General features: G+C 34.4%; 2 protein-coding genes across 6 annotated transcripts; one reads left to right on the top strand and one right to left on the bottom strand.

Moving 5' to 3' along the window:
* The first annotated feature begins 5,934 nt into the window (after positions 1 to 5,934).
* On the top strand, positions 5,935 to 196,141 carry PPFIA2 (PTPRF interacting protein alpha 2). The gene is made up of 27 exons (XM_074221063.1): positions 5,935 to 6,093; positions 19,877 to 19,951; positions 63,183 to 63,299; positions 89,453 to 89,674; positions 102,908 to 103,054; positions 103,536 to 103,670; positions 110,871 to 110,954; positions 111,247 to 111,378; positions 115,196 to 115,258; positions 116,694 to 116,785; positions 124,206 to 124,341; positions 126,247 to 126,467; positions 131,976 to 132,213; positions 134,533 to 134,562; positions 137,300 to 137,430; positions 138,148 to 138,351; positions 157,407 to 157,488; positions 161,875 to 162,075; positions 168,356 to 168,418; positions 169,712 to 169,741; positions 170,995 to 171,188; positions 177,230 to 177,327; positions 183,551 to 183,726; positions 185,064 to 185,132; positions 190,157 to 190,316; positions 191,691 to 191,782; positions 194,494 to 196,141. Exons 1-26 carry the CDS (start codon positions 5,983 to 5,985, stop codon positions 191,747 to 191,749), a joined length of 3,270 nt encoding a protein of 1,089 aa, XP_074077164.1. The 5' UTR covers positions 5,935 to 5,982; the 3' UTR covers positions 191,750 to 191,782; positions 194,494 to 196,141.
* ACSS3 (acyl-CoA synthetase short chain family member 3) lies at positions 188,978 to 465,034 on the bottom strand. Of its 5 annotated transcripts, XM_074226518.1 has the most exons (17): positions 464,727 to 464,813; positions 460,739 to 460,875; positions 424,919 to 425,063; positions 399,353 to 399,541; positions 393,522 to 393,656; positions 387,468 to 387,608; positions 360,918 to 360,998; positions 357,653 to 357,748; positions 314,865 to 315,016; positions 281,657 to 281,760; positions 243,003 to 243,098; positions 237,881 to 237,944; positions 226,177 to 226,258; positions 224,967 to 225,089; positions 202,663 to 202,762; positions 202,399 to 202,574; positions 188,978 to 199,564 (listed from the first exon to the last, which is right to left on the bottom strand). In XM_074226518.1, the coding sequence occupies exons 2-17, from the start codon at positions 460,810 to 460,812 to the stop codon at positions 199,496 to 199,498; spliced, it is 1,827 nt and encodes a 608-aa protein (XP_074082619.1). In that variant the 5' UTR covers positions 460,813 to 460,875; positions 464,727 to 464,813; the 3' UTR covers positions 188,978 to 199,495. The 5 variants fall into 5 exon arrangements, with proteins under 5 accessions (XP_074082619.1, XP_074082622.1, XP_074082621.1 ...); XM_074226521.1 differs by lacking the exons at positions 460,739 to 460,875; positions 464,727 to 464,813 and adding an exon at positions 449,672 to 452,965; XM_074226520.1 differs by lacking the exons at positions 460,739 to 460,875; positions 464,727 to 464,813 and adding an exon at positions 426,363 to 441,142.
* Positions 465,035 to 492,242: the final 27,208 nt, after the last annotated feature.

Here is a 492,242-nt window from a genome sequence, read left to right as displayed (position 1 = left end):
CATTTTGATATTCAACTCAGGATTTTAAACTTTTTCTAGTTTTTTAACAATATGTTCTATTCATTGATTTGTTCTTTTTCTTTTTTATGAAATTATATATTATATATACATAGTTCCCTTCCAAATTATTGCTTTGACTGCATCTGAGAGCATTTGGTTTGTTGTCTTGATATTGGCATTCTCTTCAATTAAATTATTTATTTTTTCTGCAATTTATGATTTGACCCACTCATTCTTTAATTTATAATTTAATTTAATTTTTATGCTTTCACAGCTTTTTATGTAATTTTTATTGCAATATGATCAAGTTGTGTGAAGGACACTATGTGTAGCAGATACAATATATTTCTTTCTATTCTCATTCTTTTTCTTCTAAAATTCTATTCATCTCCCCAACTTCTTTCTGATTTTTAATTTTTAATTAGATTTATCTAGTTATGCTAGTAGGGTTTTACATTCTCCTCTTGTAATTTATTTAACTTCTCCTTTAAAAATATGAATGCCTTTTGGATGCTTTGTCATTGGCTTCTAACCTTGAAAACCATGAAATGAAATTACTAATGTCTCTATTTCTGGATCTATGCCATAGTTTAGTTTCGTATTTGCATTTTTTTATTTTTCTTTAGTACCTTTTAACAAAATGTATTTTTTCTTATTAGCTCTTTCAATTGGGTTTATTTTCTTTTCCTTTGTCTGAAATCATGATGGCTACCCCTGTCTTTTTAACTTCAGCTAAAGCAAAATTCATTCCTCTCTAGCCCTTTATTTTAATTCTGTATGTGGCACCATTTTATCTATTACAACATTTTTAGTTTTTTCTCATTTTCTTCCAAATTGTCAATTGATAAATATTTATTAAATATAACTATTATGTGTCAGACATTTTATGTCAAACTAATTGCTGTGTATACAAAGAAACATGAATGTTATCCCCTACTCTCAAACAGATGATGGTAGAAATATTGTATAAAGGCTTCATTGACAATAACTGACATTTTTTTTTGTCTGACTTCTCAAACAGATGATGGTAGAAATATTGTATAAAGGCTTCATTGACAATAACTGACATTTTTTTTTTTTGTCTGACTTCAGATGTATAATTGATAGCATATTGCTTTTCTTCTTAAAGAGCTTGGAGTGACAATAAGGAGATGAGAATTTGCAGTTAAGTTTTTTCTTAAATAATTTTTTAACATGTAATTAGATAATATTTAATGAAATAAATATATTTTAAAGAAATCAATTGTCAGCAATAGGACATTAAAATTAAAAAGTATCAGAAATGGGATCATGTAGAAAGTGGGATTTTAGATGGAATTTAAAGGCTCTCTGGGAAAACCAGGAAGCAGAGATGTGAAGTTAGGAAGCATCTGTATTTGAGGCTGCATTTGAACTCAGGTCTTCTGGATCCAGGTCCAATGCTATATCCATTGAGCTAGCAGCTGCCTAAGAAATGTGTTCATTGAAACTAAAAAGGAAAAGCATAGCGGGGTTGGGGGGGGCAAAGGAAAGAAGTCCTTCATCTTTGAAATTTTGTTTTGTTAGGATTTTTTGACCTACTAAAGTATATCTTTTGGGATCATTGTGGTTTTTATTTTAATTTTTTTACAGAATTAAATAATAAATCTTTATACGCTCAATATCTCAGGTCATGAAGGTTGAAATTTTGATACTTGATTTGTGGTTAGAAGAATTTGATGTGTGTTTATTCTCAGCTACTAAAGTTATTCTTTTTTCATTTTTGTGCCACTAAATTAGATTTCCCCCAACACAATTTCCTTATGTAATCCTCAATGGTGTGTGACTTGGCTATCTAAAGCCCTCATCTGTGATTTCAAACTTGCTGTCAGTTACAAATAATAAAACTATAATTCCATCTATCTCAGGGGTCATAAATCACAAGAGGAAAAACTAAATTGTGTTTGAATCATTCCTTAAAATGCATAGATAACAAGTCCCCCTATTTTTCCTTTTGAGCCAGAAAACTTAGCTATGCTAAGATAAATCTAGATTTGCTATTACAGCTGTGTAATTCTCTATAGTTGACATGTGTGCCCTCATATAAAATTATGTCCTTCAACAATAGGTCACTTAATTTAATAGAAATTGAAACACAATTTGTGCTAACAAAAGAATTGAATTCAATTCAACAAAGATTCATTTAGCACCAACTAAGTGTAAAGTACTAGATGAGGCAGTGAAAGAGATACCTAGATAATGATAGGAATAATAATATTTATTATAATTGTGATTAATTTGAAACTCAAATTGTCTTTTTTTGCATCACCTACATTTCCCATTACATCTTTCCATTCCAATAGAGCCACTCTTTATAATAAAGGAAAAAACTAAAAGAGAAAAAATCCAGCAAATATAATCAACACTTTGAAAAGCATTTGGCTGGGAAGTTCTATTCTACTAACCTGATACCTTATATGTCTCACTCACTGAACTAGCATGGTAACACCCACATGCCATCACACTGGCAGGTCTGGATTTCCTCCAAAGACTAAGACTGTAACACTCAGTTTCTCCAAGGTTCTTAGAGGTAGGCCTCTCTGCTCACCAAAATACCTTTTGAGCCCACAATAATACATTTCCATTTCCATTGACCAGGTACACAAAATGATGAAATTTTTAGATCCTAAACTATAATGAATTACTTGGTAATAAGGTAAAAAAAAATAATACTAACATCAGTAACATATTACAAATCATGCTCAAACCTAGATCACAGCATCCCACTTATGCACTTAGTTGCCATGGTAGTAAATATATATATATATATATATATATATATATATATATATATATATATATATTATATACTTTTTTCAATTTTTTAAAGAACTCCAACATTTTTCCCAATTACATGCAGAAAAAGTTTTCATTATTCATCTTTTTTTTGCATGCTTTTAAGTTCCACATTTTTCTACCACCTTCTCTTCCCATAGCAGCAAATGATCGATATTCGTTTTACATGTATCATAGCATTTAGCACATTTCAATATTAGTGAAGTTGTGAAAGAAGAATTGGAACTATGGGGGGGAAAGGACATGGGAAAGAAAGTAGAAACATAAAAGAAGACAAACACATATATTCTTAAAGAAAACTGAAAGGAAAATACATGGGGATGGAAAGCATTGTGTCACAGCTCTAGATTGTGAAATTTGATATCATTAGTTAATTTAGGAACAATTGTACCACTTAAAGACATTTCAGGGCTAACTGCTTGTCTACTAGTCTTTACCGTCCTCCATTTATTTGTTATTGCTGTTGTTCAGTCATGTCCAACTCTTTGTGATACATTTTGGGGTTTTCTTCATGAAGATACAGGAGTGGTTTGCCATTTGCTTCTCCAGTTCATTTTATAGATGAGGAAACTGAGGCAAACAGGATAGAGGGACTTGCTCAGGGTCACCCAACTAGTAGATGTCTGAGAGCAGATTTGAATTCAAGTCTTCCTGAATGTCACCTAGCTGCCTCCTCTCCAGGTTAAACAAGAGGAGGCATTCTTGAGTCAACATCACATTTTCAGTTTCTTTCCATTTACAATCATTCTTTGGAAAAAGCCTTGGAAAAGAATTACATGATTGAATTGGCTAGCCGTTCCCTGTAGTCCAGAACATTGAAAAGTTCATAAGACTGAACACCCTGAGCATTATATTGTAGCCCAGTCCATGCAGCTGTTCACTTATTAGGATTCTGCATCTTACCATGAGAATAGAAGTTCTCTCCACCTCTCCCCACCAAAAGAAAAACAAAACAAAAAAGCTAAACCAGGGAGATTAAGATTCTCCTTCATCCAATTAGACTACAGAACCCCTTCCTCTAAAAACAAAACAACTCTAAAACCTCTATTCTCCCTGACTACTTTTTGCTCTTATACTAGAAGGAGGTGGTTTGCAGAGAGGTGGTTGCTTATAAACAGCTTCACTGCTCTGTGTGGTTCTAAAGGCAATAGCTTGCGTTCTGTAGTCAATCAGGACCAAGCAGTTAATCTTGTGGACTGCTATAATCTTCATATATAGCAGTACACTTATTCAACTTTCATATTTGATGTAAAAACTTATCAAATCAATGGCTCTTATTTACTCCTCCTTCAGATTTTAAAAAGTTAAATGATTTTTCATTTTTTCAGTCTTATCCTCTAAAGTCTTAAAACAATTACATGCACATAATCTCCTTGAAACGCTTTGATCCTCCTCAATCTGTATCCTGGAAACTGTAGTCTTATATTAGGCATTTTTAATACATATTTTTGATCTCTTTAAACTATGAAATTCATTACATATAAAATAAGGAAGCTTCTATAGTTATACCAGTTCTTTTTCTTTCCTATTCTCTCCCTTTTACGACTATACTTTCTTACACACATATATTTTGCTCTTTTTTAAATCAAAGTTAGATATTTTTCTGTTTCAGATATTGTTTTACTATGAAAGGTAGAATCCAATATCCTTTACCAACATATTTAACTCTTTCTTTGTGCAAAATTTATTCTACCTTTTTATACACTGCATTACTGTACATGAAGGGGCAACAATTTAAAGACATCTTGTTTTATGTGGAAATGGAAGAATGAATAAAAATAAAACCATTTGTTAAGCTCTTCTTACCTGTCAAGAACTTGTGTTAAGTGCTAATACTAGAAACACAAAACAACAAGTCTGTCCCTTCCTTCTAGGAAGTTAAATTCATATATATCTATATTTCTATATGCATATCTATATGGACATATATGGGGAGAGAAAGGTGAAGGGAGAGGAAGGACTGTTAACTTATGAAGTATTTGGAGTCAAAATTGCAAGAATGGTGAATAGAGTTTTGTAGTAAATTGACAAATTTCAGGAACATTGACAAGTATTCTATTAATTATAATTCCAGAACTATAAAAAGTAGGGAAGAGATGCAATACTAAAACATTTGATGAGAAGGTAGCTAGGAATTAAAAGTCTTACAATGTCAAAATGTCCTCTACCTTTGAAAACAAGAGGGAGGGTACCTTTTCATTTAATTTGTTGAATTTAAGATTGTTTCTTATAATTTCATAACATTTGGTTTCAATTGTTTTGTTTTTGTTTGATGATTATTGTTGTAGTAGAAAAACATCATGTATCTGTTTTTCCAGTTCTGCTTTCTTTAGAGTTAGATATAGCATCCTTGTGATTCTACTTGCTCCAGCATTTCGAACAGTGGAGGAATTTAGTAAATATTGATTGATTGATTGATTCACTATGCACAGAAGCCTTCCTATTGAATTTGTCAAATTCTTTCCAAATATCTCATTTAAAAATTTTCAGTCTTTCCCTAATAAATCCTTCCTCCTTCTTTCTTCCATCCTTCCCTCCCTCTTTCCTTTCCTCCCTCTCCCTTCCTTCTTCCCATCCTCCTTCCTTTCTTTTCTTCCTTTGTTATTCCTTCCCACCTTTGTTCATTTCTTTCTTTCTTTCTTTCTTTTCTTTCCTTCCTTCTGTCCTCCTTCCTGTCTCTCTTCCTTGTTTCCTTCCCTCTCTCCTTCCTTGTCTTTTTCTTCTACTCTTCTCTTCCTCTTACCTTTCCTCCCTCCCTTCCTCCTTCTTTCCTTTTTTCTTTCCTTCTTTCCCTCCCTCCTTCCATCCTCCTTTTCTTCCTTTTTTCTTCCTTCCTTCCTTTGTTCATTCATTCATTCTTTTTCTTCTTTCCTTCTCTCCTTCCTTTTCTTTCTTCTCTCCTTCCCTGTCTTCCTCTATTCCTTCCTCCCTCCCTCCCTATTTGATGGTCACTGCTTTCATCTCAGAATACTGCCTCTGGTTCCAATGCAGCTTAGTCCACTGATAGCTGACAAGGCCATGATGGTTAGGCTTTCTGTGAAACTCTAAAGTCAATAACATTTAGAAAGGGGAAAAAAATCTCTGACTCTGTTTTCTTTTGTTTCCTAACACTAGCTGTTACTGGAGCATTTGGAGTGCCTTGTTTCCAGACATGAGCGGTCTCTAAGAATGACTGTGGTCAAGAGACAAGCCCAGTCCCCATCAGGGGTGTCCAGTGAAGTCGAGGTTCTCAAAGCCCTGAAATCTCTGTTTGAGCACCACAAGGCTTTGGATGAAAAGGTACAGTATGGAAACAACCCTCATATTCCGCTTATCTGTGCTCTCTCGCTCATGGTTTGCTTACTTCCATCCATTGAAGCACATGCCTTCCTAAAGTAAGTCATTCAAAGAGATTCCCTAAATGGGCATGAAAAATTCAAAGTATACCAAGGTCTTTGAAATTCCAATAGAACATCATCATAGGCCTTTCATCAGTCTGTCATTTTTAGCCCAACAGAGTTGATCATATGTTTGGTGAATTTATAATTTCATAATGCTGGCTCGGATACCCTAAAGAAGTTTATATATTTTTGTAGGCTTTTTCCTCCCTCTTATGTCTCTTTATATTTAAAAAAAATCTATTAATAAGAGATGATTCTCTGGGAAGTAGGAGGGGTAGGGTTTAGGGGGCAGACCTTAGCTATGAAAAACAAAAGGTATCATTGAAAATCTATTTTGAAAATAAAAAGAAGACTAGGCAGTATCTTCCTTCCCAGATGGACATCTGTCTAAAGGTAGCATTTTGTAGCTCTACTTTTCTGTAAGACCTATGCTACATTCCATAAAAAAAATCACTCCATGTAGCCAAATGCTTTAAGGCAGTTTCTGAAAGTGGCTTTAAGCTTTTTCATTTCTGTTGTTGAAATAATTTCTAGTGACATACATATACATATAAATATAAATATATATATAAACTCAGACTGGTGTGTGTGTATATGTATCTATATGTTACATACACTAGTGTGAGTGTTATACCCTTGGAGATTATTAAGGTTTATGCTCTGATTTCAGTTTTATGGAATTTAAAAGACTGCACACAAAAAGACACACCAGTATATTCTTTGATGCTTTGTAAGCTTAAAATTTATTTGACATTTCATTGTGAAGTGACAGATCATGAACATTCGATTCCAACCCAGGGATTATGCAGTAGTTTTATTCATTTTGTACCAGCGCAAATATATTTGCTCTTTTTTTATACATGTGTTTCTTCTCAGTCCTCAACTCTCAGAGATGTTTCTTTGTTGAGAACGGGCTTATGTATAACATACACATGAAGATAACCATAATTTTGTCTACTACATTTTTGAGAAATAAATTATATCTTGTTTTTCACTTTAGCTGTCAAAGTCAGCAATTGGGTTCATTAACATTTTTCCTGTACCAGAATTGAATTCATGCATAGCAGACTCTGCTAGCGTAATTGCCAATGTGGCAAAATCAGGCAGTAAGATTTTCATGTCCTGTCATTGCTTAGTATTTTGTTAAATTCTCACTTTTCTGGGAATGTATTAAGGTTTTGTAATTTTTAAAACTTGCTGTCTAAACGTGATAGGTTGCCAGTTTTAAGCTCATAAATAAATCTTTTGTCGGACTCTTGATAAGAAAAGGCTATAAATACAAATGACAAGACATAGCTGACTGAGGGTCAATTCATAGTTCAAGTCAGTTTTGACACTAGTGACTGAATATGGACAAATCACTCAACTTCTTAATGTCCCAGGCAATTCTACATGATGATGAATTATAGGCAAGTTGTTAAACTTAGTGAAAGAATACAACCACATCCAACATCCTTCATATTACTAAAATCAAAGATTTGTACCAAAACAATTAGCCATGTGTTAAAATTAAAAAAAAAACAAAAGAGAGACATTAATCATGAGATCTCTTGAAGATGAATAATTCTTCCCACCTCTGGCAGAGATGTGATGTACAAATGAGGAATAAAAGAAACGTTTTTGGACATGGGCAGTGTCTTGATTTATTTCTCCTTTCTCTGTTATTATAGTTTGTATGAGGGATGTCTTCTTTTTGAGGAGGAGAATGAAGCAGTGATAGAAATGCCTAGAAAAGAGCAATGGTACATAGTTATTTTCATCAACACTTCTTCCTGCATTCCAGGAGAAATCTGACTCCAAGAATTTATTAATAAACCTATTAATTCTAGAAATCTGACAAAGTGATATTTGGTTTTTAAAAGAATGGTGGGAAGAAAATATAAAATATAATCTAAGCATAAGTTGAGATGAAATTATTGTTTAACCTAATGATCTGATGATGTAAGTTTTTTCTTTTAAAATTTAAAATCTCTTAAAGAGCTGATTTTAACCTTTCTAACAGTTTATTGAGGTAGTACTAAAAGAAGATGTTAAAAACCAAATAGTATTTTAAGGGTATTTTGAAAATTTATTGATGTGAAGAAATCACTCCTGGCTTCCTCAAAAAGAAAGCTATTTTAGTCAACTGATCATTTTTAATGCCACCTCCAAATTGATTAAATATTCCCTGGTGTTTGTATAATAACCATAGTACCCATGCTTCCTCCGTTCCCTTTCCTTTCTTCTCCCTCCTTTTCCCTATATCTCTCCCATTTTTTCATGCATCACTCTTCTCCAGTGAATCAAATGAATTCTGAATTAATAAGAAGATTATATAGTTAAAAGATGAAGTTAATCTCTTAAGTGCTTAATTAATGATTATTTACTTGACTTTGAGAGAGGGACTAGTTAGCACAGTTAAGAGACTAAGAGAATAATTGTGTAATTGTTTCATTTTCTTATTTCCCTTATAAAATATTGTATTAGTCTAGTTCCCAGAATAGAATCTATTGAGTAATTGAATTAAATACCAATTTTGATCCGTGTAATATACTTCAGTTTCCATAACTCTCAAATGAAGGGGTAGATAGATGACTTCTGAGGTTCCTTCCAATCTTGTACAATAATACTATACTACTAATTCATATTGTATACCAACATCCTATTCTAATGCTTTATTTTGTTGTGAAGAGGACCTTGTGTTCTCATTGACTATGCCACTGGATTACAACCAGGCAGATCCTACCTTCCTGAGTGCATCAATAAGCTTTGTGTTTAGAAGGAGTTCAGTTAAATGTGGGAAAGCTCATTCTTATGAAAAGGTTGTGCTGTGTGGAGTCACACTTTTTTCTTGTAGAAATTCATAAAAACCCCAAGGACTGAAAGGAAATTAGCCAAGTAGCAAGTTTTAACAAGTGTCTATTCTGTGTCAGGTACTTTTTAAACCCTCAGAATATAAATATTAGAGATAGATTTTGTCTTCATGAACCATATTAAAAACATGAAGAATTGGGGAATAGATAGTGAACTAATAAATCTTTGAAGTTAAGTGATATTCATATATATTCAAAATCATAGAATTTTTAGGCCCAGTGCTAGGGCATGACAATATAAAAGGGAGCAATGGGAGGCATGGAAGAACGTGTTTTGGAACTGTGAGCCACATGAGGGACATCTATGGAATCTGCCTTTGTACTATGAGGTATACTTTGGTTATTTCTTTTCAAGAAGAATACAATAAAATTACAATTACCTATCAACTTCTATATAAGAATGGATTAAAAAGAGAATTTTCAGTAAAAAAATTAGAAAATTTTGTGATGTAGAGGAGGGGGCAGAGTCAGAACCTGGAGAACTCATAATTTGGAAACTATTTTCCTTAATGTAGTAGATAGATAGATAGATAGATAGATAGATAGATAGATAGATAGATAGACAGATAGATGAGCAAATTTTCTAAACCTCCCAGTATGGAAACTCTCTGGACCAATGTATATTTGGCAACACATACTGAAATTAGAGTTGAGAGAACTGTCAAGGGCTACTAAGAGGTTGAGTAACCTACCCACATCACAACACCTGTGGAGGGGATGGCTGGTACTAGCTTGAACCTGCAAAAAAAAACATCGTTAAATTTTCAGTTTGAACATTTATGCCTCAGAAATTGATAAATTCTACAAATTTGAGCTTGATGTCTTGTTGTATTGATTTGTTCTTAAAATAATGAAGAAATATTACTATTACATTTTGTTTTTTATTTTGAAACTTTTTCAGTTACATAATAATTATTTTTAAAATTTTAGTTCCATATCCTCTTCTTTTCTTTCTTCCCTCTCCACTCTCTTAAAGGGCAAGCATTTTGGTATACACACATGTAATCATGGAAAGCATTTCTACAAATAATACACTTTTAATACAACATGTGATTTGTTTCAGAGTGCTGGTTATTAACCACTGACCAATATATCCCTATCTGTATATGTCAGAGGTAGGAATTTATTATTGACTATAAGACCTCAGTCAACTTCATCATGTTTCCTATCAGAAAGGAATGGTTCATTAAAATAATGAAAATCATGAAAGGGAGGCAAAAAAGTTCACTTTGAGCATTTCTCTTTGATGACTTTGGTCATCAGATTCTTGTCTTTTAAAATCCTAGAATAAAGATATGCTAAAAAGATGATTTCTTTTTCCAAATGGAAAAAATTAACTGAGAAGAGATATGATTTGGTGGTTAGGGACAAGGATGAGTCTGAACCTATTAAATTCATCTGTATTAGGAAACTTGCAGTGTTCTAGCATTGTTGAATTCTAGAACTAGAGAACCCTTCCTTGAGCCACCAAGAGAATTGAAATAGATAGTATTTTCCACTCCATTAACAAAGAGATGGAATGCATTATGCAAGAATTAACAGTCTGCAAATGCAAATAGATTCAAAAATGGTTAAGATGAAGTCGCAAATGATAAAAGTATAACATTCTATTAAGAGTGGCATCTAGAGGACAGCCTTCATCTTTCAGACTGAGTTTGTAGATAATTTACATGGAACTTATTCAATATGGCACTTCTTACACTAAAATCCAATATACAATCTCCTTAAATTCAGCTTCCCTTTTTTAAAATCACATCTTACACATAAAAGTTGCATAATAAATCCTTGTTAGATTGGAAGATGATTTGTCTACATAGCTATGTGGGATGAAAAGTATATTCATTTTTCTAAAGAATGGGTGAGAAGAACAAAATATGAACCTTGAGAGTCAAAGATTGATGCTACTCTGGTGGTACAGAGTCAATTGGCACCAAATTATCAAAATCAGTGTTCTTCCAGGTGCCACAAACCCATGATCATCCACTTTTAATTTTTCAGACATCCAGAAATCTGTAATATCCTTCATGTCAACTTTTGGAATTATTTTTATAGCCTAAGAAAACAAAGCTGGGTTGCTGGTTGTGTCTAAATCTACCATTTGTTTACAATCTCATGGATTAGATGGCCTGGCAGATATTCTTTATTGAATATCAATCCTTGCTAGTTAAGGCAGCAGGGCTAAGGGTAAAGGTTATGGTCAAGGGCAAATTTTCTTCCCAGTAATAAAAAGAAAATAACAGAAGGACTAACCAACCAATAATTCTGATTAAAGAGTAGATTATACTAATCTGAAATAATGGAGTATTAAACGCTCCAATTACAAAATAACTAATTTTTTTGACCACCTCTAAGGCAAAATTGTGAAAATTCTCAATATAAACTGGTCAATAGCTTACATTTGTACTGTTTTAAACTATTTAAGAAGAGAGATCATATCATTTCCATGCTGTTATTCTCCTCAATTATCTGTAGAAATGAGAATTTATAAACCACTTCAGACCGTAGCTCCTCAACAAAATAATATCTAAGTCTCTGAAATTGGTAAATACTTAAAGTGAATGCTTGCTGTACTGTTTTGCTGATTTCTATAATAATCATGCTAAACTGTCTTTTGATAATCAAGTAATAATTTCAAAATGATCATAATAAAATCAGTAGTAATTCCAAGCAAATTTCCAAAATGTGATTTTGCTTGGCATACTCTATGCTTTATAAATGTTTATTGAATTAAAATAGAAAGACTTTGCTAAGCAAAGCAATAATATAAAAAATAATTTAAGGGAGGTGTCTGCTTTGCTCAAAGAAAAAGCATTTTCCAGTACTTGAGAGTTCAAGTGCTTTTAAAGTACAGATATTTAATAAGCTAATTACAAATAATCTGTTCTTTTCATCAAAGTAAATTCTCTATGTATACTTTAAGACTTGAAAATATTAAAACTTAGTTTTTTAAATATTCTTAAAAATTTTGTACTTGAGATTGTTTTTCTCCAAATTTATCTGAACGTGGTTATTATTTTTTTTGGAGGGGAAGGAATATGTTTTTGGGGCAGATTTTTATAGGTTAAAATAGCGTTTTATTTTTCCTCTTACAAAAAAAGGAATAAATAATGTACATTTCTGTGGCAGAGATATTTTCCTACCATCTATCCATGTAGAAGATGCTGAGAGGCAGTGTAGCACAGTAGATACAATGTGTTTTAGTCAAAAAAGCTTATCTTTTAATATAATCTGGCCATTTTTATCCAGGTGAACATAGAAAAGACATGATTTCTCTGGGCTTCCTTTTCTTCTTTGTACATTGGGGAGGGGGAAGTTAATAGTGGTTCTGCTGATCTTATAGATGTGTTTAAGAATCGAATTAGAAAATATTGATGAAAGTGCTTTGAAATCCAATTACTTAGAAATAAAGAATGGACAGGTTCGATTCTCAGCTTAATTATCAAATCTTAAGAAGTAATTAACTCTTCATTTCCCTCACTCGTCTTTGCTTCAGATTCAATGGAATCCCCATCAAGTACCAAAGCTCAACCAAAGAATTCATGTTCACAAAAGATTAAGATCTCAGAGGAAGAAAGGGATGGAATTAGTATGTTCATAAATCCTCGGTGAATTCCCTTCTATGGATTTGGATTAATTTTGATTTACTAAGTCATTCCAGGAACAATGACTTTATCTCTATTTTTATTCTCTTGGTTCTTTTAGATTAGAAATATGATTTAGGGGGTGGCTAGGTGGTGTAGTGGATAAAGCACCAGCCTTGGAGTCAGGAGTACCTGGGTTCAAATCCGGTCTCAGACACTTAATAATTACCTAGCTGTGTGGACTTGGGCAAGCCACTTAACCCTATTTGCCTTGCAAAAACCTAAAAAAAATATGATTTATTAATAACAAAACTTTAAGAGAGGCAGCATAGTTCAGAGGATAGAAAATTGACCTTGAATCAGGAAGACCTTGGCTCAAGTATTGCCTCTGATATGTCCAAACCATGCTACCTTTGACTAGTCACTTAACTGGCCATCTATCTTGAAACTAACTGTACTCAATTTTCGACTCCCATCAAAACTCTACTGATGACACTGGATTCTGATTGCTATATCAATCAATAAACATTTATTAAACATCTACTAAGGGCTAGGCTCTATGGTAAACTCTTTAATAAAATGTCACTATATATTGATTCATCAATTGAGCCCACCACTGGGCTCTGATAGATGATTATTTGTGTCTGATCTATGACAGCATTCCAAGCACATATTGTGTTAATGAGCCACAATCAGACACATGTAAGACTAACACAGGGATATCATTTTGTGTTCTCTTAAAGAATAAAGGACAAAAACCACTTAGAAATGGATAGATCCATTGAAGAATATATATATATATATATATATATATATATATATATATATATATATATATATATTGAAAAACTTAAATTATTATTGTTTGAACCAGTCTAGAACTATTTCATTGGAACTGTTTCATACTGAGGTTGGATTAGATCTCATTTGAACTTCCCAAGCAGTCATCTTACAAAAGACTTTTGAAGGTGCCATGCCTGCCTTTACCAATAGCTCAAAGACACTTCGAGTCAACAATTATATTATTGTATGAGAAAGGACATGTTAGAAACTTGTGAAAAGTATCTTTGAACATTTAGCAAATATTTCTTGTTTCCTGAGTAGATCTACCTACATCTCCATTTAGCTTTTTAATCCTGAAATTTAATGTCAAAAAATGATGTTGAACTTTTGCTTCAAGAATGGGTCTCAAATCCCATTTTCAGCTATGATGTTAGATATCTTAGAAATGTAATGGGAATAAATTATAATATGTTCGAAAAGGATACTTGTTCTGTCAGTCATCTTTGCTTTACCTTCTTCAGTTGTCATCCATGAAAACTCAGTTTCCTTTTATCCACATGCAGAATATGGATGGAATAAAATTACTGTGACTTTAAAAATTCTTCTAATGAAAGCCTTTGATATAACTAAAATAAAATATTATGAGACATGTAGCTAAAACTGTTCATGTGGAAAACTCCATGTTTTCTTCTTTGAAGAAGATATTTTAGTGAATAGTCTCCTCTATCTTCTAAGACCTTGTAAATGACTAAACAAATATTTATTATCATGATGGATCCTTGTAAACTTTCTAAAGGCTGTTTACATTTTAAAATAATTGGGAAGCAAATTATAGAATATGAACCATAAATCTTTTCTCTATGTTAATGAAAAATTCAAAAATATCTTCTTTATCATAACATCAACAGAGCAATAACTAATAATTTGTCAGTTTGCGTATAAAAACCATTAAAAATAACCTTAAATTAATTTTTAAAGACAAATTTAGTTGTGATGGCCCTGTGGTGAAGATAGAACTGGAGATTCTGATAGAATATTGTTGAAAAGGGAGAAGACTGGGGTCAGTAAAATGGGCCATCTGGTAATTTCTTATTTGGACTGATTATTCTTGAGAACTAAACACTAAGCTCAATTATTTTCATCTGCCGAAGGAGAACAGCCAGTGTCAGTCATTTATTTTTGTCTCCTTGGAGCAAATTTTAAGTCATATCACCATAGTTAAAGTTCTCCCATCCAGAAATAAACTAGAATTTATTAAGCAACTTCTGTTTGCAAGAGACTCTATCAAGCACTCCACATTGAGCATACTTTGTTAATTTTAAAGGAACTGCATTTGTTTCATACACAGTGGAGATTTTGAGGATGAAATGCAACTATTATGATCTTTTTTTAAAAGAAAAAATAGACTATGGAATTTATTTCAAAAGATAGTTCAATTGTGTTGGGAGGAACACAAAATGTGAAGTCAGAATCTAGATTTGTATTTTAAATCTCATATTAATTGCTTATGGGACTCTGGGGGGGGGGGAGCCACTTCCTCTAAATCAAAAGTTTCAGTTTTCTCATCTGTAATGTAGGGATATTACTACACTATTATCCACATCTAATTGAGGATGGTTGAGGAAAGAATTTTGAAGAAAAATTTTTTAATCTATATAGTACTGTTTCATTATTATTAGTGTTGCTCTTACACTCAACATTATTTAGAAACCATTTATTTTTATACTTCAAAAAACTAACATGGTGAATTAGTCAGAAGCTTCTGTAAGAGTTAGATGTATAAAAATAGTTCACTTGACTATGAATAAAGTATTCATATCTGAAATTTCAGTTTGAGCACTGATTCAGACATTTGTAGTGTTGATTTGACATAAGGGTGGAAATGACCTTCCTCTTTGTTTTATTGAAGAACAGTCTTTATCATCTTTTATGTTTAATGTGACAGCAATTAATGAATAGTTCTCATTTTATTGGAATATTATTCCATTTATCTCATCATATAACACAATAGGTTTTTCTCAGAGACTTTCTACTTGGAGACCATGAAGTGCTTAGCTGCTTACTATTAGAGAAGAATTGGGAAAATTTATGAGTGTGTGATTTTACAAAGAATAAGGCAAAAACTCAGTCTTTTGATATATAAGTAAATTCAAATGAGTATATAAATGTATATGTTCATCTACCTTCTAATTTTTTAGTAAATCTAGAAATTATAAAACTCATTGTTATATATTTGCAAAGTTTTCAGTTTCTAACTTGGCTAAGGTATATCAGCCTACATAATTTGTAGGCATTGTAAATATTATTTTCTTATTACATTTACACTAAATTATTGAATAAATTTAATTTCCCTAGAAATATTAGCAATTGTAAGCATAAAGATATCCGATTTTCATATACCTTTCATACACAAAGGAATTTTCAAGACAACCCCAATAGATCAATAACTCCCTGGTCATGGGATTGTTTTGCCCTTCTTTTTCTTTGCATTTGTTCAGTATTTGACTTGCCTTTTTTCAGTACTTTCAGGAGTGGGAAGTCATGAGATTTATTGAATTGGGAAGAACTTTACCAATCAACTAGGCAAATGCTCTGTCAAAAGTTTTTTTTTGGGGGGGTAGTAAGGGGACAGCGTTTGGGAGGAAGTTTCTTGGATTTGGGTTTATTTTGTTTTTTTAAGTTTATGTGTTGTGTATATATGTTCTCAAGCATGTGTCTTGACAGGTGCTCATCTAATATCTTCTTAAATCCTTCCAAAGCACAGTTCTAATTGCTAAAAGACCTTTCTTACATTGATCTTAAAATCTTCCTCTATATTTATTTCATGGATTCTTATTCTGTTCACTAGCTCATCATTGAAAAGGAATCTGCTGCCTTTTTACAAAAGGCTCATTAAAAATTTTGAACATAGGTATCCTATCCCAGGATTCTCATTTCTGCAGTCTAAAACAGTTTTAGTTCCTTCACCCAATTCTTATAAAAAATGATTTGTAAGACTATTCATGATCCACTTGCCTTACTCTGATAATGCTGTAGTCTAAGGTATTAGAGAATTAGGGAAGCAAAGAATATAACTGGAAGGTGAGACCCTTATTTTACTAATAAGGTTTCAGAGCTTTAAGCAACTATTACTTAAGGTCAGAAAAAATGGTTAATGGCAGAACCAAGATACTTTGACCACATTCTTAATAAAATGTGGAGTGAATACTTTATTTTAGATACTAAAACCAAATAAAAATTTAATTCTTCCACCATCTTAAGACTATTTTCATTGTTACACTTTAAAATTAGATTATGTTGGCTATTAGATTATATGAGACATGATATAGTCCATGCTAATTTGAAATTTCCCAATATGGTCCTTTACAAATGATCTCTTTAGTCAGGCCTGCAACATCCTATATTTAAGTAATTTATTTTTACTCTCTGAAGAACTGTACATTTTTCTCTACTAAATTTCTGTCTTTGTTGTATTCATGTTTCCAATCAGTCAGAAAATTTTTAAACTTGATGCTATCATGAATACATGATTAACTAGTCTTCCAAACTTTCTGTCCAGTTTCTAACTTGTCTTTGTTGTCTTCAAGTCCTTCTTGTGGCTTGCCACTAGGGACCACCATCGGTTCTTTAATCAATATAGTTGTAATTAAATATACAAATCCACTTGTCATAAAGTTTATGCTGAAAATTATCTGCTTCTAAATGATTTTAAAACAGAGCTGGATTTGAACTCACATTATCTGAATTCAACTTTGACTCTTACTGTTGATGTGATCATTGGGCAAGTTATGTAGCCTCCTTTGGATTCTCTCAGTTTATCTGTAAAATGGGGGAGTTAAATTTTTTAGCTTCTAAGATCCCTTTCAGCCCTACCTCTATCACCCTGAGACCTTTCGAACCCATGATCATCATAATTCTTCTTTGATAGTGCTGGGAAAGTAGTCTGAGTTCGTCAATCATTTTAAATTAGATTAGGCTGAATAGAATATTTGCTAAATGAAACGGTTACATTTTTAATGCTATTTTCTCCCAAATCACCATTTGTTTTTCATTTCTATGACTAAACATATTTTGTTTTAAGAAAGGTGAAATTTGGTTCACATTAAAAATTAGCTGTTGTCAAGTTCATTAAATTGCTGTTGTTTAAAATCTGAAGTTACACTTAAAAGTTAAACAGAAACTCACTTTGTCTGAAGGGTGAGATTGTGTTGTCCAATGGAAAGTGTCCAGGCCTGTGGTTAAGTCTTAGGAAGTCTTTTATTTTTATTTTGTTTTTTTTTTTTTTTTTTTTGGTTTGTTTTTGCAAGACAATGGGGTTGTTATTTGCCCAAGGTCACACAGCTAAGTTATTATTAAGTGTCTGAGGGTAGATCTGAACTGAGGTCCTCCTGATTCCAAGGCTCTATCCATATGGCCTAGCTGCCCCCTTCTTAAGTCTTTTACCCAATATCTGTGTGACTTTGGTCAAGTCACTTAATCTCCCTGGACCTCACAGTTGGTTCCTCAACTTTAAAATGACTGGTTTAAATTCAGATGACCTCTTAATCCCTTTAAAAATCTAAATCTGTGATTTTTTTTATTCTTTTTTTTTTAACTTTGCAGTTCTACCTCTCAAAATCCTTATTTGCCTCTGGAACTTCCCCTTCCATAAAACCTTCACTATTCCCCTCCCAAGTTGTTCAACTTTATTCTTGTTTCCTAAAAGAGCACATATTTACTTTTCTGGACATGAGCTGAATTCCCCATCTAATTGAAGACAATTACTGTCTTCTTTAAGTTTTGTTAAAGTGATTAAAATGCCTTGAACATAGGAGTCCTTTAAAACAATTTTCTAAACTTAAGAGATTTATTATTTTTTTATTTATTTGATTTATTTATATATTTTTGTTAGCTGATGAAGTAGAGTAAAAAGCAAATAGGTATAAATAAAATTTCCTCTCAAAAATGTTAAATTTTATTTAAGGGACATTTTTATTACATTTTCCATTTATATCAAATTAGAATGAATTGTCTCTGTCATTGATATGTCCTCTATTTTCATGGGCCCCACTAAAACAAAATCTCTGCATTGCTATCCATTTGCAAGATATTTCAAAGGGCACCACATTCATACTATAGGCTAGAAATAAATTTACAAAAACCATTAAATCTATTATTAGGAAAGGAAAATGTAACATATTTTCAATTTCATTTACTTAATATTCAAAAAACATAACTGGTTTTATTTGAATTCCCATTTTCTTACCTAGTATCTACTCCCCAACAGTTCCAGCGTTTCAATGCATTCATTACTGGTAAATAATTAATTATTCATTAAGTCATTTAGTAAGCATCTCTTAAATATCAAATATATATTATTCACTGTCTTAGGCTGGATAAAATATCTAGATAATAAGGACTTACATTTTGGCACCAAGAAACTTAAACTCTGATAGCAAATTTATGGGATGTATACAGAGAAAAATATGAGACAAATTTTAAAATGATATGTGAATAAGACTAATAACAAATACTATAAGTACCAGAGGACAATAGTATCATGGGGGGGGATAATTGGACTGCTGCTCTTTTTGGACATGGGAATTCTCAGGTCTCATTACCAGTTCTTTATTAAAATATTTAAAGCCAGAAGGGACCTTCAAGGCAACTTAATCCTATTCTATCATTTTATATATTAGGAAACTATGGCCCAAAGAGGTTACAAGATTTCCCTAGTGTCCCAAAGTAACAAATGACAGAATTGGTATCAGATCCAAGACTTTGATTCTAAATTGAGAGCTTTTTTCACTTTATCATACATCACCTATTTGTGGGGATCTAAAAGTCCATCCCATGATCAGAATAATTTCCCACTTAGCAACTCTGCAAGCCTACTCCCCTTATAATAACAATAATATCACTAATAATCAATTTTCCCACATTTATTCTTTAGCATTGAGTGAACACATTGTGCTTTTTTTTTTGAACTACACCTAAAAGTCTGCTGGAAATTAACTAAGCATCCTAAGGAATAACAAGTTTTATATTTTTTCCCTAGTACTCACTCTTAATTAATTTTAAATGAACATACTTGAATTACACTTGAATCTTGATTAACTGTTCTTTACAGTAAAACACAATTTACTAGAAGTCAAACCAATCTAGGAGCCCATCCAAGGAGCTGCATGGTATTGAATAGTTAGAAGGGTTACATAGGGCAGCCTACTCCTGAGACACTGACTTATCATGTGTCATTTTCTGATAATTTAGGCTTTATAGACATAAATGATGTCTCTTGAGATATCATAGTGTATATATATATATATATATATATATATATATATATATATATATATATATATATATATATATTTAGTGCTTAGAAGGGATCTTAGGGTCCATTTTGCATTCATGTTAATGATGGATTGTACACCTTTAAAGATTTATGGAATGCACATTACTGCACATGTTTTGGTTTTTCTTCTAGGTAAGGGAGCGACTGAGGGTTTCTTTAGAAAGAGTCTCTGCACTGGAAGAAGAACTAACAGCTGCTAACCAGGAGGTAACCTCACCCACTTTCTCCCCTTTTGAGGTTCAATATTGCTAACATGCTGGCCCTTGTGTTTTCCATCACATTTATGTCAAAGTGTCACCAAGTAAAAGAAAAAAAGATAAATTACTTTCAGGGAAGGCAACGACAAAGGTATATTGGAACAAACTGTCGGAGTTGGATGTTTCTTGGTTCCTACTCTATTCAGGTCTATTATTAGGAGAAGACAAAAGAGGGAAAAAGCCAAGAACTAGTGACAGGTCAGAATTCACTGAGGTTTTTTAGCTCAATACCATTCACTTCAGGCAGGAGAACACAGCTGTGTTCTACATTGTTATAATGTCAGAGATGTGACAGTAAAAACTTAAAATGTCACAAATGAAATGAACTCCACAACCCATTTAAAAATGTTTTCTCTTAGGTCCTGGATTCTCTTATCTTGCCAAAGCATAGGACCATAATTGAATAATGCTATTGAATTCCCTTCATTATGGTATTGCTGTCATCTCCAATTGTAATGTTTACAAATGATAGATTGTGCATAGGCTCATCAACTTGTACCTGAGAACTACTATACAGTGTTACATGTGCTACAGTTTCAAAGGATAGTTTCATCTTTAGTTCTGTATACACAGGGAATGACTTATATGTCATTACAGAATCAATAATATTAAAAAAAAAGCCTAATCACTTAAAAGTGTGATTAAACTGAGAGTAAATACCATGTGAAAATTAAACAAAATTGTTTTTTAATACATCTTGTTTTGTAATTACACTGATGTTTTAATAGAATAGGATATATTTTTAAATAGTTGACTTTTTAATTTTGCTTCAAAAATCATTGTTACTCCTTAGCAGAATGGCTTTTTTAATTAAATAAAATATACTGCTCAAAAATAATTTCCCCAAAGGTATACAATGCAACATGAATGTATTTTGAGTGTAGAGATTTTTCTTTAAATTGAATTTCTTCCTTATATATATAAAAGGCCATTTGCCATTATTTGGGGTATAGAGGATATATGCATATATATATATATATATATATATATAATATATGTTTTTACAAGGAAATGCAATTAAGTGACTTTCCCAAGATCACACAGCTAGGTAATTGTTATGTCTGAGGCCAGATTTGAACTCTTGACTCCAGGAATACTCTAGCTACTGTGCCACCTACCTGCCCCAAGGAGATATAATGCTGCTGCCTTATTGAAATGTCTGGTCAAGTCTCCTCCAATTTGCTTTTTTCTTTCTAATGTTTACATTCATTCTTTGCCTTCCCAAATTGCGAACACATAAAAGTGTATGCATTTTTATATTTGATAAATTTCAATTATGCCCACAAGCATTAAACATTTTTCACTTCAGGAGTGATGTTTTGTTGCCATCAAAAATTATTATTAAAAATTCAATATAGCTATAATAGTAGTAATAAATCATAATAACTTTTATATGACATTTATTATGTTCCTGGACCTATGAATTAGAAGTTATTTTTGTTCTATATTATAAAATATTTTCCTATAATAAACAATAATATTTATATCATTAAAATACTTAGGGATTTTAAATTATAATATTAATAGAAGTATCCCCAAGAGTCCATATTTATTCTTTCCTTTCACTTGTGCTAGAATGGAAGTTAGAGAAATGAACTGAGATTATTACAACAAAGACTATCCTTAAAAATATACCCCAAAATAGCTTAACTGAAAATAGACAGTATTTCTTATATTTCCAATGATTTTTTATTCTATACTTCATTTATTCTAAAAGTAGTCATTGTTGAAGAGAAATTGAATATAGCATTTACCAAGAATGGAAGCATCAAACACATTAGGGACATAGCAAAACCTTATTAATTTTTGAATCAGTATAGTGTAGAGGAAGAAAAAAATTGTTGAACTTCACACATCTCGATATAAATTCCAAGACTGATAAGTTATTAGGTCTATGATCCTAAACAAATAATTTTACTGTTTTGAGTTTCAGTTTCACCATTTGCAAAATGTAACTGATAATTCATCAGTCACATATAATTCGAAAATATGTATAGAAACTCTCAGAAAGGGGAAGTCAGAAAAAAATGAATGGAGAAAATAACAGGATGTAAGTACAGTGTGAGAAAATGTAACAATCAGAAAAAGCAAAATTTTAGTGAGTTCAACTAAGGAGAATATACACAGATACATACATATATACATGCACATATATATATATATATATATATATATATATATTTATATATTTATGTATTTTCCCAGCAACATTGAGAGAAAAGGGAGGATCAAAGAAAAGATAGAATTGTTGTTTATGGTGAAGGTCACCATGCTAATTAATGAAAAAGGGATCCATTCTTTAGACTTCCATTTTTTCACCAATGAAAAAGGTCTGGAAAAGGCAAAAGAAGACGATTAAGTATGTAATGTCCAAAACAATTAAGGAGATAGTGAAAATGCATGTAAATGCCTTTAATGAATTGGCAGTATTTGACCTAGATGAAGTAAGATCTGTGACTACTGACTGGGTAGATGTGATTATTGATCCAATGTCAATTAGCCAGAATTTGAGAAGTGCAAATATTATTTCAGTTTTAAACAAAGGGATGATCAGTCTCTGAAAACTTTGCATCACTCTGTGTGTCTTTGATTGACAATTAAATTCTAAAATATTTTAAGTAATAACTAATGAACCACCAGAAGAGGAGGTGATGATTGCAAAGAGCTAACCTGACCTCAGGAAAGAGTAGGTGATGTGAGACTAACTATATACTTCACTAGTTGATGTTTTAGGGGAATTATATAGATATGGTTTACTTGGATAGTAACAAAGCATTTTAAAGGCTATTTAAAAAGCAGACACTTATTCTGGGAAAAAATAGGGAAAAAAATAAATTTAACAATTAAATGGATGCTGAAATGAATGAATGACTAAATCAAAAAAGTAGCCCATTGATGATTTAATTTCAACTTGGATCTTTGATAAAGGTCCCCAGTGAAATATTCTGAAAAATCTATGCTTGACCCATGGTGTGATAGGCATAGATGTATACTTATATATGCATATCTGCATATTTGTATTATATAATATATATATACCCAAATAAATATACTTTATGTTTGAGTATTTTCTGTTTATAAAAGTACATCTTATAAATGTATTGCAAACAGACTTCTCTTTACTCAAGTTATTGAGAAGTAAAAAATCTTACTATATATATATATATGATTTTATATAAACATAATATAAAATAATAGTGATGACGTATTTATTTTTATTTATTTATTTATTTTAGTTTTTGCAAGGCAAATGGGGTTAAGTGGCTTGCCCAAGGCCACACAACTAGGTAATTATTAAGTGTCGGAGACCGGATTTGAACCCAGGTACTCCTGACTCCAGGGCTGGTGCTTTATCCACTGCGCCACCTAGCCTCCCTATGATGACATATTTAACAAACTTAAATAATGCAAAGCTGGGAAGGATAGCTAATATGCTGGATAATCATCAGAATTCAGGAAAATCTTAACAAAACAGAATGATGCACCAAATCTTGAATGGAGCTTTCATTTCAGCAGTGGGTTCTGACCACAACCTATTTATCTTATATGATTCTTATCTTTCAGGGGCAGCTAGGTGGATAGAGTACCAACCCTGGAGTCAGGAGGCCCTGAGTTCAAATTTGACCTCAGATACATAATAATTACCTAGCTGTGTGGCCTTTGGTAAGCCACTTAACCCCACTGCCTTGGAAAAAAAAAAAAAACTTAAAAAAAAAGTATCTTTCCATGAATCCTCCACAGATTCATCAAGAATTCCAGAGACTTTGCTCTGATTCTTTTGGTCATTTTTGGATGACTTTGCCACCATTAGATTGTTTGTCTACTGTCTTTCCCTAAGGTTATATAACCAAGCCCATTCTTTTTTTAGGCATCCAGGACAGTAGTGATGTCTTTTTTCCCCCACTTTTTGAATGTCAGTCATGTTTGCTAATATGCTGCAACATAATTACATACAATGAGAATTGATCTAGTGCCCTTAATCTATCTAACTCAGATGTGCCCTGATTCACAAGAATGTAGGGCTTCTAAGAGAGCATTTGTGTTATAAAAGATATTTGCAGCAATAAATTCCTTAAGATAATTGAAAATTCTATCCAATTTCCCAAATACCATCCACTCTGAACTAGTTCAGTACATTCCTTAGAGTGACCATTGATATTACCAAATTAATTTTTGTACATCTCATTAAGGTAACATTGAACACAGTGAATATTCAAGAGATAATGTGAGAATAATAGCTAGCATTTATATAAAACTTGAGTTTAAAAGTACCTTCATATACATTTTTTAATTTGATTCTCCCAGCAATCTGATGACATAGTAAATATTTTTGGAGATGAGGAAACTGATACTTGACCCCTGTATCACAGCTAAATATGGCAGATTCGAGGATAGAAGTCATATTTTTCTACAACCTTCTAGTGTTTTTTTTTTCACCTTAGTATTACTACTAACTGTTTTTGGCAATAACTATGTATAAGGAGAGTTCAGTTTAATTTTATAAACCTCTTTTAATGTACAAATGTTTTTGAAAAACATTGAATGGGTTTTAAGGGCATGATCCAAAGAACCATAGCCATATTATTGAATCTTTATGTACTGCTGTATAGAAACTTCATTTGTTTCAAAATATTATCTGATTATTTGAAAATATGTAGAAAAGTCAAATCAAAGAGAACGGAAGAGAATTGATGTATTGTTCTCAAAATTCATTCTTCTCTAACATTAGGCCAAGTAATTTTCATAATTATTCAATTTAAGGAGAATAATGTATTATTCTAAAATGATCTGGTAAAATCATTTGAAGGAACACTTCTCAATAAGCATACAATGAATCCTTATTTAAGAGGCTTATTTCAAAATGAATTTTACTTTAAATGAAAGAGAATTAGGGCATTAGGTACAAATCTGTTGACAGTTTTGTTTGTTTTAATTCACCTATTTTCATGCTAAACAAAGACAATACAGATTGCCAAATATGGGTTTTCAAGGCAAAATGGCATTTCCTATTTTATGCATGTTCATCAGCAGCTTTGCTCCATAAAATAAATTGAAAAGCAAAGGAAAGCTTGAAGTTTTAAATGCCTTTTACATTGAACTATATTATGACTATGAAAAGTTAATTTTATCAATAACAAATATGAGAACAAGTTTATTTTTTTGTTCATTTGGGGGTTTTGCAAGGCAATAGGGTTAAGTGACTTACCCAAGGTCACACATCTAGGTCATTATTAAGTGTCTGAGGCCAGACTAGAACTGAGGACCTCCTGACTCCAGGGCTGGTGTTCTATCCACTGCACCACCTAACTGCCCCCAAGCAAGTTTCCTTTGAATTTGAAATTAACTCTCCTGAACTCATTTCTTTTTTTATTTGTGGAAGCTTTGTCCATAATGCCTTTAACATTATACAAATTTAACAGATTTTTATTAAACATTTATTTCCTGTTGTTCTCTTCTCACCCAGTTAATAGATTTGGGTTCACATGCTTCATTCTTCTGGAACAGAAGCAGGATAAGACCCAGTCTGTGGATCATATAAGGCCATAAAATCATTTGGTCTGACACTGCCATAGCAACTGCAGGCAGTACTCAAGTTAGTACCTCCAGGAGCTTTTTAGGGATGAATTAATTAAATGATTGATCAAATATCGTAGGCTAATTTTTACATTGATGATTTTGTATGACCTGCAAATGATGTTACACTAATGGCTATTCACAGAAAAAAAAAAAAAGGTTCCCAATCCCTGTTCTAGTGAATCCTAAATTTCATCATTTTGGGTACTCCCAATAGTGGTACGGAAGGAAACCTAACTGAAATCTTTTCCGTTCAATTGTGAAATTTATTTCTTAGTCTTTCCTTGGATCTTCTCTAGAGAATCTCCTCAGTCCACCTGAAGTCTTAAAGTGAATCCTTTTAATATATTATTGAACTGCAAAATTTATCAATTTGTTATCTGTTGCTGTTATTGCTTGGTTAGATCACTGCCTTTTCTGGTCAGATGGATTGATATAGTTTTCTTCTTATGAAGCATAAAAGAGTTGTGTTGGTTATGTGATCGCTGAATTCTTGTGCCTTGCTTAAGCTATGATCACAAATCTTTAACACACGCCAGCAATGAATAAGAAGGTGCAACCTACTTAAATACAGCATCTGTTTTTTTTTCTGTTGTACTTTGCATTGCATGTGATTTTGTTCTTCTCAGACATCAGTATTTTATGTGTGACAATCATAGAGCATCACCAAGATGGCAATGATATTAAAAAACATGAGCCCATAGCTAAGAGCAATTTGGAATGATTGAAGTCATTGTTCACTATCCCCTAATGCAGTTTGGATCATTCCTTTCCTCTCACTCAATTCTAGATGCATTTTATTATCTAACTGAAGTGACTTGCCAAGGAATGTGTCCTAATGAACATAGTTAATGAGCTGACCATTTAAATGCTTGTAATAATTTATATGGATTTTTAGATGGATCTCTTTTGAGGGTGAATTTCATTGCAGAAATCTTGGTAGTTTTTCAGAGTATGTTTAGTATTACAATCTTGCTGTGTGTGTGTGTGTGTGTGTGTGTGTGTGTGTGTGTTTGTGTGTCTGTCTGTCTGTCTGTCTCTCTGTGTATACACTCACACCCACACATATATATAGGTAATATATATGCATATTTGTTTGTACACATGCTAATACACATGTACACAATGATCTGGAGAACATCTCCATGTAGTGGGAATATTTCTACCACATAGTCTTTCATTCATTTTCATATTTTAGACAAGTATTTATTGGATATCTGCTATTTGCCAAATATTCTGTTTAGATGCTAGGGATACAGAGACAAAATTAAAATTAACCCTGCCCTCAAGGAGCTTGCCATATTCCCTGATGTATGAGGTGCTCCCATGTATAAGAAGCACCTTGATTTGGGGGGCCTGAAATTTAGAAAAAATATATTTCATAAAGTTATTGAAATGAAGTTTTCTTCAAAATAAAATTCATACAACTTATCACTGTCAAAACTCCCATCCGTGAACTCATCCTCATCTGTGTTTGGTGATGAATCATTGTCTCTGACCATTCTCCTGCCTATGTTCTGGTCTGTGATTGAACACAAATACTCCCTGGACAAGTTTGGTACAAGGACACATGCTTAGTCCATTCTGTTTCATGAACTTGAGGCACCAATTGTGCCCTCCTTGGGAATCAGTCACTTCTTTTTCATCAGCAATTCTTCTAGCCTCCTGCTGAACTATCTTTGTGGACACAAGATTACAGGATTTCCAATGGCCCTTTGCTCTTCAATCTATCTCTTCAGTTCCCTCTTGAAATCAGACCATTTGACTGCCTTGCCTCTCATGTGCAGTGTTTTCAGTTGGGTTTCTTCTTCCAGTAGCTAGTCTCAGATGGTTTTCTCAGTTGGAGGAGGACCAAACCGATGTTCAGCAGCAGGATTTCCATTCACTTTTGCAAACTTATCACTTTGAACTTGAATTCAGCACTGAATGAAAATCTTTTTTTGAGCATTTCTGGACAGAACATGGCAAAATGTAACCTAATAGACTGTCACAAATCTGCAACAATGAGCACAAAGACAACTAGTGCAAAAAAGTGGGAAATGCAAGTAAAAAAATCTACAGTCCTTCCCAGTTTTAAGACCCCAAATTTCTCAAAAAAGGATGTGTCTTATATATTCCATTGATTGAAATTATCTATATTCATAGATAATTAAATATGAAATATAGCGTGACCTGCAAATTTTAGTACTTAAGCTCAAATAGCTCTAAGACATTTGAAATGTCCTGTATATCCAAAGTGATATCTAAAAGGAGGCATAACAACTAGTAAGGTTGTTCCCTGGGAGGGAACTTAGGAAGATAGCTATTGAATTTTATTTTAAAAGCTAATGAAATTTGTAAGACAAAGATGGTGGATTTTTTTTCTGGTATGAGGAACAATGAGGCCTCAAGATGTTTGACTGGAACAGAGTTCATGAAAGAATAATATTCAGAAACTCTGGAAAGTTAGGTTTCCAAACCAAATTTGAGGTGTTATTTTTAAACTAGCCACATTTATTTGTTGTAGTTTTGGATTGGGCTTATAGTGAGATAAACAGGCAGTCATGGTAAAGTCTAATGACACCATTGTCCTGATGTGTTCTGGGGATTATGCACATTCATCCTTGCATTATCAATGAATCTCCCAGTTAAGATGTTATCATCTCTATACTGGTAATGTAATTAGTTTGCTGCTATCTCATTGACAATTTGCTAATCTGACCAAATTCAACTTTATCTTTGGACCACAAATATCACTTCAGGAAGAAGATGATCTGGGCAATTTTCTGTCATCTAAGTAAAGAATATAAATTTTTTAATGTTAAAATACCTTTAAACAAAAGATATCTTTACTGATTTATTAGAGAACAGATACTATATACATTTTCACTATGCTTGAATTTTTACCCTTATTCTAACTTTCAGCATATTTTTCTATTATACACATAATAATTGTTAACAGATAGTTTTTCTGATTACCCTAAAGTATATGCCAAAAACATGAAAGCTTTGTGGGCTTCTCTGTTGCCAGAGGATATGACTAAATTAAGACATACCTTATCCCCCCCCATCAATTTAAAGACTTAAAGAAGTTTCCCTCTATTCACTACATATAAATATATATGTAGACACGCACATGCACATATATGCACACACACATATATATACTAGCCACACACACATATATGTAAAATGTAAAATTTTCAACATTCATTTTTGTAAAATTTTGAGTTCTAGAATTTTCTCTCTGCCTTTTTCTCTCCCCAGGATAGAAAGCAATGCATTATGCCATCTACTTTACTCATTATATTAAAACTAATGGATGAAAATTTAGGCGGTTGAATAGTAGGAAGGAATCCTCATCAAGAAATACAATGGGGGGGGGGGGCGGCTAGGTGGGACAGTGGATAAACACCGGCCCTCGGGCACTTAATAATTACCTAGCTGTGTGGCCTTGGGCAAGCCACTTAACCCCATTGCCTTGCAAAAACCTAAAAAGAAAATACAATAGGAGAAATCATATTAAGTCATTAAGTTGTCATAGGGAAAAAAATAGAGACTTCTGTGGACTCTGGAGCTTTTGGTCTAACCAGAAGTATTCAGTGGAGAGGATTTCATTATAGGGAGATGATATGACGATAGACAAGAAGATGTCCAATAAGCAGCATAGAGGGACCCAAATTTATATACAGTGCCAAGTACCAGCTCTATTGAATGCTACCCAGGTCCAGGTACTAAAGTTAGGGCATACTGGGTGGGTGGGTGGGGGGATTGCCTTCTACCATTTTACAATTAGGAACTATCACGGGCATTAGCCTGTTGTTGAACAGGAAGCAAGTTCAGAAATAAGCAGTGGTTGCATGGGTTAAAACCCAGGAAGGGTTTCAGTTCTAGGATCTAGTCCAATCTTAACCCTTCATAGAAACAGCTGGGATAGGAATCCTAGTCAAGTAAGTTTTGTCACCAAACCAGTAGAGCCTTCCAGCTAACTGATAATGATTGAGTCTATTAGTAATCTATTTGAATTCCAATCCAGCCAAGTCCATAGGTGTGTTGCTTCAATCAATCCCAGATGAGAATTCTGCAGAATTCAAACCACAGTGTTGGTGATTAGACTTTTCTCTACTCATTACTTTGGACACACACAAAGCTTCAAGCTGCCCCTGGAATCCAGAAATAACATAACAGTCAATACCCCAAAGAAGCAACAACAAGGCTTGCTCAAATCTCCTCACTAGATGCAGTACATGACCCTAACATAAAGTCCAAAGTGAGGAAGAAGACTGGAAAAATAATCAAAGATTAAAAAAAGCAAACAAGAAGGAAGTCCACCACAAAAAAAAGACATTATTATGACAGAGATGCTCAGACAAATCCAGTAGCAAATAATGACTCCAACACGTCTACAAGCAAAACCTCAAAGAAAAACACAAATTGGTCACAAATTCAAATATGATTCCTGGAAAAGATGAAGTTAGAGTTATTATTTTTATAGATGAAATTAGAATCCTAAAAGAAAAACTGGAAATTATTATTATAACCATCATGCTTCTAGCATTTTGACTTTAAAATTATCAAATTTTATTCTCACGACAACCCTGGGAAGTAGGCGCTATTATTATCATTTTTCAGATGACGAGATTGAGCCAAACACCAGTATCTGAATGAAGTAGGATTTTTAACTCACATTTCCTGACTCCAAGTCCAGTACTCAATGCATTATACCATCTAGCTGCCTGGGTATTGGGGGAAGGAAGGTCTAAGGAAGAATGTGAAATATAGAAGATAATTAAAAGGAAAAGAATAGTTTTAAGCAAAACTTCCGCAAAGCAATACACTCCCTGCAAATTAAAATTGTCCAGATAAAAAACAATCCCTCCATTACACAATAAAGAACATTAAATGAAACTCAACAAATCTAAAAAATTAGAAGAAAATTTAAGATGTTTCACAAAACATGAAGAAACTGAGATAATTTAAGAAATCATTAGACTAATAGAACCTATATTTAATAGTTCATGAATTCATTAAAGAATGTTCCCCAGATTTCTTAATACTGGTAAAGTGTGGAGGGAGTGCAAATGGACACACCTTAAAGAAAATCCCAAACAAAATATCTTAGAGGCCTTGGATCCAAAATCCAATTTCCATATCAAAGAAATAAATATTATGAGCAACTAAAATGAAAGAATTCAAGTACCAGGGAGCCACAACCAGGTTCCCCACAGGATTTAGCACCTGGAGCTATGCAGGAACAGAGAGCTTAGAATTCAGATTTCAGTACAAGAATAATTTACTCTTGAGGGGGTTCTATTATGTTTTGATAAGCCTGAAGACTTTAAGGAGAAAGGAGAATATATGAGGGTAAAGGGAGATAGACTAAAGTTAGGGGAAATTATCTTGCAATCAGGAGGCAAAATGTAGATTAATAGGAACAAGTAAGAAGGAACTGGGAAGTTCATTAGACTTTCATTTTTACCTTACTCTAATCATAACTGGTGGAAGGGTGGCAGAATACACAGACAACCATCCCTCATGCACATAATAGCACACATATATGTATGCACTTAGAGCTAGCACAGAAATACTTCTCACTGAATAAAGAAAGTGATGGAAAAAGAAAAAAGGAAGGAGGAAATAAAAGGGAGGGTAGTTTAAAGGAAGGATTAATCCCAAGAAAAATAGAAATCTTTTGTATAGGTAAAGTACTGAAAACTAAACTAGTCCCCCTCAATCAAGGTATGGACAAAGTTAGTATACATAAATATAATAGAATACTACTTTTTAAAAAGTAATAATAAGAGATGATAGTTTCAGAGCAACCTGGGAAAATTTGTATGAACTGATACAGAGTGAAGTGAGCAGAATTTGGAGAATAATTTGAAATGACAACTGTGTAGTTAAAGACATAATTTTGAAAGGCTTTTGAAATAATCAGTATAATGAGGACCCATATTTCCCTAGGATTCATGTTGAAATAAATTACCCACCTTCTGATAGAGAAATGAAGGACTCAGATTATAGAATAAGGCATTTTTGGGGGACCTAAGGAAATTCATTTTGTTTGACATATTTGTGCTTCTATTAGTGGTTTTTGGTTTTCCTACTTTCCCAGTTGGAAAAGAAAACAGATTATTTGTTCCCAAAGGAAAGAAATAAAAACATTAAATATGCTTGAAAAGCAAACACTTGATATATTAAAGACTCCTACAGTAGGGTGAATGACTCTAATATCTTGAATTATTGAGATACCATGTTCAGGAGGGAAAAAATGCTTTCCATAATGTTACTGGCATTCTACCAAGGTGAGCATTGCAAGGAATTAAAAAACAAATTTTTCTCCTTATGGAATAAATCCTGTTCTACTTCCTGTGAGGGGGGAAAAAACCACCTAAGCAGAAAAGTCCATATTTTATCTTAAATGGCTATAAGAAATAATCTTTGAAGTTTCTTAAGCACAGAAGTGAGACTTCTGTGCTAGAAATATTTTTCTGATAGCCCTCTGGAGTTTGAACTGGATAGGCAGAGCCTGGAGAAAGGGAGACCATTAGGAGCACATTGCAATATCCCTGAGGGAAAATGATAGGGGCCTAAATGGGAGTTGTATTGTGGTGGTAGAATTTCCAAGAGCTTTTTATTTAAATGAAATCACAACTAAGGGTAAAAAATGTAAGAGGAGTGAGATTTAGACAGATAGTAATAGAAATGTAAATTTAAAATTCTATCAAAATCAGGGAACTGAGAGAGTGCTGTGAGATAGTTCTGATATAGAAGATAATAGTGCATAATGCCTTGGAGGGGTTTAAGGGGGACTTAGCTTATTTTTTTATATTCTAAAAAAGCTTTGTTCTCTATTTTCCTCCTGAGTTTTTAAAGGAAAGAAATTCCAGTTTTGATCAGGAAGCTGGGTAGGACAAGTTTCAGTCTTTTAAGTTCATTCTGTTAGATAACTGATCTAGTAACTCCAAAAGTGACAACTCCTTGTTATTATAAACTTACATTTTTTTAATTCTGTTTTCCAAGCACTTCTCACTCACCTATCCTGTTTTGTGTTGCTTTGTTCTTTGAACAACTTGTAGCTTCTCTGACATCCAAAAGCTAACTATATTTAAATACATAGTGATCTCCTGAAGCTTTGAGATTTATCTTGTGTCAACTTGATGGGTTATTTCTAGTTAAAGTCATGAAAGATAGCATTCCCTTGGATTGTGTTAGGGCTTTCATTTTAAAATTTTTTTTTTATTTTTTCATTTTGACCTCAGTAATCATCAATGATCATTAACATCTCAAGTCACAACATGAAAGACAATTTCACAAGGAATCATGCACTTATATAAAGCGAACAAAGAAATAAAAAAATACATGTATGAATATGTGTGTTTTATATATACATGTGGCAGGAATAATTTTTTCTCTTTTTTACTAATTCCTACTTCCCCTCCCTTTATTCAATTTTTAAGTTGCCTTAATGATCCATTTTCCCTCATATCACTGCCTACCAATCCACCAATCCACCCAAGGAAATGACTTCCCTCATAACCGATGTTTAGTTGAGCAAAACAAAAATTGGTTAAATATGAGAATTCAGGCCTGATTCTGTACTTTTAATCCTTCATCTTATTACCAAGACCTGGAAGATATTCCCCATCGACAGTCTTTCAAAATCATGATTGATGCTTTACTTAATTCTCTGAGATATTTTAAAGTGGTTTTCCTCACATTTTTGTAATAATCATTTAATTGTTCTGGTTCTGATCACTTTATTTAATTTTATATTTTAAAAAAGCTCATCTTATTTTTCTGACATTTCTTTCCTTTATTTTTTTTTGTTTTGTTTTAGTTTTTGCAAGGTGGGGTTAAGTGGCTTGCCTAAGGCCACACACCTAGGCAATTATTAAGTGTCTGAGGCCAGATTTGAACTCAGATACTCCTGACTCCAGGGCCAGTGCTCTATCCATTGTGCACTTAGCCACCCTGTTTCTCTTCTTGAGATAAGAATTGTGTCCTTTTCAGTAGTTTGAAATAATATCTTTGCCCTTTTTCTTCAATTTTTAAAATAATGTGAATTTTTATCTTTTGACATATATGTATTCAGAATTTCTTATGTTAGATGGAGTAAGTTGCTGATCTAATATGAATTTCTACCAGACTACTTTTCATTTTTCCCAGTAATTTTCATCACCTAGGGAAGAATTCTTTAAAAATAGGATAATGTTTTTCATGACATTCTCTAGATTTTTAACTCATATATATAAAAGACATTATGGCATAGAGTGGATAAAATATCTAGCCATGGAATTTGGAAAACAAAGTTAAAGCCCTAACTCTGACAACTCATTGAAATTGGACCAATAACTTAATGAGCAATTTAGGTAGTTCTGTAAGAATATGGTAAAATTTCCCAACATGCAGTGGAGAGGAGTTCTTTATGATTTCAATTTCATATAAAATTTAAATAAATGTCTAAATTTTATTTTGAATTCTATTTTATCATTTTAAAAATGATAAATGCTTACTTGAAGATCTAGCCATTGGGTAAAGTTGTAAGTAGAATAGATTTTACTATGCTTGATAGAATAACTTAATTTGTTGCTCACATAGGATATTCCTAACTCGAAATGAAGAATTGGTGTCATAAATTAGCTACCACACTTTGCTCATGTGAGCTTCCTTGCATTCCCCTCTTTTCAATATCGACCAGAGAAAGAAGAGATGAGTAAATTTTGTGTCCACACGTCTTTGGAGATATTACTGGGACATGTAGAGCTCTGTTAGAAAGCCAAAAAGAATGAAAAAGGAATAGTATTGCATCATAAATGAGAATCCCCCAAAAGTTTCACTCCTCTTTTCATGAGCTAAAATTCTCTTAATTATAGTGTCTCCTAAGATAAAGAATACCCATCATGGCTTCAACAAAGTTACAGCTAATGTCAATGAATGAAGCACAGAAGAAAAAGTTATTTTTGGAAAAAAAAACACAAAATAAAATACATGATCCTGATGCATGTTACTAAAACAAATTAAGTGATTTTAAATAGGAATTTTCTAGTGTTACCCTTCCTGATGGACTTTCATTAAAAAAAAAATTATGAAATTTATTTAAGGGAAGCTTAAACATATTTTTAAATGTTAATTTAATCTAGATGCTATGGTTCTTCTGACACAATAAATGATAATGCCATGATGATATAATTTTTTAAAAATATGCTACATTGCCTTTCATAGAGGATGTGATGTTGTAGACAGAGGCATAGTCTTGAAGTCAAGAAGGCCTGGGTCCAAGTATTAACCCTCAATGACTCTAGGCAGCTCATTTATCTTAAAAGTTCATTTACCTAGGTAATTTGTCTTGAGTTTATAGAGAATTGTGTTTATCATTAAATAAATCATCTATCCCCTATGCCTCTTGTAGATTTCATGATAATGAGTACTGAAACTATTTAGTTATAGGAGAAAAATGAAATTTAAAATGTTAAGTGACAGTGGGAAACCCATAGTAATGAATCCCTGCAGGCCACTTATTGACTTAGAAAATCCCAAAATAACACGCTATGCTATGTAGTATTTTTGTTTTATTTTATTAATCATTTCCAAATTACATTTTAACCTGATTTGAACAGCACTCAGAAGTTTTGCAAAAGGAAGTCACAGTTTTGATGACTCAGAGTATGGTTCCCACTAATTCCATTTTAATGTGTATCTAGGCATTATATAGATCATACCCAATGTCTTGTATATTTTAAAGGTTTAGATTTTTCTTTTAACTGTAGATAACTTTCAAATGTAACATCCCCCCCTATCCTAAGAGGTGCATATTTCTTTAGGATAGACAATGTTACTTCTGTCATTATCCCAGTGCTCAGTTATGTTAGCGTCTATTAAATTCCACTGTATGAAACATAACCTTGAAATTGTGTTTCTGTTGCCCAGAGCATATTTGCAAAGGCATCATCCACTCATTATCACCTTCTGGACTCTGAGTAATATTTTACATTTACCATACAATCCGAGCTGGTGAATATCCAATTGGTATAAATTTAGTTGGTATATCAATAAAGTAAGGTGTCAAAGCAGAGGACAGAACTCAAATTGAGATGCAATAAAGAATTCTAGAATCCTTTCCTCTCTGTGTGTGCTTATGTGTGTGCCTGTGTGTGTAACGTGCACATGCTTGCGTAACGTGCACATGCTTGTGTAACGTGCACATGCTTGCTTAGCAAGACGTTGATCTCAGTGTTACCATTTAGCAGTTCCATGAAGTTTTAAGATTTGTGGAAATTGGACCACGGCATCTATTGCAATTGAGTATAGTAGGACCTGGTTGGGTATCCATTATCAGGAGGACACTCATTGGAAGTATGGCCAAGGGTCTCATATTTCATGTGACCAGTATTTATCACAGAACCACGTTGCAAAGCACCTTCAGTTGTTTCCTTTTCTTGGTAATGCTCTAGTTTATCAATAATATCTTAGAAGTGTGTCCTTAATTCTTCTCATTCTTGGAAATGTCTTGGATGACACTTCAGAGTATCATAGAATCCTAGGCATAAAAATGGAAAGGGACTCAAAGACCCTCCCTTTTCCCCTCATTTTACAAAATAGGAAACATGATCAAGGAGTTTATATGACTTGTCCAAAAATCTTACATATAGTATCAAAGGCAGGATTTTGGTGCCTTCTAGTGATATCTTCCTACTCCCCTTGCTTTGATTGCCTTTGAGAAATTTGAGTTATTTGTGAGGGAATAGAGGAGTCAAAAGTAAGAGAAATGCCTTATCAAGATTGGCATGCAAAGCTTTATTATTAACATTAAAAAGAACAGAATATATATAAAAATATTACCTGACTAGTATTTTTAATTTCATCATCATGAAATAGTTATTATGAAAAGTAGATGGTGGCCTATATTTGTAGTTTTGAACTTCACCCCCATCCCTTTTGGAGATCATACATAACTTCTTGGTTGAATTTTTTTACAACAATAACTTCGTTTACTCCTTTGTCCCAAATAATTATTTTAGCCTATAATGAACATTTTTCTATACTTTTCTTATCAAATTTGTCTCTTCTGAAGCCTACCATTTTTATTACAGTTTCACCTTGCAAAATCACTCATGTATCCTTTACTTTTTCTAAACGATTTTATTTCACTAAACATTTGAATGATGGCCAGATTTTGTCAATTTTGCTTCATCTTTGGCAAGCCAGAGTACTGTTTTTTCTTCTTTATAGCTATTCATGCAGTAGTATATGCTTTTCTATTTTATGTTTCGATTTTACCTTCTGATGATACTGTATTACAAAGATGAGTCTCAAAACTGTAAATTACCTGAGTTATTATCAGCAGAAAATTCCTTCCTCACTGCTGCTAATTGTACCTTCCCAGCACAAAGAATCTTTTTTCCCAAACAAAAGAGAAACAGGGTGCCTTATGACAAGGCATGATGAAACACAGAAAAAGAGCAGAGTGCTTAGAAAATTGCTATTTGCTATTTCTATTATTTTTACTGATCCCTAAACCTGTGTGAAGTAATTGCCTAAAATGGAAGTTAAAATAGTCTCCTGTTGAGCCTAAGACATTTGAAGTCAAGTTTGAAAATCTTTGCAGCATCTTTTATTTCCTATTTTGGTTAGAATATTTTCCTTGATTAAAAACTTGCTTTCCCCATCTTATGTCTGTGATTATATTCATATCTTGGTATATGAAAATCACAGAGTTTCCTATTTGTCCCATGCATTAACATTATTGAAATCATTTTTTTACCCATAAGCATTATAAACCATCTAACCATATGATTTCTAGGTTGTACTTTTAAAACAGAAAATAAAGCCAGATATGCATTTGTGAAAAGTCATCCATCCCTTTTAATTCTTTCATCTAAATATTTGCTGTTCAACTATTAGCTAACTTGAAACCTGTGCATTAAACATAATTTTATGGTAAAACTTTGCACATAGACTTCACAATTATTTTTAATCATCTTTGCATTGTTCAGAATAGCTAACTCATTCAAGGTTGATATATAATATCACTGTTACTGTGTGCAATGTTCTCCTGGTTCTGCTCAGCTTAATTTGCATCAGTTCGTGTAAGGCTTTCCAAGTTTGTTTTTTTCTGAAATCATTCTGTTTGTCATTTCTTATGGCCCAATAGTAATCCATCGTAATTCTATAGAACAATCTTATACAACTTGTTCAGACATCCCCCAATTCTTCAATGAATAACCACTCGGTGTTTTATTTTTTGCCATCACTAAAAGAGCTGTTATAAATAATTTGTGTTCATTATATACATCTTTTTTCCTTTTTCTTTGATCTCTTTGGTATTCAGGCCTAAAGTGACATTGCTAGATCAAAAAGTAAACAAGATTTTTTCATCATTTAAATGTTTTTATAGTCCTTTGGGTATATTTCCAAATTACTCTCCAGAATGATCAGATTAGTTCACAATTCCATCGACTGCATTAGTGTCTCAATTTTATCCTCACCCCATTTTCCTTTTCGTGTCATATAGGCAGTCTGATAGGCATTGGACAGTACATGAGGACTGTTTTAATTTACATTCTCTAATCAATAGTGATTTAGAGCATTTGCTTTGACTACTTCTGAAAACTGCCTCTTCATACCTTTGACAATTTATCAATTGGATAATAGCTCATTTTTTTTTTACAATTTTAGCTTAGCTCTCTACATGGTTGTAAGAGGAACTTGTAATTTTTTCACAGTTATGATTACTACTGGTTTATTTCCCTCATTTTATTTCCTCCTATTTATCCTCTTCCATTTTTATTATTCTTTACAGCGAAGTTCAAAGCAGATATTATTTAGAAGGAAGGACATAAGCATTGCCTCCTTTATGATTAAAATCTCATTTGTTCTTCAGAACTGGCAAAGAGAGGATAAAAAAATGAAATGATAGAAAATTTGCATACAACAATTGCAGTTTGACCTATTTACAGAAGTTTTCACTTCTAGAAAATGGATAGATTGTGGCCACTCAAGTAATTTAATGAATAGGACATTGGACTTGAGTCATGAAAAGCCAAGTTCAAATTTTTCTTGAGACACTTAGTAGCTTATCTGTTGTTGCAACATTCAAACCCCCAAGTTCACCTCAATAATTATGGTAATACCTACTACTCCAGTGACTAATTTCATCAACGTGAGCTATTCCTCTGAAGATCCAGATTTCAACCTATCTATGTCTACCTCTCCTGTATATTTGTCTGGCATTCCATGAATATAACTTAGAGGGTACATCAGAGTTGTTCTGCTGGTAAAGGGAAGGAGGGGGGGCTTCCTCTTATTCTCTTGAAATCTACCAATGGAATGAATGTACTTTCCTTTGTTATTCAATATTTTTCCCCATCTTTTTCCAAAATCCATTGTCCTAATGGCATCATCCCTCTTTCCCCTTTGCTTGCAAGTATGTTATAGCTTAGTTACACCCACCATGCTCCTCTAAAGCCCCATGACTTTTATCCATAAGGGTGTGTGTATAGATATAAATATATCTATATACATATACAAATATGTATATAAATGTATTTATATAGAGAGAGATATATATGTATTCAAATTTGTATTTTATATTCACAAATATATTTGTATCTATGTGTGTATGTATCTTATGCAGAAAGCATTCACACCAATTATCCTGATTCCTCGATTGCATAGGATGTGAGTATAGAAATGGAAAACCTTTGGATAACTGGGAAGTGCTTTTAATGCACTGCTTTGTCACTGAAGTTTCATCTTTTAACACTGCCATTCTCCTACTGTTAGATGCCTAAGAGTCATAGTACTCTCCTAAGAAGTAATGGTTGTGTTTTGTTGTGGAGAAGAGCACAATGGTCATAAAGTCTAAGTACCATTTTAAGTTTTCGTAGATGAGACTAAAGGGATACCTTATATATGGAGTGCTCATCTGACTCCATAAATGAACAGTATGGAAGCATACCATATTTTTTGTATATATATTTTAATTTTAGGTAACAGAGATAAATTAATATTAAGCAATGCAAAGCTCTACTTTGTATTTAAAATTTCCCATTGCATTTTTGCCCTTTTCCTTTTACCTAAGGGGAACATATAAGAAATGACTAGAGGTTTGGAAACTCTAAAATATTACATATTATTTTTTCTTTTAGGACACTAGTTATTAGGTGTACAAGCACAATGATTTCAGATTTTTTTTCTCTAGAATAAAATAACTTTTTAGAGATTATAACCTTAGAAAAGATTGATGGTAAAAACCAACCCCCCCCCCAAATAAAACAAACAAACTATTGTGAAGGGCTTACTACCTCAGTCAAAATTTCTTTCAACTCCTTTTCATAATTGAGGTCTCTTTTCTGTGCACTTGATGCCAGTAATTCAATATCTTTGGTTTTTCTTAATCGTCAATACAAATAATTTATTGTATATTATTCAGGAACAATCCCTCTATGACAAATGTCATCATTATGAGATAAGAAGGAAAATATACTCAGAAGAAATTTACTGCTAACAATTGTGCTTTATTGGATTTATCCATTTAGAAACATGCCATTATGCAGTCAACTCTCCATTATTAACCTACATTTTTTCCTGTCTTTAAATGACAATCATTGTTCTTGAAATTCAATGCCAGGGCAGCTAGGTGGCAGTGGATAGCAGACCCTTAACAATTACCTAAGTGTGTGACCTTGGGGAAGTCACTTAACTCCATTGCCTTGCTAAAACAAACAAATAAAATGAAGAAAGTCATTGTCAATTATATAAGGATTTCAGATGTCATCTTATGAAGCGCATATTTCTTTTAGAGGTCAAAAATATTATATTGATGAGAATGTTACTGGTTTTTTTAGCCCTAGCACTCATTTAAGAGGTAGAAATTACTTGATTTCTACTAAGTGCACCAAATTTATGGAAGGTAACTTTGAATTCAGACTGTGAGGATGGAAGTTATCTAGATCCGCCCAAATGGTAAAGACTTTGTGTAGGCCAGTGATACACATTTAAAAAAGAAAAAAAGAACATACTTAATGAAGTTTTGAAAGGATTATCACCATAATGACTGAGGATAAAACTATTCTTTCCATAAAGATACTTGACTATTCTTAAGTAATAATTTTGTTGTCAGTCTTTGTCAAGAAGAAAGAAGGAACCATATTGATAGAATAGTGAGGCCTAAAAATATTGAATATTTATTATCAATATATTTTTATATATTATAATCAATATATAATCACAACACTTGATTTTTTTACCAATGTGGAAAACTGCTGATTTATTACATTATCACATTTGATAAAACCTAAAAATATGTTTTCCTGTATATATCTGAGATTTTATTTCATCAAAGTAATTGTCATTAAATGCAAATATTTCTAATCTGCTAGTTTTCTGTAAGGGGGTTGGGGAGAGAATCTTGATTTTTGGGGAAAGAGAATAACTCCTGACCAGGTCTCCTAATATCCATAATTTTTTGGGTAATGAATTTTACATGGATATTAAAGAAAAGTTCAGAAAAGTTTAGCCAATAATAGTTCTGAAATCAAAACACAGACATCTCCTTTCAAATTTTATCTTTCAGTCCTCTCTTAATAATAATTCAGCAAATGTTAATGCTTTCACAAGAATCATTGAGGTTTTTTGCTTCTCTTATTTACAAAGGAATTGATGGGATGTAATAGAAAGAACCCTAGTTAGTGAATTGGACAACATGGGTTTGAATCTTATTGCTAATCCTAATCCTTTTTTTTTTTTTAATTTTTGACAAGTCTTTCTACTTCTATGGACTTTATCTGTTAAATAAGATTGAACCATAAGTAAAGCCTCTTCAGATTCTCAAATTCACCATCCAAAGAAAATAAGGAGATAAGATTTCTAATCCCAAAGCCATAATATGTTATCTTTGTTAAATTTGAGGGAACTAAATTTCTCGGATCTCTTCCAGATCAGTGAACCAGTCTCTCTTAATCACTGCATTCTCCAGGGAGAACGAGCTCATAATTGTTTCCCCCATAGAATTAGTGGTACCTCTTTCACATCCAGATATAACATTGATGGTGGATGAGTCCTCATCTCATCTATTATTAGTCTGTTAACCAATGAATATTCTTTATTCTTTGGGACATCAATTCTGGCCTAATTGGAAATGGATTCTACTTCCTAACCTTGGGCAGCTTGATGTCAAAATCAATCTCTTTCTCCTAAAGTTAAAAAAAAAAGAATTCAAAGAAATGAAGCCTGTATCTCTGAGTCACTTATTGGCCTTAAAAGTAAAAAGACTCTTTATGGAGCATTACTATTGCAATCCTCCTGAGGCCTAGGACTAGGGGCCAATCTTCAATTAGGTATAAAACATATATAAATGAAAAAAATGCCATATAAGAAAATACCATGTTACAAATAGGGAGGGTAAAATTCAATATTATCAAGTATATTAATTGGACTTTTTCACAAGGTTCAAGATTTTTATAGCCCCAGTCTAGCGGCTCTGAGGTTAGATTCTCTTTCCTTAAATACCTCAAAGAGTTCAACTCTGAATTTCAAAGATCCAGAATGATAAAAACTTGGAGGAATTAGTCAACAGAACAGATCAAGAAATCAAAGAGGACCAATCACCCTCCCCAAAACACAGTAGCAGGTAGAGGCTTTGTACCTAGCACAAAGGCACAGTTCACTAAGTATATAGTCAGAGAGATGAGTAAATCAAAGAAAGCATTGACCAGTAACAAAAATTATTCCAAATCTAGCTTCATAAGAATTGTAAGTAGAAACAGGAAAAAAAATTCCACAAAGATTATATGCATGTTTAGGAAAATGAAGTTAGTGATTAAAAATAAAATAAAATAAATTGTGGGGAAAAAATGGAATGTAATTGAGTCATTTAGAAGAGGAACTGATAAATCTTACCAAGAAATGTTATCCTTGAACACTAAAATGAACTAAACATAAATCAATGACTTCATTATATGACAATAAATATTAGAAAACAAAATATGTGGTGATTAAGTTCAGACTAAAATGATAAAATTAATAAATATTAACTTAATAATAGTTAAAAATTAAATAACAAATATTATTAATATGATACTTATTAGGGGACAAAGCCATCTACTCCTCTAACAAGTGCCCCTAGCTCTATTTTCTAGGAAAAATCCAATCCCTATCCATTATGATATCCCCTCATATACTTGAAGACCATTACCATGATCCCTTGAGCTTTTGTTTCACCAGAATCATCCTAAGATTACAGTCTTCAAAGGATCCAACTTTGTTTCTTGTACAATTTAAGAACACATCAAATATACATTTATTCAAGAACCTGATGAAATCATCTCAAAGCAAAGAGCATATCTCTGGATTATATAATTGGAGAACTGTTACAATTGACATGAACTATCTATAACTACCCTTTCAGACTGCCCATAGAACTTTCCTTGTTTTGTTTTACACCATCATCGTGTTCTTCCACCTCTCCCTCAAAGTTAAACTCATAAATAGGAAAATCATCATCATGAAGATCATTTCATCTTAGATGCTCAAGCCTCATCAGTATCCTCATTTGCTTCTACAAGTTGAATTGGAGGACTGGAGTGAAAAAGGGCACAGAACTCTTCCCATAACCTTCTTTCTAAAAACAGTGAAAAATCCTACCTAATTTAGACTCCATCATTATCATCATGCCCATCCCAGGACCCCTCTCTTTTGTGTGATGTCCTCTGCCATTAAAATGTAAACTTCTTGACAAGGTCAGGGATTGTCTTAGACTTGGACTGGAATATAGTAGGAAATTAATAAATATTTATCATTTATTAAATAATATATAATTAAATAAAATATATAATGCATTTAAAGATATATCTATGAATATACATGCAAACATATATATATATATTTTACATGCAGTGAAATTTAACCTGAATGAGTAATCACTTATGTAATTCCATAATTTTTTCTATAGCTTTTTTGACTATGATCTTTCTACATCTCATCCTTATTTAGATGACAATGTATGTTTAATTTTAGTATTTCTAATCTCTGTAACTCTCTCCCTCCCTCTCATTTTTTTCCCTTTTGTTCTTATTCTTCTTTTACAACATGACTAATATGAAAATATGTTTAACATAGTTTTGAATGTATAACCTATATCAGATTACTCACTATCAAGAGGAGGGAAGGGAGGAAGAAAAATGTGGGATTTAAAATCTTCCAAAAATAAATCTTGAAAGCATGTAACTGGAAAAAAAATAATTAAAAAACATACTTAGGTTCAGGTTCATCTCTTTGGTCTCAATTGAGGCTCTCCTCAGTCTTAAGTAGAATTAGAAATTAGGAAACTCATCTTTATAAATTCAAATTTGATCTCAGATATTTGTCTGAGTGTGAGACTCTTGTTGAGTCACTTAATCATGTTTACCTCAGTCTCCATATTTATAAAATGAACTAGAGAAAGAAATGGCAAGCCACTCTAGAATCTTTGTCATGAAAATCCCAAAACTGAAAAATGATTAAATAGCAACAAAATATGTAGTATCTTCTTTATCCATAAATAATCACCTTTTTCAAATTATCACTGGAAAGCAAACTGGGCTTCAACATTCTTGAAGTTTTCTTTCAATGAAGCACTTTCCTGCTAAAAAGCACCTTTTAAAATAGCTTGATGCCTTATTATAATCTCTAGCTCTTAACAGGTCTAATATATGAACATTTTTGAATTCTTGAAAACTCATGCCTTGGCTCTCACTTCTCTTTTTCTTCTATAGTTTAGTTTTCTCATATTTAAGTTTTTCTATCTGGTTATCCTGTCCCAGTTTAATTTTTGTTTCAGCGGTCTACTAATATCCTTTACAGCAAATTTTTGAACAATACTTTTCTATCTTTTTTTGTTTATTTTTGTTTTTTCAAGGAAATGGAATTAAATGACTTGCCTAAGGTCACCCAACTAGCTAAGAATTATGTGTCTGAAACTGAATTCGAACACGGGCCCTCCTGACTCTAGGGCCAATGTTCTATCCACTGTGCCACCTAGCTACCCCTATCATTTTTTCAATTCTTAATGATTAGCTCTGGCCTCAGACCCTTTCTATTTTTTTCCTGATACAATTTACTTTGACCAGTTTCTTGATCCTTCCTTCAATAATTTGCCTCTAAGTTTATTGTTGTTTAGCTATTTTATCAGTCATGTCTGACTAACTATGACTCCTTTTGAGATTTTATTGCAAAGATCCTGGGGTGCTCTGCCATTTCCTTCTCCAGCTCATTTTACAGAGAGGGAAACTGAGTCAAACAGAATTAAGTAACTTGTCCTGGGTCATTTAGTTAGTAAGTGTTTGAGATCAGATTTGAACATGTAAAAAAGAATCTTTCTGACTCTGAACCCGACCCATTATTAATGTACCACCTAATTGTATTTTTTTAATCACTGTATTGTCCTCACTGACACCAGGAAAATGTACCTTTTTTCCTAATTTCATTCTGTTGTTTGTATTCTTGAATCCACTAGTTATAGTCTAACTGATGATGAGGTCATCCGTTTTTTCCCCAGGCCAGATAATGCCCTCTTTTTTTAATTCCATTTTTCTTTCCTAATCATTTGGAATTTAACTTCTCAAATAGGATCACATTCCTATTTCACATACACTGATCTGTCCTTTGACCAACCATGTTGCAGTTGTTAGAGAAGATAATTTAGTAGCTTTGTTTCTATTGTGATGATCTTGCATTGGACTTTTGTGAATTCTGCTCTCTTGGTCTTTCATCGTCACAAAAAATGATGATTTTCCATCCTTCGGCAAGTTGTCTTTTCTTCAAATATTTGTAATCAAAGCCATGAGAAAAATGATTGGAGCTATTTGAAATTTTATTTTCCTGTGAATATAACTATTTGGTACTTTGTTGGCCCATTGAAAGTTTAAAAAAAAATTTACTTTTTCTACTAACTTTGTACAAGTCAAATATAATTCTCTGATCTTGTATATGTTTGACCTAGAGCAGCAAGGGATAGAAGACTTTGGCCCATGGGCCAAATTCAACCCTCAATCTGTTTTTGAATTGCCCAGGAGCTGACTGGTTTTTATATTTTGAAATACAAAAATGTAAAAACTGTACTTGTGAGATGGATTTGTTGGACAGGTTATGGTTGATTAAATACTGGTCTAAAACATCATTCTTTTCCTTTGTCCACATGGATCACACTTTCAGATTATACTCCTGCCTTTATTAACACTGAACTTTCCATATACTCCACAAATGTATATGTCTTATTTTTTGGTTTGTTTTTTGTGCTCAATACTAATCCAGCAGATTTATTTCAACACTCATACCAGACCTATAACTCAGTCTACTGCCAAATCTCACAATCAGATTTTTCTGCTATCGTAGACTTTGCACATATAAACAGATATGAGTCAATCAAGTCCTCAAACTATTTACAATCAAACTAGAAAGAGTCCTGTAAATATGATCATTAGATGAACCATGGTAGTTAGAATGTTGGAATTGGAACCAGGATAACCCGAGTTCAAATCCTATCTCATACTTTTAATAGAGTTACAAATCTGGAAAATTTATTTAACTCTTTTGGTGCAGGAGCATGTTATATTGAAAAATGCATGTTTTTCTGCAAGTTTTATTTGTTATCTGATTGTTTTAGGTTCATTCATAGGATTGTTTGGAAGAAACTAATATAAACTGCCACTATAATTGATCCCTTGTGAGACTTATGTTTTGGCCTCTATTTCGCACAAGATGTTCGTCCCTGGGATAAAAGGGAACAAAAAAATTCAGCACCAGAATTGTTATTCTTACTCATTCTCAGTTTCTCCACCTGTATAATATGGATTATATTAACATTTGCATTACAAGGCTATTGCGAAAATCAAATGACATAATATATATATATTGAGCTCTTTGCAAACATAGAAACATTATATAAATACTAGCTATTGTTCTTTTGTCATTAAAAAGAGGAAGCACAAATAACACCAAGACAAACTCTGAAGTGAAAGCACCTTGGTTCAAAAGTCCTGAATGACAAATATTAACTTTTACACTTTGGCTAAAGTCACTTGATTTCCAAGTACCCTTCTTGGATTCTTAAATTAGAGAGATGGGTTGTTTATCTGTATTTCCACACTGTTTTACAGTGATAAAATTGTAGGTGGGACTCCTCCTCTTTCTCTCTTAACTAATAAAAAAAAGATAACCTCTAGAATAAGTAGAAATAAGTGTAATTTAATAAAATTACTGAAAGAGTAGGCAGATTGTTTTAAAAGGAATTGCTTGGGATAATGGGACTCATTTGCTCCTTTTGTTATTTCTAGTGGTGGAAGTAATTAAACAAACTCCTTTTACTGCCCTGGTTTAGTTTCATACCAAAGAATGACTGACATATTGTTTTATTCTAAAGCAACAGTGTACTTATTATAAAGTACTGTTCAAACATATTGAAAGCATTTTCCTTCCTCCAGGAGAGTGCTAGAGAGGAGACAGGCTATAATTTTGTTGCTTCCTGTCATTGCAATAGTTTGTCTTGTCAGATTGTTGTTTTATTTTTTTCTGTGATTATTATTTTTTTTAGAACAAAGTCTGCACTTGAAATTTATTCAACCCTGACTAAATAGTCCATGCCACTGAAAAGTAAACTCTAGATTCTTTCAACAGTAAGGGATGTTTCAGAGAGATCAGTTTTAATCTACTGATTTAAAATGTCAAAGTAGTTAAAGAATTGAATTATGATGTATTTTAATTCTTCCTTCCAAAATGTAGAAGTTTCCTTGATAAATGAATTTCTGTGAATAAATAACACAGAGAAGCATTATTTACATTTGCAATACTTAAAAAAATAAAAACCCATCTCCATTTGTCCAAAGTACTCTAATGTATTTTATTTAAAATAGAAATAAAATAAAAGATTTCTTTTTTCTCCAACAGACTTGAGAAAACATTGGACACTTTGAGTAAGGAGTAAGTCCTTTAAACCAAATAATATTGCCACTGAAAGGGAAACTAGTGGCGAAGTAGATTAAGTGCTGTGCTGATATAAGGAAGACATCATCCTGAGTTCAAATCTAGCCTTAGACACTTAGCATCTACATTGTCCTTTGTTATTAAATCATTTTAATCATGTCCGACTCTTCAGGAGTCTCTTGGCAGAGATAATATCCTCTCCAACTCATTTTCTAGATGAGAATCCTGAAGCCAACAGGGTGAAACCATTTCTCCAGGGTCATACAGATAGTGTCTGAGGTCAGATTTGAACTTATGATGATATCGTGCTGATTCCAAATCTAGCATTCTATCCACTGCCCCTTTCCATCTTGAATTCATGAAAATGAATCTTCTTGGTTTCAAGTCTAACCCTTTATCTACTGTGCCACCTTTCTGCCTGATTTCTCTTATATTATCATAAGTTGTTCACTCAAGTTTGCCTCAGTTTTCACATCTGTAAAATGAACTGGGGAAAAAATGGCAAATTATTTTAGTAACTTTTCCAAGAAAATTCCAGAAGGGATCACAAAGAATAGGACATAATGGAAAGAAGTGAACAACAACAACATTGGCATTGAAATATCATTTAACGACCCCTGTGCATGTTTTAACTGAATAATCTTCTAGGCTTCTCTCTTGCATTTCTACCACTTCTTTCCTGTTCCCTAATCAAAGATGCTACACTTTTCTTTCTGGCCCAAATACAGGATCGAGATAAAACTACATTATATATTATCTCAATTTCTGGCAGGTGGGGAGAGAGAGAAAGAGAGAAAAAGAATATTAGTGAGCTGTATGAAAAGAAAGAAACTTTACCAAGTGTTTTCTAGAATTCAATATTGGGATTTGGGGGGTCATAGGAAAGGTAGTAAAGTGAACAGAGCAATTGGATTTGGAGTTGAGAATATTTAGGTTCAGATACAGATTCTGGAAGTTTTATGGCTATTTAGACTTTGGTTAAATCACTTCAGTATCTCTGAAACTCAGTTTTTTCAGCTTTGTAATGGTGTTGTCATAAAGGTCAAAGACATTCCTTCTGTAAAGCACTCTATAAATGTGAGCCTCTATTGGTACTATGGATGTTGTTATATTTGCCTCTGGCTTTATTTAACAATAAATAGCTGTGATGTATATCCCAAGGGTTTTTTCCCTCTATTTACTGGATGAGTTAAATTTGACTCATTTTGATGGGCAAAGAGAGTGGAATGCTGTCCTAATTCCTCAGAAGCTCTGTGTTAAGCTCCCTTAAATATGAACTGGGTGTGTCTCAACTCTGTTTTGTCTAATGGAGGTAATCATCAATGTGCTTGCTGCTTTTTTTTGGTTGGGATATTTTGGAAGAAAAATTCTCTGAAAGCTATAAGGTGCTAAGGTAATATGGAAAGGGTGTTAACTCCAATAAGAAGGTCAGTATTCAAATCTTGCTTTTTAGCACTTATTTATTTGTCTTAAGTCACTTATTTCTCCCTGAGCTTCAGTTTCTTAAATATGAGGATTTGGTATTAAGGAGAAATAGTATGAGAAAGAGTGCTACTCTTAGAGCTAGGAGACCTAGCTGGAAATTCTACTGTAGATTCTACTCCCATGGGTGTGACCATGGACAATTCACAAATTTCCTGGGCCTCAGTTTCTTCAGCTTTAAAACAAGGAGTTTAGAATAGATGTCCCTTAAAACTCTGGATCAGTGATGCTATAAATAAATAAATCTTCATTTGTTATGTATCATCTTTCACAATGGCAAAGAAATAATTGCCTATAAATTCTAAAGTTTTATTGCTTAATGATCTCATCTGCCCAGAATAATATCATCCATATTAATTCAATTTTTCTTTAATTTCTAGAACTTCTATTATAACATCTTTCCTGTGGTTGTTTGGTTGCCTTAGTCATATTCAACTCTTCATGACCCCATTTGAGGTTTTCTTGGTAGAGATACTTGCAATTGCAATTTCCTTTTCCAACTCATTTTGCAGATGAAGAAACTGAAGCAAAAAGCATTAAGTGACTTGCCCAGGGTCTGAGTTAAACATGACTGAAATTAAATTTGAATCCATGAAAATGAATTTTCCTCATTCAGAGTCTTGTCCTTTATCCACTGTACCATCTATCTGCCTTATAATATCATATGTGGTTCACTCAAGATAGACATTCTTCTACCCTCTGATCCATTTACCTACTTCATTCTCCTGCTTTTCACTCATCCCTCTGACTCTGTTACTTGGACTTCCCCTTCTGCTTTGTTGCTCATTCTAATTCACTGGAAGTTTCTAAAACATTTTTATTTCTGAACTTTTATCTATATGCATAACATCCTAAGCTTACTACAGTCCAATCTACACTTCCTGAAAAATGCTCACTGTGGTAATATCAGTCACCCTTTTGTCATTTTAAAGAGCACTGATTTTGCTTTGAGAAGAATGACATTGTCTCATTTCCTTGCACTTAAATATAAATATTTAGAATTGTGAAAACTAACGATCATAGGCAATAAATCCTGTTCTAATTTTTAGTTAATAAGTTAATGAATTTTAATTTTTATAAGTTCAGTTCATAACAAATGGAAACGTTTTCCTGAAGACATTTGCCTTTCCCTATACTTCGAGTATGTATGTATATGTATATATATATATATATACACATATATATGTGTGTGTGTATGTATATGTAGTTAGTTGCTTTTAATAAAATTGTCATCATGCACTACACACATTATCATTTAAAGGCGTGGACAGCAACTGTAGTATGCCCTTAACCACAAAACCAAAATTCACTTCATGAGTTACCTTGAGATTTTTTCTTTTGACATGGTTTTTGTCTTCTTTTAAGTTGTTTTCTCCTTTTTCCTGCTACCCTGGCCTTAGATGAGGACTTTAAATGAATGGCAAAAACAGTCAAAGAAAGAAAAAAATATTTAAAAAAAAATTAGTTTGAACAGACTCAAAATCCAATCTAATGAACCAGTAGGTTAGTAAAATGCTTCATTATATAAATAAGCTAGTCTTTCTATTTCCAGGTGGACATCTTCGACCCAAGTGACTGGGCAAGGATGACTTCCTGTAGGGACAACTGGACTTAAGAATTTTCAGTATTGGGCGGCTAGGTGGCAGAGAGCACAGAGCCCTGACCCTGGAGTCAGGAGTACCTGAGTTCAAATCTGGCCTCAGACACTTAATAATTACCCAGCTGTGTGGCCTTGGCAAGCCACTTAACCCCATTTGCCTTGCAAAAACCTAAAAAAAAAAAAAAAGAATTTTCAGTGGTTTCAATAAAGGAATAGCCATCTCTGATCCTTTTCTCTGAGCAAGCTGATAGTTGATTCTCACCAACAAAGTTTCATGTAATTATTAGATCTCAGATCTACTTTAGGAAAGAACCTCAGAAATCATCTCCTCTAGCTTTTCCCCCTCCATTTCATTTAACAGAAGAGTAAGGAAACTGAGGTCCACAGAAATTTTGTAATTTGCCCAAAGTCCCATAAATTGTGTCAAAAGGCAGAACTGAAATCTGGAATTCCCTTTCCCATCTCCCAAACTGGAAGCCCCTACTTTTGTCACTGCCTTCAGCTATGTACCAAGGATTTTTCATTCCCATACAGTAGTATTACTCATCAGTCACCTCTTACCCTATGTCCTTCTGCCTAACAATAATCTTCCCATGTCTATGCAGTCACATTGGTGATTCAATATCCATGATTCCAACAATATCAGTAAATAGTAGTCACAAGGAAATAAATGTATCTAAGACCTCTTTGAAGCTGGCTTTTATAATCTGCTTTCCTACAATCTGTGAATCACATTTATTTTTTTTTAGTTTTTGTTTTTTTTTGGGTTTTTTTTGCTAGGCAAATGGGGTTAAGTGGCTTGCCCAAGGCCACACAGCTAGGTAAACATTAAGTGTCTGAGACCGGATTTGGACCCAGGTACTCCTGACTCCAGGGCCAGTGCTTTATCCACTGTGCCACCTAGCTGCCCCAACACATTTATTTTTAAAAGTCATTTTTATTAATAGCTTTTGTTTTTATGCCACCTTAATTTCCCCCTTGTTTGCCTCCCTCCCAAGAGTCATTCTATAGAACAAAGAATATATTTTAAAGAAAAAAATAGGAAAAAAGGAAGAGAAAGAAATCCATAAAATAAATTAGTATGTTAAAAAATAGCTAAAAATATATGCAACATTCCACATTTGTGGAACATTTTTATTCTGCTAACAAATGAGGCAAGTTGTCTTCTCACATCTCTTTTCTGGGGGTGTACTTGTACCTTGTAATTACGAATCATATTTTTAAAGCAAACACAAACACACCAAAAGTACCCCTTTGACTTTGTCCTTCAATGAAAGGGTTTTAGATATATAGAGAATTTTCTCTTTTTTCTTTCTTTTTTTCTATATATATGTATGCATTATATTTTACATACTATATATATATATGTATATATATATATATATATATATATATAATAGGCATATTTTTAAATTTTGGTACTAATGGAAATAAAGGTCTTAGTTCAGCTTTAGCCAGCCCTTATTGGGAACTGTAATCTCCATATTCCTGGAATCTTGTCTTAGACTTAATGATTAGTTCACATCTTATTCAATTCAAACTAAACATCCTCCACTCATTTTACAGAGCATCATTTAATGGCATATCTGCAAATGAATGCTTCTCATTCTATCATTCTGGTAGTTGTTTCCTTTTGTCTTTGTGATGGTGAATTTAGTGTAATATGAGCAGGTTTCATGTAGAATTAGCATCTGTGTTGAGACAAACAAAATGCTAGTGTAGTGAGACCTGTCTTAGTCTCACTCTTGGAATTGTTAATTGAATTGGGATAAAAATAGATAAGCAGAATTTTTGTTAATTAGATGGAAGATTCTCTAGGGGATGGATTTTTTTTAAATAGGTGAAGGAAGAGAAGAATTGAGAAACAAAGAAATTTAACTCCCAATGGCTTTAAGATTTGTCTATATAGAGATGTTTTAACTCCTCCTGGGTAAATTCAAAAACTGAAATGGAAAAATAAATATATACTATATAGATACTTTGAAACAGAAATTTGAATTTGAATAAATTAAAATTTTAATTTTTTAAAACATTTTTCTATAAGAATATTTTGTGATCATAGCATTTTTCAATATATAACCAATCACTCTTATTAGTCCATATTTTTATGATTCCAAAGCATTTTTATCAAACCACATCATTATATACCATCTACCTGTCCATCTACCATTTTGCCATCAGCCCTACCAACCTTCCCTTTATTTTCCTCTTGCCCTGGTCACAGGCATAATCAGCACTAAAATTACTTCTAGAAAGGCATGTTAATTAACTGCTCCATGGATCAATTCTCCATCTCTTTGTCTCCCTAGATAAGAAATCCATTCTCTGGCTTCCACTCCCTTACATGTATTGTTTCTCTCTACTGGAATGGAATCTACTAATGAAAAGGTGTTTCACACTTTTTAATTTTGAATGCTCAGTGCTTGGCTCATTAGAAACACTGTGTAAATGCTTTTGACTTCTTTCTCCTCTCTCTCTCTCTCTCTCTCTCTCTCTCTCTCCCCTTCCACCTCCCCTCTCTTTCTTCCTCCTTTCTTTCCTTAAATGTTCACTGACTTTTCCAGGTACACATAACTAGTATGTGTCAAATTCTAAATTCAAACTTAGGCCACTTTGGTTTGATATCTATTTCTCTATCCAAAGTAACATGAAAGTCAGCTTTGATTGTCTCCATTTTGTAGATGAGAAAAGCAAATATCCCAACTACCTCTGGAGCTGTTTTGAAGTAGAAATGTATTTTAAAGAACTGAGTATAAAACTAACTTAAATTGCTTTATATATTGCTTATTCCTACATCATCTTATTTGCTCTCTTGGGGAGGATAAGGAAAAGAAGTGAGGGTGAAAAAATGTGGAACTCAAAGTCTTAGCAAAAATTGAATGCTGAAAATTATCTTTTACATGTAATTGGAAAAAAATGAAATACAAAATAATGGTTTTTGAAGAAACTTGTAAGAAAACTTTAGCTTGTTTTAATTAATTAAATAAAATTAAAATCCATTTAATTTAGGGACAGCATGACATAATACCCAAAGAGCTTGCCCAGAAATCAGGAACAGATGTGTTCAGGTTGTACCTTTGACATACTGACTTTGTGACTATGAACAAATCAGTAAATGTTATCTGTGTGCTAGACACCTTTTGTTGACTAATTTGCAGAGAAGCTGCATTGTCAAAGGATATTTCTAACTCCCTATATAATTTGTTTTATATGTATTCCTGTATATTCTTTATTATAAGGAATCTTTTAATTCTTGCCATTTCACAGTTCTCAGTAGAGTGCTTGTAAACAATATGTGCTAAATAAGTAGTAATTTAGATTTTAAAAATTATTTAACCATTCTATTTGGTAAAAAAAATATGCTCTATATATGTACATATATGTGCATATATCATATATATTATGTATGTGAATATATATGAATATACACAATTTAGCATTAGCTACAGTGAAATTTTCCACACCAATCTCACTTCCCTCCCCCCACCCCCACAGAAGGCAGTCTGTTAGTCTTTCATCTCGTTCCCATAGTATTCATTGATCTAAGCTGAATGTGATGAGAAAGAAATCATATCCTTATGGAAAAAAATAAAGTATGAAATAGCAAACTTACATACAAAAAACTTTTTTTAATTTAGAGGTAATAGTCTTTGGTCTTTGTTCACACTCTACAATTTTTTTTCTCAGGATACTGATAGTATTCTCCACCACAGACACCCCAAAATTGTGCCTGCTTGCTGCCTTGTTGGTATGAGCAAGTCCATTAAGGTTGATCATCACCCCCATGTTGCTGTTAGGGTGTACAATATTATTCTAGTTCTGCTCATCTCACTCAGCATCAGTTCATGCAAATCCTTCCAGGCTTCCCTGAATTCCTATCCTTTCTGGTTTCTGATATAACAATAGTGTTCCATCACATACATATACCACAGTTTGCTAAGCCATTCCCCAATTGATGGACTTTCTCTCAGTTCCATTTCTTTGCCACTCAACAGAGCTGCTATGAACAATTTTATACAGGTGATGTTTTTACCCTTTTTTCATCATCTCTTCAGGGTATAAACTCAGTAGTGGCATTGCTGGATCAATGGGTATACACATTTTTATTGCTCTTTGGGCATAATTCCAAATAGCTCTCCAGAAAAATTGGATGAATTCACAGCTCCACCAACAATGTATTAGTGTCCCAGATTTCCCATATCCTTTCCAACATGGATCATTGTCCTTTCTAGTCATATTGGCCAATCTGAGAGGTGTGAAGTGAATCATATGAAAAATTGCTCTAAATCACTAATTATTAGAGACATGAAAATTAAAACATCTCTGAGGTACTTACAGTGACCTTTTAGTTTACTTCCAACTACCTTCTCGCCAGCTACCATACCAAGTATTGCTTTTTCTGTTCCATCTGTCTGCTCTCCCTATTTCCAGCTTTCCAATGCTGAAATCATAAATCAAAGATGGACAATTGTTCCTTAAAAGTGTTTGTCAGTTTACTCCTCTATGGTCTGTCCCACCAATCTTTGTAGCTTTTCAAACCAAAATATTCAAAATCCTAGTCAATATCCCCCTATTTGGTGAATAAAGAATAGCATGATGAATAGAGAACTGGGCTTTCAATCAAAAAGACTCATCCACCTGACTTCAAATCTGACCTCAGGCACTCACTAGCTGGGTGACTCTGGGCTGCTCATTTAATCCTATTTGTCTCAGTTTCCTTATCTGATATTTGATCCAGAAAAAAAAAAAGAAATGGCAAACCACTCCAGTATCTCTGCCAAAAAAAACCCAGACAGAATTATGAAGAGTCAGACATGACTGAAATGACTAAATAATGGAATAACATTAGGTAATTGTAAGCTCCTTGAGGGTAAGTACTGATTCCTTATATTGTATATGCATCCCAAACATGTAATTCCAAGTGTTTAGAACATAATAATAATAATAAGTCAGTTTTCATTTATTCATCCATTTACATCCAAACTTCCTTCTGGTGAAGGCATGACCCTTGTGAAGATGACGAGGCTTTGTGTACCTGTCAAAGTGTTGTATTGAATTTGTCTTCTGTAAGCAACAACAGAGCCTGGAAATTGTGTGGTGACTTTCTTTTATTCTTTTGTTCACAAGAACTGACTTCAAAAACCTTAATATTAAGTGTTAGAGACACTGTGAGATACAAAAGGGGAAGAACTGTTTACATGCATAATATCGCAAATCTTTAAAATGTTAAAAATATTGACATACAGCTTTCTGAACTTGGAGTTAAGCAAACAAGATTCTAAACTCACTGAAGGCAGGAGCATGGGTTTTATTTCTTTGTATCTGCCCCAGCTCTTTTAATGAGACTCTTGACTCTTTTAATATGACTCTTAACAAGAAATTCTCCAAATGGGCATGGGAAAGCAGTGTGGTACCAGGGGAAGAATGCTAGTTTGAAGTCTCAAGAATCTGGGTTCCCATCCTAACACTTTTACTTAATTGGACCATCTTTTTGACCTTGGAACTTCTCTACGGCATCATTTCATTCTCCCTACCGCAGAGTCCATCATCCGGTGGCACTAACCTTCTTGTTCATCCATGCACAATAGCAATGTTCCTATTGTAAGCTTTTATCCTCTATTCTGTGAATTTTCAAAAACTGTCCCCAGATCTTCAATGTTCTCCTTCCTCATATTTAGCTCATTGCCTTTTCTAACTTTTTTCTCAGCTAAACTCTCTACCCCCTTTCTACAAGAAGCCTTTCCCAGTCCACTTTAATCATGGGATTTCCCTCTGAAATGATCTCTAATTTATCCCATCCCTTGTAGTTGCAAAGATATTTGTGTGATCTTTCTCTCTAGACTATAGATGCCTTGATAGAAGTTTGTTCATTTATTTTGATTTATTTTGCCTTGTTTGCCTTTTTTGTATCCTCAGTACTTATCATAGTATACAAAAGTCATTTAATAAATGCATGGTGATTAATGGAGTCTGAAAAATGAGGTTGGACAAAATGATTCTTTAATATTCCTCTCCAAATCGTTATGAGCTTATATAGAATTCATCAAAGAAATTGCAATTGGTTTACCTACCAATAGTTTCACAAGGAAAAATTTTAATTAGCTTTTGTAAATCTAAGAGCCAACTTTTAGTTTTCTAATCAACTATGACCTTAATGTAAAAGAAAAATTTAAATCAGCAATGGTGTAATAAGTTTACTACACAACTTTTGGCAAGAGAATTCATGCTTTAATTAATGATTGATGTCCTTTCCAATGTTGTCATGCTCTACCATATTTGGTCAAGATGGCACAGTCAGTAAATAACCTGCTGGCATTTTCAAATGAAGTGTCTTGCTTCTCCCATGGACCACGCTCTTCCTAAGCATTCTCAGGAGTGCACTATTTATTTTTCTTTTTCTAATGTTGCATTTAAGATTTTTACAAAAGGATAAGCTGAGGCATTTCCCAAAGCAAGATAATGTTCATTAGTAGGAGCATGCTATTTATCCCTCAATGGTTTGCTTTCAAAGACCCTGAGGAAGAGGACAGTTCCCACTTGTATAAGAATTGGGGAGAACAGACCAAAGAGCAGAACAGAGTAGATGACATCATGAGATTAAAGGCAACATGATTAGTTACAATGATTAGGTGAAGGGAATAATATGATTTGTTGGAAATTTGATAATGGGGCTAAGCAATGTTGGTCCCCCAATCATTCTTTTCTCATGACAATAAGAAATACTCTGTTTAATTTTAGGTGTGAATCGAGACTTTTGGACAATACAGAGACACTAAAGCTATCAGGTCAAAACTCCCTTGTTTTCTCACTCAGTCTGCAAGGTTAGCAAAATTCCTTGAGGCTAGAAGAGCTGGATTTTTAACCTTAACCCAAATGAACTCTGAATGAAGGTCAGAGACAAAGAATCATGACTCAAGTAGTTTGGACAGAATCAATGAATTGTAAATAGGATCAATAAGAAAATGATGCAGGATCAGTCTATCTTCTCACTGGAATACATTAACCAGTCAATTAATGATACCCTTTCACAGTATCTGATTTCTTCACAGAATATCATTTGAATTTTATCCCTAAAATAGAAAAAGCAAATTTCTCTGCTACCTCCAAACTATTGCCCTAAGCAACAATCCAATACTAACTTTAGAGGCACCAATCTAGACATCTAAACTATTATATCTAAGAAAGTCATAATGTAATGAAAATAGGATGTATTAGAAGGACATAAATTATGAAATTAGCTCTTCCACTAACTATCTATATGATAGTTGTTTTTTAATCTATTATTTATATTTATTTTTTGTACCGTAGCCATTTTGCTTTTCTGATAGATGCCTCTTTTATAATAAAAACAAAAAATCCAATTAACTTAAAAAGGTAGCACAATGTATGTATCTGTCTCTAGCATCAGAAAACGAGGATTCAAGTATTGCCTCTAACATACATTTGTGACATTGAACAACTTTGCTAAAATTCCCTGAATTTTTCTTGGGTCAGAGTATAGGATTGGATAATGGGGGTCTTTGATTTTCTTCTAACACTAAATGAATGAACCATGAATTTTCAGCATCTCAAGTTTCTCTATTTTTTTAGGAAAGAAGATTTTCATTTTTCATCCTCAGGAACCAATAATGTTATGTGCATTTATTCTGGATGTAGGCTATGTGTCATTTGGCAAGTCACAACCTTCTTGTTTCTCAGTATGCCTCCTTTAACATTTCTTCCATAGATATTCTGATTTTTATTTTCTGAATGTATGATCAAATGAGATATTTTTGCTATTTATTTTTGTTGCTTACAATCATGTCCAAGCTCCTTTAGGGTTTTCTTTGCAAAGATACTTGAGTAGTTTGCCATTTCCTTTTCCAGTTTGTTTTACAGAAGTTGAACTGGAGGCCAGTAGAGTTAAGTGACTTGCCCAGGGTAATGCATCAATTAAATATTTGTGGATTCAAAAAATTAAATATTTGGTTTGAAAATAATGAAAATGAGTCTTCCTGACTAGACCTGAGATTCTATCCACTGAACATCTGACTTTTTATTGGATGATAATTTGAGGCATCTTTTAACAAAATTCCTATTTTTCATTTTTCTATAATAGTTTAGCATAAAATAGTTGATGTTAGCTATGCCTACATTTAGTTCTATGACTTCATTGGATATCTTCTACAATATTTCTTTAGATGACATACTATTTATATCCAATGAAAAAGTCCACAAAGACTTTACAACATTCTTAGAGGTGTTAGCATAGAGTCTGTGTGCATGTATATAAAGGGAAAGGAGAAATGCTGTAATGTTATTATAAATAAAAAGTTTATTTCTACATTTCAGCATATTTTGGAGTTGAGTTTTGATATAGCCTATTTTTACTGACAATGCAATTGGTGGAAAGTACCAATGGTTACTGAAACATAAGAAAAATACAAAAACTTAAAAAAATGATGATGGTAGGGATGACTGAATGCTGTTTGTTCTGGACTGTCATAAAAAATATACTGAAGCATTAACTTTTTATCATGATGTAGCCCATACCTTCTACTTTCCAAACTAACTGACATATCAAGAGTAAATTTATTTTCTTCTTTGTTATTTGTAGCTAAAACTTTTATCAGTAGGAATGGAGGGAACCACAGTAATATTTGTCTTATTTTTAAAAAGAAATTTTCTTTATTGATTGTATTTCGAAACTTAGGACTTTTTGATCACTCAGTTTTCTCAGTTCTGACTTTTCCATTTCATTTCTTTGGAGCAGTTTTCTGTTTATTAACATTTGTAGGAGACTGGTGAGGGGAAACAGGAGAGGGCAGGTGGAAATGAGATCAGTCCTTTTTTTCTGTCTGTTTTCACTTCTGAGTAAGGGCTTCATGGGGGGCGAGATTGAAACCATTGATTGAAAGTAATTTTGGGGGCAGCTAGGTGGCAAGGTGGATAAAGCAACGACCTTGAGTCAGGAGTACCTGGCTTCAAATCTGGTCTCAGACACTTAATTACCTAGCTGTGTGGCTTTGGGCAAGCCACTTAATCCCATTTGCCTCGCAAAAAACAAAAAACAACCCTAAAAAAAAAGTAATTTCTGGATGATCTTAGTATTGTATTTCTCTATTTTTTCCTTAGTCTCTAAGCTAAGGTATTGGTTAAATAACCTAACCCTTTGGTTCTCATGTTATTTAAATTATGTTGTTCTTGACAGCATTAAAGACCATAAAGCATCTTAGGCCCCTCACTGTTTCACCAACTTTGTGATCTCTGATTCTTGCTTGATCTAGAACCTCCCAGAATTCCCTAAAACCAACCTGCTGATTACTCCTTTGGTTCTGAGCCTTTTCTTTTACTTATATTTTAGCCCTACTGCCATATTCAATAAACACCAAGCACCATTTCATTTAATCCTAGAATAGTCATCTTAATTTATTAGTGGTTCAAGCTCTGGGACGGGCATGGGATTCTGTGTGATCTGTTTTCTTTAGGGGGAAGGGGAGAAAATCAACAAAGTTCTAGTGCGATATAATAGCAAACATCCTGAGTTGAAGAGCTATTGGTTCAGATGAAATTTTATCCGTGACTCTAGTCCCAGCACTGTATCCACTGAGCCAAGTAGCTAGTGGAAAGAAGACTGCTTTTGAATTTAGAGGCCCTGCCTTTTAATCTGGTTTCTAGAACTTACTATACAACCATGAGCAAATCACTTAACTTTCTCAATCTCAGTTTCTTTATCTTTAAAATGAAAATAGGAATACTAATAATATTAACCTTTCTGAATTTTTGAAGAAAAATATAATTAAATAGCTGGCATTTCAACATCGATGTTATTATTCTTGTTAATAAGTCTAAGCAAGGATGCAAGGTTAAAGATAAAGAGTTTTGATGACAACTGGAGTGCTGAGATCTGAGTTCATTATCAAGTGTCTTTGCTAAGAAAACCTCAAAATGGGGACACAGAGAGTTGGGCACAGCTGAAAAGTGATTAACAAACAGCTGATCCTCTGCTTCCATAACTTGATTACTTTTTGAAATTATTTTTTCTGATGGAAAATGTTATTCCTTCTAAAATCATCAGCCATAAAGTGGTCTCTCTGTATCCATATATCTATACTTTGAATTTTTTCTTATGTTTTGTAGGTATTATTTTGTTTGATCTAATTTAGAGGCATACATTTGTGTATGATTGGTATGTATAACACAAATATTCATCTGTGTATACATGTATATCTTTCTAGGCATATGTACAATCTACCTATACATGTGCATATATGCACACTTCCATGTGTGAATATGTCTGTGTACAAACAGACACTATTGTGAACACAGTACTAGCTGTTGAGACAATTTCACCATATAGACAACTCATTGACTCTGCCATCATGTTACTGGTAGACTAGTAGTGAAATCTAACATATATATATATATATATATATATATATATATATATATATATACCTTTAAGATAAATGATATAATCAAAGTTTCTAACCTATATAAAGTTTTTAATAAATACTTTATCATTTACTCACTATTCTTTAGTATGTAATGAATAAGTGATATAAAGAAAATTGTACATGAAGCCCCAAGTGGGAAAAATTCATGATTCCCATGGAAAAATAAAGAAGGCATCTCAGAAGATATGGCATTTAAGTTTTGTTTTTGCAAGGCAGTGGGGTTAAATGGCTTGCCCAAGGTCACACAGATAGGTAATTATTGCATTTGAGTTTTGAAGAATAGATTGAAATTCAAGTAGTATAAATATGAATAATTGGTAAAAAACAGGCCTTTTGGAGATTAGTTAATTTAACTACATTTTTTTACAGGTGAGGAAATTGGAGCCTAAGAAATTGAATATTTGCTTATGGTTCTAAAACTAGATAGCATAAGAATATAATTGGTCATGTGGCAAGGATTAGGGATGTGTTCATTTTGTCCAATGCTATGCTCATACTATCAAAGGAAAATGATGAAGGCCTTCAGACATATTAGGTGAACTTAGAGAGAATGTGACTGTACCACACAGTATGGACAAGTATAAATGAATTCTCATTAACATCATTGCAGAAAATGTCCAAACTAATGAGAGCACAGATTCATTTGAGTGCCATTTGTGTCCTTTTGTACAGAAAGAATAATGGAAACATTTTCCTCTTAAATGCATCCAGAATACATCTCTTGTCAATAATTGATTTCTTAATATAGATATTTTCTAATTATAACCATAAATTTCATGATAACACATTGAATAACAGTAACTCAAAAGCAAATCTTTGTTAGCTATTGGAATTATCAGATTTCCAAAAACTTTTACATTTATACTATGACCCAAATAAGGTTACTACTTTGATTTCTCTATTCTTTTGATAGTAACAAAAGCATTTTTAAAAATCCTTAATGATTAAGTTCATCTTAATATTTATATCTAATATTATATCACATCCCATTTCAACTTGCTTGCACAATTTTTGTGATTATATGCTATGATTTAAATTTCCACAGAACAGATGATATATAAAGAAGGTTAGCTCTGCAAAAAAATTTTAACTGCAAGCATTTGTATAGCAAATGAGTTTGCATATTCCATAAGAATCTTGAAAATATAGGCTTCATCCTTGACATTTTTCCAGCTAAATTCTGTATCCGTTTGGAGATGAATAACTGATTACTTCCTTCAACTTTATCAAAATCTAGATTTAGAGTAGGCTGGAACCTTAAAGGTCATCTAATCTAATTCCCTTATTTTAAAGCTATGAAAACTGAAGGTCAGATGTTGAGGAATTTTTCCCAAAATCATGTGTTTGTTTTAAGTAGAAGTGCTAAAATTGGATCCCAGATCTTCCAATCCTAAATCTATTATTTTTTTTCCCACCATCATGCTGCTAGCCCAATGCCAAAAATTTTAAATGCATGAAAGGGAGCTGAAATTTTAAGAGAATCCAGACTCTAGATTTTTCAGGTAGTTCTGATTTCAAGAAGGATTTGAAAATAAGCCTAGACGTGGCAATCTTATTGCCATCCAAATAACAGGTACTACATTAGCAGTGAAGGATAAAGTTTTAATTCAAGTTTTGATTTTTACCTCTTCAAAAAGGGTTTCTATCAAATTTTGGTGAGGTTGATTACATTAGCTTTACAGACCCTGATGCCAATTGATAATAATTAGCCTTCACCTTTGCATTCACAGTCCTTATCTATTTTGTTCAATGAAGAAAGTAAAAAGAATGGGGGGGAAGGGGGGGCAATGAGTTCATTTCTTAGTGAAGAACTAGGAGGTATAGAAATCAGAGTATAAAACTGATCATGGATACTGTAGTGTTTAAGAATGCTAGTTTTTTTTATTTAAGGAAAAAACTGCCTTGGACTTTAAATATTTCATAGGAAATGCATAAATGAAGCCCTAAGGAACGAAATGAATTAAAGTATTGTCTGCTTGGGAAAATCTTTAAAGTATAATAGGAATGAACTGAATATTAAATTTCTGGCTATAATTTAGTAATTCCCAAATTTTTAGTTTTGTTTGGTTTGTTGAGCAATCCTTTTGTTATTTTTAACTTTATGCTCTGTTCCCCTCACTCCTTCAAAGATTACCTGCTTCTTTTTGCAGATTGTTGCCTTGAGAGAACAAAATGCTCACATTCAAAGGAAGATGGCATCTGGAGAAGGATCCACAGAGCCAGAACATATGGAGGGGATGGAACCTGGTCAGAAAATCCATGAAAAGGTTGGACATTCCTTACTTATTCTAATATTGGAAGTGTTCCTTGTATTTGTTATAAATGTTAGCTATGAAAAGTGCTTAATACATACTTCATGGCTTCTTCTAACTAGATTCCCCAGGATACTTTTCCCCCTCTTCTTCTGTATTTAAATAGAAATATAAAGTTAAAGATATAATATGAATTATTAGGATTATTAATATATTACTATATTATAATATAATTATTAATTATTAGAATATTAGGAAAATAAATTTAAGCTTACATGCCTACATTGAAGGAAAAGTTAGTCATTTATTTTGAATATATATAAAAGAGAATAAAGGACTTAAGCCTTCATGAAACTAAAAAAAAGTAATTAAACTTCAAATTTGAAGGAAAAAATAAGAATTTTTTTTCATTTAAAAATTATTAATAACCTCATCCATCAACTTAAATTTTGAGAAGATAAGTATAAAAGACTACATCTGGGCCATTAGAAGATGAATGAAAAAAAGAAATGGTCCTAAAAGAATAGTATCAAGATAAAAAATACAGAATCTTACTAATTTTTATTTGCTTTTATTTTTTAAATTAACATTTATTTTTTCTGTCTTGTATCTTAACCAAACTGAGAAATTAAAACAAGACTCTTGTCACAAATATGCATAGTCAAACAAAATAAATTCGTACAGTGGGCTTGTCCAAATTTTATGAATCATTCAATAACTCAAGTTATCCTCTATGGCAAGAGATGAGTAGTATTCTCAGCATGAACCCTGTAGAATCATTATTTGTCTTTGAATTGCTCATAATTTTTAAGACTTTCAAATTTATTGATGCAATATTTTCTCTTACAAATTGTTCTTTAGAAGAGAACACCCACATCAGTTCATGTGAGTCTTCCCAGGGGTCTTTGTTCTGTATATAATGCATACATGAAAATAAATATTATATTTTATATTGCATATTACATATGATATATAGTTGGGTATATAATATATATTCATATGTGTGTGTAGGTGTGTACAATGAAAGGAGATGATCTTTGGATTAGGAAGAATAAATTTTAAAAAATGGTTAATGGGGAGTTGAGATCCAAGATAAGTGAAATGATAATCAGGATGTTTCTAAAGCTGTTCTCAGTAAACTGAAATCTGTAGATCCAGACAATCCATATCCTGAGATAAGAACTGTCTTATGTAATTGATAAATCACCATCAGTGATTTTTCAAATATTGTAGAAAATAAAATAGATAAATGTTTAAATTAAGAATATTGAGTTTAAAAAATAATAAATGACGGCAGTATCTCTAGAGTTGTGAATCTCTATAAGAAAGATTGACATAATTGGACCTCAGAAATGCAAAAATGAAAGAAAGAATACCACAATAAAGGGAAAGTCAAATAACATCTATTAAGCACCTACTATGAACAACAAGATTAGAAGAGTCTCTGAAATCTGGCTAAGTCAAAGTAATTAGGATTTAAAGCATCATTTCAAACCAATCTGGTGGGGAAGCGGGGCCATAGGATAAAAAACCCTAGAGTCATTTTCAGGGAATTACATAAGAAAATTGCACAAAAGTATTGGAAACGGGGCTATGTACAAGATCAATAGAATCTACATATTATAGGGACAATGGAAATATGTTCCTGCTGTTAGAATTAGTTCAACTAGTCTGGAAAATCTTTTGGACACCAATTGATTCATCAACAATGGATTTGTATCCCTAAAGTGGTCAGAAAAAAGAAATATCATGTCCATAGTAGAACAGCAGCAATATTTGTAGTAATATATAGTTTAAATAAAAACACTGCCCACAAGTTGAAAAATGGCTGCAAAATTGTGATAAATGAAAATGATGGAACATTATAACGTTGAATGAACTTGAAAAATTTCAGAGAAAAGTGGAATGACTTCTATAAATTTATGAAGCTTGAAGAAAATCAGGATAAAAAAACACTAAACACATATGAACTACAATTGCCTAAAGGAAAGACAGTGTTAAAAGAAAATGGAATTTAGACAAAATACCATGACCAATTTTGGTACCAGATGACTAAACACACTCCCTTTTAAAAATACTCTCTTCCTCTTGCAAAATGGTAAACTATAAGAGAAGAATGATTTCATGCACTATGAATTCCACTTATTTTCTTGTATGGTTTGTCAATTGTTTCTTTTGGAGAAGAGAGGGGAAGTGGTCTGTGGATTAGTGAAGGAATTATTCATTGAATAGTTATATCAAGATTTATCAATTTAAAATGAAACTATTAATAGTTGAAAAATAGCATTTTAATTCAACATACTCATATGGAAGTAGGTTTTATCCAACCATGAATAGTTTTAGCTTTTCTTATCACTGTTTTGCAGACATAATTAAATGTAATATTATCCATATTATACATAAATTTTAGCAGAATAATTTTATGAGAATTTTGGCGGAGAGTGCTAACCTTTTTGTGAGTTGAATGGATACTTTTAGTTAATAAAATGTGACACATTTTGTTGCCATGGGATACAAAGGAAGGGGGAAAAAGATGCATTTTATTGACCTTTCAGGTATTATGGAGGCTGTGGTTGAGAAGGTCACTGAATTTCCATGAACTCAGCATTTGGTCAGTTCCTATTTAAATAAACAAAGTTTGCTAAGTGGGTCTTTACTATTGTTTCTGTGCTGTTGAGGACTGTGATATCAACACTTGTTAGACTTCATATGCTAGGGCAAAGTTTTGACCATCCTTGCCTAGTTATGGATATAACACCTGAAGATGCTGAAATTTAATTGTTTCGACTATCAAACTTAATTGTCTTAAATTATTAAGTACTATACAATTTCACTGAAAATCATCAGAAACACTCTTCTAGGAATTAGGATAGAATACCCTTTTTGGGTTTTTGCAAGGCAGTGAGGTTAAGTGATTTGCCCAAGATCAGACAGCTAGGTAATGATTAAGTGTCTGAAGCTGGATTTGAACTCAGGTCCTCCTGACTCCAGGGCTGAGGCTCTATTCACTGTACCACCTAGCTGCCCCATACTCATCTTTTTCAAACCTTTATTTCTTCTTTTCTATAACTTCTTCCTACAGACACATCTTTTGTCTTAGAAAATGAACAGAGCAACAAATGCCCCAGAAAGTATACAATATTAACATCTCAACATGATGTATCAGGGAGAGACCATAGGAAATATTTCTATTTCTTTGATCCAACAATAGTTAACTTTGTTCCAGAGTTGTCTTTAAACTCTAATTTGGAATTCTGTATTAAATATGAAAGACAATGAGTAGAACAGTCATGGAGGAGGTGACAAAGAAAAGATGCTTTTAGCCCCACCCCCAATCCCTGCAAATAAAAGTTACAAGTGTGTAGGAGGTTGTTGGCATTTGTGTACAAATTGAAAAGTGACTCTTAGAAAAACTGTTGGATATTATGGAATTGTCAAGAAAGTGTGTTTGAATGGTCTAATCACAAGCATTAGCGTTTGGTTAGGGCAGTGAAGTCACTTAAATTATACACCAAAGCAGGGTTATTTTCCAATAGGGGATATTTTGTGTCAGTGGCTTGAGAGTCCTAGTTATAAAAATAATATATTGAGAACACACTTTGAAATGGTGAGTGACTAACACTATACAAAAGAAAACAAAAATGATTAACGCCAAAATGAGAGAGAAGGCATTAAAACATAAGGAGAAAAAAAACCTTTCAATGTCTTAAATATATATTTAAATCCAGAGTCTGGATAGTTCTGTTAGTCTTGAACACAAATTCTTAATCTGTCATTTTGAACTTGTGGTTAAAATATTTTTTGAAATTATATTACAATATCATTGACTCCTTTGAAATCCTGCATGTTATTTTATGCATTTTGGAAATATTGTTATATTTTATCAGTGATTCACTTTTTTCCAATTATACTTATTTTTACATAGCTGTTTGCCTAATGTCTCTCCCAGTAGACTATGAAGTCTTGACTGTAGGGTCTGACTTTTACCTTTCTTTGTATCCCCCTGCGCCTTCTGCATTGTCTGACATATAGTAGGTACTTAATGTTTATTGGCTGAAAGACTAAATTTATGAATCAACAATTGTTTTATTTGTTAGACATGAAGTTTATTCCCTAAGATTTGCCATAAAAATCTATAGATGGAATATATCATTAGAGATATCTACTCAGAGCATAATAAGAGAAGAACATTTATAGAAAAGATACAAAGAATGATAAACTTTTGGCATTCAACCAATCAGATCATGCATTAATGAAAAGGTGGAACTTTATGATATTCTGACCCATCCATAAAGTCTGTTCTATGTCAGAATTGACAAAAGTACAATTTGCAGCAGGATTGTAGTCTCTTTTAATGACTTGATATTAATGTTGTTATTAAATATATTATAGATATATAAAACATTAATATTTCTCCCTTTCCAAAATATCAGAAATATAAGAATTTACTTAGATTTCTTATGGAGATAAAACCAGACCAGTTTCCTACTTTTTCAGAACTGTTATAACTCTAATTGTTTGCACAAGTGGGAAAGTCAACTTGCAGATACAGTTAGAGGAAGACCAGACTAATTCACACAGAATCTGCCTTCAGATGGACACTGCTTCAGTTGGAGAGACACAGACTTTGAGCAGGGCAGAATATTAATATTTTTATTATTTTTTAATTATTTATATAATTTAATTACTAATATTTTAATATTGATATTAATATTCAGATGTATAAACTTATTTAGAGGTTAAAAATAAATTTTGATCAGAAATATGTTATGAAAACTTATAAAATTTTGAGTTTCCCCCATTTTGATCAAAGAGACCCTCTAGTAGCATCTATAGATCAAAGAAAATTGTAGGGTGAGGATGGACAAATTGGAAATAAAATGGTTTATCTTTGGGATCTAGGTTTCCCAGGAGATTCGGGCAGGCAATAGAGCAGCTAGGTGGCACAGTGGATGTAGAAATGGCCTTGGAGTCAGAAGGACAGAAGTTTGAATCAAGTCTCTGATACTTGCCACTTACTGTGTGATCTTGGATGAGTCACTTAAACCCTTATTGCCTCACATCCACAGTTATCTCCAGTTGTCCTGATTCATATCTGGCCACTGGATCCAGATGGCTCTGGAGGAGAAAGTGAGGCTGGTGACTTAGCACAGCACCCTCTAACTCAAATCCAATTCATGTGCGTGTCGTGACAACATCTCCCTTATGTTGTGGTCTTCTTCAAAAATTAAAGACAAACATTATTATGGGCAGGCAATATGATGTCCTTAATAGTACATAAGGGTGGGTGATGCATTTAAAATGTCCAAGGGCAGATTACAGAGATCAGCATGAATGGTCCCTTTTGATTAAATAGATCATAAAAATAAGAAGCACAAACAGCAAATAAAAATTGGGGTCCACTTCTTCTGGATCCCTCTGGTGGTTTCAGATGTTGTTTCAAAGGTCCACTTCACTTCAAATTACTTGGAGAAATCTTAGGTTTCCTATGGAGGTGTCATACCCAAAGGGTTATTGACATCAATAGAACATTGTCCCAACAACATTTTCTTTTACTGACTATATCTGGAGTCGGACACAGAATAACATCAATTAAATAGTCTCATATGATCTTAAATAACAAATTTCCACAAATCAGACCTTCAGGTGAGTTTAACTTATAAGGATCAAATATTAGCTATAATCTCACATTGGCAACAGCAAGAGATTATCACAGAAAAAGTATCAATTATTTTTATCCATGTTGCATAGATGATTTTGTTTCAAAACAAACAGCAATAAAATTAGGGGTTCATAAATACAATAATTCCAAATTGCATATAGAAATAGATTTTTATAAAACATTGTAGTCATATGTTCAATTATTATCTATATTCAGATAAACATAAATAATTGCTTTCAGAATCTTTTTTGTGAACAAAGAGAACATCACTAGGTGATTATTAAGTAATTAACACATATTTCTACAGGTTTTCTGATTCCAGATGTAACAAAGAAAATATAAGATTAACCAAATCTCCAAATAGAGTGATAGATGAATTATTATAATTCACTAAATATAATATGCTTCCATATTGAAATCTTATTTCTTAGAACAAAAACAAACCTTAAGTGATTTTTAATCTTTTTTCCTTCTATCCATTCTATCATGCTCAGAAAATAAAATTAGATTTTTTAGGAATTGCATTTTATACATTTGAGTTGTTCAAAACACTAACTTTTGCTATGTAATAGCAAGAAATTTAGATCAAAGCAGCAAGATTCTTTTCCATTGGTAATTATTACAGTAATTTTAAATACTTTTAGTATTAACTTAATGTCCAATTGATTTCAATGGCAAACCTCCAGTTTTCTAAGAAGAGAGCTTTCTACAAGAACTATAAGCAGCAATATTAAATTAGTTTTCATATTTTGAAATTTTGTAGTACAAATAGTATTCTTTCTCTTACCTTCTTATCCAAACTTCAAGCAAAAATAAATATTTAAAATTGAAATTTATTAGCCTAAGTTGGTATAAAATTGTTTCTGAGTATCATTAATCCCAAAATTAAGTTAAACAAAGTTGTGAAGTGCACCCTATACTCTTTTTAAATTTAATAATACAGAAAACTTGTACTGGGACATTATGACTAGATGATTCCTTTTTAGGCTTACAAAATTTTCTTTGTATTTCACTTAAAATCTTATGGAATTCATAAGTCATAGCCAAATGGCTTTAGGTAAAATAAGCAATAACAACATTTTTAATTTCGCAATGTTTTAATTTATAAGAGAAATTTGTTCTTACTAATATCCAGAGCTAATACAAATTTCTTTTATGCTATTCTCTCTCTCTCTCTCTCTCTCTCTCTCTCTCTCTCTCTCTCTCTCTCTCTCTCTCTCTCTTTTTATTCACCCTGTCCCTGTTCAGAAGCATGTTGTATCTGAGTACCCTCTCCCATGATCTTCCCTCTCTCCTATCACGTACTTCCCCCCTACCCTTTCCCCATTTTCCTTATCCCTTCTCTTTCCTCTGATTTTTCTCTAGGGTAAGATAGATTTCTATACCCTATTCAATATGTATGTTATTTCCTCTCTGAGCCATTTCTGATAAGAATGAAAGCTCACTCATTCTTCCTTGTCTTCCCCCATTCCACTCCATTGAAAAAGCTTTTTCTTGACTCTTTTATGTGAAGTATCTTAGCCCATTCCACCTCTCCTTTCCCTTTCTCCCAGTTTTTTTTCTTTAACACCCATTGACTCCCATCTTTTTACTATGTTATACCATCATACTCAGCCCTTTCCTATGCCTTCTCTATATATGCTCCTTCTAACTGCTCTTATAAATGAGAAAATTCACATGAGTTATCAGTATCTTCTTCCCATGCAGGAACACACAGTTCAACATCATTAAGTTCCTCATAGTCCTTGTCCACCCCCCTTTATGGTTCACCAGAGTCCTGTACTTGAAGATCAAACTTTCTGTTCAACTCTGATTGTTTCAATAGGAAAGTTTGAAAGTCCATCTTTTTTCCCTGAAAGAGGATGACCAATTTTTCTGGGTAGTTGATTCTTGGTTGTAATCCAAGCTCTTTTGTCTTCCAGAATATCATATTCCAAGCCCTATGAGCCCTTAATGTAAATGCTGCCAGATCCTGTAACCTGACTGTAGGTCCATGGTAGTTGAATTGCTTGTTTCTGGAAGCTTTTAGTATTTTCTCCTTGACTCTGGAGTTTTGGAATTTGGCTATAATATTCCTGGAAGTTTTTCTTTTGGGATCTTTTTCAGGAGGTGATTGGTGGATTCCCTCAATTTCTATTTTACCCTCTGCTTCTAGTATCTCAGAGCAATTTTGCTGCATTATTTCTTGAAAAATGAAGTCTAGGCTCTTGTACTCGTCATGACTTTCAGGAAGCCCAATAATGTTCAAATTATCTCTCTTGGATCTGTTTTCTAGATCCATTGTTTTTCAATGAGATATTTCACATTTTCTTCTAATTTTTCATTCTTTTGATATTGTGTTATTTTTTCTTTATTTCTCACAATGTCATCAGCTTCCTTTAGCTCCATTCTACATTTGAAGGAGTTATTTTCTTCAGAGAAATTTTTTAATATTCTTTACTAGCTGGCCAATTCTACTTTTTAAGGCATTCTTCTCCTCATTTACCTTTGTGATTGCTTTGCATTTGGCCTAAACTGGTTTTTAACATGTTGCTTTCTTCAGTATTTTTTTTTGTATTTCTTTTATCAAGCTGCTGACTTGGTTTTCATGATTTATCTGCATCGCTCTCATTTCCTTTCCCAATTTTTCCTCTACTTCCCTTCCTTGTTGTATTTCCTTTCATGTGAAATATTTTAGCCCATTCCACCTTTCCTTTGCTGAGCTCGTCCATAGCCTGAGCCCATTTCCTATTTCTCTTGGAAGCTTTGGATACAGAAGATTTGACTTTGCCATCTTCTGATTGTGTATTTTGATCCTCCATGGCACCAAAGTATTTTTCTATGATCAGATTCTTTTTTTCTGTTGTTTGCTCATTTCCTTAGCCTATGACTGATTTACTGCACTTGCAAGGCTTGGGAGTGGTTGGCACACCCCACAGGGACCTTAATTCCTCCAATTTCTTATAAGAGGCTCTGCTCTCTTGCCCGTGCTCTGGTATATGGATGACCACAGACCCTCCCCTCTGCCCTAGAGCTGTGAGGAGGGTCCCTGCTTAGCTATGGTAGTATGGGGTCCCAGACTGCAACCTGGATCTGCGTGTGAGCAAACAACAGATTTCCCTAGGGAAATTAGAGAGATCTTGGCAATCTCCCCTGCCCCCCCTTACCATCTGTGGACTTCATTCTGGAAGTGTTGGGTAGCTCTTCGATTTCTGGCACAGGTTCCCACCTCAAGGCTTCTCCAAGCCCGGTGCTGGATGGGACATCATGCTCACTCAGGTGTAGCAGAGTTCTCTCACTCCTCCTTCAAGCTGTCCCTGTCCCTGGAGATCCTTTGGCCAAGAGTTCTGGAAAGCACCCCCTCTGCCACAGACCAGGTGCCCCTGAAAGCCTACAGCTGGTTTGCTCCAGTCTGGCTACACTGCTGCTCTTTCCTACCCCTGATCCCAGAAAAACAGACCTTTCCTGTGGATCTTCTGAGTTGTCCTGGACTGGGGAATTGTATCACTCACATTTTCTGTGGGTTCTGCCTCTCTAAATTTTAACTGAAGTCATAATTTGAGAGTTTTTGGAGTTTTCTGAGAGATGAGTCTCTGGGAATTCCTGCCCTCACACCAGCCATCTTTGCTGATACAATTTTTAACAAATATTTCTAATTATTAGATTATTTAGGAACATTAAAATTAAATTAAAATTATGCATTTAAAAAAAATCCAGATTGCCTTACACAGGAGATCAGTAGACAGACAATAAAGAAGTTAAAGTTTGCTTTCATGCCAAACATTTTATAGACATATGGTCTTTGAATTCTCTTTCCAGAAAAATAACCTAAAGTAGAGGAAACTTTCTTGGTATTATATAGCTTCTATATTTTAATGCCATATAACAGAATTATTAAGTAGCCCTAATTTTATTCCCATCAGGAATAAATTTTGTATTAGGTCATCTGAATTTATAGCAAATTTATTTCTAATATATTTTTCCTCTTATTTTATAAGAACAGTTTGAAAAAAAGTCATTCCAATTTATCAAATTTTTACAAATTTTCATCATTTTTTTAAACTGATCACAGATGGACCTACAAAAAAAAGAAAGAAACTTTTCTATCTTCAATTTCCTGCTGAGGTCAGGAACATTTTTTTTTATGCTCTAGCATCGGTCTATATCCTGAAATCTCAAGATTAGATGAAAATCTGCTGATTGATCATCAATTCCAAATGAATCTTTTAAAAACACAAAAGAATAAAAGTAAACTTCACATTTTAGAAGAGTTATGCCTTTTCCAGCATTCAATATTTCTGGGGTTCATTATTTCCCAGACACTTCACTGCTAGAGATTTGCAAAGTAGCAGTCTGTTATTAGGACTTAATTTTATCTCAATTATCACATCTGAACATAACATAATTTAGTTCAAATCTGAATTTCCATAATTCCAGAAAGAAGCAATAACTTAACATTTGATTTACAGTTCTCCTATTTTTATTTTGTTACTACTTAGATATCCCTTAAAAGATTAAAAACATCAGTCAAAATTCTTTAAAATATGTTTTTACCCTTTAAATTATTCACAAACGCACCAACAAAAACAGTTTCAAGTTTAACCCTTTAAAATATTCACAAACCTATCAAAAAAACAATTGCAAGTTATTTTATCAATTGTACAGTGAGGAAGAAAAGATTTTTCAAGATTTAAAGTACAGAAAATAAAAAACAATTTATGGCAAATTTCCAAAGTATCTCTTTCAATTCAATAATGCATTTTAAAACCTAATTTACCTTAAACAAACTTTTTCTTTACATTTTTTCCTACACTCACTAGTCTCAACCTGAGGAGTTAATGTAGGCAGGAGCCTGGAAAACCAGGAAGCTAAAATCCTAAAGCTACAATTTTCACAAAGGTAAAGTGAAGACTATTCAAAGAAGGACAGCAGAAGGTTAAGGGCTCATCTTGTATGAGGATAGGTTGAAGAAACTGGGTATGGTTAGCCTGGAAAAGAGACACCCCAGGGAAGATCTGGTACCTATCCTCTACTATTTCATGGACTACTCCCATGTGGAGGAAGGATTAGACAAGTACTGTTTAGTCCTAGATGGATGAAAAAGGAATGTTGGAGTGATGTCACAAAGATGCAAATTTAGACTTGATGGTAAGAAGACTTCATAAAAATTTGAACTGTCTAAAAGTGTAATATGTTGTATCTAGTACTGAGGTCTCCCTAGATGGATGCATTCAAATTTGAAGATAGAAGATAACTTGTGTTTTGTCTTCCTTTTTTGGGTATATTTAGACTTCCTGCACTAAATTCATATAAAAACATATAAGCTAATTTTCTTTTTATCATTTCTGACTCATTCTAATTGACTCTAATTTACTTTTATTATTTGATATCCTTTCTTTTCCATGAAAATCTGACTTTTGTATTTTAATAGGAATTTTTTCCTATTTAAATAAACCATCTTCTTTCCTTCTTAAACTCTAGATTTCTCAAAAAGAATTTATTAATTATTTGTTCTAAGCATTATACTAAAGAGATAAAAATACCAAAGAAGAAACAGTATCTGTCCTCATGGGGCTTTCATTTTAATACTAGAAATGACAATATAGCATGTATCTAGTATCTAATAATAAATAATTTTATAGAACCTATAAAAGTAAATACATATAATAAATAATTATACATTTTATATAATATAATTATATGTATTTCCTCCCTCCTTTCCCCCATCCCCTTCCCTTTTTTCTCTTCCCACTTCTATCTCTTTTTCTCTATAGCTCTCTCTCTCTCACACACACACACACACACACACAAACACACACATGCCTGTTAAATATTTGAAACAGGATTTTAATCCAGTCTTCCTAAATCCAAGGCCAGCACTATCCAATATACCATGTTGCCTTTTTTACAGGGGAGTGGTATTATCCAGGGAAGGGAGTTTTATCTGGGAAATCACAATGAATGGAACAATTGAACATTCTGCTGACATGATCTATGCAGATGCAGTGGTTAGTTGGTTGATTGGTGGTTGACTTTGTTCTTAAAGAGAGCCAAAATGGCATCACCATGTTGCGGGCAAGGTCTAATATGTCTGCCTGGCAGATCATATCATTATGAATTCAGAAGATTCTAACCCAGATTGGGCACAAATAGTTGTATGAACTTTTAAAATGGAGATAGCTCTAAATTTGTTTCTTTTAAGCCACTCCAATCCATCTGTGCTCAACGAGCGCCGTACCTTCTTTTAATGTAGGCTGTGGTAGTTTTCACATCATTATAGTTCTCAGAGTAAAAGCAAGGGAGAATGTCCATGGAAAATGAAAAATCCTTAGGGTAAAAAGTAGGACTCGTGATCTTCAGGAATGCCCATCCAAGAGGTTTCTCTTTCCAGCCATGACCTCCAGAAGAAGTGTTTGGAGGCCACAGCCAGAGTAGCAATTAAGCAAAAAAACCCATATAGCTGAAAGGGATCCTCATGCAAGTTTCACACTGACCCCTTCCAAATACGATCATACTGATCAAGAGACAAAACATAAGCAACTTAAATGTCAAACTCATATTCAAAACTTTCCCAGCTAGTAAGGAATAACTGAGACCTGGGCTTCACTGTATATAAACTTCCAGAATCCAGAGACAGCTAAGGATTAGGGGAATCAAGAGGAGCACTGACATCATGAGAGTGATATCTTGATTGGCAAATAAATTAGATTCAAAAGAGGCAGAACTGTCCAAAGTCCTGAGGCTCACTCTCATTCAGGCATCCAGTTCTAGCAGAAAGACAAATCAAGATGACTGGCAATTGCAATTTCTTTAAAGATATAAAAGTTATTCCTGCCAGTTATTTTATTTTGTAATCATTTAACTACACAAGGAGGATAGGCATTATCAATTTTAAAACATTTAAAGTCTTTCTATATGAGGCATTATCTGTGTTAATAACTTAAAACTAAACTAAGATTTGGAGCATATCATATCTGTGTGTATACATATATATATATACATATTATAACTTATTATTTATTTATATACCCTCCATATATAATGTAGGATTATGATAAGACATCAGAGTGGGAGGGTAGATTAGAGAAATATAAACCTATAAAGGGGCAGAAAATTAAAGACTGAGAATATCTTAAGAATATGATTTATGGAAATTTTCAAATTCTTTTCAGAGCAAGGACTTATCAAATAATTTTGAGTACTCAAATTCCATTAAAATATCTTGATGTGAAAGGAAAATTCTTTTTTAGTTTCACATTCAGAATATTTTGTGATTAAATATAATTTGTTACAAACATCTATATTTTCAATGATGTAGATACACTCTGTAAACAGGACCAGTATCAATAGTGGTCTCTTCTTGCAGTCCTAATCACATTTCTTTCAGAAATCTGTTTCTGTATAATTTTCTCTTATCAACCACTCACATCACTTGCTTTGCAGAAAACTAACTTTTTGTCAGCTGAAGTTTATCTTACTCGTGATTACATTATTGATCCACATCTACCTTGTATCCCTCTTGTATTTCAGATAGCTGTAATTTTACCCAAAGGACTGAATGGTGTTCTCTCAAGTTGCTTTTCCTTCTATTGATCTCAGATACTGTGCCTTCGTAGTAATGATAGTGATGATGCAGTTGAAGTGATTATTCATTCTGCAATTATATTCCTATGTTACTTGGTGTGGAAGCCTTATTATTTTTCTTTTTCACTTCTAATAATGTAACATTCCTCTGAAAGTTCATTTCCTTTCTATTAAATTTTATCCTTAGCCTAAGGCAGGTGCAATTCTTTGTCCCACCTCACCTTCCCAAATTTAAAAATTTGCTTATCAAGGCTATTTTTTTTTAATTATCAAGAAGATACAACACATTTATACAGAAATCAAGAATGACATATATTGTAAAATCTATTATAGGTGTTTGGGGGTAAGATAAAAACAGTAAAATAATGGTTTCCTCCAAAGAGTTTATGTTTTATCAAGGAATATTATATATGTATAAATAAGATAAAGGTAGGAGAATTCTAGTTCTCATTCAAGTTAAAAATCCTGAGTCCCTAACATGATAAACTGGATAAAACATGATGGAGGCACCAGTTCTTTTCCGGTTTCTTCCTAGTTTAATTCCAAGACCATTCCCAGAAGCATGCTTTCAAAGTTGAATGCTACAAGAACCAGAATCTTTTTTTTCCTCCAGGTTTTCATTATCGCTGCCTTACATGCAAGTATTCAACATTGAGCAACCATAGTCCACCAAAAAGGATACTACTGAGATCTAAGAGCTCATTTTTCTTTTGATATTTATTTAGTCACCCTTGAATCAAGGGTAAAGCGAACAAAAATGTCTTCCATGACTGAAATTTTGGCTCCCTTTCAATCACATCAAGTTTGAAAGTATTATTCACCTGAACTCAAATCTTGTGAGAGTGCTTAGTCAATGAGGGATATTGGCATGTATCTAAGTATTTTCTAAATGACGAACTAATCTGAAATGGCTATATCTCAGGTGTAACATCTGTCCATTTGAGGGTGAGGTTCAGACTCATTTAGCTTATTAAATCTAATTCAAATCACAGGGAATAAATTAATATCTGACGAAATAACTAGTTTTCCTCCTTCTTCTGTTTAAAGTCATCTAAGTAAAATTCTTAAAATCTGAAGTCCTTACCAATGGGTTCATTATTTTGTCTCATTGCATCCTCCATGAGATAAGTGGTCTTGCCCACCATAGATCACTCATTTTTCCCTCCTTGGACTCCCTGATGCTTTTAATCACACCCTATCTTACTTTATACTGATTTTAGTGCTTTATTTGTGTATCTAATTTTAAGTTCCAGAAGACTCCAGTGTGGTCTTTTCTTTTGCATTCAATTGTACCATATTTATGAAAGGCTCTAAGTTAGTCACTGGGAGGATAAAAACAAAAGCCAACAATAATGCCATCAAGGAGGTCCTGTTCTACTGGGGTGGGAGAAATATGTCATTCATAGAGACTTTTAATTTCATGCAAAGTAATTTCAGCAGGCATAGAACACTAATGAGATGGGAAGGTAGGTAGATATGGATAAAGGCCAAATACAGAAAATGGCATTTGGATTGTTCTTTGAAGGAATTTTATGATTCTTGTTTCTACTACTAAGAAATCAAGAGGGTGTAACCCTAGGGTCTATTAGATCTGTATCTAGAAAACAATTAAATAAATAAGTCAAAGTACTTTTTTTATTATGAACTTAACAAGAATCAACAAAAATTAAACATTGCCTTATACAGAGGAGACAAAAAAGAAAATTGCATGGGAAAGCATAAATTTCCATTGCATATGATTTATTAAAACTACATATTAAATTTAGGAAGTCAATAACAAAATTGCCTTTTGTGTTTCTTCTCATGAATTTTTTGGCTCATTTCTGGTTTTAAAAAAATTATTTATTATCTTTTCCTTCTTTTTTCCCCTCCTCTGTTATTTCTCCCTAACATCTTCCAGTGGTTACATTTCTCAAATCAGACCTGCTGGGTGACAGAATCAATGTTCCACTTTAATGTCTTTATTATCTATTACCTTCAAACAAGTTACCATTGTGTAGGATTATTCTTATTATAAGTAAAGACAGGAAAAAACCTTTTAAAAGAAACTTCAGCCCTGCTGACTTTTGGGAGCATTTCATTTTGTCAAACTCCACAGCACCCATCAAATGTATTGGACAAATATGGATAAAATATTTTCCACATTTAATTATTTGTTGACATTGTGTTGAGGAAAGAATGTATAGGATTCAAACTGAAAAGAATGCTAAGGGAAAGGAGAAATGAATGATGTCCCTAACTGCCCCCCCACAAAGGATTATTTGTTAGGAAAAAATGCCTTAGTCGACAGAAGCAAAGTCCCTTGACCCTTAAAAATTAGAAATTAACGGTTCCTCTATATTGAAAATATATTCCTCAGAAAGAGGGAGAATAACTGAACATTCCCAATTAAGTGGTATTTATGTAGTAATTTCAGTTCTCCAAGTGTTTTACAATCTATGTCATTATTTAGCAATTTAAAATAGGTTTATAAAATTGCTAATAATTTTTATCATACCCCTTTTCTTTTGCAATTTGTAGTCAATAAAATGTGGGAAATGAATAACATTTAAAGCATTATATAACACAGAATATAAAATGATACAATTAATAAAAAGATTGGTAAAAACCCTTTTGTCTCTTTAATAGGTTTTAATGATCTGCTTATAGGTGAGATTTCCTATTAAAAGTGAAACTATTTGCTCAAGATTCACAGACAAAAATGAATCTTTATATTATTTGATGGAAGATGCCCAAAGAAACCCTCCCCAGTATGCTTCCTCTAAAACTGCTTCTTAATGTGAAATGATGGTTGTTTCCATTTGATTGCAGTAAGAGGGCAAATTCTCATAGGTTCTAGTAAATTAGAAATGTGAATATAAAGGTAATTGAAGAGATTATAAGCCTGCTATCCAAGGATTAGCATAATTTAAATAGAGAAAGGACCATAACCATTTGACTATTTAGTCTCTGTATCAGTCTGGCTCTCTGTCTACACCTGTGTCTCTGTCTCTCTGTCTTTGCTCTCAGTCTCCAATTGTCTTGCTGGCTTACCTGCTTATCCTATCACTAATTTTACTCTGCCAAATTTCAGAATTGGCTTACTTCCTGTATCTGTTACTTTTTTTCATCCTCACTTGCTGTTGCTAACTTATGGTGGGGAAAATCATGAAACCATTACAACTTGGTCCATTACAAATTTATCTTATATATTTTTACCTAGAACCTGACTGAGACAAGGCATGTTTCTGACACTTCCATAATCAATTCACTGTTCCATACTTTAGAGGCTATTCCAAAGCTTTTCATCCACACCCAAAATTCTCATGATACATCTTCACTTATCTCAGCTAAGAACAAGTTGTAGTACATGAATGTGAAAAAAATATCACTGGACTTTCAGAAACTATAAGAAGGCTGAATACCAAGAAACATGAGAAGACTGGTATGAACTGATGCAAAATGAAGTAAATAAAGTCAAGAAAACAACATACAATGATAATATATAGAGAAGAAACAATGTGAATGGAACAACCACCACAACACAATCCAAAGTGAATGTAATAAAATTATGAAGAATAGACTCAGTCCTGAAGAAGAAATATGAGAAAATACTTCCCTATTCTTTTTTTTTATTTAGAGGGAGTGGGAGTTAGGCAGTAGGTATAGAATAACAGTATAATTTCCCCCATTTTTATTTATAGTCTCGATAAATTTTATCTTCATTTTTTTATCTTCTTAAAAATCTGTTATATGGGATATTTTTCAACAAGACAGAGGGTAAAGTAGTTTAGGCTATGTAAAAGCAAAAAAAAAATAAACTTTTAATTATAAATAATTTTTAAATAAGCAAGAGATGAAAGAAAGAGAACAATGAGGATAACTGAGGCAATTCTTTGTGTTTTTGTGTTTATTAATTCAATAGAGCTATCATTGTTGAACATGACATGACAGATTGAGTAATAAGAAACATAGTGAAGGTTGTTGATCAACCTCCTCAAAACAGTCTGCTTCGGGGTATCTTTAGCAGCCTGTATCATCGTTTCAGCCTGATGGTATGCTGGGGGGTGGTGATTCATATTGGTGACAGCTGGGATAAGCATCCTGTCCAAAAATTAATCCAACTCATCTTGAATAAATTCATAACCATTGTCAGAAATAATAGCTGCAATGCAATGTTGTCAGTCTGGATACTGGGGAAAAAAAAGATTCACCTTATTTGTAGAGTCATTCTTCATGATACAAGGAAGGTTATTTTTTTTTTTTGATGGGCAATGGAGAGCAAGGGCAACGGTGATCTACCATAAAAAGAAAGTTCTTCCTCTAGGAAGGCATAGCAAAATCAATACGGATTCATGATGAAGACTGCGTCTTCATATCCAAGCATGATTCCACAGAAAATATCTGGGTTTTAGAAATAAGGGATGAAGGTTCAAATCCATGGTCTATCACTTACTATATCACATTTGGAAAATCACTTATTAGTTTTAAGTAATTTAGACATCTTTGATTAGATATAAAATGTTTTCATTGTATTTTATCCTCAATGACTTTTTCATTGTGTCCCAACTAGGAACCTGAATTTAGGGACTTAGTCTAAACTAGGCCTTACCCAGAGTTTGTAGAATTATTTTTTTTAACTTTGCTTGTGTGGTTGTTCAGTTGTCTTTCAATCATGTCTCAGTCTCCATGGTTTTGGAGTAGTTTGCTGTTTTCTTCTCCGGCTTATTTTACAGATGAGGAAATTGAGACAAACAGGATTAAGTGACTTGACCAGGGTCATATATCAGTGAATATCTGAGCTCAGACTTGAATTTGGGAAAGAATCCAGGATTAGCAATCTATTCACTGTGCCATCTACTTTCTCCTGTGTATGGGCAAATTGGTAACTATTAATGTGTTGATAAATGATTTGAATATTGAGTTAAGAACCCCTTTGTCCCTGACTGCATTACTCTGCATTTGTGTGGCATTTAGAATATCAGTTCTTTGGAAGTAAGGATTGTTTCCTTTCTGTTTTTTTTCTTTTCTCTTTTTTTTCTTCTCTTGGTCCTTGCATCCCCAGTGTCTAGTATAGGTAATGGCATACAATGGGTTCTTAATAAATGCTTGTTTGTTGAGTCTATTACTTTTATAATTTTGGTGGTCCCAATAGTATAAAAGAATTTTTAAAATGCATATATATTTGCTTTCTCCTGGACATTTTATATCATCTTTGTCAGTAATGAAATATCATCATCTCAGGTACATTAGCACCTGCTCTGAAATTTATAATCCTATAGAGCCTACTGGGGGTTGGGGTGGGAGGAGTGACTTTTTATGTGTGCTGTCCACATAGCAAATATATTTAAGTGGTATGACTTGAACCCCTAAACTAGTTCTCTGTCCACTTCACCACACTGCCTTCCTTGGTTTCAATTTACAATAATACTTGTTCTTAGTTACAGAGTATAGTAAGAATTGATTCACTTTCTACTATGTGCAAAACTTGGTTCAAGCCTCTGGGAATATGAGGACAATAGAAATGATCTTGCAAGTAATTTACATCCAACTGGGTTGGAGTGGGGAGGTTAATCTAATAGAATTAATTAATACTATCATTAATTAGTAGCATAAAATTTGTCAATTAGCATCAGCAAATAGTGTAAATTTATTAGGTATAAATAGCAATTAGTATTATAAAATTAATTAGTTATTGATTTGTTCAGTCCTTTCATTTGTGTTTGACACTTCATGATCCCATTTAGAATTTTCTTGGCAAAGATAGTGAGAGTGATTTACCTTTCCTTCTCCAGCTCATTTTACAGAAAAGAAACTGAAGCAAACAGATTTAAGTGACATGCCCAAAGTCACATAGTTAGCAAATATTTGAGATCAGAATTGAATTTACAAAAAATGAATCTGGAGGGCAGTTATGTGGTGCAGTGGATACAGTGCATACTGACCCTAGAGTCGGGAAGCCCTAAGTTCAAATCCAGCCTCAGACACTTAATAATTGCCTAGTGACCCTGGGCAAGTCACTTAATCCCATGACCTTGAATAAATAAAAAAAAATTTTAAAAAATGAATCTGCCTGACTCCAGTTCCAGCACTTTATCCTTTATCTTATTAATGAATTAGAAATATAAAATTATACATTAGGACAAATATTCAAAAAACATCACTAAATGTATTGGAGTATCTAATATGGAAATATGTTCAACACAATTATACATCTACAACATACATCGAATTGCTCTCTTCCATGAGAAACAGGGAAGGAAGGGAAGGTGGTAGAAAAATGTCAAACTCAAAGGTTTGCTTAAGAATGAATATTTAAAATTATCTTGAATATAATTGGGAAAAATAAAAGATAAAATTGTAAATGTTTCTTTCAAAAAGATATTAGAGTATCTGTGCACATCTGTATATGAGTATGCACACCAACACAAAATAACACTTCTGGTTTTATCTGACTCTTTGAGGCTGACTTTTTAATCTGGTCATTTATTTCAGATTTTTTTCATGTAATGATATCGAGCTAACTCCCTCTGTAGCAATAGTGTTGCTATCACCATTTTTAATGAAAACAACTTCCAAAGTCAATGAGCATTAGTTTGTTTGATGACATTAATGAACTCCTAATGCAAGAGAGAACAAAATTCTAGGTACCAGAGTTGCTCTCTGCCCACCTGTGCTTTCACAGATCACTGAAAAAGAATATTTCATACTGGAGATTCCTTAGGTTCAAAAGCTGAGTTCTAAAATGACTTACCATCTACCGGTTCATTATATTATTCTTAAACTCTGTTAATTAATGGAGCACAATCTCCTTACTAGCTCACAGGGATTATTGCAACATAAAAGGATGGTTAAGATAAAATTCACATGGATTTATATTGTGACATCTAATTTTAAAAGTTTCACTTTAGGAGACCAAACTTGGGATTACCTAGCTCTGCCACAATAAAAAAATGAAAAACTCCTCTAAAATCATTACATTTTCCTGTACCATTTATGGGTTAAAGGAAAATAATTACCACTGTGCAATGATCTCAACAAACTGCACTGATTTAAAAGAATAAAATTCTAAGAGAAGGAAAAAAAGCATTTTTTTTACTAAAATAAAAAAGATGCTTTCTATGCATAATCTCTACTGCTTTGTTTTTCTTTTGAGGTATTTTGAGATGTGGCAAAAGATCCTGAAATAAGAATCCATTGAGTTGGGAATTATTTCAATAATAGAGCTTAATCTCCCATACTTGTGTATTGCATTCAACTCTTATCTCTGAATTCACTTTTCTTCTATAGTTAGTACACCCAATATGGCCAATATGGCAATATATAAGAGAAAAAAAAAGTTTTTTTAATTAGAGGAACAATTCCAGGAAGACTAAGAAAAATTTTAATTTCTACATAGGATTTTTTTTTAAATTTCAACAAAAATCTCATTGGAAATATCCATTTAAATTTTTACTAAAACTTCCTTATATATCTTTATTTTCAGGAAACTGGTAGGGAAAAGCATTTCCCTCTTTGTCCTCCTTTACTGAAGATTTCTATTATTGTAAATAAATGTTTGTTGTGGAGATAGATATTGAATAAGCTTGAGCTTAGATGGAAAGATGCAAAAGAAAAATAAAAAACCCAACAGACAATTGTATTATATTCTGTAGAGACCATTCTCACAAGAAAGTGGATGCAATATTCTATTTTTCTTCTGGAGAATATATTTCTCTAAGATTAGAAAGCAGAGATAAGTGGAAACAACACAGTGATGAAAGGGTGACCTTTCAATTTTAAAAGTAATCAAATTATAGCAACAAACAGGCTTCATTAAGGGGAAATAATTCTGAGAGGATGGAGAATAGGAGTTCACAGAATCATAGAATTTTACTCTGGAAGGGAACTTCAAGGACACCTAGCTGACCAAGAACACTTTCTATAATTTCTCAGACCAATGACCCTTCACTCCTTAACTGAAGATGAACGGGGAGGAGAATTCACTTCCTAAGGTAGACCATTCCTCTTTGGGACAAATCTTGTATTAAGCCTTTGCAACCTCCATGCTTAGACCTTGGTAAAGGGAGCCAGTACCAAGCATGTCTCCTCTTGCTATCACATCTTCGATTATTGAATAAGGAATTGACATAATAAACCATTATAAGTACATAATAAACAGAAGGAAAGGGGTTAGATCTTAGGGAGACCTTAACTTTGGTAATTCATAACTTCTATACTATGGAGTTTAGAGATAAGATACATTGGAGTGTGCGCATACACACACATGCCACTAATTTTGTTGTTGTTCATCCTTCTTTGTCAAAGAGAACCAATGACATCAAGGGGTGATGCCTTGATTCATGTGCTAGAATTATATTTTCATGAGGTAGAGTTAAGCAAAGTCATCAACCTCACTCTCTTCCAAAATCATTGAAGTTCAGTTGCAAGACGTAAATCAAGATGACTGGTGATGATCTGGTTGCAGTGGACATCATTGATATCTGACCAAGCTCTACGTTCTCAACAGCATCTGATTCAGGTGACTTCAAGACCATGAGAACAAATTATTCTCATCTGCCCATTCTTCCATGGAATCTTTACAAACTTGGGGTGTCTATCTTTCAACTCATCAACATCTATCACCCTCACCTAGTTCAGTCCATTGGACTGGATGGTTTTATTGGGCACAGTATAACCCCTTGAAGCCACAGTTGAGAGTAGATAGGTAGACACCAAAGTGGATGACCAGTCATGAAAATGGCTGAGCAAGATTTCACAGCAGAGGGGCTGGTGCTCCCTGAATCCCCCCCATACACCCTAATTCTGTCTAATTCTATCTCCTTAACATGCTACATCTGAACCCTTCTCTGCACTCATATGTACCACATTAGTCTGAGTTGTCATCATTAGCCTAAATCATCATAGCAATCTCTTTATGGGTCTCCATGCCCCAAGGCTCTGCCTATCCAGTCCATCGTCCCTGCCTCCAAAGTAATTTTCTTAGACAGAGATTGGACTCCTCCACTTAGTCTATTCCATTCACAATTTCTTTTGGGATTATTTGAATTCTTTTGTTTAAGTTTTGAAACCATATACAATCTTAACTAATTTATTTTTCTAGACTCAATGGAAATAACTCCATCATCTTCAGGCTGTCCAAATTAGTGTCTGTTTTTTTCAGAAATTATACTCTATTTCTAGTTTTTATGTTCATCATCTTGGGGTACCTATGTGGTAGAATGGATAGAGCATTAGACTTGGAGTCAGGAAAACCTGACTCCAAATCCAGTCTCAGTTAATTACCAGTGTGTGACCCTAGGCTTTTCACTTAACCCCATTTGTCTCAATTTCCTCCTCTGTAAAATGAGCTAAAAAGGAATTAGCAAACCTCTCTAGAATCTTTGCTTAAAAAAAAACCCAAGAGATTTGAAGAAGAGTTGGACACAACTGAAAAACAGCTAAAGAACAGTAGCTAAAGATAAGACAAGAAGCTAAGTTCCCCAAGGGCAAAGATATTTCTTGCTTTTTCTTTGTATTGTCAGTGCTTCTCATACCATTTAGCACACATCAAGTGAGTCCATGCTAATTTATAGCATTTTCTAATTTATCAAGTGGTTAATAAATGCTTGTTGATTGAATTATAATCTTGAAAAAGAATGTAATGGATTAACTTATGAAATAGTGAAGGGTTATAGCAACATGTTATATTTATAAGAAACTCCATTGAAACCTAAAGATTCACATAGAGGTAAGAACAAACCAAAAAAAACTGAATTGGAATTTTCCATGCCTTGAGGGAATTTAAAAATTTAAAAGAAAACAGAAATTATCATCATCATATCAAAGAAAGCAGAAGTAAAAATAGACACAGTCAGGTGGGAACCTACATTATGCTTAGAGGTACTATGGATAATGGGCAGCTAGGTGGGTGTAGTATGAGTCCTATATAATTTCCCTCCAAGTCTTCCATTTCATCTACCATAGAAACCTACCTAAAAAGCTTCCTCTCAACATTTTTACATTTTGTTGGTACATGTATAGCCCTTAAACTATCTTATTGTTACTATCCTTCATTCTTGCCACATGGTACCGAGGTACTAGGCAGTTTTCCTACAAATACAAATTACTGCTTTTCTCCTCTGACTCTGAACCACACTGAAATGGAGGTACAATATCTTCAACAGACATAGATAGTTGCAAGACTTTTGTGCCAGATACTCAAGATCTTGAGATTTACATTATTTGAGAAACAGATGATCTTTAAGTAATTTCTGTCCTTAATATGTATTTACAAATTTTAAAGTTTCCCTCATTTTGATTTTTAGCTTTCAAAAAATAACTTTCAAGTGAAAATCAACTTTTGATTTCTTTGGAAAATCGGAGAATGTGCCCTATTCCCTATCATAATTCATATTTTAATGTTTGCAAATGGAAAATAATGATTGCAATAAATGGAAGGTGTGTCCAAGAAATAAAATGTGTTCTTTTCTAATTCTGCTGAGAGCATCTGAGTATGTGTGAATTTTTCCATAAATCATAGCTTTAAAGTGAATCCGATTGATGGATTCACATGAGATTGATGAACTGTAATAAGTAATAGGCTAAGTTCATAAAAACATCAGACCCATAAAAATTAATAGCTTGAAAAATGACTCTGTCCTTCCTTCATTTATCAGTAATATAAAGGGTTTGCATATCTTGGCAGTGAGTGTCAGTACTCAGCAATGGAGGGCATTATATTGATTTTATATTGCTTGAAATTATTTAATGTCTTTCATGCCGAACCTGATTTATTCTGAGCTTAGAGTCCATGCTAATTTATAGCATTTTCTAATTTATCAATTAAAATCAATCTCAATGGAATCCAAAAAATGGTTATAGAACTCTCATTAAGCATTCAGCCCTTTATGAAGTTTCAGTCTTACCAGTTCTGCCTAGAAATACTGCCTTAAACTCTTCCTTTCTCTAGCATTCTTTCCAGTTCTATGATTCATTCTATGATTTAGTTTTCAGTATGGGTACCTTGCCCACTCTTCTTAGCTTTTCACAATATCTACATATTATTGTTATAATTTAGTTATTTCTAATTCTTCATGATCCCACTTTATATTTTCTTGAAAAAACATAAATGGAGTATTTATTTTTTCCTGCAATTCATTTTGCAGATGAGGAAAGTGAGGCAAACAGGATTAAGTGATTTGCTCACTTAGAGCTGGTAAGTGTCTGAGACTGGATTTGAACTCAAGAAGATGAGTCTTCCTGGGGTTCTATGTATTATGAGGTCAGCCAACTGCCAGCACATGTTAAGTACTTAATAAATATTTGCTATCTCTGCCTGTCTCTATCTCTCTTCTAGAAAATGCGTAGCTAGATGTTGTAGTTGGTAGAAGATAGGTCCTGAAGTCAGGAGGACCTGAGTTTAAATCCAGCTTCAGACATTTTCTAGCTATGTGACCTTCAGCAAGTCATTTCACCCTGATTACCTGGCATCCAGGACCATCTCCAGTCGTCCTGATTCATATCTGGCCACTGGACCCAGACGGCTCTTGAGGAAAAAGTGGGGCTGGTGACTTAATGCAATCCCCCCCCCCCATTCAAATTCATGTGCATGTCATGACATCACCTCCTTGATCTCATGGTCTTCTTCGAGAATGAATGGCAAATATCATCATCTATGAAATAAACCAGAAATCATAAGATTTTTCTTGTCCTATTTTTTTTTCTTTGGATCTTGTTAGATCAGATTCCATTCAGCTCAATAACCATGAATTAAATACTTTCTATTTGCATGCTCAGTGGATTTTAGTCGAGATTTAGAGGAAGTCAGGGATATCAGAGGGGAGGAAGGAGAGGGATGCAACTGTGATGGAAAGCCAGAGAGAATGTCTGTAGCCAAGAGATGGAGTGTCTTGTGGGTGAGATGGTCAGAAGGCAAGGGACTGGATCAAAAGAATACCTGTCAGAATAATATCAGAGTGTGCTATGGCAGATCTGATCTTATCTGCCACTGGAAAATAAAATGGAAGTCAAGAGCTCCTCAAATTGTAAAAATTGACATTGCTTTGAATTTTGGAGCATTTTAGTGCTGTTTGACACTACAATAAAAATGCATTTTGGGGCAACTAGGTGCAGCAGTGGAGAGAACCCCTGCCCTGGAGTCAGGAGGACCCGAATTCAAATCTGCTCTCAGACATTTAATAATTACTTAACTGTGAGACGTTGGGCAAGTTCTTAACCCCATTGCCTTACAAAAACCAAATAACATAAGATAAAATAAAAATGAATTTGTTTAAGAATGGCTGGATTATTTTTAAATTTATGAATTTGCATTTTCCTAATTTAATTCCTTTTCTACTGTTATCTGCCAGATTCCTACACATCCTTGTATAATATAAAATGTTCCTTTCCATCAGGTTTTGCTTCTAGACTGTAATGACCTTCCTTGTTCTGCACATATCCAATGTTCTTATGTAACTTTTGAGTATTAAAATTATCTTTTATGCATATAATTGCATTTTGAGATTTGAATGCAGCAAATACATATTATTTCAATCCAATATAATCTTCAAAAATTTCTCCTTCACTGTACTGAGAATAGTATATTTTTATACAATTTTTGAGTATTAAAGTTATCTTTCTATAAATATAATCATATTTCTAGATTTGAACTCCATGACTTCAGTGAATACATCTTCTTGTGATGTTTTACACTCTTCAAACCTCTTTTCTTCTCTGTACTGAGAATGGTTAACAGAATACTGTTAACCTTTCATGAATTCTGGATAAATGAAGAAAATGCCTTAATATCAATGATAGTTTTATTTTTAAAAAAATAGTTGTTTAATTTTTAGATGTAAATTTGACTTTCTTTGAACGTTTTTTTTTTTTCTCAGCAGGAGAAACACAGAAAATCCAGGTTTTTAAAATCCTTAATCTGAAATTAGGGCAGTAGATATAACTGGCATTTTTTTTTCTTTTGCAGCGTTTGTCCAATGGTTCCATAGACTCAACAGATGACACCAGTCAAGTGATGGAACTCCAAGAATTACTTGAAAAGCAAAACTATGAAATGGTTCAAATGAAAGAACGCTTAGCAGCCCTTTCTTCCCGGGTGGGAGAAGTGGAGCAGGAAGCAGAGACTGCCAGGAAGGACCTGATTAAAACCGAAGAAATGAACACCAAATATCAAAGGGACATTAGAGAGGTAAGCCATTCCCAATGAATATAATTACTGTCATAACATTAAATAGTATTCATTTCTCACATTCTTTCTTTTCATTATTTATTTATTTATTTGTATTTTCATCTATATGCACATGTATATTTTTAAGTTACAAAATTTCCTTCCACACTCCCTTCCTACCCCACCCCTACCCTCAGTGGTTAACATCAGGTTCGTATTGAACATACATATTTTGACAAGCATGTTTACAGATTAGTCATTTTTGGTTTGAGAAATTAGGATTAAGTGAAAGGGATACATCAGAGATAATTTTTATAAAGTGTTTATCAGATTCTGAAGGTTGGTTTTTTTGGCGTTTTGTTTTGTTTTTCTTCCTTTGGATGGTCCTCATATTCTTTCTCAAAAGATTATCATTCAGTTGGATTTATAGGAGGCACAGATTAAATTTTGCCTTGTAGATAAAGATTTAGGCTTGCAATGAGCAAAACCTGGGTTAAAATTTAATGCTTACAATTTGCTATGTGACCCTTGGTAAGTCATAGCTACCTCTTTAACTTCCCTTCTCCCATTTTTCAAGGAACTTCATCCCTCAAAATTTATGCTTTCTCCCTTTAATCAAACCTATTCCCATAAAATAATTCAGAATGAGAAGTATTCATCAATCATATTAAACATACCATCCAAATGCCCCCAAGAAGCCCATAAAACTTCCTTGTGCTGCCAGACCAGATTATAAAGTAATCAAGAAATGATTAACAAAATAAATAAAATCACAATCAAATGTATGTAATAATGATTTGTGTTTGTCTTAGTCATTATGCACCCACAAGGACCCATTTTTATTTGGGTTCACTAGTATTAGTGAATTTGAGGCATTTTCTTGCTCCCAGGTTCACAGATATTAACATTTTATGTGGCATTACTAAATATGGAATAAGACAAAACTGTTACCCTTTAAAGGCATCTTCAAGTTGGGGGAGAAGACCTATGAACTATTGGGGGAAATAGGGAAGCTCTCCCTATGTTGTAGAAGAACTGTTTTATTTGTCCGAGCATCAATAATGATAATAACAACAGCAACAATAGCAATGGTAGGTAGAGATCTGATCTCTGAATCAAAGAAACTTGGGTTCAAGTCTTTGACTCAAACTGGCTGAATGATTTCACCAAGTCACTTAATCACTCTGAGAATATAGGTTGCCAATGCTCAGTAAAGAGAACAAATTCTGCAAATGGGTAAAATCACAGATTCTGTCTAAAATATTCAATCAGAAAGAGATTCTAAAATAGTATATCAGAAAAAAATAATTTCATTCAACTAAGAAGAGTTATTTTATCCTTCTATGCAATAGTCTATGAAACAGTAGCTGCAAAATGATGAACAGGATAGTAAATTGGCTTAGAATGGTTTCTATTTGAGTTCCATTGAAACAGAAGAGAATGAATTGGTATCAATACTGAAAATAACAGTATTATTATTTTTTTTAGGTTTTTGGAAGGCAGTGGGGTTAAGTGGCTTGCCCAAGGCCACACAGCTAGGTAATTATTAAGTGTCTGACCATGGATTTGAACTCAGGTCCTCCTGACTCCAGGGCCGGCGCTCTATCCACTGCGCCACCTAGCCACCCCAAATAGCAGTATTATTAATGTCATCCCTGTTGTCATGTGCCTAGAATGCTTTCTGGGAGTGCACAGAAAATGAACTTGTATGCTATATTAAAAAAATTCTTATTTTATCCACATGTGGGAGGTACATTCAATGCATGAACATACATGCATGCATGCAAACACACCCAAGCATGTATCTCTTAACCCCATAAAATGGAGAATGTGATGAGGTAGTGAGAATGATGACAGCCACATAATGCCTTCAAAGATATAATATGTTAACACAAATTATTTCATTTGAACATCTCACAAGCCTCTAACAATATTTTTATTATCCTCAATATAAGGATAAGGAGAGTCTCAGAGAGGTAAAGCAACTTATCTTTGTTTAAACAGCTAGAGAGGAGTAAAGGCAAAATAAGAAAGAAGTTCTTACTGACTCTATCAGTCCTCTACATGACTTTGTCTAGCCTTTTGAAATATATTTCTAAGTGTGTATGATTTTTTTCAGCACAGATATCTTTCTCACATATCTAATAACCATAGTCAACAACCTTCTATATGCATCTCCAGATAATCTAAATTATAATTACATATGCAGGCACAGCTGCCTACTGTCATCCATATGTGATTGACTCATTCCTAATTTTAAGTTTCCATACCTAAAATCACCTCCTTTTTCCTCCCTAACAAAATGTGTTCTTTCCCTTTTTTAGCAAAATTCTTCTAAAAATTCTCCTCTTCTATAAAGTCTTTACAGTGTAACTCCATCTGTGTCCTTTCACTCAATTTGTAGCTAATCCTTATGTTTTTCATAGATGTTGGTCGCTAACCAAACTAGCAAGCTTTTAGGGCATGGAGATCCTAGAAAAAAAATATAATATATATTAATTTCTGTTCATGAATTTGCAACACATTGTGGACCATCATTACATTTTTAATTGACTAGATATATTTTTAAATCTAATACATAGGGGCAGCTAGGTGGCGCAGTGGATAGAGCGCCGGCCCTGGAGTCAGGAGGACCTGAGCTCAAATCCGGCCTCAGACACTTAATAATGACCTAGCTATGTGGCCCTACACAAGCCATTTAACCCTATTACCTTGCAAAAACCTAAAAAAAATCTAATAAATAATCAATGCAGGAAAAAGTCACTAGGTTCCAGACAGTTCCAGACAGTTATAACACTGATAGAGTAAAAAGGAAAAGGGAACAGCTAGGGTGGATAGAGCTCCAGATCTGCAATCAGTAAGAACTGTCTGGCCTCAGATACTTTCTAATCGTATGAACCTGGACAAGTCAGTTAATCCTGTTTTGCCTCAGTTTCCTTATCTGTAAATGAACTGGAGAAGGAAAAGAAAATCTATCCAATATATTTGCCCCCCCCAAAAAAAACAAACCTCTCAAATGGGTTTACAAAGAGCTGGACACAACTGACATGACTGAATAACAATAAATAGAAAATGATTGTATTTATAACGAAGTTTATAATACTTCTATGTTGATTTAAAAATGTAGCTGTGACCAACCTTGCCATCCATAGTCTAATGGCCAGGTTAGTTGCTTCACCTCTCCCCAGGGTTCTTCTGTATCCTAAAAGAGATCTGCATCGTCCAGGTTCTCTGTCATTGTTTCCAGACCACACTGAAGGTTTTCTTCCAAATGTACAATTCCTGCACCCTGTTTTCATTGATTACTAGAGTCTTTCCATCAATGCAGATGACAACTCCGTCTGCTTTTCTTTCTTTCAAAAATTAGTACCATCATTCTTTTCCTATATCTTTAGCTTTGCTTGTTTTTCCAATCAATCAAATTTTTGATTTGCTTGATCAGTTTATTTATCAATTTATTTTTAAAGTGATGTGTGCTAGATAATGGAGGAACAAACAGAAATTAAACAACCAGGGGCAACTAGATGGTACAAAGGTTAGAATACTGACTCTGGAGTCAATGGGACCTGCATTTAAATTGATCCTCAGACACTTGACATATGCTCCCTGTGTGACCCTGGGCAAGTGATTTAGCCTCCATTGCCTTGCAAAAAAACTAAAACAGTACAAAAAAGAAATTAAATGACCCTTGTCCTTCATGGAATCCACATTCTATCAGAAGAGAAAATACATATGCACATGCACATGCACACATGTGTATGTGGTTTTTTTTCAGTTGTTCAATCATTTTTCAGGTGCGAGCCAACTCTTCATGACTACTAGAAAAATCTTGGCTAAAATTTGATGATTTGCCATTTTCTTCTCTAGTCTATTTTACAGATAAGGAAACTGAGACTATCAAAAGTAAATGACTTGCCCAGGGTTGTACAGCTAGTAAATCTCCAAAGTCAGATTTATACTTATTACCAGAAGCCTTATTGATTCCATATATCCACATATGTATTTATAAACATATACAGAATTCAAAACACATAAACATATGGTAAATTATGAGTGAGGGAACCCACTTGTAACTTCACATTACAATAAAAACTTAATAAACCCCAAAGCCTGACAAAGGTATTTATTAAATACTTATTTATTCATTCATTGACTGATCTGGAAAGAAAGTCTTGAGTTCAACTTTGGAAGAAACCAGGGATCTTTCTTTCCCTATAAACACGGTCTGGTTGCTTCTATACTCTCATGCTGTTATGCTATATCTCATCTCTGATTAGAGCAAGAAGTCTACACCTCCAACCTTGATTTCATCACCACCACTTCCAATCAGTATCCCTTGCAATCTGGCTTCCACTCCAACCAAAATCTCAAACTCTCTCAAGGTTATCATTGAATGACATCTTAATTGTCCAATCCAGTGTTCTTATCTGCATCCCACTTGACCTCTGCCACGTTTGACACTGTTAATGACACATCTTCATGATGTGTTCTTACATGGCTTCCATGTTGTTAATTCCTATGGTTCTTTTCATGATTTTTCTGATTACTTCTATCTTGCCTCCATCAATTAATTGCTTTCCTCCTTAGCATTCTCCATCCCATATACCCCAAGGACCCTTTGCTTATTCTTTTGTAAATGGGCTTCTTTTTGTCTTACTTTTAGCAATTTTAGACATTTAATGATTTAAGCTATCACATCTAACTGATAACTTCCAAATCAATCTTTTTGTTTGTTTTGCAAGGCAATGGGGTCCTCCTGAATCCAGGGTCAGTGCTCTATCCATTATGCCACCTAGCCTACCCCTAAATCAATCTTGAACCTACTCTGTTTAACTCTGGACCATAATTTTCATTTGTGCGCAAAACAACTCTTCCCAGATATCCTTCCAGTCCTTGAGTTGAACATGAACAAAAGTGAAGGTATCTTCCCCATCTCTCCCCACTAGATATGTTTATGATTTTTCTATTTTTCAGAGTTCATTAGAATGTTTTCACCAAGACATTATATAGATGTGCCTTGTATCCATAATGTAATATTATCTATTAGAATTATCTCATAGTTTCTTTTCCTCAATCTCTCCTGAAAAAACACCAAGCTCCTAGGGAAAGGACTGGCTTATCTGAACTTAACACAATGCCGAGTCCAGTTCTTTTAAACAAAATAAGAATTTGATAAATGTAAGAATAGTATTGTTAATTTTTTTGTTAAATATGATTAATTTTTTGTCATCTACATTATAATAAAAACTATTTTTTCATATGTTACTCTCTCTTACTTTCATATGTAATCAATTGCAAACTCTTTCCATTTCTACCTTTCTAATAGTCCTCGCATCATCCCCTTCTCTCCATTCTCATTGCTGCCCCTCTAGGTTATACACTCATTACTCCCCATGTGGGGGATCCCACAATTGACTTTCCACTCAGTCTCTTTTCCTTCCAATATGTATTGCAGAGACTGAGTGGAAATAGATTCATGTCAAACATGGCTCTTAGGCTGGAGAAAGAAGGATTTTTTGAGGTGAAAGTAAAGTTGAAAAGCCATCTAAGGCTACCAACTGCCAATGGAATATAATTCAAACTCTATAACTTGCTATTCACTGTTATCTACAGCATAGTTGCAACTTGGTTTCCCAGTTTTATTTTATAATAATCCTGCTCACCTCAACCCTACATGCCATATGCTCTAACCAATCTAATCAGATTGACATTTCTCAAACATATTCTAAGAATTTTATCCCTATGCCTATAGTCACAGTTTTCCTTAAATATTATCCTTTTACATCTCTGCCATTTGAAACTCTTCTCCCACTATGACTAGGATGAAATAACTGCCCTTTGAAGCCTGCAATCAAAAATACTGAAAATCCCTTACTGTGAATTCTTAAAGAACCATTGCTTTGACTTCTCAAGCTTAGCCAAGCAACTGTTTTGTGTGCTTACTTCTGTATAGGTCGTCTTCTCCTTCCTCTTGCCTTCCCCAAGCAAATTGGTAAGCATCTTGTGGATGGGGACTAAGTCACAGAACCATACATTTTCAGCAGACTTCATTTAGTCAAACCAAAGAATCTTAAAGATGAGATTGAGGGCCAGAGAGGCTCTCACTGGTCCAAGGTCAGCTGGGGAGTGAATGGCAGAACTGGGATTTGATCATAGACCTTCTGAAACCATCACACACACACTTTAAATCATATTACCTTCATTGTCGAATGCCCTAGAGAAGTGAATATAGAATATTGCCCTGAGTAGGAAATCAATAAAAGTTGAATGGAATTAGATTGGATTCCACTTGTGTGAAACTGCAGGTGCATTTTCATTGCAGCAGATCAGCATTTTAAAAGAAAAACAGTGGAGTAATTTCATTGTTATGAGATCTAAAGCATGAGTGTAACAGCCCATAACATAATTGAACCTTTCCACTTCTTCCTCCTCTTTTTTGAGGTTTGCTGCTTCAGTGAGTAGTTACAGCTTCCTATTTTAGCTCTTCCAAATGACACAGAAAGCAGAGCTGTTTCTTTGACTTGAGAATCCATACTTTATTTATAGAAAGACAGCCTGCAGTTAAGAACCAAATCCCTCACATGGATCATTGAAACAGAAAGAAAATTAAGTCAGATTGGATAGTCTGGTGTCCATATAGATGCCAGTCCTAGAATTGAAAAGCTCATTTGTTAATGATCAAGAGAACGAGATACATGGTTCCTTCTGCTAAATTTATGTTTAAATAAATCATATACACATATGTGTATATATAAACATACACAATAAATGCTTAGGTATGTAAGCTTATACCACACACATGAAAATATGCATGCATACACATATATTCACATAATGACTCAGGTGTTTATGTGTTCACTTGTGTAAAATTTCTATATCTGTATATTTATATATGTATGCATCCATATATGTTTTATGTTTGTATATTTATATATAAAATATGGATGAATGGATAAGTTATCTGTATGTGTATATGTGTGCGTGTGTATATGGCAACTAGCTGGCACAGTGGATGAAGAGCTGGACCTAGAATTAGGAAGACTCAGTTTCCTGAGTTCAAATCTACCCTCAGATACTGTGTGAGCCTGTGATCTTATTTGTCTCAGTTTCCTAATCTGTAAAATGAGCTATAGAAAGAAAAAAATATATAAGAAGCAAGAGTGGTGTAATAAAAAAGATAATATGGGGTTAGTAAACAGGTTTGATTACTGAGTTACCTTAGATAAGTCGTGGACTCACCGACTCAGGTTTCCTCATCTATTTAAATATAACATTAAGATCACTTGTTTATGGTCTCATCCAGTTCCACATCTATAATTTTATGAATTCCTTATGGTAATAATGTGATTATATAGTTTTCGAGGACAGTTAGATGTCACAGTGGATAGATTGTCTGCAAGAGAACCAGTCTGGTTATGTGAACCTAAGTTATTTAACCATTTTTGTCTCAGTTTTCTCCTCTGTAAAATGCGCCGGAGAAGGAAATGACAAGCTAGTTCAGTAGCTTTGCCAAGAGAATTTCAAATAAAGTCATGAAGAGTCAGACAAAACTGAAAACCACCAACAACAATATGTAGTTATGTAGTAACTTTCCTGGAGTCTGTCATTATTCACCAATTTGGGGCCATCATCATCTGTCCTGACCTATGTATGTCTTGCCACTGGACTCTGATAAATATGGAGAAAAGGGTAAGGTGGATGATTGTGCACAGCTCTGCCTTAACCAAATCTAATTTCCTTGCAAGTCAAAACATCATCCTCCTGACGTAATTTAGAATTGACTATATAATTATAATATTCACTACTTTCTCTGATGGCTGTTACTGTGTACAATGTTCTCCTAGTTCTGCTCACTTCATTTCGAATGAGTTCATATGTCTTTCCAAGTTTTTTCTGAACCCATCTTGCTCATCATGTCCTTTTTTTCTTTTCCTTTTTTTTTATTTTTGCAAGGCAATGGGGTTAAGTGACATGTCCAAGGTCATACAGCTTAGTAATTATTAAATAGCTGAAGTGGTATTTGAACTCAGGTCCTCCTGACTTGCCCCCATCATTTCTTATAGCACAAGAGTACTCCATCACAATTATATGCCACAATTCCATATTTTTTTTGGTAGGGCAATGGAGTGTTAAGTAACTTGTCCAAGGTCACACAGCTAGTAAATATCAAGTGTCTAAGGCTGATCCTGAACTCAGGTCCTCCTGACTCCAGGACCAGTGCTCTATCCACTGAAATCCAATTATATACTCGTCATTGCCTCCATGATGCCATAGTCTTTCTTCAAAAATGAAGGAGAAAAAAAAAACATTCCTTAACTTGTCCATCCATTCATTAGTTGATTGACATCACCTTCATTTTCAATTCTTTGTATTGATATATATATTGATCTTGTTCCTTTTTCTTTGAAATGCTAAGGATATAGACCTAAGCACGGTATTGCTAATCAAAGGAAATAGAGCATTTTTTACTCTTTAGGCCCTGTTCCAAAATTTTCTCTTGAATGATTGAACCAATTCAAAACCTGTCAACAATTTATGACTGTATTTTTCATGTTTTCTCACATCCCTGCCAGCATTTGTCATTTTTCCTAGGTGTGAGGTGGTACTTGAAGAGTCATTTTGATTTGCATTTCTCTGATCAAAAGTTATTTAGAGGGGCAACTAGGTAGTGCAGTGGTCCTAGAGTCAGGAGGATGAGTTCAAATCTGGCATCAGACAATTGATATTTACCAGCTATAAGACCTTGGACAAGTTCAGTAAATCCCATTGCTTTGCAAAAAAAGTTTTTTAGAGTATTTTTAAAAGATTATAGATAACTTTGAATTCTTTTTTTTTTCTGTTAACTGCTCATATCCTTTGATCATTTGTCAATTAGGGAATGGTTCTTAAATTTGTCAGTTTCCTAAATATGAGAAATAAGATATTTATCAGAGAAATTTGTTGTAAAAATATTTTGATAGTATATAATTATCTATGATACCTTTTAGGAAATTGTACTTTCATTTCAGATCTCTTAATTAGGTCAGTTTTAGCTTTTGTTTACCTATGATCATGATTACTACTCCTGTCTTTTTTTCTTTTGCTGAAATATATTAGATTATTCTCCAGCTCCTTTAAGTCTGTGTGCATTTTTTACTTTCAAGTATATTTCTTATAAAACATTTTTAGAATATGATTTCTAACCTATTCTACTTCCATTTTATGGGTGAGTTTAACCCATTTGCAATTATGATTATTAACTGTGTATTTGCCATCCTGTTTTCTTCTGTTTATCTTTCTATATCTCTTTTTACCTCATCCCTTCTCAAAAGTCTTTTTTACTAATCACTACATTCTTTAATTTTCCCTCCCTTTTACAATTCTCCTTTCTCTTTTCTGTTTTTACCCTCCTACTTCCCTGTGGGTAAAATTTATTTCATGGCCAGTTGAGTGTCCATAAATAAATTTTCCCCTATTTGAATAATTTAGAAAAGAATGAGGTTCAAGGGGTGGCTAGGTTGCGTAGTGGATAAAGCACCGGCCTTGGAGTCAGGAGTACCTGGGTTCAAATCTGGTCCCAGACACTTAATAATTACCTAGCTGTGTGTCCTTGGGCAAGCCACTTAACCCCATTTGCCTTGCAAAAAAAAACCCTAAAAAAATAAAAAAAAAAGAATGAGCTTCAAGCATTGCCCAACTTACCACCATTTTCTCTTCCACTGTAAAAGCTCTTCCTTCTGTGAGTTCTTTCCCCATTTTTCTTTTCCCTTCTGCCTTATTCTAAAGCATCCTTCTCACAATTATCTTTTTTTTAAAAAAAGCATCATCACATATTTCACTTAAAAGAGTCAAGAAAAAGATTTTGCAATGGAATGGAGGGGAGGAAGTTGAAGAGGAGTGAGTGAACCTCCATTCTCATCAGAAGTGGCTCAGAAGGGGCAGCTAGGTGGTGTAGTGGAGAAACACCGGCCCTGGAGTCAGGAGGACCTGGGTTCAAATCCGGTCTCAGACACTTAATAATTACCTAGCTGTGTGGCCTTGGGCAAGCCACTTAACCCCATTTGCCTTATAAAAAAACCTGGAAAAAAAAGAAGTGGCTCAGAGAGTAAATAACATACACACTCAGTAGGGTATAGAAATCTATCTTACCCTTGAGGAAAAAGGAGAGGGGAGGGATGGGAGAAAGGGAACAGGGGGAGAGGAGGGGAGTTAGGGGATAGAAGAGAGGGAAAATCATGGGAGAGGGTACTAAGGTATGACACATTTTTTGAGGTGGGACACGGTGAAAGGAGAGAAAGAGAGAGAGAGAAAGAGAGAGAATGGAATAAATGGAAGTAGGAAGGGATGGAATGGGGGGGATACAGTTAGTCAAATAGCAACTGTGGGAAAAATATAGAAGTAACTTCTCTGATAGACTGATGATAACGAATGCAACCCATTCGCGGAGACAGAGTCAATGGTATTTGAACATAGTCTGAAGTACACTTTTTATTTTTTCCTCTTACTTTATTTTTCTTGAGGTTTCTCTTGTCTTTGGTGGAGGGGGGATTATATTTGCTTTCACAATAAGATTATTGTAGTACTGTGAAAATAAAAAAAATCATGAAAGAAAAAAAAGAAAAACATTCTCACAACATAATTCAGTCATTCATTGTCCTCTATGTAGAATTCTTCTAATTCTCCTAATATTATAAAGTTATTAGGAGTTTCATGATTATCTTTTTATGTAAGAATGTAAACAATTTAACATTATTGAATCCCTTATAATTTCTTTTTCCATGTTTCCTTTTTTAATGTTTCTTTTGACTCTTGTTATCTTTTTTTTTTCAAGGCAATGGGGTTAAGTGGCTTGCCCAAGACCATACAGCTAGGTAACTATTAAGTGTTTGAGGCAGGATTTGAATTCAATTCCTCCTAACTCCAGGGCTGGTGCTCTATCCATTGTGCCACCTAACTGCCCCAATAATTTCTTAAAATATAATGTCCAGTCTCTCTTTGATCATGGCTTTCAGGTAGACCAAAAAAAATTATATCTTCTCCTCCTTGAGCTATTTTCCAAGTAACTTATTTATCTTATGAAATATTTCACATTTATTTTTTTAATTCTTTTGATTTTGTTTTATAGTTTCTTGATGTGTCACAAACTTATTAGCTTCCACTTACCCAAATCTAGCTTTAAGGAATTAGCTTCTTTAGTAAATTGTGTACCTTTTTTATCTTTGGTCAGTTTTGCTTTTCTTTAAGGAGTTCTTTTCTTCAATTAATTTTTATGTCTCTTATAATTTAGCTAATTCTGTTTTTTTCAAAGTTTTTTTGTTTTCTTCAGTATTTTTGTTCTTCTTTTTAACCAAACTGTAAGTTCTCTTTTCAAAATTTTCTTTTATTGATTTCCTTTTCTTTCCCAAATCTACTGTTGTGAAGGCCTGCTATTGGTGCTACCTCTGGGCAGATCCATGATAACCCCCAATCCCATTTCACAGACCTCTCCTGTCAACTGCCTGTCAATCTGTCAACTTATCTTGGCTTGGAAAAATGTCTCACCCTGACCTTTTATGCACGCATCACACCAAAATTTGATTTGTGGCATTACTTTAAAGTTGTTTAGAGACAAACTTTAGGAGAATCCACCTGAGTTGTGGCCTCTATTAGAAATTCTTTTAAAATGAAATATATATATATATATGTATATATATATATATGTACATATATATAAAAGTAAAAAATTAGTATTTCAGGAAAATATCAATAAAAGGTTGCAAATTAAAACAATTTTGAGTTTTACCTCACCAGAAGCAAATTGGCAAATTATATATCTAGAATGTCACACACACACACACACACACACACAAACACACACACAAAAACACCACAGATATATAATTTGCCAATATACATATACTGTATTATGGTTGTCTGTATTATAGTAATTGTTGAAGGATAGAAACACAAATATATTCATGGTGGGACTATAAATTGAGATTATATTTCTGGAAAACAGTTTGAAATTAGATGAGAAAAGTTACTAAATTTTTGGAGGACCCCCTGCTGGACATATGCTTTATTATAAAAAAGGGGGAAAAAGTCATTATATAGGTGACCATCACTTAGGAGAAGATTGAACATATTTTGGTTCAACAGTGTAAGAAATGTTATAAGAAATAACAGACTTCACAAACTCAAAGAAATATGACAAAATTTGTACAAATTTATACAAAATAGTCAGAACCAAGAAAACAAATTTCAGAATGACCACAATAATGGAAGTGAAAAGAATCTAAAATGAAACAGTGCTTTAACTAAGTGTAGACTCTGCTAAGAGATAAGGAAATACATTTCCTCTCTTTTGGGTGGAGAGTTTAGAATGTATGGTGCAAAAGTTTAAATATATTAATATGTTCACTATATCACATGGTTCTGCTTAATTGTCTTTCTCTGTTATAAGAGAAAGGAAGATATATTTTTCCAGCACCTTTAATCAAATTTGATTTTCTCAACAAATCTTTGAGGTAGTGATTTTATTTATTATTAGAAGATAGTTCATCTCTATAGTTAAAGAAACTGAGGTTGGCAGATGTTAAGTGACTTGCCCAGGGGCACATATTCAGTATGTGTATGAGATGGTAGTTGACTTCAAAGTTTTCCAATTGAAAGCTCAGCATTTTATTCTCTAGCTGCCTCTGTAAAGATAGATTCACTGGGTGACTGACATTCATGTAAAAGAAATCACCCTTGTACTTCAAATTCTTCTGCGTATGTGCCTAAGCACATAAAAAATATTGTTTCTAGGTAAGTGGCTATACATGCGACCTTTCTTTAGTATATTAGTTAGACTTGCATTTGGCTTTTGTTCAAACAGCTGCTCCATTCCTGAGTGGCAGATGTCTGTTTTAGTTTTTCTACCATGGCTTTGCAACAGAACAGCTGTATTATACAATTTACAAATATGTTTCATTATTTATTTAGAAATAATGAGTTGCCTATGACATGGGATAATTTCAGGTGGATTATAGAGGGACAGAAAATCTTATATGATCCACATTCATTATTTGAAGTTTAGAGTTCATGTTATTCATTAATTAATTAAAGAAATTTCATTTTATTCATTCATTAATTAAATAGCTTTCATCACCATTCTATAACTTGAATTCTAACTAAGAACTTTTGCTTTCCTATCACCTAAATTTTCTTCCTATATCTCCCCTATGGTCACCAAACTCTTCTAATGATTGTAGTGCATGCGAATTACCAAACTTTTGATATATTTATCACCTTTAGGCTATGGCACAGAAGGAAGACATGGAAGAAAGAATCACCACTCTTGAGAAACGTTATTTAAGTGCCCAGAGAGAATCCACCTCCATCCATGATATGAATGATAAACTAGAAAATGAGCTGGCAAATAAGGAAGCCATCCTACGTCAGGTTCAGTATCTATGTCATGGTTCTATTCGGGAATGTCTGTGACGTCTCACCATTCTGGAAGGAAACAGGTTAATCTAAATTAGCTTTGTGGTAGGTTTCTGTGATATTAGGTTACTGTTTGCAGTAGAGGATGGGACAAAGAAAAATGGATTGAACTGAGAACTGCTTTGTGTGGGGTTCCCCCAGGGCATAGTAGAGCAACTTTAAAATGACATTATTATTTATCATTGTGGAGTCATAGAAGTGCATAACAGTGTCTAGTATCCAATTTTTTCCCCTTGTACTGTGATTTATTACTAGGTAGCATCCTTTACAAAAGACTAGGTCATTGCTTTGCCTGGTATAGGAACATTAGAACATGTTATGGTATAGTAAATACTTATTTAGCAAGTGTTGAAGTAAAGCATCAATGCACATATATCTCATGTTTGATTGCTTAATTTAGTCTTCATAACTTGTTGATAGTTCCCTCTGGTTTCAGATGGAAGAGAAGAATAGACAGTTACAGGAACGTCTTGAACTGGCTGAACAAAAGTTGCAGCAAACCATGAGGAAAGCCGAGACCTTGCCAGAAGTGGAGGCTGAGCTTGCACAGAGAATTGCAGCATTGACAAAGGTACAGCCTATGACGATCATTCCTGTTGGAAACCAATAAAAACCATGACTAAATATGCTGTTTTCTTCATTCTAAGACACTTTCAAATTAGTGGTACTAAGCATGATAATTGAGTATCAAAGTGATGAAGATTATATGCCTCATCCCTATTAGTATTAATAACTATGGTTTAAATAAATTTCTCTCCATAACAGAAAATGTTTCAAGCCTCTGTAATTTAAATTAATTATAAATTGTTGTCGATATGTTCAAACCATTATGCAATTTAAGATTTTTAGAGCTAACTAGATAGATAGAAAGGTAGTAGGATAGATGATTGATTGATTTACCTACGCATTACAAGTTAAAACAATAACCTTTTGAAAATCAGGTAGCGATCATTATTTTTAATATTGATTTTACATAATGGGAAAATTACACAGGAGACAGCAATAATCATTTTCACTTGTATATGTGGCATGCTAAATGTGGTGACTTTGGAGTTCAGTTATGAAGCAGTGTTAGTCGTCAGACATTATTAGACAATCATTTCCTTTTGGTACGAAGTTTGATGAAAATCGTTAAATCGTCAAAGAAAGAGATGCAAGTATTGAGTGGTCCAAATGTGGTTTTCGTGGAAGTGATTTCAGATATACTCAAGAAAAGTCACAAGAGTATTTTAAGATTAGCTAATTAATATAGGATTGTCACCATATCTTCAACAGAAATTGCCTATTTTAAACTTTTAGAATCATTCTAGTCGTAATAGTCTATTCTTGCATTTTACTATCAAATGGAAATTAAATAATTCAGAGAGTACATATATATATATATATATATATAGTCATTTAAAATAATGATTTGGTTGATTAAATTTTTTTAAGTATTAATTTTAAAATAGTTTTATTTTTGGATAGTCAAAAAATTATTGCAATTGATTAAATCTATAGAAATACAGATTGAGATTATTCGATTCTGAACTACAGGCTTTAAACACTGTTAAAGAGGTTCCACAAAAAAAAGTGTTATTAAAATTTGAGCCACTAATGGCAATTTTGAAAACTTGAGAGGTAGTCTTATGTTCCATAAAGAACATTAGAATTGAGATCAAACCTATGTTCAGGTCCTATAATTATTACTTGATTAGCTGTAAAAACAGACTAATTGCTTTGCATCACTGAACCTCACTGGTGGTTCAATCATTTGAAATTGAAATGAAGTATTTGTGATTCCAAATCCAATACTCTAACCACTGATCCATGATGGAACAATGTACATAAAATGATTTTAAAAACCTTATTATACTGTAAAGTTGTCAGCTATAATTTTTATCACGTTATTATCAAATAATATATAATTTAGCAAATTAATAGCTGACATTTATGTAGCATTTTAGGGTTTGCAAAATTCTTTCTATTATCTCCAGCATAGTGCTCTGAAAACAATGATGTATTTGGGATCATAGGGCCTAGGTTCACCTTCTGCTTCAGTCACATTTTCTCTTGTGAACCTTAATTTCCTCATTTGTAAAATGATAAAGTTGGACTATAAATAACATCTAAAGTTCCCTCCAACTCTAAATCTAGGCTCCATTTATCTTTACAACATAGGAGAAGATAGCTTTATTCCTATTTTATCACATTTTGATCCCATTTATTCAAAAAGGAATGTGTTTTGGGGAGCTTTGGGGGATTTTCACAACTCCATTCATTTTAAAAGACAATAATGGCTGTTGAAGTGAAGTCTGTTTTTTGTTCTGAAATTAAGATCTTAACAAGGAAACAGTTATCCAAATAATTCATAAAACTCTATAAGAACTTATGAGTTCCTTTTTTTCTAATGCTCTAGATTCCTTTTTTTTTTTTTTAACACTCTGGACTCCTTTTTTTACTCATAAGAGTTCTTAAGAACTACTCTTGGAGCAGCTAAGTGGCACAGTGGATAGACCACTGACCCTAGAGTCAGGAGACCTGAGTTCAAATGTGACCTCCAACAATTAATAATTACTTAGCTGTGTGACCTTGGGCAAGTCACTTAACCCCATTGCCTTGCAAAAGCCGAAAAATAAAAAGAACTGGTTCTTATACCAACTATAAGAACTACTCCTCTAATGTTTGATATATTTAATCTCCTCTTCATGTTTAGAGATCTATTGGGATCTGACCTTACTAAAAATAGGGATTTGAGAACTTGTCTATGCTCATACACTTAGGAAGTAACAGAGATGGAATTCAAAACCAGAACACTCCTGTAGAGCTCTATCAAGTCTGGGGAACATCTGGCTCATGGATCACATAAGTCCCAGGAAATCATTTGATCTGGCACTCTATGAAAACCACAGGCGGGAATTGAAATTCAATTAAATCTAGAAACTTTTTAGGGGAGAATTAATTGAATGTTTGACCAAATATAGCAGGCTAATTTTTAAGTTGATAATTTTGTGTTGCCCATGAATGATGTTATAAATATCAAAATAGTCCTTGGCAGAAAAAAAGGGTTTCCCATCCCTGAACTAATCAATGATGTCTTTTAGCAAATGTCTTTTCAATTTCTTTCCTGATTCTTAATTCATTGCCTCTGTATTTCAACTTATTTATCCTGACCAAATTTCCAGTATGTTTTATTCACCTATCTTCATTTGTCTTATCTCTTTTATCTATTTCCTCCCTTCATTCTGCTATAAAGCTTCCCTTTACCATTTTCTGTCTCTTTGCCATTTCTGTAAAATCTTTCATCTGTTTTTTTCAGTTTCTCTTTAAAGTGTAACTTCTAAGTTTTTCCTTATGTTTCTACCATAAAAGCTAACTGGTAACAATAATTCCACCCCCCCCATGTCAGTTCCAAACTCTATATTGATCTTAATACTTCTGTTGTAAAATGTAGTGCTACTTAAATTATTTAATTCACCAAATCCATAGAAAGCACCTATTTTTGTGTACGGACCTAGTCCCATGGTTTGTGGGATAGAATAGTAGAAATGAAATCACAAAGAACAATGTTCCATTCCTGATTCTCAATATATTAGATAAATGAATGATAGCAGTTTTCTTAAACTTTTGAGTACGCTAGTCAGTCATATGATTTATAGGAGAATTAGTGTTCTGTATCACTAGACAGAATTTCCACTTGGCAATGAAATCACAGATCCTGACCTCCCTCTGGCACCACCCCCTCCACTTCACCCTCCTAATGGGCAGGGCATTAGAAATACAGAGGGGAAAAAAAACATAGTCCCTATTCTTGACAAATTTCCATCAAGAAACACTGGCATAACCTAGACAAAAGATTTGGTGAACTTTAGTAATAGACTAGTGGTTAGTCTTTTTTATTGAATAGGTTGTGAGGAGTTCTAAAACTAGCTTTGATCTAGTCAGTATTTTTCTTCTGCAAAAGTATGTATTTATGAATACATGTATATATGCATATATATATATATATATATACAAACTTCCTTTTCCTTCTTTAGCTACATTTTTGATAAGTTGATCTGATGTGCTTTTGTAAGATGAGACAGGAAAGAGTAGAATATAAAAACTGTTCAAAGATATTATTTTCACAAGAAAATATCAGAAGTTGAAAGCATTCACACTTCCTTTTTCTTGATATAATTACATATTTCCTCAGATATTTTTGTGTAATTTATGTGTATATACATGCATACACAAATACATAAATCGTTTTGTGTCAGAAAATACTGACTGGATTAAAGATATGTATATCATAGGAGCAGTGGAAAGAGAACTGGTCTTGGAGTCAAGGATGGGAGTTTGAATCCAGCTTCAAACTTTTGACTCTTACTAGCTGTGTGACCTTGGGGATGTCACTTCACCCTGAGTGCCTCCTATCCAAGACTACTTCCAGTTGTCCTGATTCCTATCTGGCCACTGGATCCAGATGGCTCTGGAGGAGAAAGTGAGGCTGGTGACTTAGAATACACCTTCTCACTCCAATCCAATTCATGTGCTTGTCATGGCATCACCTCCCTAAGTGGTCTTCTTCAAGAATAAAGAGATAGACAGACAGACAGATAGATGGATGGATGGATATAGATAGATAATGTATATATATATATATATATATATATATATATATATACATTATCATGTTTATTAGAATATAAACACATTGAGGTCAGAGGTTTTTTTTGCTTTTTCTTTGTATTTTCCAGTTTTAGTATAGTTCCTTGGAAACTATAAAATACTTCATGCTTTTAAAAAATATTTTCATCAATGCCTTTTTATTTTAACAGTGTTATTAATTCCCAACTAATAAAAATAATAAATCTACCAATTGGTCACATGATTAAAATTTATCCTGCATATTTTCATTTAATGAGTTGAAATCAATTATATTTACATAATTATAAATTTGAATAGTGCAAATTTAAATACATAAACCAACTTCAAGAGGACATTCTTTATTTGACCAAAGGAGACCTAGCTGTAACTCTTTGCTAAGTCTGCAGAGTTGACCTCTACATATATACTCTTACACATTCTCCGATCCTTATCCATCCCATCCTTAGGATGGCATAATTTTCTTTCCATGATTGAACTGCGCTTAATAACCACAATATCTGCCGAGCGTATTATCCAATATCCACTTTGGACACTTACGGCAGTGTTAAATTCATCACTCTAGTAGTACGGTTAGTCAGTTGAGGATCATTTATCAAGCACCAGTTGTACTAAGGCATTGAAATAAGCATTGGGAATACCAAGAAAAGGACGTATTTTATGTGGAATCTAATGGAGGAGCAAACATGTAAACAATTATATAAAAGCAAGATAAGTGTAAGAAATGTTACCTGCATACAGTAAATGTTGTTTGAATAAAATGCCCTTTTCCTTCCTTAACTATATTTTTGATAACTTGTTTTGATGTGGTTTTGTGAGAAAAGACAGGAAAGAATAGAATATCAAAGTCTATTTAAAGACTTTAGTTTCACCAAGAAAATATCAGAAGTTGAAAGTCTTCACACTTCCAATTTTCTTGGCATAATTGCATTTTCTCTCAGATATTTTTAGAACTATTAGCACTCTCTTAACATGATGTTTTTATGACTAAAAGACATTTTTACATCTGTAGAATTGAGAATGTCACCCAAGCTTCAATTCATTTACAATATTTGTAGTTTAACTCTACATGAGATATAAAGCACCTCCCATTCTGACAATTATATGACAAATGTATACTTTGCAGCTTTGTGAATGTAGTGGGTTCATATATTCAGTTTTTACAGACAATATTTTTGTTGCTTGTTTTATGTTTTTCTTTGTTATTTTCTTTTAACAAGGAAATGAGAAGCTGAGCAAAAATCTTGGAAACAGCAAATGTTGAGTTGCCTCTTACTTACCTATATCAGTATTAAAATGCTAAGTGTGTTTATGCTGAGATACTGTTGTGCCTTGTGGAGGAAATATTCATCTGTGCTTAATATCATGTTCAAATGGGTTACTATCTCATTCCAAACCTTACATTACATATTCATGTATAGGGACATATGCCTTTACTATGTTTCCCTTTTGTAGGTTGATTTTTGGATGGGAAAAGTTCCTTATTTCTATAAACAATTTACTATTTAATTTCTACTTAGGCAACTTGGATCCTCTGTTTATAGTGTTTATTTCACTAATAGTATTTATGAATATATTCATAGCCATATCTTTGATATAGCATACTATTAAAAAACACAGCTCTCAGCTGCACCCCACTTCTTGAACACATTATATCTGTGACAATCTGGCATTTACCTGTAAAGTGATGGAACTCTCCAGACACCTGACATAGAATATGTGCAAAGATTCATTATGTTTTCATTTTAAGAAAAGGCTTCATTAGAAGAACAATGAAGTCAATGTAGCACTTGATTTCCTTATTATGCATTATTTAAGTATCTTTTACTGACCTTACAGCATCAGCGTGTCCTGAGCAATATGGAAACTTGACATCTTTTTTTTAAAGGAAAATGTCACATTACGTAACATCAATCAGTCAACCAAAGATTAAATTTCAAATGGATAGCCATAATGTTCATTCAAGATCCCAAACTATATTGGTTTCAGGAATTCTCCTTTTAAGTATAATGTGGAGTCAATTAAAATGTATTTATCTCTTGTAAATTGTGACATTACACAGCCTAGCCTTTTCTTTGATTTAGAAAAAAAAATTAAAGGCTGTATCCAAAAAAAGTATGAAAATTTCATAATTGGGTTATTTATTTAGCATCTTATACAAGATTCAACCTCATTAATTCCATTTTTATCCAAATAACTGGGGTCTAGTCCCCACTAAGGACCCTTTAACAGCCTCTGAGACATATTCTGGTGTTTGGTTTCCCCTAATTCCAATTATAACGTGAGTTTATTAGCATTGCTTTGATTCATTCTATGGTAATCATATATCAGCCAATCATCACTAACCTTAAACCTCCATCCGTAGGTCAGTAGCTTTCTTGGTTTTTTTTATGTTAGCCTATCATTGTTTTCCATTTTTGTACATCAACAACATCATGTCTGCCAGATATCAGTGTAGTTCTCTCCACAAAATTCTTGTCTGTTGAAGTATTGAATTTGCAGTCACATTTTTCTTTTAAGCATTCTTGTGCTGTGTTCTGTTCAGTGTGTCTTTAGTTCTGATTTTTTCAATTTTGTCCCTCTCCTTTTCCTTGACTTGTTAGTCTGATCCAACCTCCTCTACCTCATCTGATGATTATCAATATGTTATGGAAGCTAAACTACAAGAATTGATCTCCATACGTAGGAAGGTAGTCCTACTGGACTTTACTTTCTATTGCTAAATAGACTCCATCTGTTTTGTTTTGTTTTGTTTTTTGGTTTGATTTTTTTTTCATTTATAAATATTTTAATGATTTTTTTTTTAGTTATTGATAATCAACCATCATTCAGCTCAGTGCTTCAGGAGCTTAAAAGTTTTCCAATGGCAGGTTTCTGTTCAAACTGCACAGTCTGCATGTTCCATTTGGCTGATTTCATTGCTCATAAACAACTCCAATGTTTTGCTGATGCTTGGATGTAACAGGCCTTTGTAGCTGACACATTTCAAGCGATGCTGTTCAGCTGCCTGTTTAAAACAAAATTTCAATTTTGAAAACTAAGTTTGCGGTTGGTAGTAGCTTGCTTTATATTTTATTTCAATTTCCTTAGATGAAATATTGGGAAAACGTGCGGTTTCCAGCTAACCTTTCCAATTTCTTGACAGGCTGAGGAGAGGCATGGTAACATTGAAGAGAGGATGAGGCATTTGGAAGGTCAACTGGAAGAGAAGAACCAGGAACTTCAAAGAGTATGTGAATTGTAGATCTCTTTCCGTTCCCTCCCACCATCTCTGAATTTAATATTCCACAATATGCTCTTTATCGATTGTGGGCTTTAATTAAATCACATTTGGCAGGCTACGTGCATCTTAATGAAAAAAAGTTTCTGACAACATCAGGAGAGAAGTTTAATCTGCTTTGGGGACTCAATAAAAATGTTTCAATTAACATGTCCAAATTTCAATTTTGACTAGAAACAATATTTTTTCATATTTAAGTTGACAGCATTTGTTGTTGGGTTTTTCCCCCCTGAAATTTAAGGCTAGACAAAGAGAAAAAATGAATGAGGAACACAACAAAAGGTTATCAGACACTGTAGATCGACTTCTGACGGAATCCAATGAACGATTACAGCTACACTTGAAAGAAAGAATGGCAGCTCTGGAAGAAAAGGTAAAACAAACTGAATGGGCATCTGTTTATTCCACTTAAGTAATACAAATCCAGATGGTCCTCAGCTTTAATTTGGGGTAAACATTGGGTGGTTCCAGTGATTTCTAACACTGTCCAGCAACTGCCTTCCAAGTATCTCATTGCCGAAATACTACTTGTTTAACTAAAGATTTCCCTTGTTCCAATCTGTCCACCACTTATTTGCTTTCCTAGGAGACTCAAAATATCTCATTCCTGTGCTCAATAAATTCCAATGGAGCCCTATTTCCTCTCTAATAAAATATAAATTCTTGTTTGACCTTTTCAGAAAATCCCCTCCTTCCAAGTTTCTAATATACACAAATCCCCTTCCTGTAGGCTCCAATCTAGCAAAGTTGACCTTCATGCTGTTCTTTACACAGGACCCTCCCTTTTTCTTACCTTTGTGCTGATGATATTCCCCCATGGTTGGAATGCTTTCCAATTCTCTCACCCTCTTCACCATTATGTAATCTCTTGCTTCCCTGAGGATCCAGCTCGTATTATCTTGCCTTATTCTGCCTCAAATGTGCATGACTTAATTCCCCACTGTGCCCATTCCATAATTCTTGTATAGCACTCCCTCTGGAATTTCTTCTCCAGGTCCAGGCCTTACCTTACATTGGTTCTTTACCCCTAGAGATGACTAACAGCTACTCTCAGGATTTTAGGGACTGAGTATTAGCAATACCATTGCTCACAAATCCCCACTGAACATTCACCTTGCTGAATGAATTTTTTTAAAAACGTTTATTTATTTATATGTTAGTTTATTTATTTATTTGTTTTAACATTGCTACAATAGTCATATTGGAAAAGTAAATACAACCTCTCACCACACACACACACACACACACACACACACACACACAAAGGGAAATCTCAAGAAAAATAAAATGAAAAAAAAAGCTTGCTTCACTTTGTGCTCAGATGCCATCAGCTCTACTTTGGGATGGATAACATGCTTTATCATAAGATCTCCAGAGTTCTTGGGTCCAGCAGTGCTGAGAAAAAGGCAGATCATTGCCAGCTGATCATCCTGCAATGCTGTTGCTCCTTTGTATAAGGTGCATGTCCCATTGTACCTGCTGCTGTAGGGATTTTACTGAGAGCATCCTTGTCAACTAGTGAAGGTTTGAAGCAAGATAGTATAACAAGAAGAGTTAAAAAAAAACTTGCTTCCAAAGTGTGGGGAGGGGGTTGGGAGAGCACTATTCTACCCCAAAAGAATAGGTCCTTCGGAAGAATGAGCTAAAACTTAAGAGCACAATGATGAGGATATGTGAAGATTGTCGTGTTACAAAAGTCTTAGGACTTGAACAACTTTCAAATGCCCTAAGACTTCTGGGACAGAATGTGGAACTGTGACATTGTTATAACTGGAACTTTTAACATATATAACAAATATGCATATATAAAACTGGCACTTTATTGTCTGAGAATCAATAGTCATCCTTTTTTTCTGGTATGAGGGGGAGCATTCTTTCTGAAACTGCCTTCCTCCTCAGGTTAAAAAAACCACATCTGTTGTTCTGCAATGTGTCATTCTGTTTTTAACTAGATGTGTTACATCCTCGTGGTTTAATATCTATAATCATATGCATGGTTGGTATGTAGGAGAATCCCCCTCAGGGAGCAGATCCCTAAACCCGGAGCACCCAAAACAGGAGAGTGATGGAGAGGGAAGGAGAGATAGAGGAAGGAGAGAGCTATATCTATGTACATACAGGTATAGATAGATATAGAGAAGCCCAAGCTAAAAAAAAATATCTTAACTATTCTGCCTGAATATTTATTTAAACTTGAGCTTGGGCACCTACCCCCTTGCAATAGTCAAATGGACCAATAAAAAAAATGTTTGATTGAACCATTTGATTTGACCATTAAAATGCATATTATCTCTTAGAGGAACAGAAACAGGAGACAGAACATTGACTCTAGATTCAGAAAATTACAGATTTTAAATTGTGCTTCTATTTTTTTTTAATTCCCTGAGCTTGGGCATGTTAAATTACCTCCATGTGTCTCAGTTTCCTCATTTTTACAATGAAGTTGATTCACCTAGATGACCTGTTAAGCCCTTCTAGTTTGAGGTCCATAGATTCTAGGCTTTTTGATCTGTATAACTGTTGCCCCCCCCACTCCTGAGGATGATTTGTTTTGCCCGTTATACGATTGTAGTCATTAAATCTGTCACTTCAGTAATCTTACTCTTTCCTTATTTCTACTGTTCTCTCCAAGTAATTTTTAAGAAGAAATCAGAATTATTTGTAATGTTAGTAATGTTAGTAGTAGTAGTAGTAGTAGTAGTAATAGCAACAGCAAAAGCAGCAGTATCTGTAGTAGCAGCAGCAACAGCTAATATATAGTATTTACTATATATATTATATATTATTTATGTTACAATTAATCTTTCATTTGAACTGTAAAACAACCTCAAAAGAGAGAGGTGCTATTATTATCCTCATTTTACAGATGAGGAAACTGAGACAGAGGGGTTAAATGACTTGTTCAAGGTCACACAGCTAGTATCTGAAGTAGGATTTGAACTCAATTTCCTGATTCCAGACCTTTCTGTTTTACCTACTATGATACCAATTGTAGTTTGGAAAAGATATAATTCTTGCTCTCGGTCATAATCATTTCTTTATCCCAAAGATGCATTTGATATTAGTGCAACTTATTTCTATCATTGTGAAAGTCCTACTTGAAGGAAGAGTTTATCTTTTCACAAGAAACTTCTGCAAATGTAAAAATCATCATACGTGTAGTAACAAAAGGGCAAGCCTAGAAGACAGGAGTGCCTGGTTTCAGTTCTTTCCAGGTGACTTATACTATCAGTGCATTGGGCAATTTAATAAAACTGCAAATTAGAGAGAAAAATGCCATCCTGGATTGATAAAGAAAGTTTTTAATTTACTATAAGAAAGAAATCATGGACCTGAGCCCTATCAATCTATGTGGGGGTGCAGCTGAATAGAAAGAGTGCTGACCCAATAATCAGGAGAATCTAAATTCGAATCCAGTCCCAGACATTTATTACCCATGTGACCTTGAGCTTGTCTCTTAAGCCTGATTGCCTCACATCCAGGGTCTTCTCCAGTCATCCTGATTTATATCTGACCACTGGACCCAGATGACTTTAGAGAAGAAAGTGAGGTCAGCGACTTACCATAGCATGCCCCTCACATATATCCAGTTCATTTACACATCACCTTCTTCATTGAAAATGAAAAACTACTTAAATATATCTATATGTCTGTCTGTCTGTGTCTATCTTTATTTGTTTCTAATTTTTTATCATATACATATATATATGTGTGTTTTATTTTGGCAATTAACATTGTCTAGGAAATAGAAATATTATTAGCAAATCATCATCTGATGATGTCTCATTTCCTGAGGTGTCAAAGATGTGTTCACCAGAAATTCACATTTTTATAGGATAGTGAATAAACATGAATGCTTTTTGTTGTTGCCATTTCTCTTAAAATATAAAGGAGACATCTTTATTACCTGTTAAACAAGTAGTCTGGATGAAACAAGTAGAAAATGATTAACACCTTAAAAAATGTTTGTGTTCTGTTCTCTCTCTGAATTTTACAAGCTAAGCCACAAGATTTCAATTTTACATTTTCCAAAATGTGAAGATATGTTTTAAGGAATCTATGTTCATGAAGAAAACTGTGAGTTAATGTACTAAAAATAGACATTTGTTTTATTTCTGCATATATAGATAAATAGATATAATTATTACTTTTATGTAGTTCAATTGATTTCACATCTGTTTTTCCTCTAGAATGTTTTAATTCAAGAATCTGAAAGTTTCAGAAAGAATCTTGAAGAATCTTTGCATGATAAGGTAGTATGAAAACATTTATATTTTGTCATCTGTGTAAGAGTTATATGTTTTTAATGTTATAGATATGAAATAAATTAAATGAATGAGTAGTATCAATACTAGCAGATAACTGTTGAACACTTGATATATAGAAAGCATTGTGCTTTCAAAAGATTATAAAATAAGGTGTAATACCCAAATCCTATCTGTTCTCAAGAAACTTGCTTTATAGTTAGGAATATAGGATATATATGTATATATATACATATATATATAAATTCAAACTAATATATACTAAACATATAGTAGGTATTTAAATATTTGTTGTTTAATTCATGGACTGTGTTGAAGTCCTCAATCTAATCAATGAAGCTATGTAATGAATTCAGAGGTGGGAGATTTTAGTATGGGTTAGATAAAATTGGGAAAGGTTTGATAAGAGAGGACTTGGCTCAAGTCTTCGAGAAAAAAAGATTTACTTAAGTGGAAAAAAGCAAAGTTACATGGAAATGTGGGGATCTGGTTAGAGAATGTTGATATGATTGAAAAATATAGGGAAATTCAGAGAAATATTAAAATAATTAAGGTAATATAATCAAACTCACTGTGGCTTACCACAGACAAAGAAGCTCATCATTTGCCATCCAGTTTGTAATGATAAATTTCACATTGTTTAGCTGAGCTGGTCCTCAGATGATAGACATTGTCTCTTTTTTCAATGAAGTTGAAATTTTCAGACCTCCCACACTCTAATTTTATAACCAATAATGAGCCTGAATAAAAGCTAAGAGCAGATTGGTAAAAGTGACTCATTTGTCTTAGAACCTGCTTTCGTGTCATTTACAATAAAATGTACTTTTTGATAAAGAGCAAGTACATAATGAACAAAGAACCGTTACAAGATATTTCTGTCTCAAACACAAAATCATCAAGAGTGATGGGAAAAGAGAAACACCAATTAATGACCCTAATGGTTTCTCTAGCCCCATCACCCTGCTTTCATTCTGGTGAGCTTGAGAGTAACAGTGGTGAAAATGGGGTCCTCAAAGAGGCTTGCCCACCCTCATTGGTGGAAATCTTGGGCCCAATAAAAGTACAGGAATTGGGGAGGGGGCCCTGTATCCAGTAAATGTCTACTACAAGGACTATGTAAAACCCCTTTCAACCGTGGACCAAGATCCAAGACTCCAGTTGTATCTGATTGCCATTCTGTAATGCAGGGTATAATGGATAAAAAAAGAAGAGACGTGAGAAGTTTAAGGAAGATGAAATTTTTAACTGGAAAGAGGGCAATTTCTGCTCTAAAGAAATAATTCCTATTGAACTGTTGTGCCTCACAATATGCTGACCAAATGTCTGTTTTCAGGAATAATGAAGCAGGAGATTGAATTATTAATTTTCTGATTGATATAATGGAATATGCATAGTGTCTGAGTACTGTTTCTTTGATGTTTAGGAAAGATTAGCAGAAGAAATTGAAAAACTGAGGTCAGAACTAGACCAATTGAAAATAAGGACTGGCTCTTTGATTGAACCCACAATATCAAGGTAACTACTAATTAAAAGTTGATTTTGTTCTTTACAAATAATTATTAAGATTTTTTAAAGCTCTGTATTACTGACTTGCTACTACCTCTTTATACCATGTTCACCAAAATATTGAGTTGATAAATGAAAATTCTGCATCATTTTAATCCCATTTATCTCTGTTACACTCAGTATAGAACATAAGACATTTACATTTTAAAGGATATTAGTTTAAAATAACTTTACTAAACAAAGAGCACACAGCTTTCCTTGGTAGTCTTCTATTCAGTAACTTTTTAGACTAATTTGGTAATTAACTAAATTACTCATTTGTAAATTATTCAAAGTAAATAGCTTCTTGAATGAAAGCATTGAAATATCTACAAATGAGGTTAAATCTATCATATGAGAAAAAGTCAAAAGTACCTTTATCTAAATGGAATTGTAGGCACTCAACTCCACAATCCTCTACTTGTTTAGAAAAAGAATTATTAAATGTTTGCATTTCATTTTTTAAAATTAGTAATAATATCAATTATTTCTTTTTTATGTCATCTAAAGTTTCATAACTTTAGTTAAAATATAAGCATAATTTTATCAGTGGCTTATGTTAGAATTTGCACTACTCAGAAATATACTCTTTGGAAAACTAGTAATGTTTCACATCGAGTGAGTACGCCAAAGCTCAACTATTGGGTGAAGCTTTTCTTCATCTCTTCTACAAACACTCCTAATACTTTCAACCTCTTTGATGAGAAATAATATTGACCTTGTTTTATTGCCTCAACTGCAGAGGTTATTAACCTAGCAACTTGTTCTTTTTTTAAATAACTATTTCATCATAATTGGCTTCTGTTACCACACTCTATATTTTGTGCATTATAGACTTCACCAGACTATGATGAAAAAGATCTTTTTCTAAATGACTTCAATTAAATAATCAACTGTTAATCTCAGAGGATCAATACTCAAAATGATTTGTGATCTCATACATTTGCACATTCACTAATAATAAAGATTGAAATCTATCCATCCTATGGCACATTCTGGGCCTCTTAACTAGATACTTCCCTAAGTTTTCCATAGAAAACCCAACCACTGTACTTAAGGCTAGCTGTACACTCCTCTGGCATTGCGAAGCGGCCTGGAGAGCACCCTGGATGTCTACTTTTTTCCCTTCATTTTCATCATGTGATCAGCCCATATTTATTTTCTAGCATAAAATGCCTTGATGTTTTCTTTTATTTGTGTTTCTTTTAGTTTCTCATTGGTTTCAACTCACTACGCAACTCTCCTTTCCTTTTCTTATGAACATCAACTAAAGAGCCAATGAAACAGTGTTCCCTTTTGTCTTTGGTCATAGGAACGTATATACTCTGCCTCTCCAAGACTATAAAAGACCTCCCTCCAATTAAGTGTGACTTAACTATTTCCTCTTGTTGAATTTATAGGAAGAATTTCCAGAAACATATGACTCATCTTCTCCTTCAATGGACAAAAAATCTTTCATTTATAATCAAATAAAAGTTCATTTATGTTATTCTTAGATCCTTCCACCCCCCCTTTTTCCACCATGATTGGAAAATTGACAGTCTACACATTTTGTTTTGTCTTATGCTTACACTACCTAAAAAAAATTATTCATCACCAGATATGCCTCTCATGATCCTTGGAAAAACAGATTGATTTAGTGCTTAACCCATACATAAAACATTCCTTACACTATGGAAATATCCAGTATATATGTTTTACTGGTATAACCTTTGAAAAATTGATACTAACTTTGTTTGACAATTAGGCAGCAGAACAGGACTTTGTAATGGAGAGTCAGTCAATAGCATTTATTAAGCACTTAACTATATTCAAGATATTGTTCTCACTGAAACTTTCCCTATTTTCCAAGAACTTCCATAATCTATTGAGGTAGAACCACGTATGCATTTTAGAATATACAAAATAAATATACAGGGTGTTTTTGTGGTAGAGACAGTAGGGAGAACCAGAAAGTTTCCATGTGTTTAAGTTAGCAAAGAAGATGAGCTTTGGGATTCTCAAAAACAGAAGTGAAGACACATTATATTCCTCACAAAGAGGCACTGCCTGGACAAAGCTGTGTAGATAGAATATAGAAAGCAGAAGAATACTTAATAAAGGCAGAAGAGTGAATTGAAGGGGGAGGTTGTTTTAAACATCAAACTTCTAGAAATTCATATTTGATCCTGGAACTAAAAGAGAAACTTTTGAATTTATTAAATACACCAGTGACATGCATAAGCCTATATTTTTAGCATATCACTTTGGCAATTGTGTCTTGGATAAAGAGTGAGTCAAGGCGGACAGCTAGGTGGCACAGTAGGTAAAACACTGGCCCTGGAATCAGGAGTACCTGAGTTCAAATCTGGTCTCAAACACGTAATAATTACCTAGCTGTGTGGCCTTGGGCAAGGCACTTAACCCCATTTGCCTTGCAAAAAAAACCTAAAAAAAAAGAGTGAGTCAAGGTAAGGAGACCAATTTGGAAACTTTTATGGTATTCCAACTAAGAAAAAATATGTGTTTGAACTAGGATGTTAATTCCATAAGGAAGACAGAGGGGATAGATGTGAAAAGTTTGATGATAAAATTCCTGGGAGTTGGCAAATCATTAGGAATAGGTGTGTAGGGGACAATGAGGAGGTAAGGATGACAGTGAAATTACAAATCTTTGTTAAGGCAATTGGGGAATATGGGGCTGTTTGATAGAAAAGATAATAAAGGATAACTTGTTGGGTTTAGATGATTTTAGGACAAGCAATATAAAGGTCCTCTAGGCAATCAATGATCAACTCAGGATGGAGATTGGTGCTGGAGACACAGACCTGGGAGTCTTATGCATAGACAAGATAATTAAAACTGTGCAAGGTGAGTAAGTATAGAAAAATTAAGAGGACAAGACCCTTGAAAAAGACATTGGTGAAGGTGGGAAAGAATATGAATGATGAGTCAATAAAGAAATCAGAAAAGGAACATGAAGACAAAGAGTAAAACCAAAATTGTAACATCATGAAAATCCAAAAGAGAAAGGGTAGGAGGAAGAAAGTTTTTTTTAATATTTTCAATTGCATATGTTTCTGGTGTCTTTTTACAAATCAAAAATTACTATTTGGGATCATGGAATCTTAGATTTATAGCTGGAAGAAAATTTAGATACCGAGAATTCCAAACTTAGCAAGGTTAAGCGATTTCTCCAGGGTCATTCGATTTGTAATTGGTGGAGGCCAGATTTGAATGCATATTCTTCTGACCCCAAACCTAGTAGCCCACGTTTCTTTGGTTTTTGCAAGGCAATGGGGTTGCCCAAGACCACACAGCTATGTAATTATTAAGTGTCTGAGGTCGGATTTGAACCCAGGTACTCCTGACTCCACAGACGGTGCTCTAACCTCTGCGCCACCTAACCACCCCCTGAGTAGCCCATTTTGCTAGCTACACGTCACCCTCAATGACACCAATGTTCTTTACCTCAATATAAAATATAAAGGAAAAGTCAAAATGATTTTGGACTGACACTCTTCATCATTCTGTGTTCTTTGCTGTTACTTCCTAAATATCATTATGTAATTTTGTTAGTATCATTCTTCATTTGTATGCTTCACAGTCTTGTCAAATTTCCTCCTAACTTCAGAACCATATGAAAGAACCAAAAAATCAAATGTCAGAAATGAGTAAAATAAGACTACATTAAGAAATTTTTTGCAGGGCAGCTAGGTGGCGCAGTGGATAGAGCACCTGCCTTGGAGTCAGGAGTACTTGGGTTCAAATTTGACCTCAGACACTTAATAATTACCTAGCTGTTTGGCCTTGAGCAAGTCACTTAAGCCGATTGCCTTGAAAAATCTAAAAAAAAATTTGTTTTTTGTCTAGACTACCATTGCTGTAAAAGGGCAGCTAGGTGCTTCAGTAGATAGTCCACCAGGCCTAGAGTCAGGAAGATCTGAGTTCAATAGCTTCAGACACTGTGATCCTGGGCAAATCATTTAACCATTTGCTTCAGTTTATTCATTTGTAAAACGACCTGGAGACAGAAATGGCAAACCACTCCATGGTCTTGGCCAAGAAAACTCCAAATGGAATTAAAGAGTCAGACATGACTAAAATCACTTAAAAACATCATTCTTACAACTATCCATCAAAATATGGATAGTATTTTGGCCATTTTTAAATTCCCTCTAAAAAGAAGTATTTATTAATGACCTAAGACAAATGTTGAGAAAAATGGCTCATTTCACTTTTCAAATGTTTATATAACTCATTGATGAGGTGACATTGACTTTGGTCATTTATCATTACTTTTTTGTGGGAGGTTGGGAACTGGAATAATAACCATCTTGTATAATATAGCAGCAGCAGCATTTCTTCATCTGTATTCCTATAAATTAGGAATATGCTAAATTCAGAGTATATATATATATATATATATATATATATATATATATATATATAACCAAATAAAACCTTGCCAGGGTGTTGGTTGCCATGTTCTTGTAGTGCAATGTATACAATAAATCAGTTTGGTAATCTTAATGGGTACTTCAGTTTGGAATTGTGACAAAGCTTTGAAGACCCTTAAGTAGCTTTTATGATCAAAGCAGTCAAGCCTTCTTCTTGAGCTCCCTTCTTATCAAGAAACTAAAAGAAAAGATTAAAACATAAAAAAATAATCCCATTTATTTTTCTTAAAGAAAATTATGATTTTTGAACCATGCAATAAACCTTTTAAAGAAGACTTTAAAGCTCATTAGAAGCTTTTCTTAGCTGTCTCAATTTAACAGGTCTAAAATATTTTTATGTGAGATACGGTATTTTCCTCTGTCTTGGAGAGTAAAATATATAATAGGCTATTCCAGATATACTGAGGATGGCCAGATGCTATTTCCAGTTCAATTACAGCTATTATTAGAAAATATCATTTTGACAACTGAAAACTTTCAGCATTTTTTCATCACTTTCTAGTGTATTAAACTCTAATATGAAAATGAGGAAACCTGGAGCAGTTTAAATTAAATATAAATAAAACCAATGAATAGAAAAGAGCAACTTGGAGCTTCTCATCGGCCATTTCAGCAACTTATTTGGCTTATGTGGAAAAGATGCTTCTTTAGAAATAGCTGAGGTCATGGAGCAGCTAGGTGGTGCAGTGGATAGAGCACTGGCCCTGGAGTCAAATCTGGCCTCAGACACCTAGCCATGTGGCCTTGGGCAAGCCACTTAACCCCATTTGCCTTGCAAAATCCTAAAAAAGATAAAAAAGAAATAGCTGAGGTCTTCTGTTGCAGCAACATCTAGATTTATGTCTGAATCCGTATCTTGATGATAATAGGTAGCATTTATGTAAGACTTCAAGGTTTGCAAAGAGATTTATATATATTAAATCATTTGATCTTCATAGCAAACCTGTGAAAGAGGCACTGTTATTTTCCTTATTTTACTATTGGGGAAACCAAGGTAGAGAGGAGAAATTCACTTGTCCAGGGTAACAGTTAATAAGTATCTGAGGCAATTTTTGAACTTATGTCTTCCTGATTCCAAGTCCAGTAATCTATCCAGCTACAGAATATTATTCAGTAAATTAAACAATGATAGGATAAAAATCTACTTTGATCAAGGCAGTGAGGAGATATATTGTGGTGAACAAATAGTCAACCTCTTCATCCTGAAGACGAGGTTCCTTTTCAGAAACCTACTTACTAGAAACTCTAGTCAAGTAACAATCTTTTAGTGTCTGCAGTTTTTCAGGAGAGAAAATTATGGAGAAGGATGAGGGAGGTTTCTGACTGGGAATTCCTATAGTAATGAAAAATACAGATCTAAAACAAGAAAAAACACAAGGAACTAAGTTAGACACTGGAGATACACTGATAGAAATGAGATAGTTCATTTCAAGATTATTTTCTATTTAGGAGAAACAGAATGTTTGTGAATGATACTACTGTTTCATCATCTATAAAATGAGGAATGTAAATAAGATCAGAGAATAGAATAATAGCTCAAACTGGAAAGCCATCAAAAAACCAGTTCCCTCATTTTTCGGATAAGGAGCCTGAGGCACAGAGACTGAAAATCCTTTCTATGACCTTTTAACAATCAAATGTATGCAAGTAATTGCCAAAAAAAGAAAACATTAGTAATTTGAGAGATCAAAAACGATTGTCTCTATACATTATCTTAACCTGGGTCTTTTAACCTACTTTTCAAATTTGCTGATAATATTATTTCAATATAATTTGTTTTCTTTGAAATACTATGTGTTTTTGTGTTATACATTTAAAAGCATTACTTGAGAAGGAATCCTAGACTTCACCAAGTAGTCCAGGAGTTTAAGCCATAAACTGTTTGAGGTGGCACTGAACTTGAGGAGTCTTGAATGAAATTAAGTATTCTCAGATACAGAATGGTGAGGAGATAGTCCACTGCAGTAATGAGTACAGGCATTGGAAAAGTCACAGAGATATTTAAATCATATTAAAATGATATGCTTATACAAAAGAATCCATTATCATTTCATTATACTTAACTATTGAAGATTTCTAATCAAAACTAATATATATGTATGACTGTTGATGAAACTTCTGGTTTTTATGTTTATTATCTATGATGTAGCCAAGCCACTTTATTTCACTCTTCCTCAGTTTTCTTATTTGTACAAAGTCAAAGTTTTTATCAGATAGCTTCTGGAAACCCTTCTAGCTCTGGAAATTTTGATCCTATGAGAATAACCAGTAGTTTGGACTTTAAATATTAATGATCTGTACTTATGCTGCTGAGCAAACTCCAATCTCTAACAAAAGTCACCCTTGAGTTTTCTCTTCATATTTTCCCCCAAGTCCAACAGTCAATTAGGCATAATATGCTGTAGTAAGATGAAGTTCCTTATATATTTACTTTATCATTAAATTAAGGAAAAGCTTGTTTAACCCAAAGATGTTTCTGGATACATTTCTATTATAATATTTTATCAAGCCAGAGTTATAACTTTCAGACCTTTTGCTCTGCTTTATATTTTTATATTTATATTTCCATTTTTAAATCCAATAGATCAAATGTCTTGTATTTGATGGTTTAGTGACTGCTTGCAGAGAAAGCATTTCCTAGGAATGAAGAGGCAATAATTATTGCAAAACATTTAATACTAATATTGGAGTCAGTTGACCTGGGTTCAAATCCCTTCTCCAACGTTTACTAGTTGGCTTATATTGAGTGAGTCACCCAACTTTTCTGATGAAAATAACATTTTTGTTGTCTACCACAATTGGTGGTAAAGGAGGAGTTTATGAGTTGAAATAATATTTTAAGTCATTAAACTAATCAGGAGCAATCTTAATCACTTAACCACTGAGTCTAATCTCTTCAAGTAATTTCCTTTGTAGTAAATTATGTCTGTTTTTGAAATTCCTTCCAACAGGACACACTTGGATACCTCAACAGAACTTCGGTATTCTGTAGGTTCACTTGTGGACAGCCAGTCTGACTACAGGTCAACTAAGGTTATAAGAAGACCCAGGAGAGGCCGTATGGGAGTCCGAAGAGATGAGCCAAAGGTGAATCTTTAATACTTTCCCACTGTTTGATTATAATCATTACACTGTTCCATTACTAGTCTTTGCACCAAAAATATTAAACTATTAAATTAACTTAAATATTAAATAAAATATTAAATTAAAGTCTTAAAGTAGACATTGTCACTGTGGTCATGTGTGAAAAAGAAGGATGATATTGTTGCTTTGGAGCTGAAGAAACTATGTCCTTGTCAGGGGACTGCAACTCGATATTTAGAGGTAAGAGAATATAGAGTCCAATCCCCTCATTTGACAAATGAGGCAACAAAATTGAAGTGATTTATTTATCTAGGGCCACAAAAATCTTAAGTGTCTTAAGTAGGACTGGACCCCAGGTGCTTCACACTCCAAGTCAAGTTACATATCTACTTACCATATTATTTCCAAAGTGCTGAGTTTATGTCTTGGTAGTATCATTCATTAGCTGTATAACCTAGGGCAAGTCATTGCACCTCCTTTCTTATCAACATCCTCTAAAACACAGAGGTTGAACTCATTTGTTTTGAAGGTCATGTTCAATTCAGATAGCATATGATTTGTCAGCAAGAAATATGGTGCAGTGTCCGGAAAACTTAGGAAGACCTAAGTTCATAGTCTGTCCCAACTCTGACTGAATGAACCTGGACAAGTCCTCTAGCTTGTTTTTCCCAGAGGGATCAGACATGTGGCCCAAAATACTATGGAATGCTGCCCAAGCCAGAATAAAATGTAACTGAAAAATATTTTAAAAAGCAAATAAAATACAATAAAACATAAACAGTATTATATTTTAAAATTAAATCAATATGTAGTCCCTTATGCATGGATCATTGATTCTTATTTTCATATAAATTTGACATCACTACTCCAAGCAACTCCCCCAAACTATAATTTATGAAGACCTTCTCAATGCTTGGGTAATAAATGAGTCTTCCACCCCAGGGGTCCTCTCTACCCATGAAATCAGAGGTCTAGATGCCAGCCCTATTCCCACTATTTTATAATAAAAGAATGTCGTTAAATATGCATATAAATAAATAATATTTTGGAGGGAATTGTTAGGTCATTAACTCTTTGTTATGATTTTTGTCCAGAAATCCTGGTTGAGTGTGTATTTTGGATTATACCATTGCTGTAATTATCAATATTTGTGAGCTTTTCCAATACATAAGAGAGCAGGTCATTGCACACAAATCAGGCAACTAAGAAATCAGGGAGCAAATGCTATATGTAAGCATCTCTTCTCTCTGAAATCAATGGCACAAAGTTTTGACACCAGAGGGTAAGGTTTTAGAAGGATGAAGGGAGTTCCTCCTGTGAATGAATTATTTGTTTGTTTTTTAATGATGTGACTCAAATTTAGATGCTCTATTTTTATTTTAAGCACAAAATCTCATCTGTAAAAGGATTGAGGGACAGCAGAAAATTTGGAAATAAAAATAACTACCCTGGTATCCATATTTGGATACTAAATGGTCTTATCAGTATAACAGACCTACTTCTAGGAAATTAAGTCACCTTCCTAGCCAAATGAGCATGCTTTTAGCTTAAGCAAATTAGCAAGAGCAGGTTAAGAAAATCCCAAAAAGCATCAACTGGTAAAAAAACAAATTAATCAGTTCTGTATCTTTTGGTATTGAACTTTTCAGTCTCTCATTCAATGCTGGCTCAATTCTAAATTGTATTAGAAGTCATAAGAATAAACTAAGTTAAAACAAATGGGATACAGATCTTGATAATAGGTTGATCATTGTCTTCATTATCTCAGTAACTTAGACTCCTAGCATTTTCTTTCTCTTTTCTCCATATTTTTAACAAAATCCTATTTCTCTAAGTGAAAACAACAATGATCAGTATTTTTAATGGTGCTTTATATGGATTGTAAATCATTTGACTTTTCTTATTTAGGTAAAATCACTTGGGGACCATGAGTGGAACAGAACTCAGCAAATTGGAGTGCTGAGCAGCCACCATTTCGAAAGTGACACTGAAATGTCTGATATTGATGATGATGATAGAGAAACTATCTTTAGCTCAATGGACCTTCTGTCCCCAAGTGGTCACTCAGATGCCCAGACTCTAGCCATGATGCTTCAAGAACAATTAGATGCAATCAATAAAGAAATCAGGTAAGTATTGGCTTCTATGCATTTTTGGTTAGGCTATCTTCTAAACTAGAGATAATCAAGATTGATCCTGATCGAGGTTTCAACTCTATCTTGCACTATATGTTTTGGAATATTTAGAAAAAAGATGGAACCTTTATTTAGTGTAGAGAGCTCTTCATAGGCACCTTTCCTATATTAACTAACAATCTCAATTGAATTTCTCATTCTAAATTGAATAACTTTATTTCTTAATGTTTCCTTAAGTAGAAATGTGATCTGTTAGAAAACATCAATTTTAATAGCTTAAGGAATTGTCACCAATTGAGACAATCCTGGTTTTTTTAACCTGCTGTATTTGTGATCATAGAGAAAATTTCAGAACAGATATTCTGTTCTATGCTCTTTGATAGGGGGATCTAGAAAGTGCTCCTCCAATTTCCATTTTTAAGTTTAACAGATGTAACAATAATTATCTTGATCAGTCTAGGATGTTCAATATGTCTGCATATAATCTCTGCAAGCTATCAGATAGGATATATGGAAGTCAGTTTATTTCATTCTCTATTTACCTGGTTTAAGCCAGAGACCTGGGCCAGAGAAATTAGTATCAGTGTTTATTTGAACCTCAGCTTATTCCCAAAGTCCCAGTTTTGTGAGACTACAAATAGAACTACTCAATTTGTTTACTAGAAACTCCTAAATCCTTAGTTGGGGGTAAAGTAGTTACAACTGAATCTTGAGTTTTTCAAAATGTAGACTGCAATAAAAATATAGTTTATATCATATATTCTCATATAACTGTTTTCCCCTTTCTAAAAATGATTTTCCCTCAAAATTGTAGGTAAAGATTTATTGCTGACAAAATATTTATATTATAAAAATATGCATATTCTTGAAATAATTGACCAGAAAGAGAAATGTATAACTCTTAAACATGCACAGACATTGAGCCCAATGTTTATAAGAATATAGGCATCTTAAATAGCCTTAATGCTTTTTATTATTAAATAGACCCAAGATAAATATATATATATATATATTTAATTGTCAAGATATCCATTTAGTAATGTTTTTTAGGACAGTGCCTTTTGTTTTGGGAAAGATCTCTGGTTTGTAAATTTGCTATTTGCCATACATTGAGCAGTAGACATTTTTGTTATGTGAGTGTGTTCAATGGTGGTAGAAGGATTGGCAATTATGAACCCAGGGAGTAGTATGTTTTATTGGTTAACCTTAGCGTATTATTAAGATATTAAGTGATTTGCCCAAATTCATCACACAGCCCATATGCATCAGATGTGATGCTCAATCCTAAAATTTGCTATTTTGCTATAACACTACACTACACACTACTTATCTAAATAGAAGCAAAAATTCATAAGGAAAAAACTATCAACCTCATAAAACTAAAAGCATTTTATAAAGGTTATTAAAAAGGTATTAAAATATATTCTTTCTAATACTAGAATCCTCTAGTACTTAAATACTTGGAAAGATACATTTAGAAGTGGTTCAAAAAGTAATGGGATTCACTTAGATTTTTATTTTCCTTTTTATGGAAGGATTTTAAGCTGTAGAGAAACAAAATTCCAATCTTTTTCTCATCATCACATTGTTTCAATGGGTACAGATTATTTAGAAATTCATCTGTGCTGTTCATAATTATCCCTAATTGTTTTAATTAATTAATTTTTCATTAATTTTGAAAGGTTTCATGTAATTCTGATGGTAGTTTAAAAAATCAAACTTCCAAAGGACCAAATTTCCTTTAAATAAATTAATATCATAGATCCTGGTACTTAAGGCAAATTTTAATTTATATCCCCTAAAACTAATTTTTCAAAACCTATAGCACCATATTTCAAATTATACCATAATGACTATCTGGGGATTCATTTGTTCTGGAACTTACAAGTGGGTCTCCAAACTCACTTTCTTCTCTTTTCCAATTTATTGTCCCTTCCTCCTGAAAAAAAAAAGAGAGGGGGCTAGTAAGGCAGCAACATATTAGCTTTCAAATTCATCAAAATATGTTTGTCCGAAAGTGCTTTGTAAGCCATAAAATGGCATGTAAATGAGAGTTACTGTTTATTAACATCCATGGAAAATTATTCCCCTTGTTCAGAATAATGTCCGTTCAGCTTACTTAAAGAATCAAATAAGATCTAAAATTAATTTATATTTCTCAAAGAGGAAATTGGCATTGCTTATATCAGAAAACTATCATAATCTAATATATGTACTTACCAAATGACTTTATCACAAAATTATCCTTCCAGTGGCAATCAAACATGTTGGCAAAGCATGTTAATTTGTAATGACTGATTTTTTTCCCACCATAGATAATGAAAAAATGTACCATTTCAAGACCATATCTAGCTAACAGATGGCTTCTTGATACAATATAGTATTTCAGGAATTGAAATAGATCTTCACAAGTCATCATTTAAAACACTGAGAAATTCTGTTGTTATGACTATCTTAATTTTAACTTCAAATACTTTCCTGTGTCTGAATGATCTGCACAGTCTTCTTACTCTGCTTCTAACTGAGGCGATGATAGTGAAACAGCCCCATCTGGGACAGCTTGAAATATTTTCTGCTCAACATTAGGAAACAACTATTGACTTTTTTTTTGCTGGTGAGCAGATTTATTCATTTCATTCAATCATCTCATCTGTTTGTTCTGCCTCTAGCAAAATGTCCTGTTTTCCTCCTTTCTAAAACTGTAATTGTTGTACATGTATAAATGAAAGACAGTAAAAAGTGTTAACTCCACAGTAAGTTTCTAATCATTTTGGCACAGTCTTCATCGAAATCCACTGAACCTATCATCCCAAAGGAATTCAAAAGAATTTTAATTAGCATTTGTCATATCTTCATATTAACTCTCTTGATTTTCTGTGGAGGGTCAAATTATTGACTTTTAAAAAGTATAATTTGTATCCATATTATTCATGATATGATTCTTGTAAAGATACTTTAAGAAAGCATCTGTTTTCAGAAATGCTCTAATAATAATTTATTTATTTTCTCTCTTGAGGTCATATAATGACCCCTGAAGTTGACATTAACTCCTATTTTTGCTTCTTTGTGGAGTTAAAATGAAATGTAAAGAAGAATTCTATCACAATCACTCTATATGCCAAATTAGGAAAATTCATAAAATTCAGTCAGAAGTTTGACTCTTTGACCTAATTTTCATTGAATTTTAAGCAAAATTCCAGTTATTAGAAATAGTAAAAAGTCATCCAAGCATATTGATATGTGTGATGGTAAAAAGACCCTGGAAGGGGAATTTTGGAAAAGAACAGTATTTTTGGAATTTCTTTTCAATTCTTAAACAAGATTTCTCAATTCAGGCCTTCTACTCAAATATATTTATTTCAATGGCTGATAGCCATCACCAATCTTTTATTTTTCTGCTACTGCTTAGCCCTGTAATCTTTTCCCTCTTATTGCTAGTTGACCCTTGCTACCATTTCTTTCTTTTTTTAAAAAATTTTATTTAAGGCAATGGGGTTAATTGACTTGCCCAAGGTCACATAGCTAGGCGATTATTAAGTGTCTGAGGGCAGATCTGAACTCAGGACCTCCTGATTCCAGGGCTGGTGCACTATCCACTATGCGACCTAGCTGCCCCCTCTACCATGGTTTTTCTAACTCAGTTCCTTCCTTTCCTTGGTAATCTCACCTTGATCCTGTACTAATTTTGCAGACCTGACAAATTCTTCATCCAATTGGAGGAGACTTCATGTTGCATCTAATTCAATGACTTTGATTCAGGGATGTATCTGGAACATGACTTGTTTACTTACATTAACTGAACAACAAAGATGAGATTTTACTTTATACACCTATCAGAATTTAACAATTGAACTATTTATCACCTGAAAATTTATTAGGGATTAGCATCTTGGCATTTACTTTAAACAAAATAAGATAGTTTATTTAGTCTACAGACCCCATCCTTATGCTCTTTTCTCAATTTTAATATTTGTTTTCCTCAGTAAACTAACTGCAGTGAATTTGGCAAGGTCTATACTCCATATCTGGATTGCCCGTTAGAGTTTTAGGAAAGTCCTAAATATTCTTTATTTAAAATTTATTTTCAGCATTATTTTTTTGAGTTCCAAATTTTCCCTCTCCCTTCTGCCTCTCTTTCATGGATTAAGGTGGAAAGCAATATATTAGCAATTATATATGTAGAATCATGAAAGATATTTTTTTCATATTAGCCATGTTATCAAAAGAAAAAAAAGACAAAAGCAAGAAACCCATAGAAAATGACAAAGTATATTTCAATCCACATGCAGGATTCATCAGATCTTTCTCTGGAGTTGGATTGCATTTTTTTCTAATGGAATCTCTGGAATTATCTTGGATCATGGTATTGATAAAAGACGGAAGATACTATTGATGCTAGTTTTAATATTTAATTTAATTTAAAATAATTTAATGTACACTGTTATGATGTGGGATGTTTTCCTAGTTTTTATTTGCTTCTCTTGACACGAGTTCACATAAGTCTTATCAAAGAATTTTCTGAAATCATCTTGCTTGTAATTTCGTATAGCAAAATATTATTCTATCACAGTCCTTTACCACTTCTTCAGCCATTCCTCAATTTTATGGGCATCCTTTCCATTTCCAATTCTCTGCTACCATGGAAGCACACAAAAAGCTGTTGTATTTTGGGTACATAAAGGTTCTTTTCCTCTTTGATTTCTTTGGATTGTAGACCTAGTAGTTATATTGCTGCATCAAAGGGTAAACACAGTTTTAAAACTCTTAGAACAAAGTTCCAAATTGTTCTACAGAATGGTTTGAACCAGTTCATATTTGTGCAATAGTTTATTTAGTTTTTCCACATCCTCTTCAACATTTTTCATTTTTCTTTTTCTGTCAAATTAGCCCCTCAGATAAGAATGAGGTGTTGCCTCAGAGTTAAAAGTGACAGAGTATTTTTTATGACTGTTGAAAGTGTTGATTTCTTCTTCTGAAAACTGCTTATTCGTGCATAATTTCTATTTGGAGGTTACATGCTGAGTTCTCTAACACTATGACTGGCAAATGAAGGCCTGCTTACCAAAGTTGGAATTTGTTTGTTTGTTTGTTTTTCCTGGAGTGGCCACAGTGATGGGAGCACAATGAAAGCCTGTGTAGGTTTACAATCAAAGCTAATGTAGTCAACAAGTTTGTTTGCCTACCAAAAGGAGTAGCTAATAGACGTATGACAGTGCAATCAATTAGTGCAATGATGTTAATTAATGTTAATTAATTAATAAGTTAATTAATGATCATTAATTAATGCAATTTATTAACCCTTGTACATGTTGTCCTTTCCCCTCCAGAAGAACGTAAGTTTCTTGTGGACAGGGAATGCTTTATTTTCATCCTTGTATCCTCTGTATGCAGTGAGATCAATGCCTAGCAATTAATAGGTACTTATTTAATACTCAATACAACTTACCATATAGTCTTTCAAGATGTAGACAATACTGAACTAAAGTCAGATGTGCCTTTCAGGTTAATTCAAGAAGAGAAAGAGTCCACTGAACTACGTGCTGAAGAAATTGAGAACAGAGTGGCCAGTGTGAGCCTAGAAGGCTTGAATCTAGCTAGAGTCCATCCCGGTACTTCAATCACTGCCTCCGTAACAGCCTCATCACTAGCAAGTTCATCTCCTCCAAGTGGCCATTCCACACCTAAGCTTACTCCCCGGAGCCCAGCCAGGGAGATGGATCGAATGGGAATCATGACTCTGGTAAGAGAATGAGTCTGCATCTTATTAGCCTCAAATTTATTTATTGAGAAATAAATGACATAAGAAAAACCCAATGGACTATAAATCTCAAGCATATTTTGTATCTGATGACAATGGAAGTAGTAACAGCTTAACACTCTACACTCCCATTAAGTCAGTCTTCCTGGATGGCATGGTTTCAATTCTTTCTTTCTTTCTTTCCATCTTTCTGTCTTTCTTTCCGTCTTTCTTTCTTTCTTTCTTTCTTTCTTTCTTTCTTTCTTTCCTTCCTTCCTTCCTTCCTTCCTTCCTTCTTTCCTTCCTTCTTTCCTTCCTTCTTTCCTTCCTTCCTTCTTTATTCTGCTTGCTTTTTTTGCTTTTTTTTTTTTTGCAAGGCAATGAGGTGGAGTGGCTTGCCCAAGAGCACATAGCTAGGTAATTATTAAGTGTCTGAGGCTGGATTTGAACTCAGATACTCCTGACTCCAGGGCCCGTGCTCTAGCCACTGTGACATCTAGCCATCTAGCTGTCCAACTCAGGAAGTTTTAAAAAAATATATGTGTATGATGAGAAAGGATTGATAGACTTCATCAGATTGCCAAAAGGGTCCATCACATAATCTCAATTCTCTCTCTCTCTCTCTCTCTCTCTCTCTCTCTCTCTCTCTCTCTCTCTCTCTCTCTCTCTCTCTCCTCTCTCCTCTCTCTCTCCCCCCCCCATTGATATGCCTGTGACATAACTTGTCATTGTCTTAGCCAAGTAACAAAGGTAGATAATTCTTTGCAAAGAGAAAATCCCATGTCTATTCCAAAAAACAAAACAAAAGTAACTAGATAAGGAAAAATTTTAAAATAGAGAAGCCTGATTTCAGTCAGCCTTTGTTATTTGATAAATGTTAACAAATTTTTTTAAAAATTAGTTTTTAAACATTAGTTGCAGACATAATGAGAATAAGAAAACATGTAGCTAAGGCATGGGCAAGAATTTATTTTTTGGGATACTCTTTGATGAAACTTGTAGATTCCTTGGCGGGGAGATGTTTTAAATATATAAAATATATGATACAACAGGAAATCAGTTATGTTGAAATGTTGTTAGCAAAATATATTTTTCTAAAAGAAACTGGTTTCTAAATCCCATATTTAAGAACCACTAATCTATGTAAGATATTCTTAATTTTCAATTAGTATGGGTAAGATAAATGGAATGATTGAATGAACAACTACTGAATGAATGATGCTTTGTTTCTTAGCAATCATAACATTGTCAGCTTCAAGACAATTGAAATTACAGAATTTTTTAGAGTCAATAAATTTTACACATCTGAAATCAATTTCAAGTTTAGGGTTTCAAATTGAAGCAAAGCAACCTAAAGTTCATAGCTATATTTAATATAGAATGTGATATGGAGAGAATGACTGGTGATTTCTAGACTTCAAATGAAAGAGAAACAGCAAATATTGTTTGTTTTTCTATAAAACTCAATTTGACTGAATTCCAACTCAGCACATTTCTTTGTGTCTAAAACTGAATGATCAATACTCTAAGATTAATTATCCAATGATGAGTTCATTTGAAAACAAATTAAATAGTTATTGATAATAACAATTATATTTGAGAATCTTAATTTGAAATTTATTAAATTAATCTGAAATCAATTGCAAGAGAATTGAAACTGGTAGATTCCTCAGGCTTAATAAATCAGAGAAACAGTAGGGATAAAATTAATTGGGTGTCATTCAATTTGGATCAATGTAAAGACTGGCAGATTACCTTCTGTGGGGGGTGGGGGAAGGAAGTAAGATTAGATTGTAAAACTCAAAATAAAGAAAATCTTTATAATTCAAAAAAATAAAAATAAAATAAAAATCTCTTACCATAAAAAAATTGATTGGGTGTCCACACAAAGTTTGGTTCCATTATGGTTACCCCATGAGAGTAGGAAGTCATCAGATTGTCTAAAAAAAAGATAAACTGACCCAGGTAAGAAATGGACCATCATTTCTGCTGATCCAAAGTGGGATGTGTCTATGAATGGCTACAGCACTTTTCATATGGGTGAGACAGAGATATTTAGTAGGAAAAAAAGTGGAGAGGAAAGGAGAAAGTATAGAAAAAAAAGGAAAAGTCTTATATCATTTGTTTATATTGTAATTTCAAATAATTAAAAAATTTAAGTAAGTTACCTTATCCTTGGAGAATCATTCAGGCATACATATACAAATCTGAAAAATAATCAAGGATAGAATTAATGCTTTATATCTCATTTAGTATTTTCAAATGATGTCGTTCACTGACTACATTTTTTTCTTTTTTTGTCCTTTTTCTTGCTACCAATAGCCAAGTGATCTAAGGAAACATCGGAGAAAGGTATTGTAGATATTGTAAAAAAAAACAGTACTGTATGAATTCTTAAAATCCATGTTATATTTTTCCATAGACTAGTTAAAATCATATTTCCAACCAAAGAACATTGAATCATGATACATCTCCCTAAATTGTAACAGTCCCCCCCCCCAAAAAAATAAGCATTTGACTACTTCAGACTTTAGGTTCCTTATTATAGATTTCTTTTGAACTATATTTATGATCCTGTGGTTGTACATACTGCCCATATCAGGAAAATCTGGCTTTATAATTTTTGAAAATAATAAGAAAAGCTATGGAGTCTAACTTTTAAAAACAAAATTAAGCAAACAGTTTAGAAAAATATATATATAAAATACTAAGTCGGCTTAAGAATTGATCTTTTCAAGAAATAATAATTTCATATTGTTATGTGCTAACTCAGATGCCGATTTTGCATTTGTAATGAAATTCACAGAAATTTGGGACAGTATTCAAGCCTCTCTCACTGGAAATACAAAGTGGATACAAAACACATATTGTTCTATGTCATGTAGCTTAAGAGTAGCCAACTGAATGTTTCAGTAAGTGTACATCTTTTGTATTTCAAGCCCTTTTTCTAAACCTTATGTCTAGACCAAAAAGAAGATAAATCTAGAAGTATTCCCCCAAATATATATATATATATATATTTATATCCTAGAATCACAGAACTTCCTAAAAGTCTTATTAATAATTTCTGAAAATTCAGCAATAATATTCATATTATAATGTTTATGTTCATTCTTTATCAGAAAGTAAAATATACAAGCACATAATATAAAAATACAAACATAAAAAATGACTTATTGAGAACTTCCAGTACAACTAGAGGCAAAAATATTTACATTCAATATCTCAATAATGGAGTCATTTATCTTATAACACATTTAACTAAACACTTATTTTAAAACATTGGTTTCTGCTTCATTGAGAAGAAATGATCATTTCTTTATCTTTAACAATGTCTGTATATGTAGTGTAAGAAAAATATGCAATAACAATATAGAAATTGATTTCTCTAGGATTGATGCAAGACTATTGATAAATTCTCTTTGAATATAGATATCTATTCCCTTGTACAGAGAAATATAGTTTATCCAAACAACTTATATTTAATTTACTTTTTCTAGCATATCTTTGTGCTCATCTCCTCATAGAGTTTATTTCAATTAATCTCCTAATAACAAAAGTAAGTCATCTATCATTTCCAGGATTGTTGTGTCAAATCTTTTCCCTTGTAATAGAAACAGTATTTTTAAAAAATACTTAGTGATTCTTATTAAACTTGTATTCTGATTAACTCTGTTAGACTGGCTGATTTTAAATATTTAGGTCCTTGACATTCTTACCCTTTTCTGTCACACCCCCCCTCACCTAGTTCTTACCTTCTTCAATTTTTTTTCATATTCTGCTAAAGATAATGGAAGTCATCACTATGACAATCTGGTCATAGGTACCCATTGTATTGTTTCTCCAGTCTTCAGTTCCATGAAATGGGATCAAAGGATTTTTTGTTTGTTTGTTTGTTTGTTTTCTATCAGGATCAGTTAAAGTCTTTTGATCTAAGGAGAAAAATGTAACCTTTGTCTATAGGTTTTCATTGTAGAATGAATCAAATCCTCAGAAGCAGTGGTGCAACCATTGTTGTGCCAGAGATAGAAAATCATATCCAGAACAGAAAGAGTAGGTGGAACTAGGCCCAAGAAGAATTTGAGAAACCAGTGAATAGATGTCCTCCAGAGATCAGGTTAAAAGATGTGATGCTTGCACCAGAGTGAGAATATTTTAGTTTTACAAGGTTCTCCCAATTTTCCAGCTGTGCCTTCCTCAGGCAATATAATATCCTTTTCCATTATCATGTAAGCTTTCCCTCCCTCCCCATCCCAACCAACTTCCTTGAAATTGGTGCAGAAGGATTGATTCATTGCCCACATTGATCTCTAATGTGCAAATGGCCATCTGTCAAAGGCAACAGATTCCTTGTTCAACAATGAGTTGGACCAAATACATCAAATTCTTAACAACTTCTATGAACTTTTAAAGAATGACGCAAGAAGTGTTAAAATACAAGTTGACTAACATTTGAATTTTGATTTACTTGGCATCAGTAAAGTGGTTGTAAATAACAGATATGTATATATATATATGTACATATCTATATCTATATATGTATACCAGATATAATAACCAAAACAATTTAGATACTGCTTTTTAGATACTGATTTAGATACTGATTTTTAAATTATATAATAGTATACTTTAATTTCTAGAGAAGATTTTGGAGAATAATGACAATACTGTATCATCTTTTGTTGCTTTTATCCCCAATACTTAGCCCTGCCACATAGTAGGCACTTAATAAAGATTTATTATTTAAGAAAATTATTGTTTGATTGATGCTCTAGACCTCATTCTTGATTCTTAAACAAATTACATATCTTCCCCCTAGTCTGAGCCCTTCAAAGGCAGGGAATTTTGCCTTTTGTACCTTTGTATCTACCACAGTCTCTGAGACATGCCTTATTTATTGTCATTACTCAGATGTTTATTAAGTGGAATTTGGTAGACTGGAATGGAATTCCAGTGAAATTAAAGTTGTATAGACTCAGTTTATGTAGACTCTTTATAATTTCAAGGGTAAATTTGCATATATTTCAATTATTTGAAAGTCTTCAATTCTGTGAAATGGTTTTATTTCATCTCATACTTTTGACCTTAGATTGCAGTGGTTGAGGAAGATGGTCGTGAAGATAAAGCAACGATAAAATGTGAAACATCTCCTCCCCCTACACCAAGAGCAATCAGAATGACACATACCCTTCCTTCATCTTATCACAATGAAGCCCGAAGGTAAGAGTCTTTTTTGCTATAAACCTTTTCTTCTTTGAAAGTGTAGTTCAGGCATGTTAAAATGCATAGCAACTAATAATAAATGCTTCCTGAAGGAATGCATCTCTTTGTAATAATAGCAAGTTTAAATTTTCATTTCTAAGGCCTGAGAGAGACTGCATAATTGTAGAAAAATAAGCTTAATATTTTTTATAGAAAATAGAGTTGGAATAACAACTTCACCTCTCTCACTGCTTGTCATTGTTACAGATACAAGAGTGGTAGCCTTCAAAGGGATCTTAGAGTTTGTCCGTTAATTTTGCTTTATAAATGAGGAAAATCAGAATTTGGAAATGTTATTAATTCCTATCGTAGATTTGTAGAATTTGGGCAGACTCCTTGATATCCATTCCCCCCAGACTCATTTGGAATCAATAATTAAGAATACTTGGACTTTCTTAGATAAAATTCCAGCTCCAAATCACTTAATACTATAAAGTTACTGAAGTATCCAAGGTTTTGCATTTAGCAAATGAAAGAGCCAGGATTCAGACTCCAAATCAATACACTCTCTACTAATAGTGAAATCAGAAACATGGTCCAAACAAGGTGGTAGCAGGCAGGAGAAGGAGAAAAAAGGAGTCTTTACTTCTCTTCTGCAAAATTCACAGTTAAAAAAAATAAACATGTTTCATAAAGATATAACATATGATATTCTTACTGTTTATTGTTTTTCAGTAGTTTGCCAGTGTCCTTGGACTCAGACAGCATCGGTCTTGGCAGTGCCAATAGTAGCCAAGATTCCCTTCACAAAGCCCCCAAAAAGAAAGGAATCAAGTCTTCAATAGGACGCTTATTTGGTAAAAAAGAGAAGGCCCGACTTGGACAACTCAGTAAGGAACTCTACTATCTTTCCACTTTCATGCTCAGACATTTTTGTGTGTCTGTCCATCTGCACCGCAGATTTTCTTTTTTTTAGAAATTTTTGTTTTAGGGAACTTTGAATCTTTTCTCTCCTCAAAGTTATATTGATAACCATACTTGGGCCCAGTTCTGTTCTGTAATTTTTTTTAAAAACAAAAGTTCTCAGAAGTGTTAAATGACAATTTTATAATGTTTTCTACTCCAATTGTTTCTTCTATAATAATTTTATAAACAATCTTGTAATGTGATAGACTGTTCTTTTAAACAAAGGAAATGAAACAATCAGAACTGAATGAAAATACCAGGAAAAATGAGAATTTGTGAAACTTGAATAAAACAAAAGCCCCAAGAAAACATGATACCTAATTCGTTATAGAATATTTTTAATGCCTTCCATGTGCTAGGTGTTCTGCTGTATACTTGGGAAGGAAGGAAGGAAGGAAGGAAGGAAGGAAGGAAGGAAGGAAGGAAGGAAGGAAGGAAGGAAGGAAGGAAGGAAAAGAAGAAAAAGAAAGAATGGAAGGAAGGAGGAAGGAAAGAAGAGTAGGTCATGCAGACTGGATTGTAGCATGCTGGAAAGGAAGATTATTCATAAAGGTTGTAATAATAAGTTGGGACCAAGTACTGAAAGACTTTAAAATTTAAATTGACTGAGTTTATATATTATCTTGAAATCAGTAAGGAACTACTGAATTTTATTATGTAGGGGAATGACAAAGGCATTCACTTTGGATGTTGTGTGGGATATGAACTATAGTAGAGAAATAGTTGAGGCAGAAAGACCAATTGGAAAGCTCTTACAATAATATAGGCAAGAAGTTATAAAGGACTGAAGTAAGATTACTGCTGTGAGAGGAGAGAGAAGAAAATGAATACAAAAAAAATGTCTTTGAGGTTGAAATGGCAAGATTTGAAAACTAATTAGAGATGTGAGAAGAGAGTAAGGATAGAATAATGCCATAGTTTTGATCATGAAACATGGGAGGGGGTTGAATGGTGGTGTCTTCAACAAAAATAGCAAAGTTTGGAAAGGAAATGAGTTTGAACTGCTTTGAATCTGTAAATTGGGTGATGCATTTAGAATAACCAACTGGAAATGACCGGGAGGCAGCTGGAGCTACTGGGCTGTAAGTGAAGAAAAACACTGTGCCAACTCCAAGGATTGTGAATCATCTTAGAGATCATGTCAGATAGGGGTGAAAATTCAACCCATGAGAACAGATGAGTTCACTGAGAGAAGAAAAGTGGGTCCATGAGAGAGCCTAGGGAACACATACCATTAGGGGCATGTTATGGAGAATGAACCAACAAGGAGAGGTCTTCAGGCAGTTAAGAGAAACATCAGGAGGGAATGGTGTCAAGAAAACTCAGGGAGGGGAGAGTGTCCAGGAGAAGGGGGTTCAAGAATTAATGAAAGTTAAGAGAAGACCTTTGTAATTGGGGGATCCTCAATAATTCTTCAAGGGAGTAACTCCAGGTAAGAAATTTATCAAATGGGAAGTCAGATTGCATAGGATTTAGGAGAAAGGAGGGATAAAAGAGTAAAGAAATCTTTTTGCCAAGAATTTGAATAGGAACAGGAGAAGAAGAGGCAGCATTCCTGTAGTCAGGAGGATCAATCCAACTTGTGATACTGTGTGACCCTGACCAAATCTTTTAAACCTGATGGCCTTCAAAAAAAAGGAAAGAAAGGGAAGAGAGAAATTATTTTAAAGACATATCAGGCTTATTTTGCATGGTCTTAGAGAGCTAAACCAGAAACAGTGAGTAGAAATACTGAGACACATTTTTGATCCAAATATGATCATTGTCTGGATGTACTGAGTGCATACATCCTACATAAGAGAAAACTATACAAAAGACTACACAGAAGTGGAATGAGCTGCTCTGGGAGCCATTGAACGCCCATTCCCTTGGTTCTTCAAGCAGAGGCTGGATAGCTACGCAGAGGGTATGTTGTAGAAGGGGTTCCTATTTGGGGATAAATTGGACTAGATAACTTCTGGGATCACCAAACCTTCAAGATGCTGTGATTCTGCTTCAGTTTGTCTTGAATAGAGAGCTCATGAAAAGGAAGAGTACAAGATAATGCAGAAAAGATAGGATGAAGACATCATGGCGAGCCTTATTGCCAACAGACAAAGCACGGTCTTCATCTTTTGGGGCATGCATACTGGATTTTGAAAAACAAAATAACAAGGTCAAGCACCATATTTTGAAATTTTTATTCAGGTAACAATTTAAAAGATGAATTGCAAGAGGGAGAGAGAGAGAAACTAGGTTTTGTGAAGTTTCATTTCAGTATTTGTAAAAATCATTTTTACCTTATTATTGCTTATTATTGTTCCATACTTTTGACTTGGAAGATAAAAATGAAAGTAATTCACATGTTACAATGCTTCAATATTGCAAAATGTCTTCAATAAATTGCTTGGTTTCTTATAACAGCCTTGTGAAGGAGCTATTAGAAATGTTGTTATACCCATTTTATGGAGAAGAAAATTATGATTTAGAGAGGCTAGGTGATTTATCTGGGGTTACACAGCCAGGATTTAGCAGAGACAGAAATGGTACCCAAGTCTTACCAGAATTTTATATATTCAGAATATTTTCAAACATCTCATTTTTCTATTACTTGAGTTTTGTTTACAGAAACTAAATATTCTTTAATTTTTCTGGATATGATTTAGCATTTCTATTCTGCAGTGCTTTCCTTATTTATATCTGTTCTCTTCCTCACCCCCTAAAACATTGTGTTCTTGAAAAAGAGCTCAGTTAAATAATAATATAGACTTTTCCTTGTTTTACTATGAAGGGAAATTCATTTGACCACCTGGTAACTCAAAATGTTTCAGATTCTATTAAATAGCTCTCCATCTGGGCTGATTGAGCATTTTATAACTTTTGACTGAATTTGTTAACTTCCATTTAAATTTCAAAAGATCTATTTTATTATCGCTAGCAAATTATGCATAATAATTTATGAATATGCAGTAATTCAAATGTGTAAAAGAGAACAATAAAATAAAAGTTTTCACCCATTCCTCTATGGAAAATTCATATTTTAAACAATATGGGATATATAATCATTACTTTCTTTGAGTAATCCAATTTATTGCCTTATTTAAGAAAGTACTAAGATAAGTAAACTTGTTAGCTATGGGCACACCTTCTCACAGGTTGGAGGGGATTAAAAAAATTAAAATTTTTCATACTGGAAAAAAAAAAGTTTGGAAATGTTCATAGAACAAATGCATAATTAGATAAGATACATTTGTGATGTCCAAAATCCAAATCACCAAATCAAAGAACCATGTTGACATTTTTAAAAGGAAATTGCTTAGTTAATGTAGAATCTCTTGGTACTAAGAACATGGATATTAAACTGTGAAGGATTAAATTAGAGGTTGTAATGCTCTCAATGAGATTTTTAAAAAAGCAATTAGAGCAGCCAACTTACCCTATAAAAATATGATGAAAGGTCTACAAGCTATGCAAAGCAATGGGACTTTGTTTCACTCCCCTCCTCCCTACGTCCCTCCAGTATCACCATTGACTAGTTCTGTATTATATCAAGGGCAAAATGTATTTTGTTTGGAATGTGAATATTTAGAAGCTGGGTCTTTCCAGCCTTTCTTCCATGCCTGTATGCTGAACTACCTATTGATGATTCACCCCTCTCCCTATCTTTCATCTAAATAACATTCTAAGCCCGTGATTTTTGTTGTTCAGTCATGTTCAACTCTTCGTGACCTCATGATTGTTCTTGTCAAAAGTACAGGGTTTTCTTGCCAAAGGTATTCAGGTTGTTTGCCAGTTCTTTCTCCAGCTCATGTTCAGATGAAGAAACTGAGGTAACAGGATTAAGTGACATGATCAGCTAGTTAAGGCTCTGAGGCTAGATTCAAACTCAGAAAGATGAGTCTATCCACTATTCCTCATAGCTGCTCAGTCTCATTGTGGGTATTTATAATTGATTGTTGCTTGATGGATTGATAACTTTGTATTCTCTGGCCCCCTGGTGGGCATGTACTTCCTTCTGACCTCCGTCTCTTGAATTCCTGATTTCTTTCAAGATTCATTTCTAGTTTTACCTTCTCCTTTTCCCTTCAACTGCTAGTATCTCCTCAAAACTAATTTGTAGGGGAGGCTAGGTGTCGTAGTGGATAAAGCACCGGCCTTGGAGTCAGGAGTACCTGGGTTCAAATCTGGTCTCAGACACTTAATAATTTCTTAGCTGTGTGGCCTTGGGCAAGCCACTTAACCCCATTTGCCTTGCAAAAACCTAAAGCAAACGAACAAAAAACTAACTTGTAGTGTTTGTGTTGTATAAATATTTATAATAGCTAACATTTCCATGGCACCTTAAGGTTGATAACTTTGCTTTATCCATGTTATCTCTTCATAGTTTTCTATGTTTATATACTCTGTTTTTGTAACGTAGTCATGTAATTTAGTGAGTCACTTAGTGAGTAATAGTAAGTAATAAATGCTTGCTAATTGATTGATTAAAACAATAGCCATAGTTGGGTTATTAATTTGATTAGTTGCTTCCAAAACTACTGAAGTAGGTTTTAGTGGGCTCAAATATTATAAAAATATGCAAAATTCTGGGCTTTTTTTCTTTGTGAGATTTAGCATTAGCTAAACCCCTCTATCTAATCTTGACAGTAGCCACAGTTTGAACTTGAACTTTACCACTAAATAAATAGCTTAATAAAATTACATAATGATAATGGTCCCTTTTTTCCTTGAAATTTTTTTGAATTTAGCCAATACTGAAAAGAAAGAATGCTGAACAAAATGCTCATTTTTTTATAGATCAATAGTTAATTTATGAGTTAATTATCCACTTAAGAGCCCTGAAAGAAATAATTGCATTATAAATTGCAATAGTTTTACTGTTAGTGCTCAGCATGTTTTTAACTCTCTCTTTTTTTCTGCCCTAAGGCTCTGTGTGCTCTATGAGCCAATAATACAGGCATTAAACCAAGTGTTTTAGACTCTGCTAGGGAATGACACTGTACCCATCAGGGGTTTTTGATGAAAGTTTTTAGAATTTTTGAAGCACTTGTATCAGATGGAAATAATTAGACTGAGTATAAGAACCATTTTTCTTTAGGAAGGACAAAATAACTTGGCTTCAGAAAGTCAGCACATATTTTTCCCCCAGTGTTCTAACATGGTTATAAGTTAATGTATCGTGTTTTATACTCTTCAGAATAGTATTTATTTATATTCTTATCTAACATTATGTAAGTACAACATAACATTTTATAACAAGCTTCAAAATGGAAGAAGGTAAGGGGGAAGTAATGGTTGATGGGTAGAGTGCTGGGACTAGAGTTAGCAAGACTCCTCTTCTCCAGTTCAAATCTGGCCTCAGACACTTAACTAGCTCTGTGATTCTGTGTAAATCACTTTATCCTGTTTGCCTCAGTTTCCTCATTTGTAAAATGAGCTGGAGAAGGAAGTGGCAAACCATTCCAGTCTCTCTGTCAAGAAAACCCAAAATGTGGTCACAATGAGTTAGATATATTCCAAAGGACCAAATATCAACAATATCAAAGGGAAGGATAGGGGAAGTTTGAGGAAAATTAACACAGAGAGCAAGCAAGCGAGAGAGAGAGAGAGAGAGAGAGAGAGAGAGAGAGAGAAATCAATGACCATTTTCTATTAAAAAAACTTTCCTTTAGTGCCAATTTAATTCCTTCATGAAACTTTTACCAGTCAACTGCCAAAATTATGTGCCTATTTATAATTCAATTCAATTCAACAAATACAGTAAGCTATACATTTGAGATACAAATATTCAGCTTAAAATTTTATTGGAAAAACAGCATTGTGAGATGTTCGACCCTGATGGATGTAGTTCCTCTCAACAGTTCCAAGAAAACAACCAGCCTTATTAGACCAATTGCTATCCCCATCCAGAGGAAGAAAACCAAAACGTAACAAAAAAATCCTTCATGAACACTACATTCACTTTTTAGAAAAATATCTCTTATGTATTTCTGTCCCTTAATCCTAATTCTTCATACTCAAAATGGCTAATCTGTAAACATGTTTAGTACACACACATACACACACACACACACATATATGTGTGTGTGTAAAAATATTAACCTAACTGTTCACTGCTAAGTGGAGGGGGGAATGGGAAGGGAGCATGGGAGGACATTTTGTAACTTAAAAATATACATGTGAATATGGATAAATGTTGAAAAACTTTCATAAGTTCTTTGCAGAAAGTGTAATTTCAATCAGGTGCATCAGACAGGCGTCAATAGACATTATAGATTAATTAATTAAGAAAAACATGCGAGCAGGTCCTTTGTGTTTGTGCATTGTTACTTTTTTCTTGTCAGGGGCAAAATTAAAGTAAGGAAGAAAAACATGCAAATCCCAAAATACTACCAAATGAAAATTAAATCTGTTTCATGAAAATATGATTTAAGCTTTAGAGAAATTTGAATGGAAATATCCTAAGGAATGTTAATTTAACAATGGCTCCACATTGAAGCATCCAAACAGGACCTTTCTTCATGGAGTATAACCAAGGAGTTTATCTGTATTTAAATTGGGATCCTTCTAAATATTTCACATGCCAAAGAGCTTCATTAATAGGACAAACCATCACAAATATTTCACAGTTTGAATAATACATTCAAATATTTGAGTGTTATAATTTTGAAATTAAGTCAAATGCATTAATTTTATTATATCCTCAGTTTAATGGTATTTAATATGTATATTTATAGATGAAATGTTTAGGACTAGTTCATTAGAAATTATGAAATATTTCTATTTAGAAAAAATATATAGTCTTTAAGATACACATTTATAGCCTGCAGATGTTATTGGGCTTAAATGGGAGAGGGAGGGAGGGAGGGAGAGAGGGAGAGAGAGAGAGAGAGAGAGAGAGAGAGAGAGATGTGTATGTTATTTTGTGACTAACTAAAATTAAAACATTTATTTATTGAGTTTTCCTACTGAAATGTACATGCTTTAAACCTGACTCTACCATAATACACTACTTAATATTTATTTAATAGAATTATCCAAGTTAATTCATTCAAAAATATATGATTAATGCTAGCAGAATTTTTGAAAATTGATTTCATCATCTTCTCTTTCCCTTCCCCTCCCCACTCACCCAAGTCTTCTTGATATAGGTTTGTCCAGTCTCACATAAGGAAACATCACAATCCTCATCTTTCCACGGTTTTCTCCTAGTAGTATGACTGAGGTTTGGATATGGCTTTCTGAAAAATTGGAGAAGTAAATGGACTAGAATTAGAATTAGGCAACACCAAAATGACTGTAACAACCAATGCAAAGACCTCTCAGTTCAAAAGAATTTCACTTATCTTATTGTGCATTTGTAATAATATTAACAATTCAGATTTGGAAAAAATTCCCCTTAAAACGTACTGAAATTAGTAAGCTTCTTTAGAAAAAAATTACATTTAAAATATATATATATATATATATGTATCTATCTATCTATTTATCTATATCTACCTCTTTCTATATATAATTATATATATAAATATATATAAATATAAATATAAATATATATATATATAAAACATCAGCATCAGTAGCTTAAATTCTAACTATGAAGCTGTCTCAGTAGATAATCGGATTATGGGAAAAATAATGTCTGTACCTTAGCTACTATTTGCGAAAACAGGGGTGATGAGAACAACTCCATGTTGTAGGTTGTTGCTTTGATCTCATCTGCATCACTTCTTCTGATATACACTTCCATCCTTCTCTGCTCCATTCTCTGTGATTCTGGTCTTTATCATTCCTCGGATCCCTTCTAGAGGATACACCCAATTTATTAGTGACATTCCCCTGGTTGTTTTAATACATTGTCAGAATTAGTGCAGAAAATTGTCATCTTTTTGCTACGTAACCAGCCCACTCACATTTCCAGTTTTACATGCCTTTTCAAATGAATTTCATTTTACTGTTGAAATTGTTTTTACCTACTTAGTACCTCTATGCAGCTTCCTATTTTCCTATGAGTCTCTTGGAGGTTTTTATTCTTTTGAATGTGTGTATCCCTTGATTCTAAACCATATAGAATTACTGGTAGAATGTTGAACTTTTGCAGGAGCAAGCAAATTGGAATTCTTTGGAGGTATTATACTAGATATTGTTTAATTGCAATCCAGTTCGGGATCCTTTTCCAGTTCAATTCTGGGCTCAGTCCATTGTATAGCTAATACTTCACCTAAGATTTATGTATAGATACCCATCTAATATATAGTTACCTATAGGTATCCTATACCTATATCTAACCTATAGCTACCTATATATAAAATATGAATTTTTAGTCCTCTTTCTTTCTTGTGAATGGATAGCTCAATTTCTTTCAAAACATTATAGCTTTCATTTTGGATACTTCTTACTATTCTAAATCTTTGTGTTTAGCATCAGGGTGTTTAAAAAATCTTACTATTGGAACTTCATGAGGGGCATCCTTGTTAGCAGTGATGAATACCTTATTGAAAAGTATCTATGCCTCACTAAATTCTAATTGCTATACAAAGTTAGTGGTCTGTTATGTGATTTCATGTTAGTTTAACATATATACGATAGCTATATACTTTAAGATTTTTTTAGTTACAGTTTGATCTACCAATTCTTTTTTATAATTGGAAAAATAGATAGAAAAGAAGCTTTTATCTTCCATTCCTCTCAGTTCAAGAATTGTGACAATGAACTATACTATCCATAACTGCCATTATGTCCTCCCTTTTCCTATTTCCAACGAGATTACTCTAATGAACTGAAAGATCAGTTTTATGAAGATTATAGAAGTGAGAAAGGTAACACATGCTTGGCTTTCTGTGGCTTATAACTCATGACAATTTTTTTATATATAGGGTGGCAACTTCTTTGATCTGAACATTTTTTGAATTGGCTCTTCTTTGAGATATTTCAAAACCTAACTCCAAGTACCTTTAAAATTGGGCTGTCTCCAGTTAAACATTCCTTCTTTAAATAACCTCCTTTATGAGCAACATTACTGCTTTCTCACAAGACAATCAGTCAGTCTGAGGTGAAAGAGTTGAAATATGGTGACCTGACTGGTAATCAAAGCACTATATGGCTATGGAAATTCTCCCAGATTTCTTCCATCTCTTCCATATTTATTCTTTTTTACCAACTTCATCTAAAAGTGCTTTTTGAATGGCCTGGGTTAGCTAGGTTTTATAAGGTTTTCTTATTCAAAATCTTCCATCCTCTTCCTTCCTTCTATTCTTTTTTTTTTTGCATGTGAGTTCATACTTATATTGTCATCATCCTTTGCTATAATGCCTTTGCTCTTTGCAATACATTTGGAAATCCAGATGGTTTCTGGGCATTTTGACCTCTACATTCAGATGACTTGGTATCAGTTGATCTTCTCTAAGAAATGAAGATAGTCATACTCTACTTCTTTTTTTCCTCCATTTACCAGTTATTTACAATTTACATGCAAGAATAATTGTAATGTGTCTTCTACCTCTTCAACTTTTTTCACTTCCAAATAATATTTAAGTTTTTGTAAAGCAATGGGGTTAAGTGGCTTGCCCAAGGCCACACAGCTAGGGAATTATTAAGTGGCTGATGCTGGATTTGAACCCAGGTGCTCCCGACTCCAGGGCCGGTGCTCTGTCCGCTGTGCCACCTAGCCACCCCAATAATCGTTGATTTTTGACATACATTCACAAACAGAAAGCTTTCTGAAATGACTTATCCATTGACAACTCATCCTTTAAACAACAGTCAAATTATTTTTTGGTGTGTATGGTGCATATTTTTAAGTCATCTAGTTCCTTTGTATATTCCCCCTTAAAAAAAAACTCAGGTTCCACAACTATGAGGTTAGAAGACAATAAAGAAGCCATTTCATCTTTCATTTCTTATTTCCAAGCCATATTTTCTCACATGTTCTTTGATGGTTTTCCTTTGCACATCCATCTTCCAATTAAACTCATCGAGTATTCAGGCATGGCTTCGTTTTTAATATTTTCTCATGCTCTTCATACAATTTTTTTCATCCTCTATCACAGGGGTGGTATGTAAGCCTCAGCTATCTTCATCAAAATATGTTTATGCTAATCACAAACTTTATAGAGTAAGATGATCAGTGTGTTTTTGTACATATGTTGAATACAAAATCAACCAACCCTTTTACTTCAAACTTTCTAATGATGTATGTCAGAATGTAATTCTAATTAAAAAGTATCCATAATAACATTTAATCTTAATGCATTCAGGGGCAACTAGGTGGCGTAGTGGATAAAGCACCGGCCCTGGAGTCGGGAGTACCTGGGTTCAAATCTGGTCTCAGACACTTAATAATGACCTAGCTGTGTGGCCTTGGGCAACACACGTAACCCCGTTTGCCTTGCAAAAACCTAAAAAAAAATAATCTTAATGCATTCAATTATTATTATTCCAGTATATCATATATATATATTATTTTTTATTTGCTAATTCGTGAACATTTTATAGAAAGAAAGTTTATTGAAGGCTTAATTTTTTGTATCTGCAGTGCATAACAAGAGGAGGCATAGTGAATATAGTGTCAGATCTGAAATCATTATAAGATTTTAGTTCAAATTCGGACTCAGACAACTGCTAGCTTTGTGACTCTGTATAAGTCATTTAACTCTCCTTGACTCAGTTTCCTAAATAGTAAAATGAGAATAATACTAGCACCTATATCCCAGAGTTATTGTGAGGAACTACTAAGATAATATTTGTAGAACATTTTGAAAATCCTAAATGGCTTCTAAAATACTAGTTATTTTTGTTGCTATTTTCAGTTGCGTTGGACTCTATGATCCCGTTTGGGGTTTTCTTGGCAAACTGCAGTACTTTGTCATTTCCCTCTCCATCTCATATTAGAGACTAGGAAACTGAGGCAAACAGGATGAAGGAACTTTTCCTAGGGTAGCACAGCTAGTGAAGGTCTGAGGTCAGATTTGAACTCAACAAGATGAGTCGTTCTCACTTCACACTTGCTTCTCTTACTGTGCCACCTAGTTCCATTATTATTATTATTATTATTATTAGTAGTAGTAGTAGTAGTAGTAGTAGTAGTAGTAGTAGTAGTAGTAGTAGTAGTAGTAGTAGTAGTAGTACCTGTGGTGTACTCACTGCAACGTTGGTTATCTTAGGAAATGCATAAAGGAAAAAAATGGGGATGAGGGTATTTTCTTTCAACCTGTACTCTCTTCCCATCCCACCCCTACATTTCTGTCCCTGTACAATGTAAATAACAACACAATCATACAAGGTTATTTTGCGGAAAGTCCTCTGCAAATCTTAAGGCTAATATTTGGGGAAAGTAAGCTACATGCAAATAATTAGGCATATTATATGTATTTATATATATATATATATATATATTATAAATGGAGTCAGAGAAAAAATAATTTTGAGTATGTCTAATACTTCCACTGATGTTGGGAATTTCCTGTGGAGAATATTCAAATAAGCTAACACTAGTTCAGATCAGTAAATTATATCTATAGAATTCAGAATTCTGAAAATTAACTAGAACCCAAGAAGTTGACTTACACAGGCTCCATCAGCTAGAAGGTGTCTTTCTGATGCTCAGGCTTCTTAGTGAGTCACTATCCCACATTGTGTACCTAGAAAAAAAATATAAACATTATAATATGAACCAAATTATTTCCAGGATAGAAAGAAACCTAGATTAGGAGTCAAGGATGAGGAATGTTTCTTCTGAAGAAGACCATGACAACAGGGAGGTGAAGCCATGATAACCACATAAATTGGATTTGAGTGAGGGGAAGAGGGGCTATGCGTCACCAGAGCCACTTTCTCCTCAGAGCCATACGGGTTCAGTGGCCAGATATAAATCAGGACAATTGGATATGACTCTGGATAGGAGGTAGTCAGGGTTCAGTGACTTGCCCAAATGTCCCAGCTAGTTAATAATGGTTGTCCTTCATTTCCAAACAAGACCACGACATCAGGGAGGTGATGCCATGACAAGCACCTGAATTGTTTTGGAGTGAGGTGGTCCTGAACTAATTCACCAGCTCCACTTTCTCCTCCAGAGTCATCTGGGTCCAATGGCCAGATAGAAATCAGGACAAGTGGAGATGGCCCTGGAAGTGGGGCAATCAGGGTTAAATGATTTGTCCAAAGTCATACAGTAGACTGAGGCTGGTTCAACCTCCTGTTCTCCTGACTCCAAGGTCAATGCTTTACCCACTGTGCCACCATTCTGTTTTGGATATGGACAAATTTTTATCTGGACCATAAAGAAAGCATAAAATGGCATCACCATCTATTATTGGTTATTTCACTACCTGCCTCACTGGCTCATTATATCCAAAGTGATAACTTATAAAAGGCACTTTATTGACTATAAAAATGATATGAATATTAATTATTAATCAAAGAAGAGGAACAAGTATAAGCTAAGGGGAGTTATAGGACTAAGATCTACTCTTATACAAAGGCACTTAAATGAATTTATTGAACTGAATGGTGTATGTGTCCTGTGTACTTGGGGACCTGGGCCTGCTTCTATTAGCCAGGGAGTCAGAGGCTTAAATTAAGATAAATTGATATTGTGAAAAGTTCTGTGCCTGAATGATTTGGTTTGAATTATTCCCTTAAAGCAGAAGAATAGGGAACAACTTACCTTAGGGGTTTGTGGGGGAAATTCAACCTTAGTCCTAATTTAGAATCCAGCACAAATTTTGAAATCATTTGTATATTAGAAATTCAGCCAGCAAGTATTTACTGATTATATTTCAGATAGATGGTGATACTTTCACATGTAACCTAGGGTTACCTATAGGTCAACCTGAGGCAGAGCTATCAGTATTTTGTCCTAAAGAGTCAGATGAACATGTTGACAGTATATCAGCATATAAATAACAAGATCTTAGCATCTAGTTAATAAGAATAATTATTATAAATGGGAAGATTGTAGACAATTGCCTGAGATGAGCCCTGTCTAGTCTCATGGCTCCCTGAATAAAATTCCCCCATCCTCCCTCCAAGTACACTCATTCCTGGATGTGTATGTTCCTCCTGGTCCCTTCTCCCAGGTGAAGTCATGTTTCTTACCACTCACAGTGGTCTTTGGCATTTTACTACTTTGCAAACATACTTACAGCATAGAAGTAAATGAGAATTCTGAAAGATAGTTTTTATTAAATTTTATTTTTTCATTTAATATGAATTTATTTTTCATTCTTACCACCTGCCTCCCAACTGGGAGGAAAAAAAGAACAATAAACAAAATCTTCCTAACAAATGCACACAGTTGAACAAAATAAATTTCTACATTGGCCAGGTCCAAAAAGCTTGACTTATTTTGCATATTTTGGCATATTTATCTTATTGTCAGGAGATGGGTGGCATACATTATCACCAGTCCTCTGAAATCATGGTTGTTTATGTATTGAGAAAAGTTCTTAAATCTTGAAAGATAGTCTTTAGAATCTAAATTTTTTAAATTGGGAAATTGCCTGGAAATACTCCAACAAATTTTTATTAAAGCATGTATATACTTCACTTCACATTCGGTTTCATATTAGTTCACCTAGTCATTAGCAAAACAACGAAGGTTGAGATTTTGATTTTCATCTGCCTCAATCAACTGTATTTCAAGAGATCCCTTTTTAACAGACCTAATTTACAGCTGTTCAATAAGTGATACAAGCTACAAGTTCTGTTGTTAGAATAAAATTGAGAATAGTGAAACTATTTTTGTCCTTCAAATTATCAATGAAATTGAGGCATAAAGGGAGAAGAGGAAGGAATCTTTATTAAAGGACAAACTCATCGCAACTACTATGGTTCTTCATGTGCACATTTTACCTTTTAACAATCTCTTTTCCAAAGACACGAGCATTTTAATATGACTAAGGAGGGTGGTTAAAGCTTGGTAAATGTCTTCACATATTTGAAGATCTGGGGCAGATAGGTGGTACATAGTGGGTTTGGAGTGAGGAACATTCATTTTCCATAGTTCAAATCAGGTCTGAGAACTGAATAGCCGTGTAACCTTGGGTCAGTTACTTTACCCTGTTTTATCTCAGTTTCCTTTATCTGTAAAATGAACTAGAGAAGGAAATGTCAAACTATTTTGAATAAAATGTCAAATGGGGACCTGAAGAATCAGATATGACTGAAATGATTCAACAACAACTATTTTAAAAATGTTGAAGCTTGTTCTTCTTAGATGCAGAAGTCCAAATTAGGGAGAGTTGCTAGAAATTAGGAGCCAAAACTAAAAACTTGACATAAGGTAAAACTCCATAAAAATGAGAGCTATCCTATGGGAATTGGGCAATGTTGGGAGGCAAAGTTTACTCCTCACCACCAGAGGTATTTGGGAAGAATAGATGGTCGCTCATTAGGAAATATTATAGAGGAGATTCTTGTCATATTTGGGCCAAATTGTATTGCCCCCTAAGTCCCTTCCAAATCTGAGATTCTGTAATTACCTATATATTTGTCTGTGATATATTGATAATCTAGTTTTGCATCAGTCAAAATTTATTGAGTACTTCTTGAGTTACATCTTATGGATTTGAAAAGAATGTTGTATTACAGAAGAAATGCAAATGCCTGGTTTTTATTTCTATTACTATCTTGTCTCTATTAGGTCCATTCCCCAAATATGGGATATGGGATGGGCCAGGTAAAATATTTTATTTTGTTTGTGGCATTTCCTAAGGAGACAAAGGTTTAAGATGGTGACAAAGGGATGAAAAGGAAATAAATATTCTAATTAATCTTAAATTTCAATTTATTGGAAGTCTGGCTTCAATTCTAACACTCTATCTTTTTTTTTTGTCCCCAAAGATAAATTTTGCCACCAAAGATTAAACATGAGGCCCTCCGCATGAGATTTTTCTTAGAATCATTTGATATTCAATATTTTAGGATGGATTAGGAAATTCATTTCCATTTAAGATGCATTTCTTAGGTACCCTTATTGGTCAATATACTGTTGTACCCTGGAGGCAGGAAGACCTGGGTTGATAAGTAAAACATATACCAGCTGTATGACTCTAGGCAAGTAACTTAACCTTCTAGCCCCCCAGGATTGGATGAGTTCATCCTGTTGCATATATCAGAGGAGTTTCTGTCCCTAGAATGTCCCACACCCAGGAGATCAAAGGTCCAAATTTAATATGCCTGTCAATGCCAGATGCTCAGGCGTTCTTGTTCAATTTTTTATTCATGCTCAATTCTTTATCATCCTGTGGATCATACTGTCCATGGAATTTTCTTGGCAAAGACACTGGAGTGGTTTGCCATTTCCTTCTCTAATGGATTAAGGTAATAGAAGTTAAGTAACTTGTCCAATGTCCTACAGCTTGTAAATGTCTATGAACCAATTAATTCTGAATTTATATCTTGACTCCAAGCCAAGTGGCTCTCTCCACTGAGCCATCTTTCTGCCTTTCAGTGCCCTAGATACAAAAATGAAAGTTGCTACTTGAAACTAAAAATTTTGCAAGAAATATTTATAGCTATAAATCTAGACTCTGTAGATTTTTATTTAGACATTTACTTTATGGAAGTTACTACTCTTCCCATGAACTTTTTTACTTTTGTTTTACAATATTCCCTTCCCCAATAGGCCCTACTTTTTGATGACACTTTTTTTTAAAATTTATTTAAGGTAATGGCATTAAGTGAGTTGCCCAAGGTCACACAGCTAAGCGATTATTAAGTGTCTGAGACCAGATCTGAACTCAGATTCTCCTGATTCTAGGTCCTGTCCTCTATCTACTGCACCACCTAGCTTCCACTTTGATGGCACTCTTAATGAAAGGACCTGTCTTGGATTTTTTTTAGAATTGTAGGATGTAGACTTGGAAGGAGCCATCTAATGAAGCCCAACCCTCTCAATTTGAAGACAAGAAAACTAAGGCCTGAAAGGTTGTGACATATTCAAAGTCATATAGGCAATAAGAAGAAGAGACTGGATTTGAACCCAAATCCTCTAACTCTAAACCTAGGGCTCCCACTCCTTCCACTCAAAATGATTGTTTCTATTATAGGATGAGGAAACTGAAGCTTATATAAGTTAAGTAATATTCAGGGTCACAGAGCTGGTTTTCTTACTAAGTCTCCAGGCTTGAACCTTTGGCTCTAGTCACTACTCTACTTATTCCATGTTTCACAGCATCACCTGGACTGATTCAGTCAGAAACATAGCAGGATTAAAACAAACAGAATTTTTAAGTGTAATTTCTTCCTCTTCCACATCCCTTTGCCCCACTCACCCAATACTTCTAGGTACAGGTTAGTTCAATCTCATATAAAGTAACATTCACTCATTATTCCAACTTTGTTTTATTCTTCTTTCCTTTCTCAGAAATCCTACATAACTTATATCACCACAAATTGTAACGCTTCTTGCATATTTTGTCATGTATTTACATTTTCCCTCATACTAAATTATACATAACTTGATTTCAGATACCATATCTCACATCTATCTATGTAATATGTAATATATAATATATATATTTATTCTTATATTCTTAGCACCTGGGATAGTAGTGAGTTTTTGATGTAGTTAAACACTCTGGTAGTAGGAAAAACCTTAGATTTGAAGACATAAGAAGACCTGGGTTCAAATCCTGGTTCTGTCCCTTACTAAGAGTATGACTAGGGGAATAATTTACTACTCTTGGACCTGGTTTCATCATCTATTTTGAGGTTTTGCTGTTCAATTGTTTCTGACTCTTTATATGCCTATTTGAGATTTTCTTGACAAGGATATTGGAGTGGTTTGCCATTACTTTCTCCAATTCATTTTACTGATGAGGAAACTGAAGCAAACAGGGTAAAGTGACTTACCCAGGGTCACACAGTTAGTGTCTAAGGTTGGATTTGATTTGAGGTCTTCCTGGTTCAGCTTTATATCTGCTATGCTACCTAGTTGCCTCAAAATCCGTGAAGGGGAACAATGATAATTTCTACTATATACTCTCACTGAGTGAGGTATTGTGAATATAATAATGTAATATATATGGAGAATATAATATAATATAATTAATATAACATAATATAATATAATAATATAATATAATATAAATGGGGAATTTTTGTTATATATGAAGTCAGACTCAATGGTTGTTGGTTGATAGAATGCCCCATCTATTTTTATAAACAAACTGAAATTCTCTCAGGCAAGGTTAGTTTTTAATTAATGATTTTCATAATGGTCATAAAGGGAACAAACTATATGGAGGGGGTAACTAGGTCTCACTGTGGATAAAGTGCTGGACCTGGAGTCAGGAAGACTCATCTTCCTGAGTTCAAATGTGACCTCAGACTCTAACTAGCTATGTGACCCTGAGCAAGGCACTTACCTTGTTTGCCTCATTTTACTTATTTGTGAAATAACATGGAGAGGGAAATGACAAATCACTCTACTATTTTTGGTAAGAAAACCCCAAATGGAAACATGAAGAATTTGGCATGACTGAAATGAACAAACTACAACAAATCTCTATGGAAACTAATTTTCTGCTGCTCTTCTCTCCTCTCCCTGTCTCATTCCAACAGTTGCTTAGAGAATTCCATTTACAACATCCTAACTAAAGGGCTCTAGGCAGTAGGTGGTTTGTATGTGGACCCAATCAATGCCTCCCATCTCTACTGTCAAAGTGAAATAGCAAGTGATTTATGAGTATATTTGTCCATGTAACTGCAATTTGTTTCCTTTCCTTCTCATTGCTTTTCTTACTGCATCAATGGTGTTAACATCTCAATAAGGGAACACAAGATAAACTCTAGTGTTACCAGAAATTTCCATTTGTACTTTTCTATTTTATTAATGTATGCTTACCAGAACGTGTATAGAATACTATGGTATAATTTAAACATAAATCCATGAAACTTTAAGATTATGAGGCATCTGTATAATACAGATACAAGATTATTTTTTTTAAAAAATCTTACATATCAATTTGGAAATCAGAGTTAAAGTATAAGTAAATAAATTTAGATCAAGATTATTGTTATTCAGTATTGTAGAGAAGAACTCAAAGGAACACAGAATATATTTTAAATTAGAGAATGGATCATATAATTAATTTCTGTTTTATGAAATGTCAACCTACTAGGTCAGCAATGAACCTTTTATATTGTTCTGTGGGGGCAGCTAGGTGGATCAGTGGATAGAGCACCAGCCCTGGATTTAGGAGGACCTGAGTTCAAATGTGGGCTCAGACACTAAATAATTATGTAGCTGTGACCATGGGCAAGTCACTTAACCACATTTGCTTGAAAAACAAAAACAAAAACAGAAAAAAGCAAAAATAAAATAAAAAATAAAATTGTTCTGTGGAAATTAAAGTTGGGGTAAGGACAAAATACCATCTGCTGGCCATAGTAGGAAAGTACAATTTTCAAAGTCACCAATTAAGGTTTTATTGTTTAAATCTATTGTTAGAGACAATCATCTCTTTATTATAAAGTTAAGTTTGACTTCCAAAAATGGCAAACAGTAAGTGATAAGTAACTCTATACAAGCATGTTAGAATTTCACACCTTATATTTCAATCAAATAGAGAATTTGAAATAGCACTTTATCATATTTTTACACAAAACTGAGACCTTAGATCTTGCTTAAGGTAATAACAGATTATCTTCAAAAATGGTTTAGGAATTTTTTATTCATAAATCTAGTCCCAAATATTTCTAGATGTTGTGAATTCAACTTTAATATATACTTGATGCATACAAGGGATGTTTATGTGAAATATAAGTTAATTATAGTAAAAAATGTTTTAGCAATCCACATTTAATACTATAGACAGTTAATTAAACAAAAAAATATTGATGCCAGTTAAAGCCTAATGTCCTTTTTCCAGGGAGTGCCATATAAGTCATATGTTCAAGACATGAAAGATTCATTTATTCAGGGGTTTCTTATGAGGATTCCTAAAGAAGATTAGTGAATTGTGTTATTGTCACCATTTTCAGTAATTATAGTGACCTTGTTCCACATTCCACAGTTAACAATTTACAATCTATTTATGCTTCAGACATGAACTTTTGGAAGAAGCTCGAAGGAAGGGATTACCTTTTGCCCAGTGGGATGGGCCTACAGTGGTTGCCTGGCTAGAGGTAAGTAGGTGGATATGGGGGGGGGGGGGAGCCCACATTCATTGAAGGAGGCAGAAGTGAGGATTTTCTCAAGAACTGCAGTTTGTGTGACTATGTAGAAATTTGCTGATAATGATGACAGATATATCTGCTTTCCTCAATGTCTCTTGGAAACCATATCTTTCATGTCCAAGTTTTACTTTGAGGCATCTAGAGAGTTCATTCCTCTATTTGTCCCTGGGATTGATATTTATTGTATTTGGTGTGAGAGAGCCTTTGACAATTGGTTTGGTATTTATTTCCTTTGTTGTTGTTTTGTTGTTGAGTTGTTCCAGCTGTGTTTGAGTCTTGGTGATCCCATCTTTGGTTTTTTTGGTAGACACTGGAGTGGTCCACTACTTCCTTCGTTTGATTTTCTGTGTGACCCAAGGCAAATTGTTTCTTTTTTCTGCGTCATTAGTGCCTCATATCTAAAGTAAGATTGTTTGTTGAACCAGGTAGTCACTAAGGTCCCTGTGATCCTATACTAAGAAAGAATCCCATGGAAAGGCAGTCAAGCTAAACAGGATCTTTTAAACAGGATCAATAGGACAACTGAAAGTAGCTGTCATTCAGCATCAGATAATAGGGTCTTCCAGAATCTTTTTTCTTGATATTCTTCTACAGTGCTATAAAACTGAGCTCTTTTCTCCTTCTCAGTTGAACAACTTTTTGAAAGTGGAAGAACTAGTCTAACTCACAAATTTATCAGTGCCTTCTCTTGGGAGTAGTGCTGCCTTCCAACCCCTACTGTTCCATTGCCTTGCCTGCTCAATAGCGTTTTTTCAATTAGTTTAAAACAAGTAATTTTGCTAAGCCTAGAATTTACGTACCTCATTAACAAGTTTGGTACCTCCCTTCTAGCCTAGCAGCTGTGAATTTTTTGACAGTGGGTAGATCATTATCCTTTCTAAGCTTTGTGGTACTGTCCTTAACTCAAATTGGAGAAAAACTCATCTTTTAAGCAGATGGCTTTGGGAGAAAATTTGATCCATTGGATTGCAAACTGGAAAAGTCAGAAATAAAGATCTGGCATCAGGTCCCATTTTTACCCATACTGTCTTGTGTGACTGTGGATCAATTATTTAATCTTTCCGTACTAGAAATTCTAAGTTTCAATATTGCAACTGTGCAATGTTAGAGGAAATTACTCAATGGGAACTTCCTATGCTAGTGAAATCACAGATCTCATCTCTTTTCCTTTGGGGATATAAAATAACCTAACTCAGCTTTTTAAATCATTGTAGAAGATCCCGAGTTTAGGATTTTCCATGGGGAAAATTTTTAATTGATTTAAAACCTATTTAATTATTTACAAAAGTAGGCATAGCAAACTGCTTACACTGAGCAAATGATGCCTATGACTTCATTCAGTCAATACTAATTAATCTATCAGCAAATGTTTTTGTTTGTGGTCAAACTGCTCATTGTAGTTACTTTATTTAAAATCAGTGACCTGATAGCATATCTGACTAGCTAAGCCTCAAAAGCATGATAATGCTTCATTTAGGGTCTTTTTTTCCATTTCTCTTTCATTATAATTAAACATTTCTCAGATTGCCAGTGAGAAGACTGTTACTGGGGGAGATGATAAGTGAATCTTTAAGTATAAAAATATTCTAGCATCAACTGACATTAATGTGCTAAGAAATGACAGGCAGCACAGTTTGCAATAATTAAACCCACCTTGAACATCTGGGAATTGGCCGATAATTGCTTCATGATGCGTCTCACATCATAAAACTGAACAAACAAGATGAATGAGCAAAGCAATAGAGTGAGTGAGTGTTCTTAACTTTTCACCTCAATATCCATGAGTACAAATTGTGTTGTGAATGACATGTGGAAGTGAGTTTGGAGTGGCTCTAATTCATCCATGTCAAAGAACACTCACAGGATGCTCAGGAGTGACATTTATGAAGAGCCATGACCGTCTATGGGACTTAAATGTTTACTGCAATGCTTCATCAGTTAGATCAGACTAACTGCAGTGGGGACCCAAGGATGGAATCAGCAACGCTCAAGTCAGCCGGTTTGGGTTTGATGAGTAGACCTGTTAATATTTGAGGATGGAGAAGGCAAAAGAGATAAGTGCTGTGAATCTCAAACCTGGCTAATTGAGGGGATGCAGACAGAGCTATGGAAGGATTGCTTATAATAAAATTATTTTAAATATTTTATTCAATTAACAAAAAAATATTTTCTCTTTCTCTCAACACATCCTATGTACACCATTGAAAAAAAGGGGGATAAAAGGGGGGAGAATTTGCAACAAATAAGCAAAGTCAAGCAAGGCAATTGACCACGTACAAAAAAATCTAACTCACTACAGGTACCTTCTTGCCAGAATTCAGGTTAATTCCATTCCATCACATAGGATAGGATAATAAAAATGAAAAGTACAAGAGCTGAAGATCTAGGCTCTATACTTTATTGCCATTGTCACCTGGGTCTCAGTTTCTTCATCTCTAAAATGACAGTTTTGGCCAAGATGATGCCTGTGACCCATTTCACTTCTATATCCAACATCCTAGATTTTAGACTAAGACTCCTGTTCTCAGCTAGTTACTTTAAAAGATGAACATATTTTTTCTCTTCATTCTTTTTTTCTCCTTTGTTGAACAATAAATGTCAATAAATAAATATAAATTCCCTCTTGACCCTTATTGACCATATCTGAATGCATATGTTTTGTTCTATATGGTAAGGCCATCATCTCTCCAGTAGGAAGTAGAGAACATGGTACATTTTTGGACTAGTGATTACTTAATCAGTGTTCTAAAGTCTGTAAAGTTGTTTTACTTTATAGGGTTGTTGTCAAAGTAGAAATTGTCGTCTTACTTCTTTTATTTTTCTTTATTCTTTCTGAAATTTTCAAGTTCTAATGGAGCTATATACCTTTTTCATCTCAATCTTGCTTAGTTTAATCATCTAGTTCCAATCCACCTCACCAATACTAAAGATTTACATTCCAATAAAATTTCTACATCTTTAGCCCCATTTCCCCATGAATTCTCATGTGTTTCAGAATATGAGACAGTATCTCCCACTTTAAAAATAGAAGCCCATAAGAAAGTTGCCTAGAACCTGTTTGACTCTATTCCAGGGGCTGGAAACCCCTGACTTGTGGGCATTATTGTCTCACATTGCCAAGGCAACCACAGGCAGAACTCGGAATTCAATAAGTCTAGATGCTTTTTTTTAGAAGTGAATGAATTAGATGTTTGAATAAATATAGTTCTTGAATGATGTTATAAATATCCAAATGACCCTTGGCAGACAAAAAAAAATGCCCTCCTATTTAATCCTCTTGACTATATTAAGCATTTTGTCCTGGCAATAATCTGTATCCTTATTAGAATATGTTTCTTGAGGACAAAGACTGTTCAGGTCTTCTCTTTTTATTTCCATGACCTAACTTAGAGTGTCTAGAAAGTAGTAGATAGTAAATGTTTATTTTTTTGACTGAATGATTTCCCTTCCCTTCCCTAGAAATAGTTGCCATCAAGGATCTCATTTTTCCTGATGAGTAAGGGAGCCCTTTGAGAGTTTTTTCCCTCCTTTCCCTTCTTCATTCTAATTATAGTTCAAGATACAAGTTATAAGAATTTAAAAGTTTGGAGAGTTGATTATAAAACATCTTGGAAGAATGTTTTTAACGGCATAAATAAACATAAGATTACACATGAAATCATTCATATAGTAGTACAGGTGTTGAAATATTAGAAGTAAAAATGTTTCCAGAGCCCATGTTAAAAATTCCTGCCTAAGGATTGATTAAACTCAACCTCATTTTATAGCAATAGAAACTGACACCCAGGGTAGGTATATGATTGTTCCAAGATCATATGCATAGCAAGGAGAAGACAGAATTCCTGACTACAGGCATGATATCTTTCATTAGACTTTTCAGCTTCACTATGTTATATTTTATGTTAATGTCAGTTTTACCAGATGTTATGTCCCTCTTCTTTTAAATTATAAGAATTTAGCACTATTGTTTTAATCTAGCGAAATTCCTTGTGAAGGGACCATGCTCATAGATCTGAATTATCTTGAATTCTCTATATTTCTCAAGTTGCTGTGACAGCAGAGAGGAAGTTTCATGACCTTACATGATTGCTTACAATATGGAGCATAAATATAAAAGGAGAAGGGACTCCAGGAGCCAAATAGCCCATCCCCTACATTTTACAAAAGAGAAAATTAAGTCCCAAGATGCTGACTTTATAGTCACTCAGGAAGAAGATTTTATACTAGAAGAGTTATATTTATTCAAACCAATTGGGGGGGAGGGAAATTAAAAAATTAAAAGAGAAATTTGAATGCTTGTAATTTTTAATTTTATCCTTTACTTTATGCCCATAGCTGTGGTTGGGAATGCCTGCTTGGTATGTTGCAGCTTGCCGGGCCAATGTAAAAAGTGGCGCTATCATGTCTGCTCTGTCAGACACAGAGATCCAGAGAGAAATAGGAATCAGCAACCCTCTGCATCGCCTGAAACTCCGATTAGCAATCCAGGAGATGGTTTCCTTAACAAGCCCATCCGCTCCCCCTACATCTCGAACGGTGAGTCACTTTCCGCTTGTCTTCTCTCCCACTCCGGTGTTAAACAGTGCTGGCATTTTGAAGTCTGCTATGGGAAACTATGGCAACACACCCTTCCAAATTAGTATGAATTATTCTGAAGAGATGAAGCTTGCTCTTTATTAACCTTGCTGCAACTTCTAAGAAGTTTTTACTAGGCAGAGCCATCTTTGCTATCAGACTAGAAGTGTATATTTGAGTACTCTATGATATTTTAAGATGATTGAGAAAAATTTTAAAAGTCTGGGCATTTGAATAGGCATCTGAAAGTTTAGATTATTAACTGAGAAACTTACTTCCCTTTTTTCACATAATTCAAATGGATTATTTATAAGAAAGTTCCTTCCATGGTATGTTCTACATGCAATGTTTTCATAAAGGCTGATACTTTCTTCCAAATAGAAGATGAATGATTTATATACCCTATCTCTTACTCAAGCAGTTTTCTTGAGGATAAATAGATATATTTCTAAATTTAATTTTTCATGAGTACTAGGTTGTATTATATATTCCTTTATAATCTGCTTTATAATTTTTTCTTCCTTAGCCTCTATGCTTCCTTATACTCCCCCCCATTCAAAATGCATTTAAATATGGTCAAATGAAAAGGAAAAGGCAAACTCACAACTTGGAACACTTTGATAACTATAAACCTCTAGAGAATGTGGACAGAATAAAAACTGATCCATGAGCTTATGTCCCTTGGTACCATGGACATGTCCCATGGCATCATTTTTGAAAAGAGTCGTCCCTATTTACAGCATCTCAGAAATTCAGCCATCCTTCTCTTTAACTCACACCTTATCTGTTCAAAAGTTGCGATCAATCAGTAAGTCTATTTATAGACCATATGTGCCAGTTTTTGTACAAAATACTGAGAATAAAAAAGAGGCAAAAAGATAGTCCTTGCTCTCAAAGAGGTGTCAGATTGTTAGATAATTTTAAATTGTAATTAAGAGACTGACATCACGGTTGCTATTCAGAGTCTTATAACATTTTTATTGTTTTTTGTCATCACATTTGACTCTTTATGACCCCTTGGGGCATCCTGTTTATGGGGTTTTCTTGGCAATGAAATTAGAGTGATTTGTCATTTCCTTATCCATAGTAATATAGTTGAGAATAAGAAAAATACTCATCGTGAAACGAGGTTCCAAAAAATATGATTGAATTTTATTTTTCAGATAACATTAATGCTCAAAAACAATAATTCATGATTGAATATTACTTTAAGGTTTATGAAATGTTTTCCCTTTAATTCTTATAAATGATATAAATAGAGCTATCCCATGTATAAAGGAACTCAAATAAGCCTTAAAGAAATTGAGTTACTGCCATAATAGCAGTCTTTGGTCAAACTTCTACTCATTTTGCAAGAGTGAGCCTCATTGAGGAAGAGCAAACAAGCCATGCTTAGAAGAATACCATTTTCTCTGGGCTGTGGGTCCAATGGGCTCCTTCTTATCTTGACAGCCTGACTTTTTTTCCTGCCCATCAACATTCTGAACCATTCTTTAAATTCATTTCAGTTTCTATTCATATAAATTCTCCCAAGATATAACACATGGTTTTATAGAGCTATATAATATATAAATATCAATTTATATGAGTGCATGTAATATGTGTACACAGTTATAAAAACAAACATGCATATAGACATAAACGGGAAATATTTAATAGACAATATATAGTGAACGACAACAAAACAATCCAAATTCAATAAACCAAAGCCTATTTATTTGAATAAATACTTTAAATTACTCTAATAAAACCAGGGAAATAGCAAAAACTGAATTAGCCAGTCAGAATGTCCCAACTTTGCTGCTAAAGTAACAGAAATCCCTTTGATCTAAGTTAGTTTTCTGTACTGTCCTTAGCTACAGCTGCTTCCTATTATTCTACTATCTGGTTATGTTCAATCTTTTCTGTTACTCCTAATTAACTGTCATAATTTAGGAGATCCTTATCCAATAAACTCAATTTAAGATTTATTTTGGTTTGCTGCCTCTTTCCCCTTTGATTTAATGGAGAATGTTTTGTTTATTTTCTGTCAGTGATTCATCTAAAATTTTCTTTTTGAAATTCTCACATGACAATATGCCATCTTATTATCAGTTCTGAATGTTAACTGTACAGCATTGACCAGATATATTCAGGGTTTTATTCAGAGAAAGCTTCTATTGTTCACTTATACCTATATGGTTTGTAGAATTTATTAGTTATGAAGCCCCAAAATGGGCAGCTAGGTGGTTCAATGGAGAGAGTACCAGGACTGGAGTTAGGAAGACTTATCTTCCTAGATTCAAATCTGGTCTCAGACACTAACTAGCTATGTAACTTCTGGGAAAGACTTTTAACCCTGTTTGCCTCAATTTCCTCATCTGTAAAATGAGTTGGATATGGAAATGGAAAACCATTCCATTATCTTTGCCAAGACAATCTCAATTGGGGTCACAAAGAATTGAACACAACTGAAAACGACTGAACAATAGCCAAACATTGGTTGCTGACTGGTGTTAGCTAAAGCAGCTCTGAGCACTTCAGCAGGAGGAGTTTAATGATGAGGGTCCATCTTTCTGACACCTGCCTCAGCTTCCCAATGTTATTTCAGAGCTATCTAGTGCAGGATCCTCCAGATCTGTTGACCCCATCCTCCCAAATCATAGCGTCACCCAAGGCTAACTTTACACATTCAGCATGCCAGTCACAATAAAGTAATATCAGAAGCATCTTCCACTAAATTTGGAACTAATGACAGATTTAACCTTCACCATAGCACTAAAGGAATTTCATAAGAAACTAAAGATTTTTTGTCTTAAGAAATTAATGAATGTGTTAACCCAAGGAATGTCTAGCTAATAGGACTTGGGAGTGATGGGTTTTCGTGATAGCTGGAGCAGTGATAGATTGCCCAGTTACTTGCTTTCCCTACAACCTATGAGTACAGGTGAAAAATTAAGATCAATCACTTCAGACCCTACTTAGAGTGGCTACCAGTATTACAGATAAAACTAGTGCTGAAATCATTGCATTATAGATAAAGTACTAGAAAGACTTTAAGAATCCATTTTCAAATAAGGACAGGTGCAGGGAAGGTGAGTGATTTATCCAAGGTCACACAGGTAATGTAAGAGATAGAATCTGAAGTCATGTCCTTTGAATCCAAAGCCATTCATTGCATCACATCTGAAATTTCACTTGAATCTGCATCTCTGGGACACTGACCCTCAATTTTCTAATCTATAAAATGGAGATACTAACTTTCAGGGTGCTTATGAAACTCAATAAAGATAACATTTATGAAAGATTTTACAATTCTTAAAGTCATACATAAATGAGTTATTATTGGTTCTACTCTTACTATAAAAGTAGGTTATCTGTGATTCAAGAATTGCTTCAATTTTATCTTTACTTCAAAAGACTCAAAGATAGCAGAGGTCTGTTATCCACTCAGGTTTCTTTGCAAACCTCCACTTTTGATGAACCTAGGCTTTTTATTCAGGATCTGTTAAGGAAAATATAGTTTCCTAAAGTGCTAACCTAGCATTTGTCAGAGAGATCACAACATCTTTACTACTTGGGGCCTTAAGTAAGACATTGGTTCAACAAACTGGTAGACTAAGACTAATTTTCTCTTAAGTAATCAGTGAAGGGCATTTTAAACAAATGGTAGGCAAAATAACTAGTGCAAATCATAGAGATCATTGGGTGGAAAGAAGAGAGTGACAGCTGAATGAGTATAGCCTGCCTTTCTAAGACAGTCTGTAAAATCCATTTCTTCCAAATGATTTAATATTTTAAATATTCATGCTGCTATTTATTGGAAAATGTTTTATATTTATTAAAGGAAATATGCCTTTTTAAGCCATGGAAGAAAATACTTTCCATGCCTTCTAGATTCTAAAAAACAATTTTTTCTTTTTGGTTTTATCTTGAAAAAAACAAAATTAAAGTGTATTATAAAATTTCAGGAAAGATGGAAATCTGACACATAGTCTTTCTTTCATTTTAATATGTAAGCTCCATGCAGGAAGGAACCATTTTGATTTTTTAGTTTTATAACCAAAATTAAAACAATGTCTGAAACAAAGCAAATGCTAAATAAAAGTTTGCTCAAATAAATCGAAATATTATCTGGGATTAAGCATACCCAGTTTTTAGCTATGTTTCCCTGTAAGTGACAAAATTTAAAACTGTATTCTGCTATTATTTTGATCCATTTAATGGACAGACCACCACAGAGTAGGTGCCCGGTGATAATGTTTTGAATTAGATTATTCATAAGACTGTCAAGTTCAGAAGTTTAAGGATTTAAGGGAACCATGCTGTGATTTGTGTTGACAGTACCTTTGTCTTTGGAACCCTGCAGTGCTTACCATCTTTCAACACAGGGAAGACCAAGTAGCTCAATGTTTATAGGGTAGGCAAAGGCTATTTTATTTATCAGGATATTACAGTTTGGGGAATGTCTCAGAATTTTTAAAATATACAATGAAAATAGAATCACTTGGAAAATGAACGCTGGTTACAAACTTCTCTATAATGTTTCCCTGTTCTGCTAAATTTATATAAACTACAAAAAATCTAATTATATAAGTTAGTGAAAAGGAACCTTAAAAACAAGTGAAATTAATATAATTCTGCTTCCTAAGAAGGTTCTTCAGTGTTGCTCCATTCATAATTGGTCTAAGGGCCAATTAGGAGGAAAAGTGGATAAAGTGGACTTGAAACCAAATCTGAATTTTAATCTATCTCACACTTTTGCTAATTGTATGACCCTAGACAAATTATTTACTCTTTTTTAGTGTTAAATATGATTAAACAAAAAATGTGGTTTTTTCTTACAACGACATTTAAATAAAGCACAGATTTCTTTTAATAAAAATACTTTTATTGATTTTTTAAAAAAATTTAAAGCAAAAATATATGAATGTTATGTATTTTGTTGCTATTATGGTTTAGTCGTTTCTGATTGCTCATGACCCCTTATGGGTTTTCTTGAGAAAGAGTGGTTTCCCATTTCCTTCTTCAACTCATTTTATTTATGAGAAAAGGCAAAAAGTGCTAAGTAACTTGACCTCAGTCACATAGCAAGGAATGTCTCCAGGGTAGCTAGGTGGCACTGTGGATAGAGCACTGGCCCTGGAGTCGGGAGGACCTGAGTTCAAATCCAGCCTCAGACACTTAATAATTACCTAACTGTGTGACCTTGGGCAAGTCACTTAACCCCCCCCATTGCCTTGCCAAAAAAAAAGTGTCTCCAGATTTGAGCTTAGGAAGATGAATCTTCCTGACTCCAGCCACTGTATCACCTAGCTATATATTTACCAAATAGCAAAAGGTAGAAATGAGCAAGATAAAAGTATGTGTCTAATGTTGTCATTCTACCAAAAACATGTAAATAAATATATACCAGTTCTGGATGCTCTTTTTCAAGAAAGTGTTCAAACTTAACATGACTTTCTAGAAAACCACAGATATTATTCTACAAGCTGCCAAAAAAGTCTTTGTAAGAACATTTAGCACGTTGGGTCAATATCCTATAAAAATAGAACTTTTATTTATTTGTTTGTTTGTTTTTGGTGATTCCCAGTTTGGTTTGTTGTTTCCTTTTATTTTTGGAGAAGCAACTGTGGCATAATGGATAGAGAGCTGGTCTTGGGACCAGGAAAAGTTGGAGTCTGATCTGATCTCTTTATTTTCTATTCGTGTGTCCTTGTGTGAGTCATTTAAATGACTTTTTTTTTTAAAAGGAGATGACCATGGATAAAGCACTGGCCCTGGAGTCAGGAGTACCTGGGTTCAAATCCAGTCTCAGACACTTAATAATTACCTAGCTGTGTGGCCTTGGGCAAGCCATTTAACCCTGTTTGCCTTGCAAAAAAAAAAAAAACCAAAAAAAAAAAAGAAAAGGAGACGACCATCTACTTTGGGAGATAGAATTTTGTCATCCAGTAGTTTCCTATGTCAATGAACTCACAGGTCCAGTTCCCGTCTTCCTTTTCCTGATTAATAAAAACAGAACATTGATTTTGAATTTTCTTAGAATAAATGTCCCTTATTGCATAGTCTTCTTAAACTTAAAAGATTTGTTAAAAACCCTGTGGACGTCTCTATCATGTCGTGCTCACTCTAGAGGCAAGAACATAGCTATGTTGATGGTGATGCTATCCGCTGTTGACTTACAGTGGTGCTGCCTTTCTTCTTTACCACTGCTTACCTAATGTGGATCCTACCTACTTCCTGTGGGCCTTGTCCTTAGCCCTCAGGCAATGTTTGGGTGACCCATGAAGAAATGGAAAACCTTGCAGCTCCAGCCAAAACGGTCAGTACTTTTGGTTTTGTTCAAACTTAAGTTCAAAAAGAAAGTCTACTTAAAAATATTCATATGCATAATGATGAATGTCAAAAAACTTTCATAACATGTATTTGTAAAAATAAGATATCAATTAAAATGTACACCAAAAAAAAGAAAAAATAAAAACAAATAAATATAATATTTTAAAGTCTACATTGATAATTTGAAGACAAAAACCATGAGAGATGCCATTAAGGATTACAGAATATTTTTTAAAAATCACTTTGAAGTTATTAGTTACAACAATTTTAATCATATCCAGTGTTGGCAATTGATTATTTAGGAAATAGTAGCCTTTTGTATTTGAAAGGGCTTCTGAATACATTTTTAACATCAAACATACAAAATTTTTATGTGTTTTTTTTTTTTCTCATGGTCATTTTAACTCTCTAATATTGCTATGAAAATCACCATCTGGTAGTTTCCTAGCTTAACTAATTGTTCTTGCTAACACTGTGCTAAGCTTAATGGTTTTGAGAGTGTTGAAGGAATGGGAAGAGTCCTCATGTCCTTTGTACTGTGATTTCTTGTCAGCAAAGTACTTATGACTCTGCTCAGATTGCAATCAGTGCATAGTTTTCATTTCACTCTTTTTAAATTGCATGGTAACTCATGGCTGAATGATTTAGAATAAAGTTTTGTAAATAGAGTTGTATGTATCTTTACACTTAAAGCTATCAAAGGTGGAATATTTGTCATTGTTTTTAACAATTGAAATTCCCTTTTTTTTTTATTACTGTTTAAAATATAAAGCACAACTTAGCAGAGACCAGTTCACTTCTTAACAACTGGTTTCTTGAACACTGTGATGGATGTGCATGGTCCAGTGGGGAAAAAATGATTTTGGATAACAGAAAGTCTTATTATTAGATGAATTTGGAAATTAAGTGTTGCTTTCACTGTAATATTCAATAAAAATACTATTGTTCAAATTTAGCATTTTTCTTATGAGTGCTAATTTTTCCAGCCTCCTTGGTGACCAAATATTGAAAGATCCATTTTTTTTCTCAAAAATATAGCCATTGCAAATGACAAAAACAAAATGTGCTAAAAATCTAATAGCTTTTAATTGACAATTGCCCTTGTGAGAAGCAAATTTGTATATATGATCAGCACATTATAATTGAACATTATAATTATTGAACACATTATAATTATTAACTTTTTCATAACTATCATGATTGTTGAATTTCACACTCCTATGCTAATTCAATATATTTTATTTTTCCTTGCTTTATTAATAACTACATGCTAACACAGAAAGAATCTGAGGAAGGAAGCTGGGCCCAGGTATGAAACTGCTATGTTTAAATTTACTTGACTTAAACCATTAGCTTATTCATAGTAATCCACATGACTTAGCAAACAAGAAAGATATAGACATAGTTCTTTTGGCCTCATGAACATTGTAAGATAATGACTTCATGTTACAAGTTGAAAATGGCAATGCATATTTTAAAATATTCCCTTTTTATAGGTAGATACATTACCACACCAGATTTTTCTAAAAAGAAAATATATTAACTAGGGTAAAATATATAAATTAGAATAAAAGTAGTATCTTCTAGTCATAAGACAATTTCTATCAGGTGCTGGCCTATTTATTATTTTAGCAGAGAACATTAATTTAGATATTTAAAATGTTTGCTCAGTGCAGAGTTCATTTGTTCATTTTGAGATGACAGATTCCATGTATGCCATTGCACCCTATATCATGATCTCCTGTCACTCCCTGAATGACACCCACCCAGACAGAAGCAATCTCTCCTACCTCAAATTAATCATAATGTTCTACATCACTCTCTCCTTTGTATTTCTCTCCCTCTCCTTTCCATCAGTGTTCTCTGTGTTCATTTCATCTCCTCATTTTGTTATAAATTTCTTGTAATTAAGGTCTAACTGAATCATCTGTACCATTGACTATGGCCATGCCTTGCATTAATACTTTGCAAAGAGCAGGCACTTAGATTGTTAAGTTAAATTCATTTTGTTTAAAATAAACTCAGACTAATGCATTTTGTAAGAATTCCCTAGAATATTTTAATTCTCTGTCATTAAGAAATTTAGTCATTAGAGTTCAAAACCCAAGGATTACTTTGTAGTTTATTTTACAGCAATATTGAGAAGTGGAAGAGACCAGTTTAACTTGATATAATTCCATCTTTCCAACATTGTAAATGCATAAATCAAGATGCGCAATGAAATAGATCTCTTAATAATCTAGGGATGCATTTCACCATATATATTTCCTAATCATCAAGACATCGATTTTTGTTTTGCTTTTGTTTTTTGATGAGTTAATGACGATTTCAAATACAAGTCCAGCAATCACTTCCATTTGCATGGAAAATGTGTGTTTCTTTTCTTTTCCCTCGAATAAGACAGACATATATTGTTAAGCTATAAGCAAACTGTATGCTTTTCACCTACATCATGAGAATTACACAAACAAGTTAGGTTTAGTGGGGCTTTTAATGGGGTATATGATAAAATTGCCATCTTGTTTTTCGGCTTGGAAACTGACTGCTATAAATAAATTATAGTGTCCTGTTTTTCTGCAGACTTTGGCTTATGGCGACATGAATCATGAGTGGATTGGTAATGAGTGGCTTCCCAGCTTGGGATTACCTCAATACAGAAGTTACTTTATGGAATGCCTCGTAGATGCAAGAATGTTAGATCACCTGACAAAAAAAGATCTCCGGGTCCATTTAAAAATGGTGGATAGCTTTCATAGGTAGGTTTGGTTTTTTTCAAAGCCTAATCAGAAAGGAAGCAGAATGCATTCTTCTATAAGAAAAGTTGGTAAAAACATTAAAATTTGCAGAATATGTGACATTTGGCATCAGCACACATCCATTTTCCACAGTTACTTTGAGGCAACAGATTGATCTCTGATACAAAAGTGCATAATCAGCAAGTACACAATGAAAGCTTTTTGTATAACAAAAGATCAAAACTCCTCAGATTCACAGAATGTCATTTTTCCCCCCAACTAGTCTCTCTAGAAATTATTGGTGGAGTTTTATTTATTTCTTCAAATTTGAGGCAGCAATTATTTATGAAGTTAAATCAAATGGAATACATTCATCTGTACCTTAAAAAGTATGCAAAATTTATATGCAAAGTACATATTGCAACTGGAGTGTAGAAAGGCAGATTTTCTTTATTGGTTATGATGGTTAAAAGTAGAAAATAGAAGGAGTTGTTCCCTGAAAGAAATATTTCTGATCCTTTAAGTGGTTATGAATTTTCACTGTCTACTACCCAAAGGTAGGAGAGTTATGTGTGCCATGTAATCTAGTTGTAGATGGAAAATACACTGCTTAGCAATGGAAAAATTTCAAGAAGTTCTATGGATGAATAAGAGTAAAGGCATATGCATTTTAAATTTGTTCTGAATTTATGGAAGCTATTTCTTTATTTGTTATCTTCCCATCTTGCGTGGAGATCATATTGTAATGTAAGTCAAAAAAACTCAAAATCCTTTCTTTTGTTAGATTCAGTAACATATTTCTATCTGCTATTGGTTGTTTTGTGGATTACAAAGAATGGGGGTGATATAAATGGTTTTAGGAATCAGCTAATTCAACTTGTTCTCCCTTTCAGGAATCTCTTGTACAGTAGACATGACAATTGGCCATCCAGCCTCCAATTGACATAGTCACCCCCTTCACAAATCAGTTCATTTCTTTCTGCACGGCAATTTTATTCATTAAAAATAACTCCAGTATATTGAGGGAAAATCTGCCTTATGTAATTTTCATTCAGTCATAGTTTGACCCATTGGAGATTTATTAAATGATTAGGAATTCTAATCCATCAAATATTTAGGAAAAATGCCATTTCCAGAATAAAAATCCTTTGTTGTTTTTCTGGTTTCTTCCACCCTTGCCCTCCCATCCAACATAGTCTGTGATCCAGTAGTACTGGTTTGCTTGTTGATTTTTCTTATGCAATAATCCATCTCTTATCACTTTGCCTTTGTATTAAATGTCCCTCATTCCTGGACTTTCCTTGATCATCATCCCTGTCTTTTAGCTTCCCTAACTTTTTTCAAGAAGCAGATTAGATTTTACCTTCTACAGGAGGCCTTTCCCTCTAAGATTAGTACCCTTTTTGTTTATGAAAAAGAGAAGAGTCTTTGTATCTTCAAGAATGAAGAATAAACATCATCACCTTATCTGCCTTCATCCATAAATGGTTATTACCTCAGCCTCAATGAAACTGAGATCTGATAAAGGTGCTAGCTTAAAAAGATCTCCCTCTGCATCTAGGGCCACGTTTGTCATTCTGATCCATATCTGGTCACTGAACCCAGATGACCCTGAGCAGAAAGTGAGGCTGGTGACTTGCACAAACTTCCCTTTCTTAGATCATTTGACTCTTCCATGTCATGGCATCACCTCCCTGATGTCAGGTTCCTTTTTGAGAAGGAAGGACAAACATAGCCATCCATATATGCACACAATAGACATAGACATGCACATGTATTATGTATATATGTATATCTAAATAGAACATATATGCACATGAATATGTAAACACATGTATACACACACACACACACATATATATATATATATATAAAAGAATAGAGATGAGGCTACTAAAGGCCAATAATTATGAATAAAATTCAAACAATGTTAGAAGTTATTTCTGAAAACTATAACATATTAATTATGGAAATTTTATTTTAAGAATTATGGAAGTTTTATTTTATTTTTTAAGATACCTGTTATATTTTTTGTTTAAATTTTATCTTAAGAAACCTGTTATATTTTTATGTTTAAATTTTATTTTAAGAAACCTGTTACTTTTTTGTGTTTAAATTTTATTTTAAGAAACATGTTATATTTCTAAGAACTCTATTCTCCCTCCCAACTTGAGCATTCCATCAGTGGTATTCCATTCTTCCAATTATTGATGCTTAAAACCTGGGACTCTTTTTTTCTTTCTGTTATTCTCCATGCTCAGTAATTTAGCAAATATTTTACATCCCCCCTCCTCTTTGAAGTATTTCAATGTCTTATAGATTCCTTATTTCTGTGCTTACTGTCCTCACTCTTCACCCTTATTTGAATTCTTCTCATGGATAGCTGAATACAGCAATAACCATCTCCAGTCTTCCTAAACATTATATTGTTTCATTCATCCATGATTTCATCAGTGTGGGTATTTTCTCGACTCCATCTTCTTCTTAATTATACAGCTCATCTCATTAATAGATGGTATTGGGAAATCACATTACCTAGAATTCCCATTGCACTCTTTTGCCAACCTGATGTTGACCCTTTTCAGACATATCCAGGTTTGTTCTGATACAAAAAATATATACTTCATCACCTCTAAAAAGATCTTTTCCTCCTTAATAGGGGTCTGCAAGCACTGTGCTTGCTGATAGAATTTTTGAAGATTTACAATCTGAAGAAATTTTGAAGAGATTGTCACATCAGTCTTCCTAAAATATATGTCATTAGCCCACTCTCTTACACCATATCCTCTAAGGGATGGATTTCCATTGTTGAAATAATAAAGTCCATATCTTCCACTGCTATGGTCCTAAAATTCTTTGGCATTTGTGCAAATACAAATTTTAATGATATAAGTACTCTCTCCACTCTTGGGTAACCCAGTGGATAGAATACCAGGACCACAATTAAGAAAACTCATCTCCCTGAGTTCAAATCTGGCCTTGGATACTTGCTTTGTGATCATGGGGAAGTTACTTCATCCTGTTTGTTTCAGTTTGATCATCTAATAAAGTGAATTGGGGAAAAAATGGAAAATCACTCCAGTATCTCTGCCAAAGAAATCCCCAATGGAGTCATAGTCAGACATGATTAATAATAACATTATTGATAAATTTATATTTGATATAAATGGAAATAATATAGAATAATATTTTAAGCTAAGAATTGATTATTTTAGGTTTTCAAAAGTCTGTTTCCTTTTGAAAAAACACAACAGAACAAGTTTGCCATATGGAAATATTTGGAATCCAAATAATACAGTATGTAAATAAAGTTAGCACCTTTATCAAATATAACATTATTAATAAATTAATGAATAACAACTTTCTTCACTCACCAGATTAACATAATTCCTCATCTTCTCATCCTCTAAAATGTTTTTCCATTTATTCTTCATTCTTCCATAAGCATTTGCATAATATGTGGAGACTTGCTTCTCTTCATATTAAACTCTTCATTATTCATCTGTTGGTTCTATTTTCACATAACCAACCCACCTCATTTATGCAAGTATATGCCCTTGATAATGTTGTTTTATTTTGGGTTTTTGGGTTTTTTGCCATTTCTCTCAAACATATCTTCAATGGTAACAGCCTGAAGTCCACTAGACAGCTTTCTGTTGTAATTTCCATTCTTTTGAGATGATGTTATTTCAAATTGATCCACTAGGAATATTGAGGCTAAAGAGCAATGCTGTGCAAAAGACCAAGGCTTTTCTAGCCTGATCTTTCCCTTTTTCTCAATTCTAGTTTAATTCTCAGTGAATCTGTAATAGCTGGCAAATAATTATATGTTTATGAATGTATTAGAGAAACTGCAGGTCAATATAATATTCCATTTATCATACATTTTGTTTATTCACTAACAACTCAATTCAGTGAATCATCTAATGATCATAGCAATTATATATAATATATATGTATATATATTATATATAGTTCTCCAAGATTCAAAAAGTGTTTTTCACACATTATTCTATTTGATCCTTAAAACAGACCTATAAGATAGGTGTCATTATTGTCCACCCTCCCTCAATCCTGTGCCATCTACCAATAGAAATGTATAAAAGAAGTTAGTCACCAGTAGATATTCTTTTTCTTGGACTTTATATTAAATAATTTCCATGATACCTACAGACATCTTAAATGAATAACTACCTTGTTTTGATCTTAGTTCTTAGTTTAGGAATCAATAGATTATTGAATGAAATTGCCCACCATATTTCTGAGATTCACAGAATTAGGCCTGGAAGGGACCTTAAAGGATATCTCATTCAACGCCATCATTTTATAAGTGAAGAAACCTAGACTTATAAAGGTTGAGTTGTTTGAGTGTCAGTTGGATACAACACTGCAGACACAAGATTTAGCCATTGCAGATGTGTTGTTTCTTTTATTATGCTATGATCCTGAAAGGTTTCTACAAATCACATTTTCCAGAATTCAGTGAGAGCCTGGCTACCCTTTGATGTTAATCTATGTAATGGAGCAGATTCGTGGAAAGCAATTACCTTTGAAAGTCTATCTGTGTGCCCTCAAAGTCCTCTGACATGAGTGATGAAGTTTTTACTCTCCACAGTCATTAAAGCATAGATGGCACCTCAGAGGTGCCACTTAGTCCATCTTTCTAATTTTAAAGATGAGGACACAGACTCATTTAAAGATGAGGAAAGAGTGATTTATCCAAGATTTAGAGAGATCGTAAACTGTGATTAGAACTCAGGTTTTTTTACTCTAAAGCTAGTATGTTATACTAATAATTAATATTCATAAATCACTTTAGAATTTGCAAAGTATTTTATATACATTCTCCCATTTGATTCTCCCAGGTATCCTGAGAAATAAGTAAGCACTTTGAGGGCAGGTCTTGTCTTTTGTATACTATCTAGTAAATAGTGGGTCCTTATTAAATAGTGATTGCTTGATTGATGGGAAACCAGCTTTGAGAGAAGTTAAGTGAGGAATTCAATTTCACACAGTTAAAAATAACTGAGATAGAATTCAAATTCAGGTCATCAGAACTCTAATATGTCTTAATGGATACCAATGAATTATAATGGACATGAGAGACAAATCATACTAATATTCTGGTCTGTTAATAAATACTGACTACCTGATATTTGCTAGATACTATGCTAAGCACAAGATTCTTGTGGATTTTAATGGATATGTGAGAAGCACTTACTTATTTCCCAACCTTTTTAGCACTGCCCTTTGCTTATGCCCAGGGTGGTTTTCACACCATTCCTCAGATACATCGTCATCAATCTCAACTCCAGGCAGCATGGTATAGTGGAAAGAATGCTGAATTGGACATCAGAATGTCTAGGTTTAACTCCCAGCTTTGCCACTTGCTGGCAAAGTTTTTTTTTCCCTCTTCAAGTCTATTTCCTTATCTGTAAAATGGGAAGATTGGGCTAGATGATCTCTAAGGTATCCGGTGACCTCTTCTTGCTTGAAAAACCCTTTTCTTTCTGTTTTGTACCTGGGTCTTCCTTCCTGATGGATGTCCTATACTATCCTGGTATTCACTGTTTGTTTCTGTGCCCCAATATACCATTTATTACCCAAACCATTTATTTCATGTGATCTCTCTCTCTCTCTCTCTCTCTTATTCTTCTATATAACTTCACACCTACCAGAGTCCAATGAGTACTCAATAAACACTTTAAGAAAGGAATCATTTAAGTCCAAATTATTTCAAAAATCAATTACCTGAAGACAGAAAGGTGAAGATTGTATAATCAATAGAAATCTCTTCAAGATTTCTATTTCTTTCAGTCACTTTTCTGGTATTTGCATTTATTTTTTTGAAAAGGATACAACTGTATTCCTCACACAAGTGAATCTGCTGTTGTCATATTTAGGTAGTCTATTCTTTTGTCAAAGTGATGCCTATTAGAACTTTAATGTTGGCTGGCTGGAATAAGCCTTAACAGCTTAACAATAACTTTTCATGGTTTTTAAGCTAAGAATTGATTATTTTATGTTTTTGAAAGTCTGTTTCCTTTTTAAAAACACAACAGAACAAGTTTACAGTATGGAATTATGTGCTTAAAGAGGTTGAATTACGACAGGAAAGAACTGGAAAGGAGACGGGAAGCAAGTCAACACGAAATTAAAGGTAAGACATTACCTAGATAAAAATTTATTTTCCTTATCATTACCATTTTTGCCACTATGGTCCCACCTGGTTATGTTTATGATGACTATTGATAATAATAATAAAGAAAATATATGCTATTTTATTATGAAATTTTATGATGATAAGTAAATTTGATGGAGGTAAGAGCTGGCCTCAAATTCACAGAACTTAGGTTCAAGTCCCATCTCTGCCATATCATTGATGTGTGACTCCAAACAAATCATACAAACTCTCAATATTCTTAGTGCCTCTTTAAGGCTATAAATTGCAGAAAAGATGCTAACCCTCAGTGGGAGAGGGAGTTTCCCCACCCGAGATTACCTCATGCCTGTGAAATCATAGATCCAGGTTCTATTTTCCTGAACCCACATCTACATAACCTTTTTTTTTGTTATTGAGGAGCTTATAAAGAAATGACCACTCAGAGAGGTGACTTGTTGACCTGAGTACGACTCAAACAAAGGCCGTTAGACAACAATTTCTGCTCTCTCCACTCTTCATATGATTTTTCATCATATTGATTGTTCTTTTACCACACAGTTGACTTCTTGCCCAAAATAGTATATTTTAGCACATTGGCATTTCTCTTACTTTTCATTTTTTTTTACTTAGAAATGGAAAAATAGATTATTAAGATAAAGGAAGTATTGTAAATTGGGATCATTTTCAGTGTTCTTCATATTAAAGTCTTCTGTTTTGCAAGAATGTTTGTCACCTAATATGGATTTAATTAAGGCATTCATTCAATTTGATTGTCTATAATCAAAATGCTAAAGATATATTCACTCCATTGGAAATTTCTTGATGATATTTTAAATATACTACATACTTAATTTTTAACAGATAAAAAATCTCATGATTTTTACAGCAGATTATTCCAGGTTTATATCATTACTATTTCACTATTGGGCCAGAAAACATTTCTTTTGTCTCTTCATGTGAATATAGTTTTCAAAGTTTTTCCTTCTTTTCAGATGACTTCTCTGATGGCTGTGTGATTTTATCCTGTGGTTTCTACCCATGTTTGAGGTTTCATTATAAGATTGTGATGCTAAAATACTCTCTTCCTCAAATTACTACAACTTAAACTGTAACCACAAAATTAGTCAATTAGTTTTAATGGTAGAATATATTCATTTATCCAACTTACTGAATTCAGTAAGAACATCACTGAATGAGTTCTCCAAATGATGAACAGCACTGTGAAAATGGGGAAAAAAATAGAATCTAAGAAAAAGTACATTTTTAATACCATGGTCATATGAGATCACTACTTGTTTTCCCAAAAGAAGAAATAAAAGAGCATGAAAGGGATGAGTCCTAAGTATTTCATCCCTTTCTACTCTGTAGAAAAATATATAGAGACTATATATGTTCCCTATTAGTCATATTGCTCTTTATTCCTAACAGTATAGCCGTTGACATAAATAGTATTTTTAAATCAATATTTGTTGGTGCATAAATAATTTAGGGTCACCTATGATTTCAAACTCACCTTTATTGAGTCATAATGTATTCATGAAAACCAAATGTTCCCTCCTCCCCACCAAAAAAAGTACTTCAAAAATTAGACACATTTATTGACTTAAGTATTCTTTATTTTGTTCCAAAGCTTACCAAGTGTCTGATAGCAATGAAGCCGTATTTTGTCCGATGCATTAAAAATGTCAAAACTGATTTTCCTCCTGAATTCTTAGCCCACAATGTTAGTTCTCCTAGGACGGTCTTCCATACAGGATATTATGATTGGTTAACTTATTTCCCTACATATGACTCACTGGAGAGTTGACACCATGTATTTCTTTTAACACTTCATTGACTTCTTTACTTAGCATGAGAAGGTGTTATTCCATTATTGAAATTGAATTGCTTAGTTTCCTTTTATTTCGGGGTCCCTAGAAAATTGAAAGTTGTTTTCAAGTTGTTTGGTTGAATTGAAATGTGAGTATTAATGGGGCAAAGATGCTACCAAGAAAGAAGTCAGTCATTGACCTAATAAAAACTGTTGAGTACAAGTATACGTTTTGTCCAAGTGAAAGGGTTTTGGGGTTTTTTTAAATTAGTTTTTGTTGTCCTTACTCATATAAATATCAGGATCTAGAAGGGAGGGATGTATTCTTTTGGTCCCACAGCAAATTATTTTTATTTAGAATTATGACCTTCTGGGCTAGTCTAGAACAAAGGAAGGAAGGGTCAGGAAAGGGAGTGAGCATGATGATACCTAAATGTGTAAAAAGTTTATGAGATCATAATTTTCTACTATTAATATGACATATGTATGAACCAATTCTCTCCAGTGATTTAAGCCCCTGTTATTATCTGAAGTATCAATTAGTCTTGACCTTAATTAAAGAAACTTCTAATAGGAGAGGAACATTTGCATTTCAAAGATGTACCAAAATTAAATTCAAAACTATGACACACTAGTCATCAGGCTCTGAACCATTTACTGATGAGTCAAAAGTATCCAAAATATATGCAGGTTGGGTGGGGGAAAGGTTTGCTCCTTCCAAAATTAATAGATTTCTAGTTTTAGATTTTGATGAATAAGATGGGAAGATGGGCTTTCAATTATCCTTGAAGATTGGGGAAAAAACTGAAAAGCTAACAGTTACATGGTGCTTTATAATTATTGTCTCAGTTCATCCTCATGGCAATGCTATGTGATAGGTGCAACCATCATTCTTACTTTATAAATGAAGAAACTGAAACTGAGAGAGATCAAGTCACAGAGATAATCTCTGAGGCAGCATTTGAATTCAGGTTTTCCTGATTTCTCATCCAGAATTATATCTCTTGCAACATCTACTTGCCTTTATTAAATGACAACTTTGGTCACTCTCAGATTTGGAAAATTTGCTCCACAGATATGTTATTATTTGGGCTTTTGAATTTATTTTTAAACCAGAAAAGTTTACCCTGCTACTTGTGTATATATTTCACCAGTCTATGTTCACATACAGGCTAGAGCAAGTACAACCTACTCCTATTTTGTACATAAAACAAAGACCATTTTCTTTTGGTTTTTGTTAAGTCAATGTGGTTAAGTGACTTGCCCAAGGTCACACAGCTAGGTAATTAAATGTTTGAGGCTAAATTTGAACTCAGGTCTCCCTGACTCCAGGGCTGGTACTTTATCCAAAGACCATTTTAAAAAAAATTAGCCCTGTTATCACCACTGCTATTCAATATTGTGTTAGAAATGTTACTTTGGACAATAAGAAAAGAAAATGAAATTGAAGGAATTAGAATTGGGAAGGAAGAAATAAAACTTTTACTCTTTGCACATGGCATAATGGTATATTTAGAGAATCCTAAAAAATCATCTTAAAAAATTAGCAACTTTAGCAAAGTCAACAGGATATAAAATAAAACCTCACAATACTCAGCATTTCTATATATTATTAGCAAGATACAGCAGCAAGAGCTAAAAATCCCATTCAAAGTAAATTCAGACATAAAATACTTGGGAGTCTCCCTTCCAAAGCAGACTCAGAAAATCTATGAAAACAACTACAAAACACTTCTCACACAGATTAAATCAGATATAAATAACTGCAACTACTCAGGGATAGGCTGAACTTAATATAATAAAAATGCTGAACTAATATAATAAAAATGACAGTTCCACCTAAATTAAACTACGTGTTTAGTGCCCTACCAATCAAAATTCCAAAAAAATTATGAGTTAGAAAAAATTGTAAGTAAATTCATATGGAGAAATAAAACATCAAGAATTTCCAGGGATTTAATGAAAAAAGTACAAAAGAAGGTAGCTTAGCCTTACCAGATATAAAATTATATTATAAAGCATCACTCATCAAAACTTTCTGGTATTGGCTAAGAAATAGAGTGGTGGACCAGTGGAATAGACTAGGTGTAATAGCAGAAAAAGATTATAGTAATCTGTTGTTTGATAAATCCAAAGGGTCCAGCTTCTGGGATAAAAACTCTCTCTTCAATAAAAACAGTTGGGAAACTTGGATTAGACCAATATCTCACACCCTATACCAAGATAAGATCAAAATGGATTTAGACATAAAAGACAATATTATAAGCAAACTAGGAGATCAAGGAATAGTTTGCCTATCAGATCTATGGAAAGGGAAGCAGTTTATGATAAAGAAAGAGATGGAGAACATCATTAAAAACAAACTAGAAAATTTTGATCACATTAAATTAAAAGGCTTTTGTACAAATAAAACCACCATAACCAAGATCAAAAGAAATGTAGTAAATTGGGAAACAATTTTTACAACTAGTATTTCTGACAAAGGACTCATTTCTAATATATATATATATATATATATATATATATATATATATATATATATATATATACACATATATGAACTGAGTCAAATATATTTTAAAAAAGCCATTCCTGAATTGACAAATGATTGGAGGATATGCAGAGGCAATTTATAGATGAGGAAATCAAAGCAATCCATAGTCATATGAAAAATTGCACCAAATCATTACTTATTAGAGAAATGCAAAATAAATCCTCTAGGAGATACCACCTCACACCTCTAAGACTGGCCAATATGACTAGAAAAGACAATCAATGTTGGAAGGATTGCAGGAAATCTGGGACACTGATACACTATTGATGAAGCTGTGAACTCATCTAACCTTTCTGGAGAGCAATTTGGAATTATACCCAAAGAGCAATAAAAATGTGCATACCCTCTGATCCAGCAATACCACTACTGGGTCTATACCCTGAAGAGATCATGCAAAAAGGGTAAAAACATGTATAAAGATATTGTATAAAAATATTCATAGAAGTCCTGTCTATGGTGGCAATGAATTGGAAATTAAGTGAATGTCCATCAATTGGGCAATGGCTGAAAAAATTGTGGTATATATATGTTATGGAACCCTACTGATTTATTAGAAACCAGGAGGGATAGGAATTCAGAGAAGCCTGGAAGGATTTTCATGAACTGATGCTGAGCTAGAATAGCAGAATCAGAAGAACACTATGTACCCTAACATCAACACGGGGGTGATGATCAGCCTTACTGGACTTGGTCATTCCATCAGTGCAACAGTAAGGGACAATTTTAGTATATCTGTGATAGAGAACACTATCTGTATCCAAAGAAAAAAATTGTGATGTTTAAACAAAGACTAAAGACTATTACCCTTAATTTAAAAAATATATATCTTATGTAATTTTGCTATCTCTGTTTTATTTTTTCTTTAAGGATATGATTTCTCTCTCAATACATTCAATTTCGATCAATGTATAGCATGGAAATAATGTAAAGATAGACTACCTTTGGTGGGGTGGGGGGAGGGAAGCGAGTTTGGGGGAAATTGTAAAATTCAAAAATAACAAAAATGTTTTTAAAAATTTAGCATCTCCAAAATGAACATCTGAACATCATCAAGGAAAATTATGTTGGAAGTAGCTGCTATGAATGGCTAATGTACTTGGGAGGTTTAGTGGTAACTGGGGAGGATGGTAAACATTTCTATTATATGTAATACAAAAACAACTAAGGCTACAAACATACTGAAGAATTCAAAATAATAGGTGTTTTTAGGTAGGTCATGTTGTTTTACAGCTCCTTTTGATACCACCAAAAGATGTATTTAAGGTTGAATACCCCAAAGGAAAAGGTTGGGAATATGTAACCTCAGCTAGGTTAATGGTTATTGTGCCTACATGTTGTATTCCTTTATATTGCAATTCAAATAGGATCTCATTTTATATAAAAGTGCTTTGAATCAAATGAGAGACCAATCTAGCTGTAAAAACGTCATCTAGTGACCCATTATAGAGGGAAAAAAGCACAGGTTTTGGCCCTTTAATTAGTTCAGTTCATTTCAGTGATAGTATATGACTTACTTGGGAGCTTGTTCTAGCAGGGGAGTGCCGCTATTTGTATACCCTTGATCAAAGAACAGTATGTTTCTATCAGGGAAGGTCATCCTCCTCGTCCAAGCATGCAGCTTTGGAAGGATGCACATGAAGCAGTGAGGGAGGAAGGGTCACCCACCTAACCAGCCAGATCACCCTCATATCCATGACTTGCTTGGAAAAAAAAAGGTGGAATGAAGCCATCTAGTTATCTCTCTCCTGTCACAATAGGACCAGTGAAATGGAAAGAGTTCCATGGTTCCTTTCTAGCTGTTTTGATTATGAAGTACATCCCAGTTTCCCAAAATTATTGCTGTCCTCTGTTTCTAGATGTGTTGGTTTGGAGCAATGACCGAGTGATTCGCTGGATACAAGCAATTGGACTTCGAGAGTATGCTAATAATGTGCTTGAAAGTGGGGTGCATGGATCCCTCATAGCCTTGGATGAGAACTTCGACTATAGCAGTTTAGCTTTATTATTACAGATTCCTACGCAGAATACACAGGCAAGTCATTTAGCATTTTGAATTCTGGGGAGGGATGTTCATGTAAAGACAAACTATTATTTGAGGAAGTAATCAGTCTTTATATGAATTGATGGAGCATCAGTTATTTTTCATTCATTTATTCCTTTTAAGTTCTAAACTCCTCAGTAGTCCTCCACCCATTAATAGGGTAATCTCAGCTAGGTTAATGGTTATTGTGCCTACATGTTGTATTCCTTTGTATTGAAATTCAAATAGGATCTCATTTTATAATAAAAGTGCTTTGAATCAAATGAGAGACCAATTGAGCTGTAAAATCCTTCCTTTTATGCATGTGAAGTCTTACAAAGCATATTTCCATTACTGGCCATATGGCAAAAATAGGCAATAGCGGGGCAAAAAAAAAAATAGAGTGAAAGAAAGCATAGAGGGAGCATTATTTCTTAATGAACTTGTAAAGGTAATAATAATAACTAACATTTATATAATATGCTAAGTGCTTTACAATTATTGTCTCATTGGGTCCTTATAATAACCCAAAGGTGTAGGAAATTGGAAACTGAGGTTGTGACTTGCCTCAGGTCACAGGGAGTTAGGAAGAGATTCCAAACCAAGTCTTGGGATTCTCTTGCTCTTTATGCTACCTGATAAGTACTTCCCACCCTATTCAGTTATCCCCTCTTTGCACCATCTCCAACAGATGCTCAAACAGTTTCTATTTTTCTTTGTGAGCCAGCTTATTTCACTCAAGTCCATCAGGCAGAAAGGGGATTCAGATAAATGACTGAATTTTTCACTCTTCACTTCAGTGGGTTTGCATTGTATACACACACAAACTTTGTCTGAATTGCTAGTAGCTTTACTGGGATAAAATAAAAGCCACTGATTGCTGAATTTAATACTACTACATGTAAGTTTGGCAAAATTCTATCCTCTCTCTTTTTTTTCCAATACTGTGGAATCAAAGAGGGGGAAAAGTAAAGAAGTTATTAAAAAATACAGTATTGGAGCCATATTCCAATACTTTGCAGTTTGATAATCACTTTAAGGTAGATGAAGTTCTTTATAAGTATTCTCCATTTATCCTCACAATTCTGGGATATTATTGTAATATTCCAATCCTGGAATATTATTAGTAGACCCATTTTAAAGATGAGGAAACTGAGGCAGATGAATGTTATTTTCCTCTTTAAAATGACTGTTTCACTCAAGGTCCAATACTCTATGCTATGTCCCTAGCTGCTTTGAAATAAAGGTGACATAAGTAACATAAATTAAGATTTCCAATATTTGCTCAGTTAGTGACTATAGCACATGAATTTTTTAGAATGTCCTTAAGGTGTCTAATTTGTTTTTAGGCGAGACAAATTCTTGAAAGAGAATACAACAATCTTTTGGCACTGGGAACTGAGAGGCGACTAGATGAAGTAAGTCCTTATGTTTTATTTGAAGAGAATTTATAGTAAATAAAGGATATGCATCTTCTAAGGAAGGAGGGGGTTGTGATTGCTCTTTACTTACAGTAGTAGTCTTACCCTATTATCATTCTTAAGGAGGATTATGGGCTCATTGATTGAAAAATAGAAGGGAATTTAGAGGTTAATTGTTCTAATTTCCTGACTTTAAAGATTTGCAAACTAAGGAAAATGACTCATATGTAGTCATTTCTGTTGCTATTGAGTTGTTTGTTATAATTGACTCTACATGACCGGATTTGGAATTTTGGGAGGGCAAAGGTTCTGGGGCAGTATACCATTTTTTCTCCAGCTCATTTTACAGATGAGGAAACTGAGACAAGATTTAATGACTTTACTAAGTGTCACATAACTAGAAAGTTTTTGAGGTCAATTTGAACTCAGGAAGAGGAATATTCCTAACTCCAGGTCCACTGTTTTATCCTGAAGACACCTAGCTGTCCATATAGTCACACAGGTATTAAAAAGCAGTGCTAAGGGACCACTAGGTGATGCAGTGGATAGAGCACTGGCCCTGGAGTCAGGAGTACCTGAGTTCAAATCCGACCTCAGACACTTAATAATTACCTAGCTGTGTGGTCTTGGGCAAGTCACTTAGCCCTGTTTGCCTTGCAAAAACCTAAAAAAACCAAACAGCAGTGCTAATATTTAAACTCAGATTCACATTCTCCAAATTCATCTATCTTTCCCTTGAACTGAAGTATTAAACTAATTTAACTATTTTGAAATTCATAAAACTCTAATATTAAATATATTTTCCAGGAATCAGTGATAATGAAATGATTCAAGAAATCATAGTTAGAATTTATAAAATGTCTTATAGTTTGCAAAATGCTTTTGCATGTTATCAAATTTGATCATTTAAAGAAGATAATATTGCTCAAAATATTTGGAATTTTGCATAATATATGAATGGAAGCCAACTGTTCTGATTAATTTGGTATCAATTCAAAGATTATAAGAATATTACGTATCATTTAATGCTTTTATCCATTTTAGTCAGAGCGTCATTACCAGAATAATATTTTAAATGCATATGATAAATTATATAAAATTGCAAAGTAAAAGAATTTTGTTGAATTGCAGCTAATCAAAATTTTGAAAAAAATAATGTGATATAGTTTATAAATTTAGTTTAAACCAAAAAATAGTTCATTTAAAGGTAATTTTAGAGACTCAGCTAATAACAGATTACTGAATATTATTCCCTTAATGAGAAATTTTCAGATTTTAAAGTAAATGAATTTTCCATTATTTTTAGCCAGTTGATTCATTTTTGTGAAATGAATTACTTTTAATAATTCCATCAAATTTCATAGGTCCTTTGTTTTTGTCTAGTGATTCAGTCATGTCCAATTCTTTGTGATGCTATGGATACTATTTATTGTCCATGGCATTTTCTTGGCAAAGATACCAGATTGATTTGTTATTTCCTACTCCATTAGATTAAAGCAAACATGGTGACTTGCCCAGAGTCAAACAAATAGTATGTATTTGAGGCAAAATTTGAACTTATGTCTTCTTGACTCCAGGCCCAGCATTCTTTCCTTTAGAAACAGATAAATTGCAACCATTTGTAAGAAGTTCCAAAGAAAGCAGGCAAAGCCAAAAATTGCTTTAAAATGTAAGCCATACTAATGGTGTTTTGATATTTCTGTAGTTGATACAGGGAGAAATGTTGGTTCCAAATATTTCTGGACCCATAATTTTGGGAAAAAGTTACTAGATAATAAATACTAGATAATAAAAATACTTCACCTGAATTATTAGAATATCACTTAGCAGTCATGGCATGTGTAATGTTTAATGTTTAATGTATAAATGTTTCATTTAAGTTAGTCCACAAAACAAACCTAGACATTAATTAGATGGTAAAAACATTGTTTTTTTTATCCATGTAATAGAGATTATAATAAACAGGCTCACACATTGAAGTTTGATAATCAGAGATGAGAAACTGATGTTCAAGGTTATTGGAAAATCCAAATTTCACATGTAGATACTAACAGGCACAGTAGGAATCCAATTTCAAGTTTATTGTTCCTTCCAGTACAAATGATAAAACAAGGGTCTTAACTAGTTTGGGTTGTGAGCCTTCTTCAAAATTATGGTTTTAAATGCATGAAATAAAATATACATAAGATTATAAGGCAAACCAATTTATATTGAAATCCTGTTAATTAAAATATATTTTTTTTAAATGAACAAGTCCCAGGTTGAGAATCTTTGGTCTAAAGCCAAAGTTTAACCTGTCTCCTAATAGTTGACTTCCAAGAGGCATTAAAAATTTATGAATAAGGGGCAGCTAGGTGGCATAGTGGGTAAAACACCGCCCTGGAATCAGGAGTACATGGGTTCAAATCCAATCTTAGACACTTAATAATTACCTAGCTGTGTCACCTTGGGCAAACCACTTTATCCCGTTTGCCTTGCAAAAAAAGAAAAAAACCATATGACTATTTTTTACAAAATCACAATAACTTTAATTTACATGGCAATCTATGGTTGTCGTGGTGAATAGAGAGTTGGTCATAATGCAGGTTATCTACAAGTCTTATATCTGAATTCTGTTGGTTGAGCTATTCTGGGATAGTTTGTTAATTTTTCACTGCTACCAGGTAATTCCCTAAGAAGAACAAGTTGGTGAGTAGGTATTTTGTCTTCATTAGAAGTTTCCTCCCCGGAAGTTTCTTATATGGATAAAAAATAGATCCAGATTGACTCACTGAAAAAATAATCAAGGCAGTAGCCCTACTAAGTTGGTCTTGCAAATTCTATGCCCATTCTAGAGATGTAAAAGTTGAGGCTCATAAAGTTAAAAGCCATTTATTATAGTAAAAAAAAAATAGTAGAGTCAAGATCCTAATTTTTTGATAACATTTTTATAATGGATTGATTTTCTTGGCCTGAGAATTCTAAGTCAAATTATCTGACAAAAAGATATGAATTCAGAAAGTGAGTCTAAATTTCTTGATATATGGGGTCTAACATACATGTGTTTTCCTGATAATACAAATTGAAGGAAAATAATATATTTCCCCTTTATTCTTTAAATGGGCTTAAGAATTTTAAGAAGCTTTTTTTCCCTTCCATTGAAAGTAAAATCCACAATACTATGGATGCTCTCCCATGGGAGCAAAATGAGCTCAACTTATTTGGCCTTGTAATAATGTTGACTTATCTAGGACATATTTACAGTCTAGGACATTCCTTTTCTCAAAATGATTCCAACTATTAATTGGCTAATTTAATAGATAACCTGGGAAAAGCATTTTATGAAAACTGCTTTCCCCCAGATCTCTTAAGGAAGTGGATGTCACATTTAAAATAAAATGCTCTGGAATATATGGTAGCCTTGACAAAAAAAGGGGAGGAAGGGTGTCTCTGAACATTCAGAAGTGGTTACTTTCCAAAGCAATGGAAACAGACCTAAAAGTCACAGAAAAAAGTAGGTACTATTCTGTTAATTATTCCTTCTTCAATGCTCCATATATTACTCTATTTATAGGAAATAGTCCCTTGGCTAGAAAAATACCATGGAATAGTTCATCATAATTTTAGAACTGAAAAAAAAAATTTATTCTAAATGTAGATTTCCTCCTATCTAAGAAAAAAAAAAACAATTGGGGGAAGGGGTAATGAATGAATAGCAAAAAAATTCTAGATGTAAATGAGAATAGTAAAAATGAATTATATATGAAACTGAAAATCTCTGATACATAAAGTATCTTTTTTTAAAAAATATATAGTAAATTCAAAGTTACTCAAAGCAAATAACTTTTATTGAAAAACAACCATTTTGCAAAATGAACACTGGAACAGATTGCTCTCTTCTATCAAATTCATGTCAACATGAGTATTTTTGTGAATCGATCTTCCTGATTAAGACCAGAAACAAGGACTAGAATGACATGAAAAAACTGACACTACTAAACTTAGGTCACAGAGATAATAGTTAATATAAACCAACACCCCTGAGAAAAAAGTGGAAAGGTTTAACTGCTATCGTCTCTGATAGCCGCTGTATCTCAATGATATGGATTTCAAACAACAATATTACTATTATACATTCTTCTATCTAAATTGCAAGGTAGAGTTTGCCCCTCCTCCCCCCCGTAGATCAATAAAAACAATGGTAATTTCTAAAAAAGTGTATTATTTCATAAGTTGGATGTAACCTCAGAGGCTAACTCAGTAAAAATCTCTTTGTGTCAAGGAAATTATTTCATTCTTTGAAGACCAATAGTGAAATCCCCCTTCCCTTTCATCCCCTTCTATTTTCCAATAGGCAGTTGATTTATTTCATTCTAAATGAAACACATCAAAAAGTGTTTCCCTATACTCTGCAAAAAAAAAATCTGTTTTCCTACAACTCAAAGTCCTTGTTCTTCCCTCTGGGATAAAGCTAAATATATCTAACTCTTATTCTTTATGACACCCATCTTACCAAATTATACTGTATAGAGAGTAACAAGCATTGTGCCAGATGATCTCATGGATAGATTGCCTTTCTCATTTTAAAACCCATCCTTAACGAAACCATAGGTATTGAGGTGTGACAGTCAGATGGAATTTGGTGTAATAAAAATTTTAATTATCTATATAATCTCATCATTATAAAAATCAGTGTGTATGAAATGAAACTGATCACAGTTCTCAATTCCAGACCTTCAAACTTACCTTAAAAAGCATCTTGCTCTCATTGCAATAAAATTTAGATTTGATTTATCACAAAAAAAGAATACAGAAAGTTTCAAAGACTTGTCAGTCTTTCCTTTTCATCTCCCCCAATAGTTATTTATATATTTGTCTCTACTTTCAGCAAGAGGTGTAGAAATTTAATATCCTTAACAAGTAAGGGGTGGAAGGACAAAGTTTAAAAATACAGACATTGTATCTAGATTAACACATTTTCAAATACTTATAACATTCTGATTGCATTTTATTTCAACACATTTAAAACTCCACCCTGGAAGAGTGATGACAAGAATTTTAGGCGTGGATCATCATGGAGAAGACAGTTTCCTCCCCGTGAAGTCCATGGGATCAGTATGATGCCTGGTTCCTCAGAGACATTGCCAGCCGGATTTAGGCTAACCACCACATCTGGGCAATCCCGGAAAATGGCAACGGATGGTACAGTAATTTGAACTTCTGGTTTTCAAATGATGGGATAAGATAGTAAAATGTGCATTTTATCACTTTTGGGAATTGATTATTACCTTCCTTTAAAAATTATTCTGTGCTTTCAGCAAAACCCTGAATAAATTACAAGTGGTTGGCTCTAAAATTCCCACCATTTAGATTACATCTGGTTATTACATATATGTCCAGCAAGAGTGTTGGCTAAAGGCTATATTGGGGAATGAAAAAATATGATGTTCTATGTTTTTATTAAACTTCTATTTTTTCAAGCAAATATATGAAGATACTAGATCTTAATAAATTTCACATTCAACAGCAGCAGCCCAGCTTCACCAAATATCTATGTACAGATACATAGTTATGACTATGTATATGTATATATCCCCTCTGACAATGGTATAAAACCTTAAATAATCACTTTTAAAAATTCCTAATAAATATTACTAGATAAATAGTAAGGAAAACTCTCTGTTAGGAAAGAGTTCAATCTAAACATTTTATCTCTCTCTAGTACCTGGCATAAAATGCATACATAGCATATTTTTCATAAATTTGTTGAATTTGAGTAAAGATTTTATCATGAGAATCATTTTTATCAAGTAGCCATTAAGGGAATAATGAATTTTTACTGTTTTATTTCATTATAGAGATTCATTATAGCATAATCTCTTACTTTGCCACATCATCAATTCATGATTTTCAAAGATTTCTAAAATGTCTTTCAAGAATTTTAATGTGTCATCATAAGAACTGATTAGTTACCAAGAGCTAGAATCTTGAATGAAATACAAAAACAGCTTCAACTATGTTTTACCAGGCTATTCTATGTCTTTGTCAAAACGAGAGAGTAATATAGTATGGTTCAAGTTAGATTGAAGGGTAACAGAAATAGAGCAGTCTAGTCCAACCTTCTCATTTTATAGATGAAAAAATTAAAGCTGAGAGGGGAGAAGTGATTTCCTCAAGGTCACACATCTACCAATCTGAGACCATATTTGAATTAAGGTCCTTCTTCTCTTTCAAGACCTATATGCAATCTATTCACTGTCCCATCTAGAAGCCTCAAGGCATTCTTCCCAACTTCTCAGGAAATTCAATGCCAGTAATGCTTTTGAAACTAAAAACTCAGCAAAGCTGAAACTTTTTGGCAAAGAATGAAGATTGTAGGACCAGAGAATTATAGCTTCAAGGGGCCATCTAGTCTAATCCCCTCATTTTACAGAAGAGGGAAAATCTCTTCAGGGGAACCAGAGAAGTCTTAGTTGACTTAGATTTGCTCTTTTGGGGAGGGGACCCCCCCCCTTTAATTCTGGACTTTGATATTCCCTCACCCAGAACTGCTAAAGCCCTTCTCTCCATTTACAGTTGCTTCATCGAGATTGCAGAGGTTAGACAGCTCCACTGTTCGCACATATTCATGTTGACACGCCTATCAAAGGAGGCAGCACTGAACTGCTGTGAGTAGCTATTGTTTACTCCAAAAGAATGTGCAACTCGTTTCCACATTCCCCCTTCACCCCCTTCATCTCTGACATTATTTGGTAGTTGCTATTTCTAAATCCAGTGCTACCATTAACATTTGTGTGCTGTGGTTGAAGGTCTCATGGCGACCTGTCATCTGATCACCACCATCCCATCCATGCTATGTTAATTAACATTATTCTATTAATATTTATATTAAGGGATGCAGTATTTATTAACTAATCAGCATCTGTCCTTTAAATCAGGAGTAGCGAATATCTTATAAATTAATAATAGTTTCATAGGTGAGGAAGACAGTGATTTCGACAAAACTTACCCAATGAAAATGAAATAGTAGGAAAAAGATCTTGGCATCCTTGGTCTTAGGCAGGGGTTTCGTAAACATTTTTTTTATTTTCAGAGACCCTTTCTCAGAATGTTATTAAATCCCTTAATAAAATACATCGGATTACAAAGGAAGTCAATTCTGGTGAAATACAGTTATCAAAGTATTCAACAAAACAAGGTCACACACCCCTGGGTTAAGAGCCCTTGGTCTTAGAGATCTCTGTCAAAAAATTTAAGCTTCTTGACATTTCATCTTGACTTGCTTTTCATCCAAATTATGCTAAGAAGAAAATTTGATAAATTATTACATTTCTGAAAAGTGGAAAAAATCCTTTCAATAATGTCAGGAAATAAGAAAAATGGTCTTGTTAGCTTAGAATCTTTTAATGTAAGTGGGAATTGAGTTTTTTACCCATGAAAAATCCATAATATATAACAGGGTTCCGCTATTCATGATAATCAAAATAAAATAAAATAAATTACTAAATTGACCAATGTACAAGAAAGAATCCCTCAACCTCTACACATACATGGTAGGTGCATTTTCACCAAGTCAATGCCATTTTGTAGAACAGACAGGGACAATTAATTTGAAATACTTTCAGAAAAAATGGTATGTTCACAGGCAATAAGAGAGTATGAAGGGGAATGGATGAGAAACAGCAGTTAACTGTTCATTAGCTTGAATCCCAAGGGCCACCAGAAATCTAATTCATCTTTTGTATCCAATAAGGGATCTAGCTGCATTTATACCTTCTTTGTATCATTGTTTCAGGGTCATACTGATAAAAAAAAAGTCATTAAAGTAGGAGATTTAATTAAAAACATGCAACCCTAACATTAAAAATGTAATTACTACATACAATTTGGCATTTAATTGGGCACAGTCTGAAGCATATAATAATTTCACTAAACAGAAGGTTTTCCAGTATAATATTCTGCAATAAATATGTCCTACATACAACATGCTAATTTCCCCAGGAATTGAATATTGTTCTGTTTTACACAATGAATACTTAATATGGTTCATCATTGCTTTGCTGCTTTTGACTAATAGAAACATTTATCTTTTTCTCCTAACTGGTCCCATTCTGTTGTGTATAAAATGTTTCAGTTAGCATTTTCCTGTTCTCTCTCTTGGGAATACTAAGCATACGTATTCATAATAGTAAACCCATGAAGAATTATTTTAGATGAACAATGTATGTATTCTTTCTGGAAAATTCAGAGCATGCTATTTATTCAATTTTCTGTTGATGTTGAATGGTTTTTGTCAATATTTTGCAAACACTATGGAAATACTAATTCTGATTTTTCTTGAAAGAGAAGCAATGGGCATGTCAATAAATGCCACCTTTGGACCATTTCAACAACTCTGACATTATTTTAACATCACTGATAGTGACAGCTTCTTAAAGTATCTATAGCCTAAGTGGTAAGAAAAGTGTTGCAGTACTCTAATTTTTAAATTTACATAGTATCAAATTCTGGTATCTCCAGTGGTAGTGATCTATATCTTTCCACTGGACTGGATGGTTCCAGAGGCGAGAGTGAGGCAAGTTAGGTTGCATGACCCTTCCTCACTTAAATCCAATTCACTTTTAAGTCATGGAGTCACCTTTCTGACATCATGGCCCTCTTCAAGAAAGAAGGACAAATAACAGCAAATGTGCTCCCTAGAATAATTTAATTCAATTGACTCCATCTTTCTACAAGGATACTGAATTGGTGCAGGGGTCCTTAACCATTTATGATATACCTCCTTTGGCTGTATGGTAAGGTTTATGGATATTTTAAAATGTGAAATAAAGCCCAGAAAATTGCTAACTAAAATTTCCTAATGAAATAGAGATATAAAAATATTTTGTAATAAAAGAAGAAATCACAACCCTCACCTCAAGTGATCCCAGATTTATGGTATCAAGGCCGCTTAGATTTAGAGTTGGAAAGGACCAGAGTTCATTATTAACTTCAGTTCCTTCATTTTTACACTGAGGCCCCAAATCCCATAGGTCATAAATTGCAAAACTGAGATTTGAATCCAAGTCTTCCTGGGTCTCTACATTCATGATTATATCCTTTGTGCTACACTACTTACTTAAAGGCTAATACTATTGAACTTACTTTCAAGTGGATAAAATCTCTTTTCATGTTATATGCTAATTTCTGTCTAACATTCTTAATTAAAGAATAACAAATCTATGCAAATGGTCCCAGGACCCATGACTACTTACTATTCTCAAATTCTATTAGTGTTAGTCCAAGAGGAATTGGTTTTCTAGGTAAACACTCTTAAGAAAGTAAAAAATGTTCTAAAACTAGACTGCAGTTGATAACATTCTATTTACTATTTCTTTAGATGTCATCTTTTCAGTCTACTCTACCTGAAGTGCACTATCACCTTCAAAGAGGAGCTGTGAACATTTACTTGGACAATTGAGCCCTAAGGGAAAATGATGACAAGTCAAGGTTTATTAAGCTGAAAATGTGATTCTTTTCCCATGCATTGTTTGGTTAGTTCACTACAATTGTAAGAAAAAAAGCTTAAGTCATTTTAAAACAAGCATCCTTTACATCTGATGTTTTACAAAATGGAACCACTCATTTTTACATTGTTCCATCTGTTTTACTGTAATATACTAGGCACTTATGTATTACTGTGTATGTATTTCTTTTAAAATGTGTAAGTTTTATGTAAAAAAATTGATATAAATATGATTTTATATAAAAAAATTCTATGGTTCATGGAGTCTGAGTGCAAGCACTTGAAAATTATCCTGTTTGTATCTTATCATTCCATTTTTACAGTTTTTGGATTGTAACAGTCAGATGAATATGTTTATTGGAGTTAGCTTCCACTTGTTCCTCCTTCAAATCTGTCAATACTTAAAGCTGGACACCTGCCTCTGATCCCATCCAAACTGAGTGATTTAACCTGGAAATGGAGCCAAAATGGACCTTCAAAGGCAACCTGAAATGCCCTAAATCTGTAGAAAAGCACTGTGATGGCTCACTATCCTTTTCAACAAAAATACAAGCAAACTGTTTACAAAAGCAATGACTAAAAACAAAAACAAGTTTATAAGGAACATTATCTTTTCTTGTTACCTGTGGACCAAGAAAGAACCTTTCTAGCCTAATAACTACATTTTCATCTTAGGTCTTCAGTCGCCAGCCAGCCAGCATTAGACAATGATCTCTAAGCATTACAAAGAGTCTGAGGCTCAAATTTGCTACTTAAAAAAAAAAATTGAAATTACCCCCAGACACACACACACACACACACACACACACTTTTTTTTTAAATCTTTGGAACAGGGCATTAGCCAGACCCATGACAACTTGTTATAAGCTTTTAGCCAATATGGCCTTGTTGAGACTTCCCTGAAGTCCATTTTTATCAGAGGAGATAACTGAAAGACAGAATAAATGACCTATATAGTGTATAAAAATATAGAACAATTCTTCCCTGTGGCTTCATTTTGGTGGTGTGACTGTTGTTTATTCTTTGTTTACATGGGAAATTTCAAAGTACAAGCTATTAATAATGCCATTTACCTAAATGCTAATTTCTACTGCTTGACCTTATTCTAAGCTCAAGATCTGTCTTTTAGTTATTTCTTTTTGCAGTTTAATTTGCACTGTTTGCACGTACATAACATTTGTTTTGTTGTCTTCTGTTTGACAGATTTCAGTAGAAAGGTAACGGTGAGAGAATTTTCCCCCAATTGTCAATAAAAAAAAAAAATTCTTCCACTGCTGTGTTTAATCTTTGTTTTATAGTTAGTCAAAACAAAGTATGTAGTTTGGAAATATGTAAATAAATCATCTCACAACATTGGTACCTCAATGAAGATCAAATTAGCCACCATATACCAAGGATAACTGTCTTACCTGGTTTTGCCACAAGAGGGAAGACTAGACTCACATATCGTTGGATTTGCCATTAAAAGAATTTGTGAATATGTGATTTAAACCTGTAGAAGACACCCAAGGTTTGCAGATGGGGTTGGAACAAACCAGGAATCATGGTGCTCCTTAGAGGGAATTAAACTAGGGAAATTCCTATCTATAAAAAGATAAGTGAACAGGTGATTTTATTCATTATCGATAACATTAGGTTAGGCATAAAAGGAGTATTCAGGGGGAAAAAAACGATATTAAAGACATCTCTAAGAATTAACAGTCCCTTTAAAAAAAAATCAAGATATCCTCCACCAGATTCCAAAATTCTGGATCATCTTTTATCACTGGTATAAAGGTAATCTATGACCTCAAAGACCTCTTCATTCATCTCTTGAATTATCTCCATGGACCCCTCCCCTAGGTATTGTTTAGAGTGTATATTTGAAGACAGATTTTATACACTTTGGGGTAGTTTAGAGAAGATGTCATTTTTTATGCTTTCTAAAAATAGGTGTTTTTGAGTTTTCAATCATGGCTGCCAATTCACAACTCTAGCCTTAGTTATATATCAGGCTGTCTTTCATATAAAGCATTATAATTTTGGTTCAGCTTTCCAAGTGGGCCAGAGTTGCATTTAATTTTCTTAAGAATTAAATAAGGGGGGAAAATCCCATAAGAAAATTATCCTATAAATTGAATCCAAATTTTCTTAAATGAGAACGAAACAGGGGTGGCTAGGTGGCGCAGTGGATAAAGCACTGGCCCTGGAGTCAGGAGTACCTGGGTTCAAATCCGGTCTCAGACACTTAATAATTATCTAGCTGTGTGGCCTTGGGCAAGCCACTTAACCTTACAAAAAAAAAAAAACCTAAAAAACAAAATAAGAATGAAACCAAACATTTAAAGACATTACTATCCTAAAAGAGATGCAAAGTGACTAGATATATCTCACAAGGGGAAATTCGGACTTGATCTATACTTTCCTTGTCCAGGGCAGAGGAATCAAACAGAAGACCCATTCAGCCCACAACATTCTCAAGTGTTTACCCACCAGCTTAAAATGTAATTGAGAATTAGCAAAATCAAAATACCACAAAACAATGTTACTTTGTGACTAAGTCAATACATGGCCCACAGGGGGTCATATTTTTTTATGATGAAAAAAAGGAAGGGGGCCTATTATGCAATAGAATTGAGAAGTCTTGCACTAGACTAGAACTCAGGTTTTCTTGGTTTTGAAGACAGTTCTTTATTCACAAGCTATCTAAAATAATGGAAAGCACAAATATTCTAGGATTATATTTTCAAAGCCTTTTTTTAAACTGATTCCTATGATTAAAAAGCAGGAGAGTGATAAATATGAATGAAGAAGTGCTCAGATGGCCACTCCTGCTTTCTATAGACTAAAATTCCCTGTAGGTATAATTATCCCTTCCACATCAAGACCTTCCCTATTATGGTTTCAATATATTGCAGGTTTGGCATAAAAAATTAAGTTGGAATTTGGAGGAGTTTCATCAAAGCTGTAGATGACGCAAAAAAAGTTTAGGAAATTAGAAATGCAGAGAAGACATGTTTAATATCACCATATTTTATCTTTTAATTCTATAAAACCTCCATAAAAGAAAAAAAATTTCAGATTTCTCTGTTAGGAAGGGCCAAAAAGTTTTACTCAGATTTTCCAAATCACATAGTCATTTAGCCTATAAATCACCCCTCCTCCCAACAATATGGAAGGAATAACAATGTACCGCAATGAACCTGGGATCTGACTGATGTGGATCCTTCTTTTAGTGATAATGAACACAAAGCTTCTCAAGTTTCCACTTGGAAAATAGTTCTTCCAAGTTCCTACAGAGTGTTTTCTAATTCCTTTGATTTGGGTCATCACTAAAATCTGCAGTTAAATGGATTCGCCTTACCTTTAAAAACTAAATAAAACGTTGCCAGTGCCTGTTCATCCTCTCCGTTTCACAGTAACTAAACAGTACTAAACAGATGGAAGCTAGGTGCTTAAAAGAAGAAACTTTCTCCAATAAACTCTCCATTTTTATCAATGAAACCATATTCAAAAAAAAAGACAGAAAACAAGGTAACTTTTTTCATGCAAGGACATTATTGATTTTTAAATGTTAGAAATTAACAGCTGAAATAATTACATGAAATACCAAAAAAAATCCTATTCCTTTAAAATTTCAAGGTAAGCTATACAATTTTTTATACATTGAATTAATTGAAAAACTAGGAAATCATGTTCTTTTGCTTCTTTGCTACAGTTATGGACAAAATTTAAAATAAGTGCTTCCTACATAGTAATTGTTCATTTTCTCTAGTGTCTCAAAAACTTTGCAATACTTTTAAGAGTACACTTAACAAAAAAGACAAGGAAATAAGATGACATACTCATTCAAATAGCAAATTCCAAAATATTAGGAGTCTAAATCCCCACTACTTTTGTTTTTCCTTTTAACAGAACTACAGCACTGTACATACAGTGGTGATAATCCATTCTCCTGACCCAAAGGCATTGAAAGGTCCTGAAGTACCTTGTGAATCATCCAGGATGAAATTATACACAATACAGTTGACTGCACACACCTTAAAGGGAACAAGTGTATTTCAATTCATTCTAAGTTTGTTCGAAATTGGGTTTATCAGAAAAATTGCTTCATCAGAAATCTCCATTATCTCCCTCCTTCTAGATCCATTTGGTCCATTTTACTGTTAGCACAATTGGAAGCACCATGGTACAATGGAAAGGTCATTGATTCTTGAGTCCAAAGATGTGATTTCAATCTCACTTCTCACACTCCTGTTAGACATTGGGCAAGTCACTTATCTTTTGTGGACTCAGTTGTGTACTCATCAATCAAAATGAGTAAAGGAATTAGATCTCTGAGGTTAAGTCCAGCTTTAAATCTATGATTAATCATGTTTTCCTTCCCATGCCAGCTACATTTTTTAAGGTTAATTGGTCACTTAAAATGAGTACTCTCCTTCTATTCCTGTGCCAGACTTCTAACTTCTTCAAAATAGTGGCAATTAAATTTGAACATAAGGCAAGAAGAAGGGCCAAAGTAATATTTGGCTTCAGTTTTTTTCATCTGTAAAATTTAAGAAGAAGGAGGTGGAAGCAGGGCAAGATAATCTTTGCAATCCCTTGCAGCTCTGATAGTCTAAAGTCTCATTAGGTTCATTATAGAATTTAGCATTATTATATTAAGCAAAGCAACAAAAACATTAAAAAAATTAAGCTAAAGGATCAATAAAAATACTAAGACTTGTATCAAATATGCAGTAACCATAGATAAAGTCAATTAAGAACCTTCCATTCAAATACATAATTATTCTACTCTATTTCCTAGTTACTTTGCTTTGTACCTGTCAACTATCCACCTTATTTCTGTATGCCAAAGTAAAATTTCTTCTCCACTGTTATGCAAGTTTATGCAAGGTCACGATCTTCCTTTCAATACTTCTTCTATATGGCTAAAGACACGGGGATCCTCAATTGTAGGAGTTATCTGGAAAGAAAGTCAGAGAATTATAAGTACCTTTTTCTCCATTTTTCCTACCCAATTTGCATATTATATTTTGTGTTTGTTTAGTCATTTTTTTAGTCATATTCAACTCTCCATGTCCCTGCATGGGGGTTTCTTGGCAAAGATACTAGATAGGTTTGCCATTTTCTTCTTCACATAATTTGACAGATAAGGAAGCAATAAAGGTTACATGACTGCCCCAGGGTCATACAGCTAGTATTTTTCTGAGGTCAAATTTGAATCTTCCTGACTCCAGGTCTGGTGTTCTATCCACTGTACCATGTAACTTCCCTTGCATTTGGTATACTTATGGGCAATTCTATCCTTCTTCTCTGAGGTAGTTCACAGTGGATTCGAGCACTGGCTTGGGAGTCAGAAGGATGGGAGTTCAAATTCCACCTTGGACACTTGCCACTGACTAGCTGTGTGACCCTGGACAAGTTACTAAATCCTGATCACCTTGCATCCAGGACCATTTCTAGTCATTTTGATTCATATCTGACCCCAGGACCCAGATGACCCTAGAAGAGAAAGTGAGGTTGTTGATTTAGCACAGAGCCCCCCCCCCCCACTCAAACCCAATTCATGTGCTTGTCATGGCAATACTTCCCTGATGTCATTCAAGAATGAAGGACAAACTACAACAAAAAAAATAGCTACTTGTAAAAAAAAGATCCAAATGATAATAAACTATTTTGAACCTCTTTTATATTAACATAAAGAATGAAACTATTGAGAACTTTTACAATGAAAGCATACCTTCTCTGCAGGCAAACATTCATCAATTTACATATTACAACCATGTAAAGAGATACCTGTTTAGGAAATATGATGCTATATAGTGGGATGAAAGTTGGGCAGTGTTACTAATGCCAATCTTTTTTTTTAAATTGAAGGTGTAATTGTACCATCCCTACTTTCTTTTTTGTTATCATTCCCAATATTATAATACACATGAAAGTGATTCATGTAGAATTACTTATGTGTGTATAGAGATCTTCAACTAAACACACAAATACATGGTCTAGTTCAATAGTTAACTGGCAATCCATGAATATCTTAAAATCAAATTTTTTTCATTTAAAAAATATTTTTATAATTGTATTTTAGTAAATGGGTTTCTTTTATATATATACATATATATTCCTTTGTATATATGGATTTTCTGTATTCAAAACCATTATATTAAGAAGGTTTTACAAACTGCCAAAAGGTGTGTAAGACACACACACACACGTGCGCGCACACACACACACACATATTTTACATAAAAATTAAGAAACTCTAGTCTGGGTCAAGATGCTAATTGTTTAGGAGGACAAATCCATTTGCAAATTTCTTCATTTAGATTTTAATTATCAGCTTAAGTCATTTATACTAGAATAATAATCTCAAGGTTGAGTCATAGAAGGAGGGGAATCAAAATGAGCATTTATAAGGAACTTCTGTTTGTAGTCATCAGAGAAGTAGTAAAGCATTGGGGAATACAGATGATGGACTTTGAGTCAGAAAGTCTTGGGTTCAAATTTTCCCTTGTATTTTTCTAGTTATATGTCCATAAATAACGCATTTAACTCCTCAACTTCAATTTCCTTATCTACAAAAGGAGAAGGTTGTACCAAATGTTCTTAGAGGTCTCCTCTAGTTCTAAGTCTATGATCTTTTGTACCTGCTTCTGATACACATTAATCGTCCAATCCTAGACATTTACCCTCTCTGGGACTTCTTCACATATCAGTAAAATTATGTGTTTCACTTCATGGCAGTCATTACTAAAAGCTGGCACCAGGCAAGTGCTCTGTCTCATGTATATGACGATTTCTTCCAAAATTTTCTCCTCTATAGCTTTTATGTCCAGGGGAGAAATTTCCTATGTGAGCATTGAATAATTTTTAGGAATCGTTAATCATGCACAGTCAGGGAAGGATGGCAGATTCTCACTTTCCTTCCGTACACAATGTGCTAATGGAGTGTGACCTTGAATGACAATATGTTTAATTTTAATTATCTTACATTTCCTTGAAAGGAAAATATTTTTCTATAATTGTAGCTATAATCAAGGGACACACACATGCTCTTACTTAGGTTTACAAATATCTCAGGATGATCACTGCTGACATTTAGATAGGATTACATACCAAGTTCTTTATGTTAAATCATTAGAATGTTAGATCATTAGAACTTCAACAATCTTGATTTGGCAGATGCTCCAAATACTGTTATTCCCAGTTTTATTGCTGAATCACTTCTGTCATCCCTGACTCTTCATGACCCCATTTAGGGTTTTCCTGGCAGAGATACTAGAATGGTTTACCTCATTTGACAGATGAGGAAACCAAGGCAAACTTGCCCAGGATCACATAGCAAATAAGCATCAAAAGCAGGTCTTGGACCCAAGTCTTCAGGACTCCAAGTCCATTATTCTATCCATGGTATTTTCCTGTTCTGATGCTAGAACTATAAAGAGGAGCTTCTCCATAAATTTGCAATTTTTAAAAATTTTCCTATTTCTGGTTAGCCTATTAGTCACAACATACATATCACAGTTTCAAATGTATTACCATCCTATTCCATTTATTTCTTACTCTTTTATACCGCAGACACTGCTCAACCAAAAGCTTAAGGAATAAGAAAGACTAAGAGCGTCTAGCCTTCGATTAGGCTAGATCCAGAGATACTAATAAAGATCTCTGAGGACTATTTCAAGGCAAAAATTCAGCTATAGAGACTAGACCAGCTGTTTCTTCTTACTAGTACCAATGAAATCAAAGGGAAACAAAATTAGAATTCAGTGTTACAAACTCTCAGCAGGATACCTTGTAAGGCTTTCCATTGACAAGAGCAGACAGAGTTGATCGGGGTATCTTGCCAGAGCGCGTCTTGGGTAACTGTTTAACAAACACAGCATGTCTGAAAGCCGCCACTGGGCCAATGCTGTGTCTAACGTGCTTCACGATTTCTTCCAGAACTTTCTCCTCTGTAACATTTACATCTGGGAGAGAGATTTCCATTTGTGAGCACTGAACACTTTTAAAGCATCTTTAACCACACAAGGTCAAGGAAAGATGGCAAGTTCTCACCTTTTTTCAGTACACAAAGTGCTAACGGGATGTGACCTTTTAAAGGATCCTCCTTGCCCACGACAGCACAGTCTGCTACCATACCATGGGAAAGGACCGACTGGAAGAGGGAAAGACATCAATTTCAGGGCAGTAATCTTATTCACCATGACAAAAAAAAAGGGGGGGGAAAGAAGATAAAACATGCAGGAGAACCAAAAATTAGCCTATAGCCACCTCCCTGGAAATGACTACTAATCCCTAACATCATTACCCAACAGGACATCTGTTCAGGCACCACAAGGTAGCCACTGAGTGCTGACAATAATTAAGACAAATCACTTAGCTTATTTCCAAGTAAAGGGATTATTTTCCTCATTACAGCCACTTAATAATGAAGCCAGGGGAAATGTGCGATAGGTGCCAAATATAAACAAACAGTGCCCAATTAGCAAAAGACACTTGAGAGTCAGTTCCAACAGTGCAATTTGCTCTTGATGTGAAACACAATGAAAAAAATGTTGAGGTGACCTAGGGAATGTGTGTCATCTAGGAGAAACATGGCCAAAACACCAGCCTTTCCATATGGGATATTAGAGTCACCAGCAAAGATTATGAAGAAATCCTGAGAAGGTCTTGATTCCAAAAGGATCCATAATGAAAGAGAGGTGATGGACTAAGGATACAGAATAAGACATATATTTCTGAACATAAACAATATGAGAATTTGTTTTACTTGACTATGCTATGATACAAAGGTTTTTTTTTTTTCTTGTTCTAATAGGGGGTGAAGAGATAAAAAATGCTTAATTAAAAATAATTATAAAAAAATAAGAAGAATGGACATGGAACTAGACTAGAGAATCCTAAACTTAGATTGAAAAGTTATGTTGTTTTTATTGAACTATTTTTCAGTCGTGTCTCCTCTTCATGGTCCCAACTGAGGGTTTTCTCAGTTTGCTATTTGCTTCTCTCACTCATTTTACAGATGAGGAGACTGAGACAAATAAAGTTATGTGACTTCCCCAGATCTGAACTCAGTCATGTCTGATTTTTCCTAATAAGAGTATACCACTGTGCCACCTAAATACTTTAGATTCAGAAGACCTGCATTCAATCCTCACTTGGACAAGGAATTTCAGTATTCTGAAATAGCTCAGTTTTCTCATCTGTGAATTGAGTGGATTGGACCAGATAAATTCTAAGATTCGATTCAGCTCATTGTCCATAATGTTAAAAATAATTAGGATACTAAGAACTTAACAGAATATTTTATGCCTAATGGCATCTCATAAATTATGTGACTCATGCATCAAGTAGGCAAAATGAAAAAGAATCTTATAGAACTATCTCACAAATTAAAAAAATATTAAATCAGCAGTTATTAAAAAATAAAATAAAAGAATTAGCAGCTACATAGAGTTGACTTGGCAGGATTCTCCCATCATGGCACATTTAGAAACTATAAATTACACCTCTTGCATGAAGTCTTCAATAACCAAACCCAAATCCATCCATCAATCAACCATCATTTACTTATTAAGTACTTGATATTCCAGACTCTGCTACCCATTAGGGATACAAAGAAAAAGGAAAGGCAGCCCTCTCCCTGAAAGAGGAAATATTCTAAAAGAAGAGATAACATAGATAAATCAGAATATACAAGATAACTATTGAGTACATGAAGTCGCTAGACCTTTTCCTTCTCTTACATCCTATCACATTTAAGAGTCAGTATTACCTCGCATTTGCCATCATTCAGTACTCTAGGGGGTGTTATCTTTATTAAGCCTCCCCAGAGAGATAATGAAATAATATTGGATTTGGTGTCCAAGGGTCCAGCTTATAACCCCTAACCTTGGGCAGAATACTTCACCTCTAAACCTTTCAATTTGTCTCATCTGTCAAATGAGAAATTCAGACTAAATGATCTTAAAAGTTCCAAGTAACTCAAGCAATATGAGACTATCTTGAAGAAAAGAATGGTGATTTCTTTTTTTAACCTTCTGGGACATCTTCATGGTACCAAAGACATAGTAGTTTTTTCTCATTCACATTGTTTAAAAATTATTGACTTTCTGCCTTAAAGATATACTATTCTTTTCATCATGAACCAATATCTAACAAAGAAGGTTCTGATAGAGATTTGCTGAGCCAGATTCTCCAAATGTCAATGGTACTATCTCATATACACACACACACACACACACACAAAATAGAAGAATTGTTCTCCTTTCAGACTATTCTCTAAGTTATTGGTGCTTCTTCTATCCAGATGGCAGGAATTTAACAACCAGAACCTGAAGACCTGGTCTTTGCTGTCACAGAAGGGAATATTTACCTGCCAAATGAACATGTTAAACATGCTCCAGAGATCAGCTGCGTCCTTTTCCTTTTGGCTTCAAATTTCTTAAACTAGGTACAAAAGGTTTCTTTCCATTGGTAATTAATTGTGCCATGTCAGCTTTAGCAGTCAAGCTGAACTATGCCTGTCAAAACAATCCTTGGGGAAATAAACCAGTGAGATGAACCATAACTGTGAGGGGGGGATGGCTACAAAGTTCCTAAACATCTTATTAATTCAACTTTTTTTTCGGAATTGAACGATGAGCCAGATGTTTTTTTCAACTAATCAGTGTGACTGTTGCTTTTCTTTAAATTAACTGGATTTGCTTTCTTTTTTTCTTGTAGACCTTGTCAAAGATGATCTTGACAGAAATTTCCACTTGCTGTGTTTTTTTATATGATCACAGAATATGAGAGCTAGAAGGGACTCCAACAGTCACAAAGTTTAAGCCATAAAAAAGGAAGCCCCACTAAAATATATTCAACTAATAGCTATTTTTCTCCTTAACATTTTCTAATGAAGGAATCGCCAATTTTCTGAGTCATCATTTTCTTCTGGATAGTTTTTCCTTGTATTGAAGTCAAATTGGTCTTTCTATTTTCCTATACTGCTCTTAATTCCAGTCCTTTGGGGTCAAAATATAACAAATCCAGTCTCCCTTTTCTTCATAACTATGTTAAATATTCTTTGACGGCTAGCATGTTCCCCCCAGAATTTTCTCTTCACCAAGTCAAACATAAGCAATGGCTTCAACATTTCCTCATATGCTATCATTTTTCACATAACACTTTTAGAAGGAATGGTTTTAATTAGGAGAAAAATTTAATGAGAAATATGTTTTATGAGCCAAACAATGGGGAAATGAGGTTTTTTTTTTGATCCAGGCATTTCAAAATAGATGAAATGATGCTATCTAAATCAACATGCCATAAAGGAAGGATGAAATTTTCTGAAGACATAAAATATTCTGAAGAGATAAAGGAAAATTTAGGACAAGGTCAACAGTTTGGCAAGCGGAAATTCTTGTTGTAAGAGGGAAATAGAAGATGAAAGTCTGAATCATTTGAACTCTAGGGTATGGACCTTTGTCCACAGGATCAGCTAGGATTTTTCCACCAGTAGAATGGCACAGCAATGTTAAGCCAGTTATTTTTTGACTTAGAGCAGTAAGTGTTAGAAGACTAGGTTGTCCCTACAAAGAAATCTAGAAGCAATAGCCTATAGTGGTGAATGGCAATCTCCCTGTTGAGTGTGTTTAGATTGGGACAGTCAGAAGGTATAGTGTTTTCCTGTCACATGTATATTGAATGGGAGAGAAGGTTGGTTGAGATTTATCAAAACTAGTAAAGCAATATTCATTCCTGGTGATTCAAGGAGAGGAGAATGATACTGTTGGAAAAGATCTAAAAAAAAGTATCTAAGGACACAGGAGATTTTTGCCTGTTTTTTCCAATTGAAAGTTAAGATTTCAGAAGAGAAAGAAGGATATGGAAAATGGATACCTAGTGACATATCATGCTGAAGAAAATAATATTTTTTTCTGAATCATGGCTCACTGTGCAAGAATGTTATGCTCTTAGTAAAAAATGAAGGAAAACATGATTGCCTAAAGATTTGATGATTTTTTTTAAAGGGGTTTGAATATAAAATAAGGTTGTAGAGGAAAAAAAACCTGGACTCTCTCCTCTCCCCATCCCACTTCCACCACCAAAATCCCCTTTTATTTGCTAAGTATGTGTTTCTTTATATGGACAAGACATTTCTCCCTATGGAACATAAACTTCTTGAAAGACCTGGAATGTTTCACTTTTGCCTTCATTTCCATCATCCAACAGAATGTCTTAAGGATTATTAGTTGGATCTAACGGAAGACATGAAGTTTCAAAATGAAAAAGCTCTAAAGGTTGCTGTCTGGTAACTCAAAGAATTGCCCAACCAAGCAACCAGAATGCAACCCAAAACAAAAGAAAGAAAATTTAAAAAAAAACTACTCTACCACAGGTCCTAGACAAAGACACTATCTAGTCTTTCCCACTCACTTTACAGATGAGGAAACTAAGTCTAGGGATGTAAGGCAATTCGTTCAAGTTCATACAAATAGTAAGTATCAAAGAAGGAATGGGAATTCAGATATACATTACAATCATGTGTGTATGTATGTGTGTGTGTGTATACACACACTCATACACACACACACATATATCAATGCATTTTGTATGGGTAATAAATTAATTTCAAATAGGGAAGTAAATACAACCAAAAGATCACTGTTATATGGTACACAGAGTAAGATGTTATATTGGAAATATAGATCTCTTTTCAAAGAAATATAGTTGAGAGGAAATAACTGCATAGCATTAGGGAAAAGAGATAGAGCTGGGTGGCATTACTGAATCTCAAGAGTTATTTATAGTGGAAACATTTAGGTAAGGATAAGAGGAAAGAGAAAGAGAATGCGTCTTTTTTAGAAACGTGTACCAGATCCCTTAGCCAAGTGGAGAAAATGAATGAGGATAACAGATCAAAAGCTAACACTAAGACAAGATATAGTCATAATGGGAACCTTCACAACTTGATTACCTGGTGGAAATCTTTTTTGTTCTAAAAGCAAGGTATCTGATAAATATTTTATTTGTACAATTGACAATTTCATCTCTCAGACGATATGGGAAGTGAATTTTAACAAGGGGTAAATGTGAAATCTATAAAGTTAGGAAAAGCTAGTGTATAAATATGTGCCCGGGAGATGAAGTTAACTAGAAAATAATTCATATAAAAAGACTGAGGTTTTGTTTCAATTGAAAATCGGGCCTTGTCCATAGTAGATTCATAGCAAATAGCAAGTTGAATTTGTTGATTGAAAGATTATAGCATAATATAATTTTCTTTGTAAAAGAAAATCTCATATAACTTTAGGTCGTTGTTAGAACCCAAGTACAAAGTCCAGAAAGAAAGGAAATTGATAATTCAATTATTTTCTATTTCAATCAGACACAGTTAGTTATAAGCATCATATATCAGGTAAAATCTTAACAAACTGAAACATGTCAGAGGAGGCAAAGGAGATAAAAGGCTTTTCTCAAGAAGACTTGTTAAAAGGAAAAAAGAACATTTTGCCCTGAAAAAGAAAAGACTAAAGGAGGGCTATCTTTAAATATTTAAAGGCCTTTCACATAGATGAAGAATTAGATTTATTCTGTGTTACCTGAGGGCAGAAATAGCACAAGTGGATGGAATTGGTTTCATGAAGCATTGGGTTTTCCACCACTGGAACTTTTCAGAACAAGCAAGATTATTATTAATTGGGGACAACATGAATGGCATTTCTACATCAGGGAGGGGGTTGGACTAGAGAATTTCTTGTTAAGACTCTTCTTCCAATGTCATTTAATATTTTGTAGGTTTGGGCTATGTTATGATCAAAGAATGTATGGTATGAGAGAGAGAGAGAGAGAGAGAGAGAGAGAGAGAGAGAGATGCTGAAATTCAATGAAACCATCCTAAGAGCAGTAAATGTTCCTAGAAACTTTCTGTGGAACTTTTCTTGAAACAAAGCCCAATATTTCTAATATCAATAATTTTTTAGAGTTTCTACATGGTTGTGACTCATGGAATACTAAAGTCTACAGAAAATTAAAAATAATTATTACCCAGAGGGCATTGTAGTAGTACATGGTAGACATGAGCTGACTGTAACACATTATAAGCAATAACTCACCAAGATGTGAAATAGGGATTTCATCACAGAAAAGTATAATCAAAAAGGAAAATAGATTGGTAAATAATGAGACTGAGAAATATGTTTTGGTCATCTCTTATGTTCTATTGATATCCAGTAAACATAAAGGATAAATGAACAAATGAATTTAAACTCTCTGTATTTACTGAACAAAAGGGTGGAGAAATAAATACAAGCAAGTAACACAGTCCTTCCCCAGAAGGAATTTACATATTTATGGGTAAAGGGTACGTATGAGAGTCAGAGTTGGAAAGTGGCAATTCTGGGGAAGAGCCCATACTATAAGTGACTCAAATTATAAATGACCAGGAAATGGTGAGATGGAAGATTTCTAATACATTATTGGTGGACCTGACCTGACCAACTTATGGGAAGACAATAGACAACACTGGGTTGGGCAGGCAGAGGCAGCTAGATGGTACAGTGGATAGAGCACTGGTCTCAGAATCAGAAAGATTGGAGATCAAATCCAGCCACTGACATTAGCTGTGTGACTTTGGGCAAATCACTTAACCCTAATTGCCTCTCATCCAGGGCCATCTCCAGTCATCCTGGTCCATATCTGGCCACTGGACCCAGATGACTCTAGAGCAGAAAGTGAGGCTGGTGACTTAGCAGCTCCCCTTCACTCAAATCCAATTCAAGTGCTTGTCATGCCATCGCCTCCTTGATGCCATGGTCTTCCTCCAGACAAAACACATAGGGCAGGCAGAGATGGGTTGTAATTGGTGACACTGGGAGCCTTATCTACTCTGATGCTATCAGAGATCCGTATGATTATTTAAGGACTTTAATCTTCCATAGAAAATTTCCCTCTGTCTCTGTGTCACAAGAACCTAAGGCTGAAAGCTTCAATAAAAGCAAATTCAAGAAAACCTCTATCATTACTAAAAAAAAAAAACACAATATTTGGAAAAAGACTAAAAATGATGTTTTTGTAGTGAGAGAGTTTGAGAAGGCACCAAAATATGTGTTATTCAACTATTTCAAGAAGAAGGCAACAAATAATTTGACTTCTGAGATGAGGAGTCCAATGTCAATTCAGGGGCTGGGTGTACAAAGCAAGGATCAGAAATTTCCATTTATGGATTCAACAGATATTTAATGAATGTTTCCTATCTACAAAGCACACTCAGGCAGGAGGAAGTTGTGATTCAAGGACAATTGTGTTGCCTGAGATCTGGCTTAAGTAGCCTCATTCATATTGGGAAAAATCTTAGATCCATGAAGATGGATAGATACTACCACTTCATGAGACAATTAAACACATGTTCCTTAAATATTATTGGTGACATTGTGTACTGTGAATTTTAATTGAGATAAGAGGGACAGTGGGATTTTTCATTTCTCTTTTTTTTTGTTTGTTTTAGATTTTTGCAAGGCAAACAGGGTTAAGTGGCTTGCCCAAGGACACACAGCTGGGTAATTATTAAGTGTCTGAAACGGGATTTGAACTCTGGTATTCCTGACGCCAGGGCCGGTGCTCTATCCACTGCATCACCTAGCTGCCCTCATTTATCTTTTTAATAATCTCTGATAAATTAATTTAAAATAGACACAACTGGGGAGTCTAATTGTAATAAAGTAAGAGTGAGGGGGTGAGGAAAATAGAGATTAAAAATAAAACTTGAATATGTATAAAGCATTCTGAAAAAAGTGAGAAAAATTCAAATCTTCATTAATATTGATAGTATGCAAAATAATATTGAGCAAATGTAAAATTATTTAAAACCATAGTAATCAAATTTTCAAGGTATATTCACTGGGCACACAATCATTCTGGGGAAGTCATCTCTCCTGTACAACAAGTGAAAAAAGGACTAAATTGGAAACAAACAGTGGTGATTTGGTCAAAAATAACTGTAAAAGAGATGGATTGTTTTGGGGTTTTTTTGGCAAGGCAATGGGGTTGAGTGGCTTGCCCAAGGCCACATGGCTAGGTAATTATTAAGTGTCTGAGGCTGGATTTGAACTCAGGGATTCCTGACTCCAGGGCTTGTGCTCTATCCACTGTGCCACCTAGCCACCCTAAGATGAATTGCTTTTGAACACTGCTATAGGCCTTAAGAACAGTATTTTCACACCAAATATCCAAGTTTCTATGGATACCTATCAAACTTTCCAGAGAGAGAGAGAGAGAGAGAAAATCAAAGGAACCTATTTTTTCCTCTTTGAAAAAAGGAGACAATGGATCATAAGACAAAGAGTCTTAGACTTAGAAATGGAAAAGGACCTTCAAAGATCTATCTCGCTCATTTTACAAATGAGGAAAACAGACTGAGGCAGAGTAAGTGACTTGCTCAGTTCACACCACTGATAAAGTTTAAGGAGAAAGTTGATTCCAAGTCCTCCTGATTCCACATCTTTTTATCTACCAGCTATTTTGAACAAAGGAATGACCTTTGTACTAAAGATAAAAGATCTTTTCTCCAATGGCCTTGAACAGATCACTGAAAAGCTTGGCGCAAATGCCTAGGCTTCCCAGAGTATTTCTATAGCCCTTTAAGATTTCACAACACTGCATATAAATGTATATCTCATTTGACACTGGCTTTGGCACTGTTATCCCTATTATACAGGGTGAATAAATGGAGCTAAGAAAGGTCAAGTGACTTTCATAGGTTCTGAGTTGAGTTTTGAACCAAGGACTCCCTAACTCCAGCCTCTTAAGTTCTCAAGAGTCAATTCAGGTTTCATGTGCCTCTCTCTCTGTCTTGACTTACAAATAGAAAAGCAACCAATTTCACTCAGTGGTTGATCTGAAAACTGAATGTTTCCTGTGGTTCTTTAGGAAAATCAATAAAAGTCCTTTGTGAGAAGCGTTTGGTCCATTTTCTCCTAAATTTAGTAAAGGTGTATGCTTTGAAATTTCAAGGATCCATAATTTCATGGACCGTCCCCGTATCCACAAAGATAGCAATTCCTTTTCAACTTGGATAGTAACCCTTAAATTTCTATGACCTTCAAAATTCATCATTCATTGACCAACTGCTGGAGAACCTCTTGGAAATTTTTTGAATGATAGGCATAGGATCCCTCAGCACACTTGTTCCTTAAATCTTTCAGATCAATGATGATGGTGTTTGTTATTTGTTTTGGTAGAGATCATAACATTAGGGAGATGATGCCATGACATACATGTGAGAGGGGGCTACTGTGCTAAGTCACCAATTTCATTTTCTTCTCCAGATTGGAGCTGGTGCTGGATGTAAGGTGACCCTAAGCCTAAGCCTAAGCCTAAGCCTAAGCCTAACCCTAACCCTAACCCTAACCCTCACAGTAAGTATGGGACCAGATTTGAAGTCAGATCCTCCTGACTTCAAGGGCTAGTATCCCATTCACTGCACCTTCTACCTGCTTTATTTGAATGATGTGCAACTTATGAAAGAAGGCTGACCCTGGCAGTCATGTCCTGCAATCTGAGCTTCCCTTAACAATGACTAGCTCTGTGACTTTGTACAAGTCGTTTAACCCCTTTGGTCCTATTTCCTCTTCTGAAAAAGAAGCGTATTGTCCATCTAGACCTCAGTTTCTTTCCATGTCTAGCTTTGTAATCCTATCATCAGCTTGAGCTCATGCTCCATTAGCATGAATCTATAAAGAAGAGGTAATAATATTTAGCACTTACTATTGGCCATTATAATTTCACTGGATCTTCACAACAACCTTGAGAGGTACATGATATTGGTTATCCCCATTTTACAGATGAGGAAACTACAGAATAGTCAGTCAGCAAGTATGACCCTGGGAGAAATTATGTATCTAAGTGTTTCCCCTATCCAGAAAACAAATCAAAACACATAGGTTTTACAAACTGCATGGCATTACAGAAATGTTAGCTTTGGGAGCAACAGGCATGATGCCTAGAACCATGTTAATGACAAGGTCACTAAAGGAATGCGGAAAATTGAATATTTTCAGATTTTTATTTCTAATGTTTTGTTTGGTTTTACTGCTCCCCCCTTTCTATTTATTTAGAAAAATTTCTTTAGAAAAAATTGTTATATGAGATAATTCTTGAGAGGTGGGAAGGGGAAAGATATAGAAAGAAATTTAGATATTAAAAAGAAACAAAAGAATGTGGTTTTTTTTCCCCTAAGAAAAGTAAGTTGAATTCTGAGTCATTGAAAAGCTACTGAAGATCCTGGAAGATAGTTAATGATGCCTACCTTATTCTTTACATGTCCTGTGGTGGAGCAAGGTACCAGTATTATGACTACCCTTGAGATGGATTGCTACTACAACTACCACAGCCAATTTAACTACATAGCTAGCATTTTAAAGTTTGCAAATCGCATCATATATGTAAACTCAATTGACAAGGCAGAATGTTATATAAAATCCCAGATGCAGTCACTAAATGAGATACTTTTATCTAATTGCTTTGCCTTACCCCAAGAGGGAAAGGCTGAAATCATTATTTTGACATTACACACATGCTCAAAAAAGGCATCAATAAAATTTATTTTTAAAAATCATCACCCTGTGACTGAGCTGGTGATGAGTCTGTCTGATCCTATCTGGGCTAATGAACTGATGACAGGTTCCAAGATCAATGAACCTCTATTCAAGACCTAGGTTGGGGGGAGAATCATTGGTTGTGCTCTGTTGGGATACCATTTGAAGATCATTTCAATGGAAGCTTTACATTAGATGCAAAAGTTTTACGACATTGCTCCAGTATTCAATGACAAATAAAAGTGATGAAGGGAAATGATGTCGGGAATTATGAATGTAGCAGAAACAAAATCTGAAATCTTTTAATGCTGTTAGAATCAGGGAATCTCCTTAAGGGTGTGGAACCATCTTTGCTCTTGAAATGTAAATTGACCCTTAGTGTTTCACTGTTTAAAGTAAAATTTGTATCCTGATCTCAGTCTTCAACCCTCTACCTAATTCCAGGTCACAGAAGGGGCCTTTTGCCCTCATTGCCCAGATAAAGGACAAGGTTATGAAAACAGAGTTGGACCTCTGTTGGAGGCTAGCCAGCTCTCTCTCTTTTAAGTATTTATTTTATTTTATTTATTTAAGGCAATGGGCTTAAGTAACTTCCCCCAGGTCATTCAGATAGGCAATTATTTAGTGTCTGAAGCTGAATTTGACTCCATGGTGGGTGCTCTGTCCACTCTATCTGATTGTCTTTCCTTATCTCTCTCATTGTCTCTGTGTGCTTAGTCTGTGTAATTCATTTCTATCTAATTGTTGACCCTTTCCAGAGGAAATGTTTTTTTAACCTGTTTACCTTATTATATTTTATAATCAAATCCTGAGCAGTTTCAATATCCCAGAGAGAGTAAGCAAATTCCTTTGCTTTTCAGCAGCTCCCAAATTCCTATGATTATCTGGTTACCCCAGATCGCATTGGCAACATTCTGTTGACCACCAAAAAGGTACATTTTCTGTCTTGACCCTGGAACCTGTTCAAGCTTGGAGAGGTGAGAAGCACTCTTTTCCAGACCCAAGATTTCTAGAAAGGTAGGAAAAGTAAATTGGACCTTTTTAGTCATTCTTCTTCTTGCTCTTGGGGTTAATGTGGCAGAAGGCTGAGATTGTGAAAATGTGTGTTTTGGGGTCTAACAGAGGTGTCTACCAAAAGTGGGGTTCATGTTAGTTCCCTCAGCATTCTTGGTGAAAGAATTGTGGTGTTCGTGGGTTTTTGAGCCCATTGTAATTTGTGACTCCTATATTGGAGAGGTCCTGAATATATGCATAGAAGGATTTTTGGCTTTAGGTCCAACCAATGTGCTATTTTTTTTTTTAATCTAGAAGTCTAGGAAGGAATTGTTAGAATTAAAACATGCGGAAAACTTACTCAATACTAAAGACTTTCTCCTCAGTTTGTGTGCTATCTCATTGGAAAGAGTTAGACTTGTAGGTTTTGAAAAAAAGTATCTTATTAAGCTCTGCACACAGAATTGACCTAGCTATAATCTGAAAGGAGGTGAAAAATGGCCAATCCATGGCCCTCTTAAACATGAAGTTATCATGGAATTAGACAAACTTTGCAGAAAGACAGGGAGAATTACAGAAGTTAACTGTGTTCAAGCTTTTTTTGGCTTTAGCAAAACACCTGGGCTCCTGAGTCAAGTAATGATTCTTCACTGGAAACACTGAACCCCCTGAATCTCTCTCAGGATCTGCTTGGACATCTATGAGGTGAGGAAAAACTCTGAACTAGGCTATTTTTTTGCTGATCAGACCAGATTGGATTTAGCTAAAACTTTGTTACTTTATTTGCCATCCTTTCATTCCTGGGATGGCAAGGGAGGTGCTGTGTCTGGTGTGCCATACATTGGGAAGACTGTGTTTTGGTGTTTTGTGGTGTGTTTGTGTGTGTGTGTGTGTGTGTGTGTGTGTGTGTGTGTTGGGCATGGCCCATGAGGGGCCTGCTGAGACTAGGCACCTCTACTTTTGAAGGGATTGCTGCAGCTCTTTCTTGGACCATGAGGGGTCTCTTTGTAATAGGTTCTATCCAGTTAAAATTCCAATCATTGTCCTTGCCCCCCCCCCCCCCACCGGGAGGCTGGCAACTTGGCACAGTAGGCTAGGGAGGCCTTTATAGATCTGGTTGGCTTGGTTCATAGTTTCCCTCACTCTTGGAGAACACCTATGACTCAACCTGTGCTTCTCTCTCCGTCTGTCCATTTCTCCTCTCTCTCTGACTGACTCTCTCTCTCTCTCTCTCTCTCTCTCTCTCTCTCTCTCTCTCTCTGTGTGTGTGTGTGTGTGTGTGTTTCTGTCTCCCTCTGTCTCTGTCTCTCAAAAATAGAGTAAAACACTCTCTTCTTCTCAGGAGGGCTGGGGATGGAGGGAGAGTTCTGACCCTTTTTACGCTTCAGAAGCTTGACCAATGTCCCAGTTGGATTGCAAATCTGCACTATAGATGGGTAAAATCTCTGCCCCCCAAAAAAATTGGTCTGCTCCCATAGCTTAGAAGTAGGAAATCCCCCATTCCTTCTTCCTAGGTTGGGGAGAAGGGGTTCAGATGAATGGCCTTTTTCTTAGATTTAACACATAGTTAACAATTCCCTACTCACTACAGGAATTAGTTCAGCCTAGGAGGCCCCACCCATGAGGGTGGGGAAGGGGAAGTGGGCAGATTGGTTGACATACCTCATGGACAATTAGTTATGGAAAAAAAGAAAAGGAAAGAAAATTAAAAAGGGGAAGATTAACTTTTTCTGGGACTAGAAAATTCAGATTTCATTTTGTAATTAAGCCTATGCTAATAACTAATATCTCTGTAATGGTACAATTGGATTTGAACTTTAAGAATGCATTCAACTATATTAAGGAATTTTAATTATAGCATTGGCTATTTTAAAAACTTAATGTATATATGAACCTTGAGAAGTTCTAATTGATTCTAAAAATTTTTTTTGACTGGTCTTAATTGATAAGATTCAAAAATTGATTGTGTGTGTGTATGTGTGTGTGTGTGTGTGTGTGTGTGTGTGTGTGTGTGTGTATGTGTGTGATTCAGATCTGAAATAGTTCCTGATTATTCATTGAACTCCATCTATGTTTTACATTTGAAAGCATAAGTTACAAGAGCATCTAGGTGGCCCAGAGGATAGAGCACTGGTCCTGGAAACAGGATGACCTGAGTTCAAGTCTGGCCTCAGACGCTTAATCTGGCTATGTGACCTTGGGCAAGTCACTTAACCCCATTGCCTTAAATAAATAAAAAAAAATTAAGTATAAGTTATAAGTTTTGCAAAATACCTGTGAAACGACCTTATTCAGCCTATGTTAATTGAGACTTTAAGTATTCTCTAGGGTTTACAAAAATGTAGTTATTTATAATTTGAACTGGGAGACTTATTGTTTCATTTCTTTGTGATTGTAAAGTGCCTGGCATAAGTCAGTTAGTTACTATTGTCTGGCTTCAAGTTCAGGAAATATAATTTCTTTTGGTCTAAGATTCATGCTCAAACCTCAAGTGGCTTTAAAAAGAGGGGCTAGAAGGCTTTGATAGGAAAGGTTCCCCACCTTGTGGTTAAAAATGAAAAATGCTAAATTGAAGAGTAATTTAATCTCTTAATTTCAAGTATTTGGAAGCTCTTAACTAATTTGGGGGTTTATAAGTGTTACTAAGAAGACAAATATTATAAGTTTGGAGAGAATTATATTGTAAAACCATGTCATCTATGTGGTCCAAATGGTTATATAAGTCAGTTTTTATTATTCTTTGTTCTTTCCGTATAAAATGCCCCCAAATTTTATATCAAGGTCGGCATTTGTAAGTATGCCACTCACTCATGGGTTATTGTACTGGAAAGATCCTAGAGGATAAAACCTCATTTGTAAACTCACCTTGTAATCCCATTTGTAGCCTAAGAAAATTATGGTTAACACATATCAATTTAAAACCTTGTAACATTGCCCAGTATCCATGGCATGAATAAGAGTTAATTGGGATTTTGAAAAAAATCATCATAAGATTGAATCCTTGGGAATTCTCATTTTCTTTTTTCATTGTTTGGTTTTGTTCTAAGGGAATAAAATGTTAGCATCAGAATGTTATGTTTAATGTAAATTAGTAATTATATTTTTAATTTTAAAAGAAGTCAAAATTGCAGATTTCTTCCTTCATGTAAATTGCAAACAGGGAAACAGGAAATTGGAAAGTAAGTCCTGATTGTGAGATCTTTTCTGCTGATGTGTGTTTGGGGCTCTGTAAGTAAGATGTGGAAAAATCTTTATCAGCTATGTGAAATGCTTTTATAGATTTATAATTATTTGGCTATCTCTTATGGACATATATGCTGTTTTCCTGAAATTAATATCTGATTATTTTGTAAGAATAATGAAAGGGAAATATCAAAACCAAGATCACCATTAGGATTCCAAATATTACTTAATAATATATAATAATAGAAATATTATTTTGTAAAATTTAATTACATGTGTTAATTGACTTGAATACCTGGTTATTCTTGCTATTAGTTTATTACATTGGAATTAATAACATATATTGGAAATTCAAAGTCACCTAAGATGTCCTTAAGGTTTTAAAGAATTCTGAAAGCATTAATTTGTGCTTTGAATATGGCTAGTAGTTAAACAGGGTTAATGTGAAGTTGTCTTTGTAGAAGTTTCTAGCAATATATCTAAATTTGAACTATTTTGGATATATAGTTTTGCTTTGAGGGGAAAGCATCTATGTAACATGAAGAAGATAACATAATAGAGATAATTTGATATTTCTCTGTGGTAATCCCCTAGCCAAAGGAGTTTACTTATTTTAAAGATAGCTAATAACTAAATAGGTTCATTGCAAAAAGTTGCTTTTATAAAAAAATATTCAGTTCCAACTGTGAATTAGGATTATTGTATTTTTATGTGTCAAATTCTAATTATTGTATTTCATTTACAGAATTGTCCTTAGGTTCATGAGCAACGATTGAATTATAATTTTTTCCTGGATTTCTTATACGAAATTATAGCCTGGCATACTCTTGATTCTCCCTTAGTGCTCAAGTCACCTGAAGTTCTGGTTATAGGTAATTGCTATATTACAATATATTAATAATTGATCTGTGTGAAATCAGGTATATTAAAATAGAAAGACAACAACATGCCAGTGAAGAAGCCATTAAAACCTATGAGGTTTAATTTTAAGTACTGCAGATGGAATAGCCTTTGAGAGAATGATCTCAGCAACAGCTATGATAGGATTCTTTTAAAGGAATTACTAAACTGGCAGACCTGAAACCTGGCTCATTGGAAAAAAGATTGTAACCTCTGTCAGTAAAGGACATCTAAAACATAAGGGAACATGAATGTGTGTCCCTCTTCCTCCCAGTATTTTCCTTTATCACCCACTGATTCCATCTTTATACTATAGTATACCATTATATCAAAATATGATTTTGTGTCCCTCTCTGCTCTAGCAAATTGTCATAATCAAGGCAAGTGCACCACAATTAAGTTATGAGAGTGAACCATTGGAACTCTATATTCTAAAACCTAAATAACTGGCAAGTATTTTGTCTTGGCCTTTTTAAAATAGGATGTAATTTTTTTTTTTATCACAAGGTCCTTTAAAGAAAAAAAACAATCAGCATGACTGCTTATACCAGGATAATGCCTATTTTTTTCTTAATTTTTTTTGGTTTATTTATTTTACATTATTAGAATAATCTTGTGAAAGTAAACACAAACCCTATCCCCCCCCCCCAAAAAAAAAAATGACAGAGAAAAAATATATACGTCAGTCTGTGTTCAGATTCCAATGGTTCTGTCTCTGGGATGAGTTACCTTCCCCATCACAGCCATCAAAGAAGTTACTTCGATATTTTTCCTACAATTGCTATTACTAACTGTATTTCCCTTCATGTTATTCCTCCCCACTCTCATTTATTTACTTCTCTCTTCTTTTATCCTATCCCTGTCCAAAAGTGTGTTGTATCTGAGTACCCACTCCCACAATTTTCCTTCTCTTCTATCACCTATTCCCCATCCCCCTGATCCCATTCCTTTCCCCTCATTTTTTCTCTAGAGTAATATAGATTTCTATACCCTATTAAGTGTGCATGCTATTTCCTCTCTGAGCCATTTCTGATGAGAATGAAGGCTCACTCATTCCCTTGCCTTCTCCTGTTCCACTCCATTGTAAAAGCTTCCTCTTGACTCTTATGTGAAATACCTTAGCCCCTTCTTCCTCTTCTTTCTCTTCATCCCAGTACTTTGCTTTATCAACCATCTTTATACTGTATTATACCATTATATAAAGATTCCATCTTTATACTGTATTATACCATTATATTCAGCTCCTTCATATGCTTTGTCTACATATGCTTCTTCTAACTGCACTTATAAATAGGAAACTTCATATGAGTTATCTGTATCTTCTTCCCATGTAGGATTACAAATAGTTCAGCATAATTAAGTTCCTGATAATTAGTCCTTCTCGTCTACCCCCTCTATGGTTCACCAGAGTCCTATATTTGGAGATCAAACTTTCTGTTCAGCTCTGGTTGTTTCAATAGGAAAGTTTGAAAGTCCCCTGTTTCATAAAAATCCATTTTTTTCCCCTGAAAGAGGATGTTCAGTTTTGCTGGGTAGTTGATTGTCAGTTGTAAACCAAGATCTTTTGCCTTCCAGAATATCTCATTCCAAGCCCTATGAGCCCTTTAATGTAGATGCTGTCAGATCCTGTCTAATCCTGACTATAGAGCCAGGGTAGTTGAGTTGTTTGTTTCTGGCAGCTTTTAGTATTTTCTTTTTGACTTGGGAGTTTTGGAATTTGGATATAATATTCCTGGAAGTTTTTCTTTGGGGATCCCTTTCAGGAGGTGATCGATGAATTCCCTCGATCGCTATTTTACCCTCTGCTTCTAGGATCTCAGGCAATTTTGCTGTATTATTTCTTAATAAATGAAGTATAGGCTCTTTTCCTGGTCATGAATTTCAGGTAACCCAATAATTTTTGAATTATCTCTTCTGGATCTGTTTTTAAGGTTGTTGTTTTTCTGATGTGATATTTCACATTTTCTCCTAATTTGGGGCTTTTTTTGGGAATACTTTTATTTCTTCCTGATTTCTCACAATCATCAGCTTCCTTTAGTTCCATTCTGCATTTGAAGAAGCTATTTTCTTCAGAGAACATTTTTATCTCCTTTTCCAGCTGGCCAATTCTGCTTTTTTAAGGCATTCTTCTCCTCATTTGTCTTTTGTGTTTCTTTTTCCATTTGGTCTAAACTGGTTTTTACATATTATTTTCTTCAATATTTTTTGTATTTCTTTCACCAAGCTGCTGATTTGATTTTCATGGTTTATCTGTGTTGCTCTCATTTCTCTTTCCAGTTTTTCTTCTACCTCCCTTAATTGCTTTTTCAAATTCTTTTTTGAGCTCATCCATAGCCTGAGCCCATTTTCTATTGCTCTTAGAGGTTTTGGGCACAGAAGCATTGATTTTTGTCATCTTCTGAATCTTACATAGGACCAAAGTAATTTTCTATGGTCAGATTCTTCTTTTTCTTTTGTTTTTTCATTTCCTCAGCCTATGACTGATTTATTGCACTTTCAAGGCTTTGGGGGTTTTGGGGGGACAACCCACAGGGACTTTAATTGCTCCAAGGTTTTATGAGAGGCTTTGACCGCTCTCTTGCCTATGTTTTGGTATGTGTATGACCACAGAGCTTCCCCCTGCCCTGGAGCTGTGAGGAGGGTCCCTGCTCAGTTATGGTGGTTTGGAAGCCCAAACTGCAACTTGGATCTGAGTGTGGGCAAACAGCTGGGTCCTGCCCCAGGGAAAGCAGAGAGACCTCTTCAGGCTCCCCTTACTATCTGTAGGCTGTGCTCTGGAGGGGAAGGCTGGCTTCCCCATTCCAGCTAAAGTTCTCACCGCAGGGTTACTCTGAGGCCAGTGTCCATTCTGGTGCAGCAGAGTTCTCTCACTACTCCTTCCAGCTGTTCCTGGTGATCCCTTGGCCAGGAGATCTGGAACCCACCCCCTCTGCCATGGACCTGATCTAAGCACTCAGGCTGGCTTCACTGTGGCAGCACTAGCAGTAATTTTTTTCCAACCCCCCCCCCACCAAGTCCCAGTAAAACAGACCTTTTCTGTGGAATTTCTAAGTTGTCTTGGACTGGGGAATTGTATCACTCAGTCTTTCTGTAGTTTCTGCCCCCTCTAAATTTTGGCTAGAGTCATCTTTTGACAGCTTTTGGAATTTTTTTTGGGGGGGGACAAGTTTCCTGGAATTCCTGCCTTCACGCTGCCATCTTGGCTCTGCCCCTAGGATAATGCCTATTGGTCAATTTTATAACTGCTTTAAAGGAGAGATCCATTCTTCAACTAGAATTTTTGTTCATTCTAATATGGCCAAAGTTAAAATAGAAAATTTTGTTACAAATTACTTATTGGACATGTGCAGTATTGAAATATTTATTCAGTACACTTGTCGATACTGTTCTGGAGCTCTTGGTTACAACTTAATATGACATCCATTAATACATTTGTGTTATATTGGAATCCATGTTTTCTAAAAAGTATTCTGATAAATATAATTCTTGTTCTTTATAGACCTTCTAGTCTTTTTCTAATTATTGAATCTCTGTTAAATCTCTGTTAAAATATCTCTCTCTCTCTGGTTTCATTTCCCTAGGTTACCAGCTCAACATCCTCAAGACCAGCCTCTGCAGGATGTCAGTCAGTTGTGCCAGTCCTGATAGCAATCATTCTTTGAATTCTGACTCAATGAAGTTCTCACAGCTTCTGAAAGGCCCTGAAGAATCTGGGACCTGATTGATTTTGACAGGGGAAATGATGCAAGGAATTGATGTAGAGAATTATGAATGTAGCAGAAACAAAATCTGTAATCTTTCAATTCTGTTAAAATCAGGGAATCTTGTTAAGAGTGTTAAGTCTTTGCTCTTGAGCTATAAATTGACCTCTGTCATTTCATTGTTTAATGTTAAATTTGTACCCTGATCTCCTTAGTCTTCAACCCTCTACCTGATTCTGGGTCACATAAGGGGAGAAGGGAGTTCTGCTTTTATCCTCAGTGCCCAGGTAAGGGGAAAGGCTATAAACCTGAGTTGGGTCTCTGCTAGAGACTGGCCTTCTGTCTCTGGCCCAGTCAGCTCTCTCTCTGACTGTCTTTGCTTTTCTCTTCTTGATGTCTCTGTGTACCTAGGCTCTGTTATTCATTTCTATCTTAAATGTTTGTTGACCCTTTTGGGAAGAGAAATTTTTTTTAACTTGTTTACCTTGTTATATTTTATAATAAAATCCTGTGCAATTTCAATATCTCAGAGAGGGCATGCAAATTCCTTTCCAAATTCCTATGATTATCTGGTTGCTCCAGATCCCTGGGACAACAAAAGAACTAGTTAGGGGTAGTTAGGTGTCAAATTCAGCCTCTGTCTCTTACTAGCTGAGTGACCCTGGGGACAAATCATTTAATCCTGATCACCTCAAGAATAAAATAAAAGGATTAGTTTATTTAGGAGAGAAGGTGAAGTAGATATCCTGGAAGTTATGAACATATTATATTCACTCATTTGTTAAATATCAGTAATTGGGTTAGATTCTAATCACAAGCTTGGGAGAAATTTGAGTTCAAATTCTTTCTTATTTTTTCCCCTTCATTTTCTATAACTTCAATTTTACCGCATTCATACACTGTCAGCTACAATACAATACTGTCAAACAGAATATGCCTTGTACTAGGCTGCCTTTATTATTTTCATGCCCCCCCCATAAAGTAGAACTCTTGGTATTCTGAATGATGGTCATTGATAAGCATATGAAATAGCTATATTTTGAATTAATTATGTCTATCAGAAATGTATATAAGAAATAGGAAGTCATATTTAAAAATGGTGAGAAATTAAGAGATTGGGCAGAAAGAGCTCCCTTTTTGACAAGTTGATCAAAAATACTTGAGGCATGAATTTCAATTTCCAAGTTTTACAAAAGGGAAATCCAAGTTTAAATGGTGACACTATAATAATAACACACATGGGTCATGTCTACCAAAATATTTAATGAAATACCTTCCTGAGAGAATTGGCTGCCACACTGAGACAGCTAAGGGTACAGAAGCAGGGCTGAAAAACCTTAGCTTGTTGTAAATGAAGATAAATACCCACTTTACAGAAGGTGGCTATCATTTAATTGGGGAAGGAAATTAGCTGAATCACTAATTCTGTTTCTGCTGATCTCACTGAAGTTTTAATTGTGCTATTAAATATTTTCTCCCATTTAAAAGTAGTTTGTACCATGCCCATGAATAATTTTTGCACTTTCCTCAGAGATTCACCAAGCCAAAAACTCCCTTCTTTGATTATCTAGGTCCTAAAAACTAGGTCCTGGAACTAAATTACATGTGAGTTGCCCATCTGTATGAGTAAAGGCAGTTGACTTATTTGGAACAACATCCACGAATGTAATCACAGACTTGGACCAAAAAAAAAAAAAACCCTGTATAATACTTTGAAGTGTAAAAAATACTTTCTTCAAAACAACTCTAGGGGCAGCTAGGTGGTCCAGTGGATCGAGCACCAGCCCTGGAGTCAGGAGTACCTGAGTTCAAATATGACCTCAGACACTTAATAATTACCTAGCTGTGTGGTCTTGGGCAAGTCACTTAACCCCATTGCTTTGCAAAAAACCTAAAATAAAAAAAAACCAACTCTGAGTAGTAAACAGTATTTTTCCATTTTGCAGCTAGGTTATCCAATGCACAAATAATTAAAATGAACTCAATATTAGCAGATTCAGGATCCCCTCTTACCTTGACCAATAAACTGTCACAAAAGTGCTGACAAACAAAATTTCATTCATAATTTGATGCATTCTATCTTCTATTTCAGAAGAAGAATACGAAGGAGTTGATAGACAGATGGGTCTTGGAACCAGAAAGATTTGTATTCCAATTCTGCCTCTAATAAATATTGTCTTTATAGACCTTCTGTGACCCTGCACAAGTCACTAGACCTCTTCCTGCTGTAGGCAACTCTAGAAGACTATAATTTGAAGAGAAGGTGCCAACATTCATTTAATGATTATATGTCCCTATTTAATGAAATCACAAGTCTAATCACAGCATTATCCCTATTCTCACTCACCTTTAGAAAGAGAATTCAATGGAAATTGAAGGGATGCCCATCAGTTGGGAAATGGTTGAACAAATTATGGTATATGAATGTTAGGGAATGCAATTGTTCTATAAGAAACCATAAATGATCAGACTCTAGAGAAACTTGAAATGAATTACAGGATCTGATGCTGAGTGAAGGGAGCAGAACTAAAAGAACAATGTACACATTAACAATACATTATGAGATGATCAACCTTGATGGATGCAGCTCCTCTCAGCAGTTCAGAGAGCTAGGACAACCCTATTAGATTGCCTATGGACAATGTTATCCCTATCCAGAGGAAGAAAAACAAAACAACAACAAAAAATGTCCTTCAAAATCTGATGGAACACTACACTCACTTTTCAAAAAATTTCTCTTATGTATTTCTTTCCCTTAATCCTAATTCCTCATGTAGAAAATGACTAATCTGTAAACATGGTTATTAAAAATATGTATGTACAATTCTAACCTGAGTGTTCACAACTGAGGGGAAAGGAGTGGGAAGGGAGGGTAGAAGGAATTTTTGTAACTTAGAAAAATACATAGGCATATGGATTAATGTTGAAAAACTTTTATAACATCTGGAAAAATAAAATATCAATTTTAAAAAAAGAGAATTCAATATCCAACATTCATTAATACCTCTTCAATAGCACCTGCAGAAATCCTGTGACCTGCCACATTGATTACATCATCAACTCGAGACATAACATACAAATAGCCATCTTCATCCATATAACCAGCATCCATGGTATCATAATAACCCTGTTAATACAAGAGCCCACAAGATCAAAATAAATATATTTTAGCTGCCATGTAGGTTAATACATTAACATTTTAAATTCAGGACTATGTAAAGTATAAAAGAACTGGTTGCATCCATTCTTAGGTGTTGTGAATTTAAAATAAATATATATTTCCAATGCTTGTCAGATTCTGTTTGGTCCTTAGACATCTTGGAATAAATTAAATTTCTTGTCTATATCTACATTGAGTTAACACAGTGAGCTACAAAGTTTATGAACTCAATTTCTTTTCTTAATAGAAAAGTAGTGTTCCAATATCATGAGGAGCATACAACATTTGATTGGCAGATTTCTTCTTGATTTAAAATTAGACTCTTTCTATGTTAATATTTGAAAGGTATCACATAGTTTAATCTACTCTTAATCTATTCTGATGACTAATGACAGAATCCCCAAACTCTATGCCAGCAGATAGCAAATCAACCAAGCTGGCATTGTTTAAAACAAAGTCTTAGCAATGGAATGTCTATTCTCTGACATGTATGAAGGCTGGTCATGAAGCAATGATTTTTTTTTATTTTGTCAATTCAATTGTAAAATTTTTCCCCCCTATAGAGTTACTAAAAGGAGAAATAAGATTGGTTAGATCCATAAAAGAACTTCCTCACTGTGAGAAAGTAAGAAAAAAATGATTCAACTCTAAAACAAGTCAATTAGGGAAGTAGTTGAATCACTAACCCCATAAATGGTTAAGATTGAGATAAATGGGGGCAGCTAGGTGGTGTAGTGGATAGAGCACCGGCCCTGGAGTAAGAAGGAGCTGAGTTCAAATATGACCTCAGACACTTAATTGCTTAGCTGTGTGACCTTGGGCAAGTCACTTAACCCCATTGCCTTGCCAAAAAAACCCCAACCCTAACAATGACAACTCAGGCTAAATAAAAATTTGAGCAATTCATATCCTGTCGAGCAGGGAATGTCATCTGATGGTCTTTTTAAATTCCCTTCTGCTCTAAGAATTTATGGACAAGCTCTTGGCTTTTCACTGTATGAACAAGTTTGATAAGGAGCAGAATCATCTGAACCATTATCTTAAAGGTTCTTACAGGAAACTTTTCAAAATACAAATGCTTGAAGGCTTCCTGGTTTTTCCAGAGTCCCGAAAATGATCCAGGAGGCAGAGGCAACCTTAGGAGAAAATACAGAAAAGTTAGCATTCAACAGGTGAAATTGAATGGAAGTCTATATAGTTGGATAGATTAGAGTTTATATTGTCAGTGAGACGGTAACATGTATTTGATGGAAATCAGTTATATTTCTCTCAAAATTCTAAATCTACCAGCCAACCTCTGACTACCAATGTGCAAACCACTGAGATCAGAGATTACAGAAACAAAGACTTAGAACTGGAAAGAATCATTGAAGTCACCTCATCTAACACCTTTTTACTGATGAAGAAAATGAGGTCTAAATATTTGTCTAAGGCCTCAGGATGATAGATTTAAAGCTGAAAAAGACTCCTAGGTTGCTTATGGAAACTCTGTCATTTTAAAGATGATTTTGTATTTTATAGACAGGGAACCTAATGACTTCTCTAAGGTTACACAGGTAGCTGTATCAGGATTGGAATCTGAACAAAGTGCAAGGACAATTGTTTTTGGTGTGACCCATGCATATCTGGCTCATTTTTATTCTAAGAAGTCACTAGAGTATTAGAAACAATAACAAAATAAAAATTAGAATAAAGAGACTTGATGTTGTTTCTAAGGGGAAATAAAGTCACTTTCTTGTAATAAGTCCCAAGATCATAGGGTCTGAAAGAACCTTAGAGGCTATTGGTTGTTCAGTTATTTCAGTCCTGAAGTACTAGATTGGTTTGCCATTTCAGTCATGAAGTACTAGATTGGTTTGCCACTTCCTTCTACAGGTGACAGATGAGGAAACTGAGGCAAACAGGGTAAAGCGACTTGCTCAGGGTCACATAGCTAATAAATGTCAGGTCAAATTTGAACTCAGGAAGATGAATCTTTCTAATTCCAGGCCCAGCAACCTCCAAGGCACCACCTATCTGCCCTTTAGAAATCATAAAGAGAATTAACTGTTTCTGTCCACCAAGGTCTTCTGCCATCAAAGCTAAGCCAGGTTCTAGGAAAAAAGACACCCCCCCCAAGTCAAATAGCTTTTTTTCACTTGTAATCTGCAGTTTCTACATGAAAGATAAGCAGACCTTGTGAATCAGACCCCTTATCAGATGTCTATCTTCTCTTTTCCTATTTAATTCAATCATTACTTCCCTTCCATTGGTGCTGAGAATGAAAGCACAGTGCCTGTTACAGTTTATGTGTCTCCCTCTATATCATTCAGGTAGCAAACTCTCAACATGAAAATTCACTCCACAATTGTAGCTCATGAAGCAGAAATTGAAACCAGATTCTACTGGCTCCAAAGTCAGCCCACTATCCAAAATACTTCTTATGAGACATAATTAATGGCCAATTAAAAAAAGAAAGAAGGAAAGAAAAAAATATCACATAACAAGGATATACCCATGTAGCTGATGACCAAGCAATGAAAGCTCATTTCCAATCCAGGGGGTGTACCTCTCTAAATTCTCCTTTTTTTCTGCCTACATATGGTGGTGGATAAAGTGTTGACCTGGAACCAGGAAGAAGCACTTGAATTTAAATCTTTTATTTAATAGTTAATAGTTTGTAAGCCTAGATAGGTTCCTTTTCCTCTCAGGGTCTCCATTGCCTTATTTGTAAAATAGGAGGGTTGGCCTCAATAGCTCCCAAAGGGGCTTTTAGCTCTAATCTATTATCCTATGATTCTAAGTTTCAGTCATGTTTTTCTCCCAGAAATTCCTGAATCTAAAGAACAGCTAGGTGCCACAAGAGGATAGCATGCTGGGTCTGGAATGAGGAAGTTTACTCTGAGCTCAGATATGATCTCAGACACTTATAGCTAAGTGACCTTGGACAAGTTATTTAACTTTCTTTGCCTCAGTTTCCTCATCTGTAAAGTAAGCGGGAGATGAAAATGGCAAACCACTCTAGTATCTGCCAAGAAAACCTCAAATAAAGACCAAACAGTGACCAAGGAGGGCTTGACCTAGGACCTACTGCTGGGTAAACAATAAGAGAGGAGAGGGCAGGGGAAGGGAGGGAAGGAGAAAAGAAAGAAAAGAAAGAAAGAACAAAGAAAAAGCAGGGAGGGAAGAAAGGAAGAAGTGTAACAGGGAGTTCTGGGGGACAAAGAAATATCTTTTTGTGTTGAGAACAAATCTTGTGGCTTTTCCTGCACTGTTTTCTGCACTTTAACCTTGGTCACAAACTTAGCAAAGGAAGTAATGTGTGCAATACTAGGTAGCTCTGGTTTCTTTCCCCCTTCCTTTCTCCAGGCTAGATCCATGTGGTCCTGGCTCCATGCTGCTGGGGCAAGTGAAAGTCACTATCCAGCTGCTTCTCCAAAGAACCTAATTTGTGAAATTTTTATATTGACTTGTCAACTGTTTGTGCAACCTGTGAATTAAAGTCTAAGCCCTTGTTACTTCCCTGAGTCACAGAGGGCGATTTTGTCACCCAACCAAAACACAGTTGTCCCTCTCTCCATCAATAGATGGGAGGGAGGGAGGGAAGAAATGATGCCAGGGAAAATATGGCCAGCAAAAGTTTTGGGTTGAATTGAAAGAACTCAGGTAAGAGACTGACTCTAATTCAGAAGGAAGTTTAGGGACAAAAAAGTTTAAGTAGTGCTGTGAGCTAAAGGGAGAGACTAAAGGATGGGAAACCATGGTTTCAAATTAAAGTTAAAGGGAAGAACAACCAGACCTAAGCCAAGAGATTTTGAGCAGTAAGGAAAAACATAGGGGAAGGAGAGTTTGGGAGATCATACACCCCAGGAGGGGGAACAGCCAGGGTATAAGTAGTAAAGAGGGGCATGGAGTAGGCAATCATAATTCCCTAAGAGCAGGAAAACTGGCAGTTTAAGTGAGGAGTAAGCAAGCTTTTAAGGAGGATTTAGGGAGACAAAGGGGGAAATGGCTAGCTCAGAGAGCAAAGATGAAGTAATTAGGGAAATGTCAATGAAGGGTGGTAATTCAAAGACTTAATCCCTTCAAGCTAAGGCATTGTTTTATTAATAAGGGCTTGTCTTTTGCCTGGGAGTGAGGATTTACCTTGCCAGAAAGGGGCAAGGTACTTAACTAAAAGTTCAAAGGCTTTACCTCATAGCTTGGATAAAAAGGATGGCTAGGGGTCAGTGTTAATGTAAATTATATGGTCAGTGCAGAGCAAGCAGATTAGTAACTATAAAACATTTTCTTTATCCAATATTTTCCCAGCTTCCAAAGGAAGGAAGGAAGAAAGAAAAGAAGGAAGGAAAAAAGGAAGAAAAACAAACTACTACTTCCACAACATCTGCATTTGTCCCTTTCTCCCTAATCACCATAATTACTCATCACTTCTCATTTGGACTGTTACATGTGTCTCTTAAGTGGCACAATGCTTCCACCCTCTGGAGGTAGAACAGGTGGATATCAGCCATGACTTAGAAAAAAATGAAGTAGGAACCTACAGATCCATAAACTCTCTTTCACTTTTAAAAGATAATTAGGGAAAATGTCAGTTAATGCATGAAGAAGAAGCTTGATAAAGACAAGGGAAGAGATCACTAGTATTTTCACAGATATTTTCTACAGCAGATCATATTTTCCCAGTCACACAGTGATTAATTGTAGGGTTCCCTATTCAGGAAAGTCATACTAATCTTAAGCATCCTTAAAGACTGTTTAAGGACCGCTTAAGCAGTAAAAGTCAAGAAGTGGTTTTCCTAGCAAAAGTCTCTAGCAGTAAAGGTCATGAATAATGTGAGTTTCCTAGAAAAAAGTTTCTATCAATGAAAGCCATAAAAGTAATTATAATAATATGGAGTCCCAATCAATGAAAGCTATGAATAAAGTAAAACAAGATAAATGTAAGTCAAAATAAAAAGAAAAAACACTCTCTGGAGCATGACCAGGGCATGACTAAATATGCCCAGGCTATAACCTTATAAATCCAGGACTCTAGACAAAACAGTTCTGATACGGCACTGGGTTGTCTGGGATCCAAGGACAATGCTGAGCTGAGGAAACCCCAAAATATCACCAAGCTACACCAACAAATGCTGTAACTCCTCCCCTATTTCCTTCTCCTTTTGATTTCTATAATTACCTCAGAGGTTTTGGGGGTGGGGGGGGTCTTTGTGATATTCCAATAGGTTGTCTAGCTGCCACCCTAGACTGCTCTGATGCCAATAACTTACTTTGATTATTAAACAATTTATATCTTGAATATCTCACTGGGCAGGGGGATTTATGGGCAAGACACCAAGAGAAAGATAATTTTAGATTCAATTGAGCTCACTACTTCTTGATTTCAGAAAACATTTGAATCAATAGAAGAGTCATTTCCAGCAACATGCCACCTATTCGTGTGCTAAAATTCAATTACTATGAAATGACATTGTCAGTAATTCTTTGATCATTAATATCAAATGAAATAAAAAACAGACATATTCCTGCCAAAGATGTTCATTACATCACATAGGATGCTTGTTGAAATATTCAGTTAACAAAAAAACTCCCTATAAATGTTAAGGTCCTCTCAGTGATTCTGTTTCTAATATTAGATACTACAACCTGGATTATTACATAATCTCCTTAAAAGATACTTAAAATATACTGATTTACTAATCTAAAAAGAAAAATGTAAGAAAATGGCGAGTTTTATCATACTATCCAAATCTCTTGGATAAGCACTATACATGGACAAGGAGCAGAATTAAAATAGAGAATTACAGGAAGAGGTCTATGTGATAACTTGTGTGGCCTTTTCAATGATTTACTTGCCCCTCACTGAAAATATTCATTTTTATAATACCAATATTTTTCCAGGGATGCTAAATGTTAAGATATCTTGGAGTGCTATGACAGTATAAGAAGAATCAAATTTAAAGTGATTGAATGTGAAAGGTGAAAAAACAGAGTCTCACACATACTAACAATTACTTGGATTCAAGGAGTGTTTTAAAGATAATGTTAAGAACATTATAAGCTGATAAGGAGATGATCTGAGAATGAGGGATAAGAGGATGAACATCTAAATTTTACACTGTGTGATAAGATCAATCCCTACCAAAGTTCCCCTCAACATGGATTGAGCTAGTTTTTTCTCTCCTCTTAAAAAGTGTCAAAGCTGTTTCTGAGAGCTGATAGACCCAGAGAGCCTAGACCCAAATTGCAACTTCCTAGATTCAGCTTTCTAGGACATTCTGGTTATCTAAGGAAGTTTCCATGTCAACTAAGGATATAAAAAGACCCACCCACATGGAGTTAGGTCCTTCAGACATGGTAGACTCAGTGTGAGTCACCACGCATTGCCCTGCTCACCAGAAGTATTTGCATTTATAGATAAAACGGTCATGGTAATCCAGTTAAGTACTGGAGAATCTTTAATGAATATCATTTCTGTGCTATGAGTAAATAAGCTTCATTTAGTTAATTGTTGATTAATCTTCCAACATTTAATTACATTATAATATTAAACTAAAACTAACAAGAAACTGATCTGAATCAGGCCCACTCCCCATATCTAGGATTCTGGTATCTACAAAATATGAAAATAATTAAAGATATAGGCTTGAGTGTGATAGGCAAGTTCAACCTGGATGATTTATGCAATAGATGGACAAGGATGATATAGATGGTGAGAAGGTGTGCATATATCACAATCTTTCACAGTAGAAGAAGTCATTATGAAAATATTATGGGTCTAAAAGAATGTGAGCCATTGGAAAGTGAGGACCCCACTTTCTTTAAGGTCTGCTGGGCTGTGAAATTCTACAGGGATTGTTACGAATATAATGTCATATACCTAACAAAAAAGAACTCAAGAAATTAACTCATGAAGAAAAGTCTTTTACAAATATACCAAAACACATTGTCTTCTTGCCAAGAGATGACAATTTTGGTTTAGTGTATCATTAGAGCAATTTTATCTTTTGTTGCTGTTTTTTTTTTAATTTTAAAAAATGAACTTACATTATTAGACTTTATTCAACTCATCCAGCAACTATGTTCCAGCAAGTATTAAAAACAATAGCGCTACTCTAGACCACCAGGGATTTAACTGCTCCTTTTGACAACAGAGGAACCCATGCCAACAGAATCCCAGAATTGGCCACAGAATCAGATGAAATTTGGCCCAGTACCAACTGACCACTTTTTTACTGAACGGGTTGTAAACAGAAGTTTTATCATTCTGTCTAATAACAGTGATTACTGTGTGTTCTCTAGCCATTCTAAGAGGTTTTTCTTTCATTCTCTGCCTACTTCTGTGTTATATATGAACTAGTGACTCATAATTATGTTCCAATATCTTAAACCTTTGCCATGACCATGGGAGCACCTCATAAAAGTCACGATCATTCTCTCCTCTTTGCAATTGGAATAATAAGACTTTCCCCTACAAAATTAACTACTCTGAGTAGGTGCTAAAATGAAAAGGATTTGAAATAAGGAAGCATTGCAATTTTCTATCAGCAGAAAGCAAAGCCCAAAAGAGGAACAGAATTCCGTAAAAGAAACTGTAGATTCAATGTTAAATACCAGTATATTATATAAGGCAAGGATTCAATATTATGTTTCTCCTATGTTACAAGTTACTGAATGGGCAGTATTCAGACTCCTCTTTTCCTTAAAAAAAAAAAAGCAAAGATTCTTTCCCTTTGCAAGAAATACCTAGACACAAAGCCATGGTGAGGAATGCAAAATATCTTTAAAGTAGATCAACTCATTATATGATTTTTAAAAACACTATTTCCCAAGCCTTGCAGTCAGTCTACTTAGCATACAGAAATGAATCATTGTAACCTGCAAAGAGTTGAAAGACTGTTGCAATTTTGGATTCGAATGAACCCACAAGGGAAAGGTGGTTTCCATGGTTATTTCTCGGTTGCTAATTACACAGCCAATCATAATGGATGATACAGCTAAAAAACGAGGGCAAAAACATCAACCATACTAAATCACCTGATATAGAAAAGGAAAAATAAGAAAGAAAATTGTTTCCAATCTATGGACTTAAATTTTAATAATGGAATAGCCCATTTTATTTTTAATAGCCAAATATAGTTTATTTCTCTTAATCATTAAAAAGAATAGTCTAGAAAATATGATTCAAAAAAAAGAGTTTAAGGAAATGTTGCTTTTTTCAAAGTATACTAAACATCACAATATTAATAATAATGCGCTATTAATAATAATAATAGCACTTTGAGAATTGAAAAGCATTTCACAAATATCAGCTTAGGTTATCTTATAGAAGCAAGAAGCACTGGCATGAAAAATTAAAAAACACAGTTAATCCCCCACCTGCTTTGAAGTCAGCCCCTGGAGCAGAACTAATTGCTGCCAAGTGACCCAGGGATCCTTCTCAGATGACCAGAGAGAATGGTCCAGTTCTGAGAAAACATGCTGCTATTTCATTCACAAATAGTTAACAGTGAACATGAGTCCACAGGCTTTTTTGTTTAACGAACATGTATTAAACAAAACTATTCCATTGTTTTTTCCTCTTCTCTCTTTTAGGGAGGAATGAAGCAAAGAATGGATGGAGGGATGAAGGAAGGAAAAAATATTGAGACATCCATCCCTTCTATATACTCTAAAGCAAATTGAATGGGCACAATCCATTATTCTAAGACAAATAACAGCTGGGATTCTTAGGTGTTTGGGACCTATAAATTTATTAAGTCTAGAGTCTCTTCACAAAGGGTCAAGTAATGAGGCTGGTGAGCATTTGGGGGAGTGATGAGTGAAGGCAGAATCATGGGAGTTTTAGGTTTGGACCAAATTGGATAGCAGGAAATATTACTTCCAGTTTTATCATCTGTAAAATGATGGGACTAGATGAAGAGACCTCTAAGGTACCTTCCTGTTCTAAATCTATGATCGCATGATAACTAATTAGGAAACTCTTCATGGAGAAGGTAGGATGTCAAGAGGTGGAAAGAATTAATGCAAAGTGATAAATAAAAGAGAAAAAATATGGAGTCAGATCTTATTGAACATTTTTCATGTTCTCTTTATAAGTATTTCCTGCCTTGGTAACCAACCCTAAGGAAGTCAAATCTATGGATACAAAGAAAGAAAGAGTATCTATAAAGCACTTTCTGGATATTGTATATTGGGGCGGGGAGGGAGGGATACAATTTTAAGCAAGTCAATTCCTGTTTCAAGAGCTTACGTTTCTAGGGGATGTTCATAAAAAGGCTACCTGGGAAATAGAGGGGAGAGGAAAAAGGGGAGGAAGAAGCAGGAGAGAAGTGATGAGAATCTTAATTAAAATAGTATCTGAGAAGAAAGAGAGAAGGTGAGTGATAACTTGAAGGTAGAATTGACAAGTCTAGATTAGGTATAATGGTAGAGAGAGAGGAAGATTTGGGGATGAGTCTGTGGTTGAGAATCTGGGTTGCCTTCAATAAAAAAGAAAAAGGTAGGAAGTGTAAAATATTTGGTGAGGAAAGATGAGTTCTGTGTGGAGCATGTTCAATGTGAGATGTTTCTGGGATGTCTAGTTAGAAATGTCTGACAGAGTTAATAATATGAGACTTGAGCTCAAGAGAGAGTGCAGAGGCTTGATATTGCTATTTGGAAATTATACACATATAGATGAAAAATGGACCCATAGGAACTGAGGAGGTCACTGAGAGAGTGTCAAGAGAGGAGATGATCCAAGACAGAGCCCTTGGCTACAGCTATCCATAGGTAGATTGCATGGATGATGGATGACTCAGCCAATGTGAGAGAACATGCTTATTATTACCTGGACCAGGCAGATAGTGACAGGAATTTCCAATCAGAGATTTTCTTTTCAGTTTCCTCTTTTTTTTTTCCTACCCACTCTCTAAAGAATATAGATACTTCTCAGGGATAATACACTAGAAGGTCATCATGGTAGAATAGGTGGTTTTAGAGAGGAGGAGGAGGAGGAGGAGAAAGGAGAAGAGCCTCAGGTCTGATTTTATTTTTGCTCTCAATGTCTCAATCCTCCCTCCTCCCCCCATGGGGGGGGTGAAAGTCCAATCAATCTTTATGCAGACTTGGGTGTGCCTAAAGAACTCATTAGCCCACAATTCCAACTTTTTCTATTAGTTTTTAATTTATTCTGTATCAACTCAACAAGGAAACTCTATTAATCAATATCTATAAGTATTCTGTAATTTACAGTATTGGGGATTTTCTTATGAAACTGAGAATTTAAATAACTAGTTCAAGGTCACAAAGCCAGGGCATAAGTGACAGAAATCTAACAAAAATAAAAGTGAGGAATTGAGGAAGAAAAAACACACACACACACAGATATACATATATATATATATATACTTTCATTCCATGCTTACATATTCACTCATGAATATGTATGTTTCAGAGTCTTATAAATAGAAACTCTAGAAAGTATGATATATTATTGTTCTCAGAGCCTGAATGATCTGAGTTCAAGTCTTACCTGTTCCACCTTTGCTATGGGATCTAATCACTTCAACTAACACCCTAAGTATAAAGACTACAAAACTGCAGAGAAGATGCTGGCCTAGATTAGCATGGAGAGTTCCCTATGTGAATAAAATTAGTCCAGTCCCAGTTGCTATCTAGAAATTAGGCTGACTATTCCCAGTATACTAGGAGGAGAACAAAGGAGAAACACCTAAACCAACCCTGTCCAACAACTCTGCCCTTCTCCAACGGCCAATTCAAAGCCTATTGGGTTCTTCTTGATTTCTCTCCTTCCATCATTTTAAGTCATGTCCAACAATTTGTGATCACTTTTTAGGGTTAAAAAACACAACTGTTCACTATTTCTTTCTGTAGATTATCTTACAGATAGGGAAACCAAGGCAAAATGATTTAAGGGACTTGCCTAGGGTCATGCAGTTAATTAGAATCAGAGGCTGAATTTCAAATGATGTCATTACTGACTCAAGGACTGGCATTTTACCTGCTGAGTTACCTAGCTGCCCAAGACTTTTCTCTTGCTGCCTCCATTTATGGCTTTTGTTAGTCTCTTTTACATGCTCTTTGTAATCTGTTTGATAGCATCTTAGGAAAGTTGAAGGTTAAATTACATATAATACTATGTAAATAGTTATGGTTTATCAGCTATGAAATTAGGAACTAATACAAAAAGCTATAAAAGGCAGCTGGGTGGTAGAACAGATAAGGGGCTGGGGTTGGGGTCAGGCAGACAGAATTCAAATCATGTCTCAGCCTGGAACATGCCACACACTTAACAAACCTAGGTATCTATGTGAACCCGAGCAATTCACTTATTCTCTCTCAGCCCCATATAAAATGAAGATAAATATATCATCAACTTCACAGAATTGTTGAAAGAACTTAAATCTTAAAACACTATATAAATATTAGTTGATATCAGTATCATTATTTTTACCAACGTTTAAAGACTGTAGAAGAAGGGAGGAAGGAGAAAGAGGAAAAGGGAGGAAAAGAATTCTTGCATCATCCCTAAAATCAAAGTGATGACTTCTTTTTACTTTTCTTTCAGATCAAATTGTTTTCTATTAGAAATTGCCAAATTTTATTAAAGTCAGAAGAGTTAATAGATGCTTTAAGATAAATATTTGCATTTCTTTTTTTGCTTTTCATTAAAATGAATAGAAGGGGGAAAAACAAACCACTGCTGTTCAGGAAATGATCATCTCGTTATTTAATGCCTCTGAGTTTCAGTTTTCTTCCAGTTCTCACAATTAAGAAATGAGCTTCTCTCAAGATCTTTATTTAGGATATATTTCTAAAAAAAAGTTGTCTCTCCCCCAAGTGTTGGATTTGGAGTCAAAAGACTTAGGTTCAAATCATGGTTCTGCCAATTACCACCTATGTGTCCATGTACAAATCAAAGGACCCTCTAGACTTCACTTGTCATAATAAAGGGGTTGGAATAGTAAGCCTCTGAGATCTCTCAGTTCTATACTCTTATCTATGATCTACTTAGAGAGGTAAGTAGATCAGCTATATGGAGAAAGATAAGTATCATCAACCATGGGCTGCATCAAAACCATACTCCTCAAAGAAACCAAAGTCAAAAATATCAGCTATTGAGGCTTGACAAACAGCATGGCCCCTGAGGTCATTCTTCATGAATGTCGGTTCTACTGCCACAGCAAATGCGATTCTTTCTTTTTCCTTTAATTCAATCAGACTTGTGATTTTAAGGGTGTGAGAAACTCCAAATTCAGGAACACTTTCAACTAATGCAGGTCAGCAATTCACCTGCAAACTATAATCTTAGAGCTTTACAGGAATACTGAGTTTTTGTGGCTAGTACATTCCAGAGACAGGACTTAAATATAGACCTCCCTGACTTCAAAGTCAGCTCTTTATTCTAAGTTGTGTACAAGAAAAGACTAAATAAATGCACTTAAATCAAAAGGAATAAATGTATTTGCACTCCACGATATCACATATGGAAAAGAATGAAAATAGATGAGAAGCCATAGAGAGAGTAATTTTTCCTGGTGGAAAGTCTACAATAATAAGACTGCAGATGATTCAGTAGAATTAACATGATATGATCTTTAATCTTTTTGATCCCAAGAAATCTCCTATATTTGAGAATCACAAAATTCCGCAGAATCCAAATAAGAAAGGAGCCATTCCTGAGCAATAAGTTGACCACCACCATCATAAATATCATTATTAGGATCATCACCCAACTGACTGGTGTCTTTGGCTCTGGAAATGTTGCTTACTTTACCACAATATTTCCCAAGGTGCGGGTCTTCAGTTTTTGCATGTTGTCATCCAAAATCATAACTGTAAAGTCAAATTTTAAAAATAATAAATTTTGGGCAAAAATGACACACTGCTATTCAAGTTAAAAGACAGTTGAGGATTTCCAGATGAATAACTAAAAACAAATATAGAGCATACCTTCATATTCTCCTGAATTGAAACAACAACAGAGAGTTCTATGTAATAATGTTTTAATGTCCAAGAGACATTTTCTATAGGAGAAACATTTCCTCACAAGTGATATTTTTCTGAGTAATAATATATGGTAGTAATAATAATAATCTGCAAACCAATACACTCCTGATTTTTAAAAAATTATAAAAATCAAAACAAAGTACAGATGAAGAGACCGAGGAGGAACAATAAGGTGTGATAGTTGGCATTTTCTGTTAATGCCACTGTAAATATTTTATTTCCTTTTAAAGATAAGCTGATTCTATTTGAAAAAAAAGGAAGAAAGTCAAATTCACTGGGACTCAAAGGCAGGTACACAAAAGTTGGAAGAGATTTTTGATATTTTTCCTACTTTTCTTTTTTTAAAAAAATGAAGAAACTGAGGCCCAAAGATGTGAACTAAACTTCTCAAGGTCACAAAGGGTCTAAGCAATACATTCGGGAGTTTCATAACCTTTTTTATATCATAGGTCCTTTGACATTGTGATGAAGTCAATGGACCCCCTTTGCTCAGAACAATGTTTTTGAACTTATAAGATAAAGTATACAGAATTACAAAGGTAATCTATTATATTGGAAGAGTGCAATATTAGTCAAAATAAATCAATAAAATATGCAAAATTTATTAAAAATAAAAACTAAAGAGGTTCTTGTAAAGAACTCTTAATTTAAACAGGTCTAACTCTTCTGCTCCTCATCCAAAAAAACCCCTTCAAATATAAAATTCAAGAGATGCCTAAAAAGGTAAACAGAAAGGAAAAAAAATGTTAGTCAGTAAGATTAACAAAATGTCTTCATCTCTGAACTGTGACATAGAGACATCCAGAAAAGAAAGTGACCTATCAAAACCAGGAGATCTTTGCCCTGATTTAAGCTTTGATGTCACCTTGCTGTAATCCTTGCAAGGCTGATCTTAATAACTTTCCTAACAGTCACAAGGCTTTCAGTACTAAGTTGCTTCTCTTCTGAAATGACACAGGATGCTGTTGGCACCTGCTTTTATTAAGTTCTCTTCTCATTATATGCTGCCCATGAAAATAAATCACCAAGTCCTCTTGAGAGCTTAATAGATCCTTGTGTTGCTTCATTTCCCATTTTATATGAAAAACAGAAGGCAGTTTGGTTTCCTTGGGAAGAGAAAGAGACCATTTCCCCCCCTATCTTCCCCAAAGGTAACTTCTTTGTTGTGACTTTTAAAAATAAATAAAACATAATAATATTTGTGAATTTCTGGAACATATTGAAAAATTTTGAAACCATTTTCTTGAGTATAAAACACTGGAGGCTTGAGTCCCAAGGTGGAGTTTCTGCATGTAAATGACTTGCCTAAGGAAGAGTGAAAGGCTTTTGTCATAGCTTGGCCAATGTGGTTGCAAAGCTTAACGCTTTGTTATGAGCAGACATAAAAATGTTGCAGAAGGCCAAAAGATAAATATGCTTATCATCTCCCTTAATCACCATCTCCTGAAATATGTAAGATCACAAAAGAGGACTCTGGGAGCAAATATATTTCCATAGAAAGAGCTGAATTCCTTGAAATTCCATTCATAGGGATAAGTCACTGACTTTTCATCATAGCATTTCTGCCCCAACAGTCAAACCAATGCCTCAGTGGTGCTTCATCTAATAGCAAATTTCTTGTTTGAGAAACAAAAATGATTTGATATGATGAATTAAAGGAAAAAATATTCCATGAATATCATAGCTTGAGGAAGCGAGTATTAATGTTTTTCCTCCACTTGAAGTTTGTGGTAGAGAGGGAAAGGAATGCCAAGCATAGTCAGTGAAGAACCCTAGAGTTCAATAGAAGAGATTTCAAAGTTTAGAGAAAAGATGATAAGTAACAATAGAGAGAATGGAAAACTTATAAGAATGAAATCCCAAAGGCACAAGAATTCCATTGAGGCAGAAAAAGAGGAGTGTGGATACAAAGCTAATTCAGTAACCAATAATATTTTTGTTAGTTTGTTTGAAAGTATGAACAGCAAGAAAAATTATATATATATGTTTATAAACATACATACATATATCCATATACATTTATATGTATGTATATATATATATGTATGTGTGTGTGTGTGTGTGTGTGTGTGTGTGTGTGTATTGCATTGTGCCAAGGGTTAGCAGTACAAAAAGAAAAATCTAGTCAGTTCCTGTATCAAGAGCTTGTATTTTAATGGGAAAAGGAAAAGAGGAAACAATATATTTGAAAAATAAGAAAAGTGGATGATGGCTTCAAACTCATTTTATTTCTGTTTTCTCTGCCAAGGCTGCTTTCTTGTGAACTGAAACATTCAGAACAAATATGGCTATTTATAAGGAGTAGATACCCAAGGTAACACAATACAACAAAGAAGTTACCTTTGGGGAAGATGAGGGGGGGAATGGTCTCTTTCTCTTCCCAAGGAAGCCTCTAGATACCACAGATGGGTTCAGGTTACTAGATCGAGATAAAAAATATCCTTGGATACTGAAAGGATTAGCAGTTATGATGACTGAGAAATTATCAGTCATCTCTTAAAGATTATAAAGAATAACAGGTAGCAGAGAATGGAAGAAGGGCAAATACTGTCCCCATTTATTTTTTTAAAGAAAATAGAATGGAATCTATAAGCTATAAGGCAATGAGCTTGATATCACATCCTGGCAAAATTCCATAATCTATTATTAAAAAGATGGAATAGTTTTTGAACATCTAGGAAGGGAAGCAGTGATTTCATTTCCTTGAGAACAACAGGTCAAGACAGATGAAACTCAATTACTTTTCTGACAGCATAACTCAAGTGGACAGACCATGAAAATGTTGTAGAAAGAATTTATCTATATTTTAGCATTTAATAAAATTTCTTATGCTATTCTTGTATGAAAAATGGACGAATGTGAGCTAATGTAGTATAATTAGATGGATTTGGAATTGGTTGATCTCAGAATAAAGTGTCAACATTCATGGTTCCATGCCAACTTAGAAAAAGATCTCCAGGCAGAATCTACATTTAACCCTAAGATGTTCAACATTTAAAAAATGCAGATAAAGGAAAAAAGATGATGTGTTTATCTAATTTTCAGATGACAAAAAGCTAGAGGATAATCAAAACTCCTGATGAAAATCAGGATTGAAAAAGATGTTTCAGGCTACAATCTGGGGTAACACAGAATAAATCAATTTAAAAGGATAAAAATAGTCTTGAAATAGTTCAACAAATCAACTTCACAAGTACAAGATGAGGGAAGTAGGACTATGCAATAATCATAGGAAGAAGATTTGGAGGTTTTAGTGAATAGCAAGTTCAGTAAGTGTCAGCATTGTGAATCTACATACCAAAAAGTTACATGCAAACATAGGGCAAAATAAGGTGGAATTATGTTCTGGAAAAAAAGAGGAAATAGCCTCTTTGTACTCTGTTCTGATCAGGTCACATCTGCAGTACTTGATTTTGGGGAGTCTTAGTGATAAGCTGGAAAATCTGCATAGCTAAGACAATTCATATACTGTATCAGGAATTCTTGTCCTAGGTTCTTTGAGTTTAAAAATATATTGATAGCTGTATTTCAATATAATTGCTTTCCTTTGCAATCTGGCATATCTTGTTTTATGCATTTAAAAACATTCTAAAAAAGAATTTGTAGTCTTCATCAGACTGCCAAAAGAGACCATGGAACAAAATTTTTAAAAAAGGTGAAGAATTGTTGTAATGTTTGAAGAACTATCAAAGAAACTGGAGGTGTCTAGCTTGATAAGACATAGACCATGGAGTTTGTCTGCAAGCATCTGGAAAATCAACATGAAGAAATAGTATTACATTTGTTCTATTTGGCCCTAGAGGGGAAAATGATGAACAATGGATGGAAATTATTTACAAATTTAGGATTGACAACATCAACCACAGCAAAAAAAGTATTTCTAATAATTCAAGTCAGCCAAAAGCAGAATAGCCTCCTTAGGGAGACAACCAATTCACCCTCATTGGAAACTTTAAGTTAGAGGTTGAATGAACAGTAGTAAAGGTTTTTTTTTTTAACATGTAATAAGACAATCATTCCTCTAACATAGATGAATATATATATTTACATATATATGCATATCTCTCTCTATATAAACAAAATATATATTCACTACCAGATAACATGAAAAAGGTGATGGTAAATGAAACTGTAAATCTATTATATACAACTTGCTATTTCTTTTAACTGTATAATAAAGTAAATATATTTTTAAAAGGAAATGCATTTTCAGGTATGAATTAGATTAAATGACCGCTTAGGTCCCTTCTAGTTTTGAAATTTGGCAATTCTATGAACTCCATTATTTAATTAGTGACTTGACTTTGGGTGAGTCATTTAATCTCACTGGGTCTCAGTTTCCTTACAGGGTAAGGAGGATGAAATGATTTCTAAGGTGTCTCTCTTAGCTCTAAGCATTGAATAATTCCATTTCTTTCTTGGTAATACATATATCTATTTGAAATATATTAGATTCCATTTATAACATTATTCTTTCTTATAAATTAGAAAATCAATGTGGAGTTTCATTAAGTCCCACAAAAACTTTCTAGAGAGAAAATGTTTCCTTATTATCGTTATTTGTATTTATTGCATGCCAACAATGTAAGAGTACAGATATATATATATATATATATATATATATATATATATAAAATAAGGACATAATTACAGCATATTATCTCTGCTCCTACTTAAGATGCCTTACAGTGACTCCCCCCCCCCCAGTTACAAGATGACATCTATTAAGGTCATATCTTGGAAAATTTATAGACATATCTACACTCTCAAATTCTTAAAAAAAATCAAGAACATAAATCCAACAGAACCTATAATTTAATTAACTAGCTACTTCTTTAGGAACAAAATAGGAAGTAGTTTGTTAAAATTATCATGTATTCTTACCATTGTATCCTGGTACAGATTTTCCTGCTTGTCCTGGGGGAGGTGTTTTTGAATTTCCTAAACCAATACATGAGGCTGTAATTGGGGATCCAGTCTCTAGAAAAATAAGAGAGTAAATTATTATTAGTCAAAACTTTAAATCAATAGCTGCCAATTAATAGAACACATTGATATAGCACATTTTACAGTTTGAAAGGGGCTTTCTTTATAAAAAGCCTGTGAGGCAAATAGTTTAAGAATGGTAGATCCAAAAGAAAGTAAGTGCCTTAACCAAGATTTCAATCTAGGAAATGGTGGAGCATAGGTCTTCTGACTCTAAATCCCATTTGCTAATTAGGGAAAGTACAGCTTGAGGCTCCTCTAGGGGAGAAATTTGTTTTTAAACTTAAAGCATATAAATAGAGTATTTTTTCTTGTAGTAAAAAAGAGGATATTAAATTAAAGAAACATCCTCATAAGACAAAAATTAAGTGACCCTTTTAATCTAATAAGACATAGGGAAATACTAAAAGATCACTTAAAAAAAACCCATTTTCTTGGCTCTCATAACAGATAGGTGAATGCATTATTATGGGTGAGTAACTGGTAACTTTGAGCATCTGGGTGGATAGAATGCCAGATCTGAGTCAGGAAGACTCATATTCTGGAGTTCCAATCCAGCCTTAGATACTTATGACTGTTTGCACAGAAAAACCACAAGAGGAGTCACAAAGAATTGGACACAACTGAAAAAAAGCAAACAACAAAACGGGTACTCACTAGCTAAAAATTTTGGAACGGGGTAAATAAAACAGAGTATTTCTATCTCTAACATTGATCCTGCCACAGTTTAATGTTATCTTCAACACCATAAAATCCATATTTCAACGTTTTCTATGTACATAAGCTCTTGATCTCCAAACAAATCAGATCAGTGGCAAAGATCTAGCTTCCTGGGGAGCACTCTCCAGCAGTGAAGCTTGCTATTTTTTTTAAAGTTATGCAGAATTGGAGAAGTACTTTAAAAATTGTGGAGATGTATTTAGCATTTTAATTTTCTTAACAGTTCATTTTACCCTTATGTATAATATAAATATGATATATGCACACATACATATTCATTTATGCCCATTGTGCCATACCTGAATGTTTGTGCAAATATAGGCAAAGCATATTTACACATGCCAAATAAACATAAACATATCCACACACATATATGCCAATGCAAATAGTATGCAATATATATTTGTTTGCATGTTGTTTCCTTCATTAGATAGTAAGTTTTTTAAGGACAAGAAGTGTTTTTTGTCTCCTTTTCTATCCTAGACATTTACCATAATTAGAAGGTAGACACGTATACACAGACATACATATACACATATACAAGCAAATATGTTCATGGTTATATATATATATATATATATATATATATATATATTCTATAAACTCACATACAAATATACATGTATATATACATATATTTGGAAGGCCATATACAATACAGATATACACTATTCACATACATGCACATGTTATTATATTAATTATATTATATTATATTTATTATATTATATTATATCATGTCATGTCATCTTATCTTATGTTATATTATATTGCATTATTATGTACATACACACACACACACACACACACACACACACACACACAAAATGTAAGAAAGGGGATTTTCTAATGGTATCAGGGAAGCCTTTGGCGAGGAGACACCATTTTCATTGCACTGAAAAAGATGAGTAGGAATTCAATAGACAACTCAGGGGACAGAGGTCATCTTAGGAGTCAAAGTGCAAAGATGAAGGCATGTAAGACATATTCAGAATGAAGGAAATTCATACATAATAGTATGTTAAAAACCAATTATTAATTCAATTCATCCTTTTTTCCCCCCTTTTTGTAAAGATCTAGCTCCTAAAAAGACCAGCCAGGCTCTGAAAGTCATAGTTGAGTATCAGGATCTCTCTTAGCTCACTAGGTATTGCTGCCTGCCTTAGTTGGGGCTTGGCCCACCCAAATGGAATCCTAGTTTTTTGTTTACTCTGTAAAGAGAATCCAAACTGAGCTGGTGGATGATAGCCAGAGAGAATCATGTGTCCTTGGTCACTTCAGTTTTTATCTAGGGCCACCTAGCTCATGAAGGAGAAGTAAAAACAGAGAGACTTGATAGGGTGACCAGATTTCAGGATAGGGCTCAAACTCACGACTAGTCATGATACCTTGACTGAACAACCCTCTTGAAAATGAAGTAGGGGAGGGCTAAGGACTCTTAGTCCATCTCTTCATTAAAAGTCTACCAATCAGGGCGGCTAGGTGGCACAGTAGATAGAACACTGGCTCTGGAATCAGGAGTACTTGGGTTCAAATTCAGCCTCAGACATTTAATAATTACCTAGCTTTGTGGCCTTGGGCAAGCCACTTAACCCCTTTTGCCTTAAAAAAAACCCCTAAAAAAAGCTCTACCAATCAAAGTGGCTTTTCACATGTCAGGGAAGTTCCCTATCAGAATTTAAATGTTCTTCATTTTTGTCTTTAGTTACTGAGAGACACCACTGACTATGAAATTATTAATTACTGGTCACTGGAACTAATAAATTCAATTTTAAAACTAGGAAACTTTGTGTCTAAGAATTTTATTCACCACAAGAGTATAGAGTGTTTGAGTTTGTTCTGAATATAAAGTGTGTGGAAAAGAAGAATATAAGTCATGAAAGGCATGATAGCATCCAATTGTATAAAGTATTGAATTCCAAGGAAAAAAAAAGAGCTTAAGATCTACCTGAGAGACCACTGGGATCTTTTATTGGTCAGACCAACACATGAGGCAGCATAGTATAAAAGATAAATTAAAGAGTAGAGAATTGAAAAAGCCTTTATAAATGATCTAGATGTATGACAATGAGTGCCTATACTAAGGTAGGGCGAAAGGAAAAGAGAGGAGGGGGCATAAGTGTTATTGCCATGGTAGAATGGCGAGGATTGGGTAGTCAATTGGATATTATGTGGAGGAAGAGGAAAAAGTCAGACATTATCCAAGCAGAGGCCTAAGATTTAGGGATCCAGAGTTCCAGTTCTTAGAGTAACATATGTGGAATCTGGAATTTAGGGTTTTTTTGTTTTTGCTAGACCTATGATTTCAATGGTATAAGGACCTCCTGATGAGAAATGAACTTCTTTACTTTCTTTATAGAAATATTAAGTATTGCTGCATTTAATGATTATTTGTAGATGTGTCTTAGTCTTTCCTTGGGTTCAAAGCTCCAATTGAACCCCAAATCTCTCCTTCCCCCAAGTGTCTAGGAGAGTGCTCTGTGCACAGATGTTTGGTAAAATGTCTGTTGAATGGATTTGAGTTGTTATATATTGAGCCACAGAGTTCTGGAATTAATTTATAGAGGAAACAAAAGATATTTTCCATAATTCAATCTGAAAATTCTCAAACATGTTAATTTCATGAGCATTCTATAAATTTGCTCTCAATATTAACTTGAGACTTGGTGTCAAAAATGGTTTAAATACTTTCTATCACTATTTGAATAGTGTTGAGTAAGTCATATAAACTTTCTGGGCGTCAGTTCCCTCATCTGTCTAACGTGGGAGCTGGATTAAATAGACCCTAAATCTCCTTCCAGCTTTAAATCTAGGATCACTTGAACCTCCCCAGCCCCAAATAAACTCAAGAAGTGAAGCAGCATTTCAGTGATGTTTGTAAGACATGATAATGTTTCTTCTTTCCACCTCCCAATTTCTAAGCTGATCAGATAACTACCTCCTTGGATAATAGCTCAGTATTATTTACCATAAGCCCTGGTTGTGTGTCCCACCACTGATCCTTGGCAGCAGGGACACTGTGGATCCATAGGCTTCCTTATGTTATTTATCAACTGTAGCTGAATCTTTGAATGAGAAGAGTGGCCAATCCAAGATATGCTACCACAAAAGAACTGATTTATTTTTTATTTTTTTAGGGATTTTTTTAAGTTTTTTTTTTTTTTGGCAAGGCAATGGGGTTAAGTGACTTGCCCAAGACCACACAGCTAGGTAATTATTAAGTGTCTGAGACCATTGTGAACTCAGGTACTCCTGACTACAGGGCCAGTGCTCTATCCACTACGCCACCTAGCTGCCCCAAAAGAACTGGTTTTTAAGAGAATGATACAAATAGAGGATGCTTAGAGGGTAGAAATTTTAAAAAAGGAATTAGATGTACTAATTAGATGGATCAGACAAGTTTTTGCTGTTTTTCCCCCAGTTTGGAAAAAAAATATTTTAACCTAACTATCTTTTCATCAAATTTCACTTAGATATAGAGATAATGTTACACTAGAACTTGGGGGCAACTAGGAAGACTCATCTTCCTGAGTTCAAATCTGATCTCAGACACTAGCTATGTGACTCTGGGTAAGTCGCTTAACACTTCTTACCTCAATTTCCTCATTTATAAAATGAACTGCAGAAGGAAATGGCAAACCACTTCAATCTCTTGCTAAAAAACAAAATTCCAAATGTAGTCCTAGAGAGTCAAATATATCTGAACAACAATTGTATTAGAATTCAATCTTTAGTATCCTTCACTCCACTTGCCTCAGAAATTATTTTCTAATATTTTGTATTAACCAGGTATGTGTTGTGGCTCTCCAGTGAAATATAAGTTCCTTAGGGGTAGTAGATATTCATGAAATTCCCGCTGAATCAAATTCCATCGGCTCCATGTATGATTTATGAACAGATCTCTGTAGGGTGAATTATTAATTTTCTGGGGGTATAGTAAAAGAAAAACAATTTCAGGAACTTGCTAACTTTTTTTTAACAACTTCAACTTTTGTTTATCCACCTTTATTTTCCAATACATTGCTTCAACTCCTCCTCCTCTATCCAGTAATTCTTTATAATAAAGAATTTTAAAGGATTAAAAACAAAAAGGTCAGTAAAATGAACACATTAATGAAATATGACAAGATAAGGGAAATACTATGTCCTACCTCTCCAGTCCCTCACCTCAGAATGAATGCAGTTGTATTCCTAAATTTCTCCTTTGGAATCAACCTTGTTCATTAGAATTCTGTGACTAGGATTTTCTAAGCCATACATTCTTAAAGATGCATGTATTCTTTCGCAGTTTTATTTTGAAGAAGAAAAATAATTAAAGCAAAACACTGTTGCCAAGTATAAACAGAAGAAAGGATTACCTAAATCTCTGCTAATATTTAATTACAATTGTATAATGAATGCAGACATGGTACATCCTTTTCTGTAAGTCCGAAGAAGTAATGTAAGGTCTTCCTGGGCATCTGGCACGCATTCATATGTGGGACAGAATAAAACAATGTTGAAAAACATATCATTAACTAGTAAATATAGAAAAAAGAGAAATTGCTAAGTTTTACAATCAAATATGCACACCATCATGCTGTGTGTTGATATGTGTGAAATTATAATTCAGCTCTAGAGAATATATATGTATATATTTTCCTATAATAAGTTGAACTAATTTGACCTCAATTTAAAAAACCAGCAATGAAATAATAGGATAATCCCCTGCTGGTTACCATAAATAGAAAGCACAAGTTTCCATGTTTTGAACATTTGTCATTTAAATAATTTCTTTGTTTGTACATTTTGCTACATTCTCCACTCAGTTGTAAAAGTGATTTTTCTGAAGCGTAGGTTTGATCATGTTAGCCTCCTACTTCATAATTTCCAGTGGTTCCTTTTCACTTCCAGGATCAAATATAAAATTGTCTGTTTGGCATTCAAAATCATTTATTTACCTCTCCTCCCCACCTTTCCAATCTCTTTAATCCTTATACCCTGCTCCTTTTAAACTCTTTGGTATAGTAACACTGGCTTCCTTCCCATTCCTCAAACAAAATGCTCCCTTTCCCAACTACAGGCATTTTTTTTTCAGAATATTTTGTAAGCATGCAATATTCTTGGTCCCCACCTCTGTCCCCTGGCTTTCTTTGCTTTCTTCAAGTCATAGTTAAAATCCCACCTTCTCAAAGAAACTTTCCTCAATCCCTCTTAATTCTAATTCCTTCTCTATGTCGAATACTTCCAATTTATCATATTTATAAATAACTGCTTGAACATAGTTATTTTCATGTTGTCTCTACACTAGAGTCTAGACTCCTTGAGGGCAAGGACTATCTTTTGATCTTCAGGACTTAGCACATTTTTTAAATTACTCAGTATTTTATTTATTTTTCTAAATATATGCAAAGATAGTTTTCAAAAATCATTTTTTATAAGATTTTGAGTTCTACATGTCTCTCTCTCTCCTCTTCCCTCCCCTCTCCCCTGAAAGAAAGCAATATGATATAGGTTTTATATGTGTGTGTGCGTGTGTGTGTGTGTGTGTAAACTCTGAACCTAATTCAAAAAGGGGGGGGAAACATTAGAGGAGAAGAACAACTATTAAAAATTGAAAATAATAAGCTTTGAGTCTGCTTTTAAATTCCATAATTCCTTCTCTGGATATGGATGCAATTTTCCATTACAAGCCTGTTAGAATTGTCTTTGATTATTATGCTGTTTAAATGAGTAAGTCCATTAGAGTTGACCATCATCCAATGTTACTGTTGGTGTGTACAATGTTCTCCAGTTTCTGCTCACTTCACTCGGCACTAGTTCATGTGACTCTTTCCAAGCTATTCTGAAGTCCTGTCCCTCATGGTTTCTTAAAGAACAATAATTATTAACAAATAGTAAGCACTCAATAAATGTGTCTCATTATATTCCTCAATCCCCTTCCTATACTCTATGTTCCAGTTGAATTGATCCCTCGGTTCCAGGTACTCATCACTGAATTTGCCATCTCTATGACTTGGCTAAGGCCATCCACTATGCCTTGAGTGGGCTTTCTCCTCATCTCCATTTCAAAGAATCCATCACTTTCTTCAAAACATAACTCAAACATGATGATCTTCATAAAGCCTTATTTAATTCCTCTATGCTAGTGTCAACTCTTCCAAGTGATCATATATTTAGCTATATTGCATTTATTTTACATAAATTTTTATTCATACATGTCCTCCTGACATTGTATAAATTCCTTGAGAGCATGGTTTCCTCCTTCTCTTCCTCCTTTCTCTCCCTCTATCTTCTTCCATAGGGAATGGGGACATTTAGTCTGGTGATGCCAATGCAGGACTAGAAATTTAATAAATCTAGGAGTTTATTAGGGGTGAATTAATTAAATATTTGATCAATTATAGCAGGTTAATTTTTAAATTGATAATATTGTTTGCTTTTTGCAAGGCAATGGGGTTAAGTGACTTGCCCAAGGTCACACAGCTAGATAATTATTACATGTATGAGGCCAGATTGGAACTCAGGTCCTCCTGACTCCAGGGCCGGTGCTCTATCCACTGTGCCACTTAGCTGCCCCCTAAATTGATAATTTTGTATGATCCTCAAATGATGTTAAAAATATTCAAATGGTCATTGGCAGAAAAAAAGTTCCCTACCTCTACTATCAAAATACCAAGCTTACAATTAAGTGCTTGCTGATCAACTGATTTGAAATCCTGAGACAGCTCTTAGGATTTTGGACTAGCTTGGTATATTTGGTTCAGGATAGCAAGGGCACAGAAATGGCAATTCTTTGGCAGAATCCTTGGACTTCTCTCAAAGTAGTCCTAAACCTTCTGAAAACTCCTGAACCATTCAAAAGTTTACCCATCCAAATACCTACACCACCAACACTCAGAACCCTTTGAATTTTCAAAGCTGGTGTCATTACTGTCTCCTTTTTTGGACATAGTTTACCAACTTGCCTTATGAATCTAATTCAAAATTTCATTGCCCTCAAGTTGCCAAAATCTGAAATATTATTTCAAGGATCTGTGACTGAGTCCACATGGATACTCTATCAACCAATAGATGACGCAAACTCTCCCCAAAAGTCCTCCTTCCAAATCACACTCATTTTCAATCCTCTGATACTTGAGCTTTCCAAAAGCTAGGACTGTCCTTCTCTAATGCCATCTTATGTTAGGGAAGCCAGCCTGGCTTCTTGAAGCCTCTACTAGTGGAATGCCAATGTTCTACCATTCTCCCAAGCTATAAGGTCTTCAATAAATGCTGTAAGGGTTAAGATGCTGAAATTAAAGCATCTTAATTAAGATGGCTAAAAATTATCATTGGTCCTACATAGGCTACAACTAATTAGCTTATCATTAGTCCCAGTGAAAAAGGGTGACCTATGCAGCACAGATCTGGAGAAGAGTTTAAAGATAACTGAACATAACAAGGAAAGATAGATTCCTTAAGACCCTGGAGCTGAACGCATCCTTTCACACTTAGCTAGATTGCTTTATGGATGGGCAAGCACCAAAGCTGACATGAGGCTTGTACTCAAAACTCATCCAAATTGGTAGAACCAGTGAGAATTAAGGCCACACCAGCAGAGTCTTTTTTGGGAACCAGGGTTCCTTCCACACCATGATGAAGCTTCAGGGGAAAATGCCAACAGAATTAAAAACATTTTAAAAAATGCTGCATACACACATTTTACTTACTTACAAATAATTTTCTTCCTACAAAATGAGCATATATTCAATTTGACAGTTATTTCCTGAGCATCTGCTCAGGTGCCCATGGATACTTCTTGAGATGTAAACGTGCAAAAGATTCTGAAAAGCTCAAAGACAATATGAAATGAATGAGAATAAAGAAAGCTAACTTAAACCTAAGCTAAATTAAGAAAGTCCTAAGGATCTGGGTGAGGGAGATTTCAGTCCTATTGAACTCAGACCTGGAACACTGTATTTAAACAAACATGACACCTGGGCACCTCACACTATTGATTAAATAGGAATATTTCAATCCATCAAAAAAAAAACCCAAACCAGAATTTTTGCATATAAATTGTTATGTGACTAACTCTCCCTCCTCCAAACCCACAACCCCCCATATTTATACTAGTGTCTTTTAATATTCATTTGTTTATAGAAAGATAAATAAAATATTTTATTTATATTAACATAATAAAATATTTTTAATTAAAAAGTCAATTCATTTCAAGGATGATTCAGTCAATTCACATCACTATCCCAGTCAATCTACACCATTATCCCAAACTCCAAGTATAGGATGCTGCCCCAAAATGCATTTAATAAATAAGAATCTCTGCCAGCCTATTTATCCTGTGAAGTCATTTACTTTGCAAAGATTGTTGATCTATAACCTTTAGTGAAGCGATGACCAAGAGAAGGAAAATAAGTTAATTATTTAGGGGTGGAGATTAAGAAAGGCAAGTAGGTTCTGTATATTTAGTTTACTGCTAATGCTTGTGGTTCATGAAGTTAATTATTTTCAGGATATGCCTTACAGTCTTGTGAGTCTGTTAATTGCTTTCCACAGCTCTACTGCGTTTAGCATAATATTTATTTATATGAACTTTTCTAAAAACTTCCTACTTTCAAGATCCAGTTCATTTATCTTCTGAGACTGAATATACACAAGCCATCTGTTCAGTCCAATCATTAAGTCTATAAATTTTGTTATAGAAATTAAAAGATTGAAATGGGTGCCCAATGATTGGAAAATGGATGACTCAATGGTGGCATATGAATAAGAGTAGAATTCTATTAATATCCATGTCATGAAGAAGCTATTGCTTGGACCCTTATAAAATTGGCACTGGAGTGCTATTCTCACCATAGTGATATTAGGTTAAGGCTATCATAAACCTGGAAATTTTTCACTGGTACATAGCTTCATGCTCCATGGTACCTAATGGACACTGATCTTTAGTTGATTTTTTCCTTGATATTAATGCCTCTAAGAATGGAATGGGATTTTCAATCCAGACTACTGTTCGACAGTTCATTTTTAAAGGTCTAAGCCAAATACCACTAAAATACTTACAAAATCATCAATTTACAAAGCCAGCATGCCTGCCAATTGTTGTTTGAATGCAAATGGTCAAGAGAAGAGACTGGCTGTAGTACCAAGAAGGAATAAATCTTATTTCTTTTATATTTGAAGTTGGGAATTCTATTTTGTGACAGAAAGAACAGAGTTAGAGAGACTTTATTCTGCTTCTTTGTAATGAAAACTTTTTTTTTGTTAATTTAGAAAATTATTGAGTCTTATTGGAGGGGGCAATGTTTTTACTTTTTACACATGGCTAAAAAAATCTCATTCTTTTAGAAACGACATACATGGAGAATTATATAACTGATGGAGTACACTGAACTTTAGAACTAATTATCTAACTATCTAGAGTACCTGAATGATACCTATACAATTGTACTTGTAATCAAAGAACTATAAATACAGAGTAATCAATTGAAATGATTGAACACAAGTGACTCCATGGCTAATGGGGTGCTAGGTATGGCATCAGAAAGACCTGGTTTCATATTCCACCTTCCACACAGTAACTATAAGACCCTAGGAAAGTCACTGAATCACTCCATTCCTCAGTTTCATTGTATACCAAATGAAGAAATTGTACTCAAAGGTTTCTAAGATTCCTTTCAACTTTAAAGCTATCATCCCATCAATAAATGAAACAATGAGATACTGAAGGTATGTAATGCTGCCTACATTGTCAGGTGGAATAAATTTTTTTCTGGATGATGTTGCTTAACTGCTATTCTTCATTGCAAGGAGTAAAGGTGATATAACCTGAAATGAATTTACTATTAATCAAAGAATTATAAAAATTAAAAAAGAAATTAAATAAAAAACAGGAATAGAAATGATTCACTCTGTCTATAAATGAGACACTCCGTGTGGATTGTGACCTGATAAGACCAATCAATAGAGAATGGCTTAGCAGCTTTTAATATGATTACATATTCAGAAAGTCACATTAATCTGTATTCATCACATAGTGCCAAACATCCTTCATCAATAGTAGTCTCAAATATTTCTCTCTCTCCCCTCTCATTGTCTCTCTGTCTCACTTTGTCTGTCTCTCTCTCTCTCACTCTCTGAGCAAGAGTGTGGTAGATAGGAGAGAAAACACCAGACAAGCCAACTGGACTTTATATAAATTCACCTAGATATATTTGGGGTAGTAATAGGAAATTCTATCACTGGCTAAACAGCAGAAAACCCAAATCAATACTTCATTTAAAAGAGGAAGAGAAAGGCCTGCAATTCAACAGGGTTTATGTGGAAAAGAAACAGGTCACCCTGCAGATAATCTAGAATTATCAGTATACAATAAGAAAGGAAAATAAAAATAGCAGGGATGATATACTAAAGTTGAATGAAAGGAAAAATTAGAGTAGATGGTAATAGAAATGTACAGTTTGCCACACAATAAGCATTTTATAAATACCTTTAAAAATTTTTTTCTCCAGTAATGGTGTAAGTGAAAGACCACTATATCTGATATCAGAGAACACGGGTTGAAATCATAGCTAATCCCATAATCTTGGGCAGATTTCTCTGAATCTTCATTAGCAAAATGAATTATACCAAATCAATTCTCAAAAATCTTCAGGATGGGTATGTTGGGTGCTGCGATAGTGGGAAAATCAGGGTCCCTCTGCACTTTACAAATATTACCTCATTTGATTCTTACAAGAACCTTTTGTAGCATATGCTATTATTACAGTTGAGGAAATAAGGCACAGAGAGGTAAAATGAATTGCCCAAGGTCACATTAGAATTTCCTCATCCCAAGTCCAGTGATTTATTCATTGCACCATCTAGCTGCTGTCACAATCAAAACTTCACAAATTTTTATAGTATAGATATGCTAGATATATTGCCAACTGTGCAGAGATATAAAAGTTTAAAAATTACTAAAACTTAGACCTTCCACATTTAGAATATAGATAAATCCAGATTCTTAAGGACCTTCCCATTCAAGTAAGCTTTGACCCAGTAACATAATTCATGTCTCCCTATAAACATAAATTTCATATTTTTATATATTAATAACATAAATTAGGTTTATGCACACAAACATATGCCTACATACATATATACCACATAGAACATGCATGCACAAATATGTATATATTTATATGTATATGCCTTCTAAGACTTTATTTTTGTTTTCCATAATGTTCCTAGTTGCAAGACCAGCCATTTTTCCTGTATCTCTGTCTTTCTATGTATGTATGTGTGTATATATATATCACACCTAAACACACATTCATGCATATGTATATACATATATATATGTATGTATATATATATATATATACAGTTTTAAGCTTATTAAAGTTCAAGATTTTTAGGAAATTTTGTGGGTTCATGAAAAACAAATAAACAAACAAATAAATAAATGGAGGAAAGGGAAGAGAGGAAAGAATTAGGAAGAGGAGGAGGTTGAAAGGAGAGGAAAACGAGGGGGGAAAGGGAAAAAGAAAATGAAGTAGAAAAGTGCCTGAGTTTAAAAAAAAAGCCTGTCATAGCTTACTTACTGTTGGTATAGTCTTTGAGAACCCAGAATCACTAACAGACAAGAATAGGGCATGCATGTGTGTGTGTGTATTTACACATGCATGTACACGTATATATAAAAATATAAAATATGTGTATGTATTTTTGCATGGATATATACATATATAGATATACATGTATATATGTTTGCATATATGTGTGTGTGTGTATATATGGAGATATACATCTATATCTCTATCTATCCATGTATATCTATGTCTATGTCTATGTCCATGTCTATGTCTATATATATCTATAGCTCATCATGTTAAAATCAGACTAGCAAGAAGCCTGCCATGGAAGGAACTTATATTACTACTCTTGATTAGCATTATAATTACATTTGATTATAAACTCAATGTCTTCTTTATAGACTCTAACATCATTCATCTTATTTCTGCTTCTCCAGATGAGAACTAATACTCCAGAAACTGTTCAGGGAAAGACTGGTCAGGTTTTTTGGTCCACTATTTATTAAGTTCAGGAATATATGAATTTTTTTAAACCACTGTAAATATGCTAATGTAAAGAACAACATATGATATAGAGGCAAGGGAAATGAAGAAAGGTTATCTTGTTGCTGCTGGCAAATTTTTTAAAACAGTTGCCCTGTATCTCTACCAATAAGTCTGAAATGCCCTTAAGGGTTTTGGACAAGTGAACTCCTACTGCTTTTGACAAGGCAGACCTGCTTCTCTCATTATTGTTCCATAGGCACCAAACCTTAATTGCATGGATTTAGAAAGGAGAGACCCATGATGAAAGCTGAACTTCTGAAAATGAAATCAACTCCAAAAACTAGGAATATTGAGTCACTCTAAGCTTAAGAACATTATGGGCATAGGAATAATTTGTAAAGAGATTTTTTCTCTCTACATCTGAATTCAGATCAAATCCTACAAATAATTTGAATGGTGGCAACAGATACAAAAGAGATGTGTTCATATCTTCATGTATAAATAATTAAATTTGTTGGTCAACAATCATTTATGTATTAATCACTTATTAAATGATGGACCAGGACATCTTTTAAAATATCTAATAATTCAAATAATTTGAAGTTTAAATGGATGAATTAATTAATAAAGATGAAACATAAGATCATATTTTTATTGGGTTTATGTATGCTAAGCCATGACTCTATTTCTGGATTCCTAATATTAGAGACAAAAGTATAAAGTAGCAACTTTTCCACTTATAATCTTTTTTTTTGGCAAGGTAATGGGGTTAAGTGACTAGCCTGATGTCACACAGCTAGGCAATTAGTAAGTGTCTGAGGTTGGATTTGAACTCAGGTACTCCTGACTCCAGGACCAGTGCTCTATCCACTGTGCCACCTAGCTGCCCCTTCCATTTATAATCTTAACCCCAAATCTAATATAAACTTTTTTTTTTCTCAAGTCAGACCATAAAATGAATTAAGTCATGAAACATGATAAGTACCAGAGAAGGAAATCAACCAAGTCAAGAGTTTGTTGCTCACCTAAAGGAAGGGGCACAATTTCTCCCTATGCCCAAGGGAGACCTTGAAGGACGACATGCTCACTTCGGAATTAAGATCTCAGTAAGGATCATTTTAGGGCATCGTGGTATTTGTCCCATTCATGAGAGTATTTTCCTGAAAATCTGTAGGATACTATGAAAATCTCAGGAGTATCATGCCTAGCCATGACTAGCACCTCATGGCTACCTTAATTGTCCTTTTTGGACTCATTCACTCTGCTCTCTTGCCTTCCACATTTCACACATACCCTGATAATTAGTGACCTTATCCAAGAATGCCATCATGCTGTGAACTCAGACATAGTCTTTTTGGGAAATATATTCTAAAATAGAGATTGCTAATCTAAAATTCATTGGGTTCCATTGACATGAATGGGGAAAATAATATATCTTTATTTCAGTCTGAAATAGATTTTAATTACATGAAGGGTTATCGTTTCAGATGGTTACCAGCTGCTCTCCAACAGAGAACAGGTTTTCTTTGTTATTTAATGCATTTTATTTTATGTAATTAATGCATTTTTCTGAGAAGCAGCTCTAAGATTTGTGACTATCACACAAAAAGGTTATGAATCTGTGGTCTATAGCAATGGAGTTAAACTCAAATACAAACAGGGACTACTAATTCATGCATAAAGATCCTTGTTGGCCTAAAACTGACGTAGTTTAAAATGTAATATCATCAAAGTTTTGTTGTATTTTTATTTATTTTGATGAAGATTCCCCAATTATATGTTAATCTAGTTCAGGCGGCACTCAAAAATGTTTTAGGCTAGACATGGAGTGTTTGAAATTTTTGATCTAGAACATCTCCTCTCCTACTGAGTGATGCTCTGTGGATTCCAGTCACTGTAGAAAAAGAAATTTTAGTCATGTGCCCACTACTTTAGTGTTAGAGGGCAGGTACAGTAATGAAAGAGATGAAAAAAAATCAGATTTATGAAAAGATGATTTGATATTTTTTAAAAAATATAAAATGACTTTTCATTCTAGGAAGGGGATATCAGATGGATATCAACTGCTCTCCAAAAGAATAAGAGGAAAATTAGCATGTTTTCTGGTAAAGATGGCATGTAGGATGAATGACTTAAGAGGTCTCTATCTAAGAAAGGACTTCTAACCAGTAGGGATTATTAGAAGCTAAAATGAACTGTTAAGGGAAGATAAAGGACCTCCTTTCCAAAGGTACACAAAAACTGGACCAATTTTCATTTTCTTAAGCTAGCTTAGATGGGATCCTCCCTGAGTGCTAAGGAATGACCTAGATCAATGTCTCCTTCCAACCCTTTAATAGTAAGTCATGCTTTCTTTGAATTATTATACTTGAGACCAATAAGAGTTGCAAATAGAGACTATAAAAAGTAATTAGACTTTTTCATGTGCAGTAATCATACCAAGGATGCTTTATATACTTTATGCATTGTAATACTATAAGAATGAAAATGACTGATTAGATGATTACTGTTTGAATTAGCTAAATTCATCTGTAGCTGGATTAACATTGGATAAACAGCAATCCTCTGTCAAAAGGAAAAGCCTCATCAAGTCTACCTGAAATTTGAGAAAGGATTATTTCTTTCAGAAACTAGTTGCAGGAGGATTAACTCTAAGCTTCCTGTTCTCAAATCATCAGTAAAACCCATCTATTTTCTACTAATGAAGACTATATGCTCTGAATAAGAGGATGAAAAAAGAAAGGGTTTCCAGGCAACAATGATGACATCAGCAAAAGACACACACACACACACACACACACACACACACACACAGACATGCCAGATAAGGCAGCAGCTTTCTCTAATAAGGTGCAGCAGAGATGACATTATGTCTGAACCATTTGTTTGTTTGTTTTTTTAGTATCTCACCTTCTTCACTCTAAAACTTCCTGGAAAATTCTATATACCTGGTACAACTGGAGAGAAGAAGATACTTCTTGTTCCCCCTCACAATTGTGAGATTCTCCTGCCACCATCACTCAGCAACATTTCTTTTTTGGGGGTTAATACACACATCCATATGATCCTGCTCAGAACCTTTGTGCTATGATCTACCAGCCTCCATGTTACTTTTGTTCCTTTCTCAAGAGTTTACGAACTGGTTCCTTCCTCTAGAGTTTGACCACCCTGTACTTTGCTGTTTACTTTGACATAGTCGCAAACATGTCCTCTCAAACTCTTATCCTCCATTTCATCAACCTCAACTCCCAACATCTTCATTTTTGTCACCCACAGGAAACCATGTTAGAACTCATCATCCCCAAATATTGTCACCTTCATAATCTTGAAATTCCCCTCCCTCATCACAATCTTCTCTATTTCTCCCTTTCATTTTACATCACTCCCCATGAAGGGCTGCTATATGGCAGAGAGTCAGGAGAATGGAAGTTCAAATCCAGGCTCAGACACTTGACACTCACTAGCTCTGTGACCTTGGGCAAGTCACTTAACCCTGATTTAGTACAGCACCCTCTCACTCAAATCTAATCCATGTGCTTTTCATGGCATTACCTCCCTGATGACATGTTCTTCTTTAAGAAGAATATCCCCCCAATTCCTTCCACCCCTCTTTATTCTCCTAGTTCATGAGTCCGGTTTTGACCTTAGATTTTTCTCTTCAGTGTCTTGACTAAATAAGTTATTCAGTGCAATAATACAGTTTCCTCCATTTTTTAATCTCTTACTTCTGTGTCTCTGGAAATCCTCAACATTGGGTTCCCCAGGAAACCACCACTACCACCAGCCCTATCACCATCTGTCATCTCTACTCCTACTCCCAAACTGTTAATACTGCTAAAGGAAGCCTTGAGCATACTCTATCTCCAACCACTACAAAATCACATTATGTAACTTCAATTAGCCCTTTATAGCTACATTATAATCATTTATTAGTTTAGGTACTTATTTCTAACCTTTATTAAATTAGCCATTTCTCAATATCCTACCCCTCTAACCCCCAGAATTGATATTATAAAATTAAATAATTAAAGAAAAAACAAAACAAACATATCTGACCATGTATGCAACATTCTGAATGAAAATCCACTGACTTATCTTTCATTGATCTCTGTCCCCAGCCCCACAGGAGCTATTCCTCATATTCTTTTCTCTCCTTAAGTCCCCAATATAATGCTCATAATCAATCTTACTTTTCTTACAGCAGACAATCTTACTTAAGCCAATGGTCATAAGCTCATCTCCTTTCATCTCTTTAACTTCATGTCTCAAAAACTCTCTAGATCTTTCTCCTCTTAGGATCTAGTTTCAGAGGAAAGAGCAAGTTCTGCCATTTTTGAAGGCCAATACTGTACTTATACCCTTAATTCCATCTTCTTCAAGAAGCTGACCATCTCTAAAGCTAGTTCTAATCCCTAGCCTTACCTCCAATGGTGCATTGCCAACTGGAGAATATAGGGTGTCCTACAGGTGTCACAGATTCTACATGTCCAAAATGAAAGCCATCACCTTTCCTTCCAAACCCTTCATTCTTCTGAGGGTATCACCATCCTTGCTCTGACAGAAGGTCACAACCACAGCTTTGTCCTTAACTCTTTATCTTCACTCCTCCATGAATTCAATCAATTATAGCATCCTGTCATTTCTACTTCCTCAGTTTTTGGATTTATCACTTTCTCTCAATTCATGTGGCCATCACCATAGTTCAGTTTTCATCACTTCTTTTATTCCTAATACTTTCCCTCGCTTTAGTCTCTCTGCACTCTAATTCATTTTTCACACAACTTTCAAAAATGAATTTACTAGTAAAGACTAACAGAATGTCTTCTGTGGGGGCATGGTGGGAGGAGGGAAGCAAGAATGGGGGAAAATTGTAAAACTCAAAATTAATAAAATATTTCTAAAGAAAAAAATGAATTTACTAAAGTAATGATTTAACTATAATTCCCCTGCTCAACAAACCATAACTATTGCTTTTAAATACAATATAAATTCTCCCATTTAATTTATAAAGTACTTAGCCCATATCCAAAATATAAACTTCTATAGATTATTCCTTTTCCAGGATCAGGATTTATGTTAGCTGATTCTTGCTATTTGTTATACAAGATACTCCATTTCCCATTCTTGAAACTTGGCACTATGCCTCTTCATCTGTTCCTCCTCAAAGTCCAAATTTCCTTCAAAATCATATTAAAATGAAATATTCTATATGAAGTCTTTTCTAATTCAACCAACAACTAATGTCCTTTCCCCCCAGGATTTTCTATTTATTATGTCTATATTACATACATACATATATATATATTTACATACATAATGATGTGCTGATAAATGTATAACCACTAATTCCCTTATGCATAAAATTCTTTAAGTTTGACCTAGATTAACATTTTTCTCTATTATTTTCTTAAGCAATCAACAAAACAATAAATCAAGCTTTGATTTGTAGCATTTGCTGAATGCCGAGCTGTAAAAATGCTCACTTTGGAAATTTAACAATCTAGTGAAATTATTATTATTCTGTTGATATTCAAATATTACATTAGGATTGAAGATTGTTTGTTTTCTTTTTTATTTCCTCATTAAGGGAAATGGTGGGTCAGTCTCTGAAGGACAGGGTTGATGATGATATTGGACTAATCCATGAAGAATATTCTCATCAATCATTTATGGGTCCCCACCTAACTAGGAGGGCTTATGTCTGAATAAAGTGTAAATAGAATCTAGTCTAGGTGATTTGAGGTGTAAGGCGTGTTCAAAAAAGACTAGTACCTTGATGTGAGGGTTGCTGAGCCCTCTTCAGGGCTGCTTTCCACCTTTGTTGTCCACCTGAGCCACCTAACTCTCATCCATGGTTCCAAGAAGCTCCATGCACAGAGGCTACACCCTGGTAAACTATTTCAGTTAAACCAGGTTGAGGGTAACTGAGGGAGTCTCCAGCTCAATGGTGCATAGTTGAGGTTGTCTACCCCAAGCATGTGAAATCTTTTCTGGTGGAAAGAGCGGAAGCAAACATCATTCCAACGGCCATGAACCAGCTAAAGTAAGTGCTGGAGAGCACGTAGAGCTTGGTGAGACATCAAAGACACCAAAGTCATCCACTGCCTCTGGAGCCATCACCATTGTCTTGACTCTGCTATGTTGGATCATGATGACTTTAGGAAAGAGAGTGAGACAGATGACTTTGTGCAGCTCTACCTCACTTAAATCCAATTTACACATGCAACAAAAGACTTCACTCCTAACCATTTCTCAAAGTCATATGACTACAGGCAAGTGATAAAGCAGCAGGTGTGTATATGTTGGGAGCTGCAGTCACAACCCTGCATACAGGGTTGACCCAGGCCATAGGGTTAATTCCCCATTGAAAGCATCAGTGAAATTCAGCAGCCCCCCCCCCCACCAAGTAACTGAGCAGCCTTTTTTTAAGGACTGTATGCTTCACCTCTTGATTAGAGGAAGGGGATAGAAAAGATGTCCTAAATATTGTCTGCTTACCAACCCTGGCCTGATTACCATGGCAGCTGGGGGATTCCACAGTGCAGTGGAGATTAAAAAAAATCTACAAAATTTTTTTCTTTTTTTTAAACTCATCTTTTATTTTATTTAACATTCATCCATATGTATATTTAAGTTACAAAATTTCTTTCCATTATCCCTTCCCACCCCTCCTCCCTCAGCAGTGAACAATCAGGTTAACATTGTACATATATATTTTTGATAAACATGTTTATAGATTAATCATTTTTGATATGAGGAATTAGGATTAATGGAGATATATAAGAGATCATTTTTATAAGTGTTTAGATTCTGAAGGGCTGTTTTTTTTTTTTTGTTTTGTTTTGTTGTTTTGATTTTCTTCCTTTGGATACAAAAACTTTTTCAAAGAATTCCATCCACTATATTGTGTGGAACATGCTCACCCTCATAAACAACACATAGACCTGAAAGATGAACAGCTCTTTTTGTGAGAGACCTCAGCTAGGCATGGTATCCAAATAGCAGCCCTGAGTGAAACAAGTCTGGCAAATAAAGGCCAGCTTCCTGAAATCGGAGCTGGATGTATGTTTTTCTGGAGTGGTGGCGGTGAAAGGGAACACCCTGAAGCTGGGGTAGTTTTCGCAATCAAAGCCAGTCAAGAGGGGGCATCTAGATGGCATAGTGAATAGAACACCAGCCCTGGAATCAGGAGGACCTGAGTTCAAATTTGACCTCAGACATTTAATAAATACCTAGTTATGCGACCTTGGGCAAGTCATTTAACTTCATTGCTTTGCCAAAAAATAGGAAAACTGAGGTAGTCAACATTCTTGAAGGCCTACCAAAAGGAGTGAAAGACAGGCACATGACAATGAGATTGACACTTCCAGGAAAACACAATGCCACCATCATCGATGCCTATGCACTCACCATGATGAACACTGATGAAGTTAAAGAAAAATTTTATGAAGACCTGGAGATCCTTATCATCAATGTAACAAAAGAAGACAAACATATAATTGTGGGTGACTTTAATGCTAGAGTTGACTCAGATTACCACACACGACAGGGAGTCCTTTGGAGGAATGGAGTTGGAAACAGCAACAACAATAGTCACCTTCTACTGAAGACCTCAGCACAAACACTGTAAACACAAAAATACTTTCTGAATGTACCCTCATAACAAACACTGGTATCTATTAGACTATGTGATTGTAAGGAGAAGATATAGACCGAGATGTGAGAGTGACAAAGGCAATATATAGTCCAGATTGCTGGACTGATCACATACTCATCTCTCTAAGCTACAAATTCATATTCAACCAAATTGGTGGACCCAAGGCAAAATGAATACTAGAAGAATTAATGTCAAGGGATTAGAATGTCTCTCTGAACCAGAACAGTTTGTTGCTAACTTGGAGGAAAAACGGAGCCAAAACACAATTGGCAACAGTGGAGCAGAAAAGGAGTGAGCAGCTTTCAGAGATCTGGTGTATAACACTGCATTTGCTCATCTGGGCAAGAACACTTGCAAATACCAAGACTGGTTTGATGAAAATGATGGGGAAATAGAGAAGCTGCTAAACAAAAGTCAAGAACTCCATAGGGTTTACCTACAGGATTGTTCATCCATTTCTAAGGTAGCATTTAATCCATCAAAAGTAAAGTACAAATGAGGCTTAGAGATATACAGGACATTTGGCTCAGTGAGAAGGCAGATGGAATTCAATTTTATGCAGACAGTAACAAACCAAAATGCTTTTACAATGCCCTGAAGGTTATTTATTGGCCAAGACATGTATGCATTTCAACTACTCAGTGCTGATGGATCCACATTGATTAATGCTAGGGAGATGATTCTAGAGAGAGATGGGTTGAAAACTTCCATAATGTTCTTAATAGACCATCATCAATCAATGCAGAAGTCCCTAGCTGAAGTTCCAACTGAAGAAGAGATTTTGAATGCCATTAGGCTCCTTTAAAGTGGCAAAGCACCTGGTGCTGAATCTCTCCTAGCTAAGATCTACAAGGTGGGGGTGAGGGTCCATTGCTCATTCAAAACCTGACTGAAATTTTCCAGGTTAAATGGCATGAAGAAGTTATCCACCAAGAATTCAAGGATGCTCCCTTGTCCATCTCTATAAATGTAAAGGGAATAGATTGTCCTGTGATAATCACAAGGGTATTCCTCTTTAAATTATTGCTAGTAAGAGTCTTGCCAGAGTCCCTCTCAATAGGTTGATCCTTCACCTGGATGATGGTCACCTCCCTGAAAGCCAGTGTGACTTCAGAAAGGGTTGAGGAACAGTCAATATGGTATTTGCTGCCCAATAACTCCATGAAAAAGGTCAGGAACAGAACAGAGGTCTGTATACATTTGTAGATCTGACCAAGGCTTTTGATACTGTCAGTCATGAGGGCTTATAGAAAAATGTCAAAATTTGGTTGCTTGGAGAAGTTCATCAGTATTGTAAGTCAATTTCATGATGGCACGCATGCCCGGGTTCTGGGTAGTGGACAATGCTCTCCAGATTTCCCAGGCACCAATGCAGAGTTCCCACACTTTTTAGCATGATGCTTTCAGCCACGTTCTCAAATGCCTTCACTGAGGATGAACATAGCCTCAAGGTCAGCCACCATATTGATGGTAAATTCTTCAACTTGAAGAGGCTACAAATCAAGATCAAAGTGGAGGGAGGGTTGGAGCATGATTTTCTGTTTGCAGATGATTGTGAACTCAAGGCAGCCTTTGAAGCTAAAATGCAACGAAGTATGGATTGTTTCTCTGCTACTTGTGCTAATTCTGGTCTAACAACACCAAAAAAGCACAGGTGCTTGATCAGTCAGCACTCTACCATTCCCATGCAGAACCACTGATCACAGAAAATAGAGGAGTTTTGAGTACTATGAACAGGTTCACTTAGCTTGGCAGTGTCCTTTCCAATGAGGTACATATTGATAATGAGGTTGACGCAGGCATTATCAGAGTTAGCTCAGTACTTGGGAAGCTCCAAAAGAAAGTGTGGGAGAGAAGAGGTATTAAACTGACTACCAAAGTGAAGCCTCTATTGTGCTGACCTCATTGCTAAATGCCTGTGAAACCTGGACCGTCTATGTGAAAGCTGACAGTCAATGAAACCTGACAGTGCTGTATCAGGAAACTGAATCGCTTCCATTTATATTGTCTTAGGAAGATTCTGAAGATCTATCACCTGGCAGGAGAAGATATCAGACACTGAGGTCCTTTCTTGAGCTAATCTGCCTAGCATTCCAACATTATTACAGAGTACAACTGCAATGGGCTGAATACATTGTTAGAATGCCAGATGTAAGCTTGCCCCCCCCAAAACTATTTTATTCACATAGGGAAAACTCACACAAGGGTATCAAAAGAAGCGATACCTAGATGCCCTGAAGTTCTCCTTGAAGAACTTTACAATTGATTGTACAGCATGGGAGACAATGGACCACCTAGCATGGTGGTACAAAACAAAATATACTTTCTCTTGACTATAATGTCATCTCCCACAACAAATTTATCATCATATAACATCTATTCCCTCTTGCTACTAAACTCATAAAGAAAGTGGTTTTTTCATTGATTTTACCTCAACTTCAATACAATGTTCAACCTTTTGTCATCAGACCTTGTCAGCATTGACACCCTAAGTGAAATGAAACTGCTCTTTAAAAGTTACTAATTTCTCAATCAAGTAACCTTTTCTCAGAACTCTTCCTCCTTGACCTTACTGAAGCTTTTACGAGAGGTCAATTACCCTTTACTCCTATATATTTTTCCCCCTTTTAATGTCCATGATATCGCTCTTTCTGGATTCCCTTCTGAGCCCTTTGACCAATCATCATCTGTTTCCTATAGATGTTCTTACATATCTCTCTTCAAGTGAAGGGGTTTCCCAAATTTGTCTCTTGAGTCTTTGCACTCTCCATTCATGTATTCTTTTTTTTCTGCAATCCAGTTGCATATCTCAAAATTTTTCTGGATGACTCTACCTTATAATTCTGTAATCTCTTTCCATTAATTGTGTCCAAGGCTGCCCCATTTAAATATTCATTTTTGAAATCTCAGGTCATGTCTTATTTCCCTCTCTCTATCATCCCAGCTATCCATTCCCCTGTCAAGTTTTGTGAACTCTTTTCACAATATCTTCAAAGCATACATCTGTTGCATTCCACATCTATAACCATCAATCTAGCTCAGGTCTTCTGTATGACCATTTATCTAAATTAATGTAGAGCCATCTAATTATTCTTGTTTCTAAACTCTCCCCTCAACAATCCATTCTTTACATGGATTTTAAAATAATCTTTCTAAGGTAGAGATCTATTATTATTTGGTTTTTCAAAGCAATGGGGTTAAGTGGCTTGCCCAAGGCCACACGGCTAGGTAATTATTAAGTGTCTGAGGTTGTATTTGAACTCAGGTCCTCCTGCTCCTGACTCCAGGGCTAGTGCTCTATCCACTGTGCCACCTAGCTGCCCCAGCTCCCTATTATTACTAGAACAAAATACAAACTTCTAATATAGTATTCAAAGTTCTCCAAGTCTAATACTATCATATTTTATCTGATTTAACTTCCCTTTAAGAATTGTACATTCCTTTCTTGAACAAGATATTGTATATGATTGTGATGGAGTAGTATGTTAAGCAGGATAATGTCAGAAAAATCTAGAAAGGCTTACATGAATTGAAACAAAGTGAAATGATCCAAACCAGGCAAACATTGCACACAGTAATAGCAATATTATACAATGAACAATTGTGAATAACTTAATTATTTTCAGAAATACAATGATCCCAGACAGGTCTGAAAAACTAATGATGAAAAATGGTATTTCCAGAGAAAGAACTTTTTTTAAACTTTATATTTCTTGCTATATTTTTGTGTCTGTTTTTCTTTTACAGTATGACTTACATGGAAATAGGTTTCACATGATTGTACACCTACAAACCATTTCAAATTTCTAGCCTACTCAGTGGTAGGAGATAAGGAAGGGAGAGAGAATTTGGAACTCAAAATCCATAAAAAAGAATTGTTTTTACACATGATTGAGGAAGAGTAAAATATAAATTTATTTATTCATTTGTTTATTAGTTTTTTCAAGGTAGTGGGTTTAAGTGACTTGCCCAAGATTACATAGATAGGTAATTAAGTATCTGAGGTCACATCTGAACTCAGGTCCTCCTGACTCCAGGGCCAGTGCTCTATCCACTGCACCACCAAGCTGTCTCTAAAATGTTAATTTTTTTCTTTTTTTAAAAAGAATTGTTCATTCCAAAGAAACTGGACTAGGAAACTATTCTGTGAACTGTCATCTGTTTTGATGAAAACTGGATCCCATCCATCCCTTAACAATAACCTTATCTTCCTTCAAAGTCCACTTCAACTGTCATTTCCTTCCATTAGTCTCCCCTGGTGTCTTGAACTATTAGCATTCTTTCAATCCAAAAATATCCAAATAACACAGTCAAATATCTTCTATCCCCATCACTCTCTGGTATTAGTCTTATCTCTGTTAATTCAATAGCTTTGCATTTATTTGAATAGAATTTAAGCCCCACATGTCCAGAGAATATTTCATCTGTGCCCTAAATATTATTGTTAGCATTCTCAACCTCTTAAAGTGACTTTGTATTATTCTGGATATACTTTAAATTTTATTATTAAAAGTTGGTCCTGATTAGTGAGAATAATGAATATCTCTGATGTGGTTACATTATTGGAATTTATACTGTATTCTCATTGGACTGCAAAGAAGGAGAGTAAGCACCTATGTGTCATGTTAAGTAATTTTCATAGTAGTAGTTATATTTTATGTAATTACAACTTCAAACAGTGTGAATTCAAAAACATGTAACTCATTCTAGGGGATTGTTTGCACCGATTGGCAACTATGTGGTGCAGTGAGTAGAGCAGTAGAGTGAGTAGTGTTTGGGAATCAGGAGGACCTGAGTTCAAATCTATCCTTAGACACTTGACTCCAACTAGCGATGCAACCTCTAGCAAGTCATTTAATACTGATTGACTCACATCCAGGGTCATCTCCAGTTATCCTGATTTATATCTGGCCACTGGATCCAGTTGTCTCCAAAAGAGAAAGCCCACCGCATACACACACAGTCAAATCCAATTCACTTGCTTGATATCATGGTCTTCATCAAGAATGAAGGACAAACATTATCATCATAATTTGCACTAATCAGGATCTGGTTACAATATAATAACTAGCATTTATATAGTGCTTTCAGGTTTGCAAAAGGCTTTACAAAGATATCATTTTGTTCTTATGAACCCCCTACAAGTTAATTGCTGTTAACTCCATTTTACAGATGAACAAATTGAGACTGAAAGAGATTAAGGGACTTGCTTAGGGTCAGATAATTACTAAGTCTCTGAGGTGAGATTTGACTCCAGCATTTCTTCCTGACTCCAAGTTCAATGCTCTATCTACTAGGTAAGCTAGCTATGTATCTGCCAGGTCTTCTCCAATAAAATGCAAAGTCTACTGGAGTATGGACTGTACCACTTTTGTTTTTGTATTCCCAATATTTATCACAATGCACTGCTTACAGTAGATTTATCATAAAGTTTTTTTAAACAGAATTATATAACTGAAAATGAGTCAAAACAAACATGAAAGTTAATAAAAATTATATTCTTTAGCATAAATGAAGATTCTAGACATTTCTACTGTTCTTCATAGATGTTCCAGAATGTTCTAGTAGACAGTGGTTAGGTCCTAAGCTCAAAGGTCACCAGAATTTTCCTCACTGTTGTCAATTTTTCTGCCAGGCATTTTCAAAGCACTGGTGAGTTTAAGTATTTTCAGGTTATTTCTGAATTACCATTTTAAACTCAATGACAACAAAGACTATTATTCCTAAGAGAGTTTGGAAAGTATTAAACATGGCACCTTGGGGTCCCCTAATTTGTACCACAATGAGTGCACACTAGGTGGCAGAGTTTGCCTTTAACACCATTTTTTTTTTAATTCCAGAACTGAAGAAATATATTTTGGAATATTTGGAGCACTCTCAAAAGATGTCACTTCATCCTACTGAGTATTCCTGAACTCAATAGCCAGGAATTGAGTTCAACAAGATAGAGAGATATCCATCAAATGGTAGAGCAAAACTCTAATTTAACAAAATGTCAGCAAAGATGGCATAAAAGATAAATAACCCAATAACTGAACTTGTCTACATCCTCATTTTGTTAAATGATTATCTTTCTTCCCTTGTTATTCTTGCTTAGGAATTTCAAAACTAAGTTACATTTTCTTTAAAAGAAAATGATATGGTTAAAGATAAGAGTTGTAGTGAGCTCCTCCCAGATAGATCTAGAAAATGGACCAGGCCAAATCCTAATCTGGAAATGCAAAAATAAAAGTTCCAAGTACTTTTTCTATCCCAGGTTAGCATAGGGAGACAAAATAGAGAGGTCTTTGGACACCAGAGAATGGGAATTCCAGAAAAGAGATGCAAGAAGAGACCCAAGACATAACATAGAGTGTTCTAGATGTATTCAGGGGACAAGAATAGTGCCAACAAACTGCTCTCATGACCAAACTTTAAGTCAAAAATAGAGAGTAAACTGAGGAAGAGTCCTGTAACTTTGAATGGAATTTCAAGATGAAGAAGAGTCATGAGTCTTAGGCTATAGAGCAGGAAACAAAATCAGAAACAACCAGCAGCTATGTTGCCCAGACCCAAGAGGAATAGCACTGTCTCAATTCTAAATGCCAACCCAATTTGATACCTTCAGAGGAATAATAAGAACAAGGAGAAATCAACAGTTTTATCACTGAACCAGTAGAATTTTCCAGTGGACTGATTACATTTGAGTCCAGTGGCAGTCTCCTGGAATTCCAAACAGGGCAAACTCACAAGTTCATAACCAGTTAAGGAATTTGAAGTATCAGATCATAGAGGCAGTGATTAGACTTTTGCCTTCCAAGGCATAGCTCTGTTTGAGTATTCAAAAGGCTTGAATGTTCCTCCACTGGACCATGTCCCTAATGACCCTGGATTAACATAATCCTGGATTAACATAAAACTCAATAATCTAGGAAGGAGCAGCAGGAAAAACCCAGATATTCCTTCCAAAATTGTGGTGGTGGCAGTGATAGTGGTAGTAGTAGCAGTAGTGGTAGTAGTTGTTTTAAGTGGTAGTGGTAGTGGTTGTATGTAGTAGTGATGGTAGTGGAGTAGTCATAGCAGTGGTAAGAGTGCAGAAGAAGAGGAGGAAGAGCTAGAACAAGAAAAATTTGAAAACAAATGACCTGGAAAAATCAAGAATAATTCATTTAAGAGTCATGACCAAAAATATGGCTGAAATACTGAAATATAAACTTCAATAAATCTTATAAGAAAATTGTCCAAATCTCTTAGAACTAGAAGACAAGTTAGAAATAGAAAGTCAACTTCAGAATAATAAATCTAAGGAAGGTTAAGTAGTATCACAGAAACTTACTATGTTGAATAGAGAGTATGGTGTATGGAAAAAAGAGCTGATCTCAAAACCAAGATGAAAGGAGTTGAAACCCTGCCTCAGAGGGTACAGACTTGTCCAGACCCTGGACAAGTAACTTAGAATCTATTAGTGCTCTCAGCAAAGTTCTTAGATTATATAATCAGTTGTTGACTTGCATTGATAGATATGAAAGTTTCAGAACAAAGAATCATAACATTCAGTTTCTTTTTAAAAATTAAGCCCACAGGATTATGTGCCATCTACAGAAATAGAAGTTAAGCTTGTTTTGCCTTATCTTACAGTAATTCCTATTACCTCAATTAAAAGAATGCTCCTTAAAACCATGAACTATTTCTATTTTATTTTATTGTATCCTTGATACCTAACACTGGGTTGCACTGGGATGGACACTAAATAAATCTTGCTGATTGGTTGATTGATATAATTCCCTCTGATAAGATAGGAATCTTATCAAAGTTACTGCGAAATGATATATTGGAAAGAAAAGCAGAATACTTAACTTTTAAAGTATTTTCAAAATCTATTCTCTAAAAAAGAAGTCTCATTTTCCACTTACTGATTTCTTTTATAAGAAGCGATGCTTTTTTAAATTAAGGGGAAAAAAAACCTTTTAAAATGGTCAGAAATAATAGAAAACCATCCCCATCTGAAAACTCTGACCTGTCTTCTGAAGTAGAATTTCACTAATTCACTTCTGGTAATTCCCTTCTTGGTGGTAAGAAAGATAATGTAGCAATAATTTTTTTTTTCAGTGTGATGGCCATTTAATAAAATGAAGATTCACTGGGCCTTCTGTGCATAAGATTTTCACCACTTAATGACATGCAAAGAAACAGTCCAGTTCTCTTAATTACTTTTCCCTTGTTAAGGAGTGTTTTAAAGAAAATGACACTACAAGCTCATTTTATGACCCAGGGTTACAAATGTTTACTTTCAAGCCATGTTTTTATAAGTGGGAGAAAGAAGAGTAAAAAAATAAAGTCAGTTAAGGAATCAGATGTCCAAGTTTCTTTTCTAGGATATTGTGCAGCTAGATGAATGACCATTTTTCAATCTTTAGTTCACATATGTGGTAACAAAGAGGATGTATAGCCCAGCTCAGTAACATTAGCCAGTAAAACTCCCTTAATGAAGGTTTTGAAAGTTAACACTAATTCAATGATAAGCCAGATCAGGGTTCCCCTATAGTACAGAACAACTCCATCTCCTTTTTAAAATTCTTCTATGAAATGATCACCTCTTAGCTTTCTTACATATTCTGTTCTCAATTTCAAACCACAAGCATAATAAAACTGCAGTCTAAGAGTGTGGCTATTAATGAAATAAAAATGGTTGTTTGTCACAAGAAATCTATCCATGAGATTACAAATTACAATTGGGTTATAAAAACAACCTGGTTTTATAAACACATATTGACTAGAGTGTTTCCAAGTCACATAGTTTAATCAATTTTTATTTACACATTTTAGTTATGAAGTGGGTTCTGCTGATTATTACAAATTACCTATGCCACTTAATTTTTAAATATTTCATTTATACTTTCATGCATGTGCACACATGCCCCAAAGGTAATTGGACAGAACCATAGATTTCAATGGTATTCGGAATTCTTGTAATGCTAAAACCCCTTCTACTCTCAATATTACCTAGAGACTTTAAAGAGGTACTTGGGACATTGAACATTTTAACATTTGTCCAGGGCCATAAACAGGATGGTGATGGGAAAAGGTTAACAAATGGTTTTCCTAAAAAAATTCACAGCATATTTTCAAAATTTAATCTGCATTATTATCTTCTCCATTACTTTCTTAAATCTAGAAATCAAGAAACAATATCTCAAGTTCTTATTTGTAGCCTTTACTGATTTCTGAGGTATTAATGCTCACAACAAAAAAATAAAAATAGGTTCTATAAGGCAGACATAACCTGGTTACAGTGCACCCCTGGACAGATAGACAGTATAGAGAGATTAAAGAAATGCAAACCCAGTCGGTTGTCTAGGTACTATGCAATAAACACTGTTGGAAATATGTAGGCAATCTATCTATCTATCTATCTTATCTATCTATGCATCTATCTATATATATCTAAATATATTTATTTATATCTATCTATCTATCTATCTATCTATCTATCTATCTATCTATCTATCTATCTATCTATCCCTGCATGCATAGATATATCTAGGCAGATATATAGGCAGATAAACAGACACATATCTATATACATGTATATAATATGTATGTGTGATCATATACACTCACACACAACCACATGTATATAACATGTGTGTAAGCATATACGAATATATTCATGTTTTTGAATAGTTTTAAAGAAGATGCCATCTATCAGTGTTATAAAGAGTTTTATCACCAAAAGAGTTCCAGAAACCAGTGAAATCTCAGGCTCTGTTCCATTGGCTTTTTATATGAGGCATGTGCCTATATCTGCATATATATATATATATAATATACATATATATACACAAATTCATATATACATGCATTTCCTAAATACAAATCTATATAATGTATATTCATAGAGACATATATACAAACAAACATATATAAGGTCACTGACCACTGATTGGCAAGGAGCTTCCTCTATCAATATCAGAATAAAAATCAAATTCAAAATCAGCACCTGTTCTATAAGGCATAATTTTAGATTTTATTTCAGGAGTAATGATTGTTTTTAGGGACATTTGAATGATTTTCTCAGAGACAGACAGAACTAGTTTGCATGGCAGATGGATTGTGAATGCAGGTTTTCCTGGTTCTGGGTTCTGGATTCATAGCACCTTGCTGTTCCTATGGACACACACACACACCCTCAACAAAACAACAACAAAATTGAGTCTTTTAAAAAAAATCTTATTTCATTGCTTCATGACTTTTCTCTTAGTTAAACAATACAAACTTGCATCTATTCAAGTCAACAGGTAAGCTTCCTGAGCACCTACTAAGCACCAGATTAAAAAACAGTCTTTGATCTCAGGGAGCTTACATTCTGATGGAGAAGACAACATGCAAACAAGCCTATACATACATGATTCATACAAGGGAAACTGGAAACTCCTTCAGAGGGAGAGGAATCCAGGAAAAACATTTTCTCCTTCCAAAATTCTGGTGTATGACCTTGGGCAAATGACTTAACCCCATTGCCTTACCAAAAAAAAAAACCAAGGAAAAATAAAATTCTGGTGTGTTTGTGAGCTCCCTTGTATGACCATCTGAAGAAGCACCAAATACTATAAAAGGAGTAAGAAAAGTAAGAGTCTGATGAGGGGAAAAAAAACCCCACTGTTTCCCACAATAATGAGAACCTATTCAAACCTGATTAATGCACCATTACACCGACATAGTACAGCTATTAATTCTCTCTGAACAATACATTAGAGAAATATCGCAAAATCACATGAAATCCAGCACCCACTGGAGACCTCATATGTTTGTTTCTTAAGCTTCAGTAAGTCCTTTGGAAACCCCAATGCATTCACTGCCTGCATCTGAACTTGCTGTTATATCTAAAGATATTGGAGAATGTAATTTTATTTACTTCGGTTTACCTTTGACAAACTTGAATATAGATCCAGTATAAAAGGATTACCACAAACTTTCTGGGGTCACAGTCTTTCCCCTTCATTCAATTTGAAGGGAGGCTATTAAAGGGTAAGGCAGTTAGATGGCACAGTGGAATCAGGAAGACCTGAGTTCAAATCCAGACTGAGCTACTTAATAGCTGAATAATTCTGAGCAAGTTACCTACTCTATTTGCCTTGGCTTCCTCACCTATAAGCTGAACTGGAGAAGGAAATGGCAAGCCACGCCAATATCTTTGCCAGAAAATGTCCATATGTGGTCACAAAGAGATAAAATTGAACAACAACATTAAAGAATAAGTGTTTTCTCTCTTTTCATATTCAGGAAGGCCCAAATCCTCTGTATAAAAAGGACATACTTTAAGAAATAAATTCTCAAAAGCAAAAAGAAAAAAAAAGAAATGTATTCTGTTTTAGGGGTCTCAATCTTGAGTTTGCAATTCTTTTAAATTTTTTTTTCTTTTTAGTTTGTAATTCTGTAAATTTCCACTAAAATCATTTTAACTTTGTAACTTCTATCCATCCCATGTTCAACATTACTCTGTCCATGTCATTTATAAATAAACAATTTCAAGTTCAAAATTCACCAAATAAATTTCAGATTCAAAAATCACAGATTGCTTTTGTCCTCTGCAAATAAAGCTAGAAGGCTAATGGGGTGGCTTCAATCTGATGGCTATGGAAAACTAAAGACAATAAAGGGGCCTTGAAGAAAGGAAAAGGACCATTGTTTGAGGGCGAGTGGAATTATACTGAAACAAGAAAAAGGTCACAGGAACTGAAAGGAATCCATAAAGGAGACCAACTAGCCCAACATTACTGCATAGATTAAGAAACCGAGGACTAAAATAAAAAAGACTTGAATTTAATCATACATATAAGTGTGAAAGAAAAGAACTGAATGCAGGCTCCCTTATTACAGAATTAGTATTTTTGGTTTTTATGTTTTGTTTTGCTCTTTTGCTTTCCCATTATTTCATGCTTCTTTTTTTACAGCTGTTCCTGTTGTCTTCCAAGAAGAAAAATCTTTGGATAGGAAAAGAAAAAAGGAAAATACTAACATGGATTAAAACCCATGATCTCCTGATAAGGAGCTCAGAAGAGGATATGTAGCTATCTTTGATAAGTTTAAATCACCTGTGTAGATAAACTACATCTGAATGTACTGAATGGATTGGCAGATGTGATTATTAAGCCACTGACAATGACCTTAGAGGCTCTTGGAGAAATGGGGAGGAACACTGGAGAATGAAGGGCAAACATATTGATTTATTTTTAAATGAAAGAAATTATAGTCTGCAAACTATAAGCTCAATGAGTTTGACTTCAATTCCTTGAAGGTGGTGGGGAAGTGGGGGATCTAGAAGATATTATACCAATGATTAGTAAAACATCTAGAAAAGATGAGAGGAAGGAGGAAGAAAGGAGGAAAAGAAGGAGGCTGAAGTGGGAGAGAGAGAGAGAGAGAGAGGAGAAAAAAAGGATAAACTAAAGAATCATGATGAATAGTTTGATATCAAATTGGAAGGGGGGGTCTCAGGTGAAACACTTAGGAATCTGTATTTGATTTTGTGCTATTTCCAGCTTTTGCCAATAGCATCATTGGCTGCTAACAAAAGCTGAGCCAGATTGTCAACACACTGGATGACAAAGGCATTAATTCTAAAACATCTGGACAGGAATGAAGTAGGCCAAATCAATAGAATGAAATATGATCAAAAATAATGTTCTACATTAAGATTAAAAAAGAATAACTTCCAAACGACAAGATTTGGAAGAACTTTCCATGAAAATATCTGGGGACTGCAGTTTGCTTCAAGTTCAATGACCCAACAATGTGAAAGAGATTCCAAAAATACTATCTCAGCATTAGGTATCCAAAACATATTGGTCCCTCACTATTTTTTCAGGTTAGGCTGCACCTGGACTATGTTGTTGAGTCTTAAGAATTACATTTTGAGTGGGGGGGGAAGGCAGAATGAAGAGGCCAAAAGACAACAAGAATAGCTAAAGACTTAAAGCTATGTGAAAATTAGTTTAAGATGTAGTGGTATTTAGCTTAAAAAAACAGAAAATTTGTGTGGGCTAGGAGAAGGGTCTTCAAGAAGCTAACAATCTGTTAGGCAAAAAAGGGGTTAGATATGTTCCATTTGGGGCAGCTAGGTGGTGCAGTATATAAGAGTACCAGCCTGGAGTCAGAATGATTTATCCTCTTGAGTTCAAATCTGGCTTCAAACTTATTAGCAGTTGACCCTGAGCAAATCACTTAACCCTGTTTTTCTCGGTTTCTCCATCTCTCAAATATTTGCAATGGCAAATTCAGTATCTCTGCCAAGAAAACCCCCAAATAGAGTAATAAATGGTTGGATATAACTGAAAATGAATGAACAATAAATAACAGAAGTATTCCATTTGGCTACAGAAAGCAGGCTGAGAGCAATGGGTTCCAAGATACCATTATGAGTTGGTGCAAGGAAACCTTCCTACCAATCAGAGCTGTCCAAAAGTGGAATGAATTCTCTGGGGAAATAGTGGATTCCTCCTCATTGAATGTGTTTCGGCAAAGATTAGATAATCATTTTTTTTTTTTGAGGATGTTAAAAAGAAGACTTTCTATTTAGGGATGGGGTGTACTACATATCCTCTGAAATCCTTGCACTTCTATTATTCTTTCTGAAACAAACCTCCCTTGTCCTCACCCATTCAACATATAAACATCCAGGAGATTAGAAAGACTCGTCTACTAGGGCATGAAATTAAGTATGTTAGCAAAGAATATGGAGAAAGCAAAGTGGTACTTGGAAACCAATAGATCAAACTTTGAACATTTCTATTTATAATTAGCTTCTGTTTACTTTTGTTAAACAGATTTGATTTTAATAATAAAGCTAACAAACCAAATTAACAGAATTAACAGAATATATCTGTATTCACAACCCAGGTCTTTATGGATTTATGATATAAAATGGATGACATAATTGAGGGGGCTAAAAGTAACCAAATGTCTAAGTTTCACTTTAGTTATTGAGATAATGAAGGACAAAATAGTTCCTAGAACTTGGGTTCCTTCTAATATAACAAAAAGTTTTACCCAAAGATATTGCTGAACACCAAGACCTAAAAAACAACAAACCCCAAAACTTTTTCATACTAAAGCTAAATGGATCAGGGTACATACCTATGAATATACTCACACACCATTAATGAGTTCTTAAAAATAAGGACAGAAAAGCTAAGTATGCTATTTACAGTCTGTCAAGTTTCTCTGGGAAAAAAAGCCTTTTTTAGGGCTATCTTACTAAGAAAGTAGGCCACTGCTTCTAAAGAAGGTAAATAAGCCTGAAAAGTTTGGGTAATGAGACAAACTTCAAAGTAATTAGGAACTAATCAATGTAACTATTTAGATCATCAGGTTAATGATTATAATTCATCTTGATAGTGGGGGCAGTTAGATGGTGAATAGCTTGCCAGGTCTGGAATCAGGAAAACTCATCTTCCAAAGTTTAAATCTGGCCTCAGTACTTCCAAGCTGTATGACACTGAGCAAGTCACTTAATCCTGACTTAGTTTCCTCATCTGTAAAATGAGTTGGAGAAGGAAATGGTAAATCATTCCAGTATCTATGCCAAGAAAATCCCAAATGGTGGTCCCAAAGAGTCGAACATGACTAAAAATGACTAAATAACAAAGGCCTGGATATAACACATTAAAACAATTTTCGTACAACTACCACATCAGGCAAGTAGAGCAAACATGACTATTCCCATTTTGTATACAAGGAAAATAAAAGTCCATGGACATAAGAGATTCATTCATAAGAGTGTTGATGAGTCCTGAATATGGGGTTTGATCCCAAATTTCCAGAATCCAAATCCAGAATTCCTTTACTAAACCATACTTAATCTCAAACTAAGGTATGGATGAGGAAATGAATAAGGGAGAAGCCCAGAAATTACAAATTTCAAGCAATGTGGAAAGAGAATGACTCTGGAGTGAGAGGACCTGGATTCAAATCTTGTCTGTGATGTTTGGCAAATCATTGGATATCTGTGGACCTCAGTTTCCTAATCTGTACAATGAGAAAGCTGAAATGGATAATCTCTGAATTTCCTCCCACCTAAAAATTGATGATTCTAAGACCATAGTTGATGACAGATTTAGGAGAAAGGCTCTACATCCCCCAATAGAGAAGGAAAGGAAAATCCCAAATTATCTAGTTTATCACTCTTTTTACAAATAAGGATACTGAAGTTCAGAAAACTAGATATAACTTGTTTGAAGTCACAAAGCCAGTCCTTTGACTTGAAATCAGTGCTAGAGCTCTACCTCAGTTTTCTCCTAGTTAATGATTAGGATTAGGGCTGGGGTTCCCAGGGTGAAGCCATGTGGATGAACATTCTACCAAATAGGATCAGCCTAATGAATAGACCCTGAGATAGTTAGCTGGACTAGTCTTTGAACAAGCCAGATTAGAGTGGGTCACCACCAAAATTTCGCCACTTTATTTCAGTCATAGCAAGTCACAAAAATGAGCTACTTTTTTATATGAACTGATGCAAAGTAAATTAAGCAGAACCAGGAGAACACTGCACTCAACATTAGTAACAATCAACTATGAATGATTTCACTCTTCTCAGCAATATAAAGATTCAAGACAATTCCAAAGGACTCATGACGAAGAATTCTGCTCACATCCAGGGGAAAAACTAATAGAGTCTGAATGCAGATCAAAGCACACTTTTTTCATTTTCTTTCTTTTTTTTTGTTTTGGTCCATTTCTTCTTTTTCAGTGACTATTAGGGAAATACATTTGGCAGGATTACACATGTATAATCTACATCAAATTATTTACTATCTTAGGGAGGCGTAAGGGGAGTAAAGGAGGGAGAAAAAAATTGGAACTCAAAAAAGAATTTAAATGAATGTTAAAGTTGTCTTACATATAATGAGAAAAAATAAAACAGTATTAAACTGAGCTACTAAAGCATCAACATGAATGAGGTGCATTGTTGCACAGTATACATATACTGTTGAAACTCAAAGTCCCTTGAAGTATATGATATAACTACAAAACAATTCAAGAATCCTCACTGTACTAGGCAATGGGAATTCTGTCTCACTCCTGTGATTTCATGGATATAGGCCTATCCCAGTGATGAAGTGTCTTCTCCCACTACAGATCAGAAATCCATTTTGAAATGTGATGTCTTAGAGAGTTGCCTGGGAGTTGGAGAGGAAAATTGACTTGTTCAGGGACATATAGTCAATAGATGTCAGAAGCAAAACATAAATTAAGGTCATCCTGACTCTGAGGTCATTTTTGAATTGATTACTGAACATTTTGGTGAGGATACAAAGACAAATATATCTGAATCAGAAATTGCCCTCAAGGAGTGCGTGTTCTGTTGATGGTGGGTGTTGCTCTTCTTACTTGGAGAGAACCAAAATGACATTACTAAGTTAGGGTCAATCTGCTTGTCATTGTCAATCACAATGTGCGTGTCAATGTTCCACTGGGACTGATCAAATCAATAGTATAAATATTAATACATAAGACTGTGAAATACAGACTAAGTGCTGCAGGAATTTGGAGAAGAGAATGATCAATGGCGGGGGGGTGTATGTAGTAGATAATATACAAGACTTGGCATCAGGAAAACTCATCTTCCTAATTTCAAATCTGACTTTAGACACTTACTAGCTATGTGACCCTGGGAACGTCACTTAATCTTTTTTGCTTATTTTCCTCATCTGCAAGATGAGCTGAGGAAGGAAATAGCAAACCACTCCATTATCTCTACCAAGAAAACCCCCAAATCAGGTCTTAATGAGTTGGATACAATTGAAAAAACATTTGAACACTAGAAAGTTATCATGAAGTAGGGAAAGGTAGTGTAATGGAAAGAGACATCAGAGGAAATGGGTTTGTACTATCTGTGCTGTTACTTGTCCAAAGACCAATGGACTAATCCTTTGCCTTTTCTGGGTATTATTTTGCTCATCTGTACAAATGTAGGTACTCTCCAGGGTCCCTTCCAAATCCAGGTTCAATGGCTGAAAAATGGAATCATTGAAACAACAAGATGCAAGAAAGAAATCAACAATTGAAAAATGAGAATGTAAGATTTGGGTAATGAGCATGGGAAAATAGTGACCTAGTCAAGGGGAAAATTGGATTTACATGACAAGAAGAAGAAATAAAGATTCAATCTGAAAAAAGCAAAGGGTCTATGGTACAGATGGAGTAGGGGTAGGGAATTATCTTAGATATATTACCTGGGACTAGATTGTAAAGAGATATGAATCCTACGATGAGGATAAAAATAAATAAAAAATTAAAATTAAAAAGTATTGGTTTAGAATGAAGTAGTGTTTGAATCTACCATTTTATCCTTAAGCAAATTACATATCCTTATTTGGTCTCAATTTCCTTATCTGTAAATATGGGGGAAAGCCTAGATGTTCATGCCACATGGTATGTACTTAATAAATGTCTGTTGACAATTATAAAGCATTTTGAAAACATTAAAGTGCTACAAAAATTCAATTATCATCATCATCATCATCTTCATTGGCCAACTAGGTAATACAGTGGATAGAAGGCCAGCACTGGAGGCAAGAAGACCCAAGCTCAAATCAGCTTTCAGACACTTCCTAGCTGTGTGACTTTGGGCAAGTCATTAAATCTCATTTGCCTCAGTTTCCCCTTCTGAAAATGGAAAAGGCAATGGCAAATATTCTAGGATCTTTACTAAGAAAACCCCAAATGAAGTCATGAAGAGCAACTGAAATGAATGAACAACAGCAAAAATCATCATCATCATTATCATTATTATACTAGACTGACTTCCCATAGTGAAGATAAAACCAGATACATGATGATAAACACAAATAGAAACAGCAAGATGGGAAAAATAAAGATGAATTAGAGATATAGTTCAGATGAATGATTACTGACACAAGACACAAGAAGCTAAGAAGGAATTAAAAATCACCTTAAATTTTCAAGTTTAGGGAACCAAGATGATAGAAAAAGAGCAGGAACAGAAGCAGGGAAGAATAAGAATATTACATGGTTCTCTATCTTTTGCAATTTATTAATTATTTCTGGGACCTTAGTTGATATCCATTTTTTGCATTTCCTTAATTCTTTTTATTTTTTATTAAGAATTCAGTTTATATTTGAAAACTGCTCACCTGTTTGCCACCAGTGGTCCAAGACAGGGACTCTGAAAACATTTTTGGACCACTCCAGTGTCTCCACATCACAGTGTTCACCAGCCACAAATAAAGTTTTGAACCTGAATTGAAGAGGGAGGCATATTTTAAATTTTCCTTGCAAATACCTTTTTTTTTTTAAAAAAAATAATAGCATAGCTTCCTTATAACAATGTATCCAGGGGACAATACCCATCACCAACTTGATTATATTGGGATATCTATACATGATCACATATAAGAAAGTGGGTATGATTTCAGTCACAAAATGATGGAGACGGTGGGATGTGTGAATTAACAGCTGGTTTGAAACCAAGAAGTTTTAGGATCAAGTCTCTCTTCTGACAAATCCTGGCTGAGTAGGGCCCTGGATAAGTCACAAACTCTTTGTTCTTAAGGCAAGTAAATTCCTTAAAGTTGTAGAGGAGGTGCTACTTTGCATTGTTTAAAGCCATTTCCTCATCCAGGAGTTCCCAATATCATTGAAATTACCAGTCCCTTCCTTGTCCCCAAACTAAAAATAGAGGATATGAAAATATTTCTTGTTATGCACTGGAAGAAAACCATTATAGGATTGTAGAGGTAGAGACTGAAGTGAAGTTAGAGATCATGAATCTGACTCCCTCATTTTACAATGAGAAAACTGAGGCTGAGAGGGTGCCTAAGGTCCCAAAGCCGGCGCAGCAGATTTTGCACCTGGGGTCTTTTAACTGCTGACCTACATAATTTGACTTTTAAATTAAATAGATGGCATCTTACAGAATTCACAAATGTCAAAACATGTCCTCTTTACTTTGACAATCAATAAGATGAATTTAGTTCTAGGTTTTACTTTTGTGCTCCACTCGGGGGTATTTTAGGACTCCATTTAAGCATCTGCCTAAATATTTGCAAAGAAATGTTGGTAATGACTTAGAGCTTCTCCATATTCCCCCAAGATGTACACTTTCTGACGCAACATCATTCCTGCCCTCCAATTCCTAAGGCATGCATAGAAGAGTCAGTCAGCCAAAGAATCACATTCACCATGAGTTCCACTTTTGAAAAATATCATTTACATAAACAAGCCAACATTAAGGGGAAGCTCCAATACACTGTTAATAGAGTTATTAGTTGATATAACTGCCCTAGGAAACACTTTTTCATTATCAAGTGACAAATATTTATTAAGTGCCTACTATATGTTAGTCACTGAGAATATAAGGACAAAAAATAATAGTTTCTCTGTTCAAAGATTTTTCATTTCAGTATCAATAAATGTTTAAGTATCTACTGTGTACAAGTAACTGGACTAAGTACTAGGTATATATATAAAAAAAGAGAAAAAAAAAGAAAAAAGGAAAAAAAGGCAGGATTTTAATGGGGGGGGGGGAGGAACTGAATAAACATTAAAAAGAAACTGAAAAGTTAAAGGTGGAGTGGTTGTACCCAGCAGGCAGTACAGGAGGACCATTTGGATTATTTGCATTTTTTATATATGAGATGATCCTGCTTCCAAATTGGTGCCTCTTTCCCACCAAGAATGCTTTAACTTACCACCTCTTCTGTCCATTGACTTCCAAAACATCCATTAGACCTAGGATTCAGTGCTACCTGAATATAGGCCTACCAGTGGTACAGATGCTTGAAAGAACACAGAGTTTATTTTTTTTGTGATTCTTCCAAATTTCTTCCCACAGGTCTGTGAATCAATACATCAATATGCCTGTATTCCATAAATTAAGATTAAAAGGGAAACAAGAAAAAAATATTCCCAGAAAGTCTCTCTAATAAGGTTCTCAGATTCATCTCTCAAGATTAATAAGCAATGGATTCAAATAAGAAAACAGCAATTCCTGAATTAATAAAGGGATAGGAACAGAAAATTCTCAAGGGAAAGACCAAGACTTATCAATAGTCATATGAAAACATGATTCAAATCATTACTAGAAAAAGGCAAATTAAAACAATTATGACCTTCAACATCACACCCTGTAACTTTTCCACTTCCCATCATGTGTTGACTTCCCTCAAGCTTCTTGAGGTCAGAGACTATTTATTTTTTTTTTATTCCTTACATTTAACACAGTGCCTAAAACATTATTATTATATACCTCTATCATCCATCCATCTATCTATCTGTCTGTCTGTCTATTTATCTATCACCTGTCTTTGTCTCTCAATCTCTATCACCAATCTCTCTCTCCTCCATCTATCCATTCATCTTCTGTCTATTATCTATCAATCTATCAACTATCTTTGTCCTCCATCGTTCATGTATCTACTATCTATGATGTATCATTCTATCACTCTCCATTGCTTTCTTTCCCTTCCCATCTGTTTCCCTTCATCTTCCTTTCCTCCTACCCTATCAATAGAAGTTTTCTTAGAGAAGATTCTCATTCAAATATGAATTGGAAGATAAATAACCTTTAATGTCTCTTCAAGCTCAATTGCTATAGTCTTACTATAATGACTAGATTTACAATAATTACAACCCCCCCCCCAAACAAAACCTATGGAAGAAACAAAGAAGCCCATGTAAAAGGTGATACAGAAAAGCAAACATCCAAACAGTACATGTTTAATAAGAGAAGGATACAAAACAAATCAGGGAAAATGACAATTCCCCTGTCCCCCCCTCCCAAAAAAAAAGGAATCAGAGAAGTTAATAAGCCAGGCATAGCTGGTTTTGTATAAAAAAATAGATACAGTGACCAAATCCTCCTGGATTTATCTAGCACACTCTGTTTTTTCAGAAAAGAACACATCCTTTGCAAAAGATCATCATTTATCAGTCCTTATTTTTTTGTTCATAATGCTTTGTCATTGTGGAAATAAGAGAAAACTCTATATAGGTTAAATAGGAAGAAAAAAATCATTAAAGTAACCTGATAATGTGAGGAATGCAAGGTGACTGAAAAATGATGACTGTAATAGCAAATGATCTTCTAATTTCAACTATCATTAAGCAATTATACAGCAAACATTTATTAGGCACCTACTGGGTACCATGGGCTCACTATGAAGGGTGTTGAAGATACAAAAGTAAGAGTAAAAAAAAATCTTTCTTCTGAAGGAACTTAGAGTCAATTGGAGAAGACAGTTTGTATGTAAAGTATAAACAAAGTGTACATACAGTAATTACAGGGGACGGCACCAATAGCTTCTAGATGGTGAAAGGAATCAGAAAAGACTTCATTCAGAAGCTACCACATGAGTTAAAAGGAGCAAAAATGGGGAGGGTAGATATCACAGTAAGGAGGAATAGCCAATGCTTAAGCACACAAGTGGGAACTGAAGTGTCCCATATGAAGAATGGTAAAAAGTCTAATTTTACTGGACCATAAAGTACATGAAGGGGAGGAATGTAACAAGGCTAGAATATTAGGGGCTAGATTATGAAGCTCATTAAAGGCAAAAATCATAGAGGTTATTTACATATCAGAGGACTGTTAACTTGGATATGAAAAAACTTCCTTATTTTCAATAATTTAACTGAAACTTAGAATTTCCCTGGATTATTTAAAAACAAAATTCAAATGGGGTCACTAAGAGTCAAACATGACTGAAATGACTAAAAAGTAATTATTACAGGGATGCTTAAATGCAATTAAATAGCTAACAGATTTGTGATGACTAAAAAGGTGATACTTAGAAGTCAATGGAATTCCTTGAGTGATGGGGGAAAAAAAAGATTGGCATATTGGGAAAATTCCTTCACCTGGAGTCAGGAAGACCTGAGTTCAAGTCCAGACTCACCTAAATGCTAGCTGTTGTGTTACCCTGGGAAAGTCACTTAGCCCTGATTTCCTCTCCCAAAAAAGTAGAAAGAAAAATTCCTTAGGCAACTGTGTAAAAAATACATATAAGGACATCAGAATGGAAAGTGTACTGTACTTTTTTTTAGGTTTTTGCAAGGCAAATGGGGTTAAGTGACTTGCCTAAAGCCACACAGCTAGGTAATTATTAAGTGTCTGAGACCAGATTTGAACTCAGGTACTCCTGACCCCAGGGCCGGTACTCTATCCACTGCTCCACTTGAAAGTACTACTGTACTTTCAAGACAGATCTGAAGATAGGAAAATGTCTTTATGTGTATGTGTATACACACATAAAATATATATGTATATACATGTATTCATCATATATATGTATATATCTACATACATATATATATATATATACATATATATATATATATATTTTGTGTGTATGGATGTGGAGGGGCAATGGAGAATGAGGAATGGGGAAGAAACAGATGCTTGAGTTGATTTTTTTAAATTCTGTTGTACAACAATTAGGTAGGGACATACTATTGGATGGCATGTTGGATGTAAAACCAGTCCCAGAGTCAGAAGACCTGAGTTCAAATTTGTCTTCAGACAATAATTAGTTGTGTGACCTGAGCAAGTCACTTAGCCTTGTTTGCTTCCATTTTCTCATCTGAAAAATGAGCTGGACAAGGAGATGGCAAACCAGTCCAGTATCTCTGCCAAGAAAAATTCAAATGGAGTCACAAAGAGTCAAACATGATTGAAATGACTAAAAAGGAACTATTACAGGGACACTTAGATGCAATTAAATAGCTAATAGATTTGTGATGACTAAAAAGGTTCAGACAATACGCAAATAACTGAGCAGAATAAAAAAAAATGTTCATTACCAATAGGTCACCCATAAAAGAATACATGGGGGGATATAAATGCTATAAAATGCATTTTATATTACTGAATATTTTAAAAGGAACTATATATACACACACAAAGATATACATATACATATTTCCTCTACTATGTATAATCAGGGAAGCATAGTGCTACCAGTTAAGGGATCATTATTTTTATTTTTTATCACTGTCACAATCTCACAGTAAGCCTTCCTTAACCCCTGTTAATTTCCCTTTCCCTTTCTTTTAACCATTTTCTATTTATACTGTACATAGCCTGCTTTGTATATATATTTTTTGAATGTTATCTCACCCATTAGATGATAAACTCCTTGAGGGCAGGGACTGTCTTTTACCTCTTTTTGTACCCCTCCTCCCAGCTTAGCACAGGAGGCTTTGCATAGAGTAGACACATAAAAATGTTTACTGAATGCATAAATGAAAGAATGACAAACTACCATTTGAAAAGTAGTCAGACTAAGGCAGAGTCCAATGGGACTTTCTGTTCCCTAGTCAATATATCACCTTTAAATCATAGTTTATCGGGGCGGCTAGGTGACATAGTGGATAAAGCACCAGCCCTGGAGTCAGGAGTACCTGGGTTCAAATCCGGTCTCAGACACTTAATAATTACCTAGCTATGTGGCCTTGGGCAAGCCACTAACCCCGTTCGCCTTGCAAAAAAAACCCCTAAAATATAAATCATAGCATATTGTTGAATGTATGATGGATGGATAATTCATTAGTGATGTTAGGTGGCACAGTGGATAGAGTGCTTGGGTTGGAATCAGGAAGATTCATCTTTGTGAGTTCAAACTGGACCTTAGATATTTAATTAGCTGTGTGACTCTGGGTAAATCACTTAACCTTGTTTGCCTCAGCTCAGTTTCCTCATCTGTTCAAATGAGTTGGAAATGGAAATGGCAAAAATTACTCAAGTACTTTTGCAAAAAAAAATGGTCAAGAAGGGTTGAATATGATGCCAACCACTGGACAACAAGTGACATCAATTTTGGGAAAATTTACTTTTCAAAAGTCCCTAACCCAAGGTCCATGAACATTTAAATTTTTTTCATAATAGCCTTTTGACATAATTGTTTCCTTTTGTAGTGCTGCATTTTATTTTGTAATTTTAATAGACATGATTCAGAGAAGAGCCCCTCAGATTTCACTAGGCTGCCAAAAAGGGCCAGGAGAGAAAAAAAAAAGTTTAAAAAAAAGATAGGTTTTCAACCTCTGTTTCTATCACATGAAGTTGCATTCTGAAACCAATGTCAAATATTTGCTAGTGGGTTTAGTTTCCATAAAACATTATCAGTAAGACTTTCTCAACTTATATAACCTAATACTAATAATACTTCTGTATAGAAGAGGACCACACTGAACAACCAGGTGATTTGGTGGCTTAAGCTGCACAATTATGTTTATTATAGTAAAGGGTATTGCTGTACAAGGTATCCTTGTGTACAACAGAATGTTTTCATTGATTGATAAGAAACAAGACTATTGAAGATGGTCTGGCAGTTGCAGGAGTCTCTTGGCCTTGGAATGATTTCACTCTGTGTATTAGTGAAGTATTACAGCACACCATCAGCACCAGGCAAACACCAGCATGCAATATCTGTAGACAAAATGAGATGACCCGATATATATCCTAACCTGTCTCTCCATTAACTAATCATTAGTTTGGCCTTTCCCCTTGGTCCTTGGTTTTCATGTAATCTACAATCAATAAAGAGCATTTTGGGTCAACTACTGTTTTTTTTACAATGAATATTGTAAATGCTTTGCTTGTATAGACCTTATGTAGGAAAGTTGAAAAATTAAGTCCCTTTATGATTAACCCTGGTAGCAAAGCACATTGTATCTAAAATAAATTTGGTAGAATATAAACTTCTTGAGGACAGGTATGTTTCTGTTTCCATTTGTCTTTTTGTATTTTGATTTCTTAGGACATAACAAATACTTACTGAATGTTTGTTGAATTTAACTCAATTTGATTATTATTTTCTAAATAAACAGAGGTCCTATAAAATGTTATATCTTCCACAGGTCCCTCCTCTTCTCTGACATAGTCACATCTCTATAGTGTAGACATTCATCACTTCATGCCTTTATATCATTTTCTACTGGTTGGTCTGTCTGTACGGAGTTTCTTCTCACTCTGGTCCCTCTTCCATTAGGTTTTCATCCTACAGGACAGGTCTGACCCTATCTCTTCACTTTCACAATGGTAGCCTTGCCACTGGGATTCCAATGACTTGGGAAGAAAGAAGGAGGTTGATGACTTTATACAACTCTGACTCACTTAAATTCAATTTATACACAAGTCAAGATATACCCTTTGATATCATTGTCCCTCTTCAAAATGAAGGACAAACAACAAGATCCAAGGGCTCCCCATTATCTCCCAGATCAAATATAAAATCTACTTTGGCTCTTAATAACCCACTTTCTTCCTAACTTTCCTACCTTCTTACTCTTCACTTCCCATTTTGTACTCTAGGATCCTGTGACAATGGTCATCTTGCTGTAGATTTTCACACCCAATACTCCATCCTTTCTCTCTGTGTTTCCCAATAGCTACCTCCATGTCTGAAATTCCTTATCTCTGGGTTCACACCCCATGGCTCCACACCCCCTTGCTGCAATAGGTCTTTCCTTGTCCCCCTCAAGGTCATTCTTTTCCATCCAAGATGAACTTTTCCTTTTTTTCAATTTTTCAATTTCAATTTTCCCTTTTTCTTGTACTGACTTATATATTTATTTGCATATTGTTTTCCTTACTAAAACATAAGTTCATTTAGAGAAGGAACTGTTCATACCTCCTCTCAATCTCCAATACTTAGGGCACTGTCTACCGTATGTTCATTCTTTTGTCATGTCTGACTCATCATGACACCATTTGGGATTTTCCTGGCAAAGATACTGATTTGTTATTTCCTTCTCCAGCTGATTTTACAGAGGAGGAAACTGAGGCAAACAGGGTTGGATTTCAACTTGGGAAGATGAGTTCTCCTGGCTCTCTATCCATGACACCACCTAACTGCCTAGCTACCAAATAGTGAGTAATTAATACATCCTTGTTTACTTAATTTGATATCTTGTCTTTAAATATTTCCAAGTAAAGGCATTCATGGCAATTTTTTTCAACTAAAATGGAAGCTATTTTTACAAAGAATTTCCAAAAATGAAATGTAGCTAATTTATGTTAAATACTCAATATAGCATTGCCTTTCAATAAACTTTCCCAGGAAAAGGAATCACCATCTGCTAAAACAAAGCTATGCAGCCAGTAAAATGATCTCATTCTAGCTTCACTCTTAAAAAAAAAAACCAAACTAATGGCTTTTACAATGATCAGCTGTTATATGTCTTCTACTGATTTACATTTTTAATGCCTTTTATATTGGCGTCAGTCATTCCCAGATCTATACCCTAATCTTCCATGATGGGAGTCTTTCTTTGCAACAAAGAAAAGCAGCTAAGTCAAGGAAGAAAAATGTCTCCCTCTGTTCTTTCCCCTCCTCCACAGAGTGAAGTGTTTCATGCTTTCTCAAACTTTCTCAAAACTATAACAATCTGAAACTATAACAATTTAACAATTCAAACCAAATTCAGTTCTGTAATTTGATTCTATAGAAAATCATTCCACTTTGTAAGCAAGGCAGTGTATGGTGGGGAGAAGGAATCTGAGGAGGCACAAAGAAACATAAAGGTGATTTATTATAATTATTGCACAGGATGTGGGATCAGAGAACCTGGATTCAAATTCTATCTCTGTCATTTATTATTAATATGATCTTAGTCAAGTATCTTCTTTTATACACACACACACACACACACACACACACACACACACATATATATATTTTTTTTTTTGCAAAGCAAATGAGGTTAAGTGGCTTGCCCAAGATCACACAGCTAGGTAATTATTAAGTGTCTGAGGCTGGATTTGAACCCAGGTGCTCCTGACTCCAGGGCTGGTGCTCTATCTACTGCACCACCTAGTCGCCCCCTTAGTCAAGTCTCTTAAACAACATAGGCATCATTTCTCTCATTTCTAAAAATAATTGATGTTCTAGAGGATTTCCTAGGTTCCTTCCAGCTCTATAACTGATTCTGATAGAGAAGATTCCCACTCAAGTATAGGTTGGACTATAGGACCTAAGAGGTCCCTTGAAGCTCGGAAATTGTATAATTCTAATTTCACACTATAAGCATAATTGTCCCCAAGGAATAAGAGCTATTTTCTTTTGCCATCTCCAAGGATACTGGCCCCATCAAATTCAAGTGAGAATAAGGAAGCTGTCACTCATCTAGTAATGCTTCTGAGAAGAGAGTCTAATCACCGCAGCTTGGCTAAAGAATGTGTTTATTTCCTGCAATCAGTGTAAGAATTTAAAGGAATTGATACTGAAACATTCAAAATTAACCTCAAGTGGTTGACATAATAGCATTTTCTTACTCATGTAATCATACTTCAACTAGTCATGTCCACTTCTTTGTGACTCCATTTTAGATTTTCTTGGCAAAGATACAGGGTTTGCCAATATCTTCTAAAATTCATTTTACAAATGAAGAAACTGAGGCAAATAGGGTTAAATGATTTGTCCACAGTCACACAGTAAGTGTCTGAACCTGGATTTGAGCTAAGAAAGATGAGTCTTCCTGACTGGAAGTTAGGAAGAAATAGGTTCAAATTCCACCTCAAATATCTCCTATACATTTGACCCTAAGAAGCCAACTTCTTTTAGAATCCATCTCTGCATCTATAAAATGGCATTACTAGCAGACACCTCACAAGGCTGTTATGAGAGATGTAAGTTTGGGGGCATATACACACATGCATGTGCATATACATGCAAATATAATATAGTTTATGTATATACATATATGTATATATAAATCTCTATATAAAACCTACAAATATATTATCTACATGTGTAATATATTACTGCTTATAAAATTTTCTTTGAATAGATATGTATTTGTGCATATATAATACTATGAAAATCTTAAAATACCACATATATAGAAACTATATTATGACATTATGAAATCACAAGTGCTGTCAATACTAATATATAAATCTATATAATAGTAAAAATAATAAATCTATAAATAATATCTATAACATAAAAAATTCAGCTGTTCAAGGATTACCATAACTATCAGACATTTTAAGAGGAAACTGTTAATAGAGTAAATAATGAAATGTCATAGAGATAGTCTAAAATGTCATAGACTATTGACATCCCTCAAGCTATGACCAGATGACCATAGGTAAGGGAGATTCCTGATTAGTTGTAGGTATTAGATGACTTTTCCAGGGGAAACTGATGATCAAGCATACTACACATCTCTTAATAGAAAAATGGTGAAGTTATGAAGTGAATAATAAGACAATGTATTTTTGTAATTGGTTAATGTGGAAACTAATTTTTTGTTCCCTGTGTATATCTGTTACAAGGGTTTTGGTGTTCTTTTCCTTCCCCTTATACATTGAAATATAGGACAAAGAATAACAGAAGGACGGAAGGACGGGAGGGAGAAAAGAAGGGAAGGAGAAAGGAAGGAAGGGAGAAAGGGAGGAAGGGAGGGAGGGAGAAAATAATGGAAGCAAGGAAAGAAAGGAAGACTAGGCAAGCAGGAAAACTTTGAAAGCTAAAAGTTGTTGGTAGAATATACCTAAAGAGGAAAGTAAGCTGCACACGGATAACATTTCCTTCACTATAATAAACTGTTTCTGACATTTTATTCAGCATTTATTAATAATATTTTTATTTATGATGTATCATTATATACATATTAATATTGAAATATTTTAAATGAAGGACTAGAATTATGAGCTAAAATGAAAACAAAACAAAACAGATAAGTCTCTTTGTGGGCTATTCTAACTCTAAAATTCTGTTATTCTACGACGTAAAGATATCATCAGAATTGGGAGGAGGGAACCAGTAATATAATTCAAATGATACAGAAAAAAGAACATATAAAATATAGAATTTTGGACTAATATGGAATTAGAAATGGTTGAAAATCTACCCCTGAAATGAAAAATATGAGCATACTTGCATAATAAACCCCAAAGCACCAGGCTTCTAAAGCCTCTTAAAAACTTATCTGATGAGAGAGAACTCAGCCAGTTTTGATTAAAAATTATGATGAGAACAAGTTCACATACTTCTCAAAATATTGAGGTCAAGATCTAGTCAAATTATGCTCTGGGTTGATTTGGAAAGACATATCTTTTGCATAAACTAAAAGATATTTAATCATTCTAAAAGGTTACACATTGATCCAAAGACTTTAGGTGACCCTAAAGAGGTTGCTGATTATGATTAATGTCAGATGTTGAATTCAATCTAATTCAGTTCATTAAATTCATACTACTATGAACCATTTAGTCTGTGGGATACAAAACTCAAAACTAAACAGATTTCCTGAGGAGAATCATTCTACTAAAGAGAAGAATATATGTACATATAAGTAAATTACAAAATGTAAAGATGTGATGATTGTTGGGCAGGAAGGAAATGTTAACAACTGGGTGTAAATCAAGAAAGACCTTGGAGGTAAGCTTTGAAGAAGATAGGGATTTCAACAGGAAAGGGTAAAGTTGGATTATACTTTAGACCTTGGCAACAATCTATACAAAGGTAGAAAATGGGACACCACATAGAAAGAAGAGCAAGTAGACCAGTTAGAACTGAGAATGTCTGTCTTATCATGGAGCAGATGACCTGGGGTCCTCTAAGGCTATGAAAGCTCTGGTGGGCTGATGACAAGCTAAGACTGTTGTCTAAGGACAAATCCAAGTACAGAGAGGCTCATCACTAGTAGGTCAGATACCTTGTGATGATTTATTTGACCCTGCCCACCCAACCCATCAAACTAAGAAAATCATTTTAAAGGCCCCAGCTCCCATGTTTCTGTTTTGACAATGGTGGAAGAGGAGAAAAGAAAATTGACAGTTACAAGAATCAAAGAATTTTCTACCATCTATAAACATGAAATTACATGCTAATTTCTGGATTATCACTGAACATGTGGATTTGTGCAATAGCTATCCAGTTATTTGGTGACTTAACACAGCACCCCCTCTCATATAGGTAATGCTTGTGTTTGTCATGGCACTACCTTACCTAATGTCATGGTCTTCAAAAATGGACAAATATAATAACAATGATAATAATAATAATAATTATTATTATCCAGTTGATGTCCTTGACTCAAATCTCTTGCCACTCTAGTCCACTCCTCACCCAGCCATCAAAGTGATTTTCTTAACTTGAAGTTCTGACCATGTCACACAAATGCCTTTCCCCTCAGTAACTTCCAGTGCCTCCCTATTACCTCCCTGATTAAAAATAAAATCCTATTTGGCTTTTAAAGTCCTTTCCAATTCTCTTACCTTTTATTCTTCTATTTACAGTGAGTACTCTCTATACTTTATAATGCAAAAACAGATTTGTTGCAGTTGATCAGTTGGATCTGACTCTTCCTGACTCCATTTGGGATTTCCTAAGCAAAGATACTGAAGCTATTTGCCTTTTCCATCTTAAGCTCTTTTCACAGATGAGAAAAGTGAGGCCAACAAGATTAAGTGACTTAACTAGTGTCAGTAGTTAAATTTTTTTGAACCTATTTTTCCTAATGCCAAATCAATTCAATATCAAAATACCTACATCATTATCTTAGTGACAGGGTAGAATAGGAAAAATAGGTTGAGTCATAAAAATAATGATTCTAATTGTCTTTAAGCATGTAATGAAATTGGTCATCCTGACTCCAGGACTGTCACTTCATACATGATTCCACCCAGCTGCATCAGTTGCAGAGGACTTCTTGCTATATATTGAACAAGATACTCTATCTCCTGATTTTCTCTATTCATTTGTGGTCTCTCATGCCAAGGTGGCTTTTTCACCTTGTATCTTTTTTGTATGCCTTTGAGTCTGGTATAGAATCCAACTTTCTGTAAGAAACTTCTCTTGCTTCCTCTTAATGCTAAGCCCTTCTCCCTGAAATTCCCTGCATTTTATTCTATGTATAGTATATATCTGTACAGATATTACTGAAGTAGAGGAAATAGTAAGAGAAATATGCTGATTTCCATCCCATTATTATCTAGCACCTCAACTCCTACAGAAATGTAAATGTCTTGGCTTCAATATAAATTGTTTTAGCTTCTTTTCCCAAATTCATTCCAGGACTAATCCCATGGTGGTAGGAATGCTGAGATGGTAGGAACGGATGCAACGCCTTTTACCAGGACAGAGATCATGTGTTGCTTCCCTATGTAAACCCTGCCTTTACTGATGGATGTTGTTATCGGCCTACTTGCAAATATCTTGCAGCTGTTCCTAATGTCTCTTCTCCAATGCTGCTCTCCCTTTTTATGCTACTTATAGAGGAGGTGGTGGCCGCGGCTTCTGCTGCTGCTGCTCCTTCTAACTGTCCTTTTGCTCATCTTCTCAGGGGATCAGCCCATTGTCTTTGCTCTCCCTCTCCCTCCTTTATCTTCTGCTAATCACAGAAATATGTAAATAAACTTTTTTTGCTCCTAAATAATTCTGGGCCGGAGTCAAGTCTTTTGTGAATTTCTCATTTGGTTGAACCTGAAACTAGACTACACCTTAAAATTTTTTAAAAAATATTTTAAATCTCATTTTAAACATCTTCATTGCTCATATATATATATATATATATATATTCAAAATATATTGTATATAATTATTTTTATGCTGCCTCCTCCATTAAACTGGGTGCTCCATGAGTACAGGAACTGTTTTTGCCTTTTTTCAGCCAAGTGCCTTGAATACAGAAGCCAATTAAGAAATGCTGTTGACATGGATTTCACTCCAGAGGTGACATTATTGTTTAGTGATCAATGAGTTAATATTTTATTAGAAGAACTGATCCATGTCAATATTGATGATCGTGGAAAAATTCAAGTGAAGTCAACAATCATACAGCACTTGTTACAAGCCAAGCACTGTACTAAGAGATAGGAAACCAGAAGACCAGAGTTACAGCTAAATGCACTCCTTGAAGAGGCAAACCAAGAACTTGGGAGAGTATATGACTCAACCTATTTTTTTTCTACGCTTCCTCACTAAGATATTACGTAAGTATTTTGATATAGATTAGATTTGGAATTAGGAAAAATAGGTCCAAGAAACAGCTAGGGGACTTAGTAGTTTCATGATTGTGAAAGGTCATTTTATTAATCTATAAATCAGAAAAGTTTTATTAGGCCCACTAAGTGAGGAATACTGCTAGGTGCTGGAGATATCAAATGCAAGGACTGAAACAATCTTTACTCACATACATTAATGGAGAAAACAAGTATATATGTGAGTATGTATGTATGTATAATATATATCTTTAGATTATATACACACATTTATATATATTTACTACACATGTAATGAATAAATAAATATACAGAGTAGTTAGTGAACATTTCAATGAAAGGAGCTTAATAAAATGCTTACAGCATTTTGTATATCACCAGCCACCTTCTATCAGAACGTAAAGTCCCTTTTCTCTTTCCTTCCCTCATTCCTTTCCTTCTTTTCCTCCTTTTCTCCTTTCCTCCTCTCCCTCTGACTCTTATGATTGGCCAAAAATTGATCACAGTCCAAGTCTAACTTGGACACTGTTTGGGTCATGATGGTTCAGAGAGAGAGTAAATAGCAACTGTTTCTGTTTTGATCAGAAACCCTAAGGGTCTTCCTCTCTGAGATATTTTTTTTTTGACAAGTAAAAGAGACCATTCTTTGCTTCATTTCTTACCTACCCCTTAATCACTGAACTGGCTTTGCCTCCAAGAAACTCAGACCTGGGAAAGAACTTAGCTTCAAAAAAAGCCAAGATCTCCCCATTGCATTAGGGCCATAACCAGTTGTCTTGATCTCTATCTTGCCATTGGACTCCAATGACTCCAGAGGAAAGACTGAGGGTGGTGACTTTGTCCGGCCCAGGCTCACTTAAATCCATATCATGGGCCACTTTGAAAATGAAAGACAAACAATAAATTCTTCGAGGACAGGAACTTCTTTCTTCTCAGTCTTTTCATCTTCTGTACTTGTGCCTTAGCATATAGGAAAGCAAAATACTCTTGATGAATTGGATTAAAAATAACTGTCAAGTCTTACATTAATGGGAACCATTACTTTATGCTAGAAACTACCTGCCACTGGGGAGGGGGAGGGGGAGCTTTCCTGTCTCTTCTCATGCTATTTCTTCCATGCTAATTCTTGCCCCATACTTATATCTATCAAAGTCCCACCATCCTCCATGGCAGTTTAAATTATACCTTCCATAGAATGTGTAACCTAAGACATTATTTTGCAATTTTCATAAAAAATAAGTTCCATATGGCCATCAAGTGCATCTGAAAATTAAGCCAAAAGAAACTAGAAAAGAATAATGAATGATTTAGCATTGATTAGTAAGAAGAAATGAGGAAATGGACAGAACTGAATAATTCAAGATGAGGAATTATTAAGGCTAAAGATAGGAATATTTTTTTAAAGAAATGTATCATTCAATGTTTTTAGTCAATAAGCAAAAATTCATAAGACAGATTGATATTAAATGACAGTAATATTTATTCCCCGTCACCTCTGCTCACTCCAGACCCATTATTAAGGTAATAACAATAATCTGGCATGGTAAGTTTGGGAAGTGAAGACCTGTTATTTCATAGGAAGATGTGATTAAGGAAACTCCCAATTCAACACCTGTTCTATTTATAAAACCTATAAGAACAGCTTACATTATTTAGAAATTAAGAGACTTTTCCAGAGTATTAAAAAAGTATCAGAGACATGATCTGAACCTAGGCCAACCTAATGCTGAGACTGACCGTCTCTCAATAGATGATTTTTCTGATAATAGTAATAAAAAAAAATCAGGACAGGGATTGAACTCCACTTTTCATCAGCAGTTCTGCTTAGTTTCAACTCATCATGTTGCCAACTCCACCTTGGACTGGCAACAGCTTCCCAACTCATTTAGTTTCTCTCCTCTCTAATTATCAGGCAGGAAGATGGAAAAACAAACTCCCAACATTTTCTGTTATAGAAAGCAGGGCTTGGATTTTCATATCACTCTCCACTTTCCTAAAACACTGCTTAGTTTCAGCCCCATGATGCCCCTTAAACCCCACTATGTTCTACCTTCCTTTTGTATGTTCTCCCCCCCCCCCCCATGGATTGTAAGCTCCTTGAGGTCAAGATGCCTTTCTTTTTATCTTGGTTGTATCTCCAGAACTTAGTACATTCCATGAATGGAACTTAGTTGGTGCTTGATAAATGGTTATTGAATTAATTGAATTTATATAGCAATTCCTAATTGTGGATATGACTTCTACCATTACAGATTAAACCTAGAAAGTTAAAGATAAGTTGTCAGTCTGAAAAGGTTGAAGCAGTTGGCACAAAGAGGGTTGCCTAAATAATTGGTGTCACAGATTGGGACCAAAATATGTGTGTGTGTGTGTGTGTGTGTGTGTGTGTATACATATATATATATATATATGTATATATATATTTCCATATCATATATCATATTTAATGCTATATATATATATATATATTCCCTCTTAAAGCACTTCAATATCTGAAATATGACAGTGCACAATACCAGTAAGTAGTTCGTACTTAGCATTAGTCTGATTAAGAATAAATTATCTAAAATTTTGCCTTTCTTTATTCCAAAGTCAGACATTTTTCTAATAGGATTCCTATCAGTGCTTCATAATCAGTCTTATTTTCTTATCTCCACATTGCAGTTAATTCATCCATACAAATCCCTACAGCCTTTATTGAGAAGTTCGCATGAAGAATCAACAAATATTTTTAAGTGAAAACCACTTAGCAAAGTCCAGATGTTATTTTCAACTATTAAATACAATCACCCTACCTGAAGATTTTTCTCTCTTTCGCAAATTGGGTTCCACTAATGCACTCTTTCTCGAATTTCAATTCTCCTTTAAAAAGAAAGGTCTTAAAATAGTCCCAGATCCTAGCTCATCCATATTTATATAAGCTAAATGACCTCAATATCCTGCAAAGTAATAGAGTTGTGGCCACAGTTCTGTAGTTAAGGTAGGAAGGAACCTTCCTTCAGAAAATAGGTTCTTTTGATTTTTTTAAAGTTATTTGAATGCAGAAGTCTCAAATAGGGCCTCAGAGCTTGACATCTAAAATGAATTTTGCTAGCCACCTAAAAGTATAATATGTTAGAGGAACTCTCTATTTCTGACTTGTCAACCTTAACATTTTTAACAATTCAGTTTAGCAAACATTAAGTACCAATATGCCTTAGATCCTTGGCATTCAATAATTTAAAACTGGTCTGTTGACAATAGTTTTAACAACTGGTCATCTTTGAAATTATTTGCTTCAAGAATTCAAGGTAGATAAATAACACATAAATGCAACACATTTGCTATCATATTCAACACTTGGAAAATATCTAAAGGGAATATTGTTTCAATTTGAACTCTGCCCTGAATCTTCTCTGGGCACATGTGAATCCTTTTGACAAGGAATGTGCTTCTCTGTCTTAAGTCTTTCCTTGAGTGACATTTATGAACAGAGAACTATTGGACAAAATTACCTTTATATCTACTAGGAGATAGAATACAGTCTCCTAAAGCTTATTTGTATTCTACTAAAACCCTCAAGAATGCCTTCTATGTGTTTACATATAATTCTCATAAAAATTGTATGTAGATGGAAAAGTGGGTTTTTATAGGTTGATAGCTATTGGTGTTGCTATCAGTCACCTTTTCTCCATTATTGATAAGCTCTAGGATCTTTCTCAGATATTTTCTATTTTTCCCCTACTTTCAGATATTTTGTGAATTATGGAAGATTTAATTCCTTCTGAGTCACTTCCAGGAGAGATTGTGTCTCTGACTGCTTGGTCTCATTTAGAGCTTTTCCTATCTTTGTTTTCTTAGGTGTAATTTCTGTGGTTGTTGTTTCATCATTTCAGTTCTATCTATTTATGACCTCATTTAAGATTTTCTTGCCAAAGACAGTAGAGTGTTGATATTTTCTTCTCCATTTCATTTTAGATATGAGGAAACTAGGTAAACAGGATTAAAGTGACTTAAGTGTCTGAGGCCAGATTTGAACTACCAAAGATGAGTGTTTCAGACTCCAGGTCTGGTATCTATTCATTGTACCATGGTAGCTACCTCTTGCGATTTCTACCTCCCTTATAAATACATAGGATCATAACTTTAGAGCTGAAGGAGACCTCAAAAGTCATCTAGTCCATTCCCATTCTATGGATGAAGTTTAAAAAGATGGTTTTTCCAAAGGTATTGGGATTGTGTAAGCATTAGATACCATTCTCTGGCTCCAAAACCAGTGCTCACACCCCAGAATTCCGAGGTGATGATCCAAGCATGCAAAATCTCCAGTCTTTAATGATGATCATAAATATCTCTGAAAATCTTTTCTATTTTTCTTCATTTGGCCATCTTCCTTCTATTTTATCTATAAATGCCCTCAGGATGGTTTTGCTCAATTGAATCTCTCACAAAGCTCGATTGTGGTTTTACTCTCTACTGCTTCTCTATCTTTTTTGAATGAATTGATCAAACTCTGAGCTGCCGAGGTTCCGGCAACCTCCCTGAACCATCACTATCAAAGAAATTCAACCCTGGAAGACCATAGAACCTTCTGAAAGAAATAATGTAGTAGATACAAGGGTTTGACTTAACCATTCATATTGGGGTGAGATGGAGTGGAGAAAAGAAAAAAATTTCTTCTGTCCAGATCATAGTATGTAGTTAAAATGGACAACCATCTCAAAATAGCAATGGTCTTACAGTATATGATTTGAACATACAAAATGGACAAGTATCTAAAGCTAGAATTAATCAAGAGGAGGAGAGAAGACTGAATTGTCTTTTGGGAATGGCAATGCTCTTTAATAATTTTAAAGCTTCTCTAAGGAAAAAAGTCCACTTTTGTAGAAATGCTAATACTCTACCAGTTCTGTTGTATGACCAGAAGTAAAAAAAAAAAAAACATTAAATCATCTGAAGAATTTAAAATGAATATTACTCAGAGGCAGTGTAAGATAGTCCCTAGTGACCAGATCTGGAAGCCAGAAACATCCAGGTTTAACTTTGACCTCTGACATATTCCTTTGTGACTTATATTAACACAGTTAAAAACATATTTAGTATTTTATTTTTCCCCATTATACAGAAGCAAATTTTAATATTCATTTTAAAACTTTGATTCCTCAAATCTCTCCCTTTTTCATTCTCACACCCCCTCATTGAAAAGGCAAGGAAAATGATGTAGCTTGTAATGTGTATCATGCAAAACATTTCCAAATTAGTCATGCTGTTAAAGAAAACATATACCAAAAGAAAATATCAAGAAAATTAAAGAATGCAAAAATTAGGCTTAAATATGCATTCAAATACGAGTATGCTTCAAAGTCCTAAGCTGTCTTGAATCACTGTATTGCTAAGTCATTTACAATTGATCATCTTTCAATACTGCTGTTACTTTGTACACAGTACATTTCACTTTGCATAAGCTCATATAAGTCTTTCCAGGTTTTTCTGAGAGCATCCTGAATGTCATTTCTTACAGCAGAAAAATATTCCATCATAAATCACATACCACAATTTGTTCTGCCATTTTTCCAATTTGCACATCCCTTCAATTTCCAAATCTTTGTCACAAGAAAGAGCTGCGTTTAATATTTTTGTTTTTTAAGTCTTTTGGGAAACAGATCTAATAATGGTATTGCTAATTCAAAGGATAGTCATGATTATGCCCTTTGGGCCTAGTTCCTCTGTTCTACAGAATGGCTGAATCAGTTCCTATCTCCACAAAGAGTGCATTAATATCTCATTTTACCCACATCTCCAAAATTTGCAATTTCCTAGTCTAATAGGTATAAGATAGTACCTCAGAAAAGTTTTCATTTGCATTTTTCCAATCAATAATGAGCTAGAGCATTTTTTCATCTGACTAGTTTTGATTACTTCACCTGAAAACTGTTCATATCTTTTGATCATTTATCAATTGAGGAATGGTTCTTATTTAACAAATTTGACCCAGTTCTCTATATGCTTGAGAAATGAAGTCATCAGAGAAATTTGCTTCACATTTTTTTCTCAATTACTATCGCTGATTTTATTTCACTACATTATAAACCCATTTATTCTACTCTTGCTGTTTTCCCCTATTCTGCCTCAAAAGTGTTTTGCTTCTGACTAACCCCTCCCTTAACCTATTTTATCTTTTTTTCTCTCACTTCTTTTTCTTATCCCCTTCCTGTCCTACTTTTCTGTAAGGTAAGATAGATTACTAAACCTAATTGAGTGTGTATATTATTTCCCTTTTGAGCCAATTCTGATGAGAGTAAGGTTCACTCACTCCTCTATCTCCCTCATCTTCCCCTCCACTGTAAAAGATTTATTTTGGTATCTTTTATGTGAGATAATTTATCCCATTTTATCCCTCCATTTCACTTTCTCTCATTCCACTTCCTCATCCAGTAATATTTTTTAGATATACCTTCATATTCTTCTCATAACTATGCCCTCTGACTACATAAAACTTCTAACTAAACTTTTTTACTACCCTGATGAGAAAGTTCTAATGAGTTAGTTATTATTATCATCTTCCCATGTAGGAACATAAATGGTTTAACTCTATTAAGTCCTTTATGATTTCCTTTACTTTTTCTTACCTTTTTAAGTTTCTCTTGAGTTTTATATCTGGAAAATCAAATTTTCTATTCAATTCTTGTTTTCCATCATCCTCTATTTCACTGAATGTCCATTTTCCCCTGAAGGATTACACTCAGTTTTGCTGGGTAGATGATTCTTTTGCTCTCTGAAATATCATATTTCAAGCCCTTCAAGCAGCTAAAATTTTTGTTTACTAGCTTTGGCTCCATAATTCTTGAGTTTCTGGTTTTTTACAATATTTTCTCCTTGACCTGGGAATTTAGGAATTTTGTTATAATATTCCTGAGGTTAATATTAAACATGATAAATTGCAGAGAAGGTGCTAACTAGCAAAGGTAGAGAGAGTTCTCTATATTAATGAAATCAGAAGCAGACACATTACCTAACCCCTATCAATCAGACATCAAAGGAGAACAAGAAACATAGGAAAATAGCACTTTGAGGAACCAAAGGATGTCCCCAGGGGTTAGCAATGTGACATAAGTAAAAGGTATATGGCAAGGTGTGTGAACTTTAATAGTATCATCAAGATGTCTGAAGAAAACAAGGAAGGCTCCCATTATATTACATCAACTCCCTGTGATTAACTTATGGGAGACCATGAATCAGCTAGTAAGAATGGCATTAATGGACAGGGAATTGTATTGCTGGAGAAACAATTTCATGTATGAAGTCCTCAGTCTATATAAGCTCAGTAGACTATCCATTTTTTTTTGGTAAAAATGAGTGATGTTTTCATTTTTTTGTGAGGGAGAGGGAGAAACTTATAATTACAGTCATAAAATTGAAGATTTTATGTAGGAATATAAGTCACTGAACAGGTTGCCATGAAATAAAGGACTTTCAAATAAATGTACAGTAACTAGATGAGTTCAACTAGATGACTTCCAAAGACTCTTCAAACACACACATATATGTGGGTATACACATACACCCCTTTTGATCTGAGGTTGCCAATTTTTCTTCTTTTTCATAGCATTTTTCTCTCAAAATTTCTTTTTGTTATTATTATCTATCCCTTATGACTCCCATGGCAATCTCAACCCCCCCACACACACACACACATACACACTCCCTAAAAAAGAAAACAAGCCAAGAAAATACTTAACATTTGATTGGGATAATGAGATTCATAAAAATCATGTCAAAGGAGAAAAACTGAGAAGAAACAAAAAATAAAATAAAACAAAATCATTAAGTCATATAAAAACCAAAATCAACCATTTAAAACCAAATTTGCATTTATGGTTAACTTCCAGCTTTCAAGCAACCTTAAAATTTATTTTGAAAATTTACATTTCAGTATATTTTCATCAGGTTTCTTGATACTGAAAAACTTTGTGGCTCAACCAATACTGAGGTTTTAATAATCCTCATTTAAAGAGAACATTAAACTTAAGGGTGTTTACATGTTTTATTCTTTTCTTTAAGAAAATTGTTTCCAAAATGTGTTCTGAGAGAAAATAGAGACAAGAGTCCTCTTTTTTTTTAAGCCAATGTACCAGTAATGGTTGTGTCTAATCCAAATTACAGAATTAGAAGCCAGTTGGCAAACAATCTAAATGACATAGTAATGTATAATGGAAAAATGACAAATTAGCAAGGTAACTGACCGGTAAAAATCAGTCAGGCATCAAGTTAATTATATTACAGAATGAGTTGGTGGTGGGGGAGAGATTTTGTATCAATAATTCAAAATGAAAAACTTAGTATGGAAGAACAATTTTTAAGATAAAGAAGTTTACTCATCATAGATAAAATTAGATATGGAAGTCAAAGAAGTGTAGGCTATAAAGAAGAAAAATAATACGTAAGTTTGTTATTAATATTGGGTTATTGGAGAGAGGGTGGTGCATGTAGAGAGGGACTAAAGGTGGCAGGAAATCTAGGACATTAATAATATGTTCTCAATAACATAGGAAAACTTCAGGTAAGAAAACAATTTTATTTGAATCAATGCTGCTTTCCATTTTGCAATTTTGGATTGCTGCCAAGAGACATTGAGAATTTAAGTGGCTTGCTTAAGGTACCATAGCTAGTATGGATCAGAAAGAGGAATTAAATCCCTATCTAATTAAGATGGTTTGCTAACTTCTTTGACATACTTTGACCTGTAAATACATAAAAGATTATAATTTTCTTAAAATTAATTTATTTTTGGATTTTATAATTTTTTTCCCTAATCTTGCTTCCCTCCCCACCCCACCCCCACAGAAGGCAGTCTATTGGTCTTTAGATTGTTTCCATGCTATACATTAATCTAAGTTCAATGTGTTGAGAGAGATATCATATCCTTAAAGAAAAAATAAAATATAAGATAGAAAATTGCATAAGATAACATTTTCTTTTTAAAATTAAAGGTAATAGTCTTTGGTATTTATTCAAACTCCACAATTCTCGGGATACAGATGGTATTCTCTATCACAGATACTCCAAAATTGTCCCTGATGGAATGAGAAAATCCATTAAGATTGATCATCGACCCCATGTTTCTGTTATGGTGTACAATGTTCTTCTCATCTCATTCAGTATCAGTCCATGAAAATCCCTAGTTTCTAATAGAATAATAGTGTTCCATAATATACATATACCACAATTTGTTTAGCCATTCCCCTGATGGACATTCACTCAATTTTCAATTCTTTTCCACCACAAACAGGGCTGCCATGAATATTTTTATATAAGTGATGTTTTCATACTTTTTGATGATCTCTTCAGGGTATATACCCAGTAGTGATATTGCTGGATCAAAGGATATGCACATTTTTATTGCCCTCTGGAAATAATTCCAGCTTGCTCTCCAGAAAGATTGGATGAGTTCACAGATCAACCAACAATGGATTAGTTTCCCAGATTTTCCACATCCCTTTCAGCATTGATCATTGTCCTTTCTGGTCATATTGGCCAGCCTGAGAGGCATGAGATGGTACTACAGAGATGGTTTAATTTGCATTTCTCTAATCAGTAATTATTCAGAGCAATTTTTCATAGGACTATGGATTGCCTTGATTTCCTCGTCTGTAAGTTGCTTCTGCATATCCTTTGACCATTTGTCAATTGGGGAATAACTTTTTTTTATAAATTTGACTCAGTTCTCTATATATTTTAGAAATAAGTCCTTTGTCAGAAATACTAGCTGTAAAAATTGTTTCCCAATTTACTACATTGTTTTGGTCTTGGTTACAGTGGTTTTGTGCAAAAGTTTTTTAATTTAATGTAATCAAAATTATCTAGTTTGTTTTTAATGATGTTCTATATCTCTTCCTTGGTCATAAGATAGATCTGATAGGTAAACTATTCCTTGAGCTCCTAGTTTACTTATACTATTGTCTTTTATATCTAAATCCTTTATATCTAAATCCTATATTCATTTTGATCTTATCTTGGTATAGGCTGTGAGGTGTTGGTATAATCCAAGTTTCTGCCCTACTAACTTCCAATTTTCCCAACAGTTTTTATTGAAGAGAGAGTTTTTATCCACAAAGCTGAAATCTTTGGGTTTATCAAACAGCAGATTACTATAATCATTTCCTGCTGTGTCTTTTAAACCTGGTCTATTCCACTATCTACCACTCTGTTTCTTAGCCAATACCAGACAGTTTTCATGACTGATGCTTTATAATATAATTTTAGATCTGATAGGGCTAAGCCACCTTCTTTTGCACTTTATTTCATTAAATCCCTGGAAATTCTTGACTTTTTATTTATCCATATGCATTTACTTACAATTTTTTCTAACTCATTAAAGTAATTTTTGTGATTTTGATTGGTAGGGCACTAAATAAATAGTTTAATTTAGGTAGAATTGTCATTTTTATTATATGAGCTCCGCCTAGCCATGAGCAGTTGATATTTGCCCACTTATCTAAATCTGATTTTATTTGTGTGAGAAGTGTTTTGTAATTGTTTTCATAAAGGTTCTGAGTCTGCCTTGCCAGGTAGACTCCCAGGTATTTTATATTATCTGAAGTTACTCTGAATGGGATTTCTCTTTCCAGCTCTTTCTGCTATATCTTGCTAGTCATATATAGAAATGTTGAGGATTTATTTAATAAACTGTGACTTTACTAAGTTGCTAATTGTTTCCAGTAGTTTTATGGATGATTTCTTGGGATTCTCTAAGTATACTATCATGTCATCTGCAAAGAGTGAGAGTTTTGTCTCTTCCTTTCCAATTCCAATTCCTTCAAGTTCTTCTTCTCTTATTGCTGAAGCTAACATTTCTAATACAATATTGAATAGAAGTGGTGATAATGGACATCCTTGTTTCACCCCTGTTCTTATTGGAAATACCTCTAGCCTATCCCCATTGCATATAATGCTGGTTGATGGTTTCAGATAGATACTGCTTATTATTCTAAGGAACAATCCATTTATTCCTACACTCTCTAATGTTTTTAGTAGGAATGGGTGCTGTATTTTGTCAAAGGCTTTTTCAGCATCTGTTGATATGATTTCTGATAGGTTTCCTATTGATATAATTAATTATACTAACAGTTTCCCTAATATTGAACCAATCCTTTGTTCCTGGTATAAATCCTACTTGGTCATAGTGTATTATCCTAGTGATAACTTGCTGTAATCATTTTGCTAAGATTTTATTTAAAATTTTTGCATCTATATTCATCAGAGAGATAAGTCTTTAGGTTTTGACTCTTCTTGGTTTAGATATCAGCACCATATTGGTGTCATACAAAGAATTAGGCAGAGTTCCATCTTCACCTATTTTTCCAAAGAGTTTATATGGAAATGGTACCAATTGTTCCTTAAATGTTTGATAGAATTCACTTGTGAATCGATCTGGCCCTGGAGATTTTTTCTTAGGGAGTTCAATAATAGTTTATTAAATTTTTTTCTGAGTTAGTGTTATTTAGGTATTTAATTCCTCTTCATTTAGCCTGGGAAACTTATATTTTTGTAAATATTCATTCATTTCACTTAGATTATCACATTTATTGGCATACAGTTGATCAAAATAATTCTGAATTATTATTTTAATTTCTTCCTCATTGGTGGTGAGTTCATCTTTTTCTTTTATGATACTAGCAATTTTGTTTTCCTCTTTATTTTTTAAATCAAATTATCCAATGGTTTAACACATTTATTTTTTTTAATAAAACCAACTCTTGGTTTTATTAGTTCAACAGTTTTATTGCTTTCATTTTACTAATTTCTTCTTTAATTTTTAGAATTTCTAATTCTGTATTAAACTGGATTTTAATTTGTTCTCTCTCATTTTTTAGTTGCTTGTTTAGTTTGTTGATTTCCTCTTTCTCTAATTTATTTATACAAGCATTTAAAGATATAATATATCCCCCTGACAACTGCTTTGGCTGTATCCCATAAGTTTTGGTATGATGTTTCATTATTGTCATTAAATCTAGGATATTATTGTCATTATCTAGGATATAATCTAGTTTTCTCTATAATTTGTTGTTTGATCCATTCAATCTTTAAGATGAGTTTATTTAGTTTCCAATTAGTTCCTGGCACATTATTGCATGTGATTTTTACTGTATTATGATCTGAGAAGGGTGTATTCACTATTTCTGCCTTTCTGCATTTGATTTTTTGGTTTATTTCCCTAATACATAGTCAGTTTTTGTGTAAGTGCCATGTACTGCATAAAAAAAAATTATATTCCTTTCCATCCCCCTTAAATTTTCTCCAAAGGTCTTTCTTGCCTGGATTTTCTAATAATCTATTTACCTTCTTAACTTCCTTCTTGTTTATTTTATGGTTAGATTTTTCTAAATATGAGAGAGGGAGGTTGAGGTCTCCCACCAGTAGAGTTTGCTGTCTATGTCTTCCTGTAACTCATTCAACTTCTCTAAGAATTTAGATGCTATTCCACTTGGTGCATACATATTTAGTATTGAAATTGTTTCATTGGCTATGGTACCTTTTAGGAGGACATAGTTTCCTTCTTATCTCTTTTAATGAGATCTATTTTTTGCAGCTGTTTTGTCTGAAATAAGGATTGCTCCCCCTGCTTTTTTTTTACTTTAGCTGAAGCAAAATATATTTTCCCCCAACCTTTTACCTTTACCCTATATGTATCTCTCTGCTTCCAATAAATTTCTTATAAGCTGCATACTGTAGGATTCTTATTTTTAATCTGCTTTGCTATTCACTTACATTTTATGGGAGAGTTCATCCCATTCACATTCAAAGTTATAATTACTAACTCTTTATTGTCCTCAATGCTACCTTCCCTTTGTTTATATTTTCCTTTTTCCACTTTATCCATATTCCCCTGTATTTTGTTTTTGAATACCACCACCTTCACTGCATTTACCCCCTTATATCCTGCCCCCTTTCTTTCCCCTTTCCCTTTGCCCCTTCTTCCTTCCCTTCCTTCTGTTACTTCCTCTTTTCTTCCCCCCCTCCCCTTTTCCCCTTTTAATCCTTTAAAGGTAAGATAAGCTTCTCAACTTAACTGAGTGTGTCTATGTTAGCTTTAAGTCAAATCTGATGAGAGCAAGATTCAGGCAGTTCTCACCTCATCCATTCCCCCCCTCTATTGTAATAGGTCTCTTGTACCTCTTTATGAAATGAGATTTACCTCATTCAATCTCCTCCATCCTCCTGTCTCTTTACTCTTCCCCTTTTAAAGGAGATATTGTTTGTAAATCATTCTGTCAGAGTCACGGATAAATCATGAGTCTCTATTATTTCTGGCTATATATATTCTCTCTAATAGAGTTATAATTCTTGAGAGTTATGAGAGTCTTTCTCCCAGGTGAGGATATAGCCAGTTTCATCTTACTGGATAGCAGTTTTTTTTCTTTACCCCCCCCCTTTTTTAAACTTTTAATCTCCAGGGCCTGATCAATTCACAAGTAAATTCTATCAAACATTTAAGGAATAATTGGTACCATTTCCATATAAACTCTTTGGAAAAATAGATGAAGATGGAATTCTACCTAATTCTTTCTATCACACCAATATTGGGCTGATATCTAAACCAGGAAGATTCAAAAACCTAACTCTTGAGTCTCCTGTTTGAAATCCAAATTTTCTATTTAACTCTGATCTTTTAATCAGGAAAAGTTGGACATCTCCTATTTCACTAAATGTCCATCTTTTCCCCTGGAAGAGAAGGTTTGGTTTTGCCAGATAGTGAATTCTTGGCTGCATTCCAAGCTTCCTTGCTCTTTAGGATATATCATTCCAAGCCCTTCGACCCCTTAATGTTGATGCAGCCAGGTATTCTGTAATCCTTACTGTAGCTCCTTGGTGTTTAAAATTGCTTCTTTCTGGCTGCTTGCAGGATTTTCTCTTTTATCTGATAGTTCTGAAATTTGGCTATGATATTCTTTGGTGTTTTCATTTTGGGATCTCTTTCCAGAGGGGATTGATGCATTCTTTTTTTAAAATTTTTTAAAATTTTTTTAGGGTTTTTTTTCTTTTGCAAGGCAAATGGGGTGAAGTGGCTTGCCCAAGGCCACACAGCTAGGTAATTATTAAGTGTCTGAGACCGGATTTGAACCCAGGTACTCCTGACTCCAAGGCTGGTGCTTTATCCACTATGCCACCTAGCCGCCCTGATGCATTCTTTCAATAACTATTTTGCGCTCTGGTTCCATGATGTCAAGGTAATTTTTCATCACTAAATCCTGTAATATTAAGCCCAGGATTGTTTTTACCTTCAATATTTTTCAGGGACCCTAGTGATTCTTAAGTTGTCTCTCCTGGTTCTATTCTCAATGTCAGTGGTTTTGCCTATGAGGTATTTCACATTTTCTTCTATTTTTCAATTTTTTTCATTTTTTTAAACTTATTGTTGTTGTCTTATGAAGTCATTAATTTCCACAGACTCCATTCTTTTTATTTTAGAAAATTTTCTTCATTTACCTTTTGGAATTCCTTTTGCAATTGGTCAATTCTATTTTTGAAGTTTTCCATTTGTCCAATTGTGGTTTTTGAGAGAATTATTTTCTTTTTGCATTTGACCAACTGAGGTTTTGAGGGAACTATTTTCTTTGTGCATTTGTCCAACTGTATTTTCCAGTGATTTGTTTTCTTGTTTGCAAGGTATTAATTTTCTCTTGGGTATCTTTTTCCAAATTTTGCAATTGATTTTTAAACTCCTTCATGATTTCTTCAAGGAAGTCTTTCTGGGCTGAAGACCAAATCATATTCTCCTCAGTTCTAGATCTCTCTGAGTTAGGGTCTTTACCTTCTAAGTAGTTTTCCATGGATCCCCTTTCCACTGACCTTTTGTCATTTCCCTGAGATCTTGTGTTGAGAGAGGGGCTGCTTCACAGAGGTTTGGTGTTGAGATCCCTAGAGACTTTGCTCAATGGGTTTATAATTCCAAGTGAGCTGACCAGTAGGGGGTTCTGGTTGCTTTCTCCAGAGTGTCTGTGACCTTGGTTTGAGGCCCTCTCCCTTGGCCTGGAGGGTTTGGGTGAAACTGTTGGATACTTTTATCCTTGAACAATGTGGGCTGAGGTGAGGTAATTACTTACCCTATTCACAGCTGAGGGAGCTCTGCTGCCTCTGAGCCTGGGGGGTGGGTGGGCTGTTAATGTGGCTATTCTGGGAAGAGGACTCCACTGAAATGAAAGTACGGAGCATGGTCCTCCAGGCCACCCAAGCCCAGTGGATCAATGTCCAGCCATGCTTTGTAACAATCTGTGCTAGAACTTGCCCTCCAGCCCTGTTCAGATTCCCTCAACTTCCAATCCCAAGGCCCAAGACTCTGTGACCTCAGACCACAGATCCCATAGTCAAAGCCACCACAGCTGATTTTTGGTTAGTCTCAGTCTCACCCCACCCCCAGTGGCTCTCTGCCCTGCCTCACTCACAATCCTCAGAGACAAACCTTAATATAGTTGTTTTCTCCTAGCTTCTTTTTCTGGGTTTTGCCAATCAAATTTCTGTTAAGAGGTTTGTTTCATATTATATATGAGGGAAGATCAGGAAACCTTAGGACAGGGCCTGGCTCTTCTCTGCCATCTTGGCCAGAAGTCAAGATTCTGATTTTTTAAGGTAATTGGGGTTATGTGACTTGTCCAGGGTCACACAATGAGACAATATTTAAACTGAAGTCCTGCTGACTCCAGGACTTGTGCCTTATTTACTATGCCATTTAATTAGCTCTAAGATTATTTTTTAAAAATCATCTTAGCTTATGAAGTTGTTTTTAATCTCTATCCATGAAGATTATTAAAAATGAAATCAAAATTTTTAGGTAAAATTTTCTCAGACATGGAAGCAGGTAGAGATCAGCAAAGATAATGATTTGAGATTCATTCCACCTTTGTGACTCCCTAAATTAAATGCAGTTACATAATTCAATATCTATAATTAATATTAAGGGTGCAGGTAGGCGGCATGGTGTATAGAATATATGGGAACTAAGAAAACTAAAACCAGCCTCATGTACTTACCAGCCATGTCATTATGGGCAAGTCACTTAACCCTGTTTTGACTCAATTTCCCCATCTTTAAAATGAGCTGAAGAAGGAAATGGAAAACCACTCCACTATCTCTGCCAAGGAAATACAAAAAAATTGGATTCCAAATAGTTGAACGTGACTGAAAAACAGCAACAAAATAATATTAACATAGTGTTCATTTAGGAAATGCTGGAGTATCAAGCATGTGGTTGACATAGATATTACTTTTCCAAAGAATACCCTTGAAGGGGTGTTGATTTATAAATACTATGAATAAATATAAATCAACATAGAGGAAAATAACACTATTTATCTGATGGGATCACTTTACTTCTCTAGACACCTATGGTAATCTATTCTACTATTCTTAGTGTGAATTTAAGGGTAAATTCAAAATTCACTGAGAAAATCAAGCTTTGGGCTAAAATGAATAAGGATAAATAGTGACATTAATGGGAGGGAAATTTGAAAGACATTAAAGTAACCCAAAAATAGTGTTAATATTTAAAAACTGTGCATGAGTGTCAGTTTGGTTCAGTGAAAAGCACATTAGATCTGGAATAGAAAGAAGTGGATTCAAATCTTTGCTCAACTATATGCTATGTGATCTTTAGAAAAATCACTTATCCCTTTGTGATCTAAATCTAATTTCATGATTCTTCTCTGAATTTTAATAGATTTCTCCCCCTCCATGTGAAATTAATATTCCCCAAAGCTGTTGTGTGTGCCCTGATGATATCACAGCCACCTAAATATCCCATATTATCCCCTCAAAGCTTTATTTCAATGTCACTTCTTTAGGATATAACTACCAAATATTCTAATCCTTTGGTCTTCAACTTAAAAGATCATTTTATTCAGGGAGTATCTTTTTTTTTTTGATATGAGACAGTTATTGAATTCTTTATGTCTCATTTTCTGATATTAGTAACCCACTTCAAAGAGGCACTATTGAGGGTTGAAGCTTGGAAAGTGCTTTGAAGATATAAACAGCTATAATTACTCTTTAATGTACATATTATAAAGCTGAAATAGATAAGGAAATCAGTCTTTAAAACAGCAGAAAAATAATCAATCTATGCAGGGAAAATTGTTAGAAAACAAAAGGCAATCTAATCCTGCTTTGAAGGGAAGGCTATTCTTTTACTATAATTCAAATAGTGGTTTTCAGTAATTTATCTAAATATAGTAAATCAAATAATAAACATCTTATACAAATTAACTTCTAGATTTCAAAATGTACAAAAGGTATATATTTCATACATCTGCACACAAATATTTTTATATACGGATGTGCATATGTACATATAAGCACAAAGAATAGAGACCTCTCTTTGAATGAGAAGCTGGGCAGTTCAGTGGATAGAATCTCTAAGCCAAGATTTTTGTGGTCATGGTTGTAGTCCTTCATTCTCAAAGAAGACCAATGACATGAAGAGGGTGATATCTTTGACCACAAAGGGATTTGAATTTAAAGGAGACAGACCTGTGAAAAATCATCAAGGCCACTCTCTTCTCCATTCATCAACATCTCTCTCTGATAAGCACTTGCTATCACACTCTGGAAAAGCTATTGAACCCCTCATGGCCCTAGGCAACTCTCAGATTCTATAAGACTTGGCAAACTACAAAGGGTTTGTATATAAATAAATATTCATTTATATAAATATATAATTTAAATTATGTAAATAGATGTTCATTATTGTTTTCCAATTTTCATTGTATCATTTTCCTTGTGTTTTTCAAGAAATAAGGATAAGGAATAGACTTGTAATTTTATCACTCTAAGAAACTTCCAGATGAGGAGATTCCCTTTACAATGCAGATTGGGACCTTCTTTGCAACTTATAATTTTTTCATTATTGAGCTGTTTCAGTTGTCCAGTTCTTTGTGAACTCATTTAAGGTTTTCTTGGCAGAGATATTGGAACAGTTTGTCATTTCCTTCATTTTACAGATGAGGAAATTGAGGTAAACAGAGCGAAAATTACTTGCTCAGGGTCACACTGCTAGTATGTGTCTAAGATCAGATTTGTATTCACAATGAAAAGTCTTCTTGATTCTAGGCCCAGGGCTCTATCCACTTTGCAACCTATCTGCACCTTCTCAATTATACAATTAGGTTAATAGTAGCACCTATCTCCCAGGGAAATTGTGAGCATCAAAATGAGTTAGTTGTAAAGTGTTTAGCACAGTAGTTAGCTTGTTGTAGGTATTTAAAAATGTTTATTTATATTTGCTTGTATATATGTATGTATGCATGTATATATGTATTTCCTTCCTTCCTTCTTTATTCTTCCTTTCCTTTCTACTTTCTTTTTTCCTTCTTTCTTCTTTCCTTCCTTCCTTCTTTCATCCCTATTACTGATTTATATTAGTGGAAGGTCAGATTCAGAGATTCTGTTTCATTTCGGGATTTAAGAGATGTTCTCAAAGCTTAAGAATATTGATAAGGAGGAAATGATTTTAAAAAATATGATTAGGATGATGACAGATTATGAGGTCTTGTCATTAAGGACTGATCAAAGAAATGGGGCAAGTTTATCCTGGAGGAGATGAGACTTAGGAAGGGGTTATTGAGTATTTGAAGGGCTGTCACATAGAAGAATGCCAAGACTTGTTTTCTTTGACACCAGCATCAAAAGATGGAAATTATATGGAAGCAAATTGCCTCACAAGCAGTGTAGTCTCAAAATGGAATGGACCTCTTCAAGAAGCATTGGCTCTCTACTCCTTGGAAGATTTTGAGCAGGACCCAGATGACTACTTGGTTAAGGTAAAATGGGAATTCCTTTTATATATATGGCTTGGACCAGGTGATCTGAGATCCTATACAATTATTAAAATCTGATTTTATGAAGAGATTATAGGTTTGGCTCTCTCTCCTCCAACCCATGAAGTCAATCCCAGTCCAGACCCAGTCAGTATAATGAATACTATTATTAGAATATTTCTTTTCTGTGAAAGAGAAAACCTTCCCCAACTCCCACTAACTTTCAACTCTTATTGAAATATTATATGAATAGAAAACACATGAAGGGAAAAACCATATAAAATGGTTTGATATCCATACTTATGTTCTATTTTAAAGCTATCTCCTGGATCGTTAATTATAAGAACATTCAGACTGTTTGAACTCCACCCGTATTGAAATGGTATCATATGAAGGAAAAATATATGAAGAGAAAATGCTGGAAAAGAGTTTGATAGCTATACTATGTTTTTCTGTTTGAAAGCTATCTTCTAGAGAGTCAATGCTAAGAACATTCAGAGGATTTAAGCTCCACCCTTAGAGGTACTCAAGCTCCCCAGAGCATAACCCTTTTCCTAATTCATATCTAGGTTTTGAATGGGACTTGTCCCAGTATCCTCAGTTCACCTTGTCAAAGAGTACTGCTTCCCCAGGGCTGCCCCAGGGTCCTGTTGACGGATGGCTCTAATTGCAGTTGGTGCTGTAAACAAGGCCGCCACTCCATGCTCTGAAAGTACGCGGAAATAAGCCCCAGCATCTGGTGTTCCCACTGGCTTCCCCTGAAATGAGATTAATTAAAAATGTCAATGGATAAAAATATCTCATATTTTCTTGACAGCTCAAGACTTGTTCACTTAACAGAGAAATAGCAATAAAAGTTTTCAATAAATCTGGATTCTTTTCCTCGTTTGTTTACAAGACTCCCAGCTTCTCACATCAGTTCAGATGATATATATATATATATATATATACACACACACACACACACACACACACACACACACACACACTACCTACTTACCCCACAGGGGTATGGTGATGAAAATACTTTGTAAAGCTAAAAAATACTGTAGAAATATAATGTATTTAAAGGCAAGATTGAAAATTGCTCTACCCCATTTTAGATCTGATGCCTTAGCTGAGTGACCAATCAATCAAAAATTCTTAGTCTATGTGGAAAATTATGTGAAAGCTATTGGATGAAATTAAATAACTCCTTATTAAATGAGACACATTTTGTTACACACACTTTTGAGCTTGTATATAAGGATAGTATTAGTTAGAATGAAGAGCTTTTCCAGAGTTTGGAATATGTGGTTTTCTATCATACCACTGTAGTAGCCAGTTATCCTTTGTTCTTGAAGAAGACATTGACATCAGGGAGATGATGTCATTATATGCACCATATGGATTGGATTTGAGTGGGATCTGTGCAAAGTCACTAGCCTCATTTTCTCTTTCAAAGTCATTTGGGTCCAGTGGCCAGATATGGATGGCCAAGGTCTCAATTCATTCAAAGAAGAGAAAAATCCAGGAGTGTCATTGGCTCTATAAGCATTTCAGAGGAAGGAAGTTCTAAGAAAAAGTCAACTCTTACCCCAGCTTCCCTTCCTGGAGTCTATCTATCCACGGACAATATAATATAATCAACCTGAAAGGAACTCTCTCTGGTTCAGCCATATAAAGGCCAGATGTTAATTATGAAGTGATAGAAATGTGTGGTGAACAATCTAAGGTCTTTCTTGAAAGAGCTACTATCATATCTGATTGTTCATAATGGGCCCACATTCCTTTTCTGTATGTATATCAAGCAGAGGAGGTCTTAGAAATCTATGATGATTCCTTGATATTTGGATTGTTTTTTTTTTTTTTACTCAGCACTAGCCTTATTTGTTCTAAATAAATTTTACTGGAAACTAAAAAAGAAAATGTACAATTAAGCAAAGAACTCAACCTTGGTTTAAATATTAACAATTTTCCTAACTGGGAACTAAGCAATTATAATGAATGCATACATTTTCCTAAATATACTACATAAGACCAAAGAAGAAGGAACATATGAAACTTAAAGGTCATTTTTATTTAGTTTTTAGGCTTAAAAAATGATACAAATCTATATCTATATCTATCTATCTATATATATATCATTGAAAATGTATATGAGAGGCAACATACAATAGAGAATAGAAAGCTGGCTTGAGAAAAGATGAGAGAGCCTTGCTGTGTAAACAGAGTGAATCTCAGTGTTTAGGGCCTCTTTAACAGGGTCAGTTAAAAATCTCTATCAATAAAAACAACTTCCATATCAGGTATCTCTTATACAGATGCAATCAAAGACTGCTCTCCCCCCAAAAATGTGTGTCAGAGTGTGTACATATACAACACACAAAATCAAACACACACACACACACACACACATCAATTCAGTTCCACAGTCTAAATAAAAGACATTTAAAAAGACCTTTCTAAAGGAACCATGGAAAAGATAATTTTTTAAGTAAACAGAAAGTGATCATATTTCAAAGAACCTCAAACACCCACCTACCTACAATCAAAATTAACCACATCAATATTTTTTTTCTGTTTGCCAAGAACCCATGCCAATCACTTTCCAGGGGGCACTGACTAAGAAATTTGATTGCTGAGAATTTCCATGTAAACACTTTTGCCATGGCAACAGTGAGAAATGATTTTAATCTCCTGGCACAAATCGTGTAACATAAAGGTAAAAAAAAGAATAGAATTTCAGGTTTCACATGTTGACCAGAATAACCTTTTCAGATAAAAGTTCATATGCAAAGGAAATAAAATGTTATATTTTTAATCATGGACAAGACACTATAAGAGAAGCAGCATGAAAGAGAGAGACAGAGAGGAAGGGGTCAGACTGGGAGTCAATGAGATTTGGTCTCAAGACTTCCTCATATACTAGTTATGTGTGACGCGAGTAAATCACTGACTTCCATAAGGCCCCTATACAATTCTCCAAGTTACAAAGGGGTCTCTAGTCTATATTAGTGAAGGAAGCTTCCACACCGGGAGTTCCTTGCTCACAGTAATAAATTACAGGTTTGGGTCTGTCCCATTCCTTCTGAGCCATCTACAACAAACTAATCAAACTAATGAAAATTTATTTTATAAAGCCAGAAAAAAAATATCAAAACTCATTTTGAAGGAAGAAAATGTCAAGATCAAGAGAATCAAAGAAAGGAAAGAAAAGGAACCTAGGAATATCAGATCTCTGCAATCAAAACAATTAAGTATTGGTAAGAAATTGACCAATTGATCAGTGGAAGAGATAGATACATAATATTGAGAAGCAAGTAAGCAAAGCAGACAACTGTTTGATAAATTCAAACATTCCAGCTATTGGGCGAAGAAACTGTTGAGAAAATAGTTCGGAAACTTATGGCAGATATTAGGCATAGAACAATGTCTCATATTATATACCAAGATAAGTTCAAAATGAATACATGATTTTGACACAAAGATTGATATAAGCAAATCAGTGGGGCAAGGAAGAAGTTACCTGTCAAATCTATGTTTAGGGGAAAAGTTCTTGTCCATGCAATAGAAATGTTTATAGGAAATAAAATGGATAATTTTGATTACAACATATTTAACTTCTTTTTGTACAAACAAAAACTAAATCAGGTAAAATTAAAAGGCAGATAACTGAGGGGAAATTATGTATAGCAACTTTCTCAGAAAAAGGATTTCATTTCTTAAATATGTAAGGAACTAAGTCATAAATAAGAATTTTTCCTTTGATAAATGGTCAAAGGGTATGAATTAAAATTTTCAGAAAATGAAATCAAAGCTAATACCAAATAATAATACTAAATACTAAAATACCATAAGGACTAAAAACTGCTCTAATTCATCAATAATGAGAGAAATGAAAATTAAAACAAATATGAAATACCATTTCATGGTCCATCAGATTGGACCTGATGACAAAAAAAAAAAAACAACAAATGTTGGAGGGGGGAAATGGAAAAATAAGAACACTAATGAGAAAAAACTAACCCACTAGTGAATTACTGCAGAAAGCAATTTGAAACTATGCCATTTCTGTGATTAAATTGTCTATATTCATTGACCCTGCAATAATACTACTACTAGGGCTAAGTCCAAAGATTTCAAAAAATGAGAAAAAATACCAAATGCATATATATATTTCAAACAACTCATTTTGTGGTGGTAAAGAACTGGAAACTGATGCCTTAAATCAAGAAATGACTAAACAAATTATGGTAGATGAATATCATGGAATACTATTGTGCTGTAAGAAATGATGAAAGGGATGGTTCAGGAAAAACTTGCAGGAACTTATGGAGAATAACATAAGTACAAACAGGAGGACAATTAATATACTAACAAAATATTACAAAGATAATCAACTTTGAAGACTTAATCAACTCAGTGACTCGTTACATTTTCAAAGATATTATGATAAAAGATGCCATCAATCTCCAAAGAGAGAACTTATTTTTTATTTTCAATTGATGGAAGTTTCTTTCAAATGATGGAATTAAAAAAAGCATTCATTCCATCGATTGAAAATAAAACTTAAAAAATATGGACTTAAGAATGTGAAGCATATTTTCTTTTCTTTCTCTCTTTTGGATATGGTAAATGCAGAATTTTGTCTTGTATGACAATACATAGTAGTAATGGGTTTTGTTTTCCTACCTTCTCAATGGATAGTGGAGGGAAGAGGAAAAGAGAGAACAGAACTGAAAAACAAATAGAATAAAAAAAACCTTTCTAAACCTAAATTAAAAACCTACCTCTCTTTCTTCCCAAGGAAGTCAGAAAAATAATTTTGATGAAATATCCAAATAATAACATAATTCAAATTCTATGAACAAATAAAAAGTGAAGTCTAAAAACTCCAATGTGATGTACGATTTTTAAAAGGATATGTTTGATACCTAAACTGGTATCTACATTTAGCTTATTATAATATTGTGAATTTTTTTGTTGTTTTTGTTTTTATGGTCCAGATGTTATTTAATTAATATAGAAAACTGTCAGGCAAGTAAACTTCCTGCATTAATCAAAATAGGAAACCATTCCAAATATTTCTTCCTAAAATGTTTCCTGGGTCACTAAAAAAAAATTGTTAAGTAACTGTCCCCATTCATATATTTATTTCAACATCAATTTATATTCACATGTCAGTGGAGATAGACAATTAGAAATAATTTGGTCTGAAGATATTCTTCTAAAATTATTTTAATTGTTATTTATTTTCATCCATATGTACATATATATTTTTAAGTTACAAAATTACTTCCCATCCTCCCTTCCCACCCTTTCCCCTCAGAGGCAAAGTCACATTAGCATTGAAAGCACATATTTTTGATAAAGATGTTTACAGATTATTTATTTCAGAATGGGGAATCAGGATTAAGGGAAAGAGATACATAAGAGATAATTTTGATAAAGTATTCATCAGATTCTGAAGGGTTGGGTTTTTCTTTTTTGTTTTATTTTGTTTTTCTTCCTCTGGATGGGGATAACATTGTGCAAAGCTAGAATAATATAGTTGTCCTAACTCTGAAATTCTGATAGGAGCTGCTTCCATCAAGGTTATTCATCTCACAATGTTGTTGTTGATGTGTACATTGTTCTCTTGGTTCTACTCCTTTTACTCACCATCAGATAAGTCAATCTATGCTTCACTAGAGTCCAACTATTTATGGTTTCTTAGAGAACAATAGTATTCTATGGTATTCATGTACCATAACTTGTTTAGTCATTCCCCAATTGATGGGTAACCCCTCAATTTCCAATTCTTAGCAACTACAAAAAGAGCTGCTATGAATATTTTGGAACATGTAGGATTTTCCCATTTTTTATAATTTCTTCTGGATATAGACCTTTGAACTGGAATTGCTGTGTAAAGGATATGGACAGTTTTATTGCTCTTTGGGCATAGTTCCATATCGCTCTCCAGAAAGGGTGAATTCATTCACAACTCTACCAACAATGCATCAATGTTCCAATCCTCCCACAAATATTGGTCAAAATGAGAAAAAGGGAAAATGATCAGTCTGATAGTGTGAGATGATACCTCATTGTTGTTTTAATTTGCATTTCTCTAATCAATAATGATTTGGAGAATTTTTAAATGATTATATAGCTTTAATTTCTTCATTCGAAAACTGTTCATATTATTAGATCATTTATTAGTTGGGGAATGACTTGTAACCTTATAAATTTTAGAAATGAGACCTTTATCAGAACTTCTAGTTGTGAAGATCGTTTCTGCTTTGATTCTAATTTTGGTAGCATTGATTTTTATTAGTGCAAAAACTTTAATTTAATATAGTCAGAGCATTCATTTTGCAGTTTATAATGTGCTCTAATTCTTGTTTGGTCATAAATTTATCTCCTTTCCATAGATCTGATAGATGTAATATTTCTTGGTCTATTATTTTATCTATGGTGTTGCTCTTTATGTCTCAATCCTATACCCATTTTGACCTTATTTTGATATAGTGTGTGAGATGTGGGTCTCTGACTAGTTTTTGCCATACTATTTTGCAGTTTTCTCAACAATTTTTGTGGTCTGAAGATATTCTAACAAAAAAATTTATGCTGCTTCTTCTTCCCTGCTACTTCTAAAGATGTTAAATCAATTGTATGCATCTTTTCAACAGTAAAAAGTTTTGTCCTGAAGTACTGATTTCATGGAATCCACATGGAAATGAAAGTGAATTGGGAAGGGGCATGTATGTTTTTATCATACATCCTGTTCTGGAAGAGATCTTTATGGGTAACTGATTAAGTCCCTTGCTCAAAACAATAAATAGAAGTTAGAATTCCAATTCATGACTTTAACTTCAAAATGAGCACTCTTTATCCTCCATTGTGCATGCTCATTCCCCATTTCAAGAAGAGGGATCAATGTTTCCTTCCCAGTCCCGCTTCTATTACTAAGCTAATTTACTCCTTGTGCCCTTGGACAACCATCTTCATCATTTAAGTTCTCAGTTTTCTCATCTGTAAAATGAAAAGGTAAGAGTAGAATGTCATGAAAGCTTCTTTTAGATCTAAATTCTGACCTTGGTTACATGTACTTATGCTTCCTCCTTTTCTAGGGTTTTTTTTCCTCTCCTTCCTATTCCCCCCCTTTTTTCCCTTTCTAGTTTCCTTTCTTTCCTATTTTCTTCTCTCCCTCCTCTTTTCCCAACTTCTCTCTAATAATGAATCAATTAACAAAGTTGGAAAGTAGGTACAAACAAGTCTTTGACAAAAAATCCCTCTATTAAAAGCAATTTTAAAGTTTACAAAAAAAAATTGAGTTCCAAATTCTATCCTTTCCTTCCCTCCCCAAGACAGTGAGCAATCTATTCTATGCAAACAAGTCTTTTAGGAGTTTAAGAGGATTGAATAATGATTCAAACTACTGGATGAAATCAGATGTTGCTATAGAGGGTAAAAAGAACTAGAACTAGACACATTTCTGAATTTATATATATATATATATATACACATATCAGAAAAAGAAATTTAAGTAGACAGACATTTACGTTTCCAGAACATCTAGAGGAAATGGTCACTTAGAGACCAGCAAGATTTAGGAGGTAGGGTGGAGAGGGAAGTGGATTTCACCCACTCACCCAAAGACCAGAGAATAACTGTGAATTTCAGAAGGATGATTTTTCAAACTAACATGCCATTGCTGTCAGTAATAGTGTTTTCAGAAGCAGTATATGATGGCAATATCTATGATAGTAATAGAGACTATTATTTGTTCTTTGTTCTAGAAGAGGGCCATGTAATCAGGAAGGTGATGCCATGACTTGAAAGTGAATTGGACTGAAGGGAGGCAGGGCTGTATGAAATTACCATCCTTACTCTCTTCAGAGTTTTCTCAGTCCAGTGGCAAGATAAATTATATATACGTAATATATATTATATGTAAAATATATATTACATATATATAATATATATATATACATATACATATACATATATATACATATATATATATATATATATATATATATATATATATATATATATATATATATATATTAGGATGAGTGGACATGGTTCTGGATGCAGTGGTGCAGTGGGATGGAAGAACTTGACCTTTAAGTTAAGGTCTTACCCAGGACTCCATTTGACTGAGGCAACATCCTTTCAGTGATTAAGGCTAAATAAAAAATGAGACAAAGAATGACTTCTTTTACCTAGTTTAAAAAAAATCATTCTGGGAGAAGACTCTCAGGATTTCTGGCCAGAAATATAAAACTGCTATTTACACTCACTCTGAGCCAATCATGGCCCAAACAATGACCAAACAAGGATTGGTCTGGGACTTATTTTTGGCCAATCAGGAGGAGCCAGCAGGATTTGGGTTTAAGGTATGGGCCATAAGAAAGAAATCTAGCCAGTAAATCTCAAGGTAATTGAGACAATAATCTGAACATCCTGAGAATTTATGGCAGCCCAGCAGAGAACTACATCTAAGTGAAAATTCACAAGGACTCTAAGAAGGGAGAAAAGGGTTTCCAGAATTTAGAAACTAAGAATTTATTCTTTGGTCCCATGTAATCTGTATGTTTGAATATATTCTATTCAGTATTCAAACATCCTGATCTATTTTTTAATTAATTAGTTTATTTTCATCCATATTCCCATGAATATTTCCAAGCTACAAAATTTCCCTTCATCCTTCCTTCCCTCTCTCCCCTCAGCAGGGAACAGTCAGGTTAGTATCATACATACATACATACATATATATATATATATATACATATATATATATATAGATAAACTTGTTTACAAATAAGTAATTTTTGGCATGAGGAATCAGGATTAAAGGAGAGAGATACATAAGAGATAATTTTTATCAAGTGTTCATCAGATTAGGAAGGGTTTTTTCCTGTGTGTTTTATTTTTTTAGTTTGTTTTTCTTCCTCTGGATGGGGAATATAGTCTATAGCCAGTCAAATATAGCTCTCTGGATTGCCGAGAAGAGCTGCTTCCATCAAGGTTGTTCATCTCACAATGTTGTTGTTGATGTGTACGTTGTTCTCTTGGTTCTGCTCCCCTTCACTCAGCATCAGATCTCATAAGTCATTCCATACATCTCTAGAGTCTGACCATTTATGGTTTCTCATAGAACAATTGGATTCCATAGTATTCATATACCATAACTAGTTCAGCCATTCCCCAATTGATGGGCATCCCCTCAATTTCCAATTCTTTGCCACTACAAAAAGAGCTGCTATGAATATTTTGTAACATATAGGACTTTTCTCATTTTTTATAATTTCTTCTGGATATTGGCATTGCTAGGTCAAAGGATATGAGCAGTTTTATTGCTCTTTGGGCATAGTTCCATATTGTTCTCCAGAATGGTTGGATCCATTCATAACTCCACCAGTCCCAATCCTCCCACAATCTCTCCAATATTGATCATTTTCCCTTTTTCTCATGTTGGCTAATCTGATAAGTGTGAGGTGATACCTCATTGTTGTTTTAATTTGTACTTCTCTAATCAATAGTAATTTAGATATTTTTTTCATATGATTAAATTTCTTCATTTAATGGAAAAAGTCTGTTCCTATCTTTTGACCATTTATCAATTGGGGAATGACTTGTAACCTAATAAATTTGATGAAATTCTCTATATATTTTAGAAATGAGAACTTTTCAGAACTTCTAGTTGTGAAGATTTTTTCCCAGCTTTCTGTTTTAGAAATTAGAAAATTTTGGCAGCATCCTGATCCATTTCTGGCCACTGGACTCAGAGGGATCCAGAGGAAAATGGGTGGTGACTACACAGCACACCTCATTTAAATCCAATTCACTTGCATGTCATGGTATCACCTCCCTGATGTCAGCATCTTCTTTGAGAATGAAGGACAAATAATAACAGCCATGCTATCCAGAGACCATATCAGGAACAGGAAAGTAAATCTCTGGTTTGGGGCTCACTGTTTCTACTATCTCTGGCAAGTGAGCAGGAGTTGGGGAAACAGATGAGAGGAAATGTCATTCTTTATCTTTCTTTTCTAATTTCTTTCCCTTCTGCATTCTTTCTTTGTCCCTCTGTCTCTGTCATAAAAAACACACACACACATACATAAAACGCATAGCTATGTGAAACATTTTATCACAGCTAAACCCAAGCAACACAGTTATTCATGATAAATTGTTTGCAGCCTTCTGTTTCCAAAACTCAAAAACCATATCTCTCTTTCTTCTCATCCAAGGCAATAGATTGACATAATATAATAAAACTGACAGTTATAATTAGATGCCAAATACTTATTTTTTGCTTTTAAATCTGGTTATGCTTAATGCATCAGCTTTTCCATTATTTTTCAACCATCTTCTTTAAGTGTACAGAGGTTAAAAAAATACTTTTGTATTTCTTACACATCCTGGGACCTATAAACCCCTTTTTAGTACTTGGAAGGACTTGCTTGTGACTTGGAAGACTCAAATATCCTCATGTAAAAATCATTGAGCTAACTGCTAATCAGAGTTAAGTCCTTCTAATCAAAATTTCTCAAGGAAATCAAGTGAATAAGGTAATATTTTAAAGGAGTCTTATTTCCTTTTGAAATGTTATTATACAAATTTTTAGGGTTGAGTCATATGATCATAGGGGCAAGGATAACACCTTTATTATTAGATCACATTTATGGTATTTTTAAAGGAATTGTGTTGTTCCACATGGCTATGTCCATGAGAGAGGTGATCAATAATATTTGTTTTTTTAACCATGTTAATTCAATATTAAAGTTAATTATTTATCTAGCAGCTTCTATTTAGATGGAAAGGTTTTGATTATAGCTTCAGTTATAGATTCTGTCTACTTTTCAAGGACCAGTCTTGCTGAATACACAAAGATTTATGATCAGCAGGCAAGCAATTACTAGATAAAGTATTTGGCTATGACCACCCACTTAACAGGTAAAAATCCAAATGGCCCTTAATACTTTCCATCTAGTTAATCCATTAATATAAATATCTTGGGCAGGTAACCTAGATGGACAATAATCTACACTCAGGATTGAACAGAGAGAGAGCACATTTAGGAAATCATGTGGCTTTTACAATGATTGCAAATTGCTTTATAATTTTTTTAAATTCAATTTTTAAAATGCTGATATCCTCTCCTTTCAACTTAATTTGTATTTATAAAATTATAAACATCTATCATATCTCCCTCCTCCCCCTATTGTTTTATTGACAAAAAAAACAACTTTGTAATAAATATTGATAGTAAGGGAAAAGAAATATCCACAATGGCCATGACAAATATAAACAAATAAACCAAAAAACTCCAAATGTGACTCATTTCATATCCTGAGTTTATCACTTCTCTGTAAGGAGGTGAGTATGTTTCATCTTGGGTCTTTTGGAATCAAGGTCATTCTTTGTGTTGATAAGATTTCTTATGTCATTTTTATGATGTTTTTTTGTAAAATAAACTGTTCTCCTGACTGGTGGAACTGTGAATTGGTATATTCACATTCTGGAAAGCAATCTGAAACTATATCCCCAGTGACTAAACCATACATATCCTTTTAACCAGTAATATATGGATCTGAAAGAGAACAAAGAAAAAGGAAACAGATCTGTGTTGCTAAAATACTTGAAGGCCCTGTTTTTTGTAGGGGCAAAGAACTAGAAACAGAGGTTTCACATCTGTAAAAGAATGACTGAATGTATAATATATAATTATAATGGAATATCATTAAACTATTGGGAAGATTTGTATGAAGTGATGCAGAATAAAGTGGGTAGAAGCATCACTATTCTTTAAGGGATGCTCTATGACTAAGAATTATACCTTGATGTTGAGTTACATTGAATCTCACCCAAAGGGCAAAGAAAAGATAGATTATAGGAATCGATAAGATTGTGACAATCATAGAATGTGACCAAAGGTGTACAAAGATTATTTGCAATGATATACAAAGAATAGTCAATAAGACAATATTAAGGATCTGAATGACTGATCCCCCATCCCCCCCCCCAATTTGCTGAATGGACATGTAGCAAAAATGAGAGATAACAGAGTTGGTCCAGTTGTTTCAGTCATGTTCAACGCTTTGTGATCCCATTTGGGGCTTTCTTGGCAGAGATACTATATTTTTTTCTCTTGTTAAATTTACAGATGTGCAATTATATATTTTTAAATTAATTTTACGATTTGGAGATAGAAGTTCCAGGTTTTGAATGCCAGTTCTGTTCCCTGTCATTCATTGCTTGTATAACCTAGGGAAAGTCACTTAATCCCTCTATGTCTCATTTTCCTTGTCTGCAGAATGAGAGGGCAAGGTTAAATTATTCATGGAAATGTTCCAGACTAAACTAATGATCCAAAACTATTAACACATTTTGAACTTTTGAATTTTTGAAAATTTATGGACAAGAGTCATCCAAGATGAGACATTATGGATGAACCAAAAGTCCTTAGAGTAGAAAGAATACCTGTATTGATGAAATCATGGCTCTACTGACAAAATTGGGGTACTTAATTTTCGGTGTATCATAGACTCTGTTGACAATCTAGAGAAATCTGTGGACCCGTTCTCATAACAATATAACATATAGAGGATTTTGAAGGAAACCATATACTGAAAAATATACATAAACACTCATGCATATTATATACATACATGTGGATATATATATATATTTATATAAAGCTCATGAATTCTAAGCTTAGAATTAAGTAAGATTCATACTTTGCTTCTAATACTAATCAATAATATCAAACTACTATTGAGCTTGCCTAAATTTCACTTAATATTGAGAACAGTTAGGGATAGGATGAATCAAGGACAAATAAGATTTTTGTGAATATATTTCATAGTTTATAGATATAAAATAAGAAAGAACTTTTGATATCATCTGCACAATTCCCTCAAATTACAGATGAGAAAAGGGAAACAAAGAGAATCATCTGACTTCCAAATTTTACATAGTGAGTGTCAGAGGTAGGATTTGAATCCAGATCTCCAAATTTAATCCCATATCTTATATGCTTCATTGCATTTGGAATTATAATCCACTCATACTCGGGTGGAGAGGACACAGATTTAGAGAGAGGCAGAGATAGAGTGACTTAAACAGAGAGGGACAAAGATAGCAAGGCAGAACCAAAAGGGAAAAGATGGAAAATCAAAGTGAAAAAAAGTGAAAGAGTAAAGAGAGATGGAGTAAGTCAGAGACAGAGAATACAACTCTACAGGTGTCCATTCCTTGATGACATAAGCAAAGTCTGAAGAAGCATTTTTCATATGTATGGGTTGGATTGGATAGTGGCTGTTGATCCTCTCAACTCTCGTTTTCCAAATTTCTGCAAAGGATTTTGCAAGTCTTGAGTGTTTCTTTTTATCTATCTATCTATCTATCTATCTATCTATCTATCTATCTATCTATCTTCTTTTAATGAAGTCTTCGATTAATTTTTTCATTGTTTTTTTAAATTTTACAGTTTCCCCCCAAACCCACTTCTCTCCTCCCACCCTCCACAGAAGGCTGTCTGATAGTCTTTATATTGTTTCCATGCTATACATTGATCAAAATTGAATGTGTTGAAAGAGAAATCATATCCTTAAGGACAAAATAAACTAGAAGAGATAGCAAACTTACATAATGTTATCTTTTTTAAAAAGAATTAAAGGTCTTTGGTCTTTGTTTAAACTCCACAATTCTTTCTTTGGATACAGATGGTATTCTCCATCACAAATATCCTAAAACTGTCCCTGACTGTTGCACTGATGAAATGAGCAAGTCAATCAAGGTTGATCATCACCCCCATGTTGCTGTTTGGGTGTACAAGGTTCTTCTGGTTCTACTCATCTCACTCAGCATCAGCTCATGCAAATCCTTCCAGGTTTCTCTGAATTACTATCCCTCCTGGTTTCCAATAGAACAGTAGTATTCCATAACATACATATACCACAATTTGTTCAGCCATTCCCCAAATGATGGACATTCACTCAATTTCCAATTCTTTGCCACCACAGAGCTGCAATGAATATTTTTATATTTTTATTCTTTTTCATGATCTCTTCAGTGTATAGACCCAGTAGTGGTATTGCTGGATCAAAAAGTATGCACATTTTTGTTGCCCTTTGGGCATAATTTCAAATTGCTCTCCAGAAAGGTTGGATGAGTTCACAGCTCCACCCAGTTTTCTCACATCCCTTCCAACATTGATCATTGTCCTTTCTGGTCATATTGGCCAATCTGAAAGGTATGAGGTAGTAGCTCAGACATGCTTTAATTTGCATTTCTATCAGTAATCATTTAGAGAAATTGTTTATATAACTATGGATAGCTTTGATTTCCTTATTTGTAAATTGCCTCTGCATATCCTTTGACCATTTGTCAATTAGGAAATGGCTTTTTTCTTTGTAAATTTGACTCAGCTCTCTGTATATTTTAGAAATGATTCCTTTGTTAGAAATGGTAGTTATAAAAATTGTTTCTCAATTTATTATATTTCTTTTGATCTTGGTTACAGTGGTTTTGTCTGTGCAAAAGCTTTTTAATTTAATGTAATCAAAACTATCTAGTTTGTTTTTAATTATTATGCTCTCCATCCCTTCTTTGGTCATAAACTGTTTCCCTTTCCATAGATCTGACAGGTAAACTATTCCTTCCAGTTTGCTTATAATATTGTCTTTTATGTGTAAATCCTGTACCCATTTTGATCTTATCTTGGTATAGGGTGTGAGATTTGGCCTAATCTAAATTTCTGCCATACTAACTTCTTTTTTTTTTAAGGATTAATAATGACTTTAATTATACACATATGGGCCACAATTTTGCCTTAAAAAGCTCCTTGGGAAAATGCACATAAAGCCTCTTGTAAATGTACATCATCTTCATGTTACTGTTACGATGTCCAATATCCAGAGAAAACAAGGGTATTTTACAGATTGATTCTTACTTGGTAGGCTATTCTAAAATACAGGACTCTTCTGTACAAAGAAAAAAGAAATCACCCTACATTTAGGAAGATGAAAAAAAGCCTTGGCTTCCACACTGAGTTGCCTTCTCAGTCCAGATCTTTCTGACTAAGCACAATATCCTGACTTCAGTTTAATCCAATCCAGTTCTCAAAATGTCGGTAGTAACAGAATCAACAGCTATGTTATAAAACAAAATGACATTTCTTACAACAGATAAAAAGAAACCTGATTCAGATTTCTGAAACCAAATGAAGTTAATTTTTTAAAAACTCACTCTTGATTTAGAGAAATAAATTTACCTTATACAACACTGTACGTCAGGGCAATAGGGCTGGGGATTTGAATATATACTTAAAATGCAATTTTCTCTCCCCCCAAGGGTAAAACAAATTACATTTATTTCATGAAGGTTTACAAATGTACATCTGTACAACCAAGAAAAGCTTCACTACCAAATTAACAAAGTTTGTAATAAACATTGAACCAAGATTTGCTATCAAACTGTAAAGTTACATCTAAAAACTACAAACATATATTGCACATTTATTGGAAGTGAAAAAGGTCTCTGAATATGTTCTCAAGTTCTAATGTCACCTCCACCCAGGCCCTCCCCATCTGACTGAACTTGTCCCTCCCCCCACCATGGGGGCAACTGCTCCCCAGCCATACTAACTTCCAATTTTACCAACAGTTTTTATTGAAGAGAGGGTTTTTATCCTAGAAGCTGGACTCTTTGAGTTTATCAAACGGCAGATTGCTATAATCATTTCCTGCTCTCTCTTTTGCAGCTAGTCTATTCCACTGTTCCACCACTATTGGCGATTTCTTTATTTTTATTGTTTTTTTTGTTTTTTGCAAGGCAAATGGGGTTAAATGGCTTGCCCAAGGCCACACAGCTAGGTCATTATTAAGTGTCTGAGACTGGATTTGAACCCAGGTACTCCTGACTCCAAGGCCGGTGCTTTATCCACTACACCACCTAGCCTCCCTTACTATTGGCTATTTCTTAGACAATACCAGACAGTTTTGATGACTGATGCTTTATAATATAATTTTAGATCTGGTAGGGCTAAGCCACCTTCTTTCCCACTTTTTTCTTTAAATTCCTGGAAATTCTTGACTTTTTATTTCTCCATATGAATTTATTTGCACTTTTTCCTAACATTAATTTTGATTGGTAGAGCATTAAATAAGTAGTTTAATTTAGGTAGAATTGTCATTTTTATTATATTAGATTGACCTAGCTATGAACAGTTGATATTTGCCCAGCTTTTTAAATCTGATTTTATTTGTGAGAGAAGTGTTTTGTAATTGTTTTCATAGAGTTTCTGAGTCTGTTTTGCAGGTAGACTCCCAAGTATTTTATATTGTTTGAAGTTACTTTGAATGAGATTTCTCTTTCTAGCTCTTGCTGCTATCTTCCTACTAATATATAGAAATACTGAGGATATCTGAGGATTTATTTTACATCCTGCAACTTTGCTAAAGTTGAAAATTGTTTCTAGTGTTTTTTTAGATTATTTTTAGGATTCTGTAGATATACCATCATGTCTTCTGCAAAGAGAAGTTTTGTTTTTTCCTTCCCAATTCGAATTCCTTCAATTCCTTTTTCTTCTCTTATTGCTGAAGCTAACATTTCTAACACAATACTGATAGTGAGCATCCTTGTTTCACACCTGAGCTTATTAGGAATACCTCTAACTTATCCCCATTGCATATAATGCTTGCTGATGGTTTCAAATAGATACTGCTTATCATTCTAGAAAATAGTCCTTTTATTCCCAGGCTCTCTAGTGTTTTCAGTAGGAATGGGTGTTGTATTTTTTCAGCACCTAATGACATAATCATATGATTTCTGATAGATTTGTTAATATAGTTAAACTAACAGTTTTCCTAATATTGAACCAACCCTACATTCATGGGATAAATCCTGTTTAGATATAGTGTATTACCTTAATGATAACTTGCTCTAATTGAATTACTAAGATTTTATTTAAGATTTTTTTATATCTATATTCATTAGGAAGATAGGTCTATAATTTTATTTCTCTGTTTTGACTCTTCCTAGTTTGGGTATCAACACCACATTGATGTCATAGAATGAGTCAGGCAGAGCTCCGTCCTCACCTATTTTGCCCAAGAATTTCTATAGAATTGGAACCATTTGTTCCTAAAATGTTTAAGAGAATTTACTTATGCATCTGTCTGGTCCTGGAGATTTTTTCTTAGGGAGTTCAAATAATGGCTTATTGAATTTCTTTTTCTGAGATAAGGTTATTTAGTGTTTAATTTCCTCTTCATTTAACCTGGGTAACATATTTTTTATAAATATTCATTCATTTCACTTAGATTATCAAATTTATTAGCATACAGTTGGCAAAAATAATCCCAAATTGTTACTTTAATTTCCTCCTCATTGGTCGTGATTTCACCTTTTTTCATTTATGATACTTGAAATTTGTTTTTCTACTTTCTTTTTTTAAAATCAAATTAACTACAGGATTATCAATTTTATTGTTTTTTTTTTTCAGAAAACCAACTCTTGGTTTTATTTATTCAATATTTTTCTGGCTTTCGGTTTTATTAATTTCTCCTTTAATGTTTAGAATTTCTAATTTAGTATTTAATTGGGGTTTTTAATTCTTTCTTTCATTATTTTAGTTGCATGTTTAGTTCATTAATTTCCTCTCTTTCTCCAATTTATTCATGTAAGCATTTAAAGATAAAATACATCCCCTGATAACTACCTTGGCTGTATCCCATATGTTTTGATATGTTGTTTTATTATTGTCATTATCTAAGATGAAATCATTATTTCTCTCTATAGTTTGTTCTTTGATCCACTTATTCTTTAAAATGAAGTTACTTTCCAATTAGTTTTAAGTCTATCTCTCCCTGGAACATTGTTGCATGTGATTTTTATTGCATTAAAATATAAGAAGGATGTATTCACTATTTCTGCTTTTTCTGCATTTAATCGGTAGGTTTTTATGCTCTAGTACATAGTCAATTTTTTTGTGTCAGGTACTTCAGGAAAAAAAGTATATTCCTTTTTATCCTCATTCAACTTTCTCCAAAGGTCTATCATATCTACATTTTCTAACATTCTATTTACCTCCTTAGCTTCCTTCTTGTTTATTTTATGGTTAGATTTTTCTAAATCTGAGAGCAGGAGGTTGAGGTCTCCCACCAGTAGAGTTTGCTGTCTATTGTTTTCCTGTAACTCATTCCAACTTCTCCTCTAAGAATTTGGATGCTATTCTACTCGGTGCATACATATTTAGTATTGAAATTGCTTCATTATCTATGGTACCTTTTAGGAGGATATAGTTCCCTTCTTTATCTCTTTTAAAAAGAGATCATTTTTTGCAGCTGCTTTGTCTAAGATAAGGATTGCTACCCCTGCTTTTTTTCACTTCAGCTAAAGCAAAATATATTTTGCTCCAGCCTTTTACTTTTACACTATATGTATCTCTCTGCTTCAAATGAGAGTCTTGTAAGCAGCATATTGTAGGATTCTAATTTTAATCCACACTGGTATTCTCTTATGTTTTATGGGAGAGTTCATCCCATTCACATTCAAAGTTATAATTACTAACTCTTTATTGCCCTCCATGTTATCTTCCCTCTATTTATACTTTCCCCCTTTTTCCACTTTATCCATATTACCCAGTATTTTGTTTCTGAATACCACTACCTTCAGTATCTTTGCCCTCTTGATCCAACTCCCTCCCCTTTCTTTCCCCTTTCCTCTGCTTCCTTCTGTTAGATCCTCTTTTCTTCCCCCTTTCCCCTTTTAATAATTGAAAGGTAAGATAAGTTTCTCAACTTAACTGAGTGTATGTATTGACTTTAAGCCAAATCTGATGAGAGTAAGATTCAGGTGGTTCTCACCTCCCCTTTTCTTCCCCTTTATTGCAATAGGTTCTTTGTAATTCTTTATGTAATGTGATTCACCCCATTCAATCTCCTCAATCCTCCTGTCTCCTTACTGCCCCCCACTTTTAAGGAGATATTTTAAATCATTCTATCAGAATCATAAATAAGTCATGAGTTTCCATCACTTCTGGCTATGTTTATGCTTTCTAATAGATACAATTCTTGAGAGTTAGGAGAATCTTTCTCCCAGGTTGGGGATATAGCCAGTTTCATCATATTGGATAGTAGTTTCTTTTTTCTTTACCCTTTTTGTGTCTTTTCATGTGTCACTTGAGTCTCCTGTTTGAAGTCCAAATTTTCTATTTAGCTCTGGTCTTTTCATCAGAAAATGTTGTAAGTCTCCAATTTCCTTAAATGACCATCTTTTCCCCTGGAAACAAAGGTTCAGTTTTGCTAGATAGTGGATTTTTCACAGCATTCCAAGCTCCCTTGCTCTTTGGAATATCTCATTCCAGGCCCTTTGATCCCTGTATAATCCTTACTGTGGCTCCTTGGTATCAAACATTTCTTTCTGGCTGCTTGTGGGATTTTCTCTTTTATCTGTAGTTCTGGAATTTGACCACAATATTCCTTTGGTGTTTTCATTTTGGGATCACTTTCTGGAGGGGATTTATGTATTCTTTCAATAACTATTTTGCCCTCTGGTTCCATGACACCAGGGCAGTTTTCCACCACTAAATCCTGTAATGTTGAGTCCAGGATTTTCTCTTCAATATTTTTAAGAAGCCCAGTGATTCTTAAGTTGTTTCTACTGGTACTATTCTCAAGGTCAGTGATTTTGCTGTTGAGGTCTTTCACTTTTTTCACTTTTTTTTATTTTTTTGGCTTTGTTTAGCATATTCTTGTTGCCTCATGAAGTCATTTGCTCCCATAGACTCCTTTTTTTTTTTTGGAGAAATATTTTCTTCATTTACCTTTTGCAACTCCTTTTCCATTTTTTAAGGAGTTTTCTATTTGTCCAATTTAGATTTTGAGAGAATTATTTTCTTTTTGTATTTGCCTAATTTTGTTTTGCAATGATTTGTTTTCTTGTTGTGAGATGTTAATTTTCTCTTGCAAGGTATTAATTTTTTCTTGAGTTTCTTTTCCCAATTTTTTCAATTGATTTTTTAAACTCCTTCCTGATTTCTTCTAGGAAGTTTTCTGGGCTAGAGACCAAATCATATTCTCCTCAGAAGTTCTAGATCTGTCTGAGAGCCTTCTAGTTCTAGGTAGTTTTCAATGGACCCTCCTTTCCTTTGTCCTTTCTTCATTTTTCTTGGATCTTATGTTGGGGGGAGAGGCTGGTTCACAGAGGTTTGGTTTTGAAAGCCCTAGAGGTTTTACTCACTGCTTTTAGTAACTCCAAGTGGGTTGGCCAGTAGAGATGGCTAGAGGCTTTTCTCACTGGGTTTAGTTACTCCAAGTGGGTTGGACAGTAGAAGGTACTGGTTGCTTTTTCTGGAGTTCCTGTGATCTTTATTGGAGGACCTCTCCCTTGGTCTGAAGGAGGTGAGGGATGTAGCTATATGCTGTTAGCCTTGAACAATGTGGGCTGTACCCTGGGGGGAAGGATTTATTCTCCCTATTCAGCTGAGGCAGCTCTGCTGCCCATGCCTGAGCCTGGAGGGGTGGAAGGGCTGTTACGGTATTTGTTCTGGGAAGAGGACTCCACTGAAAGTATGGAGCTCAGGGCCCCAAGTTGATTCATGTCCAGTTGGACTCTTTAACTCTCTGTGCTGGAACTTGTCCTCCAGCCCCACAGGGGCTCCCCAAATTACCACTCCCACAGCCAGAGCTTCTGTGGTTGATCTTAGGTTGGTCCTCAGTCTGCAGCTCCTGGTCTGGCTCTCTACTTTCTGTGCCTGGCACACCCACGATCCCCTGAGACAGACCTTGTTGGTAGATTGCTTTTCTCTGAGCTTCTTTTTCTGGTTTTGTCAATCAAATTTCTCTTGAGAGGTTTGTTTCATAGTATATATGAAGGAAAACCAAAGATCTTAGCTCAGTGCCTGGCTTCTCTCTGCTATCTGGGCTGCAAGTCTCTTTGATTAATTCTGAAAGCAGACTAGGCTCTCCATCACCACTCAGTGTGGATTTTGGCCATTTTTACCCTACTATTAATGTTATTAGAGGGTGGCAGAGTCTGAATTTGTGATTTGGAGAAAATTCCCTCTACCAGAGCAGATCAGCAACTATACAGAACCTTAAAGATCTAGGCTATCGCCTGGGAAACTGTGAGGTTAAGGGATTTGCCTGGAATCACAAAGCCAAAATGGTGATTTTATAGATTTAGAATGGAGAGGGTCCTCAGAGGTCATCTAGCCCAATTCCCTCTTCTATAGTTGAACAAACTGAGTTCTAGAGAGAGGCTAACTGATTTTCCCCAAGGTCAGTCAGATTCCATTCATTAAACTACGCAACATAACTTGGTTATAATAATTATACCTGTGGGAAAAGAGGGAAGGAAAATAAAATGCATTCCATTTATTCATTTTTTAAAACCAATATTGGTGCTTCCTTACACTAGCATTATGATTAAAAACCACAAAATCAACAGACATCTTAGAGAAGAAATCTTTCAAAAATTTCAAATATTCATTCCTTGTTCAATAAATATCTAATTCCAGGCTTAAGAAAAGAGTGATCATTTCCTGCCATCACTGTTCTTCAAGATAGAAGGATGAACTGTTATAGCTAATGTATTCTTTAAAATAACAATAAGATTTTTAACTGTGCTACATGTGAGAAGGCAGTATATTTGTAATAGACAGATAGATTTCTGCTAGACTTTTGGAGGAATGACCCTAGTCTTTGGCACTAGCAGGAATTATAAGGTGCAAGGAAGCTGCTGGTCAGCTTTGATAGAATGCATTCCTTTATGATAGCTCCCTAAAACAATGAAATGAAATAGTTCCTATTTCTAATTCACATCACTATCTGTCTGTCTTGTTGAAACACCCTATATTATTGTTTTTTCCCCTCTCTTCTTCAAAATACCAGCCTTGATATTACTGGAATTGAGGTAAGTCTGTAGGTAAGACCATTTTCTAGAAACTAATCAATATTTATCTAGAATGATAGCATATCAGAGTTAGAAAAGACCTCAGAGTTCATCAGATTCAGTCAATCCTTGAAAAGGAATAAATTTCATACCAACAATGAAGTCTTCCAGGTATGGAAAAATATCTACCTTCAGAGGTAGTCCACTCAATGATTTTGGAAGTATTTTTTGCTTTATTTTCTTTATCCAATTGTATGTAAAAATAGCTTTCAACATTCACTTTTAAACTTTTTTTCTCCTTTCCAACACTGAGCCTTCCCCAAGATAGCAAGTTATGTTATGTAGGGTATAAATGCACAATCATAATAGTCATGCTGTGAAAGAAGAATGAGAATAAAAGGGAAACACCATGAGAAAGGATAAACAAACAAAAAACAAATTTAAAAAAAAGTGAACATAGATTGCTTTGCTCTGCATTCAGACTCCAAAGTTCTCTCTCTAGGTGTGAATGGCATTTTCCATCACAGGTCTTTTAGGATTGTCTTTGATCACTGGATTATGGAGAGAACAAAGTCTATCATAGTTGATCATCACACAATATTATTGTTAGTGTGTAGAATGTTCTCTTACTTCTGCTTACTTCACTCATGATCAGTTCATATAAGGGTCTCCAGGTTTTTCTTTTTCTTTTTCTTTTTTTCCAATTAATTAAAAAATGTATTTTTCCAGTTATAGTTAAGATAAGCTCTTTTTTTTTTCAAAAGTCAATCTGGGGGCGGCCAGGTGGTGTAGTGTGGGGCGGCTAGGTGGCACAGTGGATAAAGCACCGGCCTTGGAGTCAGGTAGTACCTGGGTTCAAATCCGGCCTCAGACACTTAATAATTGCCTAGCTGTGTGGCCGTGGGCAAGCACTTAACCCCATTTGCCTTACAAAAACCTAAAAAAAAAAAAAGTCAATCTGACACTTCCAGGCAAGGCTTCTGATTCTGTTCTCTGAGTTCAAGCAGACAACCCTTTAAATGTTTGAAGGAAGCTACCACAAATCCACCAATTCTCTCTCATTTGAATGCACATACAGTTTGGTAAGAAGCAGGAGGAGGGAAATACATAGGAGAGACCACTCCTAAGCAAAGAGAGAAAAAGATTTGCTGGAATCTAAGTCCTTTTTCTAGGATTTTGTCATGATTTCACTACAGACTGGTTGATCAGTTGGGTCCTGAGCAGAAAGTGAAGCTGGTGATTTGTATGATCTTCCCTCACTTAAATAAATTCACTTGTATGTCAAGGTGTCACTTCTCTGAGGTCATGGTCCTCTTCAAGACTGAAGGACAAACAACATCAGCTAATCAATGACTGATCCATCTGACCTTTTCTTCTCTCTTCCATCCCCCCTCATCCCATTCCCAGCAGATTCCTCAAAGACCTGTCCAAAAGCTATTTCCTTTGAACACAATGCTACCTAACACAGTTCTGCTAAGATAGATGGACATAAGATTTCTGCTGTTTTTGATCTTCTAATATTCATCATTGCCTTGATCACAGTGATAGCCCCCAACAACTACTTTTGCCTTTCCTCCCATTCTCCTAAAATGATTGACAATCTTATTTGCACATGGAGTGAATATTGTTATTATTGCCCTCTCCAAATAATTCTTCTTTCTCCTCTGGTTGGTAAGTCATATTTTTATCCTCCACAAAGGAATAGTTATATGACTAATACAAGGCAAACCCCACAAAACAGCTTTGAATATGGCCCAATAAATAAAGGTTCTCTCATATTGTCAACTACCATAGGAAGGTGAAGTCCTTATTACACTAATGAGCTCTTGAATGATTAATGGAGTGACTAAGGTCATAAGATCAATGTTTAAGGGGCAGCTAGGTGGCACAGAAGATAGAGCACAAGCCTCTAGTCAGGAGTACCCGAGTTCAAATCCAGCCTCACACTTAGTAATTACCTAGTTGTGTGGCCTTGGGCAAGACACTTAACCCCATTGCCTTGCCAAAAAACCTAAAAAAAAAAATCAGTGTTTAATTTTATGATGAACAACAATGATGGACTTAGCTCTTCTCAGTAGCACAATGATCGAGGACAATCTTAGAGGACTTGTGATGAAGAATGCTATCTACCAGAGAGGGAACTATGGCATATGAATGCAAACCAAAAATACTATTTTTAATTTTTGAAATTTGATTTATGTTTTGGTTTTTTCCCCTCTTGTGATTTTTTTTTTACCCTTTCATTCTGATTCTTCTTTCATGACAAGACTAATATGGAAATATGTTTAGTTTGGTTATGCATGTATGAGCTATATCAGATTACTTACTATCAAGGGAAAGGGAGAGAGAAAAATATGGCATTCAAACTCTTACCAAAAAATTACTTAGAATTGCATGTGGTTGGGGAAATAATGTTTAAAAAAATTGGGACATTAAGAGGAAAAGAAAGACATATGTTTATTGGGTGGCCATAGGCATGATGCTTTTCTTTCCTGATCCTTCCTATAAAAGGAGAGAATTGGTTCTTTCTAACTTAAATTCTATGATCATAGATATTAGAGGAACATCCAGGTAGTATAATAAAGCAGCCAGGAATCAGGAAGACCTGAGTTCAAATGTGGCTTCAGACACAGAAACTGTGTGATCCTGAGCAAGTCACTTAACTCTATTTGCCTCTCTTTCCTCATCTTTAAAATAAATTGAAGAAATGAATTAGAAACTATTCCAGTATCTTTGCCATGAAAATCCCAGATGGGTCATGAATAGTCAGACACGACTGACAAATAGCTGAACGATGATGAGCAGACCCTAATTTGCACTTCTGTTCATATCTTCTTGGGAAGGGTCTAAAGGTCATTTCTTTTTCATTAAGAACCCATGGCCAGGGGGCTGCTAGGTGGCATAGTGGATAGAGTACTAGCCCTAGAATCAGGAGTACCTGAATTTAAATCTGGCCTCAGACACTTAATAATTACCTAGCTGTGTGGCCTTGGGCAAGTCACTTAACTCCATTGCCTTGCAAAAAACCTCAAAAAAAAAATAATCACCCATGGCCTATCTCATGACAATCATATTGACCATCCCTTAACACAAAGTGCTCTTAGTGGCAATATATATATATATATATATATATATATATATATATATATATATATATATATATGTATAATTAAAAAGATGTTACCCAGGAACCACCTTTCCCTTAAGGGGAAAAGGGCCAAGGTAATATGATTTAATGGAGATAGAAAAGAGCTGTAGTTAAGGAAAACTCTGTGGAATCACCTGCCTCTGAATGTTGGCACCATCATAACTAAAGGCTGAGAAATAGAACCAGGATATCCTTTGTACTTCCTTAAATAATGTCTTGCACCAAAGAATTGGAAATCAAGTAAATGTCCTTCAGTTGGGGAATAGCTTAGCAAACTGTGGTATATGTATGTCATGGAACACTATTGTTCTATTAGAAACCAGGAGGGATGGGAATTCAGGGAATCCTGGAAGGGTTTGCATGAACTGATACTGAGTGAGATGAGCAGAACCAGAAAAACACTGTACACCCTAACAGCAACATGGGGGTGATGAGGAACTTTGATGGACTTGCTCATTCCATCAGTGCAACAATCAGGGTCAGTTTTGGGCTGTCTGCAATGGAGAATACCATCTGTATCCAGATAAAGAGCCATGGAATTTGAACAAAGTTCAAGGACTATTCCCTTTAATTTAGAAAAAAAAAACAGATATCTTATTGTCTGATTTTGTTATCTCTAAGACTTTTTGTTTCCTCCTTAAGGATATGATTTCTCTCTCATCACACTCAATTTGGATCAATGTACAACATGGAAACAAAGTAAAGACTGACAGATTGCTTTCCGTGGGGGGGAGGGAAGTAAGTTTGGGGGGAAAATTGTAAAACTCAAATAAAATCTTTAATAATAATGTCTTGCACCATATTTTTGACATCATATTTGTAAATTTTGTTTTTTTTCACAAGTAGAATATAAGTTCTTGGAAAGCATCTCAAGTGATTGTGTCTGGTTCTTATTCCACTTTTTACACAAAGCCTCACACATTAAAAGTATAGACTAAATACTGCTGATTATTTCATCTATGACAAAAATTACATCTACCCTGTCTTTAAAAAAAAAGATGAAAAAGAAACAAACAAACCCAACAGGGGGAAAATAAAAACAAAATTCAATAAGTCAATACATTTGAACAACTAATCTTGCAAGAAACTAGAAAGAAGCTTGCATCAGCTGTATGATTTTTCCAATTTCAGAAATAGATCAAATTATATAGTCAATATATGGCCAAAAGCCTGAGTCATCAACCCTATTCATGTTACTCCCAACAGACAGATTTTTGGTATTGCTGGCAACCAAAAAATAAATCCTGTCTTTTGTATTACATTATAACAAAAAGCACCCCTTTCCCTGGGTCCATGCCTCTGTTTATTGCATTAGTTAAAATTCACTGTATGAAGAGAGTCACAGTGCAATTAAGAAAAGTCATTCATGCAGATCACTACTGGGAACTGCAGTGGAAATTAATAGACATGATTGTCAGTCTTAAAATTGTTTCTGTAGAATCTGGAAAAAATAGAACAAAACAAAGAAAACCTAAAAATTTTCTAAGTAGGACAATGTATAGAGCACTAGATTTGAATTCAGGAAGATCTAAGGTCTTTCAGTCTCAAATACTTACTAGCTGGAGACCCTCCACAAGTCATTTAACCTGTCTTTTCTCAGTTTCCTCATCTATAAAATCAGGATGAAGACAGCATGCATCTCCAAGGTTTTTTGTGATGATCAAATAAAACAATATTTATAAAATATTTTGCAAACCTTAAAGGCCATATAAATGCTGGCTATTAATATGAACAAAGAATGCTTTATGAAAAATATGACATCAATAGAAATATTAAGAGAGAATAGGGAGATTGAATGGCCTTATATAGAAGGAGACTACTTAGACAGAAACTCAATATACAGCAGAAAGAGTGGAAATTTCATTTCAGGAATAGTTACATTTAGCTTTCATTATAAGGTATCTAAACTCTCAGTTTAAACTCTTTCTTAACATATCTGGTCTTGCACTAGCCACAGTATCCTATAGAATATAAACATTTATCTGTATTTCTCCAATACATAATATAGTCAGTCATGTGTCATCCATTGCATAAATTATCTATATATTATATATATGTGTATGTATTTATTTATATATTCAAAGTGTTATATATTATAGAAAAATATCATTATAATATAGTATGTATATTACATTAGATTTATATTAATAATATTATTTTTAAGATAGTCTGAAGTCAAGAAAACTTATCTTTCTGAGTTCAATTCTGACTTTGATACTAGTTGTTTGACTCTGGACAAATTACTTTAACTGTATTTGCCTCAGTTTTCTCATCTGTAAAATGGAGAAGGAAACGGCAAACTACTCCAATAATTCTGTTAAGAAAATCTCCAATGGGGGGGCGGCTAGGTGGCGCAGTGGATAAAGCACCGGCCCTGGAGTAAGGAGGACCTGGGCTCAAATCAGGTCTCAGACACTTAATAATTACCTAGCTGTGTGACCTTGATAAGCCACTTAACCCCATTTGCCTTGCAAAAACCTAAAAAAAAAAGAAAATCCCCAAGGGGGGTCACAAAGAGTTGGATTCAGCTGGAGAACAGTTGAATTTTATATTTTATCTAGCACTGAACAATATGTCTTATGCTATTAATATAGATAAAGATATATAACATAGGCAGGAACAAAATTAGAGTAATGCATAGGCACACAATTCTACTCCAGAGAGGGCAATTATAGTGATTAAGGAAGTAGAGAAACTTGTATATGAAGAGAAATGAAAAAAAATTAGAATCATTCTACTGGGAAAGATAAAACCTGAACTAATATTAAAACCTAGAAAGTTATAACTTTGGTGAACACAGGCCTGCTCATAAGATCCTAAAATACCAGAATCAGAAAGTGTTGCTATGCTTGAAGAACTAAAGAAATAGATTTGGGACAAATAAAAGGAAGCAGAGTACCTATTTATACAGCAGGTACTATACATGGACAATTTACTGGTCCCAGTTGCTTAAAACAAAATATAAGAAAGTAAAAAGAGTACTATAGCTTCATATTGTGAGACAGATGCTAAGGAAAGTAAGGTACCAGCTATCCAACAGAAGGTCACTTGGTATCAGAAGTACCATATCAGAGGCAGAATCAGTAAAAGGGTAGACAAAGGGGGAATATAGATAGGTGCAGTCCTGGTCTGACTTGTGTTCTTGGAAGATAGTGATGATGAGTTTTAATTTAATCAGCAGCTACTGGAGGTATCAGAGATAATAAGAAATTAAGGGAGTGTCACTTAAGTGGGTTTTGTTTGCCAATTGATTACTGTTGAAAAGATCTAGTCCAATCCACACTTGAAAAAAAATCCAAATTCTTTTAAAAACAAATCTGATTCATCCAGTCTTTGCTTGGAGACCTCTAATAGGTAGAAACTCAGTACTTCCTGCTCAAAGCAGAAAATTCCACTTTTGGCTAACTACTTGCTTTTTTTCTTGAAAAAGCCAAAACTTGCCTCCCTTGAAATTTTGACTTGTCTCTAATTCTTTCCCTATAGGATGAAATTGGACACATCTTCTTTCATCCATAAGACAGCCCTAAAACACCTTCACCTTCAATTCCCCCCCCCACCCAACCTATGACATCAATTCAATCAAGTCATTTGTCATTTCTCATAGAAGTCATCAAATGTTGAATCATTTTTCTATGTATTTTGTCCTCTTTTGTTTTCCATCTTGCCAAGCTGAAGTACAAATAAAAGTACCCCATCTATGTACAAAAGAAAATAAAGATTTATTGTTTCCAGTCAAATATTAAAAACATAAGTAAAGAAAAGGAAAGCATAGTCATATCCTGAAATTTTGAAATTTTGAAAATGATACCTTGGGGAAAATGAACCTATTCTCCATTAAACTGTCATTGAAAATTTCAGTTTTCCAATCAGACAATCAATAAATATTGATTAAGCTCCTGCTAGGCTATGGGCACTGTAGTAGGTGCTGGGAATCAAACTTCTGCTCACCAAGAGTTCACATTCTAATGGGGGAGATAACAAATAGATGTATAAGTATATTCGTAATTCATATTCAGAGAATAAATGCAAATACTTACAAAACATATTTGCATCTATGTTACAAGATATTTTCAATTTAATTTCCCCCTTCTTTCTGCACTGAAAAGCTTAATTATCAAAGCTCAAGCTATATCCAGAACCACTCTTGGAGGTGTGCTTTATGATTTGTAATTTTATGTGGGTACAAAACTTTAATGAAATTTATTTGCAACATACCTAGAAATATTATCTATAACATTATTCAGAAATATGTTATATTCCAAAATATATATCTTATGCCAGAAAATGCAATCCGCACATGACCAATTTTTTCTGATAATATTTGACATTTGAAACTTGTATTTCATATACTATATATGTATACACACACATATATATATATATATTGCATAGTTTTGACTATAGTTGTAGTATGCCCATTTTGATCTGAACGTTCTTAGTTCTTAAGAAGGCAAACCAGGTACAAATTTTGGTAATCTGCAATTTATTTTATTTATGGAGAGAGAATGCCTCACTTTAACTTTGGTACAGTGGTTCTTTTAGTATACAACTCAAGCTTTGTCTTGTCATGGAAATAATCTGATGAAGTCTATAGAACCTTCTCTGAAAAATGTTTAAATGAATAAAACACAATTACCAATGAAAGTATTTACATTGAAATGAAGATGCAAATTTTTTCCCATTTAAGTTAAAGAATCATTCTGTGTAAACCCCAGATTAAGAAACCCTAGTCTAAAGTGATAAAGGGCAAGGAAGAGATGGGATAAAAATTAGATTATATCTCTGCTTCCTAGAATCATTATTGCTATTTCTCACCCACTTATAATGGAATAGACTTAATTTTTTTTAAGGTTTTTGCAAGGCAAGGGATTAAGGGGCTTGCCCAAGGCCACACAGCTAGGTAATTATTAAGTGTCTGAGGCCAGACCTGAACTCAGGTACTCCTGACTACAGGCCCGGGACTCTATCCAATGCTCCACCTAGCCACCCTGAAAAGACTTAATTCTAAATATCACAACAGATAAGGGTTTGTAATCATTTGAAGTATTAAGTGCAGATTACCTATACAAAAATCTAAGGTAAGAATTCAAGAGAAAAGACCACTTGTTTTTCTGTCCTTAGAAAATAAACATGGGAGACCATAAATAAATGGGATTTTCATTGATTTAGAGTTTTTCCAAACTATTTCAAAAGTACTAATAAGTCTATTGCTCTACCCATTTAAAAGCAAATTAAAAAGGCTAGAAGTTTGCTAACAATGAATTGTAAGAAACATGCTCTATTATAAGACCTGAACATGAAAAATTTAATTTATAAGATCATAGAGATGGTACTAAAAGGGTTCTCAGATCACCTGGTTTAACCTCTTCATTGTACAGATAAGGAAACTAAAAACTACAAAAGTTAAGTGACTTGTCCAAGGTCACACAGATAATAGGCAACCTCCAAACCAAGATTCTTTTCCTTGTACCTTGCCAAGATCTACAATTACATCTTATACCTAATTATATTCCGAATGGTTAGGGCCTTAAACGTTGGGAAAGAACATATTTCCACTGACTCATTTGTCACAGTTTGTTATAGATCAACACACTCTCATCTGACTTCTTCATGATGGTTTTTTTTAAAAGTAATGAGCTCCAAATTGTTTCCAAGAATCTTTATCAAGTGGGTTTTGAAAATATAGAGAACTATAGTTTATAAAAAGTCTGAGAGATCAATAAGTTTTGCTGACATGGAGAGAGCAAGCTTTCTTTTCATTGCTTTTTGCATGTCTTCTTTTAGGTTATTCTTCACTTTGATTTATTTGCCTTTCCAATTAGTCATCACCTCTTTTGTTGTTTTTGTTTTGATGAGACATGCCACCGTGAATTTAAATTTTTCTCTTTTGTCAATTATTTCTGTTGTTCAGGACATAAATTCTCCTCTTCAAACTCTTCTCTTTTAAACCATTCAAGAACATGCTGTGAATCCATGGGATCTTAGGCTCCATCAAAAGTTGAAGTATTTTGCCAAGTCTTATAATATTTATTCAAAGATAATTGAACTTGTTCACTAGATCTGGGGACTACATTTCTTTTCTGCTGTTAATGGCTTTCCTATTCATTAATCTGCTTGTGTTTAAAGTCTTTGGGTTTCCTTACTTCAGAGATCATAGGTAATTCCTGTGGTTTTTTTGTTTTGGGTTTTTTGTTTAGATTTTTGTAAGTCAATGGGTTAATTGGCTTGCCCAAGGCCACATAGCTATTTAATTATTAAGTGTCTGAAGTTGAATTTGAACTCAGGTCCTCCTGATTTCAAGGCAGGTGCTCTATCCACTGTGCCATCTAGCTACCCCAGTAATTTGTATTTTAACCTCATTTTTTCCTTATTATTTTTTTTTCCGACTCCCTCTTTTTTGATGGCAGTTTTCCTGAAAGCTGATCTCAGGATAGTTCTATGCTGGATAATATATAGTTGACTATACTTAGTTATTGTCCCAAATGACCTATGGCGGGAGGCAGAATTGACACAGGTAGATATCAGACTATTTTCATCTGGTTTATTGGAAACTCATACAGCTCCATTCACACTGGTCTTCCTCATCTTTTCTCTAGCCCAGAGATCAGAGCATTTCCATATTTGCTATCACAATCTAAGTAAATTTAAAGGAGATGAGAGATTAGTGTACAATTAACCTCTGTGACAAGTACAGAGATGTGTCCTACTCATTCCTTTTGTTTGTTTGCTTAGGCTGTTCTGTTAAAGCACAGAATGATGCCACATGGTTATCAATTTTCTCCTACTTGGAATTGGAATCTCCAACTCCTTTTATAGGAGGAGGGGGTCCAATGTGGACTTGAATTCTGTTATAAGAATATGAGTTATGAGTGCAGCACTTCAATAGGAATCATGAAAAGTGGAAAGGAGTGTGTTAAGTTTGTGTTCCTTAGGGGCTAGAGAGTAGTAGCCATCTCTACTTTTGGTTTGTCAGTTTTTGCCTTGTTTAGGTTTTTGTTAGCAGGCCAAAGGAAAAAAGTTAAACTGCATTATCTCTGGATCATATTCCGATTTCAGAGAGGTTAGAGAGGCCATGCAGAATAGAGAAAATGCTCAGTTGTTCAACTTTTCAAAAGTATGTTTTCAAAAGTTAAAAAGGTCATCTGAGAATATATAAAAGTTGGGCATCATTGGATCTAGGTTTCATAACAAATCTAGAATCAAGGCTTTTGTTATCAATCTAGTGTCTGAAAATATAAGGTATCTAACGTGTTAAGGATAAAATTATTTTTCTGCAATAAAATCACAAATCTAACAATGCATTGGCACCCATGAATTTAAGAAATGAAAGAAATAGGGGTAAATTTAATAATTACAGAATAAAATCTGATCACTATTCATTCTGGAACCAGAAATACCAGCATTAAAATGAATATTAAAATAACATCAGAATCATAAAACTTTACATAGAAGGACATATCCAGATCCTTTAATCATTTTAACAATCAGGGAATTTAGGGTTAGAAGGGAGCCTGGAGTCCATCCGGACCAACTCCCTCATTTTACACTGGAGAAAAATGAGTACTTGGGCAACAAGGGCTACAGAGAGCTAACGGCAGAGTGAGGACAAGAACTTATATCTCCCAAAAGAAGGTTTTCTTTCCCCTATGTCCCAGGATATCATTCTATTAGTTCAATTTTTTTTTCAGATCATATGTTTGTTGTTTTATTAATTTTATTTTTAAATTGTGGAATAAACCAAAAATTTCCATAACATAGCACAATAAAAAGATGATTATACACAAAGCTACAAATCTACTATGCATATCAATTCCTTTTAAATACACAACAAAATTATCATGTAAATTTATTTTTTTCTTCTCTCCCCAGATGGTTATCATTAGACACAAATATAGATGTATATATTTATATACATGTATGTAAAACTATTCTATACATACTTCTATTTATCAGTTCTTTTTCTGGATGCACATCAACATCTTTATCTTCCCTTTTAATTTGGATATTTATAACAGTCAGAATATCTTATTGCTCAAAATCATTTTGAAAATTATATTGCTGCTATGGTATTTAAAGTTCTCTGGGTTCTGCTCATTTCAACTTCATTTTTGCATGCAAGTCTTTCCATGTTTTTCTTAAAATCATTGAACTCAACATTTGTTATAACAGTAGTATTCCATCACAATCATATACTACACTTTGGTTTTCCATTTTGTAAATCATGAGTATCTATCAATTTCCAGATTTTTTTCTACCAAGAAGAGCTGCCTGTTCATATCCTTTGATCATTCATCAATTGGGAAATAACTCACTCTTACAGTTTTGACAAAGTTCTTTATATATATATTTAGATTTGATACCTTTATCTGATAAACTGTCTAAATTTTTTTCCCCAATTTTCTGCTTTCCTTTTAATATTGACTTCATTTGTTTTATTTTTAAAGACAAAAATAACTTTTTAGTTTAATGTAATCAAAATATATATTTTACATGTAACTTTATTATTGCTCTGCTTTTTCTTTGCAAGGCAATGGGGTTAAAGTGACTTGCCCAAGGTCACAGAGCTAAGTATTACATGTCTGAGGCTGAATTTGAACTCAGTTCCTCCTGACTCCAGCTTAGTGCTCTGTCCACTGTGTCACCCAGCCTCCCCACTCTTTCTCATTTATTAATAAATTGCTTATCCATATGTCTAATAAGTAATATATTTCTGTGTTCTCTTAATTTTCTTATAAAATATCTATTTATAAAAATGGATCATTTATCCATTTGACCTTATCTTGGTAAATGGTATAAGATATTGGTCTATGCTCAGTTTCTACCATTTTGCTATAAGTGAGTAAATGAAGTATGTGACAAATATTATATTCCACTTTAATTTGGAATTAATCCATAAGGTAGGATCACATATTTAGAGCCAGTGCCCACCACAGAAGGATGAACTTGAAGTACACAAGTCAAGAACAAAGTTATGCTACCAAGGAAATATGGCTTGATCTCATCTAAAAAATGTAAGACCCAGAAGGACTGAATACACAAATGAGAAAATGAAGGTGGACCTTCTGAAGTGATATACTAAGTTAAGTAGGCTTGGAGAACTTGAAATGCCAGGATAAAAACACTCTAAGCCAGTTATGGAAATTCCAAAATGAGATAACAGGAGAGAGATAGAATTTTGAAGTCCTCAAGTTAGGAAAAGGATGGGAAGGAGAACAAAGGCTGGCTTCTCTCTTCAGAAAATGTAGCCCCCCCCCCCCCCAAAAAAAAGGAACTCACTAATGGGAAATGTATGCCTCCATTTTCTCATTTGTTAAATGAGAGATTTGGACTCTATGGCCTACAATGTCCCTTTCAGTTCTAAATCCATGATACTATGTCTTTCTTCTTCCTTCCTTTCTTCTTCCAAAATCGATTGTCAGATCTTCTACACTCAAACATCTGACAATCAATTTTACAATAGCATTAGCTTTCACAACAGTTTTATTCTCCATTCGTTCTGTCACCATTTTATTTCCAATTTCCATTGCTTTTCTCCTGGACTATTTTAACGTCCTCCTAACCAGTCTCCATTTTGCCAGTCTCAGCGATAAAGTCTCCAAACAGCTGCAAAAATAATCTTGTAAAACTCAAGTCTGATGGCCTCTATACTTTAAAATCTTAAATGACTCCCCATTACCTGCCAACTGAAATACAAATGACTTACCTAGCATTCAAAGCTCTTAGATATATGGCTCCAGTCTATTTCTTTATCTTTATTTCATGACAACCTTATTTATATATTCTATATTCCAGTTAAACTTATTTCCCATATGATATATTTGCATATAGTAACCATACAAATTGGCTAATCATCATGTTTCCTTGAATACAGATTCATTTTAGTTTGTTGACATCATAGGATAGTTTTACTTTATATTTTTTTTAGGTTTTTGCAAGGCAAATGGGGTTAAGTGGCTTGCCCAAGGCCACACAGCTAGGTCATTATTAAGTGTCTGAGACTGGATTTGAACCTGGGTACTCCTGACTCCAGGGCTGGTGCTTTATCCACTGTGCCACCTAGCTGCCCCCATAGGATAGATCTAAAGATATATGGAACCTCAGAAACCAGGCAATCCAATCACCTTATTTACAGAAAAGGAACTGAAGGCCCAAGAAAATGCAATTCTTGTCTTAAATAACAAAAATGAACTTCTAATCCAGGACTCCTTTCAGTTTTTCTGGAAGATGGGCAAGGGGAGCCCTGCTATTTGCATGTTCTGTTTCTGTTTCCCTGAATTCTTCCTTTTTTTTTAAACTGTATTGAAAGGCTAAGAGGAAAAAATACAGAGAAGGATGGAGAAACAATTTGCACATGAACAAAAGCCAAGCCTTCATGTTTCCCTGGGGCCACTCGAGTAGAAGGAAAGACAGACCCACTCATGGGACTGTGATAATGGGACCTTGGTAGTCATGAATTATATATATTATTAAAGCAGAAAAAAGAACAAAGTCTTCTTTGGACACTGACTCAGCACAACTTGCACTCTGAAAAAGAAACCAGCTACTTGAAAAATCCTCACCTGGGGTACAGTTTTATATTAACATTCACAAATCTTCAAAACTTCAACATTTGGGATAGATATAAGTATACACACATAGACATATATGTCTGTAATGTGTGGTGCATATACACACATATGTATATATTTATCTATGACATTTAATAAAATATTTTTCCATTTCAATTGATTTGCATTTGTCAAGATCATTTCAAACCTTTACAGTAGAGGCCAATTAGCAAATTTTTGAATGATTATTCTCTTTCTACTTTTATCTTTATAGTCAATTATTTAATAAAACCCCTCTGCCTTAATGCATGCATAAAGAATGATTAAACATAGATTATTAAAACTGGTTCCTTGGTGTTACTTTCAAACAATAAGAAAGAGATGCACATTTTTATTTACTAAAGCTATAAATGAACATTTATATTTAAATGATCATTTTATAAACAAAAGCAGACTCATAATTTGATAGCTGTAATTTTGTTATGTATGTTGCCAAAAAAAGACTTTTGCTTCTTTCAAATGTATTTGTAATATAATAAAAGTGTGACTTAATCATTATTTCTCACCCAAAGCATTCCTTCATTAATTGTACTGATGGGAAGGATAATTTACATGTTATTTTTGATTCTGTGTAGTAATCCATGGATATAGAGGAAAAATGCAAAGAATTCTGTTAAACATTTAGTTGTAGATGCAGTCATGCAGTATTTAAACATTCAGAAGAAGTTAACTTGGTAAGATATTACCTGAAAAGAGCTCAAATGTCATAGGTCCCTTGCCTTTTTATTTCCTTAAGGAGAAGGTACAGTATGGGGGAAAGACCACATCAATATATTAAAAGACATGAGAAGCACAACAAATGGGGCTCTCAACTTGGTGTCAGTAAGAAATGAGTTGGAATCCTTTCTCAGGCAATAGCTCAGTTACCTTGGGCAAGTGTTTGGTTTTTTTTTAACCTGTAAAAGGTCGACAATATCATCAATTTCCCAGAGTAATTGTAAGAATCAAATGAGATAACATATATAAATGTATGCAAATTAAAAGATCCATCCTATATTATAATTATTACTATTACTGTTATCAGCCACACTACAACGTTTTTGTTCTGTAATCATGGATTTGATGTCTGAACCTTAATTTCTTCAAAAAATAGATTAATAATATTTTGCCTACTTCTCAGGTTGATTGTGAGAAGATAGCATTCATTGGTTGATAAACAATGCTCAGTTATTATTTAATTTGTTTAAATAACATACTAATTGAAAGAAATATTTATATGTTGTTATAGATCACATTATATATCAGTATAGTATAGCATATATGTATATTATATGAATTATATGCTAGAGAAAACTGGGGATATATTGTATTAGTTAAAATGGAAATCTTTATCTTGAAAATTACTTTTAGCCCTTTAAAAACAAATAATGAAAAAAATCATTGAAAACATGAATTGCAAAGCAAACAGCATTTTGGGTTATGACTAGATTTCTCTAGGGTAAACTATAGTGGATAGATATCTCAGTTAGTTATTTAATTTGATCATTATTACTAAAAAATTGAGGCCCCCCCCCCCCAAACTGCTAAATCAGATTAGTTTGGCTAGAATTATACAGTATGGATGAAAATATTTATTTCATTGATGCTTAATTCCTAAATCCATTTTATTTTGACAGATATTCTAAGAATTCTGTAATGAGAAACTCTGTTTTAAAATCAAGTAAGCCATCTTGGTCATTATGAGACATCAAGGTGACCTGAGTTTTCGTGAGCAGTCACCATGGCATACATCCCAAATGTATTTGCACAAAATGACTCTCTCCAAAATAAATAAATGAAGTGGCTAATTCTTCTCAACAAGGAAGAAGTAATGAAATTTCATGTATCACATGGAAAATAAATTAATGATTGCTTATCAATCATCAGAAAGTTAGGACTAAATATAATTTAGATAATCATGCACTTGTGCTTTCTTATCATTCATAACATCATGTATGGAGATATTTTCTTCCCTATCCCAGAAGAGAACCTCCTCAAAGAACAATATTCTGGGAAATAAATGTTTCCCATTAATAATTACTAGTTGTTTCAGTCTCTTATAGTCAATAGAGACACAGGCTTATTGATGTCTAGAATATAAAATTTCCCTTTTAATATCATATATAAAAAAGGAAAAATCAATTGCTTATTAATCAAACTATATTGGAACTTCCTGGTCAATAGAAGACATTTATTTCATAAACATATATAGAAAGATTCAAGCACTTAATAATTTGGAAAGCTATCTCCTACCACTTTAAGAAAATAGATTTTGAGAAATGGAAATCTTCAGTGAATAAAGGATAAAAAAAGGTGTCCAAAAATTCACATTAATTTAAACTACTATGATACATTAATATGCAAATATAGAATCACAGATCTGAACTCGGGAAGACTTCAGTAGTCATCTAGTCCAAATTCTATATTATACAGACAAGGAAAGTGAAACCTAGGTAGGGCTAATGACTGCCCAAAGTCACACAAGTTTGAAAAAAATCAACAGAATTTGCTGGACTATTATTTGGAGTCTGGGGACTTGGGTTTGGTAATTCAGCTCAGCTACATATTACTTGGTGACTTCAGGCAAGTCACTTAACCTCTGCGACCTTTGAATATACAAGTATATTTGGTATTTCTATCTGTGGAATGAGAGTATGATGCTTTTACCTTCAGGTAACAAACATTCAAATATATAAATAGATTATATAGTAGTAATCATGTATATAATATAATACAAGTAAATATATTTTGTTGTTATTTCAGTGATGTTCAATGTTTTGTGATTCCATTTCAGGTTTTCTTGGCAAAGCTATTTTTTAAAAATTAAAAAAATAAAATGAAATTTTTCATCTCCACTGAACTAGATGTTATTATACCCCAATAACATACACCCCTCTATATATTTGTTTATTATGAATTTGTTCATATTGATGCTAGATATCTTGCCTCATCTCTGTTAAGATTCTGCTTGTCTCCTTCAAGGTCTAGGTAAAAGGTTGCATCCACTAAGAATACTAAACTATAATCATCAGTTAGAGAGTATCTTTATTCTATGGATCTCACAACATCCTTTAGTTATTACCTCGTTTATATTTTGAGTGGGTACTGGCCAAGAAACCCTGGCTTCAAGTCTTACTTTGGACACAAGTTGACCTTGGGTCCCTTAGCAAGTCTCTGAACTTCGTAGTGTTCTGCAAAACTCTTTAAAACAGTTGTAGCAGTGCCCAACCATTAAATTGATTTGGGGCTGGTTATAAAAGAGAATCAATAGTATACACAACATACAGAAGCAAACAGCCAAGTAGCATTTGATAAACCCCCAAATACCAGTTAACAGCAGGACTTGCTAGCTGTCAAAAACTGTTGAGAAAACTGGACAGCAGTTGAGCAGAAATGAGTTTAGACCATTAGTTCACAACAAAGACAAGTTAAAAAATGGATAGGAGACCTAGATTACAAAATTCACATCTAAGACATCAACTTGTATATTCATTGTTATATTTTGTTCTTTGCTCTTTAAGAGGACATCATTTAGGTGATGTCTGGAGAATCAACTACTGAATATTTGAGGTCAGATTTAAACGTGGGTCTTCAATTCGATCTTTAAGTGAATTGAAAAAATTCAGCACTTTCCCCCTGCTAGACTATTATTTGGGGTCTGAGAACTTGGGCTTGAAATTCAGTTCAACTACTTATTAATTGTGTGACCTTGGGCAAGTCACTTAACTGCTGTGACCTTTGGTGTTCCTATCTGTAGAAAATTTGATGCTTCACCTTCATGGTAACACAAACACACAATTATATAAGTAAATAATATAGTAATAATGTATGAGATATAATACAATCTAATCTATTGCTATTATTCATTAATTCAGTGGCGCATACCTAAACTCTTTGTGACCCCGTTTGGGGTTTTCTTGGCAAATATGCTGGAGTACCTTGTCATTTCCTTCTCCAGTTCAACAGGAAACTAAGGCAAACAGGGTTAAATAACTTATCCAGGATCACACAGTTAGCAAGTGTCTTAGGCCAAATTTGAACTCGGGTCTTTTTGAATCCAGACTTGGCTATCCATTTTGCCACCTAGTTGACATGATATGACAAAGCATAATATAACACCACATAATAAAAACACAACAGATCATTAACTGGCTGGATTCGTAGGACAGCAAAGCCTTTAGGCAAAGTTAGAAAATATGCAAGATTGTGTTGTTGGCTAATTCAAACAAGCAAGTAGTGTCTAGGGGTAGTGCTACATACCAAAGATTTCAAAAGTAAAATAAGCCTGTTTCTACTTTTTAGGTGCTACATGCTTCCAGGGTGGGGGGAGATATATATATATATATATATATATGTTTAAAGAGAAGTAAATTAAAGAAGGTTATAAGAAAATACACAGGAAAGGTAGAAAAAATACTTGAAATTGGGAAGGCCTTGTTTAGATGATGGTACTAGAATTACCCTTGAAGGGGAAGTGGAATTCTAAAAGGAAAAAGATGAAAAAAAATATTCTAGGCCTAAAGGAAAGCCTGTGCAAAAAGCACAGGATAATAATCATGACCAGGAATAGCCTGTGACTGTAGGAATAAAATATATGAGTTGGACTAATGTGCAATAATCCTGAAAGATAAGTAGTGCGGACTCAGGAATTTATACTTTAACCTAAAAGCAATGTGGCATGATTATTTTCTTTTAGTTTTTATTTAAAATACTCAGTTACTTCTGGATTACAGGAACAACACAATCTTCACTTTATGGATATTAATCTGGCAAAAAGTGAATGGGAGTAGAGAGAGTCTTGAGACTAGGTACCAAATGAAAGTAATATTTCAATAGCCCAGGTAGGTGAGAGGTAGGTGAACCTGGCTAAGATGTGAGAGGCACAGGAAAAAATACTGAAAATGACATGTGTTTCTCATATGCTTTCGCAATTAGTGCAAAATACAATGCTAATTTAAGTATAGAAATTGAGTGTATCATTCCATGGTAGAAGATTATTATAGACAGATCTTTATTGCCTCAGACATTTTGCCTGAAAGGAACTCATGAAAATTAACAAAAGAGCATAGAAAAAAATACAGTATTTACATCACCTAACCAATATATTTTTGTATGGCCAATGACCTAAGAATGGTTTTAAACATTTTTAAAATACAATAAAACTCTATTCAAAAATGTCAAAACTTTTCTTGGTATGAGGGATTATAAAAACAGTCATATCTTGCCCTCATGGAGCACCCCCCTGTCATTTCAAAATGTTACAATTAACATCTTATCAAAAGTCATTAAAGAAACATCTCTTTAAAAGATTTGTCTCAACTTTCCAATTTCACTTTTTGGTATAATAATAATTCTGTGCAAGTAATACTTTAAAATAAAACATGATCCTTTGTATAAAAGCCAAAAATTTAATCTATTTGTATAGTCAACCCTTACCTAAATTTGTTGAGAATAAAAAAAGAGAAAATCACACACATCCATGCACACACAACTAGTTCAAGATATAAGGTATCCAAGTCAGAAAAAATTAGTCCTTTGTTATAAAATCTTAAATCTGACTTGTTAAAAGTATGCAGCTAGAACTCCATGAAAACATAACATATAACCAAATACTCTTAATTTTACCCTCTTTGAATTCTTTCATTTTTATGGCTTTTCCCCCAAAATTTTATCAGTTTTTAACCTTAAATGTACCATAAAATGCACCACACAAAATAAGTCCAAGGACAGCAAAAAAAAAAAAAAAATCCTTTATTTGGTCCAAGTGTTCTATGACTGTAGAAGATGAAGGTAATTATGGGTTATGAAAATGTGAATGTACTAAGAAGGAGGAAAGCAACCAAAAATTAAGGCTTTCTACAGATTCCTAGATAGCAAAAGAGACAGAGCTCTAAGATCTGGAGTCAGTAAGATTTTTAAGTCAGACACTTATTACTTTGTATGACCCTGGGCAAATCAGCTAACTAGATCTTTGCTTGAGTTTCTTCAACTGTAAATGGGGAACCACAATAGTACCTATTTCCCAAGGTAATTCTGAAATCAAATGAGAGAATATTTGTAAGGAGCTAGACAAATCTTAAAGCTCTACATATATGCTCCTTATTATTAGCTATTATTATCAAATGAAGAAGTAGAACAATTAACCAATTAGCTTTTATCAAGCATTTTCTATTTACCAGACACTAGGCTACATAGATAGAATTTATAAATCCAGAGGCTAGATTTATCTGTGAGAAGAAATTGGATTTCTTCAGTATTTTATTTCATTTCACTTCTCTTCCCCCCCACCAAAAAAATGGATCTTCTCTGATATATTTCTTCCCTGATATTCAAACAAAAGGGGAAAATACTTATCAAAGAACAATGACACAAGGTGAAAAATTTACTGGAAGTTGAGAATGTTTACACATAATGACACGTGGATCTATACTGCATGTATAAATAAAGTGTGTATGTGTATGTGAAAGTGGTTATATGCATCCTGTCCACCAAACCAAAAAAAACATGAGGATAAATGTATATGTGCATATATTTGTATATGGTATTCCTCCTCCCTCATTTTTACCATAGCAACCATGCCACCATCAATACTGCAAGATAGGCAATTCATCTAACAAAAACCCCTTCATTAAGTTAACACCAAATTTATAGAAGTTGTTGTCATTGGAATCAAATGTTTTTCACTTAGGGATTTGGTAGCAAGTCAGAGACTTTGAGTAAACTGGAAAATCTTCCACATGTTTTCTTAAAACAAGAACAAATACATATATTTCAGGGGCCACCAAGACCTCCTGGGAGGACAGGACCATTGTTAAAAGTATGTTATATTCTAGTAATTATATTCTAATTCTAATAAAATATTAATAAAATGAATATATTCTAATTCTAATAGAAATTCCATTAATTATATTAGAGATATATTAACATAGATTTATCAAAATAATTTGAAAAATCCTGGACATCAAGGTCAGGATGTCCTGACACAGATTCTATGATTTGGGAAAACATGTATCATACATAGAAAATCACATTTTAGCTAGAATATATGATGCTTGACAGATCATGGAGAATTAGAGATGTAGCACATTTCCCTAGATTAATAACATTAAAGGGAGTAGGTAGATATAATTCTAGCCTGGTATCCTTTTTCCCTGAAGAGAAAAGAGTTGAAATTTCCTGACTTAACCCAAAGAAATCAGTATCTCTTAGAGAACAATGGGCAGGGGGAAATACTAGAAAGTATCTCCTCTTGTTTCTCTCCAGGACAATTCCTAACGCCATCGCAAAATTCCCTTCCTCTTATTAAATGTGAGAGGATAGCATGATTGTCAATTAGTTTTCTCATGGAGATCCTATAAAAATAGTGACTGGAGAAGTTATGTTAATATGTCATGCATCTAGGCCTGACATGCTCTCAAGGAATAGGTCTTTCTAATATAGGGGAAATTAGGCAAAAAAGTTGGATATTCTGAATTCTCCCCTCTTTTGAACAAAAAAACAACTACAACCAAAACTCTTTCCTTTCTGTAAATAATTTTCATGAACCGATAAAGCAAGAATATGACTTCTATTTTTAGTTGACTTGTATGCATACTAAATCACATTAATTCAGACAGGACACAAATATTTCTACATTATTTGTTGTTTTCAACAACTATAATCTCTGCAGAATGTTCCAAATGTCCTAATGAAGTTTTACATTTTAATAGATTTAATAAATTAAAATTGCCCTGAGATATTTCTAAAGAATAATATTTAATTACATTTAATGATCATTTTCAATATATTACCTCATACAAAACAGTTGTGTTTCCATGTAAAAGAGGTCCATAACAAATATAGGAATGGCCAACAACCCATCCTAGGTCAGAAGCTGCCCACCAAACCTAGAGAATAAGAGAATGACAAAATCAGAAAGACTCAAAGAGATTTCTTATCCTATGGATTTAAAAATCACTATAACTGAGGCAGCTAGGTGTCACAGTAGATAGAGCACTGGCCCTGGAGTCAATAGGACCTGAGTTCAAATGTGACCTCAGACACTTAATAATTGCCCAGATGTGTGATGTAATCCTATTGCCTTAATTTTTTTTTTTAGGTTTTTGCAAGGCAAACAGGGTTAAGTGGCTTGCCCAAGGCCACACGGCTAGGTAATTATTAAGTGTCTGAGACCGGATTTGAACCCAGGTACTCCTGACTCCAGGGCCGGTGCTTTATCCACTACACCACCTAGCTGCCCCCCATTGCCTTAAATTTTAAAAAATTCCCCATAACCACTCCAGGTCACTGACATCAAGAAAGACTTCATAGTCCAAAATATTTATTGCACCATATTTTTGGTAATAAAGACTTGGAAACAACACTGATGTAATCAATTAGGGGATGTCAAAATCAATTGTGGTATGTGAATGGAATGGAGTAGTATTATAAGAAAAAATGAATATTATGATTAAAGAGAAATTTGGAAAGACATGTATGAATTAATGCAAAGTGAAGCAAGCAGTCAAGAAGTCTATTGGCTATGATGATGGAGATGGATAAAATAATGGCCAAAGAACAATGTAAAAATAAATATTGCAAAATTTTAAAGAACAATACAGACTCATGCATGTGAGATTCAAGAAATATCACATGTATTTTTTATATTTTTTAATATTTTGATAAATAATGGTTGTCTTTTCCCTTTCCCCCCTCTAAATATAATAAGGGATAACTCTCTAGGAAGCAGAATGAAGAGGGACATGGATAAATTTAGGCAATATGAAAACAAATGTATTTGAGTATAGGCCTATTCATAGAGAAATGGCTCAACAAATTGTAGACCATGAATATAAAATAAGAATTATACCACTGCATAATAAACTATAGTTCTAACTTCTTTTGTTTGACTTTTTGTGTTTATTTTCAGGATTGTTTTTTTTTCCTTTCCAATGAGAGGACAAAGAAGAAAAAGAAAAAAAATTGCTTATTGAAAAAAGTTGAAAAAACTAAAATGAATACAGAGAAAAAAGAGAGATACAGATGAAGTAAAGTTAAGTAAGTAGGATTATGAAATATATATATAATGATTATGATAGTGTAAATGGATCAAAAAACAATAGTGTAATAAAAATGTTGCAAAATTTGAAAGAACAGAATTATCTCCCAAAAAAGAAATATGAAAAGATACCTGTCCCCACTCCTTTGCTGTGGCAGAGATACCACAGGGTGTACTGTGGCAGATGCTTTCATATATAAGATATCCTGATGAATCTATTAAAACTTTCTCTAAGGTTACTAATAATCTTTTCATTGTCAAATCTTATAGTATTTTCTCAGTCTTCATTTTTCTCCTTCCTATCTGACCACTCCTTCTTTGTCTCCTAGATATGCCTCCAGATCATTGTCTCCAGTATTAAGTGTCCCTCGAGGTTCTATCTTGGACCCTTTTCTTTTCTTACTCTATATTAGTTCACTTGGTGATATCATATGTACCCATGGTTTTAATGTTATCTCTCTGCTGATGATTCTAAAGTCTAGTTTTTTTATTCCAATTTCTTCTGATCTAAAATATCACATCCAAACCTGCCTTTTGGATATGTTAACTGGATTTCTAGTAGGCATATAATTTCAATATGTACAATTGAGAATTTCTTATTTCCCCCTAAAAATTCTCTACCTCCTACCTTTCTGAATTTAGAGGACAGTAGAGGGCAGCTAGATGGTGCAGTGGATAAAGCACTGGTCTTGAAGTCAGGTGGACAGGAGTTTGAACTCAGCCTCAGACACTTGACTCATACTAGCTGTGTGACCTTGGGCAAGTCACTTAACCATGATTGCCTCAAATCCAGGACCATCTCCAGTTTTCCTGATTCATATCTGGCCCCTGAACCCAGATGGCTCTGGAGGAGAAAATGAGGCTGGTGACTTAACTCAAACCCCCTCTTTGAAATCCAATTCACTTGCTTGTCATGACATCACCTCCCTGATGACATGGTCTTCTTAGAGATCTTCATTCACAAAAGTGATTTTCCGGAGATACAGGCCTTAGTAAATTCTGGTGCCTTTCTATTGTATCCAGGAACAAATATCAAATGTTCTCTTTATCATTAAAAACCCTTCTGGAGCAAGTACCTTCCTACCTTTCCTGTCTTCTTGCATCTTAGTCACTTCTATATATTCTGATCCAGTAATACTGATCCCCATAGAGGGGATATTCTCCATCCCCCACTCAAACTGCTAACCTCCCTAGTTTCCTTTCAGTTCCAATTAAAATCTCAACCTTTATAAGAAGCCTTCCCTAATCATTCTTCATTCTAGTGCCCTCCTTCTGTTAATTATTTCTTATTTATCCTGTATATAAATTGCTTTGTAGATATTTGTTTATATATTGTCTTCCCCTTAGATTATAATCTCCATGAGGAGAGATACTGACTTTGGTCTCTTTGTATCCCTAGCTCTTAGCACATCACTGATCCACAGTACTAATAAATGTTTATTAATTTTACTGATTAATTGTTAAAAGATTGATTATGATCCCGAGCATTAAAATATTTTTTAGTTTAAAAGTACAATGAGACAAATGAGAAAATCATTATCTCATCTGATCTTTACAACAATCCTGGGAGGTAGGTGCTTTTATTTTAATTTATAGAAGAAGGAGGTAAGGCTTGAAACAGATTAAGTAACTTACCCAAGATCATATATAGTTACCTAGGTTCGGTCAGCATTTTTTGTCCAATACATTCATCAGTTTTGCTGACTTTCTTAACCCCCTCTCCTTTTTTCCTTTATATTTAATGGAAATGGAAGAACATGAGAGATAATAGGGATAAAATAGGTGGAAAAACCCCAAAATATATGGGGAAACGTATCTTTTGTTTATGTTTGTTATTTTGGGGGAAGGCAATTAGGGTTAAGTGACTTGCGCATATCACACAACTAGTATAGTTCAAATTTGAACTCAGATCCTCCTGACTCCAGGGTTGGAGAACTATATCCAGTTCCACCTAGTTGCTTCCCCAACTGCATATTTTAAATAATTCAATAGACAAAATAGAAAACAAAAAAAATTACCTCTCCTGGTTTCAGGCCATATATAGAAGACATCGTCCAGTTCAACATTACTGCATAACCACCAGTAGGTCTGACCACACCCTAAGTAAAAAACCAACCAAAATTTGTAAGAAAGTTTATTTTCATGTTATTCATTTCTCTTACTCCCCCCTATTCAAATGGATCAAATGTTTCCCACATACCTAATAAATAGCAACAAAACTTACTTCAAATTTAAAAGATAAGGATAGTATCATGTGGTTGAAGTTAAAAGATGTACCTCTGGTTTCAGTTAAAAGTATTTTTCTCCAGATGTATCTCATAGAGGAATTTGCTTGAGTGTTTTAGGAGAACATCAGCACAGAGAAGGAGTTATTAATCTTCTATTATGAATCTCCACTTCACAAATATCATCTCATTTTATACTTAAGAACAACCCTGAGAAGTAGGTGCTATTATTTTATAGTTGAAGTAACTGAGGCAGAAAATCGTTAAGTGAACTGCCCAGAATTATACAGCTCTAAGTATCTGAGACAACATTTTAAAAAGGGTTTTCCTGACTCCTAAGACACCTATTTTCTCACCAGTAAAATGAGTTGGAGAAAGAAATGGCAAATCATCCAGTATCATTGCCAAGAAAATCCCAAACAGGGTCATGAAGAATCAGACATGACTGAAAAGGTTGAAAGATTTCCTGACTCCAGGTCCAGAACTGTATCTATTATACTATCAATTTTTGCCAACATTAACTTTGTCATTTGAGCTATTTCTAAAGTTGGAAAAGTCATACAGTTGATTCTCCATATTCCATGTGCTGTTTTTAATGCTATTTTTCACACTCAAAGTTTTCATTGGAATCATATGCAAAACCAACCTTGCCATTCATTGCCTTTGGAATTCCTTGAATTTTTTTCTTATGAGATCAATATATTCCATAACTGACAAGAATTTTGTCTTACCTGCATCAAAAACATGGAATGTGAAGCATTAAGCAAATTTCCATTTAATAGTCAAGTACCTACCATATACAAAACACTGGGAATATGGAGACAAAACAAGAAAATGCCTAATATACAGAATTTCCAAATCTGATTAAGTCAAGTATTAACATTCTATTAAAATCTGAGCCTATCTCATTATATATCTCATGTCCAAAATCCATGAATATATTCACATTAAGAAACTAACTAATTGGGTTGCCTGTTAAATCACATACCAAATATTGGGTTGCATGAAATTTTCATCATCTGTGAATGGCAAGGCCAATCTCTTTCAATGACTATAGATTCCGTTTAGGTAGTGCTGTCATTTCCTGGGGTCTGATACAGTTAGTCCAATGCCAATTTACCACCAAAGACCTTTTGAAGAACCATGTCTTTAAAGAGAATGTTTTTTTATTCTGTCAAGACAAGGAACATCTTCCATAGCAATGGTGAAAGATAAATAAACTTAAGAGACATTTCTATCTTATTTATGGCTCAGAAAATGTTGAAATTCATCAAGTGAGTTGAAATGAAATATTATTTGTAAGGTGATTAACATGGTGACAAATATATAGTAGGTATGGGACACATTGTATGTACTTCATAAAAATGTTTATTCTCTTCTCCTCCCTCAGAGACCTAAATATTGTTATTTCCATGGGTATATCTGTCATAGAATAGTGTGACTTTAACATATATTCAGAAAACTCTTAATTTGAAGATAGCCTTTAAGATTGAACTTTGTTCTCCCAAAAGCTTTTGGAAAGTCAACAATAATAGACTGTGAAATATGACATCCTCAATATCTCTCCATGAGTTGTGTGATTGTGAAGACATGGTATGCCATCTTCAAAATTGCCTCTAAGAGTCTACTGGTCCTCCTCTCCTGTTTTTATTATGCTGGAGGCAATCCAATACAGATTAAAAAATGGTAGAAAAATATTGCTAGAACTGCTGGTTATAATCCACCTTGGAAATGATTCAGAATGTGCTTGCCTTATACCAAATTTCTTCTTTGGGACTGACATTTTATTAGTAAACCTCCATTATGTATTTTTTTAATCTAGTGCTGCAAGCAATTTTTTTTCATATCAAAAGGCAAACTAATGAATAATGTGGTACTTCAAAATAAAAACTATTAGTAAATTCATTAATTACATGCTACCATTAGGCCACAGTTGCTTAATTATCTAACAGTTTGGGAATGATCTTCTATCTAAATACTTAAAAAAGATATATTATAAAAAGTGATTAATGAGTCTTCCATTCAATAATTCAAAGCACAAGCAATTTGCACATCCATTAGATTCAGGTCCATTATCTTTTGTTAGAAAAGCAATGGTGAAAGAGCAACATAGTACAGAGGTGAGAAAGCTGATCTCCAAGAAGAATTGGGTTCAATCCTGCCTTTAAGTCATACTGGTGATATGACTGTAGTCAATTCATTTGATTTCTCAATATTCTGTTTGTTGTTCAGTTGTTTCAATTATGTCTGACTCTTCAAGACTCCATTTGGGGTTTTCTTCCCAAAGATACTGAAATGGTTTGCCATTCCTTTTCCAGCTCATTTTACAGATGAGGAAACAAGCACATGGGGTTAAAGTGACTTGCCTAGGGTCACATAAGCTAAAGGTCTGACACCAATTTGAACTCTTAGATGAGCCTTCCGACTCTAGGTCAGGCACTCTGAACACACCCATATGGGTTGCACAACAGTCACAAACCTGGATATGTTTTCTAAGGAGATGAAAGGACAGATCTGGACTTAAAAGAAAAACAATGACGTATAAAATAACAATATTAATTAGTATTCATGATTAAACAAATTTAAGCTCTAAAGGATACACTGTATGGGCATATACTAGCAAAGTGGGTAAAAAAAGATATTGATATTTTTTCTGCTGTTACTAAAATTGCTCTTCTCTTCAAAAACCACTAAGAAAACATTGTTCTCAAACTGGAGAACACATTCTTCCCCATTTCCTACTAGAAACACCTGGTGTCTTGACCAACTCCATCGGCAGCTTCCCTGGCACCTGCGAACTGTTTTCTGGGTTGGATGATGTGGTTAACATGCAACCTGGCTCATAGGAGCACTGTGGGAATATTAGCACTTGTAAGATTCCTGCCATCACACTTTCCAGGTGCAGGCTCCAATCTATACCAAAAGTTGTTCTTCCAAAGTCTTGTCATCCATTCTCCTAGGATGTGACTAATTATTTCATTCTCCAGAGTTCTCTTTAGGCACAAAACCTTGATTAATTTGATGTTAATCAACTCATAAATAGCTTTCCTCTAAAAGCAGTTAGTCATTTCTAGGGAGAAAAAATGTAGCATTTCGTCCAAGATGATTTTTGTAATCAAAGACAATGCCTTGAGTTTTTATTGGCTCTTTTTTTCCTGGTCCAAGCTCTCAAATATTTTCTTGCATCTCAAAGGAACCCAGGGTTAGAATTGGAAAAGACCAATGAGGAATCTGAGGTCCAGAGAGGTAAAGTCATTTGTTTAGTAAGCATCTGTGTTTGAATCTGAACCTTTTTGGAAGTCTACAAATTGAGTTGTCAGTAATTCTAAATGTTATGGCAAGATACATCATAAATTAAACAGTACTCAGGAATATCAGTGGCAATGTTAATTTTATCTAATTTCTCTTCAATAAAATCCATTATAAAGTAAATTTAAATAGCTAAAAGAAGGATGATGTGTTTATTATTGATAGATGTTTACATATAATATTATGTTGCAATACAGTATGTTTATTAATATGTATATTAATTTTTGCAAATAGTTTTTACATATAGTGTCTGCTTTGATCATCAAACCCTATGAAATTTTGGTGGTGTCATTTCCATTTTATAGACAGAAAAACTGAGATTTACAGAAGTCAAGAGAGTTGTCTCTGCTCATGTAAAAAATATATGTGAATTAAGTGGATTTTCAACCCACTAAAACTCAAAAATCAATTTTCTTTCTAATCTATATTTCTTTCCAATGTAATTAAACTGTTTTCAATTTAAAATATAAATAAAACCTGCAGTTTCAACTATGTTCACAAAAACCAAGATGTCTCCACCCACATTTGCCCATGTCATCACACCTCTAAAATGGGGATAAATTTGTCTTACGTACCTGAAAGGGGCAAATATGGGGAAAAATAAAATCATATGTATATATATATATATATATATATATATATATATATATATATATAAACATTTTAAATGACAAGAACCATAGAAAATTAATGTCTTCTAATGGTACCTTTCATATCTGTAGAACTAGTTTCCTTCTATTCATCTCTTTATTACCATCTTTCTATCTTTTAAAAAAAGCATTGACAATAAAATAATCAGAGTATCCTTGGAAGGATAGTCAACAAAGAAAAATGAAAAAGGAATACAAAGTAGGGAAAACAAAATATTTCATTTCCTTTGTGTTACCTGATTTTCCCAAGGTCTGACATATGAAACAAAGTTCACTTTTCACAGTCTTAAAGACTATCATCAGAATTGTAAAAAACCTTGGAAAAATGTAGTCCAGAAGTTAATGTACTTTGGGGAGTCATGGATAAATTTGGCAGCATTGATCCTTTTTTTCAGAATGCTTTTTTAAATAATTGAAATATATGATAAATTTCTGACTATTTAAAATAAGCTTCCTTCCAATAGATCTCAACCCAGTACAACTTTTCTTCAAATTTCAGTTCAAATTTAATAAAAATAGAAGTTCAGGGTTCTTCCAATTCTATTTATACACTCCAGATTAAGAAAAACTGATCTAATTCAAGTACCTTATTTTATAAGTTTAGAAAATGAGAGTGAAGTGATTTGCCTCACAGTCCAAAAGTTAATTCCTCAAAGGATTTCTAATTCCTTCACAGTTGCAAAAAATTGAACAAAGTTATTAAGTTCCTACTATGTGTTGGGCATTGTGATAGATGCTAGGGATACAAATATATGAGTTAATAGATGTTGACACATTTATAACTGTTCATCCTGTGCAACTCTTAACCAACTGTTTTCAGACGTCTAGTACAAGGGGGTTCTACTTTTCATTTTTCCCCCCTGACATTATGAAAGAGTCACTAGAACATTCATGCCTATAATTTCTAGCCCTAGCTGTAAATCCAGTCCATCTTATCCTATGATGATTGAAATAACCATTTTTCTTCTTTCTCCCCCAGTTTCTAGGTGCTGTATTTTACTTGTGTTCTTCATAATTCCTCAACAGTTAATTTTTAGCAATGGCCTGTTTCTTGCCCATCAGACGTCCTTCTACTGTCCTCTCTGTGATAGCAATTTTTCATTCTTAGGAGATCAGTACATTACATGTTAATCTGACTGAGAGGTTACAAGTCATTTTTTAGTTTCCTATCAATTAGCTCTATCCACATGTGTTCAAAGTATCCAGATGAAAGCTTTTCCCAGTAGCTAGATGTCTGACATCATATTTTGAACAAATATATATAGGGGTAAGGCATCTGGATGAATTAATTTTCTCAATTTTCATCACCCACTAGAATTATCAATAGTCATGCACTATTCATGCGGTTGGCAATCTTACTGTGATATTTCAATGTCATTTTACAAACCTTTGCCTCCTACTGGGTGATCAAAGCCTGCATTCTGAAAAAATCAAAAATTCCCATTTTTGAAAGCCATGCAAAAATCCATATATTTCAGAGAAACATATAATTTTTATCATCTCCATACAAAAGGCTATATAATTAATGCTCATGCTGTGGGTTGCAATTTGAAAGGGAAGGCTTGAAAAATGATGGGATGGTTTTATTAAATAGCTCCATTAAGATCCGGCCATTTTCACATAATCTCTGGGATTATTGATTGAGCATATGAAGGACTTGTAAAAGAGTAATTCTCTACTCTCCTTCTCTAGTTGACATAATGAAGAAAAGTTGTACTGGGTTGAGATCTAATGGAAAGAAGCTTATCTTAAATAGTCAGAAAACATTTTTGACATATAGGGAACCACTGGCTGGTTAACCTGAGAAGTAAGAGAATATCACATTCATATTTAAAAATGAATCCCTTAAGAACATAAAACTTCTAAGCAGCTAGATATTTCTTATAAACTATGATTGCTCATGCTACAAGAAATGTTTATATTTTAAATATTCCTTTTATTATTACTGTAAAACAAAGTGAGAACATTTCCTACTCATTTTCCCTCTTATTTATACCTTTTAGAGGCAGTGTGGAATAGCAGAAAGAGACCTGTTCTTTAAATCAGGAAGACTCTGACCCATACTGCCTGACCCTTTTTTGCCTCTTAATTTTCCCAGGCTTCCTTTAGGGCTCAGTAAGCTTTTCCCAATATTCCTTAATCATGGTATCTTTTCGTCAAGATTATATCCAATTTATCACATATGTATCATGTTTGTACATAATTGTTGGATGTTGTCTCCTCTATTGGACTGCTATTTTTTTTGCTCCCCAGTACTCATTTTAGGGATTTAAATGCTTGTTAATTTGTTGACACACTCTTAGGGCTATAAGGAAATCTCTCAGACTGTAAAACTTGTGTGTCTTATGCCAACCTGTATTTACAGAGTAAATTTTCTCACCTGGGAGATCCCCATAGTAATAAAATTAAAGGGTATTACCTTTCCTTTACAAATACAGACATCTCTATAAATAAACACAGCTGTTGTATGGTATAATAGCTAAAGGGCCAGTTAAGTAACAGAGAAAGTGTGGAACTGATTTTGGTAAAGCATTGTCTTCACTAATAAAACCACAAGTTCAACTATCAACCTTTCTGTGAAGACCATACAAATTTTTAATAAAATCCTTAAAGTAGTGGAACATGAACCATATTTATTTGCAAAGTCAATTTTACAGATATCTTTGGTGTCATTGAGTCATTTTCAGTTGTGTCTGACTGTTTATGACCCTATTTGAAGTGTTGTTGGTAAAGATATCAGAGTTTCCTTAGATTATTTTTCAGATGAGGATGAGGGAAATAGGATTAAGTGAGTTGCCCAGCTAGTAAGTGTCTGAGTCCAGATTTGAATTCAAGAAAATTAGATTTTATGACATCAAGCCAGGCACTGTGCCACCCAGTTACTTATCTTTGGTTTTTATACTATAGTAATGTTCAAATAGTCCCCTATCATCCATCCCAGCCTTCCCTTAACACAGAAAAATAGATAAGTAAAAGCAAATGAAACAGGAACTGCAGGATCTCTTATTCCAAGGATTTTGCATTCTAATGGGGGAAGACAATGTAAAATGGAAGCTATAAAAGATGGGGAGAGAAGAAAAGGAATATATAAAATATTTTATATATATACATATATATATATATATATATATATACACATTATATGCATACGCACATATGTATATGTGTGTGTGTATGTGTGTGGTTGGTTTTTATCCATTATTGAGAAGACTAAAATGACATCACTAAGAGACAAATTTCAGTGTGTTAGACTGTCACTGATCAGACCAATAGGAGCTTGGAATGCTCTACAATATGTCCGGTACAAATAGTCCATCTGAACACCTGGGGTGACACCATGTTTCCTTTGAGCTGTTTTCAATTCTTTTCTTATAGTGCACAGTACCCTCATTGATGAGGGAACACCATGCTGGATGGTCCTATGCTCATGTCTCCCATGTTGTACAATCAATTCCAAAGTCCTTAAGAGAGACCTTCAGAATGTCCCAATATCACTTCTTTTGCCCCCCCGCACTGTGAGCACTTGTTATCTTTTTGGCAAACATACATCTGACATTCTAACAACATAACCAGACCATAATAATTGCACTCTCTGTAACAGTGCCAATTTATCTCAAGAAATTACCTCAATGTCTGGCATCTTCTCCTGCCAGGTCTTCAGTATCTTCCTAAGACAATTCAAATGGAAACGATTCAGTCAGCACGATGGATCTGGGGACCTTCAGCTTGGTAGTCAGGCTAATACGTCTTCTCTCCCAAACTTTCTTTCAGTCTCACAAATACTGAGCTAACTCTACCAAAGGGTGTGTCCACTCATTGGCAATGTGTACCTCCTTGGAAAGGACACTGCCAAAGTAAGTGAACTTGTCCACTGTACTCAAAACTTCTCAATTTGCTATAATTGATGGTTGGTGTGGTGCTAGCTGATGGACCACCTGGGTTTTCTTGGTGTTAATTATTAGACCAAAATGAGCACAAGCATCAGAGAACTGGTTGCAGTTCAGTTACAAAGGCTGCATTGAAAGTCACAATTATCTGCACACAGAAGATCATGCACCAACACTCCCTCTACTTTTGTCTTGGCTTGAAGCCTTTTCAAGTTGAAGAATTTGCCATCAGTGCGGTAACACTGTATACATACACATATACTGAGTGTGTGTGTAAAAATATAGAAGGTTCATGAGAAACAGAAGTGCATCCTGGAAAGGAATGAAGAAAGAACTACTCTGTTTCTATTCAATAAAATGAAGTTTCTGGGAAGAACCCACCAATTAAAGGAAAAGGTGACAGGAGCAGGAGTGGAGTGCACTTCCAGGTAAAGAGGTTTCTGGGGCTTATCACAATGGTTGGTACATGGGTCCTTAATATGAACTAATGAGGACTGTTGAGCAAGTTCCAGAATGTCAAGAATACAGCCCAGAGAAGAATGAAGCTCTTAAATGGTATATATAAACCAAAGGATGGAAACTCCTACAATCAATTAATAATTACACAAAGATAACATGGAAACCTTTGCCTAATTCCTGATTGAAAGAGAATGTGATTATTGTAGGTTAGAAGTATTAAAATATTACAACCTGGAATGAGCAAAACCAGGAAAACAAGCTACATAAAAATTAGAACAATGTCAACAGAGTGAAAATTAAGGAATCTGAAAGCTATAGAATTACTATGATTAAGCCTAGTCTGCAAAAGGTTGATTATGAGATCTACCTCCTTCCTTTCACTGGATAGCCAGTGGACCATAATGCTTAGGCAGTAAGATGCAGTGCATGTTGTTAACTGGTTTTGTTGTTGAACTATTTGTGTTTTGTGTATGTATATGTTTATGTATTACAATCTTTGTTAGAAGGGAAGGTTTGCTAATTAGGAGAGATCGGAGGTATTTTCATTATGGTAACTTATGCTGGTTGATTGGTTGCCCTTCATTCTCAAAGAGGGCCAAACTGAAAGCACTATATTAAAGTCAAGTTAGAGTGTATTCAACTTGATCAGCATAATATGATAAGACAAACGATTATCACAAGTTGGGTACAAAGAATCCATATGAACATTTGGGGTAGAATCTCGAAATCTGAGGATCTCATAATTTTTTGAGCAACTTTAATTCTGCTTCACTTATAGAACAGAGCATCTTCTCTGCTGAGGGCACATCATGCTGGGCAGTCCTGTGCCAATGTCTCCCATGCTATCAATCTATTCCAAAGTCTTCAGAGAGACTTTGAGAGGATCTTTGTATCTTTTCTTCTGACCACTATTTAAGTGTTTTTCTTTGTGTGAGTCCTCCATAAAATAAACAAGAGTACAGTTGGAATTTGAACAAAGTAGAAGGCCCAATAAAAGTATATTCTCTGCAGTAGTTTGAATACTTAACAGTTTAGCTTGAGAAAGCATCTCAGTGTCTTGTATCTTATCCTGCCAGGAGATTTTCAGAATCTTTCTAAGACAATTTAAATTGAAGTGAGTTATGCAAGTATGCAAGTGTTTAATGGATCATCAATAGAGATAGTTTCTGGACCTGTAATTTCACTGACCAAGGGAACTTCTGGCTGAAGAAGTTCCTTCCATAATGCAAATCAGCTTCCTTTCTTCTACTTCAAGTCTTAGAAAGTTATCTAAAACATTGAGAGTTGAAGTAACTTGATTGGCATCCCAAAGCTAGTATGTTCCAGTGGAGGGACTGTGACTTCAGGACCAGCCCTCTATTCACTGAAACATGATGTCTCACAAAAATCAATGTATTCCAATTTAAGGCATCAATAAAACTAAAAACAAGTCATTGCCGATGCATTCTCAGAAAAGTCCTCTAATTAAAAACCATCTTGTTGCAGTTCATCTTGGACAAGCCTTAATGCTGAAAGCCATCATATAACAAAAGTGAAATACAGTATCTTTTTTTAACCAGGAAGAAATAAAAATTGCATTTAGGTATAGCAAAGCCCAAAGCAATATATTGAAAGATTAACTCTTTTCTATCAGTTGCCACCTATGAAAGGAATTGAAGTACTATTAGACTTTTTTTGAGACAACCATTTAGATACTGTCCCTATAAACAGATTAAAAAATGTTAAGAAACATCAATAAAGGTATTAAAAATAAAACTTTTTTTCCTGCTTTTCCTCTTTTTAAAAAAACTATGATGTAACAGTAGCGTGCAAATTTATAATAGTTCTTTTCCACTGAACCTCTAGCCAAGTCCAGAGGGAGATAATTAAAACTTTTGCAAAGACAGGTGGAGCCATATTAAGAAAGAAGAAAGGGTGTGAATAGAGCAGTTGAATGCTGGCAGTGATAAAACTATAATTATTGGACTTCTCTCCCTTGGAATTATTAAAAATTATAGTTCAATAAGATAATCCATATATGAAAAGTATCTACCTAATACTGCACCCAACATGAGGCCATCCAACCTTCACTTGAAGACAAAGGAAGGGAGCAGATAGGAAGTTCAGTCCTTGTTACTCAAGCCCAAATGGGTAGCTTGACACCTCTCACTTACTGTTCCAATTTCTATACTCAGGGACTGTATAAAACAATATAATTCTTCCTTTAAATAGTTTAGGAAATTAATCATGCTCTCCTTGAGATTTTTCTTTTCCCTCATTCCTTCAACTTATGACACAGACTCAAGGTGCTTGATCATGCTGGATGCCCTTCTCTGGATGTTTTCCAATCAGGGACGTGGTGTTGAGAAAGGAAAACAGGATTCCAGAGGAGATCTAAGGCAGAATACACCAGAATTATTACTTCTTGAAACTCTGACTCCCTTAATGTCACCCAGGGTCACATTTGCTTGCAATGGTGACTGGTATACTGTGCCTGCTGTCCACTGGAAGCCTCTCATATCTGTCAAAGACCTACCCTTTGGTTGTTCTAGTTAAGCCATCTCCAATTCCTGTGGATCCCACCTATGCAATATTTTGGGCACTACCACCCCATCTGTAGACCCTCTGCTACTACAACCGTACATACCCTCCTTATGGTTTTCTATATCTCTGCAATGGATCTCTCCAATACTCACTTCAATATTTCCTTCCCTCCAATCAAAGTCATACCATTTGCAGAGGACACTTATATGTCAAGAAATTTATTGGTTCCAAATTTTCTTTATATGTTGAAGCCCCCAGTTTTTATCTCATATTATCTTTGATGAACTATGAACCCCAAAACCTAATGAGTAATATCAATCATGTGTCCCCCCAACTCTGAATTCTTCCCATTTTCCCATGAATTCATTCTGAACTCTCTCATCTTTGAACTCTGGCCAAAGATGTTTTCTAATCTTGGAATATATTTTCCTCTCTCTACATGCTGAATTACTTAACTTTCTTTTACAACCCTTTTCAAAACCTCTAGACTTAGAATTCATATAAACCAATTATTTTACCTCTCTTTGATGTACTTATTCTTAAATATTCTCTCTGTTTTTAGACTGAATCATTATCTAAACTCTGTAAATTCTCCAAGTACCTATTAAAGCAATTCAAATATACTGAACCTATAAATAATGGATAGATGAATGCTTTTTTATATTTGGAAAAGATAAAGACCAAGAGGGAAGAGGATGAAAGATACTATGAAATCATAAATGGAAAATTTACAAATATTAGGACAAGGGGGCATCCTTTAAGACTAGAGCAATCTGAGTTTAGGAAAAACAAATGAAAGTATCCTTTCACACTATCAGAAACAAGTTTTGAATGATGATTAACCTTTAGAGGTCATACTTGAATGGATATAAAGAGAATGGAAAAGGATTTTGATATTGATACTGAAATTATGCAGAAGTATAAGGTTGATATCAAAAAGGAAACCTCACACACACAAACACACCCAGTTAACACATCAATTGACAACCTCTAACTGATAAAGACTGGTACATATGGAATATGCATCAGATCTAGTATGGTAATCCTCATGTCAAGAGTCATTTTGAAAACTTTGATAATACAAGTCACAACATTCTTTTCAATTAATTAACAAGGACAAAATCAAAAGACTCCTAATCTTTCTGAGTCTGAGTTAATCTTTAAGGAAGAATAGACTATCTCTCCATAAGAAAAGAATGAGAGACAGAAAAGAATGAGGGACTGATGTATTGATGTATGTATTGATGATAGGAAATCCATCACCCAAAAGTTGATTTTTTATGAGTCAAAGAAAACAAAAGTATAGACTTCCGGCCAAGATGGCAGAGAGAAGACAGGCACAATTCTAAAGTCTCCTGATCTCTTCCCCATCTATCACATGAAACAAAGCTCTTCAAAGAAATCCGAACCAGGAAACCCAGAAAGAAAAGCCAGGAGAGGAAAATCTACCTCAGGACTCGTCTCCTGCAGCAGCCTGGGCTGAGTCCCGGCAGGTGAGTCCGAGCTCCCAGGGAAGATCAGCCAGACCAACAGCTGAATCGGACCCGGGAGTCTGAGGGCCCGAGAGCCGGACCTGCTGGAGCAGCGGTGGGGCTGGATGAAGGGGGCTTGGGTCCGCGGGGAGAGTCTGGTGCAGGACAGCTGCGGACACCATCCCGGGGCTCCTCAGGTCTGAGAAACTCTGAGCCCACCCCTCCATTGCACTGAGGTCTCCTCCCAAACAAATGCAAACTAATTCTGCCTCAGGCCCAGGTGTGTGAGCAGAAGAACCAGCCCAGCTAAGGAATGACCTCAGGCCAGGGTAAAGCCCACCATTGATTGAAGGCAAAAGAAATCAATAGCTCCAATTCCCTCCCTCAAGCAAAGGGAGAAGGCCTCAACCAAGGTCACAGACACCCCAGAGAGGGCAACCAGCACCTCCTACTGGCCAGCCAGAGAAACTGCACTCAGTAAAGCCTTTAGAGATCCCAAGCCCAGGTGAACCAGCCCCCCCCAACTCAAGGTCTTAGCATAAGGAAGAAGGGTCAGCGGAAAGGTGGATCCATAGAAAAATTCCTGGAAGGGAAAGACCCCAACCCAGAGAGACCTGGAACCTCTGAGGAGAATGCAATCTGGTCTCCTGCACAGAAAGACTTCCTTGAAGAAATAAGGAAGGAGTTTAAAAATCAACTGGAAAATTTGGGGGAGACAATTAATACCTTGCAACAAGAAAACAAAACCTTAGAAAGTAGAATTGGACAATTACAAAATGAGAACAATTCTCTCAGATCCTCAAATGAGCAAATGCAAAAAGAAATTAATTCTCTCAAAACCTCAATTGGTCAAATGGAAAACTCTTTCAAAAGTAGAATTGACCAATTGGAAAAGGTTAATGAAGAAAACTCCTCCCCCCAAAAAATAATGGAGTCTACAGAAACTAATGACTCCTCGAGACAGCAAGAGTCAGTTAAACAAAATCAAAAAATAGAAAAAATAGAAGCAAATGTGAAATACCTCATCAACAAAACCACTGACCTCAAGAATAGATCGAGGAGGGGAAACCTGAAAATTATAGGACCTCCTGAAAACATTGAAGAGAAAAAAAGCCTGGACTTAATATTACAGGATCTAGTGATGGAAAACTGCCCTGACATCATGGAATTGGAGGGCAAAGTAGTCATTGAAAGAGTACATCGATCGCCACCAGAAAAAGATCCTAAAAGGCAAACACCAAGGAATGTTGTGGTCAAACTCCAGAACTATCAGATAAAAGAGAAAATCCTGCAAGCAGCCAGAAAGAAACAATTTAAATATCAAGGAGCCACAGTAAGGATCACGCAGGACCTGGCTGCATCAACTTTAAGGGATCGAAGGGCCTGGAACGAGGTATTTTGAATAGCACGGGAGCTTGGAATGCAGTCAAGAATCTACTTTCCTGCAAAGCTGAGCCTTCTCTTCCAGGGAAAAAGATGGACATTTAACAAAATGGAAGAATTCCAAAAATTTCTGATGAAAACACCAGAGCTAAACAGAAAATTTGGACATTAAACAGGAGGTTCAAGAGACACATGAAAAGGTAAAAAAAGGGGGGGGGGGCAGTAAAAGGAAAAAAATGCAATCCAGCAAGTTGAAACTGGCTATATCCCAGCATGGGGAGGGGGTAGAGACTCTCATAAATCCTGAGAAATGTAACTCTAACAGAGAGAATACACCTAGCCAGAAATGATGGACATTCATGACCTATCCATGAGACTGCTATCCAATGAGATGTAAAAAAACTTTAACCCCACTTGGGAGAAAGACTCTAATAACTCTCAAGAATTTCATCTCTTTTAGAGAGAATGTACTTAGCTAGAAGTGACAGACACTCAGAATTTTCTATGACTCAGATAGAATGAGCTAACAAAACTACCTCCCTAAAAAAGGGGGACAGGAAAGAGACGGGAGGAGGGAGGGGATTGAATGGGACAAATCTCATTACACTAAGAGGAACAAAAAACCTATGGTAATAGAGGGGAAGAAGGGAGTAAAGGAGAAACACCTGAATCTTCTTCTCATCAGACTTGGCTTAAAGTCAACCTACACATACTCAGTTAACTTATAAAACATGTAACCTTTCAAGAAGTAAAAGGGGAAAAGGGGAGCGAGGACAGAGAAAGGGAAGGGGAGTGGAGGAAATAAGGGGAAATAACAAAAGGAAGGGAAGGGAACAGGGAAAGGGGAAAGAAAGGGGAGGGTGTGATATAGGAGGGGAAACACTGAAGGGGGTGGTATTCAAAAACAAAATACTGGGGAATATGGATAAAAGTGGGGAAAGGGGGAAAATACAAACAGAGGGAAGATAGCACAGAGGGCAATAAAGAAGTAGCAATCATAACCTTGAATGTGAATGGGATGAACTCTCCCTTAAAACGTAAGCAAATAGCAGAGTGGATTAAAAAACCAGAATCCTACAATATGCTGCTTACAAGAACCTCATCTGAAGCAGAGAGATACATATAGAGTAAAGGTAAAAGGTTGGAGCAAAATATATTTTGCTTCAGCTGAAGTAAAAAAAAGCAGGGGTAGCAATCCTTATCTCAGACAAAGCAGCAGCAAAAATAGATAGCGTTAAAAGAGATAAGGAAGGAAACTTTATCTTCCTAAAAGGTACCATAGACAATAAAGTCATTTCAATATTGAATATATATGCACCCAATGGGACAGCACCCAAATTCTTAGAGGAGAAGCTGAAATAATTACAGGAAGACATAGACAGCAAAACTCTACTAGTAGGAGACCTCAACCTCCTGCTATCAGATCTAGATAAATCAAATCATAAAACAAACAAGAAAGAAATTAGAGAGGTAAATAGATTGTTAGAAAAATTAGATATGGTAGACTTATGGAGGAAACTGAATGGGGATAGGAAGGAATATACCTTTTTCTCTGCAGTACATGGAACTTATACAAAAATTGACCATGTACTAGGACATAAAAACCTAATGATCAACTGCAGAAAGGCAGAAATAGTGAATACATCATTCTCAGATCACAATGCAATAAAAGTCATATGCAATACTGGGCCAAGGAGATATAGACCCAGAGCAAATTGGAAACTGAATAACCTCATCTTAAAAAATGAGTGGACCAAAAAACAAATTATAGAAAGAATTAACCATTTTATCCTAGATAATGATAATAATGAGACAACATACCAAAAACCTATGGGATTCATTCAAAGCAACTCTCAGGGGATATATTATAGCTCTAAATGCTTATATGAATAAATTGGAGAAAGAGGAAATCAATGAACTAAACATGCAACTAAAAAAATTAGAGAAAGAACAAATCAAAAATCCCCAATCAAATACCAAATTAGAAATTTTAAAAATCAAAGGAGAAATTAATAAAATTGAAAGTAAAAAAACTTTTGAATTAATAAATAAAACCAAAAGTTGGTATTATGAAAAAAATCAATAAAATTGATAAACCTCTGGTCAATTTGATTAAAAAAAAAGAAAGAAAAAAACAAATTGCTAGTATTATAAATGAAAAAGGTGAACTCACCACCAATGAGGAGGAAATTAAAGTAATAATTTGAAATTATTTTGCCCAACTTTATGCCAATAAATTTGATAATCTAAGTGAAATGGATGAATATTTACAAAAATATAAGTTGCCCAGGTTAAATGAAGAAGAGATTAAATACCTGAACAACCCTATCTCAGAAAAAAGAAATTCAACAAGCCATTTGTGAACTCCCTAAAAAAAATCTCCAGGGCCTGATGGATTCACAAGTGAATTCTACCAAACATTTAAGCAACAATTGGTTCCAATCCTATATAAACTCTTTGGAAAAATAGGGAAAGATGGAACTCTGCCTAATTCTTTCTATGAAACCAATATGGTATTGCTACTTAAACCAGGAAGAGTTAAAACAGAGAAAGAAAATTATAGACCTATTTCCCTGATGAATATAGATGCAAAAATCCTAAATAAAATCTTAGCAAAATGACTACAACAAGTCATCACTAGGATAATACATTATGATCAAGTAGGATTTATTCCAGGAATGCAGAGTTGGTTCAATATTAGGAAAACTGTTAGTATACTCAATTATATCAACAACAAACCTATCAGAAACCATATGATCATATCAATAGATGCTGAAAAACTTTTGACAAAATACAGCATCCATTCCTATTAAAAACACTAGAAAGTGTAGGAATAAATGGACTGTTCCTTAAAATAATTAGCAGTATCTATCTGAAACCATCAACAAGCATTATACTCAATGGGGAGAGGCTAGAGGCATTCCCAATAAGATCAGGGGTTAAACAAGGGTGCCCATTATCACCACTACTATTCAATATTGTATTAGAAATGTTAGCATCAGCAATTAGAGAAGAAAAAGAAATTAAAGGCATTAGAATTGGGAAGGAAGAGACAAAACTCTCACTATTCACAGATGACATGATGGTCTACCTAGAGAATCCCAAGAAATCATCTAAAAAACTACTGGAAACAATTAGCAATTTTAGCAAAGTTGCAGCTTATAAAATAAACCCCCATAAATCCTCAACTTTCCTATATATGACTAGCAAGAAACAGCAGGAAGAGCTAGAAAGAGAAATCCCATTCAAAGTAACCTCAGTCAGTGTAAAATACTTGGGAGTCTATTTGCCAAGACAGACTCAGAATCTTTTTGAAAACAATTATAAAACACTACTCACACAAATTAAATCAGATTTAAATAACTGGGCAAATATCAACTACTCATGGATAGGTAGAGCTAATATAATAAAAATGACAATTCTACCAAAACTAAACTATCTGTTTAGTGCCCTACCAATCAAAATTCCAAAAAATTACTTTAATGAGCTAGAAAAAATTGTAAGTAAATTCATATGGAGAAATAAAAAGTCAAGAATTGCCAGGAGCTTAGTGAAAAAAATGCAAATGAAGGTGGCTTAGCACTACCCGATCTAAAATTATATTATAAAGCATCAGTCATCAAAACTGTTTGGTATTGGCTAAGAAATAGAGTGGTGGACCAGTGGAATAGACTAGGTGTAAAAGCAGGAGAGGATTATTGTAATCTGCTGTTTGATAAACCCAAAGAGTCAGGCCACCAGTATAAAAACTCCCTCTTTGATAAAAACTGCTTGGATAATTGGAAGTTAGTATGGAAGAAACTTAGATTAGACCAACACCTCACACCCTTTACCAAGATAAGATCCAAATGGTTACAGGACTTAGACATAAAAAACAATACTATAAGCAAATTAGAAGATCAAGGACTAGTCTACCTGTCAGATCTATGGAAAGGGGAACAGTTTATGACTAAGGAAGAGCTGGAGAACATCACTAAAAACCAATTAGATGATTTTGTTTGCATTAAGTTAAAAAGTTTTTGCACAGATAAAAGCAATGTAATTAAGATCAAAAGAAAAGTAGTAAATTGGGAAACAATCTTTACAACGAATGATTCTGACAAAGGACTCGTTTCCAAAATATACAGAGAACTGAGTCAGATTTTTAAAACAAAAAGCCATTCCCCAATTGACAAATGGTCAAAGGATATGCAAAGGCATTTTACAGATGAGGAGATCTAAGCAATCCATAGCCATACGAAAAAATGCTCTAAATCATTAATTATTAGAGAAATGCAAATTAAAACTTCGCTGAGGTACCACCTCACACCTCTCAGATTGGCCAGTTTGACTAGGAAGGATAATGATCATCTTTGGAAGGGATGTGGGAAATCTGGGACACTATTACACTGTTGGTGGAGCTGTGAACTCATCCAACCCTTCTGGAGAGCTATTTGGAACTATGCCGAAAGGGCAACAAAAATGTGCATACCCTTTGACCCAGCAATACCACTACTGGGTCTATACCCTGAAGAGATGATGAAAAAGGGTAAAAACATTACTTGTACAAAAATATTTATAGCAGCCCTGTTTGTGGTGGCAAAGAATTGGAAATCCAGTAAACGTCCTTCAATTGGGGAATGGTTTAGCAAACTGTGGTATATGTATGTCATGGAACACTATTGTTCTATTAGAAACCAGGAGGGATGGGATTTCAGGGAAACCTGGAGGGATTTGCATGAACTGATGCTGAGTGAGATGAGCAGAACCAGAAAAACACTGTACACCCTAACAGCAACATGGGAGTGATGTTCAACCTTGAAGGACTTGCTCATTCCATCAGTGCAACAATTGGGAACAATTTTTGGCTGTCTGCAAAGGAGAGTACCATCTGTATCCAGATAAGGAGCTGTGGAGTATGAACAAAGTACAAGGACTATTCCCTTTAATTCGGGGGAAAAAAAAACAGATGTCTTATGGTTTGATCTGATTACCTCTGAGAATTCTGTTCTCTTTAAGGATATGATTTCTCTCTCATCACACCCAATTTGGATAGAGGTACAACATGGAAACAAAGTAAAGACTGACTGAGTGCTATCTGTGGGGTGGGGGTGGGGGGAGGGAAGCAAGATTGGGGGAAAACTGTAAAACTCAAATAATATCTTTTATAAAAATTAAAAAAAAAGAAAACAAAAGTACTAAAGGATAAGATAGTGAGATCTAACCATTTCAAAAAGCGTATGCTATTGAATCTTTTTTCATTTAAATAACTAAGAAATACAAGTCTCAGAAAATATACTATTTCTGTTTAGTCATTTATCAGTCACAACTTTTTATGACCCCACCATTTGGGGTTTTCTTGGTGGAGATATTGTACTGATTTGCCAATTCATCTCTACCTCATTTTATAGATGAGAAAACTGAGGCAAACAGGGTTAAGTGACTTGCTCAGGGTCAAATACCCAGTAAGTGCCTGAAGCCAGATTTGTACTCAGGCCTTCCTAATTCCAGACCCAGCACTTTATTCACTGAACCACCTAGCTATCCTACTGTGTGTGTATTTGTGCATGTGTCTGTGTGTGTGGATGGATCAATACACATGTGAGTATGTATATATGTGCATGTAAATTATTAGAAAGATAAATTCTATAAGAAGGTACAATATTAGACCTGTAGTCTATAAGATGAGTTCAAATCCAGCCTCCCACTAGATGTGTGACTCTGAGCATCATTAGACTTCCACATGCCTCAGGTTCTTTTTCTATACAACACGGGAATAATAGTAGCACCTACCTTTTAGTGTTATAGTAAAGATCAAATGAGATATTTTTAAATTACTTTACAAGCCTTAAAGTGCTACATAAATTTTAGCTATGATGATGATAGATAGATGATACAGAGAAAGATCTTCTTTGACAAAAGTCTTAATTTTGTGGAGAATAGTAAATTATATTTAAGAGTGATTGGAGGGTTTTAGTTTGATATATTTCAGAAGCTACAAAATCTCTGCTGCAAGCTTTAAATTGAATCAACATGGATCTAAAACAATCCTTAAGGGGTTTCCTGAGGCTCTGTAATTTTATATTGATCTGAGAAACTATGAGATACAGTGCAAAGGTGAAACCAGTTTAGCATTTTAACTGTCAAATTGATACAACAGTCACAAGTCAAATTTTTTTTTTCCACTTTACTTTCCCCCACTTCTTTTTCCTCACTTTCCAGTTTCAACCCTGCCAAGGTCAGGAGTTAAGTAGCAAGAACAAAAATGACGTAAAGAATAAAATCAATCTGAATAAAATGTCTTTACATAACATTTCCCTCCCCTCACTTTCAGATGCTTTCCAACCCATTATCTTTTCCTCCACTATCTTTTGCAAACTTTCCTACAAGCGTCCTCACAACACAAGAAAACATTAGCTAAATGAACAAAAAAAAAAACCTTACCCCTGAGAAAATCCTTGCATTTATAATGTGAGGAAGGTTACCTGATGGAATCTTCTTTATGCCTACCATATTCTTATTGTATCTATCAGATGCATATTTGCCAGTTTCTTAACAGTTTAGAATTCTGTAAGAATGTATACTGGTCATTGAATCAAGATAAATGAAAAAAAAAAGTCATTACATATGTGACTCTTAGATATAAAGCCTTCCTTCTAAAATGAGTGATCTTCAGAAGTTTTTTTTTAATGGGACAAGAATAGGGAAATCCTAGTGAAAAAAATCCCTTTATCAAGGCAAATAAGTAGCTACATCAGCATTAGATGATTTTAAGAGTTTTGTTTGAGAGCTACTGAAAGGCAAATTGACTTTCTTAAGGATAGTGAACCATCTCGTTCTTCTTGACTCCAAGGTTTTTTTATGTATGCCACCAATGTTTCTCCATAGACCAAAGAGTCTTATCTGTCTGTCAGAGGATTCCACAAAAAGATAATCAGGATTTAATTAAGAGAAAAGTCAGAGAACATATTGACCTTGTCAATGAGATTCAGATCCTGCGAGGAAAATTGTTTGGGTGAAAAATGAGGGAGTAGAGACGGTGTTCAGATTGCAACCATCTTTTATCTGAAAATGCCAATGAACCTAGGTCCCTCTAACATCCTTCTCTCTTCCAAACATTTCCTTCTACTTTTCCAGTTTTGTCACAGATACTCTTTGTTCCCAAGAAAAATATGGCATCCCTGAAGAGAGAACTAAAGCAAAATCTTTTATATGACATTTTTGAATTCTGCATATGTATGCACACATATAGCTAAATATACATACATGTTACCTATTTATATACGCATATACACATAAAATATGCATGCATGACATGTAATAAATATACATATATTTCCTTTTATATGTATATCCTGTGCATAAGTTCCCCTCTTCCACATATGCACTACTGTTATACCTGTCCCCTCCATATATACCTAAGATAATTTGCTGTCTATCCACAATTCCTAATGATAACATACTTATGGTTGACTGTGCCCAAGGTTTATGGAGTAAATATTCTATTCCTACTTTTAATATTGTGCGATTTCATTAAATGACTTTGCTTTCAACTAATTGCATCCTCCGGCAAACTAGCAAGATCATAAAAATAAATACATTATTGGGGGCTCATGATCTGTGATTCTGAATGGATGAAGAACTACTAAATACTTTAAAATTAGGATATTTTTGGAAAAGGAATCCACATGCAAACTGGGAGGTTGGGGTATCCCCAGGTGCTACAAAATGTTACTTGGTAAAAACTATCCTATGATCTTTTTGAAAGCGAGAGTCAAGTTTATTCATCTTAGTAAACCCCACTGTCTATCACATACAAGTGCTTATAATTTGTTGGACTGAATTCAAATTAGCTAAATTTGACTCCACATAGCCACTTTTTAACCAAAGGATTAATATAAATATGCAGGCAAGAGTTAGAGACAAATGGTTACTTGGGGAGTTGTAGCAAACACTAATTAACTGGTTTGGCTTCAATCTCTCTCAGCATGAAAAAACACAGTCTCCCATGCACAGTGTGATAATATATTTCCATTAGATAGATATAGTTCTATCATGAATCACAGAATTGGAGAGGTGCAAAGCAATCTCAGAGGTCAATCCATACATGAAAGGGTACACTTACCTACACTTATAGGCACAAATGTATTCCCCAATAAAACATTTTTGACCTATAATTAATGCATCTCCTTGACACAGAAAAGAGTGAATAAAATGAATTTTTTGAGTTAATAATTCAAAACTCTAGCTCCAATTTCAAATTTGAAACATGTCAATATATTGAATGTTACTAAATTCACTATGTTTTTTCCCCAAATAAGATCTTTAATAATAAGAAAGTACATTCATTATCCTGCCATAATGGTAATAAATGTTGATATAATTCAGTGAAAAACCAAATGTATGTGTCTCAATAACCTATTCATTCCAAAGGAAACCCTTCCAGAAATTACTACCCAATGGACAAAAACTGTAATCCCCCAAATAAACAAAAGTATTTGAGCTAGTAAAATAGTAGCCACAAAAATTCTTGTGCTTTCCTCTGTAGTAAAAATATCTCTGGTTATAATCTTATAGATTTTTGTTAAACATTTACAGAATGTAACTTTCTCCTTTTCCAATCCCCCCTTTCCCACCTCCTCCCTCTTCCAAATTTTCCTATTTCAGTCAAGTTGGAATCCATGTTGTCATTCTGACCTTCTCTTACTCTTTCATCCCATGGATAAAAAATCAGCTATCTAGCCCATTCTATCTCAACAACATCTCTCCCATCCAACCCTTCTCTCTAAATCAAAAAATCAACATTTTAGTTAAAACCCTCTTTTCCTGAACCATGGCAAAAATTGACTAGCTGTATTCTCCATTTAAAATTTCTCACATGGGGACGTCTAGGTGGCACAGTGGATAAAGCACCAGCCCTGGAGTCAGGAGTACCTGGGTTCAAATCCAGTCTCAGACACTTAATAATGACCTAGCTGTGTGGCTTTAGGCAAGCCACTTAACCCCATTTGCCTTGCAAAAACCTAAAGATAAAATAAAATATAAAATAAAATAAAATAAAATAAAATTTCTCACATACCAACCCATCCCACACAAATCTGCCAAAATAATTTTCCTTAGGTAAAGGTAAAACTTAGGTAAAACTCTTATTTCATTGTCCTAGGTGATACTCAACAATTGAGTGGTTCCCTAATGTCTCTAATATAAAAAATACACTCTTCTACTTGACTTTGAGCATCATTCAATGTGATTTGCCATTCTCATTTTATATTATTACCCTTGCCACAATTCTGAAATAAAAATTGGCCTTTTTCTGTTCCTCATACACAATACTTCATCTCCCATCTCTATGACTTTGCAATGACCATTCTCCAGACCTCGAATGAACTCCCTCCTTATCTCAGGTTAGTAGAATCCTTCTCTTCCTTCAAGATACAGGCCAAATCATTCTTTTTATGAAACCTTTCCTAATCTCCCTAACTAGCAGTGGTATAGTATATTGAACAATGGGTCTGGGATCAGGAAGACCTAAGGTTAAATCTGAATTCAGTCTTTCATTCTCTGTGCGATCCTAAACAATTAATTTAACCTTTTCCTGCCTCAATTTCTTCTACTGTAAAAGGGAGATGCCTAACTTTCAGGGTAGTTGAGAGAATCAAATAAGATAATATGGGCAAAAAGGTAAGTCATGCTTGGGAAATGGTAGGTATTTAATATGTATTCCTTCCCCTTTCCTTTCATCTTAATTGTCTTAAATTTACTTAGTATTTAATCTATACATACCTATACACATACATGTTTTCTTCTCTGTAAGAATATAAATTCTTTAACACATTGTTATTTTTCCTTCTTTTTAAACATACATACACACACACACATATACACACACAGACACACGCAAAGATATTCCCAGCTTTTTCCACAGTTCACAGAAGATAACAGGCACTTAAAAAAAAGCTACAGGTACTAATTTTAGTCCATGATGATGGCTAACATACTGAAATCAAGGAAGAACAAACCTCTTCATCTTCCTCATGCCCTAAATGATATGGAACAAGAAAGGCATACAAACTTGAGGCTATCCAAATTGGGACAAGAAGTCCCAAGAATTGTCGATTACATCATTGAACAATAGTTCAATATCATGTTCATAAGATTGACCCTGAGTTAGTATGGAAAAAATAATAATAGCATTTATATATTTCTTCCTATGCATCAAACACTTTTCTAAGTGTTTTTATAATTATTTTGTCATTTGGTATTGACAAAAACCTTAGAAGTATTATGATTCCAATTTTCAAGCTGAGGAAACTGAGGCAAACAGAGATAAAGCTGCTTATTCAGGGCCACACAGTTAGTGTAACACTGTACTCACACAACTGCAGTCAAATATAACCAGTTTTCCTGACTCCAAACCTGGAATTCAACTGTGTCATCAATCAAATTTGTAATATATTTCAGAAAAAAATTTAAACCAAAAATAAGAAGTTTTCACAGTTCAAGAGTAGGTTCTACTTATTTTATCTTTTGGGATGGTTTGGTTGTTTTTGCTTTTTGCAAGTCAGTGGGGTTAAGTGACATACCCAAGGTCATACAGCTAGGTAATTATGAAGTGTCTGAGGCTGAATTTGAACTCAGCTCCTCCTGACTCCAGGTCTGGTGCTTTATCCACTGTACCATCTGGATATCCCCCTTATTATTTTATCTTAATTATATATTTTTTCAATTACATGTAGTTTCCAACATTCATTTTATAACATTTTCTCTTTCCTTTGCTTCCCTTCCCCCCTCCCCAAGACAGCAAGTGATCTGATAAAGAGCACATGTGTGCAATCATGTTAAACATGTTTCCATGAGTCATGTTATGCAAGAAGAATCTGAAGAAAGGGGGGGAAAGACAAAACAAACGAAGCAAAAAATATGAATACAGTTTGTTTCAATCTTGAATTGAGTCTACATATTTCTTTTTCTGGTTAAGGATGGCATTTCCCATCACAATTCATTAAGAATTATCTTTGATCCATGTATTGCTGAGAAGAGCTCAGTCTATCATAGTTGATGATCACACAATGCTGCTTTTAATGTGTATGGTATTCTGCTAGTTCTGCTCATTTCACTCAGCATCAATTCAAGTAATCTTTCCAGGTTTTTGTGAAATCTGCCTGCTTATTTAAAAAAAAGGATTCCATCACATTCATACTACAACTTTTTCAGCCATTCCCTAACTGATGAACTGACCCCACTAATTTTGAATTCTTTACCATCACATAAAGAACCACTATAAATATTTTTATACAGGCAGGTCCTTTTCCTTTTATATGATGTATTTGGGATACAGACCTAGTGGTGATATTGCTGGATCACACAGTCTTATAGAACTTTGGACATAGTTCCAAATTACTCTCCAGAATGATTGAATCAGTTTATAGTAATGTCTCCTTAGAATTCCAAGTGTGGGGAATAAAAACCTCCTTCCCTAATGTTACTAGGCAAGATCTTAAGTTATCATGATTTCAGATGGCATATGAGTAGAGCAATGCCAAGTGACACAAAATTAAACCTAATATTCTTATTTTATATCTGAATATGAAAATAAAATCGACAAGTTTCATTTGATAAATACCTTCAAATATAAACATTTTAGCATCTAAGTATCTTCCAAAGTGTGTCCTGATGCTCAGTGCTCAGGATGAAAGTCTTATGTAAATGTTATTATTTCCTTCTATTATGATTTTTTAAAAATGGATTATGAAAAGAAGTTCACAAACTTCAAACATATATTTCTATGCACATACACACAGGTGTATGTACACACACACACACACACACACACAAAATGTCAAGAACTGTTCTAAAGTGATGAGCATCTCTGCCATGTGGCAGTAGGACAACAAAGCATAGAAGAAACGAAAGAAATTGGCCATTATGCCTCCTGTCTATTTGAACATCTTACTTGTACCTTCATGTATGTGCAACCTGAGCATAATTACTGGCATTTTCTATGAAAAACATTAACAATGACACAATGTGAACTTACTTTAAAAAAGTTATATATATATATATATATATATATATATATATATATATATCTGGTATCAGAGAATCTGGGGTCAAATCCTCCCCTCAGAACACTTATTGCCTTGTTAATTTCTAACCTTTTGATTCTAAGGATCAATAATTAAAAACAAAATGGTGTTTTTAATTATTAATTATTATTAATTAATTGAAAAATAATAATTATTATAAATTAAATATAATATAATTAATAATAACAATTATTAGGGGAAATTATCTCCAGATCTGCGATCAGCTTAGTAAAAATAGATATGTATCTCAGGGGTAGAGGATGACTTGCTAAAAAAATCATTTAATATGTGGATCATATTTTTCTTCTTCTTTAAAATATTGTGGTTACACAAGATTACCTGTGAGACCTCTTTCTCCCAACACTGGATCTTATGACCTTCTCTGATTTTAAATATGCCAGTTTTATTTCAGTATTTAAATCTGCAACTACAAATTTCCATCAAGACTTAAATAGTATCAAAAACCAAACCTGCAATTCCAGTAAGAAATGGACGCTTTAATATGAGAAGCATTAGCTACCATTTGAACAATTAAAAAACTTCTCAGTGCGAAAAAAATCCATGCTCTCAGAGACATGTTATAAACAATTTTTACCTTAGGTAATCCAGTGGTTCCTGATGTGTAGAGAATATAAAGTGGATGTTCTGAGAGAACAGGGACACAGTCATGGGACTGGGCTTTTGCCATCTCTTCCTCCCAATCAAGATCACGACCTGGAGCCAGAGGAACAGTTTCCTATGGATTAACAAAAGAAGAGGAAGAAATGCAACCTTCATTGTAAAAAAAATCACCACAAGGAGAAGAGAGTAGACAGTAAAAATCCTTTGATAAATTCAAGTATCTGATCATTTTTTCAAGCAGTCTAATTAGAGGATAGTGTATGGATCTAGCAAATCACTGATAAAGAAGAAACTCCTTTCAGTCTGGGTGGGTACCTTCTCTGCACTTCAGAACTATTGGAAGTTACCTGGATCACTGAGGTTAAGGGATAGCCAAGATGTATCACAGGTTATACATCCCTTTTAGACTTCCATCTAATTAGTTAAACTAAACTTCAACATTGGACAAAAATCATGATTTCAACCTTAATAGGCAAATATGCAGAAATTTCTATACAAACCAGATAACTTCAGGTCATATAATTACTACCAAAATTATTGCAATTAAGATAATCTATATATTTTTCAATTTTCCTCATTATCAGTAACCATTTAAGTAATAGAAAATTAACAGATGTTCCATACCTTTATAAACTTGGACTCCTGACTTTTTAAAAAATTTCCTTAGTAGAATATTTTATGACAGTGAGCTTTATGGAATATTCAAAATAGAAAAGTGGTTAAAAGATATATTTGATTGGAGGATATTAGAAAATCAGATCATATTTCCTTCTTGCAAATAAAAAAAAACAGAACATACTACCCTAGACAAATCAAAGTACAAAATGCAAACTGGAACGTGATAGAAATTCTTGAAAAATCTAATAATCCAATGAGATTTTTTTCCTCCCTTTTTGCAAGAAACTATCTATGGATCTTGGCACAACACCCTCAACCCCCAAACTTCTTAAAAGTAGAGACAGAGAAGTAGGCAGAGAATCTTTTAGTGAGGAAGTGTTAATGATGAGAAACTGGGTTGCAAAAGTATTTGGGAAAGATTCTAAAAGTTGAATTTCCATTAAATCAAGTGGAGACAGTGATGTATACAACTGTGATAACTTTGGTACAACTTGAAAGGGATCTCAGGGTCACTGGGTTTGCTTCAGATTTCATTTTACTTGAAAGGAAGGATAAAGACACCAACTTCTGATCATTTCAGAAGATAGATGAACTTGTTGGCAACCCAGCCTCAAAAAATTGCATTGTCCATACATCAATATGAGAATTTATAATTTCTGCTTTACTTACTGCATCTCAAAAGAATATCCATGATGATTAATATATTCTCTGTGACCTTAGCATATCATTAAATCTTTTTGCAGTCAGAGGACTTGGATTCAAATCCCAATTTAAACTACTACCTGTGAGATCTTGCAGTTGTTTCACTATTTTTCAGTCAAGTCCTATTCTTTGTGACCCCATTAGGGACTTTCTTGGCAAAGACAATTTCCTTCTACATTTCATTTCCTTCTCCAGTTCTTTTAAGAGATGAGGAAACTGAGGCAAATGGGGTGAAGTTACTTTCCTATAGTCCCACTTGCTAGTGAGTATCTAAGGCCAGTTTTGAACTGAGGAAGAAGAGTCCTTGATTCCAGGTAGGCATTCTGCGCTCTATTGTTTCATGAAGCTGACTCATGAGACCTTGAGACAGTCATTTAATGTCCTTGTGCCTCCATTTGAATAAGTGATTGCTAAATGATGAAGATGAATAAGATGATCTCTGAGCTCTATTCCAGTTAGAGATTTTTAACCAACAGTCCAGGGGTCCTAAACCGTTTTTTCTTCATAAACTTCTTTTGAAGTCTCATGAACCATCTTTTCAGAATGATGCTTTTAAATGATTAAAAGATTTACTAAGTTAGAAGCTGCAGAAAGGAATGATGCAGTTGTTTACCTCTAAGGTAAAAGCCCCCTCTGAAATCTTCCCATGGAATTTTTTTCCTCCGTATTTTTTCTTTCTTTCTTTTTTGTTATATTTTAAGTTCCAAACTGTCTCTTTCTTCCTTCCTCCCTCTTCACCCCCACACTAGAGAAAGTCACCATATGACAGAAATTTAAAAATATATGTAAAACCATACTTTACATACTTCTATTTATCCTTTCTTTCTCTGGAGGTGTATAGCATCTTCCTTCATTCGTCCTTTGTAGTTAAATTGCATATTTAGTATTGAGGGGCATCTGAGGAATCCTTGTCAAGAACTCTTGATCTAAAAGCATTCCTTTTAAGAGGCATTTTGAGTCCAAAAGTATTAAACACTCTGCTTTGTGTAATGCTTCTGTCTTTGCCAAGAAAGCCCCAAATGGGGTAACAGAAGAATAGGACGTGGTCAAAAAATGACTGAACAACAAGGTCTCACAGGTTGCAAGTGTCCAAATTGGGATTTGAATTCAAGTCATCTGACTGTGAAAAATCTATCTGACATTTTAAAGGTCACTCAGAGTAAATAAACCATTGTGGATGGTCTTTTGAGATAGATGTAATACATAAAATGGAAAGGGTAGAACCTCATAATGATGCAAGGACAATTGCATTGTTCATATGTTCAACTAGTCTTAAAGAATTAACTTCTTTGAATAATAATCTGAACTCATAAAAAAAAACTTATCATAGCTCCTACTTGGCCCATCAAAATGGCAAGGTTTGCGATTCTTCATTTGTTTCCCTTAGAAACTGAAGAATCTATTATAAATAAGTTTTGGACTTAGTAGGAAGAGTCCAAAGTGGTCAGAACATAGATGAGAAGTAGGAGGAAAATGCTAATATTGTCTCAAAGAGGTAGAGAACGAAAATAACAACTTCTCTCCTGCCCCCTGCATACAGATATGACAAAGTAGTGTGTGTGTATCACCAGGACCAATTCATCCTAAGAGAGCAGAACTAAGAAGCTAGGGATGTATAGATGACTTCGATAATATTTAGGCCTACTGCAGCCCAAGCAAAATGACTCTTATTTCAGACCTAAGAATGACTGCCAAGTTACTTTCTCCTCTGGCTAAAAAATAAACTTGGCTAATGAAAAAAATCACTTCTAAGCACATTTTTAATACCTGTCATCCCACAGAGTTCAAAGCAGAAAAGAGAGTTTACTATATATTTAATTACTATCAGAATCAGCAGGTATTTTCCATAAGAAGAAAGACAAGTGATACACACACTGTTCTCTGAAAATACCACTTTTGTTTTTAAAGGAATGTTGGGAATTCCTCTTGTGATAAAAGGAAGCTTTCTCAATGAAAAATTCATTTCTACATGTGGTGCTTAAGGGAGAAGAGAAAAAAAAATCAAGAGTCTCCATCTTCATCCCCACATAAACCACTCTGATACTGACTTTCTGATTTGAAAATGACCAGAGCTAAAGCATCAACAGAAAAATCAATGTCTTAGGATCTATGAAACAAACTTAAAATTTATCTTCTGGACAGCAAGAGCACTAAAATCAGTGAATGTAACAGTTCATGAGCTATGGGTTACTAAAATGTCATGCAGAATTTTAAAATGGTGATGAAAATCACCAGGTAGCAATCAAACTGACAGTTTTAAAACACTTTGCTCTACTCCCCATCTGGACATTTATTCTGATGATTCTCAATAGAGGACCTCTCAAGAGCATCACAAAAATAGAATATTATATTTGAACCTATGTAAGTTTCTTTCTTGGAAAATTCCTTAAAAAACCCCTGAATTCCTATGCTGCAATTAAGAATCCCAAATTGAGTACATTTTCAAGCATAGAAATAAAACTTTGCAAATTCAAGAGCAAATGAAGGCAGGAGGAAATTTATTTTTATTCTCTTTGCTTAGAGGTCTTTTTATTTTTATGCAACTTCTGGTGCACTTTTGAAAAATGCATTACTATTGATCTCTTAGATACAGAAAAAAAATCCAATGCTTTGATTACAGAAAAATAATCACATTGTTCATGTAGCTATTTACATATAATGTTTGATTTCTATTCCCAAAATTGGCTCTTGGCTGATTTATTTCATAATAATGAAACTTGTTTTAATTTATAAAATATGATTCTAGAATATAATTTTATAATATTAATTAGAATATATTTATTAAAATTATGAATATATAAACCATAAAATTTAAATTTCTAAAATATGAACTAGAATAGAAAATTAAATGAAAATATATCCCTGGACATGATGTTTTTCAGTATTATGTACAATCAATCTCTCTCTCTCTGTATATGTATATATATATATATATATATATATAATCATTATTATTATTAGAATCCTAGGAGCAATCAGTCACATGGAAGTGTAGGCACCTGGACTCTAAAAGGAAATACACAAGAAAATATAGGGAAATTTTGGAGTGCATAAATGTAAAAGGAAAGTGTAATTCCTTGAACTTATGCAGAATAGCACTAAGAATGAGGGCTCCCAACAGTTCAAGGCTTTCTAAAGAGTGACATTAGCTATGAATTAATTTATTTTTTTAAGCAAGAGATTTGTAAGATTAATGTCTAGAGAAGTGAATAACATAAAATAATATGAGCCCTTCTTAACTTTTTTTTAATGAGCTCTTTTTAACATTTTTTTTTGGTTTATTTGCTTTCATTAATGCCACTGAAAGGCAGTATGGCACAATGGAGAGAGGGCTGGCCTTAGGATCAGAAGACAAGGCTACAAAACTTGTCTCTAATATATACACTGCCTCTACAAGACCACGAATACTCCTGTATTCTGAGCCATGCTTTAACACTCCATGTTAGAAAGACTGATGATATACATCAGTGGAAGGAGTTTCCACATTAGCTATTTCCCATATATTTGAACACTAAAGAATTAGAGCTGGAAAAAAAACAAAGAAAATTACATCCATGGTGTTGATGAGTGAACAACCAGACATATTATTTCTCTATATTTGAGTTTGTATTTATGTGTTTGAGATTAAAACATTTTTTAAATGGACCAGTAAATGTGATATATAGATACACATGTGTATGGGTATAGATGTGTGGTCATGTGTACATGTTTATCCATGTACATTCCTCTACAGGTACAGTTATGGAACATAATCCTAAAATAGCTTTGAAATAAAGAGGGGGAAAAGGATGGTCATGAATTGAAATGTAATATAAATTATAACCTACAATAACATTCTCTACTAGCTATATCTACTGGCAAAAAAGTCTTATTCTAATACAAATGTATATAGAGATTGTGCCTTTTCATGTGCATTGTTTTATTTAGTTCAAGAATAACCCTGTAGGATAGGTGAGAGAAAGATTATTTTTCTCATGTAATAACTGAAGAAACTTAGGTTATATCCTAAGTGATTAGCCTAGGCTACTAAATAAGTAAATGGGAAGTAGAACTCTTCAGTGGTTAGCATTGTAAGGATCTTAGTTAATCTTTCCTCTAACATTTATAGTTAAAGCATGAAATCATGCACATACCACGAAATGATAATCCTCTACATCAGATGTAAAGAGGGAATAATTTATTAATTTTCTAATTGTTTTTCCCTTAATGATTATAAGGTATAAAATATTGACTTTATATATCAAATGAAACTTCCACACAGTGTACATATTTTCCCATACAAACTTCTTCAATAAATAGAAATTTTGATTCAAGCAGTAATTGTCAAGAATTATGATATTTATTTAAATTCTACATTTTCTTTCAGTTCATATCATTTATGTAGATCTCAATAACAATACTTCTGAGAAGAAAGGACAACAAAGTGCAGAACATATCCCCAAATCTTCTCTAGAGATAAAAAATAAAAAAGTATGTGAATATATAAGTAAATCTGTATAAGTATCTAAATGTCTCAGTATACATACTTGCATTTATATGTATTTACATGCTTGCAAACATTTATTTTACAAACCAACTCTTCCTAGCACTATATAGTTTAAATACAGAAGACTATAGCAGTGATCTCTTGCAGTTCTCAAATCTATGCTTTTAAGACATGTTTTGTATGAAATTTAAAAATAAAAATGAAATCTGCAATAAGACTTACCATATTAGGGCGATTATAAATGAGAACTTTGCCTGGCTTATGTTCTCCTATCCTCAGGGCTTCTTCTAAAAGTGGCATATATTCTACTCTCCTTCCAGGCTCTATTCCAAAGGATGCTGTTACAACCAATTTGGGCTAAAATAAAGAAAATTATTGTGATTAGTTAAAATATCTGCTACATTTACTTTCAAGAATTAAGGGTATAAATTAGTACTCATAATTCTTATATAACATTGAAGTTGTTGGCCTCAAGAAGAAGTATGCTTTTGCTCACGCATGAAAAGTCTCAAAATTTTTAATTTCCACAAATCCTTATGAATATCCTTGCAAATTTAACTTACCTGCCAAAATTTCTAGGCCTTTCTAATGCTTTTAATTACTTAAAATGGCCTACATTCAAAAGAAAAACTCATTGTCGTAAAAAGGCTTTTATATTTTAAAAGGTAGTTACAAAATGCATTAACTTTTAAAATGTAAAAATATATAAATTAAAAAATATATAAATTTCCCCTTCCCAATAAATAGTTCCCTAGATTTGTTTTCTAAAATACTATTTTTAAACAAAATGATAAATAAGACTTAGCAGTTAAATTATATAATTCAATTGATTATCTACTTAAAATGTGCAGGTTCAATAAATAGTAATAATACATAGTTGTATGTATACTTATGTGTGCACCCATAGATAGATAGATAGATACATAGATAGATAGACAGATATCAAAGTCTTGAGATTGGTTTACAAAAATTCTAGGTTAAAAAATGAAATACAACAAAGATGAAATAAAAAAACAGGTTGTTTTTCTTGTCAAAAATTTAAATATAGTTCACTTGTTACTAACTATAATACTTTATTCTTTTAGAAAATATTATTTATTTTGTTTTACAATTTTTCCCCCATTCTTGCTTCCCTCCCCCTACCCCCACAGAAAGCAGTCTGTCAGTCTTTACATTGTTTCCATGGCATATCCTTAAGGAGGAAACATAAAGTATAAGTGATAGCAAAATAATGAAATAAGATAACTTTTTTCCCCCTAATTAGAAGGTAATAATCTTTGGTCTTTGTTCAAAGTCCACAATTCTTTCTCTGGATATAGATGATTTTCTCCATCACAGATAGCCCAAAATTGTCCGTGGTTGTTGCACTGATGGAATGAGCGAGTCCATCAAGGTTGATCATCACCCCCATGTTGCTGTTAGGGTGTACAGTGTTTTTCTGGTTCTGCCCATCTCACTCAGCATCAGTTCATGAGAATCCCTCCAGGCTTCCCTGAATTCCCATCCCCCCGGTTTCTAATAGAACAATAGTGTTCCATGACATACATATACCACAGTTTGTTAAGCCATTCCCCAATTGAAGGACATTCACTTTATTTACAATCCTTTGTCACCACAAACAGGGCTGCTATGTAACCATTCTATTTTAAACCATTAATAAAAAATAACAGTTCACTCCAATGTAGCCAGAGAGCATTTTTTAACAATTTAAAATGCTAAAGAAATTATTATAATTGACATTTTGGAAAACATAGTATGTATACGTATATATATGTGTGTATATATATATATATATATATATAGTGTGTGTGTGTGTACTGGAGGTTTGAAGTCGAAATTTGATTCTTGCTCTAGATGAAATTTTCTGAGATTTATCTCCACACTGCTTTTATTGAGGTGAAGCTGCATGTGCAAACTATTTTCTTTTTTATTGGAATGAATCATTCATAAGTTAGGATTTAAACAATAAGCATCCAAGCTACTAAAATGTTAAAGATATAGTTATAAACTATTTTTCTAGTAGTTTATAGAAAAAAGTAAAGAAAAAAGTAACAGTTTCTCTTATTTTCAAAAAGGTACTATGTTAGATCTTACGTTACTATCTTAAATTAAGAATTGGGCAAATGAGGGTCCATATTCTAGTGCATAGTTTTAGAAAATGATTGTTGCATGTATTATGCTATGCATCACATTACAATATAGTGTTTAACAATAAACAAGCAAGCAAATAAATTATTGAATGAATGAATTACATTTGCCAAAAGATGTGAAGTAGAAAGAGCTTTGGTTTCTAAAACAGAAAGATCTGGTCCAGGACCCATCTCTGCACATACGGATTGAATGACTTAGATACAGATTCTTCAGGCACTTCTCTAAGCCAGGAATTATAAACTAATTGCAGATCTGAAGAAAGTTTTCTTATTAGTACTGGACATAATAAAATAGAATGAATTTAGGGCCTTTATATTGGCAAAATATTTATCATATATCATGAAATGAAACTCACAGAAACTCTTTGAATTAAATTCTCAAGCTATAATTATTTTCAATTAGCAACAGAGGAAACAATGCTTCTGCATTGTTAAATGATGTGTACAGGATCCTGTGATTAGCAAACAATTAATGGTAGAATTAGAATCTGAGCCTTCTTGACTTCAAGTCCAATATTCTCTCTTAACCTTCGCCCCCACCTCCATTTAGTATTACGCTTTTCAATTGAATTTCATTTGACAAACATTTAACAATTTAAAATTGGGCTCCTAAGATATGCAAGATATTGTATGGCATTCTCAAGAATTAAAAGTCAAGTAATGAGTTCCTGATTTCAAGAAGTTTAATCTAAAATTGTGCTTGGGGGACAATGACAGATTTTTTTTTTAAAAAATAGGATGGGGGATTATAAGAGAGAAAAAAATCACTCTCACAGGGGTTCTTAACCTTGGATCCATGAACTTAAAAAAAAACTATTTCAATACAATCAATTTTCTTTCTAATTCTATTTTGATTTCATGAATTTGAAAACATAATTCTAAGGCTAGATTCTTGGGCTTCAATGAACTGCCAAAGGGTTTTGTGAAACAGAAAACACATGCAAGTGTGGGAATTTGAAGAATGGAAATCTCAATACTGGCTCAAGGCAAAGGGGGATTTAGGCGGGCTACAGGGAGGAGGTAGTATTGAGCAAGGTCACCTAGGATGGGTAGGATAGCAATAAACAGATACAGGGAGGTAAGAAAAAGAGCATGAGCACAGGTAGAGAGCCAAGAAAGAAAGGAATGTCTTTGGAAAGATAGCTAGTTGTATTTTAGGAGACTACAACCTCCATCAAGACAAGGTGTTTTTTTTTTTAATTTATTGATGGCAGTGGGGTTAAGAATGACTTTCTCAAGGTCACACAGCTAGGCAATTATTAAGTGTCTGAGGCCAGATTTAATCTCAGGTCCTCCTGACTCCAGCGCCAGTGCTCTACCTAGCTGCCTCCCCCCCGCCCCAAAGACACTATGTTTTAAACTAAAATTTATTTTATGGCTTAGTAGCTCAATAGAAAAATGGGTTTATTTATTCATTTAATTATTTTTTAAATAACTTTTTCCCTAACTTCAATGAAATCATTTTTTAAACCTTATTTTGAAATCCCTTCTAGCTCTAAAGCTACAAAGTTATGCAATGAATTTTAAAATACCTAATTGAATTTCTCTGGGCACTTGGGCAGGCAACTGTTGAATGAAATGGCTAACTTAGACATCTGCTAACACAACACTGCTAATCTAACACAATGTATAATTTTTTAAGGCTTTTTTCAAGGCAATGGGGTTAAGTAGCTTGCCCAAGGCCACACAGCTAGGTAATTATTAAGTGTCGGAGGCCAGATTTGAACTCAGATACTCCTGACTACAGGTCTGGTGCTCTGTCCACTGAGCCACCTAGCCATCCCCAATGTATATTTTTAAAACCAAATTCTCTAAATCTATTATTAATAACTCTAAATTCTGCATGTACCAGGTTTACCAACTGTCCATGCCCTCCAAAATAGAGACATAAGGTTAATGATACCTGAAGGATTATTGAAATTGAATTTGATATAAGCCTATCAATGTTCTGCTATTAGTATCTATTTCTTTCTGACACTGCTGAATCAATGAACTTAAACTAATGAAATGCTGTCTTTCAAGCAGGAGGTGAAACCCTTCCCTGCTCCCTATTAACTGGTACCTCAGTAAAAACCACAAATGGAGTAAATGAACAATCAATCATCTCCTAATACACTCAACTCTTGTTTATTCCCACTAATAAAAGGATTCAAGGTTAAATTCCTTTCCACCTCTCTCAACATGTCCTTCCTCTGCCTCTCTTCTATGCAGATGACTCCCCAAACTATATTCCATTTCTCATATCTCCAGTGACTTTCTGAATATTTCTAATTGACTGTTCTCTCCAGGGCCACCCCTATCTTGAACTTTAAATTTATTATGTCTAAAAGTGAATTCAGCATCTTTCCTTTCAAACCAACCCTCATCCCTGACTTCCATGTTTCTATGAATAGTTTCAATCAATAAGTCAGGAACTCTCAAAATAATCTCGAATGTTCCTTCTTCCTTGCCTATTATAGCCAACAAATTATCAAAATTTTTCATATTACTGGTCTACTAGTTATCAGCTGGGACTTGGAATATTCTAAAATCTCCCTAACTGGTCTCTTCCTGCTTCCTATGACTCTCCAGACCAATCTTACTTTCCACGGTCATCATTTTCCCAAAACATGACTCCTCATGTCATCTTTTATTTCCATGGTTTTGTCCAGGCTGCCTCCTATCCTCGGAATGTCCTCTTCCCTCATTTGTGCCCATAAGATTCCCTAGCTGCTTCCTAAGTCCTACCTCTTACACAAAGACTTTCCTGATTCCCTTAGCTATTAGCATTTTTCCCCTTCCAAAACTGCTCACACAGAAATGTACCAAGTAATAGCAATATTGAAGGATGATCAGCTGCAAATGACTTAGCTTTTCTCAGCAATGCAATAATCCAAGACAATTTAGGACATATGATGAAAGATGTTAACCATCCCCAGAGAAAGAACTGATAATGTGAGAATACTGATTGAAACTTTTTTTATTGAAATAACTTTATTTTTCTTGAGGTTTTTATTTTTATCTGTGTTTTCTTTCACAACATGACTATTATGGAAATGTTTTGCTTGACTACACATGTAAAACCTATATCAATTTGTTTGCTTTCTCAATGAAAAGGTTCAGGAGGGAGGAAGGGAGAGAATTTGGAACTCAAAGATTAAAAAACGAATGTTAGAATTGTTTTTACATGTAACTAGTGAAAAATAAATTAATAATTTTTTTTAAAAAAATACTCATACAGCCAACATAAATCCATTACTACAACACTACAGAACTCTAATTGGTTTCTCTCTTCCAAACCTACCATCTCTCCAATTCAACTTCAACACAATTACCAAAATGACTTTTTTAAGGCAGCAGCTCAAGATGTTATTTCAACCCTCATGAGGCTCCCTAATTTCCTAACATGAAAACTAGGTATCTCAGTGAATAGAGCACCAATTTCGAAGCAAGAAGAATAATCTTCCTGAGTTCAAATCTGACCTCAGACAATCATTAGCTATGTGATCTGGGCAATGTAATCCTGTTTGCTCCAGTTTCCTCAATAGTAAAATGACCTAGAGAAGAAAATGGCAAACCATGCCAGTATCTTTGCCAAGAAAACTCCAAATGGAGTCATAAAGAGTCAGACACAACTCAACAGCAACATTGTCTTATTATAGGTTCAACTATAAATTTCTTGACTTGGCATTGAAAGTCTTCTATAATCTTATGCCTACATTCTTTGACAGGTTTTTCACTCAATCACTATTTACAATTCAGTCAAACTGGATTTATATTGTATACCATGGAATCCTCTGCAGTAATTATTGAACTAAATGGGCTAGTGGACGTCAGTTGGAGTAGAGTGAATTATTACTCATGATTAAATAATATGCACTAAAAAGATAAAATTATACATTTACCCCCAAACAAAAGGCTTACCTTTGCATGATCAATACGGGTGCTAAGCTCCTTAGAGGCAAAGCCCCCAAAAATGAGACTGTGAATAGCTCCTATTCTTGCGCAAGCCAGCATGGTGTACATTGCCTGTGGTATCATGGGCATATAGATCACCACAGTATCCCCCTTTTGCACGCCATGCTTCACCAAGACACCAGCCAGCTTGGAGACCTGAAGAGAGAAAATTGTGAAGCAATTAAAAAGCTATTTTATGCATTGTTTACTCGGTTATTCAATTGAAGAGACCTCTGCTTAGGAGAGTTTCACTGAATTAAGAACTATGCAATTCCTGTAGGATTCCATGGCAGGGGAAGAAAACCTCCAGCTTATTGGTCTGGCATTGCCACGGCAACGAGAGGGCAGGACTAGAAATTCAATAAATTTAGGCACTTTTTAGAAGTGAATTAAATGTTTTAGCTCATGAATGTTATAAATAGCCAATGGCCCTTGGTAGGAAAAAAAAGTTTCCCACCCCTGTTCTATGGGATAAATGGTTCTTTACTATATATATGATGTGAATAATTATCTCTCTTTAATCAAAATCTTCATGCATTGATCCAGAAAGATAATATATCTGAGCAGATTTTCTAGAGTGATGGGCCAAGCACAAAAAGTATAAGAATAGAAAATAAAGAGAGAGACATATGTCATGAAGACATGCTGTAATCCCAAGATTGGTGAGAGCACACAATACCAATAAAGCAGACATAAAGAGATCCTGCTCCATTTCCTTTCATTATCTCATTCACAAATAGGGACAAGGCGTGTACCATGTTACCATGACAACTCTTCTATGATACTCCTTCCTTAGCACTTCCATACTATGAATAGATTAGAAGCTCCATAAGGATAGAGAATGTCCTCTGCCTCTTTTTTGTATTCCCAGTACTTATCATCTAGTAGGCACTGGATAATAACTGACTGATTGGTAAGCAGACCATAGTTGAGTGAATAAAGCTTGAATGTATTTTGAACTTAAAGGAATCACCTCACTGGAAAATATGATTCTCAGATTTTTCTAACTGACCTCTGATCACTGAAAATTCATTTCCATTTATCTATTCCTCTCCTCCCCTGCCCCAAATTACCTTGAATGAATAGGATATATTCCTTTTGGAGAAAAGCCAAACATGGAAATGTATGAATTAATAGAATGTGCTTGAAGAAATGATGAAAGGTGACTGTACATATATAACTTATATGAGATCACTTGCTGTCTTAGCTGGGCGGGAAGGAAGGGACAAAAATGTGGAAATCAAAATCTTACAAAAATGAATATTGAAGACTATTTTTACATGTAATTGGAAAAAATTAAATGAAAAAGTAAAAAGAACTGCTGAAAGGGATGACTTCAGAAAGACATAGAAACACTTGTATGAAGTGATACAGAAGGTGATACAAGAATAAGGACAATTGTGTGTATATGCAGGTTATGTTTAAATAAAAATATATATATACATATATATATATATACACACTCACACACACATACATATATACCTATATGTATAATATAACTCTTTAAATATATCACACAATAAAGAAATATAAGTTTGAAATGAATATGATGCTCCACTATCATTCCAAGGATCCAATGCTATGAAACACACTACCCATTCCTAACAGAAAGTTAATGGTCTCATGTTACAGAACGAGATAATTTTCTTTTTTTTGGATGTGTCCAGTGCAGGAATTTGCTTTGCATGGTGATTCATATTTGTTAAAAAAAAGGATTTTGTTTTTCTTTTTTTCCCACTGGGGGGAGAAGATTGTGGCAAGTCAAAAAATATATCTTTATTCATCAAAAATATGTTTTTTAAAAAAGGAGAGTAAAAATTACATAGGATCATTTTCCAAGAGTTTGAAAGGCCCTCAGTAGTCATTTAGTTCTATATCATTTAAGAGATGAGAAAAAGTAAAGTCCAGAGTGGAAAACTGGCTTGATTAAAGGTCATTCAGATTAATCTATTTAAGCCTAAACCCTTTGATTTTAAATCTGGAAACCCTTCCAGTGGTCTACACTGTCTAAAATCATTAGTTCATGACAGGAGGAGGAAAAAAAGGCAAATATGTAATCAGATGATGCATATTAATCCAGTAAGAGAGAAGCAAGAGTCCCTAATTAATGAATTAATTTCTAGTTTCTCTTCAAACTGAAATCCATAAAGAAACTCCACTGAACTAGGATTAGTAGGAGCTAGTTTCTAATTTTAAGGGCTCATTGAAATCCCTTTGAGGTTCTTGGTCTGCACAAGACAGAAATGGGAAAGAAAAACCTAGCTGTCACTATCAACTCAATAATTAGAATATCTATTATGAAAGTATGATGAAAGGAAAGGGCAGTAGCATCACAGCTGTTTCTGGGAGCCATTCTTCCTGGCTTGATTTCTTTCCAGACCAATCATTGTAAAAGCAAAAAAAAAATTACATTATTCCTTATGGAGAATCAGGCAATCATTCTCCCAGATATTCCTCTATATGGAGTGTGTTCAAAGAGAATAATTTCTTTAACTTTTTATTGCTATCTTTTGGTTTTATATCCTTACATTTCCCAATGTCTCCATTATTTCCCACTTCTCAGTTATGCCTTATAGTTCAAGGTAACATAGGACAAAGTGTTAGACCTGGAGTCAGGAAGACAAGAATTCAAGTTCTGCTTACAATACTTACTAGCTATTGAATACTGGACAGTTGTTTAACCCTATCATTCTCAATTTCTTCATCTGTAAAATCTAGATAATAACCTTTTTTCCCAGGGTTATTGTTGAGATCAAATAAAAATATACATAAAGTGATATGCTAATAACAGTTTATATGATTATAACAGAATAAAAAGTAGAAAAACTGCCATATGAACTAGGCCAGGGGCAGCTAGGTGGAGCAGTGGATAGAGCACCGGCCCTGGAGTCAGGAGTACCTGAGTTCAAATCCGGCCTCAGACACTTAATAATTACCTAGATGTGTGGCCTTGGGCAAGCCACTTAACCCCATTGCCTAGCAAAAAACCCCCCCAAAACAAAAACATATGAACTAGGCCAAATGCAACTATATTCCCCTCCCTCTGCAAAGAAAAGTAGAAATGCTTGAAGGGAATAACTTTGTTAACATACTAAAAATGCATAAAAACGTTAAGGGTATATCTTATCTAGGCAACTAGGTATGCAATGGATAGTGCCTTAGGTCTGAAGACAGAAAGGTCTGAATTCAAATCTGACCTCACATATTTACTAACTACATTACCTTGGGAAAATTACTTAATTTTTACTTGCCTTAGTTTCCTCAGCTGTTTAATAGTGATAATAATAGTAATAGTTTTCAGAATTGTTGCAAGGATCAAAGAAGATATTTGTAAAGATGATATTTGTAAAGTACTTAGCACAGCATCTAGGGTATATTAAACCTCATATAAATGTTAGCATTGTCATCATCATTGTCATCATCATTACCACCATCACAATGGAAAAATACAATACTCAATTCTCATTCTGTTCTATATATTAATTAAAATTATATTTTGTTATTTCATTTTTATCTTTTGCTATCTTTTTTTAGGTTTTTGCAAGGCAAATGGAGTTAAGTGGCTTGCCCAAGACCACACAGCTAGGTAATTATTAAATGTCTGAGGCCGGATTTGAACCCAGGTACTCCTGACTCCAAGGCTGGTGCTTTATCCATTATGCCACCTAGCTGCCCCCATTTTTATCTTTTCAACTAGCTGCAAACCTACCCACCATGACATGATATCACTTATACACAAACTTCATATATATATATATATATATATATATATATATATGTAAATTCCGACATATATATAAAATTCCACATATATAAATAAAATTCCCATATATAACTCCCACATATAAAGTTCATATATGTATATGTGTATGTGTGTATGAACACACACACACACACACACAAATACACACCCCTTCCTCCATCAAACAAAAGTGATAAGTGTCCTGAAACTTCTATACTTAACAGAGTTTCCTGGAGCTGAGATGTTAAATGACTGGACTGGTGTCAAAACCATTATCTGTTGATCCAGGTCCCTCCAACTCCATGGTTGACCTATATCTAGTGCTTCACATATTATCACATTTTGCTTTTTACCTAATATTTTTATACATGAAAAAAGGTTATTTACTAAAGCCAACAGGTAGTAGTAACTCTTACTCCCTTGTCCCATCTAAAAATAGTACAATGTATTTATTTACACATATATTTGTTATACATACATGTAACCATGTATATGTGTTTTTTCTACCCAATGAACATAAACTTCCTGAGAGCAAGGACTATTGCTTTTATATTTTTGTAACTGAATTTCCAGGCATAGTGGTTGGCACAAAGAATATACTTAGTAGAGGCTTATTTTTAATTTTTTATTTAGTATTTTCTTTTCCTCCCAGGTACATGAAAAAAAGTTTTTAACATTTATTTTTAAATTTTGAGTGCTGAATTCTCTCCTTTCCCTCCACTCTCACTAAGAATTCAAGAAATTTGATATAGATTATATATGTGAAGTCTTGCAAAAATGTATTTTCATATTAGTCACTTTGTTATTCAAAGTAGAGATTTTCCCTCCCCTCCATAAAAAAGAAAAAAGAAAGTTAAAAAATTTATTTTCATCTGCATTTAGATGTCACTTATTGATTCTCTGAAAGTGGAGGGCATTTTTCATCACGAGTCCTTTGAGATTATCTTGGTTCATATATTGCTAAGAACAGCTAAATCATTCAGTATTAATTCACAGTTTATTGTGACTATATACAATGTTCTCCTGGATCTGCCCATTTCATTTCAAAACAGTTTATGTAAGTCTTTCCAGGTTTTTCTGAGAGCATACTACTCATCATTTCTTATAGCAAATAGTATTTCATCACAATCATATGCCACAACTTATCTATGACCCAATTGTTGGACTTACCCTCAATTTTCAACTCTGACATCAGAAAAGAGCTACTATAAATATTTTTGCACATATGGATTTTTCCTTTTTTTATAATGGCTTATTGAATGATGACAAAGGAAATGAATTTCCACTAAATCTTTTTGGTTATTTTGCCAAACCATTAGAGGGAAATTTTAATTGAATAAAAGGAGGGACTGAATTAAGGTTTCTTCTGTTGACAATGAAATCAACACTTCAGTGGACTGAGTTAAGCAAACTCTACTCCCTTCTTGGAAGCTGTTACCACCAATTAATCAAGTTGACTCAAATTAAATTTAAATTGCCAGATCCAGAGAGGTCATACAGCCTCCCACTGAAAGAAATTATTTTCCAAAACTCACTCAGCCTTGACTAGAGATGACCTCTTATAGCCAATAACTGTGCCCTGAAGATAATAAGAAATGCTTTAAAAATGTTTGTTGAATTGGCTTAAGTTGAATTAAGTTAGTGATTCTAACTCTATCCACAAAAACATTTTTCATTCAAAGAAGGTAAGGGTTTATTCTGAAGTAGAAATGGAGTTTAATCCCTTTGTCCACATAATAACCTCTTCCTGGATTAGTAGTGATGATCTGAATAGTCAACCTAGGAATTAAGTTTAAATTGGGGAAAGATAATTTTCCCTATTAAAAATAAATCTTTGAAGGAATACAATTGATTTGATCTGCAATGAATCTTTAGGAGAGAACAGTTTGAAAAAAAGTTGATTTTTTTTCTACTACGGAATAAGAAAATTCCTTTTATCTAGCTGTTACAAACATGGATATTCAAGCAAATAAATTCTCACATTAGTTTTGTCTCAAAAAAAAATCAATAGATTGGTCTTCACTGAATCTGATGTATCCCTCAGCCTCAACATAAGATTTTCTTAAAGTAGTTTCCCAGAATTTAAGTTCTTTAAGGGCAGTCCTTGTAATCCTTGTATAGAAAATAATAGGCACTTAATAAATGGATGTTCATGGATCAATGATCAATATTTCTTTAATAACTGGTCATTAGATATAATTAATAGTAATTAAAAAAAACAATACCTCTGTGTATTTCAAAAATTAAAAAGAGGACTTTGCCTGGATCTCAACTTTTTTTAGTTCTCAGTGATTTCATTTTTAAAAGGAATTGGACTATGATACATTAAGGCAACTAGGATGTACAGTGGATAGAATGCCAAACCTGGTTGTTGTCAGGAAGACTCATCTTCCTAAGTTCAAATCTGGCCTCAGAACACTTACTGGCTATGTGATCCTGGGCAAGTGACTTGACTTACTTGACCCTGTTTGCCTCATTTGTAAAATGAACTGGAGAAGGGAATGGCAAACTACTCTAGTATCTTTGTCAAGAAAATCCCAAAATGGAATCATGGAGAGTCAGACAAGATCAAAAAGCAACTGAACAAAATACACCTTCTGGACTGGCAGTAGCCATTTTTAGTGCTTTAGAGAAACAACATGAAGTAGTAGAGAAACTATCCTAGAAGCCAAGAGAATCTGGATTCAAATCTCATCTTTCACATGATTGCCAAATCATATAAATGCCCTAAGCAATTTTTGGAAACTATAAATTGAAGAGAAAATATGAGCCTGCATCAATATAGGGAGTTTCCTCACCTAGAACCTCATCATATAAATGAAATCACATTTCCAAGTCCTTCCAATTTAGTTTTACAAAGTATTTTGCTCACAATACTCTCATGAATTTAAAAAAAATTCACCCCAAATTGGAGGATGCGCTTATGAGTTTCCTGGAATAGGGAATTCTCAATTAGGCAATTGACCCAAACAATGCAGATCACCCCCTACTACTCTGCAATTTCTATTATAGGGTGTTGCCTGTAAACTTGAAATCCCACCCAGTGTTCCACAACCAATATATATCTGAGGTTTTGTACTGGAACTGAAGTCTTCTTTTTTGTCTAATATTTTATTTTTCCAATTATACCCAAAGATAGTTTACAACAATAACTTCCATAAGATTTTGAGTTTTACAACTTTCTCCTCCCCTTTCTTCCCTCCTTTCCCCCGATAGAAAGCAACCTAAAATAGGTTATATACATATAATGATGTTGAATATATATGTGTATTTATATATATATATATATATATATATATATATATAAACTCACACATAGTAATCATGTTGTAAAAGAATCATATAAAAAGGGGAAAAATTACATAAATCTTAAAAATCAAAAACTGTAAGCATTGTCTGCATTCAGATTCCATACTTCCTTCTCTAGATGTGGATGCTACTTTCCATTACAAGTCCTTTGGAATTGTCTTTGATTATTGTGCAGCTGAGATGAGCAAAAGCATTATAGTTGATCATCATATAATGCTGCTGTGAATGTGTACAAATTTCTTCTGATTCTGCTCACTTCACTCAATATCAACTTCTTTTTTGCTGTTTTTGCAAGGCAATGGGGTTAAGGGACTGGCCCAAGGTCACACAGCTAGATAAATATTAAGCATCTGAGGCCACATTTGAATTCATGTCTTCCTGACTTCAGGGCCAGTGTTCTATTCATTGCACCACCTAGCTGCCCCTACTCAGTATCAATTCATGCAAGTCTTTCCAGGCTGAAGACCTCTAAATTTCAAGACTGGTTCTCTGAATTTTATGCTATGTTGATCTGGTTTTAAAAATGTATAAACTTAGCTTCAGAGAAGTCAAATTACTTATCCACAGGCACACAAGTAGCCTTAGGACCAGGATTCAAACACAGGGAGCTTGACCCCAAGTCTGACATATTTTTAATCATATCAGGGGATCTTCATAAACAGACTATCTCTCTATGCAAGAGCAAGCTGTAAATGGGCACTTGTCTTATATTTGAATCACTAATCATAAGACTGGAACATATGATCAACAATTTTCAGGGCTTTTCAAAAGTGTAATCTTTCACTGGCATTTAAGGATCTCTGAAATGCAATGGTAGTCCATTGTTTTGAATCTAATGTTATATCACTCCCTTTCTCATAGTCTTTCATCAAGTTCCTGTATTTCAAATAGACCCAGTACTTTATTGTATCATTGCCTTGGCTTATTTCTAGAATAAAATCACTTTTCATCTCTAATCACTATTGTTAGACCAGATCCTGTAAAATCAAACTCAAATGTAGCTTTTCTCTCAAGTCTTCCGTGATTTTTATCCTGATCTTTTGCCCTCCTTCCATGTTCAAAGATGAAAAAAATGGGCAAATCTGAGCTTTATATCAGGAAATTCATTTTAACAATTTAAACTATCTAAATATAGAATGAGATGCCTCAGTAAGTTGACTCCCTATTCCACTTCTGTAGATATTCAAGTAAAAATTCTTTTGGGGATATATAGGGGATTATAGTCAGGTATGGATTGAACTGTATGACATTATCAACAATTTGTAAACATCACACATAAATAGTTGGTTGCATCCTGCTTCCCTCTTCTCCAAATCAAACTAAGAGCATTATGCTCAACCAATTACATTTGGTTCCACATACAAAATTCTGACTCCAACATCACCATTATTTCTTTTTCCCTACCTAATGTACATGTGTTCAGATTTTTCCTACTCCTGTCAATTAATTCTGTTCGATTAATGCTGAGGTAGAACAGCATATACTTATGAATCTGTTTTAATTATTCTTCCCTTCTTTGTTTTCACCTTTGATTCCTTTAACTGCCTTAGTTACCCATGATCCTATTACAATGTAGATTAAATGCACCTTGATTTGCTGATCTGAAAAGCTATCAGTGTTTCTATGAGTTGATGCACTCCAAATTCCAAATAGACTTCTAAATGAATGTTTGAATTTTAATGGAGAAATATTAGAAACATTTCAATAAGAGTAGGAGAAAGTAAGGATGCCTATGATCTCAACTATTGCTAACAAAGCTCTAGAGAAAAAAATTAGAAGGGAGGGGAAACAAGTAAAAGGAATAAACATAAGAAGAGGTGCAAAATTATCTCCATTAAGAAATAATATGATAGTTTATTTCGATAACTCAGTTTACAAAAAAAATAATCAAATGAATTAGTAAATTAAACAAAATAGCAAAATATAAGATAACTTCTTTCCAAATAATGGCTCTTCATTATGAAGGGTTAAAAGCTTAGAACTATACTAAGACTTTTTGGACATCCTATATTTTTAGAAAATTTCAGGACTAAGATGAAAGGGAATTACATTCAAAATATCTAAATTATGCATAAAATATCTTGAAATTAATCTACCTAGACACATTGAAGACTTCAAAAAACAAAACTATGTGATATCCTTTATAAAAATAAAGGAAGATTAAAATAATTATATTTCCAACATAATGTCTCCTTTTTTCCTGCCTAAGGTGATCATATATATCTTTGAATATTTTACTTACATCTTTCAGTTCAACTAATTCCTACTGAAACTATTTCTCTCCCACATAAACTTATAAATCTTCTTTAACCTTCCTTTCCTTCTTTCTTCTCACTTTAACTCATTCAACAGCCTCAGTTACCCAAGTTTCCTTCATATTGTGAGATAAATGCACTTTTGCTTACTAAAATTTACCACCTAATTTATAGAATTAATGCTATGGCAATTGTCTAGAAAGGGATTATATTAAAGAACTAGAAACCAAATAATACTAATATCCATTTGAAGGAAATGAGTCAAGAATATTAAGAAAATTTTGAAGACTGAAGGATCCCTAAGCAATATCAGATCTCATTGGGAAAGCTAAGTGACACAGTGCACACATTGGGTCTGGAGTCAGATCGGATTTTCAATCTGATCTCAGACAATTACTAGCTGTGTCACACTGGGCAAGTCACTTAACCCCTGCCTGCATAAAACAAGAAAAGGAAATGGCAAGCCACTTCAATATCTTTGCCAAAGTCCCATGGATTCACAGGGTCACAAAAAATCTCACCCAACTGAACAAATGCAAAACAATCATCAAAACTAATTAATATGTTTTTTAATTAAAGATAAAAATTAGATCCTTAAAACAAAGTAGAAAAACAGAACCTCACAGCAAATGAACATTTATATTCAAGCATTGGTAAAACTCAAGGCTACAAAATAATGGAGGAAAAATTCCCTTTTCAACAAGAACTGTTAAGAAACTAGAAATAAGTTCAGCAGAAAATATATGTAGATCAATAATTTATACCAATATCATAAGAAGTGATATATATATATATAAACAAACTAAATATAAAAAAATCAGATCATTTAAAAACATTAGAAGATAAATGAAATGATCCAGGATAAAGAAAAAAAGGAATTAGAGAAACAGGATACTTGTTTATCAAATGTATATGCAAACAACACCAAAATTAATACTAATATTGGATCCTGAGAACTGGTTATGAAATATTTCTTAGTTCTCTTGGTTGAGAAGGGGACTACAAGTGTAGAATGCAGTATACAGTCTTAGTTTTTCTTAATTGATTTTCTTTGTGACAAGAGAGGATGAAGAAATGCTATCATATATTTAAAAGCTATTCATAAAACATAAAACAAAAAATAACTTTGAGGATGAAATTACTTTTGGAGTTTGTTATTTCCTATGGCTTTTTTCTCAGAAGCTTCTTAAAAATAAAGGGAAATTTTAGGCAAGGAAAGTATCTTTGGTTTATCTTCACAAATGGACCTTTATCAAGTTACAGAAAATATAGGAGATCACTTTCTGGGGAAAAAATAGCTCTAACTATTACTCAAAAACCCATCCACTTGAATGATTATTCTATAAATTATTCATTATCATTAAGATTATTAAGTGAGAAATAAAGCTTTTGAAATAACAAGCACTGCTTCACCTTCAAATGATTCCCTTTATTTTTTCTCTATGGAATTGTTTAATGCTTAAACAGTAACAGTTTAGTGGAATTAGAGGCATTATGAATACTGAATAGTTCTGAACATCTGGGTTCCAATAATGTCTATGATCCATATTGGCTATGTGACCATGGGCAGATAAGTCATGTAAATGTTCCCAAGATTCACATAATACTATAAGACCATAAACCATAAAATTGGTAGTAAAGTTTTGTTAGGCCAAAACCTGGGTTCAGTGATGATGTATCAAAAGGGTTTTTCTTTTTACTTTTGAAAAGAATCTTATAATCACAAGATCATTCCCTTTTATACATCAAAATATGAATTTTTAGAACAGAAATGGAAGGACAAGGAAAAGACTAGTTTACCTATTTTTCACATCTATTCTCAGTCATATAGACACATGTATTTCCTTTTTTGTCAGAGAGAAGCACAAAAACAAATAGAACAACATCTATGTCTTCAGATGGAGGACTGATAACAGATTAAAGATTAATTTTACTGTATATATATATATATATTTAGTTGAATTGAAATTGAAATACTGTTCTGGGTTTTTTGAGTTAAAATAATCATTGAAGCCTGTAAGTTAAAAAGCAATCATTTATTTATTTATTTATTTTTTTTGAATTTTAAAATTTTCCCCTTAATCTTGCTTCCTTACCCCCACCCCCACCCCCACAGAAGGCATTGTTTATATATTATACACTGATCAAAATTGAATGTGTTGAAAGTGAAATCATATCCTTAAGGAAAAAATAAAAGTATAAGAGATAGCAAAATTACATAAGATAACTCTTTATTTTAAATTAAAGGTAATAGTCTTTGGTCTTTGCTCAAACTCAACAATTCTTTCCTTGGATATGGATGGTATTCTCCATCAAAGATAACCCCAAATTGTCTCTGCATGTTGTACTGATGAAAAGAGCAAGACCATTAAGATTGATCATCAACCCTATGTTGCTTTTATGGTATACAGTGTTCTGGTTCTGCTCATCTCACTCATCATCAGTTCATGCAAATCCGTATGGGCTTCTCTGAATTCCCATCCCTCCTGGTTTCTAATAGAAAAAAATAGTGTTCCATAAGGTACATATACCACAATTTGTTTAGCCATTTCCCAATAGATGGTCATTCCTTCAATTTCCAATTTTTTGCCAACACAAACAGAACTGCTATGAATATTTTTGTACAAGTGCCATTTTTACCCCTTTTCATGATCTGTTCAGGGTAGAGACCCAGTAGTGGTATTGTTAGATCAAAGGGTATGCACATTTTTATTGCCCTTTGGATGTAATTCCAAACTGTTCTCCAGAAAGGCTGAGTGAGTTCACAGCTCCACCAACAATATAATACTGTCCCAGATTTCCCACATCCCTTCCATCATTGATCATTGTCCTTTCTGGTCATATTGGTCATTCTGAGAGGTATGAGGGTGGTACCTCAGAGATGCTTTCATTAAGAGCAATCATTTTTAAGGGGAAAATGACAAATCTTGGAAGTAGGTGATATGGAAAAATTGGGACTTTAATTCACTGTTGGTGGATCTGTGAAAGATCTGTTGGAAAGCAACCTGGAATTATGTCCAAAAATTGTTAAACTGTCTATGCTCTTTGACTCAACAATAGCACTATTAGGTCCATTTCCCAGGATGATTAGGAGTAAAGGAAAAAGACCTACATATTCTAAAATATGTATAGCTTTCTTTTTGGTGCAAAATACCCCAGAAAATTATGGGGATTTCGATTGAGAATTGGATAAGTAAATTGTGGTATATGTTCTTGATGGAAAATTACTCTGCTATAAGAGATGATGAGCTTGATGATTTTAGAAAAATATGGAAAGATTTTCATGAAATAATGAAGAGCAATATGAGCAGAACCAAAAGAACATTGCACACAGTAACATCAATACTGTTCTAAGAATAACTTTGAGCAACTATGTTATTCTGACTCTTATAGATAACTAAAATAATCAGAGCTCCTATGAAGAAAGATGTTTTTACATCTACAGAAAGAACTGATATACATATCACTATGAATATATTGATTTTAAATCCATATACATTATACATACCTATTTATAAATATATGTATGTGTAAATATATAAAACATATACCTATATAGACACATTTATACATATAGTTATTTGTATTATATCTAATGATAGCAAGGAAGAAAGTTACATAATAAGAAATATTTAAAAGGAATAGCAAGTTATACATAATAAACCTGCAATTTCAGGTGCAATCCTCTTATTTCTATTTCACTTTATTATAGAAATGCTTGTTTTATTTTTTAAAATCAGAATTTTTCAAAGCAATCACTGAGTGCCTACTGTATGCATCAAAACATAACATTATGAGTTCATGGGATTTTTTAAAATAGAATTCAAGAATGTAGCTCAGTATTAAAACTAAATCCTTTCTCTAAATCTGTCAACTTGCTTAGTGGATGAACTACCATATGTTTACTGTTTTATATTACCTGGTTATTATTTTTTAAAATACAAAATTACAAAAGACACCTCTCCCCCCAAATAAAAAAAGATGCAAACAGAAATCCTGTACTGTTTGGATCCATTCTGAACCAAATATTCTGCTCTACCTGTATAATTAACCAACCAGGTGCCCTAGTACAGAATTCACAGTAAAGACTGTGGACAGTTTAATGCATTTAAACAATGTCAGGTCACATTCCAGTTAACCTTTATGTTCCTGGTTGGTCAATACATTCTGAGAGTCAATCAATATAAATGAAAGACTACTGCAGACCTCATTAAATAGTGTAGAAGGGCTACAAGGACATCACATAATTGCCATAGAGGAGTTTCTCCCAGAAGTAAGGAACAATATTCACATTTGAAGAAACTCTTCCACCTTAAACTTAATTGCATCCACTCTTATTGCTGAACAAGAGAAGTTAGAGAAAAAGACTTTACCTTGGATTTCACCTTCTACCAATGTAATGGTATTTTCCTTTCATCCTATACGTCCAAAAAATTGTCTAATAGAGAGGACAAATGATTGTCTAGGGTTAGCTAGCCAATAACATGCCAGAGTTGGGGATCAAGCCCAAGTCTTCCTGGTTCAAAAGTCAACTCTTAATTTACCACAACACATGGCCTCTAAAGAAAATTCATCAATATAATTTTGCCCAAGTTATCCATTACTTTGTCACGTGTCACAGTAGCAATATATTTTAAAAGATTTGATTGACTTTGAAAATGAAAGTGAATAAATCAAACTGAGTAGAAAAAAGATGAGTGATATAATCCCAAGACCCCAACCCTGACAACTTGGTCAGAATTGTGATTATCAATCTATTCATAACTATTTCGTTATTATTATTTTACCTTCCTACAAGACAACAAAAAAAGAATATTGAATAACAGAGTGATTCAAAGCAAAGCTAGGTACTTTTCAGAAGTCCAAGTATTTCCCCCATCATTTGATTATGTCCATACCATTGCAGATTGCAATCTCTTTAGAATAGTTCCACTTACTGAAGTTACTGAAAAATTTATCACCCTATTCCTAATCTGGGTCTAATTTTTTAAAATATCATTTAAATAAACTAATTGAAATGCTATAAACCTAAAACACTACTCTGATGCCTCACTATGATATGGAGGTAACCATGGGTTGTAAAAGAGCATCTCAGTGGAAGACAAGCCTTCTAGTAGGTTCATTTAGAATATCAACCTGGTAACAGATCATCGAAGAATCTCAAGTCAATCATGCAAAACTCATCTAGAGAAGAATGATAAACAGGGAACATGGTGTTTTGGAGGAATTTTTTGTCACTGAAACTCACAAAGACACTTGCTAAACTGTGAAATGGTTGCAATCTGAATCAAGAGAGAGAGAGAGATTGCTCATAAAAAATTAACTCACAAATCCTTGAAATCTAAAGTAATTCCATTTGGGAACTCTGTATGCAAATTAGTTCACTTGGCCCATAATCCTTCAGTCTGAACTAATTAGTTTTATCCACTAGTGAATTTTAAAAAAATTACTAAGGTTAGATAATAGTTGAATTGATCAATAGCCCAATTATAGATATTGCAGAACTTGAAAGTAAATGCTCATTACAGCAACAATAATTTAGCAGATATATTATCTAGTAATATATTGTTGTTGTCAACTGTTTCATGTGTGGCTACCTCTTCATAACCCCATTTTGAGTTTTTTGGCAAAGAAAGTACAGAGATTTTCCAATTCCATCTCTAGATCATTTTATAGAAGAAGAAACTGAGGCAAAAAAAGTTTAATCTATTTCTTTACTTATATTTTCAACCAATAATACTCAAGTCATTCAAAAATTTTTGACGTCTAAATTTGTATGTTTTCATTTATCATATTATTTTATCCATAATCCAAACACTGGCACTAACTTCTCCAGTTATAGACTTGCTCAGACAGCTTTAGAACATTCACTTATTAGATTTCACCATGACTGTTACCTTTCACATGTCACAAGTAATATGTATTGCAAAATTAGATTCCCTGTTCCTTTTGTCAATTAAATTAAGGAAAATGCTACCCGAAAATAACATCTGAGTCTGAGTAAGAATACATCTCTGGAAAAAAAATTTAAAAAAAATTTAAAAAAATTTAAAAAAAGAATACATCTCTGGGCTGATGCCCTACTAAGACAAAATTCAAAAGTTTTCATAGAATCTTAGAGCTTAGAGGTGATCCCTAATATCATTTGACAGATGAGACTGATATCAGGACAGGTTAAGTAAATCAGTGTAGTGGTTTGGAACAAATAGTATCTTGGAATGACAAGGCTTGGTTTTATTTCTGCCTCTGAAATTTCCAAGCTTTGTAACCATAGGAAAGTCATACCATCACAGAATTTGAGAAATGAAAGAACTTTGATTGAACATTTAGCCCAATCTATAGAGTCAAGACAAAATTACACATCCAACCAATATCATTTTAGTGGCTAAGTGGTGCAGTGGAGAGAGCAATGAGCCTGGGGTCTGAAAGACCCAGTTCAAAGGTGGTCATAGATACTGTATAACCTGAACCCTCTCTGCCTCAGTTTCCTCATCAGTAAAATAGCAATAATAATAACAGCACCCACTCTGATGGTTATTATGAGGCCCTAATGAAATAACTGTAGAGTGTTTAGTACAGTCCCTGGCAGGCAAAATAATATATAAATGTTACCCATTATTATCATTATCATCATCCAGCTTCAAATAGAAAGAGTACTTACATTTTCTGTATCACAGGTTGTTATAAGGAAGTCACTTATAGTAAGACTTCAAGTCTTACATGTCTTTCACTAGGGCAGCTAGGGTACCTAGTCGGCCTGAAGTCAAGAAGGCTCCTCTTCCTGGGTTCAAATATGAAGTCAGACATTTGTGTGACTCTGGGTAAGTCACTTAAGCATGTTTGCCTCCATTTCCTCATCTGTAAACAGAACTAGAGAAGGATTTGGCAAACTACTTCAGCATCTTTGCCAGGAAAACCCCAAAGGGGGCGAGAAGAGTCAGAAATGACTGAAAAATAACTAAACAAAAAAAAAGCCTTCCACTAATTAGTGATATCTGGTTGAGAACAAAGGTCTCTTTTTTTCTATTTCATTCGTCTTTCCATAACTGCTGAATTTTGTAAAAAAAGACAATCTTGTCATAATTAGGGAGTTTTTATTTTGACCTGACTTCTTTCTATTGCTGAAAATGACAATAGTTATTTTAACAATAGTAATATAATTACATTATCTTTTTTAGACTAATGCACATTTTAACACACATCTAGCCATTACTGGAATCAGCAGAAGACTGCCTGGTACATATTGATTACCTACTGGTGATTAACAAATGCTTACTGACTGATTGATTGCCAGTGACACAGCAGAGGGAATTGTTGCTCAGGTTGAGGTTAGACCAGATGACCTCTAAAGTCCTTTCAAGATTCAAGACACTGTCACACTATTATAATTATCACATCATCATGACTCCATAAGACACATACCATTGTATCCATTTTAAAATGAAGGAAAAGAAGGTTCAAGGAATTTAAATAACAACCAACAACAATAATAAAATTAACATTTTACATAGAGTTTCCTATGCTATGTGCACTATGGAAAGCACTTTGCAATTAGTATCTCCTTTTATCCTCATAACAACTTTAGGAGATATGTATTATTATAATTAGTATTCCCATTTTACAAATGAAGACATTGATACAAACAGAGGTTAACTGATTTGCCAGAGGTCACAGAGCTTGCAAATCTTGGTGATTCTATTTGAAACAGGCTTTACCTGACTCCAGGTCTAATGATTATTCCACTGTACCACCTGGGTGGCCAAAGTCACAGAGGTGATTAATGTTTGTTATGAAAACTGACTCATCATTACACCATAGACATCTGTAGGTATATATATATATATACAAATGTATGCATATATATATACCTTTATTATGTTTATATAGACATGCATATAAGAATATCTACTTTGTGTATATATGTTTATGTATATATTATTTAATTACTGTGACAATTTTCAATTAACTGCTGTATCACATTACTCTGTTAGATTTTGTTTTTTTGCCTATACACATACAAAAAAAGTCTGAGAAGATTCTTGAGATGACATGTAGTTCACAAATAACTCCTCTATGTACAGATGGGGAGGATATCAACCAATCTGAGCTGCTGGTTCTCTGTTCAATAATAACACTTCCTTGGTCTATGATGACTTTTTCCCCCCATAGTGCTTCCCCCATGCTAATCCCTTATGAAATGTGATGCAAGTACCATTCTTATTATGCAGAAAACTGAGGCATAGAAAGATTATATAAATCATCATCATTAAAACTATCAAAAGTCAGAGTTGAAACTTAAATTAAAGTCCCTTGACTCTAGGATTATGATCAATTAAAAAAAAAAAACTTTCTAGATCACCAGTTAAAATGCAAGAGTAAAGGCAAAGTTTCCCCGGTGTTCTGCCCCTAGCCCCTTCACATACTTTTAAATAATGACCCAACCAGTTCTAGAGCAAGAGAACTCACAAAAAGTATGAAACAATCTTTCAGCCCAAGACAACTTAGAAGGTAGCCAGCAAGGTCTGTTGTACTAGGGTGGGAAAGAAGGACAGTCCAATACAGGTCATGAAATCTGTCTAAGGGAAACTTCAGCCATAACAATATCTTTTTAACATAAATGCCCTCTAAATAATAATCTCTTTCATCTAGAAATCATTAGAATACATTAAAAATTCATATATTTTCATAGAGACCTCTAAATGGGTAAATAGTACTTACTATTTCTTTTAATAACAAACCATTTCATGAGAAATAAGGCTCTCAAAGAGACTTCCAGGTCAGAGCCAAGATGGTGGCATGAAGCTAACATGCTCCCAGAGCCTCTGTATTCACATTCAAGCTACAGATCCTACCAAGAAAAAAGAGAAGATGCAGAATTGAAGAATTGAATTGAAAGAATGCATGGAACCCCTCCAGAAAGAGAAAAAAACTCCAAGGGCTGTTGTAGCCAAATTTCAGAACTCTCAAATAAAGGAGAAAATACTGCAACTAGCAAAAAGGAAACAATTTAAATGCCAAGTAATGCAATAAGACTCATACAGGACCTATCAACTTCAACCTTGAAGGACTGTAGGACCTGGAATACCATATATAGGAGGGCAAAGGATTTGGGATTACAACCAAGAACTTACTACCCTGCAAAATTCAGCATATACTATCAAGGGAAAAAGATGGATGTTCAACGAAATAAAGGACTTCCAGAATTTCCTGACACAAAGATTCAAAATGAACAGACAATTCAATCACCAAATACATGATTCAAGATGCATAGAAAGGTAAATGAAAAGGGGAAGGAAAAAATACAAAAAAAAAAAGTTACTCAAGATCATCAAATTGAATACAACCCTTAAAGGGAAGATATAACACTTCTAACTCTCAAGAATTTTACTTTTATTGGGATAATTAAAGGGTCAAATAAAATTGAAGAGATTCGACTTAGAGGACATGGGTATCTTGTCTCTCTATTGACATTATTATATTTGAGACAAAAATCCCTGATGAAAAGCAAGATGTTAACTCTAAACTTAAGTTCCTCACTATCCTTCCCTTTTATCAATCCCTTCTTCCCTTATCTTTCCTTTTGGCTGTCCCCACCCACCCTGTCTCACCCAATGCTAATGTGCTACTGATACCTAAACCAGTAAAAACCAAAATAGACAAGGAAAATTATAGAACAATCTGCAAAGATGGTAGCTGAAGTATAGCAATGGTTTGGGTCCTTTGGTAGTACTGAAATTCATTCCTTCCTTAATCACACAGTGGTTTCTGGTTTATCTAGTCATCAGTGAGATTTGGCATTGGTAGTGACAGGAATTCCAAGATTCCAACTCTGCAAGGATTGCCCCCCCCCAAGACTATAGCTGTCAGATTCTGTCTATAAAATGTCTGTGGTTTAGAAAGCACTGCTATCCCTGCAAAAATCTTAAATAAAATTTTAGCAATGAGATTACAGCAAGTTATTACCAAGAAAAATAGACCAAGATCAGGTAGGATTTATATCAAGTAGGCAGGGATGGTTCAATATTAGGAAAACACTCAATATGATTAAACGTATGAATAATAAAAATCAACAGAAATCATATAATTATCTCAATAGATGCTGAAAAATCCTTTGATAAAATACAATATCCATTCCTATTAAAACACTAGAAAGTTTAGGAATAAATGAAGTTTAACCTTAAAATAATAAGTAGTATCTATCAAAAACATCAACAAATATTCTATGTAATGGGCATAAACTTGGAACATTTCCAATAAGATCTGGGGTGAAACAAGGATGTCCATTATCACTATTACTATTCAATAAAGTTTTAGAAATGTTAGCTTTAGCAATCAGAGAAGAAAAAGAAATTGAAGGAATCAGAATTGGCAATGAGAAGGCAAAGCTTTCACTCTTTGCAGATTAAATGATGGTATACTAAGAGAACCTGAGTAAATCATCTAAAAAACTCCTTGAAATAATTAACAAATTCAGCAAAGTAACAGGATATAAAATAAAACCACAGAAATCATCAGCTTTTCTAAATAAGAACAACTCCCAAGAGCAAGAGAGAGAAGGAGAAATTCCATTTAAAGTAACTGGAGAGTCTACCTAATCTGTAAACATGCTTAACACAGATGTGTAATTACAACATTAGCCTGACTCTTCACCACTGAGAGGAGTTGGATAAGGAAGGGAAGGTGGAAGGAAATTTTGTAACTTAGAAATATGTATAGGCATATGGCTGAATGTTAAAAAAAAAAAAAAAACAAACTTCTATAACATGTATCTGAAAAGTAAAAAAAAATCAATAAAAGAAAATTTAATTAAAAAAGAGAAATATGAGGCTCTCTTATGATTGGCCAACATTGTTAAGTAATATGGATATAGTGAAAACATTCTCCTTCTTTGCTTGTAATTTTGTAAGCTACAACACCAAAGAGTTTTAAAAATGGTGACTAAAGATGATGTAAATGAGAATATATTTATTAAACACTTCCTAAGTGGAAATCCTTTGGCTAAGCCCTAGGGCTGCAAAAAGAATAGAAAAAAGAGCTCTTATTTCATGGATTCCTTTGTTGCTCCAGTGAGTCCTATGTACTCATCAGACTCATGTTTTTGAATGCAAAAAAAAATAAAGTATATTTTATAAAGAAGTCAATTACAAAAAAACACAGTTACCAAAAAAATTAAAAATGTCATAGACCAAGATTAAGAAAAAGATAAAAAAATATAAATAGTTTTAGCCACAAAACAAATGGTTCTTAAGATGCAGCACAGGGAAGAAGGTAATACATCTTATTTGTCATCATTTCCATTCATAAAAAGCATTTCTGTTTCTGACATTGGACCATTTGTAAGTGCCAAGAATTTTGGTAGAGGGAACTTCTAGAGTATCTTCAGAAGAATTATTAAATTATTTCCTCTACTGAGGTTGCTCTTCTGAGAAATGGCTATTGGGGAAAGTTTAGAAGCAGGGTTGGTGGCCTTGGGAGCTCTAAAATTTATGGAATCCTTGATCATTCAGTGGAATCCATGCAAAGATGGTAGCTGAAGGAATGGCAATGGTTTGGGTCTTTTGGTAGTACTGAAATTCATTCCTTTCTTAATCACACTGTAGTTTCTGATTTATCTAGTCATCAGTGAGATTTGGCATTGATGATGACAGGATACCAAGATTCCAACTCTGCAAGGATTGACCCCTGAAACTATAGCTGTCAGGTTCTGTCTATAAAATGTCTGTGGTTTAGAAAGCATTGGGATTCTTGGGTTTACCTGCTTGCTGATGAGTTGGCCACTGGCTAGTGTTGGGAGCATTACTCCCATGATGATTAAGGGAAGGCATGATCAAAAGCATAAATGAAGTATCTTTTTTCTTTCGTCTTCATTTCTGATTAAATGTAGCAAATTCACTTTTCCTTTCTTTTATTGATATTTTTTTTTTTTGGTTTTTGCAAGGCAATGGGGTTAAGTGACTTGCCCAAGGTCACACAACTAGAGAATTATTGTGTGAGTTCAAATTTGAACTCGGGTCCTCCTGACACCAGGACTGGTATGTCTATCCACTGTGCCACCTAGCTGGCTCCTTTTGTTGTTATTCCTAAGTGCTAACTATATTCAAATATCTACTAAATTACTTAGGGTGCTTCAAAAATAATCAATTCTGTCAAAACAAAACAAATGTGGCTTTCAACTCATCATGTGATTCAACAAACATTTATTAAGGACATTTTACATTAATTACGGACATCATGCTAGACATTTTACTGGGATTTGGGGTAACGTTTCAGATCATCTTGTTCAGGCTTTGAGGTTAAAGGCAAGAGATATTTGTATATTTGTAATATATATATATATATTTGTAATATATATACATATGTGCATGTATATATATATGCCTATATCACATATGTATACAGTACACTTATCAACTCATTCATGCCTATATAGTTATATATATGCACTTACATACACACACACACACACACACACACACACACACAGAAAGAGAGCCAGAGAGAGAGATTCCTTATACCCTATTACTATATGATAGAGGTGTATGAAGAGATACATGGTTAGTTAATTGACATTGAAGCATATTTTTAACAATTATCTTCAAGGAAGAAATGGGACTTCAGATATCCAGGACATATATGCCATACAAAAAAAAAGATAAAAGAGCACTGTATATTGAAAGAAATAAGGGATACTAAATGGATGATTAGTCCAACCCCTCCTAGATACAATGAGAAAAATGTAGAGTATAGATTTTTAAAAATCATTATGAAATTATGAGATTATATGACCATAATTTTAGAAATGAACTTTTGAAACCATCAGGATCACCACCTTATTTAACAGTTGAAGCCACCAACACTGAGAGGTTAATTGATTTTCCCTGTGACAAAATCAGTATGTAACAAAATCAGGATTCAAATCAAACTGTTCCAAGACCACATTCAATCCACTATTTCACTCTGTCTTCCAAAAAGGATCATTTATTAATTCAGGGATGTCAGAAAAGGCTTCATGTGAGATTTCACTTTTGTCACCTCTTGTGCCTTATTTCATTTACTCTTCTCTTTCATGACTATTTTACTAAATCCCAGTCTCCAAGTCACTTTCTACCATGTGCCTTATTTCTTCCATTATTGAAACCCATTTCCTCAACTAGAGAAGTAGTAATAGTTCTGCTTCCTCTAAATCTACAGGATTTACCAAGATTTTCTCAGCAGTCCTTTATTTTTTTGAGAAGCATCTTAATTATTTTTTTCATCCATATGCACATGTATATTTTTCTATTTTTATTTATTTCTATTTTTCTATTTATATGTTTATACTTTTAAATTACAAGATTTCCTCAACTCATTCATGCCTATATAGTCATACATATGCACTTACACACACACACACACAGAAAGAGAGCCAGATAGAGAGATTCCTTATACCCTATTACTATATGATAGAGGTGTATGAAGAGCAGCAAATAGTCAGGTTAGCATTAAACATATATATTTTCGATCAATATGTCTAAGATTAGTAATTTTTGGCATGAAGAATTAGGATTAAGGGAAAGCAATACATAAGAGATATTTTTTATGAAATGTTCATCAGATTCGGAAGGAGTGTTGTTTCTTTTTTTGTTTTGTTTTGTTTTTCTTCCTCTGGATGGGGATAGCATTGTCCATTGCCATTCTACTACAGTTGTTCTAGATCTCCAATCTGCTGAGAGGAACTGCTTCCATCCAGGCAGATCATCTCACAGTGTTGTTGATGAGTATATTGTTCTCTTGGTTCTGCTCCCTTTGTTCAGCATCACATCCTGTAACTCATTCCATACCTTTCTAGAATCCGAGCAGTTATGGTTTCTTGTAGAAAATAATATTCCGTAGTATTCATGTATCATCATATTTAGCCATTACCTAAGTGATCAACATCACCTCAATTTCTAGTTCTTTGCCAATACAAAAAGAGCTGCTATGAATATTTTGGAACATGTGGGACTTTTCCCATTTTTTATGATTTCTTCTGGATATAGGCCTAGAATTGGAATTGTTTCAGCAGCACTTAAAAAAGGTACTTAGTTGGCAAAATTTATCCTCTATTCTAGAAAATGTGTATGCTTGTAATGTAGGAAGTACATGATGTTGCTCATTTGTATAACCATTATTTTTGCCCTAGTTTCTCAACTCCCACAAGGTAGAGACTGAATCTTCTTAAATTCTTTGTGTGGTGCCTCAGAAAGCCATGGAAAAATAAGTACTTCATTAGTATGATAAATGGCGTGCCTTCTGAAATTATGGTTCCCATCCTCACAACCAAAGAAAATCCTTGGCTAGTAGAAAACAGTCCAAGTCTTTAGCAGGGAACTAATAATATTGCTGCAGTTGCCAATTAAGTGACAGTAACTTATTGCAAATGTTAATAATATTTTCTCCTCAAATTAAAAAAAATATTAATAATAAACTACTATTGTTTATCAATAACATATTACTAATGAGGTGGCTAGACTGCTAGACTCAGAATCAGAATGACCTGAAATAGAATCCTGCCTCAGACACAGTTGTTATGTGACCTTGGAAAAGTTAAGACTCCTAGGGGCAGCGAGGTGGCAGAGTAGGACAGAGCCTTGCTCCTGGATGCAGGGGAACCTGAGTTCAAATTTGTGTTCAGACATTTACCAGAAAGTCATTTAACCCCAACTGAGAAGGGAGGAAAGAAGGAAGAGAGAAGGAAAGGAAGGAAAAGAAAAAAAAAAGAATTATTTAGGTTAGTTTGACTGCAGTTTCCTCATATGTAAAAGGAGGAATTTGAACTTTTTTTTTGGGATTCTTGTGTCCTTTTCTAACTTTAATTTTTTTGCTTCTATAGATCTATGGCATCTTCTATATGTTAATGATTAATTCGGAAATGCAAATCAATAACACTATGGGTTGTACACAAATCGAAAGATATCTTATAAGGGAATAGAAATGATTAATTATTTAAATATATAAATAATTGTTCGTTGAGGTTAAAGAAATAGTAGCATGGTACAACAGATCAGAGCCAAGAACACCTGAGTTCCAGTCACACCTCTGACACCTATTGGCTATACAATCACTTAATCCTTCAGTATTCCAGGGTTGTTCCAGGCAGGCAATATGCCATTCTATATTGGCAGAACTCATCAAGGAGTTCTCTATGTCAGTGAAATTAGGTCCAGTGTCTATATCTATGCTTTGATGGTTAAGCAACTCTTGATATTTGAATTAAGCCCTACTGCTTGATTCTACAATATCAAAGATCTAATCTATATCCCTTTCCCTGGCTGTTTAATCACTATTTAGTGTTATCTACAGCCTAATTACTCAATTTGTTTTCTAATCTAGAGTCATGATTTTATCAGTTTGGAGTACTCCCTAGAGTGAAAACACTTTTCACTGATGCAGATCAGCAACTCCTCTGTAAGGTAGAACAATAGATTTAGAGTTAAAAGACCCTAGGGATCAGCTAATTAACCTCTCCTAAATCTCTTTATTTTACAGATGAGGATACTGAGGTCCAAAGATTTCCCTAAGATTCACTCAATAGGTGACTCTTTCCACTAAGACCTTTCTGCCACTAGAATGAAAGATCTGCCTGAGACACAAGAAAAATGAGCAGTCTCCTTACATACCTAGTATCTCTTATAGGCAGAACCTGAATGCAAGACTTCCATCCCCCAAGGATGATCTTCTGTCCATTACCTCATGCTAATGAATCCACTCTTCTCCCTGATAAAAAAGTTCATCTTTTTGTACCAACATTCTACTGACAATGTAAGGTACAAGGCTATGTTTTATAGAACAACCCATTAATAAAAATGATGATGATGATGATGATGATAGCTAACATAGAATGGTGCTTACTATGTACCAGGAACTCATTGTGTGCAAAGCTAAGAGCTTTACAATGGGGCCATTTTATTCTCTCAACAACCCTGGGAGGTAGATACCCTTATTATCCCCATTTAACAGATGAGAAAACTGAGGCATAAAGAGATTAAATGACTTACCCTGGGTCATACAGATTAAGAAAAAGTAGTTGGGCAAACCCTGTTCTGCATTTGGGAGAGGATATAGATGTGAAACTTATAGGATGAGCAGGCAGTTGTCTACTACAGTATTGGAAGGAAAACAACCATGAGATCATATAAATCCATTTGAATCATATCACTATTTAATCCCCAAATCATATTATCAGTCTTCATACAAAAAACCTACCTGTTCCAAAACTTCTTTGTAAGTGATAGTGGCTTTTGTGTTCGTTACAGGGCTATCATAGATGATGGCAATCTTGTCTCCTTGTCCATTTTCAATATGGCGATCTATAGCATTGTAACAAATATTAAGCATCCCTTCCACAAACCTGAAAGGAAATTGAAAAAGTGTTAAAATAACTATGGTTATCCAAAATAAAAAACATTACTTGAAAATGAATGCTAGCCAATTCAAAAAGTCACATGCAAACATAGAAGCACCTTTATTAAAATGAGTTCAGATCGTTAGAATCAAAGTCATCAGAAAAAAATAATCATAAACCATTCATTCTGTGTATCTATCTGTATCTCTACCTGCCTGGCCCAACCCCTGCCGCCGCCATCTCTCATCAGACCTGTTCCCCTTTGGGGAACCTTCTTTGATGAAATTCTCTCCACTAATAAAAACAAGCATTTGTTCTATGACTTGCAGTCTTTTTTTAAAATTTATTTATTTTGAATTTTACAATTTTTTCCCCCTAATCTCTCTTCCCTCTCCCTACTCTCCACAGAGGGCAGTCTGGTAGTCATCACATTGTTTCCATGGTACACATTGATCTAAGTTGAATGTGATGAGGGAGAGAAATCATAGCCTTAAGGGAGAAAAATAAAGTATGATAGAAAAATTGTATAATAAGATAACTTTTTTTTTTAAATTAAAGGTCTTTGTTCAAACTCCACAATTCTTGCTCTGGATACAGATGGTATTTTCCATCACAGATATCTCAAAATTGTGTGAGCAAGCCCATTAAAGTTGATGATCGTCACCCATATATTGCTGTTAGGGTGTACAATGTTCTTTTGGTTCTGCTCATCTTGCTCAGCAATATGACTTGCAGTCTTAAGAGGTGCCTGGGACAATGGGTCATTTTAAGTTACTTAAATTACATTAAGTATTTCAAGTTATAAAGGACACATTTTCTCAATAGCATCAAAATGGATTAGGGGTAGCTAGATGGCACAGTGAATAGAGCACCAACTCTGGAGTCAGGAGAACCTGAGTTCAGATCCTCAGACACTTAGTAATTACCTAGCTATGTGATCACTTAATCCCACTGCCTTGCAAAAATGGATTAAAATAATTTATATTCAATAAGCTATTTATCAGTCTCATTTCTTCTGAAGGCAAAGTCTGCCTCATACACATATGTTGATTTCCCAAAAATGAATCTGTGTGCATGGACAAAGAAGACAGGAAAACATGTTTTAGAATCTCAAATATTACTTTTCCCCCCCTCATTTTGTTACAAGTATTTACCTGAATTTGCTTACATTCATAATGATTCCTGTTGCAACTGGAACAAGACATTCTAACTCTATTCTCTAGGCATTTCCTTTGCGTACCTGGCATGTTTCAAATGCTTTCCCTCTGCCTCCTGACTTCCTTCAAATTCTAATTATAATCCTACCTTCTTCAGGAAGATTTCTGCTGTTCTCCCTGATCTTAGAATCTTTGCTCTTTCTATTATTTCCAATTTATTCTTAATGTTTTTGTAAATAGTTGTATGTCATCTGTATCAGATTGCAGGTTCTTTATTTTACATTTCCTTGTATTCCTAATGATTAGAACATTGGCCTGTCGTAGTAGTTGCTTAATAAAGGTTTCCTGAGTGATTTATGTGAATAAGCATGAAGTATATGAACAAAGGGTCAAGTTCTGAAGAGCTTTGAATGCCAAAGGACCTTAAATTGGATCCTGGAGGTATTAAAGAGCCACTGGAGCTTGAGGAGAAGAGTATGGCAGAGTTGTAGTTGAGAGACAATTAAAACCGTGATTTAGAAAAGCCACTTGGGTGACTGAAAGAATGGATTGGAGAAAGGACTGCCGAGACAAAGAAAACAGAACTGTTACAGGAGAAATTAGCTATTCTTTGAGTTTACCTCCAGTCAAATAATTCCCCCACAAAGCAAAAATTATAGGTTAAAAACCTAGATTTTCCTATCTGTAGGCACAGATTTAGGAGGTAGAAAAATAACTTCATACATATATTAGGATTCTAATGAGGCTTTTTCAGGCAAAAAATAATAATTTTTGACCTACAGCAATCAAGTATATCCTTTTAAACCATAAAAGTTAAATAAACATAATAATAGCTGAATAATAGTTTCCTGCATCCCTTAAGGAAACAAATCTAGTTTAAGAAATACTTGATGGGGGCAGCTAGGTGGCGCAGTGGATAGAACACTGGCCCTGAAGTCAGGAAGACCCGAGTTCAAATTTGAATTGAGAGACTTAATAATTGCCTAGCTGTGTGACCTTGGGCAAGCCACTTAACCCCATTGCTTTGCAAAATAAAACAATAAAAAATACTTTATGAATAAATTGAGTCAAATTATAGATTAAACTAAATTTAGAGACTTTTCAGTGGTCAAATTTAGAGGAGACATCTATATGCCTAAAGAGTCTGTGTCAAAAGAATTCTTCCACAAATTGCTAAATCACTCCAGGAAGCTCAAACTCTTCTTTCATTTCTTGTCTATGGAATGTGAGAAGTTTTATCTTGATATTACTATTCCATGTGATAGGTTTTAGCCAGGTATCATTTAATGTAATAGGAAGTGGACTTCAGATATTTAAAATGTCCCAAGAGAAATGACATAATAGAATTCAAGAGAAGGAAATTTTTAAAAAATGAAACATTATCATCAGAGAAAATAAAAGATTGGGGAAATTACGGATTCTATCATTTGATCTTTCTATTATTTCCAGTTCCAAGCTTGGTATTTTGGCTACAATAGGCATTTAAATGGTAGAACTGAATAGTAATTCATTCAAAAGAGAGTGATTATTTAATATTGGTCAAGTTTGTAGGATTTTTAACTAAAGTAGACGATCTTAAAGAGGTTGCCCCTTTTATAGATAAGGAAAATGAGGTCTAGAGATTAGACAGTTCCAGCCTAATTTTTAAGAAGCTTGTCACAGAAATATGGGGAATATGTTGTAAATAACCTTTGTTACCTTGTTGAAATATGCTAAATTGAAATATGCTCCTTGGTGGGAAAAATCTATGAATTGGAGAGAGAACATTATGGAGATGGAGGCAGGGTCAAAAAGGGAGGGAACTAGTACAACTGAGAACTTAGAAAGAGATGGTTGAAAGAATAATTTCTGATCAAAAATAAACGTATGAGATTTACATAAAAAAACTTTATTAGATTGCCTAGGGGAAAGAAAGAAAACATAGTAACCATGATCCAGAGATAAATAAACTGATTTCCCACAATAACAAGAAACTATGAATGAGCTCAAAAACAAATCAAACATGTTGCATTTTTTTAATACATGCTGGGAGAAATAGGCCTGATTCTCTGATTGTATTTATCCCCACTTATCAGTGTGAATCAGGATTCTCAGTCCCGTTCTCTATCAAATCTTGAACAGTCCAACTGGAGGGTAAACACAATACTCAGGTGTCTCTTTGAAAAAAATAAACCAGAAATAAAACTGTTGGCTGACAAGATACAGGATTCTATTTGATTGTGTTCTGATAAACATTTGACAGAGTTATAATATTTTAAAGTTATATATTGAGTAAAGTTTGCTCTTTGAAAAATCCACCTTTTCTTTCTTATACAGGCTAATTGTAAAATTCTTAGAACAATGCCTAGTCTACCATAAGTGCCATATAAATACTGACTCTTCTTACTATCTGTTATTGTTTCTAATATCAGCGGCAGCAAAAACCCAGGGGAATGGGGACAGAAAACGTTGCCATTTTCCAGAGGGGAGGCAATGTAAATTGCTCAGAAAAACATAAATAATCAGAACAAACTTCAAAGAGAGCTTCTTCTTTATCCAACCCAGAAACAAACAGTATATTTGATTTAAAATACTTAAAATACAAGGCAATTAAGATTTGATTCAATTTACATACATTCCAGGTATACATCTAATAGTTCTCATTTTGACTTCTTCCAAACTGGCAGTATTCTGTGAGAGGCAGAGATAGAAGTCTTTGATTGATGACTCAAGATTGTCATAGGTCCAATAAAATACAGGCCTTGTTTTTTTCTTGTCTGAATATATGTTCATTCATTTTTGGTAAAGACCATGATCTTGTTTAATCTCTGAGAAGTTAGGAGAATGAGCCATCAGAAAGTGACAAGTGGAATTTATGGGCTGAGGGTGGTCTGTTCCACCCCAGCCCCGCCAGGAGGTACTCCATTCCCAGCAGTAGCTGAGAAAAATTCTTCTCCGGTAGTGACCTCAAACACTGATGTTAGTTTGATGGAGCTGAAGCTGCCTAGAAACTCCATTAAGTCTGAGCTCACTATCCCCAAAGAACAGTGCAACATTGGAGAGATTGTATTCCAAAATAGGGCTAAAGGGTAATGTGTCTATTACTAAATCTTCAAAATAAATCTCAGTGTAAATTTTATATACATAAATGTACATATATGCATGTGTGTATATAGACAGAAGAAAGCATTTATACTTTTTAAAGATGCATATATGTGAATACATATACACATTATTACACAAAAGAAAAATAACAAAATGGGAGCTAATTTTTTTAGAGAGCCCTTAATATAATACAGTGCACCAACTGAGACAAGCTACTCTAGACTATTTCTTCCCTTTAAAATCTCCACTACAACAGAACCAAGTAGGTATATCTGAAAAATATTTAAGATTTCAGTGTCTTCTGCCCAGATTAACAATCCTTACATGATCAGTCCTTTGAAGGCAAGAATTATTTCACCATTATCTTTGCATCTCTCAGCACATTGCATATGTTGTTCAATTATACCCAACTCTTCGTGAATCTGTTTTTTTTGGCGGGGCGGTTCTTGGTAAAGATAAAGAAGTGGCTCACCATTTCATTCTCCAGCTCATTGAACAGATGAGGAAATCAAGACAGAGTTAAATGATTTGCTCAGGGTCACACAGCTAGTAAGAATCTGAGGTTGGATTTGAATTCATTTTTCTGACACCAGATTAGAGTTCTAACCACTGTACAACTTAGCTACCCATAGTAGTAGCTGTGCTTACTTCATTTGTCTTCTTATGAAGGGCAACATCCAATTCAGGTGTCACAAGATAAGATTCATGTGAAGAGGTCAAGTACATGCAGGTCAATACTCTAGGTGTATTCACCAGTAATACTTGTTTGACAAACTGAGTTGGACCATTCATCAAGACATATGCATATGGAACTTTTTATTTTTGGTTTTTTAATTCCATTGGCTAGTAAATAAAAAAAAAAAATCAGCAAGGTAGGATTATCCAAGGTTTTACTCTGCTCTCTTAAAGATGGCAGATAAGGCTCTTTTGTCTCTTTCCATGATTGAAGCAAGATAGCTGGTTCTTCTTTAGACAAATTCAACTTCTAAAACAACTCAAGATTTTTTTGTTTGTTTTGCCTTGTTTTTAATGCTATCTATAATTATGAGTAAAACAAAAAATAAACAAAATGTTAAATATTTTAAAAGGTAAAAATATAAAACAGAAGGGAATTGAGAAGGCTCATTGGGAGGCTATATTCTTTGGGCAAGATTTCAATTTTATCTTCAACCTGAGATTCTGTATGCTTGAGATCAAGTTTCTAGGGTAATTCCTACCAAGGCAATGAGCTCACTCCTGGCGGCACATTCATCTTACCGTTGTTGTGATACATCTGGGTCAGTGAATTCTCTGGCCAGCAAAGAAGGGTGAACAGCTTTCAGAATAACTGATTTAGAGAAATCTTCCATTATCAGAACTGGAGAAGAACCAGCAACTACAATCACTTCTCTACTTTGAAGATTCTAGGGAACAAAAGCTCTCTACTAAAGTCCTTCTCTGGTGGCAATTCTAGCATATTTAACCAAGCTGGAAATGCTTCAGATATGGGCCAGGTGACAAAGGCATGTCACCTGAGGACACATCCAGTTAAGTTCAGAAGAGGTTTATCATCAGTTCAACAACAAGGTAATGGGTTTTCTCAGCTCTAACAACTCCCCATGACCATCTGCTAAGTCATAAAAGGTTTGCAAAGAGTCTCAGTAAAGGAAGTATCCACATCAAAGAGATCATAGGTTCTGAAAATATTAAGATGGAAACAAATAAGATTCTATCTGTTTGTGTCTCTCTCTCCTCTCCCCCCTTTTTCCTTTTTCTCTCTCTTCTCCCCCTCCTCCATCTCCTTCATGAGTCAGAGATGGGTCTATCTGCTACCACTATATGATCACTAGAGTTAGTTCCTCTTCTTTGAGATCACATTTTCCTTTCTCCCTCCCTTCCTTCCCCCTTTCCCCTAACAAAGCAATCTGATGTAGGTAATACATGTATAACTATGTTAAACCTATATCCATAGCAATCATGCTGTGAAAGATGAATCAAGAAATGGAGGGAAAATACATAATACATAAAACAAAATTGAAAAATTGAAAATAGTAAACTGTGGTCTGCATTCAGATTCTGGAGTTCTTTCTCTGGGCCTGGATGGTATTTTCCATCACAGTCCTTTAGAATTGTCTTTATTGTACTGCTGAGATGAGCTTGTCCATCATGGTTGATTATCACACAATGTGGCTGTTAGTGTATACATTGCTTTTCTGGTTCTGTTCATTTCACTCAGCACTAGTTCATGCATTTGCCTTAAGTTCTTTAGGTTTTAAAATAAAAAATAGATTCAGGTGTAGGGAGAAACAGCCTACACGCTCACTGACATTCCAGGCTTTTCTCAAGTCCCTTATCTCATGATTTCTTACAGAACAATAGTACTCCATCACATTCATATACCACAATAGTTTCTCCTTTTGCAAATAAATCTTAGTTTTGGTCATGACTGTAAGAGTAGCTTCATGGTGTGCTTCTTGTGGGACCTTGGTGATAAAAAGGAGAGACCACCGAGTCTGGGCTTAGGAAGAAAGAAATTGAAGTCCAGCCTTAAACATGCACTAGTAATAATATCAGTTAAAATTAAGGCACTGCTTTGTCCTAGACACAGTGTCACATGCTTTACAAATATTATCGCATTTGATTTTCACAATACTACTGGGAAGTTGAGTCTAAAATTATCTTCATTTTAGAGATGGAGAAACTAAGATATAGGTTAAGTGACTCATCCAAGGTCCCACAAATAATAAGTGGCTGGGCAGAGACTCAAACGCAAGTCCTTTGACTCTCAATGTAGGACTCTTTCCAAAGATTCAGGAATGTTGAGCTCACCTTCTACAGGCACCTTTAATAAATTATCTGTCGTGGTTCAGCATATCTCTTGATTCTGTGCTGACATAAGAAAGTTTATTTTTTTCAGTTCTAGTACTATCTTCTCCAGTTTTCTTTTCATGTGTCTTGTTCTAAGAATTATTTTCTTCTAACAGAGAAAGAAAAAGGAAGACAAGCAGAAGTAGTTGGTGACTCCCTGCTGAGGGGAACTAAGGCAGTCATAAGTCAATCTGGCAGATTTAACAGTTACATTGTCTAACCAGGGCATAGATCCAAGGTATGATAGAGAGTTCCCTAAAACCTGTCACATCCAATGACCACTATATTTTTCCAAGGACTCATACGAGGGTAGATGATATCAGCAGAAGCACGGTAGAAAGCCTTCCTAGGGATTATGAAGTCTGGGACAAGAAAGCCTTAGAGACTTTAAGTGCTGTTTTCATCACGGCTACTGATTGAAGGTAGGTGCTTCGGAAGAGAAAAATATACGTGAGAAATGAACAGCTGGGTAAGATGGATTCATATTCCTGTATGACAGTTTAAGATATAGGATGATGGGCTCTTGACTAGAAGTGAAGTGGAATTTGAGAGGATGAATTAAAAAAAATGCATTTGCCTTAAGTTCTTTAGGCTTCAAAATAAAAAATAGATTCAGGTGTAGGGAGAAACAGCCTACACGCTCACTGCCAATCCAGCTACCATATTGCAAGTAGCCAATACAACACAGGGGAAAAAAGTAGAGAAGACAAGTCATGTACAGGGAATAGTATCCAGAATAGAGGCAATACCCTCTTTGACCCAGAGATACCACTATAAGAACCCTAAAGAGAACAAAGAGGAGAAAAGTGCCAACATATTTATAAGAGTTTGCCATGGTGGCAAAGAACTAGAATCTGAGGGGTTGACCACCAACTGGGGAGTGGCTGAACAAATCGTAGTATATTTATGTAATTGAATTCTGTTTTGTTGTAAGAAACATCAAAAGAATAGTTTTAAAACTCTCTGAACTCTTGAATGAAAGATGTTGTTGCTATTGATCCTCTTTGAGATAGAGGGATAAACATCAGGAGGGTGATGCCTTGACTTGCAATTTTGTGAGGCAAAGCTGTGTAAAGTCATTAGCTTCACTCTCTTCTCCAAAGTCATTAGAGTCCAGTGAGAGGACAAAAGTCAAGATAACTAGCAATGGCTCAGCATGAAAAGATGGAGAGTGAAATAACCAAAACTAAGAAAATAATTGTAACAACAGTAAAACTTGCTGATTAATTTTTATCATGATTCCAAATGATAAAGAATGGGACTTTACTAACACTGAATTCACAGTATCTCTGCTTTCTTTGCTTTATAGATAAAAATACCTATCATCATTGACATAGCATGGTCCTTTAAGGTAGTCTTAGATCTCAGTCTTTCTACTGTTAAATGAAATTTAAAAGAAAGAAAGGTTGGATCTATTGGTTTGGGAATTCTCTGCTGAGATCTGACAACTGAAGCGGAGAGTGAAGATGAGATCATGAAGGGAAAGAGTAGCTAGAACAGAGAAGACTATAAAGAATTGAAAGACCCCACACATAGGGATAGAAGCAGGGAGCTGATTAACTAGAAAAAGCTAGAAGAATCAGAAGAGAACAAGTTCACAGAAGTTCTCGAAAAAAGTATCTGAGAAGCAGGGATGGGTTAAGTAATACCTAAAGTTCAAGGAGGATGAGAACTATGAAAAACAATTGGATTATTTGTGATGATTTAAAAACAAAGTTTGCTGATGATTTCTGAGACCAGTTTCAGGAAGAGAATATTAACTCTGGGAGGGCATTTTTCCTTACATCTTCCCAGTATAGAGCAGGTTTTTAATAAGTGCAGATTTGTTGATTGCTAGATAATGTGTTTGTATCTAGAGCCAGACTGTAGAGGGTAGAGGAGAAAATGGATCATATGAAAGTCAAATCATTAAACATACACTACTAATTAAGGGTTTAGCCATGAAGGGCACAGGATCATAAAATGAACAGAACTATTTTTTAAAGGTAGGGAATATCTGAACTAAAACTTTATGATCTGAAATCCCTCTTCAATTCTAAAATTCCCTGACTGGAAATTACATACATACAATCCAATAATTAAACTTTTTTTTGAACAGATGAATAAACTTGAAATGTAGAAAGGGGAAGGTCTCATAGATGACACATTCAAGAAAGTAAAAAGATTTAATTATTGATTAGGGTCCAGACCTAGAATTTCACTCCTTTAAGGAAGCTCTGGATTAGAAGTTTCCTTGAGCCTAAACTGGTTGGTTTCTAACAATTGCATAAAACTCTCTATGAAACAGAGAGGTCAAGTGATTTGTTCTGGGTCATGGAGTCAGAATACATAAGAGGTGAGATCTCTCCTCATTTCCCACCAGCTGTACTGCTTTGGGACTTTTCTGAGACTTATCAACATGCCATCCTTCCCCAGGAAATTCTTCACTAGGGAATCTAATCATGCTGCCATATTGAATCTGCTTGGTACCAACTTCTTTAGTGCCTCTCCCCCTCTGATTGGAACTTATGACTAGAGGATAGAACTATAGGTCATAGGATTTCTATTTAAAGAGAGAGCTTGGTTCAGATTTTCTCCTTATTTTCCACCAGAAACACTACTTTGAGATTTCTCTGGAATTCTCCAATAAGTTACCTTCTTCCCCAGTCCCTTTTCAACCTCCTTTACTGTATGGTATTCTCCCATTAGATTGTAATCTCATTGAGGGCAAGGGCTGTCTTTGTAAATATTTCCCCAAAGCTTATCAAAGTCCCTAGCACATAGGAGGCATTTAATATATGTTTACTGACTGATTGGTACTTGAACTCAAGGCTTCCTTCCCCATTAGTCTAGTGTGTGACACCTAGTAAATGTTTAATTAATGCTTTATCTAGTTAATCTATAATTTAATGCTTTACCTATATCTTTCTACTATGTCATATTGCCTCTCAGCTATTAAGATATGAAAATAAGTAATTATAATTGACATTAAGAGCAATGATATTTAAAATCATAATTGAAGACAATCAATGTCAAAATTAAAGAAATTGAAATAATTCATTCTTGGTACCCGGAGGCCTTGCTATTGATGGCTGCATTTATGCAAATCATGAAACATCATAATTTTCAAAGAATCCCAACTGAAGGTGACCCAAAGGGCAATAGAGAGACAGTCTCCCCCTTAGAGCACTACATCAATGTGACTTATTATGGCAGGCTTAAGCAAGCCACAGCATATCAATGATGACTGCTAAACAAGAAATGACACCAGAAGATAAAAGATAGCCTCCAGGAAATAGATTATCAGAAGCAGAGGTGGGTCAGTCAAGTAGCAAGCTCCTTTTCACAACCAGGCGCCAACCTGGCTTTCCAGTCTTATGCTACATTGCTTCCCTTTCTTATACTCTTCCATCTGTCAGTCTGGTGCACTTGCTATGCTGATCAGGTGGGTGGGGGTTACTTTTGCTCCCCTGCCTTATTTCCCTATCTTAGAAGCACTAATTTATTTTAAAATCTCATTTCCAATACTAACTCCTATATAAGATTCTCCGTCATTCCCACAGTGGACCCTCTCAAGGTCTCTCTAAAGAACTTTGAAATTGATTGGATGGCACAAGAGACACTGGCAAATGACAGCACAGCATGGCATGGCATACCCACATGAAAGAAGGCAATGTCCTCTCTAAGCAAAGCAGAAATGAAGTATTTCAAAAGAAAAGGGAGATATGCACATTTGGAGAATACACCCCAAATGTTCACATGGATTATTTGTGCCCAAGCTGTAGGTAGAGTACTTCAAATTTATATTGGTCTGATCAGACACAGTAGAACACTTTGTAACTTGACTCTAAGATAGTGATGGCATTCTGGTCCTCTTCAAGAATGGTCAACAACCAACCAAGCAACTTTGTTCCTGAATTCCCTCCACTTAATATCAATGCATTTTTAATGACTTAAGCGGCATAAGGAACTTTCATTGAGGCATCTTTTTCCAAAGAAGATTGGAGACTTTTCTGCGACTTACCATCTTGGAGAGGTGACTGGATATAGAAAGGAAGGTCACACAGAACCAACATATATCAGAAGTGAAACTTGAATATAGTTCTTCTGATTCTATCCCTCCTCTGCTATTAATTATATAGTCCCAACTGACTATATGTCTTATATACTTTTTATATATCCTTTATTGTATTCCTCAATATAATGTAAGCTCCTTGAGAACAATGACTAATATTTTTTGGTACTGTGGCATTAATATCTGGTCCATAGAGTAAGCTCTTCATAAATGACTGATAGCCAAAGAAGTGCTGTGTTGTACAGGAATTATGAGAAAGGATTGATCTTGTATAGAGAATTCCATGGAAGTTAAAGGACAAAGACTGCATAAGATGAAAATATATAAGTTGGTTGTAAGCTCTATTATTAGGAGGTATGCCTATATAGATGAGAATGAAAATTAGCACATATGGAAGTTAGTAAATATGCTAGAATACCACTCTGGAAAGAAGGGTCTAGGAGAATGTCCCTGAGATATGTTCTGATCTTGAGGAGTTCAACATTTTAATCAAAACCTTAGATGTTTACTGAATGTAGAGAAGACACAAGTCTGGGAAGGAATACTAACCTGCCAGATGACAGAATTGGGATTCAAAAAAGATTGTTATGGACTAGAACATTACCCACACCAAATAGCCATAACAGTGGAAATTTCAAGAGGAAAGGGTTCATTTAGCTCATCATCTCAAACTCTGACAACTTAAGCAGATTAGAGGTACTCAAGTTAACTGTTATTTTTTTTCCCCCTTCTGGAGAGAACTGAAGCAGCATTTCTCTGACACATTAGCACAAAAGCTAATCCACAGGGAAGTCCCAAGAGGTGGTCAAATAACAGCATTCTGCAAGGACAAAGATCTGTTCAAAAAGGCTGCTTATTATTCCATCTCTATCAAACAGAGGAGCCATTAACTACCTTTTAAGAAGGCATCAACTTGCCAACTGAGTCAGCTACCTCCTCTCCATCTAAGTCTCTGAAAGATGCTTTTGGTTCAGTATCAACTGACTTTTCCAGGGAAAACTCTCAGTTACTGTAACAAACTCACTTTAAGTAACCTAAGAACAAAAAGGCAATTAATTCACTAAAGTACAGAAAGGTATTTAGGGGAAGTATTTGTACTCTATTTTTCTCTACTGAAAGAAGGGTTATTCTAATTGAAGGCCACCATGGGAGATCCTACCAAGCCTTTATGGCCATAAATTACAATCAGTTTCTCACCTAACCAATCTCCAGGTCACCAATTCCCACACTAATTCTTCCCACAGGCTGTCCCCACCACAACATAAAAAGACAGACACATACTCAGATCAGCTCAGGTTAGGCATGAGCGAGTTGCCAGTAGCAAGAAATGCCAATGAACAGGAAAAAGAATAGAAAGGCTTTTTGAAAATCAATACCAGTTATCTGAACCAGGCCTACTATCAATGAAGAGAAATAAGTGTGAATGAATGAGGCAAAAATGTTCTAAAACAGAGATCCCAGGGGGTGGAAATCATCCCTGGCAGCTGCTAGAATGCAAAGTAAAAAGCTAGGGAAGAGTTTGTTTCTTTTGCTTGTTTCATTTTGTTTTTCTAAATATTTAAAGCTGTAGAGGGGAGGGGAATGTTGGAGAATATATGATAATTATTAGCAGGCGCAAAACAAAGTACAATTTGGGATGAAAGCAGCAAAAAATAAAAATCAAATGCACCTCTATGTCTTTTGATATCACACAACTTAATCCTGTGTACCTCAGTTTCCTTAAATGTAAAATGACCTGGAGAAGGAACTGGAAAACAATCCACTATATCAAAAAATGAGGTCATGAAAGGTTGGATATGACTAAAAAATTTGCTAAACCCTATAGCTCATCCAGTCTTAGTTATTCCATTGTTTCATTATAAAACTATAAATATTGTCCTGGGACGTATGCATCTGAGGATTCCAGAGAACTATTAAATATAACTTCATTCTGAACAGCACTCAAGAAGGAAGTGGCTCATACCTTTTTATTTATTCTACAAGCATCCTATGTCTTCTGGATCCAACTTTTACCTTAGAAAAGATTTTAAGATTATTGCACATTATAAATTCTTAGTAAATATCTTTTCATTCAATATTCACTGAACAAGATTTTAACCTGCTGAATATTTACATTGAGTGAACAATGATTCATCACAGTTCTCAGGTCTTGTTTCCTAATTTCTATCCAACTTGAAAAACTAACATGAAATTTGACTTCCTTTCCAGCCTTACTTTGGTATCTTATGGGTTCACAAAACTAATAGTGATAGAGTACAAGTTCTGACAGGTCTAAAGTCAAAAAGGCCCAATGAGTGAGAACTAGCAGATCATCCCAGCACCAAGTTAGCTAAGGATGCAAAGGTTCATTAACAAAAGATTGCCTACCAGTATGTTTGGTTCAGTCAGAACAACAATTCACAAAACCAATCTTCATCACAGGAAAATAGTCTTTCAAATAATCATAGTAGCATTATCTGGATGCAAAAAGATAAAAGCTTAAAGAATTATCTCTCTAAAATAAAATTTAAAAAAAATCCCCATACCGTATTTTGTTTTATTCAAATATGTCAAAGACGGCATAGGTCTACTAAAATATCTATTTAATTTTAACTAAGCCATGATTGTGGCAAGGAAATAACTTACAATTCAATATTTAATTCTCTGTTCTTCTCCATGGCAATCCTTCCAAAGCTTTTCTATTTTCCTCAGACTTCTCATGATGCTCCTTCCCTCCATACTGAGGCATCTCTCTTCTCTCATCTCAGAACCCTCCAAAATCCATCATCTCTTCCTTCACCAGAGCTTCTAATAAAGATTTAGCCCTTCTCATTAAGGTCAACTCTCTACATGCATTCTTGAATACAATCTTTTCCCAACTTCACCCTCCTCTTTTCTCAGCCTGGGTCTTTCCCATCTTCTACGTCCTGCTTGCTGCCTTCAAACACATATAAATCTCCCCCATCATGAGGGAAGAGGACTCATCTCTCTTCCTTTTCGACTCTAAATTCTTTATCTGTTCTTGTTGTCTCTTTTCTAAAACTTCTTGGATCTGGCCTCCAACTTCAACATTCCACTGAACTGCTTTCTCCAAAGTTACCAAGGACCTCTTAACTGCCAAATCTAATAAATTCTTCTCAAATCACAATTAATCCTTCTTCTTTCTCCAGTATTGGATATCACTGATCACTCCTCTCATGGTTTTCATAATATCAATTCTTGGTTTTCCTACTACATGTCTGAATACTACTTTTCAATTGCCTTTGCTAGGTCTACATCAGACTCACTATAATGCTTTATAATCTCTGACTTGGAGATCCCATGAACTTCATGGTTTAAATAGTTTTCTCCATGTTGATGACACTGAATCTATTGATACAGCCCCAGTCTCTCTGCTGAGCTCAAGTCCCCGATCATTGTCTATTATTTATTTCAAAAAAGATGTCTATTTGAGCTCACTATGTCCAAAATAGAAGTCATTATCCTTTCTCCCTAGGTCATCTCTTCCCACATTTCTTTAATGTTATCAAGGGCATCGATATGCTTCTACTCACACAAATTCCCAACCTCAGCATCATCTTCAAATCATCGCTTTCACTCAACCTATGAATCTTATCAGTTGCCAAATATTCTAACTCCTTTCATCAAAATATTTTTCATATATATTTTCTTCTCTCCAATCACATAGATAGCACCTAAGTTCACATTCTCTTCATTTCTCAAATGCATTATGGCAAACTTCTACTGGACTCCCTGACTTCTATCTCTCTATCCTTCATACACCTACCAAAGTTATGCTCCTGAAGCCCAAGTAACACCAAGTCCCTCAATAATTAACTCCAAAGGCTCTCTATTACCTCTAGAAACTAGTTGGATATCCTCTGTTAAACATGTAAACCACTTGTCAGTCTAGTCCCTTCTTAATTTTGCAGCCTGCTCTCCAAAAATTCAGAAGCACAATTAATGAGGTAGACTTGCTATTCCTAACATATGAGTTAGCCCCTCTCCTTTCACCATACCTCACAGTAGGATACACTCTTCTTCCTCAACTGTGGCTTTTAGAAGCCTTGACTTCTGTCAAGACTTAGCAGCTAGTGGTTCACTGGATAGAGTTCTGGGCCTACAGTCAGAAAGTTCACGTCTAAGACACTTATAATCATGTAACCTAGGACAAATTTCTTAAGCTGTCTGTCTCAGTTTTCTATTTTTAATGTCTATTAGAGGTAGTAAAGAAATGGACATAATAAGATAAAATAAATTTTAGAGATTCTTTTTAACCTTAAATTTCAGAGGCAATGGAGGAGTGTCTTTAAAATAAAAGTTGATAATTTTTATATAATTATTGAGGGGGAAATATATTTTGGTGAATATGGAGCAGGACTAGAGACCAAGGAGATCTGGATTCAAATCTTTCTTCTGGGGGAAGCTAGGTGGCTCAGTGGATAGGACACCAGCCCTGGAGTCAGGAGTGCTTGAGTTCAAATCCGGCCTCAGATACTTAATAATTGCCTAGCTGTGTGGCCTTGGGCAAATCACTTAACCCCATTACCTCAAATAAAGAAATAAATGAATCTTTCTTCTGACTCATTCCAGTTAAATGATCATGGGCAAGTTATCTAATTCAATAAATTGTCGATTATTGACTAATGGGCATTGGGGAAGAGAGATTCCATATATGAAATTTTCTACACTGATGAAATCATAGGTTCAGAAAAACATTTTATTTAAAGCATTTAAAGAAAAAGAATGAGCTTTCTTCTCTCCCCCTTTCATTTTTAAATTTTTGGAAACAATTCATTTTCTAGTACATAGCATGTCTTTAATACTGTGACTATTTCCTTCCCTATCCACATCAAAAAAAGTGAAGAGTATATGCTAAAACTAAAATATTCATTCTTTCATGTACAATGCTGGTCTACATAATCTTTTTTTAGCACTCAAAAACCCAAGAATATATATATATATATATATATATATATATATATATATATATATATATATGTTGTCCTCTACTTACTGGGCAAAAAAGAAGCAAATATGTCCTAATGTCCTACTATTGAAATTACAATGAAGTGGGTTCTATGGGGTTTGCTTATAAACCTGCAATCCTTGAGAACTACAAAGAACACTCCCATTCAGTCTGTCTGGTTCCTATTCCCTCTATAACTATGTTAAGAGTAAAGGCAACTGTAATTACAATTTGATTTCTAAATCCTCATTTGCAAAATTAAAAGTCAAACTTTTAGTTTGGGAAAGGAGATAGAATACCTGGGGGACAGATAGGGAGGAATTAGGCAAGGGCTCTTTGAATTAAATTATTAAAGCAATAAAAGAAGCTTTGAGTCATTATCCCTCCTTTATCACCTTCGCTGGGCCACAAGGTGGAGATGCCTGAGACAATCCAAATTAAAAAAATCAACAACTGAAGAATGATATGAATAAGGAAAAAATTAAATCTCTATGTTTTTAACAAAATGACCTTGTTTCATTCACCTTGCTGAAATCTCTTCCTACAATAGAAGATTTTCATGTAGTTCTTCTGAAGTCATGAATGAACTAAAGTACTATTTCTGGCAATGATAAGATTTGTAAAGATAAGAATCCATGGAATTATTCTAATTTCTTTAAGAAAATCTTTATGTAACATTAATTTGCTTATTTAATTTTTAATTATTGATGCCTAATTTTATGAGTCCTTATTTCTAAACATTTCTGTATAATAATACTGCATTAAGGAAAAACATATTACACTGAAACAAATTGACATATCAAATTTATCATACTATTTTAAAATACTACTTTAAAGAGAAGATGCACTGAAATTTTTAAGTGGTTTCTAATATACAGATAATTGAGAATCACAATAATAAATTATGTTGAAATATACTATCTAGGGAAAGATAATATAGCAGAATGTAGAGGACCATTCTTAATCAGAAAAATCTGAATTCAAATTTTGTCTCTTCTGCATAATGGATATGTCATCCAAAGCAAGTTAGCTTCTTAGTGCTCCCTGCTATCTGTCAAATTGTAAGCTGCAGACTGTTAGACATTGTTCTTGTTTGATAAACAGAATTCAGCACTACTCTCTCCTTAAGTTCATGAAATCACAAGTCTGAACCAAGAGTTAAAAACTGAAAAATAGAATTCCCAGATGTTCACAACTCAGTTATATATAAAAATGTCCAATTTAAGGGGTATCATAACTGGTACCTACACTAGAGCAGGTGTTAAATATTCAGCTAAGCAGCAATGTGCACCACCACAGGTTCTTCTGGGAAAGGGTTAACTTCTGACAGCCTGTAGGTAGGTAGAGTCACTTTTATCTCTCAGTTTAAGGGCTAGTGCAAATGACTCCAATTAGAACAATATCTCCAAGTAGAGGTACACTAGCAATTTTTTTAAACAACTGGCAGAACCCCCTTTTGAGTATACCTTATTCACATTTTCTTCATCACTTTCTTAATTTGAAACAATCAACAAAATAACAATGCAAACCATGATCGTAGTTTGCCCATTGATTTCTATGGTATAAATGCTCATGTTAAACTGGAAATGGGCTAGCTCCAGCACACTTGCCTTCAAACCTCATCTGACCTGGAGAACCTTCCTTCCCTTCATCAGGATTCCCATTATATTTCCTAATTGTAAAAGCTTTCATTCATAACTAAAACAGAGTTTAATAACATTAATAAAAATCAATAAAATGGATTAATTAAAACAGTAATGAAATGAGAGGAACAATAAAGGTCAGCATCAGCCCTCATTCACCTGTTAATCCTACAAAGTAAGCTAACAATCACCATAACTAGCTAAGTCATTTCATGCCATCCAGTTCCTCATAAGCACAGTTGGCATCTTAGGAAACTCACCTGTTCCTTTACTATAGAAATCAAAAAATTTAGATAGTCTAGGAATTGCTGAAGCCCAAGTAACACCAAGTCCCTGACTAACTCCAAAGGCTGAACCTCTAAAAACTAGTTGGACATCCTCTGTTAAACATATAAAGCACTAGTCTCTTCTTAATTTTGCAGCCTTTTATCACATTACTACCTTCCAAAGACTCAGCATGCTACATATTACAGCTGTTGGTACCACTCTATTTCTGAGGCTCTTTACACAAGACCTGATGATGGCATTCACCACCCATCCTTTGATTTGGGCATGCCCTAAAGGGCCTGGCCACACAATTAAAATTTTAGCACAGGTAATAGACTAAAGGCCAGAAAAGGAATGACCCTATCATCCTTGTTACCATTTCCTCAATTATTTTCTCTTGACTTTTAAATGTTCAGGCCCATCTTTGTTTGCAAAGCAGTAGGTAAAACAGGCAACTATACACATACTGTTAGAACTCAATATAGAACTAGTTTATTTTATTATCTTGTAACTGCAAAGACTGAAATGTACCCTTATCACCACTAAAATGAAATGACTTCAGAAGAAAATTAATAATATGAATGAAATTACCAAAAATACTTAAATTGTTTAAGAAAAGACATTTTCAACAATGCCAACAATTTTGACCATCACAGATGTAAAAGACTTTGCAAAGCTTAGAACACCATATACAAGCTAGCTATTCTACTAGACATTTACACTTAATTCATAGATTTAATTATTAAAATGAGTAGTAATCAATAACTGAATGTAGTTAATTATTTAAATGAGTAGTAATCAATAATTTAATGTCCAATAGTAGGTTTGCTAATTACAACTTTCTAAAAATCTCTCCTTGACTCCTCTCAGCTCCCCTCAGTTCCTCTAAATGAGTCATCTTTGACTCTTCCCTCTTCTCATGACACATATTCAATCATAATAGCATTCAGAATTGAAATAGACCTTAGACATCATCGTTTAAACCCTAGCCTTTGAAATAGAAGAAACTGAAGCCTAAAGTAATATTCTCAAGGTTATAAAATGCCCTGAACTTAGATTTGAACCCAAATCTCTTGAATTAAAAAAATGGACTTTCCATTGCACCATTATCAAGTTCTATAATTATGACTACCAGAGTTCATATTTTTCCTTCTTTTCCATGTCTACTAAAAGATCCCTAGATCAGGGATTCATACCCTAGGCCATCATTCAATTAATTCATTTCTCTGACACTAATCTCTTCCCCTTCACAATCAATCTTTCAGTGTAATATCCCTAATGCAAAGTTATGATCAATCATATCTTTTAAAAACCTTCAGAAGCTTTGCCCACTGAATAAAGTACAAACTCATTACTTTTTGTCATGAAAGAAGATTCAAGATATGTTCCTTATAGCTTTCCTGAGTCTGAATAGATCTTCTAGTTATTGGGAATATGCCCATTATTTAATAGAAAGGGGAAGAAAAATCCTCTAAAAGGGAGTAAGTGCTGGCCTTGAGACATTTCCACTTCAGTTCTGATCCTTAGGCAAAAGGCTCCAAGTCACAAATGTTCCACAAGTACATTACGTGCTTTTAACAGAAGTCTAGTAGAAGTAAAATAATGACTGGGTTTAAGTCTTAACTCTGAAACAAGTAGGCTATTTCCCTGGGGAAAGTTGCCATAACTTTTCAGTACCTTGGACAACTCTGTAAAACCAAACTGAATACTCTGGGTAGGTATTATAACAGAAATTCCTAAATGAGAGTTCCCTAAAAGGATGACATCACAAATCAGGTTAAAATAAATTGCTAATCCATATAAAGCAAACCCTCCTCCCCTGGACCCAAGTAGTGATAGTCTTAGTAACAAGGGAACCAGTTGTGGCATCTCTGACTACTTTGGTATATCCAGAGATGGTCAATTTCTATTTCCATGTATCCTTCAATGAAAAACATGGCAGATAAAAGAAAAGAAAAATTTGTTCCATTATATCAGGCCACAGGAATCCTTGAGACCAAGACACTTCATGATAGAACACTCTTCTTATTCTGGTTCCAACCATTTTCACACTACATCTCATTCTACTCTCTAATAAATTTTATAAACCAAACAAGAATACTGTGAATCTCCAGTTCTCAAATGGGCTTCATCCTGTATTCCTTGAAAGTATTTTCCATACATTATGTTGAAGTCCCTTGCTTCCTTCAAGGCCAAACTCAGGTGGCCCTCTCAGCTAGGAAAAAAAAAATTCTCTTTGCTCTTTTTCTGGATCTTGTCTTGAATTTAAAAAAAAAATATTCTGGATTTATCTTTCAACACATTCAATTTAGATCAATGTATAGCATGGAAACAATGTAAAGACTAACAGACTGCTTTCTATGGGGGGGTGGGGGGAGGGAAGAGAGATTAAGGGGGAAAAATTGTAAAATTCAAAAATAAATAAATGAAATTCAAAATATTCTGTCCAGGGGTGTCTAGGTGGCACAGTGGATAAAGCACCAACCCTGCAGTCAGGAGTACCTGGGTTCAAATCCAGTCTCAAACACTTATTAATAATTACCTAGCTGTGTGGCCTTGGGCAAGCCACTTAACCCCATTTGCCTTGTGAAAAACCTAAAAAAATATATTCTGTCCATTATTATAATTATTTCTATACATGCCTTGTCCTCTCCTATTTCACTATAAGCCACTCTGAGGGAAGAGTGTGTATATATATATATATTATATATATATATTACATATATATGATTATATATGCATACATATATATGATATATATGTATATTACTTCTGTTTCCTCAGGATTCATCATAGAACATTCCTACTTTTTTTTGCTTAGACTTGTAATTTCATTGGTGTAGAGAATTTCCATTTTAAAAGAAAAAGCTAGGTGATATACAACAAATAAAGTACTTGACTTGGAGTCAAGAAGAAAAAAATAGAACTCCTCTCTTACCTACTTACTGTGTTACCTTGAATAAGTAAATTTAACCTTTCAGTCTCAATTTTCTTCTTTGTAAAATGGGGAAACAATATCCTCAAAAGGTTATTGGAAAAACCAAATGAGCTATTATATCCACAATACTTCACAAATCTTAAAGTATGATATAAATTTTAGCTCTTATCATTATTGAGCAACTCTCTCCTTTACAGGCACTAAAAGATTATAACTTATCTATGCTCAAGCAACCAGAATGTATTAGAGGCAGGACCTGATCTCATACTTTCCTGACTTCTAGATCAGTCCAACCATTAGCTACTATATTGTGCTGCCAACACACAGCTGAGCCCTACTCAAAGAATATACTCAATTCTTTAAATTACTTTAAACTGGAATAAGTCAAGAATCTTTACTAGGCTCTATGTTTACTTTCCATTACTGTGCTTTTTTGAACTGAATGAAACTTGTCATAACTTAAAGCAAGCCTTTCCTCTAATTCATCCAAATTAGTGAGAAAACTTCACTAATTCCCTCCATTATCTTTACTTTTTCCAATATATTCTTCATTGTTATGTATTCAGTGTTCTACTATAATCATGTCACTGAAAAATCTTTGCTATTTTTCCCTTTAAAATAAAAAATAAAAATAATTTGGGAAAGCAAATATTAAGTGACAAAATAATGTTTAAAGTTTGGAATTATATCTATGTATAAATATATAGTTTCTATACATATTTCTATTTATAATAAATATTTGCATAAGTATTTGAGTTAAATAGATATGTATAAATTCAATATCATATACACCAACTTGAGAGGATTAAAAATTTTGTTTTCTTTCCTCTTCATGCTAAAAATGACTGGATTTTTATCCTTTCCTAGCCTTCAAGTTGCTATCTTTCTTTTCTTAAAAAGTTTTATGGTATTCTTTTTCTTAGTTATTTCCTTCATCAACTTCCTCAAATCTCATGACTGTCTTTCCACTCTAACTCAATCACCCATAGAGAGTCACTCCTTAAACTTGACCATCATTGCCAAGCTACTACCTCTCACTGAAAACTATTTTCTTAAGTCATTAATTCCTGCCCCTTATTCCTCTGTAAAGATTATTCTCCATTCTTACTTTCAAGCTCTTTTCTCTCCAATCTATTTATATTGCTGAGTCCATCTCCAATGGTTATCATCTCGAGCTCCTCCCTTCAGTCTTAAACCTATAAGAAATTACTTTAGTGAAATACTACCCTTCACCCTTGAAAGCCTTACCTTTCCAGGGTTCATGTGTGGTCAACCTTATATTCTGGATAATTGCCATAATTCAGCTGCTTTATTTATTCCTATTGGATACTGAATAAGTTGAGGCAACTAGATTCCCTACAAGTTCTCTTTATAAAATTTCCCCTGTGTCTTTACTGACTCACAATAATTCTTATCTTTTTTCCTGATTGACTAGCAAACTCTTTTTTGCACTTTTTTTCCAGATCAAGCAGCTCTTGAATATTCCTCCAACTCCAAAAGCAATCTTTAAGCAGATGACTTTACTTCCCACTTAGCTGAAAAACTTAAGGCCATCTAAAATGAATTCCCTCTTCTTCTCTTCTCTAGACTTCCATGTATCACTTCCTCCTTTACTCCAACTAGGAGGAAGATGTGGTCCTTCCCTTTGGGAAGGCCAACCACTCTGCTTTTTTTTCCCCACCCCAGCCCTTCCGATCTCTTCCTTGAGTTTGTTCTAAGAATCCTTCCTTGTCTCTGTGACCTTCAATATCCATCTACTAGGCTCTTCCAAACTGATTCTAAGAAATGGGTATAAATTACAGACAATCTTTAGCCACACAACATGAGAAGGACCTTCTAAATAAATATGGGGTTTCCCTATATATATACACATGATGAAGCTCAATGAAAACCACTTGACAAATTCATTAACTCAAAAGTATCTTCAAGCCTATACTGTGGACAAGTGTTTTGCTTTATTTTGTTTTCCCCCAGAGACAAAAATAACTCATTTAGATTCAGTTGTGTGCGTATATACATACATATACACACATGCATACACACACACACATATATAAATATATATATATATATATATATATATATATATAATTTTCCTTAAATTTAGGGATGGCTTGATTCTTCACATACACACAAACACACACACACACACACACACACACACATACACACGGAACACAAACTTGAGTTTGATTACTAGCCTGCACTAGTGAAATATTCACTGCATTTCTTATCCTCTGAATTTTCCACTTCAATCTCTCTTCTTCCTCCCCCAAAAAGAGCTAGTGATAGGCAGAAGTGTGAAGTTTATCCTTACAACCACAAAGCATTATTTTCCCAGACTGTAGATTTAGCCCACCAATGAATATGGACTTTTATCAGAATTTTCTTTCCCACCCCAAGTAATTAATGTTTTCAATTATCAGTTTACTATTTACCTAAATAGCTTGCAGTTATAGTCTCTCCCATTCCACATTCCAAGCATTAAAGTATTCCAGCTGTTGTAATTGTATTCTCTCTTATTCCTCACTCCTAGTCTTAAACATTTCCAGCTGTTGTCTCACTTCCATTTATTCATTTATTTATTTTTTTAAAGACTGGGTTTCTCTATCTGGCTTAGACTGTCTGTGCAGGGACTATTCAAAATCCTGCCCTTCTGTAATCAGCAGGGAAGCTTTGGGCCTGCTCCATTTTCCCACCTGGAATTAAATGGTGGTGGCTTACCATATTACTACCAAAAACCTGATCAGCCCATTCTACTGCCAAGTTAGACAAGTCCACCAGCCTTAGACTCACAGTTAGCAAGAATTACAAGCATATACCATGATAACTGGCTATTTTCTCACCTTCAGCTACTAAAACTTGAAAAATATGACCTCGTGGTTCCTCTTTAGAGGTTATTATGAAAACCTAAGGCGTGGATCCCCATTTCATAAATCATTCCTTTCCTTTTTTATTAATTTCCATTGACTGTACTCTGCACAACAGTGACAAGGACAAATTTAACACTCTTAAGATAACATTTCCATATCCGTATGATATAGATAAAAGCATTTTGCTTCCCTCTTCAGTTGATCTTAATAATACCATACATTAAGTTTTAAAATTCATGAATACTATTATGCAGATTCATTACTCTCCCACTCACTACTTCACTTTGGAAGGTAATGCTTTCACATCCTCTTTACTTACAGAATGGAAAATTAAGAAAGGATCAAATATGTCTAACCATAGCATATTCTCTCAGTTCTATCTGGAAGGTAATAGCTGTTGCATAAATAGGGAGGGGGAGAGGCAAGGGCTTCGATGGACTACCTCCCAGGTGGTGATAAAAAGAGTTCTCTCCACCTTTTTCTCACAACCACCTAGGAGGTGAGGTTTCCTAGGTAATTCATTGATAATTATATAACTGAAACTCTGCTATTCAGACTTGCTCTCTTTTGTGTGATACCTCAAAAATTCAACAGTTTTTATACCTGGAAAGCAAGATATGGAGAAGCCTCAATCTGTAGATTTTTCTGAAAATTGACTAAACATCCCTGTACTCTTTCATGGGGAGAATTTTTTTAATATTTTCCAATGGGAATTTAAAATAATTAAAAAAATAGATAAGACATTTAAATGCCAGGTACTGTACCAATGTCTAGAAATACAAGAAATACAAGACAGTCCCTACCTTTAGGAAACTTGGTATAGAGAAAAGGAGAGGGAGGTTTGGAGCTCAGCAAGACTTTATCTGAGAAAGTAGAAACATCACAGAGAAATTAAGTTAAGTAAATAATAGCAATTGTTATGATAAAATGATATATACAAATATTTATATATATAATTTTAAATTTTCAAAGCTCATACATACATTTTAATCCTCATATCAACCCTATGAGGCAGGGTTATTATTAACCTCACTTGACAAATGAGGAACTTGGGGCTTAGAAAGGTTAGATGAATTCCCTAGCGTCATACAATGTTTAAGACAAGAAACAATTCAGATCTCTGGTCTTCCCAAATTTAGTCCAGGGATCTATGCACTATGCCAGGCTATATTCCTCATCAAAATTTTAGCAAAGGTGATCACCAATAAAGGGCAGATCCTTTGATGGAGGCAGCATTGGAGAGGGGAGAAAGTACTGGCTGGGGTGAGGTGGAAAGCAGGCATTAACTTTTTTTTGTCTTGGGCCCTTATGGCAGTCTGGTGAAACCTCTTTCTTAGACTAATCTTTTGCAATGCATCAAATAAATTACATAGGATTACAAAGGATACTAGTTATATTGAAATATAGTTTGGATTTTTTTAAACATCATTTTAAAATTTTCTGTTCCAACTTATCTCTTATCCTCCCACCCAATAAGAAGACAAGCAACATGATATCCATTTAAATATGTAGAGGCATGAAAAACATTTCCATTTAGCCAAGTTGCAAAAAATAAAAGTAAAGCAAAGAAAAATTATACTTCAATTTGCACTCAAGAGACCATCAGTTTTTCTCTGGAGATGGATAGTATTTTTCATCATGAGTCCTTTTGAATTGTCTTGGATTATTGTCTTGATCAGAGTAGTTAAGGCTAGTACACTTAAAAGAACTTTTAAAACAAAATTATGGATGTACTCCCATTCCCCTATGACCTGAGTTCAAATTTTATTTCTGGCACTTATTACTTGAGTGACTTTAGGCAAATCACTTAATCTTTCTTGTATCTCATTTACTCATCTATACAATAAGGAAGTTAGAGCAGATGTTCTCTTAGGTCCCTTGCAGCGCCACATTTGTGATCCTATCATCCTTTGTATGTTTAAAGTAAGCAGATAGCAATACTAAGAATTCTATTGAATTTGGGCAATTAGGTAACTTGGTAGAGAGAGTGTTGGGCCTAGAGTAAGGAAGACTCATTTTTGTGAGTTCACATGCGGCCTCAAACACTTAACAGCTGGGCAATCCTGGACCAGGTCACTTAGCCCCTTTTGCCTTAGTTTTCTCATCTGTAAAATGAGTTGGAGAAGGAAATGGTAAACCATTTCTATATCTTTGCCAGAAAAACTCCAAATAGGGTCATGAAGAGTCAAGCACAAGGAAAAAAATGCCTAAACAACAATAACAAAAATTCAATTGGACTTGAAACTTTTCAGTGGTCATTTGAGAAGACAAAACTTTCATCTTCAAGGCAAACCTTCCACTTTACATCATAAGAATTTTGACCTCAATAAATATTAGATAAAGTAGAGGGCCCAAAATGAATAAAGTGACTAAGCTTCAAAGCAGGATTTCTGTGGCCGAGTATTTGTTTGCCAGAGTCAAAGTCCACTCCCTACATTTAAAACAGCCAAAATATATTTCAGAAAGCACAAGACAAATACTCATTCATTAAGTGCCATCTGAGTAAATAGGACTTTGTCCTCTTTAAAGGAATTAAAAAAATAGATAATAGGATGCCCTTGGTTTCTAGGAGCTCTTTGTAGTATAATCCGAAGATAAAACACACAAAACATTTCATTTGGGACTTGTCTGTTCCATTTATCAAGTAATACTGTGCATTATGCCTATATGAGGTCTAAGGGGAATGACAAGGTAAGATCAAGGAAGGCTTCAAGGTAGAAGTGACATTTGAGTTGGACAGGTGCCAGAGACTGAAGGAAGGCAATTGTGACATGGGGAACAGTATGAACTAAGGTCTGGATGTAGGTGTGAGAGCTTTATCTGTAGATGCTGTGTTTGGGAGAAATATGAAATAAGTATGAAAGAAGAGGTAATGATTGTAGGACAGGAATTCCTAAGGTTTTGGTGTTTTATGGACCCCTTGGTTTTTAAATGCATAAAAATAAAATGCAAAGGAAATTAATTATATTGATTAACACATCAAAATATTTTTAAAAAGATAGTTCATTGTGGAGAATCTTTGTAGAGGATCCTGACACGATATTTGGAGGTTCCCTGTTCTCCAGAAGTAAGATCCAGAAAGTAATCTGTGTCCTGAGCTAGGCAGAACAACAATCTTTTGCACTCAACTTCTGGATGATGTCACCCTCTGGCAAAATCACAATTACTGTATTTCTTTAACCAGCACTATGTCTTCTCTGAGCTTCAATAAGAACCAGACAAGCTCAGATAAGTACCCATGTTTCAGTTGTGAAGCCCTCCTATGAATCAAACTCGTCTCCTTGCTGTGTTTATCCTCATTGTTAGAGCTGTATCTCAGTGCATCCAAATATTTTAAAAGAAAACAAGTTTATGGATCCTATATTAAGAATCTTTTTAGAAAATTTTGGGAAGATATTAGGAGACACCTAAATTCTTTAATTATACATACTCACACAAAACTTATACCTTGATATAAGTATTGAGATCTCCCTACATTGTCTTGGGTCTCCCCACTTAGGACAGGGCCCTGGGACAAATGTCTAATTTGCCTCCTTGCACGTAAACCATTTCCCTCACCTTGAAATTAAGCTTCTATTTGATTCCTGATTTTCCTGTCTCAAGTCTGTTCTGTTTGACTCCAGTCATACACAGGACAGAGACAGATTCGGTCCAGTTGTCATTAGATCCTGAATGAATCTAGACATTACTCAAACAGCAATAACAATCCACTAAAGATTTCTAAGCAGAGAAGCATCAAGTTCATATCCATGTATATGTAATCCTTGACACAATGTCCCAAGTTTAGGTTTAAACAGATAAAGTTCAGCCCTGAAGGCTTCTCAACAAATATCTGGTTCATTTTGTTCTAATTCAGGGAAGCCCAAGGAATATCAGAATTTAGATAGTTACTTTCTAGTTAACCGTGAGGGATGGGTATGTGGGAAATGATTACTTAAGACTTCCATTGTACTTAGACCTCTGGTTTATTTCCAATTAGTTTTACTTGGTTGAGTCCAACTCCAAACGGGTGTTGATTATTATTTTATTATTGTTATCTCTCTCTCTCTCTCTCTCTCTCTCTCTCTCTAAATATATATATATATATATATATATATATACATATACATATACATATACATACAGATAGTTTACTGAATCTACTTGCCTAATTAATACCAGATGAATCCATGTCCAAGTCCAGTATGGCAAAGGTGATTCAATAAATGCCATGGAAAGTCCTATTTTTACTTGTATCTCCATCCTTGTTTTTCTTTTTCAAGTGCTATGGCATTTGACCAACAAGTCTCTGAGTACTTGATCAATGGGTGACCTTCCTGAAAATCTATTCCCCAATCTTTTGCCCAACATTGCCTAACAATGAAAGACAATTAGCTCTGCCCATAGTTGGATAACCTCTATCAGCTAATTTATGACAAACAGAAGCTGAAAGTTCTCCTGGAAGATCAAGATATAGGTTTAATAACCAATGAGACTATGTATTTTACTTTGCCTCTTCTGTACTTTTTGGACACCAACACGAATACTACAAAACTAGGGCATCAAAGAAAGGGGGAGAAGGCATGGACCTTTTAATAAATGTCAGAGTTCTACCTTTTTGTAAGCTGGGCACTTTTGGACAACACAGGTGGAGGAAGAGACCTTCAATTCCCCTATGAGTATCAGGCTAATAGTAACCTTTTTAGACATTGTCACATTTATTAAATGTCACAGAAATAATAGAAGAAAAATATTAAGATCCAAGTCCAGTAAACGAGGGTATACTTATTTCCCCTCATCTGATAAGACCCTTTTCCTTCCTATCATAATCATGATTCCCCTCATAAATATACACATAGAAATTTCAATGATAAACCTCAGGGAACTCCCAGGAAATAAAAGCCAAGTCCCTCCTTCTTACATTTCTACTGCAAATTCAGTGGGTAATCCTGCAAGTTGTGTTCTTCCTTCTTTTCTATTTCCCTCATTTTGTCATTCTCTCTTGATTCACAGTGCTGGCAATTTCTGATTATACATCTCTGTAAAACTTAACATATAATTTTCTATAGTTCCTCCTGCCATTAATAAATTTTTCCATCTTCAGACTGCAGGAGGTTCACACCATATCCATATTCCCCACTCTATCTCTCAAGGCACCAGCTTACGCCCCTCAAGGTTGCTATATCAAAGTCTTCCTTCTCCTCCTCCTCCTCCTTGTGACTCCAACTGTGCCAGTAAACCTTGCTCCTGACTTTTTAAATGCACTTGCCTACCAAGGGTTTTCTTGTATTCCATGTAAGGGAGGCACAAAGGAATCCCCAACTCCCCCCTCAAGGCTGTTAGTATTCTTTCAACATTTCTTTGTACATATACCTACCACAATTGAAAAAAAAAAGAATTCTTGCAACAGTGTGAAGGATGGTTTGGAAAACAGAGAAAAGAGGTAACAAAGAAATGTTAAGAAGCCATTTCAATAGCTCAGGTATTAGATTCCAATGAGACAGTGTAGAAAGAGTAAATGTTTGTTTTTATGCTTTTTGTTTGTTTGTTTGTTTCAAGACTGGATCTCCCAGTCTCATCAAGATTAGAAGAATGGCAAACACTTACTAACCCAAACTCTATAAGCCAAAGGGATAAAAAAAAGAAAAAGGATCAACATAGCTCATTAGTGGGACAAAGAATTTGCAATTGAAGGAATGTCCATCAATTGAGGAGATAGCTGATCAAATTGTAGTATATATTGTGATGAAATACTATTATGCTATAAAAAGTACAAGCAGGATGATCTCAGATGAACTTGGAAAAAACATACATGAATTGATGCAAAGTGCAATGAGCGGAACCAGAAAATATTGTATACAGAAAACAATATTTCATGATAATCTGTGAATAATTTCTCTCTTTTCAACAATACAATGGTCTAAGATGATTCTGAAGGACCTATAATGAAAGACTTTTGTCCATTTCCAGAGTCTGAAGGCAGATTAATGTTATTTTTCTTTATTTTCTTTATTTTGGGGGGGGGATGTCCATCTTTTCTCTCACAACATGGTTTATATGGAAATGTGCTTTGTATAACTACACAGGTATAATCTAATTTTATTGCTTACCTGATCCATAGGAGCTGGGAGAGGTGAGGAGGAAGGGGAAGTATTTGGAACTCAAAATTTGAAAAAAGTAGAATGTTAAAAATTATTTTTACTTGTAGTTGAGGAAAATAGAACATCTTTTTTTTTTTTTAAAAGAGGTTAATTGTAACCTTTAGGAGTTGTTTCAAAAAAAATCAAAAATCAAAAAAAGAGTTGTTTCAATTGAGGAGGAGGAATGATAAAAGCCTAGTTGAAAAGGGTTGAGGAGAAAGGCATAAGCAGAAGTGAGAAGCATAAAACACATTCCTTACTCTACCTCCACGAGACTTTAGTTCTCAATTGCAGCATCCACCCTTTTCCTTGTTGTAGTGGTTGCAGATTTCCTAGTGTGAGAGTACTTGCCTCTGAGATTAATCATAATTTTCTGAGTTACTCTACTAGACAGGTGCATTGGACACAGAGGAAGCCCATTTGCTGAAAGGAGTCAATCAGGAGCCTGCAGTGAGCCAAAGTTTTGCTTACTCAAGTAAACAAAAACAAAAACAAAAAACAAAACACTGATCCAAACTTCTCTTGATCAACTATTTATTTGAAATATCCTGATTCTGTGTCCCACCTATTCATGGGAAAGATTTTCCATTCTTTTTCCCAAACTCTCCCTCAACTTTCCCTTTGTGGTTTTTAAGAATAAATCTCCTCTGCCTCTTCTGGGGTGTGAGCTCCTTTATATTTATCTTGGGATGCCTTGGCACTATTGTCTGATTTTCCTCCTAATAAAATCTTTCTGATTTCAATTCAACTTGTATTCCTTTGCCTTTTGAGAGGTGAGCTTTACCCAATCAACCTAGTTTGGGTCAGTGTAGCCCGAGTCATGCCCATTCCAATCCACATCAGCCTTGCCTCTCACCAGTTTCTAACTCCTCCCTTCTATGGGCCGTCTTCTTCCACTGGAATATAAGCTCTATGAAGCAAGAGGCTTGTGTAATTTTATTTATATATCTCCATTGCTCAGCACATTGCCTAATCTATATTCACTGCTTTATCAATCCTGCAAGTTTTTCAGAAAAGGAGAAGAAAGAGGGAGATGCCAATTAAAGGACATAAAAAGCTCAAGTATGGAATTCTTTTGGAATTAAGACCTGTAGAGAGATGGCACAGACCCAACCAGTAGCAAGAGAAAGACCTAATTGTGAGGAAGAGGAGGAAAGTCCTGAACAGATTATAGGAGAAAGGATCAGATGGCAAGTTCAGAGAGAAGTCTTGGCAAGGAGTTAGGACATAACTTTTATAACAAAAGTGAAGGACAAATGGGGCATTTCTACTGTTTTATTATTAGGAGTTCAAATGGGGATATCAGGTCTCAATGTTGTTGTTGGGGCAGCTGTTCACTTATTAGGAATTCAAATGGGAAGATATCATCTCAAAACTCTCATTGAAGTAGTTGGCTTGCTTAGCTGAAGTTAACAGAAAAAGTAGGGTGGGGTGTGGGAGATAGAGGATCAAGAGAAGAGCAGTCTCTATTGGGAAATAGGGGTGGGGTCACTACAGTGAAAGGAACAGAAAATTAATAGGGGGAGAAGCAGAATATTATCTGGAAGTAGCAAAGTGTCAGAGAAAGCCTATTACCATGAATTTGTAGTGGGGGTAAAAGCCAATGTAATTTCATGACTTTTTCAAACAGCACCCAGGAGATAGTTGCATTATCCAGGGATGAGTATTCATTGTTCAGGAATGGTGGTAGTTTGGAGAAAGTACAAGGAATTTCAGAGTTGGACACAACTGAAAATAACTGAACAACAAGAAAAGACTGTGGTACTGAGAAGGTTGAGGAATTGATTGATTGGGTTGCTAAGGAGGCTGTCAACATGAATAATGCTATTCTAAAGATGATGGATAGAATAAAAAGACCATGAACATTTAAGCTATTGAGAGGGCTGGTAAAAATGATCTGAGAGTAGATGGTTGCCATTATCTTTGGATTACATCCATACTCGGATAAACAAGAGTATTAAGAAAGTATTTGAGTATTTATTATTTCTAATTCATCACCATACCAATTTTGCCTACACTACAGTCTCCATACCCTGACTCAGATCCACAAGATGATTTACAAACTGTCTTCATACTGTGCTCTAGGTCCTCCCCCATCTTTTTCTAACTCTAGCTCTGAAATTACAAAACGACAAATGCATCAATCAATTGGCCCATAAGACTGAAACACTTCTCCCTGGTCACCATTCCCTATGTCCTACTAAAATGCAAGTTATTTGAAGGATCATCTAGCTTTCTCATATTTGGATACTTATTACAACCCAATGCTAGACGTATATTAATCACTTAATAGTATCTTCCTTCTTCTTCCTTTCTTCCCTCTGTCTACTTTCCTCCTTCCTTTCTTCCTTGTTTCTCTCCCTCTGTTCCTGTTTTTCTTCCTTCTTTGTTCCTTTCCTCCTTCCTTCCTTCTTTCCTTCTTCTCTCTTTCTCTTCTTCTTCCTTCCTTCCTGATAGGCACTGGGAATACAAAGACAAAAATAAAAAAATCCTTATTCTCAAGGAATGTATTAATTCTATTTGAGGAAACAATACATCCCAAAATAAGAATATTAAAAATAAATACCTGGTAGGTTTTTGAAAGTAGAGGACCTAGAAGGAGTGAGAGAGAAATTAGGAAAGGTCTCACTCTGGAGATGGTGTTTGAGTTGATCTTTGAAGAAACAGGGAATTCTTAGAGATATAGATGAGGAAAGAAGGCCAACCAGGCTATAATAGTACAGACTGAAGGTGGAATTTCACTTACGGAGATGAGCTAACAGATCACCAGAAGAAAGGGATATAAGGACAAGTAATGTATTAGCATGAAATGGTAGATTGGGGGGCATGCTCAAGGAACACATCAGTGAGCCATGGATTGGGGGTGAAATATTCATTCTTATGTATACTGTCCTGAATAGAGTCCAATGAAGTTGAGAAGAACTTGGTAAGTGCCTATAGTATACCAGGTCCCATACTAAGCACTGGGAATACAATGAAAGAGAAAAGCAATAAGCTAAGATATTCCTCATTGTTCAAGGACTGGAGACTTTGAGGAGAGTTATGGAGTAGTCACTGGTTATATATACACCAGGGGGTCATAGCATCTATTACTCCAAGTGTTCCTGGCCTTTTGGGGGCCATGGGTCCTTTGGTCAATCCATTGAAACTTACAGACCTCACCTTGCCAGAGTGTTTCTGAATGCATACAATAAAATACACAATATTACAAATGAAACCATTTATAATGAAGTTCAGCTGTCAAAATTAAAAATAAAGTCCACAACCAGCAGGATGAGGAAACTCTTTACCACTGTCTATAGGTGCTGATTGAAGTGTTCCTCACAGAACATCTAATGGACAATAATTATTGATTGTTAATTATTGTACACAAAGAATTGTCAGCTTTACTGTATTCTACCAATAAAGAGATCCACTGACTTCCTTATCTTATTTTGCTTAGAGTCCACCTTTACCTTCTGAATAAGGTTCCTCTACTTTCAGCAAAAAAATATAGGGAGACACTTTATACACAGATTTATAAAAGAGATCTCAATCTCTAATTTTCTCATACTTGGATTCTTGATGACCTTTCTTGACTCTAGGTTTCATCTCCCTCATATCCATCTTGAAAGCTTTTTTTTTCTCAGATAAAAAGACAACTTAAAGAGCAGGTCCCATAGCAAACACTTAACACTAGAAGGATCAAGTACATCAATTGATGTATTTTTTTATAATTTTACTTTGAAATAAAATTTTTCATCCTAATAGCTTTATTTTCTTTGCTTTGTAGATAAAACCAAATGATAGTGTGTCAATTGATGACTAGTCCTTCAAAGTACTCTTAAATTCTGGTCTTTGGATTAATAAACATTTATTGTTATTCATGTTATTAATATCAGGTTCCTTAGTGATAAAAGAAAGTGTTAAACAAGGGAAAAAAAGAATACTTTCACTGTCATGTTCAATAGCCTTCCCTGGCTATCACATACCTTTTATATAAACTCCAACTCCTCCTCTGGATACCAATAGCCTTTTGTAGGGCTATTAACGTGTTACTACTATAGTTTATTTCCTAGTTTCTCTCTTGTTCTTTCTTGACCCCTTTTGATTATGTATATAAGGATATAGTTTGCTTCTTAGAATTTTCTAACTGCAAGTTCACTCTGAAAAATGTAAATGAATTAATACTGCTTCTTATTGAAGATATATACAAAGACATTTAGATATAGCTATAAGAATACATACATTCATACATATATACATATTCATACATATAAACCAACCCCACTTTCTATAAAAAGCCTTTCGAAACCCTCTTATATCTTATTTTTCCTCTGTTTGCCATTTCTTATTTATGCTGGCTATAGCTTATTAGCACATTCTTGTTTGTATGTTGTCACCTCTACAACTCTAATGCTTTGCCTAGACCTCATACATAGTGGTGCTTTATGAATTTTTATTGACTGACTGACCAATACATACTACTACATGGCAGGACCTTTCTGTACCAGAAGCATATTCTCTCTTCTTTATGCAATCTGAATTAGAGTTTTACATGGAGAATTCCAAGAAGAGATGGAGGGGAGGCAAAGGAAACCATAAGTACCTCTAAAAAGTTTCTAATACCACTCGAGAATGGAATCTCATAAAACCTTTCTTACCAACTGGAGTTTGCAATTGGTAATGTATTTCCATGACTTCCTATAAAACATCTGTGCATCTTTTAGCATGCTATATGAAAAAATATGGAAAGTTAAAGCTAGAAAAGACCTTAGAGAACAATTAACCAATGAATAAATAGTCCCTACTATGTGCTGGGTATGAAGGATACAAAAAAATCACAGTTCTTATCACTAAAGAGTTTCCATTCTATTAGCAGAGAGCTTACCTGATAGAACCCTCTCATTTCACAAATGAGAACAATGAGTCCTAGAGAAATAAACAAAATACTTTGCCTAAGTTTTATTTATATAATGGTATATTACTAATTATTTAATTTGTATGTTCATCCAAGGTAAATAAAACATTATGAATAATTCTAGTCCTAATCCTAATCTTTCCCCTTTACTTCTTCCACTACTTCACTGAAAAATGGAATAGAGGCCCAAAGAAATCACTTACCAAGATCATACAAGTCCTATATTGACATATTCCAATTTTATTTTGATTGTGTATATCTCGCTTCACCAAATAGATGATAAACTAGAGGATAAGTTTTCAATTCTTCATAATGCTACACACAGTCTACAATGCAGTCAGCATTTGGTTAATAGGTTTTTTCCTTTGAAGTTTTTAAATGTTGAATAGATTTTAGTCACTCTCCAATGAGCTGCATTTACTTATGGAATTTCTAGTAATCTAGTTTATATAGAATGGGAAAAGGGGAATCTTCAAAGTTAATTCAGCTAAGAGGGGTCAAAGGACTTTGAAACACTCCCAAGTGAAGCCACATCCAGAATGAAATATAACTGGGAAATACTTAATAAACAAACAAAAATAGAATATAACAAAGATAATGGTAATTTTTTTATTTAAGTCACTGTCCAGCCCACAAGCATGTTTCAATTGGGTTTTTTTTTTGTTCAGTATTTTTTTCAGTTGTTTCCAACTCTTTCATAAAAAGAAACATCTGGGGTTTTCTTGGCAAAGATACTGGAGTGGTCTGCCATTTCCTTCCCCAGCTCATTTTACAGATGAGAAACTGAGGCAAACAGGGTTAAGTGATTTGTTCAGGGTCACACAGTTAGTTTAGGAAGTATCTGAGCTCACATTTGAAGGCAGGAAGATAGGTCTTCTTCACTCCAACCCCTTGCTATATTCATTTTGATTCCCAGTTGCTCCATTTCTATTGGAGTTCAACATTACCGTCATATCTCATAGGAAAGTCTAAAATATGGTTACAAGATCTAGAGAGAAAGAGAAACAAACCATTAATGGTGGCATGGCTGGACAGGTGAGCTGGCTAGAATGCTCAGGTCAAGATGTCAGTGGCATAAACACAATAGGGATTTTAAGACTGATTTTGTTTCAGGGCAAAATTGCCTGAATGATGGCTTATTGGTGTCTAATTCCTAGGTAAGAAATGCCATGCTATACTGGTCTGTGATCAAAAGGATTACTAGCAGTGCTAAAGGTCCCTTGATATACTGAAGTTAGAAAAGTAATGACCTAATGGATTTTTCCATGAAACTTTTTAAAGAGACATTTAGTCCATGGGGAATTTGATTCCACAAAGGATCGGTAATATGTCAACAGATATCTCCATATTGGGAGGTATACTGTGGGGTTTTCCCTAAGGTTGCTACTAGGTGTTTTTGTCATTGTTGCTGTTTTCCACATTGCAGCTAGATATTCCAGGCTCAGTTCTTTTCCCATAACAAACGACTCCAATCCACTGTAACTGATTGATCTTCAGTTTGGTTCCAAGATATACTGTCCTAAATCTGTCAGCTGTTCCTGTTTACCCTAAACAGGTTTTTCAGAAACAAATTAAGCCATCATGTCATCATACATATACATGTATGATGCAGTCAACCAGTTGGTAAAATGTAAAATTAAGTTTGAGGCACATCTTTTAATACAAATGAACTCAATAAATGTATACTTCCAAAGGAATGGAGTCTCCCAAACCCAACTTGAATGTAAACCAAATTTCTCTTTGGTTTCTTGATAAAGGTTGTCCCCCCAAGTTTTAGTGCCATTTTCAGCTATTCAAGGTCACTAAGTATTCAGTAAGAAAACTTGAGTCTTCCCAAATCTAAGGCTGGGACTGTGCTGACTTCATCCCCTAGCTGAAAACAGCACTAAGACTTTGGGGACATTTTGTAAGTGTGGATTCTGAAAGTAACACTATGCCAGGTCTTCATCTTCAGCATCATAGTACTGTCTTTGTCACATCAATACAAAATTGGACAACAAACTGTTAAGTACAGCCAAATCTCTTCTTGATTTCAGTAACATTTGTTTTGGAGAAGGACCATTTGACATATTTGCTAGAGGCTGAATCTGGGGACCAGGAAGAACTAGGTCCAAGTTACTACCCATATATGTTCCAATTAGAAGTACAATCAGTATTTGGGAGAAAGTTTTCCACTCTAGTGAAGTTACAGGCTTCCTCTGTATAAGTATGTGTGAATAAGAAAAGCTGATGAACAAAACTCCTTAGTCATAATGAAGACTTAACTAATTGTACCATCAAATGACTCATTCAGTAAGGGTGAAATATATATTTAGAATGAAAAGAAAGAACTTCAGAAAGGTCCTTTTATGTTAAGCATGATTGCATGTATATAACTTTTAACAGACTGCTTACCACCATGGAGAGTGGGGAGGAAAGTTAGGATAGTAGAAAAATATGTAATTCATAAACTTGCAAATAGATGAATGTTGAAAACTACCTTTACATGTAATTGGGAAAAAATAAATTAAATAAAACAAACAAATAAACAAAAAGGCCTTTTTAAAAGAGAGAATATTTTATCATTCACTAGCATGGAAAAGTGTCAGCAGCTTAATTTGAAGGGGCAGCTAGGTGACATGTGGATAGAGCACAAGCCCTGGAATCAGGAGGACCTGAGTTCACATTTGACCTTGGATACTTAATAACTGCCTAACTGTAAGACCTCAGGCAAATCACCTAACCCCATTGCCTTAAATTAAAAAAAAAAAAAGAAAAGAAAGTAGTTTATTATGTCACTGTTTGATCTTCCAAAAGAAGAGAACAAAGAACTCTCATCTGTGTCTCTGAAGACCTCAGGAAATCAGAATGCCTTACTTGTTCTGCAAGCAGGATTAGACCTCAGTTTCCTAATTTGTAAAACATGAAGGTTCATAGGGGATGATCCCTTAAAAGCTCTCAAACTCTGTGAGTCAAAAATGTCTTGGACACAAAAATTTGACAATCAGAACCCTGTGGATCCTTTCTTGGACTATTTTTTTAAGTTTTTTTTTTTTTTGCAAGGCAATGGGATTAAGTGATTTGCCCAAGGTCACACTGCTAGGTAATTATTAAGTGTTTGAGGCTGGATTTGAACTCAGATCCTCCTGACTCTAGGGCTGGTGCTCTATCCATTGTGTCACCTAGCTGCCCTCTTGGACTGTTTTTAAATGCATACAATAAAAGACAGGTTTGCAAAATAGTGAGTGAATGAGCTCTTTCCCATACATACATACATACATACATATATATATATTAGATAATATGGGAAATCTTTATATACATGTAGCTACATTATATAGATGACTAGGGCAGCTAGGTGGTGCACTGGATAGAGCATTGTCCCTGGAGTCAGGGAGATCAGAGTTTGAATTCTACCTCAGATACTTGACATTTACTTTTAGCTCTATATAATATATTATAGGCACAGCTTGATATATATTATAGGTGCAACTCTATATGATAGTGTACCTCTATATAACATATGTCTGACTATATTTTATAGGTATAGCTCTTTATAATTCTATATATATATGTGTGTGTGTGTGTGTGTGTGTGTGTGTGTGTGTGTGTGTGTGTTTAGCTATATAATGTGTGTATGTGAGAGAGAGAGAGTATTATATATTATATATAGCTATATGTAATGAAGTTTGTCCTTGAATCTCCAAGAAGACTGTGACATCAGGGAGATGATGCCATGTCAAGCACATGAACTGGATTTGAGTGAGGGGGTCCTGTACTAAGTCACCAGCCTCAGCCTCCCTTTCTCCTCCAGAGTCATCTGGGCCCAGTGGCCAGACTGGAGATGACCCTGGATGCCAGGCAGTCAGGGTGAAGTGACTTGAGGTCACATTTGCACTCTTGTCCTCCTGTCTATAAGGCTAGTGCTCTATCTAGCTGCCCACAAATGGAACCTTGGGCTTGGATCCAAAGAAAAATCCGAGTTCAAAACCTGTCTCAGACACTAACTAGATGTATCTAATAAGATCTAATATATAGAGCTACATATATGTTATAGAGTTACACATATATAAAGCTACACACATTACATAGAACTGCATACTATGTTATATAGAGTTATACACATCAGATATTCTATAGAGAGCTACCCTCTACAATATTCCATAGAGAACTGTACAGAGCTGCACCTATAGTATATAGAGATCTGCACCTATAATATAGAGCTATACTCTAGTGTTACATAGAGCTGCATTGTTATATAGTTACATACATATTATATAGAGCCAATATATATATATATATATAGAGAGAGTTGCACATAGATTATAAAGAGCTTCACATATACTATTTGGTAACTCGTGTAACTATACCTATATGATATATAGTTACACATATAATCCATATAGCTAGATGTAAAATATAGTCATACATAACACACACACATATACACACAAACACACACACACATATATATATATATATAAAATACACAAATATGAAAAAAGTAAATTCCTCGTTTCCAGTTTAGGCCCCCCAGGGCGACTAGGGAGGTGACTGTGGGGTATGTTTGGGAGCTGGGAAAACTCAAGTTTGAGGCATGGCCCCATCTCTCAAGTCATTTGACTTCCAAGAGAGTGAAGTGGGGGCTGAAGCAGAAGCCAGGCCTTTGGCTGGCACCCTTGACGAGATGCCTGGACCGAAAGCTGGGAGGCTACTCAGAGGCCAGTTCGCTCACCAGCCTGATTTTACAGATGAGGAAACTGAGGTCCGCGCCCGGCCGCTGATGGAAGCCGCTGGCAGCAGGACCAGGGAGCGGCTGCCCCCACCCCCGCCCCCCAGGGCTGGCCGGGGGTCGCTCACCAACTTGTGGCCGGCGGGTGGCTGTCCTCCAGCGTCTTGGTCCAGGGTCTGTACCAGCTGATCTGCTCGGCCGCTTTCCCCCAGAACCTCTCGGGGTCGGACACGGAGGCGGCGAAGTGGGTCTTGTAGTCGGTGGTCGCGGGGCCGCCGAGGCCGCGCCCGGGCCGGGGCGCGGGGGCCAGGTAAGCGCGGCGGGCCGGGGCCACTCCGCGGGCGGCCGCCGAGCCCTGCCGGGGCGCCCCGAGTCCCCCCGCGCCCGTCACCTTCCGACACTGCAGCCAGGAGGGCTTCATCGCCGCCCCGGGCGGCCCCAAGGTCAAGGGCTCGGGTCTGGCGCGGCTGCCCCGCTCGGTCCCTTCCCGTTCGCGCCTCGGACTTAGCGGGAGCCGCGGCGACTTTGTGACAGGTTTCTGAAGTTGGCAGCTTTGGGGAGTTGGGGGGCAGGGCGGGCAGCTGGGCACCCTGCCTCCCGAAGTTGGTGACAAAAGCTGAGCCGGATCCAGAGAGGAAGAAACAAACAGAGTTTTGTTTGGGGGCTTTTGTTAAAGTTTAAACTTTCAAGATGGCTTTTGTTAGTCCTCAGTTCTCAGTCGCTCGGATCCCCCCACCTCAGAAGCCGAGCCTTCCCGGGAGCAAAACAGCTAAACTTTTTAAAACCATAAATAAACAAAGGGGTCCGGTGCTCCGGTCTACGCAAGCTTCTGCCAGCTGGAAACACTCGAGATGGCTGTGTTCAAATGCGAGTTCCAAAGTTGTCTCCAAACAATTTGAATCTCCTCTCCTTCCGGGCAGATTTCCCCAGATTTGGGAAATACACAATCTAAGGTTTCCAGGCCAGAGACCAAGCCAGGCTTCTGGTGCAAACTCGAATTTGCAGCTGTGAAAACTGAGGTAAGGAGAGGAAGGGGGGTGGGCTCCCCGGGACCTGGAAGCCCCGACTTTATCTGACCAATCAGAACCAGGCCAAGTTTCTCCAACAAATCCAGCTCCGCAGAGCCTATTTTTCTCCAGGTTTTCGCAACTGCCGAGCAAGGAGGAGGGAGCAAAGACAATTTGTTAAAATAATAGCCAGGACTTTGGAGAAAATGGGGCAGGACTTGAAGGAAGGTGGGAGACCTTATCTGCTGACTCCCCCCACCCCCAAGAGATGACCTCTAAGGGCTTGTGTCTTCCCTAGAGTAAGGCAGAGAACTTGTGGTCCCTTCAAACTAATGACTGTCTAGGTGTGACTTCTGATAGTCTTTGATGTTTTTGACATAAGGTCTTTCCCAGGCCTGAGTGTGACTGAGGCAACACTCATTCAATGTAGGCAAAAAATGAGGCAAAGAATGGCCTTTTCTATCTAATCCAAAAAGAAAATCAGTCTAGGAAGAGAAGACCCTCAGGGTTTCTGGACAAAACAGAAACGATTGGGATTTATCCTTACTTTGAGAAACCAGGGCTCAAACAGTGACCCCTGTGGGCTATGAACCTATGGTTACTGGGAGAAATAAAATTTGTTTGTTTATAATGTCTTAAAGTTCTTCCTGTTGCAGACTGTAGAGGGAAGAGTAGAGTCTAGCCTTTATGATTCTGAATGTATGCTTTTTCTTTAATAAGTTCATAATTAAATGTTATTATTCAATCAAGCATTTCCTAATGGCCAGTTATGGGTCCATGCCTACTGATCTTGGAAGACAAAGCGATAGTGAAAAGAACTACTGAGGCAAGTACTGTATATACCATTTTTTAATGTTCCTGATATTTCATCTGTTCAAGGAACTCCCACTGAGGAATTTCCTCCCACCAGTACATCTCCCCTTATCCTGCCATGGACAGTCTCATTTGAGAAGTCTGGGAGTCCTGTCATTTGCCCAGGGTCACAGACCCAGTATGAATCAGATAAGGGATTTGAACCCAGGTCTTTCTCATTTTGAGGTCAATTCTGCATTCACTAAAAATCAACCTGGACAGATGCACCATAGATATGAAATACTGGAGTAAAATTATTGGCAGTTGGCCAGATAAACTTCTGTAGAAAGTAGCATTGGAAAGGGCTTTAATACATTAGAGGAACTCTTAAGAGTGAAAGCAAATAGACTGCATTGATGAGGGGAGGGGCAGGAAAAAAGACAACAAATTGTAAAAGAATGAGGAGGGACATAGACTGTGATGTGAAGGAGCAACAAGTAGCCAGTTTGACTCTAAGTGAGTAAAGGAAGAATAAATCTAAAAAAATAACAAATTTAAGATTTGCAAAGTCACACACACACACACACACACACACACACACACACACACACACGATCCTCAAATACTATAATGTAGGGCCTATTATTCCATTTTACAAATGCCAAAATGGAGACTGGCATACACAGCAATTCAGTTTCTGAATTAGGCTTTGTACTCAAGATTTCCCAACTACAAGTTCAATTCTGAACCCACTACATCTGAGTCTGGTAGTTGTGGCTTGTAAAAGACTTCAGTGCTAACCTTTGTTTTCTCCTAGAAAAGAATGTGAGCCATGGGTCAAACCTATATGCTTTATCCTTATGACAGATAGATCCTAAAAACCATGCATCTCTAAAATACCCTTCTGGATCATTATTGGATCTGATTCTTGGTTGAATAATTCCTTCTAACCCAATTATTTTATCATTAAAATAATCATGTTGTCATATAGAAAGGGGAATAGTTGGTTGATCACCACTCTCTCTTTGCTCCCAGCTCACTTTGAAGTGCCACTCTTGATGTGGCATGAACAATCCCATTGTCTTTTAACTGAAGTTTGAAAAAACATTCTGATTAAATCAGAAAGACTGACCTGATTGACTGGGCAAAAACATTGGCCATCTGCCCTTGGGGGTTTTATATAGCTAAATTAAGATTATAGCCAGAAGTTGAAAACTTGGAATGAATTCAAGAGAATGCCAGAAGTAAAGGAAGAAACAAGCTCTTTACTTCACTACAGTGGCACGTGTACAATTAAAAAAGATCCTGAGAAGATTAACTCATGGTCTCTGACCACAAAGAAGGAAGGATTTAGGGAACAATAAAATTTGGGAGATTAGAAACCTTTGGGAGCTCAGTTGAACAAACTTCCCACAGAGTGGGATTTATTGAGACTCCACAGGAGTCTACCCATTCATTCACCCAAGAGGAAAAGAGGGGTTGTTTTCCTCAATTCTTGGCTTTCTCTTTAACTCTCTTAAACTCACCAACTGGTTATTATTGGGATTAGATACTTAAAATCCCCAGGGGCCTGGCCCATTTTACAAGTATTTCCAATGAGATGTTCATCCTTGGTGGAGGGATTGTCATTGTTAACATCTTGATACTGCATCAGTACCTCCTCATTTATGATTTAGCCTGGAATGGATATCTTACAGCATTTTATCTGGAGTAGGAATGACTCAAAATCAAATATCCATTTAGAGCTGGATGGTGCTTTAGAGGTGATCTGTTCCAACTCCCCTTTATTTTGCAGTTAAAGAAATCTGAGGCTCATACATTTATAAAGTGGCAGGGATTTAAATTCCCATTACCTCTCATTCCAAATCCACATAATCATTGTGAATGAATTAACTTGCTTTTTATATGTTTTGAGACTTTCTTGAGTCTTGATAATAGTAATTTAAAATCATAATAAATAATGAATTATGATTGATCAATTGACAATCATTTATTATTATTACATATTATTTGCTGGATACCATGCTGACACTGGAAATACAAATGCAAAAATGAAACAAATTGTTCCTCTCAGGGAGCTTGAGGGAAGTCAAGTGAGACATTCTAAGAGCAGAAATGAGACAGGAATGCGTTCCAGGGATGGGAAATCAAAGTGGAAAAAAATACATTGTAGAATCAAAACCCATCTTATCTTGGTTTGCTTTTTAGAGAACTGCATAGGCCTGTGAGTAAACTAATTACTGCTAAACCTGAGGAAATTGTGGGGAAATATGTTCCCATGAAAAAAGATCAATTTTTCTGGGGAGGATAAGCTTAACCTGTATTGAACCAACTTAAAATGCTCCATTCACAAGACATCATCATGGCTCAAGAATTTTCTTTTCTTCCATATTTTTACCTTTTAAGTAACGAGACTGTCTTTTGCCATTCCTGCTAATCTTCAGTCATCTCCCTGTTCTAAATTACTCCTGATTTTTTTCCATGTCCACAAGTCTGTCTTCCACTTGATAATAACTTCCTTATCCAAACCAGAAAAATGCACAACATTGTAATAATTCTTCAACAGAGATTAAAGATGGTATATAATGTCCAGGGAATAGTAAATATTTTGACTAGAATATAAAGAGTATAAAAGGTAATGTTGGAGTGGCTAGGTGGTGCAGTGGATAAAGCACCGGCCCTGGAGTCAGGAGTACCTGGGTTCAAATCCAGTCTCAGACACTTGATAATTACCTAGCTGTGTGGCCTTGGGCAAGCCACTTAACTCCATTTGCCTTGCAAAAACCTTAAAAAAATAAAAAATAAAAGGTAATGTTATATAATCAGGAGATATACACACACACACACACACAAACACACACCACACACATATAATCCCATCCTGTATATATACATATATATGTATATATATATATGTGTGTGTTTGTGTATATATAGGATATATATGTATATATATATGATCCCATCCTATATATATATATATATATATATATATATATATATATATATATATATATATATATATATATAGGATAGGATTAGGTTGTCAAAGTCAAAGCCAAAAAAAGTAAATTTGTACTTATTTCTAGAGATAATGATTCACTGGCTTTATTAAACCAGGGAAATAAAATCAGAATGTGCTTTAAGATCAGAATGTGCTTTAAGAATATCATTTTGGCAGGTATGTAGTCAATTGATTAAAGGAGAGTATGACTTGAGATGAGATCAATTAGGAGGTTACTGCACTAGTTCAGGTGAGAGGTGAAGAAATCATGAATCTCTTGACCGCATGACTGGAGAGAAGACAATTACTATGGAGGTGGAATAGAGAAGACTTGGACACTGACTGAATATGTTGGATATATGAGAATTGACTAGTTAAGATTAACTCCAAGGTTATGGACCTGGATAACTTGAAAGAATGGTTTAACCCACAGATTTGACTTCAAGGATCAGGGTGGTGGTGATGATGAAAAGATAAATTGTTTTAAATACCCAAGGGACATTCATCTGGAAATATCCAACAATTCAACTGTTGATGCTACACAGATGCTTAGCAGAGAGAATAAGGCTAGAAATAAAATTCTGGGATACATTTATTGATTGAGTACAGCAAGGTCTTGTGCTCATCCCTGGGGATTTAAAAACAGAGTGACGGCCACCTCTCAAGCAGAAGATTTAATGGGACTTGTTAAGTTCTGACTGCTAGGATTCATTATATAGAGACTAACAAATGGTTTTAGAGTACATGGAGCTGGGAAGACCATCTTCTGGAGTTCAAATATGGCCTCAGGCACTTACTAGCTGTGACTCTTTTGACTACGTGGCAAGTCATTTCACTCTGCCAAAATTTCCTCATTTACAAAATGATCTGGAGAAGGAAATGATAAACCACTCCAATATTTTGGCCAAAAAATTCCAAATGAGATCATGAAGAGACAGACAGAACTGAAACAACTCAGTAAACAGATCTTGTGGTTTCAATGACCCCATCATATTATGTTTTTAAGGGTATGTTTTGTTTTGTTTTTATTGCTTATTGAATTTTTAAACTGTAAGAAAAATCCTCCACATTGAGCAATATAAATGAATTCGAATTACATCACACATATATGTCTTCAATTAGAGGTGATTATCATTGCTGTATTAAAAAGCAAGACCTTTATTTCTCTGATGGGATCTTTATATATTGGAAATTTATTTTCTCCCTCCCCCATGGAATCTGATTTACATTTTTTATATAGATAGAATCCCAAAGGATATGGGGGGAGAAGGGGTAGATAAACACTTCTTTGATGACTTTGATTCCTTACCTAAAGAGAATAATTCAAGGCTATTCTTTTGGTTTTTTGGGATAATTTAAGAGATGATTTATTGGGGGAAAAAACCCACTTCACTTGAATACTATATTAATTATCCTTTATAAAACAAAGCATTAATTTCCCCTTAAATTCAAATGAAAATGTCTCCCTCCTGTTTTTATAATAGAAAAAAATAAATTGAATGGAATCTGATGGCCCTACAGCACCTGGTATCATAGATAAGATCCTCTTTATCTCCATGATACCCCACATCGTGTGAATTGAAATTTTTCATCTTCATAATCTCATCCCCATTTTGACCAAGTACTCTGTTAGAAAGTTCTAACAGAACAATGGTAGCAATAATACATTACTCCAAGCAAATAACAATCTTGGAACTACCCAAAAGGAAGACATGTCTAATAAATATCAGACATATGACTTTTTCTTTATGAAAAAATGTATGTTATTTATGATGTTGCCTTATCACAACTTAAACACAGCTTTGGAAGAAGATAGAATACTATTCCCTACTTTCTTTTCCAGGCTCCTTAAGATCTAAGTTGGTTGCACAGATTATCCTTTGACTCATCATTTTTGACAGACATATTTTTGTATATGGATTTTTTTTCTCCCTCATCGTCTTCTGCAATCCACCCTGGCTGCAAGTACAGGTCTTTTCCTCTTCTTCCTCCTCCTCCTCTCCATGTTAAGCAGTGACTTTTGATACTAAATATTAACAGAGAATCATCATCTGAAGTAAGTATTTCTAAAATAAAAAACTAATTGAATTAAAAACTATATCAAAAGTGTATTTTTATAGCATTTTCACCCCATAACCTCATAAAATCCTTGAGTTGTAGGGGTGGGGTTGGGGGGGGGAGGTTGGGGAGATATTGCCTTTACTTCTTGAGGGTTTGGAGAATTAATGCAACTTGAAATGTGATCATAGAATCACAGGATTAAAGATTTAGAACTGGAAGAACAACCTTGGGCACCAGCTAGCACCCCCCTCATTTCACTGACACAGGTAACTAAATCCCTGAGAGCCTGAGTGACTTAATCCCAAATCACATACAACAATAGCTAATAATAACTAATATCCAAGTAGCACCCACTGTATGCCAAAACACTTTACAATTTTTGTTTCTTTTGATCCTCACCATGACGCTAGAAGATTGATACTGCCCATTTTCCTCATTTCAAGGGGCCTAGTGGTTTGCATTGGACTCTGATGACTCTGGAGGATAGTGTTTGACTGATGAGTTTATACATTTCTGACTCCCTTAAATCCAATTCAGGACAAGTCAGGATATCACCTTTCTGATGTCATTGGTCCTCTTCAAGAATAAAGGATAAAAAGACAAACAGAGGGGGCGGCTAGGTGTAGTGGATAAAGCACTGGCCTTGGAGTCAGGAGTACCTGGGTTCAAATCCGGTCTCAGACACTTAATAATTACCTAGCTGTGTGGCCTTGGGCAAGCCACTTAACCCAATTTGCCTTGCAAAAACCTAAAAAAAAACCAAAGACAGACCCATGACTACAAAAATATTTTTAGCAGCTCTCTTTGTAGTGACAAAGAAATTGAGGGGGTGCCCATCAATTGGGGAATAGCTGAACAAATTGTGGTAAATGAATGTGATGGAGTTCTATTATTCTATAAGAAATCATGAGTGGGAGGACTTCAGAAAAACTTGGAGAACCTTACATGAACTGATGCTAAGTGAAATGAGCAGAACCAGAACATTAAATATTCACAGGCATCTTGCATGAAGATCAAATAAAATGAACTTAGCTCTCAACAATACAATAATCAAAGACAATTCTAAAGGATTTGTGATGAAAAATACCATCAACATCCAGTGAAAGAACTGTGAAGTCTGAAAGCAGACCAAAGTATACTGTCTTTCATTAACAATTTTGTTTTAATGTTTTATATTGCCTTGCTTTTTTCACCCTTTCATTGTTTTTGTTCCCTTTTGTTCTGATTTGTCTTTCACAATATGGCTAATATGGAATTATGTTTAACACAGTTATGTCAGATTTGACATTGTCAAGGGGAGGTGGAAAAAGGAGGAAGGGAGAAAAATGTGGAACTGCAAATCTTACAAATAATGAATCTTGAAAACTATCTTTGCATCTAATTAGAATAATAAAAAAACTTTAAATTAAAAAAAGAATAATGGATGAACTAAATTCTCCTTTCATTAAAGGCAAACCTGTTATGCGTACAGTTAATATCAGTTTGAGGCAGGGGTAGCTAGGAGGCTGTGGAAGCTAGGTGGCACAGTGGATAGAGCATCAGCCCTGAAGTCAAGAGAACCTGAGTTCAAATTCTGCCTCAGACACTTAATAGTTAACTACATGTGTGACTTTGGGCAAGTCACTTAACCCCATTGCCTTTCAAAAAGCAAAAAAAAAAAAGAGTTTGAGGCAAAACCGTTTTCAGGCTATATCCACTCTACCACTATCCACATTAGTCATTAGGACTATAAATCATGGCACTTGAGACCCAAGCCAAGACTTTACAACTCTAAATCCAGTGCACTACATTTTCTCTACTTACTCTCAATGATTTGTAACAGTTACAAAAAAAGGAAATTTGGGGGGAGGATGCTAAAATCCAAGCATTTAATAGGAAGTGTGTTTGGAATGGAGGCATGCATGTGTGAACTTGGACTATCCATACTCATGTGATTGAATAGTAGAGATACGCTGATTTTTCTTTTTATATTCCATATATCTGAATTGCATTCATCTTCAACAGTGTTAATAATAACCAGAATGTATCTCACCTCATTCTTATGTTGCTCAATTGGGATAAAATACATAAAACCTTATAGAACTACAAAGGAGGGTGATTGTTATTGAGGTTAACCTTTTATGTGTGTTGCACAGGTATATTCTTGAGCCAAAAGCATTCAGGTTGGAAACTTATGCTCTTCACATATTAATCTACAGTTTTCTCCCTGCCATATTTGTAGGCTCAGTGATTCTTACCCTGAAAAGATAACAATATTACTAAATATTACTTTCAGTCAGCAGTTCAATTTCAACTCTAAATACAAACTGCAAGTCATTAGCTTTGAAATAGTTAAATGATCCAGTTATGAATCTAAGGCTATAAATTAAAGAGGAGTTGCTGATCTGTCTCAGGGGACAGTTTCCCCAATGGGAGTCCCTATATAGATACCATGATAGGTACAAGTCAATAAAAAGAGAAGAAAAGGCAAGAGAAGTAGTTAAGGAGAGTGATTAGAAATTTTTTAAGGATGGGGTTTCATTCTCTATATACAGCTAGGTGGCATATTAGATAGAGTGATGAACCTGGAGTCAGAAAGATCTGAGTTCAAATCCAGCCTCGGATATCTATCCTTAGGTAAATGACTTAACCTCTACCTGCCTCATTTCCTCACCAAATAAGGATAATAAGACTACCAATTTCCAAGTTTTGTGTGAGGGGCAAATGAGATAATATTTCTAAAATGTTATGCATAATGTCTGGTGCATGGTTGTTATTTTATAAATAGTTCCTACTCTTCCCTTTATTCCTTTCTGTTACTAGCTTTCCCTGGCCTATTTTAAGAATTTTATATGTGGGCGTTCAAAAAACAATTAGATATCATGGGAGGAAGCTTCTACAAAACAAACAAGCTCTTTAATGTGTTCTCTGGCGAAGCTACATGGTTTGATGCTCGCTATGCATTTCAGGTGTTGATTTGTATCATCAGCATCCTCATGGCGACCAATGTTGAGATTCTCTAATGCTGATTCTTTGCCCAAGATGCCTCAGCTGGGCAATGTAACCCAGCTCTGAAAGTAATTACAGAGAAAGGCTAAATAAAAACACCAAATTATTAACAATCAAGTAGTAATTGGAGAGTATTCAAAGGAGGCAGAAAACATAGAATTTTTGAAAAGTACCTAGTTGTTTTATTATTTTTAAAGCTCTTTGTGTGATATTCATGTATGTTATAATACAATTCACTTGTAATCACTTGCCCTAAATATTATGCTTAAGTATTATATCTTGGCATGAGAACTGAATGTCTTTTTGTAGCCAGAAATGGAGGTTTGCAAATTCAATGAATAAATAGTTTTGAGAGCATTTAAGGATTTTTATGGAATCATAATTTCATCAATGTGATGAAATTCATGGGGACTGAAGCCCTCCCCAAGCCCCTCCCTTTCCTACTGCATTCTCACACAAAGGTTGTCTCTGCCAATTTTAGTCTATTATTTTATGATTCATATCTGTCCATTAATTCTCTCAAAAATCTATTAACATCATTAGACATCATAAGGTTATTGAGATTTCACTCACACCAAGGTGTCAAGACTTGCCCAAGATCGAACTAAGATCAAATGACAGGACTGGATATCCAGAGATCAATTGTTCTTTCTGTGAAATGTACAAATTCTGCCCATGTACACAATAAGATTATAAGTTATGAGATTATTAGAATCAGAAAGAAAATAATACCTATAACTAAGGATGTGGTATTTTTATTAATAAGAATAACTAACATCCCTCCTCTTAAAAAAGAGAGAAAATTGACCATATTGGTACTCTCTGCATCTTCTGCCACTCCAGGGGGGTTCACCAAAGAAAAGTTTATTTTCAACAAAGAAAGAGTATCTTTATTTTTCAAATTAGCATTTTCTCCTCTATTCCATGACCCAGATATGTCATCTCCATTATGTGATAGTTGAGTGGAACAGTGTATAAAGGACTGGACCTGGAATCAGAAAAACCTGAGTTCAAATTCAACCTCATACTCTTATCAGCTGTGTGACTCCAAGCAAGTCATTTTACTTTGGATTACCTTAGTTTTTTCATCTGTAAAATGGGAATAATAATTGCCCTTGCATGACTTGGTTATTATGAAAATCAAGTGATGCTGTGTATGTGTTCAGTCATTTATCAGTTGTGTCCAACTCTTCATGAACCCATGTGGGATTTTCTTCTTTTTAAAGATATTTTTACAAATACATGCTATGAACACTTTGCAGCATTGATTCATATGCATATGTGTGTTTTTAAATTACAAAACTTCCTTCCATCTTCCCTTCCTACCCCCCCTCCCCTTAGCAGCAGTCAGGTTAACATTGTAACTACATATTTGTGACAAACATGTTTGCATATTATTCACTTTCTCTATGAGGAATTAGAATTAAGGGAAAGAGACAAATAAGAGATATTTATTATAAAGTGTTCATCAAATTCTGAAGGAAAAATGTTTTGTTTTTGTTTTGTTTTGTTTTTCTTCCTCTGGATGGGGATAATATAGTCCATAGCCAGTCTAATACAGTTGTCCTAGCTCTCTGGCATCTCACAATGTGGTTCTTGATGTGTACTTTGTTCTCTTGGTTCTACTCTCTTCACTCAGCATCAGATCCTGTAACTCATTCCAGGCTTTTCTGGATTCTGACCATTTATGGTTTCTTATAGAACAATAATATTCCATAGTATTCATGTGTATAACTTGTTTAGCCATTCCCCAGTTGATAGGCATCCCCTCAATTTCCAATTCTTTGCCATTTAAAAAAAAGACCTTCTATGTCTTGGAACTTGGGGGACTTTTCCCATTTTTTTCAATTTCTTCTAGATATAGTCCTAGAATTGGAATTGTTGGGTCAAATTGTTGGGTATGAACAGTTTTATTACACTTTGGGCATAGTTCTATAATGCTTTCTAGAATGGTTGGATCCATGCACAGCTGTACCAGCAATGCATCAATGTTCCAATCCTCCCACAACCTCTCCAACATTGAACTCTTCCCTTTCTTTCATCTTAGCCAATCTAATAGGTCTGAGTTGTTTTAATTTGCATTTCTCTAATCAATAATGATTTGGAGCATTTTTTCATGATTGTATATAGCTTTGATTTCTTCATTTGAAAACTGTCTATTCATATCCTCTGACTATCAATTGGGGAATGATTTGTAACTTTATAAATTTGATGCAATCTCTCTATATTATAGAAATGAGACCTTTATCATAACTCCTAGTTGTAAAATTTCCCAGCTTTCTGCTTTCTGCTTTCCTTCTAATTGATTTTATTAGTGCAAACTTTTTTTTTATTTAATGTAGTCAAAAACATTCCTTTTCCAGTTTATAATGTACTCTATTTCTTATTTGGTCATAAATTTGTTCCTTTTCCATAGATCTAATAGATAGAATATTTCTTGATCTATTAATTTATCTATATTATCAATCTTTATGTCCAAATCCTGGTCACATTATGACCTTATTTTAGTATAGGGTATGGAATGTGGGTCTATGCCTAGTTTTGCCATATTAGTTTTCAGTTTTTCCAACAATTTTTGACAAATAGTGAGTTCTTATCCTAGAAGCTAATGTTTTGGGGTTTGTCAAACAGTAGATCACAGCTGTTATTTACTACTGTTTCTTTTGAACCTATCCTAATCCATTGATCCATTACTCCATTTCTTAACCAATTTGAGGCATTTTTGATGATTTTCACTTTATAGTATAGCTTTAGATCTGCCAGGTCTAGGCTACCTTCCTTTACACTTTTTTCCATCAGTTCCCTTGCTATTCTTGGCATTTTGTTGCTCCAGATGAATTTTGTTCCTACGTTTTTCTAGCTTGGTTAAAATGGTTATTTGGTAGTTTGATTGGTATGGCACTGAATAAGTAATTTAATTTGGGTAGAATTGTCATTTTTATTATATTAGCTCGACCTAACCATGAATAATTGACATTTTTCCAATTTTTTAGATCTGACTTTATTTGGGTGAGAAGTGCTTTATAATTGTGTTCATACAGTTCCTGGGGTTGTCATTGGAGGTAGATTCCCAAGTATTTAATGTTATCTATAGTTACTTTAAATGGAAGTTTCTATCTCTTGATCTGATGATTTATGTGAATTTATTTTATATCCTTCTACTTTGCTGAATTTGTTAATTGTTTCAAGGAGGGTTTTTGGATGATTTTCTTGGGTTCTCTAAGTAAACCATCATATCCCCTGCAAAGAGTGAAAACTTTGCTTCCTCATTGCCCATTCTGATTCCTTCAATTTCTTTTTCTTCTCTTATTGCAACAGCTAGAATTTCTAATACTATATTGATTACTATTGGTAATAATGGGCATCTTTGTTCCATCCCCTTTAGGTTATCCCCATTACATATAATATTTATTGATAGTTTTATCTACATACTGTTTATTATTTTAACAAAAACTCTATTCCTAAACCTTCTAGTGTCTTTAATAAGAATGGATAATGTATTTTATCAAAGGTATTTTCAGCATCTAGAGATAATCATGTGATTTCTGTTGGTTTTACCATTGTTATTTTCAATTGTGCTGTGTTTTTCTAATATTGAATAATCCCTGCCAATCTAATATAAATCTTTCCTGATCATGCTGTATTATTCTAGTAATAACTTGCTGTAGTCTCATTGCTAAAATTTTATTTAAGATTTTTGCATCAATAACCATTAAGGACATTGTCTATAATTTTTTTGTCCATTTTGATTCTTCCTGGTTTAGATATCAGCACCATATTGGTGTAATAAAAGGAATTTGGCAGAACTGCTATTTTTTTCAAAATAGTTTATGTAGAAACAGAATTAATTTTTCCTTAAATGTTAGGTAGAATTCACTTGTAAATTCATCTGGACCTGGAGATTTTTTCTTATGAAGTTTATTGATGGTTTCCTCAATTTCTTTTTTCTGCAAAGGGGCTATTTAAGTATTTTATTTCCTCTTCTGTCAATCTGGTCAATTTGTATTTTTATAATATTCATCCATTTCATTCAATTATCCAATTTATTGGCATACAATTAAGCAAAGTAGCCATGCATTATCTCATTAATTTCCTCTTTATTGGTGGTTAGTTTAACCTTTCCATTTTTGATACTGTAATTTTGTTACCTTATTTCTTTTTTTAAATCAGATTAACCAAGGATTAATTAGATCAATGGTTTTCTTGCTTTCAGTTTTATTAATCTCTCCCTTGATTTCTAAGTTGATATTTAATTGGGGTTCTTTAATTTGTACTTTTTCTAGCTTTTTAAGTTTCATACCCAATTCATCGATTTCCTCTTTCATTATTTTAGTCATAGAGGCATTTAGAGATATATAAAATTTCCCCTCAGCACAACTTTGACTGCATCCAGTAAATTCTGGTATGATGTCTCATTAGTATCATTTTCTTAGATATAATTATTGATTATTTCTATTATTTGCTGTTTGATCCACCCATTATTTAAAATTGTATTTTGTTTTTAATTATTTTTGGTTTATTACTAATTCTCTATTTCCCTCCATATTTTTTCCATTTATATTTTTCTCTTTCCTTTTCTCTTATCCTTCCTCACCAAAGTTTTATGGCTTTTTCCCATTACCTTGTCTTTTTAAAATTTAACTTCCAATTTATTTTCACATAGCTTCACCTTTCCTTTAATCAGTCCCTTCTTCCCTAACCTTTTCCTTCACCCATCTCCCCCCTTCCCTGTAGATAGGATAGATTTTTAAGCCCAAGTGGGAATGTATCTTATTCCCTTGCTGGGTCAAATCTTTTGAATAGAATTTACTCAGTTTTCACAACCTACCTTCTTTCCCTCTAAAATTATAAATCTTTGTGCTTCATCATTTGTTGTTATTTAAAACTCAAGTTCTATTAATCAGGTATCATTTATCAGGGCTTGATTAATTGATTCCTTGATAAGTTCAAAGTGTAATCAAAATACCATCACAGATTGATTGCTTGATTTTAACTAAAAGTATCTCAAAGGACTCTAAGTACTGGGAAGCTCTGAAGGTCTCACTTGAGAACTTTACATATGAGTTGAGTTATGGGAGACACTGAGTCATGACAGCCAGTTTATGATTCTCTCATCAGAGGTGCTGTACTTTGTCAGCACAGCAGAATTAAAGTGGGTCAAAGGATAGAGACACTGAAGTTTAGAGTTAATACCCCTGCATTTCACCAGGAGTTTTTGTTTCAAACATAGTGATATCATCTTAATGTCTACTCTTCAATGGAAAGACAAGACCCAATATCCTCTAAGTTCAATCTCTTCAATTATATTCGACCCTTTAAATATCCTAAGAGAAATAAAATTCTCAAGAATTAAAATTATTGTAGCTTCCCTGTTGCAGCTTGCTTCAACTTGGGGCCCACAGCAACAACCTCTCTCCGGGAGGGGAGCTGAGAATAAGGAGTCAAGCCACCACTGCATTATGCCTCCAACTCGAATTTATTACTGCTTAGCTTCTACATATATACTGTTAGGTCTTCCGGGGTAGAACAAAGAAAATGAGGGAATGGGGGGGTGTACAAGAGGTGTGAGTGCAACATTTTACATTACAGGATAAGGCGTACATTGGGGGTGGTGGTAAAACACAGCTGTGTCCTGTGCCCTTGGGCTGCGGGGCAGAATGACCAGCTCCCAAGGACTCTGGCTCACCTTATCTCTCAGGGCAGCATGCCAGCTCCTGAGACTGTCCAGGTGGCAGGGCTGTTAGAATAGCCTGTGTTTCCACACTTCCCTTGTATACAATTTCAGGAAATCTGAAAATTTTGGAAATCCTCTATTTTGTTGAACATCCAACTTCTCCCTTGATAGTATATGCTGAATTTTACAGGGTAGTAAGTTCTTGATTGTAATCCCGGGTCCATTGCCCTTCTATATATGATATTCCAGGACCTTCAATCATTCAATGTTGAGACTAATAGGTCCTGTGTGAGTCTGGTTGTAATTCCTTTGTACTTGTTTCCTTTTAGCTGCTTGCAGAATTTTTCCCTTTATTTGACAGTTCTGGAATTTGGTTATAACAACCCTTGGAGTTTTTATTCTGGGGTCTCTTTCTGGAGGGGTTCTCTATATTCTTTTGGTGGTTATATGGTCTTCTAGAAGATTTGGACAATTTTCCCTGAAAATTTCCTGCATGATGTTTTCTAGGTTCTTTTTTTGATATAGGTTTTCTAGTAGTCTGATGATTTCCAGATTATCTCTTCTGGATCTATTTTCCAGGTCATTTATTTTCTTCAAGTTTTTCAAGCTTTTTATTTTGTTTGATAGAATCATTTTTTAAAAATTATTTATTTATTTTCATCCATACGCATATGTAGATTTTTAAGTTACAAAATTTCCTTCCACCCTCCATTCTCACCCCTCTCCTCTCAGCAGTGAACAGTCAAGTTAGCATTGTACATGCATATTTTGATAAACATGTGTACAGATTAGTAATTTTCAGTTTGAGGAATTAGGATTAAGGGAAAGAAATACATAAGAAATAATTTTTATAAATTGTTCATCAGATTCTGAAAGGTTTTTTTTTTTTTTGCTTTTGCTTTGCTTTGTTTTTCTTCCTCTGGATGGGGATGGGGATAATATAGTTCATAGTCAATCTAATACAATTGTCCTAGTCTCTAGACTGCTGAGAGGAGCTGCTTCCATCAAGGCTGTTCATCTCACAATGTTATTGTTCTCTTGGTTCTACTCCCTTCACTCAGCATCAGATCCTGTAATTCCTTCCATACCTCTCTAGATTCCGACCATTTATGGTTTCTTATAGAACAATAGTATTCCATAGTATACATGTTCATAACTTATTTAGCCATTCCCCAATTGATGGGAATCTCCTCAGTTTTCAATGTTTTGCTACTACAAAAACAGAGCTGCTTTGAATATTTTGAAACATGTAGGATTTTTCTCTTTTTTATAATTTCTTCTGGATATAGACAGAGAATTGGAATTGCTGGGTCAAGGGGATGAATATTTAATGGAATCTTGTAATCTAGTAGATTCATTGACTTCTATATGTTCAATTAATTTTTAGGGTTTTATTTTCTTCAATTATCTTTTGTGATTCCTGTTTTTTTTGCTAGGCAATGGGGTTATGTGGCTTGCCCAAAGCCACACAACTAGGTAATTATCAAGTGTCTGAGACCGATTTTGAACCCAGATACTCCTGATTCCAGGGCCGGTACTTTATCTACTGCACCACCTAGCCGCCCCTTGTGTTTCCTTTTTAAAGGTGCTGTATGCTCTGATCAATTTTTCATAATTTTTTTGCATGACTTATTTCTTTTTTCCATTTTTCTTCTTCTTCTCTGTTTTGGATTTTAATATCTTTTTTAAGTTATTCTATGAGCTTTTGGATTTGAATCCAATTCATAGACTCTTTTGAGACTTTCCCTGTGAGTTATTTTTCATTGATTTCTTCTTTTGACTTGTCATTTTTATCATCTTATCTGCAATTCAGTTTTCAATAGTCAGCCCTCTATTAGCTTTTATGCTCATCTTTATTATTTTATTTTATTTATTTTTTGTTAATTTTTAAAATGTTCTTTAATTGATTTACACTTACTAAAATATTTTTGCTTAAGAGTAAACATAATATCACCTCCCCCACAAAAAAATATGAAGCCTCATGAGAAATAAAGTTAAAGAAAGAGGAAAAAATGTGTTTCAGTCTGTGTTCTGACACCATCTGCTCTGTCTCAGGTGGATCATATTGTTTATCATAAGTCCATTAGAGAAGTTACTTCCACAGTTGCTGTTGCTGACTGTAATTCCCTCCATCCATTCCTCCCCAGTACCATCTATTATATTTTCTCTCTCCTTTAACTCTGACACTCTTCAAAAATGTGCTATGGGGAAGCCTAGTGGCACAGTGGACAGAGCACTGGCCCTGGTGCTGGATGGCTTCATAGGCCTGCTTCCATTTCCTGGGATCTGGGCTGTGTTGAGGGCTGCATGTTGAGAAGGGCCACACTGACCTGGGCTGTGTGGTCACTCTGGTAGAGGTCTTCCTGCTGATCTTCTAAATTGTGCTCAGTGCTCCCTGGGGTGGCAGGTCAGGAAACTGCTTCTGCTGCTGGAAGCCAGAGCTCCTAGGGACCCAGCTGTCCTGGGGCCGTTCCCAGAAGACTGAAGCTCCTTGGCTCCAGTGCTGCCCCTCCAACCCCATGAAACAGATCCTTCCCAATATTTTCCAGGTTACTTGAGCTGGAGAATTGCCTCACTGGATCTTTCTGTGGGTTCTGTCTCCCAAAAATTTAGAGTTATAATTTTAAGGTATTTGAAATATTTTGGAAAGAGCTCCTAAGAGAGGCTGTTCTCTTCCCACCATCTTGGATCCCCTTCCCCCTCCTCCATCTTTGTTATTTTACTCTGCTCCCTATACTAGGGAGTATAGATCCAAGTTTTATTCTGAGGCTGGGATCTGATCCCTGCATTGGTCAAAATATTATCTATGCAGTCCAGGTCTTTCCTTTGCAGAGATTTATTTCCTTTTTTGTGTCTAGGTTCTGACTTAGCAGTGGTTTGTTCCAGATCTAGTCCTGTCTTTTGCCCTAGTGTTCTCAGGTATCAGATTGTGTTTGGGGTTGGGACCCTCCCTGCTCGCTTGCTATCTAGCTGCCAAGACCTCTGCTGTTATCAAGTTGTTGGGACCTGGACTGCACTGTGGCTAAAAGTTTTCCATTGGTTTTCCTGCTCTCCCACCTAGCTGGGATGTACTTCCCCTTTTCCTCCAAAGAAACAGACCTTCACTGAAGATCTTCCATGTTGTTTACCACTGAAAACTTTCAATCTTGTCTTTTTCATTGTGGAATCTGTATCTTGAATATTAGTGTAGAGGCTTCATTTGTCTTTGGTGGGGAAAAGCTCTTAGAGCATGTTCACTTCAAGCCTCCATCTTGTTTCCACCCTGGAAGTCCCAGCCTTATCCCATATGGGGTTTTCTTGGGAAAGATACTGGAGTTGTTTGTCATTTCCTTCTCCAGCTCCATTGAGAGATTAGGAAGATGAGGCAAATGAATAAGTGATTTGCCCAATGTCACATGGTTAGTGTCTGAAACTATATTTGAATTCAGACTTTCCTGACTTCAGGCTGGGCATACCATCCATTGGACCATCTAGCTTGCATATAAAAAAAGAAAATTCTTTGCTTCAAACTATTTATAATCATTTTTATCTTTGCTCATTCTGCCTTCCTTGCCTTCTCCTCTCTTTTTTATTAGCCCCAAATCTAAGATGATCTCTATGTAGGCAAACTACAAGTATAGAGTGTCCAACGAAGCAAATCAGCCACTCATTCTTAATTTATAGACTTAGACACATGATCTTTTGTTTCTTGCCATACATTTCATTTAATTTCTATGAAGCAATCCTTTGGTAGTTTAATATGACCCTAAATAAATTAATTTTTGGAGCATTATCATTTTTTATATTAAACATGGATAATTTCAGAATTTGTTTTGTTTTACTATGCATATTTTGTATAGTGGTTTTGTTTTTTTCTCAATGAAAGGAAGTAGGTAGGAGGAAGAAAAATAAATTCTTGATAATATTTTAAATTAATTTGTTAAAACACTTAAGACTTAACAGGCTTTCATTGTCATTCTTTGTCTATTGCTACAAAGTTAGTATGTGGAGGGAGGACTTGAACTCAGGTCTTCCAGACTCCTTCTCTCCATTAGTCCATATTGCTTCTCCTAGAATACACATGAATAAGACAAAATGGAGCATAATACTAATAATGTAACAAAGTACAAAAATTATTTCAAGTCAATAAATAAAAGAACAATTCCCAAAAGGAGAGATTACCTTTCTCAATTCTAACTTCTCTATTATATGCCACTTTTGTCTTCATATTTACTACTTAAATACATCATAACTGATATTGACTATCATGTCATAAAATTCACTGTACTTGTTTGTAATGATAATTTACTGACCACCAATGCATTAAAATGCTTAGTATATTGTATTTCACCTTTTCCCCTCCATGGGTTTACATGAATGTTATCATTTCATCTGTTAGTTTGAGCCCGTATCAGCTGTGTTTTCCCAGTTTTATTGGTCCAATCACACCAGTTCCAATTATCCATTTACTGTCAGAATACTTTAAAAGAAAAAAAAACTACTTAAAAGGCGTAACTTGAGCAAACATACAGAACCCTTCTCCAAACACTTGGGTAGTGTGAAGTGGGAATAGATTAGATTCACAATTTAGCTCAGCTACTCTATAAGAAGCAAGTCTCAACATTTTGGAATGTTTTCTAAAAGATCCAAGTAGTTGATAAGTAATATTTCTCCTATTTACTTCCTCTGCCCTTTCTTTCTCCCTTTGCCACTCAGATAAAGTTTTACATTACAAAATGTAAATGTGGCTGAACTGCTTACTTCCATAGGGCAAATATTAGTATGCTCAAATGCTTTGGATAAAGAAGTTTTTTCCCCTCTTTTATACAAATATGTCTTTCTAGAATGTGACAAAAGGCATAAAAAACACATATCAAATCTGAAGGAGGGGTGGTGAGTAACCAATTCATTGTTTGACAGAAAAAGATCTAAAGATTCTAGCAGACTAGAATAATGGACCAAATCAATTAGAAGTAAATTTATACTTGATTTTTAAAAAAATCTAATTTATAAGCACAGAATAGTAGAGACATGACTAGAAAACAACAACTTTGGGATTGGGAGTGGGAAGGGAGAAGGTCTGGGAATTTTAATGGGCTTTAAGATCAATATGATTGAAAAGTATGACACACCAGTCAAAAAGGATAACAAATAATATGGGGCTTGTTTAAGCATAGTGCCCAGATAAAAATGATAATCCCCTTATTTGTGCTTTCAATCAGACTATATGTCTCATATAATGTTCAGTTCTGGGAGACACATTTTAGGAAGAATACATACTAACTGAATGTATTCAGAAGGTAAGAAGATTGAGATCGTGAGCTGTGAGTGAAATAAGTGGAAATTTTTTCACCAGAGGAAAAGAAGTTTTGGGCTGGGGAGAAGAGTGGGATGTGAGAATAGTTTTAAACTATTAGAAATGTTTAGCATCCCAGGAGCAGAGCTCAAATATAAAAGAAAGGAAAACAAAGTGGAAAAGATAAGCAAAATTACCCCCCCACACACCAAAAGTAAAGATCAAAATCATCAAAGACAGGGAAGACCAAGACAGAAACTCAGAAGAGGATAAGAATAATAAAACACCTATGGGAAAACCCCAAACCAAAACAGGAAATGGTTTCAAGTTCAGAAAGAAGTCATGGAAGAGCTTAAAAATGACTTTAAAAATTGCATAAAAGAAGTAGATAAAAAATGGGAAAAGAAAAGAGAGTGGTACAAGAGAATTATGAAAAAAAATCAACAACTTGGAAGAAGAAAACAACTGCTTAAAAGAATTGGCTAAATAATAATAATATAAATAATAATAAAAACTCAAAAGAATATTATCAGCAAATTTCAGAATTATCAAAACAAGAGGAAGATACGTCAAGTGATCAGAAAGAAACAATTCAAATATCAAGTCGGTCAGTATTATATAGGACTTGGCAGCTACAACATTAAAAGATCAGGGGTCATGGAAAATGATATTCTGAAGGCAGAGGAGCCAGGTCTATAATCAAGAATTACATACCAGCAAAATTAAGAGAAAAGAGAGAAAAGAAAAAAAATGATCATTCAATGAAATAGGAGGATTTCATGCTTTTATAAAGAAAAGACCAGTATTAATCCAAAAATCTGACCTCCAATATCAAGACCCAGTTAGAAGCATAAACAGATTAAAAAGGGAAAAGAAGAATAAGGGATTCAAGGGAGTTAAACTATATCCCTCATGGGAAGATGATACTTAAATCTTAAAATTGTACCACTAATAGTACAGCTGGAAGAAATATACACAGACAGAGGGTATTGGTATATGGTGAATTAGTGGGAATTAAGGGATGAGAAAAAGGAGCATACTGGTGCAGAAGGAAAAGAATTAAAATAGCGTCAATTATTTCATATGAAGAGGTCTAAAAGATCTTTTATATTGAAGGGGAAGATAGGAAGATGAGCAATGGGCACTGCTTGAACATTACTTTCAGTAGTATTGGTTCAAAGAGGAAATAATTTAAACAATTGTTTGAATGTAGAAATCTATCTTACCCAACAGGAAAGTAAGAGGGGTGGAGATTAAGGATTGGGATAGCTGGGGATGGACAAAAGGGAGGATAGGTCAGGAGAGATGATAAACAAAAGCAAAATACTGATGAGGAGGGAAAAGGTGAAAAGAGAGAGAGAGGAGATACAGAAGGAAGAATAGGATAGAGGGTAATACAGGAAATAATCATAACTGTGTATGTAAATGGGATGGACTATTCCATAAAGGGAAGAATTTGCTGTTAACAAACACTCTTGAAGCAGAGAAAAACACAGAATTAAAGTAAGGGACTGAAGCACAATCTATTATGCTTCAGTTGAAGTATTTAAAAAATTGAGTAGCAATTCTGATTTTAGTCAAAGTAAAAATAAAAAAATTCATCTGATAAAAAAGAGATAAAGAAGGAAATTTCATCTTGCTAAAAGGTACCATAGACAATGAATTGATATCAATATTAAACATATATGTACAAAGTGGAATAGCATGCACATTCTTTGAGAAGTTAAGTGAGTTACAGAAAGAAATAGCAAAACTTTACTAATGAGGGAATCTCAACTGTCCCCACTCAGAACTCAATAAATCCAACCAAAAAATAAACAAGAAATTAAAGATGTAAATAGAATATTAGAAAAGTTACATATGGCAGACATTTGGAGAAAATGGGGATAAAAAGGAATATACATTTCTTTGTAACACATGATACCTACAATAAAAAGATCATCTAATTGGACATATAGACCTCAAAATCAAATGTAGAAAGGCAGAATATTAAATGTATTCTTTTCAGATCATAATGCAATAAAATTACATTTAACAAAGAGAAAATGAAAGATAGTTTAAAAATCAGTTGGAAACTAAATAATCTAATCCTAAAGGAGATCTGGACCAAATGCCAAATCATAAAAAAAATCATTAATTCATGACAACAATGGGACAATGTACCACAATTAAGAGGTTGCAGCCAAAGCAGTATTTAGGGAAAATTTTATTTCTCAATTCCTATACCAACAAAAGGGGAAAAGAAGAGATTAATGAAATGGGAATGAAATAAAAACACTTGAAAAATAATAAATTCAAAATATCTAGGCATCAAATTAGAAGTCTTGAAAATTAAAGGTGAGATTAATAATACTAAAAGTAAAAATCTGTTGAGCTAATAAATCAATCTTGGTGCTGGTTTTATGAAAAAGCCATTGATTAATTTGATTTTTTAAAAAAAGAAAACCAAACATCCAGTATAAAAAATGAAAAGGATGACATCACAAGCAATGAAAAAGAAATTAAAGTAATCATTACGAAATACTTTGCCCAATTATATATGGCAATCTGACAATCTGAGAAAAACCGATGGATATTTCCGAAAAATATAAATCTAAATTAAATAAACTCATTTTAGAAAAAAGAAATTGAACAATCTATTAATGAAATCCCTAAGAAAAAAATACTAGGGTCAGTTGGGTTAACAAGTAAATTCTATCAAACATTTAAAGAAAAGAAATTCCAATACTAAATGAATGATTAAGAAAAATAAATGAAGTAATCTACCAAACTACTTTTAGGACAAAAATATAATACTATACCTCAACCAGGAAAAGATAAGACAGAAAAATAAAATTATAGACCAGTTTCCTAATATCAATACACACATTTTGACCAAAATTCTAGCAAGGCAGTTTTCAGAAATATTTCACCAATAAAATACACTACAATCAGTTGGATTTTTATTAGGAATGTAGAATTGGTTCATTATTAGGAAAACTTTCAACATAAATGACCATCTTAATAACAAAAATCAAAAGAAATATATTTTCTCAGTTGATGCTTAAAAAACTCTTGACAAAATACAAACTTATTCCAATTAAAATATCAGAGAGAGTAAAAATAAAAGTATCACTTAAAATGATACAAAATATCTATCCAAAACCATTAGCAGGCATCATCTGTATTAGCAATAAGCCAGAAGGCTTCCCAGTAAGATCAGAGGTGAAGTAAGGGTGACCTTTTTCACCACTATAATGCAGTAAAAGGTTGGACATGTTGGCTATAGCAGAAAGAGAAGTTAAAAAAAAATCTAAGGAATTAAAATAGGAAATGAAAAAACAAAATTATCACCTTTTGCAGTTATTATGATGGTATACTTAGAGAACCCTAGAGAATCAACCAAAAACATGACTTGAAACAATTAGCAACTTTAGCAAAGTTTTAGGATATAAGATACACTGACATAAATCATCATTGTTTCCTTATATGACCAACAAGGGCAGTTAGGTGGCACAATTTATAGAGCACTGGTCTTGGAGTCTTGAGGGCAAGAGTTCGAACCTTGATACTTACTAGCTATGTGACCTTGGGCAAGTCACTTAACCTTGATTGCTTTGCATCCAGGACCATTTCCACTCATCCTGATCCACATCTGACCACTGGGCCCAAATGGCTCTTCCAGATGGAGAAAGTGAGGCTGGTGACTTAGCATAGCCTCTCACTCACTCAAATCTCATTCATGTGCTTTTTTTGGCATCACTTCCCTGATGTCATGGTCCTCTTTGAGAAAAAAAGGGCAAATATCATATGACCACCAAAGCCCAACAGCAAGAGATAGAAAGAGAAATTCCACTTAAAATAACTGAAAATGATATAAAATACTTTGTCTACCTACTATGATGAACACAATTATAAAACACTCTTGATACAAAATTATTGGGAAAATATCAAATTCTCATCGGTAAACCAAGGCAATAAAATAAATATAACAATTCTGCCTAAATGAATTTACTTATTCCGTGCCAAAATGATCAAATTACAAAAATATTATTTGAAAAACAAAAGATTAAAAATATCAAGGGAATAAATAAAAAAAATTACAAAAGAAGGTGGCTCAGTAATATCAGCTCTCAAGCTATATTATGATGCAGTAATCATCAAAACTACCTGGCACTGGCTAAAAGGAGGAGAGGTGGGTCAGTAGAATAGATTAGGTACATAAGACACAGAGTAACCTAAAGTTTAATAAACTCAAAGACCTCAGATAAGAACAGACAGTTTTCCTATGAAGAAATCAAAATTATCTATAAGGATATAAAGAAATGCTCTAAATCACTTTTGACTGGAGAAATAAATCTAAAAACAACTTGAGATACCACTTCATGGCAAAAAAAAGGAAAAGGACAAATGTTGCAGAGGACATGGGAAAATTGGGACACTAAGGCAGTGTTGGTAGACTTGTGTACTGATCCAACCATTCTGGAGAGTAATTTGGAACTATGCCAAATGGTATTAAATATATATATATATATATATATATATATATGTATATATGTATATATACTTATATATATATATATATATATATATATATACTTTCATCTAACACTAACACTGAGGAGTCTCTAACTCAAAGAGATCATAAAAAAGGAAAAGGGCTTACATGTACAAAATTATTTTTAGCAGCCCTTTACATTGTGACAAAAAGTTGGGAAATGAGGGGCTGCTCACAGTTAGAGAATGGTTGAACAAGCTGTGGTATATAAATATAACATAATACTATTGTGCAATAAAAATAATGAAAAGGCAGATTTCAGAAAAACCTAGAAAACCTTGTATGAACTGATGAAAATTGAAAAACATGGTTTACAGTATCAGTAACATTGCATGATGATCAACTATGAATGATTTAGTCCTTCTCATCAATACATTGATCCAAGACAAATTCATAGAACTCATGAAGGAAAATGCTATCCACATTCAGATAAAGAACTATGTACTCTGAATGCAGATGGAAGCATACTTTTTCCACTTTCTTAATTCATTTTCATAAGTTTTTCCTTTTGATGTTTCTTCTTTCACAACTGTGACTAATATGGAATATGTTTTACATGATATCCCAACATATAAACTATATGAAATTGCCTACCCTTTAGGAAGGGGAGAGGGAGGGAAAAATTGTAATGCAAAATCTTATAAAATCTATACTAAGAATTATCTAGACATGTAATTGGGAAAAATACTATTAAAAACTATAAACAATGTGTGGTGGACAGAGACACAAGTTTAGGCTTGATATAAGGGGAAAAGTTGTTTCATATAATTAGAGGGATCCAAAGGTGAAATAGATTATCTAGAGAGATGGTGGTTTTGTTTTGCTGAATTTCTTCAAGCAGCATGTGGAGGAAACTCCGTTTCTAATGTTTCAGAGGGAATTATTTATCACTTATCTTTTATCTCCTGCAAGAAGTTGTTCTTAATCACTTTAATGTTAACATGTTTATATGTTGTCTCCCCTATTAGACTGTGAGTTCCTTGAAAGTAGGGATGATCTTGTGTCTTTCTTTTTATATTCAATACTTAGCATAATATCTGTCATGTATTAGACACGAAGAAATATTGGTTGTTAACAATGAGTTAAAACGTGAACTAGATTTCCACTTAAGTTCTTTCCATATCTTTGAGTCTATAATTCCACTTTTGTTTGTGTGTGTATGTGTGTGTCTGTGTGTGTGTGTGTGTGAGTGTGTGTGTGTAGAGAGGGGGGGAGGGAGAAAGAGGGAGAGAGAGAGAGAGAGAGAGAGAGAGAGGAGAGAGAGAGAGAGAGGAGAGAGAGAGAGGGAGAGGGAGAGGGAGAGGGAGGGGGGGAGGGAGAGAGGGTGAGAGAGGGTGGGGAGAGAGAGAGAGAGAGTCTATAATTCCAGTCTACATAACAGTTATAAAGATAAACATAAAAAAGACAACTATTGAAAAAGAAGGTAATCATCTTTGTACTTTATTGCAGACAGACTTTACTTATCATAATATGTTCAGTTTAAGGACATTAATAAGCTAAGGAAAAATGAGAAGAGGGCCACCACTATGATATATAGGTTTGAATCCATGTTTATATGAAAATCACTAAAAGAAAATGGATATGTTGGTCTTATAAAAGAAAAGACTCAAGACAGATATGGTAGCCTTCTGCAAGTATTTAGAAAAAAAGAACTATTGTCTGGAAGAAGCTTTAGGCATAGTCTCTGTGCCCTGGAGGCAATGCCCCAGAGGGACATGGAATCAGGGTCAATGGTTTGTTATAGAAGCAAATTTTGATTTGATGTCAGAAAAAATCCTAACAATTAGAGTTGTCCAGAAGTGGTACTGACAATTTTGTTGAATCAAAAGCTTCAGAAAGACACTAGATAGCCTCCTGGCTGATATGCTATAGTGGGGATTTCTTTTGTGTACTGTTTGTAGAAGATAGCTCCAGAGATTCCTGAAACTCTGAAAGCTAATGATTCTAAGATCAAAGTTATTAATAATACACAGAGTAAATTCTATTAAGATGATACATGAGTGATGGGCTCAGCACAACAGTTGACCTGTATACAAATTTCTGTTTCTTTAGTTTTGAGTTTTAAATATTTTATTTATTTTTTTCCAATTACATGAAACAGTAATTTTCAACAATCATTTTTTGCAAGGTTGTGAGTTTTGCATTTTTCTCTCTTCCTCTATTTCCTCCTCAACTCCCCCTGACAGAATTCAATGTAAGAGATATATGTTTATGCATATAATATACATATATATATATATATATATATATGAAACCACACTAAATGAAGATACTTGTTAATCATGTTATATAAAAAAAAACCAAAT

Source organism: Macrotis lagotis, chromosome 2 (genome assembly GCF_037893015.1).
Source record: "Macrotis lagotis isolate mMagLag1 chromosome 2, bilby.v1.9.chrom.fasta, whole genome shotgun sequence".
Lineage (NCBI taxonomy): Eukaryota > Metazoa > Chordata > Mammalia > Peramelemorphia > Peramelidae > Macrotis > Macrotis lagotis.
Note: the sequence above shows the minus strand (reverse complement) of the source record. Positions and strands in the feature narration are given on the sequence as shown.

Coding starts and splice junctions, on each gene's coding strand:
- PPFIA2 (XM_074221063.1), top strand. CDS start 5,983: ATGACTGTGGTCAAGAGACAAGCCCAGTCCCCATCAGGGGTGTCCAGT. Junction 126,468..131,975: donor GCAATCAATAAAGAAATCAG/GTAAGTATTGGC, acceptor TGTGCCTTTCAG/GTTAATTCAAGAAGAGAAAG. Junction 171,189..177,229: donor ATGGTGGATAGCTTTCATAG/GTAGGTTTGGTT, acceptor AAAACACAACAG/AACAAGTTTACAGTATGGAA.
- ACSS3 (XM_074226517.1), bottom strand. CDS start 465,019: ATGAAGCCCTCCTGGCTGCAGTGTCGGAAGGTGACGGGCGCGGGGGGA. Junction 360,999..387,467: donor GAACCACTGGATTACCTAAG/GTAAAAATTGTT, acceptor TTTTTTACTTAG/GGTGTGGTCAGACCTACTGG. Junction 281,761..314,864: donor AAGCAGTACTCTTTGACAAG/GTGAACTGAGGA, acceptor TCTTCAATTCAG/GTTCAAAACTTTATTTGTGG.